The sequence below is a fragment of the Bos indicus x Bos taurus genome, chromosome 2 (assembly GCF_003369695.1).
Source record: "Bos indicus x Bos taurus breed Angus x Brahman F1 hybrid chromosome 2, Bos_hybrid_MaternalHap_v2.0, whole genome shotgun sequence".
Lineage (NCBI taxonomy): Eukaryota > Metazoa > Chordata > Mammalia > Artiodactyla > Bovidae > Bos > Bos indicus x Bos taurus.
Genome location: NC_040077.1, coordinates 113,421,563 through 113,998,278, shown reverse-complemented (window position 1 = coordinate 113,998,278; position 576,716 = coordinate 113,421,563). Strand labels below are relative to the sequence as shown.

The 576,716-nt window shown below is 38.8% G+C and overlaps 1 protein-coding gene and 1 non-coding gene across 2 annotated transcripts; both read right to left on the bottom strand.

Annotated features, from left to right (window-relative positions):
• Positions 1-302,414: 302,414 nt before the first annotated feature.
• On the bottom strand, positions 302,415-574,302 carry NYAP2 (neuronal tyrosine-phosphorylated phosphoinositide-3-kinase adaptor 2). Its single transcript, XM_027514895.1, is given in 10 exon segments — positions 302,415-309,385; positions 336,053-336,262; positions 375,563-376,654; positions 389,476-389,496; positions 400,296-400,303; positions 405,891-405,912; positions 411,567-411,582; positions 436,158-436,506; positions 564,452-564,689; positions 573,676-574,302. Coding segments are annotated over 9 exon segments (2,073 nt in total). The 5' UTR covers positions 564,673-564,689; positions 573,676-574,302; the 3' UTR covers positions 302,415-309,251.
• Positions 513,152-513,241, bottom strand: LOC113881595. The gene has a single exon (XR_003508091.1). It is a non-coding gene; the product is annotated as a small nucleolar RNA SNORD116 (small nucleolar RNA).
• Positions 574,303-576,716: the final 2,414 nt, after the last annotated feature.

The following is a 576,716-nucleotide window of genomic DNA, read 5'->3' as shown; positions in this document are numbered from 1 at the left end:
TATGCTGTCTAGGTTGGTCATAACTTTTCTTCCAAGGAATAAGCGTCTTTTAATTTCATGGCTGCAGTCACCACCTGCAGAGATTTTGGAGCCCAGGAAAACAAAGTCTATCACTGTTTCCATTGTTTCCCCATCCATTTTCCATGAAGTGATGGGACCAGATGCCATGATCTTAGTTTTTTGAACATTGAGTTTTAAGCCAGCTCTTTCACTCTCCTCTTTCACTTTCATCAAGGGCTCTTTAGTTCTTCTTCACTTTCTGCCATAAGGATGGTGTCATCTGCATATCTGAGGTTATTGATATTTCTCCCAGCAATCTTGATTCCAGCTTGTGCTTCATCCAGCCTGGCATTTCACATGATGTGTTCTGCATAAAAATTAAACAAGCAGGATGACAATATACAGCTTCGACATATTCCTTTCCTGATTTGGAACCAGTCTGTTGTTCCATGTCCAGTTCTAACTGTTGCTTCTTGACCTGCATACAGATATCTCAAGAAGCACATCAGGTGGTCTGGTATTCCCCTCTTTCACTTTTTTTGTGATCCACACGGTCAAAAGTTTTGGCATAGTCAATAAAGCAGAAGTAGGTGTTTTTTGGAACACTCTTGCTTTTTCGATGATCCAATGGATGTTGACAATTTGATCTCTGGTTCCTCTGCCTTTTCTAAATCCAGCTTGAACATCTGAAAGTTCCACGGTTCTGAACTCAGATGTTAAGCTAATACATATTAAACGTTATTTTGTCTTCTTGGGGTACTGGCCAGATTATCATTATGTAATACCTCTCTTTATCTCTAGTAAATTTCCTTGGCCTGAAGTCTGTTCTGTCTGAAATTAATACAGATACTCTTTCTTTTCATTAGTGCTACTGTGGTATAGCTTTCTCCATTCCTTTAGTTTTAGTCTATATGCAAATTAAGCCATCTCAGTCATGTAGGACTGTTTGTAACCCTATGGATCATAGCCCACCATAAGATTCTCCAGGCAAGAACCATTAGTCTTTAAGGAGACCATTATTATTTAAGAAGATTATTGGTTAAATATAATTCCAATAACATATACCTTTTTTGTTAATTATTCATTTGTGATCATTTCTTTTATCTATTTTTATTCCATCTTTTTTTTTGCCTTTTATGCAAACTGAAAATTTTATGTGATTCCGCTTTCTCTCCTTTCTTATATCAACTATGTTGTTGTTGTTGCTACTGTTCAGTCACTAAGTCATGCCTGACTCTTTACAATCTCATGGACTGCAGCAGTACTCTCAGGTCAGTTCAGTTCAGTCGCTCAGTCGTGTCTGACTCTTTGCAACCCCATGAATCGCAGCACACCAGGCCTCCCTGTCCATCACCAACTCCCGGAGTTCACTCAAACTCACGTCCATTGAGTCAATGATGTCATCCAGCCATCTCATATTCTGTCGTCCCCTTCTTCTCCTTCCCACAATCCCTCCCAGCATCAGAGTCTTTTCCAATGAGTCAACTCTTCACATGAGGTGGCCAAAGTACTGGAGTTTCAGCTTTAGCATCATTCCTTCCAAAGAAATCCCAGGGCTGATCTCCTTCAGAATGGACTGGTTGGATCTCCTTGCAGTCCAAGGGAATCTCAAGAGTCTTCTCCAACACCACAGTTCAAAAGCATCAATTCTTCGGCACTTAGCTTTCTTCACAGTCCAACTCTCACATCCATACATGACCACTGGAAAAACCATAGCCTTGACTAGACGAACCTTTGTTGGCAAAGTAATGTCTTTGCTTTTGAATATGCTATCTAGGTTGGTCATAACTTTCCTTCCAAGGAGTAAGCATCTTTTAATTTCACAGCTGCAGTCACCATCTGCAGTGATTTTGGAGCCCAAAAAAATAAAGTCTGACACTGTTTCCACTGTTTCCCCATCTATTTCCCACGAAGTGATGGGACCAGATGCCATGATCTTCGTTTTCTGAGTGTTGAGCTTTAAGCCCATTTTTTCACTCTCCATTTTCACTTTCATCAAGAGGCTTTTTAGTTCCTCTTCACTTTCTGCATTAAGGGTGGTGTCCTCTACATATCTGAGGTTATTGATATTTATCCCAGTAATCTTGATTCCAGCTCGTGCTTCTTCCAGCCCAGCGTTTCTCATGATGTACTCTGCATAGAAGTTAAATAAGCAGGGTGACAATATACAGCCTTGACATACTCCTTTTCCTATTTGGAACCAGTCTGTTGTTCCATGTCCAGTTCTAACTGTTGCTTCCTGACCTGCATACAGGTTTCTCAAGAGGGAGGTCAAGTGGTCTGGTATTCCCATCTCTTTCAGAATTTTCCACAGTTTATTGTGATCCACACAGTCAAAGGATTTGGCATAGTCAATAAAGCAGAAATAGATGTTTTTCTGGAACTCTCTTGCTTTTTCCATGATCCAGCAGATGTTGGCAATTTGATCTCTGGTTCCTCTGCCTTTTCTAAAACCAGCTTGAACATCAGGAAGTTCACGGTTCATGTATTACTGAAGCCTGGCTTGGAGAATTTTGAGCGTTACTTTACTAGAGTGTGAGATGAGTGCAATTGTGCGGTAGTTTGAGCATTCTTTGGCATTGCCTTTCTTTGGGATTGGAATGAAAACTGACCTTTTCCAGTCCTGTGGCCACTGCTGAGTTTTCCAAATTTGCTGGCAAATTGAGTGCAGCACTTTCACAGCATCATCTTTCAGGATTTGAAATAGCTCAACTGGAATGCCATTACCTCCTCTAGCATTGTTCATAGTGATGCTTTCTAAGGCTCACTTGACTTCACATTCCAGGATGTCTGACTCTAGGTGAGTGATCACACCATCATGATTATCTTGGTTGAAGATCTTTTTTGTACAGTTCTTCTGTGTACTCCTGCCACCTCTTCTTAATATCTACTGCTTCTGTTAGGTCCATACCATTTCTGTCCTTTATCGAGCCCATCTTTGCATGAAATGTTCCCTTGGTATCTCTAATTTTCTTGAAGAGATCTCTAGTCTTTCCCATTCTGTTGTTTTCCTCTATTTCTTTGCATTGATCGCTGTGAAAGGCTTTCTTATCTCTTCTTGCTATTCTTGGAACTCTGCATTCAGATGCTTATATCTTTCCTTTTCTCCTTTGCTTTTCACTTCTCTTCTTTTCACAGCTATTTGTAAGGCCTCCTCAGACAGCCATTTTGCTTTTTTGCATTTATTTTCCATGGGGATGGTCTTGATCCCTGTTTCCTGTACAATGTCACAAACCTCTGTCCATAGTTCATCTGGCACTCTATCTATCAGACCTAGTCCATTAAATCTATTTCTCACTTCCACTGTATAATCATAAGGGATTTGATTTAGGTCATACCTGAATGGTCTAGTGGTTTTCCCTACTTTCTGCAATTTAAGTCTGAGTTTGGCAATAAGGAGTTCATGATCTGAGCCACAGTCAGCTCCTGGTCTTGTTTTTGTTGACTGTATAGAGCTTCTCCATCTTTGGGTGCAAAGAATATTATCAATCTGATTTCAGTGTTGACCATTTGGTGATGTCCATGTGTAGAGTCTTCTCTTGTGTTGTTGGAAGAGGGTGTTTGCTATGACCAGTGCATTTTCTTGGCAAAACTCTATTAATCTTTGCCCTGCTTCATTCTGTATTCCAAGGCCAAATTTGCCTGTTACTCCAGGTTTTCTTGACTTCCTATTTTTGCATTCCAGTCCCCTATAATAAAAAGGACATCTTTTTTGGGTGTTAGTTCTAAAAGGTCTTATAGGTCTTCATAGAACTGTTCAACATCAGCTTCTTCAGCGTTACTGGTTGGGGCATAGACTTGGATTACAGTGATATTGAATGGTTTTCCTTGAAACGAACAGAGATCATTCTGTCGTTTTTGAGATTGCATCCAAGTATTGCATTTCGAACTCTTCTGTTGACCATGATGGCTACTCCATTTCTTCTGAGGGATTTCTGCCCACAGTAGTAGATATAATGGTCATCTGAGTTAAATTCACTCATTCTAGTCCATTTGAGTTTGCTGATACCTAGAATGTCGACATTCACTCTTGCCATCTCCTGTTTGACCACTTCCAATTTGCCTTGGTTCATGGACCTGACATTCCAGGTTCCTATGCAATATTGCTCTTTACAGCATTGGACCTTGCTTCTATCACCAGTCAAATCCACAACTGGGTATTGTTTTTTCTTTGGCTCTGTCCCTTCATTCTTTCTAGAGTTATTTCTCCACTGATCTCTAGTAGCATATTGGGTACCTACTGACCTGGGGAGTTCCTCTTTCAGTATCCTATCATTTTGCCTTTTCATGCTGTTCATGGGGTTCTCAAGGCAAGAATACTGAAGTGGTTTATCATTCCCTTCTCCAGTGGACCACATTCTGTCAGACCTCTCCACCATGACCTGCCCATCTTGGGTGGCCCCACAGGCATGGCTTAGTTTCATTGAGTTAGACAAGGCTGTGGTCCTAGTGTGATCAGATTGACTAGTTTTCTGTGAGTTTGGCTTCAGTGTGTCTACCCTCTGATGCCCTCTCACAACACCTACCATCTTACTTGGGTTTCTCTTACCTTGGACGTGGGGTATCTCCTCACAGCTGCTCCAGCAAACTGTAGCCACTGCTCCTTACCTTGGACTAGGGGTATCTCCTCACCGATGCCCCTTCTGACCTTGAAAGTGGAATAGCTCCTCTAGGCCCTCCTGCGCCCACAGAGCCACCGCTCCTTGGAGGTGGGGTTGCTCCTCCCAGCTGCTGCCCCTAACTTTGGACGTGGGGTAGCTCCTCTTGGCCGCCTCCTCTCTGACATGGGGTCCTTCTGGCTTCTGGATGCAATCTCAAAAATGACAGAATGATATCTGTTCGTTTCCAAGGCAAACCATTCAATATCACTATAATCCAAGTCTATGCCCCAACCAGTAACACTGAAGAAGCTCATGTTGAACAGTTCTATGAAGACCTACAAGACCTTTTAGAACTAACACCCAAAAAAGATGTCCTTTTCATTATAGGGGACTGGAATGCAAAAGTAGGAAGTCAAGAAACACCTGGAATAACAGGCAAATTTGGCCTTGGAATACAGAATGAAGCAGGGCAAAGACTAATAGAGTTTTGCCAAGAAAATGCACTGGTCATAGCAAACACCCTCTTCCAACAACACAAGAGAAGACTCTACACATGGACATCACCAGATGGTCAACACTAAAATCAGATTGATTATATTCTTTGCAGCAGTACTCTAGGCTCTTCTGTTCATCAGTCTCCCAGAGTTTGCTTAAATTCATGTCTGTTGACTCACTGATGCTATCTAACTGTCTCATCCTCTGCCTTCCACTTCTCTTTTTGCCTTCAGTCTTTCCCAGCATCAAGGTCTTTTCCAATGAGTCAGCTCTTCACAACAGGTGGCTGAAGAGATTATTACTATTATTATTTTATCTTTTGAAGTGATTTCCCTTGAGTTTGCAATACACATTTGTAACTAACCCAGGCCCACTTTTTAAAAACACTGCATCTTCATCATTGTTACTATTCACATCACTTTACATAAGTTTACATAACCAAAGATACTTTTGCCATTATTTTAAAACTATTATCTTTTATATTAACTAGTTTTTATTTTACCTTCACTTATACATTTTTGATGCTCTCTCTCTCTCTCTTTTTTTTTTTAACAAAACACTAGTATTTTAATCTGTCATTGGTCTTTCTGATGAGCTGCTTTTAACATTTCTTTCAAGGCAATATGGTCCCTGCTCTCATTTTGCATTTATATTTCTTGAACTCTAAATCTAAAACTAATGGACATCACGTTGTCAACAAAGGTCCGTCTAGTCAAGGCTATGGTTTTCCCAGTGGTCATGTATGGATGTGAGAGTTGGACTATAAGAAAGCTGAGTGCCTAAGAATTGATGCTTTAGAACTGTGGTGTTGGAGAAGACTCTTGAGAGTCCCTGGGACAGCAAGGAGATTCAACCAGGCCATCCTACAGGAGATCAGTCCTGAGTGTTCATTGGAAGGACTGATGTTGAAGCTGAAACTCCAATACTTTCGCCACCTGATGTGAAGAGCTACTCATTTGAAAAGACCCTGATGCTGGGAAAGATTGAGGGCAAGAAGAGAAGGAGATGAAAGAGGATGAGATGGTTAGATGGCATCACCAACACAATGGACATGGGTTTGGGTGGACTCCAGGTGTTGGTGATGGACAGGGAGGCCTGGTGTGCTGTGGTTCATGGGGTTGCAAAGAGTCGGACAAGCTTGAGCAACTGAACTGAACTGAACTGATGAGCTGCTTTTAACATTTCTTTCAAGACAATATGGTCCCTGCTCTCATTTTGTGTTTATATTTCTTGAACTCTTTGAATCTAAAAATAATATCTTTTAAAAATATATGATTATTAGGCTGTCAATTCTTCAAATATTGTGTTCTTCTTTCTCTATATTCTCTCCTTCTAAAACTGTAATTACATATATCTTGAAATCTTTTTTGTACTGACTCACAGGTTCCTGAAATCATGTTAATTTTATTTCTTTATCCTGGATTGTTTCTGCTAATATTTCAACAAGTTCATTGATTTTCTTCCATTATCTTTATTCTGTGTTTATATAAACCCAATGATTCTAAACATTTCTTATATTGTATTTTTTTTACTAAACATTTCTTATATTGTAGTAATTTCTTATATTGTAGTAAATTTCCCTTTTAATTTTAAAACTGATTTTATTTTTCTGATGCAACTTTCTATAATTTTATTTATTGTAAGGAGATTCTCTTTATGATTTTTACAGAGTTCTGTTAAAGGTGGTTTTTTTCTGATAAATCTGGCATCATCTTTGCAGTTGTTTTTTATTGTCTTTTCTCCTATAAGTGGTCACATTTTCCTGAATCTTCAAATATCTACTAATATTTGATTTTATCATGAGTATTGTGAAAGTTATATTAGTTATCCTTTGAATGTAGTTAAGGCCATGTGGTTTAGTTTATTTATTTTCTTTCTTTAACATATAATTAAATTGACTAGACTCAAACTATAAACTTTTTTTTTGACTTGCAACTCAAACTCAGACAAAGTTATTTTGTATTTTGAAAGATGTCTTCTACATGAGTATTTAGAGATCAGCCTGAGACTGTAAAAAATTTGCTAACAAATTTTGGATTTTATCTCTTTGATTCATTCTTTTCTAGAACCCCTTCCAAAACTTACCAGCAGCTATAGCTTACCAAATCTTTGTCCTGTGGTACTTCAAGCCAGAAATTCTGTAGATTTTTCAATGAGGATTTTAGACAACCCATGTACAGGTTTTACCTGCCATGAGTTAAAAGCTATAAAAATTGGTAATTCACATATCTTCATTCTTCTATTAATGAATGTCAACTTCCATCCAAAATTATTTGCTTTGGTTCACTCTCCAATACTTTCAGGTCATTATGGAGTTTTTTGCTTATGTTTATTTGTTTACATTTTTCAAAATAGTAAGTGTCAGGGTAGGATCCTCTAATAGCTGCTTGGTCACATCAGAAACAAAAACCTCCTGTCAAACGACTTTACCCAGTTTTCTTGAGGTAAATAAAAATAACAATGATTCTAATGATTCATTTACTTATATTGTATAAAATATTTTAGAAATCAATTTAGATAATTTTATGTTTGACTTTCTAAGTATAATATCTCTTAGAAAAAAGGTTAAATAAAAATGACAAGTGTTAATAGCTTAATTCTTTCTAGTATGTTATCTAATTTTGCCATTAACTAACAGTGTTTGTCTAATCATAATTGATATTTTAGTCTAGCTATGAATTATCAGTCATTATAAGTAAAAAGTATACATGGTTTTGCTACTTACTCATAATTAGTTTTTGAAGCTCTTGTAATTAAATCCAATTTTATTAGGTTTTTTATTTGTTTGTTTGTTTCTTTGCTTTGTTTTTTTCTGTTCTGTTTAATGGAGTATAATTCAGATGACCATTATATCTACTACTCCGGGCAGGATCCCTCAGAAGAAATGGAGTAGCCATCATAGTCAACAAAAGAGTCCAAAATTCAGCACTTGGATGCAATCTCAAAAGCGACAGAATGAACTCTGTTCATTTCCAAGGCAAACCATTCAATGTCACAGTAATCCAAGTCTATGCCCTGACCAGTAATGCTGAAGAAGCTGAAGTTGAACAGTTCTGTGAAGACCTACAAGACCTTCTAGAATTAATACCCAAAAAAGTTATCCTTTTATTATAGGGGACTGGAATGCAAAAGTATGAAGTCAAGAAACACCTGGAGTAACAGGCAAATTTGGCCTGGGAGTACAGAACGAAGTAGGGCAAAGGCTAATAGAGTTCTGCCAAAAGAATGCACTGGTCATAGCAAACATCCTCTTCCAACAACACAAGAGAAGACTCTACACATGGACATCACCAGATGGTCAACATGGAAATCAGATTGATTATATTCTTTGCAGCCAAGATGGAGAAGCTTTATAATGTCAGCAAAAACAAGACCAGGAACTGACTGTGGCTCAGATCATGAACTCCTTATTGCCAAATTCAGACTGAAATTGAAGAAAGTGGAGAAAACCACTAGACCATCCAGGTATGACCTAAATCAAATCCCTTATGATTATACAGTGGAAGTGAGAAATAGATTTAAGGGACTAGATCTGATAGAGTGCCTGATGAACTATGGATGGAGGTTCATGACATTGTACAGGAGACACAATCAAGATCATCCCCAAGAAAAAGAAATGCAAAAAGCAAAATGGCTGTCTGAGGAGTCCATACAAATAGCTGTGAAAAGAAGGAAAAGAAAAGCAAAGGAGAAAAGGAAAGATAAACCCATTTTAATGGAGAGTTCCAAAGAATAGCAAGAGGAGATAAGAAAGCCTTTCTCAGTGATCAATGCAAAGAAATAGAGGAAAACAATAGAATGGGAAAGACTAGAGATCTCTTCAAAGAAATTAGAAATACCAAGGGAACATTTCATGCAAAGATGGGCTCAATAAAGGACAGAAATGGTCGGGACCTAACAGAAGCAGAAGATATTAAGAAGAGGTGGCAAGAATACACAAGAGATCTGTACAAAAAAGATCTTCACCCCAGATAATCACAATGGTGTGATCACTCACCTAGAGCCAGACACCTTGGAATGTGAAGTCAAGTGGGCCTTAGGAAGCATCACTACAAATAAAGCTAGTGGAGGTGATGGAATTCCAGTTGAGCTCTTTCAAATCATGAAAGATGATGCTGTGAAAGTGCTGCACTCAATATGCCAGCAAATTTGGAAAACTCAGCAGTGGCCACAGGACTGGAAAAGGTCAGTGTTCATTCCAATCCCAAAGAAAGGCAATGCCAAAGAATGCTCAAACTACCACACAATTGCACTCATCTCACACGCTAGTAAAGTGATGCTTAAAATTCCCCAAGCCAGGCTTCAGCAATACGTGAAATGTGAACTTCCAGATGTTCAAGCTGCTTTTAGAAAAGGCAGAGGAACTAGAGATCAAATTGCCAACATCTGCTGGATCATCGAAAAAGCAAGAAAGTTCCAGAGAAATGTCTATTTCTGCTCTATTGACTATGCCAAAGCCTTTGAGTGTATGGATCACAATAAACTGTGAAAAATTCTGAAAGAGATGGGAGTACCACACCACCTGACCTGCCTCTTGAGAAACCTGTATGCAGGTCAGGAAGCAATGGTCAGAACAGGACTTGGAAAAAGAGACTGGTTCCAAATAGGAAAAGGAGCATGTGATGGTTGTATATTGTCACCCTGCTTATTTAACTTATATGCAGAGTACATCTTGAGAAACGCTGGGCTGGAGGAAGCATAAGCTGGAATCAAGATTGCTGGGAGAAATATCAATAACTTCAGATATGCAGATGACACCACCCTTATGGCAGAAAGTGAAGAACTAAAGAGCCTCTTGATGAAAGTGAAAGAAGAGAGTGAAAAAGGTGGCTTAAAGCTCAACATTCAGAAAACTAAGATCATGGCATCTGGTCCCATCACTTCATAGCAAATAGATGGGGAAACAGTGAAAACAGTGTCAGACTTTATTTTGGGGGGCTCCAAAATCATTGCAGATGGTTATTGCAGCCATAAAATTAAAAGACATTTGGAAGTAAAGTTATGACCAACTTAGACAGCATATTAAAAAGTAGAGACATTACTTTGTCAACAAAGGTCCATCTAGTCAAGGCTATGGTTTTTCCAGTAGTCATGTACGGATGTGAGAGTTGGACTATAAAGAAAGCCGAGTGCAGAAGAATTGATGATTTTGAATTGTGGTGTTTGGAGAAGACTTTTGGACTGCAAGGAGATCCAACAAGTCCATCCTAAAGGAGATCAGTCCTGGGTGTTCATTGGAAGGACTGATGCTGAAGCTGAAACTCCAATACTTTGGCCACCTGATGTGAAGAGCTGACTCAGTCGAAAAGTTCGTGATGCTGGGAAAGATTGAGGGCGGGAGAAGGGGACAACAGAGGATGAGATTGTTGGATGGCATCACCGACTCGATGGACATGAGTTTGAGTGGACTCCGGGAATTGGTGATGGACAGGGAAGCCAGCATGCTGCGGTCATGGGGTGCAAAAAGTCTGACACGACTGACTGAACTGAACTGAACTGAATACCATTACACAAATGAGAATGGATGACTGCACCATCAAACAAGGATAAAAATTGAAAACATTTAAGTAAACATTAATTACTGTTTACATAATAGGCATATGTTATTTATGATTTGAGAAATGAATAGGGTGTTTATCCTTCAGAAGGGCAGAAGTGCCTTGGAGACATATTAAGGGTCTTTATGGGGTGCCAGCAATATTTTGTTTTTTGATCTGGGTTTTGGCTGAGCCGTTGGGTTCAATTTATAAAAAATTTATGAGCTCTACACTTATGATTTATGTACTTTTCTGTAAGTGTGTTGTATATGCATGAGAAATTTACTTGAAAAAACTAAGGTAGAAACTGAAAAGGCCTGACTGTTCTCTCATCTAAATGACCTCTCACATGGATATTAATCCCAGATTTTATTTGATTTTGCTTTGCTTAAGAATATCATGTACACAGTTTACTTGCTTACAGAAGTTTCTCTTTCATTGTCACACTGCTATCAATGATTTTTCCATGTGTTTTTAATTACATTTAAATAATAATTCATTTATTTTTTTACAGAATGTCAAAATAGCTTCTAGTACAAAAAAAAGGTAAAAGACAGATGGCAAACAATAAAATTACAAACAAGAAACAGGTGAGGAAGAAAAGTGACTGCCCTAGAAAAATTTTGTCAAATACTTAAATTCTATTTTAAATTGTTAGTAATAGGGTTTCTACATATAAATCAATATTCCATTAAATGTTGACTCTGCTAAATCACTCTCATATTGTGCTACGCATTAAGAGTACCTCTATAATTTAATGACCCTTCATTACTTTTATGAATGGCTAGTTAAGCATTTTTACTTTTTAAACTCAGATTGAAATGTTCATTGGGGCAGCAATTTTGTGTATGTAACTTTTGGGGTTTTTTATTGTTGTTTATTCAGAATTTAGCACTGTGTTGTTCAACATAAACAAAAAATAGTGGACTCATTCTCAAATACAGTAATTTGTATTTATCTCATTCTGATAGATTTATGAGACGATTTTGGGAATCAAATGGGATATCCTTAGGTTGAAAAAAAAATGAGTGTTTGGAATCCATCTTCATGATTTCGCCTCTCTCTGAATACTGTTCTTGGCCTATGACCCTATCAACCCTATCTGTCCTTATAGATTTATAGCTGTTTCAGCTACATATGGACAATAATTGCATAGATGGACAGCAGTCGAAGAGTTAATGAATAAAGAATTCATAGTTTAGTAACTTCTAAGTGAGGAGAGTAGAAGGAATGATAATTGTATATTGACATCCTTAACGATCTGACATTCTGGGCACAGTCTGGTCACCAGTGGCCATTTGGGAAAACCATGCTTTGTCACTGGGTATCTTCCATCCCTACTGCTCTCCCTTTAATTTGTGTTCACGTGTCCTCATACACGGATAAGAGCTGACCTCCATGACAACAGTTTCTTCTCTCTGTAATCGATGGTGAAGATGTCCACTCAAAAACTTTCTATAAACACTTTTTTTCTTACCACCATGTCACTTATTTCACTATCAAGTATCTAATAAGTCCAATGGAAAAGCCTGCACTTGAGTGAACTTGTTTTTTTCCTCCATCAAACTTACAAACTTACAAATTCCCATCTCAGTCATATTTGAGCTTATCTTAATGCTTCTTGGGCTTCCTTTGTGGCTCAGCCGGTAAAGCATCTGCCTGTAATGCGGGAGACCTGGGTTCTATCTGCGGGTTGGGAACAGCTACCCATGCTAGTATTTTGGCCTGGAGAATTCCATGGACTATACAGTCCATGGAATCATAAACAGTTGACCCGACCTAGTGACTTTCACTTTCACTAATGCTTCTTAGGCTTCCCTGATGGCTCAGATGGTAAAGAATCTGCATGCAATGCAGGAGATGGGGGTTCAATCCCCAGATGGGGAAGATCCCCTGGAGGAGGACATGGCAACCCACTCCAGTATTCTTCCCTGGAGAATCCCATGGACAGAGGAGCCTGGCAGGCTACAGTCCATGGGGTCGCAAAAAGTCAGACATGACTGAACAACTAACAATAATGCTTTTTAAATATCCAGTATTCTGTTTTTGATGCTTTAGCCCATGTTTTTCTGTCTCCTTAAATGACCTCACACTTTCAAATCACCTCTTATACCTATCCCAATCTTATCTTAATCTTTCAAAGTCCCTACTCCTCCAAAGGCATTCATAGAATATGGTATTATTCCTGAGTATCTCTTGAGTATCATGATGGCAATGGTGACTCTCTTAGTTATCTATATTGCTGTATAACAGATTACATGAAATATAATGATTTAAAAAACAACAGACATTTATTATATCATAGTTGCTACAGATCACAATGCACAATCAATATATCAACCAAGGCTGTCTTTTAACTGAAGGCTTGATTGGAGAAGATCCGCTTCCAAGCCTACCTACATAATTTTTGAATATACTTTTTCATGGAGCCTCTGTTTGGTCAGAGGCTTTAACATTTCCTTACCACCAGACCTCGCCATAGAACATCTTAAGGCCTTGTAGGTCATTCCTTCAGAGCAAGCAAGTAGAAGAGCAAGAGAGATTAACAGCAAGAGAGAAAGCGCTAGCAAAATAGAACTCATGGTCTTGCTTATCCTATTATATTTCATCACTTTGTCTGTATTCTGTCTATTAGAAGCAGGCAGCTAGATACAGCCAATACTCAAGAGGAAGGGATTACACAAAGGCTTAATAAATACTAAGATGTGGAATCATTGAGATCCTTGTTACAAGCTGCCTACCAAAATGATGATAATAATGACAGTGCCAATTATAATCATAGTTAATATTGAGAAGTAATTATTTGGCAACATTGTGTCTTATGCTTTGTATATACTATTAATTTAATGTTTGAGACATTTTGTAAGAGATACAATCACATATCCCTTTTCATTGATGGAAAACTGTAAAAAGATTATATAACTTGTCAAATGTCCTACATATTAGAGCATATAAGATCCTGTTTCTAATGAGTGTGGCATATATAAATGAGCACAATGTGATTTACAAACTATCAATTCAGTAATTAATTCTATATTCTACCATCATATTATTTATTACTTCATGCAATCTGGTTACATTTTTCTGAAGGTAATGTAGTCTTTTGGAAAGAAGCAAATTATATATATATTTATTCTTCATTTCATGTAGGCACTGTCCTGTGCTAATCAAATCTTTTTGGTGGTGCCTAGTTTTGTCCAACTCTTTGTGACCCCTTGACTGCAGCCCACCAGGCTCCTCTGTCCATGGGAAATGCCAGCAAGAATATTAGAGTGGATTTCCATTTCCTCTTCTAGGGGGTCTTTCAGACCCAGGGATCAAGCCTGCATCTCCTGTGTCTCCTGAATTGGCAGGTGGATTCTTTACCACTGAGCCACCTGTTGAGCCCTTTATTGGGTTTCCAGTAACAAAAATTCAACTCAAAATTATTTAAGTAAAAAGGAAATTTTGTGACTCATGTAATATATTCTCCTCCATACCTCAGATCACTCTTCTTTCTTCATTGTTTGCTTCATTCTTAAACAAGATCTCCTGAGTTAACTGAGATGCTAATTTGTGGTCTAAATTTGTCTACACTGGGTTAGTCATTTGCAGCCTCGTTTGAGTCTATGATATAATCCTGCAACTGAAAGATCACTTGAATAGATACTAATGGTAAAGATTAGGTCACATTTTAAACTGAAATGAGCTAAACAAATGAATAATTCTTATATTGTTAAGTCTTAATAAGACTTGTCTTTATTATAATAGTATGATATTATTGTCATTTAGGTTAAAACGTCTTAACTGTATTCATACTACCGATCTTTTGGTATTAATGTTGAGCTTTCATATGAGTATTTGCAGTCTCTTGTATTAAGATGTGTTCATTTAATACAGTCAGGTTCCTCACTTGGTGCATCATTTGGAATGCAAGACAAGACAAATTTAAGGGCTGCACCTGTTATGAAATTTTTAGTCACCACTGACTCATAATTTGGTTTCAATTTCACAGCTACACTTCTATTTGTGAATATGTAAATACTAAAATTCAACTAGGCTTTTGATAAGGCTTATATAAAATGAACCATGTATGACTTTTAATTTACTATCTGGATTATTACATTTCCCTGATCTTAGTGTCCTGATCTGTAAAATAAAGGGGTGCGGATCCTCTCCATCTTAGATCCTCTGCATCTAAGATTCTCTGGATTTATTAAGCAATGAATTAAATTATTAGCTACAAGTGTAATTGACAAATTGGTGACAATAAAGTTCATTTTTCTTTTCTTTTTTTTGAATAGTTGCTGTTGTATATTGGGAAATTATCACCACAGTAGAGTATGTTAACAGTTCCATCATCTCCCACTATAACCATCTCTTTTGTGATGAGATTTCAGAATCAGTCTCTTAGCCACTTTCAAAATGTACAATGGAGTATTGTTAACTACCGTTATCATGTTGTACATTACACCTCTAGCACTTATTCATTTTATAACTTGCTATCTTTGAATGGATCTCCCCATTTCCCCCACTGCTAGTGCCTGAAAACCAGTATTCTCCTCTCTGTTTCCAGTGAATTCTGCTTTTTTAGATACACATATAAGTGATGTCATGCAATATTCACTTTTCTGTATCTAACTGCCTTATTTTACTTAGCATAATGTGCTCAACTTTCATCTACCACAAATGGCAAGATTTTCCTTTTTTCTTGTGACTGAATATTTCATTTAAATATATAGTCATTTTATGTTATGTATCATATATTCTTTATGCATTCACCTGTATATGAATGCTTAACTTGCACATTTAGGCTATTGTGAAAAACACTGCAATTAACATGCAGGTGTAGATATCTCTTTGAGATTCTGTTTCATTTTCTTCAAATACATACCCAGAAGTGAGATTTCTGCATCATATAGTAATTCAATTTTCAGTTTTCTGAGAACATTCCATTCTGTTTTCTGCAGTGTATTTACCAATTTTTAGTCCTGACAACAGTGCACATGAGTTCCCTTTTCTCCACATCTTTACCAATACTTATTATCTCTCTTTTTTTTCTTTTATTGGAGTATAGTTGATTCACAATGTTGTGAATATTCTGCTGTTGTGAATATTCAGTACAACAAACTGAATCATTTATATATATACATACATTCACTTGTTTAGATTATATCCGCATGTAGGTCGTTACCAACTATTGAACAGTTTTTGTGCTATACAGTAGGTTCTTATTAGTTATCATATATATGGTTTTTCCTGTGGTCATGTATGGATATGAGAGTTGGACTGTGAAGAAGGCTGAGCGCCGAAGAATTGATGCTTTTGAACTGTGGTGTTGGAGAAGACTCTTGAGAGTCCCTTGGACTGCAAGGAGATCCAACCAGTCCATTCTAAAGGAGATCAGCCCTGGGATTTCTTTGGAAGGAATGATGCTAAAGCTGAAACTCCAGTACTTTGGCCACCTCATGCAAAGGGTTGACTCATTGGAAAAGACTCTGATGCTGGGAGGGATTGGGGGCAGGAGGAGAAGGGGACGACATAGGATGAGATGGCTGGATGGCATCACTGACTCGATGGATGTGAGTCTCAATGAACTCCGGGAGTTGGTGATGGACAGGGAGGCCTGGCGTGCTGCAATTCATGGGGTCACAAAGAGTCGGACACAACTGAGCGACTGATCTGATCTGATATATATATAGTAGTGTGTATATCAGTCTCAGATTCCGAATTTATCCCTCTCCATCTCTTGTCTGTTTGATGCTAGCCATTCTGACAAGTGCAGGGATTTATATATATACATACATTTGCTTTTTTAGATTATATCCCCATATAGGTCATTACCAAGTATTGAATAGACTTTTTGTGCTATACAGTAGGTTCTTATTAGTTATTATATATATATACATATATATATATATATATATATATATATATATATATATATAGTTGTGTGTGTATGTCAATCTCAGTTTCCCAATTTATCCCTCTCCATCGCTTGTCTGTTTGATATTAGCCATTCTGACAAGTGCAAGGTGTTAACCCATCATGGTTTTGATTTGAATTTCCCTGATGCTTAGTGATGTTGAACACCATTTCATGCACTTGCTGGCCATTTATTTTCAGAATAATGTCTAAGTAGTTCCTATGCCCAATTTTAAATCAAATTTTTTGCTATTAATTGTTATGAGTTCTTTATAATTTGTGATATTAACCCCTATCAGATATATGGTTTGCAAATTTGTCCACATTCTTTAAATTGCCTGTTAATTTTGTCAATTGTTTATTTTTCTATGCAGAATATATTTAGTTTGATGTAGTCCCACTTGGGTTCCCTGTAGCTCAGTTGGTAAAGAATCTGCCTGCAATGCAGGAGATCCCAGTTTGGTTCCTGGATCAGGAAATTCACATGGAAAAGGGCTAGGAGAAGGGATAGGCTACCCATTCCAGTATTCTTGGGCTTGCCTGTTGGCTCAGATGGTAAAGAATTCACCTGAAGTATGGGAGACCTGGGTTCAATCCCTGGGTTGGGGAGATCACGTGGAGGAGGCCATGGCAACCCACTCCAATATTCTTGCCTGGAGAGTCCCCATGGACAGAGGTGCCTGGTGGGCTACAGTTCACAGGGCTGCAAAGAGTTGGACACAACTAAGAGACTAAGACAGCACAGCACATTTCCAATTACTGATTTTTTTACTTTTGTTGTTTGTGCCTTTAGTGTCATATACAAAAACACATTGCCAAAAGCAAGTTAAAGGAGGTTTTTTCCTAATGTTTTCTTTTCAGAGGTTTAAAATTTCAGGTCTTATGTTTAGTTTTTAATCCATTTTTTTAAATTCCATAAGTTGTGTCCAGTTTCATATTTCTGCAAATGATTATCCAGGTTGGCAACATAATTTATTGAAGAGACTATCTTTTCTGCATTGAGTACTCTTAACTCTCTTGCCAAATGTTAGTTAACCATATACATTAAGGTTTATTTGGGGGCTTCTAATTTATTTCATTGGGGTGTGCTGCAGTCCATGGGGTCATAAAGAGTCAGACATGACTGAGGGACTGAACTGAACTGAATGCTGGTAACATTGTTTTGCTTACTGTAGCTTTGTAATATAGTTTAAAGTGTACTGCCTCCAGCTTTGTTCTTTTTCAGAATTATTTTGTATATTCAGGATCTTTGTGATTCCATACCCATTTTAGGATTCTTTTTTCCTGTGAAAATTGCCAATGGAATTTTGATAGTTATTGCACTGAATCTATAAATGACCTTGAGTGGCACAGATATTTTAAAAATATTAATTCTTATGATCCGTGAAGAGGGGATAGTTTTTCATTTATTTGGGTCTTCTTCAATTTCTTTTATCAAAGTCTGTAGTTTCAAGGTGTAGATCTTTTAGCTCTTGAATTAAATTTATTTCTATGTATTTTATTGGTTTTAATGCTATTGTGAATGGGAATTTTAAAATTCCTTTTTCAGATATTTCATGATTAGTGTAGAGAAATGCAATTAATTTTTGTATGCAGATTTTATACTCTGCAACTTTACTGAATTCGTTCATTGGTTCTAACAGTTTTGGGGGGGAGGTGGAGTCCTTAGAATTTTCTACATTTAGTATACTATGTCATTCAGTTCAGTTCAGTTCAGTCACTCAGTCGTGTCCGACTCTTTGCGACCCCATGAATCGCAGCACACCAGGCCTCCCTGTCCATCACCAACTCCCAGAGTTCACTCAAACTCACGTCCATCGAGTCAGTGATGCCATCCAGCCATCTCATCCTCTGTCATCCCCTTCTCCTCCTGCCCCCAATCCCTCCCAGCATCAGAGTCTTTTCCAATGAGTCAACTCTTCGCAGGAGGTGGCCAAAGGACTGGAGTTTCAACTTTAGCATCATTCCTTCCAAAGAATACCCAGGGCTGATCTCCTTTAGAATGGACTGGTTGGATCTCCTTGCAGTCCAAGGGACTCTCAAGAGTCTTCTCCAACACCACAGTTCAAAAGCATCAGTTCTTTGGCGCTCAGCTTTCTTCACAGTCCAACTCTCACATCCATACATGACCACTGGAAAAACCACAGCCTTGACTAGATGGACCCTTGTTGGCAAAGTAATGTCTCTGCTTTTGAATATGCTATCTAGGTTGGTCATAACTTTACTTCCAAGGAGTAAGTGTCTTTTAATTTCATGGCTGCAGTCACCATCTGCAGTGATTTTGGAGCCCCAAAAAAAGAAAGTATGACTTTGTTTCCATTGTTTCTCCGTCTATTTCCCATGAAGTGATGGGACCAGATGCCATGATCTTCGTTTTCTGAATGTTGAGATTTATGCCAACTTTTTCACTCTCCTCTTTCACTTTCATCAAGAGGCTTTTTAGTTCCTCCTCACTTTCTGCCATAAGGGTGGTGTCATCTGTATATCTGAGGTGATATTTCTCTCGGCAATCTTGATTCCAGCTTGCGCTTCTTCCAGCCCAGTGTTTCTCATGATGTACTCTGCATATAAGTTAAATAAGCAGGGTGACAATATACAGCCTTGACGTACTCCTTTTCCTGTTTGGAACCAATATGTTGTTCCATGTCCAGTTCTAACTGTTGCTTCCTGACCTGCATAAAGGTTTCTCAAGAGGCAGGTCAGGTGATCACGTATTTCCATCTCTTTCAGAATTTTCCACAGTTTACTGTGATCCACACAGTCAAAGGCTTTGGCATAGTCAATAAAGGAGAAATAGATGTTTTTCTGGAACTCTCTTGCTTTTTTGATGATCCAGCAGATGTTGGCAATTTGATCTCTGGTTCCTCTGCCTTTTCTAAAACCAGCTTGAACATCTGGAAGTTCACGGTTCACATATTGCTGAAGCCTGGCTTGCAGAATTTTGAGCATTACTTTACTAGCGTGTGAGATGAGTGCAATTTTGCGGTAGTTTGAGCATTCTTTGGCATTGCCTTTCTTTGGGACTGGGATGACCAGAGTGTCACTCTTGTCTTATAACTAATCTTACTGGAAAACTTTTCAGACTTTCATGTTGAGTATGGTATTATCTGTGGGCTTACCATATTTGATCTGTATTATGTTGAAGTATGTTCCTTCTATATCCAATTTTTTGAGTGTTTTCATCATGAGTGGATGTTTTATTTTGTCAAATGCTCTTTCTGCATCTAAAAAGAAATGAGGAAATCACATAATTTTTATCTTTCTGTTAATGTATATATCATTTTTATTGATTTATATATGTTGAAACTTCCTTGTATCACAGGCATAAATCTCACTTGATCTTAGTGTATGATCCTTTTAACATACTGTTGAACTCAGCATACTAATAGGTGGTTGAGAAATTCTGCATCTATTTTCATCAAGGATATTGGCCTATAGTTTTCTTTTCCTGTAGTGTCCTCATATTGCTTTGTTATGAGGGTAATGCTAGACTTGTAAAATGAGTTTGGAGGTATTTCTTCTTAAACTGTTTTTAGAAGTGTTTAAGAACTATTGGCATTAATTCTTCTTTGAACATTTGATCCAATTCACCAGTGAAACTGATCTCGTCCTGGACTTTTCTTTGTTGAGATGCTTTTCATTATTGATTCAATCCCCTCCTTTATTATTGGCCTGCTTATATATTTCCTTTATTTCTTCATGATTCAGTCTTGATAGGCTGTGTTTTTTAGGAATTTATTCATTTCTTCTAAATTATTCAACACGCTAGTGTTCATAATAGTAACTTATGAGCCTTTGTATTTATTTCTGTGGTTTGCATTGTAATATCTTCTTTCTTATTTCTGATTTACTTGAATCTTTTCTCTTTTTTCCCTTCATTTAGTCAATTTTATTCACCTTTTACCTTTTTAAAAAACAGGTCTTAGTTTTTTTATCTTTCTATTTTATTTATTTATTTTTTGATTCTTATCTATTTCAGCTCTAATCTTTATTCCCTTCTTTCTTCTAACTTTGGTTTCCAATTGCTCTTCTGTTCACAATACTGGAGATGTAAAGTTAAGTTGTTTACTTGAGAACTTTTTTTTTCTTACTGTAGACATTTATCACAAGTTTCTGCTTTAGAACTGCTTTTGCTTTGTCCCATAAGTTTTAATATGCTGTATTTCCATTTTCCCTTTTTCATGATTTTGAAAATTTTTCTTTTTAGATTTTTTAAAAAATTCATTAATTACTTCACACATTTGTGAATTTTCAAGTGTGCCTCCTGTTACTGGTTTTTAGTTTTAAATTACTGTGGTCAGAAAAGATATATGGTATGATCTCAGCCTTCTTATATTTGCTAGGATTTGTTTTGTGACTTGTCATATGATCTATCCTGGAGAATTTTCCAAGTTCACTGAGGAATAATGTGTATTCTTCTGTTGTTGGATGGAATGTTCCATATGTGCCTGTTAGGTTCAGTTCCTCTAAAGTATAGTACAAGTTTAAAGTTTCTTAATTGATTTACTGCCTGGATAATCTATATATAGTTGAAAGTGGGGTATTGAAGTCCTCTACTATTACTGTATTGTTGTATTGTTTTCTATTTCTCCCTTCAGATATGTCAGTATTTCCTTAATACTTTTAAAATTTCTGATGTTGGATATGTTGTTGATGAATTTACCCTTTGATCGTCATATAATAATCTTAGTCTCCTGTTACAAATTTGAGTTAAAGTCTATTTTATCCATTGGGTCTATAGTTATCCCTGTTCTCTTTTGGTTTATACTTGTATGAAGTATCTTTTTTCATCCCTTCACCTTGCACTTATATGTGTCTTTAAAGTTGAAGTGAGTCTCTTATAAACAGCATATAGCTAGCTACGTATGGTTGTTGTTTTTGTTGCTATTCATTTTTTTTCCATTCAGCCATTCTGTCTTTTCATTAGAAAATTCAAGTCATCTAAATTTACAGTAAATATTGGTAGGTAAGGACTTATCAAGGTCATTTGTCTCTGGATATGTTACAGTCCCCTTGTCCTTTTTTCCTCTCTTGCTGTTTTTCTTCATGAAATGTTGACTTTTCATAAGCCATGCTTTGACTTCATAAGTCAAAGTATGCTTTGACTCTTTCCCTTTATTTTTGTGTATCTACTGCAGGTTTTTGTTTTATGATTACCATAAGGCTTGCACAAAGCTTCTTTATAACCATTTTGCTCTTTTTAATGATTTCTTTTTTTAAAATATTTCTCTCTTTTTTTTTTTTTTCACTATTTGTAAGGCTTCCTCAGACAACCAATTTGCCTTTTTGCATTTCTTTTTCTTGAGGATGGTTTTGATCACCTCTTATTATACAAGGTTATGAACCTCCATCCATAGTTCTTCAGCCACATCTACTCTCAGTTTTTGCTGCCCGTATAGAGCTTCTCTGTCTTTGGATGCAAAGAATGAAATCAGTCTGATTTCAGTATTGATCAGCTGGTGATTTCCATGTGTAGAATCAACTCTTGTGTTGTTGGAAGAGGGTGTTCGCTATGACCAGCGCATTCTGTTGGCAAAACTCTGTTAACTTTGCCCTGCTTCATTTTATACTCCAAGGCCAAACTTGCCTCTTACTCCAGGTATCTCTTGACTTCCTTCTTTTGCATTCCAGTCTCCTAGGATGAAAAGGACATCTTTTTTTTGGTGTTAGGTCTAGAAGATCTTGTAGGTCCTCATAAAACCATTCAACTTCAGCTTCTTCAGTATTAGTGGTTAGGACATAGACTTGGATTACTCTGATATTGAATGGTTTCCCTCAGAAATAAACAGAGAAACAGAGATCATTCTGTCATTTTTGAGACTGCACCCAAGTACAGCATTTTGGACTCTTGTTGACTATGAGGGCTATTCCATATCTTCTAATAGATTCTTGCCCACAGTAGTAGATATAATGGTCATCTGAATTAAATTCACCCATTCCAGTCAATTTTAGTTCACTGATTCATAAAATGTCAATGTTCACTCTTGTCATCTATTGTCTGACCACTTCCAATTTAACTTGGAAGTTTCTCTTTTTTACTGTATTGTTTTCATGATTTTTCTGAATTGTTTGTGTTTTCTTGTAGCTCATCAAGCTTCCTTAAAACAGCTATTTAGAATTCTTTATCAGGTATACCACTTATCTCCATGTCTTTTGAATGATTAGTGTCATCCCATAGTGGTATTTATGTTTTCTAGATTTTCAGTGTTGATTCAAATTTTGTATGGTGGGTATGGCGTCGCACAGAGTTGGACACGACTGAAGTGACTTAGCAACAGCAGCAGCAGCATCACATTTCAAATAGCAATCATCTCTTCCAGTCTTTACTAATTGACTTTGGGGGAGAAATACTTTCCATAAGCCTTACTAGGGATTCTGAAACTTTCTCAGTCCTTATACCATATGCTTGCCCCATGCATCTTGCTCCCTCCTGTGGTAGAATTCTTAAGCTTGTGTGGCTTCTCTTCATCCTGGCAATGTACCTGGATGGGTCCTGACAGCCTCTCTTTTGTGTTTCTAAGTGTGGACTAATGTTGAAATGTGTGCTCTTTCCTTGAGCTGCAGAAGCAGACTGACTTCCTATGCATGTTCACTATTTGTCTGCCAAAGGTTGCTCTCATCACCACTGGGAGCCACAGGAAGCCAGCTACAGGTTGGGGTGTGAGGGTGTGGATGAGTTATGCAGAGCACTGAAAGTGCCCACGGGACAGTAAACAGATCTACATGCCAGGCATCCCAAGTGACTCATGGATGGACTTCCTGATTGAATCTGCAATGCAATTAGTGGATCTTCTTCCCTTTAATATCCTCTGAGAATCCTATTTGCCACTCTCCCAGCTTCCTCCTGCTCCCCAGTCATGCAGCACATTACTTGGTACTCTGAAAGAGGTGAGAGATAAATAAGCCTCTTTGGAAACCTCCCACACAGCTGAGGAAGCTAGACACTCACTCATACTTTCTCACTTTCCCTCTCAAGAGAAACCATGAACCGAGAGGGCTTCTTGGCACCAAGCTGTGCTGTCCAGTGAGAGGCGCAACATGGGTAAAGAAAGATGTGCTTCTTGCCCTCTGCCGTGTGTCCAAACTCGTCTTTATTTCCTTCAACATTGTGCCAGACACTTGCCTCAAAAACTCTGAACCTCCACAACTGCTCTAACATCTGTCATGGTTGTTTTAGATAATGTTTCTCTGGGGCTTCCAGACTGTGGCCAAGAGAGGTCAGAGCTGATTTACAGTCCACTGCTGGGGCCATAGTCAAAACAATTATTCAGTGCATGGATGGGAATGAGTCTTTCTGGATCCATTGACATTTGATGCTGGATTTCGCAGCTCCCATAAAGGTGTCTTTGTCCATGGATAGATGCCAAATTGTTGTTGTTGAGAGGGAAATATAAGCAAGGGTATCTTTTATTTAGCTACATTTTGATATCATCTGATATTTTCAAGTCATTACTAATAACTCAGTCTATCACTAGATGCTCTTAATAGGTTAGTCATGCTAAAATGACTGGAATTCATATATACTAAAAACAGTACTTTTTATCCTTTTCCAGATTAGCAAACTATATAAAATTTGTAACAAATTATACTATCAAAAATTGAAATGCTCATTAATTATTTATAATTAATTATTATATTTATATATACAATTACATTATAATTGATAATTGTGATACAGACACTATATTTCTTTTGGAAAAAGATATCAAGGACTTCAGAATTATTTCAATTTTAAGAAAAAGAAAACCAGTCCCAACTGACATAAGAAAAAAAAGAGGAGGTATTACTAAGGTCATCATACTTCTCATCATGTCTGTGTTGGACTATTGATTAGGCTGACTTCTTCATGGGTCTCACTGCTTTAATTTGTGCTGTTTTTCCTGTAGTGTCACACACAGATCTTTTGTGAGTATATATCACTTGTTTGATGTAGGTTTCATGGCCATTCTTGAAGCATCACTTTGGCTAGGAATGATGATATGATAGAAGAGATAAACCTAGGTCATAAGTCAACATTTGTATCTGAATGATGAGACCATTCTTTCATTCTTTCTCCCTTTAGGAATTTACTTAACACTTATTTATTGTACAATAGCAATGTGTCAGGTACTGTCCTGGGTGCTGAAACATGGCATTGAACAAAATCTTTATTGTCAAGTAACTCACATGTCATGAGTAAGGAGAAAATAAACAAACAGAAATATAACATGCTGGTTGGTAAAAAGTGCTCTGAAGAAAATTAGAGTTGCTAATGGGAAAGAGAAGGTTTTATTTCTTTGTTTTAAAGAGACTAATATAGTACTCCCTGAAAAGAAGACAGTTAAGTGAGTAAATTATGTGAAGAAGTAAGCCATGTGTCAAGGGGAGGTAAGTGTTCCATTAAGATGATAAATACATGCAAAGATCCTGAGATGAGAGTGTACTTGGCAAGTTTGAGGACTATAAGAAAAGGCCAGTGTGACTTGGAGTAGAGTAAGTGGATTAAAGAGAATATGAGGTTAGAGAGGCACTGGGGCAAGGTTTTATAAGTCCTATAGATATTTTTAAGGGTTTCAAATTTAATTCTCAGTGAATTGAGAAACCTTGGGCAGGAGATGTTAAAGATTAAAGTTTAGACTGAAAATTGTATAAAAGTGGTATCCCAGAAGAGAATTTAAGTACTAGAAGAGAAGGAATAAATGTTGGGAAGGAAAAAACAAACCATAAAACTCACAACTTTTGATCCACTAATACATGTGAACTTTTTCTTAAACACATGTGATGTGGAAAAACTATGGTAATTGCTGTTTAATTTAAGAGCCATCAAAATTTGGCACATTCTCAAAGGATTAGTTAGAGAAGGCGATGGCACCCCACTCCAATACTCTTGCCTGGAAAATCTCATGAATGGAGGAGCCTGGTAGGCTGCAGTCCATGGGGTTGCGAAGAGTCAGACATGACTGAGCAACTTCACTTTCACTTTTCACTTTCATGCATTGGAGAAGACAATGGCAACCCACTCCAGTGTTCTTGCCTGGAGAATCCCAGGGACGGGGGATCCTGGTGGGCTGCCGTCTATGGGGTCGCACAGGGTCGGACACGACTGAAGCGACTTAGCAGCAGCAGCAGCAAAGGATTAGTTACATTAGTTATGCAGTCTATACCTACTTTTCCTATTTGTTGGAATTTAAGTGGTTTTCTGTAATTTTCATATATCTGTCATAGTTGTTTTGAGTTTACAAGGCCACACCCCAGAATTGTATAATTTTGAAAAAGTCTGAAGTTTGGACTTTTCTAAATATAATTGTTTCCTCTTAATAATGACTTCCCATCTCCTTTTGGAACTATTTCCTCCATTTCATATAGTTTCCATAGGGACCTCAATCAAGGCACTGTACCATAATCTTCCATCTCTTTTAGCTCTACCACTATTGGGGCATTTTATTTAGAGTGGGGGCCACACATAGAACTATAGCTTCTTCTCTTTATAAAAGATAGGAATAAACCCAAGGGAGATTTTCTCTCTTCAAATTTCTGTTAGAGATAAAAAACTTTATAGAATATTGTCTTGGAATCATTATAATGCAGAAGATTAGTCTATGTGACAGGGAAGCAGATAAGTAGGCCAGCCCAGAAAAGATGCAATGCTGAGGAACTATGAGTGAGGCAAAGAATGAGCAGACAGTATGATTATATCATCACTGCTCTGGATCTAACTAATCTTGAAGATAATCATCCTTTCAGCTCCTTGTTGAGGCAACACTTTTCCTTTTATATGGTTTTACAAGCCTGACTGGATTTCTTACTTTCAGTGAAGAAAGTCTTGACTAATATAAGCCACCAGAAAGCAAACTAAAGAATTTATTGTAGGTAGTTTCCAAAATTTAAAAGGAGTATATTAGTTATCAAGGGCTTCCCTGGTAGCTCAGTTGGTAAAGAATCTGCCTGCAAAGTAGGAGACTGGGTTCAGTCCTTGGGTTGGGAAGATGCCCTGGAAGAGGGTATGGCAATCCACTCCAGTATTCTTGCCTGGAGACTCCCCATGGACAGAGAAGCCTGGGGGGCTACAGTCCATGGGTTCGCAGTCAGACATGACTGAGCAACTTTAAATTATATTAGTTATCATTGAAAGAAGATGCCAAAGAGTAAAAAGTGTATTTCTCAACTAGTGCCCATGTTTCTAATTATTTGGAAATAGCCAAAATTATGGCCAGATACATGCTGGAAACATTAATAAGCAGGACCCAGCAGCATCTGAGGGGTTGAAACAAAACCCTTTGCGGTATGAAATGGGATTGAGAGATGAATTCCTTACAATGTAAACTATCAGGGCCTGATGACGGCTTGGAAGACGGATAGTCAATAGTGACAACTTGGAGGTGAAGGTGACAACTGAGCTATCAAGAATGGGATAAGACATTTACTACATCTTCTTTATCTATTCTTCTGTCAATGGACATTTAGGTTCTTCCACGTCTTGGCTATTGAAAATAGTGCTGCACAGAATCAAAAGAAGAGCGGCTGTATGTATATATATATACGTGTGTGTGTGTGTATGTGTGTGATTTAAGTTACTGCACACTTGAAACTAATACAACATTATAAATCAACTATACTCCAATAAAAAGTTTTTAAAAAGAATGGGATAAGATGAATCATGAGTATCTTATCAAGATTCTTTAAGACTTTAATAAGGAGAAGAAAAGTGGCCCATTCTCTTGTCAATGGTAGTTTTTTATGGTGATCAGAAACATTAGTAAATAATAATTAACTAAGGTGATTGGAATTAAAAGACGCTTACTCCTTGGAAGGAAAGTTATGACCAACCTAGATAGCATATTCAAAAGCAGAGACATTACTTTGCCAACAAAGGTCCATCTAGTCAAGGCTATGGTTTTTCCAGTGGTCATGTATGGATGTGAGAGTTGAACTGTGAAGAAGGCTGAGTGCCAAAGAATTGATGCTTTTGAACTGTGGTGTTGGAGAAGACTCTTGAGAGTCCCTTGGACTGCAAGGAGATCCAACCAGTCCATTCTGAAGGAGATCAGCCCTGGGATTTCTTTGGAAGGAATGATGCTAAAGCTGAAACTCCAGTACTTTGGCCACCTCATGTGAAGAGTTGACTCATTGGAAAAGACTCTGATGCTGGGAGGGATTGGGGGCAAGAGGAGAAGGGGATGACAGAGGATGAGATGGCTGGATGGCATCACTGACTCGATGGACATGAGTTTGAGTGAACTCCGGGAGTTGGTGATGGACAGGGAGGCCTGGCGTGCTGCGATTCATGGGGTCGCAAAGAGTTGGACACGACTGAACTGAACTGAAGGTGATTGGAGAGAAAATGAGAGATAAAGGGGTCTAAAGGAGGAAATAGGATTTAAAAGGGAGAATGTGTAATACAGGGGAAATACAAGATGATATGTATTTTAAAAGGTTTAATGAAACAGCTAAACAAAGAGAAATTGTGGGTTGAGGGAGAAGAGAGATAATGGGAATAAAAGTTTTGATAAAGTCAGTTTTACACATATTTTAAAAAGTGCTTTGACTCTGAATATTTGGGGAACTCAAAACTATTCTCTCTTCTTATCTTCCATCTTGGTCTAATTATGGCTTGTCCTACACTATCAGTTTAAAAAAAATTGTAGATAAACATTTTTTAAATGAATTTTCTCTTTGTTCCAAACCTTGTCTCATAAATTTTAAAAAATCCATGCATATTTCTAAAATTCATATTAAAAAGTTGTTTGGCAATCATGTTAATTAAAGCATTTACTTAATAAATTCATTTTTTACAATTATTTTTTCAACTCTGACTTTTACTAAAAACATTTTGATCATTTTATGTTAAAATTGCTTTTAAAAAATCTTCATTAGCTGTATACTCTTAGAATATTTAAAGAATACTTAAAGAAGTTCTGATTTTTTTATTATAGGGACTTAAATTTTGAAATCCTAGAATGCCAATTTTTGTAGGTACAGAACATATAACTGTCAATATTCAACTGTCTCAAACATACCTTGTAATGATTTCTAGCAGATAGATAAATGCTATTTATACAGGAAGGGATAGCAAATTATAAATTCTGCACACTTATTCTGTTTTGTCTGTGTATCCCAGTTGCCCATACAAAAGACGTCTCAGTATTTTTCCTTAATGACTAAATTTATTCCAATATTTCATTTTATACTTATGGAAATTGAGGCCCAGGAAATAGAATAATTAGTCCAATATAACACTCCTTAGGGAAAAAGTAATAATAAGATTTAAAATTTTTTGACTCCATCTAATTCTATTACAGTTCCTTCTCTCTACCTTGGTTCAGAAGGGAAAAAAATCTAAAAGTATCAAAATTCCTGTTTCTTTAACACCAAAATATGTATTTTAGTTATGGAAAATTCTGAGACCATTTTGATTTTTCAAATGTCCAAAGTTTTCAAATGTTAATTAAATAGATTATGCATTGAAGAAAACCAGGACTAAGTGTTTAGTAACCTCTTATGATCTATTGCAATTAGTTAATTTAGCAATGAGCACAGTCTCAAAGGGCTAGATAATTAAATTTTATAGAGAACCCTATTTATCATTACTTAACACTTGTCACAGTGTTAGTACTTTACTCAAAGTTCTTTAATTGTCTTTATTATTCTAATAAGGTTTTAAGACTGAAATGGATACTTTGCATTGTTTACTTTTTTCCCCACCAGTTTTTAGTAACTTGAAAAAAAAAAAAGTCTTCATTGTCCCTCCTAAGCATTTGAAATCACTACAATGGCCTCTATGCTGGAAAAAATATTCCCATCTACACTTACATAAGTGCTGTTTTTAGTCCCTAAGTTATGTTCCACTCTTCTGCGACCTCATAGACTGGAGCCCACCAGGCTCCTAGTCTATGGGATTTCCCAGGCAAGAATACTGGAGTGGGATTCCACTGGAATCCCTGGAAAAAGATCCCTTCTCCAAGGGATCTTCCTGACCTCAAGAAATGAACCCACGTCTCTGGCATTGGCAGGTGGGTTCTTTACCACTGAGACCCCAAGGAGGCCTAGATAAATGTTACTACTCCACAAAATAAAATTTAAAATGTGCATGTCATTTTCATGACTGTTTGCCAGTCATTTGAAGCTTCTATTAGTCTTGGTGACTGAGGCTGTTATTCTTAACACAGAGTTGGTGTGTTGAAGCATGAAACTTTATACAACAATGGAGCTGAAATTGGAAACAAGTGATGGTGGAAGCTTGCAGATTAGCTTGAATTAATGTGTTGCTTAAGCCGGATGCAGAAATACCAATTCCAAGAATTTCATAAGTGGGAGTAAAGGAAAATACATGTGAAAATAAATATAAACTGCTATAAATCAGAACCTGCAAAGCAAGAAGCATAACATCAAAGTAGAATCTGATTGGCTTGGCAAGTTTACCATCTCCTCTGTGTTAAATAACACTCTCAGCTTGTGACCCAATCCAACTCTGTGTCAGGCTTTAACTTGACCTTTCAAGAGACTGGCTTGTTATGATTTATTCTGCAGTCACACATGTGAGAGTATAGAAGGAGGACAGGAGTATAGAAGGACTTCCCAAGAGAATCTAGTTCATTTCTCAGTTTCCCGGGAAAATTGTATTCAAGCAAACCCAAGTACAGGAGACACCTGCCTTATTCAATTTTTTTTTTTTTTTAAGGAATTTGATTCTGTTTCCTCAAATCCTTACATTCTGGAGACTGAGTCTCATTTCCAATAAAATTCCCATGTCCTTCTATTCAAATGTGTTTATAGTCTTCTTTTCTTTTTCTTTTTTTGGTTGTTGGTTGAAACTAAGAACAGCTGATTACTGTGATATTTTTACAGTACTTTCTCAAAGACTTAAATAATAGTGGCTTTCAGGTCTTTTTATTCTGATCATACAGCAAATCAGATGACGATCAATACACAACAGATATATTAGTTTTGTGTTATGTCTGTAGAAAATTACTGCAAACATATGGTTTAAAACACAAATTTACTATCTCCGTTCTTTAAGTGAGAAATTTATCATGGGCCTCACTATGCTACAATCATTGTCATTGCAGCTGGGTTCCTTTTTTGAGCCTTCAATTGTGAATTCATTTCCTTGCCTTTCTCAGCTTCTGAAGATCATTCACATTCCTTGGGTTATGGCCCCCTTCCTCTCTCTTCAGAGTTGTTAGAAGTGGTTGAGTCTTTCTTACATTAGAACACTTTGACACTGACTCTCTTCTGCCACCCATTTCTACAGTTGAGGATCTTTGTGAATCCCTTTGGACCATCCAGAAAATCCAGGATAATCTTTCCTATTTTAAGGTCAATGGATTACCAACCTTAATTCCATGAGCAATCATAATTTCCCTTTGCCATATAACATAATATACTCACAATTTCTAAGGTCTAGGATGTGGGCAATTTGTGAGAGGTGTATTCTGATTTCCTAACACATGACTGAAAAATGTGTGTTCTTCTTTTCTATCCTGGGCCTTCCCTGGTGGCTCAGGTACTAAAGAACCCACCTGCAATGCAGAAGATTCAAGCTCAATCCCTGGGTCAAGAAGATCCTCTGGAGAAGGAAATGGCAACTTTTGCCTGGAGAGTCCCATGGACAGTCGAGTCTGGTGGGGTACAGTCCATGGGGTTGCAAGAGAGTCAGACACCACTTCGTGACTAAATGAACACCACCACTTCTCTATTCTACACGTAAACACACACACTCAGGCATTTGAGGAAAATAAGGTAAAACAAGGTAAAAATAGTCCGTGCTTTTATGTAGTCAATTTCAGAATGTTATTATTCCCGCCTAACAAGATTTGATGAAGGATAAAGATAAAAGGTCAAGAGTTAAAGATGATGAGAATACAGATAAAATGCTAATTAGAGTTTCTCAGTTATATCATTACCTCAGAACTTTCCAACAAATAAGTTTTTAACAAGACATTAAGAGAGTCAACCAAAAATATTTTCTTATTCAGACAAAATAACTCAAAGTAATAAGCAAGTTTAGTATTTAAAATTCCTCTCTTATGGCTTTTGTAATTTGCCAAAATTCCCTAAAGTTATCATAAGTGTAAATGCTCACAAATGAAGAAAAATTCTATAAAAAACTCTTCTTTGAGAAATGTGTCATTCTCAGGAAAGGAAAATTTATTTTTCAAAATTTTCTATTTTGAAAAGTACGAAAAAGTGACTTGAACATAAAAAATCAAATTCTGCAAAAATTCCCAAGGATTGCTGGCATGGAATGGGTTTCCTTTGGCTGTATTTGTTACTTCCTGCCCTCCAGAAATAAGACACACAAACATTGCCCTCAGGGTTTTTCTTCAAATCCCTCTGCCAACTATAAAACCCTGTAAATCAGAGACGCTGGCTGCTATAGAATATTGACATAGTAAAGTGTACTGCTCACAGAAGCTCTGTTTAAATGAGAAGGAGATTTTCACTAAGAGAAAGATAGCTGCCAACCTAATATTTGTAGAAATAGCCCTCGGGCACCATCTTTATAACCCTCCAAATTGTTGCAGCAAGGTAAGACTCCTATATTTGGCTAACTTTAGTCATGTTGTTCACTTTTATTATTTAATTTTGTCTCAGCTTCTGACAAGCTTTGGAAAATTAAGTTTAATATCATATCAAAACACAAATACTTTTACATTAGATTCTACATGGAAATATCATGAAACAAAAAGTGCTCTGTAAAGTGGCATTTGTTACTACATGCTAGGTGGTGCTGAAATCTTGTGACTCCAAATTACAGAGATGTATTTCTAGCTCATGTTAAGTCTGCTGTGCATCCAGATAACTCTCTCAGGCAACTGTTCTCCAAATAGCTATCTGCTGATCCATGACCCTTCAAATGGTTTTTCTAGCATTAGAACATTTTTTTTTTCCATGACTCTCATAGACAAGATAAAGAGTACTGGGGAATTGATATCAACAATTAAATACTTTAATCTGGAAGTGACCCATGGTCACAACTCCTCAACCAAAATCAGTTGCACAGTGATACCTAGCGCAAAGATGGGTGTGTGTGCTCAGTGTTGTCCAACTTTTTGTGATCCCATGGACCCTAGACTCCCCTGTCCATGGAAACTTCCAGGCAAGAATATTGGAGTGGGTTGCCATTTCCTACTCCAGGGGTTCTTCCTGACCCAGGATTGAACCCAAATCTCTTGTGTCTCCTGCATTGGCAGGTGGATTCCTTACCACTGTGCCACCTTGGAAAGCCCACTGCAAAGATAACAAAAACTAATGCTTTCAGAAATCTAAAAAGAGAGGAGAAACTCATATGTGTGAGTACTCAATCTCTCTACCACAGCTGTCAAAGGACAAATAAAAATAACTCATCTCTGTTTTAGTTTCTTTAAATGTCATCTTCCCCCCGCAACCCCATAGAATAGAATTGTTATACTGAAGACAAACTTCCAGTAATCCCAATGAAAAGAATCTTTTTCCTCAAATGTCGTAAACCACTCTTAGGTGCTTTGCAGAAGCGTAGCTCAATGTCATTTACAACCAATAAAACACACTTTTGATTTAGTGAGACAAAAATTGTCTATTCAATTCCCATTTAATCTGGCAAAACAACAACCGGCATTGACAAGGATATATATAAATTGATTCCTCCAAACTTACAACTCCAGTAGCTACTATGGGCAAAGGAGCATAACCTTTTGCTGAATACTATCTTTCACAAAAGCTATAAAGAATTTGAGCTTTCCAGAGAGAGTTCATGTTATAACCCAAATCTGTCTATTTGTATGATGAACATTATTTTCATATTAAAATATTTTGTTTGAAACATCTCATATTTAGGCTTAAACTTTCTCCTGTAAAATGGCTCACATAAACTGTATGTCCTGGGTGGAGGCCCTCAAACACCATAATCACTCTATGATACAAGTAATTTTTTCTAATATTAAGCTTAAACGCATCACACAAAAAGGTTAATTAAACTATTTCGCTTTTCTTCCAGGAACAGAGCAATCTGCTCTATAGCATTGTGCTAAGTTGCTTCAGTTGTGTCTGATTCTTTGTGACCCCAGGGACTGTAGCCCACGAGGCTCCTCTGTGCATGGGATTCTCCAGGCCAGAATACTAGAGTGGGGGGCCATGCCTTCCTGCAGGGGAATTTCCTGACCCAGGGATCAAACCTTTGTCTCTTGTGTCCCTGTGTTGGCAGGTGGATTCTTTACTATTGTACCACCTGGGAAGCCTGAGTTTAAAATACTCTAGAGACAATTTATTCTTTTTTCTTTTAATAGGTATTTCCTCACAGTTTTGTTTTTTTTTTAATTTTTTATTTTTTGGCAGTATAGCATGTGGGATATTAGTTCCCCAACCAGGGATCAAATCCATGCTACTCACAGGGAGAAATGAGTCTTAACCACTGGACAGTCAGGAAAGTCTCTCACAAAATTTTGTTTGTTTGTTCTTTAAGATAATTTCCTCCTGTGTTCTAGCTCTTGGGCCTATATTCAGTTTGCAGAATATTAGCTTAATCACTCAGTCTTTGTTTTAATCTACTATAGGGGAATTGGTGACATAAATCTGGGCAGCAGGGAGTGTTTTCTTAGAGAAAGGGATGGGAAAGCCTGATTGAGACTGTGAACTAGTATTATTTCATTTCACTCCCTCCAGTGGCTGTCTTCTCTTAGCTCATTCCATGGTCCAGTTTCACTGAGTGAACAGGTTATATTCATGCCCTCTAGCTGGTCTCCATTACTCTTTGCTGATTATTAGATCTTCTGAGGTACATTATATTACATTTTTCCTAAAACCAGAGAGAGACTGAGGCTTAGAAAAACACTATCAGAGTCCCCCTCTCTGCAGGCTATACTTTCCCATCTGAATGAAACAGGCATAGAAACGAAGTTAAGCTTAACTACTGGGGCACTCCACACAGAAGCCTTGTTCCCAGTACCAAGTAATGCTTTGTAAACATTTTCAATCATCCTCACCATAAAAAAATGAGGACTTATGGTAACAAAATACTTGTTTGTCCTCTTAAGTGTTTGTCTGTAATTTAGTTTAATGATGCTACACTTTCTTATAGTCTCTTTAGACCTCAAGGGCCATTTGTATTGATTTAGCCATTCTGTTTGTCTCGGTAACAAACAGCCACATAAAACACAGACTTGAAAAAGGAACTTTCCTGAAGTGGAAAATCACATTTATCAGTGTAATAAAACTTTGAATTCTGGGTTACTTCTGGGAAATAATTCTGACTCTTTAAATATAAATCTTGGACATGCGTTTAAGACAAACGCATTTTAGGATTGCCAATTTTATATTTTTAAGATCATTAAAACATCAATTCATAATAAATTTTGTTGAGTTATTTTGCTCTAGCAATCTAGGTTTGTTCCAAATGTTATATGATTTTGGTTAATATATAAGAGAATAAGTGAAAGCTGAGTCAAGACAAAACAGAGAAATAAGCTGACCAAAGGAGACAAGAAGTTAGGAAAAGACAGCGGCTTCAGATTACACTCCATGGTTTCTGGTGCCATTGTCTAGAAAAAATTATTATTTTAGTATTTTAAGATAAAACAAAGTGATGGTTTTAGTTTTGATGCTGATCATGATATCTACTATAATTATTATCATTTATTTTTCCTAATGCATACCATCCTTAGCTTAGTTAACTATGTAACTCAAATCCAGGAGAAATGAAGTCTGAAATCATAGAGAGCCTGCCATTTTAGGTTCTCAAACACATTATTGCAACTTATTACCCATGATAGGTTTTTCATTACATTTTTAAGGTGTTGAAACATTAAAACATTCATTTGAATCCAGGTATCTAGCTGGAAAATGAATCCAACTATTAATCATGGACAATTCCTAATTGCATTACAAAGAAAACATGCTATCAGAAAATAGTATTCTTTCAAAACGTATAGTACATTATGAATACATTATCAAGATGGTCCAAAATACATGGTCCAAAAAACAACAAATACGTGGTTGTTTGGAAAAAAACAACAACAGCAACAACAACAACTCATGCTTATTTTCAAATGGCCAGAGAACAATTTTTAGTCATTTTAAGTCATTAAGACTATTAACCATGAATTTAATTAAGAACATGGAATTCAACAATCATTCATGGCATGCTTGCTATGTACCAAGAACTATGCCAAAAAAATGAAATTAACAAAATATGGCACCCTCACTCCATCAGCCAACAGTCTAATGGGATAGACAGACACGGTGAGTACTTAATACACTTTTGTCTTTGTGGAAACTGACAGAGCTCACCTTTATTTTGCCAACTCGGTGTTCTCTATGGCTCACCAACACAGCCAGTTGATTTCCTTTGCCATTATCAACATCCCTTAAAATTGTGTGCTGCAGATTCTAGACAAAAATGAGTTTCCAAAAGGTTTTTCACATTACCAGCATACTTGGATTCACAGACAAGCAAGATTGCTCTACAGTACATATAGTTCATTTCAATGTGAACATTCTGTGAGTTGTTTCTTAAAAACAAAAAAAGAAAGAAAGAAAGAAAAAAAAAAAAACTACCAAGTCCTGTTATCAAAAGTAGCATGGTCCAAAAAAGAAAATTAAAATTTTAATAAGTAGATCTGCATCATGTTTTTCTCTAATAATGGTTTTCTGTGCAATAGTGAGAAGACTTCTTAATATTTTGCCTGTTTATAGCCAAAACTAGTGTTTTACATCCTTCTTTTAAGATTTTAAAGCTGAGGTACTTATAATTAGTCCATGACAATAATTTTTTTTTTTAATGTTAACAAGATTCTTTAAGGCAGGCACCAACAAATATATGGGGTTTCATCTAACCCAAAGTTAGGCTCTAAAACCAGAATGTGAAGCAATTATTGGGTGTGCTTAAATCACCCTTGAAAAATTATTCAAGATTGGTTTGTGTTTCAAATGGTTGTTGCTGCTGCTGCTGCTGCTAAGTCGTTTCAGTCATATCCAACTCTGTGCGATCCCATAGACCGGCAGCCCACCAGGCTCCCCCATCCCTGGGATTCTCCAGGCAAGAACACTGGAGTGGGTTGCCATTTCCTTCTCCAATGCATGAAAGTGAAAAGTGAAAGTGAAGTCGCTCAGTCGTGTCCGACTGTTAGCGACCCCATGGACTGCAGCCCACCAGGCCCCTCCATCCATGGGGTTTTCCAAGCAAAAGAGTACTGGAGTGGGGTCCCATTGCCTTCTCCGCATATAGTTGCTATAATTTTGTAATTCATTCATTTTTTTAAGCCAGAAGTGTAATACGTAGATATTTTTAAGAGGAGGTGACTTCTCATGTGATGCTAGCGATAAAGAATCTGCTTGCCAATGCAGGAGATGCAAGAGACATGGGTTTGATCGCTGGTATAGGAAGATTCTCTGGAGAAGGAAATGGCAACCCACTCCAGCATTCTTGCCTGAAAAATTCCATGGATAGAGGAACCTGGTGGGCTGCTGTTCAGCTACTGTTCAAGGGGTCCCAAAGAATTGGACAAGACTGAGCAACTGAGCATGAGATAGATGAGAAGAACTTGAAAAAAAAAAGTATCTGTAAGTATTAAAATTGCTTACTAAGAGCAGCACAAAAGGCAAAAACAACTCAGAAAACACTCCAGTCTCTGTATGTATCTCTTTGCATCCTACCTCCAGTCATAGAGGAGGAAGTGTATACATGTAAGTTCAAGATTATCCTTTCCACTTCCTTCAAGAAATTGTTTAATCAGTCTTTACTCTCCATGTCTGTATTGTATGTTACCTCTGTTTCTCTACGGAATTTTCCCCTGTAGTACATGAACATAAGACTCCTCTAGCAAAGCTTATGATCTTGGCTTTAGAAATGTTTCTTAATATAAGAAAAGAATCTGTAAAGAAAACTTTCATAAATAGCAGAGAAATGTGTCATCATTTGTAATTCGAAAGAGAAGTTGTCAATCGAGGAATTGAAGTCCAGTAATGATATTCTTCAGGAATGAAGCAGAAATCAAGGTATTCAAGAAGAAAAACTAACAATTCTTTTTTTTAACCAGCAAACCAGTCTTTAAAGAATGACTGAAGAAAGTTCTCTAAACAGTAAATAAATGATAATAGAGGATACTTGGAACTTCAAAAAGGAAAAAAACATAGAAATTTATAAAACAGGGCTGAGAGTCTATCCTTCTCATTCGCTTCTTAAATCATAGTTGATGGTTGAGAAAAAGTATAGCATCGTCTGATGGAATACTCAGTGTGAATATAGAGGAAATACTTGAGACAGTTATATTTTTTAACTGTTTAGAAAATTAAAGTATTGGAACAAAAGTAAGTTTTCTACACTTTAGTCAAAGTGGTATGATGTTGATGTCAGTAAAATATGATAAGTTATACAAGTATAGAGAAATCATGAATAAAACTATACAATATGACATACTCAAAAATCCTATGTATTAATTAGAGATTGCTAAAATATGTTTAAGAAGCACACTGGAAGACAATAAAAGAGAAACAAAGCAATTAGAAAGAGAGGAAACAAAACAAATGACAAGATATAGGCTTATTCCTTGCTTCATGAGAAATTGGCTAAATATAAATAATTTAAATACACTGATCAAAAGATAGACTTCAGATCAAAGAAAATAGCTAGAGATAAAGAGGGACTTGTGTGTGTGTGTGTGTGTGTGTGCACGAGCACGCGCTCAGTCACATGTGACTCTTTGTCAACACATGGACATAGACCGCCAGGCTGCTCTATCCATGGGATTATCCAGGCAAGAATACTGGAGGGGGTTGCCATTTCCTCCTCCATGGGGTATTTCCAACCCACACATCAAACCCACATTTCCTGTGTTGCCTGCATTGGCAGATGAAATTTTTACCACTGAGCCACTTGGGAAGCTCATAAAAGGGACATTAAGTGATAGTTAAAGGACCAATCCAGCAGAAATATATGAAGATCCTGAATGTGTCTACAACAAATAACAGGGAAGCTTATTAGGCAAGAGCATTATTACTATTGTAATAAAGAAAAAAAAAGCATTATAAAAATAATTAATACAATTTTATATTATGCTCCAATAGTCAACAATATTTACTGCATCTAGCACGGTATCCAAAAAAGTAGATTTGAGTCACCTGAATTAGAGTTATCTGAGTGCTTGTCAAAAATGCTAATATTTCATCCACATTTTGAAAAGGTTCCCAGATAATCCCTTTGCAGGCTAAAGTTCTAAGAGTGAAGAATCATGTATTTCACTCATTACTGAATATGACTTATTATCTGTGAAAGGATAGTTGGTATTAAAGAAAGAAAATTCGATGTATTTGTGGCTGAGGTCATGAGAGAAAGACCTGAGTGTAGATTCCAGCTGAAACAGGTTTTTTGGGTCATAGTGGACATATTTACGAACAGGGAAGGACAGAGAGAAGCTGGTGAGCAAAGAAGGTTGTACCAGGAGCCTTGGTACATGGGAGGGTCCTTCAAGGAGGGACCACCCATAAGCTGCAGAAGGAAAAGTCAGTGGACTCGGATGCACCATGCCTTTGCTATGGTTGTGCCTCCTTGTGATGAGCATGACAATGACATCGACCAGAACTGACTCAGTGAGACAGGAGGCAGCAAAGGGGCTTTCACTCTTAAGGTCTGAGGTTTTGTAAACCATGGTAAATGTTATCCTTGGCATGTTCATCACCAATGTAACAGAGGACCATAGAAGTGATGAGAAAAAAAGGAGCCATCATAGGCAAAGAAAACCTCTGATGATAGGCAAGGGAAATTATTTTTTAAAAGATGGGATTACTCCTTAAATCATATAGGGGGGTTGGTTTGTGGGATCACAAAATAATGTGATATATGTAGGTTAAGACCTGTAATATTTGGCTCAGTTGTTAATGTGAACTCCTGTTTATTGCCAGAGACAGACATTTGGTCATCAAATGACAGAAAAAAAAAACGAATTCTAATGTGATAGAAATGATTTGTGAAAACTTACAGCCTATCTTACAGAAGACTCTGTATTCTGTACTTTGTATTCTAGACTCTGTATTTGAATAACTGAACTTCACAAAATTCAGCAAATGTAGTGTATCATGTGTCTGGAAGGTCAGCATTTCTTAATGAAGAAACAAAAGAAACTATATTTTAGGGCACACAAAGGTACTGAGGGGTTTATCTGTTTTATAAAGAAGTATAAAGTTAAAAAATATTGAAATTAATGAAAAGTATTATGCTCTTTATGCTCTCTTCATAGTCTCTGAGCAAAGTCAGTGACTTCAAAAATGGTCTCACGTGTTAAGATCCAAATCCCCAAAAGTGCAATAAGAGACAAGTTGATGAAGCCTCTGCGGCCCTACTCTGCTTTTGAATATGCTATCTAGGTTGGTCATAACTTTCCTTCCAAGGAGTAAGCGTCTTTTAATTTCATGGCTGCAGTCACCATCTGCAGTGATTTTGGAGCTGTTTCCCCATCTATTTCCCATGAAGTGATGGGACCCAATGCCATGATCTTTGTTTTCTGAATGCTGAGCTTTAAGCCAACTTTTTCACTCTCCTCTTTAACTTTCATCAAGAAGCTTTTTAGTTCCTCTTCACTTTCTGCCAAAAGAGTGGTGTCATCTGCATATCTGAGTGAACTCCAGGAGTTGGTGATGGACAGGGAGGCCTGCCATGGTGCAATTCATAGGGTTGCAAAGAGTTGGACATGACTGAGCGACTGAAGTGAACTGAATTGAACTGTGGCCCTAATCAGTTGCAGCATTACTAGCAAAGCCCTTGATTTGCCGTGGCCTTTATCCAGTGGTATGAAGGGCACCCTCCAGAAAGACATCAGAAATGATAGAGTGAGTCTACGTAGCAACCTCAGGAAGCAAAGTGATGTGAAGTGATGAAATTAACACATTTCTATATATTCTTTCCCAAAAAGCCTTGACTATCAGCTGATCATCAGAATAAGAAACATCTTACTCTCTTTCATAGATTGAAAAAGTAGTTGGTGTAACATAGAACTAGCACGAAAGAGTGTTTAGAGAGAAAATTAGAGAAAATTCATTTTTTGTCAGTGCAGAACATTTAGTGATATGATCCCAACAAGTTTGGGTAAAATGATCTTGTGGCATAATTAGGCTGAGTTTATCAGTTAACAAGACATAATAGCAAATTGTGTGTATAGAAGTAATAAAGTTACTCTTCTAGGGAAATGGCATCCAGAACAGTGCTCTGCATGCCCAGAATAAATACTCAGGAACTGTGTATTTAATGAGTGGATGGCTTTGGAATGAAGACCTCAGAGTGAAAACTTCTCTCTGTGGAGTCGAACAGCACAATGACAAATGAGCTCTGAACGTTCTATCAGGTTACTTATACTTGTAAGATACATTAAGCCTTCAAAAAGTGTTGCCCAAAATATGGTAACCTAAAGAGTGAAAGCAATGGCACCCCAGTCCAGTACTCTTGCCTAGAAAATCCCATGGACGGAGGAGCCTGGTGGGCTGCAGTCCACGGGGTCGCTAGGAGTCGCACACGACTGAGCGACTTCACTTTCCCTTTTCACTTTCATGCATTGGAGAAGGAAATGGCAACCCACTCCAGTGTTCTTGCCTGGAGAATCCCAGGGACGGGGGAGCCTGGTGGGCTGCTGTCTATGGGGTTGCACAGTCGGACACAACTGAAGTGACTTAGCAGCAGCAGCAGCAAACAGTGAAAACAAAATTTAAAAGCAGAATTACTAAAGATACTGCAGGTTGGATATTGATTTTTTTTTTTTTTTAAACAAATCTAGAAATCTCAGGAGGTATAACACAAGACAGCATATTTCTCACTCATACCAATGACGGTTGGGTAGTTTTCCTGGGCAGCTCTTCTTGAATCAGTGATTCAGAGACGTTGACTCCTTTCAACATGTGACTCCAACATCTTAGAATCTTTCAGTTCCAGCTGTAATGTATGAGGACAGAGGGCATTGGAGATTGTGCAGAATGTATTATAGCCAGGTTCAGCTTGAAAGTAACAAACATTACCCCTTTTCACGTCTCAGGGGCCAGATGCATGAGAAATGGAAACACAGAGATGTATATACAAAAGGAAAATGAAACACTTTTGTAAACGTATAGTTTTCTTGTCTTGGCCTCTTAAGTTCTATGGGGAAGGGTTCCTGCTTTCAAATATTCCTTAATTAGGGGAAGGCATCTGAAATGGATGACCATTTTAATGAGCAAGGACAACAGGAGGATAGAACTACAGCAGATAAGATACAACTCTTCCACGGACTTAAGAAAGGGATGATTTCACTTTTAACATACAGGTAGGTAGTATTGTTGAAACTTTTGAAAGGAGGGAAGATGGAAAACAAAATCATGAAGATTCTAAACTAGTCCCAGGAAAAATGGAATGGCAAGTACTCAATTTCTTTAAAGATTTTGCCATTTCTCCTTGGCTCAGAATTTGTCTCACATGGATTTCTGAGCACTCTCACAAAAGTCTCTCTTGTGACATTTTCTTAGGGGGAATTACCCATTTTCCAAATTGTACAAAAGTCTGTCTTCAATTAGAGGTCATGTCAATACCCACATAGTTACACTTGAATTTTAATAATATCTTTCCAAAAGAAAACATTTTCACTAAGTTGTGTGATAGCTTACTCTTGTCTGCCTACACACAGATATGGGTTGTGCACTAGTCTAAATTTAGTATATAGAGGCATGCTGAGGGTTAATATTAAATATTTAAGCCTTTCCCTCATTTGTATTGAGTCATGAAAACAATTGTGTGTGCATTCACAATGTGATAAGCATGGACTAACTAACTCTCCTTGTGTCTTTTCTTTTCCATAAATTGGTTTTCTTTAGACTCAAAGCTGCATGATGGAAGGCATTGTATGTTCTTGTTCTCTGTGGCATTTTAAGTGTCTTGCATAGAGTCTGGCATCTAAGAGGCACTCAATAGCTGTTGAAACAAAATAAGTATTTCCTTTGAAACTGTGACCAACAAGTCTTTTGTATGAAATATGGTCCTTGGAGGCTAGGATAAAGATTAGAGAAAAATCAAACTTTAACAACGATTTTTAAAGATACTAACCCTATGCTACCTAACCTATTTTCTGTCCATGAGCTCACAAATTATAAACCATTTGCCTAAGTTTAGCTCATATATTGGGGAAAAAAATACAGTGATATCAAATCAATATGATTAAAGAAATAGGCTCAACTTTGGAACTGACCCTTGTGGATATTATTCATTTTACCAGTTTTCTAGACTCTGAACACATAATTATTCCAGTTTGTGTTTCATAGGTTAGTATTGACAAAAATTTTTCTATCTATAGATTTAATAACATGGAGCTTGATTAAAAAGTTATAAAAACACAAACAAAGGGGAAAACATCTTCCACCCAAAGAGACCCAACATCAGAGGAATGTAAAAACAAGTTGCCTTGAACATGTGAATCTTTTTCTTAAAAATGCAGATAGATAACTAGATAAGCCAGATAAACACACACAATAAAATGGGCTTATACTTATGTATTGAAAGCACGGAGTTTGCAAATGATTTGTTACACTTGGGATTTCTATTTCAGAGCTAAAATGCCAAATTCTGTACCAAAGTATCCATATTCCGCAAACATACACTTAATTCTGTGCTACACAATAGCTCTTACAGAAAACATCTCTCACATCAAATCAAAGAGAACTTACTCCTTAAAAAAGTAGATAAAATACTTGATAGCATTATAATCTACTTTCAGAAAGTATGATGGTTAACGGGGATCACAGCATAGTTTCCAGAAATTTCACACCATGAATAAAGCATTCTGCATGAAAGAAATTGTTCATAGAGAATCAGTCTGCTTAAATCTTATAATCAAAAGTAAGAAAACCCAAATAAAAAATACTGCTTAAGAATAAAGTATTAGAATATAAAGTATAATAATAAGTTATTAAATGCCACTTTTTCTAATAATCAAATTGCATCACTTCCATTTTTGTTTCACATTATCAGGAAACTAAAATAGGTGTGAAACAATGATCAAATCCCTTACAGACCACAAGGTCAGTTCCTGTGCCTGGAACATAAAATAGCTTACTTTGAATAAGAATAAATTTTCAGTCTTAATTTTATTTAAAAAAAGTTTAAAAATTTAATTAGACAAAGAATACTAGTATTTGTGGTTAGAAATGAAGAGAGATATGCTTTTAGATCTACTGAAGAAATAACTGTCTTTACTTTTGAATTCCCCCTAACAAGGACTTACTTGAATATATTCCATCTAAACTAGGAAAACTCTTCTTAGGGCTTTGTCATGAGTCTGTGATCACCATAGACACAGGGATTGCTTTTTAGTTTTGTTGTTAAATCTCTCAAAATGTTTTCAATAGAACACTCTTCATTTGTAGAGCCAGTTGCATTGTGTTTTAAAAGTAGTTTCCTTACCCATACATTTAATAGAAACTTTATTCCCATGACCTTGTAAGTTACTCTATTTATGATTAAGCATAATATTAGTACTAATGTCATGTTATATGGGAAAAACTCTTTAGTTCTTAACTAGCTATACAAGAATAACATTTAATATTTAAATGGGGCAAACAGTTTCCATTATAAAACATTCTGGGATGGGCACTTCTAATCTAGAGCCTCAGAGATTGATTTCTTTCTCTTGTATTCATGAGTTATAGCATCAAATGGCAATGCTGCTGCTGCTGCTAACTTGCTTCAGTCGTGTCCGACTCTGTGTGACCCCATAGACAGCAGCCCACCAGGCTCCCCCGTCCCTGGGATTCTCCAGGCAAAAACACTGGAGTGGATTGCCATTTCCTTCTCCAATGCATGAAAGTGAAAAGGGAAAGTGAAGCCACTCAGTCGTGTCTGACTCTAAGTGACCCTAAGGACTGCAGCCTACCAGGCTCCTCCATCTATGGGATTTTCCAGGCAATAGTACCGGAGTGGGTTCCCATTGCCTTCTCCAAAATGGCAATGGAGCCAGTCAATACTTGCCTGTAAGTTTTCTAAAACAATTTTAGGAATGAATCTTATGGAGTACACAAAAATATGTCCCCATCTGTACAATCATGTTTTTCGGATTTAATTTCCAAATTTGTTCTGCTTTTTGCAACATGAGTAGTACATATTCATTTAGATAAATAGTTAAACCACTGCAACTAACTTGTCAACAGTCTTTTTTCTGCAACTTTGCTTTAATGAGTATAGCTATTTGACTTCGGTCAGTCCAACTGTTTGAGCCATGTATGAATTTTAAACTAGATACAATTCTACAGTTCTGTATTTAACAAGTTCTCTGTATTTGATAACTCTTATGGCTGATACACTTAAAATTCAGAAGAACAATGCATTTGATCTTCAAAAGTATCCAAAATCATTTATTTAAATATATAATCTTTCTACATGATCTACCTTAGTAAGAAGAGAAGTTAACTGGATTTTTTTTCCTCTCAAAATTATACAGTATCCCTCTTTTAGGAATTAGATCAGAGATCAGGTCAGTCACTCAGTCGTGTCCGACTCTTTGCGACCCCATGAATCACAGCACGCCAGGCCTCCCTGTCCATCACCAACTCCCGGAGTTCACTCAAACTCACGTCCATCGAGTCAGTGATGCCATCCAGCCATCTCATCCTTGTCGTCCCCTTCTCCTCCTGCCCCCAATCCCTCCCAGCATCAGAGTCTTTTCCAATGAGTCAACTCTCCGCAGGAGATGGCCAAAGTACTGGAGTTTCAGCTTCAGCATCATTCCTTCCAAAGAAATCCCAGGGCTGATCTCCTTCAGAATGGACTGGTTGGATCTCCTTGCAGTCCAAGGGACTCTCAAGAGTCTTCTCCAACACCACAGTTCAAAAGCATCAGTTCTTTGGCGCTCAGCCTTCTTCACAGTCCAACTCTCACATCCATACATGACCACAGGAAAAACCATAGCCTTGACTAGACGGACCTTTGTTGGCAAAGTAATGTCTCTGCTTTTGAATATGCTATATAGGTTGGTCATAACTTTCCTTCCAAGGAGTAAGCGTCTTTTAATTTCATGGCTGCAGTCACCATCTGCAGTGATTTTGGAGCCCAGAAAAATAAAGTCTGACACTGTTTCCACTGTTTCCCCATCTATTTCCCATGAAGTGGTGGGACAGGATGCCATGATCTTCATTTTCTGAATGCTGAGCTTTAAGCCAACTTTTTCACTCTCCACTTTCACTTTCATCAAGAGGCTTTTGAGTTCCTCTTCACTTTCTGCCATAAGGGTGGTATCATCTGCATATCTGAGGTTATTGATATTTCTCCTGGCAATCTTGATTCCAGTTTGTGCTTCTTCCAGTCCAGCGTTTCTCATGATGTACTCTGCATGTAAGTTAAATAAACAGGGTGACAATATACAGCCTTGATGAACTCCTTTTCCTATTTGGGATATATATATATATTAAAAGAAGGGCTGTGCAAAATAGTATAGATAAACGCCACTCACGGCTTTGCTTGGATCAGAGGTGGGGTTGAAAGTGAAAGTGCAAGTCACACAGTCGTGTCCGACTTTTTGCGACCCCATGGACTATACTGTCTGTGGAATTCTCCAGGCCAGAATACTGGAGTGGGTAGCCATTCCCTCCTCCAAGGGATCGTCCTAACCCAGGGATCAAAACCAGGTCTACCACATTGCAGGCAGATTCTTTACCAGCTGAGCCACCAGGGAAACCAAAGAATCATTTATGTCCCTGCATAAACATATATTCATTTAGTGTGTTTGTGCATAGACTATGTCTATCCCCACCTCCAAAGAGAAGATCAAACACTCAGACAGAACAGATTGCATGTCGTACAAAAACCTCACCCACCTAAATCCATTTTTACTAGTGGTAGGTTACACTGACTTTGCCTTAATGTATAATGCATTATCTGATTCATTTTAGTGACTGATCTACCCAGAGAGTCTCCAGATCAGATTTATAGTAATATAGAGGAAATACTTAGAATGAATCAATTTAAATGCAATACTGAAGAAAAAGCAACCTTTGTGCAAAATTCAGATTTTATGAATGTGCTTTGTTTCATGGGAGCAGAAATACCAGCAATAAATAGAACATTAACATAAGGAGTCACACTGAACATTAAAAGCTTTAACAGGAAGAGTACTTGAAATAATTTAGTGCTGATAAACAGCACTGCGGGCAAGTTTTGGGCAATTTGTGATAAACCACAAATTTTAAAGGAGTCACAGAAATCCTTCTAAATGTGCATTATGCTGGAGTGGCAGTGAGTTCATGGGGGTTCTCAGAAGAGTATTTTCAGGACTGAACATTTTGCTACGGTTAACAAGAAAGTCATTTCAGTAAACAGTGGGAAGTCTACACACTTGAACAGTGTTCTAAGTGTGGATGGTGGTAAACCAAGACAGTGACAGCTCAGTCAAGCAAGGTTCTGATTCTTGATCATGGCAAACTATCACAAGTAGCAATTCTCTTTGCTACAAAAAGGTGGGAGATGAGTTTAAGTAATAAAAAAGAAAAAAATGTTAAATTATGGTTATTATTGATTATTTTTCTCAACATTCTTTTTCTCTTGGGTGTGTTTTTTTTACTGCTTACCTTGAACAAATGCAAGACATATTTTTATTCCATGTGTTAAAAATATTTCTTAAGATAAATAATTCCCTAGAAAAATGAAAAGTATTCATAAATACCTTTGGATGATGAATACTATTGAGCTTTTTGAATTTTTTTTTATATTGGAGTACAGTGGTTTGGTGGTGATTTAGTTAACAAGTTGTGTCTGACTCTTACAACCCCAAGGGCTGTAGCTCTCCAGGTTCCTCTGTCCATAGGATATTTCAGGAAACTATATTGGAGTATAGTTGATTAACAATATTGTGTTAGTTTCAGCTGTGCAGTATGTACACAGTGCTGTATTTTTTTAAGAACTGCTTTATTTGAAAACTGGGGGATATGTCTTAATCCAGTGGTTCTCAAATGTCAGTGTGTGTCAGGAACACTTGGTTTTTGCTGTCATTTAGTCTCTCAGTTGTGTCTGACTATTTTGTGGCTCCATGAATTGTACTTTGCCAGGCTCCTCTGTCCATGAGATTTTCCAGTCAATAATACTGGAGTAGGTTGGCATTTCCTTCTCCAGGGCACCTTCCAACTGAGGGATCGAACTTCAGTCTCCTGCCCGACAGGCAGAGTCTTCACTACTGAGCCACCAGGAAAGCCTCACTGCTGTATTTAAAATAAATAGATAACCAACAAGAACCTACTGTATAGCACAGGGAATTCTACTACTGAGTTTTTGTGTGAGGAATTTGCCATGAAAACCTGAATATAATGTCATGGTTATTAGGTAAGTGGCCAGGAATAGCCCTTTTCAAATTCGATGACATAGCAAAGGTTTCCAAGATACATAGCATTTTCATTCTATTAGGACAACACAGCAAATAACAATTCACGGTCCTAAGAAGAATTAGGTAATGTCTAACAATTTTAGATCTTTCTCTCTTCTTTCTTTTTTCTTTAATCTTTAAAAATATTTTTCTTATGGGAAAGATAAGATGAAATGAATTGCATTGAGACTTTGGCGCATTTGGACTTGTGCCAGTTTTTGTAGCAATGACTAGGTTAACATTTTCTCTAGCTATACATTTAACAATATAGACAAAATTCAATTTACTGAAATTCAAGGAAGGCTATGAAAATAGAGTCAGCCCGTTCATAATGATCCCCAAAGAGGAGAAGAAAGCAGATCAAGAAATGTGGATGGGCACTCTTTTCAGGGGATAGTACAAATTAACGAGGATGACCCATTGCCAGCGCAGCTCTGAGAAGGCGGTAGAATGTGTACAAACCTAGGAGGCTAGCAATAGGGTCCAAAAGAGAGAGCTCCAGCTACCAGAGAGATGATGGGATTAACCAAAACGTTTAATGGAGTTTTTATTCCATGTTTTGACGATTTGGCTTCCTATTCTTTGATCACTTCTTAAGATAAACTTATAATATCATTTACTATAAAGAGAATAGAAAGGAAACCCAGCAATCTTTTATGGGTGGGCAAATTTTGTTTTTATTTTTAACTATCATGCAAGTTTAAAAACTATTTTCAGATTCAGATGAAACTGTCAAGTTTCTGTCATATCTGTACCATTTCAGGAATTTTCAAGTTTTCCTTTTCAGTGTCCAGTGTTCACTACTCTTGTGCTTGTTATATTAATGTTCATTTTTAGCAGTATTTTGTGTAAAATCAGCAAAAAAAGTTTAAGCCTTCTTACAGTGTTTATAATGATTGAAGTCTCTTCATTAACTAGTCTATCAAAAATTCTAAGAAGTGACTACTAATTCTATTAAAAATATAACTTTTCCTTTTAATAAATTATTACATTTGGTATAATCTGTATGTGTTTGGGCTATAATTTGGTTCTCAATATGAGAATCATTTCTATTAATTTTCATTGCTCATCTTTATCACTTTTGTTTCATATTTCATTGATTTTTCAACAGAATGTTCTTTTAACTCTTTAATCAATATATTTAAATTTGACAAAGAAGGTATCCATCATGCATCCCCACACCAAATGCCTGTAATTTCACCATAAAATTCTCATAAATATTTCAAATTGGAAATAAAATTATATATTAATTATATATATTATATATATATATACACACACAAACACACACATATATATGTATATACAAGCTTAAGTTCACATTCCATTTCTATTAACAGTGATTGTGGATTTTAATTGAATATGCTACCTTAACTAAGAACATTCCTGAAAGTAGAAAATTTGACTCTCTCATTAAACTTGTTTAATGAGAAACAAATTCTCTGCATATAACTTTACCTTTCTGACTTCATGAAATGTTTTCCACACACTAGCTTCTAGCTCCATATATCTTAAATCTATTTTTTCCTTCTTCTCTTCTCCCCGGTTTCCAGTAGTGGGCCTCATGAGTCCCATTCATAAGTGGTACAGCCCTAGCTTTCCACCTCGTGTTGTGGCAAGTGTGTAGGCATGGCAAATAGCAGAAGAATCAAACAGGCTTTTCCCAACCAATGCACAGAAGTGACTGGGCACCACATAAAAATTCCCCAGTATAAGAAATTAAAAGTATTGGTAACTTCCCCTTATCTGGATTTCCAAAATACCGCAGCCAAACAAAATCAAGGTAATTTAAAGTGAAAAGTGTCTGTTGTCTTAATTGTGGGAAAAATGTATTACTTTTGAGAAAATTATATAAATATATGTCTATGTAAAGATGCAAAGAGAAGCAAAGGACTCTCTCCTAGAAGTCCTGGAGAAAGTCATGCAAGTGAGGGACCTTTAAATTATTTTTTATTCACTTCACTGTAACTGTGACTGTGGTACACAGAATTCTAAGATGGTCCCACTAAGTTTCCCAACCACCAGAGTGTTCACCTTCTCCCAGTTAATTCCTGCAGTAATTCAGATACTGACGGAGAAGGCAATGGTAAGCCGCTCCAGTACTCTTGCCTGGAGAATCCCATGGATGGGGGAGTCTGGTGGGCTACAGTCCATGGGGTCGCTACGAGTCGGACACGACTGAGTGACTTCACTTTCACTTTTCACTTTCCCACAATGGAGAAGGAAATGGCAACCCACTCCAGTGTTCTTGCCTGGAAAATCCCAGGGACGGCAGAGCCTGGTGGGCTGCTGTCTATGGGGTCGCACAGAGTCGGACACGACAAAAGCGACTTAGCAGCAGCAGCATATACATATATATATATATATATATGCTTATGAGAATTTTAGAAATTACAGACATTCGGCTTGGGTATGTATACTGTATCTCTTCTTTGTCAAATTTAAATGTACTGATTAAAGAGATAAAAAGAAAAAGTTGGCCAATATTTTGACCAACTTATGTAAAGAGCAGATTCAATGGAAAAGACCCTGATGTTGGGAATGACTGAGGGCAAAAGGAGAAGGAGGTGGCAGAGGATGAGATTTCTAGAAAGCCTCACCAGATCAATGTCCATGAGTTTGCGCAAACTCTGGGAGATGATGCAGGACAGGAAAGCCTAGCATGCTGCAGTCTATGGGGTCGCTAAAAGTCGGACATGACTTAGCGACCTCACAGCAACAAGAATGAAAGGACTTACATCAGTAGAGCTTGAGGCAGGGCAATTATCCAGGTGGGACTGACCTTATTTCATGGGCTCTTTAAAAAAGCGGAGGTTTCTCTGGTAAGCCACAGAAAAGAGACTCTGAGAGACACGCCCTGGGTCCCCCGGAAGAAAGCAAACATCAGTTGTAAACTACCTGTGAGATACACGAGGCCAGGAAATACAGGCAGCCTCTGCTTCGCAGGAGTTCTCTCTAGCTGTTAGCTAGGAAGGAAAATGGAATCTCCATGCCACGCTTTAGCAAAATAAATTCTACTAACAGCAGTGATTTCAGAATAGAACCCTGAACCCAGGTAAGACTGCAAACTCAACTGACACCTTCATTTCAACCCAGTGAGATCTGGAGAAGAGGACCCAGTCATGCTGTACTCGAATCTTAGACCTACAGAAACTGGGAGATGATAAATTTAAGCTGTCAGGTCTGTGGCAATGTGTCATGCAACAGTAGAAAGCTATTAAAATGCCTCTCTTCATAGGAGTTAGATATACGAGGTAGATCGTGAATTGGGGAAATCCCAATTCATGCAAGCAAAACCTGGATGTGAGAGAGAGTATGCATAGCAGGATGACACAGAGAAGGTCTTATTCATCATGAACACATTTGGTCTAGGTGACACTGACAGGTCTGAAGGTACACACAGGGCGACAAGAGCATGGCACTCACCTTCCCAGGGATGTGAGAACAGCTCAAGGGTAGCAAGTCGGGAGTGCTTATTTTCAAAAGGAGGGCCACTGTGAGCACTGAATCCAAGGAGAAGGTATCTTGGGCACGCTGAAGTGGGCGCAAATGATGACCAGGCCCAAATAAGTGTTTCCTTCTATATGGTTTCACATAGACCCTCCAGCTTTCCCCTACAAAATCTCTGCAAAAATATACATTATTTGAAGATGAATTTGCTGTAAATGGATGCTTTCATGGTGAGAATGAAGACTGAATTTGGTTTCAAGGCAGAAAGAGCCAGCTTCACCTGGGAAAGAACTGTTCTTGGATACGGATGCTCTACGATTCAGCTGACTTCAATCACAACTTCAGATGAAGAGTGTAAGAGAACCGTGAGTAAAATATTTATGATAATCACATATAACCATAGATGTCTAAAAAAGGACACGCTGTGAGATCAGAGGTGCCATTGGAGAAACAAGGTGGCATTTCCTTTGATGAATTCTCCAAGGTTTAGGGTCTGAAACTCTGCTTTCGTGGCTTTTATCTCAGGAGCTTGATTTATTCAGCAGCTGAAAAAGGGATGTATCTCTGGGAAGGAGCAGGGGATGGCATACAGAATAATTAAACTCTCTGGAAATATATTTACACAAGAATGCAAATTTAAAATAAGAAATAGAATGTCAAGAATACTGGGATGGTTCTGTTAACATGGCCAGCATTACTTTTTCTTTTACCCTATAAGCAAATCTACACAAGAATTTGAACTGAAAAGCAAGGTACCATGATAAGTTTGGAATTAGAGAAAAGAAGACCCAGGTAATATTTCCAGTGTTTAATAGCATTAGGATCTGACAGCTATTTATGATCATCTTCACATCAGCAGTACACCTTCCACTCTACTTGGAGTTATACATTATTGTTTCAAATAGTTCTCATGCTTAAATAGTTATACACTGGCATTGGAAATATACCTCCAATATGAATTTCTTTATCAATGTCATTATCATCTAGCATAATTTATCACATTATATCATTGTATATTTATATATTTTGCTTATTTAGACCATAGATTCTTTGAGAAACTTGATAGGTTAAGCAGCAAAATGGTAATAAAAATATAGAAGTTTCAAACAACACAGTTAATAAGCTTCATTTAAAGGAAATACACCAAATTTGCGCATAGGTTTTAAAGGACACAAATTATTTTTAAAAGTGCATGGAAACTTTAGCCAAAAAAAAGGATTTTAATATGCTCTCTCAGATACTTGACAAATCAAGCAGTAACCAAGCTAATAAGGATATAGAAATTTTGAATAACATCATAAATAAACTTGATTTAAAAGAAATATAAAGGTCAATTCATCTGTTAGGGAATCCTGATTATTTTCAAAGACATGCGGAGCCTGTACAAGATCTTACCATACCTAATCTAATCAGTGACCACTGATTTCTACAATTTCTACCCTTGCAGACTCATATTATAATACCTTTGCTTACAAAGTATGGCCATTTGGAGATCCCACTGTCAATGATAATCCACAATCAATAATGTGTTATTTGATCGACACAAATCATCTTTTATACTTAGCTTCCCATATTCTGTTTGTTTTGTAATAGTCTTTCCAATTGTTGTAACTTCTTTGCCTATTCCTTTCCCTTACCATGTATCTCCAGCTATAATTCCCATTGGTTTTTAATATTTTATTTCACAATGCATATAACATTCCTTTTTATTTCAACTACCTCTACCCTGCTTATGGAATTTCAACAGTTACTCACATCTCCCTCCAGACTTCGTCTAGTCAACCAATCTTGCATTAAGCTGCCAACTACATCTTGGTAGAACTTTTTTATCATGCCACTTGCTTGCTCAAAACAGGCAGTGGTTTTCTGGGCTTATGAGTCAGAGGTTGGACTCTAGCATTCAAAAACATTCAATAATCCCACAAATGGCCTCTTAATGCTCACACTTCATGATGTTCCTATAAGAATAAAAGTGAAAGTGAAAGTTTCTCAGTCATGTCCGACTCTTTGCGACAACATGGACTATACAGTACGTGGAATTCCCCAGGCCAGAATACTGTAGTGGGTAGCCTTTCCCTTCTCCAGGGGATCTTCCTAACCCAGGAATTGAACCGGGGTCTCCTGCATTGCAGGCAGATTTTTTACCAGCTGAGCCACAAGGGAAGCCCAAGAATACTGGAGTGGGTAGCCTATCCCTTCTCCAGTGGATCTTCCCAACCCAGGAATTGAACCAGGGTCTCCTGCATTGCAGGTGGATTCTTTACCAACTGAGCTATGAGGGAAGCCCATCTATAAGAATATTTTCTCTAAAATGGAGTAACCATAGAATTACCCCTGTTATTTGCAGAACATCTATTTTTCTCTTGGATTTTGTTCATGCTATTTTTTTTTCCCTACTCCTCTCTGCATCCATTTTTCCAGACTCAAATTTCTACTTGACTATCCTCTAAACAATTACCAAGGGATCATCCTACCTACTCAACTCTTACGGCACTTATCATTTATGTTTTGTCTATGATTTCATCTGAGCCTGGTATTTGATTTCTTACATTGTGTTAACTGCAATCATATTCCATAAGTTTTCTTATTGATTATCTATTCACGAAGACCCTGTAAATGATAGTGTTAGAGCTGAAAGTGGATCCTTCCTTCATTTAACAAATACTTACAGCAGCTACTCTATAAATCTATAATGATGAAGTTGATAGACATTGTTCATGCTTTTATTGATCTTACAGACTGGTGGCAGAGAAATATAAAGTTGTACTGAGCAGAATCATAACAGCTCGGGGTGAAATCTCAGAAAGACTAGTGTGATCAGAGACTGCAAAGGAGAGGGCTATTTTATTTTGAAAAGGAGATGAGGTGATAAGAAAAGAGCTCTGAGAATGTGGCATTTAAAGATGCTTTGAGTATGTGTAAATCTCCTAAAATCTAACTTTTTCAAAAACAAGAATAAGGAATATGTTATCAGAAAGACAGACGATACAACCAATTTAAGAACTCTGAATTTGTGTGATTTTGAACAGAATGCTATTAAAAAGAGAGTAATAGCTATTAGCTTCAAAATTATTTATCTTATCTACATAGGACAAAGTATAGGAAACAATATTTTTCTCTTCTGGGATCAGTAACCAGCTATTACAGGTAATTATTATCTAATAATTCTTACATTTTTTTTCCAGAAGAGATGAACAGTCATATTGGAAGTAGGTGTTCGGTAACAAGTTTATCAATGTTGATTACATCTTTGTTTTGGGTCAGGAACTAGTCAGAGGAACATGAAGAGGATTTCCACAGGTGACCAGCAGAGATGGACTATTGCAATTTCTTCTTTTCCTACTCCTCAACCTTCTGTGGAATACTCAGATGTCATGTAGTCATCTATGAAAAGGCTGTTCATTGTAGATCCATCAAGTCAGTTGGCAATTCTGAAGTCAGACAGCACTGACAGTCCAGTGCCCAGGTTACAATTAAAGTCAGGCCCCTGGGAATGTTTTCAATCTCAAATTTCCTCTGTCACAACATTTGGGATTCAGGTCAAGATGTTCATTAAAGTCTTATTCAGCCCTAATATATTCTCTTGTGGTCAACCAAGTACTCATAATCAACTATGGTCTAGAAGATAAAACAAAAAAGAAAAGCATTAAAAAATTAGACATAAAGAATGAGAAAAACAAGCTTCAGAAAAGTAACACTTATAACAAAATTCATTGCAATACAAATTATCAGAAATATTTGTTGAAATTGTTTTTGTATTTTTCTCCTCCACAGAGATTATTCAGAAGAGGGTCTTCTATAAGAATGGATGATTCTTTTCCCCTAATATTTCAAGTGATCTCTAATATTTCTTGATCTCTAAGATGATTCAAAATTGACGCTAGTATACAGGATGCTGTGACATTCTTTGCCAACACTTGCAAATGGCATAGGAGTTTGTAGTTCAATCACTCTTCTAGACCTAGGAAGTCTAAGTAATTTGGTTATATTTCCTTGCAAATAAATATTAAATTAACCTCCTTTCCTGAAATTTGGAGAAGGAAATGGCAACCCACTCCAGTATTCATGCCTGGAAAATCCCATGGACCGAGGAGCCTGGTGGGCTACAGTCCATGGGGTCGCAAAGAGTCAGACACGACTGAGCGACTTCTGTGTGTGTTCCTGAAATTGCAGTTCATCTCTAGGGCTTCTTTACTCTCATATGTGGGTCTTAAACTTGAATGACTTGAAGAGTTCTGGGCTGGAAGAGCTAGAATACCTTGGACAGAATTCTTCATCTCTGTGTTGTTTCTCTATGCATTCTCTCCAGCATGACTCCTTCAGCATGGTTGAATTTCTTATGTGTTGGCATTGTTGTTGCTTAGTCTCTAAGCTGTGTCCAACTCTTTTGCAACCCCATGGCCTATAGTCCACCAGACTCCTCTGTCCATGGGATTTCCCAGGCAAGAGTACTGGAATGGGTGGCCATTTCCTTCTGCAAGGGATCTTCCTGACCCAGGGATTGAACTTTCATCTTCTGCATTTGGAGGTGGATTTTTTTACCAGTGAACCACCAGGGAAGTATATCTGTTGGTATAAGACTCATAAAAGTGCAAGAAGAGAGATAAAAAGAGATTAACTGAGGGGGCCAGGCAAAAGCTGACATCTGAAGTCATACAGCATCTCTCCTACAAAGCCCATCTGTATTGTTCAAGGCGAGGAAAGCTAGACCCAGTCTTCTGATGGAGGAATATGAATGTCATATTTTAGAAAAAGCCTTCTTTTGAAAAGATAAACTGCCATACTCACAGCTCATTGGCCATACCTGGTCACATGGCCTCATTCATTCATAAAAAAGCTGAAAAGGAAAACTAGAAATAGATGTTGAGTCACAGTAATTCTGTCCATAGCAGCCACCTCATCCCATAGCCTTTTTTATGCTCTGTTCAAGTGCTAGCCACAGAATGTGTCTTATTTGTTAGCTTGGGAAATTGTGCATCAATAGTTTGCTTTTGGATTTGTGAGTAATAGTCACAAAGAAAAATAGCCAGCTAAAGAAAATCTGTGCTTGCTTTTGCCATAGAAATATTAGCTCAGAATGTTAACCATTACCCCAGTATGGTCTGTGTAAAACTTTTTCTGAGTTATTTCTTTTAAATTTAACATCAGAAGAAAAGTTATTTTCATTGAAGAACTAGCAGGCATCCTCTTTTCTAATAATGAGTGCTATTCCATTTATCATGTTCTCCTTTTCACCCTGGATGCTAGGAATTTCATAGTCAGTTCTGAAACTTAAACTTAGAGACTATGTTATCATTCACAAAGCTTAACTTGCTTTGTCTTTCTACTTTGCATGCTCCCAATTTTGTGTTTGTGTTTCTTAAGCTTCATTATTGCATGTATCTTGATTGCGGTGGTGACTATACCTCTCTACATGTGATAAAATAACACTGAATGATATACACATTTCATAGTAACACAGTTTTCCTGATATAATTCTTTAAGATGTAACAACTGAGGGCACTTGGATGAACAGTAAATGGGACACTCTGTACTACCATTGCATCTTTTTGTGTGTCTATTATTCTTCCATAGCCTGGCTCAAAATTGAGAAAGGAGTAATTCAAGGGTATATATTGTCACCCTGATTATTTAACTTATATACTCAGATGGTAAAGAATCCACCTGCAATGCGAGAGACCTGGGTTTGATCTCTGGGTTGGGAAGATCCCCTGGAGGAGGGCATGGCAACCCACTCCAGTATTTTTGCCTGGAGATACCCCATGGACAGAGGATTCTGGTGGGCTACAATCCGTGGGGTCCCAAAGAGTCAGACAAAACTGAGCAACTAAGCAGCAGCTGCAGCAGCAGCGAAGTACATCATGCAAAATGACGGGCTGGACGAATCACAAGCTGGAATCAAGATTGCCAGGAGAAATATTTGCAACCTCAGATATAGATACCACCCTAATGCAGATGATACCACCCTAATGGCAGAAAGCAAAGAGAAACTAAAGAGCCTCTTGATGAAGGTGAAAGAGGAGAGTGAAAAAACTGGCTTAAAGCTCAACATTCAAAAACTAAGATCATGACATCCATTCCCATCATTTCACGGCCAGCCAGTTAGATGGGGAAAAAATGGAAATAGTAGCAGACTTTACTTTCTTGGGCTCCAAAATCACTGTGAACAGTGACTGTTATTCTTTCAAAATATTAACATGTAAAAAGTCACCAACCTGTACATTTCACATGGGGATGTTTTGTATGCAAATTATACCTTAAATAATGTTGATTATAAAAAATTAAGCATCATATTTATTAACTATAATGAATAAGCATACAAAGTGACCCCAGGTTTGAGTTCCCTAAGAAAACAACAAATAGAAATAAATAACTTGCCATTTGGTTGGTGAAGCTATCTCAGGAAATGACCTCAGAATATTTACACTCAGCCCACTTGTGTAAATGAATATAGTGCTGACAGCATAGAGTTGTAAGCAGTCAGTCTGAATCAGATGGGGTTTATCATCAGGGTACAGAGTGATAAAACTGCAAATAAGCAGAAAGGAAAGCTCTCAGAGTGAAAACAAAGTGCTTTATCTGCCCAGGCAGCCACACCAAGGCCAGGAGCCAAGCAGAAATGTGGGTAGACACAGGTCATCGAGACCCACAGACCATGGAAGCATGCAGATACTTCTGAAATAAGAGAGGCACTATGGAATCTTGTCCCAACCTTCATCCTCCTATATCTTTGGTGTTCCCAAGGCATGAGGGCACAGCATGAGAAAGATCAAGTGAAGTCTGTCATCTATCTGGGCCTCATGTTTGGGGTGGGGGATGCTCATAACCAGGGTTTTCTCTACATTGGTATCATCAAGCCAGTCAAATGAAGAGATGGTATTAATATGTAATTTTTAAGTCATCCCTCTTCACTTCTTTAGATCATTAATTGTTAATAGGTTTTTAGAGGGATTACTTGGAACTCTTGAGGGCCAGAGCTGTACTGGCAGCTTTGATGGGACTGAATCACTGAGCAGCAGTGAAATGATGCTTCTAGAAATTTCTCAGTTAGCATAGATGAAAATCTATTGGCTTGACTTGATGTCTAAAGGTTAGGCTTCTGATAGAGGAACATTGGCAACCCACTCCAGTACTCTTGCCTTGAAAATCCCATGGACAGAGGAGCTTGGTGCAGGCTACTATCCATGGGGTCACAAAGAGTCGGGCATGACTGAGCGACTTCACTTTCACTTTTCAGAGGAACATTGTAGTGCTGGGTTCCTCAAAGTGTAACCCTCAGGCCCACAGATTCCCAATAAAAATTAGAGATCTCAAAGGTACCACAGCTGGAGCTCAGGAAGCAGGACCCAGGAATCTGCATTTTAATAGGCACCAGGGTATGGCTTATGCTGAGACTCGCAGGTAGAGTATAGCTGAAAAGCAGTGGTTTAATCAAAAACTCTTTTGTTCCCCAGTAGTGTTTTTATCATCCTTTGTAGAAAGTTGTAAATGCCGGGCAGAACAAACCAGACAGATTTGCCCTCCTTCTCCTGTATCCCACACTGCAGAGCCCTAAATCAGAAATAATCAGGAGATACCAAGATGAGAAGAGGAGGAATAGCAGGAAGCCTGGAGCTTCCACCCACGGGGTAATTGGCCCCTGCATAACATAGCATTACTAGATTCTGAAAAATCTTTGAAGTGCACACGGCTCTAAAGAAACTAATAATGTAATTCTAGAAGTCCACACTTGTTCCCTTAGATACATAACACTGCACAAACAATTTGGTTGCAATTTCAAGGCAGTGGTTTCACAGTTATTTGATTAAACTATGATGCCTTTTCCGAAGGAGATCGACTGATAGCACTTCAAGGTTCTGCAAGTGCCACAATTTAAAATTATAACTTAGCCTGCCTGTAATGATATTTTTAGCTGACTCCTCCTGCTTACAAATAATTTCCATATATTATTTCTATAACATTTTCCTTATGATCATAGAGGCTTCTTTTTCAAGGAAGTCAGCACACAGCCTTTGTGAGACCAAATAATAATAATAATAATGAGGAAAAGAAGCAAAGATAAAAACATTTAGCTCCTGAGAAAGACACTGCCTCTAAATTATTGACAAGAAGTACTTTCACAAACCATGGGCTTTCCTTAAATCTTACCATCCTTCTCAAACCCCAGGACCTTCAATTTAGTGATCTAACCCTGGGGGCAAAAGAGAAAAGGACAGAACTGTGAGATTCAAAGCAAGCAGGCAAGAAAGCTGGAAAACGCTGATGAATCACTGGGTATTCTGAAAGAGTGAGGTCATGCATTTTTCCCATGAATAGTTATCTCCCTTTTTACTATGGGCTACATCATTCATTTTATTTGGGATTATTTTGTTTGGGTGTCAGGGATATTTGTTCCTGTGATCACCCTCCCCCCATAGAAACCAACATTTCATCTATAAACACTAGACACTGTATCCTTTGAAACAGGTAGCCCCAGGGCTGTTCAGCTGTTGCCCTTGACCTTAAGAGAACTTTTATTTTTCTCTCTATTCTCAGCCCAGATTCTATTTCCAAGCCAATGTGACACCGTGGCCTTTTTTTATGAAGAGTTTGCCAGTTGTGCTAATCTCACCAAGTTGTACCAAAATATTTGGTATATGTTTAACATATATTATGTTGAACTGCAAAGAATTGCTTTTGCCAAATACACTCCCCTTGATAGAGCAGGCAGTTTGATCTAAGCCAGATTATGTATTAAAAGTGTGTGTGCTTTGACATTAAAAAAAATTGATAAACTAGAAGTGTCTATCTAGTTCTTTCAGCTGTAACTTTAGATTTAAAATAGAAGCAAAGCAAAACAAAGAAATTGATTCAATAAAAATTAGTAGTTATTCTGTATTATCAGAAAGACAGCTACTTTTCAAAAAAATATAGAATACTTAGAATTTTTTCCAGTTTAATTTGGAGACAATAGATAAATCAAATAAAATGAACATGATCATAATTATCTGTTTCTGAGGAGAAATACAGACCATAGATTCTGCTTATAATCACTAAATGTTAATATAATTAAGCCCAGATAACAATATGAAGTAGTATTGTTTTATTTTGGTTTGCTTTTGGAGGGGATGTACTTTTAATGTTATAAAAATTAAAGCATGTATTTATTTCTATGAATTAAAATGAACCAAATTGAAATACTTGTGATGAGGGTTTTACATGAATATAGTTCTTTTTTCTTCCTCCATGCTTTTATGAAATTAATTTTTAAGTGAGTACTGAATGTTATTAATATGTAACACTTAAAGCTGAGAAATACCTCCATTATTACTAAATAATTCTAAAGGTTAACAGTTTTATTTTAGTAATTTTGGAGAAGACACTATCATATTTGTGATATATAAATAATGTTCTATACAAATGAGTAATTAGAATATTAATTTGAATTTTGAAAGTGAAATAAAAATGAATAAACTTTTCTGTTATGTAAGTAATTTTTCCATGTTAAAGTAGAAAAATTAAAGATGTGATTTTAATCATTTCTAATTACCATATTGTTTTGCATGTCCTCCATAATCTTATGCATGTTCATGTAGCAGTCTTCTTGATTCTGCTCTATGCTACAGAAGGTTGACCGCTATGCATCCTGCCAGTGAGCTACCTTGCTTTCTGGGTTGGACTGTGCCAATAAGAAGCACCTGTAGATTGAATTAGAAGAGGAGAATGTGGCCAGAATGTCTATTACAATCTAACTCTCCTTGCCAGGTGACCATAGGTTGGCTGTGTCACTCTGCCAAAGGCCATAGTGTTTCTGAGGCTATCTTACCTGTACATCTAACATCTCCATGTTCTGGAAACCCATCTCTCTACTTCTGATGAAGGTTGGTCATGGAGCCCTAGAGTTGCTAGCCTCATGTATCCTGATTCTTCCCTTTCTCTAAATCCTGCCCATACTACTTGCTAATAAGAAAGTACCTTTATTAAAAACTCATCAATTATATCATTTAAAAGATCCACCTCTTTCTGTCAGAACTCTTACATGACATTCATATGGACTATTAGAATTAAATTCAAGTAGCCTTCTTACAGAGTTTTACAAACAAATCACAAACTTTGCATGAACTCCAATGTACTTTTTTCTATATTCTCAACAATGTGCATGCATTTATCATGACTTACCTCCATTTATAAGTGTTCTAATAAAAATAAATTTGCTATCATTAGCATCATCATAATAGTTTTTAAAGGCAGATTTGATTGTTTTGGTTAAAAATGTTAAATGAATATTAATCAAAATTTTAAAAGCTGTGATATCCAAAAGATATAATTTAATTAGACCTACTAGTCTTTTAGTGAGTTCAAATATCTGCTTCATGTGCAGACCAAAAAGGGCATAACCCAAGCACCTGGCAGAGGCCATCCCATGATAGATTGTCAATAAATTTTTGTGAGTTGAAATTATAAAAAATTAAATTTTTTTCATTTTCTAATTAACTTAAAAGGGACTCTAAAAGTTTAAAGTTCTAAAACTACTTTTAATAGACAAAATACTTAACTGACATGTTATGATTAGGGGATTAGATTTAAAAACCTATACTTTAATTTCTGGAACAGCAAAACAGAATCTTAAACCTGGAAGAGTTCTCTGAGAACTCTAGCTTGACAATCATCCTTCAGAATGTGAAAATTGAGACCAAAATAATCTAAGTGAATCATCCACAATAGACAAACAACTGATTATAAATTTAAATATTTCCCAATTTTATAGGTAAATGTAAGCCTCTGTATTTGGATAGATGATGTCTAGGGAGTTCCAGTGGCTCCACAGACGAAGCACTCAGAATTTGCTCTGAAGAGTAGCTACCATTTTGGGGAAAACGTACCTGTGAAGCTTCTAGAACATCCTCCTGTGAAAGAGAAGGGACAAGGGATCAGGGAATTGGCTTAACCTCCTCATTTCTCAGGAGTTGCACAGACTGGTCGATCCCTCGCTGGATTCCTAGACTTTAAAGGCTGATTGATTCCCACTAAACTGCCGTCAAGAAAACTGGGAGTTTCAAGATGAGGTGGAGCTAAGACAGAAGATTTTAGAAATAGTACCATTCGGGGCTATGAGACTGACTTAACTTTCGTGCTGCTCATTCTGTTTCTCCTCTTCTTGTTCCTCCCTTTCTCTTGTATCTCTCTAATATCTTTGTCTTTTTTTCCCAAACTTCTCTCAGTTCCTCTCTTTCCCTCTTCTCATGCTGTATTCTCAACAGTAAGGTATCATTACCATAGTATCCCTCCTCCCACAGATAATGTTGACTGGATCAATTCCTTTGACTGGAAAATTGACAAATAGAATTCAATTTATTTCAACCAGTTCCTTTTGGAGGTCAAGCAATGCTGTTAGGAGTAAGTTACATTGCTGACCTCAACTTAAATATCTTGACAGAGTCTTGTGTTGGAGAAAGTCATCGTAACCTTCAGCTGACCTGACTGCAGGAGGCATGCAGTCACCCATGCACTTAGAGGCTTCTTATCTCCTCCCTCTCCTTGGAATATATATCTTGTCATTTCCATACTAGCAGGGGTTTCGAGGACTTAGCTATGAGAGAGAAGGTATTGCTGAGACCACCTGAACTGAATACATGACTGAACCCAGTTAAGGTCTCTGTATAAACTTTAAGATTCTGGAGGCAGGTGCAAAGATCTAGTCATCTTGCAGCTGCCCAAGAAAAGCCTCATGAGTAAGTTCCCTTGCTTATTTTTTAAAATAATTCTATTTATTTATTGGTTGTGCTAAATCTTCATTGCTGCAGGCTTTTCTCTAGCTGTAGCGAGAGAGTGGAGGCTACTCTCTAATGGTAATGCATGGGCTTCTCGTTGCAGTGGTTTCTTCTCGAGAGGAACATGGAATCTAGGATGCGTGGGCTTCAGGAGCTGCGGTTTGTGGGCCCAGTGGTTGCGGTTCCCAGGCTATAGAGCACAGGCTCAGTGGTTGTGGTGCATGGGCTTGGTTGCTCTGTGGCATGTGGGATCTTTCTGGACTAGGGACTGAACCTGTGTTTCCCGTGTTGGCAGGCAGATTCTTCACCACTAAGCCACCATGGAAGCCCTCCCTTGCTTGTTAAAACCAGCATTTACTGATTTGGAGTGATCTGCTTCTTTCTTGGGTCTCTCCCTACCCACCCTATAAGGGAGCCAGTTTTGCATTTCACCGCAGCAACTACGACTGACTTTACAAATCAATATCTAGAGATAAGTAAGTACATAATGGTTCCTCAATTTCCCTAAGTAGAGACAGATTGAATCATGTCTACCTGAAGGAACTAAAATAGGCATCGTGAAATAAAAAAATATTTGAGTTGAACAATTTACTATAATAGATAAATATAAAAAGAGATCTTAGATTGCTTTGTACTAATGAGGAGAAAATCTGGAAAAGGAAGATAGAACTAGCCCAAGGACAGCTTGCATGTCAGACCCAAAAGTTCATCAGTAATTAGAAAGTTTGCAAAAATTCTTTGAAAAGTGCTTTTAAATACGAAAGTGACATATTGTAAATGTAAATTAAGTGATCAAATCACCTGGTAAAGAGTCTGCCTCCAATGCAGGAAACCTGCGTTTGATCCATGGGTGGGGAAGACCCCTGGTGAAGGGAATAGCAACCCATTCCAATATTCTGGGAAATCCCATGGACAGAGGAGTCCCTGGGGTCGCATAGTTGCACATGAATGAGCGATTACCACACACATTTTACTAACTTTATTGGTGTCCAATTTAAATCAAAGTCAAAATGATCAGCAAAAACCATTCTGAATTTTTCTTTAGATCTGCAGGGCTTAAAATAAAACACACCAAACAAAATAAAGATATAGAAACTGAAGCATAGTACAATGACAATCTACAAAGAAAGCATTTCTTTAGTAAATTGGCCACAAAAAAATCAGACTTTGCTCACCTTTCTTCCATTCATTTTTTTCCTATAGATGAATATTGATAATTTGCTCTTGCTAGCCTATTTTAAGGACAGGAGGAGATTCCCACCCACCTGACCACCCCCCTCTCTTTAGAGAAATAAATCTAGATTTTGTGCTAGAAGCCCGAGTTTGTTCAATTGTGCTTTGAAGTATTTTGAATATTACCTGAAATGTAATATTATTTCTAAATCACTGTGAGTCATCTATCTTTCACGTTCCCCTAATAAACTAAATATTATCATAACATTTGCATATATACTATATATGAATCTATATAACACATGGTTCTGGGAACACATTTTACCAATTGAAATATCTGCAAGAGTATTATTTCACATTTATTTATGTTAAAAATATCTTAATAAATAAACTGTTTTTTCCCAATTCCAAAATGTTTCTTAATGTTTCAAGAAATAAAACTGTTAGTTCAGCTTCTGACTTAACTTACAGAAGCAGGTTTCCTAGGTTAAACTCATCATGTTTTCTCTATAATTTATATTCTAAAAACATTAATATATTGGATTTCCATACCATGCCTATTGTTATATATGCTATGAATTATTTTTGAAGTGGACAAAAAGCTGTTAAGATGGGCCGATGATGATTGTCTTAAATATCAGTTTCCCAGCATCAAGAGTTACACCTGGAAACTGTTTATCATAGCCAAAAAGGCAAGGCCTACTTGGGATGTGGCTCATCAGAATGACTAATACAAAGTCATTTTTCTCATAAATCTGTCTATTCTCCCACCATCTGTTATTTGCATTTTTAGAGAAAGTTAAAAAAAAAAAAGTACTGATGGAGTGTTTTGACCCAACTGCAGTTCTTTTAGTTCCCAAGCTGACATTTCAGCCCAGCCTACAGTGGGGTATTGCATCAGAATAATCCTCTGCAATGGGAGTCCCAAGTGAGACATCTAGAGGCCAAAGGGGGAATTGCTAAAGAATTAAACTATCGTTAGTGTGTTACAGTATTTTGTTATGTAAAAGTATTTTATTTCAAATCCAGGTTGATTTTTTTAAAATGTTGAATTAAAAAAATCTTAACAGTCTGTGTACACATCCCTGAATATCAACTCCTAAATTCACCCCTTGCTTTAATTGCCAGAATGCCAGACCTGTGGGTTTAACTACTTTCTTGGCTTGACAATGATTTGCTAGGATGATTTGGATGGTTTCGAACTGTTAACAGCAAAGAAGATGCAGATTTCTGACTCTATGAAAATATGCACTTCTAGAATGCATTTTACACATTATTTTTAGATATGTGCATAGATATTTTTCTTGGACAACTGCCAAATAATGCCTACCTAAAGCTATTAATCTAGATAATGTTTCATTCCAACTGAGGCTCATATAACATTTCTAAGAAAATTGATAGCAACATTATCCATCCTATAATACATAAGACACTCTGCTAGGCACTGAGTATACAGTGGTGAAAAAAGGCAGAGATAGTCCCTATCCTCCTGGAGCTTATAGTCCTAGTGTGGAGAGAAGAAAGAGTAAAAAGCAACACAAAAGCATATTTACTTACAAATTATAGTAGGTTCTATAAAGGAAAGAAGAGCATGAACTCATGAAACCATAGGTATTCATTGACAGAGGTGATTTGGAGAGTCACCTAGTGATTAAACACAATATTTCACAGTTAAAAGAATATAAGATCTAGTGAGATAAAGATTTGTCCAAAGTCACAGAACTTATATGTGGCACATTTCAGATTAGAGATAGAACAAACTAAAAGGAGTTAGTTTTACCAAAAACTAAAATAATTTTGCATCAAATTAAAATGGCAACCAGCACCAATATTCTTGCCTGGAGAATCCCATGGACAGGGGAGCCTGGTGTGCTACAGCTCATGGGGTCACAAGAGTTGGACACAACTTAGCAACTAAACCACCACCAAAATGATTTTTCTAACTTAGCTGGGGAACAGAAGATTAGAAAGAGCAGTAGAAGAAAAGATTTTTCTTGGTTTATAAATGCCAAACGAGAAAGGCAATTGGTGATTCTTTTTAGGAAGTTGTATCAATCAGGCTAACATCTTATGATGATAACTAACAATCCTAAAGGTTTAGTCTATTACAGCAGAAAAGATCTAATCTTACACATCTAAGTCCTTCATGCATTGCTGTGGCTCTGCTCCAGTTAATCTTCACTTCTGAAAACCAAACTAACAGAGAAGTCTTGTAGCTGAAGCACCACTGGTTATGATGACAGAAGGAAACACGAATTTGTTGAATCCCATTTTGGCTCTTGAAGCTTCTGCTCAAAATCAGTGCATGTAGTTTTTGCTCACAAAGCAAATCCAGGGTTTCATCTGAGTATACTCCTGCTGGGAGGAGGAGTACATATAAGTATAAGATAAATACAACCCACAACATATATGGATTATATGTTTTCCATATGAAGACTTTAAGGGATGCAATTTTAGTGAATAACTCTGATAGCCCATGTAGATTAATTTTTGACCTAATAGTTCTTTACTATAGCAGTGTATACATGTCATGTTGCTCTATTTAAAATAGATAATCAACAAGGACATACTGTATAGCACAAGGAATGCTGCTCAATATTACGTTAACAACCTAAATGGGATAAGGATTTGTAAAAGACTAGGCATGTGTGTATATATACATATATATACACATAACTGACTCACTTTGCTATACAACCGAAACTAAAACTAACACAATATTGTTAATCAGCTAAACTTCAATATAAAAAAGTTTTTAAAAATAACATTTTACTATCTCAGCTTGTATCTACTTTTTTCTTCTTATCTTTTGTGAGGGACTCTTCACCTCTCCTCTTGGTTCATGGAACCTGAGTTCCTAACTTCATTTTTAAAAAATGAAATACCCTTTTACATCAGATCTAAGCCCACCATTGCTTCAAATTGTCCTGGCCACAATGATGGAGTCACAAGTGGGAACTTAATCTACGGCTGGTCTAATTAAGACAGTGCTCCATGCTTGTGTGGGAGGCACAAATGGGGTAACACAGAGGTTCCTCCTAGACTTGAACCTCAGAGGATGTGAAGCAGAAAATGATGGTCACCTTGTTCACAGTCAGAGCTTGAGAGTTAAGGCCAGCAAGGTGAAGGGGAGTGTGCTGATCTGAGACCTGCAGAAAAATCAAGTCTCTTGTGATATTATGTGAGCTCCTGAATGGAGCTGTTCATGGAGACAGCTCTCTCTTTTGACTTTGCAGTTATTGAGATAATTTTGTTGTTTTCGTTACACTTGATTTGTTTCAGGCTTTCAACACTCACAACTTGTGGGAGTTCCCTGGCAGTCCAGAAGTTAGAATTCTTCTCTTTCTCTGCCACAACCCCAGTTCAATTCCTGATTGGGGAACTAAGATCTGATTTGGCTGCACTGCACAGCCAAAAATGAATTTTAAAAAACATACACTTGCAATTCAAAATACGTAATAAATATTTTGAACAAATTACTCTGGATTTACAGTTTCTCCTCTGTTTAAAATAAGGAAGCAATCAGATTAGATGGTATCCAGATACAGCATTCTGTGATTCCATAATCTAGGACGCTGTATGTCATGACTGAGGCTCTAGTATAAGAGCGTTAATTTTTACATCTAAGTGGGACTGGACTTCCAGCACTTCTGCTACTGTCAGTGACCAGAAAGTCTCTTCTTCTGAGCACTGCAACTTTATTCTATGACATAGATACTCTACATCACTGCTTTCAGACTGACAAAATAAATCTACTGATATAATTTAGTTGTATTTTAATCATTTTTTCAAAAGGTCCCAGAGCCCAGGCCCTTCAAATGCCGTCTCTTCACCTAGTAGGGTTCTACGTGGTGGACAGACTGTCACCTGTCAATAGCACTTCTGCTGCAACTTGGATCCTTCTCTCTTTCCTCATTTTGTTGTTTCAGTCAGTTAAGGCTCAAACCTTTATGACATTTTGACCATTTTCATTTTTCCTTTAGGTACCTAAAGAGTGATCTACTTGACTCTGATTTTTCCATAAATTTCACCTTTCCTGTTAGGTCTAATTCTAGAAAACCTGAGAACATATGAGAAATAGAAGGTATTTCTTACCAATTTTAATTCTAAATTCAGAATCAAAATTAGTATGATGAGTCCCCCAGATTATTCCTAAAACTTTAGAGTAGCTTTACTCTTCATGAAAGATGCCTAAGTCCCCTGAATCCTTGAAGACATAGGATCAAGAGCAAGGAAACGAGGCTCCAGCAGCCTTCATCATTGTAAGTATCCAGCAGATTTCTGAGCTATTAGGAACTGACCAAATAAAATATTTTTTTTTTTGCTCATAGGATTCCTAAAATAAATTACTCTGTGATCTCTCTCTGAGTGTACTTTACCAAAACCTCACTTTCAACTTCATAACTAAACTTCATAATTTGCAATTGGAAGAGGAAAGTTTTCATAACTCTCTAGGGGGAAATTAGATTGGGAAATTCTGAGATTATGTGGGGGGAGTTGGATCATCCTGTTTTTTTTTTTTTTTTAATCTAAATCATAATGACTCATTTATGGGTTCAAAAACAATGTTTTGAATCTGTAATAAAAGACTTCCAATTGCAAACAGTGGGTTTTGCAACAATACATGAAGAAACACTAAAACCCAAACTGGGTAGTAATTCAATTCCACAACCAATATTTAACTTCTAATTCATACAAAGCATCTTGCTAAATATGATGGTGGCAAATAGGCGCAATCAAGTCTTCACACTCAGTGAGCTGGCACTGTCTCAGAAAATAAGCACAGATAAATATGGATAGTCTACAAGGTGTTATAGGTTCTTCATGGTAAGGGAAAGTCAAAAAGTATTTCCTGGAGGGAAAAACACAGAAGCAGATTTTATGATCTTTGAAGCCACAAATTCAAAATGACAATGATGATGTTAATGATAAATAGAACATAGAAACAGCCAAAACAAAGGAATGTTTGTTAATGTATTACTCACACATTCTATTAGTAAGCGTATGAAGATTATGTGATTTACTCCTCATATCCTCATAGTGACATTAAGACACAAGAGTCTCCTCGTTTTAGGGATAAACACAGCTGTAGCTTAGAGTGTTTAAATATTTACCTACAGAGTCAGACATGACTGAAGCGATTTAGCATGCATGCACAGACAGCTGATAGGGGAGGAGTCAGAAATCAAGCCCAGGTTTATCTCACACCAGAGATGGCAACCCACTCCAGTATTCTTGCCTGGAGAATCCCAGGGACAGAGGAACCTGTTGGGCTGCCGTCTATGGGGTCGCACAGAGTCAGACACGACTGACGTGACTTAGCAGAGCTTGAATGTTCACCTTGTGACCTATTTCCTTGTCTCAGACTAATACTTCTTTTCTCTGTGACTGACTGTTGTGGGTTTTAGGATCTTTATAAAGAGAATCTGGCACTGTCATTGGAGAAGGCAATGGCACCCCACTCCAGTACTCTTGCCTGGAAAATCCCATGGACAGAGGAGCCTGGTGGGCTACAGTCCATGGGGTTGCTAAGAGTCGGACATGACTGAACGACTTCACTTTCACTTTTCACTTTCATGCATTGGAGAAAGAAATGGCAACCCACTCCAGTGTTCTTGACTGGAGAATCCCGGGGATGGGGGAGCCTGGTGGGCTGCCGTCTATGGGTTGCACAGAGTCAGACACAACTGAAGCGACTTAGCAGCAGCAGCAGCAGCAGCAGCTGGACTGTCATCCCCAAAGTCAGAACCCAATTACATTAATACTGACAGTGATTGTAAACTGGAAATGACCCAACAAGGACCTAGGTAATTCCAGAAGGATCTGATCCAATCACAGAGGCAAAGAGTGATCCTAAGGTTCCCTGGCGCCCATTGCAAGTGAGAAATATCTTCCATACTTGACAGGATTTCTATGTTCCTTGACCTTCTTACTGCTACTAAGTATATCTTTCACTTTCTTGTGCATTGTACATGAGGGCTCAGTGGTGTCTGATTCTTTGTGACTCCATGGACTATAGCCTGCCAGGCTCCTGTCCATGGAATTTTCCAGGCAACAGTACTGGAGTGGGTTGCCATTTCCTACTCTTCCCAGCCCAGGGATCGACCCCGAGTCTCTTGTATCTACTCCACTGGAAGTCGGATTCTTTACCACCATGTGCCTGGGATGCCTATCTTTCAGTTAAAACCAGGTAAATTGAGAGTCAACTCATAATCATCCCACAGATGATGCTGAGTCAATTTGTTTCGGAGTTAAGAGGAAGAACTAGAAAAAGTCACCATATTCTCTAAAGTAATACAACTTGTATTAGAACATAAATTCCATAAAAAGAGTCATGTTTTGAAGTTTTAACTAGAATTTTGATGTACTAACCATAAAATCCTCAAAGAGTACAGTTTGCAAATTGTGACTATGATCATTTAGGTATTTCTTTTGTATAATTCAATTCATTGTACTGTAGCATTTTGATTGGAATTTTAAAAGAAAATTAGATTAATTAGCCAAAATTTTGGTCAAAATAAAATCTAGAAGCTCTGAAAAATCACAGTATTTGATTTTGTTCTTTGAAGATGCTGAAAGTAAGTAAGTCTCCTCACATTTTTGCTGTGATGGACACTTCTCCGTGGGTATTCACCTTATTTATTGATTGCTGAAACTTGTTCTTTTGATATTAGGTGCTATTTTTATGTGATTCTATTTCTTTATTGTTTAATTGTTTTCCTCAGTATTTGCCTCTGGGCCCTTTGAATTGTCACAGAACAGCTGGTACATGACAAGTTGCCAGAGTTAACAGCCGTGTGTCACACTCCATTTCCATCTATGACACCAGTGATGGGCGCAATGCCAGTTTTAAATGGACTCATTCCTTCAAACCCAGAAAATTGTGTTCATGCCTTTGAGCTGTCAGGAGGATAAAAACACATCCACAATAACCTATACCTAATTCAAAATCTCTGTAATGTTTGAGTCATATTACCTTTTAGCGATTGCCAAAAGAACATATAAATTAAAAATAAAAGTCTGAGAAGCGCATGAAGAATAAAGCACATTCTTAAGCAATGACATAAAAGATAAGACACATTTTAAAGGTAAAATGATGGACACCTCATCCTCATAAAAGGCACATAGCCATGGACATTTCAATTCTGAGTAATATAAAATCAAAAGGAATGGTCTAGATCAGAGCACATAAATTATAAAACAAGAAATTAGCTACATTTCCTACGGTTAAAATCCAAGGTTCTTTCCATGTTGATCAAATTTTCAAAATACAGCTAGTGCTGGATACCTGGAAATTATGTAAATACCATTAACATGAATTTATGTATTTACCCTTTAGAGGCTTCAAATTTAACAGTTCTGGCAACTTTGTGATACTTTTCACAAAGATTGTGATACTTTTCAAAGATTGAAAAGATTTTTGTCACTAGTAGCCTCCAGTGTGAAGTATAAAATTTAGCCTCTGAAATCCTTTCACCGTCTCCCCCTCACCTCCCTTGTCCTCCAATGCCTTCTCCAAATACACACCTCTCCTATTCTTTGTCACCAGGACTCCTGTAAGCACCATGACAGCATCCTCTCCTTTGCCCTCACTCGGTGAAGAAACTTAACTTTTTGCTCTACTTCAGTGCATCTAGTTCTGGAACAACTTCGAGAGCTATGTCAGTTAATGGAACTGCACTGCTTTTGGTCTTCTGCAAATACAAAACTCCTTACCTTAATCAGAAGGTTCAAAGGAGAATCTGAAAAGCTGGGAAGAGAGAAGTCATCTTGCTTTTCCTGTGTTCAGCATATTAAAAACAAAATAAGACAAAAACAAAGTACCCTTCACTCCCTCTCCAGAATGTTCCAACAGGTAACTTTTTTAGTATCTAAAATAACAATTTCCATCATCCCAGATCCCTTACCTGTTTAAGTTCATATTATTTCCAGAATTATATGTTTGTTTTCCAGTATAGAATATACAGTACAAGAGGGGGGTTGTGTCTGTTTTGTTCACTATATCCCCAGGACCCCAGCACATAGTCAGAGAGTCAATAAATATTTATGAAAGGAAAGAAAGAAGGAAGGGCAGGAAGAAGGAAAATGAAATAAAATAAAAGGGAATGGTTATATCTTTCTGGAACAAGAGAAAATTTCGTGATTACTCAGAAGACTAATGATCCTTGTTTTTCATGATATTTTACTATGCTTTTAAAAAATAAATTTGTTTTACATTTGTATATCTTTTTAAATATTCAACTAAAAGTAAATAAAAACTAAATTACTTCTATGGTTGAGATATAGCTACTTTTACAAAGCAATCAGGTTCTTTTTATATGTTTAATATATGATGTCAAGGAATATTTCAAAAAACAACTTAACTTGAAGCACCATAATTATTGGTATTTTTCTGCCAGATGTTTATGCAATCACTAAGACATCCTTTACTTATAGACTCCCTATTCACATGTGCTTCAGGTTGGCTATGCTGATTGCATCTAAGTTTATAGAAATATAGGTTGCCTCTGATCAGTGAAACACATGCATTTGGTAGGTAATCTTAAATTCATTTTTTAGCTTTCAGCAAAAACATTGTAAAGCTGAATTTTCACATGGTGAGAAGTTGAATTATCAAGATCTATGTATCAGAAAGTCTTTCAGTTAATATGAACGCTGTTATTATAGCTTTTTTTAACCAAGAGAAATTCAGATACTTTATGAAAGGACTCAATTAGTTTTCCAAATATCCAATGTCAGTAAATAATGAATAATTCATTCCTACTGAACTATGTCTTAAGGCATGTTTCATTAATGGACACTATTTACATTGCCTATATATGCTAAATAATATTTCATCAACTATAATCATATAACCACCTTTCCTGCCTCCTAAGAAATCTATATACAGGTCAAGAAGCAACAGTTAGAACTGGACATAGAACAACAGACTGGTTCCAAATTGGGAAAGGAGTATGTCAGGGCTGTATATTGTCATCCTACTTATTTCACTTATATGCAGAGTAATCATGAGAAACTCTGGGCTGAATGAAGCACAAGCTGGAATCAAGATTGCTGGGAGAAATATCAATAACCTCAGATATACAGATGACACCACCCTTATGGCAGAAAGCGAAGAAGAGTTAAAGAGCCTCTTGATGAAAGTGAAAGAAGAGAGTGAAAAAGGTGGCTTAAAACTCAATATTCAAACAACTAAGATTGTGGCATCCAGTCCCATCATTTCATGGCTAACAGATGGGGAACAATGGAAACAATGAGAAACTGTATTTTGGCGGGCTCCAAAATCACTGCAGATAGTGACTGCAGCCATGAAATTAAAAGATGCTTGCTCCTTGGAAGAAAAGCTATGACCGACCTAGACAGCATATTAAAAAGCAGAGACATTACTTTGCAACAAAGGTCCATCTAGTCAAGGCTATGGTTTTTCCAGTGGTCATGTATGGATGTGAGAGTGAGACCATAAAGAAAACTGCACACCAAAGAATTGATGCTTTTGAACTGTGGTGTTGGAGAAGACTCTTGAGAGTCTCTTGAACTGCAAGGAGATCTACCCAACCTATCCTAAAGGAAACCAGTCCTGAATATTCACTGGAAGGACTGATGCTAAAACTGAAACTCCAATACTTTGGCCACCTGATGCGAAGAACCAACTCATTGGAAAAGACTCTGACGCTGGGAAAAATTGAAGGCAGCATGACAAGGTGACGACAGAGGATGAGATGATTTGAAGGTATCACTGACTTGATGGACATGAGTTTGAGCAAGCTCCGGGAGTTGGTGATGACAGGGAAGCCTGGTGTGCTGCAGTCCATGGGGTTGCAAAGTCGGACATGACTGAGCAATTAACTGAGATTTAAGCCACTAAATTTGTTGTAATTTATCATACAGATAAAATAATACATATCAACAGTTATATTATTTGGAGTGGATAGCATATATAGGTTGAACCATATGAAATTTCTGATCTTTAAACACTTTTATTACAAAAAAATAATGGAAATTTCATAGAGTTCAATGCATCCACATGCTGATTAGTTAATTCTTTGTGGTTGTAAGATTGAGATTCTCAGCAACTAAAGGACACCTGCAGTTGCCTGCTGCTCTCTGTAGGTAGTTCATATGGTAGCTTGTTTCTGTAGAATTAGTGGGAGAATCTCTGACTTCTTCTATATCCAACCTCTAAATCTTCTTTCATTGGACTCACTGATAAGGTTAGGCCCACCCAGGGTAATCTCCCTTTTGAGTAACCAAAAGCCAATTGACTAGTTAATTGACATTAATCAAGTCAATCTTGGACTTCCCAGATGGCACTAGTGGTAAAGAACCTGCCTGCAATGCAGCAGATTAAGAGATGTGGGTTTGATCCCTAGGATTGAAAGATACCCTGGAGAAGGGCATGGCAACTCTCTCCAGTGTTCAGTCTCGAGAATCCCATGGACAGAGGAGCCTGGCGGACTATGATCCATAGGGTCACAAAGATCAAATTAACGGTAAAATTTGTTTACTTTTCTTATGTTCTATTGCTTAGAAGAAAGTTACACATCTCACCCACGCTCAAGGAGAGGGCATTAAACAAAGCTGTGTATCACTTTAAATTACTCTCCCTTATGAACCAGTAGATTTGTTAATAAATATGGGTAAGAACGTAATCTGTAATCCATTATCCAGAAAAGTGAAGTCTCTCAATCTCTGTCTCTCTCCGTCTCTGTTTTTCTCTGTCTTTATTGTCTAGCTTCTATTCGAAGCAGCAGATAATTTTAATTGTAAGTAATTGTCATTCTCTACTCATTCACTTCTCACTTTAATTCTGTGTCACTCTTATTGATGAGATATGTTACTTTTGCCAATATACCTTCTCTCAGTGGCAACCCACTCCAGTATCCTTGCCTGGGAAATCCCATGGACAGAGGTGCCTGGCCGGCTACACTTCCATGGGGTTGCAAAGATGAATTTTTTGGTCACCATAAGAGGGAAAGTGAAAGTCAATCGTTTCAGGCTTGAAAGTGAGTATGTCCATTTTGCAAAGAGAATAATCTCCATGATGTGACTCCCATTGTGGGGAAAATGGACACTGAGTGATTTCTTGAGCTAACATTCATGAACATCTTTCAAGTCTATAACTTCTCAGGCTTTCATTGTTCAACCATTTAGTAGTCTTTCATATAAGAACTACTGTTTATTCATTTATTTTGTGAATATTTGATGGATGTAATAAATCCATGGAACTGATAGTCTAGTTGGGGTTAGGGAGAGAAAATAATACAGATATGTAGTGTTTCAAATTGCAATAAGGATTGTGGGAAAAGACTTCCCATGATGAGGATTTATAAGAGAGATAATAGTTGGAAAGCGCCTTGGAATTTCAGTGTGTTCAAGAAAAATCTAGTAGAAGGCAACACTGGAGCAAAAATCAGAAGCAGGTAAGGGGTTATGTTAGTCTACAACATGAAGAGAGATTTTCAACTGGAGAAGAAAACAATACAAATTCCTGAAGCAAAAACAATATGAAAGAAGGAAACGATGCAAATACTTTTTTGAGGAGCTACAAAAAAGACCCAGAATATGTACAGCAGGAATCAAAGGGAAATTCATAGAATATGAAGTGGGTAATCAACATGATGTGTGTTGAGACTGCAGTTAATTCCTGATGAATTGTTTTGATGGAGACAACAGAAATGCAAAGTAATCCAGATAATGTTCTTATCAGTAGCACCACCACTGCTTGTTTAAATGTGTTCTATGTATTATTCCTAAGAATGCAATGATTTTTTTGTTGTTGTTTTTTCAGCTTGGTTCTAAAAACATATTTAGTTTGTAAGATGAGCCATTTCTTCTCTTTTTCCCTTTCTGTGTGTGTGCCCAGGTATGTTGAAGATTGCAGAAAGGGGACAAATATTTATTGAGAACTTGTACTGGCAAGCCACTGTGTATGTGTGTGTGTGTGTGCTCAGTCTTTCAGTTGTGTCTGACTCTTTGTGATTTCATGCACTGTAGCCCACCAGGCTCCTCTTTCCATGGGATTTTTCAGGCAAGAATACTGGAATGGATTGCCATTTCCTCCTCAGGGGATCTTCCCAACCCAGGAATCAAACCCATGTTTCCTCGGTCTCCTGCATTGTAGGCAGATTTTTTAACCTGCTGAGCCGTCAGGGAAGCACAATTTTCATGAATTGGAATAATTACTAATCACAATGTTAGAGATGAATCACCCTGGGGAGGGGGCTGGGTCAAAAAGGTACACAATGACATACTGATACACATTTTGCATAGCAGTTTCAAATTTAGATCTGTCTTTGAAATCCATGATGCTGCAATGTTTGAAGGAGGATTCAGTGAACAGGGAGAGCTAACTTTATACCTCTAACTATATATTTATATTAATATAAGTTATGACCAACCTAGATAGCTTATTGAAAAGCAGAGACATTACTTTGCCAACAAAGGTCCGTCTAGTCAAGGATATGATTTTTCCAGTGGTCATGAATGGATGTGAGAATTGGACTGTGAAGAAAGCTGACAGCTGAAGAATTGATGCTTTTGAAGTGCGGTCTTGGAGAAGACTCTTGAGAGTCCCTTGGACTGCAAGGAGATCCAACCAGTCCATTCTGAAGGAAATCAGCCCTGTGATTTCTTTGGAAGGAATGCTGCTAAATCTGAAACTCCAGTACTTTGGCCACCTCATGCGAAGAGCTGACTCATTGGAAAAGATTCTGATGCTGGGAGGGATTGAGGACAGGAGGAAAAGGGGATGACAGAGGATGAGATGGCTGGATGGCATCCCCGACTCAATGGACGTGAGTTTGAGTGAACTCCCGAAGATGGTGATGGACAGGGAGGCCTGGCGTGCTGCAATTCATGGGGTTGCAAAGAGTCGGACACAACTGAGCGACTGAACTGAACTGAACTGATGCTATATATAAGTATAAACACACATGCATTCATAAAATGTATATAAGGTGAGATATAAACCAAAGACAATGTCAAATTAAAATGAGATTTGGATACGTATACCCCAATATTCATTGCAGCACTGTTTACAATAGCTAGGACGTAGAAGCAACCTAGATGTGCATCAGCAGATGAATAGATAAGGAAATTGTGGAATATAACTCAGCTATAAAAAGGAACTCATTTGAGTCAGTTCTAATGAGGTGGACGAACCTAGAGCCTATTATACAGAATGAAGTAAGTGAGAAAGAGAAAGACAAATACCATATATTAACACATAAATATAGAATCTAGAAAGATGATACCAATGATCCTATGTGCAGAGCAGCAAAGGAGACATAGATGTAAAGAACAGTCTTTTGGACTCAGTGAGAGGAGAGGGCAGGGTGATTTGAGAGAATGGCTTTGAAACATACACATTACCATATGTAAAAATGATAACCAGTGTGAGTTTGATGTATGACGCAGGGAACCCAAAGCCTGTGCTCCATGGCAACCCAGAGGGATAGGGTGGGGAGGGAAGAGGGAGGAGGGTTCATGATGGTAGGGACATATGTTTACCTATGGCTGATTCATATTGATGTATAGCAAAAAACAAAACAATATTGTAAAGTAATTATCCTTCAATTACAATAAATAAATATATTTTTTAACAAGGAAAATGAGATTTGGTAGATGTGTTCCAGATGAAACCATAAAATGTAATAAAGTGAATAATAAAACATATTAATCAGAAAACTAAAAAAAAAAAAAAATAAAGAAGTTTGGGAATGAGGGAGATTTTTTAAATGGTGGTGGAGGGCATAGTAATTTCATTAACTCTGAAAGACAGTACAGCGTCAGGAATCAGTAGGGTAGTAGATGTGCCCAAGTCGTGTGCGGAAGGAGTGCTGTGGGAAGCAAAGGGGAAGAAACAGCTGTTTAAAATGGTACATAACAAGTCACTGAAACTGACTACAATTGACTCTAGAATGGCTTCATCACAGAGTGAAACCGTGGAACTCTGCCCAAGTTGTGTTCTTCAGAATATTCTGAACATTATGACTTTTCTAAGAAGATACCAGGTGCCACTGGCTTTTCTTCTAGCTGAGTGTGGCATCTAGATTTGATAATTAACGTGCTCTTATCTGTCACCACTTTGGGGCAGTGAGTACTACCAAGCCTTTGTAACTTGTTAGCCTTTTACTTTGGAGAAGGCAATGGCACTCCACTCCAGTACTCGTGCCTGGAAAATCCCATGGACGGAGGAGCCTGGAAGGCTGCAGTCCATGGGATCGCTAAGAGTTGGACACGACTGAGCAACTTCACTTTCACTTTTCACTTTCACGCATTGGAGAAGGAAATGGCAACCCACTCCAGTGTTCTTGCCTGGAGAATCCCAGGGATGGGGGAGCCTATTGGGCTGCCATCTCTGGGGTCGCACAGAGTCGGACACGACTGAGGTGACTCAGCAGCAGCAGCAGCAGCAGCAGCAGCAGTCTTTTAGTTGGGATTTTAAAACACCTGGGGGGAATTATCCTTCCAATCTTCATGTAGCACACTAAGAGGTAGAGAGTTTATCACCTGTCTATTCACTGAGATTCTAACAAGAAGCTTTTCAGAAGATCAAAATGGAAGGAACACAGGATTGTGATGGCAGGGAATGCTCAGGTATGCATCCACAGAGAGTACTTTCTGGGTTTGTTTAAAGAAAATGAAACTGTGTGCTTCCAGTGCTCCTGAGACTGTGGTGGGGATTGTGGCTTCAAAGAACAGTGATCACAGCTCCATGGTTACCACGATGCAGGAACCAGTGAGCCTGAGAAGAAAGCAACTACCTTTGTGTGAAGAAAAACAAACAATCCTGGCAACAAATATTGTTAACCTTGGGATTGGATTTTTTAATTATATGGTATAATCTGTTCCAGTGGAACCCTTTATAAATAGAACAGCATTTAATATGTTAATTTATATTTTAAATTAAATTTTTATAAATATGTATGTAAATCTATTATAAATTACTTTATATTTTTAAATTAAAATATATTAACATGCTAATACACTCTATAGGAGAGTAGAGGTATGACTCCGCATGAGGAACATTACAAATTAGTTGACTACCATAGATTTTTCCATAGACAATTTAGATTTAATTGTTGATAATTATTAATAACAAATAATTATTGATAACCTAATGTATATGATAAGCCATTTTTTATTATTGCATTTGCCTTGTTCATGGTTCTCAGTTTCCTACAATGTACATTTCCTCACCATGACCTCATTTCCTAACCCATTTTTTCTGAGCCTCTAAAACCCCCAGCTACTTCAATGATTAACTTAGTATAGTGTATTCATATTTGTTCATTTTACAGGTCAAGAATTTGCCTGTCAATGCAGGAGACACAGGCTTGATCCCTGGTTCGGGAAGATCCCTTGGAGGAAGAAATAGCAACCCACTTCAGTACTCTTGCCTATAAAATGCCATGGACAGAGCAGCCTGGCGGGTGACAGTCCATGAGGTGACAAAGAATGGAACAGTACTGAACAACTGAGCACGGGCATGAGTTACTCACTTTCTATTTCATGACATAGTCTCATTCTCTATCCTTGTCTCCATCTATACTTCATATCACAAACTCTAGGTTACCTGTCTGGGGAAGATCCCTAAGTCCCCACTTTCTGTAGGTTTTTGTCAGTTCAGTCTTCCAGTCGTGTCTAACTCTTTGCAACACCATGCACTGCAGCCCATTAGGCTTTCCTGTCCATCACCAACTCCTGGAGCTTTCTCAAACTCATGTCCACTGAGTCAGTGATGCCATTCAACCATCTCATCCTCTGCCATTTCCTTCTCCTCCTGCCTTCAATTTTTCCCAGCATCAGGAACTTTACCAGTAAGTCACATCAGGTAGCCAAAGTATTGGAGTTTCAGCTTCAGTATCAGTCCTTCCAATGAATATTCAGGACTGATTTCCTTTAAGATTGACTGGTTGGATCTCCTTGTAGCTCAACGGACTCTCAAGAGTCTTCTCCAACACCACAGTTCAAAAGCATCAACTCTTCAGCATTCAGATTTCTTTATAGTCCAATTCTCACATCCATACATGACTACTGGAAAAGCCATAGCTTTGACTAGATGGACCTTTGTTGGCAGAGTGATGTCTCTGCTTTTCAATATACTGTCTAGGTTGGATATAACTTTTCTTCCAAGGAGCAGGAGTCCTTTAATTTCATGGCTGCAGTCACCATCTGCAGTGATTTTAGAGCCCCCCAAAATAAAGTCTGCCACTGTTTCCCCATCTATTTGCCATGAGGTGATTGGACCAGATGCCATGATCTTTGTTTTCTGAATGTTGAGTCTTAAGCCAACTTTTTCACTCTCCTCTTTCACATTCTTCAAGAGGCTCTTTAGTTCTTCTTCACTTTCTGCCATAAAGGTGGTGTCATCTGCATATCTGCGGTTATTGATATTTCTCCTGACAATCTTGATTCCAGCTTGGGTTTCATCCAGCCCAGATATCACATGATGTACTCTTCATATAAGTTAAATAAGCAGGGTGACAATATACAACTGTGATGTACTCCTTTCTTGATTTGGAACCAGTCTGTTGTTCCATGTCCAGTTCTAACTGTTGCTTCTTGACCTTCATAGGGATTTCCCAGGAGGCAGGTAAGGCGGTCTGGTATTCCCATTTCTTGAATAATTTTCCACAGTTTGTTGTGATCCACACAGTCAAAGGCTTTGGTGTAGTCAATAAAGCAGTAGTAGATGTTTTTCTAGAACTCTCTTGCTTTGTTGATGATCCAACGGATGTTGGCAATTTGATCTCTGGTTCCTCTGCCTTTTCTAAATCCATCTTGAACATACAGAATTTCATGGTTCACATACTGATGAAGCCTGGCTTGGAGAATTTTGAGCATTAATTTGCTGGCATGTGCTGCTGCTGCTGCTGCTAAGTCATGTCCAACTCAGTGCGACCCCAGAGCAGGCAGCCCACCAGGCTACCCCGTCCCTGGGATTCTCCAGGCAAGAACACTGGAGTGGGTTTCCATTTCCTTCTCCAATGCATGAAAGTGAAAAGTAAAAGTGAAGTCTGTCAGTTGTGTCTGACTCTTCATGACCCCATGGACTGCAGCCTAACAGGTTCCTCCATCCATGGGGTTTTCCAGGCAAGAGTACTGGAGTGGGTTGCCATTGCCTTCTCCATGTTGGCATGTGAGATGGGTGCAATTGTGTGGTACTTTGAACATTCTTTGGCATTGCTTTTCTTTGGGATTGGAATGAAAACTGACCTTTCCAATCCTGTGGCCACTGCTGAGTTTTCCAGGTTTGCTGGCACATTGAGTGAAGCACTTTCACAGCATCATCTTTTAGGATTTGAAATAGCTCAACTGGAATTCCATCACCTCTGCTAGCTTTGTTCATGGTGATGCTTCCTAAGGCCCACTTGACTTTGCATTCCAAGATGTCTGGCTCTAGGTGAGTGATCACACCTAGATTTGTGTAATCCTCCTCTGTATTATTTATTTTCATTGCATATTTTAGATAGCTGCATACTTCTCTCAACACTGAAGTTCAAAGAGACAAATACTACATTTTCTCATCTTTCAATCATTGTATAATTACTACAATACATACACAAAAGCATGTGACATCATGGGTATTCTGAAATACATGCTTAAGTATGTATCAATAATATACTTACTTAAAAATTCTTTCAGACCTACTCTTTGATAGCCCACATCACTTGGCATGGACTCTACTGTGGAAATGTCTCAACTATTTTTTTTTTTCTGATTTTACTCTCTAATACAAGACCCCCTTCATTTTTATTTAGAATTTTGAAGTAACCTTCTAACTAGTTGGGCTCCCCTGATAGTTCAGTTGGTAAAGAATCCACCAGCAATGCAGGAGACCCCAGTTTGATTCTTGGGTTGGGAAGATCCCTTGGAAAAGGGAAAGGCTACCCACTCCAGTATTCTGGCCTGGAGAATTCCATGGGCTGTATAGTCCATGGGATCAGAAAGGGTCTTACATGACTGAGCACCTTTCACTTCTACTTTACTTTCTAACTAGTTGTCATGTCTTCAGAGCATCCTCTTTCCAAAATCAGATAATCATAGCTGTTATTTTCAAAAGATCTAGATATATCAATCTCAAAAATATACCAATCTCTAACACCACCACCAAAAAACTACTTTGATGTGCCCTCAGCAAATATTCAACCAAGAATGAAGAATGTTGGTGGATGGAGCAGGGTGAACTGACAAGTGAAAATCAGCTGTGCTGATAATCAGAAAGAGTAGAATAGGCATTGCTGACAACCAGACTAAAAATAAGAAAGGCAAAAAGGCAACATGGTTGTCTGAGGAGGCCTTACGCTGAGAAAAGAAAAGAAGCTAATCACAAGGCAGAAAACGAAAGATATACCCATATGAATGCAGAGTTCCAAAGAATAGCAAGGAAAGATAAGAAAGCCACCCTCAATGATCAATGAAAAGAAATAGAGGAAAACAATGGAATGGGAAAGGCTAGAGATCTCTTCAAGAAAAGTAGAGATACCAAGAAAATATTTCATGCAGAGATGGGCACAATAAAAGACAAATGGTATGGACCTAACAGAAACAGAAGATATTAAGAAGAGGTGGCAAGAATACACAGAAGAACTATATAAAGAAAGATATTCATGACCCAGATAACCATGATGGTGTGATCACTCACCTAGAGCCAGAAATCATGGAATGCAAAGCCAAGTGGGCCTTAGGAAGCATCATAATAAAGCTAGTGGAGGTGATAGAATTCCAGTGGAGCTTCAAATCCTATAAGATGTTGCTGTGAAAGTGCTGCACTCAATATGCCAGCAAATTTGGAAAACTCAACAGTGGCCACAGGACTAGAAAAGGTTAATTTTCATTCCAATCCAAAGAAAAGCAATGCCAAAGAATGCTCAAACTACCGCACAATTGCACTCGTCTCACACGCTAGCAAATTAATGCTCAAAATTCTCCAAGCCAGGCTTCAACAGTACATTAACCATGAATTTCCAGATGTTCAAGCTGGATTTAGAAAAGCCAGAGGAACCAGAGATCAAATTGCCAACATCCGTTAGATATCAAAAAAGTGAGAGAGTTCCGGAGAAACATCTACTTCTGCTGTATTGACTACGCCAAAGCCTTTGACTGTGTGGATCACAGCAAACTGTGGAAAATTCTTAAAGTGATGGGAGCAACAGACTACCTTGCCTGCCTCCTGAGAAATCCCTATGCAGGCCAAGAAGCAACAGTTAGAACCCGACATGGAACAACAGACTGGTTCCATATCAAGAAAGGAGTACATCACAGCTGTATATTGTCACCCTGCTTATCTAACTTATATGAAGAGTACGTCATGTGAAATCCGGGCTGGAGGAAGCCCAAGCTGGAATCAAGATTGCTGGGAGAAATATCAATAACCTCAGACACGCAGATGACACCACCTTTATGGCAGAAAGTGAAGAAGAACTAAAGAGCCTCTTGATGAAAGTGAAAGAGAGTGAAAAAGTTGGCTTAAGACTCATCATTCAGAAAACTAAGATCATGGCATCCGGTCCAATCACCTCATGGCAAATAGACGGGGAAACAGTGGCAGACTTTATTTTGGGGGGCTCTAAAATCACTACAGATGGTGACTGCAGCCATGAAATTAAAAGACTCTTGCTCCTTGGAAGAAAAGCTATGTCCAACCTAGATAGCATATTGAAAAGCAGAGACATTATTACTCTGCCAACAAAGGTCCATCTAGTCAAAGCTATGGTTTTTCCAGTGGTCATGTATGGATATGAGAATTGGACTGTAAAGAAATCTGAAAGCATAAAAGTTGATGCTTTTGAACTGTGGTGTTGGAGAAGACTCTTGAGAGTCCTTTGGACTACAAGGAGATCCAACCAGTCAATCCTGAAGGAAATCAGCCCTGAATATTCATTGGAAGGACTGATGCTGAAGCTGAAACCCCAATACTTTGGCCACCTGATGCAAAGAACTGACTGATTGGAAAGAAAACTCTGATGCTGGGAAAGACTGAAGGCAGAAGGAGAAAGGGATAACAGAGAATGAGATGGTTGGATGGCATCACTGACTCAATGGCCATGAGTTTGAGCAAGCTGGGGGAGTTGGTGATGGACAAAGATGCCTGGCATGCTGCAGTCCATGGTGTTGCAAAGAGTAGGACACAACTGAGCAACTGAACTGAACTGACAAACAGACTGAAATATTCCCATCAGAAGCAATGCTTAACCCAGGACATCAACAAGATCATGTCGGCAACACCTGATGGAACATACCCCTCATCAGAGCAACTGGAGAGATTACTCTTTCTTTCCCACTATGACTCTAGTCCAACTTTGATTTTTCTACTTCAGGCATATTAAATATTTATTAAGATGCTGCTGCTAAGGTGCTTCATTCATGTCTGACTCTTTGCAACCCCATGGACTTGTAGCCTGCCAGGGATTCCCCAGGCAAGAATACCAAAATCCCAGTCACAAATTAGCCTCTGCTTCTTGACAGTCTCTAATTCATAATTGACCCTACTTCCTCCTTAAACTCACCAAGGATAAATATAAATCTCTTAAAAAAAAATCCCTTCTTAATCTTCCTACATAGCTATTCCCAGTTTTCTTCTGGAATGTGTTCTCTGTTTCTTCAGCACAATTAATAAACCTAATTTTGGTGTGTTTTATAGGAGTGATCCTGTGGGACTTTGAACCTTGACAGGACACACTGAGAATGTTTCAATCACAAGTTACAATTGACCTCCCCCATTTGAGTGTATTACTATTTCCCACAGTGAAAACCATTGTCAATAGTGAGAAATAATGTTTTTGGGAGAATGCTACCCACGGGTTTTGTTTGGAGACAGAAAAGGTGATAAATTAATAGATTTGCAGGAATCTAAGCTAGGTATTTAAGACACTTTATCTAAAAGTCCACCTTTATATCCTCTAGTCATGCGCCTTCCCTGGTGGCTCATCATTAAAGAATCCGTCTGCAATGCAGGAGGCCCTGGTTCGATTCTTGGGTGGGGAAGATTCCCTGGAGAAGGAAATGACAGCCTACTTCAGTATACTTGCTTGAGAAATCCCATGGACAGAGGAGTCTGGCGGACTACAGTCCATGGGGTCACAAGAGTCAGACATGACCTAGTGACTAAATCACCACCACAATCCTCTGGGCATGTGTCTTAAGATTTCTTCACACCAAAAATACACCCTTCCTTCAGACACATAGTTCACTTTCTTGTCACTGAGATGCACAGTCTCTAGTTTATCAATTCTATTACTAATACCCTAGGTGTTAAGTCTGCTTATAGGCCAGCTCAACTCCAGTGTTTTTTCTTGGAAATTGTCTCCAATTCTAACATTCTAAGAGAAAGAATCACTTACTCTTCTAGGTTCCCATAACTCTAGAACTTGTATTAAACTTAATTTTGTATATATTCGTTTCCCTATCTGGATTATGAGCCCTTTAGGTTTTATAAGTCTATATCTTTTCACTCTCATATCCAGTACAGTTCTTTGAAAATGTTAACTGCTCAATATACATAATTAATTAGCTTCAGAGGCATTGACCCATGTAACAACACTCTCAAGTAACTTGTTAATAGTCCAGAATTTCAAGCTAGCACTTTAACATAGCAGTCACTTCTGGTTTAAAAACCAGAGGTGGTAGCTTCTCAGGTCATTGTTGATGGGCAAGTTCCCTAATGAGGCCAAATTATAGATCCAAATATTATCACAGAACACCAAGATACAAAGCAGATAAACTTGTCAGGAAGAACAGTTCAATAGATCGTATGGTATCCTAACGTACAGCCTTCTCCCACCCAGGGATTACTGTTAGAAAAATAGGTAGAGTGAGAAAAATAAGAGGATCTGCTTTCCTAAGAAAATACAATAATAATGATCTTGTTCTTTTGTCTCCCATCACTCTTGAAACTTGGATACTTAGGTTGAAATACACACCAAAAATATCATTTTTTTTGGTAAAAAATTATCAAATGTCATCCACATTCTGTGGTCCAAAACAATCCATACCTCCTAAGTCTAGCCTGTGCTGTGACAATTGAGCTGATTAGGTTGTACCTTTTTTGTTTCATTTTAATTTGAAAGATGTACTCTTATGATGAAAATGAGACTTCACATTGGATTTAGTTATCCCCCGTTTCCATAGCAACAAATATACACACACTGCACTAAAGGAATACTTTCTGCAAATGTAAGAGATGACTCTTAACCATTTGCTATTTATTTTTATTGATTTCACACTGAGAGTTTTTTTGACCTTGACCTTCATTGCATTAAGTATACTAAAACAACCAAATTGACAATAGTTATCATCTTAGAGATTTTTATCATATTGCTCCTGATCCATAAATATATCATTAAAGTTTAGAAATAAGGCCTAATCATGATGTACAATGTATTTTGTTGTAGTGAATTCATCTTAGATTATTGCCAACAAAATAGTCTTTTTCTAAAATATCAGATCAGGGTTGTTCTTATTCAGAATCATTTCACAAATACGTGATCTTACAGCATGGGTACTGAGATCAGAGAAGATAGTTTCAGTGTATTATTCTGATAAAGTTGATAAAAATATTTTAAAATAATTTAAAATAATATTTATAACATTCAGCCATAAAATTTAACTGTTTTATATTGTATTTCCATATTTTGCTACTTGAGAAATGTTATTACTAGGAAAGAGATTATAATCTAGGAAATTGATTACATTTTGGTCTCTTTACATTTAAAGATTTTTTTTTCTTATATATTTCTCTCTGTTCTTCCTAGAAATCCTTGGCTCAGACATTTGCTTACTTTTCCATTAGTAAAAACTACAAGTTGTTCAGTTCAGTTCAGTCGCTCAGTCGTGTCCAATTCTTTGCAACCCCATGAACTGCAGCACTCCAGGCCTCCCTATCCATCACCAATTCCCAGAGTCCACCCAAACCCATGTCCATCGAGTTGGTGATGCCATCCAGCCATCTCATCCTCTGTCATCCCCTTCTCCTGCCCTCAATCTTTCCCAGCATCAGGGTCTTTTCCAATAAGTCAGCCCTTCGCATGAGGTGGCCAAAGTATTGGAGCTTCAGCTTCAGCATCAGTCCTTCCAATGAACACCCAGGATTGATCTCCTTTAGGATGGATTGATTGGATTTCCTTGCAGTCCAAGGGACTCTCAAGAGTCTTCTCCAACATCACAGGTCAAAAGCATCAATTCTTCAGTGCTCAGCCTTCTTTATAGTCCAACTCTCACATCCATACATGAACACTGGAGAAACCATAGCCTTGACTACAAGTTAAGGGTGACAGTAAAGTTAGCATAAGTAAGTGAACACAGAGTTCTAAGTCACATGTTGATGGAACAAAGTATAAATATACAATGGTAAGATAAAAAATGAGATTTTTAATTATTGTATAAACATGTGTGATGTTAATAATACTCTGGGTGCCTGAAAGACCCAGCAACACTTCTTTTTAACCTTATGTATTTAAAGTTTTTGGAAAAACATACTGCTACTGCTGCTGCTAAGTCACTTCAGTCGTGTCCGACTCTGTGCGACCCCACAGACGGCAGCCCACCAGGCTCCCCCATCCCTGAGATTCTCCAGGCAAGAACACTGGAGTGGGTTGCCATTTCCTTCTCCAATGCAGGAAAGTGAAAAGGGAAAGTGAAGTCGCTTAGTCGTGTCCGACTCCTAGCGACCCCATGGACTGCAGCCCACCAGGCCCCTCCATCCATGGGATTTGCCAGGCAAGAGTACTGGAGTGGGTTGCCATTGCCTTCTCTGGGAAAAATATACTAGGTTTTGTAAATAAAATTTTTGAAAAAAATAGTTTTAGATTTATGTAAAACTTGTAAAGATCATACAGAGTTTCCACATACTTTGTACCCAGAGTTTCCTATTATTAGCATGTTGTAACAGTATTAGATATTGTCCAGTTAATGAACCAATGTTGGTACATTACTATTCACTAAAGTTCATACTGTTTTCAGATTTCACTAATGTTTACCTTATGGCCTTTTTCTGTTACAGAATCCCATTCAGAGTACATTATATTTAGTCATCAAAATCATATCTCCTATGCTTTCTTTCATTGTGAAAATTTCTAGGATTTTCCTTGTTTTTGATGATCTTGACAGTTTTTGAGGAATACTGATCAGATATTTTATAGAATGTTCCTTGGTTGGGATTTCTCTGCTGTTGTGTTTTGAGGAAAAGACCACTTGAAGATTTCTCCATTGTAAAATTAGTATTTTACCCCCTTTCAATACTGCAGTCTTTGAATGGAAGTCATCATGTTAAGCCCATATTCAAGGAGTGGCGAGGACAGAGTATCCACAAAAAGTATTTAGAACTCCTCTGCATGAGAATTTTTTCTAATTCATTTATTTTTCTCTATTAGTTAAATATTCAGGATAGGCTTTTGGTTATTTACTTTTACATTGGCTATAATCCAACACTAATTTATTTATTTCACTAAAATTGTTCTGTCATCAGCCATCGGGAATTCTTTCCATTGGTTCCTGTGTCCCTTTGACATATCTCCATTCAGCTTTTCTTTCTGTTTTTTTTTGTTAGCACTTCACACATTTTGGCACTGTAGCATGTTCCAGGGTAGATGTTAGAGATTCCTAGACTTAGCACTAGAATCATTTTCTGGAGAATATATTAGAAACAAAGACACCTACGTGTGCTCCATGCTAAGGAGACATAGCTGCTTATGCTGCTGCTACTACTAAGTTGCATCAGTTTTGTCCGACTCTGTGCGACCCCATAGATGGCACCCAACAGGCTCCTCCGTCCCTGGGATTCTCCAGGTTAAGAATACTGGAGTGGGTTGCCATTTCCTTCTCCTAGCTGCTTCTAGGGCTCCTTAATTGAAATAGCAAAGAAATGTATGTATGTATATTAATCTCTGGACTTACACATATCTATAAATATTTTAATATCTATTTATCTATATTTGTATTAGGCAACCCATGTACCTCAGTGGTTAAGAATCTGCCTGCCCAAGCAAGAGACACAAGAGATGTGGATTTGATTCCTGGGTCAGGAAGATCCTCTGGAGAAGGAAATGACAACCCACTCCAGTATTCTTGCTAGAAAATTCCATGGGCAGAGGAGCCTGGAAGGCTACAGTCCATGGAGTCACAAAGAGTAGGACACAGTTGAATGATGGAGCCCTCACACATACACACACACACACACACACACATACACATATTTGTATTAAGTTAAACATATTTATGAGATGTTCCCTTGGTATCTTTAATTTTCTTGAAGAGATCTCTAGTCTTTCCCATTCTGTTGATTTCCTCTATTTCTTTGCATTGATCACTGAGGAAGGCTTTCTTATCTCTGCTTGCTATTCTTTGGAACTCTGCATTCAGATGCTTATATCTTTCCTTTTCTCCTTTGCTTTTCACTTCTCTTCTTTTCACAGCTATTTGTAAGGCCTCCTCAGACATCCATTTTGCTTTTTTGCATTTCTTTTCCATGGGGATGGTCTTGATCCCTGTCTCCTGCACAGTGTCACCAACCTCCGTCTATAGTTCTCAGGCATTCTATCTATCAGATCTAGGCCCTTAAATCTATTTCTCACTTCCACTGTATAGTCATAAGGGATTGGATTTAGGTCATACCTGAATGGTCTAGTGGTTTTCCATACTTTCTTCAATTTAAGTCTGAATTTGGCAATAAGGAGTTCATGATCTGAGCCACAGTCAGCTCCTGGTCTTGTTTTTGTTGACTGTATAGAGCTTCTCTGTCTTTGGCTGCAAAGAATATAATCAATCTGATTTCGGTGTTGACCATTGATACCAAGGGAACATTTCATGTAAAGATGGGCTCGATAAAGGGCAGAAATGGTATGGACCTAACAGAAGCAATAGATATTAAGAAGAGGTGGCAAGAATACACAGAAGAACTGTACAAAAAAGATCTTCATGACCAAGATAATCACGAGGGTGTGATCACTCACCTAGAGCCAGACATCCTGGAATGTGAAGTCAAGTGGGCATTAGAAAGCATCACTACAAACAAAGCTAGTGGAGATGATGAAATTCCAGTGGAGCTATTTCAAATCCTGACAGATGATGCTGTGAAAGTGCTGCACTCAATATGTCAGCAAATTTGGAAAACTCAGCAGTGGCCACAGGACTGGAAAAGGTCAGTTTTCATTCCAATCCCAAAGAAAGGCAATGCCAAAGAATGCTCAAACTACCACACAATTGCACTCATCTCACATGCTAGTAAAGTAATGCTCAAAATTCTCCAAGCCAGGCTTCCGCAATACATGAACCGTGAACTTCCAGATGTTCAAGCTGGTTTTAGAAAAGGCAGAGGAACCAGAGTGCAAATTGCCAACATCTGCTGGATCATCGAAAAAGCAAGAGAGTTCCAGAAAAACATCTCTTTCTGCTTTATTGACTATGCAAAAGCCTTTGACTGTGTGGGTCACAATAAATTGTGGAAAATATTTCAAGAGATGGGAATACCTGATCACCTGACCTGCCTCTTGAGAAACCTGTATGCAGGTCAGGAAGCAACAGTTAGAACTGGACATCGAACAACAGACAGGTTCCAATAGGAAAAGGAGTACGTCAAGGCTATATATTGTCACCCTGCTTATTTAAATTATATACAGAGTACATCATGAGAAATGCTGGGCTGGAAGAAGCACAAGCTGGAATCAAGATTACCAGGAGTAATATCAATAACCTCAGATATGCAGATGACACCACCCTTATGGCAGAAAGTGAAAAGGAACTAAAAAGCCTCCTGATGAAAGTGAAAGTGGAGAGTGAAAAAGTTGGCTTAAAGCTCAACATTCAGAAAATGAAGATCATGGCATCTGGTCCCATCACTTCATGGAAAATAGATGGGGAAACAATGGAAACAGTGTCAGACTTTATTTTGGGGGGCTCCAAAATCACTGCAGATGGTGACTGCAGCCATGAAATTAAAAGACGCTTGCTCCTTGGAAGAAAAATTATGACTAAACTAGATAGCATATTGAAAAGCAGAGACATTACTTTGCCAACAAAGGTCCATCTAGTCAGTTCAGTTCGGTCGCTCAGTCATGTCCGACTCTTTGCGACCCCATGAATCACAGCACGCCAGGCCTCCCTGTCCATCACCATGTAGGGATGTGAGAGTTGGACTGTGAAGAAAGCTGAGTGCCGAAGAATTGATGCTTTTGAACTGTGGTGTTGGAGAAGAGTCTTGAGAGTCCCTTGGACTGCAAGGAGATCCAACCAGCCCATTCTAAAGGAGATCAGCCCTGGGATTTCTTTGGAGGGACTGATGCTGAAGCTGAAACTCCAGTACTTTGGCCACCTCATGCGAAGAGTTGACTCATTGGAAAAGACTTTGATGCTGGGAGGGATTGGGGGCAGGAGGAGAAGGGGACAACAGAGGATGAGATGGCTGGATGGCATCACTGACTTGATGGACGTGAGTCTGAGTGAACTCCGAGAGTTGGTGATGGACAGGGAGGCCTGGCGTGCTGCGATTCATGGGGTCGCAAAGAGTTGGACATGACTGAGTGACAGAACTCAACTGAACCAAAATATATTTATTCTGGGGGCTTCCCCAGTGGCTCAGTGGTAGAAAATCCACCTGCAATGCAGGGGACACAAGAGATGAGGGTTCGATCCCTGGATCAGGACGATCCCCTGAAGGAGGGCATGACAACCCACTCCAGCTCTCTTGTTGGGAAAATCCCATGGACAAAGGAGCCTAAAGGGTTATGGTCAATAAGCTTGCAAAGAGTTGGACACAACTGAAGTGACTGAGCACACAGCACATATTTATGCTGAATTTCCAACTCTAATCCATTACCAGACTATTCATTCTAACTCCCTCCTTGCTCATCTATAATTTCCTACTCCAGCATGAGAATATTGACTTTCGTCACCTAGTTAACTGCTCAGTTCCAGTACACATGTAGAGTTTTTCAAAATAGTTAACTGATTCCCTCATAAGAAACAATCTTATCAAATGCAGTTCAGTATATACAGTTTCTTTTGTCTTTTACATTCTTCCATTGTTTCCAATATTACTTAGTACCTCCCCTGCAAACATCTTCAAAGAAGTTATTTAATGCATTAGTAATTTGGAGTATAATTCCATACTTTTGTCTCTATCTGCCTTAATCTACAAAGTAATGTTTTATATATGCATATATTAAGATTCATTGTTTTTGCTATAAAGTCCTGTGATTTTTTGGCAAATGCTTTATGACCATAAATATGCTATCAAATAGAATAGTTTCAATGCCATAAAAAGCCCCACATGCTTTACTTATTTAACTTTTTATTGTCCCCAGGCCCCTGGGAACCATTGATATTTTTATTAATTTTATAGTTTATATTTTCTAGAATGTCATAAATGGAGTCATATATTAAACAAGCCTTTCAGATTGATTTCTTTACTTTAGCAATATACTTTTAAGATTCGTTCATGCTTTTTTGTGTCTTGCCGAATAATATTTCATTGTTTGGATATACCACAGTTTGCTTATCCATTCACTTATTAAAAGATATTTTAAATAAAATGGTGATAAACTTTTGCGTGTAGGATTTTGTGTGAACATAACTTTTTAAATCGGTTGGGTAAATACGTAGGATCACAGCTGCTGTATATGGTGAAATGGTGAAACCATGTGCAGGGCTCACTGTGCTGTTTTACATACTACCAGAAACGAGTGAGCGTTCCTGTTTCTCTACATCCTTGCAAGTAACTTTTATCGTCAAGTTTTGAATTCAAGCCATTCCAAAACTTGTATCTCATTGTTATAATTTCATTTCCCTAACGACAAATGATATTGAACATTTTTTCATAGATTTTTAAACTGTGTATTTTCTTTAGGGAAGTGTCTGTTCAGATTATTTTGCCCATTTCCTAAGTTGGATTGTGTGTTTTCCAATTGTTGAAATAGAGTTCCTTACATATTTTGGTTACAAGTCATTGCTCAGGTATATATTTTGCTAGTAGTCTTTCCTAGGTTGTGATTACTTATCATCTCATTCTCATATAGTGTTTTTCACAGATGCAAATGAAATTTAATAAGCTACAAATTATCGGTCATTTTTATTTCATCGATGGTAGTTTTGTGTTGTATCTAAAAACATGTCACGAAACACAAGGCCATCTAGATTTTATGTTTTCTTCTAAAAATTATAAGTCAGTCAGTCAATCTAAAAATTGTAGTTTTTCCATTTATGTCTTCCATAAATTTTCAGTTAATTTTTTCTATAACATGCAAGAGATGTACCTAAGGTTTTTTCCTTTTATTAGAAAGATATGACTTCCAATAGTTCTAGCAACCATTCGATGAAAATACTATCCTTTCTCTATTGAATTGCTTTTATATCTTTGTCAAAAATGATTTGAATATACTTGTAGAGTTTTAAACGTTTGTTGTTTCGCCAATACTACTTTCTAGATTATTATAGCTTTATAATAATCTTTAAAGTGAATAGTATAAATTCTCCAACTTTGTTCTCATTTTTTAATATTCTACATTATTCCAAGTTGTTTGCTGTTTACATATAATTTTCAGAATCATTTTGTTGATATCTATAAAATAGCTTGCAGGGACTTTGATCGAAATTGCAATCATTGTATAGATCAAGGTGGGAAGAATTAACATCTTAATAATATTGAGCCTTCCAATTCATGAACATGAATTTATGATTGCTCTTTTCAATGTTTTATAGTTTTCTGAAAATATATTTTGCCCAAATTTGGATATATTTATATCTAAGTATTTCATTTTGGGCAATATTGTAAAGGTGCTTTTTTTTTTTTTAATTTTAAGCTTTATTTGTTCAATGCCTGTATACAGGAAAACTTTTCCGTAGTCTCCTTTATCATGCAACTTTGCTATACTTGTTTATTAACTCATGGAGTATTTTTTGCAGATTCTTTGAATTTTTCTACATAGACAATTTTGTTTTTGATGAAGAAAAGCAGTTTCATTTCTTTCTTTTGAATCAGTATATATTTAGGTCCAGGGCTTCCAGTATGATACATGAATACATGTATAACTGATCATGACAGCAATAAATGTAATGATCTAACCCCAAAGGTGAGAACTTAAGTGTTATTGTCAGTGGCAACATTGAGGCAACATCGCAAACATATCATTAGCGCCCTTAAGGAAACACAGTAATGTGCTAAAGCTACTCAACACCATAGGATCAATGGTGTAAGTTTAAGACTTTGAAATTTCAAGGAAATTTAGAGTTAATTTCACCATCAGAAAAAGTTAAATTTATTATACAGATGACAGATATACAGCAAGTGATGGCCAATAACTCACTGATTGGACACACTTCTTCTGCCTATTTCTACCTCTGTCACTGGCAACTGGGTCACTAAGGCTGATGAAAGAGTCATTTTGAGCAACAGTTAGATGTTACACTAATTGGACATACTTTAACAACTAACTATATGATGCAGTATTATTGTTAATTAAGTACAAAGACTCCACAGAATTTGTCACCTTGAGATAATTTCACCTAATGCTCTGCTTGATAATCAGTTTCCTGTTGTTCTGTTGGCAAGAGTGAGGTGAATATCTTTTCCTTAGGCAAGAGAAATCCATGGTGTGTTGTCTCTGTAAATAACAAAAATGTTGGACAGCTGGGTGTAAAAGCTGCTGACATTGGCATTTTTGACATGAACCACACCAAAAGAACCAAATTCTTGGTCACACCAATTCTTCCGAAGTTAGCACCTCCAGTCAATTTCAGATCAGATCAGATCAGATCAGTCGCTCAGTCGTGTCCGACTCTTTGCGACCCCATGAATCACAGCACACCAGGCCTCCCTGTCCATCACCAACTCCCAGAGTTCACTCAGACTCACGTCCATCGAGTCAGTGATGCCATCCAGCCATTTCATCCTCTGTCATCCCCTTCTCCTCCTGCCCCCAATCCCTCCCAGCATCAGAGTCTTTTCCAATGAGTTGGCTCTTCGCATGAGATGTCCAAGGTACTGGAGTTTCAGCTTTAGCATCATTCCTTCCAAAGAAATCCCAGGGTTGATTTCCTTCAGAATGGACTGGTTGGATCTCCTTGCAGTCCAAGGCACTCTCAAGAGTCTTCTCCAACACCACACTTCAAAAGCATCAATTCTTCGGCGCTCAGCCTTCTTCACAGTCCAACTCTCACATCCATACATGACCACAGGAAAAACCATAGCCTTGACTAGATGAACCTTTGTAGGCAAAGTAATGTCTCTGCTTTTCAATAAGCTATCTAGGTTGGTCATAACTTTCCTTCCAAGGAGTAAGCGCCTTTTAATTTCATGGCTGCAGTCACCATCTGCAGTGATTTACCCAGTGTCAAATGATGAAATCGATAATCTTTCCTGTCTCTAAATCAATCTGAATGGTTTCATTGATCTTGCTGAGGGGATCAGGGGATCAGATGGTATGAACATCATGAGTCACCAGATGTGGGATCCTGTTTGAGCCAGTAGAGTTCTTCTTCATATTGTACAACTTATACTTGGCTTACTTAGGTCTGTGAAAATGAACAGCAAAGTAACCCTTGGTGATGTGTTGTTGCTGTGTGTCACATCCTATTCTTTTCAACACTATGGACTATAGCATATCAGACTTCCCTGTTCTTCACTATCTCCCAGAGCTCAAACTCATTGTCCATTGAACGGATGATGTCATCCAACCATCTCATCCTCTGTCACCCCCTTCTCTTCCTGCCATCAATCTTTCCCAGAATCAGGGACTTTTCCAATTAACTGGCTCTTCATGACAATGAAAAACAAAGTAACCCTTGGCAATGTAGAATAGACCAAAATTCTCTCCGGTCTTATCAATATTGATGATGTCCATAAATCCAGCAGGGTAAGTTATACCTGTTTAAACCTTGCCATAAATCTTAATAAATAGCTGCATGTAGATCTTCTTTAGTTCATCTCCAGCCAGGCCGTATTTAAGGGTGCTCGTTAGGAAACTGATGAGGAAGAGATATTCTCTGTTCGTGGGAATCAGTCAGTGGAGGAGGAGCAAACACACTGGTCAGCCTACCCAGCTTCTGGTCTTTTGAAGCTGATGCATGCCTCAGGTGAGTGGGACTACAAGCCTCAGTTGCTCTAGGCACAAAAAAACCCAACTTGTTTGTTTTTTGTTACAAGGATAGCTTTAGCTCTCTATTTGCTGGGTGGTCAAATTGACTTCAAAATCCTAACAGTTTAATCTCCACACATTTTAAGGTTAAAGATGTAATAAAAATACCTTGGTGGTGCATACTATATTTATATGTACTTTTAAAAATTGAACTCAATAGAAGCTCTAGCTAAATTATTCCAAAAATGGAGCTTATTGGAAAAATAGAATCCAAGAAATAGCTAAAAATTCATTAGGTCTCAGAGAGGAAAAGAACTTGGATCTCACTCAAGATCCAGGTAGCAGAAATTAATGGATAATCTCTTCAGGTCTCCACTTCCGAGAATAAATTTCATCCATTTTTTTTCTTCATTCCTGAGCTACTTAGATGAAGATTCAGACTGTCAGTGAAGAGAAGACCAACTCTTTGTATTCATGCATTCCTCAAGTTCAACCAACACTGAATCAAACATATTTGGAAAAAAAATTCTAGAAAAGCCAAAAAGCAAAACTTGAATTTTGTGTACACCAGTAGCTATTTATATAGAATTTACATTGTACTGGTCATTATAAATCGGTTTCCCAGGTGGCTCAGTGGTCAAGAATCTGCCTGCCTGGCAAGGGGCCCAGGTTTGATTCCTGGGTTGGGAAGATTCCTGGGAGAAGGAAATGGCAACCCACTCCAGTATTCTTGCCTGGAGAATTCCGTGGACAGAGGAGTCTGGCAGGCTACAGTCCATGTAGTCACAAAGAGTCGGACACAACTGAGCAACTATCCCTAACCCTAAGCATCTATGGGTTTCAGTATCTGACAATTCCCTGCACCAAACTATAATTAATTAGAATTTATGAATGGGAAAAATAGACTTTTTAATGATAGGAGTAAAATTATGGGGCCTCTCTGTTTTAGCAATCAGCTTTCTTTTAAATAATATAAATGCACACAAAATAGTGTTGCTATGGGACTTACATGAAATAAAGCATTTGTTGTTATTTTATTCACAAAGTTGTTTCCAACACTTTTGCAACCCTATGGACTGTAACTCCTCTGTCCATGGGATTCTCCAGGCAAGAATACTGAAGTGGGTTGCCATTTCCTTCTCCAGGGGATCTTCCTGACCCAAGAATTAAACTGATGTCTCCTGCATTGCAGGCAAATTCTTTATCACTGAACCACCAGGGAGCCAGACAAAAAGTTTAATAGAGTTCCCAACACATATTAAGACCTGCAAAAGTTTTAGATATTTTATTTAAAATATTAGTTAGATATTTTATCTAACTAAAATGTCCAGATAGAGACTGGTAATCTAACAATATTAGGGGAAACATATGAAAATTTAAAATAATTCATGTTGGACTTTTGCCCTTTAAACCATTAAACTCATACCATGAGTACTGAATTTTTTTTCCAAGGTGAAACAAAATAGACTAAATATATCTCAAATTCTGGAGAAGGAAATGGCGACCCACTCCAGTACTCTTGCCTGGAAAATTCCATGGATGGAAGAGCCTGGTAGGCTGCAGTCCATGCGGTCTCACAGAGTCAGACACGATTGAATGACTTCACTTTCTTTCTATAGTTCCTTTTGGAGAAAAAATGGCAGCCCACTCCAGTGTTCTTGCCTGGAGAATCCCTTGGACAGAGGGGCTTGGTGGGCTGCAGTCTATGGGGTTGCAAAAAGTTGGACACAACTAAGCAACTAACACACACACACACATCTCAAATTAGTAACTTAAATAGTTTCAGGAGCAGCTTGCTAACGAGATCTAAAACCCAGAATTTTTTGTCAAGAAGTCATAGCTTATTCTGCACTATTTGCCTACAATCTGTGGAAATATTTAACTACCTTTATCCTTTATCATCTGATTTTAGAACACTGGAGAGAAGGATGTCTGGTCAGAATGTTGCTTGGGTTGAATGATCCATTTTCATAACATGTGCAAAAAACTAGACTCTAAAGGGGCAAGCACTGTTCCAAGGTGAACAGTATGAATTTCTAGTCAAAGTTCCATGTCCGAGAAAACTGTTTAATTTTTTAAAAAATATACTAGAACTTAATGTAACTCTGCTTAAGGTGTAAAATTTGGAATAAAAACATGATCTCAATCTTGCATCACTTGTGTGGATTTATTAGTTTTATTCTCTCAGAAACCTCATAAGTGGGCCCAAAGCATAAATTTTAAGTATTTAATTAGACCAGTGTGTGGCCATAATCAAACTGGGAGCTACTAATATGAAAGCATATAAATTATCTAACCAAAATTATGATATTTTGAATTTTCTATGCTTCCAAGCTTCCTCATACTAGCAAAATTAGGGTGCCTATCACTTTTCATTCTACTTGAGTCTGCAAGTGTCTTGAAAACAAGATTGTGGTTTGTTTATTAATCTATTACCAGATAGCATCCAAAACTTGAAAAAAAAAGTTTATCTAACTTAATATATTTAGCTTTAATAAGATAAAGACAATAACTTTGTTCATAATAATTCTGTTGAATGGTAAGACTGAACATAAAGCTCCTTATGAAAAATGATATTTATTCTCATTTTTTTAGAAACAAGTCAATACTGCCTGGCTAAGGTAGACCTGGAAATGAAGGATCTTGCTTGTCAACACTATTTACTTCTCCATATTGTCTTTTTGCCTAAAATTAAAAGGACTATCAAAAAATACTGAACTGTCTCTATTTATTTATAGTAAGTTACTGATACTATAAATCTAGTGACGTTGATACAAGCAAGAGTTACCAAATCCTAACGTGTACTTTAATCTAGATAACAACAACAATAACAACAAAAAGCCTTTTTAAAATATCTTTTAGTAAACTCACAGTCTTTTATACAGGGCAGAATTATAGACTTAACGTACTTTATGAGGTTCACCTAGAACATGACTTTAAAGTCTCCAAGGATACTGTGTTCTCTGCAAGGTCACGGTGACATGGACAAAGCAGCCTGAATGACTAATGGAGAAATCTACTGTACCTCTGTACAGATCCCCCTATGCAGACAGCTGGATGTGACACTGGAACGGAAAACAAAAGCAGTTTCTGATTAGATACAATTAAAATATTTGTTTTGTGTCAGGTACAAACCATTGCCCCCTTATCCTCCACCTAGTTCTGCTTCTTTTAGGACTAGATGAGGTTTAGTTTTTGTGTTTATAAAGCTCATAATAAAAAAATTTAAGCCTTGTGTCCCAATTTTCTGGATAACTAAACAAACAAGAAAACAAACAGGAAATTATATAGTCAAAATTATTGGAGCTCTCTGCTAACTATTTGATTATGTTCATTCTAAAGAAAGTATGTTAAAAAGTTATTCATCATTCTCAATGCTAATTTGCACTGAAATGATGGGTGACTGTTACATTTATGCATTCATATTATACTGAATGAGTCAGTTCTCTCAGCTTGCAATTTAAGCAAATGGTAAAGACTTCCTCACTGGGCTTCCTTGGTGGCTTAGTGATAAAGAACCTGCCTGCCAATGCAGGAGACGCAGTTCAACCCCTGGCTCGAGAGGATTCCCTGAAGAAGGAGATGGCAACCCACTCCTGTATTCTGGCCTGGGAAAGCCCATGGACAGGCTCCAAATACTGGATCCTGGTGGGCTACAGTCCACAGTGTGGCAAAGAGTCAGACATGACTTAGCGACTAAACAACAACAAAGAACCTCCCTGATGGTGGGCATGGGTTTCTTGAGTATCTTCCAAGCCCCATCTTTAGTCTATCCTTTCTCACAGGATTTCAGATCTTTAAATCTTCCTGCAGTACGGTTTTCTGAAATCTGGATCCCAAAATTTCAGCTTGAAATTACTAAAATTGATTTTTACATTTCTGCCCTTATACATATAGGAATGTACACATGTGGTCAAATCATACATACATTTTCGATACAGTATTTTTTGTTTATCTTCTAGACTTTCTTCCTCCTCCCTCTCCATTCAGTTCAGTTCAGTTCAGTCACTCAGTCACATCTGACTCTTTGCATCCCCATGGACTGCAGCGCATCAGGCTTCTCTGTCCATCACTAACTCCCGGAGCCTGCTCAAAGTCACGTCCATCGAGTAGGTGATAACATCCAACCATCTCATCCTCTGTTGTCCCCTTCTCCTCCTGCCTCCAATCTTTCCCAGCATCAGAGTCTTTTCCAATGAATAGGCTCTTCACATCAGGTGGCCGAAGTATTGGAGTTTCAGCTTCAGCATCAGTCCTTCCGATGAATATTCAGGACTGATTTCCTTTAGGATGGACTGGTTGGATCTCCTTGTAGTCCAAGGGACTCTCAAGAGTCTTCTCCAGCACCACAGTTCAAAAGCATCAATTCTTCAGCCTTCTTTTTGGTCCAACCTTCATATCCGTACACAACTACTGGAAAAACCATAGCTTTGACCATATTATGCTCATTACCTACACCATAGTTTGGTCTCAGGTCAAACAACAGGGAGGGAACATAGCCCCACTCATCAACCAAAAATTGGATTAAAGATTTACTGAGCATGGCCTCGCCCACCCATCAGAACAAGACCCAGTTTCCCCTACAGTCAGTATCGCCCATAAAAAAGCTTCCATAAGCTTCTTATCCTCGTCTGTCAGAGGGTCTGTTACAATCTCTATATTCTAACTGGTTATCTAGCCTTGTAAATGGAAGTCATTTTGTTGTTACTATTATTGTAGGTTTCCCTGATGTGGTTGGAGATTATATTATTCTGGTTTCCTTTTATGCCTTTAAAAACTTGTGTGCCAGTCCAGGTTCGATGCATGATGCTGGATGCTTGGGGCTGGTGCACTGGGACGGCCCAGAGGGATGGTATGGGGAGGGAGGAGGGAGGAGGGTTCGGGATGGGGAACACATGTATACCTGTGGCGGATTCATTTTGATATTTGGCAAAACTAATACAATTATGTAAAGTTTAAAAATAAAATAAAATTGGAAGAATAAAAAAAAAAAAAAACTTGTGTAAAAAAAATCTACTTTAACATACCACTTTCTCCACCCTACACGTGCAGGTTTCCAAATTTATCTGAATGATATACTGCTCCTTTAGGGCTTCCCAGATGGTGCAGTGGTAAAGAATCTGCCTGCCAATGCAGGAGATACAGGAGACTCGGATTGAATATCTGGGCAGAGGAGCTTAGATGCTACAGTCCGTGGGGTTGCAAGGAGTCAGACCAGACTGAGTAACTGAGCATGCACAATTTGTTTGCTTGTCTGGCAAGATTTCTTTCTTTCTCATAGATACTTGTGTATCAGGCATTTTCATTTACCTGTATATAAATATATCTCTGATTTTAAAAAGGTAGTTGTATTTTTAATTTGAGTTTTAAAAATATTAGTATAAATATAGAACTTTTCACATAATTAGACACAAGAAAAATTAAACCCCAGTGAAAATATTTCTCTTTATGGCTTGCCTCTGAGTCAGAATTCCAAAAATCAATTCCACACAACTAAACACACTGACACTCCTTGGTCTGTAACACGTGCCAGGTATGAAGAATGCACTAGAAATGTGAATTAGAAAATATAAAGAGGTGACATTTCCATGTAAGCCTTGGCATTGGCAGAAAGGAAGCAATCAACAAGCCTAAAAATTCTGTTCTCATAAAAATAACTTTCTTATTGTTTTTATTTTGTTTTTACAAAAAAAAATTGTCATCTTAGAGAAGACAACAGTTAAAAACCTCAGCTCCCACTGACCATTTCCAAACATACATTTGTAAGAAAAATGGCAAGTATTTTTATCTTGATCTGCTTTGTGTTTTCAGATAATTATACAATATTGAACACACTATGGAAGTTATTGGAGGCTTAGTTTCATCATATTTAAAGTTAGATGTATAGGAACAAGGATTTAATGTGAAATTCATGGACTCAGCTGAGAAAGTTTGGAAAACTAGGATGCATAGTTTGTATTTTTCTACAGAGAGACAATTGATAGCTTTCAACTAGTATTCAAACATGCCATGGCTGAAAAATATTTCAGAAATACTATCGATGTATTTGAAACAGTAATATGATGAAATGATTCTATCATTGGCCTATTGGTATATTTGCACTGGTTTTAATAAAGAAAACATATTTACCGTGTGCTACTGTATTCAAAGAGATATTTATTGGGAGGGTGTCATGTTTTATGTACTCTACTGAACACTCTGCTTATGCTATTTTGTGCAGTCTTTATAGTGGAATAAAGTAGGAGCTAATACCAACCTCATCTAATGAATGACTCGTGGATCTAAAGGACTCATGTATCAGAGAATTCACATTACTTTCTCTGGTCATGTGGTTTATACACTATGGCATCAGAATCTGAGGCCGTCTTTCACCGAAGGAAGGTTCTTATGATCCTTGTGCCTAATGTGTTTGAGGAAGATGGGCTACAACAATAATGCCTATTTGAACTAGGAGCGCTGGACAAAATCATAAGTAATCGTGGATTTTAACAATTTGTTGAAAAGATAAAATATTAGACTCTAATATCATTGGGAGGCCAGGAAAGCCTAGTTAGGTTGACAAATATTCTATGCCATTGATTCTGTCTTAGTCTTCCCTCTGCTCAGTCTTTTAAAAATTTCTCTCAATGAGACAAAAATTATAATTATCCACAGTTCTTTATAAGGAAATCCTAGACATGATTCTGCAGGGTGCTATAAGTGGAAACAGGAGTTTCTTCATGGTATTAAAGCAACAAAATAAGACATCATCATCTTTGGGAGAATAGTGATGAAATAAGAATAATCACCTGATCCACAGCTTGGCTACTCAAAGAAGACTCTATAATGGATAGTATGGGATAGTAAGTGAGTGGAAATGTATGCGTTATTATCCGGAGAGTCACCTGGGTATTATAAATTGATGTAGTAAAACAGTTTTGGAAAGCAATTTGGCAACCTGTCTAAAAAGCTATAAAAACCTTTATACCTTTTGACCCAGTAATATCTCCCCAGAGAATTTACTCTGAGGAAATAATTCAAAAAAGGAACACAACTATATGCATACAATTATTAATTATAGCATTAACTCAGCCATTGGAAAAGATGGAAACAACCTACATATCTAACAATAGAAGGGTAGTAAATTACAGGACATTAAATTGTAAAAAATATCAGATAGCCACTACAATTGTAATTTTGAATGCTGAAGAAACATGAAAAATATATTCAATGGAGTTAATGAAAACAAACAGTACAAAATTGCAGGTATTTAATGATTAAGCTTTTCCAAAAAGATTTACATTTGGATAAAGATTTTAAGGAGGACAGAGGAGACTGGTGTGCTGCAGTACGTGGGGTTGCAGAGCCGGACACAACTTAGTGACTGAACAACAACAACAAAAAGATTTTAAAGGAACTAAAAGAAAGTACAAACAGTAGTATATTTTAAAAGTTGGCTTCAGATTGAAACCAGTTTTATGTTGACATATTTTAATGCTCTGATCAAACTATATGTAATAACTAAAAATCAGACAAGAATTTGTGCTACTAAGTCTCACGTATTCATCTTGTTTCCACTGTGCTTGTTAAAGATCGGAGATAGGAACAGTGGTTAACTGTGTTATTCTTTATACTGATGATTGTAAACATACCCTCAATAATTGAATTGTTTTCAGTCACTGCAGTTTATTAAGGTCACGTTACAACGTCCCTCGTGGTCCAGTGGTAAAGAAGCTGCTTTCTAACGCGGAGGAAACGGGTTCAATCCCTGGCCCTAGAAGATTCCCATGCCACATGGCAACTACACAAGTAAACAAACTGAGCCCGTGCTCTGGAGCCCATAAGCTGCAAGTGCTGAGCCCACATGCCGCACTACTGAAGCTCAAACTCCCCAGTAGCCCGTACTCTGCCACAGAAGAACCCACCACAATGAGAAGCCTGTGCATTGCAACGAGAGAGTAGCCCCACTCACTGCAACTAAAGAAAGCCCATGTGTAACAACGAAGACCCAGCACAGCCAAAAAGAATAATACGATTTTAAAAAGATCAGACTAGTAAATATGATTTTTTAACTGCATACACATTAAGTACTTTATTTCTTGTTTCCAGTTGGATTATAATATTACTTAAATTCCTAACTGGGTCCCTACTTCAGTATGCTCCATTTTTAAAACGCAATTTGTGTTTATTTTATTTATTTACTGAAGGTCTAATATACGCCAGGTACAAATAGGTAGGGGAGAAGAGAGCCCACTGTCACTTTCCATAACACACACATTCTCTTTACGCAAATCTTTTGATTCTCTCGGTTCTCTATGAATGTAGCTGATAGGCATTTCTCCTCAATGTGACAACTTCAACTTCTTTCAGTTCAGTTCAGTCGCTCAGTCATGTCCACCTCTTTGTGACCCCGTGGACTATAGCATGCCAGGTTTCCCTGTTCTTCACTATTTCCCTGAGTTTGTTCAAACTCATGACCATTGAGTCAATGATGCCAACCAACCATCTTATTGTCTGTCGCCCTCTTCTCCTGCCCCTAGTCTTTCCCAGCATCAGAGTCTTTTCCAATGAGTCAGCTCTTCGCATCAGGTGACCCAAGTGTTGGAGTTTCAGCTACAAGATCAGTCCCTTCAATGAATATTCAGGGTTGATTTCCTTTAAGATTGGCTAGTGTGATCTCCTTGCAGTCCAAGGGACTCTCGAGAGTCTTTTCCAGAACTACGGTTCAAAAGCATCAATTCTTCCCCACTCAGCCTTCTTTATGATCTAATACATACATACATGACAACCAACCGTAGCTTTGGCTATACAGACCTTTGTCAACGAAGTAATGTCTCTACTTTTTAATATGCTGTCTAGGTTGGTCATAACTTTTCTTCCAAGGAGCAAGCATCTTTTAATTTCACAGCTGCAGTCACTATCCGCAGTGATTTTGGAGCCCAAGAAAATAACGTCTTACCAAAACCATAAATAATTAAAGAAAGAAAGAAAGAAACACGTTTTACAAAGACTCACTTTGTGTATGAGCACGTGTTTTAATATACATTCTTTATTTTAATATTAACAATAATGCCTAATTTTCTGAGTGTTTAATATGTGCCAAGCTCTTTACAAGAGCTTTACTTATAACATCATGTTCAATTCCCACAATGCCAAGGTAAGCAATTATTCTCCATCACAGACAGAATTAAACTAAGGTAGCAAAGATGAAATAGTGAAATTTAATATGAATTTAATTAATTTATAAAGGTGGAACTGGACACTTTAGTTTTTCCCTGAGAAACATATACATATATTTTTTAAATATTGTCAGTAAACTCATGATTTCATTGAGGCCAGCATATAGATTTCAGAAAATAATTTGATATAAAATGTGAAATAATTGGATTTAAAGAAGTTACTCTAACTTAATAAAGTGTTACACCCTTCATAAGGATAAAGTAAAATGTATAAGATCTAAGTTATCTTTCCAGTTCTTAAATACGTTATGCTACTTGATAAAACATCACTTGCTTATTGTGGATCAGACAATTTTACAGCTTGATTTAAATCGCTCTTGGGACTAATATGAATCAGCTTATTTATGGAGAATCAATCCTAAGATTTATTTCTTCTCTGGAGTACTGATAAACAAACACTTTAAAAAAAATCTAGAAAATAGCATTTCTATACTTTAAAGAGATACTGGCGAAGTTGATTTATCTATTTTATTAGAGGTTATAAATAACTAAGTAGATCTAACTGGTATATATTTGACAGTTCCCATGTTTATTTGATAAAATGAACCTATTTCTCAACAGAATTTTTATAGCTAAATATATAATTGTGCCCTGTGGTGTAACATCATTATAGATATATACAAAGCCATCACTGGGGCTTTGCTGGTGACTCAGATGGTAAAGAATTCTCCTGCAATTCAGGAGACGGGTTTCGATCCCTGGGTCGAGAAGATCCTCTGGAAAAGGAAATGGCAACTAGCTCCAGTCTTCTTGACAGGAAAATCCCACAGAGGTGACTGGCAGGCTACAGTCCAGGGGGTCACAAAGAGTCAGTCACAACTGAGCACACAAAAATATATACACACAATGGTTAGAAGTGTTGTACTGGCTTTAACATATTTAAGATAAAATAAATAAGCATGACTTTATTTAATTCTTGATTCAAAGATGCTAAATGATTTAACTTTTTCCCAGGAGTGATACCTTGATTAATTCATCCTCTGGGAAGGAGGCTCAGCCTTATTTATATGAGTTCAACAGTTTTAACTAAAAACATCAATTGGAGGATGGAAAAAAAAAAAACTTCTCTTTAAATGAAATACCAAACATTTACAAACCAGAGGAGACAGCTTTTGTTGCTGTTTGTTTTTCCCTTTCCCTGAAGTCCCTGAAGTACCTAGCTGTACACCAGTAGTCAGCCCAAGCCAACAGGTTCTGGAGCCCAGACCAGGTACTCATATTTTAAGATTTATTTTATGTATCAAACACTTTGATGGGTCTACTATATAGTAGGCATAGTTCCAAGCTCTTGGTTAATATTTACTAATTTTATCCTTATGGCAACTCAGAAGAAGATGATACTCTTTATATACTCATTTTAAAGATAAAGAAACTTAGGTGCACAAACTTTAACCAACATTCCTAAAATCACAGAACAAGCAGGTGGTGGAAGCTGGACCTAAGTCCTGTGGATAGAATATTTGATCATCATCACCAGTATATGAGGCTATCTCTCCAGATCTTGGCCAAATGATTTGGTGGCTAGATCCTCCTGAGCACTTAACCTCTCTGAGGTTCAGTCTTTTCGGTTGAAAAACGAGAACAGTATCTACAATCAATGACTTCTGTGAGTCTGCACATACCAGTTTTGATGTTTTCATTCCTGTGTATCCCTCCCCAGCATAGATCTTCCCAGCAACCTACTAGAGTTGGTATTGGTTCTATCCAATAACACATTATATTATAAACTATATCCTATTTTGTACTCATCTTATTAGACTTGTAGTAGCATCAGGGTGTGCTAATGTGTCTAATCTACTCTACGTTGTGTTCCCAGTGCCCACAGAGGACCTGGAATGTAGGAGGAATTTAATCAATATAATTTTGTGAAAGAGTGAATGTACAATTTTCCTAATATCCATGGAATATTCATCAACAACATGTTAGCAAATGCATCTTCATCAATAGGCATGCAATAATAAAAGTAGCATTTCCTAGGAAATATTAAATAAAATCAAGATTGTGCAAAGGGGAATCAAAATGAAAGCACAAAAGCAGTTGACAAATCTTTAAATTATTGATGTACCAAATGGATGCCTTTTCCCTTTGAGATAAAAGTGTGAATTAAACCAAGAGCACTAAGGCCATGGTTAAAATGAGAAACACCAATCAATAAATCAAAAATAAACCAAAAAATGTAATTGGACTCACAACCCAAGGTGTTTAAATGACATTTTTCTGGCAGCCTGGTCCTGTCAAATGACCATTAGAACTAACTACCAGAGTCACAAGCCTTGGAGGCTGACCCTACTTTAGCTGAAGCTGAAGGAAATTTCTATATGTGGTTACCAATTATCTTAGACAGAAAGATCCAACTTAAATTGTATTCAGAAGATAGAGTGGCCCAGTACAGCCACTGCTCACAAATACAACGGCTTCAGCTGGCCATATCTGCAACCAGTGGGCTTCTTGCTTCTTGCCTATGACTCTGATTTCTAGAACTCAAACTCAAAACTATATTAAAATTAAAACTTACAGGCAAAATTGTCATAGACCTTAAATTTTATGCTGAGAGATTTTATATGAAGCAGATTGGTTTTCTTACACCTTAGTTTGGGAATTTCATTAGCAAGCTGGGCATATATAAAACAAATCACTGAGCTGTTTGACAGTATAATGACTCACCATTAAAAAAAAAGAAAAGAAAAATACTGAAATGTTTCTAAAATGAAGAGTCAAACTACAGAAGGAAGCTGATATGCTTTTACAAAATGGGCCTGAGGACAAAAACCAAAGATAAATGTGTATGTTTAAAATTACTTGTGGGCAAGGCTCCCATCTTAAATATTTGAAGTATTCAGGCCTCCAGGCACCTGTTCAAGTTTGTGCTGATTCTCTCCAGGCAGCTGCTTACTTGCCTCTGCTTCAAGCTGGACCTGAACATGGTCCAGGATGTAGCATTGATGAGCAAGTTCAGCTGGTGCTAAATGACAGGTGTTGGCTCCTGATTGCCTTCAGTGGCATGGTGGGGGATATTTCTTAACAGAGGGAAAGAGAGGAGACATCAAACACTTGCTCTTCCAATTCAATGTTTTAATGTTTGTCCAAATCAATGTTTAATGTTTAATGAAAGGCATAGACTAGCAAAAGAAATAAGTTAATACCAGGCTTACAGAAAACTTTTTCTTAATGAATGCACACTGGTAGCACAACAAAGAGGTGACATGGCTCGTAAGATCTAGGATACTTTACAAAGTCCATTATCCACAGGGCATGCTCTTATGATCACTAAAGCCTTGAATCCAGGTGGATGGGTTGACCCAATGGTCAAGACAACTGCAAGATCTCACTGTGTCAGCCTCTAGACCACGGTCTGTGGGCCACTAACTGAGAAGGCATGGAATGCACTTTCCATAAGTATATGAAGCTAACAGAGGTACTTCTACAACCAGATGGGCACAGAAATGCTCCCAAGTCCATCCTAGAATCCAGTGAGACTTTTCTGGGTGACAATAGAGCATATCAACGAATTATGCCCTGAATGGTAAATCCAGCCTACTGCTTATTTGATTTAATAAGCATTGAATCAAAATAAGCAGTAGGCTGGATTTTATGTTTGCATTTTATATTGAAAGGAATCTAGAAGGCTATTTAATGACCTGTAAAAAATTTATGAATTTCAAATTGCAGTAGCTGAAAATAAAGTTTTATTGGAACACAGCCACACAGCATTTGTTTACATATTATATATGGCTACTTTTGTGACAGAGTAGTTGTAACATAGACTATGTCATTCACTGAGAATAAATTGCTTGCTATTTGGCCTTTTACCAAAATGGTTGCCAATAAACATATAGTATATGGCATTTGACACGGGTATAGCGTCTTACTAGTTGTGATAATCGGTAACTCTGAGCCTCAGTTTGCTCAGCTGTAAGGGGATATTACGGAGAAGGCAATGGCAACCCACTCCAGTACTCTTGCCTATAAAATCCCATGGACAGAGGAGCCTGGTGGGCTGCAGTCCATGGGGTCGCTGAGGGTTGGACACGACTGAGTGACTTCACTTTCACTTTTCACTTTCCTGCATTGGAGAAGGAAATGGCAACCCACTCCAGTGTTCTTGCCTGGAGAATCCCAGGGACGGGGGAGCCTGGTGGGCTGCTGTCTATGGGGTCGCACAGAGTCAGACATGACTGAAGTGACTTAGCAGCTTAGCAGCAAGGGGATATTAATATTCATTTCAGGGTTCTTGGGCATATTACATGAGATAAGGTGTGATAAAGTACCTAACATAATGGCAGTAAATGGTTAATATTTTTATTCATAATGTAATAAGAAAGATAATAAATATCATATTTCCTGGTCTCTATGTTATGATTCTGAATAATGTGAGAGGCCACAAGTCTCCCTACAATTCCAGGCTGTTTGAGAGTATATTGGATATTTTCTCAGGCAGGGATCCGTTCCATAGCAAAATTCCATAGACTAATGACTTAAAAGGGCTTCCCAGGTGGCCCAGTGGTAAAGAATCCTCCTGCCAATGCAGAAGATGCAGGAGATGTAGGTTCAATCCCAGGGTCACGAATATCCCCTGGAGTAGGAAATGACAACCATCACCAGTATTCTTGCCAGGTCAATGTCATGAAAAGAGGAGCTTGGTGGGCTATAGTCCACAGGGTTGCAAACAGTGGGACACAACTGAGTGACTGAGCATGCAGATGGCTTCAAAACAGAAATGCATTTCTCACAGTTCTGCTGATCAGGAAGCCCAGTGGTTGGGACCCCACCTGGTCAGGTTCTAAGGCAACCTCTCTTCTTGGCTTGCAGGTTCTAAGGAAACCTCTCTTCTTGGCTTCTTTACTCATTGTATTCTCACGTGGTAAAGAAAGAAAGGCAGAGAATGAGAAGACTCTGGTGTTTCTTCTTCTTGTGAGGGAAATTATCCCATCATGGGGCTTCATCAACATTAGCTCCTCTAAACTTACTTACCTCTCAAAAATTCCACCTCCAAATACCATCACTTTGGGGATTAGGATTTCAACATATGAATTTGGGATGGGAGACAGTAAATCCAAAACAGATATTGAATCTCTGGCAGCTGTTCCGCTGTTTTTCCAGTGTGTAGTAGTGTTCAATTCAATATCAGCTTTAGGAAAGAATCCCTGTTAGTCTTAACCAGTGGGGCCCTTTTGTCAATAAGAGAGGGACTTTTTATTTATCTCAGTGACTATAAAGTGTCATTGCATTAACTGACGGCAAATGTGTGTGTGTGTGTGTGTGTGTGTGTACGCACGTGCTAAGTTGCTTCAGTTGTGTCTGACTCTTTAAGACCCTATGGACTGGAGCCCACCAGGCTCCTCTGTCCACGGGACTCTCTAGGCCAGAATACTAGAGTGCATTGCTGTTTCCTCCCCCAGCGGATTTTCCTGACCCAGCGATTGAACCCGCATCTCTTACACCTACCACATTGGCAGATGGGTTCTTTACCACTAGCACCACCTGGGAGCCCCATATATATATAAGATTAAACAAAAAATCACACCCCAAAACTCAGCATCACCGCTTATGAATGTCACCCCTTTCCTGCAGAGACTGGTGAACAGATGTAAAGCCTAAAACTTCTACAGAATTTTACAAACATCGTTCCGTGATCAGGCAATCCAGTTCAAGGTAAAAGAAGGGATAGGAGAGTCAAGCCACAAGAGCCAGAGAACAAAGAATGCCTTAAGCCAGCCACGCATCTCATGTTTCCTGCCTGTGAGCTTCTCAGTCCTTTAGAGCTTAAGTCACTTTGAGTTAGATTTCTTGAATTTTACCAACAATGTAAACTAATTACTGCAACTGGTACCTGCCTGTAGATTCAAGTTGAAAGCCGACCTACCTGTATCACTCAGATGTCCAGTAGAGAATCAGAGTGCAGTGACTCATCAATTCACTATAATTGTATATGTTGAGATCCATTTGTAACTTATAAAATATCTCATATACCTTGCTCAATAAACTTCACTTTGTACTTAGGGCCACTGTGTTCAAAGCACTGTGCTCAAGCTGGGGAAGATGCAAAGATGAATCAACACATTACTAGACTTCAAGGACTTAAGGACCTTGTGGAGAAGAGCAACATATAAACTACATGAGAAATTAAAATAGGAGGTGAAACAAAATGAGGCACATGTTCAACACAGCATTAGAGCCAGAGACCAGAGTTACTGCCCCCATTAGATACTCACAACAGCTCTGTGGGGGAGACTGAACAGATGTTTTTATCCTCATTGTTACAGATTAGAAGATTCTGAAAGGTCCAGTGTGACTGGGGTAATTAGTTCTACATTAATTGTGCTCAGTGATTTTGGCTCAAAGCCCAATGTTCTTTTCATTCTTCCATGAAATTTCTTAAAAATAATAACAGCATTGTAGATAAAAGGTATTGTGTATTAAACATTTCATAAAGGGCTGACATATAGCAACCTGACATACACTGTCAAGGAATAAAATGTGAAATGTATAAGATAATGGGAGCGCACTCTGAGCAACCTAAGGTCACCTGTTCCAGTTAAGGAGAAGCTACCACTCAGCTCATTATTGGTCGATATTATGAGAATTTTCTACTTTTTAAGAGATTCGTCATCTAAAGTGTATATGGAATTTAAAAAGCATTTTCACATTTTAATCAAGTCCTATCAAGTCTACCTCCAAAATACATATTGAACTTGTCTACTTCCTTCCATCTGTCTGCAATATCCTCCTAAATGATCTTCCAGATTCCAGTGCTATCCCTTTCTTATACACCCTCCAAACAATGGTCAGAGTGATGCATTTAATAATAAAGGCTATCATCTCTTTATATACCCTAAATACTCATCGATCAGGATTTAACATGGAAGCCCAGACATCCTGGGTATTATAGGAATAATTGGCCTCTTTTAAAGATTAGATCTTACACAAATATGGTAAGAAGTGGTTATGTGAAAGAGTTTGAAACTGAAACTAAAAAAACAAACAAACAAACAGAAAAGAGTCATTGACTCGTCACCCAATGCACTGATGTGGCTAGAAACCTAAATCTCACTGTGTGTGTGTGTGTGTTTAAATAGGTTTATATGCATGTATAGACAGAGAAGAAGAGGGTGACAGAGGATGAGACGGTTGGATAGCATCACCCACTCAATGGGCATGAGTTTGAGCAAACTCTGGGAGACAATGAAGGACAGGGAAGCCTGGTGTGTTGCTGTCCACTGGGTCACAAAGAGTCAGATATGACTTAGCAACTGAACAACAGACAGATATATAGGCATATATTTTTCAGTAATTATATTTATTTTTATATGGGGTCCTGTTATATAATTCATCATAGTTTGTATATATGCAAATTTATTAAAATTAATAAGTGTATAGGTTTAACTACACTTATGGGTATGTCAGTGTCTGTACAAGAAGGTTCAAATCTGATATTAGATAGAATTCTGACGTTGGCACATTGGATAAAGCAATATCTCCACACAGCTTATTTCTAGCTGGAGAACTACATTTTACACATGAAAACAAAGGACCAGATCACGCATGATTTTACCAAGATATATCATAGAGATGATTTTTATTCGAAGACCAATATTTCCAACTAGGAAGCTTATATCAGACAGTTAACAAATCAAAATTATCTTAAGACCCAAAGCACCATCCCTGAAGAAGGGCAAGGCAACCCACTCCAGTATTCTTGCCTGGAAAATCCCGTGGACAGAGGAGCCTGGTGGGCTACAGTTCATGGAATTGCAAAGAGTCAGACACAACCAAGCAACTGGGCACAAACCACCTTGCCAAGAACATTTCTACTATTTGGGATTTAAATTTCTCTTGTTCACAAAGTAAAGACTCACACTGTCTATCTACCTGCAGGTATTCAGTCTTCATGGGCAAAGTGATCTCATGGGTTTTTGTACATTTTACCTCCAGATATTATGAAGAGTAAGAAATTCCACCTAACTGTCTCACAGGATCCCTAGGACTCTGGAGCTTTTTTAAAGATTTGAAAGGACTATGAGGCAGTCTGTGGAACAAGTGGATGTGATGGAAAACCACATTACTCAGAGATGACCTTAAGTGAAAGTCACTCAGTTGTGTTCAACTCTTTGAGACCCCATGGTCTAAGCAAGTGGTCTATTGAATTCTCCAGGCCAGAATACTGGAGTGGGTAGCCTTTCCCTTCTCCAGGGGATCTTCCCAACCCAGGAATCAAACCCAGGTATCCCACATTGCAGGCGAATTCTTTACCAGCTGAACCACAGGGAAGCACAAGAATACTGGAGTGGGTATCCTATCCCTTCACCAGTGGATCTTCCCAACTCAGGAATCCAATGGGGATCTCCTGCATTGCAGGTGGATTCTTTATCAACTGAGCTATCAAGGAAGCCCAATCTTAGAGAATTCCGTTTCTTCTGCATTTACTCTCACAGTGCCCAATACAAAGCATGTGCATGACAAATCCACATGCTTTGCATTTGCATTTATTTGTTGAAACAATGATTCAATGGGATGAATGAAAATAAAACCACGTTGTAATATTATGGCTATGTGATTCTCTAGAATCTGGGACTTTACTTTGTGGTGGAGCCAAACAGTAATAGAATTTAACACTAAAGTGCTTTTTCTTTTTCACTCCATGCAGCGCTCCTCCAAAAAACAGAATTAGGCTGCTAGCACTTACCATGAACACCAAATATGTACAAGGCATGGAGACACACTAACCATTCTGTCTGCTCAGATGGCATGCATATTCAATACATGGGCTTAGTCAACCGTTTGTTACATATTGCAATTCTTCACATTCTAGACTCTTGATATAGATCTTGATGTTAAAACGTTTTAACCTACAGAAACACTGTCAAGCTCAACAAGTCTCACCATGATCAGTTTTCATAATGCTATGCTTTCATGCACACGTCGGTGGTCGGTGTTACCTCTATCTAGTATTTTGTCCATTAAACCAAACCTGAAATGCACAATGTAATAACAGGCAAACTTCAAGCAAAAATATTTTTTCTCAATACTTATCCATGGAGAAATTTAACAGAGATGATCAAAGGTTTTCTCCTTTCCATGGGTGAGGACTAAATCAAATCCTCATCTTGTCCTGATCCCTACAAGAAACAGAAAACATATCTAAGAGTTCTAATGTTTGTAGACATTAGATTATATGCATGTCAGATTTTCTAACTGATTATAACTCAATTCAAAACAACACAGAAATTTATCCACAACTAAAAGATGTGACAGCAGCCATGAAATTAAAAGATGCTTGCTCCTTGGAAGAAAAGTTATGACCAACATAGACAGCAGAGACATTACTTTGCCAACAAAGGTCCATCTAGTCAAAGCTATGGTTTTTCCAATAGTCATGTATGGATGTGAGAGTTGGGCTATAAAGAAAGCTGAGTGACGAAGAATTGATGCTTTTGACCTGTGATGTTGGAGAAGACTCTTGAGAGTCCCTTGGACTGCAAGGAAATCCAACCAGTCAACCCTAATGGAAAACATTCCTAAGTATTCATTGGAAGGACTGATGCTGAAGCTGAAACTCTAACACTTTGGCTACCTGATACAAAGAACTGACTCACTGGAAAAGACTCTGAAGCTGGGAAAGATTGAAGGCAGGAGGAGAAGGGAACAACATAGGATGAGATGGCTGGATGGCATCACCAACTCAATGGACATGAGTTTGAGTAAACCCCAGGAGTTGGTGACAGACAGGGAGGCCTGGTGTGCTGCAGTCCATGGGGTTGCAAAGAGTCAGGCACGACTGAGCGACTGAACTAAACTGAAATAATTGGTGCTTACATTTTGAATGCAAAGTAAAAAGACAAAAAGAATGACAATCCTACAGATAATGTGGATAGCAGAGCAAAACTTGTGTGTGCCTATCAAAGTGTGTAACTGCTTCAACTTTTTTTTCTTTTAGACATACTTGAAACCAAGTTGACATAAGAATCTGTTACATGGTTTGTGTGCTAAATCACTTCAGTTGTGTCTGACTCTTTGTGACCCAATAGACTGTAGCCCACCAGGCTCCTTTGTCCATGGGATTTTCCAGGCAAGAATACTGGAGTGGGTTGCCATGCTCTCCTCCAGTGAATCTTTCTGACCCCAGGATCAAACTCACATCTGTTATGTCTCCTATATTGGCAGTGGGTTCTTTACCACTAGCACCACCTGGGTTACTAAAGTATAAATATAGAAAATAAGATGTAACACAGGACATAGAAATCATTTTTTACCGATCCTATAAGACTGTCTATCCGACTTGTCCCATAAGCATTACTGGACAAACTTGGTTTTAAAATATCAGGAAAGCAGAATTCACATTTCCTATTTCTATATTGGTCATTCCTCCTAGATTATAGTTCTTTATATCTCATTATACCTCTAAGTGTATTTAGGTTTTTTGTTTTTGTTTTTTCTGAGATATTGGCAAGTATTACCATGTTTGTTTTCTGAGTCTTAATAATTTCTTCTAAATCACTGTGGTCTTCAATTTTATCCTTCAAGCAACGTTATGACTCTTCACTTATCTATATTGTTTCTGCAATTTTAAATTTGTTTAAATTTTTCGTCCTTTATTATTTCCTATCCTTCCTCTTCTTTCTCACTCTCTTTTTCCTTCTGTCTGTCTTTTTTTCCCCTCTATTCTCATCTTCATCTTTCCTTTCTCCTGCATAGGTCAATTTTGCATAGATTCTGCATAGATAAATGGCTAATTTATCTCTTTTAATCTCATCCCCTACCCCATCTTTTCCTACACATATTAGTCTCCAGGCTTAAACTTATCATTTTCAATTCAGAGACTTCACATTTGCTGTTTGTCTGGCCTGGAATGCTCTTTCCCCAGTCTTTCTCTTTCCCATCAAAGCTATCATATATAGCTGTGTACTGTGTACCACACAATTCCCGGGGTAACACTCATTAAGCTATTATGTGACTGATTTCCCCAGTTTTGCAACATGGTGGTCTGATTTCTACCTTAAGAAACTCAGCTTATATATCTTTAAATAGGCCTTTTCTCACAATCATATCTAAAGTCCCTCTACCTATCCCACTCAATCTGGTAACTCTTCATCTCATCCTGTCGATTTCTTTCATAACACTTATGGGGATCAGTAATTATTCCACATATTTATTTATTGCATATTAATCATATCTATTCTCTAGACTAAACTTTCTTGAGTTTTGTGATCTCCTGTGCCTTGGTCTAGGTTGTATTGTGTAATACCTGTTACATCTTTAACTATGCCTGACACATACAAGGCCCTTTATAAATCAGTGTTGAATAAAGAAAAAAAATAATTATCTAGTGAATACAGTTTCCTTGAATATATTCATTTTTATTTCTCATTACAATTAGATGGAATAAAAACCAGTCTCCAAATAATGATCTCACCATCCGTCTGTTGTGTATTACATCATTTCTTTGGTTTCATGAATCTATCCTTTATTTGAAGGTGTTTGATTAAAATTTAATTGTGCTTGTAAAATATAACTTATTTTAAATATTGCTTTAACATTTTTGTTGATGTGCAAATATGTTTGATGATGGCAAGGTGCAAGTAAAGCTTGCATGGAGGTTGGTCTAGGATGGTCAGTGAGGGAGGAAGCAGAAGAGAGTTTATTGATGGAGCAATAGAAAAGTCCCACAGAGATTTTCCATCTACTTTGTAATTCTAACCAAGCCTGCCTGGCTCTTCACTGCTGAATGGGTAATGAGACTGAAAGTGACACTCATAATGCCCTCAACTATATCACTTCTTCCCGGCTGATTTCAGGACAGTGATGATGGATAGTTCCCTGCACTTTGCAGCTTTCTGGTAAGAGATCTTCTGCTTTGCTTTCTGATATCTTGAAAGGCCATTCAGCCAAGCATAGAAACAACCCACCAGTGGAGGAAAGGACAGGAGAATTAATACCCTTGGGAACAATTTCCAACTATGGAGGGGTGGGGTTTTGTGACTAAATGTCCTAGTCCCACTCTCTTTTGTGGGACATATCTGAAGCAGTTTCTACATTAGTTAGTACTCAAGGTTACCCAGAAGCCATTGCTGCACTTGGTATTGGGTTTATTTTTCCTGGTCTCACTCTCCCCACTACCTCTCTAGTGAGTTGTAGAATTATCCTCCAGAATAAACCACAAGGATTCAAATATTTCTCTTAGCAACTACTTTTGCATGTGTGTCATTTCAAGCATCTCTGACTCTTTGCAACCCCGTGGACTGTAACCCACCAGCCTCCTTTGTCTATGGGATTTCCCAGGCAAGAATACTGGAGTGGGGTTGCCATTCCCTTCTCCAAAGGATCTTCCTGACCCAGGGATTGAACCCGTCTCCTTTGTTTCCCACAACTACTTTTGGGAGACCCCAAATAGGTAAAAGCCATTAAATTTTGTCCCCTCTTATTTAATCTGTACCCCATCCATACTCTTCACAAGAACCTTTGTCACAGTTATGTACTATTACTATGTAATAAATTCAGAAAATGCCTAAAGTAAAATAAAAATAGCTGGAGAAAAAGCTAGTCTTTTTAAAAACTTTGCACCCAAAGGTTCAGCATTCTTATCTAAGTAATATTGCTTCTTTTGACCTAGACCATCCCACTTTATGGGCTTCCCTAGTGGCTCAGCTGTTGAAGAATCCACCTGGATTGCTGGAGACCTGGGTTCAACCCCTGGATTGGGAAGATCTCCTGGAGAAGGGAACAGCTACCCACTTCAGTATTCTGGCCTGGAGAAATTTGTCCATGAGGTTACAAAGACGTGACTGAGCAATTTTCACTTTATCTCATTTTATACATCAAAAATCATAATGTTTATCTTTTTATGACTCTTGCAAATGAGATACTGAATAAGATTTAAGAAAAAAGAAACAACATAAGACACACAAGGACTTAAATTCATACCCAGGCTTCAGCATTTCTTACTTTTCAAAATGGGGAAATCATTCTTCACCTCTCCAGACTTACTAAATTGGTAATTGTAATATACATCTTACAGGTTAATTTTAGTGGTCAACTGTAAAGCATACCTCACTACACTAGCCTTTTATGCTTCAGTTAAAAGGAAAAAAAATTGTGTCTAACAACTTTATATGGCTAATATACTAACATGGGAAAAAAGTCTCCAAAATATAGATATAAAGAAAGAAAATTATATGTTTTTTGATATATGTACCATATGCATCATATCATATGTACCACATGTATATGTGCCAAATATATATGTATGTATATGTGTATACATGTACTTATATGGTGCATATACATATATGTTATGGTGCATATACATATATGTATATGGTAGATGTATACACATACTATGTTTAAAACAAACCCACACGACTTTAAAACTGTACATATGTATATGCATATACATACCTAAACATGCATTTTATATATGAAAATACGAGATAATATGTAAATACACTGCAAAAATTCTGAAAGATGCATATGAATTTGTGGGTGAAACACCAAAGTGGATTTCGCATTTTATGCTATATACTTCCCCAACTTCTGTCCTTTATGATAGTAAGAGTACCTACTCATGTATTTCTTGTGTAATAATAGATCACATATTAATATTTCCCATTCTTATTTTATATATGGAACTTCTCTTATGCAAAATTTTACAGAAACTATTTTAATGTGGAAACAAACAAAAGGCAGTATTTTTTGCTATGAAACAATAGTATGGTGCTTGGGCCATGGTAAACATTCCAAAAATGTTAATTGAGTATATTAAGGAGTAAGTAAATAAATGACTGACCAATTATTGTCACCAAAGCTCCAATCTCTAAAGTGGACCTATCGTCATTATTATTGTTCAGCAACATAAAATCCAATACAATCTGAAAGCTGAAATTAAACAGCTTGAATGAGGTTCCTAGAAACTCACTGTTACTTTCTATTTAAGTTCTTACAATACTTTTCTAGGGTTGTTGTTATGACTGGAAATGGTCGTGGAATGGTGTGTAGTCAATAGAAGTTGGAAAGATGAGTTGATTTTACAGAAGCATTTTTTAAAAATTTAAATATTAGTATTGTTTTCATCAAGATTGATGTTTACTAAACTTATTGTGATAATCATCTCATGATGTATGTGATATATGCAAGTCAAATCATTATGCTTTAGACTTTAAACTTATAGCACTGTATGACACTTATTATCTCAATAAAACTGGAAGAAAATAGATAGCTGCAAGAAACAACACTAATAAATCCATATCTAGAAAATGATCACACAACACACAATGTAATACAAAATATATTTGCATTGAGTTAAATAATAAATATGGGCTTCCCTGGTAGCTCAGATAGTAAAGAATCTGCCTACAATGCAGGAGACCCAGGTTTGATCCCCTGAAGAAGGAAATGACTACCCACTCCAGTTATTCTTGCCTGGAAAATTCCATGGACAGAGGAGCCTAGTGAACTACAGTCCATGGGCTCACAAAAAGAGTCAGACACAACTGAATGACTAACACAAAAAATCAATATAAAGTCAAAATGTATTATTTTAATCCACATGATCATAACACTATTCAGAATAATAGATTCAATTTATTTTCATTAAATTCTTTGAAATTGTTATTATCATGAAAAGTGATATTTGTGATTAAAAACTCTGCTTAGGCATGCAGCCGCTCATGCTTGGTTAGATAAAACTCAGTTTTATATATTTAAGTGTTCAAACTCCTGGCTCACTGTTAGACTAATGTTTCTGTTTATCTGTTACCATCACTCTTCCCTTCTCAACATATTCAATCCTTAATCTCTGCAAAACAGGAACGGCAAAATTTAATGTACATGACAGTGCCAGAAATGCTGTTCCGAATCTCATGAGGAAACACATCATCAGTTATCTCTCTGAAATCACTGATCATTTGAATAAAATTCTGGGAGTTAGAAGATGGTGAATGGCAGAGCCAAAGTTTGAATATAAGACATTTGGCTCCAGAGCCAGTAAGTATTAAGTAATACTTAAGTAAGTATTCTTCAAATTAGATAAAGCTTAAAATATTCAGTAAGAATCTACTGTAATCTAATCTTGTTCCAGAAGTAACCAGTCTTGGTATTTTTTTTGCAATGCTAAGTCATTTCAGTTGTGTCCGACTCTGTGCGACCCCATAGACAGCAGCCCACCAGGCTCCCCCATCCCTGGGATTCTCCAGGCAAGAATACTGGAATGGGTTGCCATTTCCTTCTCCAATGCATGAAAGTGAAAAGGGAAAATGAAGTCTCTCAGTCGTCCCCGACTCTTAGCAACACCAAGGACTGCAGCCTACCAGGCTCCTCCGTCTATGGGATTTTCCAGGCAAGAGTACTAGAATGGGGTGCCATTGCCTTCTCCCATCTTCTTCTTCTTCTACTTCCTCTTCCTCTTCCCCTTCCCCTCCTCCTCCTCCTCCTTCTTCTTCTCCTTCTTCTCCTGCATTGTAGGCAGATTCTTTACTATCTGAGCTACCAGGGAAGCCCATATTTATTATTTAACTCAATGCAAATATATTTTGTATTACATTGTGTGTTGTGTGATCATTTTCTAGATATGGATTTATTAGTGTTGTTTCTTGCAGCTATCTATTTTCTTCCAGTTTTATTGAGATAATAAGTGTCACACAGTGCTATAAGTTTAAGAAGAAGGAGAAGAAGGAGATTACACACACCTTGTAATCAATGGAGTTGTAATTTGACTTAGGCAACCTAACTATTTTCCAATCATAGTAACTGTGTCTATTTGGTTTGGCCTATCAGTCATGTCTGACTCTTTGAAACAGCATGGGCTATAGCCTGCCAGACTTCTCTGTCCATGGGACTTCCCAGGCAAGAATACTGGAGTGGGTTGCGATTTACTTCTCCAGGGGACCTTCCCAACCCAGGCATCCAACCCAGGTCTCCTACATTACGGGAGGATTCTTTATCATCTGAACCACCAGTGAAGCCCATAACTGTGTCTGTATCTATATGCAAATTATGGCACTAGAATTAACTAATATATATGCATTAATCTTAGCATTGGAGAAGGCAATGGCATCCCACTCCAGTACTGTTGCCTGGAAAATCCCATGGACGGAAGAGCCTGGTAGGCTGCAGTCCATGGGTTCGCTCAGAATTGGACACGACTGAGCGACTTCACTTTCACTTTTCACTTTCATGCATTGGAGAAGGAAATGGCAACCCACTCCAGTGTTCTTGCCTGGAGAATCCCAGGGACAGGGGAGCCTGGTAGGCTGCCGTCTCAGGGGTCACACAGAGTCAGAAATGACTGAAGCGACTTAGCAGCAATCTTAGCATATTTTTAACTACTTTCTAACTTCTCACTTGGCTATCACTAAATTGCATTGACCAAGTAAGCATTTAATTTGAAGGCCATAGCTATTTGTTGTAGGAAATGTAAGGTTGGATTTAGGCTTGTAAAAATGGAGTGGATCTGGATAAGTGGAAAATCAATAGAGATTTTTGGACAAAGGGTACTGAACACCTGGCTTTATATATGGAAGATTTATTTATGGTTGGCAGTTAAATAAAAGTGATGCTATTACCATTGCAATAGGAGAAGGCAATGGCAACCCACTCCAGTACTCTTGCCTGGAAAATCCCATGGATGGAGGAGCCTGGTAGGCTGTAGTCCATGGGGTCACTAAGAGTCAGACACGACTGAGCGAATTCACTTTTACTTTTCACTTTCATGCATTGGAGAAGGAAATGGCAACCCACTCCAATGTTCTTGCCTGGAGAATCCCAGGGATGGGGGAGCCTCATGGGCTACCATCTATGGGGTCGCACAGAGTTGGACACGACTGAAGTGACTTAGCAGCAGCAGCAGGTAAATGTTATTGGAGGCTTACTTTGTGCCAGACATTATATATATATATATACATACATATATATATATGTTATATCACTACTAAAGTTCATTTTACAAGTGAACTATCGAAGGCATAAAGGTATGATTTATCTAAGACACATAGCTGGCAAATTTCAGAAGAATGGCTGGAGTCTAGTCATGTCTAATTCCAAACTTGATCCTGCCAAGCTTTTGCAAAACTATGGGAGAAATATCAGTAACCTTAGATATGCAGATGACACCACCCTTATGGAAGAAAGTGAAGAGGAACTAAAAAGCCTCTTGATGAAGGTGAAAGAGGAGAATGAAAAAATTGGCTTAAAGCTCAACATTCAGAAAACTAAGATTATGGCATCCTGTCCCATCACTTCATGGCAAATAGATGGGGAAACAGTGAAAACAGTGGCTGACTTTATTTTTCTGGGCTCCAAAATCACTGCAGATGGTGATTGCAGCCATGAAATTAAAAGACACTTACTCCTTGGAAGAAAAGTTATGACCAACCTAGACAGCATATTAAAAAGCAGAGACATTACTTTGCCAACTAAGGTCTGTCTAGTCAAGGCTATGATTTTTCCAGTAGTCATGTATGGTTGTGAGAGTTGGACTATAAAGAAAGCTGAGCACTGAAGATTTGATGCTTTTGAACTGTGATGTTGGAGAAGACTCTTGAGAGTCCCTTGGATTGCAAGGAGATCCAACCAGTCCATTCTAAAGGAGATTAGTCCTGGGTGTTCATTGGAAGGACTAATGTTGAAGCTGAAACTCCAATACTTTGGCCACCTGATGCAAAGAGTTGACTCATTGGAAAAGACCCTGATATTTGGAAAGATTGAGGGCAGGAGGAGAAGGGGACGACAGAGGATGAGATGGTTGGATGGCATCACCAACTCAGTGGACATAAGGAGTTGGTAATGGACAGGGAGGCCTGGCGTGCTGCAGTTCATGGGGTCGCAAAGAGTCAGACAGGACTGAGCTACTGAACTGAACTGAAATGAACTGATGGACAATTAGAAATAAAAGAAGAGTTAAGAGCTTTTTTTCTGCTGATTTTGAAAAGATGGCAGTCAGTGAAAGAGGCACATCACAGTCTTCTCACTCAGCTTCAATACAAAGCTGTTTCCTGGGTATGTGCCCAGGAATCAGGAGAGATTACAATACAGGATGTGAACTAGATTGAGAAGCCTCTCACCAGACAAGACTGCTTAATACCTCAACACCTACTACCCCTGTAATGGTCCTAAGATCATATATTACAGCACTTTAATTGAGAACAGTCTGTTCCGGTTAAGAAGCTTGACTCTTTGTGGAAAGAATTTAACACAGTGTATTCATAGTGTGTCTGAAAACATGGGGATGGGCACATTTCTTTGAGAATTTGACCTTGCTGTTGGGATGAGTTTTTAGTGAAACGCACCCTCAAGCCCTAAACTCAGCTGATGTATTTTTAATCTGAATTTTTCTTAGATTTCGTGGTACATCCGTTGCAGCTCATAACATACTCCACCTTGTGTGCTAGACTTATTCACCTGATATACCTCTCCGCCAACACTTATGGGCAGAACCACAGTCTTTATCACCTGCATGATTATGCTTCCTACATGTGGAATTTTGCATGACATACCTCCCAGATAGAAGATCAGTTCCGAAATATCTGTTCAGTGAGTCAGTTTATTCACTTAGTCTCTAATGAAAGGCAAAACCTGCGACAATGACCAGTGCCTTTACTTCTTCTAATACCCTTCAGATTTGTATCTACTTTCCAAGTGTCCACAAAATGACATCAGCATATCATGAGGCGAAGTGTATCCTTGTGAATCTTCGGAGCAAAGGACCCAGAGTACGACACAGAAAGTCTTTTTATGGTTTCTGTATTTTTCATGTTAGTGGGATTCTCGGACTTTAACTTTCTTGAAACGTATGCTTAGATGTCTGAAAATCTTCCTAATTGGAAAAGTTGAAGAGTAAGTTTTGGAATTTTCCCTTGAAAACCTGTCATGTCCATGTTCAAGTTGACCTTTTCATGTGGTACACACATGACTAGGCTTCGCCAGAATGAAAAAAGTCAAACAGCATTCATGAATCTCACCATATTTAAATCATTTAACTTTCACTTGGATGGCTGTGTTGTCCTCAGTTAAGGAAAAATGTTTTCCCACAAATGCTTAGGACATTTAAATTAAACTACCTTCTTTGAAACTGAATAAATAAAATCAATGGCAGAACAACTGGAATAAATATTATATATCACATAAATTGTGTATATATATGTGTGAGCCTGCAGGCGCACTACAGTGTAAGAATGCTGCTGCTGCTAAGTCGCTTCAGTCATGTCCGACTCTGTGCGACCCCATAGACGGCAGCCCACCAGGCTCCCCCATCCCTGGGATTCTCTAGGCAAGAACACTGGAGTGGGTTGCCATTTCCTTCTTCAATGCATGCAAGTGAAAAGTGAAAGGGAAGTCACTCAGTCATGTCCGACTCTTTGTGACCCCATGGACTGCAGCCTACCAGGCTCCTCCATCCATGGGATTTTCCAGGCAACAGTACTGGAGTGGGGTGCCATTGCCTTCTCCATGGTGTAAGAATAGCAGGAGGTATAACATATATGAGCAAAGATTAAATACATTCAGGCTCATAGTTTCTTCATTAAACTGAGAGTGGCAGCGAAAGTGGTTCAGCGTATCTGATTGTTTATGACCGCATACAGTCCATGGAATTCTCTAGGCCAGAATACTGGAGTGGGTAGCCATTCCTTTCTCCAGGGGATCTTCCCAACCCAGGGATTGAACCCAGGTCTCCTGCATTGCAAGCAGATTCTTTACCATCTGAGCCACTAGGGAAGCCCAAGAATAATAGTAGCCAAAGAATAATAGTAGCCCAAGAATAGGCTACTGGAGTGGGTAGCCTATCCCTTCCCCAGTGGGATCCCGACCCAGGGACTGAACAAAGATCTCCCGCATTGCAGGTGGCTTCTTTACCAACTGCACTATCAGAAAAGCCCTTTGTCATTACAATTATTGATAATTTAAAAGAGAATTGAAAAAATATTTTTACTAAGAGGTCAATCAATCAGTCAGTTCAGTCACTCAGTCATGTCTGACTCTTTGCGACCCCATGAACCGCAGCATGTCAGGCCTCCCTGTCCATCACCAACTCCCGGAGTCCACCCAAACCCATGTCCCCCGAGTCAGTGATGCCATCCAACCATCTCATCCTCTGTCGTCCCCTTCTCCTCCTGCCTTCAATCTTTCCCAATATCAGGGTCTTTTCCAATGAGTCAGCTCTTCGCATCAGGTGGCCAAAGTATTGGAGTTTCAGCTTCAACATCAGTCCTTCCAATGAACACCCAGGATTGATCTCCTTTAGGATGGACTTGTTGGATCTCCTTGCAGTCCAAGGGACTCTCAAGAGTCTTCTCCAACACCACAGTTCAAAAGCATCAATTCTTCAGTGCTCAGCTTTCTTTATAGTACAACTCTCACATCCATACATGACCACTGGAGAAACCATAGCCTTGACTAGACAGACCTTTGTTGGCAAGGTAATGTCTCTGTTTTTTAATATGCTGTCTAGGTTGGTCATGACTTTCCTTCCAAGGAGTAAGCGTCTTTTAATTTCATGGCTGCAATCACCATCTGCAGTGATTTTGGAGCCCAGAAAAATAATGTCAGCCACTGTTTCCACTGTTTCCCCATCTATTTCCAATGAAGTGATGGGACAGGATGCTATGATCTTAGTTTTCTGAATGTTGAGCTTTAAGCCAACTTTTTCACTCTCCTCTTTCACTTTCATCAAGAGGCTCTTTAGTTCCTCTTCACTTTCTGCCATAAGGGTGGTATCATCTGCATATCTGAGGTTATTGATATTTCTCCTGACAATCTTGACTCCAAGCTTGTGCTTCCTCCAGCCCAGTGTTTCTCATGATGTATTCTGCATATAAGTTAAATAAGCAAGGTGACAATAAACAGCCTTGACGTACTCCTTTTCCTTTTTGAAACCAGTCTGTTGTTCCATGTCCAGTTCTAACTGTTGCTTCCTGACCTGCATACAGGTTTCTCAAGAGGCAGGTCAGGTGGTCTGGTATTCCCATCTCTTTCAGAATTTTCCACAGTTTATTGTGATCCACACAGTCAGAGGCTTTGGCATAGTCACTAAAACAGAAATAGATGTTTTTCTGGAACTCTCTTGCTTTTTCCATGATCCAGCGGATGTTGGCAATTTGATCTCTGGTTCCTCTGCCTTTTCTAAAACCAGCTTGAACATCTAGAAGTTCATGGTTAACATATTGCTGAAGCCTGGCTTGGAGAATTTTGAGCATTACTTTACTAGCATGTGAGATGAGTGCTATTGTGTTGTAGTTTGAGCATTCTTTGGCATTGCCTTTCTTTGGGATTGGAATGAAAACTGACCTTTTCCAGTCCTGTGGCCACTGCTGAGTTTTCCAAATTTGCTAGCATATTGAATGCAGCACTTTCACAACATCATCTTAGACATTAAAGAAATATATACTTTTATTATATTATTAAATTATAATTTTAAAATTAATTAATGAATTTGTTTAAGTAATAGAGCACAGAATTTTTAACAAATTAAAGGCTGCAAAAAGGTCAAAAGTGAAGAGAACCATTACCAACATCCTCCTCTCAATGCCTCCCCACCTAATTAATCCCTATCCTTGAAAGAAACCATTAGTAGCAATTTTGGACTTCAACTTGCAGTGATTTTTCTTCTTGCTTAAAATTGGTTTCTGTTAGTACACTATAGACCAATCTATTTTATACTATTTAAGACTTTTGTAATATTTCATGATATTGGTGTTACATTTCAATTTATTTTTTTGATAAATTCTCTACTGGAATGAGGGGCTTCCTGGTAGCCCAGCAGTAAAGAATCTGCCTGCAGTACATGAGATGTGGCTTCAATCCCTGGGTCAAAAAATCCCCTGGAGAAGGAAATGGCAACTCACTCCAGTATTCTTGTCTGGGAAATCCTAAGGTCAGAGGAGCCTGGTGGCTACAGTTCATGGAGTAGCAAAAGATTCAGACATGATTAAACAGCGAGAAGAGCAGCAGATACTGGAATGAAGTTCAGAGCTTCTGCATTATTATTTCATATCTCCTCTACAGTGCAACTCAAAGTATGGACTGATGTTTTGACCTTATGTAAATTATTATTACTGATCTACCGAAGTATGGAAGTTGAACATCAGTATTTAGAAACTTTAATAGCAAATTGATAACGTTGCAGTAACTAAGAATCAGTTAAGTTTAGTTATTCAGTCATGTCGAGCTCTTTGCAACCCCATGGACTGTAGCACACCAGGCTTCCCTGTCCATCACCACCTCCTGGAGCTTGCTCAAACTCATGTCCATTGAGTCAGTGATGCCATCCAACCATCTCATCCTCTGTCATCCCCTTCACATCAGGTGGCCAAAGTATTGGAGTTTCTGCTTCAGTATCAGTCCTTCCAATGAATATTCAGGACTTCCAATGAATATTCAGTCCTTTAGGATTGACTGGTTTGATTTCCTTGCAGTCCAAGGAACTCTCAAGAGTCTTCTCCGACACCGCAACACTCTCAACTCCAAAAACATCAATTCTTCAGCACTCAGCTTTCTTTATGGTCCAACTCTCACATCCATACATGACTACTAGAAAAACCATAGCTGTAACTAGACGGACCTTTGTCAACAAAGTAATGTCTCTGCTTTTTAATATGTTGTCTAGATTGTTCATAGGTTTTCTTTCAAGGAGCAAGCGTCTTTTAATTTCATGGCTGCAGTCACCATCTGCAGTAATTTTGGATCCCCCCAAAATAGTCTCTCACTGTTTCCATTGTTTCCCCATCTGTTTGCCATGAAGTGACGGGACCAGATGCCATGGTCTTCGTTTTTTGAATGCTGAGTCAGCTTTTTCACTTGTACCCATTGTATTTCACAAAATTATCAGCCTAAAACAGATGGCAGAGGCAGGGAAACTCTACTAGTGAGAATTTGAGAAATGTAGCACTTGGTTCAGTCCCCAGAATAATGACTAATATAATGTAAGCATTAAATAAATATAAATGGAATGAATAAGTGTGTGTATTCTTTGTCCAGTTTTACTGAGGTATTATTGACAAATAAAAATTCATTATGTTTAAGTTATGCAACATGATATTTTGACATATATACATTGTAAAATTATTACCGTAATCAAGTTAATTAACATATGTATCACTTCATTTCTTTGCTGTGTGTATGAGATTTACTCTCAAAGTAAATTTCAAGTACACACTACATTAATATTAACTAATTCACCATACTACCACACACCCTAATGTCATCAGCAACCCCATCCTTAAGGTATTGTTTTAAGACTCCTCATCAAATCCTCCTGGGGTGGAACACATAATTTCTCAAGGAAGGAAGCCACTGTGTTCTCCTTTCCCTGGCAAAACAATAAAGCTATCTTTTTCTACTTCACTCAAAACTCTGTCTCCAAGATTCAGTTCTGCACCAGTGCATAGAGAAGCTGAATTTTCAGCATCAGAGATAAAAGTGGCTTCTACTTTCCAGATCCAGAGAGTCTTGTCAAGAATCCTTAAAAAAAATTATGTTCAAGTTATCATTCTCACTTTTTTGCTGTTTTTTTCTGCTCTGTTTTTTATTTTCCCTCCTTTTGTTCTCTCTTTATTCCACTTTCCTTCATTTCTTGGAAGATTCATCTACACTTTTATCTCTCTTGCATCACAGGTGAGAAATGGAGCATTGCCTACTATATCAGGAAACATAGGATGTCACAGTCATCAGAGATTGCAGCCACCACTGGATCGTGAGCTGGTAAGTCATAAGGGAACTTAGGATATGAAAACACAGAATACATGCCCCAGATAGCTGAAAAGTGTGTTAGTTACTCAGTCGTGTCTGACTCTTTGCAACCCCATGGACTGTAGCCTGCCAGGCTCCCTCTATCCATGGAATTCTCCAGGCAAGGATATTGGAATGGGTTGCCATTTCCTCCTCCAGGGGATCTTCCTGATCCAGGGATCAAACCCAGGTTTCCTGCATTGCAGGCATTTCTTTACTGTTTGAACCACCAAAGGAGGTACATATCAAAAGAATGATTTCAATGAGCACAGACTGACATCTTTCCATGCAAAGAAAAGTACTAAATTATCTAACTTGTGATATCTGATTTTTTTTAATTAACAATAATCTATTGACATTAAGACTACCTGCCCTTTGTTGTAAAACTCTTGTGTAAACTGACTTTTATTCACGACTCCTTGGAGGAGTTCTTTCAGGGTTATTTGAGATGTTGCCTCCTGGACTTCAAGTCTTAAGAATTTCTGCCAAATAAACATAAATCTCAATCTTATGTTATGAATAATTTTTTTAGTCAACTTAGGGCAAATGGAAAGGTAGAGTGTTGTCCCAAGAGATGAAGAGAAATACAGGACCTGATGTCAGTGGACCTTGTAACACATCAAAGAAGCTCTAATTTGCCGCCTTTTTCCTCTCTCATCAGTTTAAGCAATTGAAGATAGAGATACAGGAATTCAGGAGAGCATAAGCTTTCTCACTAGATATGTGGAGTTTAATAACTCAAAAAATGCATGGATTTTGATGTATTTGGTGGGCTTGAGTGTGGTTTTGAACTGATATTAAGCTGAGGCTTTCTATTACCTCCCAAACAGTTCTACACATTCAAATATTTTGCAAACACTTTGCCAGCCCCAAGAAAGATGACAATTTGGTGCACAAACCCAGCTGCAAACAGACAGAAAGCATCATAGAATGTGCCTCTCTCAACCCATCTGCCCTTGAAAACCAGATCCTCAGCCTTCACTCCTCCTCACCATTAGGGAGCAGGGAACCCTGGCCTTTTCTTTTCTTTTTTTTTTTAAATTATTTATTTATTTTTTACTTTACAATATTGTATTAGTTTTGCCATACATCAACATGCATCCGCCATGGGTGTACACCCACTGGCCGTTTCAATCCAGCCCTGAAACAGAAAAAGGAATAGAGGTTGACCCGGTCTCACCTTGAAGGTGTTCATGAATAAGCTGCTCTATCCACTCTGAGTAAAGGGGAAATGTTCCTCTTCAGAATTTCTGAGAAAATCAAGGTGGTGACAGACTGCTTCTCTTTTATAGGCTTCACAGGTGGCTTTAGCTGTAAAGAGTCAATCTGCCGTTGCAGGAAATGCAAGAGACGTGGGTCTGATCCCTGGGTTAGGAAGATCCCCTGGAGGAGGAAATGGCAACCCACTCCAGTATTCTTGCCTGGAGAATCTTATGGACAGAGGAGCCTGGTTGGCTACAGTCCGTGGAGTTGCAAAGACTTAGACACAGCTGTGTGACTAAGCATGCATCAAGCTGAAACTTGAAGAGAACAGGAAAATAATTTACTCTTGCATGGGGAAGAAACAAGTTCAGTTCGGGATCTTAGAAAAAGTGGGAAAGATAGTTAGGGAAATGTGGAGGGAGGTGAGAAGGTGATTGAAGTTGCAATCTGAAAAAAGCCAACACAGCAAGGTTAGAATGAAAAAGATACATTAGTGAAAGCAGAGGGGGGAAGAAAAGGATAACATCACATTTAATATTACTTTTCCTATTAAGCTTTTATTAAGTTAAATGCTTCCGTATAAAAGATTGATATTGATAAAAATGGCATGTATAAGAATTGGTACTTAAGAAAATAAAATATATATTTTTAGATCAAACAGTACTTTTAGAATGTGTGAAGATAAGATTGCGGAGAGAGTTTAGAGAGCTAGTGGCTGCTGTTCAATAAAGCAAACAGGTATTAAACACTCATTTGTCCTACTGCCTCAGGAAACCTCACATCCACCACTGAAAACATCAAATTTAACTCTGAGCCTACAATTAATTCTTGTAAAATCATTATTTGAACTTCTTTAGCCTTCTGTTAGTGTTGCCTCAGAAAAATAATTACTAGGTGTCTGAATAAATACAGAAATATGAATGAGACATTAAACTATATGCTGGAAAATAATAGGAATAATATTTTATTTTTGCAAACAGACCATTATGTAGGCAAATCAATCTTTTTGCGTGAGTGGAATCCCCAATAATGCTACTCTCTCCAAAGATCCTCTGACAGTTAACATAGTATCTAAATATGGAACACATGTGCTTCTTAGGTGGCTATATTATTCTGAGTGTAGTTGTGGCCTCTATAGGGCTTCCCAGATGGCAGTAGTGGCAATGCCAATGCAGGAAACCCAAGAGACACAAATTCAATACCTGGGTTGGGAAAATCCCCTGGAAGAGGCCATGACAGCCCACTCCAGTATCCTTTCCTAGAGAATTCCAAGAACAAAGGAGTCTGGCAGGGTGCAGTCCATAGGGTTTCACAGAGTAGGACATGACTGAAGAGACTTAGCACACATGTGTCCTCTATACCTGAATCCTAAAATATCAGTGGTTTAAACACAATTTCCATGAAGATTTCCATGAAGCTTATTTCTGGGGCCCATATGATGGCTCTACAATACCAAGAGTCAACCTTCCTTCCACCTAGCTACTTTGAAATTCTTGGGTATTGATCACATCCTTATGGTCCAACATGACTCAGAAACATTCCTGTCAGTGTAGAGAAAGCAAGGGAAGAGGCATGACATCATTCTGCTCACATTTCATGTATTTTAACAGAGTTGAGTAACAAGGACACACGAAGGCTATAAGGAAACTTGTCAAGCTCACTCTTGTCAAAGTAGTAATTGGCACAATGAAAATCCAAGGGTTCTATTAGTATGAGAAATAAACACTGAAAGAATATGGAAGACAAGTATCAGGGTCCACAAAAAATTGCCCTAAGAGATGACGGATCAGCGTCTCCTGGGAAAAGTTGCTCAGCCAAAACCATTAATCCAGAACCTATATTTTAAAAAATAGTTTATACTTGGTCATAAAAGTTATAAAAAAAATTTTTATGGCAAGTCAGCAAAGAAAGATTTTTGAGAAAAATCTTTATAAGGCAAATGCTAGAGATAACATATCCACAGGTTCATGTGAATTGATAGGGAAGAGGCATTCATCAAATGCTCTCAAAAGATATGAAAATAGGGTTAAACCCATTATGGAGGAAATGTATTTTAAAGCAATAAAATATCACTTTATACTCATGATCCTAAAGATTTTTTTTTTTTAATTTCAACACCTATTCCATCAGAGATGCAACAGAAGGCCTATGCTTATTAATTGTTGAAGGAAAGATAAATTATTATTCCTTTGTAAACTAACCTGGTAACACTAGAAAGTTTTAAAATATCTCCCTTTTGATCCCACATCCAGGGATCTATTACACAGATACAGAAGAACCAGCTGGTAAGACCATAGGTACTAAGGTACTTATGAAGTTGGTTTGTAGTCACAAAAACTTGGGAAAAAAAGTGAATGTCTAGCAGTGATGAATAGATGAATAAATTTGCAAGCTTCTACACCACAAACTAAATAAGAATTATTACTAAAAAGAATAAAAATTATCTTCTTTTAATTAACTATTATAATTAATATAATAAAATTTTATGATAACTAAAATTACAAACATTTAAAAATGTATTAAAGCTATAACAATTGCTATCAAAAGATTTCCATGAAGAAAGTAAGATGCAAAAACCCTCTGCATCTGGGTTATATCCATGTTCTGTAAACACTTGTGGTTTGAATTGTGTCCCACAAAAAAGATATTGAAGCCCAACTCCCAGTACCCTTAAATGTGGAGTTATTTGGAAATAGGGACTTTAATGTAATCAAGTTAAGATGAGATCATATTTGATTAAAGTGGACCCTGAATCCAACATGACTGGTGTCCTTGTAAGAAAAGAGGCACAGACACGCAGAGATGGGAATGTTAAGTGAAGATGGAGCCTGAGAATGAAGTGATATGTCTATAGCCAGGAAATGCCAAGGATCTCTGGCAATCATCAGATGCTACAAGAGATGCAGAGAATAAATGCTCTCTCAGAACCTCCAGCAGGAAACAGTACTGCCAATACCTACCTAGATTGTGGACTTCTAGCCTCCATAAGTATGAGAGAGTACATTTCTAAAATATTAATCAATGTAATTTGTGGTACTTTGTTATGACCACCCCAGAACACTGATATAAAACCTAAACACCTAACCTGATATTTATCTATATAAGCACAAGAGAGAGCAAAAAGAAAATACAGTAAAAAAGAAAATTAGAGAATTTTAGAAAATAGATATGAGTTGTGTGTGCATGCACGCTAAGTCAGCTTCAGTCCTGTCCGACTCTGAGACACCGTAGATGGTAACCGGTCCAGCTCCTCAGTCCACGATATTCTTCAGGCAAGAATACTGGAGTGGGTGGCCATGCCCCCCTCCAGGGGATCTTCACAACCCAGGGATTGAACCCACGTCTCTTATGTCTCCTGCACAGGCAGACAAGTTCTTTACCACTAGCTCCAACTGGGAAGCCCACATACGGCATTCACAAATTGTTCAAGTTAAACAATTATTCAAAAACACACATAGAGCTCAAGGTACATAGAAAAGCAAACTGTTATGAATACAAATCTTAAATTATAATTAATACTATTATGATACTTATGCATCAGGTTGATTGTCATTCAACATTCAAGCATTGCTCTGTCCTCTTAGTAACTTGGAGTGGTGGTTAGTTTAAGTTGAAAGCCTATTGCTTCCTCCTCTGATTTTATTATCATAATATTTACAAATATCTCATTTCTTATCATTACTATTGTCCTATACTATATAGCATTCAGTTCAGTTCAGTTGCTCAGTCATGTCCGACTCTTTGAGACCCCATGAACCACAGCACACCAGGCCTCCCTGTCCATCACCAACTCCCGGATTCCACCCAAACCCATGGCCATTGAGTCCGTGATGCCATCCAACCATCTCATCCTCTGTCGTCCTCTTCTCCTCCTGCCCTCAATCTTTTCCAGCATCAGGGTCTTTTCAAATTAGTCAGTTCTTCGCATCAGGTGGCCAAAGTACTGGAGTTTCAGCTTCAAAATCAGTCCTTCCAATGAACACCCAGGGCTGATCTCCTTTAGGATGGACTGGTTGGATCTCCTTGCAGTCCAAGGGACTCTCAAGAGTCTTCTCCAACACCACAGTTCAAAAGCATCAGTTCTTCAGTGCTCAGCTTTCTTTATAGTCCAACTCTCACATATAGTATTATAATGATTATAAACTTTTGAGTATATTTGATGCTATTGAAAATAATGGAATACAGGTATATATGAAACTTGACTTCTTTGATTGCTTGACATAAATCTGTGTCAACTAACTACACATTAAATGACACAAGAAATTTTCTCTAAGGCTGGGATGTTTATATGCCACCAACTTGCAAGACAAAGATGTTAACCTGATCTTTCTTTTCTATATTAGAGTATATTCCACTAGGTTGGCTTATGAACCAATTAATACAAACCAATGGGAATCCAATTAATATATATATGAGTATTAAAACCAGAACCAATTAATACATATCAATAAGAATCCAAATTTTTAATTAAACACTGAAACCTGTATATAAGTGCTATTAAAACACAAAACAAATGAAAGAACTAGAAATTAGAAATAAAAGTGACTATGCTAAGTAACAAAGAAGAGCTTCCATTTAAGGATAAGGAAATATACGAGACAGCAAAAGAGACACAGGTGTATAGAACAGTCTTTTGGACTCTGTAGGAGAAGCCAAGGGTGGGACGATCTGAGAGAATAACATTGAAACATGTATATTATCATATGTGAAACAGATCGCCAGTCCAGGTTCGATGCATGAGACAGGGTGCTCAGGGCTGGTGCACTGGGATGACCCAGAGGGATGGGATGGGGAGGGAGGTGGAAGGGGGGTTCAGGATGGGGAATACATGTAAACCCATAGCTGATTCATGTCAATGTATGGCAAAAACCACTACAATATTGTAAGGTAATTAGCCTTCAATTAAAATAAATAAATTTAAAGGATATCTAAAATAAATTTAAGATTTAAAAGGATAATATTATTAACATTATTAAAGTAATACTATACACACACACACACACATATAGCATATTTCAAGAAATCAAAGTATCTTTCAGATGTCTAATTAATTTTCATGTCTTTAATATAGAGAGGTATGAGCATTCATTTCATTGTATGATATGGTTTTTAAATAACCAGTTCAGTATATACTCAAGGAACAAAAGATTTGCTACCTACAGTTAACAATCTTTTGGGTGATTAACCATTTTCAATGAAGACTCTTCAGTTCAAAATTGAATTGCAAAGAAATACTACAAAGTTACAATATACTATTATGTTATATATCAAGAACTTTCATTATCATAGAATTTTGTTAACATAGCTGAGCTATCAAGGCTACTATTTATGTTACTCTATCATCCAAACTGTATAAGAGGCTAGCCTATGAACCTCACTAGGATATTTCATGATGAACAGCTTTCACTGCAAAGTGAAGTAGATTCTTAGTCCAGCAGGAAAAATTTGTATCAGCTGTGAGTTGGACTCCTTAAACATTGAACACATTAGCAGAGAGGAGTGATATAACCTTTCAAATAAAAGAGTTAGATGATCTGACAGCTGAAGCAAGATGCAGAGTGATCAAGATGCCCCCACAGTAAAGTAAAAATATTTTAATGGAAGTACAATAATTGATCAAAGAGACACTCAGGCCTCCTGGGTCCAGAATGAAGCTATTCCAAGTCCCTAAATCTGCCATAAAGCTCTAATGGACACCCAGGGGGACACTTCTGACAATTTATCTTAGTTTAAGTGAATTCCAGGACCTTAAATTACCAGAGAGAACCTAGTCACTTGTGACATAAGCTTGCATTTCCTGTTTCTGATTTCTTTATGGATAAAATTCAAATTTCTCATCATTATTAGTTTCACAATAAGCAGCAAATAGCTAAAAGAAATGTCATAAAACAACTCCACCTACAATTAAATCCCATTTACTAAAGGGTCTCATTTTTACCATCTATACACATGTGTAAATCTTTGGTCCAAGTTCTTAAAATACTCTTGTTGCTTACTCAAACACTAGCTCAAGCCACTCTTAATGTTTTACAAGTTTCATCTCCTTTTAAAAAATTATATTACTTACATAATAGGGATGTTAACACACAATATTAACTAACAACGAATGTATGCTAACCTATTGGCATTAGAATAGAATCTAATGATTATAAACTATCCTTGTGAAATTTCTCAGGCAATAGGAAAACAACTCTGAAAAGAATACATTTATTGGCTTGCATAATAAAAAGTGGGCTTCCCTGGTGGCTTAGACAGTAAAGAATCTGCCTGCAATGCAAGACACCTGGGTTCAATATCTGGGTCAGGAAGATCTGGAGAAGGGAAAGGCTACCCACTCCAGTATTCTTCCCTGGAGAATTCCATGGAGAGAGGAGCCTGGCAGACCACAGTCCACGGGGTCGCAGAGAGTCTGACACGACTGAGTGACGAACACACACAATATAAAGAAGCTTCTTCCAAATGACCTGCTCTACTATGCAATGGTTTTGAATCTCACTGTGACCAATGGAGCTTCCATTGGTTTTATTCTGCCAGCTAACCAGAAGGGAGCATAATTTTGGAAAGGTAAAATGAGAAATCACAAAGGCAAAATGTTCAAGACATTTTAGATTTTAAAATATATTGTGCTAATACTGACTTGATTCCTTACGTCAAATTTGCCCATTTTGAGTATTCAACTTTAGAAATTATTAAGAATAATTTACTGAATACCTATATGAACTGAATACTTTGATAATCTCTTCATCCTCTTCAAATCCACAACTAAATATAAAAATCTGAAAACTAAAAAGAATCTAGCAGAAAGAAAGTCTCCTTAGAAACCATTCCCAGAATAGCCAAAAATAAAGAAAGTAAATTAAAAAAAAAATTAGAACACAAATGAATAGAGTTGGAGAAGATGTGCAAAAATGGGATCCCTTGTATGCTGTTGGTGGCATTGTGAACTGGTGCAGCCACCGTGGAAAACAGTATGGATGTTTCTCAAAAAGCTAAAACTAGAGATAACATATGACCCAGCAATTTCACTCCTGGTTATATACCTGCCACCCCCCCAAAAAAAACCCAAAAAACTGATTTGAAGACCAACATGCACCCGAATGTTTATAACAGCATTATTTACAAGTGCTGAGATATGAATGCAACCTAAGTACCCTTCAACTAATGAATAAAGAAGATGGGATGGAATACTACTCTGCTATAAAAAGAAATGACATTTAGCCATTTGTGGCAACGAGGGACTTGGAGAACATTATGCTGAATGAAATAAGTCAGAGAAAGATAAATACTGTATGCTATCACTTATAAGTGAAATCTAAAAAAATAAAACAAATTAATGAATATAACAAAAAGACACAGACACAGATACAGAGAGCAAACTAGTGGTGAAAAATGAGGAAAGGGAAGTGGTGAGGAGAAATATAGGGATAGGAGATCATAAGGTACAAACTAGCAGGTGTAAAAATTGTACCAAAATATATTGTACAACATGAGGAATATATATATATTGCATATATATATATAATACATATAGATAACTAATAAGGACCTACTGTATAGCACAGGGGACTCTACTCAATACTCTGTGATGAACTATATGAGAAAAGAATCTAAAAGAGACTGAATATTTGTATATATTTGTAATTGCTTCTGTTTGCTGTATAGCAGAAACTGACACATTATAGTCAACTATACACCAATAAAATTATTAATAAAAAATAAAAAAAAGAAACCATTCCTGATTTCTAAACGTGAATATTCATAAACTCTTTTAAATTCATTTTTATTGAATTATAAATGTCATATACTAAAATTTGCTCACTTTAAGTTCTCAATTTGATAAATTTTACCAAATACAAATAGTTTTACAATCACTCCCACAATTAAGATACAGAAGATTTACATAATCTTCTGTGTGTGTGTGTGTGTGTGTGTGAGTCGTTCAGTCGTGTCCAACTCTTTGCAACCCCATGGACTGTAGCCTACCAGACTTTTCTGTTCATGGGATTCTCCAGGCAAGGATACTGGAGTGGGTTGCCATTCCTTTCTAAACTGCAGTCAAATTCAACTGAAATCAATGTTATCTCCTCACTTCCAGTTTCTAGCAAACATGGCTGTTTTTTTCTGTCACTAAAATTTTGCCATTTATATAAGTTTATATAAATTAAATCATAGATTGTATAATATTTTGTGTCTGGCTTCTTTTACTTAACATCAAATTGGATCTTGCCACTTTACCCAATGTGAATATTCTCTGCCTTTTCATTGGAGTGTTCAGACTATTTACATTTATTATATTTACCAACATGATTTTTCTGCTTTTTGTTTGTTCAATTTATTCACTGCCATTTTTTCCTCTGTCTATGCTTTTTATATAAATAGATATTCATGATTTTATCTCTGCTTTAGCTTTATCAGTTGTACTTCTTTGTTTTATTATTCTGTAGTTTCTCAAGCTTTACAGCATACCTCTTTAATCGATTAATTCTTAGATAACAATGCCACTTAATGTATAACATCTTACAACAATATACTTCCATTTACTTATCTCCTTTGATATATTATAAAGTTCATAACATATTGTTATTATATCAGCTTTAAACAATTATCTTTTCACAGATGAAACTGAAAAAAATGAAAAGAAAAATATGTTAGATTTATTTACATATTTGCCATAACTACATCATATCCCCTTTGTAGATCTAAAATACATAAAGAATCTTTTTAATATTCCTATGGTATAGCTATGCTGATGATGAGTTCTCTAGACTTCATTCTGGTATCTGTTTCCTTTTTTCAAATTTTCCTTAGCTGTGAATTTTATTTTTTTGTTTCTTGCATAGCTTTTAATTACACTGTTGATTGCTGGATTTTCTTTCTTTTTTTTTTTTTTACTTTCTTTGAAGAATGTTGGATTTTGTTCTGGTTCATTAAATAACAGTGGATCAGTCTGATCCTTTTGAAGCAAGCTTTTGTTACAATCCCGGAGTAGTCTAACTTAGCTCAACTACTAGGGCAAGGTGTTTTTGAGTATTCTATCAAATGTTCTGTATGTTATGAGTAATCTCTACTTTTTCTCGAAGGAACACCAAATATTCCCAGGTCTGTGTGAGGTCTGGGACAGTTTGGGGGCTGCTTCTCTTGGCTGGTTCTTTCTCCTGATTTTGGAAGTGATCTTTTCACACATACGCAGATCATTTCTCAGGCAAAGAGCCAGAGCTTGCTATCTTTCTGTGGGCAGTTCTTTCCTCTTACATATCCAGCATCACACAAGCTAGCTACTTTTTTCCTTGTAAATTATGCTTTCTGACTTCTCAACACATTAGGATCACTAGGGCCTGTTTAGTTAGCCCTCCCAACACTGTGACACAGAAAATGTCTTCAGGTTGTTAGTTGAGATTATTAAAGGCTAATTCTTATTAATTTCCCTTCTCTTAGTTATCACAGTCTTACACTGTTTTTTTTTAATAATATCTGAAGACTGTTATTTTATGTATTTTGTTTAGTTGTACATTTGCTTATTGTGGAAGAACATGTCCCTCAGCAGGTCTTCTTTCATGAGCAGAAGTAGAAGAACATATAACCCTTTAAAATATAGATTCCTGAAATCCAAGATAGAAAGTGTAATAAATTAGCAATAAAGTTGCTCATTTTAACAGCAAATTAAAAATTTCCTATTTTTGATAAATTAAAACAAAAATAGGAAATTTGACATAGACACAGCAGAGCAGACTTAGAAATTGCATTTCTTCTACTGCAAATGCTTATTTCCATGTCATCATTTACAATAATAGCTCATCTACAAGAAACTCAGAACTATTAACAAATACCATTGTCTAGTACATGACCCAAAAGAAAAAAGTTTATCTCTGAATAGCAGATCATTTGTAGCAGAAGTCACAAAATTCAAGTGTGATAGTTCATATATTTGGCCCTTAATTGGAGCATTTTATCCTTCGCTCAGAGTCTTCTTTTTCCAGTAAATGTAACATATTTATTTTTCTGTTTTTTAATCTCCTGGCAAGGGAAAATGAGATTTTCAGAGAGATGTTAGTGAGAAAAGTCTTACATAGAGAAAGAAATAAAAAACCATAAAAGGCTGAGAAAAGCTCAAAAATCATGTAATCTTAATTATTTCTAATTCTAGAATTAAAAACGAGCTTAATTTTTATTTAGGAGCTATATTGTGTTAAGCATTCTTCAGTTCAGTCGCTCAGTCGTGTCTGACTCTTTGCAACCCCATGAATCGCAGCACGCCAGGCCTCCCTATCCATCACCAACTCTCAGAGTTCACTCAGACTCACGTCCATAGAGTCAGTCATGCCATCCAGCCATCTCATCCTCTGTTGTCCCCTTCTCCTCCTGCCCCCAATCCCTCCCAGCATCAGAGTCTTTTCCAGTGAGTCAACTCAGCATGAGGTGGCCAAAGTATTGGAGTTTCAGCTTTAGCATCATTCCTGCCAAAGAAATCCCGGAGCTGATCTCCTTCACAATGGACTGGTTGGATCTCCTTGCAGTCCAAGGGACTCTCAAGAGTCTTCTCCAACACCACAGTTCAAAAGCGTCAATTCTTCAGCACTCAGCTTTCTTCACAGTCCAACTCTCACATCCATACATGACCACTTAGGCACCTTTTAATTTATATTTAATTGGTAGTATAATATAAAATGCATTTAATTAAAAATCACTGTCACTTAGTTGTGATATATCACTTAACAGATGAGAAAATAAACTCAGGAAAATTAAGTAAGTGGACTTAATTTGTATAGCTAATAAATGGTAGAGCATGGTCAAGAACCTAGATCCCTCTGAGTCTGTACCTTATTTTTTTGAATCCTATATTAGTTGATATTTGCAATTTAGACATGTTAAATAATGTGCTCATAGTCATCTAATAGGCACCTGACATAATAAGAATTTGAAACTTTGCCTACCTGATTACAAACCTGTTGTAAGCACCCATTAAATTTTACTAACATCTGATCATCTATAAAGACATCTCATCATCAATCTACAATAGAAGACAATTAATAAAATTATTCACTATAGTTGTAGCTACATTTCTAATATAACCATAAAGGAAATTATTTCAATAAGTTCTTTTAATTTGATGTCAGCTAGAAGCAATTATAATCCTGATTTTACCCCAGATATCTTTGGAAGCATATTAAAAACTAATTACAAAAAATCAAATGCCATGAGAGGAATTAAAATGAACAGGAGAGTAAATTTGAATTTTAAAATATCAAAGAGGGTATTGCAGCCCTTCCAAATGTATTCTTATAGCCTAAGTAATTCTTACTTTATTTTTGGCTACTACTACTTTCCATTTAGGTATTATTTTGTAGGTTAAGAATACTACAAGTTTAAACAGAGTTATGTTATTTATAAGAAATCCAATATAACTATAAAGATTCAGATAGGTTAAAAAAAAGAACAGATCTATCATAATAAAACTAGTGAAAAGAAATCAGAAATAGCTATGTTACTTGATAAAGTTCTGAATGATGAAGATTATCAAGAATAAAGAGAAACATTGCATAATTATAAAAGGCCCATTTCTCCAATAAGACACATAATCTTAAATGTGTATATGCCTAACAAAAGAGTATCAAAATACATGAGGTTAAAAACTTACAGAATTTGTAATATGGAAACCAGAAACATTACAAGAAATAAAAACCAATGACCAATAACTCTTATGAAAGTATATGCAAAGTATATCCTTAAGAAATTATCAGGAAATATAGCTAAGAAAATTATATACCAAAAGTCAATGAGATTTATTGTAGATGAATAAGACTGGCTCAACATTCAAAAAATTTATCAATGTAATCTATCACATCAAACAAAAATAATGTGATTATACCATCAAGTGCAGAAAAAAATTTGACAAAAGCAAGTATCAATTCATGACCAAATACAACAATAAAAATCCTCTCAGAAAATGAGGAATATCGAAGAACTATCTCAAATGATAAAGAGCACCCACAAAAACCCTACAGCTGACAACATACTTAGTGGTTAGCAATTGGCCACTTTCTCCCTAAGATAGGGAAACAGGGCAAGGTTGTCCTTTCTCACCACAATGACTCAACATTGTACTGGGATTCCGGGAGAGTGCAATACCACAAAAGAGAGAAATAAAAGTGCAGTGTCAAATTTTATGTGTCAACTTGACTGGGCCACAAGATGCCCAGATATTTGATCAAACATTCTGTGAAGGGGGTTTTCAGATGAGGCTAACATTTAAATCAGTCCTGAATAATCATTGGAAGGACTAATGCTGAAGCTGAAACTCCAATACCTTGGCCACCTGATGCGAAGAACTAACTCACTAGAAAAGACCCTGATGCTGGGAAAGACTGAAGGCATGAGGAGAAGGGGACATCAGTTCAGTTCAGTTCAGTCGCTCAGTCGTGTCCGACCCTTTGCGACGCCATGAATTGCAGCATGCCAGACCTCCCTGTCTGTCACCAACTCCCAGAGTTCACTCAGACTCACGTCCATCGAGTCAGTGATGCCATCCAGCTATCTCATCCTCTGTCGTCCCCTTCTCCTCCTGCCCCCAATCCCTCCCAGCATCAGAGTCTTTTCCAATGAGTCAACTCTTCGCATGAGGTGGCCAAAATACTGGAGTATAAGCTTTAGCATCATTCCTTCCAAAGAACACCCAGGGCTGATCTCCTTTAGGATGGACTGGTTGGATCTCCTTGCAGTCCAAGGGACTCTCAAGAGTCTTCTCCAACACCACAGTTCAAAAGCATCAATTCTTCAGTGCTCAGCTTTCTTCACAGTCCAACTCTGACATCCATACATGACCACAGGAAAAACCATAGCCTTGACTAGACGGACCTTTGTTGGCAAAGTAATGTCTCTGCTTTTGAATATGCTATCTAGGTTGGCCATAACTTTCCTTCCAAGAAGTAAGCGTCTTTTCATTTCATGGCTGCAGTCGCCATCTGCAGTGATTTTGGAGCCCCAAAAAATAAAGTCTGACACTGTTTCCCCATCTATTTCCCATGAAGTGATGGGACCGGATGCCATGATCTTCATTTTCTGAATGTTGAGCTTTAAGCCAACTTTTGCACTCTCCAAAGCTTTCACTTTCATCAAGAGGCTTTTTAGTTCCTCTTCACTTTCTGCCATAAGGGTGGTGTCATCTGCATATCTGAGGTGATTGATATTTCTCCTGGCAATCTTGATTCCAGCTTGTGTTTCTTCCAGTCCAGCGTTTCTCATGATGTACTCTGCATAGGAGTTAAATAAGCAGGGTGACAATATACAGCCTTGACGAACTCCTTTTCCTATTTGGAACCAGTCTGTTGTTCCATGTCCAGTTCTAACTGTTGCTTTCTGACCTGCATACAGATTTCTCAAGAGGCAGGTCAGGTGGTCTGGTATTCCCATCTCTTTCCGAATTTTCCACAGTTTATTGTGATCCACACAGTCAGAGGCTTTGGCATAGTCAATAAAGCAGAAATAGATGTTTTTCTGGAACTCTTTTGCTTTTTCCATGATCCAGCGGATGTTGGCAATTTGATCTCTGGTTCCTCTGCCTTTTCTAAAACCAGCTTGAAATCTGGATGTTCAGGGTTCACATATTGCTGAAGCCTGGCTTGAAGAATTTGGAGCATTACTTTACTAGCATATGAGATGAGTGCAATTGTGCGGTAGTTTGAACATTCTTTGGCATAGCCTTTCTTTGGGATTAGACTGAAAATTGACTTTTTCCAGTCCTGTGGCCACTGGTGAGTTTTCCAAATTTGCTGGCATATTGAGTGCAGCACTTTCACAGCATCCTATTTCAGGATTTGAAATAGCTCAACTGGAATTCCATCACCTCCACTAGCTTTGTTCGTAGTGATGCTTTCTAAGGCCCATTTGACTTCACACTCCAGGATGTCTGGCTCTAGGTCGGTGATCACACCATCGTGATTATCTGGGTTGTGAAGATCTTTTTTGTACAGTTCTTCAGAGGATGAGGTAGTTGGATGGCATCACTGATTCGATGGACATGAGTTTGACTAAGTGGAAACTGGTGATAGACAGGGAAGCCTGGTGTGTTGCAGTCCATGGGGTCGCAAAGAGTCGAACATGACTGAGCGACTGAACTGAACATTTAAATTGGTAGACTAAGTTCATCAAATTACCCTTTCTAGTGTGTGTGTGTGTGTGTGTGTGTGTGTGTGTGTGTGTTTATGTGTGTGTGTGCTTAGTCACTCAGTTATGTCTGACTCTTTGCCACCTCATGGATTGTAGCCTGCCAGGCTCCTCTGTCCATGGGAATTCTCCAGGGAAGAATACTGGAGTGGATTGCAGTGCTCTCCTCCAGGGAATCTTCCCAACCCAGGGATTGAACCCAAGTCTCCCCTATTGCAGGTGGATTCTTTACTGTCTGAGCCACCAGGAAGGCGAACTATGTGAGTGAGCTTCATTCAAATAGTTGAAGGCCCAAATAGAAGACAAAAGTTGACCCTATCCTGAGTAGGAAAGAATTCTTCATGCCTGATAGTTTGGGACATAGGCGTTTTCCTGCCTTCAGATTTGAACTGAAATATTGGCTCTTTCTGAGTCTTGAGCTGGCTTCTAGATGGGAACTACACTGTTTGATGTTCTAATTCTCAGGTCTTCAGACTTAAATTGGAACTAGACCATTGGCTTTCTTGGGCTTCCAGCTTATCTACTCACCCTATAGATTCTGGGACTAGACAGCCTCTATGCTTGTATAAAATACTTCTTTGTAAGCTCTCTCTCCCTTCTTCCCTCATTTCTATTAAGTTACCTCAAGAGGTATGGTACTGGTGATAAAATAGAAATACAGATCAATGAAGCAGAATAGACAACCCAGAAACAGGCTCATAGTTATATAGTCAACTGATTTTGACAAAGACGCAAAGCCAATTTGATTGAGAAAAGTGAAGTTGCTCAGTCCTGTCCAACTCTTTGCAACCCCATGGACTATAGCCTACCAGGCTCCTCCATCCATGGACTTTTCCATCTGAGCCACCAGGGAAGCCCATTTGATTTGATTTGATTGAGAAAGAATAATTTTTTTCTACAAATTGAGCTGAAATTCTGGACATCCATATGCAAAACAAACAAGCAAAGCAAACAACAATAACAACAACAACAACAAAACCTAGACATAGACAAAACAGAAAATTAATTCAAAATGGATCATGAATCTAAATGTAAGATGCAAAAAATATAAAACTTCTGGGAGAATACATATGAGAAATATATGTGATTTTGATTTTGGTTATCAAAACAAGAAAAATCTTAGAAATAATCACAGCCAAGAAAGGCCTAAAGAATTACTATATGCAAAATGCTATCTTGGATGGAATCCTGGAAATAGAAAAAGATATTAGATAAAAACCAAAGAAATTTGGATAAACTATAGACTTGAGATAATAACAATTTAGGTTCATTAGTTGTGATGAATGTACCATAATATGTAAGATGTCAGAAGTGGAGTGTTAGTCACTCAGTCATGTCCAACTCTGTGAACCCATGGACTGTATCCTGCCAGGCTCCTCTGTCCATGGAATTCTCCAGGCAAGAATACTGAAGGGGGTTGCCATTCCCTTCTCCAGAGGATTTTCCTGACCCAGGGAGCGAACTGGGACTCCTGCATCGCAGGCAGATTCTTTACCACCTGAGGTACATGGAAGTCCCAAGATGTCAGGGAAAGGGGAAACTAATGTCAGGAATATAGTAACTCTCTGCACTATCTTCTCAACTTTTTGTAAATATAAAACTGCTCTAAATTTGAAAGTTTATTTTTGAAAAATCAAGAACAGAGCTTTAAATGAAATGATTATATCTACTTTGCTAGATACTGAAATAGTACTAACGTTTGTCCCCTTGTAAGAAAAACAAAGCTCCAATGATCTGCTGCTTAAGTAGATAAGTCTTCAAGTATGCCATCTCTTCAGTCTGATGTTAATGAGTGTTTTGTTGTTGTTGTTGTTGTTTAGTTGCTAAGTTGTGTCTGACTCTTTTGTAACACTGTGGACTGTAACCCATCAGGCTCTTCTGTCCGTGGGATTTCCCGGAAAATAATACTGGAGTTGCCAATTCCTTCTCCAGGGAATCTTCCTGACCCAGGGATCAAACCTGCATTTCCTGCTTTGGCAGGTGGATTCTTTAACACTAAGTCATCTGAGAAGAGATGGCATTTATGATTCTCTTTATAGTTCTTTCTGTTATGAATGTTTTAGGAGAAAGACATAAGTACATGTTATTTTTTACTTTAACTCTGTGTTAAAACATGTATATGTGTACTTAGTCACTCAGTCGTTTCCAACTCTTTACCACCCCATGGACTGTAGCTCACCAGGCTCCTCTCTCTGTCCATGGGGATTCTCCAGGCAAGATTACTGGAGTGGGTTGCCATGCTCTCCTCCAGTAGGTCTTCCCAACCCAGGGATCGAACCTAGGTCCCCTGCATTACAGGTAGATTCTTTACTGTGTGAGCCACCAAGGAAGCCTAAGTATACAGGAATTGGGTAGCCTATCCCTTCTCCAGGTGATCTTCCTGACCCAGAAATTGAACTGGGATCTCCTGCATTGCAGGCAGATTCTTTACCAGATGATCTACCAAGGAAGCCCACAACATCTACTAACCCCTATTTTAGTAAATCTACTGGTTTAAGGGCTTCCCTGCTAGCACAATGGTAAAAAATCCACCTGCCAATGCAGGAGATGTAAGAGCTGTGGGTTCAATCTCTGGATCAGGAATATCCCCTAGAGGAGAAAATGGCAACACACTCTAGTATTCTTGCTTGGAAATTTCCATGGACAGAGAAGCCTAGCAGTCTACAGTCCATGGGATTGTAAACAGTTGGACACAACTGAACGCACACACACACACATGACAGATTCAAGGACAAAAAGAGAAGGGGGGAATGAAGTGGGTTTGGAAGGTACTTTGATAAAGAGAAGGCAAGCATTTAGCGCTGTGTACTCAGTTGTTCAGTCACGTCTGACTCTTTGCGACCCCATGGACTGTAACCCACCGGGCTCCTCTGTTCATGGGATTTCCCAGGCAAGAATACTGGAGTGGATTGCCATTTCCTTCTCCAGGGGATCTTCCCAACCCGGGAATTGAAACTGGGTCTCCTGCATTGCAGGCAGTCTCCTTCATTGATGGTGGATTCTTTACTGACTGAGCTACTGGGGAAGCCCCAAACATTTAGTAGATCAGGTAAATACAAAATTCAGTATTCAAACTATAAAACTCTACATTCACAAACTCAGGATGGGTCTGTAATGCATATAAAGACTCTTCGTATTTTATTTAAAGCTTAGAGATTTTAAGATAAATGGTTACAAACTTATTTATAAAGCAAAACATTTAGGAGTAGTTCTTCATGTTATGAAAGGGCAGCAGGGTCCTTTTAATTAATGGACATTAGATACCTCACAAATAGTTGCACATGACTGAAGTGACTTAGCACACAGATACATATGAAAAGGATTTGGATTTTAAAGAGGTAATCATTTTTTTCTTAAACATCTAATTGCTAAAAAGCTCATATCTATAATTACAACAAGATGATATTAATATGAGACATTTTAGCCTATTAAAAAAGTGCTGGCCTACTATATGCTAACTAAGAAAGTATATGCCTCAAAATAGTTACTTAAAATGAATCATTGTGAACTGTTCACACTGGACACACTTTAAGTTTTATAACTAATGGCAAAAACAAAAAGTTATTTTATATTATTAGCAAGAAGACAAGAAGGTACTGGAATGGTTTTGGAAGCTAAAACAAAGTATTTTGAAAGATTGAAATAACCCTTTCCTTACTATTCTTAAATGCAAACAAAATCTTTTCTGGGACCTGTCAACAATGAAAAGAGATGTTCCAATCATTTTGATGGATCAACATTAAAATAGTTAAAGCAACTGAGATTCACTTCTCCTATAATGAAATGTAGTTTCCATTCTAAGAGTTGAGCAAAATTTGCCTCACAGATTAGAATTGACAAGTCACTGCCCTTTTTAGATCATATTGGTTGAATCATAAACATTAATTTGAAAAATCAAGCCAGGTCCTGCACTATTTCTTTTCCCAGCCAGCTGTCCTTTTTATTGTGGTTGGTCTTTTTTTGAACCGAAGGTATCCCTAACATCTCACTGGCTTTTATCTTAGAAATGTCTCCTTATTCATTATCCATACACTTTCAAGTTCACTTGAACAGAGTACTTATAATTCTTTGTTTGTTTGTTTGTTTGTTTTTAAAAGGATAGCTTTCAGCATAGCTGAAAATCCAATACTTTGGCCACCTGATGTGAACAACTGACTAATTTGAAAAGACCCTGATGTTGGGAAAGATTGAGGACTGGAGGAGAAGGGGATAACAGAGGATGAGGTGGTTGGATGGCATCACCAACTCAATGGTCATGAGTTTGGGTAGGCTCCAGGAGTTGGTGAGTAGGCTCCAGGAGTTGGTGATGGATAGGGAGGCCTGGTGTGCTGAGGTTCATGGGGTTGCAAAGAGTCGGACCCGATTAAGCAACTGAACTGAACTGAATATTAGCTAGTAGACTTTTGTCAAGAGAATGCACTGGTCATAGCAAACACCCTCTTCCAACAACACGAGAAGACTCTACACATGGACATCACCAGATGGCCAACACCGAAATCCGACTGATTATATTCTTTGAAGCCAAAGATGGAGAAGCTCTATACAGTCAGCAAAAACAAGACCAGGAGCTGACTGTGGCTCAGACCATGAACTCCTTATTGCCAAATTCATACTTAAATTGAAGAAAGTAGGGAAAACCACTAGATCATTCAGGTATGACCTAAATCAAATCCCTTATGATTATACAGTGGAAGTAAGAAATAGATTTAAGGGGCTAGATCTGATAGGCAGAGTGCCTGATGAACTATGGACAGAGGTTTGTGACATTGCAGAGGAGACAGGGATTAAGACCATCCCCATGGAAAAGAAATGCAGAAAAGCAAAATGGCTGTCTGAGGAGGCCTTACAAATAGCTGTGACAAGAAGAGAGCAAAAAGCAAAGGAGAGAAGGAAAGATATACCCATTTGAGTGCAGAGTTCCAAAGAATAGTAAGGAGAGATAAGAAAGCCTTTCTCAGTGATCAATACAAAGAAATAGAAGAAACCAATAGAATGGGAAAGACTAGAGATTTCTTCAAGATGATTAGAGATACAAGGGAACATTTCATGCAAAGATGGGCTCGATAAAGGACAGAAATGGTATGGACCTAACAGAAGCAGAAGATATTAAGAAGAGGTGGCAAGAATACATAGAAGAACTGTACAAAAAAGATCTTCATGACCCAGATAATCACAATGGTGTTATCACTCACCTAGAGCCAGACATCTTGGAATGTGAAGTCAAGTGGGCCTTAGGAAGCATCACTACGAACAAAGCTAGTGGAGGTGATGGAATTCCAGTTGAGCTATTTCAAATCCCAATAGATGATGCTGTGAAAGTGCTACACTCAATATGCCAGCAAATTTGGAAAACTCAGCAGTGGCCACAGGATTGGAAAAGGTCAGTTTTCAGTCCAATCCCAAAGAAAGGCAATGCCAAAGAATGCTCAAACTACTGCACAAGTGAACACATCTCACACGTTAGTAAAGTAATGCTCAAAATTCTCCAAGCCAGGCTTCAACAATACTTGAACACTGAACTTCCAGATGTTCAAGCTGGATTTATAAAAGGGAGAGGAACCAGAGATCTAATGGCCAACATTCGCTGGATCATTGAAAATGCAAGACAGTTCCAGAAAACATTTCTATTTCTGGTTTATTGACTATGCCAAAGCCTTTGACTGCATGGATCACAATAAACTGTGGAAAATTCTGAAAGCAATGGGAATACCAGAGCACCTGACCTGCCTCTTGAGAAACCTGTATGCAGGTCAGGAAGCAACCGTTAGAACTGGACATGGAACAACAGACTGGTTCCAAATTGGGAATGGAATACATCAAGGCTGTATATTGTCACCCTGCTTATTTAACTTATATGCAGAGTTCATCATGAAAAATGCTGGGCTGGATGAAGCACAAGATGGAATCAAGATTGCTGGGAGAAATATCAATAACCTCAGAAATGCAGATAACACGACTCTTATGGCAGAAAGTGAAGGAACGCTAAAGAGCCTCTTGAGGAGCATGAAAGAGGAGAGTGAAAAAGTTGGCTTAAAATTCAACATTCAGAAAAGGAAGATCATGGCATCTGGTCCCATCACTTCATGGCAAATAGATTGGGGGAAAGTGGAAACAGTGTCAGACTTTATTTGGGGGGGCTCCAAAATCACTGCAGATGGTGAATGCAGCCATGAAATTAAAAGACGCATACTCCTTGGAAGGAAAGTTATGACCAACCTAGACAACATATTGAAAAGCAAAGACATTACTTTATCAGCAAAGATCTGTCTAGTCAAGGCTATGGTTTTTCCAGTAGTCATGTATGGATGTGAGAGTTGGACTATAAAGAATGCTGAGTGCTGAAGAGTTGATGTTTTTCAACTGTGGTGTTTGAAAAGACTGTTGAGAGTCCCTTGGACAGCAAGGAAGTCAAACCAGTCTATCCTAAAGGAGATCAGTCCTAAGTGCTCAATGAAAGGACCAATATTGAAGCTGCAACTCCAATACTTTGGCCACCTGATGTGAAGAGCTGACTCATTTGAAAAGACCCTGATGTTGGGAAAGATTGAGGGCAGGAGGAGAAGGGGATGACAGAGGATGAGATGGCTGGATGGTGTCACCTACTCGATGGACATGGGTTTGGGTGAACTCCGGGAGTTGATGATGGACAGGGAGGCCTGGCATGCTGCAGTCCATGAGGTAGCAAAGTGCTGGACACGACTCAGCAACTGAATTGAACTGAACTGGACTATACCCTTTTAATGCTGTTGTAAGCTACTTTGCTTTGTTATGTCTTTGAAAACTCTTTCTTAAAAATGTATGTATCCCATCATACTATACTTTTATATATGCATGCATATACATGTATATGTGTGTTTTATGTATCCACATGTGTTCATACATATGTTCATGTTCATATATTTGTGTACTACCAACGTTTTCAGTTTCAATTGAAAGTTCTCAGGTCCATATATATTAAACATTTTTATTCATATAGTTATATTTTAATGTTTTTATTATACTTTTTTGGCCACTGAGTACTGCAAAACCACACATGCTCTGAGCTAATGAGTTCTCTGCTACTATCTACTCTTGATTGTGGTGACCATACAATTTTTATTCGTATTTTCTGTTAACATAAATATGTTAAAATAGTCAAATTTTGCATGATAAGTATATGTGATTTAATGTATGTCAACCAAACTGCTTTTTTAATTTATTTATTTTTGGCTGTGATGGGTCTTTGTTGACACAGATGTGCTTTCTCTAGTTGCAGCAAGTGGGGGAGGGTACTCTCTAGCCGCAGTGCATGAGTTTCTCATTGCAGCAGCTTCTCTTGTTGCAGAGGGGGTTCTAGGCCATGCAGGCTTCAGTAGTTGCAGCACATAGGCTTGGCAATTGTAGCACATGGGCCTGTTGCCTCATGGCATGTGGGATCATCTTGGGTCAGGGATCGAACCAGTGTCCCCTGCATTACAAGGCAGATTCTTAACCACTGGACCACCAGAGAAGCCTTTCAACCCAACTTTTTAAAGCTTAAACACAAGTGATTACATGTGAATTTTGGTGGGCGGGCAGCAGGAAAAGGGAAATTTCTGTGCTGAAGGAAATTCTTGTTATATTGATTTAAGTGGTAGTTACAAAACTCACTGGGCTTCCCTGGTAGCTCAGTGGTAAAGAACTTGCCTGTTAAAGCAGGAGAGGTAGGTTCAATCCCTGGATTGGGAAGATCCTCTGGAGAAGGAAATGGCAACCCACTCAGGTATTCTTGCTTGGAAAATCCCAAGGACAGAGGAACCTGGTGAGCTACAGTCCATGGGGTCACAAAGAATCAGAGATGACTCAGCAACTAAAACAAAAAACAACAAAACTCATTACACAATACACCTAAGATTGTAGTAAAGCATAAATAACAATTATACAAAAACGAATGCAGTGATCATTAGAAAATTTAGGATTGATAGAAAAGGGCATTATTATGGGTTCCAGAAGTATCATGGTAACTTGGGATCATTGAGGACAAATTGCAGGGAATTTAGTTAGAAAAAACTATGGACAAGACATGCTATGACCTCTGAGACTCTCAAGAGAACAAAAGAGCAATGATGAATGTAAAAAAAAAAAAAAAAAACTGAAATGCATTTATGTAGAGAATATGTAACATGTCCCGCATGGCCAGGAGTCCATCCTCTACTCCAGTCATTTAAAAACTGTTTTGTACCTTAGGGTTTAATTTGGTGGCCAATTGAACTGAACTGTAAGAATCCTGGTAATAAAGCATTTGATAATATCAGGTCAAAGCTCTAGATGTTTTTTTAAGATTTCAACATGAAGATTTATTAATGTTGAAGTCACAGAACTCACAAGTGAACATCTCCAACAGATACAAGACACAAACCACCAATCGACATCACAGTTTAATGTATACGTTATTCTCTGAGCATTCCAAGGAAAACCAAATAAGTCCATTGATTATGAAATCAATTTTGGTTTCTAGCAATCCAACCACTCTGCTTAATTAATGATGATGTTAAGTTAGTCACCTGTGTCAAGTACTGGGAAAGGAAATTTCTGCCTTTCGTTTTCTTATGGCTAAATACAAGAGATAAAAGTCCCTTAGGAAAAAACTCCAGCAATATGGAAACATATTTGTTGTCCACAGAATAGACTATATGAGGATCAAAAATGCTGATATGTATATCACCAATCAGTAAATGACTGTGACTAAGGTCTTATGTTTATGTACTGTGAATATCACAGACTATAGTTAAATTTGGGTATGGAGCGATTAGTATTCATGCAAGAATGTGGGCCCTGGGCTACCTTTTTTAATACTTTCATGAGAAGCTGAAATATCTGATTCAAACATTCAATCTCTAAATTTTCAGTTTCTGGTTCACATTAATAAAACCCCATAAACTCAAAAAAAAGTGTCTTCAGCTCAAGTTTTCCAGAATCTGTCATTCTGACTACATGTTAAATATTCGCAATAATTAAGTTCACTTTGTTCTTCTTTATTGTGTCCAACCTCCCCAAGGAAAATTATTTTGCTGTAATATAAATAAAACAGTTTCTTTGCATATAAATTATTTTCTCTCATTCTAGAAAGTTGAGATTATAAAGCTTGGCTACCCTAAATAAAGTAGGAATGCTAGATGGTAAGCGTAATACGTGTCACTTTCTTATTTTTCCTTTTAGGAAAGAAGAAAAGGAAGGGGACGCAGACGAAGGAAGAAAGAAGTGTCCCTATGACAGAAGTTGTTAATCTTCTGAAAGCTCTCAAAGGTATTCAGAAGCAAGAGGTCCTTTGATGCGATTGTATGTAACAAATTTCTCTAGAAGAATAAGCAGCAGGATGGTCCCAGAATTGCAGATCACTTAGCCTCAGGACACAGACTGGCTGTACCCAAGCTAGGGCTGAGCCACATCTCTCAGTAAGGGTGACCTTTGTGAGAGTCTGCTTACACCACCCGTGGGGAGGTAACTGCATTCACAAAAGTACTTTTTTCCTTCATTTTTTTGTTTTTTCAATATGCCCTTAACTTTAAAAAGCCTTCGGGTGAAAACACAATAAGTTCATTCATCAAAATATTTAGTCAAGCTGACAGCAATGTCACACAGTGTATTTCATTCCACCTTTTCATCTTGGCAGGGCAATTAATAAGGTGGGTTTTGTTTTCTAAGATTAATAAACTGGGGTTATAACAGCATAATGCTCAGAGGTGGTTCTTTTTTTTTTAATTTTAATTTATTTTTAAACTTTACAATATTGTATTAGTTTTGCCAAATATCGAAATGGATCCACCACAGGCATACATGTGTTCCCCATCCTGAACCCTCCCCCCTCCTCCCTCCCCATACCATCCCTCTGAGTTGTCCCAGTGCACCAGCCCCAAGCATCCAGTATTGTGCATCGAACCTGGACTGGCAACTCGTTTCATACATGATATTATACATGCTTCAATGCCATTCTCCCAAATCTTCCCACCCTCTCCCTCTCCAACAGAGTCCATAAGACTGTTCTATACATCAATGTCTCTTTTGCTGTCTCGTACACTGGGTTATTGTTACCATCTTTCTAAATTCCATATATATGCGTTAGTATACTATATTGGTGTTTTTCTTTCTGGCTTACTTCACTCTGTATAATAGGTGGTTCTTATTAGAAATTGTTTTGCTTCTGTTTCCCCCAAAGTATATATTGACTGCCTCAAATCTATTTCAAAAAATAAGTGGAGTAGATGTGATCCAATAAATAGTTAAACCAATAGCATCAATTTGTAAATGGCATAAATTCAGGGAGGATTTTTAGGAATACAAGTCAATCAACTGTTTTGAAAGAGCAAAAACAATTGATGTTTCTTTTCAAAGCTAAGAATTAAAACAGTCTGGTTAACTTCTTTCCTTCAAGAGCATCTGTGAATATGTGGAATTAAGCAACTAAAGGTAGAAGTAATAATAACACAGTGCAATATAGAGGCCAGGACCACTCTTTGGTATGTTAATTGGATTTGGATACTTATACCTTAGCTGATGGAAACCTGCCTTACCTGGAGATGATCAGCTCACTCTAGTGTCAGCTTTCCTCTATGACTTATCAGCTTCAGTCAAGACCTGACTCTGCTACAAGATAAAACTTCAATCAGAGACAGGATCTATTAATTCAAACTCATGCTTGGGATGTAGAAAAAATGACCGATGTGCCTTTGTGATTTTATAATGTTTTAATGCTTTTCACTTACACTATCTAAATAGTCACTTGAGTTGATATTATTGTTCATATCTGTCAATAAAGATCTGAGGCTTAGAGAGCTAAAGGGGTTTGTCCACAACAACAGAGATTACATTGGAGGGAGTCAGATCTGGAATCTGGGCTTGCCAACTTCAAATTTGATGCCCTTTCAACTTCCCAAATACATCTGTCCAAAAACTGAGATAATACAAACATCTCTGTTTCTGACTGTGGTTTCCCAAACTCTCCAATGCCCTGTCATTTTTATCACTGCAACATCTTTTCCCCACAATACACAGGAATCGACGTAATTGCTGTGTAAACTCACCAGCTACCGTGATGAGAAAAGGAAGAAGTATGTTCCTGACAAGAAGAAGTGCACATGGTCCAAAGTAAAAATAAATGAAAAAGTGCAACACCAAAGAGGAAAGGCAAGGGGAGGGGTTGTATAAACTAGGAGTTTGAAATTAGCAGACATAAACTCCTATAAATAAAGTAGATAAACAACAAGGTCCTACCATATAGCAAAGGGAGCTATATTCAATACCTTGTAATAAATTATAATGCAAAAGAATCTGAAAAAAAAAAAGAGAGCCTATATATAGGCTGAATCACTTTGCTGTATACCAGAAAATAACACAACATTGAAAATCAACTATACTTCAATAAAAAAGTTTTCCATCAAAAAAAAAAAAAAGAAAGGAATGACAAAATGAATGGGGCAGTAGATGATCAGAGCAGATAAGAATTCTTATATACTGACATTAAGATGAGGAGCAAAGACATCTCAGTACCTGCAACAATGGGGGAACAAAGAATCTGTGGTACTACCAGAGATGTTGTATACAAAAAGGTGAATAACAGGAAAAATGTGTCTTTCCTGAAACTCCTGTAGAATCCCTTCTCCATCATTCCCTAGCTGTGTGACCTCAGAAAAATTGTATAACTTCCCTAAGTCTCTCTTACCCTCTGTATAATAGAAGTGCTGCAGCTGCTGCTAAGTCGCGTCAGTCGTGTCCGACTCTGTGCAACCCCATAGACGGCAGCCCACCAGGCTCCTCCGTCCCTGGGATTCTCCAGGCAAGAATACTGGAGTGGGTTGCCATTTCCTTCTCCAATGGGTGAAAGTGAAAAGTGAAAAGTGAAAGTGAAAGTGAAGTCGCTCAGTCATGTCTGACTCTTTGCGACCCCATGGACTGCAGCCTACCAAGCTCCTCTGTCCATGGGAGTTTCCAGGCAAGAGTTCTGGAGTGGGATGCCATTGCCTTCTCCGAATAGAAGTGCTAACAACATCCAATTCACCTAAAACATGACTCCAACAAGAATGAACTATTAAATGATGTTCAATAAATGTGAGCTTCTATCACTGATGGATGTGTGTAATACTAGTTACCTCACACTATTTTAGATAAAAAAATACATCTGTGATTTCAATGGTCAGACCACATGTACTTTTCAGGGTCTGTCTGCCAAATTTTCATGAGAGGAATTTATCAAATAGTTAGGCATACAGGCAGGCAAGTAAAACATTTTAAAAATGTGATCCCCTTGAAACGACCAAATCAGTGCACATTATGTAAAGCATAATCTTCATTTTAATAATTTTTCTGTCAAGCTTGTTTTGCTCTCCATGGGTCCCCTTATAATTTGCTCCCAAATTTATACAGAAAACTGTAAAGTCAGAATTGTTAGAATCACATGCAAACAAAAATAACTAGAAGACATAAAATAGCCAACAGCTACATAAAAAGGTGCTCACATTACTAATCATCAAGGAAATGCAAATCAAATCCATGAGATTACCTCACACCTGTTAGAACGGCCATCATCAAAAAAAAAAAAAAAGTTAACAAGTGTTGGCAAGGATGTGGAAAAAACGTAATCTTTGAGCACCGCGGATGGGAATGAAAATGGGTACAACTATTGTGGGAAATGAAAAATTAAGAATAAAATTACCATGCATACATGCTAAGTCGCTTCAGTTGTGTCTAACTCTTTGAACCCTGTGACCATAGCCTGCCAGTCTCTTCTGTCCAGGGACTTCTTCAGACAAGAATACTAATGACTCAGCAACTCCACTCTGGATATATATGTCCATAGGAAATTAAAGTAGGATGGCAAAGTGGTGGCTGTATTTTCATGTTAATTGCAGCTTTATTCACAACAGGCAAAATATTTAAATCCAATTTTTTTTTTAACAGCCTAAGCATTTGTCAATGGATGAATGGATGAAAGAGATGCTAAAGGTAGGAATTAAGTTGAGGCTTGTCAATTTATGGGGAATTAGGCACATAAGAATATATATACACTCAGATATAGTATCTAACTTGAATGCGGGGAGACTATTTTAAAATTAAATCTTTATTCTCAGTTGTGTTTTGAACAGGTGGATTGACCAGTTATTGACTCCAGATAAAAGCATCATTGTGGGAGAATAGATACATGTATATGCATGGCTGAGTCCCATTGCTGTCCACCTGAAACTATCACATTATTAATCAGCTACCCCAATATAGTAATAAAAAAAAGATTAAAAAAAAAACCATCATCACCATGGCAAGCATTCAGTCATTCACACAACTTATTTGCCTTCACAGCTCATACCACCAAATTCTTCCAAGTCTATGATAGACAGTGATGATGCAAAATTGATGAAGACAAGAACTCAATCTAAGTCAACAATTACTTAGAGGGGCAGCAATGGAAAATGCTGTAGAATGTCAAATCCTGAGCACATTCACCTGAATTGATCTGTTACCACATTCTCACTTAACGCAGTAATTAATTCAAGGGCTATGACCTTAATTTATTTATTCACCAAGCCTAGAATGGAATTATTATAAGACTAACAAAGAAAGTTGACCTATCTGTATGCAAAATTAAGCATATAGTTTTGCAATTTAAGAACTTACCAACTCCAACAAATCAGATATACTCATTCCAGTGCTATGCATACATATTCAGATAAACCAAGTACTTATTCACAGTTTTAACATTTTTCTTGAGCTTGTGGTTAAGGTGAAGGGGGTTTATAATGCCAACCGCTTCACAAATAGAACAAGCCCAAGGAAGATCTCCCCTGGTTACTCTTGACATTATTTGGTGTAGTCAGTTGAGCTGTGGTCCCGTAAAAAGATATATCTGTATCCTAATTCCTGGAACCCCAGCGAATGTGATCTTATTTGGAAAAAGAAAAAGGGTCTCTACATCAAAGATCTTGAGATAAAGAGATCATTTTGTTTTATCTGGGTGGTCCTAAATCAAATTACAATATCCTTAAAAGAAAAAAAGGCAAAGGGAAATTTAAGTCAGACATAAAAGAAGACACAGACTGAAAGGGAGGAGGCAATGTGACCACAAACGAGAGATTTGAGCCATGTGGTCACAAGCCAAGGAATGCCAACAACCACCAGAAATTGGAAGAGGCAAGGAATGAACTCTCCCTTAGAGACCCCAGAGGGAAAGTGGCCTGCCAGCACGGTGACAGTGGCCTTCTAGGCTCCAGAACCATGAGAATAAAGTTCTCTTGTTTTAAACCTCCTACTTGTGGTCCCTTGTTTGAACAGCCACAATAAGCTCATACATTTGGCTTTATTCTCTTGTTTCACCCCATCATGATGATGCCAATGCATTTCTGTACTTACAGATTAATGACTCTCTTAGAGTCCATGAGTTCTTGGTCTGCTAGGGCTGCCATAACAAAATACCACAGACTGGATGGTTTAAACAGCAGTTATATATTTCTCATAGTTCTAGAGGCTGAGATGTCCAAGATCAAGGTGCTGTCCAGTTAGGCTCCCAGCAAAGCCCTCCTCCTGGCTTGGAGACAGCCACCTTCTCACTGTGTCCTTACATAGCAGAGGGGAAGTTCTGGTATCTCTTTCTCTTCTTATAAAGTCGCTAATGCCATGACAGGGGCTCCATCCTCATGTCCTCATTTCAATTTAATTACTTCCCAAAGGCCCCACCTCCTAATACCAGCACACTAGGGGTTAGGTCTTCAACATATAAAATTGGCGAAGAGCACAAACATTTAGTCCATAAAAAGTCTCAAAATTCCAACTACATATATGGGCTTCCTTGGTGGCTCAGATAGTAAAGAATCTGCCTGCAATGCAGTAAACCCGAGTTCAATCCCTGGTTCAGGAAGATCCCCTGGAGAAAGAAATGGCAATCCACTCCAGTATTTTTGCTGAAGAATCCTATGGACAAAGGAGCCTGGCAGGCTACAGTCCTTGGGGTCACAAAAGCTGGACACAACTGAGCAACTAACACTTTCAATTTTCATGTATGTATATATATACACACACACACACATATATATACATATATATATGTACTACTTTTACCAAGATCATTAATTCTCAGGGTGTTTCAAATCGGCATTGTATCTTTCTTTAGGAAATGTGTATTTACCACAAGAACCTTGTTAAGTGCTCAGGAGAAAACCACTGTGGAAACAAAGCTCTTGGTGTCTGCTTATTTGGAAGCTTCGCTAGTAACTTCTACTTGTTAACTACATCATGCAGAAAATTGTGACAATCATTGCAACTTTCACCTAAATAGGTCTTTGCCACAGTTTTTGTTTCTTTTAGTCAAGGGGTGTATACTGTGGAAACCTCTATCGAAATATTAGACATTTAGCCAATTACTGATAGGACAAACAGCATGACATAATAAATGAACTCATATTTAAACAAGTAGTGACTGTTCCATAATTTTTCAACACTCCTTTATGAAAAACAGCTATGCTTAATACTAAGAGTATGGTTGCCAGTGCCCAAAAAGCAGAATTCAGTTTGTACTCCACCACTCATCCATCCAGTGTCAATCTTTCATGTGTTACGTAAGTTGTTTTTGCCTTAGTTTCTCCTTCAAGGAAATGAGGAGTCATGGTAAGAGTATCTATAATAAGGGTTATTATGAGGATTATATATATTAATATATATTATTAATATATTTATATTATTATATTATATATGTTATTATATCATTATTAGATATTAATATATATGCTGCTGCTGCTGCTGCTAAGCCACTTCAGTTGTGTCTGACTCTGTGCAACCCCATAGACGGCAGCCCACCAGGCTCCCCCGTCCCTGGAATTTTCCAGGCAAGAATACTGGAGTGGGTTGCCATTGCCTTCTCCAATGCATGAAAGTGAAAAGTGAAAGTGAAGTCTCTCAGTTGTGTCCGACTCTTCACGACCCCATGAACTGTAGCCTACCAGGCTCCTCCACCCACGGGATTTTTCAGGCAAGAGTACTGGATTGGGTTGCCATTTCCTTCTCCAATCCTATATATGAGGATTATATATATATATATATATATATATATATATATGGAAAAATATTTGGCACTAAAAATAGTATATATTGGAATAGGTTGCTGCTATCTCTATGGACATTTTAGTTCACATTGTTTGTGATTTTAATTAAAAGACATTTCTACTGAATCAGTCCAAGAGATATAAAATTATCTGGTGCTGCATCTTCCAAGGATGGAAACACTTCATTTGACCGTGAGTACTGAGTTACTGGGCTTCCCAAATGGCACTAGAGGTAAAGAATGCACCTGCCAATACAGGAAACATAAGATAAACAGGTTCGATTCTTGGGTTGGGAAGATCCCATAGGGCATGGCAACCCACTCCAGTATTCCTGTCTGGAGAATTCCATAGACAGAGGAGCCTGGCAGGCTACAGTCCATAGCGTCACAAAGAGTCAGACACATCTGAAGTGACTTAGCAGGCACACACTAAGAGTCATCACTCAATCTCTGATCTCCTTGGTTTTTACATTTAAGTTGAGAAGCTGAAGATTCTTTAAGAAGGGTGTGAAGATAGCCTCTTCATTCTCCATCACTCTTTAAAGTACTGAGCCCTGTCCCCAACTGCTTTTTAAAGATAAATCTTGAAATCAATTTATTGATTAGATTAATTCATCTTGAAAGATATTTCTAGTTATAATTCAGAGAATTTGCTATAGGTTTCTGGGTTTTTAAAAAAGACTAACGAGAGTGATGAATGGTAATGATGCTTGCTTTTGACAGGCCGTTCCTTGCCTACGCACCAAAAATGTGTCTTGGGGCCAGTGGAAGTACTTTGAAGTGAGACAGAATAGCTTGGAAGCTGTGATTAAAGAGAATGTGTTTACAAAATAAACTCCAAGATTATAGGAAAACTTTCTCAGTGATTTTCTTAGGTCTTTGATTCAATGAACCAGATCCTGCTTTTCTCCCATGGGGTGAAGCTGACCTAGACCACAATAGAGAAAGTCTGGCAGATAAGCTTGCCAACTCCATGCCAGAGACAATTAGTGGGAAACAAACTGTAGCCTTGAAAAAGCAGGTGGAGGAATGATAAAAACAAAATCAGGCTCTGACCCTATCTCATGTTTCACTGACCATTCATAACTTTTGCAAACACCCAATTAAAGAAAGGACTTTTCATTTTTTATCCTCAAGCTGTAAATATAACACTATCAATCACAGAGATGTAGGGGGGGAGCAGGTGATAAAGCTGGAATTTCTAACCAAAATGAAGGTTTTTGAGTGTCATATAATTTTAAGAAGTCTCTTCTCTCACTTTTGCTATTTTTGTGTTTGTTTTTAACGTCTGACGGCTTTTCCTCCAAAGATGATACTCATCACTGAACCACACTCTCCGATCCTGCTCAAAAGCTGCTCTCAGAGGCAACTGAAAAGATTGTTTTATCCAGAATTGTGTTTCTAGCTGCTGTCTTACAGTATAAAACACTGATGCTATTGATGCTGTTACTTCAGTCATGTCTGACTCTTTGCAAGCCCATGGACCCTGCCAGGCTCCTCTGTTCATGGGATTCTCCAGGCAAGAATAAGCACTCAATATATAGTTGTTGAATGAACAAAATAAAAGCCATTAGGTTTTGGTCCTCTAATGTCACCTATCTTTGTTTGTTGTTTGTTTCCTTTCCATCTCCTAGACATAATGATGTTTGGATAAAGTTGTTAATAGGCATACTTTAAAATCAGCAAGCCTAAAATTCCTAAAGTATCTCACACTAGCTTCCTCTATCTTGAAATCTTATCAACCAACAAGATTTCTCTGACTACTCTATCCACTGCTGTTTTCATGCCCTCAACTTATTTTCTATCATATTATTTTCATATCTTGTCACACATATTACTATTGAATTTATATGTTTATCAACTGTTTCCATCTTTAGAATGTAAGTCTCAAGGTCTGTGCAGGCAGAGATCTGGCCTCCCTGCCTCCCTACTCTATCCCCAATACCTAACATATAGGAGCTTATTAGATAATTGTTTAAAGTCAGTTATTTAATTTTAAAATGTGTTTAAATTCAATATAATTTAGAATTCATTTTTTAAACTTAATGACAAGTTTTTGAAAAGAGATTTTAGTTATATCCATATGATTTCAATCACTATTATTTAAGAAATATGGGTTATATACCTTAGACTATAAATGAAACATTGACTTCATCTCAACTAACCTATGTGATTTTTACTTCCAGTTTGTTTTAATTAATAGGGATTTGTTAATGCATTATCCTGGAGAAGGGAATGGCTACCCACTCCTGTATCTTTGCCTGGAGAATCCTATGGACAGAGGAGCCTGGTGGGCTACAGTCATGGGGTCACAAAAAGTCAAGCACAACTGAGCAAATAACAGTTTCACATGGATTACATTCATAGTATCATAGGAATTAATTTTAGAACAGTAGTACCTAGAATAAACTGTCAGCCACATTTGTCTTAATACTTATTCTCATAAAATTCTTTTAAGTAGGAGTTACTAAAAGTTTTGGTGTGGTGATAATAAACTGAAGAAAGATAAATTGCCAGAGTTATACATTAGGAAAAAAAAAAAAAGGAGACAGGAATCAGGTATATGAACTTTTGGCTTTTTAGGGATTTGTCCATTTTGGTGTAAAAAAAATAGACTAGTAACTTTAAGCAACATATCTTTGTTTAACTGTAATAATTATATAGTCCACAGGCTTCCCAGGTAGACTCGATAAATGAAAACTTCTCTAAGTCATGAAGTTTTAGTATTTTGTAATTTTAATTTTTTCTGGTATACATTGAACATGTACAACTTTTCATGAATCTTGGGATTAGATAATTGTTGAATTTATAGGAAGAAGTGAGGTAAAGCTTTCCTAGTATGAACCGAGGTAGTAGTAGTCACAAAATTTTCTCTTCTTCCCATGTAGTTTCACTTTCCTTTTTTCACACCAAAGACTGTTCTTTTCTCAGATTACCACCTCTTTAGTTACACCCCTTTGTGTTATTCTCTTTTCCAATTAAACATGTTAGAGTCATGCTAAATATAATGTAAACTTTACTACACATTTTAGGTGGACATCATAAAAATCAGTACTACCCACAGAACTTCCTGCAATTAACAAAGATGCTTTGGCTGCTAATTACATGTGGTTACTGAACCTTGAAATGCAGCTCCTGCAACTAAGGAGATTACTTTTTAATTTTATTTAACTTTATTAATTTAAATTTAAATAGACACATGTGGTGGTTGGCTATCATATTGAAAAGCACAGATGTAGGTTATACATCTGAAATACCTTCCCTGCTGTCCTTCCCCAAACTTTCAAATGGCTGCCTTTCAGAGGACCGAGTACAGTGGCAGTTCTCAGTATTTCTGGAGTTTATCTGGCTTAAGAACTAGATGATATTCCCCCAAGTTACAAATCAAATGATATTTCCTACCTAAGTTTGTCCAGACTCTTCTCTTTATTTTTCACTCTAAAAGTTTGGCCGAGTTTAGAGCCCATAGGGTCAAAGTGAGGCTGATTTCTCAGGATTCTCAGCTGGGCGTGGAAATAATGATGCTGTGAGAGCCAGATAACTCATGAAATAGCCAGCTCTCATGAGATCCACAGCCAAATTTACCAGATGAGAATGAAGACAGAAAGAGAAATAGAATCAGACAGAATAATACTAATAAAAGTTCTGTTTAGTTAGCTCTGAAAAATTATTTTTTATATTGTTCTGAGGTTCAAACTAGGCACTAATATCACCATATAGCAAATAGGTATTTTTGGAGTTTGAAAGTGGGGAATTTGTGTGCAGAATAAATAAGATAAGAAATTAAAAGATATTCAAAGATCTGGAAAAACTTGTCTTTTTTTTTTCTCCTCTCCCAGCAGACCTCACTATTATTTTAGTTTCCTGTAAGTCATAAGATTTGGCATATAACACATTCTATTCCAAACTGAATTCCATGAATTTCAAAATGCCTATTTTCTTAACTTGGAGAAGGAAATGGCAACCCACCCAGTATTCTTGCCTAGAGAATCCCATGGACAGAAGAGCCTGGCAGGCCCCAGTCCATGATGTCGCAGAGAGTTGGACACAACTGAGCAACTAACACAAACTTTCTTATCATTACCTATTTATTGTACCCCTGAAACAGTAATGGAAATTAAATACATAGATTTCCTGTAAGAATAAAAGCTATACATTATAAAAAGCTTCAACTCACCAAAGGGGTATGAAAAATCAACCTGTTAGCACTTATTAATATTTATCATGTTTTAGTAGATACACAATTATATATCTATGCTATGCCTAACATGTTTGCTACACAACTAATAAACATATTTTGCAAGGAAGAAACATCTTTTGAAGCCACTTTTACCTTTTTCTAATGAATACTTTTTTAGTCAGGCATAATTTTGGAGTCTGGGGCTCCAAGTAATGGAAATGGAGCTGTCATGTAATGTAATGAATCCATAGGGGGAAATAGAGTGAAATTGGAACCACAAAAACCAACTTCCTTCTCTCTCTTATCCTCCAAAGGAAGGAGCTTATCTATAATATAATACTTGTAATGAAGTCTTGCAGGTCAGAGACAAATAGTGTGTGCTCTATATCTCAGTTTCACTTGAAAAGTTGTATTAGAAACACCACAAAACGAGCAAACTTTAAAAATGTCTAAAACAAAACCCAGGAAAAAGGAGGCATCTTCAAAGATAGAGCTCTATAGTAGATATATTCATGAAATGTTCCTTGAATGGGATTATAGAAAAGTCCCTCAAAAGTCAGTGACCACCTAATTCATCATTCAAATTGAGATATACTGGAGAGTGAAAGTTGATTCCAGCCATAATTAAGTTATACTTACCGGATAACCAAGACATGTTACTAAGCCCAAGACTGTACAGCTTGCTTCATGACAGGACAACACATTGAGAGACGAGTTGCTGGGGCAAGGAATAGCAACTTTATTCAGTGAAACAGTCACCTAAGGCAACGGTGAACTAGTGTCCCAAAGTAAAATCTTATTAGAGTTAGAATTCAGGCTTCTTTCACACTGAAAAGGGTGGGGGTGTGGCTGGCTATTGCCAACTTCACAGTACAGGAATCCTTTGTCCAGCACTATATTAACATCTAGCAGGGCTAGTAAGAAATAGTTTAATATTGGACCCCCCTCTCACCAGCATCTTAGTGTCTTACCACTTTCCACCTTTGTATAGTTCACAATGCCACAGTACCACAGCCCAGATGAAATAAAAATGGCCCAGATATCTTAGAAGTGATCTCATCTTGAGTCATACATCTATCTAGCTTCTGTAGTAAAAGGGAGACACCCTGATCTGAGGCATGATGGGGAGACCGTAAAGTAGGGCTGAAAATGACAAGAGGAAGCTAGAAGTAGATCCAAAGTACAGTCATTCCTTTTAAATTCCCGGCCTTACTTCAGCATAGGGCTAAGGGAAATGCCTATAGCTGTCTAGTTTGATCCTGAAGAGGGGATCGAGGTGGTTCAGAGCAAGCTCCAGCATGGCTCAGGCAAGTGCAGTATGAGAGGGTGCTAGATGATGATCAAGGTGAAACTCCATGTGGGACCAGGATGAAGACAACTGCATGGACTGAAGTATATGAGAAAAGGTGCTGGTTCTGGTTTCCCAAGGATGGAGATAGGGAGGAGCATAGGCAGATGGTGACTGCAGCCATGAAATTAAAAGATGCTTGCTCTTTGGAAGAAAAGCTATGACCAACCTAGACAGTGTATTCAAAAGCAGAGACATTACTTTGCTGACAAATGTCTGTCTAGTCAAAGCTATGGGTTTTCCAGTAGTCATGTATGGATGTGAGAGTTGGACCCATAAAGAAAGCTGAGTGCCAAAGAATTGATGCTTTTGAACTATGGTGTTAGAGAAGACTCTTGAGAGTCCCTTGGACTGCAAGATCAAACCAGTCAATCTTAAGGAAATCAGTTCTGAATATTCTTTGGAAGGACTGATGCTGAAGCTGAAACTCCAATGCTTTGGCCACCTAATGCGAAGAACTGACTCATTGGAAAAGACCCTGATGCTGGGGAAAAATTGAAGACAGGAGGAGAAGGGGATGACAGAGTATGAGATGGTTGGATGCTATCACCGACTCAATGAGTTTGAGCAAGCTCTGGGAGTTGGTGATGGACAAGGAAACCTGGCGTGCTGCAGTCCATGGTTTCGCAAAGAGTTGGACATGACTGAGTGACTGAACTAAACTGAACTGATGAGTCTAGGCTGGCATGCAGCTGGAGATACTGGGCTCTTCTGAAACTGTGGCAGTGGGTATCAGAATAAGGATGGGCCAGGATCCAGAAATCTGTACATGATACATGGCCTATCAATATTCTCAGCTAAGAGAGACCTCCAGGCTCCTCTGCCCATGGGATTTCCCAGGCAAGAATACTAGAGTGGATTGCCATTTCCTTCTCCAGGGGATCTTCCTGACCCAGGGATTGAACCTGCATCTCCTGCCTAGCAGGTGTATTCTTTATCACTGAGCCACCTGGGAAGCCCCAGATAAAAATATTAAGAGACAAAATAAAACAGAAATGGAGAAAGCCACAGATAGAAGGTAAGCACAAAGCCTCTCCCTATACGCAATCTAGGATGCTGACATAAAGCTGTTGATCTTTATGAAACGAGAAGTCCCAGAAAGTCTGGGATAAACCAAGTTAACCAGATTCTTCACCAAGTACTGGCATGGGCATTGTAATTTCCAGACATGACTCTTATTCAGTGAAATGCTCAAATATTTTTTCCTTTAGAGCCTATGTAGAAGTTCTTCCTTAGGCAAAATGGAACTACTGGAATGATAGCAAGCAGAGCGCTGACACAAGTGTCACAGCTTCCTCCACTCTGGCTCAATGCTGTCCATGTCATTACACCTCCTCTGTGATTTATTTGGTAAAATTGTTGGCAATGCATATGTAAACATGATGGTTTATTTGCCGTAATGTTGTTTAGTTGCTAAGTCACGTCCAACTGTTCACTACCTCATGGACTGTAACCCACCAGTCTCCTCTGTCCATGGGATGTCCCAGGCAAGAATACTGGAGTGGGTTGCCACTTCCTTCTCCAAGGTATCTTCCAGACCCAGAGATCGAACCCACATCTGCTGCACTGGCAGGTGGATTCTTTACTACTGAGCCACAAGGGAAGCCTCAAGGGCATGTTGCCTCCCCATCAAGGAAAAGAACGCAGGTCTCCTGCATCACAGGCAGGGATACTCACCACTATACTAATGAGGATGTCTTCCTATACTCAATTTATATTGCAGATAATTAAGCACTGGCTTAGAAAATAGCAAAATGTAAAACAATGTCAGAAGTTACATAAATAATTAACTAATTTCCTATTCATCTCAGTAGCTTTTCTTACAGTCCTTCCTTTATACCTCTGCCTCAAGGGAGCACAGTCTAAAACTGAATCTCCAACTGGAAAAAAAGAGAAAATGATGATTAATGCCACACAATGACATAAATTCTATCAATTTCTTCTGCTGTTTAGTTATATTCTCAGAGGGCTATTCTGTACAGGTTTCCAGCAGGGTCGTTCTGTTTACTTCTCAGTGTTCTTCTTTGTAAACTGTATGAATGGGTTTGTAACTCAATACAGAGGAGCTTCCCAGGTGGCTCAGTAGAATCCTCCTGCAAGGATTCTGGTTTGATCCTTGTGTCAGGTAGATTCCCCTGGACAAGGAAATGGCAACCCACTCTAGTATTCTTGCCTGGAGAATTCCATGGATAGAGGAGTCTGGCAGGCTACAGTCCGTGGGGTCGCAAAGAGTTGCACACAACTTGGTGACTAAGCAACAGCAATAGAGGTGTTGCAGAAGCTACACAGATCTGATCTTGAACCCAGATCTATCATTTATGACTTTGGGACTTTGTGCTGCTATATTTGGCACAGTTTTGTTTGCCCGGATGCAATCACTTCCCCTACCAATGAGCGGGACACTGTTGGCACAAATGGTGGTCTCCTGCAGGTTCTCAGATGAGAGCTCCCCGGAAATCGCCCTCAACCAAAAGAAGCTATTTCATCCTCTACATCCTCTATGATTGGAGTCTTTCACATCCAATGATGGGTCAAAGCACATGTATGAAGGCCTAGACACCATCTCAGTTAGCAACAACTCTGAAGGACCCACCCAGCTCAGAGCTCCCTATGGCATCAGCTGAGACCTATGGCAGAATTGTATTAGCATCACAAGTTAACACCTCTGTCAGCCCACACCTGCCCTCCTTACTCCTCCATGGTGCTATTGCTGTGAGAATTCTCCAATATCCTTTTTGCACCCGAACCACTACCTCAGAATCTGTTTATAAGAAAAGTGTCCACGATAGGTGGTTCATTGTCTAATTCAGGCCTCAAGTTCACTGTCTATCATATAAGATATTCTAGCAGCTAAATTGCATTGCGTGACTACTTTATGCCAGGCTCTATTCTAAGCACTTTACAAGGATTAACTATTTTAATTTCTAGAAACCTATGATACAGGCATTAATATCTCCCCATTTATACATATTAAGAAACTGAGGTCCAGAAATCTTCTAATTTGGAAAAAGATCACAAACCTAGTAAGTGGGTATCCTAGGTTCAGTCACTGTCTCTACACACTGTACTGAACTTCCCTGCTTTACAAGGCTACCTCACAGAACAATAATTCAAATTAAGTGAGAATGTATGTCTATCATAGTGCTGGAAAATAGTTAATCAATACATGTCTATCTTCTTCAATTTGTATGTATGTCTAGGTATCTCAGGGGTCATGAGGCTGGCAGGAGACCATAGCATGATGTGATGTGCATGAGAAACATTGTTGCTGACTACTAAGTGACAAGTACTAGTTTTCTAAGGGTGATACACGGCCTAGTGGTAGGAACCTGTGTTCTAGAGTCAGATTGCCTATACAAGGAGCCTGGCTCCTCTGCCTGCTACTTCAATCTACTGGACTTCAGTTTTCTCATCTATTAAAAAGGAAATGGTAAAAGTATCTATCTTACAAGATTTCTTAGAGGCTCAAATTAATTGGTGTAAAGTCAACTGTCAGACACATAGTCTGACAGTTACAAATTGAATTAGTGTTACTTATTATTATCATTGTTTAGTTGCTAAGTGGTATCCAACTCTTTTGCAACCCTGTGGACTGAAGCACACTAGTCTCCTCTGTCCATGGGACTTCCAAGGCACTGGGGTGGGATGCCATCTATACATAATATTATAATTATCATTAATTATTATTGTAGGGAGATTTTTTTTATTTAGGACTAAGTTTGTGTTCATACAGCTTGAAAATTTAAATGACTAGCTTAAAGAAGGTGAACTTCATATTTCCGGATAATCCAATGCTGGCATAGTCTGCATACATTTCAATATGGTGATAAGCCAACTTATTCTTTCCTTGTGGCCCATGATGCCTGCCAGAGCTCCAGCTATCACATCTGCATTCCAAGCTATAGTAGGGAAAAGGGAGCAAAGAAGCAGAATATTTCCTCCTTTGGAGAGTGCCCCACCAAAAATATTACCCTATATTTTGTGGAATAATTGGTTTACATGCTACATCTAGCATGCATGTGAAGCTGGAATAAGATGGCTTTCGTTTCAGATAGTGACATGTCAACTAAAATCAGGATTTTGTTGCCGAGGTGAAAACAAACAAACAAGGCTCCATGCTACAAGGCACAAAGCCATCTTCACCACAGAAGGTGATTCCTCAAGTCATCCACTTAAGAATAAGTGGTGATGCTTTTCTGGTTGCATTCACAGTAACACACAAACTATTATTTTAGGTGTTGCAAATATGCCATGTCAGTTCATTTAAAACCTGAGAATTTTCATTCTTATCCTAAACATTCTGACTCATTTTTGTAAGTACTTATGTTTCTAACAATTTTAATTTGCACAGTGAAGTTTGCAGTAAGAAATGTAAAATCATAAAGTAGAAAACAGCAGCCCACGCTAATACTTGCAGGTGTGTCAAAAATAAAACATAAAGCAAGGAAAATGAATATTGATTAAAGGATATCCAAAGCTTAAGACATTTGAGTTTGTTATATAAATGCATTGTGGTAAAGTTCATTGGAAACTGATCATGTGGAAAATAGACAAGTAGAACATTTGAATATCAAGACTAGGCCTTATGGTATCTAGTATTAAGAGATCAAGAGATAAGTCTTTGTTAGCAATATTCTCATTATGTACAAGGAAAAGGAAAAATGATTTTGAAATAATTTAGGAAGTTTATGATTAAAAAACTCCTACTTGACATAGTTTATTCTCTCTCTTCTAAATACATGTATTTCAAAGTGCAAAGATTTTAAGCAACAGAAAAACAATGTGCAGAGACATTCAAAGCAAACTCAGAATTTATAACAAGGAAGAAGTCACCACATAAAAAGAAACATGTTACAGTCTGGGGAGAAATTGAATATTTTTCTCCCAAGATTGCATTAGACAGAAACCACCCAGTTTTCCATAGTCTTTTAATTCAACTTCACCCTGAAGCCAGCCAGTCAAAATACAAAATTGCGGGAACATGATTCTCAGCTACACTACAAACCCGGAGAAATGTTGTTCTCAATGTATTAGCTCATTAAAGATAAGAATTAGCTAATAGAAAAACAGCCAGATGAGCTGGTCTACTGTTGAACAGGCTCTGTTGTGGACAGGAGTGGCATTTAGGAATTACAGATTCAGCAAAGTATCCAAAGGCATTTTGGTTCATCCGTTTGCTATCCAAAGAAAATAGTTTGAGGAAAGAAATCATCCTGAACCACAGTTGCAGACTTTTCAAATTGAAAAAATACAAATCTAGAAGGAAAAATATGAGCAATTGATTCTCTGAGGAGCTGTGGGCCTTGACTCTTCGGTAAAATGAAAATAACACATAACTGATGATCTGATGAAGAGGCCCAAGCAACGAGACCTAGTGTAGTACCCCTAACTGCTGTGTGTGTTTTATCATGAAGATTACATTGATAACAGAAGTTTCAGGTATATGGCATTATATTTCAACTTCATTAGACACTACAGCGTGTGCATCACCAAACGTCTGGGTTCCATCCACCACTATGTCATTGAGGCTGTTTACCCAATCACCCTCCCCTACCCGTTTCTCCTCTTGTAATCACTACTCTATTCTCTATATCTGTGTATTTGTTTTCTCTCAGTTCAATTTGTTTACTTTTTTAATATTCAGCATATGAGTGAAATATAGTATTCATCCTTCTTCACCTGACTTCGTTTCACTTAGCATAATACTTTCAAAGTCCATTCATGTTGTCACAAAAGGAAAAATTTCATCTTTTTATGGCTGAATAGTATTTCATTGTATTATATACCATATTATCTTTATCCATTCATCCGTTGATGGGCATTTAGGTTGCTTTCATATCAGCTATTGTAAATAATGCTGCGATGAACATAGGGCTGCACTGTTCAGTTCAGTTCAGTCGCTCAGTTGTGTCTGACTCTGTGCGACCCTATAAACCACAGCACGCCAGGCCTCCCTGTCCATCACCAACGCCCAGAGTTTACCCAAACTCATGTCCATCGAGTCGATGATGCCATCTAACCATCTCATCCTCTGTCCTCCCCTTTTCCTCCTGCCCTTAATCTTCCCCAGCATCAGGGTCTTTTCAAATGAGTCAGCTCTTCTCATGAGGTGGCCAAAGTATTGGAGTCTCAGCTTCAACATCAGTCCTTCCAATGAACACACAGGACTGATTTCCTTTCGGATGGACTGATTGGATCTCCTTGCAGTCCAAGAGACTCTCAAGAGTCTTCTCCAACACCACAGTTCAAAAGCATCAATTCTCCAGCACTCAGCTTTCTTTATAATCCAACTCTCACATCCATATATGACTACTGGAAAAACCATAGCCTTGACTAGACGGACATTTATCAGCAGGAAATGTCTCTGCTTTTTAATGTGTTATCTAGATTGGTCATAACTTTCCTTCCAAGGAATATGCATCTCTAATTTCATGGCTGAAATCACCATCTGCAGTGATCTTGGAGCCCCCAAAAATAAAGTCTGACACTGTTTCCACTGTTTCCCTATCTATTTGCCATGAAGTGATGGGACCGGATGCCATGATCTTAGTTTTCTGAATGTTGATCTTTAAGCCAACTTTTTCACTGTCCTCTTTCACTTTCATCAAAAGGCTCTTTAGTTCTTCTTCACTTTCTGCCATAAGGGTGGTGTCATCTGCATATCTGAGGTTATTGATATTTCTCCCAGAAATTCTAGCTTGTGCTTCCTCCAGGCCAGCCTTTGTCATGATGTACTCTGCATCTAAGTTAAATAAGCAGGATGACACTCTACAGCCTTGACGTACTCCTTTTCCTATTTGGAACTATGTCCATGTTCCAAATAGGACTCTGTGGCTCCATGTCCAGTTCTAACTGTTGCTTGTGCATACAGGTTTCTCAAGAGACAGGTCAAGTGGTCTGGTATTCCCATCTCTTTCAGAATTTTCCACAGTTTATTGTGATCCACACAGTCAAAGGCTTTGGCACAGTCAATAAAGCAGAAATAGATGTTTTTCTGGAATTCTCTTGCTTTTTCGATGATCCAGCAGAAGTGTACATCTTTTCAAAGTTGTTTGGGGTTCTTCAGATAAATATCTAGAACTGGAATAGCTGAATCATATGGTAATTCTGTTCTTAATTTTTTGAGGAATTTCCATACTGTTTTACATAATAACAGCATTGATTTACATTTATGCCAACTGTGCACAAGTATTCTCTTCTCCACATCCTCTAACAAATCACATCCAAATATTGATTTTTTATTCCTTGCCTTTTTGATGGTAGCCATTCTGACTGGCAAGAGGTGATATCTTGGGATTTTGATTTGCATTTCCTAGTTAAAATTTTGTGTGTAAGAAGAAAAGAGTAATATTTTAGTAACTCTTCTAACAAAAAAATGTTAATTTACTATATGTTATAAAAATTCAAAATCAGAAGATGCAAATATCCTTTTTCCTTCTCTCTTCTCTCCCTCTTTCCCTCCCTCCCTCTCTCTCTCTCCCTCTCACTGTTTCTCTAAAATAAAAGTAAATATTAAAGACCATAGTTTTGAGACTATATTTTGAAATATAAAAAGAAAGTCCTAAGTTAGATGTCAGGCATTTATTGATATTATCTAAACTCCCAGACATTAATTTCTTCAATTGATACATAAGAATAATAATACCTATTTCCAAAATGACGCTGAAAAGCAAAGTACACTAGCTTTGTGGCCAAAAAGCTCTACTGACCCCCTGTTTCTAGCTTCTCCAAGCCTCATTCTCTCACCTACTTCTGGAGGTGGAGATGAGAGATACAAAGCATGTAGAACAATCTCTGGCACAAAGAGGACTCCCCTCACTTCCTCCCTGGTCTATTGCTGTAACATTAATTTTTCTAAGCCAACGCCAAACTCATATGCTTCCCTAAAAGATAGTCTAGTTGAAATCCAGACTTATATCCTGAACACACTGCCAGGCTCCTCCGTCCATGGGAATTCTCCAGTCAAGAATATTGGTGTGGGTTGCCTTGCCCTCCTCTAAGGAGTTGATTAGGAGTGCTTAACCAATAAAACTGCAAGATCCAACCAGTCCATCATAAAGGAGATTAGTCCTGGGTGTTCACTGGAAGGACTGATGTTGAAGCTGAAACTCTAATACTTTGGCCACCTGATACGAAGAGCTGACTCATTTAAAAAGACCCTGATGCTGGGAAAGATTGAGAGCAGGAGGAGTAGGGGACGACAGAGGATGAGATGGTTGGATGGCATCACCAACTCGATGGACATGGGTTTGTGTGGACTCCGGGAGTTGGTGATTGACAGGGAGGCCTGGTGTGCAGCTGTTCACGGGGTCGCAAAGAGTCGGACATGACTGAGTGACTGAACTGAACCAATAAAACCTAGGGAAGAGGTTTTTATCGAGAAAGCAAGGAAACAAAGCAGGAAATTATTTCACTGATTATAGCTGAAGCAGTTGTCTTATTTAGGAGAGACTTATTGGCTGTTTGTTCAGTTCAGTCGCTCAGTCGTGTCTGACTCTTTGCGACCCCATGAAATGCAGCACGCCAGGCCTCCCTGTCCATCACCAACTCCCGGAGTTCACTCAGACTCACGTCCATCGAGTCAGTTCCTCTTCACTTCAAATTTCACTGTCTCAGATTCCAGTGAACTGACTCTAGCTTAGGTTTTAGTTTGCCTACATAGGCTACCAGAGTATTAGAGCCATCTCAGTCTAATGGCTTTCTTGTTTATTTAATTTAACAACAATTATCTTTAAAATATTCTGTATTTTCTTCTATCATTTAAATGTTGCTTCCCATACATCAGTCATTAATCCATCTTATTATGTCTCAGTGTGACATGGGAATCATACTTTATTTCCAATGAAAACAGAGTTGACAGATGTCACAAACTGAGTGTTTATGTACCACCACTCCCAATTCATATACTAAGTTTTATTCCAAAAGTGATGGTATTTGGAGGTGGAATATTTGGGAGGTGATTATGTCATAAGTTTTATGTTATTTATAAGCCATTCAGTCTATGTTTTTTTGTTTTTTTTTTTTTGAGGACAGCCTAAGATATTAGGCTAATTAAGATTTAATTTATTTTTTTAGTCGCAGTATAAATTTTTTTCTCTCAAAATTTTCCACATCATCTAAAGTTTCTAATTTATTGTATATGTCCATAGTGTTATGTATGTATACAATATGTCTATCATTCCTACTGTTGTTTCTATATCTTCTTTTTGCTGTAATGAATCTGTGTGGTAAGATGTTGGTTATTTTATTAGTCTCTGATATCAGTTTGGGTTCCTTGTTTCCCACTTCATTGCCTAAGTATATACTTTTATCCTTTCCTTTTTCCTACTTTGAGCTTAGCTGTGTACCTTTTCTAACTTCTTAAAGATAATCGTCAACCTATTTTTCAAGCATATGGATTTAATTGATATATTTCCCTGTAAGTACTGCTATTTGCTGTTTTACATTCTGAAAAGGTAGTTCAATGTCACTCACTTCTAACTCCATTTTAATTATGATTTTTCTGACTTTTATTTCCTATTGCTTATTTTTTTTAATTTTCAAATGTATTTGGGGGATTATTTTCTTACTGATGTCTAATGTTAGTACATTTTCTTATAGAAACTGTGGTCATCATTATTTAATACTTCCTTTGTAGGATAGAATACAATTAATTTCAGAAATGTGCTATGCTTCCTTGAAAATAATATGTTTTACTTAATTTTCCCTAATGTTCTAATGAGCTCAATGTGTGTATGTGTGCTCATTAAGCTAAGCTTATTAAGGTTTTTTTCAAATCTTTCTTGTCTTTATTAAATCCTTGTCTAATTGATCTATCAGTTCTGAAAAATATGTTTTTAAATCCTCTTTTGGTGTCGTGCAGTCATGTCTAACTTTGTGACCCCATGGACTGTAGTTCTCTAGGTTCCTCTGTCTATGGAATACTCCAGGCAAAAATACTACAATGGTTGTTATTTCCTACTCCAGTGGATCTTCTTGACCCAGGGATTGAACCTGGGTCTCATGCATTCCAAGAAGATGCTTAACCATCTGAGCCAAAGGGAAGCCCTTATTCTTATCCAATACAATGATGAATTTGCAAATTCTATCTTCCAGTTAGCAATCATTTTACATATTTTGGTCTGCGTTGCTAGAATAGAATTTAGGATTGCTATAACTTTCTGGCAAATTGTGCACTTAATTTTTATTTGACCTCTTTGTCTCTAATAGTAACATTGCTGTAACAACTTGCTTTTTGATTAGGATTTGCCTGGTGTTAACTTCCCTCTTCCTTACAGGCACCCTTAAGATTTTTGCTTTCAGACTTTGTTATTCAATCATTTTATAGACTTATCTAAAAAGGATGAGTACTGTAGGTCTGTGTGTTAGTTTTTGTTTTTTTTTCTTAATGGCTAATCATTCTTTCTCTTTGGTAGTTTTAAAGATATATATATATATATACATATATATATATTTGGATTAGTCCTTTCTATGATATCATTGAATGGCCTTACTATGTTCAAGTCTTGCTATCTTCTCCATTCTAAAGAAACAAATCTTTCATTGATTCCAAACATTCTTATCAATATAGATTTAAATTTGGTTTTCCTTTCATGCTCTCTTCCGCGGGATATTCTTTTAAGTGCTAGCTTTAAGTCTTTTGATTTTTTTGTGTTTTGAAGCTTTATCCTTTTATTGTCTTTATTCAGTTTTATTTTTCCGAGGAATATTTTTACAAGCTATTGTATTCTGACTTTTGTTTTTCTTTCACCCTTTTACAGATGTCACTTATTTGTATTTTGTTTTGTTTTGTTTACCACACCTCCCAGCATGTGGAATCCAACCAGGGATTGGACACACAGCCTCTGCATGGCAAGTGTAGTCTTAACCACTGGACTGCCAAGTCTTTTAATCTTCAAGTCTTTAAATCATCGTTTATTTCTCTGTTCTGCATCTGGGCACTTTCCCCACTCCCTCCTCAAAGTCACAGATAAGTACGTCAGCAAAGTCTCAACTTGTCAAAATTGTTCTTTGAAATTTTAATTTAATTATTAATATTTCTTTATTTATATCTTTAAGATGTATTTGGTTCTTTTAAAAATATTTTTTCTTTTTTATCATTTAATTTTAATGCTCTCTGCTATTTATTATCTTCAGTAATTATAAACATTGTGTTTTATAATATTTTATATGATTCCATTAACTTCACTCTTTATAGTCCTTCCACCTATTTTGTCTACTAGCTTTTCCTTATGGTGTATAGTTGCCTTATGACCTTTTTAGTGAGACTATTTTAGAAGCAATTGATTTACCTATGGGTGCTCCACTACCAGTGTTCTTGCCTGGAGAATCCCAGGGATGGGGGAGCCTGGTGGGCTGTTGTCTCTGGGGTCGCACAGAGTTGGACGTGACTGAAGCGACTTAGCAGCAGCAGCAGCAGCTCCACTACCATAGGCCTTTGCAAAATCCAGAGGCATATTTGACAATTCCTAAGGTAAGGAATTAAAACAAGCCCTCACTCTTAATTTTATGTCCATGACAACTCACAGTGCAGGCTTGGTTTTTCAGTAGAAGGAGTCATTCCAAGATCCCTATTTTAGGAAGAATCCTCAATTCTAGTTCCTCACCTTTCTCAGGTCCTCTTCTGCTTTCATAAGGGTTAAAAATTTAGGTCTGAGCAATAAGAGTTTCTAATATTTCAATCCTTTGATAAGTCACCTTAATATCTATTGACAAAACCCCTTTCATGACATTCTACCATCCTCCAAAATGTCATTGTGAGCAGTCAAACCTATAAATATTTATTTATGGAATAAAAAAAATGTTTACAAGATCACTGAAAAATTCCAAAGTGCAATTTTCTACCTTACCTTCGGAATTCCACGGGCTTCTGTTATGACATATTTTCTTTGATTCCCTAAAGGTTTACAATTTGTCCAAGAGTTTCTCATTCTAAGTCCCAAAAGAGAGTTTTGTTTTTTAACTGTCTGCACTATACTAAAAATTAATTCAAGGAACTGACCACTGTGCCCTCAAGAATTGAGTAATAAACCCTCTTGTATCCATTAAGGCTCTCTGAGTGTAGAGCTCCCCCAAAGCACCAAAGGGCAATTATTGTAAATCTGCCTAGACAGAGCTTTCACCATAGAGAAAATTTAGTTCTCAAAGCTTACTCAGGAATGAAAAATAGCCTTACTGAGACAAATAGCCTTTCTGAGAGTTCTGGTCCAATGTAAAGCACCCACGTTTTAGTATCTTTCATCCAATAAGAGCAGTGTTTGAAACAGACTCTCACTGAAAATATTTGTCTATGATCCCCATACAGAAATCCTTAAGATGGTAGGTACAGGAAAAATATGTATTGTCTTGATGGAAACATGAAAAATTGAGTGAACTAAAAATCATCTCCTTCAATGGTTAATGATCTAGATTTAAAAATGAAGACAGTAAGGTTCAAGAAATTTGGTGGTAAAATTGAGAATGTCATATCAGACTTGTTTTTATCTCAGTCTGCTTCAAATGAAGGGCAAATATTTCAGTGGTGAAGCCACAATGAATTCATCATGTTTAGAATTTAGCTCATTCCATCTCCAACTTTAGTCAGCAAAAGGATCAGCTGACAATCTACTTAAAGTTCAGCTCACAAAGAGCAGTGGGTCTGATTCAGTGAATTTTGTAAGTAGCCCAGGAATCAGTGTTTATTTAACATTTCTGGTGATTCTGATGCGTGTTGTCTTGGACCATGCTCTGAATAACTATGTCAGAGGTGCATATGAAAAGTGAAAGTCATTCAGTCATGTCTGACTCTTTGTGACTCCAGGAACTGTACAATCCATGGAATTCTCCAGGCCAGAATACTGGAGTGGGTAGCCTTTCCCTTCTGCAGGGGATCTTCCCAACCCAGGGATTGAACCCAGGTCTCCCACATTTCAGAAGTATTCTTTACCAGCTGAGCCACAAGCATATGTTGCTGCTGCTGCTGCTAAGTTGCTTCAGTCATGTCCGACTCTGTGCAATCCCATAGATGGCAGCCCACCAGGCTCCCCCGTCACTGGGATTCTCCAGGCAAGAACACTGGAGTGGGTTGCCATCTCCTTCTCCAATGCATGAAAGTGAAAAGTGAAAGTGAAGCCGCTCAGTCGTGTCTGACTCCTAGCGACCCCATGGACTGCAGCCTACCAGGCTCCTCCATCCATGAGATTTTCCAGGCAAGAGTAATGGAGTGGGGTGCCATTGCCTTCTCCTCAAGCATATGTTAAGTCAAACAAAACACTGTATTATATACATCCACAGTGAAAATTCACCCACACACTATTAGAGAAACCCCCATGTGGCTATCTTCATAGCAGGTGCTATGAGCAGGTGCACTTGCTTGCCATGAATCATTGCATACGTAATCCTCTTGCTGAACCAGATGACTTTTAAAACCATTTAAGCAGTTCATTCATGTATCAATGGAAACTTTATACAATCAGTGGTTCTAAACTCTTCTGTCTCCCATGTATACCTGAAGGAGTTAATATTGTCACATCACTTACCATGACTCCTTTCTGCATCAATCTTGAACAGGAGTTGTCAGAACTAAGATAATCTTGGAATGACAAGGAAGCGGGGTAAATGCCATTTGTAAGAAACTCACAGTTGATTTTGATGTCCATTAAATTTTTACTTGGCTTATTTTTCTGAACGAAGATTTACCATGTGCTCTTAGTATTTATAGGAAATATTTTTGTTTGTCTAATCTGTCCTAAATGCCTTATTTGTGAAGTTATTTCTTGATCCTCACTTCTGAAATTATTCCATCCATTCATGCTCTGCCACTCTTTGATTTAAACTATAAAATATAATCTATATTGAAAATTTTTGTTTCCATGTTGCTAATAGACTAAATGCATGCATCCCCAAAATTCATATGCTGAAACTTAATCCCAGATGTAATGATATTTGGATGTGGGCTCTTTAGGAGGTGATTAGGTCACATCATGAGGGCTTTGCTGTTATAAAAGAGGTTTAGGAGTATTCCCTTGACCTTTTTTTATATAAGGACATAACGAGAAGAAGCCATCTATGAACCAAGAAGAACTTTATCAGACATCAGATCTACTGGAACTTTGGCACTGGATTTTCTAGACTCAAGAATTACGAGAAATTGCTCAGTTGTTGCAGGGAAAATCCATTTCTGACTGCATGTTGGAACTGTTTCTTTGACTTGCTCTTCATTGGTTTTGTTATTATAAGCATACATAATGGCCTGTCTCGGAGAATCCTGCCCCTTGCCTATTAAACTAAAGTGCCTTTGTTCAGGACTCTGCCCACCTGTGGATGGCCGGAAGGAAGAAATTAACACATTCTCCTGCCTAAAGCTTGCCATTCTGGGAGATATTTGCAAGATTAATGACCTTGTTTCTTTGTTTCCTCACCTTCCCTGCCATCTCTGATTCATAAAACAACCTGGCATCCAGACCCACATAAGATGGCTATTTTGAGATATTTAGTCTGCCATCTTCTCAGTCAGCTGGCTCTCTGAATAAAGTCATATCCCTTACCTCAACACCTTGTCTGTTGAATGTATTGGCTTGTCCAAGCACAGTGAGCTTGGATTCAGTAACACTATTGTTTATAAGCTGTCTATGATATTCTGTGATAACAGTTCGAACTAAACATTCATACTTCCTCATGTGCTCTAACAGAAGCCTTGTATTATTCATCATTATATCATCATCTTTCGGCAAATTGCCAAGTCTAGAATAGGCTTTCAATAAAAACGTATGAAAGAAGAAGAGCAGGCGGGCTGGCACAAACACACACCCTGGTACATATGTTAAGAAATCTCTGAACATGTATCTTGGTCCATAAACATATCCAAGGGTAACTGGAAGCAAGATTCTTCTTAATACTGTCATCAAAATCTTTGTATTTGTTAAACCTAAATATATGCATGTCTTCTTCATGTTTTAAATTAAAACACTATATTTTGTAAAAGTAGGACAACTTTGAATTATAGTAATGAAAGACACTTTGGATAAACTATATATGTTTTTATGATCCAAAGCATCCTGTAAATAATGTTATTTGGTAAAGGATGCAGCATTAGAGCCTCTAAAGTTTTCAGTAAACCTATTGAAAAAATTCAAGATCTGAAAATATTTTTAAATGATATTTCAGAGTACCCAAAAGCCTTCTCAAACTCATACAGTTGTTGTCATTTTTCTCCCCACCAGGTAAGAACTCTGCAAATTTGTTTGTATTGATTAAAGTCTGCAAAGAAAACACATTTATTTAGATTGATTCATGAAACTGACTGCTATAATGAAAAACTGTACTACCTGTTTCAGTATTGGGCCCTGAAAATCAATTACAGGGCACCGAGACCATTATTTTCCTCTTATAAACAAAGGCTCTTTCATTTCCAGAACATTCCTTCTATGTAAAAGATGATGGACTAAGATATTATATCTAAAGGGAATATGCCAACATTTGCCTATTTAGGTTAGCTGAAAGCCGCAAAATTAATATTGGCTGGTTCTGAATTTTCTGGCTATGCTCAAATGAATACACCATTTTTGGAGAAAAACAAAACAAGCCCTGTGTTTACAATGGCACTAACTTGCATGCTGATTCTTAAAATAAGAGTCTTACTAAAGTCATTTCACAGAAAACCTCAATTCTATGAAATATCTTAGGCTAAACGATTTAGAACTAGAAAGGATTCCTCCCTCAGTGTATGCTGCTTGGATACAATTAAGGAATGTTATGGTCTTGTGGAATTTCCAGTTTTAGCCAGTCAGAATCTAACCAAACCTTCCATCACACAAGTTTCAGTGGTACTTACTAGATTCTTTCAAAATGGAGTTGTTCTTTTTCTGGAAAGATCACTTACAATTACATCCAAGAAACAATGCTTAGAGTTTATTTTTAGAAGGAAGAGGAAGTGTAGGTCAAGATTAAAGCATACAACCACCATGCAGGCTCCACCCCAAAAGACCTCTTATACCTAAGTTCTAGGCTCTTTTATTATACTTCTTCTGGGGGTGATTTGGAATCCTTAGTTTCTTCCTCTGCAAATAATGAAAGGAAACTTCTAGCAAAATTAGGCTGAAAACTTAAGCATTAACTCTTCAAAAATCTTTGGGAGAAGTCAACTGTGTATGTGGCTGATTTTTAAGTAGGCATAAAAGTTATGAAAAGTCAATCCCATGTTTCGAAAAAAGGTTACCAGTAAAGAGTAGGACCTGTACACACCAGAGTTAACTCTAATAGAGGTGACAATTGTTAATGAGTTATTGTTTTACCTGATGTAACTCTGCAAACATATCAAAATAAAAAGTTTACTACATAATAAAATAATCTGGCTGCACATAAATGTTATACAGATGATATCTATCTTCTTTGAATGAATTCAAAACCATTTCAACACATGTTTTTCCCTAATCCCAAAGCTCTGCTCCTGTGACTAGATGTCATTTAATTCTCATTCAAACTTTTCTCCCTTTTCTGTCCTTCCTCTACTACATCAGAGCTTTGTGTGCAAAGTAGCTTCTTCCAGGCTCCAAGCCTAATTTCATTCCATGCTTTTCAGATCTTTCTTTATAAACAAAATTGCTACATTTTAAAACGTGTTATTTACATGACTACCTATCCAACATTTCAGCTTCCCAGGTGGCGCCAGTGGTAAAGAATCCACCTACCAACTCATGAGACAGAGGTTTGATCCATGGGTTGGGAAGATTGCCGGGAGGAGGAAATGGAACCCCACTTCAACATTCTTTCCTGGAGAATTCCATGGACAGAGGAGTCTGGCAGGCTACAGTCAACGGGGTCACAAAAAATCAGATATGACTCAGCATTTGAGCAACTATCCAACATTTGACTGATTTGTATTTGAAAGAGACTTAAGACACTATTTATTCCAACTTTACCATAATAAAAGTAAGAATACTGAGGCTCAGGTAAGTAATGTTACAAATTGCTCAGGCAAAGTAAAACTATCAGAATCTAGATTGCCAATTCTTCACCAAATAAATGGGCTTTTTCTTGGGGAGGAGGGGTGGAGGCTGTGATTATTCTTAATTTAGGCTTCAAAAATAGCCACAAATGGCCATAAATTTAAAATCATTAACTCTTCTATTAACACAGATAGTATACACAGTCCTTGAAATCTACAATATTGAAAATAATCATAGAAAATAACTTGATAATCCTCTTCACTCCAAATATCCTTTCCTCCACTGCTTTTCTTCAGAGGCAAAACTGAACACAGGTACGTACATGTTCACAAACATAGAGGTGCGATATAAACATTTTTTTTCTTTTCTCAGTAACATATTTCAGAAATTGGAGTAGGAAATGGCAACCCACTCCAGTATTCTCACCTGCAGAATTCCATAGACAGAAGAGCCTGTTAGGCTACATGCGGTCACAAAAAGTTGGACACTACTGAGCAGCTGAGCCCCTCTATCTCAGAAACGATTCCCTATCAGCACACAAAGGCTGTGATGGACAGACCTGAGGGTGTTCGCTCCATGATCCCTGACTCTTGGTATCATGCCCATGTATAATACTCTCACTTCTGAGTATAGGCCAGAATTATGCCATGCTTCTATGGACTTCCCTGACTCAGTGATAAAGAATCTGCCTGAGATGTAGGTTCAATTCTCTGGAGTAGGAAATGGCAATCCATTCTAGTATTCTTTCCTGGAGAACCCATGGACAGAGGAACCTAGTGGGCTACAGTCCACGGGGTTGCAAAGGAGTCAGACATGACTTGGAGACTAAAGAACAACACATCATATTTCTAATCCGCAAAATGTGACAAAAGTGGTGGTGTTGGGGTGTCACTGTAGTGATTATTTTACCTTGCTGCTGCGGCTGCTAAGTCACTTCAGTCGTGTCTGTGCGACCCCATGGACTGCAGCCTACCAGGCTTCTCTATCCATGGGATTCTCCAGGCAAGAACGCTGGAGTGGGTTGCCATTTCCTTCTCCATATTTTGCCTTAATAAGACATAAAATTTGGCCTTGCTAGCAGATGCTTTCTAGAGAATCTTCTTACTGGCTTGATGAAATAAGCAACCATGTGGAAAGGAATGGGCTGGCAGTCTCTGGGAATTATGGCCTCTAGGTGCTGAGGGTGACCTTCAGCCAATAGTCAGCATACCCTGCGCCTTCAATTTTACAACCACCAGGAAATGAATTCTGCTAACAACCGGAAAAACTATGGATGCAGATTCTTCCCCACATGACCTTCTGGATGAGAATACAACCCAACCAAACATTCACTGTATCTTTATGAAACTTGAGCAGAAGCCCTAAATAAACAGTGCCTGAACTCCCAACCCATAGACACTGTGAGGTAATAAATGTGAATTGTTGTAAGCTACAAGTTTGTGGTAATTTATTATACAACATAGAAAGCTAATATAAATGTCTGCCTTATTTTTTTCTCCTACATACGTTGCCTTTATTCATATACTGTATGATGGTTTAGTCACTAAATTGTATCTGACTCTTTTGTGACTTCATGGATTGCAGCCCACCAGACTCCCCTGTCCATGGGATTTCCAAAGGCGAGAATAGTGGAGTGAGTTGTCTTTCCCTTCTCTAGAGGATGTTCCTGATCCAGGGATCGAAACCGCATCTCTTGGGTTGCAGACAGTCTCCTGCATTGCAGGCGGATTCCTTACCCACTGAGCCACATGGGAATCCTTAAATTTTTCTTATCAATTGATGTTTATAGTTTGTGCCTCTTTGCACATCAGTTCACTTCAGTTCAGTCGCTCAGTCGTGTCCGTCTCTTTGCGACCCCATGAATCGCAGCACACCAGGACTCCCTGTCCGTCACCAACTCCCGGAGTTCACTCAGACTCATGTCCATGGAGTCAGTGATGCCATCCAGCCATCTCATCCTCTATCGTCCCCTTCTCCTCCTGCCCCCAATCCCTCCCAGCATCAGAGTTTTTCCAAGGAGTCAACTCTTGGCATGAGGTGGCCAAAGTACTGGAGTTTCAGCTTTAGCATCATTCCTTCCAAAGAAATCCCAGGGCTCATCTCCTTCAGAATGGACTGGTTGGATCTCCTTGCAGTCCAAGGGACTCTCAAGAGTCTTCTCCAACACCACACTTCAAAAGCATCAATTCTTCGGCGCTCAGCCTTCTTCACAGTCCAACTCTCACATCCATACATGACCACAGGAAAAACCATAGCCTTGACTAGATGGACCTTTGTTGGCAAAGTAATGTTGCTGCTTTTGAATATGCTATCTAGATTGGTCATAACTTTCCTTCCAAGGAGTAAGCGTCTTTTAATTTCATGGCTGCAGTCACCATCTGCAGTGATTTTGGAGCCCAGAAAAATAAAGTCTGACACTGTTTCCACTGTTTCCCCATCTATTTCCCATGAAGTGATGGGACCAGATGCCATGATCTTCGTTTCCTGAATGTTGAGCTTTAAGCCAACTTTTTCACTCTCCACTTTCACTTTCATCAAGAGGCTTTTGAGTTCCTCTTCACTTTCTGCCATAAGGGTGGTGTCATCTGCATATCTGAGGTTATCGATATTTCTCCCGGAAATCTTGATTCCAGCTTGTGTTTCTTCCAGTCCAGCATTTCTCATGCATATAAGTTAAATAAGCAGGGTGACAATATACAGCCTTGACATACTCCTTTTCCTATTCGGAACCAGTCTGTTGTTCCATGTCCAGTTCTAACTGTTGCTTCCTGACCTGCATACAGATTTCTCAAGAGGCAGGTCAAGTAGTCTGGTATTCCCATCTCTTTCAGAATTTCCCGCAGTTTATTGTGATCCACACAATAAATATTGGCATAGTCAATAAAGCAGAAATAGATGTTTTTCTGGAACTCTCTTGCTTTTTCGATGATCCAGCAGATGTTGGCAATTTTATCTCTGGTTCCTCTGCCTTTTCTAAAACTAGCTTGAACATCTGGAAGTTCACAGTTCACATATTGCTGAAGACTGGCCTGGAGAATTTGGAGCATTACTTTACTAGCATGTGAGATGAGTGCAGTTGTGTGGTAGTTTGAGCATTCTTTGGCATTGCCTTTCTTTGGGATTGGAATGAAAACTGACTTTTTCCAGTCCTGTGGCCACTGCTGAGTTTTCCAAATTTGCTGGCATATTGAGTGCAGCACTTTCACAGCATCATCTTTCAGGATTTGAAATAGCTCAACTGGAATTCCATCACCTCCACTATGGTAAAGCATCTGTCTACAATGTGAGAGACCTGGGTTTGGTCCCTGGTTTGGGAAGATTCCCTGGAGAAGGAAATGGCAACCCACTCCAGTACTCTTGCCTTGCAAATCCCATGGACAGAGGAGCTTGGTGCAGGCTACTATCCTTGGGGTCACAAAGAGTCTTTGCACATAGAAATAGATATATTTGTAAAGTTAATTCTCACTAGTAAGATTCTACATTTAATATATGTTTAATAATTTCTTTGATATTACCAGTACATTGTACACAAAAATATATCATTTTATGTTTTCTCTAGCAATATCCAAGGTGGAGCCATTGGTAGAGAATCTGCCTACCAATGTAGGAGATGCAAGAGATGCAGGTTTGATCCCTGGATCAGAAAGATCCCCTGGCATAGGAAATGGCACTCTACACTGGTATACTTGGCTAGAAAACTGCAGAGTAGCCTGGTGGGCTACATTCCACAGGGCAACAAAGAGTCAGACACGACTGAGCACTAGCAATATATGAGTCATCCATTGTCCCCACATGTATTTAGCTGCTATTGTTTCTATTTTCCAAAATATTGATAAAATTTTACAAGTTTTCTTTTTTTAATATTAATATGTCAATGCATGTTAAAGTTGAAATTAAAAGACTAAATTTTTATCTGAGATATATATCAATAATTTCATTTTTTAAATCATCCACCTAGGGCAATGGTTACATCCAATCAAAAGTTCTAAAACCTAGAAAAACATGTTAACTTATATAACTGTTTTATGCTTATAAAATATGGCTAAAATCTATCAGGTCTCTTGAACTACAATAGGAGAAGAAAGTCATATTTGATTTTTTGAAGAAAACAATATAGCCTTGAAGAAAGGCATAATGTTTCACTAAACTATTGTCATTTTCTATAAAACTGGAGGTAGAAATACTAAGCAATGTCAATACATATAACTCAAGACCACAATTTCATGGAGCATTTTCTGGAAAGATACACAAAACCTCAATATATTTTCAGTGAACTTGTCTTTCAACCTTCCAAAACAAGAAAGGGCAAGAGCTTTGGATTAATGCCCAGAACAATTAAAATGATGAGTCATGAGTGTCAAGATAATATTTAAAGCGATATGCTAATGTGCACAAAGGATGTTTCTCATATTAGTTATGAACCATAGATCTTTGCACAGAGGTACCCAGGATGCCTAGAAGTTACGAAGACTTCTCTCTCGGGACAGTAAGGACTAGAAAAACTCTGCCCCCGGATAATGGGTGACATCAGGCACTTGACAGTAAGTTGAATTTCTTTAAACATTTGTGCTCCTTTTTCAATCCTGTTGTGAACTGGGCATGGGGAGGTACAGATCCTGTAGGTTTTGCCCCTTGGGCAAGGAAAGGTCATTATCTTGGAGTGAGTGAGTGATAATGCAGCAAGAAGGGCACACAGGATCTTGGGAGTATGAAGGCATGATTTTCACAGGATCTGTTAATATGCCCTAGACTACATCCTACCCTCCTCCACATTTTCTTTGCAATAGAGATTATATCTCCTTTAGTTTTGGTTATGAATATGGTTTTGCCCTAGAGACCAATTTTGCAATTGACCTTGTAGCATCATGTAGTTTTGTGACTCAATTTCAGACAAAAAAATTATGAAACTTTCTCCTCTCCATGGTATCTATTCTCTTCTTCTGAGTTGAAATACTGATCAGAGAAAAGCCTGAAAATCTCTAGTGAAGTTGAAGATCCCCATGATTCAGAAATTAAGCTCTCTTATTCTATTAGGTTGGTGCAAAAGTAATTATTTAAATTCTTTGAAAATTACATCATGTGAAATGCCAGACTGGATGAATCACAAGCTGGAATCAAGATTGCCTGCAGAAATATGAACAATCTCAGATATGCAGATGCTATTTGAATGGCAGAAAGGAAGGATTAACTAAAGAGCCTCTTATGAGGATGAAAGAGGAGACTGAAAAAAGCTGGTTTAAAACTCAATATTCAAAAAATGAAGATCTTGGCATCTTCATTTCATGGCATCACTTCATGGCAGATAGATGGGAAAAAAGTGGAAACAGTGGCAGATTTTATTTTCTTGGGCTCCAAAATCACTACAGGCAGTGACTACAGCCACTAAATTAAAAGACATTTGCTCCTCGGAAGAAAAGCTATAACAAACCTATATTAAAACTGCATATTAAAAAGCAGAGATGCCACTGTGCCAAGAAAGCTTTGTCTAGTCAAAGCTATGGATTTTCCAGTAATCATGTACAGATGTGAGAGTTGGACCATAAAAATATCTGAGCACTGAAGAATTGATGCTTTTGAACTGTGATGCTGGAGAAGACTCTAGAGGGTCCCTTGGACTGCAAGGAGATCAAACCTATCAATCCTAAAGAAAATCAACCCTGAATATTCATTAGAAGAACTAATGCTGAAGCTGAAGCTCCAGTACTTGGACTCTTGATGGAAAGAGCTGGCTTACTGGAAAAGACCCTAATGCTAGGAAAGACTGAGGGCAATGGAGAAGGGGGTGGTAGAGGATGAGATGGTTAGGTGGCATCACTGACTCAACGAACATGAGTTTGAGCAAACTCCAGGAGATAGTGAAGAACAGAGAAGTCTGACGTGCTATAGTCCATGGGGTCACAAAGAGTCGGACTCAACTTAATGACTGAACAAAGGAAAACAAAACAAAACAAAAAAAGTAACTACAATTTCAGACCCTGAATTTTAAATCTTTATAACTAGGCTCAAGCACATCTTTTTTTTTTTTTTTTTTTTTTTGCCAACAGGAAATAGGTTTATTTATTCCTGTAGCATAAAAATCTCTGCTTTGAGATTTGAGGAACTCTTGGAAAGCATCTTCTGTGTTCTGCTGGTTGGAGAAGGCTTTTCTCTGCAGAAAGTTGTTGAGATGATTTAAGAAGTGGCCATCAGTTGGTGAGAGGTCAGGTGAATATGGCAGATGAAGCAAAACTTTGTGGCCCAATTCGTTTAACTTTTGAAGTGTTGGTTGTCTGATGTGCAGTCAGGTGGTATCACGGAGAAGAATTGAGTACTTTCTGTTGAACAATGTTGGCTACAGGCATTGCAGTTTTGGGTGCATCACATCGATGTCTTGAGCATACTTCTCAGATGTAATGGTTTCACCAGGATTAAAGAAAGCTGTAGTGAATCAGACCAGCAGCAGACCACGAAACAGTGACCATGACCCTTTTTTGGTGCAAGTTTTGCTTTGAAAAGTGCTTTGGAGTTCTTTCTCAGTCCAGTCACTGAATTGTTTGCTGCTGGTTGTCATATAAAATCCACTTTCCATCATACATCACAATCAAATCGAGAAATGGTTCGTTTTTGTGTATAATAAGAGAAGACACTTCAAAACTATGGTTTTTTTATATTCGTGTTGAGCTTCTGATGCACCCACTTACTGAGCTGTTTTACTATTCCAATTTGCTTCAAATCCCAAAAGACACTAAAATGGTGGACACTGGATTCTTTGGCAATTTCCTGTGTAGCTGTAAGAAGATTGACTTAGATGGTGCTGTCAGTAAAGCTGATCCTTTCAGTTGGTCATTGTCAACTGCCAATAACCAGGCACTGCACTCCTCATCTTCAAGGTTCTAGTCTCCTTTGCAAAACTTCTTGAACTACCACTGCACAGTGTGTTCATTAGCAATTCCCAAGCCAAATGCGTTGTACATGTTGCCAGTTGTCTCTACTGCTTTATGACCCGTTTTCAACTCAAATAAGAAAATTGCTTAAATTTGCTTTTGGTCTAACACCATTTCCAAAGGCTCAGTTCAGTTCAGTTGCTCAATCGTGTCCAACTCTTTGTGATCCCATGGACTGCAGCACGCCAGGCCTCCCTGTCCATCACCAACTCCCGGGGTTTACCCAAACCCATGCCCATTGAGTCGGTGATGCCATCCAACCATCTCATCCTTTGTCGTCCCCTTCTCCTCCTGCCTTCGATCTTTCCCAGCATCAGGGTTTTTCCAATGAGCCAACTCTTCACATGAGGTGGCCAAAGTACTGAAGTTTCAGCTTCAGCATCAGTCTTCCCAATGAATATTCAGGACTGATTTCCTTTAGGATGGACTGGTTGGATCTCCTTGCAATTCAAGGGACTCTCAAGAGTCTTCTCCAACACCATAGTTCAAAATCATCAATTCTTCAGCCCTCAGCTTTCTTTATAGTCCAATTCTCATACCCATACATGACCACTGGAAAAACCATAGCTTTGACTAGATGGACCTTTGTTGACAAAGTAATGTCTCTGCTTTTTAATATGCTGTCTAGGTTGGGCATAGCTTTTCTTCCAAGGAGCAAGTGTCTTTTAATTTCATGGCTGCAGTCACCATCTGCAGTGATTATGGAGTCCCCCAAAAATAAAATCTCTCACTGTTTCCATTGTTTCCCCATCTATTTGCCATGAAGTGATGAAACTGAATGCCATGATCTTAGTTTTCTGAATATTGAGTTTTAAGCCAACTTTTCACTATCCTCTTTCACTTTTATCAAGAGGCTCTTTAGTTCTTCGCATTTTGCCATAAGGGTGGTGCCATCTGCATATCTGAAGTTATTGATAATTCTCCTGGCAATCTTGATTCCAGCTTGTGCTTCATCCAGTCCAACAGTTCTCATGATGTACTCTGCATATAAGTTAAATAAGCAAGGTGACAATATACATCCTTGACGTACTCCTTTCCTGATTTGGAACCAGTGTATTGTTCCATGTCTGGTTCTAACTGTTGCTTCTTGACCTGTATACAGATTTCTCAGGAGGCAGGTACTATGATCTGGTATTCCCATCTCTTTAAGAATTTTCTACAGTTTGTTATGATCCATGTAGTCAAAGGCTTTGGCATAGTCAATAAAGCAGATGTTTTTCTGGAACTCTCTTGCTTTCCTGATGATCCAGTGGATATTGGCAATTTTATCTCTGCTTTGTATGCCTTTTCTAAATTCACCTTGAACATCTGGAAGTTCACGGTTCATGTACTGCTTAAGCCTGGCTTGGAGAATTTTGAGCATTGAGCAGTTTGTTGTGATCTACACAGTCTAAGGCTTTGGCATAATCAATAAAGCAGAAGTAGCTGTTTTTTCTGGATTTCTCTTTCTTTTTCTATTATCCAAAGGATTCCATAGTCTAAAATACATATAAAATAAACAGCAAGTAATAATTCATTAACAAAAAGCATAAAACAAGAAATGCACATTAAAATGAAGTATAATGCCATTTATTTAAGAATGTATTCTAGTGTCAAATGGCAAAGTTCAACAATGCAAAACGAGTTACTTCTGCACCAACTTAATAGGAGATCTCTCAGCATGTATATAAAACATTTATATAAAAATGACAAAAATGCAAAAGCTCACTTACAATAGAAATATTTTGCATATCACCTAGTGCTCCTCAAAAAACTAAATTAATAATTGTGTTTTATAAGTGTTATGATTGAAGGGCGAGCAGCTGCAGGTTAAGGGAACAATGTATATGTACATATTAAAAGTATAAATAAGCACAAGAGAGCGATCAATGTGAATTTAGCTTAGTGATTATGTCATTCATTGTAGGGGTCAGGAATAACAGACTGTAATGACATGATAGATAAGGTACATATCTTTAAATTTTAATATTTAAAAATAAAATATAATAAAAGCATCACTGGAGGAGGAATCAACAACCCACTCCAGTATTCTTGCTTGCAGAAATCCATGGACAGAGGAGCCTGGAGAGCTACAGTCCATGGGATAACAAAGAGACAGACACGACTGAGTGACTACAATTTTCATTTTCATGTTCAAACTTGTGGGATATGCTTAAGCAGTGCTTAAAATAGAAAAATATGTGATGGTCTTAAACAAACATTTTTAAAAAGGCTAAAAGTAAATGTAATAAATTAACTCATGAAATAAATTAAAATCAACAGATAAAATAATGCTTTATTTATTTGTATTTATAGGATTATTATAGGAAGTTAGGAAAAATAAAACTGTGTTATTTTGCTATCAAAATTATCATTCATTGAACTTTATAACTAGTAGATAAATTATAAATATATTGAAGAGGATTGTTTAAAAAATCCTTCTGTGTTAGTTATGTCCAAGATGAACTGTATGAAGAGATTCTTCATGTCATTAACTAGCATATATATTACACATTTCTCTATGAAAAATAGCTCCAAGTTATATCTTTCTCGGGTCATAGAGTGTTGAAAAAATTTTTTTCCTATCAAAGCTTTAGAATCTCTCAGTATCTTTCCCCTATTGGCCTGGCTCTGAAGAATATATAATAGTAACTTACTGGAATGTTGTGCTCCTAAAGACCATTATGCTTATTTTTGTAGCATCAGAAACATTCCTGTTAATGTCAGGAACACTCCACCCTCCTGGAAACCTGACATTATGTCTCCTCCATAGAGATATCAAGTCATTCAATAAGCAGTACAAAGAAAGAATGAGAAAAACTCTTTTTATGCAAATGATATTATTGCCTAAATAGAAAGCTTACAATATTCTCCAGAAAAAAAAGTTAAAACTAATAAGAACAGAATTCCTGTCAGGAAGGCTAACATATAAAAATTGTAATTTCCTCATCCCAACAATACCATTTATCAAATATGAAAGTTGAAAGAAAAAACATATATCATGTATAATATTTAAAATATTATAATACCCTCAATATTATCAATACTGAGGAATAAATAAATAATTTATGATTTGGGAAATATCTAAAAGAAACTTTTATATGCAAATGATAGAATCCTATTTTAGTAGTAAAAATCGGTCCTTATTTGTGCTCAGTCATGTCCAAGTCTCTGCAACCCCATGGACTGTAAGTTCCTTTCCAGGTAAGAATATTGGAGTGGATTGCCATTTCCTTCTCCAGGGGATCTTTCCAACCCACAGATTGAACCCATGTCTCTTGAGTCTCCTTCATTGGCCAATGGATTCTTTACCAACTGAGCCACATGGGAAGCTCCATTTAGTAGTAAAATTGAATAAAAGCAAATATGTATGTATTTACATATACATAATCAAGGAACTATAAATAACAGGGAGAAAAAGACTAAAGGGAGACATGCTGCTGATGGCCTCTAAGGGTTCAAGAAGCAAATAAAGAAAGCCTACAGTTTGGTCAGTAATGCTTTAGGTATTTTATTCATACTAATATTACACAGAAATATTACAAAGTTTTTTAATGTTAGGGAATAGCTTCGCAGGTAATTGTTACATTATTCTCTAATCTTTTGTGTGCTTCTTAAATTTTTCAAGCTCCAAAATGATTTGTAAAGAAAATAAAAGAAAAACCTGTAATTATAATCACAAACTTCTGTATTTATATGAAGCATGCATGAGTTATCTCGTTTGCATAAATTGTATATGCACTGTGCAAATATAAAGATCCTGATAGTCTGCAATATAAAAGGAGTGATTTAGAATTTCCATTTCAAATCCTTCAACCAATTAACTGCCTCATTTACTTAATATAAATGCAATTTCAGATTTATGTGATTGAAAAGCTCTTGATAAACAGAATTTCTCTTCAAAAGAGTTTTGGTTTTTCTTCTGTAAATTTAATCTTAGTAATGATTTTTCATTTATCTTGAAAGCATGTAATTTTAATTTTTATTAAAGAGCTAAAGAAGAATAACATGCAGGTAGCAAATTATGCATTTAGTAGATTCCATATTTCTCCCCAACTTTTCAAGTTCTAGTGCAACTGCTCACTACAGATGTTAAATTCTTTGGAAAGCTCTTTGGAATTTACTACAAAGGTTGTTTGTGGATGAAAGTGAAAGTCACTCAGCCATGTCGGACTCTTTGCGACCCCATGGACTATACAATCCGTGGAATTCTCCAGGCCAGAATACTGGAGTGGGTAACTGTTCCCTTCTCCAGGGGATCTTCCCAATCCAGGGATCAAACCCAGGTCTCCTGCATTGCAGGTGGATTTTTACCAGCTGAGCCCACAGGCCCAAGAATGCTGGCATGGGTAGCCTATCCCTTCTCCAACTGATCTTTAAAGGAATAAAATGATGGTAGCCCCGATTACCAAATCATGTGACACGTTTACAAAATAACCCTAGAACAATACCACCCCCTCCTCCATGATGTAGACCCATTCAACACCAAGGAAACAAAATGAAGAACTGGCCAATTGATTTTACTCGGATGCTCAAGTCTTAAAGGTAAGCACATTCACTGATGGGTAGAGAGTTTTCCCACACGGCTAGAACAGGCCTTAGGAGTAACAAAGAACTTGCTTCAAAAGATAATCCCACCTTTCAGATTACCTCAATATATACAAAATGATAATGAAACTCTCCCAGATTTAAAAACTATTCTGGGAAAATGGTTTGGGTTCTCAAGATCATGGCTGAAATTCTGTAACGAGAGCTATGAGGCCTCTGTTTGTGCATTCATAAGTGTCTATATGTGTGTTATAGATGTATGATATTGCCAAAAATTAATTCATAAAGCAGTTCTAATTGACTTAAGAGAAATTAAATACTCATACAAATACTCAAAAATACAAAATAATCTGGCCAGAATGAACTTCAAGCTCATGTTACCTGGAAAATATTCAGGACAAAACTGATATCTGATATTGAAAGTGGTTTAAGCTTTTTGGTGTGATTAAATTAGGCAAAGAGTTACATACCATCAGGATTAGTTTAAATGGGTTTTGTTAGGAATGGGCTAGTACAAGACTGGATTTGATTTCTCCCTCCAAAGTATTCTTGAAATACTGTTTTTGACAAACAGATTGAGATGAGTTTCTTTGCCTATAAGTGATTTGTATTTGCTTTTGAGATCTTTAGGGGAAAAAAACCTTTAGGTTAGGGATTAAGTATTTTCTCAGTGACTTATGATCTTATGTGGCTAAAAACTAACTTTGGGATGTTAGTTAGAGGGGTCCTAAGGTATCTCAAAGAGAAATATTTAACCAGGGTTATTTGGTATGTTATGCTAATTGTGATCATTTGTAATTCTGGTTATTGTAACCAAGCTTTATCGTACACTATAGTCACATGTTTGACCATGCCTTTTCAGTCTTTTGTCATTTATAGGTATTTCTGGACACTGGTGCTGATACAAAAAAATGTTTCATCATCAAGAAGATACATAGGAAGGCTAAGCGACCAGTTGTAACAGTTATACATCAAGATGATGGCTATGTAGGGATTTCAGCCCTTGTGGACTAAAACAAGGAGCTTCCCTGTTCCTGGGCCCCTAGTCAGGTATCCAGAGATTTTTACTCCCTGATAGGTAGGGTCAACGCCTCTAACTCAGCCTTGAAGCAATTACAGAAGATGGACCTTCACCCTTCTGCTTCCTATAAGCATATCAGAGTAAAATCTCTGAAGGGGGGGGGCATGTAACAGGAGGGAAGGGGGAGAACACAACTTTTGAAAAGAATGACATAGCCCGAGGGCACAACATAAACCAATTAGAATCAAGAGGGACCAAGATGGCAGACAAGACTAGACCTGGATCCTGGATCAGCAAGTGAAATGACACATCCAGATGTGCCATGACAGTTCCAAGGCACTGGCAAAAGACCAAGGAGTGGGTGGTGGCCCAAATCCTGGAAATTTCCACCCCTTCCCAAAAATAGTTAGACTAATCCTCTCATTCATTAGCATATGAAATTACCCAGCCTATAAATACTAACCATGTGAAATAACCATACTAACCATAACTAACCATACTAACCTACAAATACTAACCATTGAAATGTGGTGACATTTCAAGGCCACACGCACCCTCTGCGATGGCCCACAGTCTGTGGAGTGTGCTTCTCTCTGAATCTGAATAAATCAACTTCTTACCTATCACTTTGTCTTTCACTGAATTCTTTCTGCAATGAGACATCAAGAACCTGAGCTTTATTAGGCCCTGAAAACAGATACCACGGGTTTTGGCCGGGTTTGAGTCCCAGCCATGTGGGTTCAAGTTTCAAGCTGGATTTTGGCTGGGATCGTGTCCCAGCACGTGGGTTCAAGTCCCACGCTGAGATAAACAATTTCACTAGCTTTTGCGGTTTTGACATAAGGTAAGAGGACACGACTGAGCAACTGAACTGAACTGAACTGAAGAGGACCAATTACTTGTTGACATTACTTGATGTAGAGTTAGCAAGCAGAAAGAAAATTGGGGGTCACTGGAATACACTGTTGGCTAATTCTGTGTCTTGGTGGGAGAACTTGTAGGCTTGGGTGGCTCATTGATGCTGTTTAATGTTTGGATTTCAGTCCAGGGCAAGATTGAGTCTTTTGTTTACCATTAAGGGATGATAGATCTTTGTTTCAATTCATTTCAGTTCAGTTGTGTCCTATTCTTTGCGACTCCATGGACTGCAGCATGCCAGGCTTCCCTGCCCAAAACAAACTTGCAGAGATTGCTCAAACTCAACTCCATTGAGTCAATGATGCCATCCAACCATCTCATCCTCTGTCATCCCCTTCTCCTGCCTTCAATCTGTCCCAGCATCAGGGTCTTTTCCAATGAGTCAGTTCTTCACATCAGGCAGCCAAAAGATTGGAGCTTCAGCTTCAGCATCAGTCCTTCCAATGAATATTCAGGACTGATTTCCTTTAGGATGGACTGGTTGGATCTCCCTGCAACTCAAGGGACTCTCAATAGTCTTCTCCAACACCACAGTTCAAAAGCATCAATTCTTCGGCCCTCAGCTTTCTTTATAGTCCGACTCTCACATCCATTCATGGTAACTGGAAAAATTATAGCTTTGATAAAACAGACCTTTGTTGGCAAAGTAAAGTCTCTGCTTTTTAATATGCTGTCTAGGTTTGTCATAGCTTTCCTTCCAAGGAGCAGTCACCATCTGCTGTGATTTTGGAGCCCAAGAAAATAAAGGCTGTCACTGTTTCCATTGTTTCCCCATCTATTTTCCATGAAGTGATGGGACCAGATGCCTTGATCTTAGTTTTTTGAATGTTGAGTTTTAAGCCAGATTTTTCACTCTCCTCTTTAAATTTTATCAAGGGGATCTTTAGTTCCTCTTTGTTTTCTGCCATAAGGGTGGTGTCATCTGCATATCTGAGCCTATAGAATGGTAAGCTGTTAATGCTCACTTTGGCTGAAAATCAGAGGCAAGCTGTATTCATTTCCTAGGAATACTGTAAGCAAAGTGCCCAAAATTGGATGACTTAAAGAAAAGGAAATTTGTGATCTGACTGTACTGTAGATTAAAAGTCCAGTATCAACATGTTGGCAGGATCATTTTCCCATCTCAGCCTCTACAGGAAGTTCCTTCCTTGCCTCTTCCAATTTCTAGAAGCCCTAGGTGTTCCTCGACTTGTGTCAGTGTAACTTCAAGCTCTGCTTTGGTCTTCACTTGTCTGTCTTCCCTCCATGTTGTGTCTCTGTGTCTTTTATGCTCTCTTGCAAGGACACTAGTCATATTGAATTGAGAGCTCATTCTACTCTAATATGACATTATCTTAACCAATTACATGCATAATGAACATATTTCCAAATAAGGCCAGATTTTATGGTTCCAAAAAAAGTGGGGAGACACTACTCAACCCAGTACACAAGCCTTAAGCAACTTAATTAGATATTAACTTGAAATAATAAGTTCCTCATAAACAAAGAAGAACTGACCTTCCCTTTCCAAGTTAATTTCACTTTTTAAAGATTATTTTTAATTCCTGAAGTAATTCTTTTTAAACTTTCCCCACCTTTCATAGGATGCAAATTTCATTCACTTTAGAATTACATCATTGTTATCTTTGCAAGGTTTGGCATGTCCTTAGAAATCAGGGATTCCTTCAATAATATGTCTGTGTGTGCACATATGTGAGGGAACAGAATTCAGATCTCCTGGGAAATCAGTTTCATTCTCCTTTGGTTGCCAAAAGAAAAATTTTGCAGCAAGATAAACGAAATGACCTGCAAAGGGATGAGAAATAAGTCTCATTAAGTTTCCTAACCATTCAAATCTGATATCACCCATTAACTTGCAAAGACTAAAAAGCAAAGTCTATTTATAACAATGGGCTGCCTGGGTGGCTTAGTGTTAAAGAATCTGCCTGCAATACAGGAGACTTGGTTTAATCCCTAGGTCAGAAAGATTCTGTGGAGCAGGAAATGACAACCCATTCCAGTATTCCTGCCTGGAAAATCCCATGGACAGAGAAGCCTGGTGGGCTACAGTCCATGGGATTGCAAAAGCCTTAGACACGACTTAGAGACTAAACAACATTCATAACAATTCTGTAAAGGGATTTTTTCTGAAGGGACAGATAAGAGAAATTAGAAATTTTAGGTAAACTTTTTGTTTCCTGAGGTCAAGAGATTACAAAATCCATAGATAGTGATGGATCCAGAGTTCAGTTCTCATTTTCAGGGTGAAGAGAGGTCATAAGGTATAAGAATATCAATAAGAATTACTTGTAATTCAGATTGTCCTTGATGTTGACTCATTATCACATAACCATATGCACTTCCTTCTTTTTTAAAGAATAAAGTTCAAGTTTCATTTAACTCAGAGAAAGTCCCTCAAATAGTATTTTATTTTCTGTAGGCCAAATTCAATTCTTTGTTCTCAAGTAGCGTATTTCTTTTTAAAATCTCGAGTTTTCAGGGCCCCCAGACATGCCATTATAACTCTCAGTTGCTCTAAATGTAATATCCCCCTACATTATTAAATCACAGCAATTTAAAAACTGCACCTGAAACTTACATAAAAAAAAAACAAACTGGTAAATAACATCTTTCATTGTGATGTTGAAGTGTCTAGGATATTTCTGATCCTACTGCTTTTAAGTGTTGCCTTTAAAGGATTGGAAAGGCATAGATGAACTGTCACAACCAAGCATTTATGTAGGAAATGCCTGTGACCTTATAAATTGTTCTTAATCATAATTTACAGATTTGGATACTGAAGCACTCTCATAATGCTTTCCAAGTCGTCAGAAATATGTACATGTTAGATAGTTTAATAAGTATGGGTCCAAAAACTGATCTCTCTTTACAGACGCACGCTTTCCATTTATGGATAAGAGAAGATGATTTGGAACGTGAATAATGTCTTTATTCATAAATCTTCCACCAACATATCCAAGCCTATTGATAACAGGGATATTTGGATGTGTGTGGTACTAATTTGTTAGGCAATTGAAAGTACATATAGTTTTTACATAACATCAAATATAAAATTATGGTTAAGCAGACATGACTCAAAGTTTCCATGTGCGTCAGATAGCATGGTCTATAGACTAATCTCTGGTAATTCTAACTTCCCCCACATATATCATGTTCAGTCAATGAGTACAACTATGATAACTGAGGCATGTGAAGGGATTTGATAATGCAAAGTAATATTCATAATTCAGATTTTCAGTGTTTCTCAACCCTTGTTGTACTCTACAATCAACTGGCAAGATTTTTAAAGTTTAGTGAATGGAGAAACTGGTGAGTGGACAAATGAATTGTGGTGTAGATAATCATACCATTGAATACTTCTCAGCATTTTCAATAGAGCATAAATAAATGAACTACTGTTACTTTCAACAGTATGATGAATCTCAAAAATATAATGTGATATGAAACAAACCTGGTGCTAAAGACTAACAATTCTGGTTACATTTGTATGACATTCTGAAAAAGGTACAACTGTTGGGATACGAATCACTTTAAAATGAATGACACAAATCAACAAAGCTTGGGAAATTTTAGATATCCAAGTCTAACCCCAAGAAAGGTGAGTCTAATGTGGCAACTGAAAACAAAACTCCATCCTGTTCATATTAGAAGCCCCAGTCCCTCTTGACTGTGACATTGCAAACCTACACAATAACAGATATCGACCCAAAGTATCAAAGCTACAGGCATCAACTTCTGCTCTATAAATAGAACTATAATATGATTTCCTTTATCAGTGGAGACCTGTATATTGATTTACTACTTGATTTGATTCAATGGACTTTCTTTGTGGCTCAGATGGTAAAGAATCTGCCTGCAATATAGGAGGCAGAATTGATCCCTGGGTTGGGAAGATCCCTGGAGAAGGGAATGGCTACCCACTCCAATATTCTTGCCTGGGAAATCCCATGAACAGAGGAGCCTGGTGGGCTATAGTCCATGGGGTCACAAGGAGTCAGACACGACTAACACTTTCACTTTCACTTTAGTTAATGCATTTATTACTCAACACAATGGTTTGTTTTTACTTTTTCTTTGTGAAGATCACACATAGGTATTTAACTTCTTTCCAGAGCATTGGTGAACATGGGTAGCCCTTCTCTCCTTACTAAACTGATTTACTTATGAGAACAAGTTGTTGCTTAGTCACTTAGTCACGTTTCACTCTTTTGCGACCCCGTGGCCTTTAGCCTGTCAAGCTCCTCTGTCCATGGGATTTCCCAGGCAAGAATAGCAGAGTGGGTTGCCATTTCCTTCTTCTGGGGATCTTCCAAACTCAGGGATTGAACCTGGGTCTCCTACACTAACAGGTGGACTTTTTACTGCTAAGTTACTAGAGAAGCCCATAATTTTGGTTGGATTCAGATTGAGACCTATATGAATTAAGATTTTGATGTGATTACTCGAATAGCTAAGGCAACCTCAGCTTGACAAGAAAGAGATATTAAGCATCTACTCTTTAAAATGCAAAGAAACAGAGGAAAACAATAGAATGAGAAAGACTAGAGTTGTCTTTAAGAAAATTAGAGACATCAAGGGAACATTTTATGCAAAGATGGGCTCAATAAAGGACAGAAATGGTATGGACCTAACAGAAGCAGAAGATATTAAGAGGAGGTGGCAAGAATACACAGAAGAACTGCACAAAAAAGATCTTCATGACCCAGATAACCACGATGGTGTGATCACTCACCTAGAGCCAGATATCCTGAAATGTGAAGTCAAGTGGGCCTTAGGAAGCATCACTATGAACAAAGCTAGTGGAGGTGATGGAATTCCAGTTGAGCTACTTCAAATCCTGAAAGATGATGCTGTGAAAGTGCTGCACTCAATATGCCATCAAATTTGGAAAACTCAGCAGTGGCCACAGGACTGGGAAAGGTCAGTTTTTATTCCAATCCCAAAAAAACACAATGCCAAAGAATGCTCAAACTACCACACAAGTGCACTCATCTCACACACTAGTAAAGTAATGCTTAAAATTCTCCAAGCCAGGCTTCAGCAATAAGTGAACCGTGAACTTCCAGATGTTCAAGCTGGTTTTAGAAAAGGCAGAGGAACCAGAGATCAATTACCAACATCCACTGGGTCATTAAAAAAGCAAGAGAGTTCCAGAGAAACATCTATTTCTGCTTTATTGACTATGCCAAAGCTTTTGATTGTATGGATCACAATAAACTGTGGAAAATTATGAAAGAGATGGGAATACCAGACCACCTGACCTGCCTCTTGAGAAATCTGTATGCAGGTCAGGAAGCAACAGTTAGAACTGGTCATGGAACAACAGACTGGTTCCAGATAGGAAAAGGAGTACATCAAGGCTGTGTATTGTCACCCTGCTTATTTAACTTATATGCAGAGTACATCATGAGAAACACTGGGCTGGAAGAAGCACAAACTGGAATTAAGATTGCCAGGAGAAATATCAATAACCTCAGATATGCAGATGAAACCATCCTTATGATAGAAAGTGAAGAAGAACTAAAGAGCCTCTTGATAAAAGTGAAAAGGAGAGTGAAAAAGTTGGCTTAAAGCTCAACATTCAGAAAACGAAGATCATGGCATCTGGTCCCATCGCTTCATGGGAAATAGATGGGGAAACAGTGGAAACAGTGTCAGACTTTATTTTGGGGGGCTCCAAAATCACTGCAGATGGTGACTGCAGCCATGAAATTAAAAGATGCTTACTCTTGGAAGGAAAGTTATGACCAACCTGGATAGCATCTTCAAAAGCAGAGACATTACTTTGCCAACAAAGGTCCGTCTACTCAAGGCTATGGTTTTTCCTGTGGTCATGTATGGATGTGAGAGTTGGACTGTGAAGAAGGCTGAGCGCCGAAGAATTGATGCTTTTGAACTGTGGTGTTGGAGAAGACTCTTGGGAGTGCCTTGGACTGCAAGGAGATCCAACCAGTCCATTCTGAAGGAGATCAGCCCTGAGATTTCTTTGGAAGGAATGATGCTAAAGCTGAAGCTCCAGTACTTTGGCCACCTCATGCGCAGAGTTGACTCATTGGAAAAGACTCTGATGCTGGGAGGGATTGGGGGCAAGAGGAGAAGGGGACGACAGAGGATGAGATGGCTGGATGGCATCACTGACTCGATGGACATGAGTCTTTGTGAACTCCGGGAGTTGGTGATGGACAGGGAGGCCTCGCGTGCTGTGATTCATGGGGTCACAAAAAGTCGGACACGACTGAACGGCTGATCTGATCTGATCTGAAGGATACAATACAGGGGATGTGGAAACTTGGCAGCAAGCATTGGCTCAACAATGAAATCTTCTACTAGTTCTATTCTGATGATTCCTAACTCTACGAGAGGCTCTATACTATTTGAATATCTTAAGCTTCCCATGCCTCTCATGGTTGGGAGACTGTAAACAATCCTATGCATAGCTGTAGGAGTCCTGGTAAACCTATCAGGCAAGCTAGAGAGCCATCTGAGGGGTTTGGATTTAAACACTCCTATTATGCCTAAGAGGCTAATTAGCCAGAGCTCTAAGTTGATTTCCTTCAGAGAAAATGTGGTCAGAGAAAGTCCCCCATTAATGTCAGAGGAGTTGGTGAAAGTCATGAAGCAGTAAAACAGACAGACTCTGGTTTTGGGGTAGATGCTCAGGCAGGCCCAGAGGGGCACCCCTCGAGTTCTGGCTTGCCTTGCCCACCAAAACACTCCCACATAGCCTTGTTATGGGTGGGAATCCCGTGCTGGCTCCCAGCATGGTCCCATCACTTCATGGGAAATACATGGGGAAACAGTGGAAACAGTGGCTGACTTTATTTTTCTGGGCTCCAAAATCACTGCAGATGGTGATTGCATCCATGAAATTAAAAGATACTTACTCCTTGGAAGGAAAGTTATAACCAACCTAGACAGCATATTTAAAAGCAGAGACATTACTTTGCCAACAAAGGTCCGTCTAGTCAAGGCTATGGGTTTTCCAGTGGTCATGTATGGATGTGAGAGTTGGACTATAAAGAAAGCTGTGTGCCGAAGAATTGATGCTTTTGAACTGTGGTGTTGGAGAAGACTCTTGAGAGTCCCTTGGACTGCAAGAAGATCCAACCAGTCCATCCTAAAAGAGATCAGTCCTGGGTGTTCATTGGAAGGACTGATGTTGAAGCTGAAACTCCAATACCTTGGCCACCTGATGCAAACAGCTGACTCATTTGAAAAGACCCTGATGCTGGGAAAGATTGAGGGGAGGAGGAGAAGGGGACGACAGAGGATGAGATGGTTGGATGGCATCACCGACTTGATGGGTTTGGGTGGACTCTGGGAGTTGGTGACAGACAAGAAGGCCTGGTGTGCTGCGGTTCATGGGGTCTCAAAGAGTCGGACACGACTGAGTGACTGAACTGAACTGAATTCTTTAAAAGGCATCTAGGGATTTTCACTCTAGTGTGAGAAACAGGACGTGCACACTGAGAACCAAAACACAGAGCAGGTATCTACCAGCATGAGAATCATGATCTCTACAGTCTAGGGAGGGAGGTAAAACATCCTTCCATCTAAGCATTAATTCTGTAATGCTCAGAATTAGTTTTCCACCGTGTTTCTCCCACATCACATTCACCCGCTAAATTAACACCAGAGTGAATTTCCTAATCTACAAATCTGGTTATGTGAGATCACTCCTGAAATCATTCCACGGTGCTTCTTCCCCCACAGGATAAACATCAGATTCCAACATGTTGTATAAAGTCTTCCACAATCTAGGCCCTGCATCTGATCTTGGTTTCATTCCAGCGCTGCCCACGTTTCCTTCCCCTCTTCTCCAAGTTGTTTATGTTTCAAGTTCAATTAATATTAAATTGGGGTGACAGAAATAAACCCATGCACTTATGGGTACCTTATTTTTGACAAAGGAGGCAAGAATATACAATGGGGCAAAGACAGCCTCTTCAATAAACGGTGCTGGAAAAACTGGACAGCTACATGTAAAAGAATGCAATTAGAACACTTCCTAACACAATACACAAAGATAAACTCAAAATGTATTAAAGACCTAAATGTAAGACCAGAACTATAAAACTCTTCAAGGAAAACATAGGCAGAACACTTGATGACATAAATCAAAGCAAGATCCTCTATGACCCAACCCCTACAGTAACATAAATAAAAACAAAAGTAAACAAGTGGAACCTGATTAAACTTAAAAGCTTTTCACAGCAAAGGAAACCATGAACAAGGTGAAAAGACAATGCTCAGAATGGGAGAAAATAATAGCAAATGAAACAACTGACAAAGGGTTAATTTCCAAAATAAACAAGCAGCTCATACAACTCAATGTCAGAAAAACAAGCGACCCAATCAAAAAGTGGGAAAAAGACCTAAGCAGACATTTCTCCAAAGAAGACATGCAGATGGCTAACAAACACATGAAAAGATGCTCAACATCTCTCATTATTAGAGAAATGCAAATCAAAACCACAATGAGATATTACCTCACACCAGTCAGAATGGCCATCTTCAAAAAAGTCTACAAACAATAAATGCTGGAGAGGGTGTGGAGAAAAGGGAATACTCTTGCACTGTTGGTGGGGATGTAAATTGATACAGCCACTATGGAAGACGGCATGGAGATTCCTTAAAAAACCAGGAATAAAACCACGATATGACCCAGCAATCCCATTCCTAGGCATATACCCTGAGGAAACCAAAATTGAAAAACACACATATATCCCATTGTTCATTTCAGCACCATTTACAATAGCTAGAAAATGGAAGCAACATAGATGCCCATCGACAGATGAATGGATAAAGAAGTTGTGGTACATATACGCAATGGAATATTACTCAGCCATAAAAAGGAATGCATTTAAGTCAGTTCTGATGAGGTAGATGAACCTAGAACCTATTATATAGAGTGAAGTGAGTCAGAAAGAGAAAGATAAATATTGTATTCTAAAGCTCATATACGGAATCTAGAAAAATGGTACTGAAGAATTTATTTACAAGGCAGCAATGGAGAAACAGACATAGATAATAGACTTACAGACTCAGGGGGAGGGGAGAAGAGGCTGAGATGTATAGAAAGAGTAACTTGAAAACTTACATTACCATATGTAACATAGATAGCCAACAGGAATTTCCTGTATGGCTCAGGAAACTCAAACGGGGCTCTGTAACAACCTAGAAGGGTGGGATGGGGAGGGAGATGGGAGGGAGGTTCAAAAGGGAGCGGATACATGTATACCTGTGGCTGATTCATGTTGAGGTTTGACAGAAAACAGCGAAATTCTATAAAGCAATTATCCTTCAATAAAAAAGTAAATTAATTAAAAAATAAAGAACAAGGAAAAAATATTAATTTGGGGCGAGTATCATATGCTATCACATATATGTGGGATCTAAAACAAATGATAAAAATGAACTTGTTTGCAGGACAGACTCATGGAGAGTGAACTTAAGGTTACAGAGTGAGGGTGGGGATGGGGCTGAAGGAGGAAAAGACTGGGCGTTTCAGATTGGTATGCACACACTGCTGTGTTTAAAATGGACAGCCAAAAAATTAAAATAATAAAGATAATCAAGAAGGACCTACTATAAAAAATAAACTAATCAAAAAAGAAAATTTTAAAAAATTGGGGAGCATAGAGAGGAAAACAAAGTGTTTTTGATCATACATCACTTTCTTCTATACTAAAACTGTGCTAATGTGGAACTGACCTCATGGGCAGGAGACATATGTATTAGCACAAGGTCTTGTACTGAGAAAGACTCCTATGCCTGGTTTAATGATCTCCTGTTGCCATCCTGAAATTCCTAATAATTTCATCTTTGACCTTGTGTTTTGGAAATGACGTCCCACGGGAGAGTGGAGCGTGTGCCGCCTGAGTAGAAGACATAACTGGGATGGCAGTGTTTTCACAGAGTTGGGGTCCAGGAGCCCTGGGCACAAGGGCAGACACACAGAGCATTTGACCTCTTGTCATTTGATCCCTTGTACTTGTGCCGCCTCAGGCAGTCCTGGACACCCTTCTTTCGCTTTGGGATGACATTTTCTCTGCCTGGAACGCACACTTGTAACCCCTTTCACACTTGTCAACTCACCTTCCTTTACCTAAATACTGGAGAAAATTTTATGCATATTCCAAGACGTCACTGAATGACTATTTTTGATAGGAAAGCTTTCTTAAATCCTGCAAGAATTCCATCATTTCCTTCCTTGAAACACCACTAGTCCTGGCCCTTGGCTTCCCTGGTGACGCAATCGTAAACAAAATTATCCTGCCAATGCAGGAGATGCAGGTTCTCTCCTGGGTCGGAAAGATCCTCTGGAGAATGAAATGGCAACCCACTCTGGTATTCTTGCCTGGTAAATCCCATGGACAGAGGACCCTGACAGGCTACAATCCATGGGGTTGCAAAGAGTCAGATATAACTTAGCAGCTAAACAACAAGTCCTAGCATTAACCTCTACTCCAGCATGTATCAAGAATATCACACAATTATTCACAGGTAATTTTACCCTTGCTAAATTGTAGATTCTAAAGGAAAGAATGGCTTTTACTATCTGTATTCTTGACACTTAGCACAGAGCTCAGATATCAATGACTCTCAGCGTTTAACCACTTGTACTTTTTTTTAGCAAATGGGCTTTGTGGTTATGGACAGAGAATCCATGGCTAAAAGATCCTCTTGTCATCTGGGAAGGTTATAGGCAGAAGGGAATCTCAGTATATCTGGGGTTTCTAAACTTTCCAACAGGCCACCAGTACCTCATCTTGTCTACAAAGATGAGACACAGCTGGTTCCGTAACAATGAGCCTTTTTATCTGTTTTATTCTCTTTGTTTTCCGCTTAGTCTATTTTATGTGAAATTAAACAATGTCTCACATACACTTGGGAGTAGGTGTTTTCCCAGATGATTGAGTTTAATATTGCAGTGTTTACTTTCTGGCTTTTTGTTGAGTATTTAAATCCAGGTGTTTACAATATGGGGTTCTTCTGTAATTTTTGTTTTTTCCCAAGTAGATTTTCTAAAGCAACTGGTGGCATGTATGTAAACAAAATCAAAATATTTGTTTAAATTTTCCTAGGACTTTGCATCTACCGGACTTACTGATAGAAGATGCTTATTTTAGAGTTGGCTGTGAATGATGCAATTGAGATCATATTGCCTGGGAAATATAAAACAACTGAAATTGGTTTATAAAAGCATGTTGATATTACAGTGTATTGATACAAAACAGGGAATAATTATTGATATTGGGCTAAACAAAACTGAAAAAGGCATGCATACATTCACTCTAAGTTGTTTCAGTTGTATCTGAATCTTTGCAACCCTACAGACTACAGACTACAGCCTTCCAGGCTCCTCTGTCCATGGGATTCTCCAGGCAATAATACTAGAGTGGGCTGCCATGCCCTCTTCTAGGGCATCTTTCTGACCCAGGAGTCCAACTGGCATCTATTTTATCTGCCGCATTGCCAGGTGTTTTCTTTACCACTAGCACCACCTGAGAAGCCCCCCAAAAGTTATATATGGGTATTAATAGAGATGATACATTTTATTGAGCATCTTGCTGCTAAGTCGCTTCATTCGTGTCTGATTCTGTGCGACCCCAGAGATGGCAGCCCACCAGGCTCCCCCGTCCCTGGGACTCTCCAGGCAAGAACACTGGAGTGGGTTGCCATTTCCTTCTCCAATGTATGAAAGTGAAAAGTGAAAAGTGAAAGTGAAGTCGCTCAGTCATGTCCGACTCTTGGCGACCCCATGGACTCCAGCCCACCAGGCTCCTCCGTCCATGGGCTTTTCCAGGCAAGAGGACTGGAGTGGGTTGCCATTTCCTTCTCCAATTTTTCATGAATTAGAATATACATTTCAAGCCAAGATAATATATAGAGTGTGTTGTGGGTTAAGGAAACCAGACACATTTGGGCACAAATTTGAAATTTGTTAATTACTTAGGCATAAACCAACTAGATTATTCTCTAATTGTCCTTAACACTGTCTCATCATGACTGGATTTTCTTAAAATATAGTAGTCAAATTGTCTTTTAAGAGAGTCTCTGGCTCAGTGTAAAGAACAGGTAGCACAGGAAAGACACAGGCAAAGGATATGTGTCAGCAGTCGGTGAGTATGAGGGAAACTTCTTGGACATTATCTAAACCAGCATATCTTTTAACTTAACTGTGTGCCACGGCAGGTACAGTGCTGGACATTGGCATATGGCGTAGAATGAAACAGACGTATTTCTTGTCTGTGAGTGTCTAGATTTGTATTAAGCAATCATATAATTCTATGTAAAAATGCACCTGCAAAAATACTATGAAGAAGAGTCATATGATGAAGTGGAAACATGTTTCAAGAGGAGCTGATGTAATTGGGAAATCTGGGTGAGGGAATCAGATGAAAAACATGTACAAAGAATAGGTTTAAGGGTCAGACTAGAGATATTCCTTGAATAAAGAGGAAGGGGCCTGTAGAAGACAAAGAATTTTTGTCTTTACACGAAAAGTCATGGGAAGCCCTTGCATTTTAGCAACAGAGTAAGCTGGTCAGACTTGATAAACTTTATCTGGCTATAGGATTGATTGGAGATCAGGGGGTTGGAGAAAAGAAAACAAGAGGAGTCTCTCCATCAATCCTCGTTTTTCTCAGTGGCTCTCATCTTAACCCAGAATCCAAATGGAATGGACTGTGAAAGGGCTAGTATTAGAATATCACACATTATCACTTATATGCGGAACCTTAAAAATATGATACAAATGACCTTATTTACAAAACAGACTCACAGACCTAGAGAATGAATTTATGTTCATCAGGGAAGGAAAGTGGCGGGGAGGGGTAGTTAGGGAGTTTGGGATGGACATGTACACTCTGCTGTATTTAAAAAGGATAACCAACAAGGACCTATTGAATAGCACAGAGAACTCTGCTCAGTATTCTGTAACAACATAAATAGGAAAAGAATTTGAAAAAAGAATGGATACATGGATAACTGAATCTCTTTGTTATATATCTTAAACTAACACAACATTGTTAGTCAACTATATTCCAATATAAAATAAGAAGTTTAAAATGAGCCACATATAGTATTACTTATTCAACATTCTCTTCTGATGACCTAGAATTGATACACAACTTTGTATCAATTTTGCTGGCAGTGAAAAATATTCATATCTATACTCTTAAAGCAACTCCAAGGATAGCAGAGCCAGGGCTCTGAAAAGTCATGCAGCTGTTCAGTGGAATGCCTCTATCCTATAGGGCAAGGCCTTTGTATAAGAAACAAAAACAACTCTGGGTGTTCTTAGCTAGCCTTGTGGAGTCTGGCAGCCATGCACAAGGATAGGCCAGCCAGGTTCAAAAAGCATCTGTGTGTGTCATGGAACATATAGCAATGTCAGCCAGCTGAGCACTTGGTCACCTTCATATTCTGACTAAGGTCATGCATTTTTGTGTGACTGTATATTTGTGCTTCTCACTAATCAAAGGCACTTGAGTGGGAGAAACACAGAAGTCATTTCCTAATTGAAAACAGTTTGAGAATACAAACACTGGAGTTGATCCACTCCCACCCTCCCTAATAAGCTGCTTGGAGCTTTCCCAACATACAGAAACAAGGTAAGATAAGATAACCTTCTGCTAGGTGAGATGTCAACCATCAGGCTTGGCAAGAAGGATGCAGCTCCTTCCTTGCTCTGGATTACACAGAAACCTTTCCGGAATAAATTACTAAAGATGGTGATAGTTTCAACAGAAAACTTGCAATAGTATGATTGAGCTTTGGGACATTTTAGTTTAATATGTATACAATAACTGCCAAATTTACCTTTTGAGTCACTCAGCCTGTATATTTCTTATATACCACATGAATAGCCAAAATCCATGGAGGTAAGGAGACTCTTTCTCACTGATTTTATAGGAAAGTTCAAGATCAAATCAGATCAGTCGCTCAGTCATGTCCGACTCTTTGCAACCCCATGAATCACAGGACACCAGGCCTCCCTGTCCATCACCAACTCCCGGAGTTCACCCAGACTCACGTCCATCGAGTCAGTGATGCCATCCAGCCATCTCATCCTCTGTCATCCCCTTCTCCTCCTGCCCCCAATCCCTCCCAGCATCAGAGTCTTTTCCAATGAGTCAACTCTTCGCATGAGGTGGCCAAAGTACTGGAGCTTCAGCTTTAGCATCATTCCTTCCAAAGAAATCCCAGGGCTGACCTCCTTCAGAATAGACTGGTTGGATCTCCTTGCAGTCCAAGGGACTCTCAAGAGTCTTCTCCAACACCACAGTTCAAAAGCATCAATTCTTCAGCACTCAGCCTTCTTCACAGTCCAACTCTCACATCCATACATGACCACAGGAAAAACCATAGCCTTGACTAGATGGACATTTGTTGGCAAAGTAATGTCTCTGCTTTTGAATATGCTATCTAGGTTGGTCATAACTTTCCTTCCAAGGAGTAAGCGTCTTTTAATTTCATGGCTGCAGTCACCATCTGCAGTGATTTTGGAGCCCAGAAAAATAAAGTCTGACACTGTTTCCACTGTTTCCCCATCTATTTCCCATGAAGTGGTGGGACCAGATGCCATGATCTTCGTTTCCTGAATGTTGAGCTTTAAGCCAACTTTTTCACTCTCCACTTTCACCTTCATCAAGAGGCTTTTTAGTTCCTCTTCACTTTCTGCCATAAGGGTGGTGTCATCTGCATATCTGAGGTTATTGATATTTCTCCCGGCAATCTTGATTCCAGCTTGTGTTTCTCCCAGTACAGCATTTCTCATGATGTACTCTGCATATAAGTTAAATAAACAGGGTGACAATATACAGCCTTGACAAACTCCTTTTCCTATTTGGAACCAGTCTGTTGTTCCATGTCCAGTTCTAACAGTTGTTTCCTGACCTGCATACAGATTTCTCAAGAGGCAGATCAGGTGGTCTGGTATTCCCATCTCTTTCAGAATTCTCCACAGTTTATTGTGATCCACACAGTCAAAGGCTTTGGCATAGTCAGTAAAGCAGAAATAGATGCTTTTCTGGAACTCTCTTGCTTTTTCCATGATCCAGTGGATGTTGGCAATTTGATCTCTGGTTCCTCTGCCTTTTCTAAAACCAGCTTGAACATCAGGAAGTTCACGGTTCACATATTGCTGAAGCCTGGCTTGGAGAATTTTGAGCATTACTTTACTAGCGTGTGAGATGAGTGCAATTGTGCGGTAGTTTGAGCATTCTTTGGCCTTGCCTTTCTTTGGGATTGGAATGAAAACTGACCTTTCCCAGTCCTGTGGCCACTGCTGAGTTTTCCAAATTTGATGGCATATTGAGTGCAGCACTTTCACAGCATCATCTTTCAGGATTTGGAAGAGCTCAACTGGAATTCCATCACTTCCACTAGCTTTGTTCGTAGTGATGCTTTCTAAGGCCCTCTTGACTTCACATTCTAGGATGTCTGGCTCTAGGTCAGTGATCACACCATCGTGATTATCTGGGTTGTGAAGATCTTTTTTGTACAGTTCTTCTGTGTATTCTTGCCATCTCTTCTTAATATCTTCTGCTTCTGTTAGGTCCATACAATTTCTGTCCTTTATCGAGCTCATCTTTGCATGAAATGTTCCTTTGGTATCTCTGATTTTCTTGAAGAGATCCCTAGTCTTTCCCATTCTGTTGTTTCCCTCTATTTCTTTGCATTGATCGCTGAAGAAGGCTTTCTTATCTCTTCTTGCTATTCTTTGGGACTCTGCATTCAGATGTTTATATCTTTCCTTTTCTCCTTTGTTTTTCGCTTCTCTTCTTTTCACAGCTATTTGTAAGGCCTCCCCAGTCAGCCATTCTGCTTTTTTGCATTTCTTTTCTATGGGAATGGTCTTGATCCCTGTCTCCTGTACAATGTCACGAACCTCAGTCCATAATTAATCAGACACTCTATCTATCAGATCTAGGCCCTTAAATCTATTTCTCACTTCCACTGTATAATCATAAGGGATTTGATTTAGGTCATACCTGAATGGTCTAGTGGTTTTCCCTACTTTCTTCAGTTTAAGTCTGAATTTGGCAATAAGGAGTTCATGGTCTGAGCCACAGTCAGCTCCTGGTCTTGTTTTTGCTGACTGTATAGAGCTTCTCCATCTTTGGCTGCAAAGAATATAATCAATCTGATTTCAGTGCTGACCATCTGGTGATGTCCATGTATAGAGTCTTCTCTTGTGTTGTTGGAAGTGGGTGTTTGCTATGACCAGTGCATTTTCTTGGCACAACTCTATTAGTCTTTGCCCTGCTTCATTCCATATTCCAAGGCCAAATTTGCCTGTTACTCCAGGTGTTTCTTGACTTCCTACTTTTGCATTCCAGTCCCCTATAATGAAAAGGATATCTTTTTGGGGTGTTAGTTCTAAAAGGTCTTGTAGGTCTTCATAGAACCGTTCAACTTCAGCTTCTTTACCATTACTGGTTGGGGCATAGACTTGGATTACTGTGATATTGAATGGTTTGCCTTGGAAATGAACAGAGATCATTCTGTCATTTTTGAGATTGCATCCAAGTACTGCATTTCGGACTCTTTTGTTGACCATGATGGCCACTCTATTTCTTCTGAGGGATTCCTGCCCACAGTAGTAGATATAATGGTCATCTGAGTTAAATTCACCCATTCCAGTCCATTTCAGTTCGCTGATTCCTAGAATGTCAACATTCACTCTTGCCATCTCTTGTTTGACCACTTCCAATTTGCCTTGATTCATGGACCTGACATTCAAGGTTCCTATGCAATATTGCTCTTTACAGCATCGGACCTTGTTCTATCACCAGTGACATCTTCAGCTGGGTATTTTTTTGCTTTGGCTCCATCCTTTCATTCTTTCTGGAGTTATTTCTCCACTGATCTCCAGTAGCATACTGGGCACCTATTGACCTGGGGAGTTTCTCTTTCAGCATCCTATCATTTTGCCTTTTCATACTGTTCATGGGGTTCTCAAGGCAAGAATACTGAAGTGGTTTGCCATTTGCTTCTCCAGTGGACCACATTCTGTCAAATCTCTCCACCATGACCCACCCGTCTTGGGTTGCCCCACGGGCATGGCTTAGTTTCATTGAGTTAGACAAGGCTGTGGTCCTAATGTGATTAGATTGACTAGTTTTCTGTGAGTATGGTTTCAGTGTGTTTGCCCTCTGATGCCCTCTTGCAACACCTACCGTCTTACTTGGGTTTCTCTTACCTTGGGTGTGGGGGCTGCTCCAGCAAAGCGCAGCCATTGCTCCTTACCTTGGATGAGGGGTATCTCCTCACTGCCCCCTTTCCTGACCTTCAATGTGGGATAGCTCCTCTAGGCCCTCCTGCGCCCGCGCAGCCACAGCTCCTTGGATGTGGGCTTGGTCCTCCGGGCCACCGCCCCTGGCCTCGGGCTTAGGGGCATGGGGTAGCTCCTCCTGCCCGCACCAAAGCCGGCTGTGACGGGTGCGCCAAAGCGCCGGCGGCTGCGATGGGCGCTGACTCCATTAATCTCCTTCTCATTCTCTATCACCCCAACTCCAAGGACGATACCCACTATTTGAAAAGGAAGTGAAGTCATGCCAACAGAAAGTAAATTTAAAGCATCCTCATATTTTATAGGCTATAAAATTTCTTGCTAGCCAATGACTAAAGCCTGAAGTCCTACCTTCTATTTTAATTGCTTATGTGATTGTATACCCATATTGTTTCTTTTAAAATTCATCATAAGACCTAGAAAAGACAAATGGAATGATAACTTCATTAATACATAATATAAAACTTAATTGCAAATGAATATCATGTAAAATCATCAAGAGGAAATGGAATGGCACGTTGTAACAATTCCTTGGAAATAAAATGTGAAAAATAAGAGTATCATCATTGCTATAGAAGAATCAACAATCATGTACACATTGTTGTACTCCCTCTGGGAGATCCCACATCCACAAACTCAACCAACCACACATCCACTTTCACATGCATCTTATATAAGGGATTTAACCATCTGTGGATATTTATATCCGTGGTGCCTCAAAACCAGTCCCCCATGGATTCAGAGAGATGGCCATGAGTGTGTGTGTGAGAGAGCGCACATGTGTGCAGATTTTATGTTCAATTTTTAATTATTGCTTCAATTCTCATGGCCTCTGTTTTTTAGGTAACCACTCTACTCCACATAAATCCCCAAACTGAAGCAATCCTTCAGTCCATTGTGTTCTCTCCCACATTGTGAAAACTGAGTGATGCAAGAGTAAACGGCACTTGACATACAGTTTGGTGTTGACATCATGGTTATCAGTCTCATCTGGAGCCTCAACACCATTTGTCAATCTTGTGTCCTGTTGCAAGGACTAGTCCCCCTATAGCTATTAAAAATTTACCACCAACCTCAAGTATCTCTCACTCTAAGCCCATCTACTCACCAAAATGAATGAATGGAGCATATCAAGTGGGAGCCATGCCATCTGCTCTTCCAGGACCCATCTCCTCCTTAATTTCCTCTTACTTTATTATACAGATTCTCCTCCTTCTTCTGCATTTTAAAGGTTGCTGGTACCCAGAGTTCTATTCTCCTCTCTCTTCTTTCTTCTCAGTTATCCCTGGAAGGCTTTCCTGGGGAGCCAACTCTGAGATGGAGTTGAGGGTGCAGGGGCTTTATAGGGTGTGTTATTGGTCTCAATGCTGGTAGAGGGGAAGGGAGCAGGAATGGGCACAGAGGACTTTGAAGAAGTCCCAAGAAGCTGAAGGGACAGGCTTTTATATCCTCGATCAGTCTGTTATCAGAGGCTGAGGCCAGCTATTCTGGGATAGAATACAATCTTACGAGAGTTGGATCTCTCCATTGGAAGAAATCTCTAAAGAGGCTACAGAAGAGATGCCAGCAGCCCTCCTAGAGGTTAGATCTTGAACTTTTTATTCATGAAGAAGGATCTGAACCATGTGTCACATCATTGTGTCTGCCTCATGTTGCACCCTGATACACAAACACACTTATACACACATATACACACTTAAACACATACACACACACAAGTTCTTGTGACTTTACTTTCTGTCTCTACCTCAAATCTGACCCACTCTACCATGCTTTTATTCTCTTAAACCCAGAAGATGGAAAATACAAGATTTAGGGATTTATTTTCCTCTTTTCTTAGGGGAGAGTCATCCACGATAATGAATCCTAAGTTCTGAGAGAAGCAAGGTCTCAATGAGTGATCTGAGAGCGTTCGAGTTCTCATGTTCCAGCTGTCTCTCAAGGCCAGCTCCCTTCCCATATTGACAGGAAACTTCCCATGTGTTTTCTTCTTTCCCTCACCCAATTCAAGTAGTGGACCTGATGCTGGGAAGGCAAGGAGCTCTGACTCATTCAAATGATAACCAAGGCTAAACTAAGCTAGATACTGGTGGGTCACTGTGCCCTTCAGGTTAGGCAGCACCTGCCCTGAAATTTATCTTGGTTTTTGTTATGTCGGTCTGACTTGTGCCAATATAATTAAGTCCTACAGCATTTTACCTACCCCCATGCTTGCTTTCTTCTTTTTATTTAACTTTAATATGCTAGGCTTAAACAGGGAAGCGCCTGCATTTCTGCTGCAGGTGACAGGATGATTCATTTCCCAGATGTGTTTATACCTCTTTTATCAGAAAGAAAAAAATGCAGAAAAATTCTTTAGAACTACTTTTAGACACTCACTTTCTTCTCCACTCCCAGCCTGTAACTGCTCACCAACACCCTTACTTAAAGAGCTATCCTTCATGAGCACAGCCAAGGGGGAGGCAAGAAGAACTCAACTGACTCATCTTGCACAGGATGAGAATGAAGGGGAACGGGGCAAGTGTCTACCTGTGTGTGTGAGCTGAATGTATGAACAGTGACTGGGGATTTTCAGGGTGGGGAGGATTGGAAGTGAACTGATTGTCTTAACAAGCCTTCTCCACCCAAAAGACCATCCATTCTCCTCCTTGAGATTAATTGACCCCTATGGGACCTAGGCAACTACTATTTTTAGAAGCAAGTAACTAATACCTCAATAATGTTGACTGTAAAAACAACAAAGCAAAATGATGTATGGCAGATACAACTTTAACTCATCAACTGATATTTAACTTGCATTCACTTTAAACCTGGCTTTCTCCCAACTATTGAGGAAAGCTTTTTTCCCTTAAAGATAGGATTGATTAGAAGTATCTCATTGCCATTACCTCTGTTATTTAATTCTGAATTCCAATTCATTATGTTTCTAGGAATCATAAAATGAATAACATTAGTTAGCAGACTTTAAACTACGTCTTTCACAAGTGTTATTCTTTCTTTCTTGTCAGAGGTATATGATATTTTGAGAAATAATCATTGTTTCCCAAGTTAGAAAATTTTAAACTAAAGCCACGTTATATGAAAACTAGGGCCCAAGATCACATTAATTAGGAAAGGAAAGGGTTAACATAACCTGAGTTTTCTGACTCCAGAGACTAAAATCCATCTAAGAGAATGTGGAGCATTGAGTTTCTCTAAAATAACAGAGAATAAGTCATACCAGCAATTCACTCATAAGGAAAGCAAAAACAATTCTGTTTCTAGGGAAAGAGCTAGAGATAATTCATTTAACAAATATTTATTAAGCCAGTTGTGTGTGTCTAGTTATTTTTTCATTGCCCTCCAGTCTTGAGCTGACATCTTTGACAGACTTTTTGTAAAGTCAAGTCCACAGACCATTTGCTCAGAAATACCCTTGAAGCCTGTAAAAAAAAAAAAAAAAAGTGCCTGTTGAGTCAGATCCCATGGGGGTAGTGGGTGGGGAGTATGCACTTCATACATATTCTAGGTAACACATATTCTGGATGTAAAAGATTGAAAAATCCTGGTTTACAAATCTTGACTCAGATTCTCAGATAACTTGAATCGATACTTTTCTTATTTTGAGAAAAAAAGCTGAATACTGACAGAGAAATGTGTATCACTTTCTCTCTCAGTTATTAGCTTTGAAATAACATTTTCCCTCAAGTAATCTTTCTCCTAAGCAATGAAAATGATAGGGACTGATAATTCAGAATCACAGAATCAGGTGGCTAAGTACAGGAATACTTGGCTGTGTTTGCTAGACAAATCTATGAGGGTGGCCCAACTGTGAGATATTTTTTTTCCTTTGGCAGCAATCCCATCAGTTTGTCTGACTAAAGTTTGTGCTTATGTTTTAATGACTCATCTTTTCCTGCACTATCCCATCAATTGCTTGGCAGAATTGCTGCTAGTTTGGAACATGGGGCAGGTATTAGATTCTGTGTATGTCTATTTCAAGATGCTATACTATGCTATGCTACGTCACTTCAGTCGTGTCCGACTCTGTATGATCCCATAGACGGCAGCCCACCAGGCTCCCCCGTCCCTGGAACACTGGAGTGGGTTGCCATTTCCTTCTCCAATGCATGAAAGTGAAAGTGAAGTCGCTCAGTCGTGTCCGACTCTTAGCGACCCCAAGGACTGCAACCTACCAGGCTCCTCCATCCATGGGATTTTCCAGGCAAGAGTACTGGAGTGGGGTGCCATTGCCTTCTCCGATTTCAAGATGAGCAGATACAAATGTCTAAACTCTTTGCTCTTTTACAGACCTCTCAAGATGACCTAATTTTCTCAACATCTTAAATTTAGAATCAGAACCCAAGACTTCATATTCTTTAATATCAATTTTAACCTTTAAAACCACCATAGAAATAAGTAGTTCAGGAACAAGTATTGACAGAGATTCAGAGTGACAAAATTCTGTTTACATCAAGAAGGGAAGACAAAGAACACTTTCATTGTTAAGCTTGTGACTCTCTGACCTGTGAATCCTGGGAACCAGGAATCCATTTCCACAGGGTATGAGACCTTCAACTTCCATGGAGGGAAAACAAAGTAAGAAGAACTTGGACAAAGAACTCAGTAAGTAGAACTTCCCTGGCAATCCAGTGGTTAAGACTCCACATTCAATTCAGGGGCACAGTGTTGATCCCTGGTCAGAGAACTAAAATCCTGCATACCACATTCTCCACCACCCAGAAAGAACTCACTAAGAATGTAAAAATGCCAGATTCTTCCAGTCAATCTGAGACAGAACTACCAGACCATTTAATAATTGTTTGGTAATATAAGTAATCCTAAGGGTCTTTTTTTGCAATATGAAATATGGCCTCTTTTCCAAGTCAGAGTCCTAGTTAAACATCAACTAGCCTTTTCACTGTTTGAGGTGGGAGGCAAGTCTAGAAGAAAGGGCTGGAAAAGGAAATACAAAAGGAGTTTCCCAACCCACAGGTTGCAGAATCTTTTAGGGCAAGGAAAAGAAACACTTTCTAAAGTTCTATGTTAAATGCCAGAAATTTACATTGTATCTTGCTATAGCTGAAAACAAGCATATGTAACCTAAGGCTTCTGAACCTTGCTCTTGACGTTGAAGTCAAGTAATTCTTAGTTGCAGAAGGCTGTCCTGTATAATGTGGGATGTTTAGTAGCATCTCTGATCTTCACTCATTAAATCCCAGTAACTCTCCCTCTTTGTGACAAGAAAAAAAGGTCTCCAGATATTTCCAATGTCCCCTTGTTTTTGCGGTTCAGTCGCTAAGTCATGTCCAAATCATTGCAACTCCATATCCTTTATCCTTGCAACACATATACTTTTCCTGTGTCTTATCCTGTGCTACCCTTTCTTTCATTGATTTTCAGTCACTCAGTCTTGTCCGACTCTTTGTGACCCATGGACTACAGCATGCCAGGCTTCCCTGTCCTTCACCATCTCCTGGAGTTTGCTCAAACTCATTTCCATTGAGTCATTGATGCCATCCAACCATCTCATCCTCTGTCGCCCACTTCTCCTGCCTTCACTCTTTTCCAGCATCAGCATCTTTTCCAATGAGTTGGCTCTTTGCATCAGAAAGTGAAGTCACTCAGTCATATCCGACTCTTTGAGACCCCATGGACGGTAGCCTTCCAGGCTTCTCCATCCATGGGATTTTCCAGGCAAGAATAGTGGAGTGGGTTGCCATTTCCTTCTCCAGAGAACCACTGGACAAACTGGATGAGGTCTTTTACATGGGTCATCCTCCATGTGGGAGGTGTTACCCAGTCTCTACCCAGGCCACATCCCCGCCACAAGGGGTAACTGCTGTAATTCATCACTGTCAGTTCAGTCTTCAATCCTCTGGGGATCCAGCCAGTGTCCTCTTCACACTGTATTCGAGATGAAAACTCTTTACTAAAAGGTCGATGCAGGGTAAGCTGTTGCTACATCTCAACACAAAACAGGAAGCAAATTAATATTGAATACTCAATATCAACTTTAAATTAAATGCAATTAAATACAGTGACCAACTCTATGACTGACAAGCTTTCTCCTGCCATGGTTTGAGCTTCCTCTTTTCTCCTGATAGTCCTGCTCTGGCTCACTCTTGTCTCCTGACCCAGTTGGTAAGTTGCTCCCAACTTTGCTTCTTACCACTATATAAAGAGTATGAATTAGTCAATACAGCTCCAGATTGCTTTCAGAGTTATGCTTGTGTCTTATGGTTATTTTACTTTTCTATTTAGTGAACTAAGGCTATCACACTGGGATTCTACATTTTAGAACTTTGAAGTTCCAAATGTTCCCTTATTGGTGCTTCACTGGGGTCTAAATTGTATATTTGGAAGCAAGTCACAACAAAGCTTTATCTCAGATAAACTCACAATTCAGTCAAAAAATATATGCATATGTATATACATATACATATCAGTGATCAGTGAAAGTCACTCAGTTGTGTCTGACTCTTTGCAACCCCATGGACCATAGCCTGCCAGGCTCTGCTGTCCATGGAATTCTCCAAACCAGAACACTGGAGTGGGTAGCTGTTCCCTTCTGAAGGGGATCTTCCCAACCCAGGGATCAAACCCAGGTCTCCGGCATTGCAGGCAGATTCTTTATCATCTGAGCCATCAGGGAAGCCCATATATACATATAGATACATATATGTGTGTGTATATATATATATACAAATTATATCACATGTGTTATATATGGGGCTCCTCAGGTGGCTCAGTGGTAAAGAATCTGCCTGCCAATGCAGGATCCACAGACAGCACAGTTTCAGTCCCTGAGTCAAGAAGACCCCCTAGGGGAGGAAATGGCAATCCACTCCAGTATTTTTGCCTGGATAATCCCATGGAAAGAGGAGCCTGGCAGACTACATTCCACGGGACCTCAAAGAGTCAGACATAACTGAGCTATTGAGCATTCACACATCCAAGGTATATATGAATATGTAAGTATATACATATAATTTTATAGAAATAATATTTTTGCATGCATACTTCATGACAGCTACACCTTTGCTCTTGTGACATGGAACGATCTGTTGTCTGAATGACTTCAATTCAGAAAAAGCTACACCAATAAATATCCCACAGGGTATATATTCCTCATGGAAATACTCCAGAATCCTTGATGTTCAAGAAAAGAACCCAAGTCTTAATGCAGTATCTAGCAGTGGAGTCAAGACTGAATCTTAAGAATGGCACTGAGTGGGGTGATTTTAGGCAACTTGTTAAATACTGAAGTCTTTGATGCTTCTCCTCCTATTTTTCTGCTGTGGGTCTCCCTTCTTTATCTTTATGTGAGAAGTCAAGCCTGCCTTCCCCTTTTTATCCCAGTGTCTCCATCCTCTCTACCTACAGGATCTTACAAGATTACAGGAAGATTAACTACTGGGTGTCTACCTTTTTTAATATTCTTATTTACTTATTTGACTGCACCAAGCCTTGGTTGTTGTGCCCAGGATTTTCAACCTTCGCTGTGGCATGTAAATTCTTTTAGTTGGGGCATGTGAGATCTTTTTATTTGCAGCATGTGAAATCTAGTGCCTCTACCGGGGATCAAACCTGGGCCCCCTGCATTGGGAGCACAGAGTCTTAACCACTGGACTCCCAGGAAAGTCCTTGGCCATTTACCTTTAAGCCAGAACTTCCTGTCCTCAAACTTGGGAATGGTACATCCAGAAGTCTTCAGTATCTCCCCATCTGCATGCCCTATAGCCTCCAAAATTAACTCTTTGAAGAACTTTCTAACCGTATATCTTCTACTGCTTCCGTCCTGTAATGCAAATCAGCGAAAGCTTGTCAAGATGAATTTTACATAGTTTATGTAACGTAATTTTACATAATAATGTAATTTTATATAGTTTATGTAATCAATAAGTAAACCAGCTGAACCCCCCTCATCCTCTGGATATTCCTACAGTTCACCCCTTTCCCATAGGAGGCTTTTTTGCTGTGGTGCAAACTGCTACAACTGTTTTTCCCAGACTCCAAGGTTGTCTTCCTTAATCCACCATCCACACACTGCCAAACAGTGAACAAAAAATAAAAATATATCTTTCCTTGCTTCAACCCTTCAATGACTTGTACACGACTTGATAGGCTTGTTTCTCCCATGGCCAGTCATATGCTCTGTGGGCAAGATAGATATAACACACTTCTCTGCCTGGCTTAACCATAGCAGTGCAGAGCTAATGGAAGAGGCCGTGTTATGTTGCCTCTAATAGTATAAAAGGGAAAGGAGAAATACTCTTTTAACAAAATGTTTCACACTTTTTCTAAGAATCAGTCACTCTTGGCCAGATAAAAGATGCTGGAAATGCAGGGAAATGAGTAAACTGGTATTTCTTTAACTCTTCTCCTTGAAGAGATTCACAGCTACAGGGTGTGGAACATCTCAGGTCAGAGCAAGGATGGAAATAGTGAGGAAAGAAGCCCATAGAAGAAAAGGACCCTTTTGAAGGAATTACTGGAGGGTAGAAAATTAGGGCCTGCTTCAAGATCCAAGCAGTGGATCTCAAGAAGATTCCTGAGATATTCTTGACTCCCTGCCACAGAACATTCAATCTAGTCCACGGCTGAAAATCCATACTCTGTTGTCAATGGTACTCGATGTGTGAAAGACACACAGAGTATCTTTTGAGGGGGAGGGAATGGTGAGATATGTCATTCTACACTGTCAAGAATAAAAAAGGGGGTGACACAGTTTTGAAAATATTTAAGAATCATGAGATGTATTTGAAAAGCTTTTCAGGGACTTCCCTTGGGGCCCAGTGCTTAAGACTGTACCTTCCAGTGCGGGGGCTGGGGGTTTGATGACCAGTTGGGGAATTAGATTCCACATGCCTTGCAGCCAAAAAATCAAACCATTAAACAGAAGCAATATTGTAACAAAGTCATTAAAGATTTTTAAAATGGTCATAGTCTTTAGTTCTGACTAAGCTGAAGTTGAACGGTTCTATGAAGACCTACAAGACCTTTTAGAACTAACACCCAAAAAAGATATCCTTTTCATTATAGGGGACTGGGATGCAAAAGTAGGAAGTCAAGAAACTCCTGGAATAACAGGCAAACTTGGCCTTGTAATATGGAATGAAGCAGGGCAAAGACTGATAGAGTTGTGCCAAGAAAATGCACTGGTCATAACAAACACCCTCTTCCAACAACACAGGAGAAGACTCTATACATGGACATCACCAGATGGTCAACACCGAAATCAGATTGATTATATTCTTTGCAGCCAAAGATGGAGAAGCTCTATACAGTCAGCAAAAACAAGACCAGGAGCTGACTGTGGCTCAGACCATGAACTCCTTATTGCCAAATTCAGACTTAAACTGAAGAAAGTAGGGAAAACCACTAGACCATTCAGGTATGACCTAAATCAAATCCCTTATGATTATACAGTGGAAGTGAGAAATAGATTTAAGGGTCTAGATCTGATAGATAGAGTGCCTGATGAGTTATGGACTGAGGTTCGTGACATTGTACAGGAGACAAGGATCAAGACCATTCCCATAGAAAAGAAATGCAAAAAAGCAGAATGGCTGACAGGGGAGGCCTTACAAATAGCTGTGAAAAGAAGAGAAGCAAAAAGCAAAGGAGAAAACGAAAGATATAAGCATCTGAATGCAGAGTTCCAAAGAATAGCAAGAAGAGATAAGAAAGCCTTCTTCAGTGATCAATGCAAAGAAATAGAGGAAAACAACAGAATGGGAAAGACTAGAGATCTCTTCAAGAAAATCAGAGATACCAAAGGAATATTTCATGCAAAGATGAGCTCGATAAAGGACAGAAATGGTATGGACCTAACAGAAGCAGAAGATATTAAGAAGAGATGGCAAGAATACACAGAAGAACTGTACAAAAAAGATCTTCACAACCCAGATAATCACGATGGTGTGATCACTGACCTAGAGCCAGACATCCTAGAATGTGAAGTCAAGAGGGCCTTAGAAAGCATCACTACGAACAAAGCTAGTGGAGGTGATGGAATTCCAGTTGAGCTATTCCAAATCCTGAAAGATGATGCTGTGAAAGTGCTGCACTCAATATGCCAGCAAATTTGGAAAACTCAGCAGTGGCCACAGGACTGGGAAAGGTTAGTTTTCATTCCAATCCCAAAGAAAGGCAAGGCCAAAGAATGCTCAAACTACCGCACAATTGCACTCATCTCACACGCTAGTAAAGTAATGCTCAAAATTCTCCAAGCCAGGCTTCAGTGATACGTGAACCATGAACTTCCAGATGTTCAAGCTGGTTTTAGAAAAGGCAGAGGAACCAGAGATCAAATTGCCAACATCCGCTGGATCACGGAAAAAGCAAGAGAGTTCCAGAAAAGCATCTATTTCTGCTTTACTGACTATGCCAAAGCCTTTGACTGTGTGGATCACAATAAACTGTGGAGAATTCTGAAAGAGATGGGAATACCAGACCACCTGATCTGCCTCTTGAGAAACCTGTATGCAGGTCAGGAAGCAACAGTTAGAACTGGACATGGAACAACAGACTGGTTCCAAATAGGAAAAGGAGTTCGTCAAGGCTGTATATTGTCACCCTGTTTATTTAACTTATATGCAGAGTACATCATGAGAAACGCTGGACTGGGAGAAACACAAGTTGGAATCAAGATTGCCGGGAGATATATCAATAACCTCAGATATGCAGATGACACCACCCTTATGGCAGAAAGTGAAGAGGAACTAAAAAGCCTCTTGATGAAGGTGAAAGTGGAGAGTGAAAAAGTTGGCTTAAAGCTCAACATTCAGAAAATGAAGATCATGGCATCCGGTCCCACCACTTCATGGGAAATAGATAGGGAAACAGTGGAAACAGTGTCAGACTTCATTTTTCTGGGCTTCAAAATCACTGCAGATGGTGACTGCAGCCATGAAATTAAAAGACGCTTACTCCTTGGAAGGAAAGTTATGACCAACCTAGATAGCGTATTCAAAAGCAGAGACATTACTTTGCCAACAAAGGTTCGTCTAGTCAATGCTATGGTTTTTCCTGTGGTCATGTATGGACATGAGAGTTGGACTGTGAAGAAGGCTGAGCACTGAAGAATTGATGCTTTTGAACTGTGGTGTTGGAGAAGACTCTTGAGAGTCCCTTGGACTGCAAGGAGATCCAACCAGTCCATTCTGAAGGAGATCAGCCCTGGGATTTCTTTGGAAGGAATGATGCTAAAGCTGAAGCTCCAGTACTTTGGCCACCTAATGCGAAGAGTTGACTCATTGGAAAAGACTCTGATGCTGGGAGGGATTGGGGGCAGGAGGAGAAGGGGATGACAGAGGATGACATGGCTGGATGGCATCACTGACTCGATGGACGTGAGTCTGAGTGAACTCCAGGAGTTGGTGATAGACAGAGAGGCCTGGCGTGCTGCGATTCATGGGGTCACAAAGAGGCAGACACAACTGAGCGACTGATCTGATCTGATCTTGCTGCTTAACACTTCTGTGACTGTCAATATATCATGAACTCCCTCATTCCAGGCCATTATCTGTGCTTTTGCTCATGCATCCACTTGTACGAAATGTCCTGTGTTTCACTGCTCTAATCTGTACTGCTAAACCCTACTCATCTCTTAAGACTCTGCTGACCTGAAGTTATGTCACATCTTGTCTCAGGTTCAATTCATAATTGTACATTATTAATACCTCAGTAAAGACACACATTGTAATATAATTGCAAGTGGATATATTTATCCCATCCACTAAGTTACGAGTAGGTCAAATTACTGAATACTATTAATTTTTCAGCCATCTCCTCCTGGCCTGTGTGCTCAGCTGTGACCCACTCTTTGTGACCCCATGGACTATAGCCCTCAGGGTCCTTTGTCCATTGAGTTTTCCAGGCAAGAATACTGGAGTGGGTTGCCATTTCCTCCTCCAGGGCATCTTTCCGACCCAGGGATAGAACTTGCATCAGCAGGCAGATCTTTTACCACTGAGCAACCTAGGAAGGCTCTAACTGGCGTGTTGTTTTTCTTAATATAAATAAATGATAGTTTCTTTTCTTTATCAACTAAGTTTGACTTTTGGTGTCATAGCAGGGAAAGCTTTTCTGGCACCCCTGAAGTGTCACCATGATACAGACCCATTGTTGGAAAGTAGAGTTCTGGAAACTTCAAGTGTTATTTGAAAGACATTGACTCTCTAGCTGAAGCCAGGTCATCCTGAGATGCTCACGATCCCCTGGAACATCTGAAAAAAGTACACCTGAAACTGGATTTTTGCCACAAATGCATCATGTGGTTTCTTGGGTATGATTTAAATCTTTGGTATACCAAGGGTGAGTCAAGTGTAAATAACATGAAATGTGGATGACTTCAAGGAAGCATTTGTTCCCAATGTCTTTGTTCTGACAAACTACAAACCTCAGCAGAACTAAGTTATTTATGTGAAAAACATAACTTCTAGTCCATAGTAACAGTGACTTTTTTTCTGTTTATTTGTAAAATAAATTTATTTGTAAACTTTCTAATAACTCAGCCCTGACACTACTTTTTCCCCTAATTTATATCATGAGCCCTTGAAGGCCAGTTATCAAATTCCACTTAAATACTTAAATATGGGATATATTGGATTATGTTTTTTATACACTGGTGAATACCAGCTGTTATATTAAAGTTGATCCAGTCCTATTCATCAGCTGCCTTATTATGGGTTGAAGGTTTTTGTGGAAGAGATCATGAATCCATAAACAGAGCAAGCAATCTATATAATCCATCCTCACATCATCTGAAAATTTATAACTTAATAAATAGAAATCTAGTTTAAAACATTGGAAGTGAGGTCAAAATGAGAATTTCCCAAGTTAAATTCAGTCATGACATTAGGGCTTCCCAGGTGGGGCTAGTAAAGAATCTGCCTGCCAATGCAGGAGATTCAAGATATGTGGGTTTGATCCCTGGGTCAGGAAGATCTCCTGGAGTAGTAAGTGACCACCCACTCCAGTATTCTTACATGGAAAATTCCATGGACAGAGGAACCTGGCAGGCCACCAACCATGGGGCCACAAAGAGTCAGACACAACTGAGCAACTCAGCACACACATTAGGGTAAAACGAAAAACAGTTGATCACCCACTGACCCTGCTTTGATTTTCAAATACCAACTTTGAGGATTTTTCTGAAAGGCCTTGACAAATTTACAACTTATATGTTTACAACATTATAATTTGCATGACTCACGTGTTCACGCAAGCTCACTCATACTGTGTAGTAGGTAGTTTCCCAGGAGCTGAGAATGCAACAGTGAACAAAACAGACAGGTACCCATGGAGTCTGAATTCTATTATGGAGTATCAGAGAAATAAATAAAGACTTCTGGCAAGTGCATTTAAGAAAACAAACACAGTGATACATAGAATATTACTCAGAGCAGAAAGAAAGGACCGCACATCAAACAAGATTCTGAAAGGGTCAAGAAGGTGACTTCTGAGCTCAGATCTGAAAACTGTACAAGCAACAGTTGCTAAAATGCATTTTAAGAAGAGGAAACAGCAAACACAAATGGACTAAATAAGAGTTAAACTTGGCAGAAATAAATTCTCTAAGAGTGAATCTTAGTGATCAGAAACAGATGAGCATTGGCCAGGGCACACAGGGATTTATGGATTTAAAAAGGAAACTGGATTTTATGAAAAGGCAAGAAGCTATTGGCAAGTTTTAAACCATAGAATGGCATACTCTTACTAAGTATATTTGAAAGACTGCTGTTCTGCTAATGTTAAGCTCCAAACAGAACGTCCATAGCAATAACATTTTACTTAATTACTTGTTTCTGGCTGGCTAATTTGCTAATCCATAGCACATCAAGGGCAATTAGCAGCTTTAATTGTGGCTTAGTTTTTAAAGGCTATTTTGTTTCTTATTTTTATTTTTAGTCATCATCATAATCATTAGTGCCATGTATAATTATTAGGGAATTCCTTCTATGCTGCCAAAAACCAAATTCTAAATAACTCTAGCTTTAATGTACTTTTGTTCCCCAAATATTGGCCTTAATATCCTTAATATTTTAATTCTATATATAACAGTTTCCCTTTTAGCCTATCAATGGATGTTAATTTTTTTATACAAATCCAAACCTGTTTTTGAGCTAATGTAAATTATTTGAAGTTTTACAAAATCCTTTAATAATGATTGACCACTGCAAATACAGAGATAATCTCTGAAATCTCCAAAGCTCATGCTGAGCAATAAATTTGATTCAATGAAAATAATTGACAGAGCAATAGGTTATATACTTACGTGAAGAAATATTAAGTATATTTTTTAGTCCAGGTTCGATGCACGATACTGGATGCTTGGGGCTAGTGCACTGGGATGACCCAGAGGGATGGTATGGGGAGGGAGGAGGGAGGAGGGTTCAGGATGGGGAACACATGTATACCTGTGATGGATTCATTTTGATATTTGGCAAAACTAATACAATTATGTAAAGTTTAAAAATAAAATAAAATTTTAAAAAAAAGGAAAGAAAAAAAAGTATATTTTTTAGAAGAAATATGTGTCAAGTTCTGAAGTAAAAGGTTTTGCTCTTTCTCTGCATTTGCTTGTTTTTTGTTTAAAAAATATTTCATACTTGTTATTAGAAGTAAGGAAAAACTAGAATATGATCCAGGTAAGGAAGGAAGAAACTAATACTAGTACATCAAAGATACTTATCTTAAAACTTCAGTCACCTAGATCACTATCTTCTATAATAGAAAAGAAAATATCAAGAGACTTAAAAGATTAAAGAGAAAAAGATCCCAGGTTATTTGTTATATCCCAGGCATATTAATCTGCATTCTCCAAAGAAACGGAACCAATAGGAATTGGCTCATGTGAGAATGGAGGCTGACAAGTCCAGGGACCTGCAGTTGGTAAGCTGAAAATTTTTAGTTCAAATCTAAGGATAGGAAAAGCAGATCTGTTAGATAAGGGTTCTTTCTTACTTGAGGGAAGGCTAGCCCTTTAATTTTATTCAGGTCTTTACCAGAAATGTTAAGCTCATCCCAAAACACACTTGTTGAAACACCCAGATTAATGTTTGATCAGATATCTGGGCATTTTGTGATCCAGTTCAGTTAACACATAAAATTATCCATCACAGGTGACTTTTAAAGCTTAGGCCAGGATTCAAGTGTCTATTCATCCTACCAATATTTATAGGCACCCTGATAAGCATCAGGTTTACCCTAGATTCTAGGGATCCAATGAGATGAAAAAAGAAAATGATCTTTGACTTCAGTGGCCCTTGGGAAATAGGAAAATGCAAATTCAGTGAGATAGTTGCCAAAGGGATGGGGTTGGAAAGAGAGGGTGGGGTCAACATGTACTAAACGGGTGTTCAAGAGATTTAACTTTAAAATTTAGGGATTAGGATGAATTGGGTGATTGGGATTGGCATATATATGCTACTGATACTATGTCTAAAATAGATAACTATTGAGAACTGGCTGTCAGCACAGGGAACTCTAATCACTGCTCTGTGGTGACTGAATGGGATGGAAACTCAAAAGGAGGGGATATATGCGTACATATTGCTGATTCACTTTGCCATTTAGTAGAAATTAACACAACATTGAAACACTATTATACTCCAATCAAATTTTTTTTTTTTTAAAGAAACAAGACCATGTTGGGAACAATATTCTTAGATAAAGAAAATAAAGTAGAATTTAGAGAATAGTAATGAGATTACCTGCCAAAAGGGCATAAGGATCCCAGAAAGAGGGAATGTCTTGTCTAAAGAAATATATAGGATCAGAAAGGACACGGTGGGGAGTGTAAATGGGCTGGGGAACCAAGAGGAGAACCTTGTTGCTGTTGTTATTCACTTGCTAAGTCACGTTCAACTCTTTGCAACCCCATGAACTGTAGCCCACCAGGCTCCTCTGTCCATGGGATTTCCCAGGCAAGCATACTGGTGTGGGTTGTCATTTCCTTCTCCAAGGCATCTTCCAGAGCCAGAGACCAAACCCATCTCTCCTGTATTGACATGCAGATTCTTTACTGCTGAGCCACCAGGGAAGCCCCAAGAGAAGACCTAGTGATTGGGAAAAGCCCAAGTGACCATGGGAGGTTATGTCATAAAAGACTGTGTGCAGTAAGAATTGTTCTTTGTTTGTTACTGCAAGCCAACAGAGTTTTCTCTAGATGAAAGGCAACTTCCCAGCGCACAAAGAATCTTATTCCATTTTCAGAAAACTTTACCTAATTTTTGCTTGAGTTTTGCCAAAACCTTTTTTTTTTTTTTTTTTTTTTTGCTGCCACCAATGATAGCTCAGTTGGTAAAGAATCTGCCTGCAATGCAGGAGACCCTGGTTTGATCTCTGGGTTGGGAAGATCCACTGGAGAAAGAATAGGCTACCAATTCCAGTACTCTTGGGCTTCCCTTGTGGCTCAGCTAGTAGAGAATCTGCCTGCAATGTGGGAGACCTAGGTTCGATCCCTGGGTTAGGAAATTACCCTGGAGAAGGGGAAGGCTACCCACTCCAGTATTCTGTCCTCGAGAATCTTAGTTGCAAAGAGTCCTACAGGATTGGCGACTTTCACTTTCAATGATTAACACTTGTTCTGTCTTTAAATGACTTGTTTTGTCTAACACTGAGCCTTCAAATTCACATCATCCCTCTTTTATACATCCATTAAAGAAGCACCATTTGTGTCAAGCACAGGTATATTACAGCAGACAGAACATGCGTGGCCCTTTCCTTGGGAAGCTGAAAGTCTCCTAGAGAGGAAAGAAAATAGAGGATCACAAACTAAATATATATAATTTTTAATGTCATTTCTGCAATGAGTGCAAAGTACAGCTATGACTTGGTTATCAAGGCTAAAGTCAAAATCAGCCCAGACAAAAGAACCCCAGAGTGACCTATGGAAATCTTAGCCTATTTTATCTTACCAAACCAGTGATACAATCATTAAGGTGGAAACCAACTCAGAGGTCTGCTTTAAAGTACACAGAAACCATGGTCTTGTCCAGGCATAGACCTATTATTTTAACTGTCATCTCCACCTGGAAACAAGAAATAAAATTTAAGTTCTTTCTTGACTTCATGATCTGACTCATTCATTAATTGCTCCTATTGGTTACCATTAATTGAACCACTCCCTTTGCTGCATTTTGTTTATTTGACTTAAAAATTATGTCTGAGCCTCTACTGTCAAAATCCAAGCAGTGGCATAAGAGAGAAGAATAAGGTTTGTTACAACATTCTGCCTCTAGGCAATTATCAAGATTTTTATAGCATCTTCTTAGAACTAAATGGGAAACATAAATTCTATAACTGAAATGAGATGAGCTCATTTGCTTACCTGAAGACCAAGCCATTTTTCTTTATGCCAACTCCACCCAGAGGCTCCCAACACCCCTACACTCAAACATAAAGTAGCAGATGTGCTCCTCCTATCTTCAGTGAATTACAACCAAGATAGTATTAATGTGGAAAGGGTGAAGATAAATAAAAGAAACCTAGAAGCTGGAAGCTGGTTCATATCCACCAACCTCTGGTCCAATTCTCCTAGTTGGCCCCAGCATTAAAAATATTTGCAAGCTGCAGTAATTATAGCCCAAACAATTTATTGAGGCATTTTCTTATTTGCTTTACACATACAGTCAGACCTTCCCACAGAATTTCTCTCCTAGTTGTCTTGCTACTGTTGTATCCTCAGTTCAGTTCAGTTTAGTTGCTCAGTCGTGTCCGACTCTTTGCGACCCCATGAATCGCAGAACACCAGGCCTCCCTGTCCATCACCAACTCCCGGAGTTCACACACACCCATGTCCATTGAGTCGGTGATGCCATCTACCCATCTCATCCTCTATCATCCTCTTTTTCTCCTGCCCCCAAACCCTCCCAGCATCAGAGTCTTTTCCAATGAATCAACTCTTCATATGAGGTGGCCAAAGTACTGGAATTTCAGCTTTAGCATCATTCCTTCCAAAGAACACCCAGGACTGATCTCCTTTAGAATGGACTAGTTGGATCTCCTTGCAGTCCAAGGGACTCTCAAGAGTCTTCTCCAACACCACAGTTCAAAAGCATCAATTCTTCGGCACTCAGCTTTCTTCACAGTCAAACTCTCACATCCATACATGACTACTGGAAAAACCATAGCCTTGACTGGACGGACCTTTCCTAGCCATTACCATTTACCATCTTGCATTAATCCCACAGATACTTCAAGCTGCCTGGTCCTCAGTCCTCTCTGCTTTAGAAAACCTCCACAGCATCCATGCTCCTGGGTGATGTGACTGAGACTCTTTACAACTCCTGGTGAGCTAGGATCTTCTGTATTATTACCATAGCAAGAACAAAGGTTGAAAAGGAGACTAATGTTTGGGGGTGAATGCTTTTAACAGAGAAAAAGATTTCACACTGTGAATTACAATAGATAAAACGTTGAATACCTGAGTTTTGGCTTTCATTTTGCATTTAAATATCACTTATTTTAAGAATACCTAGACATTTAAACTATTCTAGAAATTGAAGTTTTTAATTCTAAAATGAGAAAACAAATACAGCTAGCAGTTAAATTTAATTAACTGTGTTTAATAGGAGTTCTTGAGCTCAGAATGAACACATATTAATCCATTCATTTATTTAGCCATCCAAGTATTAACTCCTTCAAAAAATATATATTTAGAATCAACAGTATGACTCTATTCTAATCAGAGTCTCAAACATACTGGGAAAAAGTGGATTTTACTTTCTCATCAGATTGGGTGTATAAGCCATAGAAAAAGATTATATAAATTTTAGATGCTTAGGAATAGAATAAATACTATCTATTTCTGAAATCAAAGAGCAAATCTTATGGCTTTATAATCTTATTCATTCATTCATTCATTCAATAAATGTGTGTCAAAATCCTGCAATCTATATTGGATGAGGCCCAATTCCTACAGAAAGAACTAATTATTTGAATAGATTATTTTAGTAAGTGGACTTCCTTGGTGGCTCAGCTGGTAAAGAATGTGCCTGCAATGTGGGAGGCCTAGGTTCAATTCCTAGGTTGAGAAGATCCCCTAGAGAAGGGAATGGCTACCCACTCTAGTATTCTGGCTTGCAGAATTCCAGGACTAAACAGTCCATGGTGTCGCAAAGAGTGGATCACGATTCAGCAAATTTCACTTTCAATAAGTACAAAAGTTTAGCATGGTTGCTCACAAGATGTCAGTGGATGGACACAACAGATTGGTCAATTAGTCACTTTGCAAAGAAGTGGAAACACTGTCTTTAGGCAGTTGGGACTTGCTGAAGACTTTTATGGAGAAGAAGGGTCTAGTTGGGTTATAAAGATCTTCTGAAGCAAGTATGAAGAATGAGATAGAGGACTGGATTTTATCTTGTGTGGGGAGGGAGTTAAGGGAGGAAAAGCCAAGGAGACTTCTTCAATGGGCCTTATGAGGGATGACAGTCTCAGCCATGCACCTGCTGGGGCTATGAGATAACAAGGAAGTAACCCAACCGAAAGAGAGTGTATGTCTCCATCAACATGTAAATTAGAAGCCTAAATACAACTTAACAATGTAAATTTAGGTGTTACCATGATATAAGCAAACATAAGTTTGTTAAGGATCAGAGGTACTAGGTAGTAAAGCCCATTATTTCCATAGTATTTGCTATGTGTCTAAATGCTATGCACAGTCTAATTTTCTGAGATTAAATTTACAGGTTAAATCATTTCAATTATCTTAGGAAGAAGCTACAATTTCTTCCCCATTTTACAGATGAATAAGCAAAGAAAGGTTAAAGAAAATATTTCAAATCTCTGAGCTACTAATAATAACTGCTAGATTTAAAATCCAGGTATGCCAACACTCTTGGATTTAACCATAAGTGGCATTATTGTTAGTATCATTGAATCTTTATTGTAGTAATTCCTGACTACAGTATGAGACATCCAATGGCACAGAAGAATCATGCTGATGTTTGGGAATTCTCCTTCATTATTCCATAATCTCACCTCTGTAAATACCTTTTAATTTTGATTGTTTCTACTCTTACAGTGGTTCTCCTCATCATTTTAGATAGTATGCTTATTAATGCTGCTGCTGCTAAGTCACTTCAGTCGTGTGCGACTCTGTGCAACCCCAGAGACAGCAGCCCACCACGCTCCTCTGTCCCTGGGATTCTCCAGGCAAGAACACTGGAGTGGGTTGCCATTGCCTTCTCCAATGCATGAAAGTGAAAAGTGAAAGTCAAGTCGCTCAGTTGTGTCCGACTCCTAGCGACCCCATGGACTGCAGCCTACTAGGCTCCTCCGTCCATGGGATCTTCCAGGCAAGAGTACTGGAGTGGATTGCCATTGCCTTCTCCGATGCTTATTAATACTCCTTAATAAAAACAATACCCATTTTGGCCTCACTGTAATAGATGATCATTTAAATAAAATGTACTGAACTCTCATTCTCCATTGCTAGTGTCAGTGTTTGGTAGTGATATGGTTGCTCTTAGTTTTTATACAGACACTTTTTGACCTCACTAATATATGTAAGTCCCTATTTCTTATTCTATAGGATTTTTATGGTATACATTGACCTATCCACATTTCTTAAGATGAAGTTTTCACTACCCTTACCCTCCCTTACTTCCCTTGCTCTTTCATTTCCCACCTTGGCAGTTAAATTTTTCCTTTTTATGTAATTAACTTTACATCTTTTACACTCTATTCTGCACTCACAACCAAGTTGGTCATGGTTTGTCCGTAGACTGACTCTAGAGATTTAGGGCATATAAGTAGCTATATTATTATGATGGTGCAGGTAATGTTATTGCCTCAATTATTGCATAAGAATTACATTCTTATCTCAGAAATTTAATGTTGGGACCTCTTTTAAAGCTGGAAGAAATGATCCTCATATAGAGGTCAAGTTGATTTTATTTTACTATTCCAAATCATACCACATTTTAATTTGCTTCTATGTCAAATTCCATTGGACTGCAAGATCAAGTCAGTCAATCTTGGTTAATTCATGTTGATGTTTGGTAGAAATCAACACAATACTGTAAAGCAATTATCCTTCAATTAAAAATAAATTCAGAAAAAAAAATTGGTCAATCCTTAAGAAAATCACCCAGAATATTCATTGGAAGGACTGATGCTGATGCTAAAGCTCCAATACTTTGGCCACTGATGCAAAGAGCTTACTCATTGGAAAAGACTTTGATCCTGGGAAAGATTAAAGGCAGGAGGAGAAGGGGACAGCAGAGGGTAAGAGGTTTATATAGTGTCACCAACTGACTCAATGGACGTGAATCTGAGGTAACTCTGGGAGATAGTGAAGGACAGAGGAACCTGGCATGCTGTGGTCTGTGGGGTAACAAAGGCATGATTTAGTGATTGAACAACATGTCAAACTATGACTTTCTGAACAGTTTAGTTTTATCATTTCCAATTGCCTCTTTATGTGTTTTCTTTCCCTTTTCCTTCCTTCTTTTGTTCCTCTCTTTTCTCCCTCCCTCCCTCCCTTCTTTCCTCTTCCCTCCCTCCCTTCCTTCCTCTTCCCTCCCTCCCTTCCTTCCTCTTCCCTGCCCTCTCTCTTCAAACTACGTGCCTTGATACCATCCTATGATCTTTCAAACCTCTCATTCAGAGAAACAGCAGTTGCTTCATGATCTTCACTAGCAATTTGAGTTTCCCTCTCACTCTTTTGCCAATGGAACACTAAGATTCTGGTGGCTCCAGGATGATCAAAGCTTGAGAGGGAAGGAGGTACCCTGGTCCTCTATTAGCATCTGTCTATATTGTCATCAGCTGAGAAAGCATGACCCTACCTGGCCCTCTTCCTCATTTTTCATCAGCTCATCTCCCATCTTGGATTTTGACAACATTCAGCCTTTCCCCTGTTTCACTCTATGGTCAGGAAAACTTGGCAGAGCTGTAGAAATCTGTCTTGAAATAACTACACACCTCCATCTGAAGCTTCTATGCTTGATCAGGCATGAGGATTTCCATGAAGCTTGCTAGATTCTAAGGAATTTAGGTAGAAATGATATAAAACCCTTTTCTGTTTTTGAGCTCTCTAAACTCTATGGGAAATCTATCCTAATATCTGCCTCTCGATGCCACTCAGGAATTTGACTTCAGAGAAAAGTAGAAAGCAGGAGTCCTTTTATCAGAGATCAATATGAGTGACTTACTGTCCTGCCTTTTTTTTTTTTTTTTTCTGAACAATAACCCTTTTTCCCTAGCCCAAACCATTTTTATCTCCATTACAGTTAGAAAGACCCATTCTTAATGATTCTTCCTAGTCTTTCTTTCAGGCCAGCATTTCAATAAATACCTTCTTTTATTTCCCTTTGTGTTTTCCTTCTAATCCTATCTTGTGTGTAGAATATTCTTTAGACCAAACTTCTCTGAAAACTGATTCTTCAAATGGATTCCTGGTTATCCTTATGCCACACTGCAGGGATGTTTGAATTTCAGTTCAAACTCAAGCTGGATAATGCTTATATGGACTACTCTTTACCTTGGTATTTTACCACATACTAGACCTACACATTTCCTAAAGCAAAACTGGATGATCAAAAATATTTTCAAAATTGTATATGATGTGAACTGATATATCTTAAAGGCTCAGCTGCAGAAATAAAATTGTTTTGAATTTCATCTTCATCTCAAGATATTTGGAGACAAAAAAGTTAAAGGCACTCATGTCTATTAGACTAACTTCAGATCTCCCACAAATTCTGGGGCATTTATCTGAAGTCCCGTTGGGTTTAAGCCATGATTTTTACTTCAGATCTACAGTGATATGCTAAAGAAAAAAGCTCCTAAAAAATTCTAAGGAAGCAGCATTCTGCCACCAAGGAAGTTGGTTCCCATGAGTTGCCAACTTCTGTTCTCTAGTGTCCCTTAAAGGCCATTCAAATTAATGTTCAGTCCTCAGGGGGCCTGCGTTTATCAGATATTTTTCCCCATTTGTTTTCTACTCTCATTGAAAGAGCATTTAAATGGGTTAAATATGAGTTGTGATATTTAAATTGATTTCTAACAGTTCTCATTAAAGTTTAAAAAATCTTCTAGAAATAAGAAAGTACCTATTAGCAGATATTTCATAAATTTTTAAAGTGAAGACAGATGAATCTTTGAAGCACCTCAGCTCTATGCTTAAAAATATCAAGAACGTATTTTATTATGGTTATGTGCTGCCATACAATAACTTTTTCATAATACATCCTAAAGAAATCCTGAGGGATCTTAAAATGAAAGATCCTTACCATTTGGAAACATTACAATCTAAATACAGGAAGTTTACTGACTGCATAGGGGCTTCCCAGGTGGTGTAGTCACAAAAAGTCTGCCTGCTGATGCAAGAGACACAAAAGACACAGGTTTGATCCCTAGGTCTGAGAGATCCTCTGGACAAAGAAATGACAACGCACTCCAGTATTCCTTTCTGGGAAATTCTATAGACAGAGGATCCTGGTGGGCTGCAGTCCATGGGGTCACAAAGGGTCTGCTACAACTGAGCACTCACACACGCACTGGCTACATACTCTTGCAAACCCTCTAATGTTTTAGGTTTTGACCGATAATCTGATACCACTTTGTTTCAAGCTTCATGGGTTCATTGACTATTAACCAGGTTTAATAAATGTAATTTCACTTGAAAATATTGAGTACCATACCATAAAAGTATTACTTTGATGATTTTTAACTTAGTGAATCTATAAAAACGGAGAAGGCAATGGCACCCCACTCCAGTACTCTTGCCTGGAAAATCCCATGGACGGAGGAGCCTGGTAGGCTGCAGTCCATGGGGTCGCTAAGAGTCGGACACGACTGAGCGACTTCACTTTCACTTTTCATTTTCATGCATTGGAGAAGGAAATGGCAACCCACTCCAGTGTTCTTGCCTGGAGAATCCCAGGGATGGCAGAGCCTGGTGGGCTGCCGTCTCTGGGGTCGCACAGAGTCAGACACAACTGAAGCGACTTAGCAGCAGCAGCAGCATCTATAAAAACTTTTGACAGTTTTTATACAACCCATGTTCATTGAGCAAAACTGTTTTCTCGATACAATATGCCACATTCCATTTAGTTAATATTATATTTTGAGAGATTTTCCCATTTCAGCTATAACTCAGAATGAAAAAAATAACTAAGCAATGAGCAAAGTTTCTTAGTATGACATATGAAATAGAAGCTCCCAAATACTTATTCATTTGCTTAACTTAAAGATCACTTATTCTCTAAAAGTGACAATAAAATTTAAAAAGTAAGAAGTCAAATCTATTTTTATAAATATGCATTTGATAACTAGATAGCCTGTCGAGTAAATGATCCTGACTTAAATGAAAATTTAGAGATTCAACAGCTTTAGTGCTTAATGTCACCCACAGGAATTTCAAATAAAAGTTCTCAAAACTTTTCATGATTTATTTAAGAATCAGATTATCACCAAAGAACAATAGAAATGAAGCCCAGAGCTTACAGATTTGTCATAACATAAAACTAGTCCCTAAAAAAATACACTTGTAATACATTTTGGAGAAGATAAGACTAACTTACTACCATGTTCCACAATATAATTTTAGAAAGTTAACATCTAGGAAAATTAACAGTTCCAGAAGCAAGTTTGTTGTATTAAGAGGTTTCTATGAAGGTTAATTTTATGTATCAATTTGACTGGGCCATGGGATTCCCAGATATTTGATCAAACATTTCTCTGAGTGTGTCTGTGAAGGTGTTTCTGGATGAAATTAACATCTGAATATATAGACTGAGTAAAGCAGATTGCTCTCATCAAGAGGGTGGGTCTCATTCATTCTATGAAAGTCCTGAATCAAACAAAAAGTCTGATCCCCCACCGTGGTTAAGTGGGCCTCCAAGCGGTACAGTGGTAAAGAATCCACCTGCCAATGCAGGAGATGCAGAAGACGCTGGTTGGACCCCTGGGTTGGGGAGATCCTATGGAGGAGAGCCTTCCAACCCATTCCAGTATTCTTACCTGGAAAATTCCATGGACAGAGAAGCCTGGCAGTCTACAGTCCAAGGAGTCACAAAGAGTCGGACATGATTGAGTTTACACACAGACACACACACAAACACACACATACACTTTTAAGAGAATTCCTCATACCTGACAGCTTTCCAACTAAAGCATCAGCTTTTTCCTGTTTAATGCTCCCTCCTCTACAGGAAAGCATTGCTTTCAGTAATAATTATGGAATTAAACTAATAAAATAATATCCAGAGAAGCAGTGTAGACAGTAAAATATTTCTTTTATTGAAATTTGCATAATTAATTATGTTGCTAAAAGTAAAATAAAACAAAATAAAGTGATTTTTCCAGTATAAAAGCACAATTATTTATTCAGTAGTTTTTATGTCTAACTAGCAGTTTGAACACTGATCTTCAGGGGACAGTTCTATGTCAGTTATATAAATAATTGTTCATTAAATTTATTAGTTAATATTAGTGAAATATAAGCTAATTACAGTAGAAGCATATGCTAAACTTCTGCTAATATAAGAGAAGGAAATGGCAACCCACTCCAGTATTCTTGTCCGGAGAATCCCAGGGATAGAGGAGCCTGATGGGCTGCCATCTATGGGCTCTCACAGAGTCGGACATGCCTGAAGCGACTTAGCAGCAGCTGCAGCAATATAAGCAAAAAAGTACAATTTAGGCAATTACTGAATTATACTGCTCTTGTAACGTTGTATTTGTCTTTAGGAACAAAAAGATATAACTATTAAAGAAAAAGAGTAAAATTTTAATTATATATATATATATTTATTGAAATATAGTTGATTTACAACATTGTGTTAGTTTCAGGTGTACAGCAAAGTGATCCAGTTATACATGTATATGTATATATTCATATTTTTATTCTTTCTCATTGTAGGTTATTAGAAGGTTAATTTTATTTTTACATATGTTAAAGTCATAAATTTTATTTCTATGAATGCAATGTATTATTTATATTCATTAAAATACTTTATGTGCTACTTAAAATTTTCTCTTATTAAATTAAATACTGTACAAATTATGTGTACTTACAGTCCAGGCTGTTATACTGTTTTACCTTCCAAACACAGTATAAATTCCATTTGCCATATGACCTTGAATGACAAACTCAAATAACTCTATTTCTATTTCTGTATCTTTACAGTTACCATGCAAATTATTTATTTTGGATCAACTAACTGTTTAAATGCATGTCTAGGTAGCACCATAGGGCTGGAGGCACAAACTGTACTCAAAATAAACTCCAATAATAACGAACCACTGTAAACTTTTCTCCAGAGAGTCATCTATAGCTGTGTCTATGTGTGTTGGGAGCTGTATAATCGAGGTTCTCTGAATTAACTTCCATATAAAATACAGTGTTTTTTAAAAGTAACAATGGCTAATTTGATGTTTACATATATACTGCTAATATTCAAAAATAACTACAAGGGTGGTTTACAGCTTAGACTGATAAAATATATTTTTCAGGAAATAAGTAGTTTATCACTGACAGTGACCAGCCCCCATCACCTCAAACACATGGTGATAATAAAAAGCAGGTCAATTATTTGAGTAAATGATTGTATGTAAGTTGGCTACGGTAATACACACCACTTCCTTATCGCTGACTTTGGTCATCTCTGCCACTGCACCCTGGACATACCAGGAGTTGTAGTGAATGTAACTTACTTTCAAACACTTCAGCATAGGCAGTGGTATCTTTGTGTTTGTTTAAATCTTTATCCCCATAATGAATAGTAAATATTTTATTTTCCTTAATAAAGTGTGCACAGTCCACAAGAAGGGGATTATACAGACTCTAATCAGAGGCCACATTCCAGAGGTAGCCACAAGAGCACATCAATCACCTTTATTTCCACTCCCATCAGAAGGCTATTAATTTAGCAGAATAGGTTTCAAGAACGTGCTTCCATTGGTGAAAGGATTCATGTGTAAGATGCAATCATGACCAGCAACTGCACCCTTGTATACCCTCAGTCTCAAAATCCAGCAAGACCAGGAGACTAAGCTTTCAGAAGGCACTCGGCTTAAAGGCAACTTCAGAGTGTAGCCCTGTGTCTAATTGTTTTCATAGGATTGTGTCACCTGAGCTGACTGGGAGTAGCTGACACCTATCCTTGAATACCTTCTCATCTCACTCTCGCCAACCTTTCCTACAAGAGGCTCTTCAGAGCTGAGCCTTCAGGGAGCTTGTGAAACTGATTGCAAACCAATTATATGACCATATTTGGGTCCACTTGTTAATTGCAATTTGCAAGTGCGGCAAATTCTAAAGACTTGTTTAACAGGTCACCTAGCAGCAAGGTTGAAGCAACAGGCATAATAATTGAGGAAGGCCACCAAATTAGCTTAGAACAGTTAACGGTTCTGTATATGTGTGTAGAAAATGATGATTATTAAGTTAAATGGGTCACAAATTTTTTCCTAAATAACTCTTGTTTTAAGAAGTGGTGGGCCACCAGGAAGAGACTACAGTTTACTCTCAGATATACTTTGGTCTGATACAAGAAAATGATTAATGACTCTTTCATCTGGGAACAGCTAATAAAAGCTTGGCATCTTCAGCAATCTACATAAATATTTCTCGGGACATACAAAATGTAGATAGTAATTGTTAATTGTTCCAGTTTGCTTCTTGACATATTTTTCCCATCTGAAGAAGTGGGAGAAGGTTCAAGAATCTGTGGTACTTTTATTTTTAAATCAAGCAAATAATATATAGATTCATTCCTACAATTACATGTTGAAAAGTATATTGCCATATATAAAGTCAAAAGTACCGCTCCTTGTTCTTGATCAGCAAATGTACCATTTCTTTTTTTTTAATACATTATGATTTCAAATCTTTGTCTATTTACACCAATATATATGCACATATAGAAATATGGGTTTTCAAAATGGCAATGGAATTTAAATATAGTGGAGAAGTGAATGGCTTTTTAATTAACATATGAATGTACTTATCTGCCCCATTCTTTCTAGTTGTAAATATTTTATTCCATTGTATGGTAACTTGGTAGTTTCTAATAGTCTTTACAGGCATTGTATAGTTTGGGGTATCCTTGAGGTTGGGTGTGGCCTTGTGAATAAAATGTGAGTGAGAGAGAACTGGATCAATATTAAGAGGAAGCCAGGCGACAGTCTAATTCTCCAAACTGACATCTGAACCTTCTGACTGGGTCCTAGGTGAGGAGCGCTCAAGACAAAGCTCCCGTGTGTGAGTAAGAAATAACCTTGTGCTTTGAGCCACTGGGTTTCTGGAGTGATGTGTTACTCCTGCAGACTGCAGCATTTCTTGACTCATTGAAAGAGTATCTATGTATTAATGAAATCGATATCATTGCTTCCAGTTGTCCCTGTATATAAAACAGTGACAAGGGACACTCTTAACATTTGTATCTTACATTTTTATACCCAAGGCAGATTTTATGCAAAGTCAGTTTTGGTAGATTTTGCCAAAAGTGTCCTATAAAAATGTTGTCAGAATAGATACTAGTAGAAATAGTCATGAGAACACATTGACCCATGTTGTAGCCAATATTGGATATGATCTAACAATAATTTAATTTTCACAGAATCTGAGAGTTAAAAATATGTACCAGTTTTGTTTCTTTTTATGATTATTGATTTGGCTTTATGTGTATTAGCTATTTTTTATCTACCGTGAATACCTGTCAATAAGCTTTATCTATATTTCGACTTTTTTTCTTTTACATACAGATTTATAGGGACTTATATGCTACACATCCTTATAGTGAGTGTGTCGTATATGTTGCAAATACTTTTCTCCTAGTCTATCACTGCTTTTAATTTTATTTTTGGTGTCTCTTATACACAGAGCTTTCACTATATATAGTCAATTTTGTCTTCTTGGTAGATATGGAATTTGGGCTTAAGATGCTTTTCTCTACTCAGCAAAGCATTACAAAATGAATTATGTTTTAGTATAATTTAAATTATTTTATAAAATGCCATTTTAAGTTTTGGAAGTTGTTTCATTTTTAACTTTTAAATGGAACTAGAATTTATTTTAGTGAATTACATGGTGAATTTTAGTGAATGAACATATGTTTTTGTTCAAAAGAATGAACAATTACTCCCACGTGATTTGTTGGATAACCTATTTTTTCCCCACATGCCACACTCATTTTAGGTTTATTTCCAGTATGCACTGCACTCTATCCCTGACCTCTGTTCTGTCATTTTGTTTTCCTCTATTACATCCTTTCTTCCAATATGAACCTATTTCATTACTGTAGTTTCATAGTATAATTTTAAATCTGAAAGAGCAAATTCTCCTCTATTGTTCATTTTAAACATCATATTGCCTTATTCTCATATATTTTTCCTTTAACCTAGATGAATTTAGAGTCAGCTCTTCAAATGTGATACAAAATTTATTTGGGTATTGAATTTTATTTCATTTACTTGCTTATTTATTTGGCTGCACAGCATGCAAGATCATAGTTCCTGACCAGGAACTGAACCCATGCCCCTTGCAGTGCAAGTTCAGAGTATTAACCACTGGACCACCAGGGAAGTCTCAAGAGTACTGAATTCCAGATTGATTTGTGTGACAGAGCCTGTGATATGCTGTCGGGCAACCATTAGGAAAGACTTCAGCCTTTCTGCAGGGGCTGCAGGCAGCAGACAGCTCCACCTACTTACCCCAGAGGACCTGCTTCCACTGCTACTGCTGTGTGAACTGAGGGGTGTTCACGCACTGTCCATGGGATTCTCCAGGCAAGAATACCGGAGTGGGTTGCCATTTCCTCCTTCTCCAGGGGATATTTCTGACCCAGGGATTGAACCCCAGTCTCTTGCATCTGCTGCATGTGCAGGCTGATTCTTTACCACTAGTGCCACCTGGGAAGCTGGAGGGGTGTAAAAGTCAAGCCATTTTGGCCCAGGTGGGATTGTCCACAGCTTCAGAGCTCCCTCCAGATTGCCTTGCCAGGTTGCCCATAATTATTTAGTTTTGTTCTCCACCCAGTTCTGCTTCTATCCTCTTCCCATTTGTGGATCTCTAATACCCATCTTGCACCCTAAATTCTATTTCAGCATCTGCTTCTGGAAGACCTGAATCTGTGAAAATTTGGGAAGAAGTGACATATTTACATGATTGGCACTCTGTTTGCTAATGAGTGAATTTTCTTCTTGAGAATGGTCAGTCATTATCCTCATAAAAACAAGTTTCATGAAGTAAGTCAATGGTCGTGGTGTTTATTCATTCTAAGAATACACACCATTCTGAAGGAAAACCAACAAAGTGCCTGAAACAGAAAGTTCAAGCAGGTGTCAGGCTATTAACATCTCTGAATGAAGCAGCTGGAGTAAGGCAACAGGGAGGGAAAGACCTCCCTGTTGGGATAAGTGGGAGAGGATCAGCCTTGCATACAAGATGAGTGCTCAGCACCAGCCCACTCCTGCTCCGTAGACACATGGACCCAGTGTGCCCCCTTTTCCAGTTTTATTTTTTCCAAGAGAACCCTTAAATACATGTATTACATAAAATGTCCTGCTTCCTGATCTAGAAAATGCACAAGTATGTTTCCAACCAAAGATCTTTTTCAAGAAAAAATAAGGTTTGTGAAGTCAAAAAGAAAAAATTTACTATACCAAATATGAATTAAACTTTAACTTACCTTTAACCATATTCAAGTTTTCATAGTCGTGAGACATGAGATGACAATTATCTTTGGAGCCAAAAGTCTCCTTTCAGAATCAATGAACCTCAAATAGTAGTAGATGAGACTGCTTGCCTTGATGTGAAAGGCCTGTGAGACAGGTGTTAGTTCCAAAGTAAAAATCGTATGTCATTTCTCCATCCCTAGGGAGGGAGTAAGTGAGGCCAATGAGAGAGAGACCAAGAAGCTTTTGGAGATCCCACCAAAAGAAAGAAATATTACAATGGAGAATAAATTGTATGTGTTATATTTGTGCCATTAAGGAAATGACAACCACTCCAGTATTCTTGCCTAAGAAATCCCATGGACAGAGGAGCCTAGCAGGATATGGTACATAGAACACAACTTAGTGATTAAACCACCACCACCACCATGATATTTCAGAAAATCATGATACGTCTTAAAATTTATAAAGTGTCACAAAAGGAAATGTTTACTTCCTGTATTTAAAAATTATGTTATAAAATGTTTGCATTCATTTATTTTATAAAATTAGACAGTAATTATGAAGTTTTTGGTACCATCATGGAGCTTTGTTTTCTCCAGGATAGAAGCTCTACTAGAATTTATTATCTATGTATTCACTCATTTTTATCTTCTGTAACAAATTACAATGTATAATGAGAGAAGCCAACTTTGTTTTTCTGCAGAATGACAGAGAAAATACAGTCCCTTCATCATTTTAATGGCACCTTAGCGGGAGATTTCCAGCTTACCTAGGGTCTGTGGACCATCTCCGGCCCAAGGCTTAGAGATGCAGTCCCTTCATCATTTTCACTGTCTCCTATGGAAGCTTTAACTCCCAAACCAGTTACATTTGTTAGAGCAAGTTAGAATGGTTGCAATGAATTGAATATTTTTTATGCCAGCTAAAGGTCAATTCTTCTCTGTGTTCAATTTTTTTAGACATCAAATGTGTTGCATTTAATTTCAGTTAATATTAACAAAAAAATAATAAAACAGGAATGAAATCAGATTGCTTAATGAAACTCAAAAAAGTGTTTGCTTTTAACAAGAAGAGATTGAGTATTAAAATATATTCACAATTCATCAAGCTACTTATAACAAATAACTGGCACCAAAACTGACCAATTTTGGCTCAAAAAGCCCAACACCAGTTTCAAATGTTTTGCTGTCATCAATATTAACAAGATGCTATAAGTTTTATGAAATACATATTTATTTCATTGGCATTCTAGGTAATAGTTCAGAAAAGTGTTCATGAAAAATGAGCAACATGACCATAGTAAAGAAGAATAGAAAATCATTGTTCCAATAAGGAGATCCAATGATAAGGGAAGCCCACTCAGGAGATAGCAACACATAATAATTTGAATAGGCAAAATTTGGTGTAAAGAAGCATTAACTGTAACAAAGGAAAAGATATACAGCACTCAAGAGAATTCTAAAAATTACATTGGGGCTGAGAGATATAACCTAAGGAAGGAACAGATGTGGACGATGGGATTTCCTTCATCAATGCTGAGATTCAGAACTCATTAGAGTATGGTTGTGGCTTAATGGATAGCAGAGTAGTTTACTGAGTTGCCTTGGGCCTGAGATGGTCCACAGATTCTAGGTAAGCTGGAAATCTCCCTCTAAGGTGCCATTAAAACTCTATGAAGGTGAGCATCACTTATATTTGGAGCTGAGATGATGTGAATTGATCGTTTTCACAGTTGTATTTAACTTTCTATTATCTAGTCATTTCTGTGTGGACATATGTCCTTAAGATTTTAAGTAGTTTATAAACAAAAAGAACCTTATGTATAACATAGGGGATTCTATTCACTATCTTGTAATAACCTATAATAGAAAAGAATATGAAAACATTAAATATATGCATTCTTTTTAGATTCCTTTCCATTATAGGCTCTTTAAATATATATGTGTGTATATATATAAATATATATATAATATATAATGTACTCAGTCACTTTAGTAGTGTTCAACTCTTTGCGACCTTATGGACTGTAGCCTGCTATGCTCCTCTCTTTTGGGGATTCTCTAGGCAAAAATACTGGAGTGGATTGCCATACCCTCTTCCAGGGGATCTTCCTAACCCAGAGATCAAACTTGCATCTCCTACATTGGCTGGCAAATTCATTACCATTGAGCCCCAAATATTACAATAATCATATTCTAAAAGATATGAGCATATCTAAGATATGGGTGGTAAATTTAACATGTAGCCTGTGGATCTAAGTGTTTCCTAGAAATCTAAATCAGCATTTTCTAAAATGTTTCATAAAGTGTCTCTCATCTGTTATCCATAGACTGTTTGTTGCTTATTATTTATTCTACTTATTTTTTGGTTTGAAAAGGGAAGGGAAGGTCAGGGAGCTGAAGTATTTCATACTTAATAGCTGTTATTTTTTTCTGATTTCCAGATTATTATCATTGGCATAGCTGTTTTTCTGTAATGGAAATGATACTCCTTTTAATACCTGTAAATATCAGTGAAAATCAGTGCTACTCCAAATTTTGTAAGAACTGAAGCTTATACAAATTGTGGAGGGGTGTTTTTAAGAAAAAAAAAATTATTAATTCTGTGATTTCTATAACAATATCCCACTGAGCCTAAAATGATTGTTCATCCAACCTAATCTCTTAGCCAAATCTCAAAAGTTCCCAGAAACACTCCAATGTTCCCAAATCAAGGAGAAGTAGGATGGAAGGTAAACTAAAGTAGAAAAAGACATCACTCTGAACTGATTAATTATAATCCAAAAGGCCTGCTTTTGCAGACTTTACACAATTGTATGATCATATGAAACCATTGTTAGGCTTCTCCCAGCATCTTAGAATGGTTTTTATATAAGTATGTGTGGCCATAAAATTGACATCATTAGTTTCCCATTAAACCTATCTTTGGTGATCAACCTAACTATAATTTATTAAAATCTATTTGTGTTTACTTACCTCTTCTGTTGGATTTTCTTTTATTTGTTGCATATTTTCAAATGCTTGATGAGTCTTGGTTTTCTGCACATGCATTGGCTAATGAGAAGTGGGCCGACCAATTTAGGAAGGTGTCATGGATACCCTTTGTACTAGACCCATGTATTCCTAAATTCCACCTATGCCTTGATTCTTTGATATTGCAAGTGATATGTTTTACATCTTGCCTGGTGTACAAATTCCTCAGCACCTACATATCTGGCCCTTCCCCTCCCTGACCTCCTGTTCACTGTATTTGTGGCTGGTAGGGTTCCTCAACACATCAAAATCTTTTTATTTCAGAGGTTTGACAATCCCGCAAACACTATTCATTGTTTATATCTCACCTCACCTCTTTAGATTTAATTAATAATACATCTACAAAGCAGGAAGAAACAGCTATAAGGAGTCAACAGAAAATACTGAGTCAATAATCTTTGACCTTACCCTTTCCTTGCTTCTCTGTGCTCACTTTCATTTCTATGCCTTGATTCACTGTCTTGTTTCCCTTCCTAAACAGTTTTGATCAAGTTTCCCAAATGACTCTTTTGTAGACTCCTGATATAAATGTGAAAGAAAGCCACACATTCAGGAAAAAAAAAAAAAAATGAGGTAAATTTCCTTAAAAATTCCTTCCTAGCCATCTTTGGGATAAATTGTACTTTTTCCAAAACTAAGTAACACTACAAATGTTATTTTAAAAATTTACTGTATTCCTACTCTTGTGTTTTTCCCTTACAGACTCCTCATCCTCATGTCTAAGTTTATTGTTGCAGTTTACCATCCCTTTCATTTTCCATTTTTTTCAAGCCCAACCTTATTATTGACTGTTTCAATACTTGACAATAGAAACTTGTCTTTTTCTTACCCAGTGCATACAGTCTTTTGAATTTGAGATTGTTGATGGATGATGCTGGGGTCTGGGAAGCAAAAGGGCCTTATAGTTTGATACTGAAGCTGGAAGATTTCTGGAAACAAGTGAAATGGTTTGGAACCTGGACAAAGCGATTAGCATTGTAAACTAAGAGAAACCAAGAATTTTCTAGGGTATGACAAACATTTGGATGCTAGTCTTAGATAAAGTCTGGAGGATCCTCAAGCCAGCAGCCCATTTTGACATAATTATTATCAGAGATGTGTAATCATCTCCAAGTGGTCTCAGTAGTCTTTTTCTCTTCAGAAACTTTCCATTGTAAAAAGCAAAGTGTGTATTTAGCAAGGAAGCAATATGTGTATATGTGTGGTCTCTAATACAGAGGTGTCAAACCCCAAGGCAATGAGGAGGGTGAGGCAAAAAAAGCCTTCCCTGGCATACATAGTATAATCCTATGGCCTCATAGCAGCTGCCTTTCCGCCTTTCAAATACTTCTGAATGTTGCCACATCTGAATACCATCTCAACACCACACCTTATAATTCTTGAGGTCTGAACAAGGGGGCTAACTTTGTGATTTAGTCCCTGAGTCCTGTCTGACTCTTGCAACCCCCTAGATTATAGCCCATCAGGCTCCTCTGTCTGTGGAATTTTCCCAGCAAGAATCCTGGAGTGGGTTGCCATTTCCTTCTCCAGGGGATCTTCCTGACCAGGGATCAAGCCTGGGTCTCCTGCATTGCAAGTGTATTCTTTATGGCTGAGCCAGCCAGGAAGCCACCAATTTAGTAAGACTAGTAATCATATCCATTGTGTAAACTCTAAGAGGAGTGGAGTTGTCCTTTATTCAGTACCAAATTCCCATCATTGCTTCAGTTTGCACAGGAGCACTCAAGAATAATTCCTTCAGGTCTTCCTTGGCGCTCCAGTGGTTAAGACTCCAAGCTTTCTCTGTAGGGTGCCTGGGTTCCATCCCTGATAAGGGAATTAAGATCCCCCTCATGCCAAGCGGTGTGCCAAAAAAATTATTTATTCAGTGAAAGAAGGCAAATATTTTAATATGCTAGCATTACACTTTAAATGTACTAAAACTTCTTAACTATATAACTAAAATAATAACAAAGTTTTTTTTTTTTCTATCTTAGTGTCATGAGTAGCATATTTCATGGATCTTTGTGAGGAAACGTGGCTGAAAAATCTGGAGGTGTCAGTGCCCAGTTCTTTCAAAACCGGGTGTGACTCTGTTCTTCTTTTCCCCCATCCCCTCCATTTTAAATGACATGACCCAGTGTCTTCCCTAAAGAAAGAGTAAGAAAATTTGGATGGATGCATTTCCTAAAACAAAGTACATCCTTAAGCCAATAAACCTTTTGTTGAATGGAACTGAGAAGGCACTTTGAAACATATCAAGAAACTTAACATAGTGTGGCCATAGTTACCCTAAGGAAAATGTACAGGCAAAACCCATTTAAGAGCCAATTTACTATTTGACCTTAGTGAACTCATTTGACTCTCCTTGCAGCCAGTTAAAAGATTGATATGAAATTATCAATAATGGCAAAAAAAAAAAAAAAAAAACCACTATAGTCCTCTACACTGAGCCATAACTGTGAACTTTATTCCACTGTAGGGGAAAAGATGGCCTCTTTGATGTTAAAATAAATATATCGAAGTTAGATGAATTATTCCATTGTTGTTACACTTCCCAGGCGGCGCTAGTGGTAAAGGACCTGCCTGCCAATGTAGGAGACAGAAGAGACGTGGGTTCCATCCCTGGGTCAGGAAGGTCCCCTGGAGGAAGAAATGGCAACCCACTCCAGTTTTCTTGCCTGGAGAATCCCACAGACAGAGGAGCCTGGTGGGTTGTTGTCGATAGGGTCTCAAAGAGCCAGACACAACTGAAGTGAAGTAGCAGGCAACTAGTGTATAGCTTTTGTGTAATATTCAAAATGTGTTTGAATTTCTGCAAACAGTGAACAACAAACTGACACTAATTTAAATGAGAGGCTCTGTTGCCACGGCTTTGTTTTAGAATCAGATAAGCTTAGCCTGAATTTTCAGAATCTATAAATACTATCTGTATAAGTTGGGGCAAGTTCTACAAATTTCAACAAGTTTACCTAGAAAATAAATATAATCATAGAGCTGAGGTAGGAATTGAGCAAAACAAATTCATCAACAGTTCAGTTTCTACCATGAAGTATGTAATAATGTGTTGCTATTATAATTAATTATGAACTTTATTTTTTTTTCTGCCGCGTCAGTCGTGTCCGACTCTGTGCGACCCCATCGACGGCAGCCCACCAGGCTCCCCCATCCCTGGGATTCTCCAGGCAAGAACACTGGAGTGGGTTGCCATTTCCTTCTCCAATGCATGAAAGTGAAAAGTGAAAGTGAAGTCGATCAGTCGTGTCCGACTCTTTGCGACCCCATGGACTGCAGCCTACCAGGCTCCTCCATCCATGGGATTTTCCAGGCAAGAGTACTGGAGTGGGTTGCCAACCCTAACCCTAACCCTAACCCTAACTTAGGGTATCATTGTATTCATTTTGTGAACTAAAATCATTTCTGGATACTTTTAATATCATGCCCTAATCTTTTATTTTTCCTCTTATAGTTGTCATACAGTTCCACCATATATCTTGCTGTGTTTTATGCTTTAATATGAACTTCTTTAATTTATAAAATAGCAATGCGGGGTTTAAATAAATGTGTAGGTGGATTGTTCAGTCTCTAAGTCATGTCCAACTCTTTGCAACCCTATGGAGTGCAGCACACCAGTCTTCACTGTCCTTCACTATCTATTAGAGTTTGCTCAAACTCATGTCCATTGAGTTGGTGATGCCATCCAACCATCTAATCTTCTGTGACCCTCTTCTTCTTTTGCCTTCACTCTTTCCCAGAATTAGGGTCTTTTCCAATGAGGTGGCTCTTCATATCAGGTGACCATAGTATTAGAGTTTCAGCTTAAGAATAATTTTTTCCTATGAATATTCAATATTCAATGAATGATTTCCTTTAGGATTGACTGGTTTGATCTCCTTGCTGCTCAAAGGATTCTCAAAAGTCTTCTCCAGCACCACAATTCGAAAGTGTCCATTCTTCTACTCTGAGATCACTGAGAACAATGAGTCTGAGGGAGAGCAGGGAGAACAGAAGAGAATTCAGAATATGGGGCACTTGTCATGAGCTGAGATGAATGGAAGTTGGAAGTGTTGACAGTGGAAAGTATGGTTAGTTATTTCTTGTTCAACCAAGAGGTAGTGTGCATAGAGAGCCTTTGAGTAGCTAGAGAAGTGGAAATGAAGAGTGAGAATAAATTAGATTCCTCTTAAGAATGAACATGGAAATAATTTGTGAGAAATTTTGAAATTATAATAAATTACTCTGAAATTCGATGTATAAGAGACGATGTAAGTAGTTGATTAAGTAACCATTAGAAACTATTAAAGGAGGCTGCTGTATGACAAATGCACATTTTTTATAAGTTTGCTGAACTCCAGAACCTTGTTTTATATATTTCAGACACTCAGTGGCACTTTAGTTATCAACACTTCAGTAACATTAAACATACTGACTTGCTCCCTATTTTGTTGTTATTGTTGTTTAGTCACTAAGTCATGTCTGACCCCATGGACTGCAGCATACCAGGCTTCCCTGTCCTTCACTGTCTCCCTGAATTTGCTCAAACTCATGTTTATTGAGTCGGTGATGCTATCCAACCATCTCATTCTCTGTTGCTCCCTTCTCCTCTTGCCTTTAATCTTTTCCAGCATCAGGGTCTTTTCCAATGAGGCAGGTCTTGTCCAATGAGTCAGCTCTTCAAATCAAGTGGCCAAAGTATTGGAGCTTCAGCTTTAGCATCAGTCCTTTTAATGACTATTCATGATTGATTTCTTGCTCCCTGTTTAAGCCAGATTAATTCTAGAAGTATGGCTGAACAAATGAGTGTGTTAAACATCTTTTAAATAAATGAATATCTTTTCTATGAATACCAGTCTAGGATTGCTGGATTTTTTTTTTTCCTTTAGTGCCTCCAGAACACTTTAGATACACACTGAATCATTTAATTGGAATTAGGAGCATATGAAAGAAAAAATGTAGTTTCCTCTTATTTACTGGATTGCCATTTGAAGCAGAAGCCAGAGGGTGACTAAGGACAATTGGGGGTCACATAACTAGGGTGAAAGCCTCAGTCTTCAATGACTCACTGGCAAGAGTCGTTTACCATACAATCTCACAGGCAACTGGAAACATGGAAAAATGTGTGCATTTTTCTTTAAAAGATTTCTTACTAATCTTATTTCTTGATGAATAAATACCAGCAACAACAAAGTCAACTAATTTAAACTATTGCTTTTATTATAATTACACGGGAGCACAAATAAATAAGCACAAAATATTGCAAAATATTGCCAATGCACTAAAGAAAACAATTTGTTTTCAAACAACATCTGGTTACTTCAGTAGTATCAAAGTACATTTATAATTACATATTACCTAAAAAATCAAGTACAAAAATTAAAAGAAATGAAAACATCAGTGTTTATATTAATATGTATATAGAAATGGCTAACAACACATGAGTAGAGAAATCTGTTACCTAATGCTTATTTGCACAACTTTTCAGGCACATACCTGACATTTTTAATGAGTTATGAAAAATGCAATATGACATTCAGATTTTTAAATACGGTAAACATGTGATGTTGGAATTGATGTTAAATGGTTTCTTTTAAAAACCCTGTCTTTTAAAAGCGTAGTGTCATTATCCACTAAAAAACATATTATTTGATATCATTTTTCTCAATAGCTATTTGTTTCAATTTCTTGAAAAGAGCAAGAAAGTAAACATACAACTGCTAAATACGTAAACACGTTTTTAGTGCAAGATAACAAGACCTGTGACTTTACTGTGCTTTGTCTTTTATAATCACAGTGCACTTCACACAAATTGCTACACTATAAATGTTAACCGAAGGAGTTCCAAACTGAAGAAGTGCATACTAAACATTTTCATATATATTATATACAGTATGTATACTGTATGTGGGTGTATACATGTGAAAATGTAAATGCTTTTAGGGTGGGCAAACCCAGTCATATTTGGGAATAATTGAAAACTTCAAGAAGATCTTCACATAGGTTTGGTTGAGATAAATCCAGCAATATAACTGTAAAGATGTTTTCCCTTAAATTTAAAACTTTATAATATTTAAAGGGAAATATACTCAGACATTTTTACCCAGGTAACACACATCTTGCTACAATGTCATTGACCCAAATATCAAAGGGTTTTAAACAAATCCAAACCCCCAGCTATAATGTTCAAAGTCCAACATGGCAAAATGGATTATTCTGTTACTGGTTTATATAGACAGCAGTACATATCCTATGTGTACACATAGAGGTTTACACATAAACATATTTTATATTTAGACATCAACTTTAGTACGTTTAGCATTTTATTTTGACTATACACTTGATCCGGGAAAAACATATAAACACATACATAAACACATAAGAGATGTCAAACACATATGATATTGTATATCTTCTTCAAAACTCTGTTGGAAACTACTAATGATTGTATAATGAAACTCCTTGAAGGCAGGGACCACATTTTTCTGAATGCTTAATGTCAAATGCTTTAGAAATGCTTTAAAATAGCTGATACATAAGTTGCTCAATAATGAACTGTTAAATGAATAATGGATTAATAGTAAATTGTTCACATTCCAGAGTTAGCTATAATTTTTCCCTTACAAGGAAGGTTCAGTGAGTTAAGCTTAAGTACATAAGTAGCATTTTTTGTTTGTTTGTTTCACTTCCATTTAAGTTTGGGATGCAATGAATGGTGAATTGCTTTTCTATTCTACTTCTACTTCTTTGCAAGGGTGAATTCCCTCTCATCTCAGATAATCTGCTGTTAATATCATACAAATGTTTCCTTAATTTTATAGGTAGCCATAATTAGCTTACAATTACTCTTCAATTTTAGGTAAGTAAGTCAACTTAACATAGAAGTAATATTGAAATTGCATTGTATGTGCATTGTTCTGATGTCTCATTTAATTAAAACAATAAAACAATAGAGTTGTTTAGTTTTATTAATTTGATCACCAAACTCGCTCATAAGAGTCAAACCCCTTTGGATATAAGGATGCGGCCTAAGCCAAAATGTAATAAGAAAAATGTTTCTCTCCAGAAAAATTGAAAGAAACCCGTTTGGGACCTTGGGGTCTCTGAAGTCCCAGTGTCACTGCTTTGAAAAGCAAAGTTGTATCTGGCTATATCCATTCAATTACCGTGTATCTGAATATGTACAGTCTTTAAAACTACACTATTTAATTTCTTAATATTTTGCATTGTTTCATTTTAACATCTATTTTGGGGGAGTGGGCATTACCTTTTCCGCAAATCAATCAGTTTTCACTCCAAACTTGCTTCCATAGTACCAACACTAGGGGAGATCTTGGCAGTGTTTACCTAAGAACTAATCTACTGTTATACTTCAGAAAATGCTGGCTTCTGAGATTGGATAGAAAAGCAGGATTTGATATTTCCCTTCCATCAATTCTAAAGAAATGTGTGTCTTCTAAGAAGGTTTTCACATATAAAAGCATCTTGCTGACAGCCAATAAAGTTCTGTTTCTATAAAATTTGCTCTGAAACGATCATTTTTTATAGGGCTGAGCTTTCAACTGGTAACCATACAATGACATGATTTGTTCTTTGGCACTGCTAAAAAAAACCAAAATAGCATATGGAGTTTTATCACTCCATAGTGTTCTGGCTGTAGTTGGAATTTTTCATCATTTGACTAAATTCATAGGTATAAGGGCCCTAAATGGCTACCATCAGAGAGTAAGTTTATCTTTCTTTTTTATCCTAATGACCTCTTTTTTTCCACATAAAGAAATGCTGCCCAAAAAGGAAATTAATTATATAATAGTTATTGCCACATAGGCTAAACTCCAGTGAAGAGTTTTATAGGTACCGAATATCATTTCTTAAGTTAAATATCAGTGAAGCTGCTTTTCCAGATCTTTCAGTTACTTCCCACTGAAGGCAAGATTTGGAGACAGTAAATGGAAATGGTTGCCTAAGGTCAGATTTTCAAACAAGCTACCTTCTCAGAAAATAACTTGCTTGAAAAGGGAGTGTATGAAACCTGGCAACAGCGTTCGTTTGGCAGAACAAATGGAAATGGCTGAACCCAACACAAATCATTTTGTTAACTATTTCCTTCTTGACAAGTGGCCAGCATTAAAAAATATCTTCTGCCTAATTCAGAGAGATATGGTAATGATGGGCATTTGAAAAACACACCTGTGTGTTTTACCCAAATGAAAATTTCAGGGGAATTATCCAGTTGTAACTAGGTCAAGCTTGACATATTCATATGACATACATGTATGTACGTGTATTAAGATCATCATAAAGATGCTAATCATTGATGGCTTACATATATCTAATTCATGGCCTTGAGTGTATGTGGTCATAATAACTTAAATCAGGATAATAATTTGAGTCATAAACACATTTAACGTCAATTCTGAGTTTTACCTTAACACATTTTCACCAGTCTTAGATTTGTACCCCATTGATTTTGGGGTTTGAAACATAATCGATAACTGGTGAAATATGACAGCAGGATCTATTTAAGCTACTTAAGATCTCTCCATGATTTCATGTACTAACTTGTGATTCTACTTTTGTTTTTTTCCACCTCAACGATGCAAGCAAAATTTAAAACATCAGTAAGCATTCTATGTATACAGTTCCCCCACCGAGTACTCATTCTCGTGTAGTGTACACACGCACACATAACAGATACACATGCTCCCACTCACCTTATTTCCCTTATTCTTTCAGAATTCTAGTTGGGCATCAAAATATACATTAATTATAAAATATTAAAAAATTATTTTATAACATTTCAAAGGCTTGAAAGAAACTATTACTGATAAAGCATTACCAGGTCTTTAGCAATATAGATTACAAAATTCCCCTACTTCCTGTTATATTTGGTTATATTGAGCAGCACTGTACTATTGCTGTCAAAACCCTTACAAGGAAAACCACTATGACAACAACTTCAAACACATACCTTTTCTCTCAGAAATATAATACTAAATTGATTGTTAAAGAAGAATCACATACTGTCCATTTTTTGGAAGCATAAATAGTAATTTAAATATACAAAATATATATGATAGTTTCCTTTTTATTCCTCCATGGGGTTATTTATACTCAACAAGTTACTCTTAAAAGATATATATGATTTGTTTAACTTAAACTTTACCACCTCAAAAATTGAATCCACCCCATCTCCCATCCCCTGCATTTCCTGTTTCTTCCTTGAAATAAAATAAAATAAACAATTGGTCATAATTCTTTGGTCATGGTGTCATCATCGGTAAGAATGTGATGAACATGCACAAAAGATTAACCCCCCAAATAGGGTGATAACTCGTTGAAAAGTTAACATGAAATACTACTCCATTCAGGCATCTAGATTTTGAGAAAGCTTGGCATTTAGTGTACTGAAATATGCAAACTCATCTGATTGAATGTTAATTGATCATTTTCTAGGGGAAACAAACATACACGTGAAAAGTTACTCAAAAGTAGCGACTGCAGCAGCTCTAAAGCCACTGGTCTCACCTTGAAAGCAGTCGTGCTGTTTCACCTTCTATTCCTTGTCCCTTCCATTGTCACAGTGAACCCTGGTCTCCTCCAATCAGATCAATGATGCAAGGACATGTGTCCCTAAAGTCATTTCTGAAAGAAATGTTTTCTGCTGGGATGTCCAAATATACCCTAGTAACTTTCTCTGGAGTCTGACTCACCATTGCTTAGTATAAACAAGACGACATTTGAGGAGAAATTCTTATAAAGCCAATGCGTCAAAAATATCGGTGTTGATGCAATGTGGATGTCCAAGTTCAGCATCACATTGGCATTCATTTCCCATCAAACCCTTAAAAAGGTACAAAGCAACAAACAGGTGTTCTTAACGATGTGATATTCAACTTCTACATTACTAGCACCAGATCATATATTATGTGATTGAACATAATTCATACATGAGCTAGTGTACAGAAACCAAATGTAGGAAGAAAGAAAAACATTTTAAATGCAAAAATTAATAATCAAAGGCATCAAGGGACATATAAAATAGATAACAAACCAGTTAATACCGAAATTGTATCATATAGTAAAACTCTTGGTATTTCTATCATTTATATATGTATAATGTGTATTATTTCAGGTGTCACCCATAAACTAGTAAAATATTTACATCTCAATATCTTCTGGATTCAAAATAATCCATGATAAATAAGTGTGCCTTAAATGCAAGGAAATACACGTTTTATCTTGAACTCGCCATGAATAGGCACAGCTTCCCGTGGGCTTTCCAGGGAACCACTGGCATTCCATTCTGACTGAGAAGATATGTAACAGTTACTTATCACATGACCGAGTTGACCTCCCTCTTCGTGTTAAGTAACGTGGAGCTCACGCCATCCTGCACAGTCATATGGCAGTATCCCAGAATACCGTTTGCTGTTTAGAATAGGGTGGAGGGCTGTACTTCTTTGCACCTGCATTCTTCTTCCAGCTGGGTAGGATAGGCATGCTATCCTGTTTGCAAAGCCCCTTTTCCGTTTTCTGTCTAGCTTTTATTTCCTTGCACAAGCAACGCTTTTTCTCAATCATCTCAAGCATTGTATGGTCTCCATGAAACCACTGCATGCATGCCACCTAGCAAAAAAGAAAGAGTGAATACAGAAAAAAAAAAATGGAAAGAAAGCAGATTTGTTTTGCACTGTGCTAGTAGTTGTTTTGAAAAATGTCAGCCGTTTCTATATTTTTGAAATTCTTACAAAGCAAAATTTAGGCATAGAAGTGCCAAAAAATTTGTACTTATATTATTAAACATTGAGATATTATGAAACAATAATTTAGGAGTGAATATTTTACCAATATGTTCTAAAACTCCATGCTATGGAAATAAAATCTGTAAAATTTTTAAGCCATTTGCCAAATATTTGGCTATTATTTTTATGTTGACTCCATTGTCTTATGCGTCTCAATATTCTAAGTTCAATTATTAGCATTACTTTCAAGAGAGATCTTATATGAATGTGATATGTTTTCATGAACATTTTTATTAGTGAATTAAAGGGAGGAGGGAGGAGGGTTCGGGATGGGGAACACATGTATACCTGTGGCGGATTCATTTTGATATTTGGCAAAACTAATACAATTATGTAAAGTTTAAAAATAAAATAAAATTGGAGAAAAAAAAAATAAAAGTTAACATTTGTTTATAAATAGCATGGAATTTAGACTTTTAATCATTTTTCTACCAAAATGAATTTCAATGTACATCCAATGCTTGGAATATAAACACTTAAATAATTACTCTGCAAAGAAGTTTCACTATAATCTTGATGCTACAGAAAATGTTTAATTAGAATCATTGGTTTCTACAATCATACTGATCCAGATCCTGAATATTTTCAGAACTTCAAAGAACCAGATTCATCAGGTCAATTGGATATCAGGAGAAGATTTAGTGATGACTGTATATTGATACACATACATCTACTACAGGACAGGCAAACACTGCTCCCAAGTGTATGTGACTATGTCCTCCAGTAACTGTTCTTTAGCACAAAGCTAGCAGGTTGAATCTGTCACAGAATAGCAGTGTGATTGAGACAGAAATCCAGGATGGAGATGCTTACAGTTAATCATTTGAGCAAAGCTATTGTATGACTTGAGAGTTAAAACAGCTCACTTGGAGGCACTAAATTTAATGATACAATTTTAGGAAATAATTGACAAATATTTATAACACTTTTTCTGGGGCTTCCTGGTGGCTCAGTGGTAAAGAATATGCTTGCCAATGCAGGAGACATGGGTTTGATCCCTGGGTTGAGAAGATCCCCTGCAGAAGGAAATGGCAACCCACTCTAGTATTCTTGCCTGGGAAACATGAACAGAAGAGCCCATGGGTTGCAAAAGAGTCGGACATGATTTAGCCACTAAACAACATAATGCTCTATACCAAAACCCATTCTTAGTACTTTGCATAGTTTAATGCATTTATTCCTCACAATGACAGTGCTCTGGATTAAGTACTATTAATCACCCCATGCGCATGTTAGTTGCACAGTCATGTCCAACTATTGTGATCCCACAGACTGTAGCTCACCAGGTTCCTCTGTCTATGGAATTCTCCAGGCAAGAATCCTGGAATGTGTTGCCATTCCCTTCTCTAGGTGATCTTCCTGACCCAGAGACTGAACCCGGGTCTCCTGCGTTGCAGGCAGATTCTTGACCGTTTGAGCTATCAAGGAAGACCCTGTTATCCCATAATGAGTAAAATGAGACTTGGAGACATTTAGTAATGTGCCTAAGCTTACAGAACCAACAAATGACAGGGTCACATTTGAACCCACGAGTTTATCTCAGCACCTGTGCCCTTCAAACTACATGCTCCTGGTTCTGATGCATGTGAAACTGGAAAGGACTGAGATGAGTCAGTACAACACCCTCCAAGGATGGGTGAGGAAGCTAAGTTTCAAGAATTTATACATCTTGTCCAAACCAGGCAGGTTGGTTTTTAGTGAACAAGGCAAAATTGATTCTCACAATTCTTGAGTCTTTATGGAAAGGACAAGATCTTGAGCTAGAAATCAAAGATTCAAATTCTGAAACTTGATGAGTTTCCATTGGTCACTCCTTTTCTCAGTTGCTTTATCTGAATAACTGAATTGATAACATCTTCATTTCAGAAGTTTGTTTAAAAATTAGATTGGGTAATGAAGGTGAAGTAATTAAAAAAAAACCAAAACAGTGAAACATTGCCCTGGAATTATTATCCTAATACTGACAAATACCTAGCAACAGTTTTCCATACATGCTCTCTGCCATTCATATGGAAAGAGCTCTACATATATTATATTAATATTAAAGCCTCCCAGCCACACTGAAAGTTAGAGTTTAGTTACACGTCACAAGTGAGAAAGACAAGTCTCAGAAAGCTTAAGGAACTAGTTCAAGGAAGGTCATAGGTTACTGGCTGTGATACAAGTCTATTTCAAATTCAGATCTATTTGACTCCACAGTAAATCATCTTTCTACTACAGCAAGCTCCATCTCCTGAATATTATTTAGAGATTATAATAATAGTTGTTGTTGTATGTACTACCATTTCCAGATGCTATTCAAAAATGCAAATATATTTATAGCTTTATGAGTGAATAAAAACTGCTTGTCAAATAAGTAAAATCAATGGCTTGAATTGATTAGCCAATGGCTTAGATTCCAGAGGGTGATTCTCTTGGGTAAATATCTTGTATGTAATAAGCTTAACTTGACATAAAGTTTCTTGAAAGGATGGGCTGTATTTGACACCTTTTGGTGTCCTCTGGCCCCAAGCAGAGAGGGCCATGGCCATGGCTGTTCACTTTTTAAGTGAATTTCTGGGACAATGACCAACAGGTTTTTGTCCCAACATGAGACTGTCAGAGTAGCTCATAATTTTTCAAAAGATTTGTAATATTTTATAACATGATAATCTAAGCAATAAAAATACAATAACTCTATTTGGGTGGAAATACAAGCAAAATTTATTGAGTGACTATAAACTGTTATAAATGGAATTTATAATACAGAATTCTCAGAGGGCTAGCCCCAAATAGCATCCAACACAGTAGCCCCGACATGCAGAACAGAATCATTTAGCTCTCAATAAAAGTGTTAGAAATGGAGTGAAGCCACCAGCACTGTACAGTATTTGCTATTCTCAGAAAACTCTCAAGATAATTTCCTTTTTAGTAAATTCTCACTGGATTTCACAGATCCCAGTGAAATCACAAAACCTCCCATCTTCTTTAAGATAAGATATTTACAGCATCACTTCAATATTTGCATGGTATTTACTTGTCCATACAAACATTAAATCACTTATTAATTTCCTTTAGTATTTTTAGGGTGTGAATCAGTACATATAACTGAAAAATAATTTTTTTTCTGGATTCCTCTGACAACAGTGCCACCAATATATTTCGTTATATTTCATTTCATTTCATAGTTGTCATTACAGTTCATAAATGCATTATATTATTGAGAATAAGTGTTTTCAGTCAATTAGTATTTATGCTAAATAGGTATGTCAATTTATTAAGAATAACCCATTCTTTAAAAATATAAAGAATAAGAATTTGAAAATTGAGTTATAAATTGAGTTTCATACTCATTGCATTTTTATTTTAGAATACTTATATATCACTTGATTGATATATAATGGTTCAGAATAGTACTAGTAGACAATCACTCTTGTTTTCCAGACTGACTCTGCAATATTAAATTATTTTCTTTTGGGGGTCTGTTACACAGTCAATAAAAATTCCATGATAAAGCATTGCCCAGTGTATGAAAGAGGGAGAGGTATTCTAAGAGAATTCAGGTTCTTAGAAGATAGTAAAATTCATTTTTTAATTTTAAAGTTTAACAAATCTAACAAGTCTGGTACAGAATCTTCTAATGTTAAATTTGCTATCAAACTTTTTTTCTCATTTAAAATACCACCCCCAAATTGTTATTATGTTGCAATAATATGATTAAATGAAGAATGAGATTCAGTTTGGGGGAGATAAATCTGCTTCTTATATTTACTTTTAAAGAACACATGTTTTTGAAAATTTCTTCCTGAAGAGTACACATTGTTTTTAAACCCCCAAGTTAAACTCAGTGTTACTTCTATGCCTATTGACATGGCCAAATCCCTTCCCCCTAAAATGTGTCCAAAAATTATATTTCATCCTGATAGTATGTGTTAATTCATTACTTTAGGCATAAAAAATAGCATGTTTAGGCATTATATGAAGTGTGTTAAGACTACTACCCATAAAAGCTATTGCTGCTGCTGCCGCTAAGTCGCTTCAGTCATGTCTGACTCTGTGCGACCCCATAGACGGCAGCCCACCAGGCTCCCCTGTCCCTGGGATTCTCCAGGCAAGAACACTGGAGTGGGTTGCCATTTCCTTCTCCAATGCATGAAAGTGAAAAGTGAAAATGAAGTTGCTCAGTCGTGTCTGAGTCTTAGTAACCCGATGGACTGCAGCCTACCAGGCTCCTCCATCCATGGGATTTTCCAAGCAAGAGTACTGGAGTGGGGTGCCATTGCCTTCTCCATAAAAGGTATTGAGACTTTCCTATTTTTTTTTGTCATCTAATTCTTCATATTTAATTTAAATTTAGTTGTAAAATTCCATTCCACTTCATACTATAGTTGAAACACTTCTATGCCAATTTATAAATATTAATATTTAAAAGTAAGCCTAGTAAATAAACTCGAGTAGTTTAGTTCTTTAGGGGCTTCCCTGGTGGCTGAGATGGTACAGAATCTGCCTGCAATGCAGGAGACCTGGGTTAAACCCTGGGTCAGGAAGATCTCCTGGAGAAGGGAATGGCTACCCACTCCAATATTCTGGCCAGGAGAATTCCATGAACAGAGGAGCCTGGCAGCCTACAGTCTATGGGGTCACAAAGAGTCAGACACAACTGAGTGACTAACCCTTCCTTAGTTATTTAATCAAGTGGTCTGTTTCTTATCTTTAATCCAAATGCATTTATTGTATGAACCATGAAGGAAAGAAAAAAAAAAAATACACAAGCAAGTAAGCATGCTCTGGGAGACAATTATTCACTTTGTATGAACACACTTATATATCTTGGAGAAGATTTTCCTATTAGCAAGATTTAATGGAGACAGTATTTTTGCCTAATTTCATGGAGATCAAATCAAATGAAGCTCCTCCTCAAGAAGATGAATCATAAATATACACCCCTTAGGTGTAGGCTATACACATGACATTTCCAAAGGGTACACTGTGGAAAGGAGATGAAGTTTACATGAAGAAACCTGTCAACACTACCTACAACACACCAGGTCGTCCACGCTGATCAGTAATGTTGAGAGAGTGCATCCTTGATATCACGTGATGAAAAGTGCACTTAATCTCTGTGGTCTTCCTCCTCTAAACCATAACTCCAGTAGAATCATGAGAAAGACACCAGACAAACCCAAACTGAGAGACATTCTACAAAATACCAGTCCAGTAATCCTCAAAACTGTCAAGATCACATAAACTAAGGAAAGTCTGAGAAACAATCACAGTATGGTTTTAATAACAATGTATCAATATTGAGTCTTTAGTTGTGACAAAAACACCATAATACTGTACTGCTACTGCTAAGTCGCTTCAGTCGTGTCCGACTCGGTGCAACCCCATAGACGGCAGCCCACCAGGCTCCCCCGTCCCTGGGATTCTCCAGGCAAGGACACTGGAGTGGTTTGCCATTTCCTTCTCCAATGCATGAAAGTGAAAAGTGAAAGTGAAGTCGCTCAGTTGTGTCCGACTCTTAGCGACCCCATGGACTGCAGCCTACCAGGCTCCTCCATCCCTGGGATTTTTCAGGCAAGAGTACTGGAGTGGGGTGCCATTGCCTTCTAGGGAATAATAAAAGGGAAAACTGAGTGTGGGGTAGGCAGGAATCCTCTATGTGTTCTTTGCCACTTTTTGGTAAGTTCAAAACTATTCTAAAATTCAAAAAATATATATTTTAAGAAATGACATGATAGGATCACATTCTTTCCAAAGAATAAGTAACTGTATCTTTCATTCTTTAGAGGGAAGCAACGTGGTATAATAGAAGAGTTAAATGACTTGACTGGGATCTCGATTGTTGTGCGACCTTGAGAAGTCATGTGTCTTTCTGAAGTTGTATGTACTTCCTTTATACATTATATATGTATATATGTACATAATTCATATATACACAGTATGTACACTTGAATATCTTTATATATATATTATGCATATTTATGCACCACATTGCACAAGGTTACAGGAGGCAGTTAACTAACACATGCAAGAAATTGAAAAGCAGTGAAGTCCCATACATCATTCACGATCTTATCTACTGATTCTTCAACACATCGAGAGTAACGTAAATGAGGAATTTTAATTCAATTCAATAATTACTTTCTCCAAAAAAAACAATCAAGTACTTCCTGATATTGAGTACATTTTATCCCAAAAGCAAAGAAATAGTGTGACTATCCAATAAAAAAATCTCTATAATGTTTAACTAAACTATTCAATTTTTCAAAACATGTAAACCATAGGAGAAAATAATACTCCGAGTAAACACATGGAGCATTTCAATATTAAAAATGATACAAGAATTAAGCTGATGCAAGCATATCTATCTGTACTGATTTTGATTTTTATGCTTCATGAATAAACACATTAAAAAAAATCATTGAAGATTTTTGAGCAGGTGTGATGTTTGCTTTGAAATAAAGCTTGGCTGTAAGCCTGAAGATTTGAGAATTAAATTTAATTCCTTAAACAATAGACACAACACCAATACTAATTTCCAAAAACTCTGGTGCAGGGGGGTGAGGGGGATTTATCAGTTCCATGTTGCTCTCTTTGTCCCAATTTCTACCTGGGTAGGGCTACCTGGGTAGCTCATTTTCTAAGAAATCATTATTCCCAGCTCTGTAATGACCTATATGGTAAGAGAATCTAAAAAAGAGTAGATATATGCACGCGTATAACTGATTCACATTTCCGTACAACAGAAACTAACACAGCACTATAGTAGTACTATACTCCAAAAAAATTAATTTAAAAAAGGAAATAATCGTTTCCAGTATGAGGAGTATAAGCTTTAGTCTAGCTGAAAGGGAAGCTAGATTATCAAATTTCTCTGAATTTTCTCTTAACCCTAGAGAAAAATTTCTCCAGGAGAGCATGGATAACATTAGTGGGGCATCAAGGAAGAGCAGGCATGAGGTCAGCTGGTATGATTTGAGAAGGGGAAGCAACTTCTTCAGGAATTACAGAAGGGAGAAAGACACTTTCACCTCGGCTGTTTCTGTCCTTCGGAGTCACAGGTCAGCCAGAAGTGATAGTGCTCTCATTGAAAACATTTTCCTCTCCCATTTAGTGGGCAAAGAGATTGATTCTTTAACACATGTACATAGAATAAACATGCAAATAGCACGGATTTTTTTCATCTATTTCAGGATAACAGACAGAGATTGGCCAACTACAGCACATTTCCCAAGTAAAACCCATTGCCTTTTTAGTACAGGACATGTTGGCACCATAAAGAAGAATTGATGATTTCAAACTGTGGTGCTGAAGAAGACTCTTGAGAGTCCCATGGACAGCAAGGAGATCAAACCAGTCAATCCTAAAGGAAATCAACCCTGAATATTCACTGGAAGGACTGATGCTGAAGCTGAAGCTCCAATAGTTTGGCCACCTGATGTGAAGAGCCGACTCATTGGGAAAGACTCTAACGCTGGGAAAGATAGAGGGCAGGAGGAGAAGACGGTGACAGAGGATGAGATGGTTGGATGGTATCACTGACTCAATGGACATGAACTTGAGCAAACTCTGGGAAATAGGGAAGGACAGGGAAGCCTGATGTGCTGCAGTCCATGAGGTCACAAAGAGTCAGACATGACTTTGCAACTGAACAACGTGTTGGGACTCATATCACATGACCCGTAAAGGCAAAAGTGTTTATTGTCTGACTCTTTCAAGAAAGTTCTCTAGGTTACTAAGTAAATGTCCAATTAACCCTTACAATGCTTAAAATGCCTAATATTAACCCTAAGAAATGCCTGATAAGAGACCAAAAAAGATAAAATCAATGTTAGTACTATAAAAGGGCTAACACAAAATCAAGAGCATTGACTCATATACACTTACAATATTTTTCATATTAAATATGGCCCATTAGGTGAATCATAAAGGATGAGACAGATTTAAAATCAGCTTTGACAACTAGATTAAAGAAATTTTTGGGCCCACTGACTACACATTTTACAATTTCATCATTATAAGAAAGAAGAGAAATGTTGGAATAAAACAAAGTGGATAATCTAGTTTAAGTCCTCTCAATAAGAGATTTACTATAAGGTCAAGCTTTTCTTTTAATAACTCTGAAGTGGCTATTTGTTTGTCTGTGGTATGTCACACTGGTGATTCAAATTCAATATAAAAGTTGCCTAGATTCATTTCGATATTTGGCAAAACTAATACAATTTTGTAAAGTTTAAAAACAAAATAAAATTTTAAAAAATTAAGAAAAAAAGTTGCCTAGAGAACTTTTTAAATAATATTTTGGTGACTTGTATTTCTTTTATACTTTTTCAAACATATTTTAGAAAGAAGGTATCAGTCTTCCATAGCATAAGCAGCAACATAGACCCTAAATAAATCTTTTGAAATTGATATAACAAAAAAATTGAAAAGGTTATAATTATCTGCAGTTGTCAGCAAATTCAATAATTGTTGTATTACTTATTGAATAATAAGTTATCAAATCCATGTTCCTTGATCATTATACAGAATGGAAAAAAATGTATTTTTCTTTGATTTAATAAGGCTTATCCATGTATGTATGTATGTATGTATGCATCTACCTATCTCTGCCTATGTATTTGTGAAAAATAATTGAAAGCACATAGAGGTGACCCAACATCACAGTATTTTCTATGGTAAATATTAAATGATACCATCAAATAATCTGACTCACCTTACTCTGCATAACAACCTCTAGGTTCATTCACCTCACTAGAACTGACTCAAATGTGTTCCTTTTTATGGCTGAGTGATATTCCATGGCACGCATGCACTGAAACCTCCCAATCCATTTATCTGTCAAAGGACATCCAGGTTGCCTTCATGTGCTAACTATTATAAATAGTGCTACAATGAACACCAGGATACATGTGACTTTTTCTGTTATGGTTTTCTCAGAGTATATGCCCAGCAGTGGGACTGCTGGGGCATACGGTACTTCTATTCCTGTATTAATGCATTTATGTGAAATCTAGAAGGACGGTACTGATGGACTATTTGCAGGGCAGAAATAGAGAAGCAGACTTTGGACACAGCAGGGAAAGAAGAGAGCGGGTGGTGAATTGAGAGAGTAGCATTGAAACATATACATTACTGTAAGTAAAATAGATAGCTACTGGGAGGTTACTACTACAAGTATATAGCTAGCTATGACACAGGGAGCTCAACGCAGTGCTCTGTGAAAGCCTACAAGGGTAGGATGGGGTGGAGGAGTGGGAGAAGGTTCAAGAGGTAGGGGACATATGTAAATATGTAGCTGATTCATGTTGTACGGCAGAAGCCAACACAGTATTGTAAAGCAGTTGTCCTCCAATTAAAAAATTAATCCATGTGACTTTATAATTATGTGCTGCACACTGAATCGCTCCAGTTGTGTCCGACTCTTTGCGACCCTGTGAACTGTAGCCAGGCTCCTGTGTCAATGGGCTTCTCCAGGCAAGAGAACTGGAGTGGGTTTCCATGACCTCCTCCAAGGGATCTTCCTGACCCAGGGATCAAACTTGCATCTCCTGCGGCTCCTGCATTGCAGATTCTTTACCGCTGAGCCATTAGGGAAGCTCATAATTACTTTAAAATACTATTAATTCTACTTTGAAAATTACAAATTCAAGGTCAGGAAGATGATTCTACCCTAAATGAATTTGTTTCTCTTTTTTCATGAAGGCTGGAATGAAGTTACTTGAACAACAAAGTATGAAATATCAAAAATAAAAAGGTACAAAATATAAGTGTGCAAAACAAAAAGAGATAATATAGATGTGCAATATTTTTTAAAAAGCAGATAATGTAAGTTTACAAAACCAAAAAAGTTTTGTCAGTTCCATAGACCTGGATTTTATCTTGACTTTTAATCTCACTTGGTGATGTGCAAGTTACTTATCTGGTTCTCTTGCTTGAGATATTATGAGAATTAAAGATTATATTTGAAACATTCCTAGCTTTAAAATTCTATGACAGTATTTGAAATGATAGCACCCTTGGGATAACTTAAGGATTTTCCATAGTTTTATGCCTATGCTTTTACTCATCTTTAACTATGATATATTATTTTTTAAATTGTTCCTTTGTACTCTTCCCTCACTTATCAGCACTGTTGATTTAGAACCTATGGTATATAAAAGAGTTATTTTAAAAGTGTACACCTAAGGTATATGCAAAAATTTCAGGTTTTATTTAAAATGGTCTAAATTTAGCTTTGAGATATTTATTGATAAAATTAGAATAATCTTCACCCTTCTTTTTCTAGATCTGAAGATCTGCCTCAGTATACAATCTCTGATCAGCTCTAAGAAACATCACATGTTGGTATTTTAAACCATATATGCTATTTTACATATCTGTGCTGGGTTTTATGACCAATTATGTAAAACTCACTCATCATAAAGATTTTTAAATTGTAAGTTAATAAGCCTTACAATTGCAAGTCTATAAATAGTCTCAAGTTAATATAGATTGTTCATGTTCTCTGTCTGCAAAACGAGGGAAACATCTATCTCTTCAGTTTTATTATGATGTCCTCTAAATAAGACCCACAGGTCACTTTTAAGGACAGAGCTTGGTCTGAACTACTCTGTTAAACAATGGCAATCACAGCTGTCCCCACGCTCCGCCAATACACTGTGCATCCTTCTGTAATACACCAATACAATTTTTGTGTGCATGTTTGACTTCCTTCTTTCTTAGGGGACAGCATAAGTGGGTAAAATGAATATTATGGCCTGGTTTTACCACTTATTACTTGTGAGATCTGGGACAAGCATATAATCTTCCTGAGACCTTGGTTCTTTAGCTTTGAAATAAAAATAATAAGACTTTAGTTTTGTTGGGAGAAGCACATGTAATAAGTTAACATCTACCTCAAGATGGACACAAAAACATAAGCTCCTCTACAAGGTGGCTCAGTGGTAAAGAATGCAGGTTCGATTCCTTGGTCGGGAAGACCCCCTGGAATAGGAAATGGCAATGTCCTCCAGTATTCTTGGCAGGAGAATCCCATGGCCAGAGTCAGACACAACTGAGCAACTGAGCACACACACCCCTAGTAGACTGAGTACAGACACCACTAGCAAGCTCTCTGAAGGCAGGGAAAGGTTCTATAGTAAATCACCACACCCTTAGCCTTTAGTACAAGGAAGTATGTCATAAAAACTCATGCAAGGAACGAATGGATAAGCAAGTGGATGACTAGAAGACTAATGCTCCAGTCATGTCCATCTCTTTGTGACCCCATGGGCTATACAGTTCATGGAATTCTCCAGGCCAGAATACTGGAGTGGGTAGCCTTTCCCTTCTCCAGGGGATCTTCCCAACCCAGGGATCGCACCCAGATCTCTCGCATTGCAAGTGGATTCTTTACCAGCTGAGCCACAATTGAAGCCCAAGAATACTAGAATGGGTAGCCTGTCCCTTCTCCAGAGGATCTTCCCTACCCAGGAATCGAAGTGGAGTCTCCTGCATCGCAGGAGGACTTTTTACCTACTGAACTATCAGGGAAGCCCTATTTCAGGAAAGGAGTTTTGGAACTCTTTGATTTATTGAACGATTTGATTTCACTTGGCTCAACTGAATCCAATAAATATCCCAAATTTTACAAGGTTAAAAGAATATATTTCCTGGGATTTGTCAGCCACAGAAATCATCTAGTGTTAAATTCAGCCCTTGATGTCATGTGAGTCACAGTCTGGGTGTTCCATAGTTGAAATCGCTCTTGGGTGTTTGAATCCTTGCGGTCTCAAGGATTTGAATTCTGGGGTCTCAGAATCCTTGATACTTTGGCTCAGATTAATGATGAACTGATGCTCCCTAAATCTTAATATGCTTTCAGCTCCCCTTAGGAAATCATTAAAATCAAATTCTTAGGTATTATACCTAGAGATCCTGAATCAAAGTTTTAGATAAGGCAGGTTTCAGGCAACTGCATTCAAATGGCCCAAAATGCAGTTAATTCTGTTCCATAAATTTTTCTCAAATTTGCCATCATCTTTTACATTTTCAGGTCTTTTCCTGGACTCAGTTCAATTCCTGGACTAATAAGATTGTCTCTAATGTTCCATTTCTTGCTACTTCTCATCCACCATCAACACTTCTGCCCAAGTCCTCCCTGCAAACCCCCACAGTGTCATGTCAACTCAATGATTCCCCCTTTATCTACAGAAAATGGTAAATGCCCCACATCCATCACAATGAGCTTTAGTGTTGTTTTTGCCAGTTAATTAATTTGTTGTTGTCCTTTTTAGTTGCCCAGTCATGTCCTACTCTTTGCGACCCCATGGGTTGGGATTTTCCAGGTAAAAATCCTGGAGTGGGCTGCCATTTCCTTTGCCCAGGGATCTTCCCAAGCCCAGGAACAAACCCATGTGTCCTACCCATGTCCACTGCATTGCAGGCAGATTCTTTACTGCAGAGCCCCAGGGACATCCCATCTATTTGCTTCATACTCCAGTCATAAGCAACTGCTCAAAACTCACCCAACACCACAGGCACACTACTTGATCATATTTTTAGCTCAAGCTGTTTCCTCATTCTGGAACTCTCATTCTCCCTGCAGCCTCATCTTTTATGTGAAATTCCACTGATGCTTTTAAAGTTGAGCTAAATGTAGCAAGAATCCATTGAGAGATCTTCTGTGACTCACTGCCAGGCTGGCTTATTGCTGGAGTACGTCTACTCATTCATTCATCACTTACTGAATTCAGTAGCCCTCTTACACCATGCTATGAATACTGTGTTTATTACAAGTTTTGCACAAGATTCTGAACTTCTGAAAATCAGAGATCTTGTTTACACTATTTTTGTAACCCTAGTATCATGAGTTAGTACTCCTGAAAAAAAAATCCAAAAATGTTTTAAATAGTTAAAATTCACTGAAATAATATTTCAAAGTGACTAGTTTGAGAGGTACACTTTTTTCACTACATTTTTCTGATTATAAAAGTAATATATGCCAATTCTACAAAAGAGGGTAATAATAATATAACAAGAAAATTATCTGATACCACCATACCAAAAAGTAGCATATTTCTTCACATAAATTATATATACATATAATGATATTTGATATGATAAGCTTCCCTAGTAGCTCAGTTGCTAAAAAATCTGCCTGCAATGCAGGAGACCTGGGTTCAATCCCTGGGTCACGAAGATCCCCTGGAGAAGGAAATGGCAACCCACTCCAGTATTCTTGCCTAGAGAATTCCATGGACAGAGGAACCTGGAGGGCTACAGTCTATGCGGTTGCAAAGAATTGGACACGACTGTGTAACTAACTTTCACTTTTTTTTTAATAGGGATATTTATGTATGTATAAAATATCTTTTTTAAACTTGGGATTATATAGTATTACTATATCCTTGCACTTTCCCCATTATTAAATACTTTTTTCAAGACATGTTAATAAAAGCAAATTATTCACTATGAATATCTTTATTTAGTCACTTTATAATTGCTCACATTTGATTGACTTTCCTTTCTTAAATGCAATAAATAATGTTTCAATGCTTTATGATTTTTTTTGCCATGAAGCCACTCAAACAGTAATTCTCAAGTCAAAGGGTCAAAACATTTTAAGGCTCTGGATATAGACCTAGCCTATTTGTTTTCCAGGAAAGTTGAACTATTTTCCATTCCCATAGCAGGATGGTACTCATACTATATCTTTATTTGCATTGAGTTGTGCTACCAAAATAAAAAGCAAGGAAACAAAAGTATTTTTTCCTGCATTTTATGTGTCTAAAATAATGCTTTGCTTTTAATATTGAGTTGAATGGATATGGATATTTCTCAAATGCTTGATAACAGAAGAGTTGATCCATAGCCTTATTTTCTGTTTTTTTCTATAAGATAGTTTTGCTTACTAATTTTTATATTTTAATTTAGGTATTTATATACTATTTATATTAATAATATCCAATATTTAACACTTTTAGTCATTTATGTTATTACTAACAAGTGCTTCTAATTTTAAGTAGTAAAATCAGTTAATTTTTTCAAAATTTCTCCAGTTTTTATTCTTCAAATTTCCTGACTTTTTGATAACATATAAATATAACTCTTACTCTTTTCAGAGTTTATGGTTTTATTATATCCTTGAATTCACTTTTACTTCATTTGTTTATGTTCTTCTTTGTTACCAAAAGTACATTGCTTATGAAGAGAAAATATATTTAATAAGAAAAATGATACAAAAAGTAAAACAATAAAAGGGTAAATTTTGCATTTTAATTTTTCATGAGGTGAGAATCTACTTTTATTTATTTCATGTATCTAATCAATTGTTCTAGCATACATATATATATATGTGTGTGTGTGTGTGTGTGTGTGTGTATATGTATATATCCATCATGCTTTTCAACTGTGGTGTTGGAGAAAACTCTTGAGAGTCCCATGGACTGCAGGGAGATCCAACCAGTCCATTCTGAAGGAGATCAGACCTGGGATTTCTTTGGAAGGAATGATGCTAAAGCTGAAACTCCAGTACTTTGGCCACCTCATGTAAAGAGTTGACTCATTGGAAAAGACTCTGATGCTGGGAGGGATTGGGGGCAAGAGGAGAAGGGGACGACAGAGGATGAGATGGCTGGATGGCATCACTGACTCGATGGACATGAGTCTAAATGAACTCCGGGAGTTGGTGATGGACAGCGAGGCCTGGCGTGCTGCTATTCATGGGGTCACAAAGAGTCGGACACGACTGAGTGACTGATCTGATCTGATCTGATATCCATCATAGTGGTTAAACCATATTTCAATTTTTAAAATTCTGTACTATAATCTCATTTTATAAGGTAGTAGCTGATATAAAACTTTCAATCACTACAATCTGTATATCAGTTCTATCTTAAAGAAAATAATGTCTAAGGGAAAAAAAAATTAACTTCTCCTCTTCAAATGACCCTGGTATAATCATTATCTTCTTGAAACATAAATGCATATGAATGCACATATATATACACAATCCATCTTTTGCAAAAAATACTCTTTCATTTTCTGGCTTTAAATGATTCATATAATGGAAAAATATAGTTTCCAGGTTGCAATGTATTATACCAAAGTCTTCAGAAGTGTTTCACTTTGGAAAATATTTAGCAATTATGTTTAAAAAAATCATTGTTTGTCATCGTTTAGTCACTAAGTTGTGTCCTACTCTTTTGCGACCCCTTGGCCTGTAGACAACTAGGCTCCTCTGTCCATGAGACTTCCCAGGCAAGACTACTGGAGCAGGCTGCCGTTTCATTCTCCAAAAGAATCATTACATTTCATTAAAAGAAAATAAAAATCTCTTTTAAAGCTGTCTGGCATCTGACCATATGATCAAACACATGCACACATGAGTATATATGCACACAAACATTTTATGTTTAGTCATAAACATAAGTATGTATATATGCATAAAAGTATAGGTCATACATTTTTGTGTATAAGTATGTATGTGTGTATTTGTGCACATGTGTATATAACATACAAGTATGATTAAATTATTGACCTATGGGTTTCAAAAAGCAAAATAATAAAATATTGGTGAAAGAATATATGTATCTTTAATGTCACTAAAAGGCTTCCCTGGTGACTCAGTAGTAAAGAACTCGCCTGCAATGCATGAGACTCAGGTTTGATCCCTGGGTTAGGAAGATCCCCTGGAGGAGGAAATGGCAACCCACTCTGGTATTCTTGCCTGAGAAATCCCATGGACAGAGGAGCCTGGCAGGCTACAGTCCACAGGGTTGCAAAAGAGTTCAACATGACTTAGCGACTAAACAATAACAATGTTACTGAAGAAAAAAATAGTATGCTAAAGTTAATAAAATCTCATATCTTAAGATTCTTGATTGATTTCAAGGAATGATCTCAAAAAACCCTTGAATGATTTTACAAAAGTTCAAAAATAAATTAGCAAGTTATATTAACCTTCGATCAAGTGACTTTGGAATGGAGGATTGTCACAATCTAACTATTAATCATAAGAACATCAACAGTGTAATAATAGCAGCAAACATTATTTATTATACATAAACTATGTTCCAGACACCAGCCTGGCACTTCACATATATCAATTCCTATATAGCTTAATAACTGTATAAGCTTGTTATTTGTTAGATGATAAGTTGAGGCTTAAAAAGGTTGAATAATTTATATAGTATCATATTCCTAACAGAATGCAGAACTAGAATTGGAATTCAAAACCAAATATACCAAATGCTTAAGTCTGTGCCCTTATTCGTACAATGGATTGTCTCACAGCTAATTCTGATTAAAGTGGCCCACACTGGAAACACACACACACATACACACACTCACAAACAATCGTCAGGGTACTCTAACTTCACATAGCCAGTAACATGTGAAAGTGTGCTGTATTAAATAAAGGTGGTAAAATGTGCAACTGAAATATTAGAGGATTTAAAAACTATCAAAACTTTGGGGGAGGGGTGAAACTGATTTTATTGCTTGTTATACGTGTCATAATTATCATCATACCATCCTCTCATCTCTATTATTATCAAGATCATGGGCACAATAACCATAGCATGGCTTCTCAGTGAGCAAAGCCCTGTGTGAGCATTCAGCTTGCTTCATTTCACTTTAGCCTCACAATAGCCCTGTGATCATTATATTCTAGATGAGAAGATCAAGTTCGGAAGAGGTTAAAGCTCACTTAGCCATCTCTAGAGACAGATTCCATAATGGATGTGAAAGAAAATTTTTAATAGAGTAGAACATGTCATCTTCTTCCTGGGTGGGACCCTCTATCCACAGCTCAGGTTCCTTGCCTCGAATCCATAGGAATACATTCATTCATCCTCAGAATATTTGCACTTGGTTATATTGAATATCACAGAGATAAACTGCAAAGATAGTTCTCTGTCTTCACTTCCTCCCTCCTGGCTTCCTTCTTAAAGAAGTTATTACTCAAACATCTAATGGATGGAGCATTCTGACTGGAGATATGTCCAAGTGATGAATAGTAACAATTTCATTAACAATTAAGAACAATGGGTGAATTCCCTGGTGGTTCTATGGTTAGGACTCTGCCTTTTCATGGCCAAGAGTGCAGGTTCAATTCCTGGCCAGGGAACTAAGTTCCAAAAGCCAAGTAGCATGCTCCCCCGAAAGAGAAAGAAGTGCTCCTTTCTCATTATATAAAAATACCTCCGTCTCATCTCCCTTTCAAACTGCTTACTCACTGGTTGTATCTCTGTTTGTGTTTTGAGAATATATTACCTGCTCTGTGTACTTCATCAAGGGAAGCCCTCTGAAGGTATTTTCTTTTTTATTCACCAACCACAACTCAGGTTCATTTCAGTAAGTACTTTTACCCTAAGTTTCATGGCAACAAACTGTATAGTAGTCCTTCTACATGTTTATACACCTCTCCAAGTATATTCACAAGTATAGTTAGTGTCTCCTTATTGAGTTATGTAAAAGGGTTAGCTGATTCAATGAGTAGCATTAGGAGAAAAAGTCCAAGAAACACGGCATAAAGGGAAAAGACCAAAGGTGGTTTTTCAGAACACCATGAAAGAAGATGCTAATTGCATCAAACCATCATTTAATAAATTTTTCACTGTAGCCGAAATTTGAGAAGAATAAAATTTCAACATCTAGAAAAATGAAGGCTTAAATACTTAAAATGCATCACATTTTTGTATAACAAGATGACAGCTATGTGCAAAGCAAATTGTCAAAACTGGATGCTAACTTGTATCTCTTATGAACACATACAAAGTGCACAGTGATAACTGAATGTGATTTGGCACACACATGTTCTATGTGCCAGAACTATGGTCAAAGACTATGGTCAAATATACAATGAGAAACTGCCCATCATCTATTCAGGTGTGTGTGACGTTGTATGCTTGTCTTTATACATAGGTACAGAGCATATATACAGGTATAATAAGTGCATTCATTTGTGTAGGGTATAGAAAAATGCAACGACTTTGAGAAATATTCATAATACTGCATGAGAAAGAGTTAATTTATGATATAGTTCTCAAATGTCTGAAATTGTCTTAAAGTGTTGCTACATTAAAATCTGTATACAGTTATAAGGGACATGTAATATAAGCATAAATGATATATGATTTGATATATGGCATTCCTATATCAAAATGCAAGAAGAAGCTTTACAGAGGAAAGTTGATTTATGTCCAGATACCAAAAATATTATGTCTGTGTCTGCATGCAGGACCATGTATTATCTTAAAATACAGATACAGACACAGATATATAGACATATAACTTGATTTGACTTTTACTATTTTATGATTATGAATTCTTTACCCTTAGAAAGTAAAAAGACTATAGAAAAATTGTGATACATTTTTCTCAACAAAAAAAGGCACAGCATATTCTTCAGCAATTAAATCTAATAATGACTACAATTTTAGCTGCTAATTGATTAAATGAATTGTTTGTAATAAGAAAACCTCTGAGCAGGTTTCAGAATTAATTTATGTTTCTAAATGAGCAAGAACTTTCTAAGTAGAACGACTTAAAAAGACATTCCCTGAAGGAGCAAACAGTATTACAAGATAAAATTCAATTACAACAAGTGTATTGATGTTTTTCACAAAGTATATTCTCTTAATCACTTACATTAGCATTAAGTTAATTTCGAGTTTAATTCCATTAGAAAATATTGGTTTTTAATTGTTCATATGGACTTGACCACAGATAAATTAAGGAGTGTCACATCTCAATAGACATTTGTTTTATCTAGCAAAAGAAAGGGAAGTTCAGAGACAACCAGAATAAACTAATCCTCAAAGAACAATTTTAAACATCTTTGGCAGAGCTAACAATAATTTTCATATCTTGTAACTTTGACTAGACCTGAAAAAGTATGTAAAATATATTTTTCTTCTGTAGAACACATTGCCCAATAGGAACGTAAGAGAAACAAGTTACAGATCCTAATAATGCCATCCTGAAGTCAGCTTTGTTGTTTACTCACTCTGGTAAGTCACTTCACTTTTCTTGGCCTCAGGTTAGAAAGGACTGGGAGGTACAAAATTTGAATGCAAGGTTGCATCAGGTTCACAGATGTATGTTGTATAAAGTGTACAATATTTTAAAGTTTTGAAACTATGTGAATAAAAAAAATCACTATATAGAAAGAGAATGAGAGAGAGAAGAGAGGAGGAAAGGAGAGGGCCAGGGAAAATTCACCTGGAATCTGGCTTCTCTTGAAAAATCAGAGGAAGATGGTAACAATTGGCTAGGGCTGTTTTCTTTTCTCTCTTTAAATGGGCTTGTTTGTCCAGTTCAACTTGCATGCATGCTTAATCGCTCAGTCGTGTTCCACTCTTTGCAACCCCATGGACTGTAGTCCACTAGGGTCATCTGGCCATGGGATTTTCCAGGCAAGAATACTGGAGCGGGCTGCCATTTCCTTTTCCGGGGGATCTTCCCAACCCAGGGATTGAAACTGTGTCTCCTCTGTCTCCCGCATTGCAGGCAGATTCTCTACCCACTGAGTCATTAGAGAAGCCTCCAGTTTAACTTGGTCCCGTGTCACTCAAAGCTGAGACAAAGCACCAGTTGCCATTTTTCATTTCACTAGGAATAATACTTTTCATCTGATAGGAAAATATTTTCTGTTCTGTTGATTCTATCAAAGTGAGAAAGTACCCATTTCTGATGCCTCCTAGGCAGCTGTGGGCATTGGGGTCTATGACTCTGTAACTTCACCATCTAAATAAATTTCTTTTCATTCTATAATTTCAAGTCTGAGCCACATGGACCTAAAGTCTAAGGCCTTTCATCTTAATTCAAAATCATCATTTATGCCTCAAGTAATCAAAATAACCCTTGTAATTAGACTCCAATTACTCTGTGGTCAACATTACAAGGATTTATAATTGGACTCTAATCCAATTATAATTGGATTTCCTCAAAAGAAGTTGGCCATTTTCCTTTTAGCCAAATTCATCCAAATCTTCATGGAGTCAGTATGGAAAGGCAGGAAAAAATGAGCACCTTGTACAAGAAACCCCAAATCAGCTTAAGAACAAGCAGTTCCCTTGCAAAGCCAATAGTTCGATAGAGAGTTTCCTTCTTTGCTGCCTAATTCATGTCCTCCATCTCAATTTCTTTTATCCTGCTTCCCATGCTGCTTACTGACTGCCCAAGAAAACATCCTTCAGGGCAGCTAAAATCAAGGTGTCATGGAATCACCTAACTGAATTCTGGAGGAGGCATGGACTATAAGATGTGCTCTAGAGCAGTGGTGCCCAAAGGTTTTGGCACCAGAGACTGGTTTCCTGGAAGAGAATTTTTCCAGGGACTGGAGCAGGGTGAGGCAGGACTGGGGGTGGGGTGGGTTAGAGGCAGTTTCTGGCTGATTCAAGTACATTATATTTATTGTACACTTCATTTCTATTATTATTGCATCAGCTCCACCTCAGAACATCAGGCATTATATCATGGAGGTTGGGGACCCCTGCTCTACAAAGATAACAAACAAGGGCTTCCAGCGGAGGCTCAAGTTGAAAGTCATGAAATCTGATTTCCAGAATTAAAGTCTCTTATGTGCTGTTAACTCACTTCTCAGGAGGGCAATTTGATAATTTTTGCTCATTTGAAAACTAGAAGAAATTTCTTTTATTCAGTGGTAATTTATGTTATAACAATTGAGGAAATCAGCTCATTTAAAAGTGCCTTTTCTAAAGGAATATTCAAAAGGTTCTCTAATTGTGAAAAACATACACTCTTTCAATCTGAAAGTTATTACCTAGAAAATGGCTCTGCCATCCCAGATCTTCTCAGCTTCTGTCTTTCAAAGAATCATGAATGGGCTGCAGTATCATTCTCCACTGTACATAAGGAACAACTTATGCTCAGAGGTAGAATCAAAGTTAAAACATAAAGCAATAAAATCCTTGTGGGTGAGAAATGGAATATTTCCTGCTGTATTAGTAAACAAAGAATGTCACAATCATCAGTGGTTGCAGGCACCATGGATGGTGAGCAGGAGAACCCCGATGAGACTCAGGAAGGCAAGAATACCTGCCATCTAGCCGCCATCTGGTATCTTATGCCTGGCTTTAGTAACTTATATTTTGCAAAGGACGTATGCCCATGCCCGAAGCCTTGACTTTCAGAATGTTCTTTTGATTGCTTCTGTCTCTATTTCATTAGGGGTGAAGTTCAGAAGTCTTAGTGCAGTATAAAGATGTCACACAAAAATCTCATGTAAAATGAAAAGCAAGTATAGGCTATTGACTTAAGAAATTTCTTAAATTTGTCTTCTATTATCAAACCCTCACCTGAGGAGCTTTGAAAAATGGTGATAGAGCCCCACAACAGAGATTGGTTTAATGGACTGAGGACAGGACCTCAGCTTTTTGTAGCTTTTTAGAGTTCCTAATGTGGCTCAGTGGAGAAGGCAATGGCAACCCACTCCAGTACTCTTGCCTGGAAAATCCCATGGACAGAGGAGCCTGGTAGGCTGCAGTCCATAGGGTCGCTAAGAGTTGGGCACGACTGAGCAAATTCACTTTCACTTTTCACTTTCATGCTTTGGAGAAGGAAATGGCAACCCACTCCAGTGTTCTTGCCTGGAGAATCCCAGGGACGGGGGAGCCTGGTGGGCTGCCGTCTATGGGGTTGCACAGAGTTGGACACGACTGAAGTGACTTAGCAGCAGCAGCAGCAGCAGCAGCAATGCAGCTCAGACAGTAAAGCGTCTGGCTACAATGTGAGAGACCTGGTTAGATCCCTGGGTTGGGAAGATTCCCTGGAGAAGGAAATGGCAACCCACTGCAGTACTCTTGCCTTGAAAATCCCATGGACAGGGGAGCTTGGTGAAGGCTACTATCCATGGGGTCACAAAGGGTCAGGCACGACTGAGCGACTTCACTTTCACTTTAGCAGCTATCAGACTACAGCCACTTCCTAAGGTGAGCCCTGAGAAAACTCAGGATGTGAAAAATAAGCTATCAGTCCCAGATAACTGAGGTGCATATCAAAGGAAGGATTTTAGTGAGCCCAGATTCTTGTATCTTCCCATACAAAGCAAAGCACTAAAGTCCTTAACTTGAGATATCTGGTTTTTTCCTAAATTAATAACAATCCTTTGACTACCTGCCCTTTGTTGCAAAACTTCCATATAACCTGTCTCCCCCACATCATCTCCTCAGAGCAGTTCTCCCAGGATTACTTAAGATGCTGCTACCTGGGCTTGAAGTCCTAAAAATTCCCATCAAATCAAAGATAACTCTCAACTTTCAGGTTGTGAATATTTTTATTTTGTTCATACAGGAAATGGTTCTAGGATTGTCCCTGCATCTCTGCCATATCATGCTGCCCTCATTGACAAGTCTCTGTAGCATTTGTCATCATAATGTCCTTCAGTTGGGGGTTTCAGAGAAAGGAAAGCAAGTCAACAGGGATAATACTGGAGACAGTGACAAGGAAGACCAGAATGGGGAGGAAATTATCAATACTACGGTTCTAATACTTTTGTTCATAGACAATTGCTTTAATCATGTCTTCTATCTTCCCAGAATCTCAAAGTGCTTCCACTGTCAAGATAATTGTGTCTACATAACTCAGGGATGCATTGAAACATGTGGGCCTGATGGCCACATGTACTTTCGTGATCTCCTTGCCTACAACTCCCTTATTAGTAATAGAATCCCGGGTTCTCTCCAGCTTGTGGCAGTGTACACCATTTCTGATTCAAATTGGAATATTATATTTCTCTCAATCAAGACTGCTCTCAATTCAGATTTCTAGATGGCCAAGAAGATGACACACCTGCTACTTTTGAAAACATGAGGGCTTTCCTGGTTGCACGGTGGATAAGAATCCTCCTGCCAACACAGGGAACGTGGGTTCAAACCCTGGTCCACGAAGATTCCACATGCTAAGGAGCAACTAAGCCTGTGCACCACATCTACTGAGCCCACACAACGAGAGCCCTCGAGCCACAGCTTCCAAGCCTGAGTGCTGCAACTTCCGAAGCCCATGCACCCTAGAGCCTGTGCTCCACACAACAAGCCACCACAATGAGAAACCTTTGCACTGCAATGAAGAGTAGCCCCTACTCACAACAACTAGAGAAAACCACTGCAAAGCAAGGAAGACCCAGTGCAGCCAAAACCAAATAATTTTTTTTAAAAATTTTAAATAAAATATGAGGAATCACTTTTAGTATGCTGCTCTGAGCCCCATTTCTAAGAGCCTTTGGAAATAACTGATAAAACTATACAAGTCCATGCTTTCATAAAAGCTATGCAAAACATCCCATCCCTACCAGTTCTTACTCAAACTTAATCAACAAGCCACTCAGAAAAATAAGGGGCTGGGGGTAGGGGTGAAAATCAGAAAGACAAAGGACAAACAAGAAGATATTGGGATTTTGTAATAATTTACAGCTATCAGAAGAATTCAAATGGAATCGAAGTGGCCAAAAAAATACTACTGTTAGCTTACATCTCTTCTTCCCTCTTTAACTACTCTTCCCATGGCTCCTCATACCTGCCAACATAATATAATTCTAATTTAATTTGCTTAAGAAAAGGCCTTAGGAAGCATTACTACAAACAAGTGTAGTAGAGATGACAGAATTCCAGTTGAGCTATTTCAAATCCTAGAAGATGATGCTGTTAAATTGCCACATTCAATATGCCAGCAAATTTGGAAAACTCAGCAATGGCCACAAGACTGGAAAAAGTCAGTTTTCATTTAAATCCCAAAGAAAGGCAATGCCAAAGAATGCTCAAACTACCATACAATTGCACTCGTTTCACATGTTAGCAAGGTAATGTTCAAAATCCTTCAAGCTAGGCTTCAACAGGATATATCTGAGAAGATGTGCAAGCTGGATTCAGAAAAGGCAGAGGAATAGAGATCAAATTGCCAGCATGCATTGGATCATAGATAAAGCAAGTGAATTCCAGAAAAAAAATAGAATTCTGCTTCATTGATTATGCTAAAGTCTTTGACTGTGTCCTCTCTGTCTATGTTAGTTGCTCAGTTATGTCTGACTCTGTGCAACTCCATGGACTATAGCCCACAAGGCTCCTCTGTCCATGAAACTCTCCAGGCAAGAATACTGCAGTGGGTAGCCATTCCCTTCTCCAGGGGATCTTCCTGACCTAGGGATTGACTCTGTGGAGCACAACAAACTGCCGAAAATTCTTAAAGAGTTTGGGATATCAAATCACTTTACTTGCCCCTTGAGAAATCTGTACACAGGTCAAGAAGCAACAGTTAGAACTGGACATGGAACAATGGACTGGTTCAAAATTAGGGAAGGAGTACATCAAGGCTGAATATTGTTACCATGCTTATTTAACTTATAGGCAGAGTACATCATGTGAAATGCCAGGCTGGATGAATTACAAGCTGGAATCAAGATTGTTGGGAGAAATATCAATAACCATGATATGTAGATTATACCACTCTAATGGTATCTCATGGCAGAAAGAAAAGAGGAACTAAAGAGCCTCTTGATAAGGATGAAAGAAGAGAGTGAAAAAGCTGACTTAAAATTCAACATTCAAAAAATGAGTATCATGGCATCCAGGCCCATCACTTCATGGTGAATAGATGATGAGGGAACAATGGGAACAGTGACAGGCTTTATTTTCTTGGGCTCCAAAAACATTGTGGATGGTGACTGCAGCCATGAAATTAAAGATGCTTGCTCCTTGGAAGAAAACCTATGACAAAGATAGTATATTAAAAAGCAGAGACATCACTATGCTGACAAAGGTCTGTCTAGTCAAAGCTGAGGGTTTTCCAGTAGTCATGTACATCTAGATGTACACCATAGAGAAGGCTGAGTACAGAAGAAATGATGCTTTCAAACTGTGATGCTGGAGAAGACTCTTGAGAGTCTTTTGGACAGCAAGGAGATCAAACCAGTCAATCCTAAAGGAAATCAACCCTGAATATTCATTGGAAGGACTGATGCTGAAGCTGAAGCTCCAATATTTAGGCCACCTGATGGGAAGAGTAGACTTATTGGAAAAGATCTTGATGCTGGGAAAGATTGAGGGCAGAAAGAAAAGGGGGAAACAGAAGATGCGATGCTTGGATGGCATCACCAACTCAATGGACATGAGTTGAGCAAATTCTGGGAGTTACTGAAGCTCAGGGAAGCATGGCATGCTGCAGTCCACAGGGTCTCAAAGAATCGGACACAACTTAGCAACTGAACAACAACAACAAAAATAGTTGTAAATTTCTCTATATTGCAGTTGAGGAAACCAAGGTCCCAGAGCCAGGTGATGAAGGACAGAAGTTTTAAGTCAGGGCTGATTGATTCTACAATCCGTCATCTTTCTCGCTATCAAAGTATTCTCTCAAATTAGAAAAAAAAATAGTCAATAGAAAAATAGTTTTGAAAAGGAAATTAAACCAGAAGAAACTTCACTCTTCAAATGGAAATGGATTACCAATCTGTCTTCAACATTTAAATATTATTCTAAGTTACATCAGTCATGTCCAACTCTTTGCAACCCCATGGACTATACAGTCCATGGAATTTTCCAAGCCAGAATACTGGAGTGGGTGCCTTTTCCCTTCTCCAGGTGATCTTCCCAACCCAGGGATCAAACCTATGTCTCCCACATGGCAGGTGGATTCTTTACCAGCTGAGCCACAAGAGAAGCCATAGTTAATAAATAGAATTCCTTAATTCAATATGTTGAGGATGAATAAATTTTCTTTCACCCTTTTAGGTTCTTTTGGTTGGTGTAAGAATCAAATTGACATGAGGCAGATTAGTATGAGAAAGTCAAACAGTAAGTTCAGTAACATGTATAGATGGGAGACACCTAGGAAAACTGAGTAACTCACCAAAATGACACAAGCCCTCACCTGAAATACCATCTTCAGCTAAAGACAAAAGAGTATAAAGGGAGTAGTGTGTTGGGATTTCTAAAATGCACCCTGAGGAGGCAGTTCACGTGGAGATGAAAAAGCAGGTGTCTGTCAAGTGAATGCTTGCTGGGCCGGGGACAGACAAGGGGGCAACAGAAGAATGTAAACAAACAGAATTTGTTGGGCTCCTCCCTGTTTGCACACCGACTTCATATTACATTTATCTGTGGTGATAGCTCTCTTCCTGGAACAAGTCCTCAATCTGCAATCTTTTAGGCAGTTAAGAGGAAGGTCAAAGGTGATTCTTGAGTCTTTCGGGCCCTAAAAATAATCAAATTAATCCTGCCAAAAAGACACAATTAGGGGTGGCAACTTTTGCTCCCTTGCAAATGTAACTATTAAAACTTTCATAAACATTGTAGAAAATGTTTTAAAATACCAATGCCCTCTCTGTATCATATGTGGTAAATAATGCAAAATATCTCACTCATTAGTATGTTTTTCCCTAGGACCGAGATTTCAACTTATACAATGTTTTTTAATGGTTTCTCTTCTACCTTCTCCTCCACAGAAATAAATTACTTGCTTTTCTAAAACATTCCTCAACAATGAGAACATGCAGTTGTAATGGTGTCCATACTTGTTAAGCTACATTTTTCCCTGAACATACTTGCCAAGTTTCTCATACAATATATTTAATATATTTCTCTTAGCTGGGATAGAAATAGAATAATTTATTCATTGTCCTTAGAGGATTGTGTAATGATAACAAAACCAATGATGCTGTCCACTTCATCATATATTACAATTATCGTATACACTTTAGAACTATAATTATAGCTTATTTTAATTGCTACCATTTTTCACATAAGGCACCTGAGTCAGAGAAGTTAAATAATGTGTCCATGAAATTCAGCCAGGGGATAACTGAGCCAGGATTAAATCAAAGATTCCACACATCTGCACATTTACATCTAATCTCACCACGTTCACGAGCCATGCATTCCATAAATGAGACTTTTCTGATTGAGATTTGTCTGAACCCCCCACGCTTATGTCCTACATCTTTTCATGCAATTCAAAAATATACTGGAATCATGAAAGAAATAAATGGTCTTTATAGTTCCTCTTCATAAAATACTGCAAGCTGAAGAAAATATTGCCTCTTTCCCATGAAATTTTAGAAAAATTTCTGAAAGACTTTGACCTGGGAAGATGAAAGCCCTTAGTTTGTTTTAAATTTTCAGAAGAGCAGCTGAAAACTCTTTCATCCATTGTAAACAGTGACTAATGACATTAACGGAACCTAGGTAGATTGTGGAAAAAAAAATCTTGTCAGATGATTTGAGAAAGTAGTAATGATTAATCATTCAATTTACTATAGAAATTAGTAATCCCGTATTTCTCTCCCATTAACAGGTAAGACTGAAGTTTTGTCCCCCACTTTACTAACACGTGATCTACTCTAAAATCATTATTAAAAAAAAATAATAAAATCATTATGCTACTAGAAATATAACTTCCAGGTTATACCCCGTGTTCAAGTTCTCTGAACCTCAGTGACCTCTGTGCACTTGGCAAACAACTAATCTCCAGGACACATCCACTGGGACCAAATATAACCTCTGGTTTTCTATCAACAGATTGTTCCCACGAGAACCTGCAAAGAGATCAGATTCAGGATATGGGATGGAACATATGTTCCACTTCTCAACTGACTAATGGCAAATAGGCAGGGGCTTCCTGGTCTCAGATAGCAAACGGAGACACAGCAATAAAGCAATAACAGGTCAGGGGTCATCGTCATAGGATGAGCCTTCTAGACTGAGGGCAGCTGTCCACCCTGCAGTGTGCACTGGTTGACTTTGCACATCTCTGGTTCTTCCGAGAATCACTATAGCACCATTACTCAAGGCTGCCCTCGGCACACTCCCCTGGAACAGCCCCAGGGGCAAATGTGGTCTCAAAGATTTCTTGTCAATTATTCCAAAAGCACCAACCTTCCCCACTCCTCACCAAAACTTCTAAAGGAATAATAAATTCTTCTAAGAGGGATTCATAAACTCTCAGATTATTTACATGTTAGGTTCACAAAGTGTCGCATAAGTCAACACCAGAAAATAAAGCCCTTCTTAACACGGCATGTCAGAATACTTTTTAAACCTCTGAATCCACACACCATAACCTAGTATATAGTCAAAGCCCAGAACTCTATGCAAGTTACACCCTCTTCAAGAGACTAGCTCCCTCACCAAAGTCTTGCTGAGAGAAGCAGACGGTTTTCATTTACTTTTGCTCCTTCTCTCTGCCCAGCAGCTCTCAGAGCAAGAAAATCAGTTACTGAAACTCAACAGGACGCAACGCAGGAACATTAAGACCCTACGTGTTGTGGCTTCCCCCGACTTCCTCAGCCTTAACCTGGTTTTATCATTATGCCCAAGACGAAGGGGGAAAGGAGGGCTGTTGGTAGTGTGTACAGAGATGGCTGAAGCTCCCCCTGGCATTGTCACCCTCCTTGCCGAGAAAGAAAGGTCAGGAGCAAAGACTGCTGGTATCCCAAGTTGTTCTTGTTTGATTGACAATTAGTTCTAAAAGGAGACGGAGCTTTCTGATTATCCTGCATGTCTAATAATTGCTCATCCATTGGTACCAGAAATCTATTACCAACATCATTATATGCCCTCAGCATATGACAGGAATTTGATTCACAAGTGCCTATATCTCCTATCAGTGCCTGGAAAAAGTGAAGTTTTCTATTGATTCATAGTAACAACCCAAGAATCACGTTTATTTTTCTAAAAAAGAAAAAGAAAGAAAGGTTATAACCAAACCAAATGTATTTTAGGAAAATTGAGTTTAATCAAAATCTTTGTCATCCTAAAACATATTTTTTTCAATTATTATTTGATGCTTCCAAAGTGATTGCCGAAAACCTAAAGTTTACATAGGATTTTTAGTGAGAAGACGGACAGCAGTTTGGAAGAGATAAACTAGTCAATAGCACCCCCTGGTGGCAATAGACACTCATCTGCTTGGGAATCTGCCGTGTTTTTAAATGTCTTTAAAGGGGCGATTTCATGACCTCTCCCTGTAAAACATTCCAGGATTTTACTCTCAGGTCTTTTAAAATGCTTTGCACTACAGCATGCACCCATTTCCTCTAACCTGCCTCAAACCTGCTTCTGCGGTTGAGATCAGAAACAGATGGTCTCTACTCTTTATTCCTAGGTGACTATATGAAGAAGGAGCCACATCAAAATTTTATGAAACAGATTTCATCAGAGGAACTCATCGGGGTCCACCTATATGTCTGCCCAGAGGAAAACCTGCAGATACTAGGCTCACCATTCAAAGCAGAGGGTGTGGTTTAAAGGGCCAGGATGTTCAAAGCAAAGCTCTCCATCTGAGGACTGCTTCAAAGGTGCCTCATAGAAGGTGAGTCACTATGCCCCCGACCTCTGCACGTGATCACACCAACCCTCACTCTTCTCAGAGGCGATACTCAAAATGGATTTTAATCAAGAGATTTTTGAATAATACTGTCTATTAATGTTTTTACTCTTTGCAAGTCAACTATGGGACAAAACTGAAATTAAAGGGTTTTTTTTTTCTTTTTAAAGTCTAGCGTTTTATTTTTTCTATCACTGAACTGAAGGCTATTTTATATTTTCCTCATTTAACACTTTAAATATTAATAAACTTTGATTTTTTGTTATTCATTTTAGCACTTCCCAGTGGTTTTGAAAGCATAGACCAAGCTTATGTCTGCCCAGTGCATTTTGTTCTTATAGAATTGACATAAGACTTTGGTTTTTTTTTTCTGTTTTTTCCCCCACTGAATAATTACTATTGTACTATTATTGTTACTCCAGGTGATTAAGAAAGTAGCCTTCTCTTAGATCTCTAGAGAGGATTCGGTTTTATAATCCAACCAGGGTAAAGATAGCTTTTCTCCATATTTTTCTATGGGAGTGAGTTTTTAAACAATGAATTAAATGTGTGATAAGGAAAGTTGTAACGAGTTGAGAATCATTTGGGAGCCTTTAATTTTTCAAAAACTCAGTACAGTAAATGCCAAATTCACATTTCATGATTTTTGATCTTCTGTCTATAAAGGAAGGGACAAACTTGTGATAGGTGCATGCAGTATGCTTATTCTTCCAGGTACATATATATAGAGAAAAAGAACAACTAATTTCATATTTTTTCTTAAACTCTCACTATAAATTATGCATGGGCCATATACTCATTTTGTACTTTGTTAATAATCATATACTTGTTCTTAATCTTATTCAATAATGTCTGTACTTAGTGCACATTTAATCTATTTTAATTTAAAATAAGCAAACAAAAAATTTAAGTTGGGACAGATTAACTTTTTTTCCCTTTATTCTTTCAAGTGTTGCCCAGCATTCAATTTGATAACTGTCAAAAGATTTCTAGTCTAAATAAGTGAAGTGAAAGTGAAGTCGCTCAGTCGTGTCCAACTCTTAGCGACCCCATGGACTACAGCTCACCAGGCCCTCCGTCCATGGGATTTTCCAGGCAAGAGTACTGGAGTCTAAATAAATGCAGTTATATTAACTTCTATGGTCCTCTCTCGCCCTCTAGTGGTGAAAAGCAGTACAGACACTTGAACGGCGGCGTTTGCCCTGAAATACCCAGGGGATTGCAGGTAAGACCACGGCTGGAAGAGTGACTGCAGAGGATTCAAGCCCCATATCTGCCACTGACAACTATGAACTTGCGACTCCACGTGGCCTTTTGTTTTTCAGTTTTCTCATCAGAGTAATGATGATGATTTTCAAAATCGTTGTGACAGTCATAATGGAAAATGTTAAGTCAAAAGCATTTAGAAACTGATCAAATACAATTAGATTTGTTTTTTAATTTAAAGAAAATGCAAAGGACATAATATACTTAATCAATGGACTTGATCCTATGATGAACACTCGAAGCAGCTTCCATGGCCCCTCCCTCCTGGTATTGTACTTAGAGCATTGAGTGGAGAAACAGCCTTTAACAGGTGATCAAACATCCATCTCGCAATATGGAAATAAAACTAACATCAGGGGTCAGGTGACCCTCTGAGAAGGCTTCTGATGTCATCTTCTTGCTCAGAATGTTTAATTCAAATCTAATCACAAAGGAACAATCAAACACATCAAAACAGGGTTTTTCTGGGGAAAAAACAAAAACCTGTTCTTATGTCTGAAAATTTCAGTATCTTGAAAAATCAATGAGGCTAAGAAAAAAATCATAATTAAAGGGATTGTTTTGAAAAACTGTGAGAAACAAGTATAATATATGATCCTTGACTGAGTCCTTCCTGAATAGGGGAGGTGCATAATATTGGCGCACATGTAGATATTTGAAAAGGCGCTTTATTTGAAAACATGATATTGAACCTTTCAAATCTGTTGACTTTTTTTTGCATGTGATTGTTTAGAAGAATGTCCTTGATCTTAGGACATACAGGTTTAACTACTTAGAGATGAAGTGCCATAATTAAAACATATTCGTGTGTTGAAAAGTATACAAGTGTGCTAGCTTTCCAACTGAAGATTTATTGGGGTTAACAATTTCCTCTTTGCATTTCTAACTGTCCAGGGAAAGGCTTTCCTCTACAACCATGACCACCTTCATCTGAGGCTTCTGTGACATGATCTCAGGTAATTCAAGTTTGAGTTTTAAAGAAATAGCTCCTCTGCATTCTGCCCTGAGTGGATCACTTTCCCTATTTGTAAAATGGGAATTATAAGAATAATCATGTTTCTGGTACTGAATTCTCCAGGAACTTTACTACTTGTTATTCATCCTTTTATAATTCTTCCTTCAAATTTTCGTACCTCAACTTTTGTAACTACTATAATGCTAAATTGCTTGCATTTTTTGTCCACATTGTGTGGTTTCAGACACCTTATTCTTCTGCAAATCTTTTTTCCCTGTCTGTAATGGCTTTCTACCTTCTTCTATTAAAATATGGGGAAAGTGAAAGTCTTAGCCACTCAGTCATGTCCAACTCTGCGTGACCCCATGGACTGTAGTCTGCCATGGCTCCTTTGTCTGTGGAATTCTCTAGGCAAGAATACTGGAGTGGACTGCCATTCCCTTCTCCAGGGGATCTTTCTGACCCAAGGATGGAACCTGGGTCTCCTGCATTGCAGGCAGATCCTTAACCATCTGAGCCAACAGAGAAACTGTGGCCATTTCATCTTCTGTAAAATCATGCTTGACCACCTTCAATGCCATCTCTCAAAACTCAGTTAGTCCCTGGTCTTCTGTGCACTCTCTTCTTAATTATACCAGTTGCAAGTGTGTGTGTGTGTGTGTGTATCCTTTACTGGGCTGAAGTTCCCTTGAACACAAGGCATTTGTATCAACTATTGAACATAGGTCAGAACATCTGCTATTGATCAAGTGGGCAATGAGCATTTGTTGAGGGAAGGTATGAAAACAATTAGCATACCCCTGGAGAAGGAAATGACGACCCACTCCAGCACTCTGGCCTGGAGGATCCCATGGGCAGAGGAGCCTGGCAGGCTACAGTCCATGAGGCCACAAACAGTCATACACGACTTAGCGACTAAACACCACACCAAAGCGCTCACGCTAACTACTGCAAGGTGCCAGGGGCAGTCACACATGGATTAGGCATCAGCACTGGCAGCTGTACAGGTTACTTATTAGAATTCAGTTGGTGGGGCAGAGATGGCAGGGTACATAGGGAACATGGGCCTCAGGAGCTGGAGAATCTTGTGTGAAGTGTTAAAGGATATTTTCCTTGGTGGCTCAGATGGTAAAGAATCCACCTGCAATGTGGGACATCTGGGTTTGATCCCTGGGTTGGGGAGATCCCCAGGGGGAGGGCATAGCAACCCACTCCAGTAATCTTGCCTGGAGAATCCCCATAGACAGAGGAACCTGGTGGGCTAAAGTCCTGGGTCACAAAGAATCAGACATGACTGAGTTTCTAAGCACATAACACAGCATTATAGGATATTTAGAGCACAGAGGCCTTGGGAAGAGAAGGAAAAGGGAAAATGGCCAAACGTTAATTTTATCCACACTATCTTTTTTTCCCCAGACTCCAGGTGACTGTTAGCAGAGCTGTGAAATGTAAGGTTGTCAAATCTCTATTAGAAATATCTTTCAGTGAATTCTGTTTCATTGGGTTCAGCCCCTCTGTCCAAAAGCCCTGGTATCAGTGAGGAGAGAGAGCAAAGATGATGGACAAAGACGAGGAGAGGAAAAAAGACATGATGTATTCTTCTCCAGATGAGACTCGGCCTCATTGCTGCTCCTCGTTTCTTTCCATCTCCATGATCAATACTGAAATGGATCACTTCTGCTTGGACCCACTTTTAAAGCAGGTCAAGAAAGATGAAGTGCTGCCCTCTACTGGCAAATCCTCACACTCAGTTCATCAAGCGGTTGTGTTAAAACAGCCCGCTTCTTGCAACTCATTTTGCGAAGACAGTGCAACAAAAAGGCAGACAGTGCAACAAAAAGGCAGACTTTCTTTAAATTCAGTATACCTTAATAGCAAATAGCTCTTTGGTTTTCACATCTTTTAAAAAATGTTTTTAACTTTTTGCCTCTGTATTTATTAATAAATTTGGCTGCAGAATTAGTTGTAGAAATTCTTTGGGCATGTGAAGAGTGCAGAATCACCCAAAGGTCATGTTCTCATATGTTTAGGGCTGTGCTGCACTGTGCTGTGCTTAGTCGCTCAGTTGTGTCCGACTCTTTGTGACCCCATGGACTGTAGCCTGCCGGCTCCTCTGTCCATGGGATTCTCCAGGCAAGAATACTGGAGGGGGTTGCCATGCCCTCCTCCAGGGGATCTTCCCAACCCAGGGATCAAACCCAGGTCTCCCACATTGCAGGCAGATTCTTTACCAACTGAGCCGACCAGGGAAACCCATGAATATTAGAGTGAGTAGCCTATCTCTTCTCCAGGGGATCTTTCCAACCCAGGAATCAACCTGGGGTCTCCTGCATTGCAGGAGGATTCTTTATCACCTGAGCTACCAGGGAAGCCCTATGTTTCGGGCAACTAACCAGCAAAAGGAAGTAAAACAATAGGGAAAAAAGAGAGAAGCAAGAAATAAGAATTCAGCTTCAATAACCTTAAATAAAATTTTGTACAGAGAAATTCTAAATGAAGTTAAGTAAAGTACAGTAGAACATATAGAGACTGATATGTAGGGAAACAAAATTTGCCACCCCAAAATGTCTCTTTGGCATGCGAATTATTTCAAGCTAGGAAGAAAATCCAAGTTTTAAAACACTCAGGAAGAACTTTTGACATTTCCCCTAACTGCCTTAAAGAATGTAGACAGAGGACCTAATCCAGGAAGTAAGCTACTGCCGTAGATGTAGATGAACTACGTGTGTAGACATAGAAGAACCCAGGAAAGTCTGTTAAGATTCTCTCTGTGTCCCATCGTCTCTGCCTGACCCAGAAAACATTTATTTACCAAACGTTGCTTTTCCATATCCACATGAATTGCCTCCATCCCCTTGGAAGTCCCAAATCACAATCCCAACACCCTCTTCTGTCTTTAGCCGAAGCTGACATTTAAGATGAAGATTTCGGCCATTTAGGCCTGTTACTCAATTCCCCTTGGTGTCTCCCACAAGTTATTAAACTTCTGTTTGATTTTCTCCCGTTAATCTCCCTCATGTGCACTTGATTCTTAAATCAGCCAGAATAACGAAAAGGGTAGAGGAAAATTTCCTCCTCCCTGACAATGCTGTGATTTATGAAAAGAAACATATATTCAGTCTTCATCCCTGTCCCTGGCACAGAGCTACTAAAACCTTTAGACTTTCCTGTGATGAGAGCAATAAAGATGCTGTTTGTTAACTTAAGGCGGTTACCTCTGGGCAGTGCCGAAGATGGGGGCTGGCTGCCAGAAGAGCCAGTCCTATGATTACAGGCTTGGAATTTCCAGTTGTATTCCCCTGAATTTCCAGGGAGGGGAGAGTGGATGAAGATTGAATTATATCACCAATGGCCAATGATCTAATCAATCACGCCTAATTAAAAAGTACATCAGTCCTGGATATTCTTTGGAAGGATTGATGCTGAAGCTGAAACTCCAATGCTTCAGCCACCTGTGCGAAGAACTGACTCTTTTGAAAAGACCCCGATGCTGGGAAAGATTGAAGACGGGAGAAGAAAGGGAAGACAGAGGATGAGATGGCTGGATGGCATCAGCCAATGGACATGAGTTTGAGTAAACTCTGGGAGTTGGTGATGGATAGGGAGGCTTGGCATGCTGCAGTTCATGGGGTCACAAAGAGTCGGACGGAGTGACTGATCTGAACTGAACTGAAAGTAACAAAGCTTCCATTACAGCCAAAAAGAACAGAGTTTGGAGAACAGCCAGTTGGTAAATTCATGGAGATTCACAGAGGATGTAAAGCTTGGAGGGCAGAGAAGCTTCACGCCCTTTTCCCCTAACTTGCTGTGTGCGTCTCTCTCATCTGGCTGCTCCTGAGCTATAACCTTTCATAATAAACAGGTGAGCTAGTAAACGTTTCTCTGAGTTCTGTGAGCTGTTCTAGCAAATGAATTCAACTCGAGGAGTGTTGTGGGAACCTCTGATTTACAGCGGGTTGGTCCCTGGACTTTGACTGACGTCTGAAGTGGGAGCACTCTTGTAGGACTGAGGCCTGGACCCGTGGGGTCTGGGACTCTCTGGGTGGACAGCATCTGAACTGAGTTAAGTTGCAGGACACCCAGCTGCTGGTGGAGAACTGCTAGGTAGTGTGGGGAAAAACTCCCACACATCAAAATGTGAACTGATGAACACACGTTGTGGTTGGTGCCAGAAGTACAGTTGTGAGGTCAACTTTACATTATTTAAAAGATAAAATTCATATTGAACTATTCACAGGAGGAAGGTTTTTATAATTACTTCCTGGTACAGCTTTGAAAGGTCTTAGTCTGCGCCAATCCCAGTTTATGTTCTGTCCTAAATACACACTTTCATCATTAGAGTTTATCTTTCTAAATTAATCTCCATGATATGCTCTTCCATCTTCTATTAATAAAAACTCATTTAAAGAAAAAAAATCAATGTTTAGGAATAAGTTTAACTGAGGTTTCTCTTTCAGTGTAAATTGCAGTCGTGGTGATACTTCTCCCAGGAGCACTTGCATTTCGGTTCTCTAACATCTGTGTCTCATCCTCCACCAGAAGGTAAAACTAGTTCATTAACTAGCTGAGGTGAGCGGTGAGCGCACGGGATGACTGTGTATAGAGTCACCTGTCAGGAGCCCAAACGCTTCTGGAAATTGTTGTAACAGTATTACAGTGAGAAGACATCTGTTTCCACCCTTACCATTAATTTATTCATTCAATACAGACTAAGACAGCAGACACAGAGAACATACTTGTGGTTGCTAAGGGGCAGGGGGGAGGGGCATGGGAAGGGATGAACTAGGAGACTGGGGTTAGCAGTTGCAAAGTATTACGCATAGAATGGATAAACGAGTTCTACTGTACAGCACAGGGAACTCTACTCAATATCCTGCGATAAATGTAATGGAAAAGAATATGGAAAAGAACATATACTGGATATGTATATATGCCTGAATCACTTTGCTGTACACCAGAAATTAGCGCAGTATTATAAATCAACTGTACTTCAATAAGATAAATTTTAAAAAACATATAGACTGACGGGGCTTCCCTGATAGTTCAGTTGGTAAAAAAAAAATCCACCTGCAATGCAGGAGACTTGGGTTGGGAAGATCCCCCGGAGAAGGGAATGGCTACTCAGTTCAGTGTTCTGACCTGGAGAATTCCAGGGACTGTATAGTCCATGCAGTCGCAAAGAGTTGGACACGACTGAGCGACTTTCACTTTCACTATCATAGACTGACAACTAGAGATGTCCAAGTGAAAATATGCATTCCAGCCCTCAAAGAGCCTACATCTTCATGAAAACCATTGCGGTCTGCATCTTTATAACCAAAGAACTACGCCTTGGAAAAAATTTTTAAAAAGAGGGGTTCTCTGGTCAAATATACTTGAGAAGCATGACTTGTGAAATCCTCCTCTTTGCACTTTCCAATGCACATCTATAAATGTAGATACACCAAATGGACATGAGTTTGAGCAAACTCCGGGAGACAGTGAAGGACAGAGGAGTCTGGTCTGCTGCAGTCCATGGGGTTGCCAAGAGTCGGACACAATTTAAAGACTTAACAACAACAAAAACATGTTGAATAGCTATATGACTAAAAATAGGCATTTACATTTAGACATTCTAGCTTAAAATGTGCTTTCATATGAATCAGCTCATGTCACATGGATATAGAAGTCAAAATACCTAGAAATTCCATGAAACCCAGGAAAGCCACCGTTGGATGTAAATACTTCCCATGGAAGGCTTCTTCAAGGGTTCCTGCTCCACTGTTGAGATTTGTATCAGACAAGTGACAACACAGAGTGGGTTTCTTCCTGGGCTGTATCCTAAATGATGTGGCTTTGGCTCTGCTGGTTTCTCCCAAAATGCCTCTGCCCTTGTCTAACTCAAAGTTGACTTAACTTTCAAAATTGACTGGTTTGGGTAAGATGACTTTTGATACCTTTGGGTCCTTCAAATAACTTCCTCATTTTCTGGAAGGAAAGTCATTCTATGCAGCATTCCACACACCACCCATGTCAAAATAGATGACAACCAGGGATTATTAACAGCCTGGCCTGCTGCAGTCCATGGGGTCACAAAGAGTCGGACACGACTGAGCCACTGAACTGAACTGAACTGATTGCAGCATTTACTTTAGAAAACAGAGGCTTTGGAGTGATTGCATGGCTTTTTCTCCCCCCATCCCCACTTTAAAGTGTCTGCTCATTAGATGGCTGTGGAAGCCCAGAGAAATCTTGTTGAACGTATTATCTATCTTTTTGTGTGTTGTTGGTTAAATCTACAAGAATATTCTAGGTGCTGGTGTTTGGGTGTGCATATTTGTGAGAGGGGTGCATTTTCTTTTCAGAATGTGGAGAGAGGTAGATGTGTTCAAGTGTTGATATTCTCAAGTGTGCATGCCTGTGCACACTGGCACACACACCAGTGTGGTGAGCTCTCACAACACCAGCCTGTGGTCCTCAAGAGAAGGATGCCACAAGGGACATCAGGTTCCTTCCAGAAGTTACAGTCCCAACCCCATCTCACTCTTGCAGACCCACTGCCTTGGCGATGCCTTGTTCAGCTGAAGTCTTAATTGAATTCATCCCTCTACTAAGTAGCTTTAATCTAGAAAAGTTATAAGGCAGTATCAAGAAAATCAAAGAATGATTAAACAAATGGGTGAAAGAAAATGAAGGAAGGTGAGTTTTATAAAGAGATTAAGTTCAGAGAGACAGCTATTTACAGTAGAAAATAAAGCAGGAGATAAATAGCTAGACTCTCCTGGACTTACAGTCACTTTCGAGCTCTAAACCTTTAACAGGTAACAGATTTTCCAGCCTCAATTTTCTTGAGTGAAATAAGGGTATATTACTTACTTCTTAAGTATGTTGTGAGAATGAAATTTTAGGATACAACATTCTGAACACCATGCCAAGCACATAATCAGCCTTCAACAAAAACAATTTTAGTAATCTGCTTTATTGGGGTAAAGAACAAAGATTTGTCCAGCAGGTGAGCTGGGTGGAGAAACTGAAGCTGGTAAAGAATCTGCCTGCAATGAAAGAGACCCAGGTTCAATCTGTGGGTCAGGAAGATCCCCTGGAGAAGGAAATGGCAACCCACTGCAGTATTCTTGCTTGGAAAATCCCATGGACAGAGAAGCCTGATGGGCTACAGTCCATGGGGTTGTAAAAAGTCGGGCACAACTGAGTGACTAACACCAGAACTTCCAGAGTAAGGCACTCACAATGTGGATGTATAATATCTGTTATTCTGAGTCAGGTGTAGTCTAACTCTGAATATTCATACCATGTAAACCAATGATCCCCAAACTTTTTGGCACCAGGGACCAGTTTCGTGGAAGACATTTTTTCTACAGACCAAGGGTTGGAGCGATGGTTTTGAGATGATTCGAGCATGTGACATATTGTGCACTTTATTTCTATTATTATGACATCAGCTCCACTGCAGATCAGTTCAGTTCAGTTCAGTCGCTCAGTCGTGTCTGACTCTTTGCGACCCCATGGACCACAGCCACCAGGCCTCCCTGTCCATCGCCAACTCCCAGAGCCCACCCAAACCCATGTCCATTGAGTCGGTGATGCCATCCAACCATCTCATCCTCTGTCGTTCCCTTCTCCTCTTGCCCTCAATCTTTCCCCACATCAGGGTCTTTTCAAATGAGTCAGCTCTTCACACGAGGTGGCCAAAGTATTGGAGTTTCAGCTTCAAAATCAGTCCTAGCAGTGAACACCCAGGACTGATCTCCTTTAGGATGGACTGGCTGGATCTCCTTGAGCGCCACGGCAGATCATTAGGCATTAAAACCTAGAGGCTGGGGAGCCCTGACATAAACATTTCTTGCTAATCCACATATAACTTAAGTGAGAAGTAAACTTGTCTACTGGTCCAGGGAGATTGCTCTTTTCAGGAAAGAACCTTAAGTCAGGTGCGCTAAACACGTTGTGTGTTAGTCACTCAGTCTTGCCTAGCTCTTTGAGACTCCATGGACTGCAGCCCACCAGGCTTCTTGGTCCATGGGATTTTCCAGGCAAGGATATTGGAGTGGTTTCTCATTTCTTTCTCCAGGGTTAAACATATTGGTGTCAAACAAAATCAAGAAGGAATTCTTCCAGTCAGTCAGGCTTTCTCTGCTCCATGACTTTTCAGTCTGCAAAATAGGGGTAATGATCCCCCTTCTTCAAGGCTCAGCCTGGATTTAGGGAATCACAATGCACAGAAAATGTCATAAATCCCAATGAAAATAGCCTCATTTTTCATAAATAATTTGGAACCAGTCTGTTGTTCCATGTCCTGTTCTAACTGTTGCTTCCTGACCTGTACACAGGTTTCTCAAGAGGCAGGTCAGGTGGTCTGGTATTCCAATCTCTTTCAGAATTTTCCATAGTTTATTGTTATCCACACAGTCAAAGGCTTTGGCATAGTCAATAAAGCAGAAATATTTGGATTTCCAAATAAGAAAAGGAGTACATCAAGGCTGTATATTGTTACCCTGCTTATTTAACTTATATGCAGAGTGCATTGTGAGAAATGCTGGGCTGGATGAAGCACAAGCTGGAATCAAGATTGCTGGGAGAAATATCAATAACCTCAGATATGCAGAGGACACCAGCCTTATGGCAGAAAGTGAAGAAGAACTAAAGAGCCTCTTGAAGAAAGTGAAAGAGGAGAGTGAAAAAGTTGGCTTAAAGCTCAACATTCAGAAAACTAAGATCATGGCATCTGGTCCCATCACTTCATGGCAAATAGATGGGGAAACAGTGAAAACAGTGGCTGACTTTATTTTGGGGGGCTCCAAAATCACTGCACATGGTGGCTGCAGCCATGAAATTAAAAGATGCTTGCTCCCTGGAAGGAAAGTAATGACCAACCTAGACAGCATATTAAAAAGCAGAGGCATTACTTTGCCAACAAAGGTCCGTCGAGTAAAGGCTATGGTTTTTCCAGTGGTCATGTATGGATGTGAGAGTTGGACTATAAAGAAAGCTGAGTGCCGAAGAATTGATGCTTTTGAACTGTGGTGTTGGAGAAAACTCTTGAGAGTCCCTTGGACTGCAAGGAGATCCAACCAGTCCATTCTAAAGGAGATCAGTCCTGGTTTTTCATTGGAGGGTCTGATGTTGAAGCTGAAATTCCAATACTTTGACCACCTGGTGTGAAGAGCTGAGTCATTTGAAAAGACCCTGATTCTTGGAAAGGTTGAGGGCAGGAGGAGAAGGGAACGACGGAGGATGAGATGGTTGGATGGCATCACCGATTCAATGGACATGGGTTTGGGTGGACTCCGGGAGTTGGAGATGGACAGGAAGGCCTGGCATGATGCGGTTCATGGGGTCGCAAAGAGTCGGACACGACTGAGCGACTGAACTGAACTGATTCGTAAATAATATATAACCCTCGGTGATTACTATCTGTGGTTCCTCACCGATCCACACAAAAGTAGAAAAAGGTGCATTTAAAAGTTAACTTAAAATTACAAAGCTAAAGTAATGAAAAGGTCCAAAACAAGGTCCAAAAGTTTTCCCTGGATTTCTATAAGCATTATGTTCAGTATCCCAAACTGCGAAACATCTCTGACAGGACGCAATTTTGCTGAAGTCAATTCTTCCTATGTAAATACAGATTGCAAAGTACACTTTAGACACTAGGTGGCGCCAAGCGTCCACTCAATGTTACTTTATTTTCCCCAAACTAGGTGGGCCGCCGCCCATCTAGAACCTCAAGTGCATGTTTAACAGTTTGAGTTTTTTCTGGAGAAGGTTTCTAAGATGTGACGTCTGCTGATAAAACTGACAGCAGAGTACAAGCATAGCATTTAGTTCTCAAGTGGAGTTCTCATTCTGTAAAACTTTAATACTCTTTCAGCAGTTCTCTGTGTACAACTCAAACCAGACCTACAGTTAGGAATTCTTGATTTGTCCTCTAGACTTGGAGCTAAAGCTTCACATTCAGCTCTACCGACATTTTGAATAAATTTAGCAGTTAAATATTTTCAACTGCCTCCCAAAGCCTCTATTTTCTAAAATAGAAAAAAGTGACATAGAAACTTTAAAGATCGGCTTGAAAACGCATGGCATAAACTAATGTGACTGTAAATGGATTTAAAATCTTCAGCTTCACTTCCCCAAATACATTCATAGTATTGTTAGCTTAGTTAACTACATCACCCTTGGCATTTGAAGAGGAACAAATGGGAATTCCAAAAATGACAATAAGTAAAATAAAATAAATAAATAAATCCCATTGCCTCTGATTTTGCCTAAGAAATACTAAACAGTGGTAATTGATCTCTATATATTGGGACTAGATTTGGCATACATTCACTTGGCAAGGCTGAACGTTGTTAAAATTCAGGCTGCCTTGTTTCCATAACGTTTATAATGCAATAGCCTTAATGCTTTCTTCATTGACAAGGAAAAAAATAAAAATGAAAAACAAAAGCAAGCAGCATCGATATAGTGGGCATATGAAAGTTAAATTGATATAATAGGATGAAATATCATAATGGGCGAGCTTGTGGGCAAATACACGTGCAGCTCGGAAAACAAAGCATCGCAAACTGAGGCCCCGGGAAGCTTTAAGGAAAGCCGAAGTTGGCAACAAATGTATCCTGTCTTTGCAGATAACAACTTCCCGGCAGCTCTAGCGTTTTCATTACGTTCGTTCACATCTGAAGCCAAGCTGCAGAGAAGCTCAGTGTCAGAGGACTGCTGGTATTTCTGAATTGATACCATTAGTCGACTTCTACTTGCTTTGCTTCCAAATCACATGTGGCATCTACAAGGTAAGAAGAGATGCCAACTACAACCATCTAATAAGATGCATCCTTATTAGAAGTTTACCGTCATATTAGATTAGATCCCCTGGAGAAGGAAATGGCAGCCCACTCCAGTGTTCTTGCCTGGAGAATCCCACGGACAGAGGAGCCTGGCAGGCTACAGTCAATGGGGTCGCAAGAGTTAGGCACGACTTAGCATCTAAACCATAAGACATCTTGTTTGATGTTTACCATCTAATAACATGCATCCTTATTAGATGGTAAACAACTGAATATCTAATCCCCTATTTGGAGGAGAAGGAATGAGAAAGATAATCGTATCAAGTGTACCTAGATGGGGTGGAGAAACCAATCTGTCTCAGATGCTGTAATAAAGAGATACACCCTCTAAAGAACTTAAAGTCAGTAACAAAACTCGCTAAAAATCCGTCTGCTTTTTTATTATTACCGCCTGCTAGCTGTTCTATATAAGGTCAGCAATACAGGGTGGACAGAACCATCTCTCTGTGCCCATTGTTTTCTGAATTCCACTGACTACAATGACTCTTCTCCTTAGGACTTGTCAGCAAGCAGGAAATTTGCATTTTGGAAGAAGGAGAAAGCTATAAAGGAAAGAATTCTTATTTTTCTAACATGTAATTTCTGTCTAGGACTTTACATACATATGTTATCTTATTAATCCTCAACAACAACCATGTGCTGTGTGCTAAGCTGCTTCAGTGGTGTCCAAGTCTTTGTGACCCCATGGACTATAGTCCCCCAGACTCCTCTGTTCATAGATTCTCCAGGCAAGAATACTGGAGTGGGTTGCTCTGCCCTCCTCCAGGGGATCTTCTCCACCCAGAAATCCAACCCGCATCTCTTCCATCTCCTGCATTGGCGGGTGGGTTCGTTACCACTAGCGCCATGGGCAGATAATACTGCTCTCATTTTACAGATGAGAAAACAGACTCTGCAAAGTTGAACAATGTATTCAAGGACACACAGTGACTGAGGGCTGGAGCCAGGATTCCAGGGGAGGTTTTTACATCCTCTACCACTCACATTTTAACCAACTGTGAACCAGTTGGAATCACAGACGGACACTTAATAGGTACAAAATTTGGACAAGGTATGTAACCTCACTTTAGTATCCTTATTTGAAATTAATGAGATGATCACAGGGTGGGGCTGTAGGAAGCACACCTTCAACAATATAAGAAGGCTGTCGTCACTGGCCTGGCATACAAGAAGCTCATCGGGAATGACAATGAATGGTACATAATTTTTATCATGCACCTTCATCTAAGACTTCATCTTAGACTTCCCTGGTGGCTCAAGCAGTAAAGCGTCTGTCCACCATGAGGGAGACCTGGGTTTGATCCCTGGGTCGGGAAGATTCCACTGAAGAAGGAAATGGCAATCCACTCCAGTACTATTGCCTGGAAAATCCCATGGACAGAGGAGCCTGGTAGGCTATACAGTTCATGGGGTTGCAAAGAGTCGGACATGACTGAGCGACTTCACTTTCCTTTCCTTTCATCTAAGAACCCTAGAGATCCTTGTATCCTTCCCATGGGTTAAAGAATGCTGGATTATATACCTAAGCAGCTGTACACCTTTTCCTGTGGCCCTGGTGGTTTATGGCAACAACTTTGATGCTGAGCAGGGCATACACAGATAAGGGTAGGCAAAGTCAGGTAGCAGGCACTCTCAGAGTTCATTTTTCCTTATCCTCACTCTAACTTGTCAATTTGTTCAAGATTTCTCAGAGAACATTCTCTTGTTTTGTTATACTCCGCCTCCTGAGCCAAGGGAGTAAATGCAAGATTACTGAGTGGGGGGATTGGAATCGGGGTAAAAGGATGGGTTTCTTTAGTTTCATACTACTCAATATTGGGGCTATTGAGAGACTGATCTTGAGATAATTGGCCTTTAAAAAGTGATCCTAAATATTCTGCCATGTGAAACATACACAAGCACACAGTTCCTTCATAATACGTCGAAGTTTCTCAATTCAGATTGTGGTCCACTGCAGAAAGCAATCTTAGTTTCTGCCCTCTGAATTCTTTGTATGAAAATGGAAGCTAAATCATGCCAACATTTCATGACACAGATTACTGGATTTGCCTGTTATTGAAAGGTAGTGACAAAATCTTCGTCTTTAAATATGACACTAATTTAGGGAGGTCCACAAGGCACTACCATTTTTATAAATCAACCAGGCAAGACTGCAGAGGGCACACGGTAGCTTTTGTTTACTTTTTGGCACGTGCATTATTTTAATACAATGATGCTATAATACACAGCAATAGATCAATACAACCACTGACACTCCTACTGGTCACATGAATTTATTCCACTTTTGACAAGCCTAGATCCAATCTCTTTGGTGAATAATATTATTATCACAAACAACGATAAATCCTTTGTAACATAATCTTTGTGAAGATGGCATTTTATTTTACAGTTTGAACTTTGTACAGACAAACCCTTCTCCAATAAGATGAGAACATTGCACAGTAAACTTAGCGGGGGTTTTCCAAGCACCTCCCATCAGGCTTTAACATATTTGGAAATAACCATCAGGTTAACTTGTATGCAGAATGAAACAAACAGCAGGAGTTATTTAAAACTCAATTGCATAGCCTGAAGGAGGTTCTGTGGTGGGGGAGCTATATGCAAAGAATGCAGTGAGTTCCACTTCCCCTAATTGTATGTTCTCTTTCTGTTTTGCTTTTTTTTTTTTTTTTTTTTTACCATCTCTATACTATGATGTTATCCCTGAGCATACAATCAAACCAGCTGTGTACAGGTACAAATGCAATGTAAACATTCTCTTAGCTCAGGTCTAATAGGACCTGGAAAATTACAGGGTCTCAAAAACAGAAGAAAAGTTCGTTCAACACCTGAGCAAGGGATGGTAGAAAAAGGGCCCCTTCATCAGGTTAAGTTGGGGTGCCACGTGCTCTCCACCCACATATTCTGCCCTTTCTCTACTAATACTGCTTTCTCCCATCTCACACAAAACCTTAACTACTCGACGGGGGCACTTAACAGTGTATATGAAACTGATCAGGCAAAATCTCACGGCATACATGTTCCAGAACCCAGGGCAGGAATTTTGGTCTTGGCAAAACAAGTCACATCTATACTAATGATATACATGAATTCTAAAGAGGACTGAAAATGTTCTACTCTTAGAACTTGTGAAGCAAGGAATGTCACCCATCCTCGGGTACTGCCATGCAATGATGAAGTCACTAGCCACTGTCATCGCTGACCTGCAACACACCCTGAATTGCTTTCAGGGTGAAGATCAGAATGAGACACTCCGTGTCCTGGGAAAACAGGCAAATCAGCCCCATAGAAATAAATGCTTAAAGAGAAACTTTTTATGAACCTCGATTCTTGCATCTTCACTTTCTTAGCAAAGAACTAAAATCATGAACTGAGATATCCGTTCTTCGGGACTAGCAGTAACGTTCTTCTGAGATGTTTCCTAGATGGCATTTCCCCCCTCTGCTAGAATCACATGTGTACTGGCCCCTCCATTTTCTTCTGTGGAGCAGTTCCTCAGATTGATCTGAGCAGCTATAACTCACAGGATATAGTTCTCAGTAAGTCCTCGAATAAAACTAAAACTCAGAGCTCTCACATTGTGGGATACTTTAACTTCAGCTAATCGAGAGCTTTATTTTCATTTTTCCACCTGATACAATGCACACAAGGTGACATTAACTAAGGACATACCCTCTGAGCTTACATTATTGAGAAACATGGGTGGGCACCGAGTAGATGAAACTAGAATTCCTTGCTCTGCCCTTGCTTGTGTATTTACATTACTATGCTCAGTCTTCTTTTGTCTTTAGTCTTTCTCATGCTCTCCAGGCTCCTACAGGTTCTGTGTGCAAATATGCTGATTGTCTGAGAGTCAAATGAAAGCCTAGAACTCACACACAGTCTGAGAAAGAGCATGGGTCTTCTCAAAGCTTTAAGGCAAAGCATCACTGAGGTTGTGGGACCAGCAGAAACATCCCACGACTTTGAAGGTATTCAAGGCCAAGCGAAAGATTACATTGGATTGCGCGAGAAACACATTTTTTCAAGGATATATAGAAAGAGACATTTATCAAGAGAGGTATTTAGTAGGTCAACGAAAGCCACTGAGTGTCACACACTAAGTTGGGCAAAGTCCTTGTTACAGAATCTACTTAAATCTTAAATCCTAGTCTTTCATAGGTACGGATTCCTGATCTCTATCTTTGGGTGATTAAGTCTTTTTTAATGTATCTAGAAAACAATTGTGACATGAGTGACATCTAGAAACACACCTGGACATGCGTCTTGTAGATGCTAACACATTCATCTTCCATTATCTCAGAAACCTAGCCAGATGCCGGCATACAGACACAGCCATGGAGCCCATGGGAATTGAAAAGGAATTCTGCTCAGCAGGCAACCTGGGTAGGCTCTCATTAGGCCTCAGCAGAGTCATCAAGCTCAAGGAGGATGTTAGGAGCTTGGGGGGAGTCCAGAGGACTGCATCAAAAGAAATAACCGTTTGAGAAATGATCCTGAAGGGGCAAGTTGAAAGGGACTGGGCTTGTTTGCCTGGATAACAGCTTGTAAGCGCACAGCAGGATCTGGTCTGGGCAATGGCTCGGCTGGAGGGTGAGAAGGCAGCTCTCATCCCACATGGGTCCAGAGAACAAGAGATAATGGCTTTGGGGGGTGAGTTTTAAATTCCCATGGAAATTCAGGACCTCCAGATTTCAAACTGTAGGTCCAAAGGAAATGACAGATGGCCTTTGTCACCCTTCCCCAACATCAAGGAAAATCAGATATGATCTAGTTTACAACAATAAACCTTAGAGAGAACGTGAGTTTTCTGTTCAACACTTAGGTCACTGTTAGCTCTGTGACTCCCTGGTTTTACGTGGGGAGTTGTTAATTAAAAAGTGCATATGTTTGTGAATGGGTATGTGTGTGGGGGGTGTGTGTGTGTGTGTGTGTGAGATTGTGTGAGTATGTGAGAGTTTGTGTGGATGTGTGTGCTTAAGTGTGTCTGTTTGTGTGTGTGCGTGTGTGAGAGAGAGACGGAAAATGTGGTTCTCAACTCCTTCGTTCCCAGAAAAATACGTACAAACATTTCTTAGGAACAATTTTCGAAAGACAGTGGGTGCTTCTGTCTGAAGACACTCTAGCTGCTCCCTTCTTGAAAGACGGTCTGATTTTCTCATGGCCGTGCTCCTTATTTTCTATTCCTTCACCGGCTGCTGGAGGTGACCCATTTCCAATGAAATGGGGCTCACTGATGACACAGGTCAGAGATGGAGGGATAATGTGAACATAATCTGCTGTCTCTAGTAGTGCTCACACTTCTTCCCTCTGAGCACAGGCTTTCTACTTCACCACAGAAGAAAACGAGAAAGTGATAATATCCAACTTCAAAACATGACTTCTATACAGTTTTGCTCTTATCAATAAGAAAAGAAATAGCTTTGTCATTGCAGTTGCAGAAATTCCATCTAATTTCCAAAGATCTGCATTATGACAAATGCCAAAATATGTGGCTGCCTTGCTATGAAATTCCAAGGAAATGTCACTTTTTGCTAATTGTCCCATGACTGCTCTATTTATTCAGGAGTGAATTAAGAAAGAAAAGATCTATTTTTCTTCTCTCTGCATTTCAGAGAAGAGTATCTGTTGTATAAAAATTGTAAATGCTTTGGAACTCATGTTTCTTTCCTGAGTTTCCCATTTCCTCTTTTAAACGTTTTTTAAAGTTCCAGTATATTTCTACAAATCTTGTGCCTGTTTTACTACCTGAAGCCAAAAGAGACTGCAAAACCAAGCAAACACTACCTCCACTTTTTATATCAATGGCCTTGGAGGGCAATCACCATGGGCCTCATGCTCCTCTGTGGGTCAGTCAATCACTATTAACTCTAGATTCTTTGGCGTGGTCCATCATATCTGGTCTAGGCTCCTAGGGCTAAGGGTCCATCCGTTTTGGTCACCTCTGCCCATCTCTGCTGGAGTAACTTTAGGCCCTTCTGTTTCCTCCTGCAATCCTTCTCAGAAAGCTCTAACCATGATCCGAAGTGGTAAGCAAGAAATCAGTACTGAGGAAACTGAAAAGAGGTAAGGCATTAACAATCCGAAGCACACACACACATGCAGTTCCTGCTCTATGAGAAGAAAAGTCCCATCTCTTCTTAAAGCCAGGTTCATCAGTAGATAAGCACCACTGGAATTATTTCAGGGCTCACTGATTATTTTTGTTTGCTTGAAAGTACAAGATGAAAGTATAAGATGACATGGTCTTCCAAAGATTTCCTAGTAAGAAGTTTATCCATCTTCTATTAAGCTTTCTGTGTTTTAATAGCTATCAGGAATTCTGGTGTTGGAAAAACACTTTTAAAAAAGTGACCAGGGTAATTATTTGTGTGACAGTGTTAGGTGTTCCATCTCCTAATTTGTGTACGAATATCCAGTGTGCTTAAATGTCTTTCACCTTGGGTGAAACTGGCAAAGGGTGGACTTGGGTGACTAAGCAAAGGACAGGGTCATCTTTGTTGTAACTTAAGGTGACATCTCAGGCAAGAGCATGGGAATGAGGTGAGAAGAGGGACTTCAAAAAGTACTCAACTTCAGTTCAGTTCCAATTTGTAGCAATGCAGAGCAGGGTTCTTCTAAGCCATGTTCACCTCATTAGCTCAGAATATGGAAGAGGTGAATGCTACATCTAGTCACAACACACGGGAGAGAGTCACAGAGGTCAGCCTTCTAATTTGCAGTCCTGACAACCTATCTACAACATGGCTGGGTGCCAGAATTTCTCCTGGTTGGAAAGAAAAAGTGCACCAAACAAGTACCAAGAGGGCCTTTCTCTTGTTGCTGTATGTTGAAGAATGAAGAACACCCCATCAGATAAATGAAGAGCTGATAATGCAAAGACACAAAGATTGCACCTTGTTTCTGTTCTGGAAGTTACCCCCAAGAACCCTTTCATTGAGCATTGAAGGGGCTCAGGATGAAACAGCTACAAAGATAATAAGCCGAAAAAGCAAAGGGAACAAAGACCACAAAACCTCTCTATGTTACCAAAGTCTTGTAATACTAAGGTATAAGCACTTGGAAAGTTGATTGTATTAATGCAATCCTCTGCCAGTTAACTAAAGCTCTCTCCTTTCTGTATCCAATATTTTAAGCTTTAGAAAATCAACAAGTGTAATATTTTGCAATAGTTTTAATCAACTAAGATGGCAGTTTATCTTAGTGAGGTTAGTTGTGTTATTTATTTATTTATTCATTGTCTTCTTGTTTCTACTTCTTTTATACTGAAAAAGCATTTGAGGTGGATTCATTAGTTGTAAAGGCATTTAAACTTTTAAATAAGACACAAAAAATTCTAAGTGGCACTTGAGACACCCCCTTGAGAGAAACCTCTCATCTCTTGGGTTTGTAGATATCACATATATTCATAAATCAAATCCTGTGACTACTTAAGTGAGGCCAAAATACTAAAAAAGCACCCTGTATTCCATTAGAAAAAAATGCAATTAGTTTGCTTGGTTATGTTTTTAAAATAGCTTGACATTTTACATAATTGATGAATATGTAATTTTCTAATCAGTAATGGACAGTTCCCATGGAGGTATCATTATTAGTCTTTTAATTTACAATTTCAGAGAGTTTTATGAAAGTGAAGATTAAAGCTAAGAAGCGGAGAAAAACTACTGCAGGATAGCATTATCCTATTTAACACCCATAATATTTAACAGTAACCACAATTAAGCTTCACAAATTAAGTCATTGTATTGAATTCCTATTGGATGAGTTATAGGTAGAGAATTTATGTGTAGTGATTTTTTTCCCCATACTAAATTTCCCATACAGAGTTATGTAACCAAGTGAACATCAGAGCAACATATTGTACTATAAAGGGTTAAATGATACTGTAGCTTATGTCTTTATTTCTCGCCTCTTTTCTCCAATGATAATAGAGATCTCAGTTACCATGCATAAACACTTAAATTCCCTTACTGAGAACATTTCTGATACTGTTGGTGTAAGAGAGAAAGTAATTTATTTAAAGATTGCCTTGTTTTTCTACAGTTTTTGGTAATATCTAGATTATGTGGTTGGTCAGTTTGTCCTTATGAGCTAAGAAAAAAAGACTAGCTGCCATGTTCAATCCAAATGACTTGTTATAGGAATATTTATAAGGACATCAATATTCATTGTATCTTACAATCATGCTCCAAGCGAAATAAAAATAAAAGTTAAACGGCCACAAATATTACAGTATCATAGGTTAAGAACTAAACAATATGTACAAATTCATTGACAACATCTGTGCGAGTGTTGTGGACAAAACATTTAAAAAGAAATCTACATAAAACAAAGTTGATAAATTTATCAAATGTTGATAAATTTTCAGAGACGGTATAAAAGTACACAAAACATGGAAGAGAGAAAGAATTTTAAAAAAACAACCACTAAGCCAGTACATATAGTACAAGTTTACATTTATATTACAGAACGATGGGAACCAGAGACAAAAACGATTTGATAACAAACAGCAAAGAAAGTTGCACCAATCACAGGGAAGAAGGAATCTCCTTTTTAGATGAAAACACAGACGGCCACAGCTTATCCCAACCCCTACCCATCCACACATAGAAAAATAAAAGCAGATGCAAAAGTCGTTACAGCAACACATGACAGACAGAGGTGGAAAGCGTTTGGCATGTCGCATCACAGGAAGTCAATCACGATTGGCTAACGATGATGGTACCTGGCTCTGGTGCAGGTCACTGGCTTGCCTGAGAGGAGTAACAGATGGAGGGGGCACACCTGATGTGGACGCCGACCGCCCTAGTTTGCAGCTTACTTTCGGTTCTGTGAACAAGGAGGAAAGACAAAGCATTAGCTGAGCAAAGTCTGCAGTGATGAACCGGCTCTCAGACTTTCTTTTTGGTTTTGCAGCAGGTTCTTTCAATGCACTGAATTCTTCTGATGTATGCTAATCATTGGCAAGTGATGAAACAATTTCATAACAACAGATTAAAACGAAATTTGTTCATGAGGATCAGCTCCTGGGAATAAAGAACAAATCACTTAAGGTCAAGGCTTTGTTCCCTGTCCACTTTATCCTATTTACAATGAGTTTCTACAGAGTGATTAGGCTGGGAAGATCCCCTGGAGAAGGGAACAGAACCCACTCCAGTTTTCTTGCATGGAGAATTCCATGGACAGAGAACCCTGGGGGGCTACAGTCCATGGGGCTGCAAAGAATTGAACACGACTAAGCGACCGACACAACATCCCATTGGTTAAAAAGCCAATTTTTGGTGCTTCATTTTCAGCTTTGGTCCATGGTTCTCCCATGTCCTAAAATGTCTTTCTACCTTCTCCAAATTTTTCTTCTATCGTGCCCTCTTTTCATTTTATCTTTTCTTCTTTCTCTTATTCTTTCCTTCTTTTTCTATTTTCTAGCTTTCTGATTTTCAAGTTGTCTTGTGCTGGCTATTTTCACGATATACTGTTTTCAACGTATCATTTCCCTAATTTAAATTCATTTGCTTTTAAGTTTATAGATACTTCTGAGACCTTTGCAATCTTTCATAATAATATTATTTTTCAAAATTAAAAAGCCTTCTCCTAACTCTTCCTTTATTTAAGGAACCTAGATTGGCCACCCAGGTCATTGTCAGGATACTGTGGAGATTAGAATTTGGGGGATGGAAAGAGTTCCCTTCATCCAAGAAGTGCAGAATGTATGGTCTACTGAGGACACTAATTTTCAGACATATTTGAGGGTATTGTGCAGGTGATTCTAGTACCTACATACACACTCTAAAAATATGAGTGTTCAAATCTAAGTGTACCACACGTTGACATAATCTAACTTATAAATGAACATAACTTCCCAGGAGGCATAAGTCCTTGCATGTCTTAAAGAATCATCTTTTATCTTATAAAATAAAGGTAAAGGTAAGCATCTATTGGAATCCTGGTTGACATGTTTTTATAATGAGCCAATATTTCCATATATCCCTTTATGGCATTAACACATTTAGGTACATGAAGAAAATTAGACATTTTTTTTTCCTTGAAAAGGATAGCAAATAATATTTTTTACTATGAGGTTCCTTTAAAGTGTATGTGGAAGAGATTATCCGATGAGTGACACAATCCCATGCCTTTCATATTACCCGGCGTACCTACGGATTAACTTCCCCTGCTAGGTTTCCCGTCAGACTCCGACTTAATCAGCATCTTTCAAGCATAGACGCTGATATCTCTAATACACAGACTGAGACTTACCAAAATCCAAGCAAACTCCCAATTTCATCATGACCCAGAAAGGCCTTGCCTGACCCTCATTGGACAGTGGTCCGCATCATGTCTTGGTTCATCCACCACCCCTTTAGGGACTGCAGTTTAGCCATAAACCAGTCATACAGGGTGGCTTTAAAGTCCATTCCCAACATGGCTCACATGGGTTATGACATCACCTGCAGTGGCAGTGACAGGCTGAGATGACTACTTACAGATTCATTATGTACACATGCATATGCAGACAATAAACACATTTCTGTGTTCACACACACACACACACACACACACACACATACATACTCCATTGTTGCTTAATGGTATCATGTCATAGGGACAATTTTGTTTATTGTGAGTTTTTGGTTTATTTTTAGCATACTCATTTCACTCTTGTTTTCCATTTCACCTGGTCCTTCACTTAAATGCATTTGCAATCTTTTATGTTGTTTGTGAGACCAGGTTGGTGAAACAAACCATTATGATCTTGGACCCAAAGGTTTTTTTTTTTTTTTTGGCCAAAAGGATGTTCTGAAAAAGTCTTGAAAATCCTAGAAAAGATACTGTTTTTATAACTGAGTCTGTTAGAGATTCTTGCCTGGAAAATCCCATGGATGGAGGAGCCTGGTAGGCTACAGTCCATGAGGTTTCGAAGAGTCGAACACAACTGAGCGACTTCACTTTCACTTTTCACTTTCACGCATTGGAGAAGGAAATGGCAACCCACTCCAGTGTTCTTGCCTGGAGAATCCCAGGGACGGCGGAGCCTGGTGGGCTGCTGTCTATGGGGTCACACAGAGTCGGACACGACTGAAGAGCCTTAGCAGCAGCAGTAGAGCTGATATCGAAGTTAAATTGTCCAGTTCACTCACCTTTGGAAATACACTGTGTTTAAGTCTTAAACAGTGGGGCTTAGGATCTATAGTACTGAAAACAATGTTTTCATCCTGAACTTTGTTAATATAAAAAATTGCCAAGGCTTTAGAGGACCACAAACAATGGAGATATGCCTCAAAACAGATCTAAAGTGTGGCTTTCCTCCCCTTAAAAAAAAACTCATTTCATTAAGACAGTCATTATAAGCTAGAAATTACTTATTCTTTGTACACCTAAGGAAAAACCTGTCTTTGTGTAATAAGCTACCAAAAACCTAGAGGTAAAAGTTGATGTTATTTGTGCAATTTTAGTGAAGGTTAAATATAAAAAAAAAAAAAAAAACAAAACAACAAGAAAGAATAAGGAGGGGGAGATACACAGGGACAGAAAGAATGAAAGAGGACAATGGAAAAAAGGAAGAAGGAAGGAAAGTGAGGGTGAGAAAGTGGGAGGGATGGAGGAAGGAAGGAGAAAGGAGACAGTAACTTTAACTCCTTAAAATAAACTATCATCAAGATATTATTCTGCGATGTTTCCAGGCCAGTAATTCATCATCATCTTATGATTTTATTAAGGAAGTGCCAACTGGACTTTATTACTTAAGAAGAAAGAACTACTATCTTTCTTTTTATTCTTACTGGATACAATCTTTCATTGCATTTTTAAAGGATGGTAATCTCGCCATCATTTTCCATCTTCCCTTTAGGGTGAATTTAATTTCTGTTCAGGATTATGTTCCTTGGTGTTGTTACAGGAGAATCCCCAAGGCATCCACAGCTTCAAGTATGAGCACTGAGGTTTTCTTTGCTTTCAGAAAGAAAAGACAAATGACTGTTCTCAATCTGGATCTACACAGCAATAAGAGATTAGTGCATTTTCACTAAAGAAAACACTTTCATCTAGCGTCAAAGAAATAAGATCAGTCAAATTCTGGGGAGACATATTTTTTCTCCATCTTGTTTTATTTTTTCAGTACACAACATGGTTTTCCCTGGTCAATCACATTGCTGAAAGTTTCTAATCAATGACTTTGTGCTACATGGAGGTCACAGAAAGGCCTTTTATTTAATACTCCAAGATATACTGATTGCAAACTCTACTTTCATTTCTGGGGAAGGCATTTTGTTTTTTAAATAACACATTTGCTATTTGAGATAAACTGATGCTTGAGTAATAAAGGCACAGTTTTGCCAGGACTATACTAAAACCTTCACAGATTTCAAATGTTTTGTTTTCAAGCTTCCATCACACATCATAGCAAATGTATCTGATGCCCTCATATCCTACATTAAATGTAAATTTTATTATATAAAACTGGAATACATTTTTATAATTTTACTTTGAAATTACTGGACTGTGAATAATCCAATTAATTCATGATTGGCTATGATTTCTAGACAGTAATCATGCACGCTCAGGAATCCTTATAGAATTAGACAATCTAATCTGGAATTTATTTTCAGGTGTAATGAAACTGTTTTAATGTTAAACTTAACAATTAATTAAATTGACCTACATTTTGTGTTGATTAGTTACATTTTGTATTGATTTAGTTAGATATTCATTCATGTTAATGTGGAAGTTTCATTTGGAATTTTGGTGCTACTATTTTTTTTAAGTATCAAGTATTTGCAGCCATGAAGTCAAAAGAGACTTGCTTTTTGAAACGAAAGCTATGGCAAACTTAACATATTAAAAAGCAGAGACATCACTTTGATGACAAAGGTCTGTATAGTCAAAGCTATGGTTTTTCCAGTACTCATGTATGGATGTGAGAGTTGGACCATAAAGAAGGCTGAGCACTGAAGAATTGATGCTTTTGAACTATGGTGCTGGAGAAGACTCTTGAGAGTCCCTTGGACAGGAAGGAGATCAAACCAGCCAATCCTAAGGGAAATCAACCATGAATATTCATTGGAAGTGTTGATGCTGAAGCTGAAACTCCAATACTTTGGCCACCTGATGCAAAGAGCCAACTCATTGGAAAAGACTCTGATTCTGGGAAAGACTGAAGGCAAAAGAAGTGGGTGGCAGAGGATGAGATGTTAGATAGTATTACCGATTCAATGGATGTGAATTTGAGTAAACTCTGGGAGATAGTGAAGGACAGAGGAGCCTGGCATGCTGCAGTCCATGGAGTCACAAAGGGTCAGACATGACTTAGTGACTGAACAACAGCATTTGTATAGATCCATGAGAACCCATCAGCCCACAGACCCAGGCACTGTCACTATGATGCTGAAAGATTAAACAAATCTGATCAATTATGTGATCACTTTGTGACAGTGGAGAAAGAAAATCAAATGCAAAACTCCATCCTGGGAGTAGACATACTTCTTTCTCTTCATCTCCATTAGGGGCATTCCTCTAAGCAAGCATTCATATGGTACTGAATGAATCCTAGCATCCTTTAGTTATGGACCAAATTCTAGTGTTATCTGAAGGGTCAGGTAGTAAAACTATTGATGCTGGAGTAATTGGTGATTCTCCTTGGGAATACTGGAATTCTGGTAAAGATCTAAAACCCAGATAAAAGTGAGGTGGCAACCTGATGGATAAAATATATAATCCAATGTCAAAGGTAGAAAATTAAAGAATCCATTGCATACAAGAGAAAGAGAATCCCATGCACTTGCGGTTAGGAGTACCGGTTGTATTCCTTCTGAGTATCTGAGGGCTGGGCTTTCCCTTGCTTCCACTTTCTTATGCTGCTGCTGTTGCTAAGTCACTTCAGTGGTGTCCAACTCTGTGTGACCCCATAGACGTCAGCGCACCAGGCTTCCCCGTCCCTGGGATTCTCCAGGCAAGAACACTGGAGTGGGTTGCCATTTCCTTCTCCAGTGCATGGAAGTGAAAAGTGAAAGTGAAATCTCTTGGTCGTGTCCGACTCTTAGTGACCCCATGGACTGCAGCCTACCAGGCTCCTCCGCCCATGGGATTTTCCAGGCAAGAGTACTAGAGTGGGTTGCCATTGCCTTCTCCGACTTTCTTATGCAGAGACAATTTAAATCACACTGCTCATACGCAGGGATGCCCCCAGTGCTGTAATGCACGGTTAGTTTCTTACACGGCAACATGGCATACTGTAGCATTAACAGCTTTTTAAATTTGAGAGCCTCTTTTATTAAAACACATGATTTCTGAAATGCCCTTAAGATCTTCATCACCTTAGCTGAATATGAAGGTGTGCTTTAAAAAAAAAGATACTTGATTCCACATAAAAGAGAATTAAAGTATATGTTTATAAAGGAACATATTTTATCTATTTAACAAGTAATATATGCTAATTAAGTATCTTAAAAATTATTACATAAAAATTCATCTGCCAAGAAATAGAGGGAAAGGCATTTGATATACAGGATCAACTATTACCATGGGAATAAAAATTTAACTTCATGTTATGATGTCAAAAATAGAATAAACAAACAAAAAACAGAAAACTCTTTCATCCTCTGATATTAGGAATGAATGCATGACATAAATAACTTCATGTATTTATATAATATGTGATATATGACTTCTAAATAACAAAAATAAAGAAATTCCAGGCTTAAATTTTGGTGTATCACTCACCTTATTAATGTAAATGACAATCAACATTGGACATCATACTAGTGATTCTTCTTTATACAACTGATTTTGTGGTTTAAAGAACAGCAAATATCCTGTGACAAAGGGTGACCAGATACTGAAGTTGTGCGTGGTCTTGTAGCATGTTTTACTATAAATACAATGCTCTTTATACATATAAATGCAGTGTTCTTATATTTGTATATATAAATGCAATGTTATTTTCATATATAAATATGATGTTCTTACGATTCCACCTTAAATACACTGTCTGTTATAGACATAAACTAAATAATATGTGTCTTAGGACATGGGGTGACTTGGGAAATTGGGATTGGCATATACACATTGCTGTGTGTAAACTAGTAAGCTAGTGAGAACCTGCTATAAAACACAGGGAACTCAGCGTGGTGCCCTGTGATGACCTAGAGGGGCGGGATAGGGGGCTGATGGTAGGGAGGAACAAGAGGGAGGGGATATATGTGGACAAATAGCTAATTCACTTCATTGTACACTAGAAGCTAACTCAACATTACCTCTACCCCAATTAAAAAAAAAAAAGATGACTGTAAGACTCTACATTGACATCCCCATGGCAGGGACTTCAACCTGATCTCCAGCAATGGCTATGCTTATTCAGTCCACAGCAGAACTTCTGAAGGCCTCTAACACCCTTTGAGGAGGTGCACGGCATAAGGTAAACACTGCTTTCATAAAAATACTAAGACATTATTTGGTCTTCTCTACTGTGTTGACAAACACACTCAAAGTACAAAAACAAGGTTGGATAAGTCTGCTGACACAGTAGAACAGTAAACAATAGCGCCAAATTGTACTAGTAATTATGCATTTTTTCCACTGCCACACACACTTTCGTATTCGGCAGACATCTTCTCAAAAAAATGAATGAAGTTAGCTTATTGCTTTAAGGAAGACAACTAGCAGTATGTGTTGACAATGATGTATTTGAGCTTTCAGGCAAAAAGTAAACTTTTCAAACACTTTTATTTCTCACTCTGAGCTTGACAGAACCCTTAAACTTAAAGACTTCTTAGGAGATCAGTGGCTATATTAATGAATGTGTTGTTTTTGATTTTTTATAACAAAATGTGTCAACCTAGGGAAGATTTGCATGATACATTTTCTAAAAACCCTATGTTATAAATCACTCACCAATAAACATACACTTAAATCTAAATAGACCAAGGTATTTTAATGTAACAAAGCATAATGAGTTTATTGATATGTAGCTAACCTTAACCAAACTGTTGTTTGTTGAATTTGGGGAAAGCATTAAAGAAGAATAGCCACAATTATATGAAAATGCTATTAAAATATCCCTCCTCTTTCACATATATTTAAGTCTAGATTTCCTTGATACCTTTTAACCAAAGCAACATATCACAACAGACCGAATCCAATATAGATGAAATCATATGTTCTACTGAAACAGACATCAAAGAGATTTGTGAAAATGTAAAAAATGTCAATCTTCTAAGCATCTGTTACAATTTTGGAAAACAGTGTCATCTTTCATGAGAAAAAAATTTTATGTTAATGTGTAATGGGTTTGGAGAAGGCAATGGCACCCCACTCCAGTACTCTTGCCTGAAAATCCCATGGATGGAGGAGCCTGGTGGGCTACAGTCCATGGGGTCGCTGAGAGTCGGACACGACTGAGCGACTTCACTTTCACTTTTCACTTCCATGCACTGGAGAAAGAAATGGCAACCCACTCCAGTGTTCTTTCCTGGAGAATCCCAGAGACAGGGGAGCCTGGTGGGCTGCTGTCTATGGGGTTGCACAAAGTTGGACACGACTGAAGCGACTTAGCAGTAATGGGTTTACTATTTGAATGAACAGATAATTTTTAATTCTCAGTTTTAATTTCTAGCATGAGAAATAGTAGACCTAACCCAGATAAAGGAAAGCTCTTTGGGGTTCTCAATAACTTTGAAGAACATAAAGGGTTCTGAGAATGAAGACTTTAAGCACTGTTGTTTCCTATGGACTCTGAACCCCCAAAGAGTTCTCTTAAAAGGGTCATTTTTTTATCCAATTAATCATCCATTTGAGTATTTGAAAAACAAAAATTTGAAACAGTGGAAAACATCATGTTGAAGTACAAGAAATATGGGAAAACCTTTGAAAACTCCAGAGGATTTGGGAACCACTAGTTGTAAAATGCTGCCCTAGAAAAATCTCAACAGCAATGTCTAAGAAATGCTATTACCGTCCTGTGAGACCTGAGGGAAGCCATCCAAATTCTCAGGGTGCTTTTTCATCACTTATAATAAGAAGCACTTGCCAAGGTTCACTGATTCTTGGATGTTCATAAATTAAATCTGTTGGAATCATTGAAATGACCTCAAAAATACTCTTGATTGATGGTGAGTTAGTTTACTAAAGTTACTTCTTTTACTCCTCCTTTTGGTTTGCTTTTCATGCTTTATTACTTATTTATTTAGGTAGTTATTGTCAAACAAAGTTTAATAACACCTATACATGGAGAGATCCAGAAGAAATGAGAAACTTCTGTGCTTAATTTCTGTATCAGTGTTGGTAGGATTATGCATAACTCAAGTGTGCTATGTGCAAACATTTGTGAAATTCTTGGTGAAAGCTTTGGCAGTAAATGGTTAAACATTAAAAAAAATAAGTATTTAAAAGTAAAATTGAGGAGGTATGAAGGTCATCTGTCATTTTCACCTATCTAGAATCCACTTATTCTTTCTTCTGGAATAGTATGAATTCCCTTTGGAGAACACAACCATCAGTAATCTCAAGTTTCATGGTTCCCTATTATGGGCTGACCCCAACTTCAGCTCCAGAAGTGGCCACGTGATTCTGCCCTGTCCAATCAATCATTCTATCCCCTTGCTTCACTGACTGGCTCAGGATTTAATATGTGACCCAAGGCAGCCAATGAGAGTTGCCTTCATACTTCTGCTGGAGCTCTTGGAAAGATGTATTACCAGTGATGCTAAGTTCTCACCACTGACTAGCTGAATGACTAAAGACAATTTGCTTGACATCGCTAAGCTTCCATTTGTTCACAGGTAAAATGGGAGAGATAAAAGTAGCTGCTTCAGAACATTATTTTAGGAATTAAGTAGTATAATAAGTGTGGATTTCACCATAGTGGCCAACATGTCATAAAGTCTCAATAAATGTTAGCTGTTTTTATTTTATTGTTTAAAGCACATATGATCTTTCAATTCCTCTGCTTGTAATATAAAGAAGTCTAAACTGCTTCCTCTCAATGGTACACATGGCTCAGCTTACATAGCCAGCCTCACCTGCAACCTTGCACCTGTCACATTGCATTAAATTCTCCTAAAGGCCCATGTGTTCCCTTACTCTTGAATTTTAATCATGCTGCTCACTCTGCTGGCACACTTGTTCCTGCCCCCTCCTTCCATCTCCTTCTCTACTAAACTGAATGCTTTGTGAGGACGGGAGCCATGCCCATCTCATTCTCCACCTGAGCAACAGGAAAACTAATCCCTGATAAGGACTCATGCAGTATTTATTAAATGAAGCATTAAACCACATTTTAAAGAATGAAGTCAGTGTAAAAAATGACTTCTTTGTGTATCTCTCCAAGTTCTGAGAAAACGTGTTCTTCCATTGCTTCATCTTTCCCAAGACTCTAACAAAAGAGGCAAAAAATTGTATTGGCCAGATTATCAGATCAGATCAGATCAGATCAGTTGCTCAGTCATGTCCAACTCTTTGCGACCCCATGAATCGAAGCACACCAGGCCTCCCTGTCCATCACCACCTCCCGGAGTTCACTGAGACTCATGTCCATCGAGTCAGTGATGCCATCCAGCCATCTCATCCTCTGTTGTCCCCTTCTCCTCATGCCCCCAATCCCTCCCAGCATCAGAGTCTTTTCCAATGAGTCAACTCTTCGCATGAGGTGGCCAAAGTACTGGAGTTTCAGCTTTAGCATCATTCCTTCCAAAGAACACCCAGGGCTGATCTCCTTTAGAATGGACTGGTTGGATCTCCTTGCAGTCCAAGGGACTCTCAAGAGTCTTCTCCAACACCACAATTTAAAAGCATCAATTCTTCAGCACTCAGCCTTCTTCACAGTCCAACTCTCACATCCATACATGACCACAGGAAAAACCATAGCCTTGACTAGACGGACCTTTGTTGGCAAAGTAATGTCTCTGCTTTTGAATATGCTATCTAGGTGGGTCATAACTTTCCTTCCAAGGAGTAAGCATCTTTTAATTTCATGGCTGCAGTCACCATCTGCACTGATTTTGGAGCCCAGAAAAATAAAGTCTGACACTGTTTCCACTGTTTCCCCATCTATTTCCCATGAAGTGGTGGGACTGGATGCCATGATCTTCGTTTTCTGAATGTTGAGCTTCAAGCCAACTTTTCACTCTCTACTTCCACTTTCATCAAGAGGCTTTTTTAGTTCCTCTTCACTTTCTGCCATAAGGGTAGTGTCATCTGCATATCTGAGGTGATTGATATTTCTCCCAGCAATCTTGATTCCAGCTTGTGTTTCTTCCAGTCCAGCATTTCTCATGATGTACTCTGCATGTAAGTTAAATAAACACAGCCTTTTCCTATTTGGAACCAGTCTGTTGTTCCATGTCCAGTTCTAACTGTTGCTTCCTGACCTGCATACAGGTTTCTCAAGAGTCAGGTCAGGTGGTCTGGTATTCCCATCTCTTTCAGAATTCTCCACAGCTTATTGTGATCCACACAGTCAAAGACTTTGGCATAGTCAATAAAGCAGAAATAGATGGTTTTCTGGAACTCTCTTGCTTTTTCCATGATCCAGCAGATGTTGGCAATTTGATCTCTGGTTCCTCTGCCTTTTCTAAAACCAGCTTGAACATCAGGAAGTTCATGGTTCACATATTGCTGAAGCCTGGCTTGGAGAATTTTGAGCATTACTTTACTAGCATGTGAGATGAGTGCAATTGTGCAGTAGTTTGAGCATTCTTTGGCATTGCTTTCTTGGGGATTGTAATGAAGACTGACCTTTTCCAGTCCTGTGGCCACGACTGAGTTTTCCAAATTTGCTGCCATATTGAGTGCAGCACTTTCACAGCGTTATCTTTCAGGATTTGGAATAGCTCAACTGGAATTCTATCACTTCCACTAGCTTTGTTCGTAGTGATGCTTCCTAAGGCCCACTTGACTTCACATTCCAGGATGTCTGGCTCTAGGTGAGTGATCACACCATCGTGATTATCTTGGTCGTGAAGATCTTTTTTGTACAGTTCTGTGTATTCTTGCCATATCTTCTTAATGTCTTCTGCTTCTGTTAGGTCCATTCCAGATTATAGTTGAATTTAACTTGAAAAAAAAAAAAAAAAACCTCATGATGGGGAAAACTGCAATGTCTGACTTGGACAGGAGATGGCAGTGCAAATGCAGTTTGCTACGTATTCTGGTGTGACTACAAGCTCCCAGAACTAGTTTCTGAACACTCCCAGCATAAGTCAGACAGAACCTTCTTTTCTGTCATGTCTCTTATGGCTTTTCACAGATGCAGAAAGAACATGCTTTGTGAAAACTAGTTTAATGGTGTGCTGTGCCCACAGCGCTTTTTCAAAGAAAGCCAACTGTCAACCAGGAGCGATGTCAGAGCCACTTCTCTCCCGAAGGGGGCACAGGGTGGGGCAGGTTCCCTGCAGTGAAAGACCGGAGGAGCTGGCGCTGCAGTCAGAACTCAAGCATAGTGTCATCATGATGCTTAAACAGGGTTAACCTGCTGAGAGGCGAGTAAGGTGAAGGTACCTTCTGCATTCTCTGAATTATGCCAGATAAATGATTTTTGCCCCCAAGAGAATCAAACAGAGAGTAGGTAGAAATTCAGAATTTCTCTAACGAGAGTGAACTACTATCAAACTGGATTTTTTCTAGCAGCTCCCAGGGTATCTGTATGATATGCAATGTCATGGTCTATGCATGGCGTTTATTAGAAATCAGGTTTAAGGAACTTTATGTGTATATATGTGTGTGTAGTCACATGGTTATGTACAGAATATGATAATAAGCTGCTGCTGCTAAGTTGCTTCAGTCGTGTCCGACTCTGTGTGACCCCATAGACGGCAGCCCACCAGGCTCCCCCGTCCCTGGGATTCTCCAGGCAAAAACACTGGAGTGGGTTGCCATTTCCTTCTCCAATGCATGGAAGTGAAAAGTGAAAGTGAAGTCGCTCAGTCGTGTCTGACTCTCAGCGACCCCATGGACTGTAGCCCACCAGGCTCCTCCGTCCATGGGATTTTCCAGGCAAAAGTACTGGAGTGGGGTGCCATTGCCTTCTCCTGACTGCAAATCAGACCACATAAAACTCAAGTTTAAAATCTATAAGTAGCTATAGATACACACACACACACACACACACACACACACATACACCAGTTAATATCATCAAATTGCTTGACTCCAGAACTGTTCCCATAGCTTTAACAAGTCATCTTGCTAGGAAATAAATGAGAAAAAGAATTAAGTACTTTAGGGAAATCCTTACAAACCACTGAAAAACAAAGTCCAGGGTCCTTTCTGAATCTGGGACAGTAATGCCCTCTTGTAAAAACTCAAGCACCATCATAGGCTAGCATAGGCTCCTTGAAGGCAGAGGTCACTTGTCACCACCTTATAGGGTGCTGTTCAAAAACAGGTATTCTCACAAGCCTGCTGGATGAGTAAATGGCTGAACCAAAGAAAGACAAGGACAGATCATGTTGCTATTTTATTAGCAAAAAAACCATACATGTGACACAGTTGCTCAGGTGCTTGAGAGTTAATGTTTAGATATAGCAAAACAAACAGTTATGAACAACTCTGAGTTAGTCACAAGAACAGAGAAATTTCACGGACTAGAGAGAAGAGAAAACACTTCTTTGAATAGATAAGGCAGGTTTTTTGGGGGCAGCATATTTATCTTTATAATTCGGTTCCCCTTGGTTTAGGATGAAAATACATTAGCTGACTTTGTAAACCTGATCCCTGAGTTTATAATCCCAGGAGTTTAAAATCCATAAATGGCTTCCTGGCACTTTTAGGTTAAGACTTGAATCACTGACGTGGTCACCTCAGCCTCACACTGTCAGGCAGCCGCCTTTTGCCACTCTCTCACACATGCCCCCAAGTTCCAGAGTTGTTATACCTCCTGGGTCCTCTCCCTGGATTAGTTTTTCTCCTAAATCACATGAGATCTTAGCTCCTAAGGGACCAGGAGGCCCTGTGACTTCAGAGGGAGTGTGGTGTCATTTTCCTTGGTGAATTTTGTCACAGATTGTAATTACATTTTTAACTTTTGTGATTAATAGCAGTCTCCCTCACCGGCTCACGCTCAGTGCCTGGGACCTTTATATTGGAAAAATAGAAGAATAAATGAATGCATAGATAAACAAATGAATTTATGAACATGGAGGTGAAAATGTGGAAACAACCTAATTCAGTCATGGGAAGGGAGCTGTACTATTGTTCAGAAACTTGAAATCCCATTCTTGATTTGAACCCATTACTGATCGATGGGTCTGGGCTGTTTAATTGATTTCTCCTGAGCTACAGTTTGGTCACCTAAATAACTTGTATCATAACACTAATCTGCAGATGTATGGGTGTTTGTGAAGATCAGATGAAATAGCACTTATTTTAGAAGTTAACACATGGTGTATAAATAAAAACACTATTTTAAATGTGTGTTAATCATTCAGTTGCGATCAATGCAAAGAAATAGAGGAAAACAACAGAATGGGAAAGACTAGAGTTCTCTGCAAGAAAATTAGAGATACCAAGGGAACATTTCATGCAAAGATGGGCTCGAAAAGGACAGAAATGGTATGGACCTAACAGAAGCAGAGGATATTAAGAAGAGGTGGCAAGAATACACAGAAAAACTGTACAAAAAAGATCTTCATGACCCAGATAATCATGATGGTGTGATCACTCACCTAGAGCCAGACATCCTGGAATGTGAAGTCAAGTGGGCCTTAGAAAGCATCACTACGAACAAAGCTAGTGGAGGTGATGGAATTCCAGTTGAGCTATTCCAAATCCTGAAAGATAACACTGTGAAAGTGCTGCACTCAATATGGCAGCAAATTTGGAAAACTCAGTCGTGGCCACAGGACTGGAAAAGGTCAGTCTTCATTACAATCCCCAAGAAAGCAATGCCAAAGAATGCTCAAACTACTGCACAATTGCACTCATCTCACATGCTAGTAAAGTAATGCTTAAAATTCTCCAAGCCAGGCTTCAGCAATATGTGAACCATGAACTTCCTGATGTTCAAGCTGGTTTTAGAAAAGGCAGAGGAACCAGAGATCAAATTGCCAACATCTGCTGGATCATGGAAAAAGCAAGAGAGTTCCAGAAAACCATCTATTTCTGCTTTATTGACTATGCCAAAGCCTCTGACTGTGTGGATCACAATAAACTGTGGAAGATTCTGAAAGAGATGGGAATACCAGACTACCTGAGCTGACTCTTGAAAAACCTGAATGCAGGTCAGGAAAGCAACAGTTAGAACTGGACATGGAACAACAGACTGGTTCCAAATAGGAAAAGGAATATGTCAAGGCTGTATATTGTCACCCTGCTTATTTAACTTATATGCAGAGTACATCATGCAAAACGCTGGATTGGAGGAAGTACAAGCTGGAATCAAGATTGCCATGAAAAATATCAATCACCTCAGATATGCAGATGACACCATCCTTATGGCAGAAAGTGAAGAAGAACTAAAGAACCTCTTGAAGAAAGTGAAAGAGGAGAGTTCAAAAGTTGGCTTAAAGTTCAACATTCAGAAAACTAAGATCATGGCATCTGGTCCCATCACTTCATGGGAAATAGATGGGGAAACAGTGAAAACAGTGGCTGACTTTATTTTTCTGGGCTCCAAAACCACTGCAGATGGTGATTGCAAGCCATGAAATTAAAAGACACTTACTCCTTGGAAGGAAAGTTATGACCAGCCTAGACAGCATATTAAAAAGCAGAGACATTACTTTGCCAACAAAGGTCCGTCTAGTCAAGGCTATGGTTTCTCCACTGGTCACGTATGGATGTGAGAGTTGGACTGTGAAGAAAGCTGAGTGCGGAAGAATTGATGCTTTTGAACTGTGGTGTTGGAGAAGACTCTTGAGAGTCCCTTGGACTGCAAGGAGATCCAACCAGTCCATCCTAAAGGTAATCAGTCCTGGGTGTTCAGTGGAAGGACTGATGTTGAAGCTGAAACTCCAGTACTTTGACCACCTGATGCAAAGAGCTGACTCATTTGCAAAGACCCTGATGTTGGGAAAGATTGAGGGCAGGAGGAGAAGGGGATGATAGAGGATGAGATGGTTGGATGGCATCACCGACTCGATGGACATGGGTATGGGTAGATTCCGGGAGTTGGTGATGGACAGGAAGGCCTGGCATGCTGCAGTTCATGGGGTCGCAAAGAGTCGGACATGACTGAGCAACTGAACTGAACTGAACTGAACTGTGTCTGACTCTTTGTGACCCCATGGACTGTAGCCTGCCAGCCTCCTCTGTCCATGGGATTCTCCAGCAAGAATACTGGAGTGGGTTGCCATTTCCTACTCCAGGATATCTTCCTGACCCAGGGAACAAACCCAAGTCTCCTGCATTACAGGCAGATTTGTAACCGTCTGAGCCACCAGAGAAACCCATTGTTTTAAATGGGTCACAGATAATCAACAAAGGTGATAAATTGAAATTTCATAACTTGGCTAAATGGAATCTTCAATAATCTTAGAGAAAATTTGTAATTACATCTGATTCTGTTTTTCTTTTTTTTTAAGTTTTCCATTTAGCTGTTAACATAAAGAACCTTAAAATCGTTTGGTTTCTTCAAGTCACAAAAGTCTTAATGAAATAATCATTTAAATCCCTAGTTGCTTACATTAATTACAATTTTGAACTTTGTTTCAAGTAGATGCTTCTCTCCTGGTCCATTCTGGTCAGCTCCGGCACACACTGTCATTGTGCCTGACAATGTTCTAACCCCAGTGCCTCCAACTTGATCCTCCCTATGTCTGCCTTCACAAGGGTTGAAGTAGGAGGAAAGAGGGGAGGTGAAGGGATAAGAAAGCCTTCTTGCCTGGTGCTAGCATGAGCTGGTGTGCCTCACGCTGTGGTGTAGCAGGGAAGGAAAGAGAGGAGAATACTCTTCGTGGGGTGCTTTCAAGTGCACCCTGAAAGGCCCACATGGCTGGCCATCTCTCACCTGAGATCTGTTTGCCCAGTGGGCATCCTGTGGATGGGCCTTGAGCCATGTCCTGCAGAGGCCTTGCCACTCTGGCTAGTCACATGACCTAAACAACCTCCATGAGTTTCTCTCCATGGCTTAATCTGGTCCACAGAAAACACAGTTTGCACACATCTTTAACCCATAAGCAGTAGCTGAAGAGTTACTAGCTAGGAAGCTGTCTGCTCTGTGGTCATAGGCTATTCAGCTAACCTCTTGTACTTTTTTTTCCCTTAATGGCGTCCCTTCAATGACTGGAAAAAAATAACAAATTTTCCAGGTGGTCCCGTAAACGTCTCTATCACTTGATTTTTCACTGGGAGAGACAATTTTCTCATCCCTCGTCTATAAGGAATGGAGATTCATCTCTCTGTCTCTCCCTCTATGTCTCTGCCTCTGTCTCTCACACATACATACACACACACACAAACACACACTCTAAGTCTCTAACAGCTGATTTCTAGCCTCCCAGCCTCCAGCCCTTTTCCTAGGCTAGAGAAAGGGGTTCAGTTAAGGACACTCACTTCCATAACCTCCTTTGCAAATTCTGCTTCTGTGGTTTAGCTTTTAGCCTTGGAATATGAGCGCAATCACCTTCTAACATTCTGTAATTAGCCCATTGCACATTCGAACCCCAAAAAGACACATTTGGGTTGTTTACAATGGTTAAGACCAACTTCTCCTGTCCTGGTTGTTTCTCAAAGCTGTATCACCAGTATCAAGAGAAAGACAAATAAAACCATTTCTCTGGTGAACACAAATTCTAGCAGCCAGAAGTCACAGTTTTCCGCAGAGAAGTGAAAGTGGGACGACTGGGAATATGACTTATACTCTCCAAAGACTCCACGTGAGAATTCTGGTATGTGTTTACTACTAGAATTCAGTAAGGGAGCGTTAAACTCTGGAGTGTGAAATTAGCCAGCAGAACCTAGCAACCGGATTTGGCCAGTGTTCCCCGAGGAAATAACCCAGCATCCAATTAGAACTGGGAAGGAGAGCAGATGTGGGGAACTGAGCTCTGCTGCCTGAGCTGACAGTACAGAATGGCAGCCTTGAGGGTCATAGATGCTGAAGCCTACAGCCGCCTGTGGCTCATACAGAGCCAAACAGGAAGTGAGTCAATTTCCTGCAGTGAAGCCCAAATCACCATGAGGTCTGAATGCTACCCGACTGGTTTGTGGTTCCTGTTGCATAATAACAATGAAAATAATAGAAATGACAGTTTCTATCTATGCACAGGCCCCAAACGTGATGCAACCTTGACAGTTAAAAATCATGCTTTGAAAGGGCCAGAGACAGCAAGGAGAGGGTGAGATGAATGGAGAGAGTAGCATGTAAGCATATGCACTACCATATGTAAAATAGATAGCCAGTGGGAATCTGCTGTATGACTCAGGGAACTCAAACTGGGGCTCTGTGACAACCTAGAGGGGTGGGAAAAGGTGGGAGGTGGGAGAGAAATTCAAGAAGTAGGGGACATAGGTATACCCATGGTTAATTCATGGTGATGCATAACAGAAATCAAACCAATACTGTAAAGCAATCATCAATCAATTAAAAATAAATAAATATAATTATGAAAAAATGATGCTTTGAAAAGTGGAATGCTAACGCAAAAGGTGGGTGGGTTTTCACTTTTTTTTCTGTGACTTTTGGGTTTTTAAGAAGCATACTGCAATCAAATAATAGTAATTAAATATTTCCATTTGATGGAAAACCAGCAAAAGTGAAACAGACCATGGCGGCTGCAGTCAGTTCATGATTTCACACTGCAACCAAACCCAGCGATTTCAAATGACGCTCACTGAGTCTTGTTCCTGAGTCTATGGGTCAGCTGGGTGGTTATTCTGGTCTGGGCTGGGCTCACTCATGCGTCCGTGGTCAGGTCTGGGTCAGGCAAGCATTTCTGCTGTTTCATGCTGTGCTTTCTCACATGCCTGGGAGTTGGCTGGCTGAAGGCTGAAGACTCTTGGCTTTCTTCCATATGTATCCCATTTCCCAGTGGGCTAGTTCAGGCTTGTTTTTATGGTGGAGGTAGGATTGGAAGCATTCATGGCCTCTTGAGGCTGAGGCTCATGACTGACACAAAGTCACCTCCATCTCATTCTATTGGTCAATGCAAGAAACAAGGATACCCCAGATTTAAGGGGTAAGAAATAGACCTTACTAGTTGATAAGGAGTTATTAAAGCACATTGCAAAGAGTGTGCATTCAGGAAGATGAGAACGATTGAGACTGTTATTGCAACTATAAGGCATCAAGCCATAAGAAAATATGGAGAAGAGTATAAAGTTTGGGAATTACACAGCCATATTAAACAGTTTACTACTAATCAGCTTTTAACAATAAATCTTTTTCATCTACCCATCAGTGAGTGAGCTGCACAGAGCACTTTATCCCCTCTTATGTGCCTAGGTCTTACTCATCATGCTAGTACCAAATTTAATATCACTTCCTCAAGGAAGCCTGTCTGAATTACATTCCCTTTTAGATGAATAAATCATGTGACTGTGCCCAGAAAAGACCCTAGAAAAGACTCTGATTCTAGGAAAGATTGAAGGCAGGAGGAGAAGGGGAGGACAGAGGATAAGATGGTTGGATGACATCACCGATTCAGTGGACATGAATTTGAGCAAGCTCTGGTAGTCGGTGATGGACAGGAAGCCTGGCATGCTGCAGTCCGTGGGGTCGCAGAGTCGGACACGAATGAGTGCCTGAACTGAACTGAACTGTGCCCAGAATTTCCCCCTTATATCATTTATAAGAATCTGTTAAACTTTACTCTCCATCTTTCCTGTTAGAACATGAGCTCTGGAAAGGGGAGATCAGGTCTACCCCACTTACCCTGCACCCCCAGAACCTAGTCCCTGAATATCACAGAGTAGATGCTGAATACGTGTTTGTTAAATATACACAAAGGGAATGAATGACTGAATTAACAGATGAATGAATGTCAAGTTGAGTAGTTATTAAAGAAATGTGTACCTTTGTGTATATCAGTGTTTTCTTGTGATTCCCATGTCCTTACTAATCTGTGTATTTAAATTTCATCCATTGCTATGAAGCAGAAAAGAAACACTATGAGAGTTTAAGATGACTTTTTGATAACTGTATAATACAGCAAGTAAATTTTAAAGCCTGTACCTGATACTTTCTCCAGATTTCATAAATTCAGACTCAAGAGAATCCAAAAATGGCCTTTACATTGACTTACAGTCTTTGTCAGAAATGCACAAATAAATGAAAGACAGGATGTTGTGGTCGTGTTCCTATTAGTAGTGGTCCTATAGCCAATTATATTCTGTGTGACTCAAGAAAACCTTATATTTGCAATGAGTTGAGCTTTCCAAAGGAAATACTCAGGTTTTGTCCTAGAAAAAAAAGAATTGGAGATCTTTCTAATAAAACTGATGGGAACACAATAAACCGTGGTCTCTAGCTATTACAAGTCAGATTTGTACCAGACCTGCTTATACATTTCTGAGTTTAATCCTCATAACAACCTACATGATGAGATTCCCTTTATCTTTTCTATAAAGATAAACTGGGGCATAGCAGTGTTACATGTTATTAACACCAAAATATTAATTTATTAACACCACTGTAAAGCATGGCTTACATAAACAAAGCGGGAAAACCACATAGATTTATTATGGTTTGCCAGGAATTATTGTCATAAATACTATTCCACTATCCTCAGTTCTGCAGCCCAATGCATGCTTCTCACGTGTTTTTCATTCTCTGAACTTGTGCACATAAGACTTTCTGGATAGAAATATTTTTCAGTTATGGTTGCCTGGAGGTTTATCAGCAAAGTTACCAATTATCCCAGGTTATCAAGTAAAGTATGTTTCAGAACTTCAAGAGGAAAGCATCTTTCTTATAAATCAACTAATCATCAATTTTCAAAGACTACACTCTTGGGTTCAATTGTATATAGTTCCCTTTCTTGAATCCTAGTTTTCAGTTGCTTATATTAAATGGTTCCCATTCTGCCAAATCTTCCCAGATATCCTATATACTATTAGGCCTTTGGCTAAAACACTCACATCTTTGTGATCTTTCCAGTCTTCAAAAACATGATTAGAATATGAAGTAGAGTAGAAAAGTACACTTGATCCTTGGAAGGAAAGCTATGACAAGGCGCATTAAGAGGGCAGAGACAGCACTTTGCCGACAAAGGTCCATATAATCAAAGCTATAATTTTTCCATTAGTAACATATGCATGTGAGAATTGGACCATAAATAAGACTAAGCACCAAATAATTGATGCTTTTGAATTGTGATGCTGGAGAAGACTCTTGAAAGTCCCTTGGACTGTAAGGAGATCAAACCATTCAGTCCTAAAGGAAATCAACCCTGAATATTCATTGGAAGGACTTATGCTGAAGCTGAAATTCCAACTCATTGGCCACCTAATGAGAAGAGCTGACTCATTGGATGAGATGCTAATGCTGGGAAAGATTGAAGGCAGGAGGAGAAGGGGACAACAGAGGATGAGATGGTTAGATGGCATCACCGACTCAACAGATATGAGTTTGAGCAAGCTCTGAGAGATGGTGATGGACAGGGAAGTCTGATGTGCTACTTATCTTCTTCATCCCATGTAGAAAGTCCTCATTCTAGATTTCTACTCAATTAATAATAATAATAAATGATTTTTTCAAAAGACCTGATACAATCCTATTTAAAGACTCAATGTGTCTCATTAATCTCTCCATCCTTTTTCTAGCTTGCCCTCATTTTTTGATCTCTGAATCATTTTAAAAGTAGAGACAATAAGAAAAATAATATGTTCAATTATAATCTAATTAATTTACATTCAATAGTTTTGTGTCAAAAGAAGCATAGTAATGTTTTAGAGTGGCAGGGACCATGTTTATGTTTTATATACCCTATAATGTGCGTATGTGCTTGTCCCCCAGAAAACATAACAGAGATGGATACAAGCTTAGAAACTACTTGTTGATGGATTTAATTTTTGAAATCTAAATTGCTGTGAATATAATATATACTGGTATAATTTCTACTTTTGCTCATTGTTTTCATGAGCACTGGCGTCCCAGTTCTCCACTACCCGCAAGACTCTCCCCTCTGCAGAATTTCTGATTTACTAAACAACAGTGACTTGAAAAAAATGCCACAGCAAACAGTAGCACCAGTAATTAGAACTGAGATCTCCTGATACACTCATCTGCTTTACTTCAGCATTTCCTTCATCCCTCAGAAGAGCTGTTAAGAACAACCATTTCAAGTGGCTAAACTACGTTTGTTAAAGCAAATAGTCTGTGACTGGTAGCAGTTTGTGTCTTTGTGTGCATACGTGTGTGTGTGTGTGTGTGTGTATCTATGTGTGTGTGTCAGTGAGAGAGAGAGAGAAAGAACCAGAGGCAGAAAGTCGGCTCACACAGAGAGGAGGGATTTAAAGTTGCAACTGGTGGAATTTGCATTCCTTTTGAGTGTCAGGTGTGGAGCTGTGTGATTCCTCGTTTAGGGAGGAGGGTTATCACCTGCAGTTCTAGTGTAGTGCAGGAGTATTCCTCATCCAGTGCTCCCACGTCAAGGATACGATAATGAAGAGAAAGTGTGAGGAGAAGAGGGATAAAGCGTAAATACTGAGTCACTCTCTTCTGTTCCAAAATAGCAAGTCCAACATGTTCTGTTCACATAGCTATTTACCTAGTCTGGATGAAGGCCATCTCACTGACGGAGGTGATTCTTTAAGGAGTGTCCCATTTGTTTAAAACCCCAAAAGTGAGTGAACTTTATAATTCAAATAGTAAACCTCTCCTTGCTAGTGGAAATATACCCTTTTCTAATATAGAATTGGCACATTTTAGGTCCTTTCTTTTTAGAAAAATTAGAACTACCAACATAACAAATATTTTCCTATTCTTCTTAGTATTCTGGCCTGGAGAATTCCATGGACTATATAGTCTATGGGGTAGCAAAGAGTCGGACATGACTGAGCAACTTTCACTTTCCCTCTCAAAATTGGAATATGAGTAGGCTTGACAGATAGGATTTCAACGATCTATGGGGCTGGCCAAAACGTTTGTTCTGTAACAGTTTATGGAAACCCAAATGAACTTTTAGGCTAACCCAGTATTTGGGAGGCAGGGACTTCTAAAAGTTCAATACTTGTAATGTTCTTTTAAGGATTATATCATGCTAATATGTTTCAGTATCACTGAATAAGCCCTAATTGGCAGGGACACTGTATATGCAACTCTATATTTGCCCCTGCATTTCACATTTCTTGTAAAATGGATACAAAAATGTCTTTATCAAAATTGTAACAAAAATCTTTTCTTCCACCTTATTTACTTCCTTCATAATCTAATATGGAGAGTGCGCAAAACGAAAGCTATCTGTGCTATTTCTTCTGGTCAGTAGTCAACTTATCACTCGACAAACAGAGCTTAAGGACCTAGAAGAGGAGATTTTTAGGTGCCATCAACTGAAAGAGATGTTTCAGGAGTTTTCAGTTGAAGGAAGTGAAAGCACATTATAAATTCAGTTTACACTCTGAATCTCCTAGAAGAATTATGTCAGAGTGTCAAAGACATATTACAGTTTACCCATTTTTAAGCAACATGCTGTGTTCAGTAAAACTTCATTTGTGTCTTATTTGATGGTTTTGTTTCCATTTGTTTCACAGGTGCTTCCTCTCTGCCCACACTTAGTAATGTCTGGACTCCCCAGGGTACAGTTTCCGGCTCCTTCTCATCTCAGTTTCTTGCCCTCCTAGATTAGAATCATCCAGGTGTATAGTACCAGCCATGTCAAAAAGCCCTAGTCTCATTCTCTAACATCACTAAATCTCTTTAGCTCTAGACGTACAATTCCAACTGTATGCTGACTTCTCAGTTAGACAACCCAGAGCATTTCCAAATTAACATCATTAAAATGTAAAAACTGGCTTTCCCATCTTAACCTTGCTCCATATCTCATGTTGTATAACAGAGAAAAGCAAATGTTACTCCTTATTGGATCTACTCCTTTAGCTCTATACTCTGTTCTGTTGTCTGTGCTCAGTCATGCTAACTCTGTGCCTTTTGTAAACTAATTTTGCCTATGAGACAAACATATTCGGTGCTAAGTCACCTCAGTCATGTCCGATTCTTTGTGACTCTGTGGGCTGTAGCCCCCCAGGTTCCTCTGTCCATGGAATTCTCCAGGCAAGAATACTGGAGTGGGTTGCCATTCCTTTCTCCAGGAAATCTTCCTGATCCAGGGATCCAACCCAGGTCTCTTATGTCTCTTGCTTTACCAGGTTCTTTCTTTACCACTAGTGCCACCCAGGAAGCCAAGTTTGCCTATAGCCTGAAATATATATACAAGATAGCACATTCTCAAGTATCTGATAATAGCTTCCCATTCATGCAAAGGTAAAAAGTTACAGAACAGAAAATAACACTTATCTTATTGGAGGTGTGCAGGAACACATTACCAGACCTGTCTGGACAGCTGCAAGTACAAAGGATTCTGGCACCAGGAAGCTGGCAGCATCCAGCCACACTCCCTCCCTTTTCAGAATAAAAAAGCCAGAATTCTAACTTGGGGAAGATGGTTCTTTGGGACACTAGTCCACCATCTTCTGAATCTGATGATTTTACAAGTAAAGTCACTATTCCTTGCCCCAACAACTCATCTCTCAATTTATTGACTTGTCATGCAGTGAGCAGTACAAGCTTGGATTCAATAACAATGCTGACTATGCTTGAAGCCTTGGTGTTATCATTGGGCTTTTCATGATGAAAACTAAATTTATGTTTTATCTCTCTTAAAAATATACAAATGACTACAAAAGTCCACCACATAATGTGCTAAACCTAACCACAATGGGACAGATAACTGTCCATTGCTTATGCAATAGACTGTTGATTTCATCTTCAGGTATAAAGCAGAGGTCTCTTTATGTAAGGGAAAGAAAGGCCCTCTATAAGCTCGTGGAAGTCCCTTCCTCTTCACTCAGTGACTCATCTAGAGAATGCTTCCTAGATTTGCCCAAGTAGATCAAAAAGAGTCTGTTGGAACATGATACTCAGAACCATGCCCTCAGCTTGTGATCACAAAGGTACCATCCAGGGTAGCAAAAGAGAAGAGTTATAGGACAGGAAGTTTCTCAGCCCTTAGTGACATCACTAAACAGTTACGATAATCTTGAAACCACCTACCTCCTGCTCTAGGCTATGGAGTCTTAACAGAAGCCAGGGTTACTTTCAGTTCAGTTCAGTCACTCAGTCGTGTCCGACTCTTTGCGACCCCATGAATCACAGCACACCAGGCCTCCCTGTCCATCACCAACTCCCTGAGTTCACTCAAACTCATGTCCATTGAATCAATGATGTCATCCAGCCATCTCATCCTCTGTTGTCCCCTTCTCCTCCTGCCCCCAATCCCTCCCAGCATCAGAGTCTTTTCCAATGAGCCAACTCTTCACATCAGGTGGCCAAAGTACTGGAGTTTCAGCTTTAGCATCATTCCTTCCAAAGAACTTCCTTTTTAACCACTGTTAATTGGTACTCTGTGACTGAAAGAATTTCTGCTTAATGCACAAGGCCCTTCACGATTCTTGCTATCTGGTCCCAACCTACTTTGCAGTTTTTTCTGTAAACCTTCTGTAAATCGTCACACCAAATGTGCTAGAGTCCATCCTACAGTATTTCAGATTTTCATTTAGAAGGCAGACATTTCTTCTGTGTCCTCCTGGTAAGCAGGTTTCTGATAGTTCAAGCTCTAGTTACCTCTGTAAGCAATGATGATTTCATCTATACACCAAAAGCCTCTCATTGTTTTCCCTGAAATCATACCCTCCCAAGAAAAACTAGCTTATTTCTCCCTACTAGGTTTGCATATTATTTGTATACAATATATTCTATTGCAATGGTCCACTCATCTGTCCTGCACTTGCCTTTGAGGCCCCATATATGAAGATGTCTTACTCATTACTGTACTCACAGATCCTCAAACAGTGCTGTTACATAATAAACATTCAGCTAATGCTTCTGGATTTTATAAAATATCTGTGGTCACAACAGGAGCAAATACTATACTTTTTTTTTTTGGATAGTGGCACAAACTTAATCACTAAAAATATATTAATATTAAAAACATTATTGATACTAATATATTAATAACCAAATAACTAAAAACAATACAATTAATAATATACTAATAACAAAATAACCAAAAATATACTAATAAATAAACTAAAATGAATCACAATTCCCAATAGAATAGTGATGTCAACCTTCTTTGGGAGTGGCTTTTATCCTACAAAATTCCATTTGTTTCCTATGTTTTTCTTCTTCATGACAAAATGAACAGATATCTTCTCATATACCTATAGATATTTATATTTTATGATCAAAAATCTATTTTTAGATTTCTACTAAATTCACATGTTCCTTCTCTGAAATTTGAACTCACACTATCAAGCTGATGACCCATATGATTTGTGATATGGCAATAGCACTGAAGCTTTTAGTTACATTTAAGTCTGAGGAAGCTATTGTTCTGCCTCGCCTGGCTAATGTCCTGGAAGCATCCTTTTCCCAATACATATATCATCCATCCTGTTCCAATTTTATCTTGTGCATGACAGTCAGAGACCCCAGGCTAAATTCACGCTAATTGCTTTCCAAGATGACTATCAGAGTTGAAAAGAACATTAAAGGATTGGTCTTTCAGAGTCCTAACACTCTTAAAGAATAGAAAGCTGAAAACTACAGGCGTCTGCCTGATTGTTGTTTATTTCAGTTAACAGTTCTCTGTGAATCCACCATGTCGATCAATCAATTCAAAGCACATATATTCTGTGTTTTTAAAAATGTTGTTTAATAATATTTATCTATCAATATTGCTGCAATCCACAAGGTTGCAGAGAGTCAGATAGGACTTAGCGACTAAACAACAACAATTAACATTGCAAAACTGCATTTCAGATTTTAATTTCAAGTTGTGAATTTAAGATGTATTAAATTATAATTTTGTAACTCTTTCAGCTTATATGGAAACATAGTACCTTGCCCAATGACCAGTTACTGTCTTCATCTTATGACATCAGATGCCTTATAATATGTACACTCTCTATTGCCTTCCAATCATCTTTGCTACATTTTTTTCTCCATGTTACTTCCTATTTATTTTTCCCAGTAGTCTAAAATCTTTTTTAAAGCAAAGGAGGCATAAACTCTAAATTACTTCAACTTTATAAAATGAAAACTGCTTTAGATGAGCCCCTAGTGTTTTTTTTTGTTTTGTTAAGAAATTTAGTACAGATGGTTAGAATTGTCAGGGTTGCTGCATTGTACAGCTCTGAAAAGCACCATTCACTTCTCCATCATCCATGTGAAGAATGTTCCCTGGAGTGTACCACATACTGTTCCCTCCTTTTGTGCGAAGGGCTACTTACACTGTCTCTATGAGTAGAGACAGAGATACCTGCGGTTATGATTTTCTAAGGGATAATTGCATAAAAACAGTTTCTAGAGCCATGAGGACTTACCATTTGGGGGATTACTCTCTTTCTTACCTGAGCTGTGGTTTCCTGCTAGTAATGTGGGGCTCACGGAGCATCTTCCCAGTCTGCTGGTGACCACAGGTGGCCCAGGGGTCCCATCCCATTCCTGAGCTTTGATAGGCTCTCTGGAGGACGATGCCCCATGATGGCCTCTCTCTTTGCTGTCCAACTTTGGTATTGGCTCCGTGCTGTGGCTCCGAACCTTCAGCTCCTCTGTGGATTCTGTGTATTAACCAGAATTATATTCTCTTAAACAAAAGTCACATCCTCCCCAGATTCCTTTAAAAATTAAAGAATATTTAATGTTTTTCTAATTTCTAGCAAATATTTAATATTTTATAAAATATTTTAATGTATTTTTGGAAACTTAGGTGTGTTGGAGATGATAACATTTAAATAAATCCGGGACACATCACACAGGCCCGTTTTTCCGAGCTTTGCAGGTTATCATCAGTGAGAAACAGTTATACCTTTGGAATGGAGAACCTCAATGAACCTTGAGTATTCTTCAGTAACTCTTCCCGGGTGCAAATCTTCAAGGAAATTTCATAAAAAGCACTTTTACAGTCCTTCTCTTTACATTCTCATTGTGCTACCCACCTGTGACATAGATTTAGCCCAGCCACTCTACTACAAAGTGCTTTTGCTAAAATCACCTAGTGCCTTTTAGTTGGCAAATTTAGAAGACACTTTAAGCCACTCTCTTTACATCATTACCATAAGAGAGTAACCAGATTAATCTGCATATTACTCTCTTATTGATATTTTCAATTCTCTTGGCGTCACTGATGGCCATTTCTCTGTGGTGTGTTGTCTAACACCTTTTCTGTGTCATTCACACCTTCTCTTCTTCCAAGTGTCCCTTCCATTTGGGTTGTGTTGACTAAAAAATACAGTCACAACTTGAAAGAATATATTCTTTCTATGCTTTCATCCTCCAGGATTCTACTAGCAATTGTTGGAGGCTGGTGGTTTCTGAATAGTTTATGGGAAGGCTGGACCATTCTCCTGAGCTGTGGACTTTTTCATCCAACTGCCTACTGGATGCTCCATCTGGATGTCCCTTAGATAAAACAAATTTAACATTTCACACACTGTGCTGACACCATTTCTAACTAAACTAATGATTCCTTCTGTTCTGCCAACCATCCAAGTTAGAAACTTATCTATCTCTTTTTTAACTGCTACTCTCCAATCCATCAGTCTGCAAATTCTACAGATTTTATCTGTGAATATCTTGTTTTACCTTCTGTTGCTCTTTCTATCATGTCTATCTCAGCAGTTCTGGTTCAAGCTCTAATCATCACCAAACTTACCTCCTTGACTCTGTCTTTGACTTCCCAAAAAATAAGCTCCATATACTGCCAAAGTGATGGTGTAAAATGCAAATTTGATCAAGTGTTTTTTCAGGGACTAGATGTGATAGCCATTCTGTAAGTCATGTACATTAGTATTTAAAAGCACATATAGTTTGGAATTAACAGATAGATACTATATAGTACTATAATATTATACATATTATATCTGTGATATATAAAATAGATACCGACAAGGACGTACCAGATAGCACAGGGGATTATATCAATATTTTGTAAAAATCTATAAAGGAAGAGAATCTGAAAAGAATATATATGTGAATAGATAGATAGATATTACATATGTATGGCTTCCCTGATGCTCCACTGGTAAAAAAACCTGTCAATACAGGAGATGTGGGTTTGATCCCTGGGTTGGGAAGATTCCCATGGAGAAGGACATGAAAACCCACTGCAGTATTCTTGCCTGGGAAACCCCATGGGCAGAGGAGCTTGGTGAGCTACAGTCCACCATGGGGTCGCAAAAGAGTCAGACATGACTTAACGACTAAACAACAAATATAAAAATGCATCTATATATAATATATATACATTTCTATACATAGAAATGTATATAAACATTTTTATACATATATATTTCTATACGTGTATATATACATTTCTATACATATACATTTCTATATATAGAAATGTATATACATATATAAATGTATATATGGATGTAAATTATATATACATATATAAATTTCTATGTATAGAATGTATATACATATATAAAACTGAATGACTTTGCTGTACATCTAAAACTAACACAACATTGTAAATAAACTACTCTTCAATTTTTTAAAAAATAGCTTATGGGAAATTCTTTTAAAAATATAATCACTTCCTAATTTTTAAAAGAGCATATGTAGTAAATAAATATGGTTTAGGAGTGATACCAGCTTGCTACATTCAGAATAATGTTATTTCAGGGAACTGATGTGATAGTCATTCTGTAGTGCATATAGATAAGTATTTAAAGACAAAAAACAAAAACAAAAAATGCAAATCTATTCATAATGTATCCCTGGCTAAAATCCTTCCAGAAGCTTCCTGTTACAGAAGTATGTCTAAGGTCCCTATGACCCGCATGATTCTCCATCTCACTCTTTGCCTCTTTAACTTTTTCACTTCCTACTTGAACACTGTATTCAAGAAACATCAATAAATTAGCTGTAGCTTCTTCCTCTCTACTCCCTCTCCAACAAAAACAATGCTGGTTTCCATAGCTACTATCTCCTACCTCACCTGCACTGAAAAACCCTTATGTCCTTTCCTTTCATCAGAGAACTCTTTCCTCAGTCATCTTTACTCAGTTTAAGTATCCTTTGAAGCCACCCTACCTCATATATAGCCCATGGTGGGATAACATCTCTGTACTGACATTGTCTTGTATCATTTTTTTCTGTGTACTTGTTCTTCTTAAAAGGCCCCGAGTTCTTTAAAGGCAGGATCTGAGTGTTGATTTTTGCTTTTTTTTTCCATTGGTGCCTCTAGCTCTTAGCATATTGCTCAGTGGGTATGTAACTAACTCATTTATGGAATAGTTTTCCTAAATCCTCCGGCATCTTTCCAATGTGTGTAGGAAATACAACATTCCTAATGGAAGATGGGGATCTGGTGAGTGATACAAATGTATTCAAGTGGCACAGAGCTAACGGTATTTGCAAAAGTCTAATTACCTGACAATCACAAGCTGTAAAGTTTGCCAGGTTGAAAGTTTAATTCAAAGAAAGAATCTTTGAGAAAGAGTATAATGAACAGTGACAGAAGAGGTTCAGAGAATCTGTATTTTGTTGTCTCTGCATGGAAGTTCAAACGCTCATCATCTTCCAGCAGTGTGATAAGACAAATGTCATACTTCGGTTCCCTGTGATTTGAATCTGTGGGGCAGAGATAGAATAGTTTGTAATACAGTAAGCAGCTGGGAGAGGGATCTGAGAGGCCTAGCTGGAATCCTTAGCCACTGTGGCCACATGGCTGGTGACCCATGACACTGAGCCCTTGGCTTTTCCTTTTGGATCTCTGCTTTGCTTAACTACAAAACGGACGTAAGACCAGCCCTGCCTAATTTTCCCAATTTAATTTGAAGGATCTAATCATATCCTACATTTTTAACATTTTAAAAATGAAACAGGGCCACACATATTAAACAGAGTATTCATTAAAAAAAAAAAAACTACGGCAATTTGTCCTTCATGAATTTATTTATTCTTTCTATGTTTGTTTTGGATAATCACTGAGAGACTGAAGATACAGATGTAAACTTGCCAGACCACATATAAAAATAGAATTCTAGCTGATCATCTACAGTGATCAGTCTAGAAAGCTAACCTGCAATGCATAAGTCAGACTTGTAGAGACTTTGGACTGCTATCTCTAGCAAACTGCAACCTGTGTAAGAATTGGCCCAAAACAGACAGGATTTGATTAAAAACTGTCAGCGTCTGCAGTTTTTATCCCCGCTTTTAACATAGGACCAAACAGAGAAAGTCAAATATGTTCCCCTAACAATAACATAAGATACCCTGCTTCTGGGCTTCCCAGAGATGGCTCAGAGGTAGATATCCACCTGCTAATGCAGAAGACATGGGTTTGATCCCTGGGTCGGGAAGATCCCCTACAGAAGGAAATGGCAACCCATTCCAGTATTCTTCCCTGGGAAATCCCATGGAGAGAGGAGCCTGGTGGGCTACAGTCCATGGGGTCACAAAAAGTAGGACAGGACTTGGCAACGAAACAACCCTGTTTCTAGTTTAGGTTGCCTGCAACTCGCCTATGCCAACTGCCTCCACTGGGGGCATACCCGAAGCAGTCCGTTTTCCCACTATAAAGCTTTGCACTTTCTCCCTGCCTTGAGTCTCTGCCCATCCTGGTGGCTGACTGCCTTGCTACAGCAAAGTCTGAATAAATAGCCCCGTGTGTTCTCATTTGTTTGGTCTTCACTAATTTCCACATTACTGAGGTCCCTTCCAGAGTCAAGATGCTATGAAGTTGTATAAACACTTGTCAAAAATATAATTCTATGAGACAGAACATAAACCAGGAGGGCAGTTCCATAAAACAACCTCAGAAAGATCCCTGGACCCATTTATAAGCTTAAGTCCCAGTTATACTGAAATCAAATATAAGAAAAAAATATTTTCAAACTAATACATCCCAGCAATTAATTACAGCAAGACAATTTAACTAACAATTGCTTTTCTGTGCCCTGAGTCAAATGGAATAAAATGAGTATAAGAAAAGAACATCCTAGACTATTTCCAAGCTGTTTATTCACAGTTTCAAAGAAAATGTGACTGGCTTCCAAATGTCACAGCCTCAGAACCTAATGACCCATCTGTTTCACCTCGCTTTCTCTTCCAGATTTCAAACTTAACGTTGGGATGTTTGCCTTATTATCACTTTCTAGGTTTTATTCCCCTGCCATCATTAAGCAGTTAAAATTTTTTCTTCTCTCTCTCTCTCTCTCTCTCTCTCTCTCTCGTGCGCATGCGGGCGCGCACGCGCACACACACACACACACACACACACACACACACACACACAGTCTTCTACCACTGGAATTGAAACTAACCAACTTAAAAAAAAATGCTCTAATTTATCACTGGGTTCAGTACTGTTCCTACAGGTTCGGATACTATTTTAAATATGAAAGGCTGAGGATGTATGTCAAGCTTCTCCCTCTATACCAGTCTCAGTTTCTTTGTTCTCATTCAAATTACTCACTTACAGGCACCAGGGAAGTGTCACTTTGGTCTCAAACCTCAACTAAATAAAAGCCCAGTACAGCTTTGGGAACAAAAAGGGTTCTTTTTTTTCCTTTTCTCCTTTCTTTGTTTTCAAGTCCCAGAAGTTAGACTTTAGTGAACTTTGGCAGGTATATTTAGGGAAACCTGAACAAAAAACTTGCAGAAATCATACTACTCAGCCTTGTGCCCCTGTACCTTCATATATAAGTAGAAGGCATATCTGAAAAATCAGTAGGAAAATCATAAATGTACTATTGAGCATTTTACTGGAGAGTAAACCAGGTGGTGATTGCAGCCATAAAATTAAAAGACGCTTACTCCTTCGAAGGAAAGTTATGACCAACCTAGATAACATATTAAAAAGCAGAGACATTACTTTGCCAACAAAGGTCTGTCTAGTCAAGGCTATGGTTTTTCCAGTGGTCTTGTATGGATGTGAGAGTTGGACTGTGAAGAAAGCTGAGCGCCAAAGAGTTGATGCTTTTGAACTGTGGTGTTGGAGAAGACTCTTGAGAGTCCCTTGGACTGCAAGGAGATCCAACCAGTCCATTCTGAAGGAGATCAGCCCTGGGATTTCTTTGGAAGGAATGATGCTAAAGCTGAAACTCCAGTACTTTGGCCACCTCATGCAAAGAGTTGACTCATTGGAAAAGACCCTGATGCTGGGAGGGATTGGGGGCAGGAGGAGAAGGGGACGACAAAGGATGAGATGGCTGGATGACATCACTGACTCGATGGACATGAGTTTGAGTGAACTCCAGGAGTTGGTGATGGAGAGGGAGGCCTGGCATGCTACGATTCATGGGGTCACAAAGAGTCGGACACGACTGGGCAACTGAACTGAACTGAAACCAGGTTTGCCATAGATGTTCAAGAGCAGCTTCCTACAAAATGCATTTCCTAAATAAAATAAAAACAATCTTTAAAATAGCTGTTGACCAGAGACAAATGGAAAGCAGACAATTAGACTAAGAAATACTGAAACCCAAAGAAATCTATTCAGAGGAATAAGGATGTTTTATCCATATCCATATCTCTCAGTGTTTTCTTAACACCTATTGAAAACAAAATTGATTTTAGTAACAAACTTTCCTAAACAAAATGAATCTTAAGTACCAAGGTACATTTTTATGTGAAAACTAAGTTCTTTCAGTTTAGCTGAAAGAACAGTTAAGCTCCAGCATGTAGCAAGAAGTCAACCACAGAGAAATTGCTCATCCTCTATCATGGGGTGTTGACTATTGATCTAAACATCTGATTCTCACACTGAAATCTCATCTTGCTATATAAAAGCACATATTAATGCATTGCATTGATCTTTCAGACTGCGTGTTTTACATATTATTGTCTTAAACGTTTTACAGTGTTTTGAAGACTGATAAATAAGGTTAAAAGATCAGGAGTCATCATTTCATGACCAACATATTCTCTATAGGATGTCAGTCCATCACTCTTCATGCTGCTAACTCTGAAGTCCTTTTTCAAAGTTTTTCCATTTCTCTGCTGCTTACGTTGTCTAATGGCAACCCACTCCAGTACTTTTGACTGGAAAATTCCATGGATGGAGGAGCCTGATAGGCTACAGTTCATAGGGTCACAAAGAGTTGGACATGACTGAGTGACTTCACTTTCACTTTTACTTTATGTTGTCTCTGAGCATATCTTTGTCTCTCCAGCTTCTAATTCATTTCTCTCTCTTTTCTGCCCTGGGCCACTTGCAGCCACATGGCTCCCTGGATGGGTGTCAAGGCCTTCCCCCAGATCTGCTGCTCACCGGACACTGAGTTTTCCCTGAATCCTTGTTCACTCTTTCTCATCAACATTCAATCTCTCAACAGTGACATAGCACTAAAGATTCTTACAGATTTCCACCACCTAAAAACCCCTTTCAAGCTCTAGAGACAAAGAAAACAATTTGTTCTGATGGACCGTTACCTATAGCTGTCTGGGGAACCACAATGGTTTAAAATGGACAGTTTTGTCATCTCTCCAAAGTTGTTTTTTTAGGTTGGAAAGGTCATGTAATTACTAATTTACACATATGATTTTCCCACCAGACCATAAATTTCTTAAGACTAAAGACTACATCTTGCATGTTGGTACTTAATATCGAATAGACATCAATGAAAATCAAGGGGATGAATGAATGCATCCCTGTTTCTTCACTCAGGACAGTGAGCTTATTAGAGTGTAAGTCCCAGATGTAACCCTATCTTAGACCATGACTCAGCCTCTCCACCAACCTTTCCAAACTCAGCCAGCACACGGACCATGGCAGGAACCAATAACCCTCACTGACAAACAAAAGTTAATTCCTATAGCCAAAATTATTGTTTTTTGTTAATGCATACATGTTTTTTTATTGACTTGCTAATGGTAGACCAGAAAATAAGTAATCTGTCTGAGTAAATAAATATTTATTTGTAAATATGACCAGTAAACACTGTTTTCTTGGGGAGACATAAGATTATTTTGATTTTTTGCAATATTTAAAAAGATTAATTTACCTTATCACTTAACTGCTTCCATGAAACATCTACATGATTCAGATGACTTAGACAAGAGACTTTTAAATTTGCGGTTTGTGACTGTTATTGTATTCAAAATTTCACACTTTCACACAGAGATCTCTCAGATTCAAAATACCCTGGAAATATAGAGACCAAAGCTCATGTTTCTGATGAGAATTCAAGTTTGCTATGGGCATAAAGGACGCTTTAGAATTATCCCCTTATATTAGTATAATCCTCAAAATTGAAGTCTTTCCATTCTATTCCCACTGCTGAACCATGGAAAGGTTGATAAAGGCAACTTAATTAGGCAGAAAAGACAACACATTTGGACCCTAAAGGAAGCACTACACTCAAATGCATTATCAGATGTGTGTTAGATTCAGGCATCAAATTGGAGAGCTGAAAGAGATCTCAGAAATCCTAAACACAACAACTCATAAAAAGGAGGGTGTAGTGTATGGAATTGCTCATGGCCATCTTACCTAGTGGGGAGGTATCCCAGGATGGTAGTGTTCCCATCTCATGGGAAAGCTTGACTCAACAGAAAACATAGTTAAGTACTAGAAAGCTCCTGTACGGAGCTCAGGTCGGTCTCTCTCCAAGCACCATCATTGGTTGGTTGTTGGTCATCCTGTTTCTGCAACAACTCAGAGAGCTAGTCTAGTTCTGTTCTTAAGTAAACATCCTTTAGCATCTAGAGCAGGGCGTCTGTCTCCCCTTAGTCACATCATACTCAGAATGCAAATTCAGAACTCTCGCTCTCCCATTCTCTCTGTCCTGGACAGTAATTGCATGTCATTGCGTCTTTTAAAACTGTGGTGTCTGGAACTGATCAGAGCCAGACAGCTTAACATGGTTTACCTAAGAGTCCAGGTGGTCTCTGGGATTCTTCCCTTGCCTTTCTATGATTCCACCTCCCAAGTCTCCAAGGAAAACAGGGCAAAGCCTCCTCTGTCTGCACAATGAAAGGGCACTGAGGAGCAGAGGTGAGTTTTAAATTTTTTATGATTGCTTCTCTCTCGTGTGAACTCTGTCATTTGGGGTCAGTTATGTCAATTCTAACATTTAAGGGATGCCTTCTCTTCAAATATATATAGAGAGAAAGAATGATAATAGCTCAAGCAGCTAGAGATTCCATGGTTTTAAATAAAATCAGAAACAAAACTTACATTTGTGTTAAGAAGAGTGGTAAAGTAAAAGCTTAGTTTTAATAAAATAGATGAGGCAGGTAGGCTTCCCAGGTGGCGCCAGTAGTAAACAATCTGCCTGCCAACGCAGGAGTGCAAGAGACAAGGGTTTAATCCTTGGTTGGGAAGATCCCCTGGAGGAGGAAATGGCAACTCACTCTAGGGTTCTTGCCTAGGAGATTCCATGGACAGAGGAGCCTGGCAGGCTACAGTCCCTGGAGTCACAGAGTCAGGCAGGACTGAGCACATACACACACACACACCATTTAGTAAAGTAATAAAACAGATGACACGTACTGAACTAAGAGAGACTATGCAAAGAATCCTAATTATTTTACACATTTAAAGACAGCTCAGAGCTTTTACATAGCTTACTCAAGGTCACACAAATGCCAATTAGTAAAGACCTGATAAAGCGACAGGTTTCCTGACCACCGCCCAGCAGGTAACTATCACCCTAAGACACAGAAACTCACATACTGACTTATATTCAAAAGTTATTTTTTTATGGTTGCAAAGAATGATACTTATTCATAAATAAATAGAATTTTAAAGGCTGTGTTTGGTCTTAAAAAACTTTCAAATAAATGGCCACATGATTTAATTACTCTCTTTTCATTAAGAGATTTTCTCTACCTAAAAAACCTTCACTAAAGTTATCAGGCATAATGCAAATGTTGACAGATTTTCGTAACGCTTTCTTTAAAAAATTCTAGCATTGCAGGCCAATGAGAGACAATTTTCTCAAGGTATGTAACCTAAGATTTGCTTATTTATTTATGGCTCTGCTGGGTCTTCAAGGCTGCTCAGGCTTTTCTCTAGTTGTGATAAGTGGGGGGTACTCTTTAGGAGTGGTGCATGGACTTCTCATTGTGGTGGCTTCTCTTGTTGCAGCTCCTGGGCTCTAGGACACAGACTCAGTAGTTGTGGAACAGGGTTTGGTTGCTCCGTGGCATGTGGGATCTTCTCAGACCAGGGACTGAACCCGTGACTCCTGCATTGGCAGGCAGAGTCCTTACTACTGAGCCACCAGAGAAGCCCCTCAAATAAGGTAATCTATGTTTAGGGCTTCCCTGGTGGCTCAGAGGGTAAAGTGTCTGCCTACAATGTGGGAGACCCGGGTTCGATCCCTGGGCCGGGAAGATCCCCTGGAGAAGGCAATGGCAACCCACTCCAGTACTCTTGCCTGGAAAATCCTATGGACTGAGAAGCCTGGTAGGCTACAGTCCAAGGGGTCGCAAAGAGTTGGACACGACTGAGCGACTTCACTTCCACTTTCATGCTTTTGTCTATTCTTGTAGTGCAAAAGCCAAATGGACCTGTGGGCACAGACTAGCTAGATGCTGACCAAACTGTTCTTTCTGAGCACCTAGAAAACATCACACTTCCCAGAATTCCTTGCAGTCAAGGAGAGCCATACAACTGAGATTTGGTCACTAGAATGTGGGTGGAAGTGACGTATGCCAGCTCCAGGGCTAGTCCTAAAACTCCCCACAGAATCCGCATTCTCTTGTATCCCTCTCCTGCTGATTAGGATTTTTTTTTTTTTTTTTTTTTGAGGTCCTGAGCTCTGGAAGAACCACCAGAAGGAAAATTCCCAATAACTAGGGGGAAAATAGCCCATTTCCCATTGAACCCATTGATTCATTATCATGTGTCTGTGACATATGTTGTGGTCCGTGCTGTGAAAAAGATATAAGTCCTACTCTACTAAGCCACTGAGGTTGTGGAGTTGCTTGCTATAGCAGGTGGATTACTCTAATACAGATTTCAATGGACTATTTCTCATTTTGTCTCCTGTAAACTATATTCTAAGTATAAAGTTCTTGGGGATTCCTCCAGGGCACAGTAGTTAGGACTCAGTGCTTTCAATGCTGAGGCCCCAGATGAGTCTCTGGTTGTGGAAATAAGATCACCCCACAAGCCACATGATGTGGTCAAAAATAAATAAACAAAAGGTCTTTGAGTTTCTAATGAGGGCAATATTTTTATTGGCATACTGATAGAAAAAAGAAGGGCAAAATGGTGAGTTAAATTGCCAAATGTGGTATAGGAATTCAGCAAGCAATGCTTCTCTCTGAGCTCTAGTTATAATAAAACCACTTTAGAAAACTGATAATTACATCTTTACTGAGTACACAGTAAATGCTTTAAATACTATGGATTTGAACTCAGGTTTCTCTGAACAAACAGCCCACCAGTGTAGCTTTGTTTAGTTTTCTTTTGCTTGGATTCCTATAAGGAGGATTATTTACCTTATTTAAAAAGAATCAATAATTTTATTTTCAGAAATTTGGAGATTGTATAAGTAGAAAATCCACTGAAGATATTTGGGAGAAATCAGTTGTCAATCTAAATAGTATAGATTACAAACAACTCGGGGCTTCCCAGGTGGCACCAGTAGTAAAGAATCCACCTGCGTAGGAGACACAAGAGATTTAGATTCGATCCCTGGGTTGGAAAGATCCCCTGGAGGAGAGCATGGCAACCCATCCCAGTATTCTTGCCTGGAAAATATCATGAACAGAGGAATCTGGCAGGCTACAGTCCATATAGGGTGGCAAGGAGTCAGACAGGAAGCATGCACAAACAACTCAGCTTCTGATATCAACATTCAAGTAATAAAGAAATTAACAGTAGTTTTCAGATGGAACGTAGATTGTATTAGTAAACCATAGCTATTAAGAGATATTTATCAGTTACACTGAAACAAGTCAGAATGTCTAATTAAGTGCGATTTTCTAAGACTGGTCTGACCATTTCACTCTGAAATATTTTTTGGATTGCTTTGAAAAAAGTGGCAAGTAAAGTACATATTTTTCCTTATTTTGTTCAATCAGTGATTAAATGTACATGTCTTGCTCGGTCTGTATGGACATTTTCATGCCAGGCACTGTGACAGTGAGAGAAAAGGACAGCAAACTACAACACCACGACTTCTACCCATATGGGGCTCCTACTCTAAGAGAGAGAGAGAGAGAAAGAAATTACGTGAACTAATACAGGTGGTATTTGAGGTCTGGTATGAACAAGGAGAGATGGTGGGGTCTAACGAAAGGGCCTGACACTACATTTTATTAGTAAAGTGATCAAGAAATCTTGATTCAATAGTGATTCAACAAGTGGTAAAGGACGGATAAGGATGGGCTAGATGAATTTTGTAGCCCAGGGTAAACTTACTGTCCAGTATGCATGCAAGTTGAAAGAGGGAAGGAAGGTCTGCATAGCTAGAGCAGAGAGGAGAAGATGTGAGAGCTATTGGGTTGGCCAAAAGGTTTGCTTAGGTTTTTCCATAGATAGTATGGGAAACTTGAACAAAGTCTTTGACCAACCCAATACTAAGTGAGGTGGAGAGAGAAACTTGGTTCAGATATGTAAGATCTCCTGGGGGAAAGAGCTTCATTGCAAATTCTGAGAGCAAAGGAAAACAATTGAACATTTTTTTTAATAGGGATAGACTGTATATATATATATATATATATGTGTGTGTGTGTGTGTGTGTGTGTGTGTGTATATATATATATATATATATAAAGACATAAATATTATGCTAGTTGCAGCTTAGAAGAGGGACTGATGCCTAGTCTTCTAATTAATTCTTTGTCCTTGATTTAAAAAAATCTGAAGAGGGGAATTTCATGGAAATTAGGGTTTTGAGTGGCTCTTGCCAGATTTTTTCCTACTGGAGTGATATAATGTTACTCCAGCCTAGATTTCATTTCCGTCTACAACATATTCTAAAAATTTGCTTCTAGTTCAGCTCCTCCTCTCTCTGCATCCCAACACCAACCAAGTTGCTGAAACCTCAAACTCTGAGAAAAAATGTGTTCACACAGGTGAAACACAAATTCTGCATGCCATAAACACCTACAACTCTTAATAGACTATAGGTATTAATAACAAAATGTTTCAACAGTTAGATAAGTTGGGAAAATGCTGGGTTAAACAATGTTAAATAGCTTTGCTCTCTTAAGATTTCTTCAAGTCTTTTAACAAAATTTTGTACACTGTCCCTGTCTAGGAGGCTGGTATAATCTGCAGAGTTTCTTGAATTTATTTTTTAGAGCATTTGTTTGCTTGCTTGCTTGTTTTCTCCTATTCCAGAAAAAAATCTCATGGCTTCTTTAGCCTCACAGAAGGCACTCTAGAAAATTCATGGGTGGTCCCCAGACAGTCTGCTGTTGGTAAAGATGAAGCAGAAATTCAGATTCAATCTCATCCTATAACACATTTTTAGAGAAAAACTTAAACTCTGGTATGTAATTGAAATTTCCAGTTATTTACTTTTTTCCATCTCTTTTCTACTCCCACACGTATGAACCCGGACTGTGCCCTCCCCTGCTGTTGTTTTTCAGTTGCTAAGTCTTGTCTGACTCTTTGCAACCCCATGGACTGTAGCATGCCAGCCCTCCCTGTCCCTCATCAACTCCTAGAGTTTGTTCAGACCATGTCCATTGAGTTGGTGATGCCATCCAACCATCTCATCCTCTGTCATCCCCTTTTCCTCCTACCTTCAATCTTTCCCAGCATCAGGGTCTTCTCCAATGCCCTCTCCTGACCTCAATTCATTTGTTGAAGCTTAACACTGAATGTGACTATCTTTGGAGATTCGGTCTTTAAATAGGTAATTAAGGTAATGAGGTCATAAGGGTGAGATCCCAATCCAATATGACTGGGATCTTCTTCGTAAGAAGAGGAAGAGATACCAAGGATGCATGCTGCTGCTGCTAAGTTGCTTCAGTCGTGTCCGACTCTGTGTGACCCCATAGAAGGCAGCCCACCAGGCTCCCCCATCCCTGGGATTCTCCAGGCAAGAACACTGGAGTGGGTTTCCATTTCCTTCTCCAATGCATGAAAGTGAAAAGTGAAAGGGAAGTCACTCAGTTGTGTCTGACTCTTAGCATACCTATAGGGAAAAAGCCACGAGAGGACACAGTCAGAAGGCGGCCATCTGCAAGCCTAGGAGAGAGGCTTCAGGAGAAACCAAACCTCTTGATACTTTTAGCTTGGACTTCTAGCCTCTAGAACTCTGAGAAATAAGCTTCTGAAGACTAACATATAGACTATACATGAAATCTTGATCTAGTTCCATCACTCTCTGGATTTTTCTTAGGGTAGGGAGAGATTTGAAAAAATGAGTGGAAGAAAACAGATGTTTGTTGAGTAACTGCTCTGTGATTACATAATTCTCATTTTACTGATGAAGAAACCAGTACACACTGGTAAATAATAAAGCTGAGATGTGATTCCCAATCTGTCTGACTCTGAATAGTGTCTTGACTCCCAGTGTGGCACATTCTCTTTCTGAAATCTTTATTTTTAAAATGTGAGTATCATGCTGTTCACTTACTCTGGGCCAGAGAAGAGAAATGATGTGCATAGGCCAGCCCTCAGAAATGACTGTTTTAGGCTTTTCTCTTCAGCCAATGCTGTGGCCTGCTTTGTTCAATGAGAATTATTCATGAAGGCAATCAGTATCTTTCTTATCTGCCACAGAGGAAGTGTGGGCTGTGAATATGATCAGTAGAAGCCCATATTTATCACTCAACCATAAAGCCCTGGTCAGTATAATAATAGGCTTCCCAGGGAGCTCAGTGGTTAAAAAAAAAAAAAAAAAATCTGTCTGCCAATGCAGAAGACGTGAGTTTGATCCCAAGGTTGGAAAGATCCCTTGGAGGAGGAAATGGCAACCCACTCCAGTATTCTTGCTTGGGATATCCCATGGACAGAAGAGCCTGGTGGACGATAGTACATAGGGTTGCAAAGAGTTGTACATGACTGAGCAACTGAGCATGCATGCACTATGCAATATAAATTCACTTTTAAGGACATTTCTAAATGTCAAATACCATCATGTTATTAACATTTTAATATCATTGCGTTCTATGTCTTTTATTTGGAGCAGATTTAAGTAAAGACAATGTCACCCTTAGCCCTGGGCAACCAGGGCCCCTGTCCTGGGCACTACTCCTTGGAGGATCTCATTCTGATTCTCCTCCTGTTGCACTCTCACCACAGGGCAAGGAGTCCAGGAGGCCAAAAGCCTGTGTCCATCCAGAACCTCCATTTTCTCCTGCTAGAACTTTCCTCAAACACCTTGAACCCCTGAACTTTTTGTGTTAATAGCCCCAAGCTGGCTTCCAGGCTTTTACCTTGGGGCTATCCTCCCCAAAACTGATCCTGTCTAACAACAAACTTTCAGTCTGACAAAATAGCACAAGCAAATACTTTCAACAAAGGGTAGACAGGAACAACGTTTTGGGTTCTACAATAAGTTTAATCTGTCTAGAGAGGCCTTATATTAGGAAAGAATGGGGCCTGAATTTACATAGAAAAGAAGAAGTAAGGGTTTTGAGTGACAGCCTTCAGAGTTTGCATTTATTTTTGAGGAGAAGAGTAATGGTGATGCCATCAGTATTAAAGGGAGATTCTCCAGGAGAAGTGTGCAAGAACCAGGAAAAAATGTGTAAGGAGTTCTCGAAGGTCAGTGGCTTATAATCAGCACCATCTTATCTCTGGGTACGGGAAATCCCCAGCACTCCAGAGATCACTATCTTAGCATTCTGATGTCACCAACTTATTAAACATCATTTTCACTGAATTGTACAGACATAGATACAAAGATGCAGAAACATAAACTATTTTGTTGCCTATTTTTTATAGACAATTTTTAGAGTTTGCATCCAATGCAGATGAATTTGAGACTATCTACCTGATGAAGATCATTTTTTAATTCAAAATATATCATCTGTTCAATGACAAGATAATCATTTTAAAAAAAATCAACCTCATTGTCTGCTCTTAATCTGATGTCAAGATATAAAGAGAGAAATACCAGACAAGGTTACTTTGAGATTTCATTAAATAACTACTCTGAACCCAGAGTCAATTCTCTGCATATTAAAAATGAAACATAATTACAGAAAGTGTCCTTATTGTTCAACAATCCTTTTTACTTCAGAATAGTGCATAAAATGCAAATGTCTCTCTATAATTTACTACATTAAATATTTATGCCCACAGCTCTCTATAGCACCCATAATGTCAATGGAGGTCTTTCCGTTCTTCTTTCCCTTTTAAAATCGGACAGGACTGCAGCTCAGCTGAGTTCCCTCTACATCCAGTTCTTCACATATTGGATAGAGAAGCTACCAATAAAACCTCTTAGAGGACAAAGGGAATACTAAAATATTTGACAATTCTAAAATACAGAGTTCTAGGGTTATAAAATCTTTAAACCTGGATCAGTCACAGACTTTGGCTTAGGATGTTTTAAGCTATCTATATCCTTTGACAAATTCCAAAATCATATGCAGTTATAGAAGACTTGACACGAGTGTCAGCTTAAGTAGGACACAAGGCAGCAAATTACCATAAAGCTAACAATCTAAAAAAGAATCTTTTTGAAGAAAGGAGGCCACAGGGACACGAACATATGTTAGCTTTACATTTTTCTCCTCCTACTGTCCTAGTCACAGTCATGCTGAATAGAGGCTGGCATAGCACAGAGATTTGTGGATTTAACTGTTTGGGAAACTTGACCTAGGCAATGGTTCTGCCATCATCAAGGTGACACTAGGGATGCTATTTTACTTTCCCTGCTCCTATGAACTCATGTCTCAAATAAAGGATTTAGACCACAGCATTTCTAAGATGCCTTCTGAATCTGAAATTCGATGGAAAAAAAGAGTCCAAAATCATGCACTTGGTTCCTCAGTTTAAAGTGAAATAGGGTTCAAGTGCACTGAAATACATTACAAAAATGCTATTTGATGATAATGACCCACTATTGAAGAATAATATTCTTAAAATATGATCTGGGCTTGTTTTAAAGAGATTTTTCAAATTAATTAATGATACCTTAGTATACAACAAAAGAGGGGAACTCTTACATACAAAATATCCTTAGGTGCTACTGACAGCATGAAGAATCATACAGCCAAAATGTGGAAGAAATGATGCCAAGTCCAATCAGAAGTAACAATGGGGAGAGTAGGATAAAGAAACCATGGCTATAATTTGAATTGCCCTTTATGAGATATTCAAGAGCATATGGCTTAATGAGCAGAACCGCTGCTCTTTAAGGCCACTGGGAGAAAGTAGACCAGTTAACTACTGGATGCAAGGAATCCACATCAACTTTTTCTGGTACAAGAAAGAAAAATGTGGAATTCTATTCATGCATCTACCATTTTTGTTTCTATTTTTTAAGTGGTTAGGTCAGAATAACCCTTTGAATAATAGAAAAAATGAATGTCTAGAAAGATCCAAGCCATACTCTGTTACCAGACATAGGAAGATTGGGAGGACTTTTGTAATATAGAACATTTTTATGTGTCCTCAAGACTGAGTTAATGTGCACAGGAAATTACTATTAGACATTTGGGAAGTTCCTGTTACATGGGTTATTATCACATTTTTAGAGAAATGGCCTGAATGTTGTTGGAAGATATAAACTCTGTACTAATAATGCAGTGCCTGGATTCATACCAGCAATTTGGAAACCAAGTACAGAGGGTTCATAGCTCTTAATGTCATGATCTGGGAAGTCTCAGCCACAGCATTTTACAGTATAAACTGAGTCATCTTTGGGATTATGAGACCCTGGGTACCAGTTCAAACTAAGTCTCTAATTAACTGTGAGGCCTTGAACAGATCACTTTCCCCTCTGAGCCTATTTGCTTATCTTTAAATGAGGCATCTGAAGTCAGGTTTAGGAGTCTATTGATAAATACAGAATACACTCTATGCTGCAGGTTTCAATCCTGACTGCCTGTTGGACACTCTTGGAGAGACTTCAGAAAGTATCCATGCCTGGGCCACAATTAAATCATCACTGAGTGTGGGGCTAAGAATGTAAGCATTTTTAAAAGCTCCCCAAGAGTTTTGAAAGTAAAGCTGGGGTTCAAAATCACTATTCTATACTTAACTGAATGTTTGTTTGTTTTTAAAGCAACATTTAATGTACTTTCCATTATTCTTTTTGTGAGCTGCCCAGGTGACTCAGTGGTAAGGAATTGGCCTGCTGATACAGGAGACACAGGTTTGTCCCTGGGTAGGAAAGATCCCCCGGAGAAGGAAATGGCAACCAACTCCAGTGTTCTTCCCTGGATCATCCCATGGACAAAGGAACCTGGCAGGCTACAGTCCATGGGGTTGCAAAGAGTCAGACATCTAAATGGCAACAGGAGCATTCTTTTGTAGACTAGTTTGGTCCTTTATTTTCCCAGTTTCACCTATTTTGACTGAAAGCATTTTCATTATCCTTCTTTACCCAAGATAAATGAAAAAGAGCTGGAAAAAAGACACATCTGTTTTATATTTATTAGAATTCTTTGGAAAAAATTTGTAGGTGGAGAAAAATACTTGATAACATCAAGTTTTTAGATGATTCCTATTGTTTTTTTTAAAATATCTTTCTTCTGTCCTTTCTTTCCTTTTCTTTCTCTCTTTCTCCCTTTCAGTTATGATTATTTCCTATCTTCATAAATAAGGAAAGATTGAATTGCCAAAGCTAACAACACATACAAGCAACCAGCGAGTGGGTGAGAATTTGTTGATGAATTTTTCTTTCTTTACTTGACTTTTTCAGCTAGGCTGCCTTATAAATGACACAGAAACCAGCAATTTAAGGAATACCAACTGTTTTATATCACCCACCGAACAATATTAAAAGATGAAAAAGTCATCAATAGAAGATATCCAAAACCATCATAACTTACTTCTCAGTGTTGTCTGTCTTCTATGATTTTTTTAAAGATCATAGTTCCCTTTTTTATTTTTGAAGGAGATACAAGCTTTTTCACTAGTAGGTGGGAGATGTGTGGGTAGCTGGATATATGCACAGGTGCAAATGACTTTAATTAAGACTCATATCATTTTAACAGGCAGATGGAAAAATGCTTCAGTCTTCTTTTAAAGTAACAGAGGCATTCAGGCACTAAAAATATTAATGCATGGGAAGAGAAAAATATCATTTCTATTCTTCCTAAAAGGTATAATTCTGAAAATACATTCATAAATATTTCTGAAGCAAACATTAGATGGTATGAAGAATAATCTCTTCATCAAAAAATGTAATAATTAATTTCTATCAAAATAAATGCAAAAGAGTATTGTTGAAACCACAGCTACTAATAGCCATATTTGGGGGATTAAAGGAGTTAGCTCTTAAGGTTTCATAAGAAGAGCATGGTAGGAATAGCAATATTTTTAAGGATAATATAAGATGGATACAGAAATGAGTGTATATTGTACATTCTTGATTTTAAATCACAGAGTCTTTAGATAACACATAGAGAGAAATTGTGTTTGGGAAACATTGTTGAATAATCTTGCATCGTATTCTTGGGGGAAATATACATATAAATTTGAAAAGAGAAAAAAAAACTTGTTTGGGGATATTATAAGTTATCTAGGTTTGATTTTCCCCCATAACATGTTATTTTTAATGTAGTTAGTCAAGAAGATGAAGTAATGCTAGAAGTAAACTAGTAGAAATATATGTAAATGTTGCTTTCTTAATATTCAGAGGACACAGAAAAAAGCTGAAATTCTTGTCAGATTATTTTTCTACATAACATTAAATCCTTGCTCAAGTAATTAATGCTTTTGAACTGTGGTGTTGGAGAAGACTCTTGAGAGTCCCTTGGACTGCAAGGAGATCAAACCAGTCAATCCTAAAGGAAATCAGTCCTGAATATTAATTGGATGGTGAAGCTGAAGCTGAAGCTCCAATACTTTGGCCACCTGATGCGAAGAACTGACTCATTGGAAAAGACCCTGATGCTGGGAAAGATTGAGGGCAGGAGGAGAAGGGGACGACAGAGGATAAGATGGTTGGATGGCATCACTGACTCAATGGACATGAGTTTGAGCAAGCTCTGGAAGTTGGTGATGGACAGGGAGGCTTGGTGTGCTGCAGTCCATGGGGTCGCAAAGAGTTGGACATGACTGAGTGACTGAACTGAACTGAATTGAGCCTCTTTGTACTTTAGTTTGTCTGTTATATGTAATTAAATAAGATTCTTTCCAAGACCCAGCAAATTTTTTATTGAGCACCTACTGTGTGATTCATGGTCTAACAACAAGAGTAGAAAATCAATGATTTTATTCTCCAATTGTTCTTTTTGAAGCCAAGAAAAGTAAAATATAAAAATTCTTCTCTGGAATTTTCCTGAGGCAACCTCATTGCATCTCTCAGTTTCTCTTTCCCTCTCTTCCTTTCTCCCTCCCTCCCTCCCTCCATTGCTTCCTTCTTTCCTTCCTTCCTTCCCTAACTCCCTTTCTATTTTGTTCCAGTTTCAGCCAATCTAACCGTTGGTGCAAAAATAATTGTGGTTTTGCATTGTTGTACCTTGCAGTTTGATACTGGAAGACGTGCTTAAATAAATGTGGTTATTTTATATCATTTTAAGCACATTTCTTGCTTTTTTTTTTTTTTTTGCTAATGACATATTACTTGTTGTTTATTTTATATTTATTTTAGACTGTAGAAATGATATTAGACAAAAAGCAAATTCAAGTGGTTTTCTTTTTCAGGTTCAAAATGGGTCTTAAAGCAGCAGACAGTTTGCAACATCAACAACACATTTGGCCCAGGAACTACTAATGAACACACAGTGCAGTGGTGGTTCAAGAAGTTCTGCCTAGGAGACAAGAGTCTTGAAGATGAGGAGCATATTGGCCAGCCATTGGAAGCTGACAATGACTAATTGAGAATTGGTCAATTGGTCAATTGGTAATTGATTGATTGCTCAATCTATCAGCAATGATTGACGCTGATCCTCTTACAGCTACATGAAAAGTTGCTAAAGAGCTCAATGTTGACTGTTCTGTGGTCATTTGGCATTTGAAGCAAGTTGGAAAGGTGAAAAAGATCGATAAATGGGTGCCTCATGAGCTGACTGCAAATCAAAAAAAGTGTTGTTTTGAAGCATCATCTTCTCTTATTCTATGCAACGACAAACCATTTCTCAGCTGGATTGTGACTTGCAACGGAAAGTGGACTGTATATGACAAATGGCTCAGTGGCTGGACCAAGAAGATGCTCCAAAGCCCTTCCCAAAGCCAAATTAACAAAAAAAAAAATGACTATGACCACTGTTTGGTGATCTTCTGCTGGTCTGATGCACTACAGCTTTCTGAATCCCAGTGAAACATTAACACCTGAGAAGTATGCTCAGCAAATCAATGAGAGTCACTGAAAACTGCAATGCTGGCAGCTGGCACTGGTCAACAGGATGGGCCCAATTCTTCTCCAGGACGACACCTGACCGCACATAGCACAACCAACACTTCAGAAGTTGAACGAATTGGGCCACAAAGTTTTGCTTCATCTGCCATATTCACCTGACCTCTCACCAGCTGACTTAGCACTTCTTTGAGCATCACGACTTTTTGCAGGCAAAACTGCGTCCACAGCAGGAAGCAGAAAATGCTTTCTAAGACTTTGCTGAATCCCAAAGCATGGATTTTTATGCTGTAGTAAATAAACTTATTTCTCATTGGCAAAAATGTGTTGATTGCAATGGTTCCTACTTTGATCAGTAAAGATGTGTTTGAGCCTAGTTATAATGGTTTATAATTCACAATCTGAAACTGCAGTTACTTTTGTACTAAGCTATAGTAGCCAGTCCCTCATAGGACCAGCCCTTGTGGCTCTATGATTGCAAGACACCTTCAGCAAAAAATCACCATGAAACCTTGAAGAAAAAAAAATTTTGTTGCTCACAGGTCCCCAAAAATGCATGGCAGCGTGTCGGGGCTAAGTTGCTATGGTTGTGTCTGACTCTATCCTATGGACTATAGCCCACCAGGCTCCTCTGTCCATGGAATTCTCCAGGTAAGAATACTGGAGTGGGTTGTCGTGCCCTCCTCCAGGGGATCTTCTGACCTAAAATCGAATCCTCATCTTTTATGTCTCCTTCTTTGGCAGGTGGGTTCTTTACCCACTGAGCCACCTGGAAAGCCCTATGGTACTACATGCACAAGAAAGAAAAATCACCAGTTTAGGGTTGAGAGTGGAGCCTAGGGTTTTATGGGCTCACTCTTTATTGGTGAATTTAAAACATAGCAGCTGCAATAATTTGAAGCCCAGGGAGAGAGAAAACAAGTGGGTCTAAACAAGTCAATTATGAAATCAACCAAGATCTCTAAAACAAAGGAACTTGGAGGCAGTGGGAGTGTCTGGCTCTTCAGTCCTGTGGCCAGCAATACGTTTATTCAAGATAGACATCTTTGATTTGGGTACCTCTGCCATCAATGCTTAAGTCAGTCACCTGTCCCCTTTTCTCAACTCTGGTCAACATATTCACACACTTTCACATAAACATACATACGAGTCATGTATGAACTCCTTAATCACAAAGTACCTCAGGAATAGAGGTACCTTTCTCATTTTTTGTGAATTAAATTTAAAAATCCTTAAACCTGGATGTCATTCCTTATTTCTGATGTTACCAATACTCTTCATTACTGTGATACTAGTTATCTAAGTTATTTAGTAGCAGAATTTTTGAGCCAAAACCAATCTGAATGATTAATAAGGCCTCAGGGAATTCAAATATCCATTGTTCTGGGTTAGACTCATAGGTAAAAAAAAAACCAAAAAAAAAAAAAGGGAAAAGGGAAAAAAATTAGGAGGAGGATGAGAGAGCAATATTTGCAAAATTAGATTCTTTAGATGAGGCCATGATTATGCCTCAAATAAAACCCACTTATCTCCTGAGGGTCACCAGAGCCAGTCCATTGGAGTGCATCCAGAGTGCCCAGGGCTTTATGACCTTCAGAACCTAAAGAACTGTTGTGACATAAGCCAGGAGGGTCAGCATGCACAATGCAGGGGCAAGGGAGAAAGAGAGAGCCTTTTTCTAAAATGTTCAGTTCTGAATGCTTAGTTCTACTATTTATGTCTTTGTAACAATATGTGTTTATTTATTTGACTGTGCAGGGTCTTGGTTGCAGCATGTGGGATCTAGTTCTCCAACCAGCGATTGAACCCAGCCTCCCTGCATTGAAAGTGGGAAGTTTTAACCACTGAACCACCAGGGAAGTCCCCAAAATGTGTTTTTGATTGCCGAAGCTCCGCTCAAAAAGAACCCTCTCCCTTAATAAAGGGGTCCCTCATCTTCACTTGAATTATTAGGTTTTATTGTTCAACATTTGGGGAAGGGCACAGCAACCCACTCCAGTATTCTTGCCTGGAGAATCCCATGGGTTGAGGAGCTTGGTGGGCTACAGTTCATAAGGTCACAAAGAGTCGGACATGACTGAAGCGATGAGCACGCAGGCATTGTTTGACACTTCAAAATAGACATGCCAGCACCTGGAATAGTGCCTGCACAGAGTAGCTATTTCATAAGCATTAACTGAATGAATGAAAGACTGAGTGAATGTGTATACATGGTTAAAACACTATGTATTAATAGCACTGAAAAGAATGAAATACTTAGGAATAAATTTAACCAAGGAAGTAAAAGATATTGTACACTGAACACTACTACCATTAATTTTACTAGCTCACTGCACTTTAGCTTAGTTTTCTAGCTTAGAACTCTGGAATCTATGTGAAGCCAGCCAACCCTCCACTTCCATCAGTGACCTCTTCTATGGTTTCATGTTGACACTTGGCAGGAACTTATCTGATCTTTCATAGAAGTCCCTCTCCAGATGGAGACCCACTGTGCTCTTCCATACCCCAAGGGACTATTGATCCTCTGCCTAGCTGGTTTTGATTCCTGTTCCTATTTCATGCCCTACAATTCAGATCTTTAACATACTAGTCTTCAAAAAGGTTTGTCATATACCCTGGATTCTTACTTTCAAAATTGAAACATAGGTGTCTGAAGACCTTATTCTGGTGGATTCGATTTTGCTTTTCTGTGGATTATATTTGAGTGCAAGTGGGGGCCTTTTAGACCTTTCTTTCCCTTCCTCAGTCCCAGATCTAGGGGTTTCTGCTAATTTGAAGCCACTATAGACATATCTGACACAGGAGCTCAAAATCTCCCAGGGGCACAAAATGCAGGTCTGGCTCCACTTCTCTGACTCAATAGCTTCCACGGTCCTCTCTATTCTTAGAAGGACTTTTAAAATGAATAAAAAAGGAGAGAATGCTGAAGCCCAAGGAAACATACGTTTTACACCAGCCCGGACAATGAGCTGGCCTCCTTAAATGTCAGTTACTCATGAGTCTAAGTCATCCATTGATTTCACATGGAAGTAGGTCAGGACTGCTTTTAACTAGCGGAGCCTCATGCTGCAGGTTTCATTTAGCTATGTGGAGGGAATATTCAAAGTTGATGTGAAAAGCAAACCTCTGCTTAATTAGCATCTGGATAAAGACTTTACTAGGGAAGCCACGCCAAGTTAATATAAAACGAGAAAATCAACAATGAAGTCTTTCGACAGCTATTTTTGTGTCTGTAGCCTTTCATTTATGAGAAGTATAGGGATGGTCACCTCATGCTCTGCCTACTGATGCTAGTTAATCTGTTTTTTGGGGTTGGCATTATTCCTCTATCTGTGGTTGCACACATGTTTTTATACAAAATTTGTGTTTCTTATTGCCTTTTTTCTGATTTTTTTTCCAAATGCTGACCTTCAAATCATTTGCATGTTGACCAATCACTTTGGAAGGAAAAGAGATTCTTTTTGAATCTGCTTAGAAACAACACTTCACATATCACCCTGCGAACAGTCCTCCATCCATATACTAAATATTTTTTTTTTGTATTAAACACTTTGAGTCTTTGGCTTCTACTCATTCACTGGTTAATATTAATACTTATACTTTTTTGGAAGCAAGATTTTTATTTTAAATTCATAACCAGGAAAAGAAAAATATTCATTACATTTGAAAAACACATCCACAACCCAGTTATACTGAATTTTTTTCCTCTGTGAAGAAACCATCTTTCACAATCATGTTGCCATGTTTCTCTGCCCTTTTTTCAATGAGGAAGAGCTCTTTGTTCTCAGCACTGTTCTTTCTTGGGTCAGGGTAACTGTGCTCTCTCAGGTGTGATGTCTCTCCACCCTCCAGCCTTAGATATCATCTGGCAACCCTGAAACAACTTGCCTCCAGAGGGAACGTTCTGCCGACTGCTATGTGCTCCTTTACATCAGATGTGGGATCCACTTAAGATGTCAGATCCTTTACCCAAACCGAACTGAAGAGAGTTGTGGGAACAGAGTGGACTGCCTAAAAGTTTAATTCGTTTTGACCTTGCTGCATTTTTTTTTGTATAAAATATTTATTTTCCCCAGATACTTAAAAATCAAACAATCACCCCTTAGACCTCTGCAGCTATTTATATTTTACGAAGTCTTTTCTAGAACACATTTTTTCTTTCATTTTACACAATGATCCTCTGAGATGAATATGAAAAAGCTGATACTGGGAGAATTTGGCTTGCTCTGAAAGAACAACTGACCCCATGATATCTGATTCCTGTCTCTTTTCCATTTGTATATATTAAGTGATCCCCCTCCCATCTACCTTGAATTATACCAAGATGGCTTTTTAAGCTGGTCAAACAAAAGGGTTTTTAAGAACAAACGAAAGTATAGAAATGAAGATTCATTCTAAAACTCCTTATCATCTTCTAGAAATTAGATAATAAACGCACTTCACTTCCCTGGTGGTTCAGACGGTAAAGAATCTACCTGCAGTGCAGGAAACCCAGGTTTCATCCCTTGGTCAGGAAGATCCCCTGCAGAAGGGAGTGGCAACCCACTAGAGTATTCTTGCTTGGAGAATCCAATGGACAGAGGAGCCTGGCAGGCTATGGCACATGGGGTTGCAAAGACTCAGACACAACTGATGCAACTTAGCACACAGCACACACATAGTCTTTCCACTCAAAAACGAATCATTCAATTGTAGAGACTGGACACACATTCATTCAATTTAGCCAGTCATTTGATCATTCAAGGAACACATATTGACAAAAATGTCCTCTGTGCCAGAAAATGTGCTAATTGTTCAGGTGCTGGGAAAAAAAAAAAGACTGACCACTATGTCCTGACCATTTAGTTAAAAAGGCAAAAAGGAAGCTGAATGGATAGAGTTCAAAATTAATTGTTAATACGGACATCATATTGCATGAGAACCAAGAATGCCCTCAGATGGAGGAATTAAGAATATCAAATGTTCTGTGATGTTTTCTCGTCCAAAAGAGGAAAGGTCCAGAGGCCAGTGAGGAAGCCCTTAGTGACTCTGGAGTGAGCAGAAGAGGAAGCCAGCTTGTAGGAAATGAAAGATGGCATGGGAGATAGGAAATGAAGGCAGCAAGTAAACATTCACTTGAATGTCTTGGCCATGAAAAGAAAATGAGTATCATGGCTGGGTGTAGAATCTAGCTGCTTTTTCTGAAACATAGATGGACAATTTTATTATCATTTATATTCACTGATCACAAACAAAGCATGGTCTAGAAGTCAAAGTGAGTTTTGCAGGCTTCGAGTGAGATTAGCAATCAATCAAAGAAGGATGACTCTCAGGCAATCTGTTTTAATTTCTTAGATTTAAAAGTTCTTTTGCACAAAAGCTTGGTCAAATTTCTTTGACAAAAGCCTTTCATCATTTTGACAGAGTTCTCTTGTCCTTAATCATAAGTAGTTAATAACTTATCAATCAAAAAATGAAAGAGGTAACTTTGAGATTCAAAATCTGATAATGTAAAGAGAATAATGCTTTGTTTCAGCTCTGATCCTTCTGTTGAGGGGTCCTAACATCTAAAACTTTTCCCAGTTTCCAAGTTCCTAGAAATATTGATTTCTTATTTGTGTCACGGGAACAGAGACCACTTTAGAATTACCCACCCATAGCAACATGGGTCGGAGAAGGCAATGGCACCCCACTCCAGTACTCTTGCCTGGACAATCCCATGGACAGAGGAGCCTGGTGGGCTGCAGTCCGTGGGGTCGCTAAGAATCGGACACGACTGAGCAACTTCACTTTCACTTTTCACTTTCCTGCATTGGAGAAGGCAATGGCAACACACTCCAGTGTTCTTGCCTGGAGAATCCCAGGGACTGGGCAGCCTGGTGGGCTGCTGTCTATGGGGTCACACAGAGTCGGACATGACTGAAGTGACTTAGCAGCAGCAGCAGCGACATGGGTGGATCTAGGATTGGACAATACACGGATACCCACAATCTTTACTTTATGATTCTATAGTTTTACTATCCTTTTTCTTTCTCAATTTAATTATATCAGTTCCATCTGTAACAAGGGCACAGATGCAAAACATTTTAAAAAATGATATATTTTTGAATGTAACTGAAATTTGACCAGAAGAAAATCTGGGGAAAGTATTCTTTCTGCCTTCAATTGTTACAAGACTATTCCAGACTTCTGTATTTGAATTTTTTCCTTTCAGTTCATATGTTCGGGGTGTATCTGGCTAGACAGGATATTCTGCTTCCAAATCCATGTTACTAATCCTCCCTCCTCCCCTCTTAGATTCTTTATGGCATTTTTACTCCTTTCATTTGGGAATAGCAATAGCCCAGATTCTTCAGTTGATTGGTTATTCTACCAGGAGTGGAACATTTAATTAACCCAGCTCCCATCAACTAACAACAATAATGAGTTTGCTTCAGCTGAGAAACACCATGCACCACTACAGACACTTCATTAAATTCAGAATTGCCATCCATTTATTGAATTCTGAAAATTGATCTTTCTGAAAATTAAAAAAAAAAAAGCTTTTCAAATATTTTATAATTTAAACAAATTCTTACCTGGAAACACACTCATTTAAGACCAGTGGTCCCATAATAATAACTCCCTTGGTTTACGCAATGCTTTTTCACCAAGGAGGTAAAATGACTTAGCTGAATGTGTTCTTATTCTCTTTACTATTTGAGTTCAATAATGCATAATGTTAAGCAGATTCGAATTCCTCCTTTAAGATGTTAGTCTCTGTTATTTCTTCATGAAAAATGCATCTCTCTATCTCCAAATGTTGAGACATGATCAATTTTTCTCAGCTATCCATTTGTACAGGAACTGGTGATGATCTGACATCTACAAAATGACCCACATTTAAATGCTTTATGGCTATAATCTTTATATCTTTCCCCTAATAAATCTGCCTAGAATGAAATGGGCATTCTTTTAAATAGGATATTTAAGTGCAGAAGCAATGAATTTAGCATTTAGCATAGTTCCTTTTTGGCTGAATGACTATATTGATTTCAGTGTAGAATTTTCTAAGTCATAGGATCTGATTTTTTTCTCTTTTTTTTACTTAATGGTCAAACATTTCTCTTATGGCTTTTGTTTCTTCAATAGCTCTCTCAAGTCACTATGCCTATTATTTCAACAAGTTCAATAAATACTTATCCTGTATCAACTTTGGGAAAGATTGCATTGAGCCAAGTGCTACATGAAACAAAATGATGAAAAGGTATGGCCCTTGATCTCCCTAGCCATATGTCTTAACGAGGAATAAAACAGGAAAAAAAAGCAACTTTACAATAGGTCAGAATAAGACACATACCATTACAGATGTATAGAATGCTCCAAGAATTGAAAGAGAGATTATTTCTAGACAATAGCATAAGAAAAAGTCAATGAAGATGCAACCCATGATCCAAGCATTGCTGCTGTGGCTGCTAAGTCACTTCAGTAGTGTCTGACTCTGTGCCATTAGACTTTGTTTTATGGAGTTACTGGAGGAATCCTTTCCGCAAGATAAAATAGCATCAGAAAGAAAGCTTCAGAGGCAGGAAGTGGTCATTTGTTTGGGGATCTACAGCTCATTCAATAATCCACAGATGTATCAAACAGCAGAGCCCAAAGAGATTCACAGTTTGAGCACTTAATAGTCTCATCTGAAAAGTGAGAAAACTAAGGCATTAAGAGATGAACTGATTGATTCAAAGTTGTCAAAGCGTCTTAAATGGTTCAGCCAAGAAGAAAACCATCTCTTATGATGTCCAGGCCCTGCCAAGCCTTCTAGATCACATGAAAATGTAGAACACATGTGAGGAACTATGTGACTGATAAGAAACCCTTTATTGTTGATGTTGTTTAGTTGCTAAGTCATGTCTGACTCTTTGTGACCCCATGGGCTGCAGCATGGGCTACAGCTCCTCTGTCCATTATCTCCTAGAGTTTGCCTGAATTCACGTCCATTGAGTTGGTGATGCTATCGAACCATTTGTTGCCTACTTCTCCTTTTGCCCTCAATCTCCCCCAATATCAGGGTCTTTTCCAAGCTCTTCACATTAGGTGGCCAAACTATTGGTGCTTCAGCAACAGTCCCTCCAATGAATATACACTCTACTTTTACCTACCATTTAATTTCTCGTAGATGTCAAACTGTTGAAAACACATGATATCAAATACAAATCAGAAACTGAATTTTCTGTTTGAGATAATTCAACAGAAGAAAAGGAAATCAGTCCTAGTATACTGAATACGAACTAAGGAAATCCTGGCTTAAAAAAAATAGACTAGATTAGCTTTATGTCTGAATTGAAAATGTTTCTGCATTTTTTAAGCCTAAAGCAGGGAGGGTTCTTCTTAATGGAGAGAATTGCTGATTAAATTGCTGACAAGAAATTGCACTTAAAGATTCAGCAGCCAGAGAACATAAACATGGGGAATAAACATGTCTGCCTGCATCAATCAAAGACAGCTGCAGTCTACTCCCAGAAAGGTGAGCAATTATTTATGAAATTATGTCTTCTTCAGTGATTCTATGTTGCAATCCTAAGAGAAACTGAATGAGGAAAACAGGTAGTGTCATGGTCCCATTAGCCAAGGAGTCACATGCATTTTCAAAATCAAGGGATTTTACTTATATATTATTTAACCTCATCATCTTGAAAAAAATTGTTTAACTTTAAAAAAAATAATAATTAAATAGGCCAGTGTGTTCTTGAAGAACTGCATGTGTGTGTGTGTGTGTGTGTGTGTGTGTGTGTTTAAAGATTGGTGTCTGATTCTGCCAAGTACACATTAACGTAAATCTGAAGAGAAAAGAAGTCAAGCCAAGAAGCATTTTACAAGGGCCTCTTTAGGAGATTTTGTTTGTTTGTTTCACTAGATCATTTTCTAGGTGAGTGATGCTAAGGCTCTCATTGCCTTTGGGCATTGGCTGATTTTTTTTTTTAATCCATGGAGTGTTTTTTTTCCTCTTGGGGCAGCCTTGAGCTACCAAGATACTGCTTAGTTATGGAGAAGATGCAAGGAAGTGTGGGCAAAAGCCCTATATTTCTGGAAAATGAATCATCTAGTTGGTAGCTCAGTACTATAAACCTCTCAGCCCAAAGAAACAAGCCCAAGCATCCCTAAGTTATGCTTAAAGGCATTGAGATGAGTGCTCATGGTCTCTCTGCCAGGCCATTTAGGTGACTGTGAGGCCCACTGGGCAGACCACAGTCCTTCAGTGACAGCTCAGAGGCCTGGGGTCCAGAAAATCCCTTCAGAGTAACTGCTGCTGCTGCTAAGTCGCTTCAGTCATGTCCGACTCTGTGTGACCCCAGAGACAGCAGCCCACCAGGCTCCCCCATCCCTGGGATTCTCCAGGCAAGAACACTGGAGTGGGTTTCCATTTCCTTCTTCAATGCATGAAAAGTGAAAAGTGAAAGTGAAGTCGCTCAGTCGTGTCTGACTCTTAGCGACTCCATGGACTGCAGCCCACCAGGCTCTTCCATCCATGGGATTTTCCAGGCAAGAGTACTATAGTGGGGTGCCATTACCTTCTCCGTCAGAGTGACTAGGATGATCCAAAGTGAATTTTGGAGGGTCCTGAAAAGGTTTTCCTCTCCCTTCCTAAGCTGATGACAAATATGAAGTGGTCCATGTCATTTAGGTATAGATCCAGCTTTATCTTATCCAGCAGATAACTCTGGGAGCAACAGCAGTATGAGACATTAGAGTTTTTGATGGTAACTGGTGTATTTTAAGGAAATTGGATGGGAAAGTAATTGGGGAGACTGACAAGTATAGATAAAGTATCATTAAGACCAAAAACTCTGAAGCCAAATAATCTGGATTCAAGCCTTAGATTTACTCCCTACATGACTCTGGGTAAGCTATGCCTCAGTTTCTCCTGTCTTTAAAATGGCAGTGTTAATATCACCTACCTCCTAGTACTGCAGTGAAGGTGGAATACAAGTAAAAGGCTTAGGACTCTGTATGGCACAGAGGCGATGGCATAAAAGCAAGTCCATCCTACTCTTGTTTCGGAAGCATTCTGAAGGACAAGATTAGGGCTGCATTCTTTCCCTGAGTCCTCAACACTACTTCTCGGATGAATTCCATCGTACTTAGTTCATGTTGAAATCATTTCTGAGGCAAACCTGTTTGAGGCAGAAACATTTCCCAAGAAGCTCATCACCTCATTTCCCCATTAATATTGTTAGCTCTAACTACTGAGATGCTTGGCCCAGTTATGACCGTTAGACCTCCTCCTTGCTTTCCTCATCCCCTCCAGTGCCCCAGAAGGAAGACCCCCATTCTCCTGTTCTGCTCTCCTACATTGGCTGGATTGTGGCCTGGGGAGCCTCCCTAGATAGCACACCCTTGTTGTGTATCATGGCTCCATCTGTGGGTACCATTCTGCTCTGTCTAGCTCTCCCCCTTGAATGGTCTAGACCCATCTAAACAGACCTCTGGGGTGAAGACTGCTGTTGGCCTGAGTCTCAAATTCTCCTGACTGTATAACCAACAGAAACAACTCCTTCCTGAAGCAGTTCTTAACAGTGGTTCTCAAATTTAAGAGTCAAGAAATTCGGAGGAAGGAAATGACACATACAGATGAACTTATTTGCAAAGCAGAAATAGAGATACAGATGTAGAGAACAAACTTATGGATACCAGGAAGGGGAAGAAAGGGATGGGGTAAATTGAGAGATTGGGATTGATATATATACACTATGATAAAATAGATATCTAATGAAAACATGCCGTATAGCACAGGGAACTCTACTCAATGCTCTATGGTGACTTAAATGCAAAGGAAATCTTAAAAAGAGGGAATGTATGTATACATACAGCTTATTCACTTTGCTGTACACAGAAATTAACACAACATTGTAAAGCAACTATACTGCAATAAAAATTTTTAAAAAAAGAAGAAGAAATGACACATACCTGGCATGCAAGAAGGTTTTAAGAACAAGAATGGATGTTTTTCACACATCGTGCACTGCCTGATACGCTGTTAAACTCTCAAGGTCTCCAGAAGAAACTGGAAGTAGTGAAATTGTTTTCCCTGCTGGTTCAATCAAATGACCCTGACTGTCTTTTTTGGCAAGCTGTCAACTAATCAGTAACTCACTTAAGGAAAGAAAAACAATATTCACTCATTTCATGTTATCTCAGTTTTACTCCTCCCTCCCTCCTTTCCTTTTCCCCTCCTGTGTTTATTAGAAAGCAAACTCAAAGTATTGATGTATTACAGGTTTCTCTTGGACACAAGTAAATAGTGTTGATAATATTTAGCCATATACCCCTGAGTTATTGTTGGATATTAGCCATAAATATTCCCAGAGAAGGGAATCACAACCCATTCCAGTATTCTCATCTGGAGAGAGAGACAAGGGCTGTCTTGGGCTGTCCATGGGCTCCTCCTCCCATGGACAGAGGAGCCTGGAGGGCTAGAGTCTATGAGGTTGCAAATAGTTAGACATGACTGAAGCGACTTACCACACATGTACAGCCATAAACATTACTGAGGATTACCAAAAAGTCAAGATCACAGGCCCAAGCTCCAGAATTTTTCATTGAACAGGTCCATTTATGATAAAGCCCAGGAATCTGTATTTTTAGTAACAGGCAGGTGAAAATAATGCACGAGGTCCTTTGCCCACTGTACTTTGAACGAGCTAAGGATATTCCTGGGAGCACGTCTCCACAGTCCTGGCCTGAGGACATCATCATAACCCAGAGGAGGGCTCAATTTTCCTTCTGAGCTACTGGAAGGAGTCTTGCTAAGGTAGAAACCAGTTTGAGGCCACAGTGTGGGACTCTGAGCAGGAGGGCAATCAATAAACAGCAGGAAAAGAACCTGACAATGATTGTAAAGTTTAGATTAAGAAGTTTAGCAGAACCTATAGGCTCTGATCTTGCCATACCTTCTGGAATTCTCCTTGATATATCCTCAGATATCTCTTCAGCTGTTCTGCATGCATGCTCAGTCGCTTCAGCTGGGTCCAACTCTTTGCAACCCCATGGACTGTAGCCCACCAGGCTCCTCTGTCCATGGGATTCTCCAGGCAAGAATACAGACTGGGTTGCTATGCCCTCCTCCAGGGGCTTCTTCCTGATCCAGGGATTGAACCCACTTCCCTTATGTTTCCTCTATTGGCCAGTGGGTTCTTTACCACTCCTAAATGCCTTTGGAGGATTTGTATGTTCCAGAGGTTCCAGGTTTTACCCTTCAACACTGGCCAGGTAGCTTCTAGTCACCATGCAAATGGAAGTTCTACTCATAGTCAGCATGCTGGGCAGTGGGCAGTAACAGGCTGAAGGCTCATTCCCCACAGTAAATGCAAGATTCAGGCTCCTGGGTTCTCTTCCCCACCCTTCCCCTCAGCTTCTCTGTCCAACCCACTTTTTGTCAGTCTCTACTTTCACAGGAATTAACAGGAGGGAAAAATAAAGTCCTTAGCTAGTGTGCTTGCCAGATTTTACTAGGAAACAATATTTCCAATGGGCTAAACAAAAGTGTAAGTTAACATTAGTTTCATGTTTCCCAGGACAGCTGAGTTCTCAGAAAGTGGACATCCCTGACCATCTCAGACATGAATCTGAGAACTTCATCCAAGACTAAGCAAATGGATTCATGTGGCCTTTGAAAGTGAAGGTCACAAAGTCCCTACACTGCAGGTCAAGCACTTAAGTTCGATGAGAGGCTCCACAGACAAGTTTGGATATCTGGTTTCTTGGTCCAAAACTGATTAATGATATGATAATACAATGAGGAAAAGCACAAAAGGAAAAGAGGGAAGAAGGGGAGGGGAGGAGAGGCCAGATCCATCAATAAAACCACCTGCAAGCCAGAGCAGGCAGGAAAACCACAAGAGACAGAAGAATTTAAGTGAATTTAAATAGTAGAGCTATAGAGGACTAGTGAGCTCTACAACCTCAAATAGTCCCGCTGGAGGAGACCTCAGTATCACAGTTAATCTATCAGTACTGTCACTGCTACTACAAATGACGGGACAATGATGGCCACCCCTGCGTGAGGCCTCCCTTGCTCAGGCCATCTTGCTGGACACGTGTCAAGTGTTAGCACACAGTACACACACAGTGCTGATCACAACAGTGACCCTGAATCATAAACACCCTGACATTCATATACCCTTCCTTTTTCTTTAAAATGGGGTACTATTCACATACAACCTTCCAAAATCATTGTTTTTCTAATTTAAAATTATGTTTTAATTAAATAAGTAAGAGTCAATTGGATCAGCTGCTTTGCCTGCAATGCCTAATATTTTAGGAATCACTTGACCTCAATCTACTTAAACAATGAAAAAGGCATGTGTATGGGAGGTGGAGGGCATGGGGTTATTTTGCTTGTTTGATGGTGTGGGGTTGTTGTTGTTTAAGAAAGTGAGTGGAAAGGCAAAAGTTATATCTGATTTCCAACTGTGTGTCATCAGACCCAAAGGACATATGTATATCTATAATTGTAAATATGTAACATAACATCCAAAAGTCTTAAAAGGAAGTCTTATTAAAGGGGTGGGAAAATAAATAAATAAATATATATATATATATATGAATTGATTGATATTGGATTGATTACCTGGTTCGACTCCTGGCTCGGGAAGATCCACTGGAGAAGGGTAGGCTACCCACTCCAATATTCTTGGGCTTCCCTTATGGCTCAGCTGGTAAAGAATCCACTTGCAATGCTGGAGACCTGGGTGCGATCCTTGGGTTGGGAAGATCGCCTGGAGAAGGGAAAGGCTACCCACTCCAGTATTCTGGCCTGAATTCCATGGACTGTACAGTCCATAGGGTCACAAAGGGTTGGACATGACTGAGTGACTTTCGCTTTCATAGGCTTCCCCGGTGGTGGTAGTGGTAAAGAACCCGCTTGCGAATGCAGGAGACACGAGAGACGTGGGTTCAATGCCTGTGTCAGGAAGATTCCCTGGAGGAGGGCATGGCAACCCAGTCCAGTATTCTTGCCTAGAGAATCCTATGGACAGAGGAGCCTGGTGGGCTAAGGTCTGTAAGGTCACAAAGAGTTGAACACGACTGAAGCAACTTAGCACTCATGCAACAGTACCGGAAGAATGAGCTTGCATCTTTCTTTTTCTTTGATCTTTCGTTGACCCTACTGTGTTTCAGTGTTTCTTCTCTGGTTTTCTGTGTACCTTGTATGTGCTTCATTGCTTGGCACTTATATTTGTTTATGTGACCACTTGACTTGCTGTGTGCATTTTTTGTGTATGCTTCTTGGTGCCTCAGTATTTTTAATTTATTGCTTCTCTTTGCTGTTTCATGCTTCTATTTTTTTCTTTAAAGTTTCTCTTTCCACTTTTCCACTTTTAACTTTTCTATTGCATTTTGTCCCTCAAGTATACCATAAATTTAATTATATCCTTCATTATGCCTCATACATTTTCATAGGAACATACATTCATGCACTTATATTAAATATAGGCTGAACTTTATTTTTAAAGGATTTATTTGAGGGGATAAAAGAGTTTTCTTTTTTTCTTACTTGATTCTGGCTAATAGTTTCTATGATTCAGGGCTTTTGATTTATTAAAACAAAATAGCCTATTCATGACCTAAGTGTTCTAGATTCCAAAGGATATATAGAAAAAGAATGTGTAAAAGGAAGATAAAAATGATAAGTAGAAAATTCACCACAAAGCATATTTGTATTGGGTTGACCAAAAGTTTATTCAAATTTTTTGGCCAATGCAATACTTCACCTACTTCTCATATAGACAAAGAAATGTGGAATAATAAAATACAAGTTAATCACTTCTAACATGTTTGCTATCTTTTTTATCAGTATACAGGTGACATATAGTGGCTCAGATGGTAAAGAATCCATCTGCAATGTGGGAGACCTGAGTTAAATCCCTGGGTTGGGAAGATCTCCTGGAGAAGGGCATGAAAATCCACTCCAATATTCTTGCCTGGAGAATGCCCATAGACAGAGGAGCCTGGCAGTCTGCAGTCCCTGGGGTCACAAAGAGTTGGACACAACAGAGCGACTAAGCATATAGCACTACACAAATTTTAAAAATACTAATAAGAACCAGTTTACATAAACTTATCATTACTATGCTCATGCATAGTTAAATAACAAAATAATGCCAGATCAACTAGGAAAAGCATACTTCTGAGTTTAAAAAAAATGCTTCCTAAAAAAACGTGCTTCAATTAATGTGAAGGCTGTATTTAGAAAACTGTGAAGCAAAATGAAATTGATTCATAGTCTAACACTACTGTATTATTTTAACTCTTTCCTATTTCCCAATCCCCATCAATTATTATAAGCCTCTAAGATATGAAATTATTAAATTAGGTGTATCTTTTAGAGATTATTAAAAATAAGAGTTGAAGGGATACATTTTATCTGACATAGCTTTTTAAAGCCAAAAGATTATATTTGCTTTGAATTGAATATCAGAATATTAGCAAAATGAACATTTCTAGTGAAGGCAATGGCACCCCACTCCAGTACTCTTGCCTGGAAAATCCCATGGATGGAGGAGCCTGGTGGGCTGCAGTCCATGGGGTCGCAAAGAGTCGGACACGACTAAGCGACTTCACTTTCACTTTTCACTTTCATGCACTGGAGAAGGCAATGGCAACCCACTCCAGTGTTCTTGCCTGGAGAATCCCAGGGACGGGGGAGCCTGGTGGGCTGCCGTCTCTGGGGTCGCACAGAGTCAGACACGACTAAAGCAACTTAGCAGCAGCAGCAGCAGCAGTGAAACTTAGTGGGGTATGGAGCACAGAGATACAAGTCTTACTTTTATTTCTGAAATGCAAAAAAAAAAAAAAAAGAATGTGACTCAGGGGTCATGAATGGTATACCACTTCATATCATTTATCCTGTCCCCGTGTTATGGGCAAGTGTTTACAAATCCTATCTGTCAAGAGGGAAGCGGATAGTTGTATCACTGAGGGCAGCAGTAACTGTAGGTAAACTCTCAGCTATCAACACTTTTGGATCTCTATTTTGAATTACAGGATGATTCTGAGAGCCCCTGTGATTGTGTTCAAATCAGACAGTGTTTTTCTATTTTCTTCCTGAGTCAAAAAAAGAAAAAAATGGCATTGGATTACTCATTAGAAATTCTGTGTGCATTTTTCCTCCCTTCCATATGATAAAGTAAAACATTGGAATTGATATAACTCAGGGCATGACCTTTCTCTGAAGAGCTGATGCACAGTTAATAACATATGGAAAGGAATTTAATCCTCAGATCTCTAAAGAGCTATAAAGAGCCTAGATCACTTTTCCATGTACAAGCTTGGTTTTAGACGCACACAAAGCTCGTTTTGGAGTTGAATAGGAAAGTCTGTGACATATAGCACATAGTCTGATTCTAACAGATGGATTTTTCTTGAAATAACTTCATTAGTTAATCACTTTTTTTACATATACTTTTTCTAGCTAATTGGTATAACTGCCAGCTGGAGCTGTTAAGAAACGTCCAAAGAAATTGGTAGGTAGGGGGAACACCGGCTAATTTCACCAATTCTAGGATTAAACTTCTACTAATTTCATACTAACCAGTATGTACTTTGAGAGTAAAATCTTCTCCATAATTTTTTCCACCTTTTTCCAAAAAGCTTACTAGATCTATGTTTAAACCAACTCAATTATCCGGAGTTGAAGACATGACAAAAAGACAAGACGCCAGAAGATGAGCCTCACAGGTCAGCAGGTGTCCAGAATGTTACTGGGAAGAGCAGAGAAATAGCTCCAGAAAGAATGAAGAGGCTGGGCCAAAGCGGAAACAACGCTCAATTGTGAATGTGTCTGGTAGTAAGAAGTTAATGTTTCCATAAGTCTTTCTGATTAAAGAGGAAAAAGATAAGTTGCTTATAACCACTAATGAATATTAATTATCTATGGAATTTCATCACCATCTTCATCAGACATGCTAAAGAGTTCTTTTCCTTTAAAGAATTTCTAAGTGTAACTGCATGAATGCCTGTGTGCTCAGTCACTCAGTCCTGACCCCAGGAACTGTAGCCTGCCAGACTCCTCTATCCAAGGAATCTTCCAGGTGAGAACAGTGGAGCGGGTTGCCATTTCCTACTCCAGGGGATCTTCCCGATCCAGAGATCGAAACTATGTCTCTTGCGTCTTGTCTCCTGCGTTGGCTGGTGGATTCTTTAGGAATCCTATGGCATCATTTGAGATGTAAATGATTACGTTTCAGCTTAGGTGCCATAAGACATTTTTAAATAAAGGAAAACAGTGTAATTTGATGAAATGAACATTGAGAAAACTGGGATCTGTTTTGACTTTACAAAATCTTTACGTAGTGATTTGGATCTCACAAAAGGGTTAGTCATTCAGATAGAGACAATCCCTAGTCTTTGAAATTCAGTGGTAAATATCATGTTCCCCACCCATTTATCATTAACAATCTTTCTGTAATTTATGTGTTGATAGATCTAGGAAAAGTACCATAGGAATAAGATGCTAATTACCAAGGGCTTTAAAAGGGAAACAGCAAGCCTAGTCTAGTTTAGCAGGAAGGTAAGGATGTAGCAACATGGAGTATGCGGAGAGAATAATTTGTTGTTTTTTAAAAAAGTAATAATTCTATTCAAATTGCTCTCTTTCCAGTAAAGGCTTTCTAATACAGATTTGCTCAAGCAGTTTTTAATATAAGGTAATTTTAACACTTACCAATTCCATGTTTGAATGTATAATTTCCTGCCAAATCAAGACGTACCTAAAAATTTTTATACTAATATGTTTTCTTTGTTAGACTTCCAGGGGTCACTTAAATTGAGATTACCCTTCATTTTAAATTTAAAACCGATTCCTCTTTTTAATATGTTACATTGTGCAGACCGTCACTTTCAGTTCTTTCAGAACACACTAGTTCCTTTTTTGTTTTGGCAGCTTAAAAAAAAATGACACAAATTTACTACTTCGAAATTCTAGAAGACAGAAGTTTGAAACGTGTTTCACATGACTTAATTTAAGCCTGTAGGCTGGGCTCCCATTCTTTCTGAAGGTCTAGGAGAGAATGGGTTCCCTGGACTCTTCGATGTTCTAGAAGTTTCCTGACTTCTTGGCTCACAACCCCCTCCCCCATCCTCAAAACCCGCATGTTCATCTCTCTGACTCAGACGGCCTGCCTTTGTCTTTCACTTATAAGGACCTGTAAGAAGGCAATATTTCCTTTGGTATGCTGAAAATAAAATCACGCATCTGGAGCTTTCAACTAAAAGGACCAAAGCTCACTTTGTTGCTGTGTCACTAAGTCCTGTCCTCTGCGACCCCCTGGACTGTAGCCCATCAGGCTTTCCCAGGCATGAATACTAGAGTGGGTTGCCATTTCCTTCTCCAGGGGATCTTCCCGACCGAGGGATCGAACCCGAGTCTCCTGCATTTGCAGTCGGATTCTTTACCACTGAACCACTTGGGAAGCCCCGCCAAGCCCACATACCACGTGCCTTATCTGTACATCAAGGGCTTCCTTGCACTCAAGTCACAAAGGACAGCGTCTGTGCACTTACTCTCTGCAGGTTCTTTAGAGCGGCGGCCGCTGGACGACTTCCTCAGCAGGCTGCGCCCCGAGGTAAAGAGGCTGGTTAACTCTTCCAAAGGACTCGTGGGGGTTCTGGACCGGGAGCCGCTCGGAGCCGAGCCGTAGGTATTGACCGCGGCGTTGACCATCTTGCTCCCGTCTGACACCGGTCTGGGGGTGGAGTGAGGCACTGATGGCGAGCTCCTGGAGAGGCTGCCCGAATGCACGGCGTCGTAGGGCGGGGGCCTTTTGAGGCTGAGCGGGGTCAGGGACCTGCCCATGCTGACAGGCGATGGGGAAGCGGAGTGACTTTTGGGGTAGCCGTGCGGCGACTGCGTTCGGTACAGAGTGGAGGGCGGGGGAGGGGACGAGGAGAGCACGGAGGCTGTGGGAACCGGCCCCAGGGCTCCAGCCTGGTCTTTCTCCAGTTTTGCGTGGCTGGAGGCATGCGATGGCAAGGAGGATGGAGAGGCCCCGGCCTGCTGTTTCATATAAGACACGTTTTCCAACACAGGAAGCTTGGTGACCTCCAGCGGGGTGAGCGGAGACTCATCTGAGTTGGGGGAGCACTGCACCGGGGCTGGGGGGAACACCAGCAGCGGGGGTCTATGAGACAGCAGGTTGGGAAAGGGCGGGGGGATGTCACAGAGCAAACCCTTTGGAGTACATGGCACTGAGGACTTGGCCAAGTCCAGGTCAGGCACCGTGGGAGTAGCACACTGCGAAGAACAGCTGTGATGGTCGAGGTCACATTTTGAGTCTTGGCCTAGATCGTCAAAAATGGGGTATTTCATTTCTTCGTAGACGGCCTCACTCTGGTCCTCATCGTCCTTCCGGAAGTCTCTGAGAATGTTCCCCACCATCTCAATGTACACAGGCTCCTCTTCCTCGGGGTCCCCTGCGGGGCTGCTGACTTGGCAGAGGGAGGAGTCCCGCGGGAGTGAGGTCCTCCTGGGTCCGTGCTTTTTGATATATGTTTCATCAAAAGATGTGCTGAGCTGAGTGTTCGGGTTCCGTTTTGGTTTGGGAGGAGGAATCTTCTTTGAATATTCATCACTGTGGGGTCTTGGCTTGGTTGACACTAAAAGAAGAAGAAGAAAAAAGTAAAACAGATGAGTACGATAGTAAAACTTTCAGATATGACTTGCAGGTGGCTTTCCTACTCTAATGAGAAGGAAATGGCAACCCACTCCAGTATTCTTGCCTGGAGAATCCCATGGATGGAGGAGCCTGGCGGGCTACAGTCCATGTGGTCACAAAGAGTCAGACACCACTGAGCCACTAACACTTTACTACTCTAAACTTATGAGGGAAGGGATAACCTGAATCATTTCTAGATGGAGGCATAGACTAAAACTCCAACAGAAATCAAACATTTCAATATTTAGAAAAACATGATGTGAAAACCGTAGTAATATTTATCTTCAAATTAATATTAATAATCCAACACTGATAAATGCATTTAGGCCAGAACTCTTCACCACTGTCTTAGAATTTCTAAATAGAAACTTTTAGATGACACAAATTGGATAAAAACAATCACATATTTGATAAAAATCAACCTCCACCAATTAAGCAACAAAGAAACTTAAGGGAAAAAAAAAAAAAAACAAACAGTTTCTGTTAGAACAAATGGTTATAATAACACCATGGGGACTGTGCCCTTTTAATGATATGGCTATTACACATGATCACATCTTGTTTTCATTTGGGATAAAAATGTTCCAGCCTGCTAGATTTAATCTCTGTCTTGGTTCAGACAAATAACTTTTATACAGATGGGGCTGATACATCAGGGGAAATTGATGTGAACATCTTATGAGGCTAGACAAGTTAATCTCCAAATCTCCAGGTAGTGTTGATTATGGTATATTCTGTTTTTGTTCAGAAGGTCTCTCATGATATCCCAAATGCTGTCTTGGAATGAATTTATTGCCCTGACACATCAGAAGCCCCTAGAGAGTTTTACAAGAGAATAATCCAGAGAATGATGTGTAAGCTTCAAGAATAACTTCTGGAAACTCACAATAGATGTGCATACAAGTATATTCCACAGCCTGCTGGAAGTCCTCCTTGGAATAGAGCATAAACTTCTGACTCCATCCAGGAGGGCCAAACAGGCAACGTGTCTGTGACTGCAAACAATTGTTTAGCATGCAGGGAAGGTCCTGGAGTCTTGTTATTATCTCATTATTGCATTGTGCTGATACATAATTATAATGATTATCATTTTTATCCAGTGTGGCAGAATGTAGTTCGTTGTGGTAAGTGATAGCATACAATGTAAGTTGACAGTGTAGTTTATGGGTATAAACCTATGAGAAAAGAGCAGACTTCTCTACAATTTGCAGCTTGAAGGGAGAGGAGGTCTCAAGGCACAAAGCAGGAAATACCCCAAATTTCCTTAGTTTTGGTTTTCAATTAGTATAACCTGTGATACAGAAAGTCTTCTAAAACTTACTACAGGAGAACCAAGTGCTTAAAGTTTATTTAGGTGGCTTCCCTAAACATCAGTCATACCTTCTGAGAAAGAGAACCCATCACATACTCTAGCACTGGCTATATTGCTCACTTCTTTTCTAGGTCATTCCTGCTTTCAAATCTTCTGCTCCATTGTTCCCATGATGATTTTTTTCACTCACTACAATCAAACAGCTTGTTGAAGGGAAGTTTCTTAATATTACATAGACTTTTCCTTTAACTTGCAGTAGGAAAAAACTAGATGCCGTTTCCAGGGGGGGGTGATACAGCAGTAGAGCCTTTTCATGTCAAATAAGAAAAATCTAGGGACATAATGGGATGACAACGACCCAGAAGATTCTTTAGGCAGGACCCAAAGTCACTAATAGTTCCTTTCTGTATCTCCTACTGGTAATACATTTTTATTGGTTTTGAAATCTACCATGCATGCTCACTTTATATGGTTTAAATAAATCATCAAATTATATACAAAAATCTGGGCCCGAATAAAGTAAAACCATAAATTAATGAATAAGATTGACTTTGAATTGGAAGGGACTTTGAAAGAGCCAAGACTTAAAAGTCCACCCAGACTATTCTTCTGTAGCTTGTTTCTTGCCATCTTCCACCTCAGCTTGTCATCCTAGACTGCATAACTCACCCTCTAGGAATACTTGCCACTGAGTATTGAGTTATAGGGATTGAATGGCATGGGAAGTGGCAAGTCATTCTGTAAATTGAGGGTTAATCTAAAGTTAGGAATGAATGTGTGTCCATGAGATGGATAACTTCATAATTTAAGAATTATCATACTTAGAATAAGACTTTCGTTATTCTGTTTCCTAAATTATAACTCACTGCTGGTTTTTTTTTCTTCTTTGACCTTCCTCTAAATTATAATACCAACATAGACTTCGGTAGTTGTGTGGAGAGAATTAACAGGACAAGCAGAACACAAGCATCTACTGAGCCCAAACCTAGGTAGAAACACTGCATTGAGGGAAGACTGCAGCCCAGGATTCCCAGGAACATAGAGGTCAGGGTAGAGCTGAAAGTGACATGATATTCAGGGAAGTAGAAGCATCAGCCTCTTCCCTGGAACCAGCATCCCTCTTCCCACATAGATTAGAATGTGGCCTTTGGAACAGGCAAGACCAACGCTTGGGTTGCACTCAAAATATAAGCAAATGACACTAGTTTTGTTTGCCAAAATAAACAGAAAAAAAATGAAATAAAATAAAGACCCACCATGTCTATGAAATAATGGAAGAAAGAAAAAGATTCTATTCTATAAAACAACATAGTTAGAATTAAGATAACTGTTCATTTTGAGGGCTTCCCAGGTGGCTCAGTGATAAATGATCCACATACCAGTGCAGGAAATGTGGGTTTGATTCCTGGGTCAAAAGATGCCCTGGAGAAGGCAATGGCAACTCACTCCAGTATTCTTGCCTGGGAAATCCCATGGACAGAGGAGCCTGGAGGACTGCACTTCATGGGGTCACAAGAGAGTCAGACATGACTTAGCGACTAAAAAAGTTCATTACGAAGGAATTTAGATAATTTATTTGTACTGTGAGGACAACTTTAATACCAAACCAAGTACAGATATTATCTGACAAGGGGAATTACATATGTGACTCTTGTGATGAATCTAAGGTAATCAAAATTGACAGTTGCTATGGACTGAACTGTGTCCCTGGCAAATTATTTTCTTGAAGTCCTAACGTCCAATGTGATGTTACTGGAGGGAGATCCTTTGAGTGATAATTAGGTCATGAAGTCATGAGGGCTGGGTACTACTGATGGAAGAGATTAGTGACCTTATAAGAAGCATCACCAGAAAGCATTTTCATTGTCTCATTCTCTTCACCATGTGAGGACATAGTGAAAAGATTGCCATCTGCTAGGCAGGAAAAGTATTCTCAGCAGAAACTATGTTAATACCTTGATCTTGGACTTCTGCCCTCAAGAACTATGAGAAAATAAATATCTGCTGTTTAAGCCACCTAGTCTGTGGAATTTTGTTATGTCAGCTTGAGATGACTTAGAACACAGAATACTGATTAAAACTAGATCTGATAGACAGAGTGCCTGATGAACTATGGATGGAGGTTCGTGACATTGTACAGAAGACAGGAAACAAGACCATCCCAAGAAAAAGAAATGCAAAAAAGCAAAATGGCTGTCTGGGGAGGCCTTACAAATAGCTGTGAAGAGAAGGGAAGCGAAAATCAAAGGAGAAAAGGAAAGATACACATTTGAATGCAGAGTTCCAAAGAATAGCAAGGAGAGATAAGAAAGCCTTCCTCAGTGATCAATGCAAAGAAATAGAGGGAAAAAATAGAATGGAAAAGACTAGAGACCTCTTCAAGAAAATTAGAGATACCAAGGGAACATTTCATGCAAAGATGGGCTTGATAAAGGACAGAAATGGTAGCGACCTAACAGAAGCAGAAGATATTAAGAGAGGTGGCAAGAATACACAAAAGAACTGTACAAAAAAGATCTTCATGACCCAGATAGTCACAATGGTATGATCATTCTCCTAGAGCCAGACATCCTGGAATGTGAAGTCAAGTGGGCCTTAGGAAGCATCACTATGAACAAAGCTAGTGGAAGTAATGGAATTCAGGTTGAGCTATTTCAAATCCTAAAAGATAATGCTGTGAAAATGTTGCACTCAATGCACAAGCAAATTTGGAAAACTCTGCAGTGGCCACAGGACTGGAAAAGGTCAGTTTTCATTCCAATCCCAAAGAAAGACAATGCCAAAGAATGCTCAAACTACCACACAGTTGCACTCATCTCACACACTAGTAAAGTGATGCTTAAAATTCTCCAAGCCAGGCTTCAGCAATACGTGAACCATGAACTTCCTGATGTTCAAGCTGGTTTTAGAAAAGGCAGAGGAACCAGGATCAAATTGCCAACATCTGCTGGATCATCGAAAAAGCAAGAGAGTTCCAGAAAACCATCTATTTCTGCTTTATTGACTATGCCAAAGCCTCTGACTGTGTGGATCACAATAAACTGTGGAAAATTCTGAAAGAGATGGGAATACCAGACCACCTGACCTGTCTCTGGAGAAAGCTGTATGCAGGTCAGGAAGCAACAGTTAGAACTGGACATGGAACAACAGACTGGTTCCAAATAGGAAAAGGAGTACATCAAGGCTGTATACTGTCACCCTTCTTATTTAACTTGTATGCAGAGTACATCATGAGACACGCTGGGCTGGAAGAAGCACAAACTAGAATCAAGATTGCCGGGAGAAATATCAATAACCTCAGATATGCAGATGACACCACCCTTATGGCAAAAAGTGAAGAAGAACTAAAAAGCCTCTTGATGAAAGTGAAAAAGGAGAGTGAAAAAGTTGGCTTACAGCTCAACATTCAGAAAACTAAAGTCATGGCATCTGGTCCCATCACTTCATGGGAAATAGATGGGGAAACAGTGGAAACGGTGTCAGACTTAATTTTTCTAGGCTCCAAAATCACTGCAGATGGTGATTGAAGCCATGAAATTAAAAGACTCTTACTCCTTGGAAGGAAGGTTATGACCAACCTAGACAGCATATTCAAAAGCAGAGACATTACTTTGTCAACAAAGGTCCATCTAGTCAAGGCTATGGTTTTTCCAGTGGTCATGTATGGATGTGAGAGTTGGACTATAAAGAAAGCTGAGTGCTGAAGAATTGATGCTTTTGAACTGTGGTGTTGGAGAAGACTCTTGAGAGTCCCTTGGACTGCAAGGAGATCCAACCAGTCTGTCCTAAAGGAGATCAGTCCTGGGTATTCATTGGAAGGACTGATGTTGAAGCTGAAACTCCAATACTTTGGCCACCTGATGCGAAGAGCCGACTCATTTGAAAAGACCCTGATGCTAGGAAAGATTGAGGGCAGGAGGAGAAGGAGACGACAGAGGATGAGATGGTTGGATGGCATCACAGATTCAATGGACATGGATTTGGGTGGACTCCCCGTGTTGGTGATGGACAGGGAGGCCTGACGTGCTGCAGTTCATGGGGTCGCAAAGAGTCGTAGACGACTGAGCAACTGAATTGATTGATTGAATGAAACACCCTATAATGTTAACACTCAAGCACCCACTCTTTCATCTTCTGGCGTTGTAATACTTTAACAAGCTTTGTTACTTTAAGAATTAATATAGCTCTTTCCCAGTCTTTTGGGCTTCCCTCATAGCTCAGTTGGTATTATTTACCAATCTGCCTGCAATCCAGGAGACCCAGGCTCAATACCTGGGTCAGGAAGATCCCCTGGAGAAGGATATGGCTACCCACTCCAGTATTCTTGCCTGGAGAATTCTTTTGGATGTAATTTGTACCTTCCCTTCCCTGATACTCCTCAACCACTGAAGCCACATTAGAGAGCATATTAATGCTGAATACAGAGATGTTGATCTAAGGTACCCACCCAGGAGCATCCTTCCCTGCCCACTGCTTGTTATTCTGGTTCTTCTCTATCTGATAATCTAACCTCTGATTTATGCCAAGGCACATGTCATGCTATTTAATGAAACCCACTTTCTAGATATTCTTTGATTTCTGTTGTTGCTTCCTGTGGCATATAGACTCTCTGCTCCTCCACTGGGTTGGGTGTGTCCTCCTTCCCATCACCGAAAGCAATTCTCCAGCCATCCTTGTCTAGAGAATCCTTCATTGTTTGGACAAGCTTCTTCCCTCCCCCTTTCCATGTATAGTGAAAAGAGCCTAAGGCAAGCAGATTCATATAATTCAAACCCACTTTATTTCCTGCTCCTCTTCCTTTGTTTGATTCAAATCAAGATGAGAGTATTGAGGATTATTTAGTGAGTAAAGCAATAAGTAAATTACAGCCAATCAGGATGAACAAACAGATTCATTGCTTCAATATCAGGAGAATTTTATTCCAGGCAATGTCTGGTTCCCATTACACATCCCCCTTGCAACCTCATGGTTCTCTCTGAAAAGTCAGAAGAGGGAATGATTTCATCTCTAATGAACTGATTTTTCTCTGCATTTGCAACTTATCATCTGGTTTCACCTTATTCCAAGTACTGAGTAAATAATTCATTGAGCAATGAAATTTTGTTTCAGCTGTCATATATGCTTTGTTTGTTTGCTTACCAAAAGAAGGAAAAGACTGAAATTTTTAGCAACATTGTCCCATGATTCATTCTAGTCTAACATCACTCTAGAGAACTAAAAATTAACTAAAAATTCATGTTTTAAAAATTATTTCTTTAGAAGATGTTTAAAAATAGTTTTGTTCTATATACATAGATGATGAAATTCTACTAATAAATGATAATAAAATTTGCATTGCAGATTTCAACATTTAACCTAATTCCACCATAATAAAAAGGTGACTTTTACTGCACTTGAATGAACTGTAAATTATTTCTAATAAGACCAAAGATAGAAGCAGTGATCCCTGTTCAGCTCCAGAACACAACTTTATGCTTAAAATAGTATAATGACAGTAGCATTGAATAAGCAGAAAGTGACATTTTTGAAGTGAAATATCTGTGCACAAAGATTATGTATGGCTTTCAGTCATGCCCAAATGATCTGTCTTTCACAGTTAATTTTGGAAATTCACCATGTCCCTTGTCAAACTATCCTGAAATATTTTTTCCTTATTAAAGAAGAGTAATGAATAACCACACTTTAGTGTCTATGCATGTTCTTGATGCAAGAAGTGAGAAAAGAGACAACACAGGTGAGTATCTCCTCTGATGAAAAGTCCCTTTGATCACAGATTCCCAGAATTTGAAAGAGTCTTAGAGATTATCCAACCCAAACTTCATATACTACTGATGAAGAAATATAAATTCCTTATCAACTACTTAAAAAAATATCAAAGTGAATTCAATCTTTTATACCTTTTAAAACGAAGGAAAGGAAAAAGAGAAAAAACTCTAAAATTCCTTGTTTTGTATATGGCAAAAAGTATCACTTAGAAAGGTTGTCCTCATGCATGCTATAATGGCACTATTGGGTGGTTTCGTTAAAGAGGTATACTTAAATAGCTCTGGTTACAGAATTATATTTAAATAGGTCATTCAAACTGGGAAACGAGTGTCCAGTGAACAGAAGTTATGGCCAAATGACAAGATACTGAACTGGCTGATTCTAGAAGGTGAGAGACACATTTCCCACTTTCTGTAGAATTCTGCTCACAATAACTCTCTTTTCACAACTCAGAATTTCAGGAGTTTTAAGAATATTTTTATGTTCACAGTCACAACCCCCATAATAGAATCCACAAAATTGTTCTTTTTGTATTTTGTTTCATTTTTTTTAAATGAAGGTGTTTATAAAGGGATGGGAGTTACAAATACTCTTGGTTTGTTTACAGTAGGACCACAAAAGTGTGAAAATATACAAAAAGGATCAGATTTAGAATTGTAGTGTTTGTGCTATTTGTACCATCCTAGATCTGCCAACAATGAAAACACAAGACTCAGATCAAAGTTTGGATTGAAACAGTGTAAGACATGGAATTGGCTCACCACTATGGTCTTAAAGTTGAGTGGGACTGAGAGTCTTGGCTTAAATTAGATACAGGGCATTTCTTGTGAACAAGGAAAGATGACTCGGAGGGAAGATTTAAGAGCTCTTAATTTTTCAGAGAGAAAAATTACAGAACCCAAACTGGGGAGCAGAACTGGGCTCTAATCAATAAATTCTTCTGGAGACATCACTTTGCTGAAAAAGGTCCATCTAGTCAAAGCTATGGTTTTTCCAGTAGTCATGTATGGATGTGAGAGTTGGACCATAAAGAAGGCTGAGTGGCAAAGAATTGATGCTTTCAAATTGTGGAGTTGGAGAAGACTCTTGAGAATCCCCTGGACTGCAAGGATATCAAACCAGTCAATTCTAAAGGAAATCAACCCTGAATATTCATTGGAAGGACTGATACTGAAGCTGAAGCTCGAATACTTTCGCCACCTGATGTGAAGAGCCCACTCGTTGGAAATGATCCTGATGCTCGGAGAGATTGAAGGCAAAAGGAGAAGAAGGACAGCAAAGGATGAGAGCATCACTGATTCTATGGACATGAATTTGAGCAAACTCTGAGAGATAGTGGAGGAGAGAGGAGCCTGGCATGCTGCAGTCCACGGAGTCAAAGAGTAAGATATAACTTAGTGACTGAATAACACCAAGAATAGGAAGAACTGTACATATGTACACAACTGGATTCCCAAATTGCTATAACTTCTATGTTATAGCACTAGTCACTTAATTGCAGTGACTTCTATGTGCCTCCAATCCCTACTGTTCTGAACAAGACTGTACACTGTGGTTTTCCTGCTCCTGAACTGCCAGCCTGTGTCAAGTTTTGTAGGGCAGATAAACTGGACTTTTAATTCGAAGACCTCTGCATATGACAAATTGCACCCAAGGAACCATAAGGCCATGACCTAGATGATGAAATCCTGGATTGCAAGCTTATGGTATAATTCAGTGAAACTTTTGGTCAATATTTGATTATTAAAAACAATGGGACTAGAAGGCAAGTTGTGATAGATAGGCTTCTAAGAAAGCCACACTCAATTCCTCCCCTCCTTGTATGCTTTCCACTTCTCAGTAAGTAATCTACGTCCTTCTCAAATCGAGGCAGGCCTTAACTTACCTTGACCAATATAATGTGGCAGAAGTGATAATGTGTCTTGAATATAAGAGAACTGACAGCTTTCACTGCCTGTATCTCAAAAGCCACTGTAAATTGCCATGTAAAATCTCTTAGACCAACATGCTGTGAAGAAACTCAACGCAAATATGTGAAGAGACCACCTGGAGGAGAAAGACCACCCAGGAGTGTGAGTGAAGCCTTGTTGGGATCCTTCAACTCATCCTGACTGCCAGTTGACTATGGCTAAATGAGAGACCCCAAACAATGAAACACAGAATAGAAGAACTACCCATAGGAGCCAGCTCAACTCATAGAATAAGTAATAAATCGTTAGTGTTTTCAGCCACAGCATTTTGGGTTGGTTTATTGCACACCATAGATAACTGAAAAAAAAAATCCTAAAATTAATTCCCTGTTTGTGTAGCTATCTCACAGTAAATACTATTGTTATTTTCGTAGAAGTAGGGTACAGTGTGCACCCTGAGGAAACAGAAAGGATCCTTGGAGAATAGGGAAATTAAAGAAGTAAGATTGCTTGCTGAGTCTTACAAAGTCACCATGGGATGATTCAGAGAAGAGATATAAAAAGAGATTATATACTTTCTGGTCAAAAAGACTGGACTGAAATCAGAGTGTAGGTATCAACATATGTAAAGGCAAAACAACTAGCGGGGCTCTTTTGAGCCACAGGGATTATCAAACCAGGAAAAGTCGCAGAGCAAAAGATGGTGGCCTCTGCACCAATGGCTGGGGAACCTGGTACTCTGTTATCTCCCTGTTGTGGGGATGGGCCCAGCACACTAGTAAGAGTCTATAGCTACTACAATATGATTCTTGTGAGTCATTCCTCATCAAGAAACTTTTTATGAAGAGTAATATCCAAAAGAGGAGAGTGAAAAAGTTGGCTTAAAGCTCAACATTCAGAAAACTAAGATCATGGCATCCGATCCCACCACTTCATGGCAAATAGATGGGGAAACAGTGGAAACAGTGGCTGACTTTATTTGTCTGGGCTCAAAAATCACTGCAGATGGTGATTGCAGCCATGAAATTAAAAGATGCTTACTCCTTGGAAGGAAAGTTATGACCAACCTAGACAGCATATTAAAAAGCAGAGACATTGTTTTGTCAACAAAGGTCCATCTAGTCAAGGCTATGGTTTTTCCAGTAGTCATGTATGGATGTGGGAGTTGGACTATAAAGAAGGCTGAGTGCCGAAGAATTGATGCTTTTGAACTGTGGTGTTGGAGAAGACGCTTGAGAGTTCCTTGGACTGCAAGGACATCCAACCAGTCCATCCTAAAGGAGATCAGTCCTGGGTGTTCATTGGAAGGACTGATGTTGAAGCTGAAACTCCAATACTTTGGCCACCTGATGCAAAGACCTGACTCATTTGAAAAGACCCTGATGCTAGGAAAGATTGAGGGCAGGAGGAGAAGGGGAGGACAGAGGATGAGATGGTTGGATGGCATCACCGACTCGATGGACATGAGTTTGGATGGACTCCGTGAGTTAGTGATGGATAGGGAGGCCTGGTGTGCTGTGGTTCATGGGGTTGCAAAGAGTCGGACACAACTGAGTGACTGAACTGAACTGAATATCCAAAATATTATGCCAGTATTTCATGTTAGAAACCAGCAAGGTGGGGACTTCCCTGCTGGTGGCAGTGGATAGGAATGCACCTGCCAATGCAGGAGACATGGGTTCCAGCCCTGGTCCGGGAAGATTCCACATGCCTTGAAGCAACCAAGACTTTGTGCCACAACTCCTGAAGTCTGATGCCTAAATTAGCCCATTCTCCACAGCAAAGAGGCCACCGACATGCGAAGCTCACACACCGCAGCAGAAGGTAGTCCCCACTCACCACAGCTAGAGCAAGCCTGAGCACAGCAACCAAAACCTAGTACAACCGAAATAAATGAATGAAAAAAAAAAAAGAAAGAAACCAGCAAGGTGGAATACTGGTTTCCTACACTGCTATGGTCTGAATGTTTGTGTCCCTTTACTCCCCACCCAACAAATTCACAAAACAGAATCTTAACATTTCATGTTATGGTGTTAGAAGATGGGCCTTGGGAGTAATTAGTTTATGAGTGTGGCACCCTCGTGAAGGGGATTAAAGATCATAGTAAAGTGACCCCACAGAGCTCACTGGCCTCTTTTGCTATGTGAGTGTGCTTAATAGGTCAGCAGTATGCAGCCTGGAACCTGATCATGCACTTACAGTCTCTAGAACCGTGAAAACTAGTTTCTGTTGTTCATAGGTTTACGATATTTTGTTATAGTAGCCTACAGAGAGACATGTACCAACACTTTTGAGCTTGGCTACTATTAAAAAGCAGAGACTTTACTTTGTCATTAAAGGTCCATCTAGTCAAGGCTCTGTGTTTTCCAGTAGTCATGTATGAGTGTGAAAGTTGGACTATAAAGAAAACTGAGCAGCAAAGAATTGATGGTTTTGAACTGTGGTGTTGGATAAGACTCAGAGTCCCTTGTACAGCAAGGAGATCCAACCAGTCCATCCTAAAGGAGATCAGTCCTGGGTATTCATTGGAAGGACTGATGTTGAAGCTGAAACTCCAATACTTTGGCCACCTGATGAGAAGAGCCGACTCATTTGAAAAGACCCTGATGCTAGGAAAGATTGAGGGCAGGAGGAGAAGGGGAGGACAAAGGATGAGATGGTTGGATGGCATCACCAACTCAATGGACATGAGTTTGGGTAAACACGGAAGTTGGTGATGGACAGGGAGGCCTGGCATGCTGCAGTTCATGGGGTAGCAAAGAGTCAAACACGACTGAGCAACTGAACTGAACTGAACTGAACTTTGACATCTTGGTTATTAGACCTTTAATGATGGATTTTCTGAGTTTATGGATTAAAGGGCAGTACTTTACCAGGGTTAGCTTCCTAGGTGGCACTAGTGGTAAAGAACCCATCCGCCAATGCAGGAGATGTAAGAGACTCGGGTTCGATCCCTGGGTTAGGAAGATCCCCTGGAGGAGGGCATGGCAACCCACTCCAGTATTCTTGCTTGGAGAATCCCATGGACAGAGGAGCCTGGTGGACTATAGTCCTTAGAGTCATAAAAAGTTGGACATGACTGAAGAGACTCAGCACACATGTACACACTTTAATAGGGAAATTCATCACAGTAACATCATTGCATTGGAATTTGTTCAGAGAGCCAGCCAGCATTCCTAAGGAGACATAACCTTCTATTTATAATAAAAGTGAAAGTGAAAGTCATTCGGTCATGTCCGACGCTGCCATCTATGGACTGTAGCCCACCATGCTCCTCTGTCCATGGAATTCTCCAGGCAAGAATACTGGAGTGGGTTGCTGTTTCCTCTGTTTATAATATTTATCACAAATATCCAGTTTGATATTTCCATTACCTATTGTAATAGTCCTAAATAAAATCTGTTTTTACCATTTACTGTCCAGTTCTGTTTTCTATTTGATATCCTTGAACTATACACAGCTGGCTTCTTCCTGTGTGTGCATGCTAAATGGCTTCAGACATGTTCAACTCTTTGCAATCCTATGGACTGTGGCCCTCCAGGCTCCTCTGTCCATGGGATTCTCTAGGCAAGAATACTGGAGTGGGTTTGCCATGCCCTCCTCCAGGAGATTTTCCTGACCTAGGAATTGAACCCACATTTCATGCCTCCTGCATTGACAGGCAAATTCTTTATCATTAGCACCATCCGGGAAGCCCAGCTTCTTCCTAGCACTCAGCAAAAAAGTCACTTCTTCAGAGAAGTCTTCTATAACCATCCAATCAGTACTTATCACACTGGATATTTCTCTTGTTTGCTTCTCAGTTATTTTATTCCGTAAGCATAATGATTTAAAATTTTCAGTTCTCTTTCTCATATATTCCTTTGGGTATTTATCATTCTTTCCTCCACTTTTAATCTTTTTTTTTTTTAATAAAAGTTGACCTCCTTAGAGATTTTAAGCATACTTAACCTTAAAGACTAGTTTTATTAAAAAAAAAAAAAGAACCTGAACATAACTCTGTGCCTATATTACTACAGGTTCCCCAAACCAAAATCTTTCTTGGTTTTATCTGTGCTACATATTACTTCCACCCAGTGTTCAACCAAATGATACTTAGGAAGTCCAAGTCATAGAAAGTAACACATATATTTAAAACTTAATTTGGCTGAGTTATTAAACCACTTGTTATAGCTCTTTATCCTTTTGCCTAAATATTTTAGCAATCTTTACAAGTTCACGGTAGCTATCAGTTGCAGCATTACTACCTGTGGAGTAAGGAAGTAAGCAAATAAGTTAATGTCCTGAGTCTTGAGCAAAAAAAAGAAAAATGTGACAACAAAAAATGAGCCATGGAAAATGCATGATGCTGAAGATCCAACAGAAGCTCAGTTAATTTAGATTCAACCCAGGAGGATACTGTGTTAAAGAAAAGTAAGATGGGAGAAAAATCCGATTAACAGAACATTTTCCCCTGTCCCTTGGGCAGCCAACTTTGTAGAAGCCGATTCCCTGCAGTTCCATAGATACAGTCTACTAGGATTATCCTTTGTAAATCTGTCCTGGTTGAGATATAAAGATAGAAATGTTTGTGATCTTTTAAAGTATCTGAGATCACAGAGGAAGCAGCATGAAATTACAGAACCATAAAACATTTCATTCAATTTCACTGAAGTTGTTGTGTTGATGTGTGCTAACATCTGTAATGAAAGTATAGGAATAATATAAAGAAGGATAAGGAGAAAGGGGAGGAAGAGGAGGAAGAGGCTACCATGTATCAGATGTATTTTTTTGGTAATAGGCAATGTGCTTTTGGGAGACAAGTTTATTTAATCCCCACAGCATCACTAGGAGGTAATGCTATTATAAAACCCATTTTATGGGCACTGAAATTACATTATAGAGAAAATAAATTACTTGACCAAGTGGTAGAAACTTGCTTTGAACCTAGTGATCTGACTCTAGGTGCCATACTGTCAAATAATAATTTGCCTTTATATATGATGATGCATTTTTTTTACAAATATATAGTTAAGGAGTTTTAAACAATTTTTAAAAAACATTAATAATACTCTTTCATGAGACAGATTAGCCTAAACTACAAATCCAATTTAGTACTTGTGTAACCTTGGGAAAGTCAACTGTAAATTCTTTAAGCCTCATTGAACTCAACTGTTAAGTGACTATAATGATGTTTGTTTGCAGGATGTTGTGAGAGTTTAAAAAGACACTATACTGAAGTGTTTAGCGTACTGCCCGGGCCACAGGAAGGGCTTAAAAAGTAAAGCCGATATCATTATCCATTATTTTCAGTATTCATAAAAAATGTCTCTATGTTGGAAGATATGTAATGAGACTGTATGCTTTCATGCATACTTCACATTTATTTAGCACTGAGCTATAAAAATTAACGGCACCAATGCCAGCAAGCCTACCAGTTCTGGGAAATTGTAAAATGAATGATTGCCTAAATAAATATAGATTTTATGTTCATTGAACTATGAGATCAATATTTCAGTTTCCTTCAGTATTTATATCTTATGTATAGCCACATAATAGAAGTGAATTTATTTGAGAAGATGTAATCTTTCCTTTAGAGATATATAGTCTTTGGAATTTTTTGGATATTATCATTTCAGTGTTGGCACTCTTAGTTTCTTTCAAGCTTAACAGCTTAATTTTTTTTTAAAAATATGATTTTTCTTGAGTGGGTTTTAATTTAAAAATGCAATTAAAAATCAAAACAAAAGAAAATGTGGATGGAAGTCACAGCATACATGAAGCAATGCAGAAAATTCAACAGATTAATACTTTTTAGTCAAACTCTCCTTTTTCCAAACCACAGAGATACTCTCTAGGTTCTGCAAAATGACATTGGGAATAGCTTTTTGTGCTTCAAATTTAAGAAGAGTGTGGACTAGATTCTAAAAAAGAAAAAGAATATTTCCAAAAGATGAAGTGGCTCATCTCAAGAACATCTTATTGCTTTATGCTCTATGCATTTAATGAGCATGTAGATTGCTTAATATTTATGTAATTAAGTTTGGGATATTATAGGTACTTCTTTATTCCTGTACAGGCTTCCCTGGTGGCTCGGCTGGTAGAGAATCCTCCTGCAATGCGGGAGACCTGGGTTTGATCCCTGGGTTGGGACGATCCTCTGGAGAAGGGAAAGGCTACCCACTCCAGTATTCTGGCCTGGAGAATTCCATGGACTGTATAGTCCATGGGATCACAAAGAGTCGGACACGACTGAGTGACTTTCACTTATCCCTGTGTAGTCTACTCTCCATTTTTGCAGATGAGGATTGGAAAAGTGAAATGATTTCTTTTTGTTTGTGCACAACATTTATTTGATCCTGATGATTCTATAATTCTTCTTTAGCAAGCCCTTTGAATAAGGTCCATATTTATCTTTCTAGAAATTCAAATGAGGAAAATGGTTCCACTGGGGACTCAGTGGCATGACCCAGGCCACATGCTCATTGACCAGGAGGAACAGATACTGGTCTATTTTGGTTCTGAATTCTTAAGGATCACTGAAAACACAGCACAAAGTGAAGCAGCATTGGTCAATGGGCGAATGTAAGCCTTGACTTTTGGACCTGAGGCCTCAGATCAGTTTTGCCTCTTATTTCTCCTTTAATTTGGCAGTTCTGTTTAACCCACAGTAACTTCAGAGCTGGGGCTCCATAGGCAGGCCAATAGTGGGCCATGGGAAGTAACATTGCAGAGGAGACCACAGTCTTTCTCACCTTGAATGAATTCATGGGCTACATGTGAATCTAGCCTTTTATTGTTCAAACAGTATGACGACTGTGGATTCAGTTTTAGATTTTGATTCGCTTTTTTTCTTTACAATAAAGTCATCAAGTTGATATGAATTCTGAACCTACAATGTGAGAAAAAAAAAAAGAGAGACATGATGGTTTGCCCAGTCTGTATTTCTTAGATTACAGTCCTCAGATTTTTCCATGAGAGTCTTTCCTATATTCAAGTCACAACTTAGACATCTAACTTAAACATCAGCTTGTAATTTTAATCTACAAATTAAACTTCAACTCATAGTTGTTTTGCACAATAATAATGGGAATCTAAAGAAATGCTCTTAGTCTAAAAGTGTACTTTCAAACTCAAAATTGAATTTCTATGTGTGTGCATACACATGTATATATATATATATATATATATATATATATATAAGTGTATGTAGCATATTATCATAAATACATTTACGAGTCTATCTATTCCGTATACACCCAGAAATGCCCTGCTTTGTGATAATGAAAATGCCTGATCAGATCCTTTACATATACAGTTGTAACTATAATAATCAATTAGCTCTGACTATGCCATGAGCCCGTTCCCCAACCCCTGCTCAAAATCTGGCAATGACTCCTCATAATCTTTGTAATAAATAAGATCTTCCACCATGTGGCTCAAATCTCTTGCTCCAACCACATCTTGCAGTGCCCATCCCTTTGAGAGCTTGCTTCAGCCAGAGGCTTCTCTTTCAGTGATTCAGATCAGGAAAATGAGTCTCCATCAAGGACTTCCTAGAATCAGAAGGCCCTTCCCAGCACCCTGCCCCACCTCACCACCCCTTACTTCAAATCTTAGTTTTATTTTCACTCAGGGACCTCTTTCCAGGAAATTCAATCTAAAAATAACCTCCCCTGGAACTCTTCTCTTTTTTGTGTCCTCATTTCTAGGTACATGCCTATTTGTATTACCTAATTGATTGCTTCATATCTTCCTTCTCCCCTAGGTAGGAAAATTATGTTTGCCTTCTTCACCTCGGAAGCCCCAGATCCAAGCACAAAGCACAGTGCAAGTTTTAGAACAAAATTAAATTTTTTGCAAAGTTACAAAGAGATGGATGTAAAATTTCATAGTGCTCATAGAGATGCAGACGTAGAGAATGTCCTTGTGAATGCAGCGTGCGGAGGAGAGGGTGGGATAAACTGAGAGAGTAGAATTGACATATACACACTAGCATGTGTGAAACTGGAAGCTGCTGTGTAACACAGGACCTCAGCTTGGTGCTCTGTAACGACCCAGAGGGGTGAGACGGGGGATGGGTGGGAGGCCCAAGAAGGATGGGATACGTTTATACTTATGGCTGATTCACAACATTACACAGCAGAAACCAATACAACATTGCAAAGCAATTATCCTCCAATTAAAAATAAATAAAAAAAAATAATCTAGGCTTTACCCTCACCCTCTCCCAACTCCTAAGAAAAAGATGCTACTCTCCCCACCCCAGGCTATTATGTCCATTTCACTTTACTTTTTCTTGTATGTCCTTGTAACTTTATACATAGAAATCTTTAATTAAAGAACAAAAAACTATTTTATATTTATTTCACTTCAAAAATATTTTGCAATGAAGTAGATAAATGGGTAGACCTTGTTTCATCATGAGATATCCGTGATCCATGTAGAAAGAACTAATCATAGTATGCCGCCCGTGTGTGCTCAGTCGTGTCTGACTCTGCGATTCCATAGACTGTAGCCCACCAGGCTCCTCTGTCTATGGGATTCTCCAGCCAAGAATACTGGAGTGGGTTGCCATTTCCTATTCAAGGGGATCTTCTCGACCCAGAGATCGAACCCACATATCTTGCGTCTCCTGCATTGGCAGGTGGATTATTTACCACTGAGCCACCTGGGAAGCCAATCATAGTATGAGAACCAGCAAAAACTGTTACAATTAAAACAGGAGAAGCGATGTGGTGCACGTTTATCCAAACTAAGATTGTGGTTTAGGTAGAGATAAGACCATTATACAGGAGCTCGGTGCTGGGGACGTGCAAGTGGGGAGATCAAATGAGGAGAAGTCGATCTTAACAGGAACAAGGTTTGGGGTCATGTCCTGGGTCACTCAGCAGGTACAAGCTATATAGAACACACACACAGGGTAGTTGAGAACAGTGCCGCCTCTTCCATTTCCTGGACTCTGAACGTTCTCAAGTAAATTTGCTCCTATGATGCTTTTCAAATAGCACAAAGACCCAAAGAGGGAAGACAAACTGTTCCCAGCCAATAGGAATGTCGGTGTTACCTTGGAGATGAGGATCCTTTGCAATCAAACCCATGTCCCAAAAACCTCTGACAATCACCCTAAAGCACACAGCACTTAGACCAGAGCATAAGACCTTTCCAGTGGTGTATGTTGGCAAGCTACTTGAAACAATAACTGAAATTCCCGAGTCACAGAGATAATTGAGATATTGGACACATATGGCAAATGCCCTTAGAATGAGCAGGAAGCCACATGCCCTGGATTTCTCAGATTGTTCTCTGTATTTCTGTGAACAGATTCAAAGAATCATTTTCCTCCTTTATGTATCATTTGTCACCCACCCACACAAAGCCATAGCAGAAACTGTTCTTTCCCCCAGTGAATGTACCATTTAAAGGGGAAACAAAAACACATATAATTTCTAAGTATTTACCAGCAAGTGAGACTCACAACTGACAAAAGAAGTAGCAAAAGCACCCGTAATCCAAACTGCTGTGCCCACTCTTTCCTGCCCCACCCCGTCTTCCAGGTCTTGCAGATTTCTAGTGAGCTTTTCCTAACATTCTAATCTTTTCACTATGGTCCAGTTAGGCCCAGAACATTTCAAAAGCAGGAAGCCAGACATTAATTATTCCTTTTGCAGTATTATGTTCACTGCCATGAATGTGGTAAAAGCCTGTTCCAGACAGAGAGCTGAATAAAAAGAAACAGATGAAAAAATGGGGTCCCCACTCCTTTGGGGGTGGGTGAGCAGATGACTTAATATTTAATTTCTAAATATGTTTCCAAGGTGGCTCAGTGGTAAAGAATCTGCCTTCCAATGCAGGAAATGCAAGAGACACTGGTTCAATAGATCCTTGTGTCCAGAAGATCCCCTGGAGTAGGAAATAGCAACTCACTGCAGTATTCTTGCCTGGAGAATTCCATGGACAGAGGAGCCTGGCGTACTACAGTCCATGGGGTCACAGAGTCAGACATGACTGAGCACACGGCACAGTAACTTAATGCGTGCAACAGTAAAATGATATGTGAAGGCTACTAAATGAAAAATATTGTTTTATTAAAAATAAACTGATCTCTATATTGCAGCTGTAAGGGTGAATTATTCCCTGGTGGTTATTCCCAGTGGCTCAGCAGTGAAGAATCCACCTTCCAGTGCAGGAGATGCAGGTTTGATACCTGGGTCAGGAAGATCCCCTGGAGAAGGAAATGGCAACCCACTTCAGTATTCTTGTCTGGAAAATTCCGTGGGCAGAGGACCCTGGTGGTTTGCAGTCCATGGGGTTACAGCACAGTCGGACACAACTTAGGGGATAAACAACAACCACAAGGTGAGCTCTTACTGAGCTCTAATGCCAACTCCCTCACCCACAATAGCCCTATCATAATAAACCACAATTGCCTCTATGACTGCAAGAAAAAGATGTAAATGTTCATAGTTCTCATTCATTCTAAACACTTGTTACTAATTTCAATTCAAAGATATTTGGCAATGAAGTAGATAAGCGGGTGACCTTGTCTCATCATCAGACATCTTATCTGTGACCCATGTAGAGGAACTAATAGTATGAAGAGCAGCAAAAAAGTCACGATTAGAACAGGACAAGAGATGTGGTCCAAGTTTATCCAAACTAAGAGGTAGTTTAGGAGGAGGTAAGACAAAGGTCCATATAGTTAAGGCTATGATCTTCCCAGTAGTCATGCATGGTTGTGAGAGCTGGACTGTAAAGAAGACAGAATGTCAAAGAAGTGATGCCTTTGAACTGTGGTGCTGGAGAATACTCCTGAAAGTCCCTTGGACAGCAAGAAGATCAAACCAGTCAATCTTAAGGGAGATCAACCCTGAATATTCACTGGAAGGACTGATGCTGAAGCTCCAGTATTTTGGTCATCTGATGCGCACAGACGACTCATTGATGCTGGGAAAGACTGAGGGCAGAAGAAGAGGGCGTCAGAGGATGAGACAGCTGGACGGCATCGCTGATGCAATCAACAAGAACTTGGGCAAACTCTGTGAGATGGTGAGGGACAGGGAGGCCTGGTGTGCGCAGTCCAGGGGGTCGCAAAGAGCTGGACACGAATGGGTGACTGAACAACAACAACAATAAAGACAACTACAAAGCAGCTCAGGGCCAGGGGTGTGCAAGCAGGGAGATCACTCACCCTGGAATGTTCCCTCAGTGAGAGCCCTGCCTGCCTTCATCTTACATACCCGGTGTCTAGCCAGGGCTCTGGGGTGAAGCAGAAGTTTTAAGCTATTTGTTGAACAAGTGGCTGTAATGATTCAAAATTGGAGATGCTGTGTAGTTCTCACTGTATCTCATAATGCCATACATTACCCAAAATATTTGTCTACCTCCCCAACTTCTTTTCCTACCTGTGTCCTTCTTGCTCACCCTGCTCCTGCCACACTGACCTCCTTCCTCTTCCTAATTGCCAAGCATCTTCTGATCTTAGGACTTTTGTACTTGTTCTTCCTTCTATCTGTGATGGTCTTCCTCCAGATATCTGCAAGGCTTGTTCCATCATTTAATTTTAATTCTGCTCAAAAGGTTTTATCTGTCCTTCTTTTTAATTAGTTGATTATATAATTTCACTGGAATAATATTCTTTGTTGGAACATAGTTGATTTACAAAGTTATGTTTGTTTTGTTCTGTACAGCAAAGTGAATCAATTACATATATATATATATATATATATGTATATATGTATGTATATGTGCTATGCTCAGTCACTCATATGACTGAGCGACTCTTTGCAACCCCATGGACTGTAGTCCACCAGGCTCCTCTGCCCATGGAATTTTCCAGGCAAGAACATTGGAGAGGGTTCCCATTATATATGTGTGTGCACAACACTCTTTTTCAGATTCTAATCCCATTTAGATCATTACAGAGTATGAAATTGAGTTCCCTGTGCCATAGAGTATGTTCTTATTAGTTATCTATTTTATATATCTGAAATAGTCATCCCCTTGCCTCTTCACCCCCCTCACCACTGCTCACTTTATATCTTCATAGTACTTATCATTAACTTCCATTATATTATATATTTATATCTACTTGGAATAAGTAGAATTGTCTACCTCCTCTAAAACATATACCTACAAATGTTTGTAGGCATGGCTGTATCCTCTAGGCCTGTAGAAGTGCTTGTCATCTGTCAGTTGCACAAGAAATATATACTGAATTGATAAAGTCATGAGAAGCAACAAAAAACAGTTTGGGGAAGATACTTCCTTTGTAATCTGCATCTTTGCCATGTAAAACTTCAGCAGAAAATCTGTTCACAGAAGCTAAGCTGAAAGGAGTAGCTAGTTCTAAAATACTAAAAGAAGAAGAAGAAGAAAGGATGTATATGTATGACTGAGTCCCTTCACTGTTCACCTGAAATGAACACAACATTGTTAACTGACTATATCCCAATGCAAAATAAAACGTTTTTTAAAAGAAAGTATTTTCTCTGACATACATCACAGCAGGATCCTCTATGACCCACCTCCCAGAATATTGGAAATAAAAGCAAAAATAAACAAATGGGACCTAATTAACCTTAAAAGCTTCTGCATATAAAAGGAAACTATTAGCAAGGTGAAAAGACAGCCTTCAGAATGGGAGAAAATAATATCAAATGAAGCAACTGACAAACAACTAATCTCAAAAATATACAAGCAACTCCTACAGCTCAACTCCAGAAAAATAAACGACCCAATCAAAAAATGGGCCAAAGAACTAAATAGACATTTCTCCAAAGAAGACATACAGATGGCTAACAAACACATGAAAAGATGCTCAATATCACTCATTATCAGGGAAATGCAAATCAAAACCACTATGAGGTACCATTTCACACCAGTCAGAATGGCTGCGATCCAAAAGTCTACAAATAATAAATGCTGGAGAGGGTGTGGAGAAAAGGGAACCCTCTTACACTGTTGGTGGGAATGCAAACTAGTACAGCCACTATGGAGAACAGTGTGGAGATTCCTTAAAAAACTGGAAATAGAACTGCCTTATGATCCAGCAATCCCACTGCTGGGCATACACACTGAGGAAACCAGAAGGGAAAGAGACACGTATACCCCAATGTTCATCGCAGCACTGTTTATAATAGCCAGGACATGGAAGCAACCTAGATGTCCATCAGCAGATGAATGGATAAGAAAGCTGTGGTACATATACACAATGGAGTATTACTCAGCCATTAAAAAGAATACATTTGAATCAGTTCTAATGAGGTGGATGAAACTGGAGCCTATTATACAGAGTGAAGTAAGCCAGAAGGAAAAACATAAATACAGTATACTAACACATATATATGGAATTTAGAAAGATGGTAACAATAACCCGGTGTACGAGACAGCAAAAGAGACACTGATGTATAGAACAGTCTTATGGACTCTGTGGGAGAGGGAGAGGGTGGGAAGATTTGGGAGAATGACATTGAAACATGTAAAATATCATGTAAGAAACGAGTTGCCAGTCCAGGTTCGATGCACGATACTGGATGCTTGGGGCTAGTGCACTGGGATGACCCAGAGGGATGGTATGGGGAGGGAGGAGGGAGGAGGGTTCAGGATGGGGAACACATGTATACCTGTGGCGGATTCATTTTGATATTTGGCAAAACTAATACAATTATGTAAAGTTTAAAAATAAAATAAAATTTAAAAAAATTAAAAAAAATAAAAAAAGAAAGAGGAGATATATGTTAACATACAGCTGATTCACTTTGCTGTACAGCAGTTATTAACTAACAACATTGTAAAGCAACTATATGCCAATAAAAATTAATTTAAAAAAGAAAAAAATAAATAAAAGAAAGTATTTTAGAAGGAATCAAGCAAAAAGCAACATGGATAATCATCATTTTTCCTGGCCCTTTCTCACAAAATCCCCTATAGTTTTGGACAGTTGAGTTACACATGGAAAATTCTATACACGTCACAAATCTCCTGCCAGTGCCTGCTTGCAAGAGAATTTCTGCTCCAATTGAACAATTATACCCTCTAAAAATATGCCCAATCATCTGGCTGTGAATGTAATATTTTATTGGGAGGAAATATACCACTTAATTACCCAGATCCCAGACAAATTTTGCTATGATTATGGCCTTTTGAAAGGAACCATGCAGTTTTGTGAGTAATTTAGCATCCTGTATCAAATGCCTTGGGAAGTGCATTTGCTGGAAGATTGTTCTTGTAGGTATGGATTCCAAGGAAATATCCAGTCACATATGAAAAGATACATACAAGAATATGCATATATCATGGTGTTATTTCTGTCAAAATAAGTTAGAAACAACATCAGTTCAGTTCAGTTCAGTTGCTCAGTCGTGTCCAACTCTTTGCGACCCCATGAATCGCAGCATGCCAGGCCTCCCTGTCCATCACCAACTCCCGGAGTTCACTGAGACTCACGTCCATCGAGTCAGTGATGCCATCCAGCCATCTCATCCTCTGTCGTCCCCTTCTCCTCTTGCCCCCAATCTCTCCCAGCATCAGAGTCTTTTCCAATGAGTCAACTCTTCGCATGAGGTGGCCAAAGTACTGGAGTTTCAGCTTCAGCATCATTCCTTCCAAAGAACACCCAGGGCTGATCTCCTTTAGAATGGACTGGTTGGATCTCCTTGCAGTCTAAGGGACTCTCGAGAGTCTTCTCCAACACCACAGTTCAAAAGCATCAATTCTTCGGCGCTCAGCCTTCTTCACAGTCCAACTCTCACATCCATACATGACCACAGGAAAAACCATAGCCTTGACTAGACGAACCTTTGTTGGCAAAGTAATGTCTCTGCTTTTCAATATGCTATCTAGGTTGGTCATAACTTTCCTTCCAAGGAGTAAGAGTCTTTTAATTTCATGGCTGCGGTCACCCTCTGCAGTGATTTTGGAGCCCAGAAAAATAAAATCTGACACTGTTTCCACTGTTTCCCCATCTATTTCCCATGAAGTGATGGGACCGGATGCCATCATCTTCATTTTCTGAATGTTGAGCTTTAAGCCAACTTTTTCACTCTCCTCTTTCACTTTCATCAAGAGGCTTTTTAGCTCCTCTTCACTTTCTGCCATAAGGGTGGTGTCATCTGCATATCTGAGATTATTGATATTTCTCCCAGCAATCTTGATTCCAGCTTGTGTTTCTTCCAGTCCAGCGTGTCTCATGATGTACTCTGTATATAAGTTAAATAAACAGGGTGACAATATACAGCCTTGATGTACTCCTTTTCCTATTTGGAACCAGTCTGTTGTTCCATGTCCAGTTCTAACTGTTGCTTCCTGACCTGCATACAAATTTCTCAAGAGGCAGATCAGGTGGTCTGGTATTCCCATCTCTTTCAGAATTTTCCACAGTTTATTTATCTACGTCAAATCAAGTTTCACTTTTAAAATAATTGTAATATTATAAAAATGGTGAGGATGTTTTTTTAAGTGTACAGTTTCAATTTATATCAAGCTTTACAACAGGGCAACATCTTCCTCAAGGAGACAAACATTAGTTTGGGGGGCAGGAGGAAAATATCTTACTCTTTTCACATATAAAGAATGAATAGACATATCACACATCGTCAGATATACAGTGTTATCAGTGGTATTAAAATATCATGGGAGGGCAGACAGTGAGGAAGAATATACCTAGAAGACTCCTTGTGATCATGTGTGCTAAGTCACTTCAGTTGTGTCTGACTCTGTGTGACCCCATGAACTGTAGCCACCAGGCTCCTCTGTCCATGGGATTCTCCAGGCAAGAATAATGCAGTGGGTTCCCATGTCCTCCTCCGAGGGTTCTTCCCGATCCAGGGACTGAACTGCATCTCATGTATCCTGCATTGGCAGCAAGGAACTGCATCTCACGTATCCTGCATTGCTGCACTAGCAGCAAGACTCCTTATAGAGATAGTAATGAGAAAAAGCTTGAGGAATTTCACTTCATTCCAACCCCCAATTTTTAATCGTATGTTTATGTATCTTTTCAGAAATATTTAAATTTCTTCCATTATTTTGCACACAGTTATTCCTCATCACTTCCAGTATGCATGAGTTTAAATCCAGTCTCAGTCACTGAGGAGAGGGCCCTCCATCAATTCATGAGGAGTTTCCGAAAAGAAGTAAAGGAATGAGGTTACTAGATCACTAATGGCAAAAAGCTTCGACTTAGGAGAGAGTTAACTCCAATCCAGCCGGCCACTTTAGGCGTCTCAAAAGCAATCCTTAGAAATGTTTCTGCTTTTTCTAATTGAGGTCAGACAATGGGAAGCTTTCACTAATCCCTAGACATAGTGCCTTTTTTTTTTTTTTGGCATTTGTACAATGCCTTCATTTAAGACCTTCCTTAAAAGCATCGTCTCAGTGATAAATGAGCGATGGGGTTGGCAAGCCTTTTCTCTACCGACACTCATATTTCAGAAAGTCAGGATTATGATTAGAGAAGCACAATATCAAAGACAAGGCCCAGATCAGTCCCCAGAGCAAGAGCTGCTGAAATTAGAATTATCACCAGAGTTTCCTCCCAGGAACAATTTGGAATCCATCAAAAGGAAAGAAGGGGATAATGCTAAAACACAAACAATTGGGGAGGGGATGGGAAGACTGCTTTGACCTCCCAATGTAATAGAAAGAATTTCTCCAGGCTGTCATAGAACAGTCACACGGTGTGATTCAAATTCCAGCTACAGAAGCCAAACAGGAGGGAGTTTTCCCGTAACATGTCACAAAGAGTTCTTGGTCAGAAGTTGAATGGTGTCGCAGTGCTAAGAAAACACTTTCATTAACCTTATGCATTCCCAGGAATCAGTAAAGAATGGCTCTCTCTGGGAAGGCTGTCCGCATTTAGGGATGTCACTCATTAATTTCAAGAAAGCTGGGTAGAGAGAATTGTGGCAGACTCCAAGATGCCCAAATCCTAAAAAATCTGGAAATTAGAATTCATGATCCTAGACAACAAAGGGAACTCTGCAGATATGGTTAAGGTAAAGGACTCTGGGATGAAGAGATTAGCCAGTGAGTGCACTGAATCTCATGAACCTTTAAAACAGAGGATCTGTTACCTGGCTGGCTGTGGTCAGTGGAAGTGATGTGATGATGGAAGCTGGTCAGAGAGATGTGTCATGAGGATTCGACCAGGTATTGCTTGCTTTGGAGATGGAGGAAGAGGGTCATAAATCAAAAACTTTATGTGTCCTCTAGAAGCTGGAAAGGGCTTCCCTGGTGGCTCAGACTGTAAAGAATTTGCATGCAATGTGGGAGACCCGGGTTCAATCCCTGGGTTGGGAAGATCCCCTGGAAGAGGAAATGACAACCCACTCCAGTATTCTTGCTTGGAGAATTCCATGCCGAGGAACCTGGCAGGCTACAGTCCACGGGGTTGCAAAGAATTGGACATGACTAACTGACTAACACACAGAAGCTGGAAAAGTCAAGGAAAGAGAGAATTCCTTAGAGCCTCCAGAAAGGAATGCGACCCTGCTAACATCTTGATTTTAGCCCAGAGAGGCTCATGTCAGACAGAATTATCAGACAATGAATTTATGTTGTTTCAATCACTAGGTCTGTGGTATGTTGTTATAGTAGCAGTAGGAAACTAACATGAAGCAAACAGTGGAAATCTCAAATCCCCATTTTATTATCTACATCACCACTTAGTTCTTAATCAGAATCCAAAATACCTTCAATGTTGATGGGGACAAGTTTGTCCTCCCTCCACAGTCAGATCACTTCCTTGGGAAATTGGGATTAAACCAGTCAACACCAAAAACAATACAAACTGAGGACAAGAAAACCAGGGTAAGAAAATATGAACGAGGACCTTTGTTAATTTTTCTCTTGATCTTTTAAAGTAGAGTCATAATACAGTAGGCAATATTATTCTACCATATTTGTTCAACTGTGGCTTTGTTAAAAAAAAATAAGACCCTTAAAACAAGGTAAATTAACCTAATTCTAAAATAATTGAGCAAATTATAGACCCTGGCAAACAGCCTAGCCTTATTCTACTTTGTCCTTTTTGTATTCACCCAACAAGTTAAATATGAGAAATGGATGCCAGTGTGGGGATAAAGGAGATACTTTACAAATACTTTTGGTATGCTGACTCTGCTTAAAATTATATATTTGACTATAGCTACATGGGCTATTTTGTTTTCAGTTTAAATATTGAGAAGGTCATTCCTGACCATCTATATAATGTTGCTCATTCCCCCTATAAAGTCATATTTTCCCATTTCCATAGATGCAGAGATTCATTTTCATAGATTTAAAACTATATTTGTGTCTTGGTTCTACGTTCCCCACTAAAATATAAACTCCACAAAATTGAAGTTTTTCATTATCTTATTCATATTATATCCACATTTTGTAAACGAATGCTTGATATATATTCAGTTCAGTTCAGTTCAGTCGCTCAGTCGTGTCCGACTCTTTGTGACCCCATGAATTGTAGCACGCCAGGCCTCCCTGTCTATCACCAACTCTCGGAGCATTAAATACTGTTAAAAGGATGGATGGATACATGGAGCAGAGAGGAAAGAAGTCAGTCAGTACCCAGAAGGTAAAGAAATTTTCAAAGAAATGATGAGATCTCTTAAGTCTTCAATGGATGGCTATTAAAAGAGATGGAGAGAAGCAAGAATTCCAGGTGACAGATGTCATGCAAATAATAATACTAGCCAAAACCAGAAGAGAATGTCTTTGGTGTGTGATGAGCACAGGAACTAGCCTGAAAAGACTGGAACATAAAGACAGTGTTGGACGGAAGAAAAGATGGGATAACTGTATATATAAGGATCATGAGAAAACGGGAAGTTATTTCTGGGAACTGTTAATTCAAAAGAGCCTCTACTAACCTGTGATCTCTGCGTATTAAGAATCGCACACTTCAGTGCACCCTCTATTCTCAGGTGAAACCATTTGAGATGCCATACTAACCTCAACTTCTATGTTTGAAGCTGCTCAACATAAGCCTGTGGAGGAAGTAATCTGTCATCAGATACTTACTTCCCTATCATACTCTACATGCCACAGGTGCAACAATCTTCCTTATTTGTTGAGCTTAGCTATGTGAGTTGCACTGATCAATGAAATTAGCAGACCTAGTCTATTCTATGGAGATTCCCAGTTGGCACAGTGGTAAATAATCTGTCTGCCAATGCAGGAGATGTGGGTTCAATCCCTGGGTCGGGAAGATCCTCTGGAGTAGGAAACAGAAACATGCTCCAGTATTCCTGCCTGGGAAATTGCACAGACAGAGGAGCCTGGAGGGCTATAGTCCATGGGATCACAAACAGTCAGACAAGACTGAGTGACTGAGCATGCACACAATCTGTTCTATAGCTTAGAAGAGGGTTTGGATATGGGTGGTTTGAGTTGGACTCTTTCAATCATGCTTATGAGAAAATCTGCCCCCAATACCAATGCTAAGAGCTTAGCTTATGTCCCGGTATCAAAGATATCTGGTGCATACTTGAACCTGACCTGTAGCCTGAAGTTGGACAGAGCCAGGGACAATGTTGTCAACCATTATATTCTTCAAGTTACCATGCAATATTATGATAGTAAAGCTGTTAATGGGAAGTAAAGCTGCAGAAGAGCTTGGTCAGGAATTGCAACAGAGATAATAAACAGTTCGTCAAAATTCATTCTCACCTTCCATAGTGTAGGGGCTTCCCAGGTAGCACTGCTGCTGCTGCTAAGTCGCTTCAGTTGTGTCCCACTCTGTGCGACCCCATAGATGGCAGCCCACCAGGCTCCCCTGTCCCTGGGATTCTCCAGGCAAGAACACTGGAGTGGGTTGCCATTTCCTTCTCCAATGCAAGAAAGTGAAAAGTGAAACGGAAGTCGCTCAGTCATGTCTGACTCTTCGCAACCCATGGACTGCAGCCCACCAGGCTCCTCCGTCCATGGGATTTTCCAGGCAAGAGTACTGGAGTGGGGTACCATAGCACTAGTAGTAAAGAATTTGCCTGCCAATGCAGGATACTCAAGAGCCACAGGTTCAATCCCTGGATTGGGAAGATTCATTGGAGAAGGAAATGGCAACTCACTCCAGTAATCTTGTCTGGAAAATTCCATGGACAGAGGAACATGGAGGGCAGCAGTCTGTGGAGTCACAAAGTGTTGGACACAACTGAACATGCACATGCACACACACACATGTGCACACACACACACACACCATAGTGTAGAGCCTAGGAAGGAGCTGTCCAGAGGCTGCATATCCTATTGCACCCAGGTGGAGTCATGTGACAATTCTGATTAAAGAAATGGAATCAACAGAAGTGAGGTATGGCTCCTCAAATCCAAGATGACTACAAATCCATCTATTTCCCCTCAACCCAGCTGGACATTGATGACTGAGGTGTCCCACAAACAGGAGAGTCACACATTGAAAAAGTTTGTGTGTCTGAATTACCATATATGAGGAAACCACACTAGACCATAAGCACCCACATTTGGACTATGACATAATCAAGAACAAAATTTCCATTTTGTTCAGCTACTAAAATTTAGCTTATAGCCACTGACATTGGCCTCTGTAATATGTTTGGCGTACACTAAAATTATATGCACTGCATACTTATGAAAGCATATACACAGAATTATTTCAGAATGAAAAAAAGTTTTTTGTTTGCTTAGGAGAATGTTCCTCAAAAGAGAATATCCATTTTATAAAAGCCAGATTTCCAGTATTATCACATTTTAAATTCATTTATTTACATATGAAGAAATTTAACAAATCTTTAGATGTTCTAGCTGGTAAGAATCCATCAATGAGAAGATTCGTGCTCTCAGGGAGTTTTTATGCTAATAGCACTCAGAAAATATATAGCCACAAATAAATTAAATGGTATATTAGAAGGTAATAGCTGCTAATAGAAACAGAGAGCAGGGTAAGGACTGTTGGACTGTGGTACAAGAATTTGTGTGATTGTGAGTGTGGAGGGGTATATCATTTAGGCTCAGTCACTCAGTCGTGTCCAACTTTTTGTGACATTTTGGACTGTAACCTATCAGGCTCCTCTGTCTGTGGGATTTCTCAGGCAAGAATACTGGAGTGGGTTGCCATTTCCTCCTCCAGCAGCTCTTCCCAGCCCAGGGATCGAAACCAAGTCTCCTGATTCTCCTAGATTATAGGCAGACTCTCTACCACTGAGTCACCATGGAAGCCAGGAGGAGAAAATGCTTAACTAATATTTAGATGATCCCTACCTAGAGTGAGCAGAAATGGAGGGGAGAGAGGAACATCTCCAAACAAGGTTTCCATCTGTATCCCTCACCAGCTGTCAGGACGACTCTAGAAACTCTTGAGGCTTCTGTTGTCCTCGTATCAGCTCTAAATGATTTTGACTATTTTTAGCAAGCAAAGGCAGAAACAGGGATTAATCAGGATTAGGCTGGTTTGTATGGAAGCGGTCCTCTGTGGATAGGATGAAGGCATTCTTCCATGTCCTCAGGAAAGCCTACTATGGCATCCAGTGATGTATGGGCCAGAACTATTAGTTACACTATCTACCATCGTTAACGAATGGATAGACCTTAGGTCTGGAGGGTTTGGCGACCCCTAAAATCTTATTATTAACATAAGACTATGACTAAAAGATTTTAACAGCAAAGAATTTTTTATTGTAAGGGCGACAGTAAATAGATCAGATCCAGGAAAAGGAAAAGAGAATGGTTCACTGATTAACCCAGATTTGATCTGACCTTGTTCTGTCTATAATTTGAAAATAGGAAGGAACAGGAAATCAAGTAAAAACCCAGCTGAAGTGCATGAAATGTATTTTTAAAACATAAGAAACAAAATTCTTGTTTTTTTCCTCCCACCCTAGCCTATATTTACTTTGTTTGCTCACACCTCTTTCCGAATAGCTGGTCAAAACATAAATCCTTCTGGAAGAAAGCTCAAGCATGATTATTTTGGTGTACAAAAACCATCCCAAAAGCACTAACATATTTTGTATAGAAAATACATAAAGACAAAAAATTGAAAAGGAAAACTGGAAAATGCTCCCGGTTTCTATAAGCTGCTATAATATTGCATTTAGAAAACTGTAATTATTTCACAAGTGGTATTCAAAATTCCCATGATCTGTGCATTAGTTGTTACCAGGATCAATGTTTTCAGATGACAGTTTTACAGCTGTTTTTGGATTGGGGAATATTTTTATACTACGAATAGTTCCTATTAAGGCCATAGGAGCACACCAGGAAGAAAAACGTGGGCTACTTTAAAATATGTATTCCACTGCTTATTGTTTTATTACCACTGAAACATGAAAATTCTAGTACCAGAAAAAAAAAAAAAGTAATAGCAGTGAGGGCTAAGAGACAAGGATCAGATTCAGTCAGTTCAGTTCAGTTGCTCAGTCCTGTCTGACTCTTTGCGACCCTATGGACTGCAGCACATCAGGCTTCCCTGTCCATCACCAACTCCTGGAGTTTACCCAAACTCATGTCCATTGAGTTGGCAATGCCATCCAACTATCTCATCCTCTGTCATCCCATCTCCTCCTGCCTTCAATCATTCCCAGCATCAGGGTGTTTTCCAGAGAGTCAGTTCTTCGCATCAGGTGGCCAAAGTATTAGAGCTTCAGCTTCACATCAACCTTTCCAAGGAATATTCAGGACTGATTTCCTTTAGGATGGTCTGGTTGGATCTCCTTGCTGTCCAAGGGCCTCTCAAGAGTCTTCTCCAACACTACAGTTCAAAAGCATCAATTCTTCAGCACTCTGCATTCTTTATAATCCAACACTCACACGCATTCATGACTACTGGAAAAACCATAGCTTTGACTAGATGGATCTTTTGTTGGGAAAGTAATGTCTCTGCTTTTTAATATGTTGTCTAGGTTGGTCATAACTTTTCTTCCAAGGAGCAAGTGTCTTTTAATTTCATGGCTGCAGTCACCATCTGCAGTGATTTTGGAGCCCCACAAATTAAAGTTTGTCACTGTTTCTATTGTTTCCCCATCTATTTGCCATTTGAAGTGATGGACCAGATGCCATGATCTTAGTTTTCTGAATGTTGAGTTTTAAGCGAACTTTTTCATTCTCAGATTATCATAGGCTAGTTAATTAAATGCCTATTTTTTGTCTTTTTTAGAAAATACTTTCAAAATTATTGATAAAACCTGATCAATTTTCACCCCATTTTAAAGCCAAAAACTTTATGATATCAGACCCTTTAATGGAATGGTTATGTCCACAACAATGAAAAATGAGTGGTTCCTGATGAATTCACCTCCTGGCATGAATGGCTTTGTAAAGCCTCTCCCATATTAAGTCTCATTTTAACCATGAGACTTGCTTGGCCAATGCATAATACAAGCAGATAAATACTGAAATATCAGTATGAATACTTGAATATCAAATGTGTCCTCATAGAAATAATTGTCCTTGGAAGACAGCTGCCATGCTATAATGATAGACTACTGATGTATAAGAATCCACATGAAAAAAAACCCGAAGGCTGGAAGACCATCTTCTTGCCAAGCTCTCAGCTGAATACAGTACTATGAGTGATCTCAGTGACACTATGTGGAGCAGAACTACTCAGCTGAGTCTGGTCAAACCCCAGAATGAGCAACAACAAATCACTGTCAAGCCACAACGCTGTGGGGTGGTTTGCTACGTAGCCAAAGATTACTGGAACACCACCAGAGAGAAATTTCTTTAGTCTCAGGATCAAATTAAGACACAAACCAGAATTTATACCTATCTTCATTTTCTTTGAGTACAGAGGTAAAAGCCCTAAGTGTATCCATGATCTGTTTCAGTTGTAGGGGGGGCTTTCCTCCATTGGTTACCTCCTTTCTCATGACTATTAGTCTTTCCCTCTTTTCTGGATCCTGACTGACCATTCCTAACACATTCTTACTCCTCCTGTAGTTCACTAAAGTATGTACACATGTATCTTACCCTTATCTCTCATTTCCTTCCAGCTTAAATCCCTTTTCTCGATTCCTTTTCATAGCCTGCCTTCCCCCCAAAATTACATTTGCCCTCTCTCCACTTCCTCCTAGTCCATTTTCCCTGCAACCCCCTTTTAATTTCAATTTCTACCTCCTCCAGTCCCCAAATTAGTTTTGTCCTGATCACCAACAACCACTAAACGGCCAGATCTAACAGGCACACTTCTGCCCTCCACTTAGCTAAGCTCTCTATGGCTTGTTGCCACTCATCACTATATCTTTATAGCTTAATTCTCCTTGGCTCTTAATTTACCCTCCTGTTTCCCTCCTAACTTACTGGATATTTTTCTGTTCTCTTTCTTGACCTCTTTCATACCTACTTGAGTCTTGAGTTACACAAGGGATGTTTCTAGACCCTCTGACCCACATCTTTGTCTCCCAAGGTGACTCTATCTGATCCAGTGGCTAAATGCTGTCTTTATTCTAATGATCACCAAATCTATAGTGCTACCTCAATTCCCCAGAGAACTATATCCAATTATTCACTTTTCTCTCCAATTGACATCTTACAAGCATATCAACCTGAAACTCAGTTCTTTCCTGATCTTTCCCATTGTGGTAATGACTCCATGCTATATTCATTTGCTCAATCTAGAGTCACAAGAGTTGTATTTGATTCTCTTATTCTTCCAACACATATTTAATTGAGTGCTTACTAGCACCAAACATGTGTTAGATTAACGTGATTCTTATTCTACAGGAGTTCACTGCTTAGAGTTGAAAACAGATGTGAAGGGATAATTATAATGCCACCAGGAAACTGTGATAGAAGATACCAGATAAAATATGTATATAAGCAGAAAAAAATAGGATTTCAATACTATTCTAGGAATGGAGAAAGCTATTTCAAATAGCCAAGTTCTGAAAAATTTTGCTCTCATTACAAGAACCATTCAGTATCTTGCTTGGCTTATTACTTGAAAGTAACTAAACAATTTAGCTCACAATTAATTATCCCTTAGGATGGAAAGTTCTTAGTTTTGAAGTAAATGTTTTCAGAAGCATTTTCTAGCATAGCAACTTTTGTCAAGCTGTGGATTTTCATTGTTGCATAGAATTTGATTATTCCTGTCCTCATCAGATGTTTTATTTTTCCTTTAGCGTTCTTAGAGAATATGGCAATAAAACCCACATCATTTCTTTCTCTCTGCATTTTTGTTTTGCTCCAAGCTAGCATAATTTCAGAGTTGCAGGAAATTTGACATCCCCAGTAAACCTCCTACTCTCCAGAGACACATGAGCATTATATAATTAAGTAGTGAGGTATATCGCTTAATACATAGACATTAAGTACTTACCTTTGGTGCCAGTTTGAGTATTAATAAAGGTATGTGAATATTTCGTGTATAATAGTTCACTCGGGAAGTGCTAAAAGATTAAGGATCACAGACAATTTCATCTGTCTAGTGTGATAGTCCCTGGAAGAGCAAGAATTAATGGAAACTAATGCTGGTTCATAGGAAAAAGTATTCAAACTATTAATAAACTGTGTCTTTTATTGTACCTGGAGAGGTGGGAAATTCCATGGATAATACTGTTGCAAGGAATTACTTCTCAGTTCAATACTCCAGGGGAGTAATTACTGGTCACAGACCTAAGCTGGCACATAATGGTGGAAAATAGTTTGTTAGAATGATCTCAACTCTTCTTACATAGTATATGTCTAATTAGTAGGTTTAGTATTCATCTCTACAACTTTCTTTCCAAATAAATAAAAGTCAACTTCAATATGTATTTATTAAATACAGCAGGCTTTGGGGAATTTAGTAGGGATACAAAGAAGAGTAAGATCTTTAAGAAAACACAACTTAGCAGAAGATGCGGGTTCAATCCCTGAGTCTGGGAGGAAATGGCAACCCATTCCAGTATTCTTAGCTGGAAAATCCGGTGGACAGAGGAGCCTGGGGGGCTACTGTCCATAAGGTTCCAAAGAGTCAGACACAACTTAGAGACTAAACAACAACAACAAAACATTTCTGGAAAAAAACACAGTCCTGCAAGGAACTGGGTAAGTCTTCACTCCAAGAGGTTTGGGGCAGGAGAGTGGTGGACATGAGGATTTTCCCAGGGTCAGGGGAAAGTAGACTGGCATTTCAATGCAGGTAAGGCTAAGAGCAATGGCCAAGGAAAGGGAGGGATGTGTTTGGAGAGCTGGAGGGAAACCCAAGCTTCATGTGTGGGCACAACCTAGGCCAAGCAGCAGAAAAGCAAGGCTGGAGAGGGTTTGGGGGCTGCTCTAGAGGGCGGCCCTTAAAACATCTTATATATGTTTTTGTTTCGAAAGCACAAACAATAAATACAACTTTTTGCATTTATTTCTTTGATGAACTAGCCGTGTCTGCTATGTTTATAATTTAAGCATCTATAGATCTTTTACTAAAACTCATTCTTGACTTAAAACATTTCAGATTGCCAGAAAAAAAAATGCAATCAACAGCACACATTTAATGAGTTTTCATGGATACGGAGCACTAGCATCCTTTTCTCAAGGAAAAAGTTTTCACAGCTAGGACAAGTATACCCTAAGTATATCTAGGTATCTATATCTACGTCCAGATCTATACCTGTATCTACATTTATATCTATAGCACTAGTAAGGAAGGAATGGAGACAGGATTTTGAGTAACTGCCCCAAAAGAAAAGGTAATACTTTCCTATTTTTCACCAATTCCACTTCTACTTTGGTCTAAGCCAGGGGTCTCCCACCTCCAGGATCTAATGCCTGATGACCTAAGGTGGAACTGATGTAACAATAATAGAAATAAAGTGCCCAAGAAATGTAATGTGCTTGAATCATCCTGAAACCATCTCCCCTCACATCACTCCCAGTCCATGGAAGAACTGTCCTCCACAAACCAGTCCCTGGGGCCAAAATTTGAGAACCCCTGGTAAGCAACCTTGGTTTAAGCACTCATCTGTATGACTGCAAAAGCATCCTGGCTGTCTTCCTGATTCTATATCTGACCCCTATAAATTTATCCTCACCACAGTGACCACAAAGATTTTTTACAAACACACCCTGCCACTCTTCTGCTCCACCCCCTGCAATGGCTCCCTTGTACACCAAGCCCTAGGAAGACCTACAAGGAAGATTCTACAGGGTCTCACCTTCTTTTCCTCTCTGACCTCACTTAATGGTCTTGTCATTTTAACCCACAATGCTCCCCTTACACTGACCTTTTTCTTATGCAATTCCAATTTTGGACCTTCCAGGTAACTGTTTTCTCCACTGGAAATGCACTCCCTCAAGACACCCACCAAAGTGGGAGTCCTTATCTCCTTTCTGTCCACATGAGTTATCAACTAGGTGACTCTCACTTCCAAATGCATCCTCTTTTCCTGCTTGTGACAAGGAATTTAGGCCCTTTAAATTTTTTCTCCTGGGCCAGCTGGCACAATGTTAAGCTTTGTCTACAGAGGATGCTGGAGGAACATTATAGCAGAAAAGGGTTTTATTTCCTGGTTCCCGGGCTCACTAGCCAACCTTATGCTGCACAAAGTGGCTTTCCCACATCTAATTCCCACCCCACAGAGCAGATAGCTTCACTAGCATCTGGCTCCCAAAACATCAGTTGCTTGCAGCAAGCCAAATCCCAGGTAGAGGAGTACCACTGATGAGAAACTCCTATGAGTGCCAGCACCTTAAAAGGTGGTTTTTCAGGAAGTTCCAGAATATGAATTTTCAGTAAGAGTACCATTGCGCCGCGGTGATGTCTCTGCCATTCAATAATCCACAGCTATGCCTTCCAACAAGGCATGGGTCTCACCCAGGTTGGAGGGGGCACTCTAGCTCAGCCTTGGGACCAGTGACTGTTCCTTGCATCTTCAATCCTATAGTCATTGCAGTTTTGCAGTTTTCTTTACTTCTTTCTGACTGTTCCCATTACTCTAATCCTCAGTTATAATTAGTGATTCTTTACAGTGAGCCTCCCTTTTCAAATAACTGCATGATTTTTCTCTCCTGATCAGATCTAGACTGATCCAGTGTTGTTGTTGTTCAATCACTAAGTCGTGTCTGACTCTTTGTGACTCCATGGACTGTAGCATGCCAGGCTTCCCTGTCCTCCACTATCTCCCAGAGTTTCCTCAGATTCATGCTATTGAGTTGGTGATGCTATCTAAACATCTCATCCTCTGATGAGACTGAGTGCATATCTTAACTCAAAAATCAGGATGAAATCTTTTCTGCCCTCTCTTCTTAAAGGTGCCCCAGCCTCTTGGAACTCTTTGCCTTGGTCTAGATTTTTCTTTCTCCCATAGCAGTTATAACATAACATTTATAACATAGCATTTATAGCATTCTAACATGCTAGTCAGGCTTCCCTGGTGGCTCAGATGGTAAAGCATCTGCCTGCAATGCAGGAGACTTGTGTTCAATTCCTGGGTCGGGAAGATCCCATGGAGAAGGAAGTGGTAATCCACTCTAGTATTCTTGCCTGGAGAACCCCATGGACAGAGGGGCCTGGCAGGCTACAATACATGGGGTCGCAAAGAATCAGACATGACTGAGCAACTAACACACACACATAACATACTAGCCAATGTGTGGGTTTAGTATGTCTATTATATATCAATTTCTTACTCCCGCTAGAATATAAATATTTCAAAGGTCATGCACCTTTTGCAAAAATTTGTTCATGGATGTATCTGAAACTCCTAGAACAGTGACTGGAATATAGTAGGTACTCAATAAATATTTGTTAAAAGAACAATCTCATAGATCACAAGAAGTTGCCTCTCTGGACATATTGGCCCATAATGGAGGAATTTAACTTGCTTTCAGTGGCTACAGTCAGCATTTCCATATAGTTTGGGGACTGAGAAAGACAGTAATCCTTCCATTACATACATCCCAGATTACAAGTATAGAAGCTCTTCATCATTCTCTGTTCCACTTGTAAGACATAGCTCTTTCTCTATTACCATGTGAGAATGTTGTTTCAACACTCATTTTGCCACTACAACCAAATCAACAACTTTTTACTCAACTATTTTTAATGTGACAATTTTATATTTAATCCAGTACCCACTGTCAAGCTGGTGCAGATGCATGTATGCTCAGTTGCTTCAGTCGTGTCCGACTCTTTGCGACCCTATGGACTATAGACCGCCAGGCTCCTCTATCCATGGGATTGTCAAGGCAAGAATACTGGAATGGGTTTGCATGCCATCCTTAAGGGGATCTTCCCAAACCAGGGATTGAATGAATGGCTCGTGTCCCCTGCATCGGCAGGTGGGTTCTTTACCACTAGCACCATGTAGGAACCCCTAAGCTGGTGTGCACGTGTTGCTTAAACAAAGATTTTCACAGCCACAGAAATCTAAATGTTGGATGGGAATAGGAGAAAGCATCTCAGCTAAGGGACAGATCGACAAGGCTCTGGCTTCTTTGATCTAAGGGAGCATAGATAGAACATGCATTCCTTTTCTTCCTCAAGCTTATATATCACGTGAACCTTGTGCTCAGTTGTGTCTGACCCTTTGTGACCCCACAGACTGTAGCCCACCAGGCTCCTCTGTTCATGGGATTTTTCAGGCAAGAATACAGAGCAGGTTGCCATTTCCTCCTCCAGGGGAACTTCCCAACCCAGGGATCAAACCCACATCCCCTGTGTCTCTTGCATTGCAGGCATATCCTTTACTGTTGAGCCATTGGGAGCCCCATATCATTGCAGGCAGATTCTTTACCAGCTGACTTACCAGGGAAGACCCATCGTGTAAACAATCATGGCCATATTATCCACAGTTTGGAGAAAGAAAATAAAATTAAAATGTATAAAAACAGGCCAGTTCTAATTTTCATGTTTCTTATTTATATTTCACATATGGGTCCAAGGTCTATTTAATATTTTGTGGAAGTGAGTATCTCAAATTGAATTTCATCTCTGTGAACACTTACCTTTCTCTTAAAGATAACCCAGCCCTTCACATCTCCTAGAGATGGAAGATTAAACAAGATAAAATAAACATCTGAATTCCCCAAATAAAATTATATATGGACAGTAGAGTTTTGGTTATTTAGAGCTACAAGTATGTAAATCAGTTTGCTTTGCCATATTTTCTGGAGGAAGAAGAGCTTTCTCATTCAGTTGCAATACACTTTGTCATTTTAAGTATTTTTACACAGAATATTTCTAAAATATCTTGCATCCTTATTTTCAGCATTCATGACACTTCCTCTAAGAACCCTCCTCTGACTCTTTAAGTTGGGGTAGGTGCCCTTGATTTATGCTCACATAGTGTGCCCTATACTCTGCTCCCCCGCCTCCACCCAGGAACTGATCCCACTTTACCATGACTGCCTGTTTGATTATCAGTGGGCTTCCTTGGGTTGTCAAGTCTTTTAGGGGAGATAACACGTCTTTCCTGTTTCTCTGTTACCTAACATTGTAGCTGGCACATGATAGATACTTAATAAATAACTCTCGACAAATGACATCCTCAGGCTATCACATTAACCCTGAACGGAAAAGGAGGTTAGTTATAATCAAGACCTTTTGAAGCTCTTTAACTTGATACTAAATATATACAATCTTTAAATGCTTCTCTTCCTTTAATATCAGTAAAACAATCCTTACTTTTCCTTTTCCCATGCTCATTCATTGCTTATAACAAATTTATACCAGTTTAAAAAAAAAAAAGAAAAAACTGTGCGGTTTATATTCTGTAAAAATTCACAAGCCTTAGTGCAAGAATAAGTCTTTCTCCCCTAAACTCTTTTTTTAAAATTCTTGTTAGTTTTCAGCTGTTCTCATTAGATGGAGCTGTCAGAAAGCAGGGATTTCCAAAGGGCAATGTGTTCCCATGTTCTGCTCCATATAATCAACTTAATTTAATACATATTAATAGAAAAAAATAAAAAGAGCTTGTCTTAAATCACTGCCCTTCCACTTAACAAGAAAAAGTGTAGAAAGCAATACATATTCTAGAAACTCTCAGGAAAGACACAGAGCCATTAAATCAAGGCACTCATTCTGCAATAAGTATATGCTTTGTCGAGGTCAATTAAAGGCAAGATTTATGCACACATGCAGTCATTCTGGCTTAAAAAATGGCTTTACACATGCTTCTTCATAGTAGAATGAAGAACTGTTCAGAAGCTGCATGCCTATAGAATGGAAAAATACAATTAATCTAGAAGAACATATCTGGCCTCCTAAGATGATGACATAAGCAACCAAGGGAAACCCCATTATATATAAGGATAGGAAAGACTAAAACAACTTTCAAAAGTCATTTAAGAGAAAGCAACCTCAGTTATCGCTTGCATATTAATTGAGAAACTTTTTAAAAAACCTTATCTGAAGGGCACAAGCAGAATATGTTTTATTTATAACATGAAGATAAACCAATAAGTACATGGTACCAATAATACATTACAGCCTGTCAACAGTATTTTTCACCACCCCCTATAATTAATTTTCATACCCATCAAGATTCAGAAATGTAAAACAATGGAGGAAGCACATTGTAAGGTTTTACAAACCTAGCCTAAGAGCAAGCAGAACCATTTCATCTTTTAAATCATTCAGAGTGGTTACCGTATCGTAAACAAAGCTGGGACTGAAGGGTAGATGGATGGCCAAGATACTTGCTCCCTGAGTATCATGAATCACCCTGCTTTTTCCTCTAAGCTCTCCAAATGCTTTAACTTCTTTTTACTCTAAAGATGCTTGAAAGTGCAATAACTCTTCATAGCAATTAGCCTGTTGGAAGACTCATTAATGAAAGAGTGTGTTATTAAAAATATGCTCCTTCAACTTTTCCTATTAAGTCCTACTCTGTGGTAGGCATTGAAGATGCAAAGAGGAAAAGAACAGGTCCACATGTCTAAGGCATGTTTAGACTCAGGACACAAAAATTAGGCAAATATTTAGCATATGATATAAAATAGGGACTTCCCAGGTGGTGTTAGTGGTAAGAGAACCTCACTGCCAATGCAGGAGACATGGGTTCGATCCCTGGGTTGGGAAGATTCCCTAGAGGAAGGCATGGCAACCCACTCCAGTATCCTTGCTTGGAGAATCTCATGGACAGGGGAACCTGGTGGGTTACAGTCCATAGTATTGCAAAAAGTGGGACATGACTAAAGTGATTTAGCACAGCACATAACAATAGATGGGCTTCCTGGATGGATCAGTGGTAAAGAATTTGCCTCCAATGTAGGAGATGCAGGAGACACAGATTTGACTCCTGGGTCAGAAAGATTCCCTGGAGAAGGAAATAGTAACCCATTCCAGTACTCTGGCCTGGGAGATTCCATGGACAGAGGAGCCTGGTAGGGTACAGTCCATGGGGTCACAAAGAGTCAGACATGACTGAACTGACTGAGCACATAACAATAGATATACTGGAGTTATATGCAAACTATACAGAAGAATGTGCCTACATACATTATCACAGAGAAGGTAGCAGTTACACTGGGGTCTTGATATATGAGTGGAAATTTGCCATAGAAGTTAATGAGGATAAGATGCTACAGAAAGAAGGGATTTCACTCTCAAGAGTAGAGAGGCAGGAACAAGCTTGCTGCCTTTGTTCATAGAAAATTATATGGTTTGAGAATGCTGTGAGAAGCATGACTGTTAGGAGATGTGGTTCTGGGGACTGGCAAGGGTCAGATGGTGAGGGTTATGCTAACGTGTTGTCATTTTATCAGGTAAATGAAGAACAGGACATGATTCAGTGAAATCAGGAGCTGAGTAATGATGTGATCTGGTATGTATGTGAGAAAAATCCTCTCTGGATGTAGTAAAAATGATGGACTTGAAAAGGTGATGGTGCAGGAAAGGAGACCAGTGAGGTTCCTGAGCAGTTGTCCAAGTGAGAAATGATGATGGTCTGAGATAGGAGAGAAAGAGTGCAGATGATGGAGAGGGTCAGGCAGCAGAAGTATGAGGAGCAGAATTGGCTACACTTGTTAACTGATTAGATGTCAGGGCTAAGCTAAGGAGAGAAATCTGATAAGGCTCTCACTTTTCTAAACTGAGTATCAGGTTAGGAAACATGGAGGAAACTGCTGGGTCAATGTGGATATGAAGAGTTTGAAAACTCTGTGACATCTACAGACATGTGGGTCCAGAGATACAGTCAGACACTCAGAGAGTGTGTAAAATTCATCACTTGCTTATTCAACAAATATAGAGTAGCATATAAGAGAAGAAAATATTAATAAGATCCAATGATTTTATTAATCTAGAAACATCATCTAGATGCATCTAGACGTTTCTAGAAAAAGCCTATAGAAACACATCACTGAAAAATCAAGCAGAACAAGAGATACCCTCAAAGAAGACTTAGAAGCCAGAGGAAGAAAACCAGTAGGGAGCCATGCATGAATAACAAAGGAATAGCTGATTTAGAAAATATGGGAATAATCAACAGTCTAAAATGCTGAAGAGAAATACCAAAGGACAGGCATAAAAGGAAGACACTGAGCTGGGGACCAAGATGGGATTCAGTGACAGTGAAGGTGGAGTCAGCAGTAAACTGTGGATCTGGGGCAAATGAACATTGAGGCCATGGAGCATGGGCATGCAGAAGGCCTTTTAGAAACCAGCTAAACAAGGAAGGAGAGATGCAAGGCTGTGGTTTGAAGAGGCCACTAAGCCAAGGTTAGAAGTAGGTAAGACTAGTAGTCAAGGTCAGATTCTCCTGAAAGGAGCTAATCTCATTTCCATCATACCTTGAGGGAAGTTCATCAGTTAGAAAGACTCCTTCCAATGACTATTAAATCTATGAGGATCTATGAGGTGGTCTGTACAAGTATAAAGGAGATTATGCCACTTTTTAAAAAATAAAAATTGCGTTTTAATTGTATCAAATGCTTTATGTAGCCAAATGGAAGAAAATGTTTTTATCAGAAATACCCTGAGACTTGCACTGACCGAGGTTGGAAAGATTGAGAAGGGGCTGGGTTACTTGCAGGAAACATGTTTATGTAAGTGCAAGGAGGTTCTGAATTGCCTTCTAAGGATGATGTTCTCAGTTAGCTTCAGAATTTAGGGGCCAGACTGAAGCACAGAGAAGCAGAGGAGATGTGAGAGTTTTGTAGAGAAGAGAGCCAAAGGAAATAGGAACCATTTAAGGAAGGCAGGCCATCAACTCTTGTCCTTCATTTTCCTTTTAAAATCTTAGTAATTTAAGAATTTACCACATTACTCCCTAATCTTTCAGTATAAATGCATAGAAGAAATAAAACCTTATTCAAGTTTGAGGCCTGACAAAAACAGAGATTTATTTACCAATTATCTAGATGCCTTATGGTATTTACATTAGTCTATTAAATTTCAGCAGAAAGTTGCACTGAGGGTTACATTTAGCATCTTCTTCACTGAGGACACATGCTTTCTGAAGTCTGTTTTCCTATAACTGGAAATTGATAAAAATTTTGAGAAGTTGTATAATTTAGAAACATGCAGTCTCATCTTTACTTGTCATTAAAATACTACTCAACATGTAGAGAGAGGACAGGAAATCACTTTGTATAAATTACAACCACTAATTCCTACAATACTGGGGTTCTGGGGAAATCGACAAGCCAAAGCTCGGGGAGCATCTTTGCCATATCAAAGATGCTGTGGATTATCTAGCCCACATCCATCTGATGTTTTAGGAGACAATGACAGTGTTGGGTCAAGCTAGCTCTTTGGGTCAACAAAAGAGCTCCCCAGCCAGCAAAATTAGCAGGGAGGATCAAATAGACTGATAATTATGCACAATACAACTTTTCTTATTGTACCATTTTGGTGTCAATACTTGGATCTTTATATTCTAGAATTCCTTTGGACTTGGAGCTGCTGAACAAAGGAGCATATTTTATCAGCTCCTTTTTATCATATTTATTCAGACTTCCAGGAAGGCTGAGGCCAAAATAAATTAGATTTTCTCACTTTCAACTCTAAAATAATAATTCAGATCTTTTGCAACAGGGATAACTTCTTTTATATGGAAAAAGGAAAAGACAGAGAGAAATGGGGTGATGCTGTGCCTTTTTTATTTACCAGTTGTTTAGATGCCTTGAGGTATTTGAATTATTCCAACTTACCTGCCTCCTTAGAAAACTGTATGCAGGTCAAGAAGAAACAGTTAAAACCGGATGTGGAACAACAGACTGGTTCCAAATTGGGAAAGGAGTATGTCAAGGCTGTGTATTGTCACCCTGCTTATTTAACTTATATGCAGAGTACATTGTGTGAAATGCCAGGATCGATGAAGCACAAGCTGGAATCAAGATTGCCGGGAGAAATATCAATCACCTCAGATATGCAGATGACACCACCTTTATAGCAGAAAGTGAAGAGGAACTAAAGAGCCTCTTGATGAAAGTAAAAGAGGAAAGTGGAAAAGCTGGCTTAAAACTCAACATTCAAAAAACTAAGATCTTGGGATCCAGTCCCATCACTCCATGGCAATTAGATAAAGAGACAACAGAAACAGTGACAGACTTCATTTCTTTGGGCTTCAAAATCACTGCAGATGGTGACTACAGCCATGAAATTAAAAGACACTTGCTCCTTGGAAGAAAAGTTATGACCAACCTGGATAACATATTAAAAAGCAGAGACATTACTTTGCCAACAAAGGTCCATCTAGTCAAAGCTATGGTTTTTCCAGTAGTCATGTATGCATGTGAGAGTTGGACTATAAAGAAAGCTGAGTGCCAAAGAATTGATGCTTTTCAACTGTAGAGTTGGAGAAGATTCTTGAGAATCCCTTGGACTGCAAAGAGATCAAACCTGTCAATCCTAAAGGAAATCAGTCCTGAATATTTATTGGAAGGACTGATGCTGAAGCTCCAATACTTTGTTCACCTGATGTGAAGAACTGACATTGGAAAAGACCCTGATGCTGGGAAAGATTGAAGGCAGGAGGATAAGGGGATGATAGAGGATGAGATGGTTGGATGGCATCACTGACTTGATGGACAAGAGTTTGAACTAGCTCCAGGAGTTGGTGATAGACAGGGAAGCCTGGCGTGCTGCAGTCCGTGGGGTCACAAAGAGTCGGACATGACTGAGTGACTGAACTGAACTGAATCAGTAGACTCTGCTTTTATCAGAGGGGAGATTATCCTGGTTAGTTCTTTAAAGGAAGATGCAGGCCTTTCCTGAAGCAAGAGAAACAAAGGGAGAGAGACAATTTCTCCTTGTTTCCTTGAAGTTAGATATAATTTTCTACAACCAAAAGGAAATGGATTCTGCCAACATCCACATGAACCAAAAAGGACTTTTAGCCTCAGATAAGACCCCAGCCCCAGCTGGCACCTGGATTGAAGCCTTGGGAGATGCTGTGGAAATTCCTGACTCTCAGAAACTGTGAAATAATCAAGGTGTACAGTTTAAGCCACAAATTTATGTCAACTAGTACAGCAGGGGCTCTGGGTGCAGCAGACCTGGGTATGGCAGAAGCCCTCTTGGAGGAGGTCACCATTAACCCCACCATAGAGCCACCAGAACTTACACAGGACTGGGGAAACAGACTCTTGGAGAGCACAAACAAAACCTTGTGCACACCAGGACCCAGGAGAAAGGAGCAGTGACCCCACAAGAGACTGGCCCAGACTTGACTGTTAGTGTCCAGGAGTCTCAGGGAGAGGCATGGGTCAGTGGTGGCCTGCTGAAGGGTGGTCTGCATTCTCTCAATGCAGACACACAGGAGGTCAGACTCTGGAAAACCTGACAAAGACAGACTGCACTGTCTACTTTAAGCCAGGGCAGGGCTAATCTGATCTTTGTAATAGGTCATTATTTATGGTGATATCTTGTCTCTGAAGTGAAGTGTTGTAATCAGCTTGACTCTGGACCAGGAGAATAGGGCCTCAGAACTGTTATCCTCAGCTGCTCTAAACTTGTTATCCTGATTGATTCAGTAAACACTTATTAAGCAACATTCCATAGACTTGACCCTAAAAAATCTGAAATAAATAACACAGTACAGTATTGAGGATTTACTAAGCATGGCCCCGCCCATCGGAACAAGACCCAGTTTCCCCCTGAGTCAGTCTCTCCCATCAGGAAGCTTCCATAATCCTCTTATCCTTTTCCATCAGAGGGCAGACAGAATGAAAACCACAATTACAGAAAACTAACCAGTCTTATCACATGGACCACAGCTTGTCTAACTCAATGAAACTATGAGGAATGCCGTGTAGGGCCACCCAAGACAGATGGGTGATGGTGGAGAATTATGACAAAACACGATCCGTGGGAGAAGGGAATGCCAAACCACTTCAGTATTCTTGCCTTAAGAACCTCATGAACAGTATAAAAATGCAAAAAGATACAACACTGAAAAATGAAGTCTCCAGGTTGGTCGGTGCCCAATATGCTACTGGAGATCAGTGGAGAAATAACTCCAGAAAGAATGAAGGGATGCAGCCAAAGCAAAACAACACCCAGTTGTGGATGTGACTGGTGATGGAAGCAAGGTCTGATGCTGTAAGAGCAATATTGCATAGTAACCTGGAATGTTAGGTCCATGAATCAAGGCAAACTGGAAGTGGTCAAATAGGAACTGGCAAGAGGGAACATCAACATTTTAGGAATCAGTGAACTAAAATGGACTAGAATGGGTGAATTTAACTCAGATGACCATTATGTCTACTACTATGGGCAAGAATCCCTCAGAAGAAATGGTGTAGCCATCATAGTCAACAAAAGAGTCCGAAATGCAGTACTTGGATGCAATCTCAAAAACGACAGAATGATCTCTGTTTGTTTCCAAGCCAAACCATTCAATATCACAGTAATCCAAGCCTAGGCCCTGACCAGTAATGCTGAAGAAGCTGAGGTTGAATAGTTCTATGAAGACGTACAAGACCTTCTGGAACTAATACCCAGAAAAGATGTGCCTTTCATCATAGGGGACTGGAATGAAAATTAGGAAGTCAAGAGATACCTGGAGTAACAGGCAAATTTGGCCTTGAAGTACAGAATGAAGCAGGGCAAAGGCTAACAGAGTTTTGCCAAGAGAACACACTGGTCATAGCAAACACCTTCTTCCAACAACACAAGAGAAGACTCTACACATGGACATCACCAGATGGTCAATACCAAAATCAGATTGATTATATTCTTTGCAGCCAAAGATGGAGAAGCTCTATACAGTCAGCAAAAATAAGACCAGGAACTGACTGTGGCTCAGATCATGAACTCCTTATTGCCAAATTCAGATTTTAATTGAAGAAAGTAAGGAAAACCACTAGACCAGTCAGGTATGACCTAAATCAAATCTCTTTTGATTATACGGTAGAAGTGACAAATAGATTGAAGGGCTTAGATCTGATGGACAGAGTGCCTAAAGAACTATGGACAGAGGTTTGTGACATTGTATAGGAGGCAGTGATCAAGAACATTACCAAGAAAAAGAAATGCAAAAAGGCAAAATGGTTGTCTGAGGAGGGCTTACAAATAGCTGTGAAAAGAAGAGAAGCAAAAGACAAAGGAGAAAAGGAAATAAACCCATTTGAATGCAGAGTTCCAAAGAATAGCAAGGAGAGAGAAGAAAGCCTTCCTCAGTGATCAGTGCAAAGAAATAGAGGAAAACAATAGAATGGGAAAGACTAGAGATCTCTTCAAGAAAATTAAAGATACCAAGAGAACATTTTATGCAAAGATGGGCGCAATAAAGGACAGAAATGGTATGGACCTAACAGAAGCAGAGGATATTAAGAAGAGGTGGCAAGAATACACAGAAGAACTATACAAAAAAGATTTTCATGACCCAGATGACCATGATGGTGTGATCAGTCACCTAGTGCCAGACATCCTGGAATGTGAAGTCAAGTGGGCCTTAGAAAGCAACACAAGAACAAAGCTAGTGGAGGTGAGAGAATTCCAGTTAGCTATTTCAAATCCTAAAAGATGATGCTGTGAAAGCACTGCACTCAGTATGCCAGAAAACTTGGAAAACTCAGCAGTGGCCACAGGACTGGAAAAGGTCAGTTTTCATTCCAATCCCAAAGAAAGGCAATGTCAAAGAATGCTCAAACTACCACGCAATTACACTCATCTCACTCACTAGCAAAGTAATGCTCAAAATTCTCCAAGCCAGGCTTCAACAGTACATGAACTGTGAACTTCCAGATGTTCAAGCTGGATTTAGAAAAGGCAGAGGAACCAGAGATCAAATTGCCAATATCCGTTGGATCATTGAGAAACCAAGAGAGTTCCAGAAAAACATCTACTTCTGCTTTATTGACTATACGGAAGCCTTTGACTGTGTGGATCACAGCATTCTTCAAGAGATGGGAATACCAGACCGCCTGACCTGCCTCCTGAGAAATATGTATGCAGGTTAAGAAGCAACAGTTAGAACTGGAAATGGAACAGACTGGTTCCAAATCAGGAAAGGAGTATGTTAAGGCTGTATATTTTCACCCTGCTTATTTCACTTATATGCAGAGTACATCATGTGACATGCCAGGAAGGATGAAGCACAAGCTGGAATCAAGATTGCTGGAAGAAATATCAATAACCTCAGATATGCAGAAGACACTACCCTTATGGCAGAAAGTGAAGAAGAACTAAATAGCCTCTTGATGAAAGTGAAAAAGGAGAGTGAAAAAGTTGGCTTAAAGCTCAACATTCAGAAAACTAAGATCATGGCATCTGGTCCAATCATTTCATGGGAAATAGATGGGGAAACAGTGGAAACAGTGTCAGATTTTATTTTGGGGGGCTCCAAAATCACTGCAGATGGTGATTGCAGCCATGAAATTAAAAGACACTTACTCCTTGGAAGGAAAGTCATGACCAACCTAGACAGCATATTAAAAAGCAGAGGCATTACTTTGCCAATTAAGGTGCGTCTAGTCAAGGCTATGGTTTTTCCAGTGGTCATGTATGGATGTGAAAGTTGGACTGTGAAGAAAGCTGAGCACCGAAGAATTGATGCTTTTGAACTGTGGTGTTGGAGAAGACTCTTGAGAGTCCCTTGGACTGCAAGGAGATCCAACCAGTCCATTCTAAAGGAGATCAGTCCTGGGTGTTCATTGGAAGGACTGATGCAGAAGCTGAAACTCCAATACCTTGGCTACCTGCTGTGTAGAACTGACTCATTTGAAAAAACCCTGATGCTGGGAAAAATTGAAGGCAGGAGGAGAAGGGGACAACAGATGATGAGATGGTTGGATGGCAACACTGACTCAATGGACATGAGTTTGAGTAAGCTCTGGGAGTTGGTGATGGACAGGAAATCCTGGTGTGCTACAGTCCACGGGATTGCAAAGAGTCAGACATGACTGAATCACTGAACTGAACTGAGTACAGCACCAGGCTTTCCTGGTGACTTAGACAGTAAGGAATCTCCCTGCAATGCAGGAAAACCAGGTTCAAGCTCTGCATTGGGAAATTCCCTGGAGAAGGGAATGATTACTGACTCCAGTATTCTTGCCTGGAGAATTCCATAGAAAGAGGAGCCTGTCAGGCTACAGTCCACGGGGTTGCAAAAGTCAGACATGACTCAGTGACTAAGCTCAGTATAGCAATAGAATATTCCACAATCAATGCCATGATCAGAACAGATACTCAGGAAGTTTGAGCTTATTGGTCTCTTGTGGAAGATGCTATCAGTAGTAACAAAATAGATAAAAATCGTCTTATGAATTTCAGACACTGAGACCAATCAGACCAAATTCAGAGTGTTACTGAAAGGGTGTTGGGTGAGACCAGAAAGAGGTAGGGTAGTTCTCTGGACTAGAATCAACAGCCAGGACCAAGAGAAAGATGATTTGACTTACAAATAGTTTCATTCATGGGCCTCGGGGTACGTTTAGAAAAAGATCACACGCTGGAGTCATACAACTCTGTCTCTGTCTGAGCAGTCTGGTTTGACAGATGGCTTTTACACCAGGAAGCCTAGCAACTTCTGATTCTGTCAACCTGGAAAGTGAAACCTAGAAATGTGGGGCTTCAGTGACAATTCCCCATGTCTCATCCCATCAAAGCAACAAGAACACACTAGAACACTACCCAGTGCCAAAACGATGAAGATTTCAAGAGCTTGTTTTCCGCTTTCCTTGTGTTTCATTAGTGTGGTGCTAAATGGAGCTTTGAAGGCTTCTAGAAAGCCTGCTGTGAACTACAAGTGCCACTTGTTACATGAAAAAAAGGCACTAAGCCTGCAAGTTGCAGTCATTTAAATGAGTCATTGAAAACACCACTGAAAAGCCATCACTGAGTCCTTTGAAAGAACAAAAACTGCTGGCAAGAAAGGACAGATCCTCTCAGGAAAAGATCCACACAAATTCAGAAAGAGTTAAGCAGATATTCAAGAGATCTAACATGTCAGCATTTTCTGGGCTTCTATCGTCTCATTTACTTTCAAAGTCTGACCTGGGGAATCTGGAAAACCACCAGCACTGTCTTAGTGGTAAAGAATCTGTCTGCAATGCAGGAGATGCAAAAGTCATAGGTTTGATCTCTGGGTCAGAAAGATCTCCTGGAGGAGGGCATGATAACCTACTCCAGTATTCTTGCCTGGGAAATTCCATGGACAGAGGAGTGTAGTGGGCTACAGTCCATAGGATCATAAAGAGTCAGACATGACTGAAGAGACTGAGCACGCACACACTGAAAAGGACAGCAAGGTTGCTGAGGATCTGCTCTTCTCCAGGCTGTAAGCTATGTGCTTTGACAATGAATTTTACCCCACTTTTTCTGCCCAATAATTTAGTAAAATGGATTCTTTTTCTATCGCTACAATAACAGATTATCACAAATACAGCAGCTTGAAAATCAGTACCCCTCTATTAACTCTTGGTTCTATACATCAGAAGTCTGGATGTGGCCGGGCTTCCTTCATAGCTCAGTTGTAAATAATCCACCTGCAATGCAGGAGACCCTGGGTTGATTCCTGGGTCAGGAGGATCCACTGGAGAAGGGATAGGCTACCCACTCCAGTATTCTTAGGCTTCCCTTGTGGCTCAGCTGGTAAAGAATCTGTCTGCAATGCAGAAGACCTGGGTTTGATCCCTGGGTTGGGAACATCCACTGGAGAAGGGAAAGGCTATCCACTCCAGTATTCTGGCCTGGAGAATTCCATGGACTGTATAGTCCATGGGGTCTCAAAGAGTAGGACATGACTGAGTGATTTTCACTTTCACTGGGCATGGCTGGAACCTGGCCATGGAACCCTTCTGGAACCCAGAAGGTTGGGATCTCTGTTCAGGTCCCACTAGCTGAAATCGAGGTGGCAGCCAGGCTACATTTTTGGAGATTCTAGAAGAAACTCTACTTCTAAGCTGAGTATTGTTGTTGGTGGAATTCAGATCCTGTAGTTATAGAACTGAAGTCCCTGTTTCCTTGCTGGCTTTTAGCCAGAGACTACGCTCAGTTATTAGAGACCACCCGCATTCCTTGACTTTAAAGACCCTGATGCTAGGAAAGATTGAGGGCAGGAAGAGAAGAGGATGACAGAGGATGAGGTGATTAGATGGCATCATCAACTCAATGGACATGAGTTTGAGCAAACTCTGGGAGATAGTAAAGGACTGGGAAGCCTCGCATGCTGCAGACCATGGGCTTGCAAAGACTCAGAAACGACTAGGTGACTGAACAACAACAAACAACAACACACTCCTTGCCACACGGCCCCCTAATCTTAAGGCCACCAATGGTATGAAAGTTCCAGGGAATATCCAAGGTGAGTATACGAGGGAGTGGAGAATCCTGGATAAAAATCTTGGACAAGATTCTATCCACCGCCTAAGACCAATATTGCTATTCCCATTGTACAGATGAGAAAACTGTGTCTGTGAGAGAGAGTGTATTACTTGTGGGCAGCACTGATATGAAACCAATGTCTGTTTCCCTATGAAGCCCATATTTTTCTAATATTTCATGCTGAGTCATAAAATGCACAGTCTAATTTTTATAAATATCTTGTAAGGATTAGAAATCTGGGCTAGTCACTGAGAAAAGCAAAACCAAGTTTATGGCTGGCTCTGACTGGGGCTTAATCAAGTTCCCAAACTGGAATTCTGACCTGGAAAATTTGTAAATTCCCCAACATAAATATTACATTCAACTTGTTTCTCCTCTCCCCTCAAATGCCTATAGGTTGCCTACAAAGCTGTACATTGGTACAAAATCAAATACAGGCATCTTTAAATTGTTAGCACTGAACAATGAAAGAACAGCAAATATTCTTTGTAGGACAAAAACACATTATTAAAATGTGCTAAACTGTTTCTTCCAGAGTTAAACAACTAATTACACAGATGATGCTCACGTGGCTGTCATGCCAGATTTTCTGTTTTCTAGAAAATATTCCTGTAAATCAGTGCTGAGAAACATGTATGCAAGTCAAGAAGCAACAGTTAGAACCCGACACAAGAGTTTGAGCAAGCTTTGGGAGATGGTGAAGGACAGGGGGGTTACAAAGAGTTGGACATGACTGAGTAACTGAACGACAACAACAACAGATCAGGGCTTGCCTCATGGTGTAAATAGAGGGAAATAGGCTGAGCTAGAGAATTGGAAACAAAATTGGTTGTAAATAACATGAAGGAAGAGCTCCCCATGTGGCAATAGTGGTAAAGAACCTGCCTGCCAATGCACGAGACATAACAGACACAGGTTCAATCCCTGGGTCAGGAAGATCCTCTGGAAGAGGGCATGGCATCCCATTCCAGTGTTCTTGCCTGGAGAATCCCATGGACAGAGGAGTCTAGTGGGCTTACATTCCATGGGGTTGCAGAGTCGAACACAACTGAAGTGACTGAGCACATACAAAGAACATGAAGGAAAGGACCATTTCTATTTTGTTCACTGCTGGATTTCCCTACAACCAAGTAGACACTCAAAGAATTGGCAGAATAAAGAAAGAAAGGAAAAGCAACATTGCTGAAGATTGTCATTTATTTTGGTAATCTTGAAAGAGGGATTTGCATTTCTTTTTTTTTAAGGCAGTGACCCTATAATGAATTTAGTCTTCCTTTGGTTCTGGCTCAACCTCACAGTTCAAGTTTTTGAGGACACATTGTGATTCCAAATGTTTCTGCATGTATTCCAAATTCTGATTCATAGACATGACTCTAACAAATATATCTAGAAGGTAATATCAGAAACCAGGAGAACCATCCTAATTCATTGTCTTCTGAAGATAATCATGAAGCAATATAATAAACTAAGTGTTGACAATTACTTGAAAGAAGAATTTAAAACAAAAGAAAGTTAAGAACATTTAGTTTTGAAGGTGTGTGAGAAATGGTGAAGAGGGTTAAGAAGAACAGACTTCCAGTAAGTCCTGGGGATGGAATGTACAGCATAGTGACTACAGTTAATAATACTGTATTGCATACTTAAAAGCTGCTAAGAGAATAAATTCTAAAAGTTCTTGTCACCAAAAAGTAGGTAATATGTATGGTGATGGATGCTAACTAGATTTATCGTGGTGATCATTATGCAACATATCCAAATATTCAATCAATATGTTGTACAGCCAAAACTAACATAATGCGTGCATGCTCAGTTGCTTCAGTTGTATCTGATTCTTTGCGACCTTATGGACTGTAGGCCACCAGGCTCCTCTGTCCATGGAATTTTCCAGTAAGAATACTGGAATAGGTGGCCATGCCCTCCTCCAAAGGATCTTCCTGACCCAGGGATCGAACCCATGTCTCTTAACATCGCCTGCATTGGCAGTCTGATTCTTTTCCACTAGGTCCATCTGGGAAGCACCAACTAACATAATGGTATACCTTAATTATACTTCAAAAAAAGAATACTTAAGTTTTTTAATGGAGTCTAAAGTATAGAAATACTTGATTTAATAAAAATATGTTTTCTTCATTACACTAAACATATTAATGTCATGCTATTATGAAGAGTTTATACAACCAGAAAATATTTCTCTGTTTATTTGGGTCATTGTGTAAAAATTTTAAGCCTAACATATAAGATATGTGTGTATGGCTTTTCCTTTCCTGTCTTACATATTTATTAATTTATTTGATTTTACTGGAGTGTAGTTGATTTACAATGTTGTGTTAATTTCAGGTGTACAGTAAAGTGATTCAGTGATGCACATACATATATTCACTCTTTTTTGGATTCTTTTCTCATGTAAGTTATCAGAGAATATTGAGTAGAGTTCCCTGTGCTATATAGAGGTCCTTGTTGGTTATTCACCATACATATAGTAGTGTGTATATGTTCATCCCAAACTCATGTTATCCCTCCCCCACATACATTTCCCCATCATTAACCATAGTTTGTTTCTGATGTCTTTAAGTCTGTTTCTGTTTGTAAACTATATGTCAATAAAAATGAAAAGATGGACAAATTCTTAGAAAGGTACAACCTTCCAAGATTGAAACAGGAAGAAATAGAAAATATGAACAGACCAATAACAGGTACTGAAATTGAAACAGTGATTTAAAAACTTCCAGCTAACAAAAGTCCAGGTCCAGATGGCTTTACAGGTGAATTCTCTCAAACATTTAGAGAAGACTTAACACCTATCTTTCTAAAATTTTCCCCAAAAAAACTGCAGAAGAAGGAACACTTCCAAGGTCATTCTGCGAGGACACTATCACCTTGATGTCAAAACCAGAAGAAGATATCACAAAAAAGAAAATTACAGACCAAGATGAGGGCTTCCCTAGTGGCTCAGATGGTAAAGAGTTTGTGTGCAATGCAGGAGATGGGGGTTCAAGCCCTGGATCAGGAAGATCCCCGGGAGAAGAGAATGGCAACCCACTCCAGTATTCTTGCCTGGAGAACTCCATGGACAGAGGAGCCTGGCAGGCTATAATCCATGGGGTCAAAAAGAGTTGGACATGACTGAGTGACTAACATTTTGATCACTGATGAACGTAGATGCAAAATTCTCTAGAAAATACTAGCAAACTGAATCCAACAAAACATTAAAAGTATCATACAATGCAATCAAGTGGGACTTATCCAAGGAATACAAGGATTCTTCAATATCTGCAAATCAGTGAGAGACAGCACAGTAACAAACTGAAAAATAAAAACCATATGATCATCTCAACAGATGTGAAAGAAGTTTTTGATAAAATTCAACACCCATTGATAATAAAATCTCTTCAGAAAGTGGGCAAAGAGGGAACCAACCTCTGTATTTCTCCTATTTATTTTTAATATATGTGCTATGGGAAGATCTTCTGCAGAAGGGAATGGCAACCTACTCCAGTACTCTTGCCTGAAGAATCCCAAGGACAGAGAAGCCTGGCAGGCTACAGTTCACAAGGTTGGAAAGAGTCAGATACCCCTGAAGAAACTTAGCATGCGTGCACATGAAACCAAAATTTCATGTTATACTGGCCCATTAAGAAGTCAATTCAGTTCAGTTCAGTTAATAAGTGTAAGTACACATTTAAAATCATATGAACTTACGTTTGCATAGCATTTTCTTTTTACCATGCACAGTTGTGGGCATTAGCCAACTGTATGGTCATAAGGCTGTGAGAGGGGCAGGGTATGATTAGTTTTCAGTGCCTCATCATCATTTTAAAGGTGAAGAAACAGTCTCATTAGATCACTGTCTCAAAGTCAATGTTTGCTTATAGATTCTAAGCACAGTCTCTTTTGCCTGCACCACAGAGCATCTCTGCGAATGACTCTATTAAGAAATGAAATACGTGTTGACCTGAGCAATGGGAATGGAGAATGTGAGTTTGCACAATTACTGCTCTTTCCTGCATCCTACAGATGTAGTTGTCAGGTCTCTCATCCTTTCTAGTTAGCTCCTTTTGCTTCGTCTAATCTTTCCTCAAACTCAGCAGGTATTACACTGAAGCAATAGAAAGAGCAATTAAAATATCTATTGCATATTTATGGTCAATTTATCTTCTCTACTGTATACATTTTGAAATGTATCATTATGAAAGATCTTAAAATAGAATTGCAAATATATATTTTCAGTATGACACAATTATAATTTTTAAAAGCTAAATTATACTTTTCCTGGTATGTGATTTTTTTGTTTGTGTTCATCATTAAACTATTTCTTTCCTACTCTGAAAGCTGTTTTGCTACAAGGCCATTTCCTTTTTACTTTCATCCTCAGGGAAGTCATAATCCCTGACTTAAATAGAAGCTGGTTACCATGGAAATCATTCTAATGCCCCAGAATCAATATTTTGACTTTGCTGACATTTAATGTAAAAAGAAAAGACAAACTAAGATTTATAAAAGTCACTCTTCATCTTTGTTATAATTCTGAAAGCTAGAAAAATTGTAAAGAAAACATATGCTCCATAATGAAGTCCAGTTAACTCACAATTATAAAGAGTTGAGGATTCATAAAAGAACAATCTACATAGTTACATAATTTTCACTTTGAGTACACACATATGAATACATGCATTTGGACTCAAGATTTTTCTCTCATCTTTGAACTGAGCTCTGTCTCTCCTGTTATTGAAGTCATACCTTGGTAAAAGAGATTTGAATATATCCAGTTCTGCAGTTGCCTTTTGATTAAGTGCTCCAAAGAGAAGCTGAAATTTGCATTGAAAAATCACTCTTCTATAAAAGTTGACCATTTCTGCACTGAATCTTAATAGTCCTTCTGGTCCATTGACCATCCTCAAAGAGGCACTACAGCTGAAGGCTCTTTAACCACCCTAGAAGTCCTTTCGAGGAGAGATGTTGAACTTGAACTTAGTGTTTAATAAGCCTTACGGACCATAAGGTAGTTTTCCAAGTCTGAGATAAGCTTTTGCTACTGCTTTAATTTACTCACTGTCTTCTCTTCTGCCTCAGAAGTAATAAAGATAACAGACTTCCTGTCTTCTCTTTGATAATGAGCTATTTAGAGCCTTAAATCTTGATATGGTGAAGGGATATGAGAGACTTATGAGTTTCTCTATCTCAGGATTTAGCTACCTGAAGCATCTCAAATGAATGGCAATCAGTTCTGTCTTTAAGACAATTGAATCACCACTCAAATATTTCTTCTGTGGGGCAATCATAATTTTCCACATGACCACTCTGAAGACCCCAAGCTCCCCTCCCCAGGGAGGGGACTATTTTGAGATGTGTATGTTACACTGCTTCCATGGGTATTTCCAGCACTGTTACCTCACCTGATAACACACCCTTTTACTGGCTGCTCACCTAGTCTGATTCCTTTTCACTTCCCCTTCCAATGGTTTTTTTATCCCCCTTTATTCTTGAATCATTTTAGATTACATTCAGGCCCCCATCATTCAGAGACCATTGTTCTAAATCATAATCTGCTTTTGAAAACAATGCAATGTAATTGATTATGTAGTTTTCTGCCAGTAAGGTGACTTCTGGAAATAACTTCATAGATTATAAAGAGAAACAAAAGGCACCATGTATCCATATCAGGGAAAACTTAGGAGCAATATTTAAAATTTACAAAACGCAGATCTCTAGAGCCTTTTAGTTTATTAACAAGTAAATTAAACACTATCTCTAAAACATCAGTGTGTTACAAGTTGAAGGACATACTGATGACCTTGAATCATGAGAAAAAAAGACTCAGAATTCAAATCTGTTTCAAGGTAGAGGAACAAAAGAGTTACACAAACAAATAGACACCCCCTCACACACACACACACCCCTTCATTGCAGTGTGATTGATTACAGCAGAACAGTCTGGAACCAATCTGGTGTGTTGAGTATTAGCCACTCAGTCGTGTCTGACTCTGAGGCCCCATGGGCTGTAGCCTGACAGGCTCCTATGTCCATGGAATTCTTCAGGCAAGAATACTGGAGTGGGTTGCCATTCCCTTCTCCAGGGGATCTTCCTGACCCAGGGATTGAACCCGGGTCTCCTGCATTGCAGGCAGATTCTTTACCATCTGAGCCACCAGGGAAGCCCAACTAAGACTTCATCAAAGAGATAACAATTGCACAAATTACCATGATGTACATGCCCTTCCTTAAAACTGGCGTTTCCCAACAAACTGAATGCCATGGAAAATAACCACAAGAAAACAAGTGAAAATATAAAGCACAAAACTATGCATCAGGATTTCAACTTTCTAAATATGCACAAATGCATATTATTCACACATATAATCTCACACACATACCCACAATTGTGATGTATTTCTGACTGTATATGAAGTAGAAGAAACTGAGCCTAAGTGGAGATTTTCCCTGAAGAAAGTATGGATTAGCTCAATCTCCAGGCATTTATTTGTATTCTTCAATATTCTCTGAAGCTTTTGCTTTTTGGCTAAATATGCCGTTGGACACTGATACAGGTGAAAAGAGAGATGAAAATGTTAGAAGAGATGGAATATGCTTCGTGGGTAACCATACCGTAGGCTAGGTTTACATTTCTATAGGAGGATTAGACCACAAGATGAGGGAGCTTTTGTGAAGGACGGGGGAGCCTAAGTGACAAAGAAACCTACTCAGTTAAGGAAAGGACCAGCTGGTGTCCACTCTTTGTTGCATGCTACTGGAAAACTTGGAATACCAGGTGCTCACGTGAGCCACTGGGGAAGAATGTCAGGGACAGGCAGGTTAAGAGAAAGACCACGGGACCTGGAGGAAACATGCTCTCAAGGCAGTCCTGTCAGCACTGGATGCCCTGAAGCATCTTCCACAACTCACACAACGATCTGAATGCACCTGTATCAAAACTCACTTGGGACTACTCGCCCTGCAAGGGACTCTCGGGGAAATTTCAGGAAAGCTGAAACTGATTTATTCAAGCAAGACTAAAGTACCAGTGAGATCTGGGGTTAATCTGACCTAATTTATAATTATAGACCAATAAAGAGACTAAGATATATTTGATTTATGTACTTCATGGCTGAGAAAAAAATGTAGATATGGTAAAAACAGAAAACAGGGATTGAAGTAGAGGCTACAAATGTACACACATACATGCATAAATTCAAATCTACTGGAAGTGCACCAAAATGATTAAGAAATGATTATTTCTAAAGATGATTACGATTTTTCTTTTTTATATTTTCTGGCATTACAAAGCCCCCCATTATGATTTCATGATGTGTCCAATTGTGCTAAGTTGCTCAGTCATGTCCCACACTTTTACAACCCTATGGACTGCAGTCTGCCAGGCTCCTCTGTCCAGGGGATGGATTCTCCAGGCAAGAATACTGGAGTGAGTTGCCATTCCCTCCTCCAGGGGATCTTCCCTACCCAGGGATCCAACCTGCCTCTCACCTCCCCTGCAATGGCAGGTGAGTTCTTTACCACTAGCACCACCTGGGAATCTCATAGTACTTCTATAATTATACAAGTAATAGGAATAAAAGCAAGAAAATATAGATTTTAGATATACTTCTAGGCAAAATAATTTCCTAATGATTCAAAGCCCCTTAAAGGGGGCTAGAAAACACATCCTTTTCAGGTGATATAAATTAAATATATTGTGGGAGGTGTCATTTGGCAACACTGCAATGAACAGCCATTGCCCCTGGATTCTTCTTTTCTAAGACTTAAGGTGGAGGAGACAAGATCATGTGACCCAGGCAAATGCTGGTGGATATACGGGCCTGGACACTTGGTGTGAAGCCTCTTTCTAGGTGAAATGGGCCTGGCTGGTTTTACCTTCAGTCCGTTCAGGGCCTTTCCCGCTCTTACTGGCCGCCGTACTGTTGACCGTCTCAGATGACGTGCTCAGCTTGGTACTGGGGTCCCGCTTGGGCTTGGGGGGTGGTTGTCTCCGGGAGCCACAGCTGCTGTCGTCGTCTGTGCCCCCGACCGAATGCAGCGACTGCGACCTGACGGAGAAGCCACTGGAGCAAGGGTGGGGCAGCCGGTCCTGGGGCGCAGGCATTGTCATGAATCCCATGCGGAAGTGTTTGCCCACGTAAGTTCCTTCGTGGCCTCGCCCCACTTCTCCACCTATGCTGTAAGAGAAAGAGGAAACCAGTGCCAGGTGAGCCAGGATGGGCAAGGTCATGGGCACAGGTGTATCTATAACTGATGACAGTTCACATTTTAGCTTGAGACTGGTGAAGAAACATTTCCAACAATGTGAATATATTCTATACTTTGGCATTCAATATGATGTTAAAGCATGATTTAACCGTTATCAGAAATTCTGCTATACTGGTATTCAGATACTCAAAAATTGGAATCCAAAAAAAAAAAGCCCCAAAGTACCACATAGAACATTTCATCTTCAATTGTCTTTCTTTACTTTCAGGTAAATCTTGTTAGACACTTCAGTTCAGTTCAGTCGTTCAGTCCTGTCTGACTCTTTGCGACCCCATGAATTGCAGCATGCCAGGCCTCCCTGTCCATCACCAACTCCTGGAGTTTACTCAGACTCATGTCCATCAAATCAATGATGTCATCCAGCCATCTCATCCTCTGTCGTCCCCTTTTCCTCCTGCCCCCAATCCCTCCCAGCATCAGAGTCTTTTCCAATGAGTCAACACTTCTCATGAGGTGGCCAGAGTATTGGAGTTTCAGTTTTAGCATCAGTCTTTCCAAAGAACACCTAGACAGCATATTAAAAAACAGAGACATTACTTTGCCAACAAAGGTCCATCTAGTCAAGGCTATGGTTTTTCCAGTAGTCATGTATGGATGTGAGACTTGGACTATAAAGAAAGCTGAGCACAGAAGAACTGATGTTTTTGAACTGTGGTGTTGGAGAAGTCTCTTGAGAGTCCCTTGGACTGCAAGGAGATCCAACCATTCCATCCTAAAGGAGATCAGTCCTGGGTGTTCATTGGAAGGACTGATGTTGAAGCTAAAACTCCAGTACTTTGGCCACCTGATGCGAAGAGCTAACTCATGGGAAAAGACCCTGATGCTAGGAAAGACTGAGGGCAGGAGAAGGGGACAACAGAGGATGAGATGGTTGGATGGCATCACCGACTCAACGGACATGAGTTTGGGTAAAGTCAGGAGTTGGTGATGGACAGAGAGGCTTGGCATACTACAGTCCATGGGGTCGCAAAGAGTCGGATACGACTGAGCAACTGAACTGAGATCTTGCCAGTGGCTTAAAAAGGAAACAAGAATCTGTGACAATGACTCGCAGACTACTTTTTCAGAAAAATTTTCTTGGGGTATAGTCGATTTAAAATGTTATGCTGGTTTTAGATGTGCAGCAAAGTTAATCAGTTATGCATAAACATATATCCATTCTTTTTTAAGATTCATTTCCCATAAGGCCATTATAGAGTATTGAGTTGAGTTCCCTGTGCTGTACAATAGGTCCTTATTAGTTATCTATTTTATATATACTTGGAGAAGGAAATGCCAACCCACTCCAATATTCTTGCTTGGAGAATTCCATGGACAGTAGAGCCTGGCAGGCTGCAGTCCATGGGGTTGCAAAGAGTTGGGCACAACTGAGCGATTTTCACTCACTTCACTTATATATACTAGTACATATATGTTGTTGACTGACACATGACTGAGGTTGAGAGGGCAGCAACTGAACTTCTTTTCTACTTCACAAGCTCATCCCTACTTTTACCTAGTTAGCATAAAGGGAAAAACAAAACAAACAGCAACCACAAAGGGGGTTCTGTTAGGGATACAAGGGGGGAGAGAGACAGGAATGGGTGAAGAAGCGAAGGAAGGAAGGAGGAAAAGAAGGAAGAAAGAAAGAAAGGGTGGGGAAATACTTGCTTAAATCAGTAAAATAATGGTCAATCTCTCTTCAGTTTCCAGAATCCTTTGGTTACACTAGTAACTTATTTCTACTAATAAATTAGTAGAGCAGCCAGGAGCAGCTGGGAGGAGCTACCCCAGCTGCTCAGGGGCGGCAGCCAAGAGGAGCTATCCCAAGTCCAAGGTAAGGAGCAGCAGCTGCGTTTTGCTGGAGCAGCCATGAAGAGATACCCCACATCCAAGGTAAGAGAAATCCAAGTAAGACAGTAAGCACTGAGAGAGGGCATCAGAGGGCAGACAGACTAAAACCACAATCACAGACAACTAGCCAATCTGATCACATGGACCACAGCTTGTCTAACTCAATGAAAATAAGCCAGGCCATGTGGGGCCACCCAAGATGGCCTGGTCATGGTGGAGAGGTCTGATAGAATGTGGTCCACTGGAGAAGGGAATGGCAAACCACTTCAGTATTCTTGGCTTGAGAACCCCATAAACAGTATGAAAAGGCAAAAAGATAGGACACTGAAAGATGAACTCCCCAGGTCGGTAGATGCCCAAAAGTCTACTGGAGATCAGTGGAGAAATAACTCCAGAAAGAATGAAGGGATGGAGCCAAAGCAAAAACAACACCCAGTTGTGGGTGTCACTGGTGATAGAAGCAAGATCTGATGCTGTAAAGAGCAATATTGCATAGGAACCTGGAATGTTAGGTCCATGAATGAAGGCAAATTGGAAGTGGTCAAACAGGAGATGCCAAGAGTGAACGTCGACATTCTAGGAATCAGTGAATTAAGATGGATTGAAATGGGTGAATTTAACTCAGATGACCATTATATCTACTACTATGAGCAAGAATCCATTAGAAGAAATGGAGTAGCCATCACAGTCAACAAAAGAGTCTGAATGCAGTACTTGTGTGCAATCTCAAAAATGAAAGAATGATCTCTGTTCGTTTCCAAGGCAAACCATTGAATATCACTGTAATTCAAGTCTACGCCCCGACCAGTAATGCTAAAGAAGCTGAAGTTGAATGGTTCTATGAAGACGTACAAGACCTTTTAGAACTAACACCAAAAAAACGTGTCTTTTTCATTATAAGGGACTAGAATACAAAAAAGGAGGAAGTCAAGAGATACCTGGAGTAACAGGCAAATGTCGCCTTGGTATACAGAATGAAGCAGGGCAAAGGCTAACAGAGTTTTGCCAAGAGAACACACTGGTCATAGCAAACACCCTCTTCCAACAACACAAGAGAAGACTCTACACGTGGACATCACCAGATGGTCAACACTGAAATCACTGATCATATTCTTTGCAGCCAAAGATGAAGACTGTCTATACAGTCAGCAAAAAGAAGACTGGGAGCTAACTGTGGCTCCGATCATGAACTCCTTATTGCCAAATTCAGACTTAAATTGAAGAAAGTGGGGAAAACCACTAGACCATTCATGTATGAACTAAATAAAATCCCTTATGATTATACAGTGGAAGTGAGAAATAGATTTAAGGGACTAGATCTGGTTTGTGACATTATACAGGAGACAGGGATCAAGACCATCTCCATGGAAAAGAAGTGCAAAAAAACTAAATGGCTGTCTGGGGAGGCCTTACAAATAGCTGTGAAAGAAGGGAAGCAAAAAGCAAAGGAGAAAAGGAAATAAACCCATTTGAATGCAGAGTTCCAAAGAATAGCAAGGAGAGATAAGAAAGCCTTTCTCAGTGATCAATGAGAAATAGAGGAAAACAATAGAATAGGAAAGACTAGAGATCTCTTCAAGAAAATTAGAGATACCAAGGGAAATTTTCATGCAAAGATGGGCTCGATAAAGGACAGAAATGGTATGGACCTAACAGAAGCAGTAGATATTAAGAAGAGGTGGCAGGAGTACACAGAGGACTGTACAAAAAAGATCTTCACGACCCAGATAATCATGATGATGTGATCACTCACCTAGAGCCAGACATCCTGGAATGTGAAGTCAAGTGGGCCTTAGGAAGTATCACTATGAACAAAGCTAGTGGAGGTGATGGAATTCCAGTTGAGCTATTTAAAATCCTAAAAGATGATGCTGTGAAAGTGCTTCACTCAATCTGCCAGCAAATTTGGAAAACTCAGCAGTGGCCACCAGACTGGAAAAGGTCAGTTTTCATTCCAAACCCAATGAAAGGCAATGCCAAAGAATGCTCAAACTACTGCACAATTGCACTCATCTCACACGCTAGTAAAGTAATGCTCAGAATTCTCCAAGCTAGGCTTCAGCAATACATGAACCATGAACTTCCAGATGTTCAAGCTGGTTTTAGAAAAGGCAGAGGAACCAGAGATCAAATTGCCAACATTCGCTGGATCATGGAAAAAGCAAGAGAATTCCAGAAAAACATCTATTTCTGCTTTATTGACTATGCCAAAGCCTTCGACTGTGTGGATCACTATAAACTGTGGAAAATTCCGAAAGAGATGGGAATACCAGACCACCTGACCTGACTCTTGAGAAACCTGTATGAAGGTCAGGAAGCAACAGTTCGAACTGGACATGGAACAACAGACTGGTTCCAAATAAGAAAAGGAATTCGTCAAGGCTGTATATTGTTACCCTGCTTATTTAAATTATATGCAGAGTACATCATGAGAAATGCTGGGCTGGATGAAGCACAAGCTGGAATCAAGATTGCCAGGAGAAATATCAATAACCTCAGATATGCAGATAACACCACTCTTATGGCAGAAAGTGAAGAAGAACTAAAGAGCTTCTTGATGAAAGTGAAAGAGGAGAGTGAAAACATTGGCTTAAAACTCAACATTCAGACAATGACGATCATGGCATCTGGTCCCATCACTTCATGGGAAATAGATGGGGAAACAGTGGAAACAGTGGCTGACTTTATTTTGGGGGGCTCCAAAATCACTGCAGATGGTGATTGAAGCCATGAAATTAAAAGACGCTTACTCCTTGGAGGGAAGGTTATGACCAACCTAGGCAGCATATTAAAAAGCAGAGACATTATTTTGTCAACGAAGGTCCGTCTAGTCAAGGCTATGGTTTTTCCAGTCACGTATGGATGTGAGAGTTGGACTGTGAAGAAAGCTGAGTGCTGAAGAATTGATGCTTTTGAAATGTGGTGCTGGAGAAGACTCTTGAGAGTCCCTTGGACTGCAAGGAGATCCAACCAGTCCATCCTAAAGGAGATCATTCCTGAGTGTTCATTGGAAGGACTGATATGGTATCTGAAACTCCAATACTTCGGCCACCTGATGCAAAGAGCTGACTCATTTGAGAAGACCTTGATGCTGGGAAAGATTGAGGGCAGGTGCAGAAGGGGACAACAGAGGTTGAGATGGTTGGATGGCATCACCGACTCAATGGAAATGGGTTTAGGTGGGCTCTGGGAGTTTGTGATGGACAGGGAGGCCTGGTGTGCTGCGGTTCATGGGGTCGCAAAGAGTCAGACACGACTGAGTGACTGAACTGAAATTAGCTGAACTAATGAATTAGCCACACTGAATAAAATAAAGCGATGAAGTTGAAATCTCATCCAATTCTGGAACAGTTTCTAAATACTTCATAAATATCCAAAGTATGAGAGGTATCCAAATGTAAGTTTCTTAAGTTTCACATAGGAATGTTTGAAAAAAAAATTTTAATTCATAAGAAATCTCTCTCAGTCTGAAGCTCAACTTATCATAGAGAAAATGACCCTTAGGCATTTTTCTATGCTATTAAGTAATGTTAACTCTTTTATGAACAGAAAGGACATGAATGTCAATGTGAATTTTTAAAAGATGCTTTTCTAGAGTTTTTCCCATTTATGGTCATTCATCAATAGAGGGAATAAAATGAAGCACTGTTAGAAATATTTAATTTTCTTAGACATGTATGAAGTATAAAAAGTATCTTTGAGCATATGAATTTTGGAAGCCTCTTGAATCTACCTTTCCAAACATGTTTATTTATGCCTTTTAAAAATTTATTTCTTTAAATTTCATTTATTTTTTCATTTATCCTGGCTATGCCATGTGGTATGCAGAATCTTATTTCTCTCACCAGGAATCAAGCTCCTGTCCCTCGCAGTGGAAGTTACAGTCTTAACCATTGGACCACCAGGGAAGTCCTAATTTTAATTTTAGTTGTCTCTTCATTGTATCTTTCGCGACTCTAAGGTTTGTCATACATTTTAATTCCAGTAGTAACAATAATGGTAAATGAGCCTTTTTTCCATCTTCAGTGAAGCAGTTATGACAGTTATATGACCCTTGAGAATAGAGCCAGAAAGGATCCAACTAGTACATGTGACTCTGATTCTGGCATTTAATTCTGATCAGTTTGCTATTTAATCAAAAATGTTTTTTATATTTATTTCACATTTTTCTGAGTATTTTGAGTTGATAAACTCTAGACATACTGTCTTTGCAAAACAAAATAAAGGAACTTTAGTGTACTGTCTGGAGCAGTTGATATCTAGAAACATGAATGAAATCGAGCAAATGATTAGGTGGCAGTTTTCACATCATAGTGGTCAGTCTCCTAAATCCATTCAGTGTCCTCATGCATTTCATATTCTAGGCTTTCTTCTAGAATGTCAGTCAAAAAATAAGTGAGAATAAATTCAAATGGAACAGTTTGTGCAAAATCAGTAAGAATTTAAGGCAGAAGTGGTAGAGGGTGGACCAGGGTGTGATGGAATGGGAAGGTTTATCATTGATTTGTGATGATTGTGACCTTAATCTTTCTCATGGAAGACGAAACATTTGATCTCATCTAACTTTGCCTCAATCATTCTATGCATCCTTTCCTTACCTCCACTGCCATATCACTGAACAAAAGGTACTTTGAGGATTTATTTAGACAGTCATTCCCAGGAACATATCCACGTGAGGGGATTTATGCATGTGTGAATGCACACAGGCATTTATGAGAGTGTTACTAGGAGTAATTGTATCAGCAATTTCTCTGTTACTTTTGACCTAAATAGCTCAAAACCTAAATATGTACCTTTCCCAGACAGATAATTAGCTCTGCTGCTTCATTTCAAAATGTTCAAAACCTTTTTCAGCATAGTACAGTTTTCTCTCTCTATTCTTTTGTTCGTATATGTCATGTATACACGCAGAGACACACACGCATACACACAAATACACATACACACTAACAACTTTTCCGAAGAGAAATTCAGTGTATGCTTTAAACAATGGTAGGTCTCAGGTGAAACTTCATTTGACCAGGCTGTAAATGCAGGATGAAGATATGGGGCTAAGATAAGTCTGATAGAAAGGCCATTATCCAAGGCTAAATTTGAGCAGTAAAAGTTATGGTACATTTAGGTTCAAGAGACCAGCAAAGATAATTCAGATCAGATCAGATCAGATCAGTCGCTCAGTCGTGTCCGACTCTTTGCAACCCCATGAATCGCAGCATACCAGGCCTCCCTGTCCATCACCAACTCCCGGAGTTCACTGAGACTCACATCCATCGAGTCAGTGATGTCATCCAGCCATCTCATCCTCTGTCGTCCCCTTCTCCTCTTGCCCCCAATCCCTCCCAGCATCAGAGTGTTTTCCAATGAGTCACCTCTTCGCATGAGGTGGCCAAAGTATTGGAGTTTCAGCTTTAGCATCATTCCTTCCAAAGAAATCCCAGGGCTGATCTCCTTCAGAGTGGACTGGTTGGATCTCCTTGCAGTCCAAGGCTATGGAATATAACATACAACTAACTCCTGAATGTATGAGAGGACTATGTGTAGTTTTTAAGATATGCAAATATTTAGACCCATACTGACAACTACTGAATCATATTTGTTGAATCAGTATCTCTGTAGCCAATGAACCAAATTCTGTAGCCAATAATTTCTTAAAAACTATATCCAGATATCTCTGATGTAGTCAATCCAGAGACCCCCAGCAATATTAAGAACAATACTTAAAGATATTTATGACAGATGTATGTTAGTTAGAAACAGGGAGAGAGACACATGTATCAGAAATCAGGCAAGGATGACTTGCCAGAGACCAGGGAAAATATCACAGATAAGACAAGCTGCCATGCATTAGTAAGATCTCGTTAGGTTATCCTGAAGTAACAAATAATCCCCAGTTCTTAGTCATTTTTAACTAAGTTGTTTTTAACAACACAGGTTTATTTTTTGCTTGTATTCATTGGGTTGGCTGTGCATGAGCTGTGGCTCTACTCCACATGTCTTCTTCATTCTAGGAACTAACCCCCACTAGGATATGTTCTCATGGCAGAAAGGGAAAAACACTCACTGAACCACACAGTTGGGCTCCAAAATCACTGCAGATGGTGCCTGAAGCCATGAAATTAAGACACTTGCTCCTTGGAAGAAAAGTTATGACCAATCTAGGCAGCATATTGCAAAACAGAGACATTACTTTGTCAACAAAGGTCTATCTAGTCAAAGCTATGGTTTTTCCAGTAGTCATGTATGGATGTGAGAGTTGGACTCTAAAGAACACTGAGTGCCAAAAAAATTGATGTTTTTTGAACTGTGGTGCTGGAGAAGACTCTTGAGAGTCTCTTGGACTACAGGAGATCAAACCAGTCCATCCTAAAGGAAATCAGTCCTGAATATTCATTGGAAGGACTGTTGCTAAAGCTGAAACTCCAATACTTTGGCCACCTGATGTGAAGAACTGACTCATTTGAAAAGACCCTGATGCTAGCAAAGAGTAAAGGCGGGAGGAGAAGGGGACGACAGAGGATGAGATGGCTGGATAGCATCACCAACTCAATGGACATGAGTTTGAGTAAACTCCGGGAGTTGGTGATTGACAAGGAGGCCCGGCATGCTGCAGTCCATGGGGTCGCAAAGAGTCAGACACAACTGAGTGGCTGAACTGGAACTGAACCACACGATGTCTCTCAAAGCTTCTGCTCAGATCGGGTATAGATATCATGAACTCACATTCATTGGCTAAAACCACAAGCTTGATGTTGATGGGTGAGGACTGAATCTGCCCAACAGGAAAACACCGCAAATTACATGACCATACGTGGGGATGTATAATCCTCTCCGAGGTAGAGGGCCAAGCGCTGGTACAGCACCTGTGGTATATGACTCTGAGATCTGTCTTTAAGAGGAGAGACTTGATGTTAGGAATTAAGGTAGCTGACAACCAGCAACCCATTGAGGGGTTTTCTGTTTCTTATCCCCATAATTCTGGTCTCTACTGAGTTAGAAGTCCTGGTCTTCAAAGAAGGCACACTCTTTCTAGACGACACAGCAAGGATCTCATGGAACATCAAAGCTGCCTCCTAAGTAATTTGAGCTCTCTTTGTATACTGGCCAGCAGGCAAAAAACCAGGGTATCCATTACGGAAGAGATCATGTACCCTAATCAATAGGAGAAGGTGCACGTACTCTTACAAGATGGGGCAGAGAGAAAAATGTGTGGGACATCCCTGGATATTCCCGTGCCCAGTATGGTTTTGAAAGGGCACATGCAGCAACCTAGCAAGAGAAGGTTTTGTTTACCAGACATCCCAACCTCTCATTAAATTTGTTTCACTACTAAGTGAGTGACAGAGACCAGCAGAGGTATTAGCTGTGTGAGAGTAAGGTGAATTTAGAATAAGTGTGGGAGGAGGGAGATAATGAGAATTAATTGCAGCCCCTATATGAACTGAATGGGGTTCCCAGGGGCACTAATAGTAAAGAACCTGCTGGAGGAGGAGACATAGGAGATGCAGGTTCAATCCCTGGGTTGGGAAGATCCCCTGGAAGGCATGGCAACCTATTCCAGTATTCTTGCCTAGAAATTCCCATCAACAGAGGAGCCTGGCAGGCTACAGTCCATAGGGTTGTAAAGAGCTGGACATGACTGAAGTGACTTGGCATGCATTTGAACTGGAAGGAAGGAACCTATAGCTGATCATACCAACAATTCCCTTGTAAGTTTCCCTTAAGGAAGAGTCCAATGGGAGCCATGAAAGAGCTCGTCCCCAGATCTGCAGAAGAGCATCTGCTGAGCATAAGAGCTCAGTTGTGGCAGCCATAAAATTTCTCCATGGACAGTGGTTAGCTGCCAGCCACCAGCCACAGAGTCTTCAAATCAGCTTCAGCATTTAGGTCAAGGCCACTTTGCCCATGGAAAGCTCCTGGCTAATGCTTGAGCATGATGAGGTATGGGACTTGGCTATTTCTGCCTAGTGTGGGAGTCCTTGTGTCTGAGTTCTCCCATAGGGCTGGCTGAGCCTGCCCCATAGGTGCACCATGATCTAAGGCTCTTCCTATCCAATTATCTTTCCTTGCCCCTCTCCTTTCACAGGTGTGATGCTGCACTGTGACCCGAGGCCTTCCTTCCTTTTCCTGTTCCCTTCTTATCCCAGGCATCCTCCTCAATAAATCTCTTATTCTAAATTCCATCTATCTTTGTGTCTGCAAGCTGGAGGGCATGAACTGACATACTTGGGAACAATCATATAATCTCTGACATTTGGAAACCAAAGAAGGAGGAAAGAGAAAGCCTAAAAACAGAAGTGAGACCCCAGAAATAAGAAATGCACATGAAAATAGGGTAGACTCTTGCCTCAGACTGAGCATTTAAATGCTGGTTAGGGAAGTAAGAACCAACTCCAATACAGGAATACTTGGCTTGAAGTGAAAGTTATGTGGGCTGAAGAAGGCAGAGTCTTTTTGCAGTGAGACTCTAGCGCTCAAGATAGACTAGGCCTGACACATCTAATGTTATAAAAATACAAATAAGTTTCATAACACTGAATTTAAACAAGTACACTTTTCTCACACAATGAAGGTGATGTTGCCAGATCTAATTGTTGGTTAGTTTTTCTATTATAAAATAATTAAATAAATAAAGCACTACTTAAATCAATGGAGGTTATTTTCCTGGAAGTGTGTATAAAATATGTGTAAACTTCTCCAAACAAGTTATTGGCTTATGAACAGGCTGGACATGTGCTCTGGAATCACTGAGTTGTGGTTTCTGTCCTCAGCTCCATCATTTAGCACCTCTCCTTAGGCTACTGATCCCAAAGACTATTTCCTTAAGAGATAAATAGTAGTACTGGCCCCATGGAATTATTATCAGGTTAACTTAAAATGCTATACTGAAGCATTTACCACAGAGTCTGACATATAATAAGCTTCCCTGGGAGCTCAGCTGGTAAAACATCTGCCTGCAATGCAGGAGACTCCAGTTCGATTTCTGGGCCAGGAAGTTCCCCTGGAGAAGGGACAGGCTATCCACTCCAATATTCTTGGGCTTCCCTCATGGTTCAGAGAGTAAAGAATCCTCCTGCAATGTGGGAGACACGGGTTCAATCCTTGTGTTGGAAGATCCCCTGGAGGAGGGCATGGCAACCCATTCCAATACTCTTGCCTGGAGAATCCCCATGGACAGACAGCCTGACAGGATATCTCTATGGGGTTGTAAAGAGTCAGACACAGATGAGCGACTAAGCACAGCACTGACATATAATATGCAGTCAATAATTTTAACTTTGCAATTCCTTGTTTTAAGTCCAGTCCTCCAGAATTTTGTTTATGGGATCATCATTTGCAGTGTTAGCCTACATCTCTAAAAAGTGTATGGTACCACATATCCTCAACAAAACTTCACACAAAGTCAAAACAGAATCTTACATTTAACTCAAAATAATCTAGCCTTTTTCTTCAATACTTTGCTTTGATTTTTTAAAGTACCTGTTGATCAAGACTGACAAAGAAAGGTACAAAACAGGAACTTTAAAACTGCTTTGACAACACTGTTCAACAGAGATTGTTACTTGTCTTGCTGTTTTCTTGAAAATCCATCAGCATTAATGTTTTCTATCTCCTTCTGAGAAATGCCTCTTTTCAGAGATGAAAACACAACCTCTGAGAAGGGTGAGCTGCTAAGGTGAGATGTCAACTCTAAGAGTGACAGAGATATTGCTTCTCTGGGTAGTTTTGAAGCAAACATGCCAATAGCTCATAATAGAGTCTTCCTGGGAACCACTGGAAAAAAATAGAACCCTAGTTCATATGTTTATCCTCTTTCAAGCATATCTAGAAAGTTGGGATGCAAACTCAGGGGTTACCTGAGAGTTTGCTTGCTTGGATTTTTTTTGGGAGGGAGTAACAGTTCTGTGAAAAGTGTTGTAGTAAAGAGTTAGTTGCTCAGCCGTGTCTGACTCTTTGTGATCCTACGGACTATAGTCCGCCAGACTCCTCTGTTCATGGAATTCTCCTGGCAGGAATCCTGGCGTGGATATCATTCCCTTCTCCAGGGGATCTTCCTGACCCAGGGTGCTGGTGGCTCAGGTGGTAAGAAATATGCCAGCAATGCAGGAGACACGGGTTTGATCCCTGGGTTGGGAAGTTGGGAAGATCCCTTAGAAAAGGGAATGCCTACCCACTCCAGTATTCTTGCCTAGAGAATTCTATGGACAGAGGAGCCTTTTGGCGGGGGTCGGGGGGTGGGGTGGCTGGAGAGCTACAGTCCATAGAGTCACAAAGAGTCAAACAGTCCTGTGAAGCTAAGCTCAAAAATCCATCTCTGACCCTGATGCACAATCCAGTGTATTTATACCTTTGCAAAATTCTGAACCACCTGGAATTTTTTCTGTTGATTTTTTAAGATGATTTGATCATATTAGGGAGAAGGGAAATTAAATCATAAAATAAATGGCAAAAGTCTGAAAGGGAAATGAAGACTGTATCTTTAAAGGAGATAATAAAACTTGCCTGTGGGCAAGTTGACCACTGTTATCTGCTAACTATTCAAATCTCTCATGTTAGGCATTTTACAATGAATGAATAGAAGGAAATTAATGTTTTATTCAATAAAATAATTAATTAAAAAGTTTGTATTTCATGCTATCTTCCTCTTACTTTCTCCACAGCTACATGGGGCCAAAAGCTATTGACCCTCTGCTGCCCCATGAGTCCCCACTATCTCACTCACCAGGGGGCTCCTGCTCTAGAACTTGTCATTCAACCCCTCAGCAATGGCCTCTTGTAGGCACCATTTCCCACTAAAACAACCTGAGCTTATGAAAAATTAGATATAGAAAGAACCAAGAGATTGGTATGTTATACTTGTCTCTCTTTTGACAGCAATACGCCCCAACCCATAGTTAGACTTTTAAGAGAAAGCATGATTCATTACATTTTCTACAATTTTTGATGGATGGAAATTGTCATACAATTCATCTTCACAGTCCCATTAATCCTTGATGAGTACAAGTGGCTCTTCACATTCACTCCTCTCAAGCTTCATGCAGGCAAGAGTCTTGTCTTCTTGCTCACTGCTATAAACACCATCATATTACAAGTGCTCAAACATTCATGTTTTATGAAGGAAAACATGAAGAAAGGAAGTAAGTCCACTCTGGGGAAAGAGAGGGATGGCTTAGAGGATTTCCTGAACATCTGTCATCTGTGCCTCCCTGGGATTCATTCTCTCTACTCCTGGCAATGGTAACTCCTATGTGGAGATCAGTCTTCTTCCTCTCAGTCTAACATGTTACTCAGCCAATCAACCACTAGATCCCTGTGGCCACTGTGACTATTGTGGAGACTGGAAAATTCCTCAAGTTGGTTGAACTACAGTAAACCCAGGTACTGTGTAGCAGCTCAAACATGCCTCAACCCTCTTGCCAGTACAAAGGGAGACTAGTGGAATCAGGTCTGTGTCATTGTAGACCTGGATCTAAATATGTCTGCAGCTAGATCAGGTGGCTCAGTGGTAAAGAATCTCCCTGCCAATGCAGGAGACACAGGTTTGACCCTTGGGCTGGGAAGATCTCTTGGAGGAAGAAATGGCAACCCATTCCAGTTTTCTTGTCTGGAAAATCCCATGGACAGAGGAACTGGTGGGCTTCAGTTCATGGGGTCACAAAGAGTCAGACATGACTGAGCACACACACAGAGGTCAGGTGTAAGACCAATTTTGGACAAAATGGTGTTAGAATGAGTCTCAGTGTCCTTCTAGTATCTTCTCTGTTACATTCACCCTGATGATGACCCTTTCTCCTGTAGAATTGCTAGTTTGAGGTCTATAGTTCATGGGGTCGCAAAGAATCAGATACCTGACCACATAGATCAATCCTAGGACTCATCAGTTTTGTCAAATACTAAATTCCCTTTTGTTAAAGCCCAGTATAGTTGGGTTTTCTGGCACTTACATTGTCATGCAGTTCTAAATGAACCATCACAATGTAGCAATTACTAAATAAATGTTAGTGGGGGCTAACATCTCAGAAATGTAGTTGCTCTCAGGAAAGGACCAGGAATGATACAAGGCAGGAAATTAATGTGTCATTTTTATTTATTGCTTGAAAATACGCTTTCTATTTAACAATATAAGTGGAAGTAGTTAACTACTGAATATGTTTGCCCTAAATGTATGTTTTTACTCATGCAGTACACTTTGCTGTGGAAACTGGGCTCCAGTAGCATCAAACCGTGTTCATATTTTCTTCCAAATTGTTCACTCACCATTACCATTAATGTCTTCCCTGAGCCCAAGTTGCTTATTCAGAGCCATAATATGTGGATTTCTTGCCTTAGGCTCAAACAGTCATTTTCACCACTTCATATCCTCAGTGATATCTGTTTCCTACTTTCGTGCTACACTAATATCTTAACTGTCTCACATTTTTTTCCAGACATCAATTTCCTGTGGCTGTTTATTGATGCTTCTCGGGTCTTAAGATCAAGTGTTAAAAATGGGATCATTATATATCTTTTTATTACCTGCTGTGGTGACTTATAAAGGCAAAACAAAACGATAGGAAACAAAGAAACCTGTCCCAAAAAGAAGGGATAAAGTTTCTAATAACTTCAGATGTTATATTTAAAACTGATATACTTAAGCAACAATTGTATTATTTCTCCATACTAAAAGATATTTTAACTCTGCCTAAAATTTGGTATCTCAGAAAGAATATTAAATGTGTAATCAACCATTGACTAGCTATCTAATTTTAGAAGGGCAACGCATACTTTCTGAACCTCCATTACCTTTATTTTTAGGGAGGTATGAAATACTTTCCAGAGTTATTATAAGTTAAAAAAGATCAAATATGTCAAAGACACCTAGCAAGGTGCCCTGTATAAGTTGAGTACATGTCCACTATTTGGCACCATAAAAGAAAAAATACTTCAAGAGTAAATATACATGTTGCTTATTTCTCTAAGGGGGCTTTGGCAATAATCATCAGGCAATATACTTCAAAGACCAAATCGGGGGGAAGGGGAAGATCCTGCTTGAAAATGGAAAAGTAATAAAAATAAATAATCTATATTTTCTGTCATAATTATAAGTTAGGTATCATACAGAGTTCAGCAGATCTTTTGAATGGATTTTATGGTTATTTCTGTAAAAAAATATGATAACTCAAGATTTTTCTGAAAGTTAGGGCTTAAGGTAGTCATGGCAAGTGAGTTATGCTTGCAAAACAAATATGTCATTATTTATCATAAGTGTTTATTGCCAAGAGTTTGAAGGTGATATTGTGGCCCATTGATTGGTCATAAAGTGAAGAACTTAGAATGGGGAGTAGAGAGATTTTTTAAAACTTTATCAACGTTCTTATTATTCACTTCTGAGGTTCTAAAAAGACAGAACTGAAATCTACTGCTTATTAAAGGTATAACAAATTCTGTGGAGCATCTTTAAGAGACTTATTTTTACTTGAAACATGACAAGTGCTTTTAAGATTAACATATGCTATTATCTATGGTACTTTGAAATCTAAAATTAAAACAGTCCTTATTCCTATACACAAATGAGACTTCTCTACTCTTTAAAGTGTCATGGCTTGAATAAGAGTGTATGGAAAATTCAAATCAAATCATGATATTCAGATTCAACTTAGAATATAGTTTATAGAAGTTCACAATGTGGGAGATCTTTTCCAAAAATTCAACTGAAGAAGGGGAGGTTCTGGAAAATATATGTTTTATTTGTATCCTCAAAACTAACATAAGCTTTGAATATGGTTTGAGAACATGCCAAGTTTTTACAAATGAGTTTAGCTAACCATATGTAGCTCATTTCTCAATCTAGAAGTAGAGGATAGAAATATAGAATGTTAACATATAATGGCCTTGAGCTTCCTGGGCATAAGGCTAACATAATGCCAGTTTAAAGTATAATGATAAGTTTAGCTTCCTAAAGGTATCATTTTTATGGAGGAAGAAAAAATTCTATGTGTTGAGCCACTTAATTCATTGACACACTATTTATTCATGAAGTATCCGAGTGCCTACTGACCAGAGCAGAGAGGTCCCTGTTCTCAGGGCATCACAGGCTATTGAAGCAGCATGATTTCAGCCCCATGTGATCAGATGTTCTTTCAGGGGAAGTACGAGGCAGGTGCAATGGAAGCACAAGTCCTGGGGCCCCAACCATGGCTGAAGGTCTGGGAAGTCCCTTGGGAAGAAGTGACTCTCCAGGTCATGCAGAGCATTAGTAAGACACAGACAAGGGATAGCAGTGGAAAGAAGAGAATGTGTGTACTAACAGCTGAAATCAAGAGAAAGTGAAAAATTACAGAGGTATTTGGGCAGAACTTCCCTGGACCTGTTAGTCCCATTTCAATGGCTGGAACTGTGCTTGGCTTAAATAGGAAACCCAGTAAGTATTTATTAGCAAAATGAATGGAGCAATGTGTGTACGATTAGGCATAGTTCAAGAATAACTCCCAGATTTCTTAAGCACACTTAATAATATTCTGCTCTATGTGCTTCCCAGGTATTACTAGTGGTAAAGAACCTGCCACCAATGCAGGAGACGTAAGAGATGTGGGTTCGATTCCTGGGTTGGGAAGATCCCCTGGAGGAGGGCGTGGCAACCCACTCCAGTATTCTTGCCTGGAGAATCCCATGGACAGAGGAGCCTGGCAGGTGGGCTACAGTCCATGGGGTCTCAGAGACACAACTGAAGCGACTTAGCACACACATTTTGCTCTACTTCTTCGTTTGCTTCAGTTGCCACTTTCTTAGTTTATGATGAAGGAGAAAGGAAAAATCTGTGAATATTCACAGGCTATTAATTCTTATCCTTGTTATAAGAGTAATCTGAAGGCAGGGATCAGTTTAATTCCCTCCTCTCCATTTCCCCTGGCCTGCTTGGTTTTAGGTGCTCATCAATTCTGGGCTAAATTAATGCAATTGCCTCTTAGCGGATCTTTCTCCACGGTGCCGCCAGATTTATCCTTGTAAATGTAGATTTGCTCATGTCACTCCCTAAATTAAAACCCTGTGATAGCTTTTCCATTTCTTCAGACTAAATATCCAAACTTTTATGTGACACTCAAGGTTTTTTCAGATTTCGATCCTATACCAAATCTCATCTGCCATGTTTTCTCCCCTTGACCTTAAAATCACCCAAATACAAGGTGTTCCCGCCTTAACTTTGTTCCAGATGGTTGATCCAGGGATAGAATTCAAGAGTGACTATGTGAGGAAGGGCGGCAATGACTTGAGGACACAGGCAGGTTAAATTGTGACCTCAGCCAGCAGTCACACTGCTCTGTCTGCTTGAGCTTCTTCCTTTGGCTAAATCATGTTTAAAGACATAATTCAGGAACTTCCTGTGGCAGATTCATGTTGATATATAGCAAAACCAATACAATATTGTAAAGTTAAAAAATAAAAAAAAATTTTTTTAATAAAAAAAATAAAATTCAAAAAAAAAAAAAAACTTCCCTGGCCGTCCAGTGGTTAGGACTCAGTGCTTCCACTGCAGGGAGCGCAGTTTTAATCCCTGGTCAGGGAACTAAGATCCCATACGCCACGCAGCCAAAAAGGGGAAAAAAAAAAACAATCTAGATGTGTTTTTTTGAGGAAGGTTTATATTATATTTGCGCTCGGTTACTCAGTCATATCCAGCTCTTTGTGACTCCATGGACTGTAGGCTGCCAGGCTCCTTTGTACTAAGAGCCAGTCTTTTCAAGTTTGATTGCCACACCTCTCTATGGCTGACAGAGGGCTCTGTCCTTCTCCATATCAGAGCACCTCTCGTCTGTGGGCTACGTGAGGGACAGACCATGAATTATTTGCAGCAAGTGGAAGTTAAGTGGAGATAATGGAAAGGAGGGAAAGATATGATCCATGAAAAATTGCTTGATATTTTCAGAGCCTTTCTTTTTAAAAACTCTTTTGACTTGAGCATTTTAGAACTATCATTAGAAAGAAAAGTTTTCCAGGACATTGTGGAACTCAAGTATCCAATAATTATTTTCACTGTTCAAATAAAACGGAGGCTTCTAATAGTCACCTGTCATACTGTGTATAGACTGTCTGGATGCCTGAAATGACACAGTGGAAGTTTAGAGAACTAATTTTTATTTAACAAATCCCTGGATTAGATAGAATTCTTATACTTTGTAAGACATTTTGACTAACAGCCACAGCACTCTGAATGCCCCTGGCCTTTATGCTGTGAAGACTGAATTGTATGCAGAATCAGTTAAGTTTGCCCTCAAAACTGCTATGTCAATTGTACTTGTCCCTGTAACTATATTATCAAATAGTATATAAACCAAAGAAATGTGAGTTTGAACAATTAGTGAGAGTTTCTCCAAAAACTTTATTGAGAAACTATGTCAATGGTTTTTATAAGGAGTTTTACTGAAAAAAAAAAAAAATGGTGTTATTGGATGTGGTGAGATTAGGGTAAATTTGTTAAATCTAAAAGGAGTCTGAACTGTGTTTGTTTGTTTGTTTTTCCAAAGGTCTTTAAATTTGGACTCAGCTTTAAAGAAACCGAAACTAAATTAAAAAGTGAAAACTAATAGACACATTTTGTGCATAAAGATTATATGGAAATCCAATTAGGGAAAGCACACATAAATCAAAGACTGTATTTCACAATTTGGTAAACTGTGTATTTACTTTACATTTTAAAGAGTTTTATATGGGTTCATGTGTTCCTTTTTAAAAAATATTGCTCCAATTTTTCAATATTTTGTTTAATCAGATCTTCTATATTTATATTCTATTAAAAAATCATCAAGCAAAGAGCCTGGTACACAGTAGTTTTGATAAGCCTCAAAAAAGGCTGATTTCCTTCCTCCCTACAAAAAAACAAAACAAAAAACCCACAAAATTATCCACTAAAGACTCAAAGATAATTGATTCAAAGAAAGTTTTGGAGATAGCCATTGACCTACAGGAAGTCAAATTTTTATTCAGGTAGAATTGTGTGCAGTTGATTACATAGTCAATAAAATAATGTAAAAGGTTAATTTACTCATAGAAAATTATTTGAACAATTACATTCTTGAAAGCACTTTGGATATGGCTCTGGAGGTAGAACATATTTTCCTAGTGGTGATGAAATACAAAGCAATGCCGTGAATTCAGGAAAGTGAAAAGTTTCTTGGTCACGTCCAGCTTTTTGTGACCCCATGGACTATACAGTGCATGGAATTCTGCAAGCCAGAATACTGGAGTGGGTAGCCATTCCCTTCTCCAGGAGACTTTCCCAACCCAGGGATCGAACCCAGGTCTCCCACATTGCAGGTGGATTCTTTACCAGCTGAGCTACCAGGGAAGGCCAAGAACTGGACAATTCCAGAAAGCAGCAAATGTTAAACTCTTCAGTACCATTTCAAGATATTTTCTTTTCTGAGAAGGTACAAATCAGCATTTGGGTACCTAATGACTTTCCCAGCCCAAACTATTATTCATGACATCACATTAGATTCTGACATCACCACCGAAAGTTTCTGCTATTGTTTTTTGTTCAGATCTAGCAAAACATGTATCACATTTTGGCGAGTCTGTATTATCCATAATATTGGCAAAAAGGAATTTGTATAGCCCAAAGTTATTTTTCACATGATTTTACACCCCCAAAATAATTTTTCCTTGAATCTGTAAAGTTCCCAAGTACAAAACCACCTACCTATTCACCTACCTTCTACAAGTGATGTGATACAATTTGCCAAGAAAAATCAGGGAACCAGAATAAAAAAGCTGTAGTGTCAGGTCTGTCTTAAACATAAGGCATTCACCCTTTCAATTACTTGAACTATACTCTTCTGTCAGTAATGGCATCTTAAAATTTAATGGAATGATGCTGTAAATGTTTTGGGCAAAAGGAAACTTCAAAAGCATTATAGAAAGTACCTACAAATGCAGAGTATTTGAACACAGTGAAATATTACTTGCAAACTATTTTCTCAGGTCTCAGAAATATTCTGCAGTTTAAATAGAGCTATGAGGCTGAAAGGGAATAATACACTTCAGAAAGTTTAAGTTCTAGAATAACTGTGGAAAATGAGCTACCAATGAATAAAAAGATATCGCTCTTTCATCTTCCGTATCAAACCAATAATCATCATGTCTTTCTAAATAGTATTTTCAAATTATCCAAATACAACTAAGTTTATCTCCACTAAATGTTTAAATAATATTATACTGACAAATGGTTCATGGCATAATGACTGTTTAGGAGACCTCATGTGCGTTATGTTAGGTGTGTTAGTCGCTCAGTTGTGTCCGACTCTTTGCGACCCCTCGGACTGTAGCCCACCAGGCTTCTCTGTCCATGGAATTCTCCAGGCAAGAATACTGGAGTGGATTGCCATTCCCTTCTCCACTTCCCTAAAGGTTAAGATAATATTATATTGACAAATGGTACACGGCATAATGACTGTTTAGGACACCTCGGTTTTGGTAAATTCAAGCCCAGGCCCTCAGTAGAGCTCACCTCAAAGTCTCTTTCGCTGAGAAGATTGTTACCCTCTAATGAGGAGACCCTTGCTTCTTCATCTGTGATTCTCTCCACATCATTAGCTATATACTCTTCCTCTGGTTTTCTGACTCAGTCTCTCTCATAGGATTTTCTGACATACATTCATCCTTCTGCATTCTCCATTGGCTTAATCTCATTGACAATCCAGAAGATTCCAGGCTCCCCTTTCTTTAGAAAGACTTTCCTTCAAACCTGTGTGAGTTTCTGCCCATCTCTCTCATTCTTTCTCTTTTTCCCTTTCACTCTTCCTCTCTCCCTGTCTTCTTCTTTCCCCTTTTACTCTACCTTCCTGCCTTTCTTCCTTCTCTCACATTCATGTATTAGGTCATTCATTTATATTTAATTTGCGAATATTTACTGAACATCTCTTTTGCATCCAAAACATCGTTAGCTGCTGAAGATGCGCCTTGAAACAGGACATAAAATTCTCAAAAGTCTGGCCTCCTTTGTGACCGATCCACAGATCACACCCTCTCTGTGTCCATTGTTATCTGACTTCTGCCACCGAAGTCTACTGAAATGGTTTCCTTAAAAAACACTCTTTCCTTGCAAAGCCTATAATCTAGGAGATTTTCTTTTTTCTTTGTCTAGATTCTTGTTGGTCTCTTTAGAGCTGGTTTCACTCTTTTAGACCACAGCTGCCTTCTAGAATGTCCTATTTTTCTTGGCTTCCCTGAAAATGTCCTCTGTTATTTTTTCATCTTTCTGGCTGCTCCTGCTTGTTATCTTTACTGATTTCTCTCCTTGCCCTCAGGCTTCAGTATAAACTAAGCTTCTATTTCCGTTATTGTCCTTTCTCTATACATGTCCTTGACAGCTATCAATTTTCAAGAGTTCAACATTCTATTCTATTCACTTGATTTCTAAATCCAATATTCTATTGTTTCTTAAATTCTGAGACATATACTTGCACTCCCCACAAATGCTGGGTATTTTCAATTGGATATCCCTTTGATACACAAGGCCAGTATATTCCAAAACTAATTCAGCATCACCTCTCACTTCCTTCTATTGAAACTTGGTGTTCAATAGCATCCTTATGCTACCAGTCACAGAACAGAAATTCCCAAGCAATTTCATACCTACAATCTTCCTATGTACATTCTGGTCAGTAAATCCTTCCTTTTCTCTTTGGCTCTCACATGGGTCTCCTATTTTCAAACCATCAATGAGACTTTAATTAACTTTTGTCTTGGCTACTAAGTTGATTCTCTATCTGAATCCCACCTCAATATTCACTAACCTCAACAATGATCCTAAAAACAAAAGAAAGAAATAAAATTACCTCTTTCTTCTATAGAGCCTTCAGTACTACCCAAGATAGAGTCTAGTTTATCTGTAAGGCAATTCAGACTTTGTACATATGGCCCAACCTCGTTTCCACCCACTCCATAATTATGTCTCCCTGGGATCACTTCCTCTTCAAACTGTATCTCCATTTGAAAAAAAAAATAAATTTCATGTTCCTCAGAGCCTAACTTGAGTGCCACATTCTCCCTGAGCCTTTTATCAATACTCTCTCTCCTCTGTCTTGAATTTCTTGTGTGTTTTTTGTCACTTTCTGCCATACAGCTATCATACACAAACATGAGATTCTAGAATTTTTTGAGAATGGGGATCAAATTTTGTACATTTCTTTATCTCCCATAGTATCAGGTATGCTTCTTTGCACATAGAAAGTAACATGTAAATGTTTAGGAATTTTAAGTAAATTCAGACAATAATGAAAATGAATATAGAGTAAATTATTTTAGCTCAGTATTTCCAAGTGTATATTAAATTAAAGGATTAAAACTGTCTAGAAATTTCTTCAATAAATAAGTCTGTAAGACTATTTTTTTAAATAGAAGTTTGGTTTGGAAGGAAGTGAAGAGGTAAAGTGAAGTTTAGAGAATTTTACTTCTTCCAGAAATTCCCAGCCTCTAAAGAAGACTGAGCTCAAGGTCTACAACTAAATAAATACTCAAGCCATTGTTTTTCTAGGAAGTACTGATAAAGTGAAAAAAAATCTATAATTGTTGCGTTTACAGAAAAAGACACTATAAATCTCACATGGACAGACAGATACGCATACAAACACACACACACACACACACTCACACACACACACACACACACACACACACATACACTGTATGCATGCTTTTTCCACCCTAGTTGGGAGATTTCTGTTTCTACCTCTGCTTGTACATCACCATATGACCATAAGGCTACTGGAGAAATCATGTCCAAATAGATTCGTTCACCTACCACTAGGGTAGTATTATAATACCTTACCCAGCAATCATTCATGACATTTGTGGCATTAAAATGTGAGCATAAAACAAAGTCAGGTTATATTCATGAAGTGTTTTTCCTGTTTAAAAACAGAAACCATTTTTTTTCTATTGAACACACTATCTTGGCAAACTGGTAAGTCTGAGACAACTGTATTCCTTGGCATTTTTAAAGTTCATTTTTAAAAAATGCCTGCCATTTTAAAATCCAACCTTCTATCTCTCATCCATATAATGAGTGACTCGTAAATGGAATCACTAGAGATACTGCTTAAGAACGAAACACTCATTCATAGATACATTAGTTACTCTAAACGGAGTGGCCAGTGTGCTGTCTTTATACACATCAGGTTTACATTTGCTTAATGCACCCAAATGTAATAATATAAAAGACTGAAATATAGATGCTGTAGACAGCCTATGCAGAGGTCAGAAGCTTGGCTCTGCTTTTCTAGAATGACTTTCCGGGAACAATTTCCCAGATTGGTTTCCTTCAGACAAAATGATTGAACCGAATGCTCCCTGTCAATGCATGCACTTGGATTATTCACTTTAAAGTGCAACTCTTAAGGGCTTCAGGGTCCAGTGTTAAAAATTTGCTTTTGATCAAACCTCATCCTCTCCTACACATCTTTATTCATAACAAATTAGAAGCTATTATCACAACAGTTTAGCAACATTTTTAATGCCCACAGTGCATCTTAAAATAAAAAGAAACAATTTCCCCATTATAATGGATGCGGTATCTTAGCTGGCCTCATTATAATATTTATCATCTGTTATTTGTTGCCTGTGTTACACAATAGTGAAAAATACACAGCCCCCAGGGTTTACGGTTTAATGGAAAGCACATTTGAATTTAAGATCTACCCTATTGAAATAAACCCTTCTTATGCACATCTAAGGGGAGCAAGGACATGTGACTTCATGGCTGTCTTATTGAAAAGGAAGTTTTTTTGTTTTCTGAGGAATGATTCAACTTAAGGAGGACAATTAACGTAATGATTCTTTGGCAGAGGCTGATTTTTACCGCATTTATAACTGTCATTTGTGAACATTTGTTTTAAGTTTTCTTAAGCATTTGCAAACTCTGGATTCCAGATTGGAATCACCAAAAGAGATTTTCATTTCAAGTCAGTTTAAAAAATGGAAAAATTGGTAAATTTTAGGCTAACTTAGAAATATGTAACACACAGTGTTAAATATATGCACATTCCCTGGCCACTCAGTTTTTTGAAATCTTTTCCTCAAATATTTCCTTTTTTTCTTCTTATCTCAGCCCTCTCTCTCATAGAACCTATCCTTTCAATAACCAGTAACTTCACTCCCCCCATAACCTTAATTTTAAGCATCTGTATCATTGACTACCAACACCTGTTTTTTTTTTTTTTTTTTTTTTTGCTCACTACCTCTGTTTGCTTGATCTCAAATCTCCTTTGACACTTTCTTGAAACCTCTTGTCTACTGGTCTTGCAATCATCTCCATGTTCCTCCCCAGTTGCTGTAAAACTTGTGTTTCTGCGAGCAGCTTAAGTTTTATGAACAATTGTTATTATCACTGCTTGGCAACTAGCCTCAACACCCGAGTCCTTGTGCTGTAATATTAATATGAAGAACATATGACGAACATGGGTGTATCAAGTGTGGAAGTCATGATCAGCCAGTTCTGGGTAATAGCAGCAAGGCTGTCATCATCACATGCAGATGACCTCAAGCAAAGAACCAGATTTCCTCTGCAGCCTTCTCCTCTCATGGTTCTCCCAGAGCATTACTAGGTCAGTCTACTGAAGATCCATTAAACGGAACACTCCCTTGCTCAAATGCCCCTAACAGTATTTGATCTTAAAACATTTTCTAATGTGACAGCACCATACACATTCAAACTTATTTTCTGATACTATACTTCTCAATATCCTTTCTTTGCTGATAATCCCCTTCAAAAACACAGATACCTGATTAATTAACAATTTGCTATTTAAACTCATAATTATTGAAGACCTATCTGTGCCAGCTAGTGTACTAGGTCCCCGTCTTTCAACAGAGACCAAGATTGTTTATCTTTCCCAAACTTAAGAGACCAGTAGAACCAGGTGATCAAGACTAATGCCAGGTGATAAAGAACCTGCCTGCCAATTCAGGAGACAAAAGAAATGCAGGTTTGACCCCTGGGTCAGGAAGATGCCCTGGAGGAGGGCATGGCAATCCACTCCAGTATTCTTGCCTGGAGAATCCCATGGACAAAGGAGCCTGGCAGGCTACAGTCCATGAGGTCACAGAGTCGTACATGACTAAAGCAACTCAGCAAGCAAGGAAGAAGATAGAGTGGAAGTGAAAGATGTGATGAAAGAAAGTGGAGGGGACCTGCTTTAGACAGGGGGATGAGGGGATAATTCATTCTTCACAGAAGATATCCTTTCCACTTATGCAAATTCTACATGTCCTTTAAAATATACCATCTACTCATCCTTCAATTCACTCTCACTAATAGCTATTTCTCTAAGCTTCTCTACTTTCTTAGCCCTCAGAAGTGCAAATATAACAGATTTTTTCCCAGTTAATTTTGTAATTTTGAGTTTTTGTTCCTAAATAAATTAGAAGTTCCTAAAGTGAGAAAGAGAGAATAAGTGTTGTCTCTTATGCTTATTTTTAGCTCGCATAGGTCCTAGCACAGTCCTGAAATTTTAGAAGACTATATTGACAGAAAAATTGATCTACCAATATTTCTTTATAAATTATCAAAATAAGTACAAGTGTAGAATTTTTACAATGAAGAAGTTACATGAGCAGTATTAGTTTAATTCTGTGTGATAAGCAAATAAATACTTTCAATTTTTTCCCCAGCCAAATTTAAAGAGTTTGGATAAAGATGCATTGTTTTGGGTTGGTATTATTAGCTTTAATGATAGTGGTATAAGAAATATAGATATAAACAAGCTGCATATATTTAACATTTTTGTGAATCCAGGCTAACAAGATCTGCTCTCCCCACCCTGCATAAGGACGTAAGTAAAGAAGTGATTACCTTGTGTATACAAGCTCAAAGAGCAGAAAGCAATCTGTTCTGTGCTAAATCACTTCAACCATGTCCGACTCTTTGCACCGTACTGACTGTAGCCCACCAGGCCCTTCTGTCCAAGGGATTATCCAGACAAGAATACTGAAGTAGGTTGCCATGCCCTCCTCCGGGGGCTATATCTCCTCACCTTTTTTCCCACTGTTCCTCAATTCTCAAGGCATCATTAACATAAATAGAAAATAACATTTCCCTACACAATATGACCAAGTTCAGATAATACAAAAAAAAAAAAAACAAAGTCATACCTTGACAGATACATGTGGAAGGTCTATTTTCAAACCATTTCTTTCAAACCTCTTTTACCCTTTCTGAGATACAGTTTCTTGGAAGGAATGAAATTTTATATCTTGATTTCTAGTATCTTCCCTTCAAAAACCACAAGCAGATTCTGGAGCAGAAATGAATGGCTAATTGAGACAATAAGGTGAATCCAGCCAAACTGGTCACTGCAAAGTAAAGTCCTAGTGACTGAACCTACAAAACAGAGAGGATTTGATGTGACTGTATGCATCACTGCAAATGACTCATTTCTGCCTTTTGAAATCATCCTCAAAATCAAGCAAACTAATACTTCCCTTTTTCACCCAGAGATCTAGAGAGACTATTCACAGAAAATCAGGTGACAGAAACTTTGGTTCACATCCAGTTTTGTGGGGAGACACACTCATTGAGTAATTTGTCTGGCTCAGTGAATTTTAGTGAGGTATGTGTCACATTCCCTCATGTTCAGGGAACTGCCAGTGTTCCCACCAACTTGGATTTATAAAATATTTACCTTCTTGGGAGTACTGAATGCTGTCATACTTTTCATGTGATGTGTCCTCACAAGCACATTTCCATTTTACCAATTAAATAACTGAGTAATAAAGAGTGAAACTAACAAGAAGAGACTTGGATTGGAAGTGAGACTAAAGAGGTAACTGGAAACATGGGCATAATTCATAGCTACTGAATTCTACTTTGAGTGGCTTGGGATGTCATTGGGGAGATTCCCAGTTATACGTGGAGCTGATTATCCTGGCTAGGCAGAACATCTCCTGCACTTATCCTCCCACCTCCAAGATGACTTCACATTGCTGGTTTGAAATTAGTCACAATAGAAATATTTATACAGGTGGCAACTAGCAAATGTCCCCATCAAGGCTATTTTCTTGTTGTTGTTGTCCAGGTAAAGGTGATTGTTGAAGTTTTTGGTGATTTAAACAAAAGAGTGAGATGGTGTAAAGTTCCATGTTAATAATGGGAGTTGAAGAATAAGAATGTGTGTGTGTGTGTGTGTGTGTGTACGTGCTCAGTCATGTATGACTCCTTGCAACCCCATGGACTGTAGCCTGCCAGGCTCCTCTGTCCAGGACATTTTGCAGGCAAGAATTCTGGAGCGGGTTGCCATTTCTAAGGGATCTTTCCGACCCAGGGATCAAACCAGCATCTCTCGTGTCTCTTGCATTGGCAGGTGGATTCTTTACCACTGTGCCACCTGAGAAGCCCCAGAGCAAGAATAAAATGAGATAGATCAAATGGTCAGGCCATTGTGCTAATCTTGGAGAGATCCCAAGTGACTTGAGCTAGGGTGGTGACCGTGGACACAGAAAGAAAAGTTTTCTTGCAATTCTGCTGTTAAGAAAACAACTCTACTAGTCATGTTGGGAAAATATAAAAATACTTTTGTGTTAAATCTCCCATTATTTTTATGTTGGTCTTTCTGTACACCATGTTTAGGTAAACATGGCTATGAGCAGATGTTACTCTTCAGCTTTCAGTTCACCGCTCTGAACCAATCCATCTTCTTACTGAGACAGAGTATAATGACATCACTTTTTACTAATATATACTTTGGAAATGCATTTTAAACACTCTTTTTAAAAAACATAAAAGTTGTTATAAAAAAATGCTATTTTCCCCCTGAGCCTCAATGCCAAAAAAAAAATCTCTCAGAAAAGGCAGCCTCCCTACATGATCCTTTCCTAAATCATGATAGAAGAAAGAGCTTTGAATTAAAGATCAAGAACTCTTGACTTCTGGTCTTGGCTCTGTCAGGCACTGAATCTTTATGATTCTCAGTTTTGTCAACTAAAAAATGTGGATAATGACACCTCTGCTCTCAGTGTTGTCAGGCAATTCTAGCACATACAAAGTAGCATATATAAATTGGATAAACAAAATCCTACTGTATAACACAGGGAACTCTATTCAATATCCTGTGATAAACTATAATGGAAAAAATATAAAAAAGAATGTGTATATGTATAACTGTCACTCTATTGTACACCAGAAATTAAAACAACATTGTAAATAAACTATCAAATCAGATCAGATCAGATCAGTCGCTCAGTCATGTCCGACTCTTTGCGACCACATGAATCGCAGCACTCCAGGCCTCCCTATATTTTTTAAAATGTTCTTATTTTAGCAGACCCTACTTTATACTCTGCACCATACTGACAGAATACGTTGTGGAAATAGCATCCAAATTACGAGTATTTTACATTTATACAAGATACATTTATTCTTCAAGTGATATGCTTGTCACAGTGTCCTTGTGAATATTCCATATAGTATGATTATACCTGCTTTATGAATAAAGAAACACACCCCAATTGGTAAATGGACTGGTAGAGTCAATTCTGAAACATAGCCCTTCTATAACACTGTGTCCTGTGTGGAGTCACATGGCTTACATCTGAATTGAAGATTAATGATCCCAGGTACTTCATTAATGAAGATGTGTGTTAAATGAGTGCATGGATTAAATTACCTGTAACAATAATGGTAGTGATATTGAAATCATAAACATCTGTGTATAAGGTATTATCCTATACATGACTTACACATGACTTGTTGATCCTATATATGACTTATCTCCAAACAGCCCTATGAATTAGGGACTATTAATTGTCAATGTTTTACAGATGGAATATGACCTTTAAGGAGCTTAATAATTTGTATGAGGTCTTAGAGCTTGCAACTAAGTTGCTTTTGAACTAGGCCTGCCTGTCCCCAGAATTTGTGCATAGGCTTATGACTCATGGATCATGGGGATTTTCAAAAGAAAAATTCTAAGTATAGAATCATAGATAAAAATATAATGTGTGGTTAAAATATTGTGGCCTCTGATGGCCCTGATACAGATGCTTGTAATAATCAACAGGCAAAGGGGTTGCCAGTATGACCTGTGGACTTTGCTCTTCCTGTCACACACCAGTCCCATGGGCCATGGGGCAGTCAATATGTGAGGGGGACACATTTTTGCCCTTGATCTGCTCCACTTGGTTCCTGGACTCAACCCACATCCTTTTGATCCTTACCACCACCTCTTCCATTATGTCTGTTCATCATTTCCTGTTCCACAACCAGACAGGATATAGGTTTCTAATCTTTTACTACCTGAAATATGCAGACAATACATAATAAAAATACAAGGTTAAGTAATGAGCTTTCACAGGCTAGGGCATCTTTTATTGCATTGAAGGAAGTGTCACAGAATCAGTGAATTTTACAGTGAAGATGAGCCTTCCTTAGATCATACCCAATCTGGAAATGTCTCCTGCAAAATTCAGCAGTGCTACAAGCATCTCTCATGGCTTGAAACATCACTAACTACAAAGAAAAGACCCCTGCTCAACCCACTGGGAAGAAGTCATCAATAGCAGATGGCCTTGCAGCACACGCAGTAAGGAGGAGGAAATTTTACTAAGTTCTTTCTAAAGACAAACTATAGTAAAAATTATAGAATTACAGTTGGTGAGGATTCTAGAGTTAAGTATGAATTTCAAGGAGCTGCTAAGAGATTGTAAATGTACAAATATAAATTCTCTGATATAAAATAAATATATAAAATGAATTCTCTGATATAAAATAAAATCAGAGGCACATAAATTCTCTGATATAATACCTATAATGAAAGAAGAAGACATTTCAGACAGGTGGGGTGATAGTGTTCAACAGGAGATGTGATGTGTATATAATAAGAATGGTAGGACCACAGTACCTGAGGAAGTAGAGATGGGTTGAATCAGCAATGGGACCTTCCCTTTAACCACAGTCCAGCCAAAGGATTCACTATCACTACCTCCTTAGAAAGCAAGTTGATCGAAATTTATTCCTTGCATCATCTTTCATGGAGTGTATAGACAGAGGATCCTGGCAGTCTACAGTCCATGGGGTCACAAAGAGTTGGACACAATTTAGTGACTGAACAACAACAAATTTGTTTACTGCTTACATAATCATGCTACTGTTAATGCTGCTAAGTCACTTCAGTCGTGTCCGACTCTGTGCGACCCCATAGACGGCAGCCCACCAGGCTCCCTCGTCCCTGGGATTCTCCAGGCAAGGACACTGGAGTGGGTTGCCATTTCCTTCTCCAATGCATGAAAGTGAAAAGTGCAAGTGAAGTTGTTCAGTCGTGTCCGACTCTTAGCGACCCCACGGACTACAGGCCATCAGGCTCCTCCATCCATGGGATTTTCCAGGCAAGAGTACTGGAGTGGGGTGCCATTGCCTTCTCCGCTACTGTTAATAAACCATGATTATTCTGTAATGTGGTAATTTTATTTAATTTTTTTCCCACGTTTGAAATCCTGAGTTAAGAACTCTTCAGGCACCATTAGGAAGGGATATTGGATGGGCCAGATGGTATTCAGAAGACCCTAAGCTTTGTTCATCTTGACTCTCAATCTGAATCCAGCATCAAGTATATTACTTGGAACGCCTTCAAGAAGCTCTGGTTAAATACAAACCAAACAAGCAATCTCGTAAGGGCAGTCAAGAGTGTAAAGCTCAGGTGGGTGAATATGAATCTCAATCCCTCTTAACAGAAACTAGTCATTCGGCTCACCACACAAGTACCCAGACGTGTTTGAGATTCCTTGGCTAACAGCAAACTGTTGGACAAATTTAGGAAGTCCACGTTTAAGAGAAAACAAAAATCTATCAAAATTTTAATTTACATAATTAGTTCTCTCTGTCTTCTCAGGATCCATACTGTCTAACACTCCTCTCCGACTCAGCATTGCATAAACTCCTCTTTGGGGCCCTGGATTGGTAATCTCGGTTTGCGGCTACTTAATCCTCTCAAGCTTTATGCCTTTCCCAGCCTCCTTGACATTTCTGTTACCCAGAAGACTTCACTGTAGGAACAGAAGATGCTACTCACAATGTTTAACTTATAAAGCAAGTCAGGGAAAGGTATTTGCATCTACAAGGAAAATCCACAATCTTCCTCAAAACTAATCTTCCCCTTCATTTAGCAACAAGCATTCAAAATCACTGTTCTAAAGCTTTGCTCATGGAGATGCCTTGAAAATTTCTCTTCAAAGGATAATGTTTATGGGTCCCACGTGTTGTTGCTAAGGGAGTTGAACAAGAGTTTTATGTTGTAAGTAATCAAAGGGATACCTTTGGGACAACACTGCATGTTGGATGGTATAGAGCAGAACAACATGTGAATGTGTACTGTAACCATCTTAGAAACTTTTACAGTTTTCGGTGTTTCCCAATCTGGTTTTCTGAGAATCTCATAGAGCTATGAGCATCCTTTGAAGAATGGACTTGTAGTTCTTGATTTTCAACCTGCATGGGATCCACTTGGGGAGATTTAGGGTTGGGATCAGTCCCCGGAAGGAACTATTATGTTATCTGGGTCAAGGTCCCTGGCTCTGCTATTTAAGAAGCTCCCCAGAGTCTCTTAGTGGACAAGTTAGGTTTGAGGAGCCTTGCACTATGTGAGTTTAACCTCTGTACTTTAGAAGTGAGGAAAGCCTGCTTACTTACACCTAGACTCTGGCTGCATGAGCCCATATTGATTTTATGACCATCGTAAATGTTGGGAATCTCAGAATATGGTGAACATAGGTACTTGTTTCAGCTTTAAAAAAGATAATAAAATAAAATAAAAATTTTATTAGACTTTTAATAAGGAAGGAAAACAGGAATCTATTGGTTTTTGTTATGATTAATTACCAGCTATGGGCAAATGGGACAACACATGTTTGAAAGAAAAAGGGGAACTTCTAGTCTACGAGGAAGCAGCTAGAAAAACATGAGTGTGATGCAGACTTTGGAGTGGGCATGCAGCTGAGTGAAACTTTATTTCAGTTGGGAGGTGATATCCTCAGTCATTGAATAATTTTGTAGGTGAAGTTGGAACCCCTTTCCTCCCTGGGTTCTTATGCTGGAAAGCCTCCATTTCCTTACCTGGAAATATGCTCGTTTCCCTCTTGCCAAGTGGTTTTGAGCTAGATGGTTCTTTAAGGGAAGTGCTTGTTTTGACGCTACTGACACACTCACACTTAGCAACCATCACAGTGGAATTCATTTCATGACAATTGTTCTCCTGGGCTCTGCAGACCCTCACAGAAAAAGGCTAAAATCCACCCTGAAAGAATGTTCCTTATGAGAAGAATGAAGATGCAATCTGCCTACTCAGAAAGTTTGGGAAATAAAAGTCATATCAAAGAGATGAAATAAAAATTCCATTAAGTTTCCACGATTGGCTTACAAAAAGAGCAGTCTGATTTTCTTTCTTAAACTAAATACACAGAATCTGCTTGTTATATTTCTAAAGGCCAAGGATTATCATTCTTTTCCTGGCACTCATGACTTCGTTAGGCATATGCTGCCAAGCATGTTTGTTCTCCTTCAAGCTCTGTTGGGAGAACAATGAGGTTTTTTTTTTTTTTTTCTCTCTGTTATTCCTTTTTCCAAGCAACAGCAAGATTAAGAAATGGAAATAACATAGCATTTTGATTTAAGTCCTATGATTGTCAATCGATACGGATCAGAAGAAACTTCTTAAGTGAACAAAAAGAGCTTTGTGAATGCTGTGGACAAATTTTCCTCTCCAGCCCGCAATGGGACCTTTCCTCTTCTCTTCTCCCATCACCCTGAGAATGTCAGCCAACCTTCTGCCAGAACTGCCAAAGATGTGTTACTGTACACAGAGAAAGAGGATTAGTTTAAAATGCTGTCTATGCAATTTTTTCTGTGGGTGTAGATGTAAGTGTGTGGGGGGATGGGGGAGGCCTTTGTGAGACTGATGGAAAAGGGACTGTTGAATGATCTGAAAATACTAAATAAATAAATAAACAGTACCACCAGAAATACTGCATGTTGTCTTATAGAATGGGGTAAACTGGTCTATGAAAACTAACTTTAAAAAATTGTATTCTGTCCAGTTGAAAGTTACCTATGAGAAAGCAGGAAAGGAGCTTGAGGCTGAGTGAGAGGTCGAGGGGAAGTTGAGGATTCTTCCAGGTTTGAAGGTTACACCCAAGTATGTGCCTTGTCCGCTCCCATCATTCCCAGAGCAAAAGCAGAGAATGTGCCGAGATGCTCCTTCCCAGAGAGAAAGGGACGTCAGCCCCAGAAAGCGTCCAAGAGGACAGAAGCCAGAAAAGAGAGAAGCCAGAGGCTGGCCTTGGGTACCAGATACAGTTGATGCTTTTGTTTCTGTGTGATTTCTGAAGTGCTGGTCATATATATCCCGCACCCAGTGGCATTGTCTCCCACTGCTGCTGCTGCTAAGTCGCTTAAGTCGTATTCGACTCTGTAAGACTCCATAGATGGCAGCCCACCAGGCTCCCCCATCCCTGGGATTCTCCAGGAAAGGATAGTGGAGTGGGTTACCATTTCCTCATCCAATGCATGAAAGTGAAAAGTGCAAGTGAAGTCACTCAGTCGTGTCCGACTCTTTGCAATCCCATGGACTGCAGCCCACCAGGCTCCTCCGTCCATGGGATTTTCCAGGCAAGAATACTGTAGTGGGTTGCCATTACCTTCTCCAGTCTCCCACACTGCTGGCTAAAGTTTCTGCTGTGTGGACTTAACTGGTTCCAGCTGGCTACAGTTCCCTTATCTGGAAAGTATTTTCCTTTTAGAACATTTTTAAATGTAGGGGTTCTGAGGAAGAACTGGAACTTAAATGTACATGGAGGAGGAGCTGTCAGACCATTTCCTGAAAGGGGAAAGGCCAGAGAGATTGGACTGTGCAGGTGAAGAGGGGAATGGGGTAGAGGACGAGAACATATTCTCTCAGAGCCTGAAGGACGGCGTCATCTCCAGCCAACACACCTACCTCCACCAGCCAACACACCTACCTCCCACGTGGGCTCTGATGGGGGTTCTTCTTCTGTATTTTAAAATAGCCACACGTGCTTTTGTCTGGGGGCAATGAATTTACATGAACAGTGGCAGGAAATAAACCCAAAGGTTACTTCAAAAGGTTATTGATGAGAAGCAAATGTCTCCATGGAGGAAATGTGTGGCATTTGAAAGTGGAGATCAGGTCTACCTAATACCATAAGCCCAGCTCAGCAGCAGGCAAGGCTCAGTGCCTATGTCTGCTTGCTCCTTGGGCTCATCCATCGAGCTGTTTGCACAGGCCTTGAGAGAATTCTCTGTAGCATCAAAACCTGGAACATTTACTTCCTACAGAAGTGCTAATAGCTGCAGTTCTCAAGCTCCTCTTCTTCCTTAGCTCCCACCCTTGGCTATTCTTTCAAAGTGGGCTGTCAACAGGAGTATCAGATCAGTGAACACCATCTTGGCTTCACCATCTCCCTCCTACTTCTCATTTATTTTCCATTCACAGCCACAAAGCTTCTCAAAAGTCTGGTTCTTCTCTTTTTACATTGGTCCTGAAATAATGGCCAGGAGAGGGAAGTCTCAGAGGCGATGGCTATTTCAATCAGGGTACCATGCACTTAGCTCAGAGTTGGCACTGTGAGGTGGGGAAAGTAAGAGGGGGGTACCATCCAACACTAGTTCTCAAGCAAAGTGGAGGCAAGTGTGCTCCCCAGGGGCCTAGTAACAACGTCCATTGACACTTTTGTCTGCCATGACTCTAGCAGGGCTAGCTCCTGGCACCTAGTGAGTAGAAGCCAGAGATGCTGTTAAAGATTTTCATTACCTAGGACAGCTGCACAGCAAAGCGTTATCTAGTCCAAAATGGCAACTGTCTACTTTATATACAGTACCAACAATGTGGCTTCCCTGGCGGCTCAGTGGTAAAGAACCGGCCTGCCAATGCAAAAGATGTGGGTCCAATCCCTAGGTCTGGAAGATCCCCTAGAGAAGGAAATGGCAAGCCGCTCCAGTATTCTTGCCTGGAAAATCCCACGTACAGAGGAGTCTGTCAGGCTACAATCCATGGGTCGCAAAGGAGTTTTACATGACTGAGCAACTAAACAACAATAACAACAAATCAGTAACATATCTATGTCAATAGACAACTAATATGAACCTACTGTATAGCACAAGGAACTCTACTCAGTTCTCTGTGGTGACCTAAATGGGAAGGAAATCCAAGAAAGAGGGGATATATCTATACTTAGAGCTGATTCATTTTCTTATACAGTACAATCTAACACAACATTGTAAAGCAATTATACTCCAATAAAAATTAATTAAAGAAGAAGTAGCAACTGTGCCACTGTTGAGATAATGTAACCTCAGTGTTCTGAAAATTTTCAAGGTGATGATGTAGTACCCTCCTCTCATGCCCATCATTTAGTTATTTCAGAAATTTGGAAAATATTCATCTTCTCCTTCCTAGTATGGCCCTAAGTGTGGGGCTATGGAATTTAATGAGAGGGAGTTAAGTCTATATGTACTCCTTGGACTTTTACTGGCCAAGTGAATACCTGTGTACCATCTACTTCTCCCTACTGCTCTGCTGCTTTCAAACAGTCCTCTGGAAAATATCATAAATAGAGTACATTATCTTACAGACATCTCACCCTGCTTCCATCTCCAATAATCTTTCTTAAAAAAACTTTTGGGTTAAAGCAAGTACCAACCTAACTCAGGAGAGATGTTACTAAGGTTTCAGTCAGTGACCCACTAAGGCGAGTACATCAACATGAGTCTGAATAGGCCAGGCTAGTGATCCTAAACTTCATTCAGAGGACCTCAAAATCACCTGGAGGGCTTCTTGAGCCCCCAGTGAATGGGCCCTACCCTTAGAGCTTCTGGTTTGGCAGATCTGGTGTGAGGCCCAAGAACTGTCATTTGCATTAATAGCCAGCACCCAAGTGGAGCTAAGGCTCAGCTCACTGGGGACCACACATTGAGATCCACTGGACTAGGTGTGCCAAGTTTGATTCCCAAGCTCATGATCAAACATTAAGATTCACAAATAACATTTTAAAGCAGTAATTAACCTTAGCAATAACTCTGAGGAAACTCAGCATTAAGCTACTCAACAGTAAGCAAGAGGCTTAATGTCAGGTACAAAGAGTAAAGGAGGTCACATCATAGCACCTGATTCTAGAAGGAGGGTGCCTTAACCTATAAGTTAATTGAACTAAGTAGTCTTAAGGAAGTCATTTAATTTCTGATCCTCAACCTCCTCTCTTCAATAGAGAGAAAATACTTGCCTTATCCACTTCACAGTGCCATGGAGACTACAAAATGAGATTTTTTAAAATGATAAATAATGACACTAGATGCAAATAGATGTAAGAATGCTTACTATTCTGCACTAGCCTGAACAGTGGCTGAGCTCTAGTAAAGGGCTGTGTTCCCAATCCAGCACTGCTGCTCATTTGGGATTTATAAGCTGGAAAACTTCTGTGATGGAGGATCATACTTTCTCAAGATCCTTAGCAATGTTGACCCTCAAATTTTCCCTGCAAACCACAATCCCAAAATACATCTTGGCAGATGTGAGTCCTTTGATTTTAAAAACTGCATTTATTTTAAAATTTAACATTAAATTCCCTACATGTATTTATCATGCATTTGATACCTTAAGCAAACAGGTTTGCTCCCTGATAGAATTTAAAAAGGCTTAAAGTACACTTTTCAAGAGTTATTTTCCTGAGCCTGAAATAGGGAAATGGCTATAACATTTTCATTCATTTACCAATTGTTATCAAATTAGTTCCACATAAAACTTGGAGGGACTCAAGCATTAATAAAATTATTTCCATTCTTCATGTAAAACTCAAAACTTTAACAAGTATTTTGAGCACTAAGTTAAATATTTACTTAGAATCAATATTCTTCCTAGGCATAGTTTTACTCATAATATATTTTAATAGTGTATACATGTTGTATATGTGTGTGTATACTTCATAACATTTCTATGAGTACCTTTTGTCAAAATTACAAATAATTATTAAAAGTAGAATTCTAACCAGTGTTTTATCCAGCATTTCCCAGTTTTAGAAAATAGAAAAAAATATAAGTAAACATGAAACTAACACTTTTCCTTTTTAAAGTCTCTACTCCCACCAGGGCAGGAAAGTTGCATAATGGTGGATTAACTTAATGTATAAACAATTAAAAATAAATGAAAGAATTTCACAGTACTCATACCTACATATTACCAACATGGAAGAGTCACACAGGTGGACCATAGCAACATATTCTTTAATGTAAACATAAGCCAATCTCTTCTCAATAAAAGAGATGAAATATTTACCAGCTGTCTGAAGAAGTCCTGAACAGTCCATGGAATCCCTGAAATAATGAGTCCACAGGCTTCCACCTTCCTCTAAACACCATTTCATCCATTTCTCTCACCCTGTTGTTTTTCCCATTTGCAGCAAGACTGCACATTTGTTTACCTAAGCCATTTGCTTGGGTAGGGCCAGCTGGGGAAAAGAAACTACCTTAGGGATTCCAGCTAAGAGAGCTGGAGGAGGGAACTTGAATTTTAAAGAACTGATGACCCTAGAAGGGAAAGGGGAGGGCGGCCAGGGTTGGCAGTAGACCAAATAGGCATGGTGTAGATGAAGCAGCAAGTACATAAAATTACGTTCTGGGAGGCCTGGTTTTCTGTTGCCTCTGAATAAAGAGGAAGTGAAGAAGGGGTGTGTATATGAATTTCCCCAACTGCTCAGCAATCTCTAGCTTTCCACTGAAATGACTTATTTATCCATCGTTAGGAGCTACATTCTCCTTTAATATTCTTTTAAGCTGTTGCTGACCTAGTGAAGAAGAAAAAATATTCGATGGCCTCTTAGTTGGTATGTTACATAATGACAGCAAGGAAGGCCGAGGAGGGGAGAAACAGTAGAAGAGCCAGCATGCTTTGGGGATGGACAAGGGTCTCCTACCCCAGCATGTAGCATTCTGTTTTCAGTCTTTTTCCTTTCTCACATCAGTCACCATATACACATAAGCAAAGTTTAAGAGCATCCCAACAAAATTGCCCCCAACTTTTATTTGAAAAAAAAAACAGATAGAAAGATGTTTTGTAATGAAACCATCTTGAATGAAACTTTTTCTGTCAAATTGTAGATAGAGATGGTTAAAGGGTTTCATGACAAGAATTCTATTTTAAAAAGTAGAAAATGGAAAAGAAATTATCATCATGTATCCCATATAAGGATAAGATGTTTGTATACTACTGTTTTATTTTTGTTCTTATTACACTTTTTCAAATTCTATGTATCATTGCATGCATAGTCAGTCCTTTAGTCTTGTCTCACTCTTTGTGACCCCATGGAATGTAAGCCACCAGATTCCCCTGTCCATGGGGTTGTCCCAGCAAGATTACTGGAGTGAGATATCATTTCCTTCTCCAGGGGATCTTCTCGACCCAGGGATCAAAGCCATGGCTCCTGCATGTCGTACATTATAGGCAAATTCTTTACCTCTGAGCCACCAGGGAAACTCCCTATGTATTGTTGCTTTTTATGGGCTTCCCTTGTGGCTCAGCTGGTAAAGAATCTGCCCGCAATGCGGGAGACCAGGGTTCAATCCCTGGGTTGGAAAGATCCCCTGGAGAAGGGAAAGGCTGCCCACTCCAGTATTCTGGCCTGAAGAATTCCATGGACTGTATGGTCCATGGGGTCACAAAGAGTCGGACGCCACTGCGTGACTTCACTATCAGTTATCATACAGTTGCCATTGAATGTTTGTGTGTATGTGTGTATTTGTTGTTACTGTTTTGATGTCTTTCTCTTTCAATTTGGATCACAAACTGCAGGGGCTTTGAGTCTGCCTCATTTTGATCTCCAGCACTTAGCACAATGTTTGGCCAAACCAGGAATCAAAAACATGTATTGAGTACACGATAAACAAATGCCTAAGAGTGAAATGCCTAAGGGTTCTGAACCAGAACATCACAAACCTTATTTCACATATTTGGTTTCCAGTATAGAAAATATTCTGTGACCAAGTTTTGAGACATATTACTTTACGTCAGGGCTTCCCAGGTGCTGCAGTGGTAAAGTATCCACCTGTCAATGCAGAAGAACGAAAGACATGAGTTCGATCACTGGGTCAGGAGATCCTCAGGAGGAGGAAATGGCAACCAACTCCAATATTCTTGCCTGGGAAATCCCATGGACAGAGGAGCCTGGGGGACTACAGTTCATGGGGTATCAAAGAGTTAGACACAATTGAGCACACACACACACACACACACACACACACACACACATAATTTACAACATTGTTTAAGGAGAGACCTGGTTCACAAGTAAATACTATCCATTTAAATCAGTCAGCTGAGGTTGAAAATTTAATAAATTAGTAACAAGTCCCAACAGGGCTTCCCTGATGTCTCAGTGGTAAAGAATCCACCTGCCAATGCAAGTTTCACCCCTGGGTGGGAAGGATCTCTTGGAGAAGGAAGTGACAACCCACTCCAGTGCCTGGAGAATTCCATGGACAGAGGAACCTGGCAGGCTACACAGTACTTGGGGTCACAAAAGAGTCAGACCTAATATTGACTAAACAAACAATAACACAGGTCCCAAAACTCTGTTCTCCCCATCTTTATTCTTAACTCATTCAGTTCTTCATTCAGTTCAGTTCAGTTCAGTCACACAGTCATGTCCGACTCTTTGCAACCCCATGGACTGTAGCACAGCAGGCTTCCCTGTCCATCACCAGCTTCTGGAGCTTGCCCAAACTCATGTCCATAGAGTCAGTGATGCCATCCAAGCATCTCATCCTCTGTCATACCCTTCTCCTCCTGATGAGTGCAATTATGCAGTAGTTAGAACATTCTTTGGCATTGCCTTCCTTTGGGATTGGGATGAAAACTGACCTTTTCCAGTCCTGTGGCCACTGCTGAGTTTTCCAAGTTTTCTGGCATATTGAGTGCAGCACTTTCACAGCATCATCTTTCAGGATTTGAAATAGCTCAGCTGGAATTCCATCACCTCCCCCAGCTTTGTTCATAGAGATACTTCCTAAGGCCCACTTGACTTCCCATTCCAAGATGTCTGGCTCTAGGTGAGTGATCACATCGTTGTGGTTATCTGGGTCATGAAGATCTTTTTCATATAGTCCTTCTGTGTATTCTTGCCACCTCTTCTCAATATCTTCTGCTTCTGTTAGGTCCACATCATTTGTGTCCTTGATTGAGCCCATCCTTGCATGAACTGTTCCTTTGCTATCTCTAATTTTCTTGAAAAGATCTCTAGTCTTTCCCATTCCAGTGTTTTCCTCTATGTCTTTGCATTGCTCACTTAGGAGGGCTTTCTTATCTCCCCTTGCTATTCTTTGGAACTCTGCATTCAGACGGATATATCTTTCCTTTTCTCCTTTGCCTTTAGTTTCTCTTCTTTTCTCAGCTATTTTTAAGAACTCTTCAGACAACGATTTTGCCTTTTTGCATTTCTTTTCCTTGGGGATGGTTTTGATCACCACCTCTTGTACAATGTCATGAACCTCCGTCCATAACACTTCAGGCTCTCTGTCTATCAGATCTAATCCCTTGAATCTTTTTGTCACTTATACTGTATAATCACAAGGGATTTGATTTAGGTCATACCTGAATGGTCTAGTGGTTTTCCCTACCTTCTTCAATTTAAGTGTGATTTTTTTTTTTTTTTCCAATAAATAGTTTTTGATCTGAGCCACGGTCAGCTCCTGGTCTTGTTTTTGCTGACTGTATAGACCTTCTCCATCTTTGGCTGCAAAGAATATAATCAATCCAGTTTCAGTATTGACCATCTGGTGATATGTGCAGGGGCAAAGGAAAAACCCCAAAGGGTAGGAGAGGTGAAATCACATTTAGAATAAAACTCCCTACCTGCCAGAGACACTCAGAGGGGCAAAACAAATCCTTGTTTACTCCAGGACCCAGGGACCCCACAGAGAATAAGCCAGACCTGCCTCTGAGTGTGTGAGTGTCTCCTGTGGAGGCATGGGTCAGCAGTGGCCTGCCTCAGGGACAGGGGTTCTGACTGCAGCAGACCTGAGAGGCAAGGCATGTGGCATAAGTCATCTTGGAGGAGGTGACTATTAGCCCCATCATTAAGCCACTGAGCAGATGACCCACAAACTGGAGAACAATTATACCAAAGAAGTTCTTGCACCGTTACCAAAGTTCTAGGACCCACAACAGATTTCCCAACCTGGGGATCTGGCAAAGGGACTGAGAGCCCCCAGGGAATTTGACTTTGGAGGCCAGTGGGATTTGATTACAGAACTTCTACAGGACTGGCTGGGGAAGCAGACTCTTGGAGGGCACAAACAAAACCTTGTACACACCAGGACTCAGGAGAAAGAATCAGTGACCCCCACAAGAGACTGACCCAGACTTGCCTGTGAGTGTCCAGGAATCTCTGGCAGAGATATGGGTTGACAATGGCCTGCCACGGGGTCAGTGGCACTGAATACAAGAGTCCTGGCATAAATCCTTTTGAGGGAGGTTACCATTACCACCATTACCCCTAACATAGATTTGCCTTAGGCCATAAAACAGGGAGGGAACACAGCCCTACCCCTCAATAGAAAATTGGATTAAAGATTTACTGAGTGTGACCCTGCCCAAACAAAACAAAACCCAGATTCCCCCACAGCCAGTCCCTCCCATCAGGAAGCTTCCACAAGCCTCTTATCCTTATCTAGCAGAGGGCAAACAGAATGAAAGCCACAATCACAGAAAACTAACCAATGGATGTATCACAGTGAAACTATGAGCCATGCTGTGTAGGGCCACCCAAGACAGACGGGTCATGGTGGAGAGTTCTGACAAAACATGGTCCACTGGAGAAGGGAATGCCAAACCATTTCAGTATTCTTGCCTTGAAGAAACACAAGCTGGAATCAAGATTGCCGGGAGAAATATCAATAACCTCAGATATGCAGATGACACCACCCTTATGGCAGAAAGTGAAGAGAAACTAAAAAGCCTCTTGATGAAGGTGAAAGTGGAGACTGAAAAAGTTGGCTTAAAGCTCAACATTCAGAAAACGAAGATCATGGCATCCGGTCCCATCACTTCATGGGAAATAGATGGGGAAACAGTGGAAACAGTGTCAGATTTTATTTTTCTGGGCTCCAAAATCACTACAGATGATGACTGCAGCCATGAAACTAAAAGACGCTTACTTCTTGGAAGGAAAGTTATGACCAACCTAGATAGCATATTCAAAAGCAGAGACATTACTTTGCCAACAAAGGTCCGTCTAGTCAAGGCTATGGTTTTTCCTGTGGTCATGTATGGATGTGAGAGTTGGACTGTGAAGAAGGCTGAGCGCCGAAGAATTGATGCTTTTGAACTGTGGTGTTGGAGAAGACTCTTGAGAGTCCCTTGGACTGCAAGGAGATCCAACCAGTCCATTCTGAAGGAGATCAGCCCTGGGATTTCTTTGGAAGGAATGATGCTGAAGCTGAAACTCCAGTACTTTGGCCACCTCATGCAAAGAGTTGACTCATTGGAAAAGACTCTGATGCTGGGAGGGATTGGGGGCAAGAGGAGAAGGGGATGACAGAGGATGAGATGGCTGGATGGCATCACTGACTTGATGGACATGAGTCTGGGTGAACTCCGGGAGTTGGTGATGGACAGGGAGGCCTGGTGTGCTGCGATTCGTGGGGTCACAAAGAGTCGGACACGACTGAGCAACTGATCTGATCTGATTCTTGCCTTGAGAATCCCATTAACAGTATGCAAAGGCAAAAATATACGACAATGAAAGATGAACTCCCCAGGTCCATAGAAGCCCAAGATGCTACTGGAAATGAGTGGGAAAATAGCTCTAGAAAGAATTAAAAGGCTGAGCCAAAGTGAAAACAATGCCCAGTTGTGGATGTGACTGGTGATGAAAGTAAAGTCTGATGCTGTAAAGAACAATACTGAATAAGAACCTGGAATCTTAGGTTCATGAGTCAAGGTAAATTGGAAGCAGTCAAACAGGAGATGGCAAGAGGGAACATCAATATTTTAGGAATCAATGAAGGAAAATGGACTGGAATGGGCAAATTTAATTCAGATGATCATTATATCTACTACTATGGGCAGGAATCCCTTAGAAGAAATGGAGTAGCCATCATAGTCAACAAAAGAGTCCGAAATGCAGCACTTGGGTGCAATCTCAAAAACAACAGAATGATCTCTGTTCATTTCCAAGGCAAACCACTCAATATTACAATAATCCAAGTCTATGCCCCAACCATTAATGCTGGAGAAGTTGAATTTGAATGATTCTTTGATGACCTACAAAACCTTCTAGAACTAACACCAAAAAAAAAGATGTTCTTTTCATTATAGGGACTGGAATGCAAAAGTAGGAAGTCAAGAGATACCTGGAGTAACAGACAAGTTTGGCCTTGGAATACAAAATGAAGCAGAGCAAAGGCTAACAGAGTTTTGCCAAAAGATGATGAATTATAAATAAGGTAATTCTTTTAATTGACAAATATTTCATAGCAAACACCCTCTTCCAACAACACAATTCTTTATTGTGACATCATCATCATCATTATTATTATTACATTATTATTATTGTGACCTAATAATTGTGTATTAGGACATCACAAAGTTTTTCATTCAAAAATTAGCATTGACTTTTAGGAAAAAAATATAAATGGAATAAAATGTATTCACTATATTAAGACAACATTTACATTCTAAAGCATTAGCTAGAATATAGTGGGCATTCAATGAATCCACAGTAACTAATTGGAGAAAATAAATAATCATCATAATTCTCCCATTTAGTGCAGAAAGTTCGACTATTGATAGAAACTTAGATAAAGCAAAGTTACAAGAAGTATATAGATAACCTGATTATTTCCCAAGAGATGATGAAATATAAATCAGGTAATACTTTTAATTGACAAATATTTCTGTAGAAAAGTCATTCTTGTTATAAAGAAAAAAACTTGAGATCAATAGCCATCATCCAATTTTCCCCTGATTTCTCCCTTTGATTTCATGGTGCATAAATTAAGAATGATTCTGAAATTTCAAAGGGATGTCAACTTAAGAGAAGAAATAGGAAGAAAAAATAAATCTCCATTTTAGATCTCTTGTTGAAGTGTAAGATAGCCCGTACATCAAACAAAGTGATAATAAATAAGCAGAAGGGTTGTTTACTTTAAATTTAAAATAATTAATGCAGACCCTTATTACCTGGACTGTATTATTGAGCAAAAATATAGCGACTTTTTTTTTTTTGCAACTCTTTTTTTCAAACAAATTTTTAACTTAAAAAATTAAATTGTATAAGAAAGTCAGATTGTGTTCTCACTACTCTTATATCAAACAAGTTTTAAGTCCTCTTCTCAAGCACAGCCATGGGTATGCAATTCTCCTGCTTAAATATCTTCCATGGATCTCTTTTGCCATTCTTTTTAGTTTTGCATTCAATATCCATCTAGATATTCTCTGGGCCATCTTTGCCATGCAAAACTTTACAATATATCCTATGAGTCAATTACACAAACTAGTTGTGCTATAAAACCTGTATTCTTGGGTCTCAATATTCCTTCATACTATTTCCTTTCCCCTCCAAGTCCATCCCAAATAAAGTTCACCCATCGTACTGAAAACATCCATTTCTTCAAGGGCTAGCTCAAATGCTTTTGCATCTAAGAAATGATACTTAAACTCGCCTAGTTGACCGCCACCTTCCTCCCTTTCATGCTTGCATCAGGCCTCCAATTCCTAGCAGTATATTTTGTTTTGTATTAGAATTTCCATATAAATCTCTATCTTCCATGTTGTATATTTAAGCATTTGGGGGGGGGGGGGGAGATATCATATTTTCTTAATTTCTAGAATTTCTCTGCATAGACAACACCAATAACAACTGCCCTGATATGATATCCATTGTCTGATGAACTAAAAAGTTTTCTTAAAAAGAACATAGATTTTAGAAAATAATTTTCTAAAATTTAGGTTATCTCAGACTACCAGAATGGCTGTTAGGAATTTACATGAGAGTGATTCAAATGTCCTTAGAAAGTCATGCATATTTTGATTGCTTTAACTTCAACGAAGGTTGCATGGTTGGTGAAGTCTGACACTGTCAGTAGACAGGAGAAGAACTAGAATTTCTTAATATATATTCACCTTTGGGATTGGTTAGAAATTGAAGAGAGGAACATAAAGATGGAATAATGCTTTGCATTAAGAAAGATTCTTTGTAGAAAACAGGACTGGGGAAAGGAAGTCACTTAGGGAATCATTCAACGAAATTCGATTTTGTACTCTGAAAAATTGAGATGCTTCTCAAATTCTAACAGCCTAGCTAAATGTAACCCCTAGATCTTCTAAAGTTTGCCCTTAAAGAAATGCTGATCATACTATAAGATATATAAGGAGATTGCATAAGCAAGTAACCTTTGTTCATTTCTGGTGATTAAAAAAGGAAAAGAAAATAATTGTACTTTGAAAATCTAAGTGTTTTCATAATGCATTGTAACAGATCCAAAAAAGCTATTAAAGTTATTTTGGCTGGACCACCAAAACCTGTGGAAAGTTGAAGCTTTGGCATGCCACACTACTTTATTAAGGGACTTTTGCTATGCATATGTTAACAGTGTCTTTTAACTATCCTCATGTGTCAATTTCAGTTGAGCTATTTCAAATCCTGAAAGATAATGCTGTGAAAGTGCTGCACTCAATATGCCAGCAAATTTGGAAAACTCAGCAGTGGCCACAGGACTGGAAAAGGTCAATTTTCATTCCAATCCCAAAGAAAGGCAATGCCAAGGAATGCTCAAACTACCACACAACTGCACTCATCTCACACACTAGTAAAGTAATGCTCAAAATTCTCCAAGCCAGGCTTCAGCAATACATGAACCATGAACTTCCAGATGTTCAAGCTGGTTTTAGAAAAGGCAGAGGAACCAGAGATCAAATTGCCAACATTCGCTGGATCACTGAAAAAGCAAGAGTTCCAGAAAAACATCTATTTCTGTTTTATTGACTATGACAAAGCCTTTGACTGTGTGGATCACAATAAACTGTGGAAAATTTTGAAAGAGATGGGAATACCAGACCACCTGACCTACCTCTTGAGAAATCTGTATGCAGGTCAGGAAACAACAGTTAGAACTGGACATGGAACAACAAACGGGTTCCAAATAGGAAAAGGAGTACATCAAGGCTGTATATTGTCACCGTGTTTATTTAACTTATATGCAGAGAACATCATGAGAAACGCTGGGCTGGAAGAAGCACAAGCTGGAATCAAGATTGCTGGGAGAAATATCAATAACCTCAGATATGCAGATGACACCACCCTTATGGCAGAAAATGAAGAGGAACTAAAAAGCCTCTTGATGAAGGGGAAAGAGGAGAGTGAAAAAGTTGGCTTACAGCTCAACATTCAGAAAATGAAGATCATGGCATTTGGTCCCATCACTTCATGGGAAATAGATGGGGAAACAGTGGAAACAGTGTCAGACTTTATATTTTTGGGTTCTAAAATCACTGCAGATGGTGATTGCAGCCATGAAATTAAAAGACGCTTACTTCTTGGAAGAAAAGTTATGACCAACATAGACAGCATATTCAAAAACAGAGACATTACATTGCCTACAAAGGTCCGTCTAGTCAAGGCTATGGTTTTTCCAGTGGTCATGTATGGATGTTAGAGTTGGACTGTGAAGAAAGCTGAGCGCCAAAGAATTGATGCTTTTAAACTGTGGTGTTGGAGAAGACTCTTGAGAGTCCCTTGGACTGCAAGGAGATCCAACCAGTACTTTCTAAAGGAGATCATCCCTGGATGTTTTTTGGAAGGACTGATGCTAAAGCTGAAACTCCAGTACTTTGGCCACCTTATGCGAAGAGTTGACTCATTGGAAAAGTCTCTGATGCTGGAAGGGATTGGGGGCAGGAGGAGAAGGGGACACAGAGGATGAGATGGCTGGATGGCATCACAGACTCGATGGACGTGAGTTTGAATGAACTCTGAGAGATGGTGATGGACAGGGAGGCCTGGCGTGCTGCAATTCATGAGGTCGCAAATAGTTGGACACCACTGAGCGACTGAACTGACTGAACTGATGGATCATTTGAAAGTGCAAGTTGCTGAGTCGTGTCCAACTCTTTGCGACCCCATGGACTATACAGTCCATGGAATTCTCCAGGCCAGAATACTGGAGTGGGTAACCTTTCCCTTCTTCAGGTGATCTTCCCGACCCAGAAATCGAACCAGGGTCTCCTGCACTGCAGGTGGATTCTTTGCCAACTGAGCTATCAGAGAAGCCCAATAGATCAAAAAATTGTCTGGATTTTTTTTTTTTTAATTAAGTACTCTTTCTGAGATTCACTTAATAAGTGAATCATATCAAGAGACTCTAATGCACTGAGGTATAGTATTAATTTAGGACAACTTGCATTTTAAATTAAGAGTAACTGACCTGATTTTGCAAGAATTAGAAATTCCTGTGCAAATAATACTGAATTCTAAGGGAAGGATTTGATAACAGTGAACTTATTTGCCTGAATTCCTCTTCCGACTGTGGGAAGTCCTACTGCTTTTTAACATATCTCTCATTAATGTTCTCATCTTTTTGTATGTTTTCTCCTTTGGTTCCCACTCATCCATTGTTCTCTGAATCATCTGTGGCTCCATCAATAGTCAACCTATTATCATAATATTAAAACAAATTGGCACTGAATGCTGAATCCCTAGTTTCTTTACAACAACTGGTATCCCTGATGGCATCTTGAATTCAAGTCAAACTTCTTTACTCTTTTTTTCACTATTCAAATATGTTTCTTGTAAACTGTCTGTGAAGTCATCTTCCATTCCTTCCACTACTTCCAGACCAATTTATGTACTATAAAAAAGGTGAAATAGCTATTTTGAAATTCTTTGTAATACTGTTTGGAAAACCCTTTATACATAAGTGTTTCAGTTCAGTTCAGTTGAGTTCAGTTCAATCGCTCAGTCATTTCTGACTCTTTGCAACCCCATGAACCACAACACACCAGGCCTCCCCATCCGTCACCAACTCCCAGAGTTCTCCCAAACCCATGTCCATTGAGTCGGTGATGCCATCCAACCATCTCATCCTCTGTCCTCCCCTTCTCCTCCTGCCCTCAATCTTTCCCAACATCAGGGTCTGTTCAAATGAGTCAGCTCTTCCCATCAGGTGGCCAAAGTATTAGAATTTCATCTTCAACATCAGTCCTTCCAATGAACAACCAGGACTGATCTCCTTTAGCATGGACTGATTGGGTCTCCTTGCAGTCAAAGGGACTTTCAAGAGTCTTCTCCAAAACCACAGTTCAAAAGCATCAATTCTTCAGCACTCAGCTTTCTTTATAGTCCAACTCTCATATCCATACATGACCACTGGAAAATCCAGAGCCTTGACTACTGCTTCAGTCGTGTCCGACTCTGTGTGATCCCAGAGATGGCAGCCCACCAGGCTCCCCCATCCCTGGGATTCTCCAGGCAAGAACACTGGAGCAGGTTGCCATTTCCTTCTCCAATGCATGAAAGTGAAAAGTGAAAGTGAAGTCGCTCAGTCATGTCTGACTTTTAGCGACCCCATGGACTGCAGCCTACCAGGCTCCTCTGTCCATGGGATTTTCCAGGCAAGAGTACTGGAGTGGGTTGCCATTGCCTTCTCCAGACTAGACAGACCTTTGTTGACAAAGTAATGTCTCTGCTTTTTAATATGCTGTCTAGGTTGGTCATAATTTTCCTTCCAAGGAGTAAGTGTCTTTTAATTTCATGGCTGCAATCACCATCTGCAGTGATTTTAGAGCCCAGAAAAATAAAGTCAGCCACTATTTCCACTGTTTCCCCATCTATTTGCCATTAAGTGATGGGACTGGATGCCATGATCTTAGTTTTCTGAATGTTGAGCTTTAAGCCAGCTTTTTCACTCTCCTCTTTTGGTTTCATCAACAGGCTCTTTAGTTCTTCACTTTCTGCCATAAGGGTGGTGTCATCTGCATATCTGAGGTTATTGATATTTCTCCCGGCAATCTTGATTCCACCTTGTGCTTCCTCCAGCCCAGTGTTTCTCATGATGTACTCTGCATAGAAGTTATATAAGCAGGGTGACAATATATACAGCCTTGATGTACTCCTTTTCCTATTTGGAACCAGTCTGTTGTTCCATGTCCAGTTCTAACTGTTACTTCTAGACCTGCATACAGATTTCTCAAGAGGCAAGTCAGGTGGTCTGGTATTCCCATCTCTTTCAGAATTGTACACAGTTTATTGTCATCCACAGTCAAAGGCTTTGGCATAGTCAATAAAACAGAAATAGATGTTTTTCTGGAACTCCTTCTTTTTTAATGATCCAGTGGATGTTGGCAATTTGATCTCTGGTTCCTCTGCCTTTTCTAAAACCAGCTTGAACATCTGGAAGTTCACGGCCATTTCCTTCTCCAGGGGATCTTCCCAACCCAGGGATCGAATCCAGGTCTCTCGCTTTATGCTCTGAGCCACCAGAGAAGCCCACATAAGGGTTTAAAATATGCTTTTCTCCTCTACCGTTCAGTAAAGCCCATGGTTGCCTTTTCCTGAAATACTCTACTGTCTCCTTTCTGAATCTTTCAAAATCACAGCTTTTCATGAAAGCTTATTATTATCTACTTTAATACCCAGATTATTCCTGAAAAAGACTTAAAGTTATATTGCCTAGAAAAAAACAACATAAACAATGAAATGATAACAAATATATATCCCCCCTCCAGGTTAAAACTGTAACTCATTGTTTGGTTTCCTTTCAGAAAATTTGTTTTGTTGTAAAGGCAAACGAGTAATACAAGATACCTGATTTCTCACAAACTCATGAGGTTTATTGCCGGGGTCCAGCCCCGGCTGATCCAGGGAGTTCGAAGCGGGGACAGCGTCGGCGAGGATCAGGATACAATAGCTTCAATTAGATATTAATTAAAGATGTAAAGAGTAATAGAATGAGGATAGCTCAGTAGGAAAATTCAGTGGAGAAAAGAGGCTGAGTAGCTTGGTTTATGCGGGAGACCAATAAAACTTCAAGACAAGAAGTTTGCACCACTTATGTAGGCCGCAGGCATCCTTCCGTTCTCCCAAAGGAGAGGAGACACTGAGGCCTCCCCAGTCGGATCTTAGAAGCCCAGGCATAATTAGTAAGCATGGCGGGTTCCGTGCTCCAGATGGAGACTCAGCCAGAGTGAGAGAGAGAGCGACATGGGGAGACCAGTATTTCGAGAAACTGATCCCAATTCTTTATTTTCCATGGTCTACTTTTATACACTGAGATGTTATGCAAAAGTCACATGGGGTCAGCAGTCCTGACTTTTATCAAAGTCAGGTGCTTCATACAAATGTATACAGAGGTCTTAGGGGTGTTACATCATCTTCTGGCCAGGGGGCCTGTTGACAATTTATGACCCTCTCCTTGTGACAGTGGTCAGTCAACCAGGACACTTATTTCTCCAGGGGTGATTATTCTTAAAACAGACACCACCCAAATAAAGTTACATTCCTATAGGGTGAGGGTGTAGTGGGTTTAAGGAAAGAATTTACTTAGCCTAAGGTCTAACGTGATTAATATCAAAGGTTAATACTTATTTCTTCTATATATTCATTAATGTGTGTAAGGGCAGGGGATATGGAGACTTAGCAACAAACACTGGCTCAACAAATGAAAAACCCTTCACCAATACAATTTCTAATCAGCCCATTATACTTATGCTAATAGTTTTCTAACTTTTCTAAGGAACCTATTTTTAGAAGGTTTAAAGCATCTCGTGCCTCTCACGGTTGGGAGGCTGTGAGCAATCACATGTGGCCAGACAAGCCTGTCAGGCAGGCTAGAGAACCTTCAGATGAGTTTGTAGGTAAAAACACTCTTGTCACGCCCAGGAGTTTTTATTAACTGGAGCTCTAGGTTAACTCCTTCTCCGAAAGAGGTGGTGGGGGACAGCCCCCCGTAAAGTCAGAGGTGTAGGTGGGAGCACAAAGTAGTAAAGCAGGCATGCTCTGGTTATGGGGGTAGATGCTCGAGGAGTTCCAGGGGGACTCCTGAGGCTCGATCCTGCCTTTGCTTATGTCAAGCCTCCTTCCTCATGACCTTTGCCACGGGCAGAGTGCCTCACGCCAGCCCCCAACAGTTTATAATCATGAATTTTCTAAGGATCATGTTTCTAAACTCTGCCATGAGGTACACCTTAGAATTACTTCAACCTTGAGAAACCATGGATTAACAAGCAAAGTTAATGCCTTCTGCCTTACTCTCAGCTTAAAAAGAAAAGAGAAAAATTAGACTGGCTTCCCTTCCCAGGGCTACCATTTAATCAGCTACCCTATCATGTTCCCAGTCGCAGTGGTTTGGTATCTGATACACTTCATCCTCCATTCCCAGGACTCGGATTCTTCCTGTATTTTTTTCACCCTGTAGCATAGACATTGACCACTTACCCCTAATTTATGACAAACAACCTCTCTGTACCAAGTTTACTTTGTATTCAATTTGGATGGCACAAGATTAAACTTCTTAGAGCATAATAAATATATTTTCATCAATCACTTATGTTCTTATAAATGCCTACAGCATTAATTTCAAGTGATCTTGGCTGAAATTCAAGGTTTTCTTATCTCTCCTAGGTCCTAAAATCTCACAAAGCTTGAACTGATTTGGTTTTTTCTTAAACATTTTCCTTAATACTAGGATTGATAAGCTTTGACTTCAGGCCTTAAATTTGATTTTCTAATTCATGCTTGCATTTTTTTTAATCTTACTTGTCCTCAGTGGCAATTCCTCCTCTTCCACTAGGCCATCCCTAACTCTTCCAATTCTTAGTTTTATCCCTGTTTTTTCTACAGAGTGACAATTAATTACACACTGCTCTATTTGGGGCAGATAGAGTAGACCCTTTCATATCACATGTGCACATGTGTTCTATATCTATCAGTCTCTCTGTATATTTACATATAGAGTGAGACCAAAGTATGGTCTGTGGACCTGAAGCATCACTAACATCTGGGAACTTGTTAGAATATAGAATCTCAGACCTACTAGATCAGAAACAGCATTTTAAAAAAATCCCTGAGTTTTATGCACATTAAAGTTTGAGAAGTGCTGCTTTAGAGTTATACTTTTAAAAGCACACATCCATAGACACAGACACACACGTATATATACCTCTCATGTTGATTATAATATATAAGACGATACATAACGCATTGTGTAATTTCTTACAGTTCCTTTCCTCCAAAGGCACAAGCAATGATGGCTAAAGCTGGCTTATACAAGCTAGCAAAATCCAATTATTAAAATTATAGTAAGTTTCTGAAATAGTTGCTAAGTGCAGCCATTCTTAACATTAAATGATACAAATCTAAGAGGACATCATACTGGGGACAAAAATGGCATGCTAAAAACTCATAATTCCCTAGTTATTTTACTCATTCTACTATTAATATATGCTGAAGTGACTTAGAACTATTACGCCTGTTTGGTGTAATACTTTATAATGATGTGTATGCCTCTTTGCAACTGAGTGACCTTTGGTTAGTTGCTTTATATCAGTCACGAAAATAATATCTATGCCATGGAAAGGCACAAATGTTACAAATCAGAGCTTGGTTTATTGTTCTGATTGTCTGTATTTGGAAAAGTGATGGAGAAAATGATAATAATGAAGATTAGACTTCAAGGTATGTCTTATCCATAAACAGATGAATGAATAAAGAAGATGTGGTGTGTGTGTATATATATATATGCTGTGTACATATATATACATTTTATATGCACATCATATATATATGTGTATATTTTTTATACACTCACAGACAGACACACAGACATAAACATGAAATATTACACAGCCATATAAGAATAAAATTTTACCGTTTGAAATAACATGAATGGATTTAGAGGGCATTATGCCAAGTGAAAGAAGTCAGACAGAAATAATACTGTATGACATCGCTTAAATGTGGATCTAAAAAACACAACGAACTAGTACATACAACAAAAATAGAGGCAGACTCACAGATACAGAGAGCAAACTAAAGATCACCAGTGTGTGTGTGTGTGTGTGTGGCGGGGGGCAATACAGTGGAAGGGGAGTGAAAGGCACCAAGTTTTGAGTATAATATAGGCTGCGACTGCTGCTGCTGCTGCTAAGTCGCTTCAGTCGTGTCCGACTCCGTGCGACCCCGTAGACAGCAGCCCACCAGGCTGCCCCGTCCCTGGGATTCTCCAGGCAAGAACACTGGAGTGGGTTGCCATTTCCTTCTCCAATGCAGGAAAGTGAAAAGTGAAAGTGAAGTCGTCCAGTCATGTCCAACTCTTCCCGACCCCATGGACTGCAGCCTACCAGGCTCCTCCGTCCATGGGATTTTCCAGGCGAGAGTACTGGAGTGGGGTGCCATTGCCTTCTCCGTAATATAGGCTACAAAGATATATTGTACAGCACAGGGAATATAGCCAATATTTGGTAATAACTAAATGGAGTGCAAGATTTAAATTTTGTACAAATTTAAGAAACCAAACAAAAAAGATTTAGTTTAAAAAATCACCTTTTAGATACATCACAAAGCATGCACTAACATGTGTTTTCTTTTTCTGAAGAACCCTATTGAACATTGACCAGCACATGACTGGGCGAAGACACTAAAACTAGAATGTTCCTACAATGAACAAAAACCTGGAGTGTTTTGGATGTAAAAAAACATTTTCAGACATCTATAGAAAATAAAGTAATCCACCTTATAGATTTTCATCAATTCATGCATAATATATTCAAAATTCTAAACATGTACTTCTTTAGAGACTGGAATAAGTGTGTTTTTCAGTTTCTCATTGGGAAATCAGTTCATTGTTGTTTAAATATATCCAAAAAACTGAACTAGGAGATTTGAATTATAAATGAAATATTGATTTACTCTCTAGTACTCTCTACTCAAAGACAAAATAGCTGAATGAAATCTGAAAAGATCCATTATTAAGATATACAACTTAACCTATTCAAACGGCAACTGTCACATCTGAATGTCTAACTGATTTCTTAGTCTAGATTTCTGGGTGTAACATAAACACAGGAAAATGCCCAAACATCAATCTAGCTTTTCAAATTCAGGTAGAACTGTTTTTTCCTTATCGCATTTGGAATCTATACCCATAATGTATAAATCAAATAAAAATTCAGTTCAGTCTCTCAGTCATGTTCGACTCTTTGTGACCCCATGGACTGAAGTATGCCAGGCTTCCATGTCCATCACCAACTTCTGGAGCTTGCTCAAACTTATGTCCATTGAGTCAGTGATGCCATCCAACCATCTCATCCTCTGTCGTCCCCTTCTCCTCCTGCCTTCAATCTTTCCCAGCATCCGGGTCTTTTCCAATGAGTCAGTTCTTCATATCAGGCGGCCAAATTATTGGAGTTTCGGCTTCAGCATCAGTCCTTCCAATGAATATTCAGGATTGATTTCCTTTAGGATTGACTGGTTTGATTTCCTTGCTGTCCAAGGGACTCAAGAGTCTTCTGCAACACCACAGTTCAAAAGCATCAATTCTTCAGTGCTCAGCCTTCTTTATGGTCCAACTCTCATATTAGTTTTATTTATTTCTGTCAGTTTTATTTGTTTTCAATCTCAGCATTATCCTTAACAGAATAATGAGAAATTTATGTATTACGGGATCATGAAATTCCAAGGTGGCCCTAGTAGAAAAGAACCCACCTGCCAATGCAGGAGTTATAAGAGACACAGGTTCAATCCCCAGATTGGGAAGATCCCCTGGAGGAGGGTATGGCAACCTACTCTAGTATTCTTGCCTGGAGAATCCCATGGACAGAGGAGCCAGGTGGGCTACCGTCCATAGTGTCGCAAAGAGTCAGACAGGACTGAAGCAACTTAGCAAATATTATGGGAGCAAAGAGAAGATGATGCTGTTTGAGAAAAGTGAGTGAAGCTAGTCAGTTCACTATACTACAAATGGCTTAGTTTGGTTTAGTCTTGTAATAGTCTAAACCTTGGCTCTTACAAAAACTTGAAAAACTGTCCACAGGGAAACTTATATTTCCTCAGAGTGACATATACCAAAAGACATATAGTGAATACACTGATTCAGTTCATTGATCATTTTTCTTATGCTTTTGTTATGTTTTATATATACTTTCAAAAGTTTTTACCATAAGCATGTATAAATTCAAATGAAAGTCAAGAGCAACCAGGTAAGAGTCTGAACCTGAGGGTCTGAGTAGACCTGTATGAATTTCAGAGCTAGAACATTGAATTTGGCTGATTTTGACCACTTTTCTTCTTCTCAAGAGGCAGTATGTTCTCAAAAGTCAGTTTTTCAAGATTCAAATCCTGGCTCAGCTTCTTCCTAGATGTATGACTTTAGGCAAAATATTTCACCTCTTTAATCCTTAGTTAATCCATTCATAAAACAAGATATTAGTAGCTCCCTTAAAGGACTGTAGGGAGATTAAATGAGATAACACACATTTGGCAGGAAATATAATAAACACTCATTAAGTGGTATTTCTTGTCATTATTTTTGACCTCTGCGTTAAGTTCTGTATGTTAAAATATTAGCAACTTAAGTGGTGTCCCTGTCGCTATGCTGCATTTTAATTCATTCCATGAAAGCATTTTCACTGTTACACAGAAAAGAGTTGAGGCTGGCTTTAAAGACTAACAGAGACAATTCAGTCCTGGTTTTCCCATTCACCATCCGTGATTGTGAGCCACTTGCCCTCTCAGTTTCTTTTCTCCTGTGTCAGATAAGGCAACATTTCACAGAGGCTGCATGGAGATTAATGCATGTATAGCGCCTTCACCCACAACCTGGAACCTTGTGAAAACTGGCTGTATGTGTTCACCAAAATCAACCACAGACATGCAGTGTCTCCATAGGGTGGCTTTCCAGGTTATTTCTACTCATATTTAATTAATGTTATTACTATACATCTAGTTTAGAGATCCACTCCAAATTTGAGTAAACTGAAGTTAATAAAAAAACATATCTAAGTACTACTCTGCCTCAACATTTTCTTGTACATGAGGATGAAAAAAATCTTTGAGAAAAAAAAAAGCATTACTTTCAAAAAGTTTCAGATATATTTTTCTTAATCTATCACCACAGCAATATCCAAGGATCAAGGCCACAGAGGCTTTTCTAGAGCAGCTTCCTTATTAAAATTCTAGGTTTCCCAGACGGCGCTAGTGCCTGCAATACTGGAAACATAAGAGATGTGGGCTTCCCTGAGAGCTCAGTTGGTAAGAATCATGTGCAATGCAGGAGACCCCGGGTTGATTCCTTATTCGGGAAGATCCACTGGAGAAGGGCTAGGCTACCCACTCCAGTATTCTTGGTCTTCCCTTGTGGCTCAGCTGGTAAAGAATCTGCCTGCAATTTGGGAGACCTGGGTTTGATCCCTGGGTTGGAAAGATCCCCTGGAGAAGGGAAAGGCTATCCACTCCAGTATTCTGGCCTGAAGAATTCCCTGGACTGTGTAGTCCATGGAGTTGCAAAGAGTTGGACACAACTGAGTGACTTAAACTCACAAGAGACATGGGTTTGATCCCAGGGTGGGGAAGATCCCATGGACTTCTCCCACTCCATGGGCCCCCACTCCAGTATTCTTGCCTGGAAAATTCCATAGACAGAGGTGCGTGGGGGCTACAGTCCATGGGTTTGCAAAAGTCGGACATGACTGAGCACTCACTGCTCACAAGTTAAGATTCATCCAAACTTCTCTGCTTCCCACATATTCATTTACACACATGGTTATGCACACTTCAGGACTTGAATAGCTGTTCAGCCTTGGTTTTTAAACTGATTCCTGCATCTTTGGGAACAAACATGTGTATAGCACACTCAACAATACAGATATGGTTTCTGGCAGACATTCATAGCAGAATGGTCAGAGGAGCCTGTTTAATTTTCATGGACAATGGAGATTTGTTTAAATTCCTCTACACTGGATTGAAAGTTAATCTTCCATATTGCTTTAACATATACTGTGGTCAAATTTTCAAAGATGTGAATGCAAAATAATAAGATTCAGCAACTTTTTTTGCATTGTCATATAAAAATTATGTTTCTTGTAAGATTCATGTAAGACTCTACACATATGTGTGTATATACATATATATAGATATATGTAACATTTTACTTATATTTGTATAGGCCTTACAGGCCAAGGCTACCACATGTACTAAGCTTTTGTTTTTCACTACAGTCCTAGTAAAGAGTTGGCTATTATATTAGAAGTTGCATTATTTTAGAATGCATGTGAAATAGAGCATACAATGCCCTGTATTCTATGGGAAAGGAGAATTTCTAAACAAGCTCCCTTCCCACCAAAGATGTTTTTATTCTGATTGTTTTTTACCCAAGAGAAATGCTGACTGCACTTTTTCTCAATCATGACACAAATTTTAGCAAGACTCCACAGAAACTCAAAAGAGCCTATACTATGCATGCCAGACTTCACTTCTGTCCTGAAATTTGCAGTTTCAGTTGATGCTAATGAATAAGTCCAAGTAAACTTAATGGGCTTTAATTTTATTTCTAACAACTAGGAGAATGGACGTTTATGTGTTTGCATATAATATAAAAATAAAGAGATGTTTAGACAATAAGGAAGGGCAGGATTTTTCTGTGGTAATATTTCAAGAGAAGAGTTTTACCAGACATATTACTTCAGGCACAAAAATACTAGGTCACAAGCAACATTAGGAAAACACACCAACTTTTAAAACTGTGTGGCCTCCAAAAGGGAAGCACACGTGCAATTATTTACCATTTACGCAGTGCCTAATAGATAAGAAAGCAAAAATATATTTTATTGTGAAATCTTCGGAATAACCTTGTTCAGTTGTTAAATTGTGTCTGACTCTTTGCCACCCCCTAGACTGCAGCACACCAGGCCTCCCCGTCTTTCACCATGTCCCAGAGCTTGCTCAAATTCATGTCCATTGAATCAGTGGTGCCATCCAACCATCTCATCCTCTGTCGTCCCCTTCTCCTCCTGCCCTCAATCTTTCCCAGCATCGGGGTCTTTTTCAAATGAGTTGGCTCTTTGTACCAGGTAGCCAGAGTATTGGAGCTTCAGCTTTAGCATCAGACCTTCCAATGAATATTCAGGGTTGATTTACTTTAGGATTGACCGATTTGATCTCCTTGCTGTCCAAGAGACTTTCAAGAGTCTTCTCCAACACCATAGTTCAAAAGTGTCAATTTTTCAGTGTTCAGCCTTCTTTATGGTCCAACTCTCACATCTGTACTAGGAAAACCAGAGCTTTGACTATATGGACATTTGTCAGCAAAGTGATGTCTCTGCTTTTTAATATGCTGTGTAGTTTTGTGATAGCTCTTCTTCTAAGGAGCAAGCAGCTTTTAATTTAGTGGCTGCAGTCACCTTCCGTAGTAATCCTTTTTATTTTTTTTTTTTTGAATTCTGAATAACCTATTAGCTATTAATTAGCACTTTTCCCCCTTTATATTGTCAGTCTGAAATCAGAGTTTTGAAGTACCTACCTACCTGACAGAGGAATTCTAAATATCAAGGCTAGAATTTAAATATATACTCAAAACTTAAATTTATAGGTTACATGAAATCACTCATTACCAAAGTCGGCTAGAGCCTCCTCTTTTTTCCATTATGTCTTCTTCATGTCTTCAGTGGCTTACTCTTTCTTTCTCATTAGGATGGTGGATGTTGTTCAGGTATTTGTTAAAATGACTAGTATAATTGATTTGCAATATTGTCTTGGTTTCAGGTGTACGGCAAAGTGAATCAGTTATACATATCCATATATCCACTCTTTTTTAGAGTCCTTTCCCACATAGGCCATTACAGAGTACTGAGTAGAGTTCCCTGTGCTATAGGGTAGGTTCTTAATAGTTACCTATTTTATATACAGTAGTGTGCTTATGTCAATCCCAATCTCCCAATTCCTCAATGATTTTCTATTGTCTAGGTCTAAATTTTTCCATTTGTCATTCAATCACTTTCTTAATCTAAATGCCAATAGTCTCTAGAATATATTGCCCACTTGAATTGAACCTATAGTTCCAGCGATCTTATTTATTTCCCCTCTTGCTGTTTCTGTTCTGTTTGTTGAACCTTCCTTTCTCACTGTCCTGTCTTTGTTTCTTGTATAAATTTCCTGGTGGTGCCATAACAAAACAGCTCAAATTAGATGGCTTTAAATAACAGAAATTCTCTTGCAGTTCTGGAGGCCAGAAGTCAGAAATCAAGGCATGTTGGCAGGGCCAGAGTCTCTCTGAAGTCTCTCAGGTAGAACCTATCCCATGGCTATCTCTTAGCTCCTGGTATTACCAGCAATTCTCCTTGGCTTTTGCTGGCTTGTAGACCCATCGATTCAAACTCTGCCTCTGCCTTCACATGGCTGTTTTATCTCTGTATCTGAGTCTGGATTTCATCTCTTCTTACAAGGACATCATTTCTATTGGATTGAGATCTCAATTCAAGACAACCTCACCTTAGCTTGCCTGTGTGTGCAAAGATCCTGTTTCTAAATAAGATCACATTCACAGGTATCAGGAGGTTGGGACTTCAATCCATCTTTTGGAGGGACACAATTCAACTCAGAAAATGCCATCTCTCACTGCAAAAAATATGCCCCAACTCCATCAAGGAGATGGTTCTCATTTCTTCAGCTCATACTTTTCCAAATTTTCATTGATTGAATGACTCACTGGGGGCATTAACTATGACAGGTTTGGTCATCCCTGTACTCGAGGAGGCTGGAGGAGTGGCTGCTACATATTAATAGTAAGAACTCAATCAGTATTTGTTGAACAAAAGACTATATTCAACAAGCAAATGAATTTATACTATATAATTCAGTTATTTTTGGACCCAGTGGCTTAGGGTTATTTGCTTTATTTAAATTAATTGCTCCTCTAAAAGAATGTGAAGGGCACTGTTTTATCCCTGTTTTCAATTTCAGAGTCACGGAGTCCAGCATAGGATTCCCACATGGATGATAATCTGATAAATGCTTTGCTAATTGATTGGTCTAGAAAAATCTGATTGAAAGGCACAGAGACATCAATCGCCCGTTTAGAGACATTTAGAAAAAGTGGAGGCTATTTCAGGCAGGAAAAGACCTATTGAGATTAAAGCATTGGTGATTAATGTTTTGCTTAAACCAAATGCAAAGTCTTTCACTATTATAGAAAATTCCAGATATCTAGCTGATTCAAATTGTTTAGATACCATCTGGACATATCTTTCAGACTTCAAGTTTTGATTTTTTTGATGATATGTTTTTCTCTCCATTTGTATGTTTTATTAGGGAAAAAAGACACATATCTGTTTATATACCCAATTTACTGCTAAATAGCATTTTAACTAGAAAATCATAAGAACAACTCCCGCAGCCTCGACTATTAACTTTTCATAACCCCTCATCAGCTTCACAATGGGGAACAGAAGAAGCCTCACACCTGGGGTCGTAAACATGACAAAGAATACTTGAAATAAGAGAATTAAACAATTTCCATCTTTCTATTAATGCTTTTACTTAAGTAGTCTCTTTATCCCAAAAGTAAGCCCAAACGCTCATTTTCTTAACCCTGCTGATTAAATATCTGCAAAATTTAACAGACATCCATGCCACCCACAGAAAAGAAAGGAAATAAAAGAAACTGCACAAATTCCCATAAATCACAGATGGAGAAAGGGAAAACAGGATTTGTCAAATGGGCATAAATCTTCTGCACATGTTTGAGGTGAAAATGTTTTGGGGAAATGGTACTTTTGGGAAATTTGTGTATGTGTTCTTTTTTTGCTTTGTCAGTTGAGTATTGTGTGATAGCACACACGTAGGGCAGACTCTTTCCTGTATCACAAAGCCCTCAAGCCATTAAAGGGTCTGGTTCAAGCCACCTTATTTGCAATGCAAATTAACAAACAACATGGGGCCTTCAATTGCAGGTGAGCCCTAATAAGCCTGCTGATTGCTTCTCTAGAGTGCAGTTATTTTGTGCTTAACAACTGAGCAACTTCACTTTCACTTTTCACTTTCATGCTTTGGAGGAGGAAATGGCAACCCACTCCAGAATTCTTGCCTAGAGAATCCCAGGGACGGGGGAGCCTGGTGGGCTGCCGTCTATGGGGTCGCACAGAGTCGGACACGACTGAAGCGACTTAGCAGCAGCAGCAGCAGCAGCCGTAGCAGCAAGGAATGCCTGAATGGTTGAGAAACTGAACATTTCACAAGAACCCTCACAATGGACAGAAGTGATTGCATGTGGAAGAGTAGGTACGGTTATTGTGGTTGAGAAAAAGAGTTCAGATTTTTGTCCATTGAAATGCATTCATGGGATGTCAGACATGTTTTTTTCTACAAAGCTCTCAAGCTCACAGAGAGTAGGTTTAGAATGTATGCCGGTCTAGGAAACATCCAACAGTATAAATTCCTTCACAAGTCTCTTTCAGAGGTATAACTCTGGCAGAAACATAGAGGCTTAGAGTTTGATAAAAGTTACAAATTGGCCTACCTGTACCAGGGCCAGGTTCTTACATAGGTAGAAAATCCACTTTTAGGAAACCTTCCCATGGTTCTTCCCTGGTAGCTCAGACGGTAAAGCGTCTGCCTACAATGCGGGAGACCCGGGTTCGATCCCTGGGTCAGGAAGATCCCCTGGAGAAGGAAATGGCAACCTACTCCAGTACTCTTGCCTGGAAAATCCCATGGACTGAGGAGCCTGGTAAGCTACAGTCCATTGGATCGCAAAGAGTCAGACACGATTGAGTGACTTCACTTCACTTCACTTCACTTCCCATGGTTCAGGCAAACAGACTTGGCTTTCACTGGTGAAGAAAGTCCATTCCCCATTGCTCATTCCTTTGCTCTTGATTTCATGGGGAACCTAAGGAAATTCACTATTCCCCTTGGAACAGCTCTTTTCTGTACTTAAAATGGTATTTAATTGCCTTCGACATATTGGATTTCTAAATTTATACCCTATCTAAAGGCGAGATGGAAATACAACTTTTGCCAGTAATCGGATTAAAAGTCTTTAAATAGCTCATCCCATGCTGACTTTGCTGCACAAATGCTTTCCCAAAGTGATCTAGAGCACTGCAGAGAACAAGCAGCAAAAAGGGAAAGAAGCAAGTGTTACAGATGCTAGTCAGACTGCTTGGTTTCTGAACCTGCTCAACCAATGATCATCTCTTTCCCTGTGCAAAATAAGGGGACATCTGTGCTTCATAGTCCATGAGCTTACCTTTCCCCCAAACCACCTATAGGATGGAAAGCGTTAGAAGACTACAAGTTAATCACTTTCTCATAATTTATACACTTATAAGAATTTTTAAAAGTTCATATTGATAAAATTGTGACATCTCCTTTAGTAAAGAAGGTGTGTCTACAAAAAAATCACATGGTCCTGATGCAGCAGTAGGATAGAGTTGAGTTTGGTGAGACCCTTGCAGGGTGTATGAGCCTCCAGTTGACTGCAGACAGTACCCTTCCCTGTTGGATTAGAATTTTAGAATTAGGATGCCTCTGTTTGGGAAACCACCGACCTAAACCACCCACCCTGGTCAGGCATGAGAGCAACCACTTGCATGAGTTATCTTACAACAGGAGGTCCTGGTAAAGAATGCAGAAATGACAGAGCTTCACCTACCAGAATGATATGAAAAGTGAAAGCGAAAGTCACTCAGTCATGTCTGACTCTTTGTGACCCCATAGATCGTAACCCGCCAGGGTCTTCTGTCCATGGAATTCTCCAGGCCAGAATACTGGAGTGGGTAGCAGTTCCCTTCTCCAGAGGATATTCCCAACTCAGAGATCAAGCCCAGGTTTCCTGCCTTGCAGGCAGATTCTTTACCATCTGAACCACACAGAAAATGTCAAAAGGAGAGAGGAAATGCCAGTCCATATGTCCTACCAACCTCCCAGAGTCCTCCTCGCTGGAATCCACCTTGGCTGAGCAATGCACACACTATCAGGAAGGGCCCTGAATCAGAATGATTGGCCAAAAACAACCCTGAAACTAACCCTGTCACCATAAAACATGAGACTGGGGGCACATGGCAGAGCAGTCCTTCTGGTTTCCATTACCCTGCTGTTCTCTGCCTGGGCGCCCCTTCGCAATACAGTCTCTTTGTCGGCATGTGTTTCTCCTCAGAGAATTCGTTTCTGTGTGTCAGACAAGAGCCCACTCCCAGGCCCTGGGAGGGATCCCTCTTCCTGCAACACTTCCATTACTCATGCTACTTTCCTGGTCCCTCAAGGTTTTTTGATTTTGTGTTGTTTCTGATGCAACAAATCTGTTCCTATGTATGAGCACCTTCTCCAACAGGCCCTGTCACTCTGCTTTTTCCCAAGGCTTTGTGATACCAGGTCATGAAGTTCCAGCTGCAACATGGTTCTGAAGGTTTCTTGGCTGACCCCACAAGGAATTCTGGAGTGCAAATGGCTGTCAGATTGGTCCTAAGTTTGGCCTAGTCCCCTGCCTTTCACAGTTGCTGAATGTGGACTGTGTCCTACTGACTGTACTCCCCTCAGCTGGGAAGACAGGCTTTCCTTGACAAGTCTGTCAAATCACATCCAAGAGGCCAGTTTGCACCTGCCTCATGCCTCAGCCCCTCCCACCTGATTTAATATTTAAGGAGACACTGATGGGCCCTTGCTGTGCACTAGCTGTATTAGGACAACTGCTAGGTAGACTCAAGCCTTGTTAGCCCAGAAGAGTCACCAGGATGGTCTATCTAGCTGTCTTTCCACATAAGCAGAGTCCTCCAGCATTGCTGGAGTACACAGGCTTAGAATCCAGACCCAGATAGACTGCTCTGCTTACCCTGCTTCTGCCTGCCACTCTATCGCCTGAGTGCTTTCTGAGTCTCCTGGAAAGGACCTGGAGAGGGATGTGGGGTCTGGGTGTAAAGGAAAGGGCACAATGATGTGCAGGAAAATGATTCCAAATGATTTGGCTAAAAGCAATTTGTCCAAATGGCACAATTAAACATTGGTTTGATTTTTCTGGTAACATTAGAGTACACTAGGAGCAGGTTTCCCTGCCCTGAATTGTTGACTAATCACAAATAAAGCTAAGCAATGCATTTTTTAAAGTAGGCAAAATTCTGAACAATGGACAAAATTATTATTCACAAATGACATGCTAATCAAAACTACAAATATATTATTTAAAGTATGATTGATTGACTGGTGACCTATTCATTTTGACAAAATTATTTCTGCAGACTTGTTTGCCACTCAAGAATCTGCTGCAAAATCGTTCCAAATGCCAGAGATGGAACTGGGCCTGTGCTTAACCCACACTCCATCCCACACCCCAGCACCAACAGCAGGACCAGCCAAAGGATTTTGCCCTATGATGGCAGCTAAACTCAAGCCTAAGGTTTTTAGGTTCAAGTTTAATCCTGTTCTCATCAACGTTTATTTGGAATTTATGGTGCTGAAATGTATTCTATGCATGAAGTAAGTCCCCTATGTATGAACGAGTTCTGTTCTGAGAGTGTGCTCAGAAGTCCAACTTTATAAGTCCAACGGTTAGCCTAGTTACCCAACTAACACAATCAGCTATATAGTACTGTAGGTTTATAATACTTTTCACACAAATAATACATAAAAAAACAAACACAAAAGATAAAGAAAGCATTTTTAATCTTACAATTATTGTTCAGTCTCTAAGTTGTGTCTGACCTTTTGCAACTCCATGGACTGCAGCATGCCAGGCTTCCTGTCCTTCACTATCTCTTGGAGTTTGCTCAAATTCTGTCCATTGAGTCCATGATGCCATCTAATCATCTCATCCTCTTACAGTACAGTACCGTGAAAAATCTACTAGTACTAGCTACATCACTGCTGCTTTTATGCTTGTTTCTGGACATCCGGGACTTGACATAAAGATACTGTACCGCTGTGCTATATACAGTGCTGTACAATAAAGTACACAAAAGCACAAACACTTGTAAAGGATGCTCTCATGTGATGATGTACACCAGACACTTCAAGTAACTTACATGAAAGGACGTGCAAACGCACATTCACATCTTTGAAAGTTCTCAACTTGAAGGTTTGAATGTAGGGGATTTATTGTATGTTGTTCAGAGAGGGCTGAGAGGCAACTGACAGACATATATGGGGCATCCTTCACTGGATCACTGCTACTGCTGCTGCATGCCCGACTCTGTGCGACCCCATAGACGGCAGCCCACCAGGCTCCCCCGTCCCTGGGATTCTCCAGGCAAGGACAGTGGAGTGGGTTGCCATTTCCTTCTCCAATGCATGAAAGTGAAAAGTGAAAGTCAAGTTGCTCAGTCGTCCGACTCTTAGCGACCTCATGGACTGCAGCCTACCACGCTTCTATGTCCATGGGATTTTCCAGGCAAGAGTACTGAAGTGGGGTGCCATTGCCTTCTCCAGTCTTCATCTATTCATTTCTAACCTGGAACGCTTCATTATGTAAGTTTACACATCAGGACCCAGTAGGTGGTAAGTTTGAACCTCTTGCTATGGATCATTTTAAAATAGGAACCAATTGATTACTACCACTTAAAAATACATCAATCACTAAAGATGGCTCAAATTAAATCACCTCAATCAACATTTTAAAATGCTCTTGATGTATACAATCACAGGCCACTAGAGCATAAAGTGGACTTTTTTAAGGCACCAACTGAAGCTCTTTGAAGGAACTCTAAATAATATTCTGATCTGACTAGAGCTCAGAATTTCTAAAAAATACTTCAATTGCTTTTAATTCTGATTCAGGTCATCTGCATTTACAAAGACAGAGATTTCTGTGTTGGATGGCATCACTGACTCAATGGACATGAGTTTGAGCAAGCTCTGGGAGTTGGCGATGGACAGGGAAACCTGACGTGCTGCAGTCCATGGGGTCGCAAAGAGTCGGACACGACTGAGCGACTGAACTGAACTTAAAGGGAATTAAATTTCTTTGGAGCTGGCCAGGAAAAAGATGACCTAATAAGATCAAGAAGATGAATAGCAGATGTGTTTCTCCTCTGACCCCTATATAACATCATCCAAGTTATAAAGCCATTCATTGGGATGGAAGAATTGGAAACTGGAGTCTTCTAGTCTGAGTGGGTCCAGTGGTCAGGAAAGCAGGTAAAACGTAGCAAGATACAAAGGAGAGGTGAAGTCAGATCCTGGTAGAAAGATGACGGGAGTAACAGAGAGGCCAGGGAAAGAGTTCATGGCAAGGGAGTGAAAAATGAAGAGACAAGAGAGAAATGTACCTTTCATTTCATTCTTTAAATCCAATTTCTAATCATTGTCATGGCTTAAACCTTCAGACTTTTTTCAAGTTTGATAATTCAGTGCCTTGTGCATTTATTTGAAATCTCTACAGAAACATATGTAGAATAGCAAATCTAATGAACTGAAACAGTATATTAATAAGTAACCTGTGCAAAGATACAGCATATATATGCATTTACATGTTCAAGTTATTTGATTAGATAGCATTTTTTACATGATTTACATGCAAACTTTAGAGGGAGAATCACTTCCTAATTAGGATCAAGCGATCTGGAAATTTACATTTCTAACTAATTAGTGTTGATGTTGAGAGACCCACATTAATTATACTGCAATCTGTGGCAGAAGAAGATACATGTTTTAACTCAAATAAATAATACAAAAAAGGTACATAAATTATTATTTTTCTTCAGTTAACTGTAAACACTAAGCTTAATTTTATTTTTAAGGCTATAGTCCTTGTTATCACTGTCAACGAACTTTCTTCCATCTTCAATCCATTAAGATAAGTGGAATTTTTAGAAACATCCTAGTATTTCCTTACTGCCCTAGGATGGTCCCTAAATTAAACATGGTAGAAGCTATGAAGCCAAAAGCAGGACTGAGACATACAGGTTCCAGTGATGAAAGGTGAAGGTGGAAGTTGCAAGGACTTCCATCTCTTAAAGCACAGAAAAACTAACTTATCTGTCAAATTCCACTCCCCAAAGTCTATTCCAGGAACAGATTTTTCTCTACTGGTCTCCATTCTTATCATATCTGGCAATTAATCATTTCCTCCATAAAATAGTTCTCATGTTCAGTGAAGTGTTCAAATGCCACTTTATAAGGATGGTTGACAATGAGAATAGATGGATGGAGAATTGTATACAATAGCCAAAGTGGCAATTTCAGAGCTACCCACTGAACGGGAAAAAATGTGATATGCTCTCAAGTCCCTGGAAAGGTTAGACACAGACTTCTTAGGGACAGAACCTAGGATAACCTAGTGAGACCCTTACATAGAAAAAAACAGATAAGGCACATCCGACATTTATTTAGGGTGAGTCATCTTTCAGCTTTAAGAAATGTTTGCATTGGTAAAACAATTTTGAAATAGTATATAAGCAATTTTCCCCATGCCTATATGCAAATGATCACTAATGTTCTCTTTTAAAAGAAGCATTATTCACTTAATGGATAAGTTCCTTTCTCTTTCAGTCATCTCAGTTATCCTGCCACAATGAATCCATTCCACAGGAGCAAAGTACCCATCCTGTGTTTTCTAAATGCAAATTTTAAATTCAAAAGTGAAGGTCCAGGATATGAGGATACCTTCTCTTCTGGCCATCTTACTCTTGAGAGAAACTAAGATTCTGTGAGATTCTGGTGAGGCGGGATGGGTTTCACATTAGTCATTGGGTGATACAAAGATGGACAGGACATCCTGATGCTAACTTGTGTGCGTGCGTGCAAAGTCACTTCAGTCGTATTCAACTCTTTGCAACCCCGTGAACTGTAGCCCACCAGCATCCTCTGTCCATAGAATTCTTCAGGCAAGAATACTGGAGTGGGTAGCCATTCCCTTCTCCAGGGGATCTTCCCTACCCAAGGATAGAACTAGGGTCTCCTGCATTGCAGGCAGATTCTTTACCATTTGAGACACCAGGGGGCCAAATTCTGGTAAGAAAGATGACATATATGAATAACAATTGCACAAAGTATGGACTGCCCTGGTGGTCCAGTGATTAAGACAGAACACACATGGGTTTGGATCACTGATTGTGAAACTAAAATCCTCACATGCCCCATGATATGGCCAAAACAATAGCACAATGTAGAATAGCTCAATAAAAAATAAACAGTAAAATATATGCAATATACGTATTTCTTGGCCATCTGTAAATCTTCTTGAGAAATGCCTATTAGATCTTCTGCCCATGTTTTCATTGGGTTGTTTAATTTTTTTTTTGGTATTGAGCTGAGTGAGCTGCTTGTATATTTGGGAGATTAATACTTTGTCGATTTCTTCATTTGCAAATATTTTCTCCCATTCTAAGGGCTGTTTTTTTTTGTTTTGTTTTGTTTATGGCTTTCTTTGCTGTGCAAAAGCTTTTTAAGTTTAATTACGTCCTATTTGCTTATTACTCAGCCATCAAGAGGAATAAAAATAATGCCATTTGCAGAAGCATGGATAGACCTAGCGAGTGTCATACAGAGTGAAGTAAACCAGAAAGAGAACAAAGTGTCACACGCTATGCTATGCTAAGTCACTTCAGTCGTGTCCGACTCTGTGTGACCCCATAGATGGCAGGCTCCCCCGTCCCTGGGATTCTCCAAGCAAGAACACTGGAGTGGGTTGCCATTTCCTTCTCCAATGCATGAAAGTGAAAAGTGAAAGTTAAGTCGCTCAGTCATGTCCGACTCTTAGCGACCCCATGGACTGCAGCCTACCAGGCTCCTCTGTCCATAGGATTTTCCAGGCAAGAGTACTGGAGTGAGGTGCCATTGCCTTCTCCGAAGTATCATATAATATTGTTTATATGTGGGATCTAGAAAAATGGTACAGATGAACTTATTTGCAAAGAAGAAATAGAGACTTGGATGTAGAGAACAAACTTATGGATACCATCAGAGGAAGGGAGTGGATGAAATAGGATTGATGAAATAGGATGAAATACTATATAGCACAAGGAACTCTAACTCAGTGCTGTATGGAGACCTAAATGGAAGGAAAATCTAAAACAGGGGATATATGTATACATATAACTGATATACTCTGCTCTACAGCAGAAACTAACACAACACTGTAAAGCAACTATACTCCAATAACTTTTTTCTAAGAGCACATAATTTAAAGCCATTTCTATCAACAACTTAAATTGTTGAGCTATATGAGATGAATCTTTCTTTTTTAGGGGGTATAATACAATAGAGCAGGAGTGACTGTAAATATCTCTTCCCCTCACTTACTCTCCTCACTTCCTGAAAATTTGAGTGAATTTCATCTTTATGTTTCTTAAAGGATTAAAGAGAAACTGGAAAAACACTAGATATGAGCTTCTAAAACTGGAAGTAGAAATGACCAATAAAAGATCCAATAATGAATTCAAGAAAAATGTGTTACTTATTTCTAAAAAGGGGACTGTTCTTCATTATCTTCACATGTGTCTGCAGATAAAGAAGAAATGTATTTAAGTTTATCAATAAAGAGCTAGTTTAGAATCAGCTTGTAAATTCTTGACTAATTGCTAAGAACAAAGTAAATATTTATATTTCCAATAAACCATACAGTCATAAATTTAAATTTGTAGTTGCTAATAGTGGGACACATTCAGTAGAAACATTTAACTGAGCACCCACTTGTAAGAGTTTTAGTGTAAATATGTGAAAAATTGTAAAACAAAGCAGAATCTTCTGCTCCAGTGGAACACAGAATCTAGCAGGATTTTCTTTAGTATGAACCAGAGCTCAGAATTGTCTCCTGCACAAAGCAGTATTACTCTGGCATTCAGATAAATCTAAGTCTTTGTTATATTCTGTTAAAATTAAAAAAAAATTTTTTTAACTTTAAATGATTTTCTTTTCTAACTGAAAAGATTAAAGCTATACTCACATTAATTTGGTCAAAAACTTACAATCAAATCTTACCTATAGAGTGATTTGCATTTTGAAATGTTAAACAAAGCTAAAGAGAATGCCTTAATCTAGAAGAATTTCCTTAAGAGATCCATTAAGTAAATCTCCTGTGTACTCTGCATATTGGTTTTTTTTTTCTAAATATTAGTGGAGATTATTTCTATTATAACACTTAATCAGGTAACTGAAGTAAAAGGAGAGAGAACTAAACTCCAACAAATCAGTCACCAAAGAACTCTAAAAATGATACCACATTATTTCTGCCTAATCAAACACTTTTGTTCTAGAAAACCTCATATATTAGCACTGTTGTCACTGTTGACTCATTTGGGCATTAAGAATGTTATCCTCTCATGATGTTGAACACAGAAAAGCAAACGTTTCATTAGCCACTATCATTTTCCTACCTGCCTGCCACAAGACCTTTGGTCTTGATTAACATAATAATGAATTACATTTATCTCTGTGTATTCACAAATACACTCTGGGGACCAATAAAATGGCATATGGCATAATTGAGTCATCTGTTCAATCATAATTATTATTAGCTAAACACATTCAGCCTGGTGGAAGTTCACGAGAGCCCATCTTGTTCTTCAGATTCAAGGGTTAAGATGTTGTTCTGGTCCTTGTTTTAGGTTTAATTACATTTAGTTTTTCCTATTTTCCTTGTAGCATTTACATCAGGTGATTCTATAATATAGCATTAGAGTTTGTGTTCCTTTGTTTGAGTCACAAAGGTAACCACAATAGGAGTTAAAGTGAGATTAGTTCAAAGTGATTGTTTTTCTTTTATCAATAAAAGACTGTTACAGAAGGCCTGATGGACTCTTCCGTACTTTACCAGCAAACATTAGCAAGCCATCCAGCAATAAACCTGAGAGCCTCTTTAAAAGAATGTTAACAATTGTCATTAAATCTATATAATAAAACACTGTCCCTCAGTAACTTCAGAGCTGAATAGAGATCCACATGAGGCAAAAGGCAGCTTAGGAAGCTTAAAGGATGTGCACTGCATTCACTCTGGAACAGTATTGGGCCAGTGCCTGCTTGCTGGGTAGTTTTGATAGATACTGAATCAATGAAGGAGGAAGGAGAGGATGGAAGGAAAGGCAAAGGCAGAAATCAAAGCCATCTCATTCTCAGTCTCAGAGGAGAAGGTGTCAGAATGCAAGTCAGACATGCACTAGATCTTGTGCTATGAAACGAAGCCAGTATGAGGAACTACTACTGGGGACAAAAGGGTTCATCAGGAAACGAGGTCTCATGAAGAAAGTCAGACGCAGAGTGACTCAAATTCATTGAGACAGTATATTAAAAAGTAAAGATATTACTTTACCAACAAAGGCCCATCTCGTCAAGGCTAGTAGTCATGTATGGATGTGAGAGTTGGACTATAAAGAAAGCTGAGCACTGAAGAATTGATGCTTTTAAACTGTGGTGTTGGAGAAGACTCTTGAGAGTCCCTTGGACTGTAAGGAGATCCAACCAGTCCATCCTGAAGGAGATCAGTCCTGAATATTCATTGGAAGGACTGATGTTGAAGCTGAAACTCCAATACCTGATGCAAAGAGCTGATTTATTTGAAAAGACCCTGATGCTGGGAAAGATTGAAGGTGGGAGGAGAAGGGGACGACAGAGGATGAGATGGTTGGATGGCATCACCAACTCAGTGGACATGAGTTTGGGTAAACTCTGGGAGTTGGTGATGGACAGGGAAGCCTGGAGTGCTGCAGTCCATGGGGTCACAAAGAGTCAGACACGACTGAGTGACTAAACTGACTGACTGATCAGGTTGGCCTACTTTTTTTTTTTTTTTTTTTGAGAGGCAAATTAAACCCATTGGCAAATGTTTGACAAAAGGCTTTCATCTGAGAACGCCTCCAAAAAAGTTATGAAAATGATGTTTTTTAATGTTTGGATTCTTGGAGACTAACCTGCTTGGTGCATGTGCACAAGGTCAGTTATGTCAGACTCTTTTGCCATCCCATGAACTGTAGCCCCCTGGCTTCTCTGTCCAAGGGATTTTCTAAGCAAGAATACTGGAATGGGTTCCTATTTCCTCCTCCAGAGTATCTTCCCTACCCAGGGATAGAACCCTCATCTTCTGCATTGACAGGCAGATTCTTTGCCACTGAGCCACCTGGGAAACCCCAACCTGTCTGGCAAATATGTTAAATCTCATATAGACCAGTGCTTCTGAAAATCCCAGGACTGCTCATACAATTCTTGATTAAGAGAATGGATCGTCATAAGACTTTTTAAAAATTATTTTCTAAAGATAAGTCTATGTATTACCTAATCAAACTGAAATTTTAAGAATTTGTTGATAATCTTTAATAAGCTTAGTGAAAGCTGAGCCTCTAACCAAAGTGAAGACAAGAAAAGTTGCCTCCAGTCTTCTTAGGGACCCTGACTGTGTCTGAAAATTAAACTGACAAAGATGAACTAACAAGAGTATGGCATACAAATTCATTTAATGTAAGTTTTACATGATTTGAGTGACCTTACTGAGAGCTGGACGGTAAAAAAGGCTGAGTGCCGAAGAACTGATGCTTTTGAACTGTGGTGTTGGAGAAGACTCTTGAGAGTCCCTTGGACCACAAGGAGATCAAACTAGTCCATCCTAAAGGAGATCAATCCTGAGTGTTCAGTGGAAAGACTGATGTTGAAGCTGAAACTCCAATACTTGGCCACGTGATGTGAAGAGCTGACTCATTTGAAAAGACCCTGATGCTGGGAAGGATTGAGGGCAGGAGGAGAAGGGGACGACAGAAGATGAGATGGTTGGATGGCATCACCAACTCAATGGACATGAGTTTGAGCAAACTCCAGGAGATGGTGAAGGACAGGGAAGCCTGACGTGCTGCAGTCCATGGGGTCGCAAAGAGGTGGACACGACTGAGCAACTGAACAATAGCATAAGGAAATAACCTAAAGAAATGAGAAAATCTAGTTGTTTTTATAATAGGATGCAAAAAGAGAGGCACTGTGAATAAATGACCAAACTATGTGTGGAGGCTAAGAGAAGATGAGAATTATGTTAACAAGGTCTGTTGGTACAGAATTCTTTCAACTTTTTGTCCTTAAAGATAAAGTCACTGTACCTCCCAGTCCAGGAAAGCATCTTTCACATGGGACTTGTATCTCCTGCTGCTAAGAAGGAAAAGGAAGGTCAGAGTACTCTTCTGTTTCTCAAGTGCCTTTAATTCAAAATAACCAGTGTGCCAAAATGGTGTATTTTGGAATGACAATCTCTGAACTCCTTCAAAAGAAGTAAGTTGCTTAAGTGTTTACACCTAACCTTAAGAGTTGAGAAGTGTGAAATGACCATCCTAGAGAAGAGGAGAGGTATGTGAGGAGACTCTACAGCCTGCCAATGTTTCCTTCATTTCCCCTTCAAATCTATGGTCCTATTTCTTCTTCATCACATAGTCACTTGAACATATAAATGCAATAAAATGCTTTGGGAAGATGCATCATGTTTATTTTCACTTGACATATCCTAGTCACACTTGTGGGTAAAATGAAGGACATTTATACCTTAGTTTCAGACAAAGTCATGGCCATTTTCTATCCACTTTGTTGCTGATAAAATAGAGGAAAACAACAGAATGGGAAAGACTAGGGATCTCTTCAAGAAAATCAGAGATACCAAAGGAACATTTCATGCAAAGATGAGCTCAATAAAGGACAGAAATGCTATGGACCTAACAGAAACAGAAGATATTAAGAAAAGATGGCAAGAATACACAGAAGAACTGTACAAAAAAGATCTTCACGACCAAGATAATCATGATGGTGTGATCACTGACCTAGAGCCAGACATCCTGGAATGTGAAGTCAAGTGGGCCTTAGAAAGCATCACTACGAACAAAGCTAGTGGAGGTGATGGAATTCCAGTTGAGCTATTCCAAATCCTGAAAGATGATGCTGTGAAAGTGCTGCACTCAATATGCCAGCAAATTTGGAAAACTCAGCAGTGGCCACAGGACTGCAAAAGGTCAGTTTTCATTCCAATCCCAAAGAAAGGCAATGCCAAAGAATGCTCAAACTACCGCACAATTGCACTCATCTCACACGCTAGTAAAGTAATGCTCAAAATTCTCCAAGCCAGGCTTCAGCAATATGTGAACCATGAACTTCCTGATGTTCAAGCTGGTTTTAGAAAAGGCAGAGGAACCAGAGATCAAATTGCCAACATCCGCTGGATCATCAAAAAAGTGAGAGTTCCAGAAAAACATCTATTTCTGCTTTATTGACTATGCCAAAGCCTTTGACTGTATGGACCACAATAAACTGTGGAAAATTCTTCAAGAGATGGGAATACCAAACCACCTGATCTGCCTCTTGAGAAATTTGTATGCAGGTCAGGAAGCAACAGTTAGAACTGGACATGGAACAACAGACTGGTTCCAAATAGGAAAAGGAATTCATCAAGGCTGTATACTGTCACCCTGCTTATTTAACTTATATGCAGAGTACATCATGAGAAACACTGGACTGGAGGAAACACAAGCTGGAATCAAGATTGCCGGGAGAAATATCAATAACCTCAGATATGCAGATGACACTACCCTTATGGTAGAAAGTGAAGAGGAACTCAAAAGCCTCTTGATGAAAGTGAAAGTGGAGAGTAAAAAAGTTGGCTTAAAGCTCAACATTCAGAAAACCAAGATCATGGCATCCGGTCCCACCACTTCATGGGAAATAGATGGGGAAACAGTGGAAACAGTGTCAGACTTTATTTTTCTGGGCTCCAAAATCACTACAGATGGTGACTGCAGTCATGAAATTAAAAGACGCTTACTCCTTGGAAGGAAAGTTATGACCAACCTAGATAGCATATTGAAAAGCAGAGACATTCCTTTGCCAACAAAGGTTCGTCTAGTCAAGGCTATGGTTTTTCCTGTGGTCATGTATGGATGTGAGAGTTGGACTGTGAAGAAGGCTGAGCACCAAAGAATTGATGCTTTTGAACTGTGGTGTTGGAGAAGACTCTTGAGAGTCCCTTGGACTGCAAGGAGATCCAACCAGTCCATTCTGAAGGAGATCAGCCCTGGGATTTCTTTGGAAGGACTGATGCTAAAGCTGAAACTCCAGTACTTTGGCCACCTCATGCGAAGAGTTGACTCATTGGAAAAGACTCTGATGCTGGGAGGGATTGGGGACAATAGGAGAAGGGGACGCCAGAGGATGAGATGGCAGGATGGCATCACTGACTCAATGGACGTGAGTCTCAGTGAACTCCGGGAGTTGGTGATGGACAGGGAGGCCTGGCGTGCTGCGATTTATGGGGTCGCAAAGAGTCGGACACGACTGAGCAACTGATCTGATCTGATCTGATCTGAATTGTGAGGATAACTTCACTGGACTATATTTTGAAGGGTGTATGCCACTCATTGTTTCTTGAGCTTTGGGGCATTGAGTGGTACCTTGCACAGAGAATGTATTTTTGAGACTATGAATGTTAAGAGACGCATGTTTTAGATGTGTGCTGCATGGCTAAGGATTAGAATAATTTTTGGGCCAAAGATGAGCATATTAGTTTGCTATTGTTACTGGAATAAATGACAGCGAATGTAGTGGCTAACACAACGTGCATTCATTTTCTTGGACTTCTGGAGTTGAAAAATTTGAAATAGGTCTTGATGGGTAATACCAAGGCACCTGCAGGTCTTTTTAGAGACTCTAGGGCGGAATCTGTTTTCCTTTTTTTCCTTCCCCTAAAGACTGCTCGTAGTCCTTGGCTCATGGCCCTTCCTTCATCTTCAAAGTCAGCAATGAGTTGAAGCTTCTCCTAAGTCCTATCACTCTGACACTTCTGCCTCTTTCTTCTCCATTTAAGGACTCCTGTAATTACATTCTGTTCACCCGGATAATGCAGAACAATCTCCTTATTTTACAGTCAGTCAATTCCACTTGGATATATAATATACTATGTGCATGAGCCTTAAGGATTAGGACACGGACGTTTCTGCAGAGTCATTGTTCTGCTGGCTATGCTATAAAGTTCAAGCCATTATCACCATCAAAATCGAACAACTGAGACACTAGAATAAGTATGTAATTTTGTAAAAAAATAATTATTAGTGGAACTTCCCAGGTGGCTCAGTGGTAAAGAATCTGTCAGCCAGTGCAGGAGACACGGGTTTGATCCCTGGGTTGGGAAGATCCCCTGGAGGAGGAAATGGCAACCCACTCCGTATTCTCGCCAGGATAATCCCATAGACAGAGGAGTTTGGTAGGCTACATACAGTCCATAGTGTCACAAAGAGTCAGACATAACTGAGCATGCACGCATGACAAATTTTTACTGAAATTTACTGTGAAAAATCTATTAGTCAAGTTTCAAAAGTCTTATACTGTAACACAAAACCACTAATTTATTTGTTTAAAAAGGTAATAGACTAGTACTTGGTCTGGAACATGCCTATGTGATCATCATAAACTTGAAATTTTCAAACAAAAGTGATCTCATTGGCTGTAATATGAAAAGAATGCTCTTAAAATTATGATATTTCATCCTGTTTTTCTGTTATGTATATATATTTATTTTTATAAGCATTCATTGTCCCAGACAGGATTTAATATTCTTCAAAATAGGCATCACTTGGAAACTTGATAGAAGTAACAGAAACTTAGGGTCCACCAAGTGAACCAGAATCTGAATTTTTATAAGATTCCAGCTGATTTGTCAGCAGATTAAAGCATGAGAAACACTGATACAGCAGAGTCCCTTACTTATTGTAAACATTTATATTAGCTATCAATATGTTTTCCTGTTTAACTATTTTATTTTATTTATTTATTTATTTATTTTATTTTACTTCAAAATTTTTTCTATGGCTCACTCATTTTGTTCAGATTTCCAAGGAATGCATTTGTGGGAGTCATCATCGATCTGTTTAACTATTTTAAATGCCTTCAAAAAAAGACTTTCATTAATGTTTTGTGCATAAAATTAACATCTTTCATAATCATAGTTTTATTTGCACAATAATAAATAAACACTGCACATCATTGACAAAATTTTTAGCTCATAAAGAAAGAAAAAGACTTATGATCTGAGTTACATTCAGAATGCTTACCTATATTTGAAAGTGAATATTCAGAGGTAAGTACACAGAAGAGCTGAATGGCATGCCTTGTTCAATTTCTGAACTGAGTGTGCTGATTGGATTTGAGAGTATAATAAAATATCTCATAATGGTTGATTACACAGAAATTAGAAATTCTAGGGATTACATTCGGAGAAGGAAATGGCACCCCACTCCAGTACTCTTTCCTGGAAAATCCCATGACAGAGGAGCCTGGTAGGCTGCAGTTCATGGAGTCGCTAAGAGTCAGATACAACTGAGCGACTTCACTTTCACTTTTCACTTTCATGCACCAGAGAAGGAAATGGCAACCCACTCCAGTGTTCTTACCTGGAGAGTCCCAGGGACAGGGGACCTGGGTGAGCTGCCGTCTATGGGGTCGCACAGAGTCGGATACGACTGAAGCGACTTAGCAGCAGCAGCAGCAGGCATTACATTGAAACAGGGATCTTGCTGCTCTGCGTTCCATAGGCCCAGGATAAAGCCAAAACCAGAGATTTTAGAGTAACATTAAGGCTGAAGCAGAATTTTCTGTGTGTGTATTCGTGTGTGTGTTAGTACATTTTATTACCTTTTAACATGGACTTGGAAAGGAAACAAATCAAAATAAACAATAACAAAAGACTAATCAACCTAACAACCCCAGGCATTCTTGAGTTGCTTATTAGCTTAGAGCAAAACAAATTCAATGGGAAACTTGAAAGTTGTCTTCACATATTTGGGAGGCTATCAAATGAAAGAAGAATGCGGAATGTACAACGAAGTCCTAAGGGACAGAACAAAAATCAATGTGAAGAAGGTACACGAAGAAGGATTTTATTCTTTACAAGGAATAGTTTTCCAACCATTCCAGAGAGCTGTTTAAAGATGAAATGGGCTGGATTGGGAGCTAATGAATTATCTTCTGCCTTAAGTGTATAACTTTAAGCAGAATGGCCATTTGAAATGAGCACTGCAGAGGGGACTCGGGTTTCTCTTGGGAGATTAATAACTAACAATAGATATCATTTACTGAGTCCTTCCTAAGAGGCTGGTGAGGTGCTGTTGCAACTTACAACTCTGACTCCTTTAATCCCCATTCTATAAGATGGGTACTACTGTTTTCATCATTTTAAACCAAGACTAAGAGAAGTGAAGTAATGAGTCGTTGGGACAGAATTTGAATCCAAGTCCCTCAGATTATTGAGCTACAAGACACTTCAAATGAATTAAGATAGATTCGGAACCTCATCATCCCCTCAATGGGAACACTGCTTCCTGGTAATTAATGCTTTCAAACTGGAAAAGACCCTGGAGAAGACCCTTGAGAGTCCCTTGGGCTGCAAGAGATCAAACAAGTCTTAATTTTCATCGGAAGGATTGTTGCTGAAGCTGGAGCTCCAATACTTTGGCCACCTGATGCCAAGAGCTGATTCATTGGAAAAGACCCTGATGTTGAGAAAGACTAAAGGCAAAAGGAGAAGGGGTTGGAAGAGGATGAAATGGTTAGATAGCATCACCGACTCAATGGATATGAATTTGAACAAATTCCAGGAGATAATGGAAGACAGAGGAGCTGGAGGGCTACAGTCCCTAGGGTCAGAAAGAGTTGGGCATGACTGAAGCGACTGAGCAGCAGAAGCAGCAGACCATTTAATATTTCTTACTACAAGTTACGTATGGATACATATATGGATAGAGGAGAAAGTGAGGTTAGTGTACTTATTGCACAGTTACTGTGATGATTATACAAGTTAATGGATTAATAAAACAATGCAGGAACATATGGTTTGGAAGAAATTCGAAAAATGTTTGTTGAATGAAACTGTAAAAGAACCAACATTCTATTCATATTAACACATCATGTAACAGTTTTGAAGCTAAGAAAAACATTACTTGGTCCGTTATTTTTTTCTTATTTTTATTAAATGCTACAGAAATGTGTACTTGAGTAAAATGAGAAGTGTGAGCCATGTGAGGTTTCATGATCATTTGAACTAGAATTAGCCAGAGGTTTCTATCAGCATTAAAGTGGTCCACCTGGTACTTCAAATTAAAGTCTTCGTAATGGTTTCCATAATGTGTACATCATCTGCTTGGTCTGGTAAATGCATTCATCCTGTATCCAATTTTATTTTGAAAGGAAGAGCAACAATTTCCATTCTCTAAATTACTCTTACACACAGTGACAGAGCTTAGGCACATCTAAATCTTCACAGTATAAGAAAAAAAACTCTTTGATTTCACTTAACTGCAATGAAATTATGCTCTGCATAAAAACAGATATATTTTGGGTTCATATATATATATACACACACACACAAACACACATACATATATACATATTATATAAACAAGGCAAATATTAATATTGAAAGATCAAGGGCATCTGAAATCAGATAAAGCTCTTGTCATTCACTGTGGACAAGAACAGATCATGGAGAGTTTCAAACTGATCCCAGAAATTCCTTATCTTTCTGGTGCCTGGCAGCTGTAGTTGGATCTTCTGTCCTCAGTGTCTCCTCCTATTGTTCACCTATTCTCTCCAATGCCAAAAATCAAATACTTTCACAACCTGATTCCAACTTTCCTGTTTAATTTAATTAATTCATTTTTACTATTCCCTTTAAAGCTTGCAAAAGTAACTCATTGCATTTATTACCTAGTATTTAGTCATCCTAAAAGATGATGCTGTGAAAGTGCTGCACTCAATATGCCAGCAAATTTGGAAAACTCAGCACTGGCCACAGGACTGGAAAAGGTCAGTTTTCATTCCAATCCCAAAGAAAGGCAATGCCAAAGAATATTCAAATTACTGCACAATTGCACTCATCTCACACGCTAGCAAAGTGATACTCAAAAAATTCTCCAAGCCAGGCTTAAAAAGTACATGAACTGTGAACTTCCAGATATTCAAGCTGGATTTTAAAAAGGCAGAGGAACCAGGGATCAAATTGCCAGCATCCATTGGATCATAGAAAAAGCAAGAGAGTTCCAGAAAAGCATCTACTTCTGCTTTATTAATTACACGAAAGCCTTTGACTGTGTAGATCACAACAAGCTGTGGAAAATGCTGAAAGAGATGGGAATACCAGATCACCTGATCTGCCTCTTGAGAAATCTGTATGCAAGTCAAGAAGCAGCAGTTAGAACTGGACATGGAACAACAGACTGGTTCCAAATAGGGAAAGGAGTACATTGGTCCCCTGGTTATTTAACTTATATGCAGAGTACATCATGAGAAATGCCAGGCTGGATGAAGCACAAGATAATCAAGATTGCCAGGAGAAATATCAATAACCTCAGATATGCAGATGACATCACCCATATGGCAGAAAGTGAGGAAGAACTAAAGAGCCTCTTGATGAAAATGAAAGAGGAGAGTGAAAAAGTTGGCTTAAAGCTTAACATTCAAAAAACAAAGATCATGGCATCTGATCCTATTACTGCATAGCAAATAGAGGGGTAAACAAAGGAAAGAGTGAGAGACTTTATTTTCTTGGGTTCCAAAATCACGGCAGATGGTGAGTGCAGCCATGAAATTAAAAGACCCTTGCTCCTTAGAAGAAAAACTATGACCAACATAGACAGTATATTAAAAAGGAGAAACTTACTTTGCCAACAAAGGTCCATTTATAAAGTCAAAGCTATGGTTTTTCCAGTAGTCATATATGGATGTGAGTTACACCATAAAGAAAGAAGAGCACCAAGGAATTGATGCTTTTGAACTGTGGTGTTGGAGAAGAGTCTTGAGAGTCCCTCGGGCTGCAAGGAGATCAAATCAGTCCATCCTAAAGGAAATCAGTCCTGAATATTCATTGGAGGGACTGATGCTGAAGCTGAAACTCCAATACTTTGGCCACCTGATGGGAAGAACTGGCTCACTGGAAAAGACTCTGATGCTGGTAAAGATTGAAGGTGGGAGTAGAAGGGATGACAGAGGATGAGATGGTTGAATGGCATCACCAACTCAGTGGACATGAGTTTGAGCAAGCTCTGGGAGTTGATGATAGACAGGGAGGCCTGGCGTGCTGCAGTCCGTGGGGTCACAAAGAGACAGACACGACTGAGCGGCTGAACTGAACTGAACTGATTTAGTCATTTATGTGTTCACAGCACTATTTTGCTTTTTGAAAACTTTCTCAACCCCCTCCTCTAAGGGTTATTTTTTCACATTATTCCAAGGATATTCCGTGCAAAGCATTCAGGCTTGTTCAGAACATGGTATTTTTCCGGCCATATTTAAGGATGACCAATCAAAGCCATGACCTGGAAAAGGACACTTTCTTTCCATTGGTCCTCATCTGGGAGCTTTTAGACACCTCTTTGTTCTTGAGACATGGAAAAAATCTTGAGAGACTGGATCCTAACAGCTAAAGTTAACACTCATGGACCATTTATGATGTCATGGGCATTGTTCTAAGCACTCAGGCTCATGCTAAGTTGCTTCAGTGGTGTCTGACTTTCCGTCACCCCACGGACTGCAGCGTGCCAAGCTCCTCTGTCCATGGAATTCTCCCATCAAGAATACTACAGTGGGTTGCCACGCCCTCCTGCAAGGGATCGTCCTGAATCAGGAATTGCTAGACATGGGGGAATACTTTGTGTTGGTTGCAACAATCCTATTCCTGTTTTACAGCTGAGGAAACAGGTGCACAATTTTTAAAGGGTGCCAAGAGACACACTTGGCATTAAATTAAAAGATGCTTGCTCCTCCTTAGAAGAAAAGTTTTGACCAACCTAGACAGCACATTAAAAAGCAGAGACATTACTTTATCAGCAAAGATCTGTCTAGTCAAAGCTATGGTTTTTCCAGTAGTCTTGTATGGATGTGAGAGTTGGACTATAAAGTTGAGTGCCGAAGAATTGATGCTTTTGAACTGTGGTGTTGGAGAAGACTCTTAAGAGTCCCTTGGACTGCAAGGAGATTCAACAAGCCCATCCTAAAGGAAATCAGTGCTGAATATTCATTGTAAGTACTGATGCTGAAGCTGAAACTCCAGTACTTTGGCCACCTGATGTGAAGAACTGACTCATTGGAAAAGACCTTGATGCTGGGAAAGATTGAAGGCAGGAGGAGAAGGGGATGATGGAGGATGATATGGCTGGATGGTATCACAGACTCAATGGACATGAATTTGAGTAAACTCCAGGAGTTGGTGATGGACAGGGAGGCCTGGTGTGCTGCAGTCCATGGGGTTGCAAAGAGTTGGACACGACTGAGTGACTGGACTGAACTGAACTGAACTGAAGAGACATACAGTCATCAAGAGACAAAACTAGGGGTTAGAACCTTAGAAACGCGATTCCAGGAGGACAGCCTTAATCACTGTCGTCTGCTTCTTCAGGCACCATCCTTTGAGCTGAAGGCAGTTCTATTTTGTGAATTTCATTTTAACTGAGCAAAAAAAGAATCCCACTAGGACATTTTGAGTTGGGTTTGCCATCACTGCTAAAATCCAGACCAGTTTCCTCAGAAACAAAAGCACATCTCATGTGTTTCACGGTTCATATTTACTAATGTTAGAAGTATTCCACTAAATCTATTTTTCTAGCTGAGTCATTCCTACTGAAGTCACATTTCCAGCACATACCTCTCCTCATACCCTCCAGTCTGTGCCCACACCAAGCATTTTCCTTAATGGTGTTGCATTCTTTATTTCTAATGTCTGTGTCACCTTCTTTTCCATCTCTCCCCAAAAATGTCCTTAAGGTAAGGAACAAGACTACGTGTTATCTTTCTCTGATTCCACACAGTGTGTCCTACAAAACTGGTACCTAACAAATACTTATTAGGCATCAGATTGTAAGAACTGGTTATGGTACACGGAAAAATGTGAGGTCTGGATTAGGTGCTATGAATTGAGAGATATCTCCTTTCCTTGGGTACAAAGTAGAAAATAGTGTTTAAAAATGAAAATACATTTGTAAAGAAACTAGTCTAGATTGTAGTTTGCTTTTGCTTTACTTACATACATTAAATGATCTCCTTATTACATGACTTATCACTGCATATTTTTTGCTGTATCAAGAATCAGCTCTCATGTCTTCAAATATATGGTAAAGTTTTCTTCCCAGTGGACCACATCTCATCTCTATAGTATTATAAGAACTCTCCTTATTTGCATAGCATATTAGAGTTTATACTATATAGAATACATGCTGTTTTCATTTGACCCTTTCTTGTGAGGTCAGTACTACTACTTCTCTTATTCAGTCAAGGTAATTAGACTCAAAGATAAATAACCGCTAGTGCATGGACACCTACTATCACAATATAAAACTTTCCACTCTTCTGTTTTGCCATTTTATGACCTGCAGAGTATATGTCACATAGCACATGTTCAACAAATATGTATCTGTTTGGCTCTTCTCTTTCCTCATTATTAAATGTATATATTCAGCATGTTATGTTGAATACTAAGAGATGCAATGAAATGCTGTAACAGACACTGTCCCCAAGGAATTCACCATGCAATTTGTGTAGAAGTGCTCGATCATAAACACACACGCGTCCTTTTTACTCACCAGAATAGATGGAGATCTGAATGTATACCAACCACAAGGGCAATGAGCAGAAACAAAGCTCACAGTTTGCAAACCAATTTGAAAATTAACAACCTAAACTTAGAACTTGCTCACTGAATCTGCTGGATAATTTTGATTCTGAAGCATGACAAAGATGATGGCTTGTCATCACTCAGTGCTTCTAAACAGTGATGATAATTTGATAGCTTGGAAGGTGTAGCTTAATGTGTGAGCCTTCTTGGAGGAAATGAGACCCATCATGACTGGGAATATTTAGACCTGGATGCACCTATGCCCATTCACCAGAGATGTGAACACATATATTATTTGAGTTCTAAAAATCAATAGAGTAGAAGAATTCATTTCCTATAATTTTAGTTTAAGAGCTTTTTTTTTTTTGGTTTTTTAAATTTTATTTATTCATTTGGCTGCACTGGGTTTTATTTGTTGCATGCAAGCTCTCAGTTGCAGTGTGGATCTAGTTCCCTGGCCAGGGATCAAACCTGAGCCCCCTGCAGTGTGAGCATGGAGTCTTTGCTACTTGACTACCAGGGAAATCCCTAAGAGATTTTTTTTAAGGACAAATTTATTCATATACCTTTTAAAAGTCAATAAGGAAGGAATGAGCACATAAATTATTTCATTAAAAGAAAGATATCTGCTCAAATAATCTAGGGCTTCCCTGGTAACTAAGATGGTAAAGAATCTGCCTGCAATGCAAGAGACCCATGTTTGATCCCTGGGTCAGGAATATCCCCTGGAGAAGGAAATGGCAACCCACTCTGTTATTCTTGCCTGGAAAATTCCATGGACATTGGAGCCTGGTGGGCTATAGTCCATGGGGTCACAAAGAGTCGGACTTGACTGAATGACTAACACTTTAAGCAATCTAGCATCTTTCCCTGCTCCCCATCCCCTGAATATTTGTATTTAAACCATTCTTTGTTGCCTACAGTTCCTCCTATCTCTTTCCAGCGTGACCCTCCACTACCACAATGGCATCGCTTTTCCAGATCTTTAACAATTATTGATGACTGTCACTGGATTACAGTTTGTGTCCTCAAAAGCAGGAGGTGGTGTGTTAACTGGCTGAAGAGATGCCAATTCCTCCGCGTGGCCTGCTTTCTTCGTCTCCCTTGTTTCTTTTTTTCCTACCAAAATTCTTTCTTACTCTATATTTCTTCTATAGAGCTGAGTCCGTCACTAACCAGCCGTGGCCGTGAGCTTGTATTTTGCCAGCAAAGCTGAAAAGGCCAACCTCAGGTGGCAACAGAGTGGGACAGCTTCCCAGGTTCATTTGCTTTTTCATCACAAGTTCAGTCTTCCTAAATTCCACTTCAAATGGAATCCTCACCTGAGTTCCTTTTAAACTAAACCTCAGACCAAAGAACATCAAGAACATTTTCAGAAATTACATTTGTTTGAACAGCTGTTTGGAACTGCTCTCACTGTATGCACCATCTTCGTTTATAATCTCTTGGCTAGGGAACGACAAGTTCAAATTGTTCATATTGAATTAAGCATAAATGATGCAGTGGATGGTAGAAAACATTGATTTTACTGTTCCCTGGCCATTGCCAAGTTTCTTCCCGATTAGGGCTCTGAGCAGCATAGATTTATTCTATTTGATCTTTTGACCCGTTTTATCTAATCATTTTGCCTCATTTTTTTCATCCATTCTATATAATTTAAAGAATTGACACTAGATTTAAGATTCTAGTCCTCATGTTTGGAATGTACTCAACATTACTTATGTATGTTCTCTTATCAGAGTTCTTCTTCAGTACTAGCATTTCACAGCAGGTTTGGGGTTTGCAACTCAAAGTACTTCATTTTTAGACAATTTTTATTGTCTCAATATTGAACTATCTAGGTAATGAAGTTCACATTTATTTGATATTAGTATCAAATGTTATAATATTTTAAGACTAGCAAGTTTATATATAAATAATTTATAAATGGACTTTATAGTAAAAAGTGTTTTTAAACAAACCTGAGGGAGGCTGGGCTAGCCTCCAAAGAACAATGGGGTCAATCCAGGGGTGAAAGGGCACATCTACAGCAGGAGGTGTCCTGATGACCTTGCATGTCTCCATTGGGGCTACGTGGTCAAGGCTGGACCACAGTCTTCCCAGAGTCTTGGCCCAGCATCTGTCGATTTCTGCTACAGTCAGTGGAGGAAAGCAGTCTGATGAGAAGCTGCCATGGGGCAGTTTCTCATCAATCTTGCTACGGCCTCACTGATCCTAGGCTATAGCTGTCAGATTCTGTATAGGTCTGAAAAACTCATTGTAGGTTGGTGGTGTTTTCTCAGTGGAAAAGATCCAGCTTGCACTTTCTCTCATATGGCTTCTTTGGTTCAAAGCTTTCTCTGGGACTAGGACCATGGGGAGCAAACACCATTCTGATCTTGCTTTCATGGTCTGTACATGTAATGAACTGTCTGAATCCGTTTGGGTTCATTGTCTCCTTATCAGCCAAAGGTAACGGCTGCAGGAGTAATCCTTGTGGCTCTGTTAAAAACCCTGCTGCTGTGTACTGACTACCTCATAACTTAACAGGGAAATTTTAATTGCCTTGAAGTATATAAAGAATCCCCCTGCCAATGCAGGAGGCATGGGTTCAATCCCTGGGTGGGGAAGATCCCCTGGAGAAGGAAAGGGCAACCCTCTTCAGTATTCTTGCCTGGCACATCCTGTGGACAGAGAAGCCTGGAGGGCTACAGTCCATGGGGTTACAATCAATCAGACATGATTTGGTGACTGAGCATGTATGCACTTTTTAATAAATCAATATTATGTAATTGGATCTTACAATGAAACACTACTAAAAATGGTTAATATTTGTGAACACCATGGTATTGGGTCTTCTCATTCTGGCTCTTCTTCAGCTAGTACTTTCTTCCTCTGTGGTTCTAGGTAACTTCATATTTTCTCACTTTCAAGTGAACCAGTAATTGTTTTCTCACATTTGATATAATTCTACCTGGTACTACTCACATATATATAATTCTACCTGGTAAAATTAGTTATTCACACTGGAGAGAATAATTTGATTCTGTGTCCCAGATTCAGTAGAGGATAATTGATTCAGTGAATGAATGAGTTAATAAATAAATAAGCAAATGGAAAATTGTGGGAGCCAATATTCTTTAATGCTTTCTTAGTCTTATATACTAAGTCATTTGCAATTACAATAATAATTCTGTAAATTTGGTACTAATTTTATAGATTAGAAAATTTAGACAAAAAAAAAGTTAGAGCTTAAGGTAAGACTGGATATTTTAACTAATAAGTAATTAAATAAATAAAATATTTTATTTAAAAATTTTGGAAAAAATTAACTTGCATATATATGTCTATACATCTCTTTAACTAAAATGTTTATTCTTAATGTCTTCTTTTCTATATTTTATAAGATATTCTAATTCATTTTTGTTTCAGCCTAGTATTAAATTGGGATACTCAGATTTTAAGTTATACACACACATATATATACATGTATGTCTACATATGTGTGTGTGTGTTGTATATATGTATGTGTATATATATTTTGTTGTTCAGTTGCTCAGTCATGTCTGACTCTTTGCCACCTCACCAACTGCAGCACACGATGCTCCCCTGTCCTTCACCATCTCCTGGAGTTTGCTCAAATGCATGTCCATTGAGTCAGTGATGCTGTTTAACCACCTCGTCCTCTATAGTCTCATTTTAAGAGGTACCACAGGTCACATAAACCACAGGTTAGCCATTCACATCAGAATTCAGTTAATTCAAACCCCAATATGCACATGACTCTGGATTAAAATATATAAATGTATCACATCCAGTGTCAAAAAGTGGAGTAAGAGAAAAGCACAGTCTCTTCCAGATGGTACCCCTGAAACTTAGTTATTCCTTAATTCTAAGATCTTTTTGCTGTTTTGATATAAATTCAAACTCAAGTGAAGCACCAGAAATATCAATGAATGAGATATTTTTCATGAGATATTTTCAAAAAAATGAACATTTTTATGTTCATTTGGTACAAGTTTTGTTGTTCTCTAAAATATTGAACAAAATTTTGATATACATTAGCAATCTGGTGTAGGTAGTATTTTGGAAAAATTGTGTATAGTAAAGACATCAACATTTTCTAGTAAGAGTGGTTGAAATATCTGCAGATGTTATGAGTAACTCAAACATGTTTTTTAATGTTTTGCTGCAGAACATTTCAGTGATATACCTGTATATTTTTTTTAGCAAAACACATTTTTTTTCATAAATTAGCATAGCTAATATCTAGGTCAATAACATAAAACATGGAATGACTTTATTTTTCAATGTATATCGTTTGTGCCATTATAGGGATAGAGGAGGAAAATGCTGCAGGCTTTTAAAATTACTTTTTGAAGCTTGATAGAAGAAACTGATGAATAACATAAATAAGTGGTATCAGTTTTTAACATATATTACCAAACTAGGTTGGCAAAGTATCTGTGTTGCTAAGATTTTGTGTTGTTTCACCTTGACATTTTAACTTGGCAACAAAATTGATAGGAAGGTGATATTGTTTCAATAACACTTGGCCCATGATGACTGAAATAAACTCAGAAATCCACTTTCCCTTCCTCACAGCCACAAAATTCTTGCTGTTGTTTTTGTTCATTCTCTTAGGTCATGTCTAATTCTTGTAACCCCATGGACCGTAGCTCTCCAGGTTCCTCTGTCCATGGGATTTCCTAGGCAAGAATATTGAAGTGGGTTGCCATTTTCTATTCCAGGGGATCTTCCTGACCCAGGAATTGAACATGGGTCTCTTGCATTGGCAGGCAGATTCTTTACCACTGAACCACCAGGGAAGCATGTAAAAATTCTAGAGATCCACATTTCTCAAAAAGTTAACTCCAAGTAAATGTAATTGAACACATATTATTCTCATTTTGACTCCTACATTTTATATTAGTCAGTCACCTTTATGTGTGTATGTATAAAAATAATAAATCAAATAATTGAGACATGTATATAGGCTTTTTTGAAAATCTTTGCAGCAAGACATTACATTTTAGAAGCACTTCAGTCTGCATCACATTTTAATATTCATATATGTTCACATCATTTAAAAATACCACAGATGGCATGGGACACAGACAGCATGTGCACTAAGAGAGAAAAACACTGAACTCAGGGTGGGCGTAGCTGCCAGCGCACATAATTTAACTCATATTGATTCTGGCTAGGTTGGCATAAGAGCACATTTGTGGAGTTTCTATGGGAAGTGTCGGTAATGCCATAACTGAGAGAAGAAAAAAATTTCCCTGAGAATCAATGGAATGAAAGATAATTCTGAGTAGTTGACTTCCTTTTGAGTACAGAGTTTGAGTCTTTTAAAATAATTCCAAGGTCATCTGAAAAAAGTATAACGTGAGATGATTACCACTAATTTTAACTCATCCAATATGAACTGCCCATTGAGATCGCTTGAATCCAACTAGCATTTGCCATCTTGCTTTGGCACAAGACGGTGCAAAGAAAAGTATTAAACTTCTTGGGAGCCAGCAGATCACACAAAACCAAGAATGTGATTTCTGCAAGTGTTTAATTCTCTTACATATCTTTCTATGAAAGTGAGAGTGATAGTGTTTGTTTCTCAGTTCAGTTCAGTTCAGTTACTCAGTCATGTCCGACTCTTTGTGACGTCATGGACTGCAGCACACCAGGCTTCCCTGTCCATCACCAACTCCCAGAGCCTACTCAGATTGAGTCGGTTATGCAATCCAACCATCTCATCCTCTGATGTCCCCTTCTCCTCCTGCCCTCAATCTTTCCCAGCATCAGGGTCTTTTCCAGTGAGTCAGTTCTTGGCATCAGGTGGCCAAAGTATTGGAGTTTCAGTTTCAGCATCAGTCCTTCCAATGAATATTCAAGACTGACTTCCTTTAGGATGGACTGGTTGGACTCCTTGCAGTCCAAGGGATTCTCAAGAGTCTTCTCAAGAGTCTTCTCCAACACCACAGTTCAAAAGCATCAATTCTTCGGCATTCAGCTTTCTTTATAGTCCAAATCTCACATCCATACATGACTACTGGAAAAATCATAGCTTTGACTGGATGGACCTTTGTTGGGAAAGTAATGTCTCTGCTTTTTAATATGCTGTCTAGGTTGGTCATAGCTTTTCTTCCAAGGAGCAAGCGTCTTCTAATTTCATGGCTGCAATCACCATCTGCAGTGATTTTGGAGCCCCAAAAAACAAAATCTCTCACTGTTTCCATTGTTTCCCCATCTATTTGCCATGAAATGATGGGACTGGATGCCATGATCTTAGTTTTCTGAATGCTGAGTTTTAAGCCAGCTTTTTCACTCTCCTCACATTCATCAAGAGTCTCTTTAATTCTTCTTCGCTTTCTGCCATAAGGGTAATGTCATCTGCATGTCTGAGGTTATTGATATTTCTCGCAGCAATCTTGATTCCAGCTTGGGCTTCATCCGGCCCAGCATTTCTTATGATGCCCTCTACATATAAGTTAAATAAGCAGGGTGACAATATACAGCCTTGATGTACTCCTTCCTGATTTGGAACCAGTCTGTTGTTCCATGTCCAGTTCTAACTGCTGCTTCTTGATCTGCATTCAGATTTCTCAGGAGGCAGGTAAGGCAGTCTGGTATTCCCATGTCTTGAAGAATTTTCCACAGTTTGTTGTGATCTACACAGTCAAAGGCTTTCACGTAGTCAATAAAGCAGAAGTAGATTTTTTCCAGAACTCTTTTGCTTTTCCTATGATCCAATGGATGCTGGCAATTTGATCCCTGGTTCCTCTGCCTTTTCTAAATCCAGCTTGCACATGGTTCACATACTGGCAAAGCCTGGCTTGGAGGATTTTGAGTATTACTTTGCTAGTGTGTGAGATGAATACAATTGCACAGCAGTTCAAACATTCTTTGGCATTGCTTTTCTTTGGGATTGGAATGAAAACTGACCTTTTCAAGTCCTGTGGCCACTGCTGAGTTTTCCAAATTTGCTGGCATATTGAGTGCAGCACTTTCATAGCATCATCTTTTAGGACTTGAAATAGCTCAACTGGAATTCCATAGCTTTGTTTGTAGTGATGCTTCCTAGGCCCACTTGACTTCGCATTCCAGGATGTCTCTCAATCATGTCTAATTCTTTGTGACCCCATGAACTGTAGCCCTCCAGGCTCCTCTGTCCATGGAGTTCTCCTTGCTAGAATACTGGAGTGGATAACTGTTCCCTTCTCTAGGGGATCTTCCTGACCCTGGCATCAAACCTGCATCTTTTGCATTGCAGGAAGATTCTTTACAGTCTGAGCCACCAGGTAATTCCCATATCTATATGGCTAATGATTATTCCTTTTAAGTCTGAGGAAGCATTTCATAAAAGTACTTCACCAGTCCAAAGGGGAAAAGGTCTAAAGTGTGTGGAAAAATGAATATGCAGCTGCTCCTTAAAAGAAACTTCAAAACTCTATGTATAATATTTGTATGTAGTTCTAAGCAGACATAGATGGCACAATGATAAACAGGAGGTTATTATTTTAAAGATAGTTTCTTGAAGGTCTAGTTCTATTTTTAATGAGATTATACATTTATCTTTTTTCTTGATACGGTACCAAATGTGAATCAGACCATCATTTTGCCCCAGACCCAGGAATTAGTTCTACTCATGCCACAAGTATTGATGTGTAAAGGAACTTCTGCTTGTAGAGCATCACAGAGGTCCCTTGCTTGGCACATTATGTCTGCTCCCAGAGCTATGTGCCTGGAGTCTTTTTTTTTTTTTCTTTTTCTATAGGAGGGGGTGGATATAGTTGCTTTACAAGTTGTGTTATATTCTGATACACAATGAAGTGAATCAGACATATGTATACCTATACCCCTCCCTCTTAGACCTCCCTCCAACCTCCCCCATCCCACCCCTCTAGGTCACCGTAGAGCACCGAGCTGAGTCCCTGCATTATACAGCAGCTTCCCCCTAGCTATCTGTTTTACACATGGCAGTGCACGCATGTCAGTCTCAGTTTTCCAATTCATCCTATCCCTTTCCCTACTCCCTTGTCCACACATTCATTTTCTAAACGTCTATTGCTGCCCTGCAGATAAGTTCGTCTGTACCTTTTTCTAGATTCCACATATGTACATTAATATACATTATTTGTTTTTATCTTTCTGTACTTTACTCCGTATGACAGACTCTAGGTCTATCTACATCTCTACAAATGACCCAGCTTTGTTTCCTTTTATGGCTGAGTAATATTCCTTTGCATATATGTACCACACTTTAAAATTCTGTGTGAGCATGCATTAGGAAAGAGAAGGAATGATATTTAAGTACCTTTGGTGGATGCTTTCATTTGTAAAATCTCATTAAGCCTTACTACAGCTCTATCAAATTAGTAATTACCTTGATATCATAGGTGAAGAAACTAAATATCAAAAAATTAATAATTTGCCAAGAAGCAGTGGCAGGGATACAATTTAAGGTCAGGCTTTTCCCATCAAAATACATTTCCAAAGAGCAGTTTCCTTTGTAGGCATGCTGGTTGGTCAACAAAGGCTCTGACAAGTACGTATGAGGAATTTTAGAAATACAGGATAAAAATTAATGTGTCCCCCCCGCCACACACACACACACAACTTCTCAGACCTTCTAATATGAGCAAGTGCATCACGTATACTAAAGACAGGGCAATATCAGTGTAATCCCCTGACAGTAAAAATCAGGGAGTGTTTATAAGCAAAGAGCATTTCCAAAGGACTAGTACTCCACAGAACACACTTTGGAAAATCCCATCTCTTATTACTGTCACATCAGTCAGGTGAATCTCCTTGAGAGACTAAACTTATGCACAGAGGTTATTCTGTTATAGAGAGGAAATTGCAGGCAGCAGCTTAGGCATACACAGCTCTTGTACTAGTACAAACTCTGTTGTCCCTCTCTCTACCTGTTACTCAGCCGCTTAGCCTAGATTCTCCAGCCTGGAAGCTCATCTGCCATATTGTGGAAGCTTGTTCCCTTACTTCTTGGGTTCTGAGTTCCTGCACTCTTGTACAATCATTCATTCTTTGCCTGAGCAAGTCTGTATTTATTCTTTGATTTATGGAAGTTCTGTACTTGGGTGAAACTAGCCTTTCTCATTGAAATCTCAATCCTAATCTCACCTAATTTATAAGCCTTCTTATTCCATCTTGCCCTCGGATTCCTGTTGACTTATGGGCCCCTGACTATTTTTTTCTAAATGTTTACTTTGATATCTGTCAATATTTGTATCTTTTGGATTCTAACATACCTCTTTATCTTTAACTAGCTACCTTCATTTGACCTAGTGTATCTAGGATTCCCTTTTCCAATCTCTGGAACCAAGATGACCTCTGACATACTCCTTGTTTGAGTCTAACTCCTTGTTTGTATCTAACTATGGCAACCCACTCCCGTACTCTTGCCTGGAAAATCCCATGGACGGAGGAGCCCGGTAGGCTACTGTCCATGGGGTCGCAAAGAGTAGGCCACAACTGAGCGACTTCACTTAACGTCACTTCACTATTCCCCTCTCTTAATTCATTTTCTACCCTTTGTTTAGTCTTAGCTTCATTTTCTAGTCCTAGTTTTCTGCCTTCTGTCTCTAATCCATCAGGTCATGAAGTTCTTATGCAAACATTATGCATGTCCTTTTTTATATCTTTTGCTGAATGGATTATCTTCACTAGAATTTAATATTTTATCAGTAAATAGCTTAGTAACTTTAAGAAAATTAATATGTGTTGTAAAACTGTAACTTTTAAAAATTATCATGTTTGAAAAAAATCAGTTATTCATCAACTGTGAATCATTCCAAGTGATCATTGGAAAGTAGCATTGAAGTTCCTGGAATTTAAGATCTGATTTTAAGAATTATTCAGCTTCTACAAGGATTGCCTCTTAACTGCAAGCCCAGGATTTGTGCATGATGCCAAGCACCCATGGGGCACACTGTCACCTTTTCCGAAATGACATTGACTTAAGTCCACTTAAATTAATTATTGTTCCTCTTTTAACTGCCTCACTTGGCAGGAACAACCCATTTATGTGCCAGTTTGAACAGAGACAGGAAGTGGGTTGTGAGCAAAGGAGACTTTAGGGAGAGGCATCTCACAGCACATCACATCATAAGCATCAGTGACTTATATTTTTAATCTAAAAATCACTGCATGAACCCAAGACAAGACTTGGAACTCATACAGATTAATTCTGTAGGCATGTCAAAGCTGAAAATTCCTAATGAACACATGGCAATCCAGAAGGATATCATCCCAGAAAAACCTGGCAGTAGCCCAGATATAGCCTCATTGCGGGGCATGGTAATGCTTGGTGAATTCCCCACAGTCATGTGCAAGAATCCTTTCCATGTGATATTTCTCAATAAGCAAATGTATATTTTCAGTTAAAGTTTGGCCTGCAAATGGCACTCAAGTCCTGGTCATGTCATTCCCTACACATAGCTGTGAACCTGTCCCTGGTGAGAGGTTTTGCTCCTCTTCCAGGCTCAGAACGTTATCTGTTTGTATGCAAGGAATGGATGTGTCCCTCAGTGATGGCCTCAGGTTAACTAAATTTCCATACTCTTACATAATGCAATGGGAAATGGGCTCTCCTATTTTTCTTTACACAAGGCATCTCCCATCAGAAGTAAGATTTACCCAAGCTGAGCAGGATTCTTAGAAGTCTGGGCAAACTTACCTTCACCCATCTAGAAGATGTAAATCTTTTGGTAAACTTGAAATGAAAGTGAAAGTTGCTCAATCGTGTCTGACTCTGTGATCCCTTGGACTATACAGTTCATGGAATTCTCTAGGCCAGCATACTGAAGTGGGTAGCCTTTCCCTTCTCCAGGGGATCTTCCCAAACCAGGGATTGAACCCAGGTCTCCTGCATTGCAGGTGGATTCTTTACCAGCTGAGCTATAAGGGAAACCCAAAATGTTGAAGTGAAGTGAATCTTACTCTAGGTAACTTCTACTCATCACATCAGTCTTAATTCATTTATTACTTTTCCCAGGAAGACTTACTTGACACTCTAATTCTGGCCTGGTTGCACAATCAAATGTCCTTCCAAAGCATGTGCATACCCTATCATAATTCTTTTTCTTTTTTTTCAATAAGAAAGTTTCCTTTTATTTTATTTTTGTTTGTTTCTGGGCCATGCCCTGCAGCATGCAGTATCTTAGTTCCCCAACCAGGTATTGAACCTGTGCTCCCTGCATTGGAAACAGAGTCTTAACCACTGGACTGCCAGCGAAGTCCTCTATCAAAATTCTTAATGCCAAAAAATGGTCAGTGTTCAACAAATGATTTGAGTGTATGAGTAAATGAATGAACAAATCATTTAGATTGCCTTATTTCACCCTTGGATGTATGATGATAATATTTTAGAAATACCTACCAGCTTTAATTCTTTCATTTAGAACAAAGAAAGATATTATGTGAAATGTGAGTTATTATCTACTGAAACATTTTGATATTTTTATCTTTAGGGATGAAATCAATTGAAAGACCTGTATAAAACCATCAGTCATTTGTCAATGCTTTTATAATTCTTGCCAAATAAGGTCTTGGAATTCCCAGTTTAGAGTTCAGGTATGAGCCTGCCACTTAACTGCCATAGTAAAGGCAGTGCTCTATGAAAAGGGGAGCCTGGGTCTATCTTTGATAAAGCAAATGCACTTGCCAGAATTTTTTATTCTATGGTAGGTTCTTAACATCAATGTAATAGCACTGAATATATACTCAAATTTATTCATGGCGTTATTTAATGTGGAGGTTTTCAGATGAAATTTATCCATATGCAATAAAACTCATTTGTCCCCAGTAAAACTGAAAATTCAAAATCCACCCATAGTTTGAACACACCTTCTAGTCACTCAGTCCTGCACTTGGCATTGTAAAGGATCCAAGAGGAGACACAAAGTAAGCTATGATGGGAAACTTGCTGTTTAAGAACATACTCAGGATCTAAATAAAAAGGTGGGCATGAAATCACAAGAAAGCAATCATGTTTTTACCTGGTTACTTCAGTATATGTATGGTCTACATAAGTTCAGAGAGAGGAAGAAAGAGACATAGTTAACCATCTGTGGTCATCTGGACTGAAATTCTCACCCATAAATTACCTAAAAAAAGAGAGCTGACATGAAGCAATGCTTAAAAACAGACAGGTCTAGGTTTGATACGCTTTCTGACACTTACTAGTTCTTTGGCATTGGGTTCCTTACTTAACCTCCTTAGCCTCATCTGGAAGGTGGACTAAAGCTGATGATGTATATGAAGCACATAGCCCAGTGTCTGTGTCTAGAAAAAAACCTCATTTTGACTTGCAGACATGTTGCTTTAAGTTTATTCAAAATGGTGGTGAAATGCTGTTCTTTTCTGAGAGAAGTTCAAAGAATTATCCTGTAGTATTACTTTTATTCTGTTTAGTGAGTTGAAGTGGGAAGAAAATGAAAAATTATGATCTGCAAGGAATGTGTTCTGAGAATAGAGAACTAAACATCCTCAAATATTAGAGCTAGCTATGTTGGGTTTTATTTGTGACAAGGGACAACCTAGCTGTCTTTTAGCTCGTTCTAACACAAATTTACCCCAAATATGGAAATACTGATACTTCATACCAGATTTTATCTTTAGATAATTAGAACATGGGAAGGCAGGAAATTCCTTTGTCATATACTGATTCCTCCATAAATATAAAGCATTTACTGCTACCACCAAGCCTTTCCAAGTGGCTTTGGAGGAGCACATGTGAAGTGACAATGTTCCAGCCCATGTTCCAACCCAGCACAGAACCTAAGTCCCAGATGCTTCATTTTAGATGCTAGACACAAGATAACACAATTGTTCTTATAGTTTTAAGGTGCAGTATAGTTTGCTAAATTCTATTTTTCATTTCACAGCTCACTTCATCTTTTCCTTCACATAGCCTATTCCATTCTGATGATTTATTTTGGTAAATCATGTGGCTACTCAAGCCATCTCTTTCCCCTGTGGGCATCTGCTCCCTAAACCCCACGGCTGCTGCTAAGTCACTTCAGTCATGTCCGACTCTGTGACACCCCATGGACTGCCACCTACCAGGCTCCTCTGTCCATTGGGATTCTCCAGGCAAGAATACTGGAGTGGATTGCCATGCCCTCCTCCAAGGAATCTTCTCAACCCAGAAATCCAATCCAGGTCTCCCACACTGCAGGCGGATTCTTCGCCAGATGAACTACCAGGGAATCCCCACAGTACTTCATACTATGACCTTATTTGAAAATACGATCACTGAAGATGTTAAGATGAGTTCCTGTTGCAGAAGGGTGGCCACCTAAACCAGTATGACTGGGTCCTTATAAAAAGGTGAAATCTGGACATAGACACGTGAAGGGAAAGCACCATGTGAAGAGGAAGGCAGTGATGGAAGTAGTGCTTCTATAAGTCACGGAATGCCAACTGCCAGCAAGCCACTGGGAGCCAGGAGAGCAACACGAAACAGACTCTTCTTCAGAGCCCTCAGGAAGAACCACCACCAACATCTTGATATTGAACAGTGAGATAACTTTCTAGTTTTTAAACTATCTAGCTTTACTTTACTTTGTTACAGCAGCCCTAGTAAACGGATTTATGTTGAATGTTGGACTAAGGATTGTTTGGCCTTCGTTTAGCAGGCAAAAGAAAGCACAAAAATGCCCAGGGAAGAGACTTCCTCTGATCAATTCATTTGGCTGCTGAATGTCAATTTCATGCTTCCCAGGTGGCACAGTGGTAAAGAATCTGCCTGCCGATGCAGAAGTAGGTTCGATCCCTGGGTTAGGCAGATCCCCTGGAGTAGGAAATGGCAACCCACTCTAGTGTTCTTGCCTGGAAAATTCCATGAACAGAGGACTCTGGTGGGCTACAGTCCATGGGGTTGCAAAGAGTCGGACACAACTGGGTGAGTGACTGCACAGGCACATGTTAATTTGACTAAATGTGGGGTATAAGAACTAGAGACAGTGAGCCCAGTAAGAAGTCCACAGCACAACTGAAAGTCCCAGTGCCTGGCACCTAGGAAGTGATCAATAATTTTACATTTACTAGTACTCAATACCCAGCACATTATATGCATCACCTCATTGAACTCTTAGAACCATCCCATGAAGGAGGTAATATCAAATATCTCCCTTTTACATATGAGTAAAGTCGTGCTCCAAAGGTGTGAGTGGTGGAGCCAAATATTAAATCCAGATCTGTCTGTTTATAGGGTCCAAGTTCTTTACCACAATGATATGTGATCCTGAAATAAATTTACATGTAATAGCTGAATGAATGCAGGTTATATGCTTGTGTTGGTATGCATGAGCATAAATACGATTGCGAAATAAAGCCAAAAAGGGCAACTGCTATAATACAAATTCATCCCTTTGGGTTACTAAAGTGGATAATTTACAGAGAAATTAATTAGTAAAAGGAATATCAATGTGTTGAAAATTCATAAGCATTTTAATAATTAGGAATGATAAACAATTTATTCTGCTAAAAGAAAACTGAATCAATAAGCAGATTGTAGCTATGGGCATAAGGAGATTTGAGTATTTAGCAGTCAAATTAAATTAAAAAATTAAACTCATTTAGTTTCCACTCTGACTGCTATCTTTGAAGATTTTAACTAAAGTGTAACATATCATTTGACCATCAGGGTCCTTCATTTTAATTCATCTTCATTTATATCCCAGGTTTCAGCACTCTAAACATTTAGGGTCTTCCCTAGTGGCTCAGTCAGTAAAGAGTCTGCCCACAATGTGGGAGACCCAGGTTCAATCCCTGGGTCCGGAAGATCCTCTGGAGAAGAAAATGGCAACCCACTCCAATATTCTTGCCTGGAGAATTCCATAGACAGAAGAGCCTAGAGAGCTACGGTCCATGGGGTGACAAAGAGTCAGACATGACTGAGTGACTAACATTTTCACTTTTCATTTATATTTATAAGGCAAGGACAACTGAGTTTAAGAGACTTTAATTCTTTATCTCTTTACATAGATCACTTTCTTTTTCTTACCTAATCCTTTGCTGCTGTGTATACTGAATAATATAAAATGATACTTAAATTATCTCTGCTTAGTTTACTTTCAATGTTCATTTAATTACAGAAGATCTTTGAGGGTAAATAACAATTATCACTGGAGCGGGTTGCCATTTGGGGAAGGAAATGGCAACCCACTCCAGTGTTCTTGCCTGGAGAATCCCAGGGACGGGGGAGCCTGGTGGGCTGCCGTCCATGGGGTCGCACAGAGTCGGACACGACTGAAGCGACTTAGCAGCAGCAGTAGCAGCAACAACTATCAGGGCTGCAAATTCAGAGGAAAAATGTCTCTTAAAAAAGCAAAACATATATATATATATATATATATCTAGTAAAGAATCACAAACTGTGGGTCAGGATGCAGGAAGAGCAGTATTGTGAAATACAATAACCTTCTCATATCCCAGGACACTTTTTGGACTTGTCCCAGAGAGCACTTTCAGCTGGTTGTTCAATAGCTCGTGAGAACAATAGTGTTTCACCCAACAAAGGGTGGATTCAGCATTGATGTCTGGCACAGATGGGCAAGTCTGATCATATCTGAAGGGTCTCAAGTTCTCAAGGGGCTTTTTAATCATACAGACATTCGTTTTCCATCTGTATAGATGTATATATGTGTGTGTTGATATATTTATAGGAGCACAGTAAACATGTTAGTCTATAATATATAGCCTTGTACTGTCTACATCAATGGCACCATCAGTACATTTATCTATTATGAAATAACTGGGTGCATAGTCTTCAGAAGAAAGAGTTCACAACAAAAATGCATTATCAGTTAATGCCAGCTGGCTTCCTACAGCACCTCAAATTCATGCTGTACACTCCAGTGTCTACTATTAATAGACGGACCTAATGGACAATCCACCTGTATCAAGTGAGTGCATAAACATTTTCAAAATAAAAGAATTGCTTTTCCTATTATGGAAGCCTAAAGCATTATATTTTTAAAGTATTTCGTTTTAACACATGATCACACTTCCTAACTCAAAGAACAGCCCTTTCTTGCCCTAAAACACTAAAAGTTCTCCTAGAATTTTAAGAAAGCAATAGGTTTATTTCCCCTAATTTATGTGTGGAAAGACTGGTCCTACCGTGGCTGTTGACTGATAGAAATTCCTAAGCAGCTTTTAAGCTCCCCTTAGGAGGCTGCTGTAGCAGAGGGCAGAGTGGCAGCTGTCCCTGAGGCCACTCGTGCAATGCTGATCTTCCCCATCCCACCCTTTGCAGCGTCCTCATTTGGGTACTCAATTGTCTTTATGTAGCATCCTATACAACACAGAAGAAAGCCTTAGCCACGTTCTCCTCCCTAACTCCTCTGAAAGGAACACAAAGAGCACCTGTCTTCAGCAGTCACACAGACCCTGTCTTATTACTGAATGGGAGAAACGCACAGGCAGCCAAATGACAGTCATCATTTTATTAAAATATATTGGCTCATGGTTTGATCGTTATAGAGATACATGTTTTTCCCACTCATTCTATTCACAGTCAGTTCTACATTCCATAAATACTGATCTTTGCAAAATACAGCTTAATGAAACAGCTGACATTTTAAGATTCATACTGCTTGACTGTAACGTTTTTTGAAAGCCATTTACTCAGTTTCATTTGGGAAAAAAAAAAACAACAACAACATTTGAAGACCCTTTAGGACATTCCTACTCAACTTTCCAGGGACAAACTAAAATGTGTATACACACCAATACCATATTGATTATAATATCCAACATAAAATTTTAAAATATTCTAACATTTGTTCTTTGAAAATATTTGGCTATACATTTCTTGTTTAATTTTGAACTGACTATAATTTTTCAGTAATTGTTCCTATTCTAAGGTTTTGGCAAAGGGGGAAAATACAATATCAATATTATTTTCAAAAGAAATGGCTTTTGTTAACACTGAATTAAACAACTACACATTTGCAGTATTTTTCTTGGAAATATTATTTATTATTATCTTGCTTTTAATTCTATTTTTTGTGAACATCAGACTACACTCACTGATGGAAACTTTAGTCAACCTTTCCTACAACTCTGCTCTTCAATCTTTCTGCTGCTTTAACAGTACATGCAACAGGGCCCCACATTTTTATAAGTGGGCCTCTTAATGCATGAATCCATTTGCAAATGAGTTCCCGGAACATGCTAATGATATTTTGTTCTGGATCATTTCCAAAACGGTTGCAAGCAAACAAGCTCATTTGAGCCAGAGACAAAGAGAAAGAGACCAGAGAGGTGGGGGGAGAAGAGACAGAGAGAAAGAGGGAGAGAGACAGAAAGGTGAGGAAAAGGAAAGAGAGAGAGAGTTAGTTTAGGGGCAGGCAATTACTCAATGGCTATTAATTAAAAACATTTGCACAGAAACGTGATTACTTGTGAAATAACATTGGAATCTGATGGACGGGCATTGGAAGTTGAAAATGGACTCACCTGAAGTTCAAAAGCTTTACCACAAATCACAAGATTAATTACCCTATATAAGATCTTGGGAGTTGCCTGTTCATAAAACCTGCTGCCCTTATATTCTCGAAACTAAACTAGAGAGGAAGAGTCCCAGCAAGGCATTAAAGTGTAGAATTTTGTTAATAAAACCAATCTGTAAACTGAAACTCTGAAAGAATGCCAAGAGTATATTGCTTGTGGATGTGGTTTGATTCCTCTGTACCATATGGAAAGCATGTAACTGTGATGTCTTTAATCCAAATGGGTTAAAATACTAGTCTGTGATTTGAAATAACTTTTGCAAAAGATGGAGCCACCACATTTTTCATCACTCTTTTCAATAGATAGAATTTATATTCATTATATGGTCTGAAATTTTTATTTTGTTTTGTTTGCTTTGTTTTCCCATTTGTGCCTGGACTTATTTTGGTTTTGGTTTTAATAAAATTAATAAATACTTTTTACTTAATAAGCAATTTTGATTCTGTTAAAATAATGGCCAAACAAATAATAACCCCACATAAAACTGAAGAAGAGAATCTGAATCATTTGTGCAAATTAAACCATTTATGCTATAGACATTTCTGATATTTGTCAGTCTTTGGAAAGCTTACATGTTATGCATATTCTAAGACACTGATACGGAAATTAATAGTCCTGGTAGTTCAGCAATAATGAATCCTCCTGCAATGAAGGAGACACGGGAGATGCAAGTTCAATCCTTGGGTCCGGAAGATTCCCTGAAGGAGGAAATGGCAACCCACTTCAGTATTCTTGCCTGGAGAATCCCATGGACAGAGGGGCCTGGTGGGCTACAGTCCATAAGGCCACAAAGAGTAACACATGTCTGAGCATGCATGCATGCACCACATTGCAAAACATTTTTTTCCCAAAGTCATTGATTTGTCACTGGAAAGGATTATTTTGAGACAATCTGAGATGGTAAATGAAACTTTAACTATTGCATTCCATATCTACAATAAGATATGTAACTGAGAGAGGGATAGAGGTAGACAGGGAGGGAGGGAAAGAAAGAGAGAAGAGAGAGAAGATGAGTGAGCAGATCTAAAGAAAGCAGAGAATTGCAGGAGTCAGAATAACCCGGAGTTTATCAGTTTACGCTGACACATTTCCTTGGCAAAGGCTGCTGACTGTAGGCAAAGTCACGTGGCTGAGAGTCTGGTGTGTGTCTGCCCGTGAAGCTCTTTGCCTCCAGACCAGCATGTGCACCATGTGATATCAGGTTGCCATGGTAAGTATATAGTGTGCAACTGAAGGTTTTGTTTTTTTTTTCCACTGATACGCAGCTTTAGCATAGATGCACCAGAATTCAAATTAATACTATAAGGAATGCACTGGAAGGGGAAGCTTTAAGGGGCTTTGGTTAAACACTCAGCATAAGTGTTAGATTCTATAAGCAAAGGTGCTGCATCATTTATTATTTTTTCTCAAGTATAAAGAGTTTATCTTAAAGTGGCCAATGGATTATCAACATACAATTTTTAAAAATATACTAACCAGTTTCATTGTTTCCTCTTTTGCTATACTGAGGCTTATGTTATAGAGGACTTCTTAGCTACCTGAATAGTTTTTATTTCACAAGAAAATGATTCTTGTTGTTTCCGATTTTCAAAATATCACATGCATTGTAAAAAATTCCAGATGTGCTGAACAAATCTAAAGACATCATCCTGAATTTGATGTAAAAGCTGCTCTGAAAACTAGATCATGGGTTTGAAACCTCAGGCTCTGTCTGAGAGCTCAGAAGTTCCTCTCTGCTCTCTGCAGTGTCACTCTGTAAAAGGCAAGCTTAGCATTTGGTTCATGAACTTGGAATCCTGAAATTGCCCAGATGACCTGCCAGATTGGCTCACATAGAAGCAACTGATGGCTGAGTCATTGCCCATCCCTAAATCCCACTGCCAAAATAATGCATTATTTCTCACTCATTTCTTCTCTTCTTTTTCAGAATTGTTTTTAGAAGCCAAATATACCTGAGCTCTAGACCAGTCCTACCCTCACTATGTGATCTTCGCAAATTTCTTGAATTCTTCAAGACTCAGCTTCTCTATCTGTGAAATGGAGCAAATGATAGAATCTACCTCAGATTATCATTTGGATTAAATAGACAGCATGTAAAATTGTACAGGATCTTGCAAGATATAAGCATTAAATTAATGTCAGTTGCTATTGTGATCTCTTTATGATAATTTACATCTATCTTCCTTACATTGTGCACATTCTTAAAAACCAGCTATCCTAGAATTTCAAAACTTTCCCCAAAGAGCTCCTGAAGCTTTATTTTGCATCGGGATCAATAATCCATCTAGGTAACTTGACAGCAAGTGTCTTTCTAAAGCCCAGTTTCTTGATGCTTCTGAATCACAGGTTTGGGGAGGACAGAATACCAGAAAAATTCCTTTCAGAAGAATTGGGCTGGATGGTGCCATTGAGGCCAACCAAAACCAATGGATACACTAATAGGGTTTGGAAAACTATGACTCACAGGTCAAATTTGGCCCTCTACCTGTTTTTCTAAATAAAGTTTTATTGGAATATTGTCATAGTCGTTGGTTTAAGTTTTTTTGAAGTTACTTTCACACTTTAGGAACAAAGTTGAGTAGCATAAAGACTTTATGGTCCTCAAAGTCTAAAATAAGGAAGATCTGAAAATGTTTGCTGACCCATGGACTAAAGCAGCAGTCCCCAACATTTTTGGCATCAGGGACTGGTTTTGTGGAAGACAGTTTTTTCCATGGATGGGGACGGGGGATGGTTTGGGGATGATTCCCATAAGGAGCGCACAACCTAGATCTCTCACGTGCACAGTTCACAGTAGGGTTCATGCTTCTTTGAGAATCTAATGCTGCCACTGATCCGACAGGAGGTGGAGCTCAGGAGGTGATGTAAGTGATGGGAGTGGTTGTAAATGCAGATGAAGTTTTGCTTGCTCACCTACCACTCGCCTCCCAGTTCCTAACAGAACACAGACCTGGTCTGTAGCCCAGGAGTTGGAGACCCATGAACCAAAGGATAACTGGGATACCTGAGCAGGGAAAAACAGATAAAGTGGAGGTTTTTAAAAGGCAGAGCAGCAAAATGATATTTGGAATGCCAATCTGTCATTTTTTTTTCCAAACTCTACCTTATACCTATATTAAGCAGGAACTCAAACTAGCAGTGGAGGGGAAGAGTCAACTATATGACTAGGATAAAAATGAAAATTTTGCATTATAAGTAATTATAAACATCTCTTCTTCATTTCCCAAGGAGGAAGACTGCTGTGTTGCACATCTAGTCTAGGGACCTGCTCTCTTGTGCAAAGTTCGGGTACTATACAAAGAATGAAGGCCAAAAATGAGCCTCTCTTCCTCCCCATAAAACCCCAGTATTCACTTATCTTGATCTACACAATAAAGAGCTTATCCAGACAGCAGGGGAGTGGAGAGAAGAGAGCCTGGGTTGTCTGGTAATAGAAAGGAGAGCCATTATGTCAGGTTTTCTGAATGCAATGGCCCTTAGGCTATTCTTTGGGAGATTCCAGCAAAGATCTATACCACTTTACAGATATTCCAAGTGGCTAAATTCTCATTTGTTTGAATGGGACTCTGTGCCAGGATCTGGCCATTATTTGGCTGTTTTTAATTTGATATACAGAAATCATTCCAGAAGGTGCATTAAATGTTAGAATCATAGAGAGTACAATAAAAGAAAATAAGAGAGAATAAACAATAGGGTCTGTGAAAATCAGAGAAGTTGTCAGAGATACTGCTTGAGCTGTCTCGAAGGAATCATAGGAACCTAAGACACAGGATCATGAATGGCTCGAAGTACAAGAGGCTGACCTTGTGGGGGACACATCCTTTATGGGTGGAGAGTAGTGGTCCCGCTAGCAGTATTTATACTCCATTTAACACTCACTACTGTCTGGCAAAGAGGACATTATGACTGATTTTCATCAAGGAGGAAACAGACAATTTGAGGATAAATAAATTTGACTAAAATTACACAATATAGAATACCGTTATTTGACTTTTCACTTAATATTGTATAAATAATGACCCATTTTGGTGACATTTGCCCAGGTTTTAAATACTGAATGGGGATTATATTGGTAACACTGAAAATTTAGCCACCTTAATATTCATCCATCTATTTGGAGTTTTGTGGGGAAAATTGTAGGATGAGAAGCATTTTATTTGTTCAGAGACCTTAGTAGGTTTTTTAACTTTCCATTGCTCTTGTCTAAAGATTCCATATTTTATTGCCCAACTGTCTTCTGTTTTCTATTATCCACCAAAATTTAAACTAAGAGAAATAATTTAGATCAGTTATAGCAGGAAACTAGTTTGGCTTCTCTTTCTAAATTCAGCAATTATATGCTGCATGACTTCTGGAAACCCACTTTTCTGCTGGTTGACATTACATAGTGATCTACATCTGACATAAAAAATGCAAAACTGGTCTCTTACCAGCCCATTGCCATTGCCTTTAATTCATAATCTCTTTGTCTTTTATATGTTCCCTTAAAAGAATACTGATTTATAACCTATTTGTTATTAGGAATGGGTGTGACAAATCCTTCACAGTAAAGTGAAATTGACTAATGCTGATGGGCTCAATAAAGGACAGAAATGGTAGGGACCTAACAGAAGCAGAAGATATTAAGAAAAGATGGCAAGAATACACAGAAGAACTGTACAAAAAAGATCTTCACAACCCAGATAATCACGATGGTGTGATCACTCGCCTAGAGCCAGACATCCTGGAATGTGAAGTCAAGTGGGCCTTAGGAAGCATCACTATGAACAAAGCTAGTGGTGGTGATGGAATTCCAGTTGAGCTATTTCAAATCCTGAAAGATGATGCTGTGAAATGCGGCACTCAATATGCCAGCAAATTTGGAAAACTCAGCAGTGGCCACAGGACTGGAAAAGGTCAGTTTTCATTCCAGTCCCAAAGAAAGGCAATGTCAAAGAATGCTCAAACTACTGCACAATTGCACTCATCTCACATGCTAGTAAAGTAATGCTCAAAATTCTCCAAGCCAGGATACAGCAATACGTGAACCATGAACTTCCAGATGTTCAAGTTGGTTTTAGAAAAGGCAGAGGAACAAGAGATCAAATTGCCAACATCTGCTGGATCATCGAAAAAGCAAGAGAGTTCCAGAAAAACATCTATTTCTGCTTTATTGACTATGCCAAAGCCTTTGACTATGTGGATCACAATAAACTGTGGATTCATTTTGATATTTGGCAAAACTAATACAATTATGTAAAGTTTAAAAATAAAATAAAATTAAAAAAAAAAAAAAGAAAAGAAAATTCTGAAAGAGATGGGAATACCAGACCACCTGACCTGCCTCTTGAGAAACCTGTATGCAGGGCAGGAAACAACAGTTAGAACTGGACATGGAACAACAGACTGGTTCCAAATAGGAAAAGGAGTATGTCAAGGCTGTATATTGTCACCCTTCTTATTTAACTTATATGCAGAGTGCATCATGAGAAACGCTGGGCTGGAGGAAGTATAAGCCTAGAATCAAGATTGCTGGGGGAAATATCAATAACCTCAGATATGCAGATGACACTGCCCTTATGGCAGAAAGTGAAGAGGAACTAAAAAGCCTCTTGATGAAAGTGAAAGAGGAGAGTGAAAAAGTTGGTTTAAAGCTTAACATTTAGAAAACGAAGATCATGGCATCTGGTCCTATCACTTTATGGCAAATAGATGGGGAAACAGTGGAAACAGTGTCAGACTTTATTTTTGGGGGGCTCCAAAATCATTGCAGATGGTGACTGCAGCCATGAAATTAAAAGACGCTTACTCCTTGGAAGAAAAGTTATGACCAACCTAGACAGCATATCAAAAAGCAGAGCCTACTTTGTCAACAAAGATCCGTCTAGTCAAGGCTATGGTTTTTCCAGTGTTCATGTATGGATGTGAGATTTGGACTATAAAGAAAGCTGAGCGCAGAAGAATTGATGCTTTTGAACTGTGGTGTTGGAGAAGACTGTTGAGAGTCCCTTGAACTGCAAGGAGATCCAACCAGTACATCCTAAAGGAGATCAGTCCTGGGTGTTCATTGGACGGACTAATGTTGAAGCTGAAACTTCAATACTTTGGTCACCTGATGGGAAGAGCTGACTCATTGGAAAAGACCCTGATGCTGGAAAAGATTGAGGGCAGGAGGAGAAGGGGATGACAGGGGATGAGATGGTTGGATGGCATCACTGACTCGATGGATATTTGTTTGGGTGGACTCTGGGAGTTGGTGATGGACAGGAGGCCTGGCGTGCTGCGGTTCATGGGGCCGCAAAGAGTCAGACACTACTGAGAGAATGAACTGACTGAACGGATATAATTTTACTAATATGTTGTCTCTTCATTCACAATATAAAGACTGAATCAATGCAAGCCAAAAGAATAATCTTATACTTTTGAGATGTATATGTGTGTCTGTGTATTAATTGCTCAATTCATCATCTGACTCACTGTGACCCCATGGACTGTAGCCAACCAGGTTCCTCTCTCCATGGGATTCTCTAAGCAAAAACACTGGAGTGAGTAGCCATTTCCTCTCCAGAGGATCTTCTCAGTCCAGGGATCAAACCTGGGTCTCCTGCATTGCAGGCAGATTTGTTACCATCTGAGCCATCAGAAAAGCCTTGGTTATATTTGCTGTTGTTGTTCAGTCACTCAGTCTTGTCTGACTCTTTGCAACCCCATGGACTGCAGTACACCAGGCTTCCTTGTCCTTCAACATCTTCCAGAGCTTGCTCAAACTTAGACCCATTGAGTCAGTGATGCCATCCAACCATTTTGTCCTCTGTCATCCCCTTCTCCTCCTGCCTTCAATCTTTCCAGGCATAAAGGTCTTTTCTAATGAGTTGACTCTTCACATCAGGTGGCCAAAGTATTGGAGCTTCAGCTTCTGTCCTTCCAATGAATATTTAGGATTGATTTCCTTTAGAATTGACTAGTTTGATCTCCTTGCAGTTGAAGGGACTCTCAAGTCATGTATTGATCTCCTTGCAGTCCAAGGGACTCTCAAGTGCTATGTTGTGTAGCACTGGTTATATTGAAAAAGAGATTTTCACAGATGCTGAGAGTTACATTCAAGTTCAGTTCAGTTCAGTCACTCAATCGTGTGCAACTCTTTGCGACCCCATGAATCACAGCACGCCAGGCCTCCCTGTCCATCACCAACTCCCAGAGTTCACTCAGACTCACGTTGCATTAGCCTCCCCTCAAATCACACCATATCACTAACTTCCTATTAACTTATGAACGCTGCTGCTGCTGCTGCTAAGTCATGAATAAGATCTCCTAATACAAATTAATATTCAATAAATCATTCAAATATATTTATTAAGCATATACTTTTCCAGATGTTGAAGATACAGTAAAGTGAAGCCAAGGCCCTGTCTTCATGCTGGGAACATTTCATTTATAAGAGCTAATGTTCATTTAGTGTTACAAGTCCTGTTTTAAGCCCTCTGCATGCCTGATGTCATTGGTTTCTTATAACAACATGAGTTGTAGATGCTATTATCATCACCACTTTTTTCATAGAAAAATCTGCAGCCCAGAGAGTTTGAGTACTTCGCACATGATCACACATCCAGAAGGAGTTAGGAACAAAAGTACAGCCTGAAAAGAAATCTGATGCTGTAAACCACCTGCTGTACTATACTATGGGTTCAGATGAAAATACTGAAGAAGTAAAAAAAAGAAAAGAAAAAAGAGATAGCTATAACATGAAACTAATTTTATTTTGACATAATTTTATCTCAAAACTAAAATTTTATTGATTTCAATTATTTTATTTTGATTTCAATTATTAAGAATTTATGTCTGAAAAGCTACCTCATTTTTCTTCATTTGGATTTTCCCACTATAATGAATTTAAACTTGAATTTAAACATTAGTGTTCTCTCACACACTCCACACACACTAATAGTTTCCTTGTCTCTTAATCCACCATCAAACTGAAAATTAGACATTTATATAACATGTATATTGAATTAGTCCAATTTCACTATTAAAAAGTATTTTTCTAGTTTGCTACAGTAGCTGTTAAAATCTATTAGAATGAAACTCTTACTGCTTGTATAAAATCTAAAAATAAAATAAATCTAAAGCCCCAAACATTTATCTCTGCTTGTAAACCACTGGAACTTTCTAATCTGCCATAGGACAAAAGATGTGAATCCTTAAATGTATTAGATCAACCTCTTTTCAAAGGCCCATTTTCCAACAGAAACTTGACAATAGAAAGCCATCTTTAATTTTCCCTTTTCCATTGTTTCTCATTCCAAGTGTGTGTCAAGAATTTAATTGCCGCAGGAAATTAACCAGTTATAAAGTACTGTACCTGTGCCCTTGCCTGCTAAAGCAGAGTGCACTGAATAATTTGCTTAATGGCCTCTAACATGAGACCTCAATTTAATAACCAAAGTGCCTTGACTTGTTGGATAAATTCCTGGTGAGAAATGCTTTGTGTATAATCCATCAAAACATCAATGACTCAAACACACACGCCCACACAGAAAATGAAAATAAAAATAGAAATTCTGATATGCCAAGTTAACTAGTTTGAAAAAAGCCATATAGGTGACCTTTTGCATGAATACACGAACTTCCTTGTCTTATAGCTGTGTCAGAGCTGCGTCTGATTGACTCCACAGTGGGAAAGGACATGATCACTCCAAAGACACACACTTGCCAGGCACCTGACATGTTTCTGTCTCCTTTTTATTAAAGCTCTATCCCTTAAAAAAATCAATGTCTAATGTCGAGGTTGCTAAAAATTTGGTTTCAAGAAAAACAACTTTACCGTAGTGATTAAGTGCCAGTTTAGGCATACAACTTTGAGTCTGATGGAAATAACTTCAAATTATTTTTGGCTTATTTTGCAAAACTACAAGGACTCTTTTAATGACCATTCGTGACAAGTATTTTGCAAACTTACTTATAAACTCAGAGACTAGAGAAGAAAGAAACATAGTCTGGCATTTTAGTGACCGGGCTAAGATTACCCTGATCTCTTGGGGAGTTTCATTTTTCTCCTTATTTTTTATCTAATTTATTTCCATTTGATGCTTCGATTTTAGGAGGACATATAAGCCACGGACAATAAAGGATTCTCCATACAGTTTATATGTGGGGGTTGTATTATTTATGTGGCTATTTGCTTTGCTTAGAGATGATGCTGCTAAGTCACTTCAGTCGTGTCCGACTCTGTTCAACCCCATAGACGGCAGCCCACCAGGCTTCCCCGTCCCTGGGATTCTCCAGGCAAGAACACTGGAGTGGGTTGCCATTTCCTTCTCCAATGCATGAAAGTGAAAAGTGAAAGTCAAGTCACTCAGTCGTGTCCGACCTTTAGCATGGACTGCAGCCTACCAGGCTCCTCCGTCCATGGGATTTTCCAGGCAAGAGTATTGGAGTGGGGTGCCATTGCCTTCTCCGCTTAGAGATGATAATTAGGGCTAAATAATAGAAACTGAGGCTGGAGATCATATATAGAAAGTATGCAAGTGGGGCTTTTCATGAATTTGACATCCTTGTACCTGAGAAAAAAATAACTTGATGAAACTTTAATTCACTGTCCCACTATGAATATACTTTATTTTGAATATAAAGTAACATTTTCTTCATTCATTTTTAAAAATCTATCTGATTGAATTTAGAAGGAGTAAGGGAAATGCTTTTTTTCTTCCAAAGTTGAGACACAAATATAAAAAAAAATAATGAAAATTTGATTTTCAGGTCTGATCTTAAATATATGAAATTGCATTTCATCAAGTATCTTGGGAATTACATGGTCCACGTGAGGCATAAAATGTCTCCAAATCAATAAAAATATTATCTTTTAACTACATGGATCATGAATGAAGAAAATAAATTATCTTTTTTAGAAAATTTTCTAAGGTGAAGATTTTGTTGTTGTTCAGTTGCTCTGTCATGTCTGACTGTTTGTGACCCCATGGACTGCAGCACACCAGGCTTCCCTGACCTTCATGATCCATGTAGTTAAAAGATAAGATTTTTATTAACTAAACTGACTACTCCAGGAGTTGAGTGTTTCCATTACATGCTAATTCTTGACTCCCAGGATATGCTGCATCATTATCAGGATCTAATAGAACAAGGTGACTCAGTAAAGAATTCACCCTCAGTGCAGGAGATCTGGATTCAGTCCCTGGGTTGGGAACATCCCCTGGAGAAGGGAATGGCTACCTACTCCAGTATTCTTACCTGGAGAATCCCAAGGACAGAGGAGCCTGGCTACAGTCCATGGGTTTGCAAAGAATCAGACATGACTAAGCAACTAAGATTTCACTTTATCAGGACCTAACAAGAGCTGCTCGTTGGCACGTGGAGATGATTTTTATTGCATCAGATTGATTATTCTGAGCTGGTTCATTAAGATGAGTTTTATCTATGTGACTGAGGTAACATAACACACACCCATTATTAAAGCACATCTTTAGAAGAGATCAAGCCACAAGAGGGTGGCTTCATCCATTCTTTCACATGTTCATTGAGGCCATTTCATTTTGTTCGCAGGTTATCATTTCTACAATAGTTCATACATGCCATCAAGCCTGGGCTGAGCTCCTCATTCAACCCGGGGGTGACAGAGGTGATCCTGTTTTCATGTTAACTAAATCACAGTCTGTCTCAAACCAAGATTGCCAACTGTGTTAAATTAAAGATAGAGGTTCTTTGCTGAAGGCAAGTTACACAGGGGATTGTGTTGACACCTTTAAGCTGACTTCCTTTTAGAATTCTAAGTCACATTGAAATGGAAAGGCTTGGACAGATAGAGTCACGGCATTAATGACAAATCCACAAGCAGCATTCTTCTTAAACCCAATACCAGCCTAATCTTTCATTCTTCCACTTTAATGCAATCATGGGACAGCACAGGCTTAGTGTTCCCACCTCATTTCAAAATGCTCTCTTACATGCACAATGTCTCCTTAGAGATTTTTTAATCTTGTAAGGAGTGATAGAAGACTTTCCCTTCCACTATAGGTGGGAAAGAGGATGCTTTTGTTTGCAGGTTGTATGTAAAACCGATGGACTTCTTCAGAAAAATTACATGTTATCAATTCAAACCAGAGTCTCACAAAGACATATTATACCATGTCTTTAAAAAGTATCTGTTTGATAGACACACTACCATTTGTAAAACAGATAATCAGCAAAGTCCTACTGTATAGCACAGGGAACTCTATTCAATATTCTATAATAACCTATATGGGGAAAGAAGGTGAAAAAGGATAGATATATGTATCTATATAACTGAATCACTTTGCTACTTGAAATTAATACAACACTGTAAATGAACTATATCCCCATATAAAATTTAAAAAGATGTTTTAAAAGTATCTGTTTATAATAATGAACGCTCTGACAGCTAGCTATGGGGAAGTAGGTTAGTTATGGTATTCATCAGTAAATAGAATTGTTCATGGGTAGAAACCAGACTAGATGCTGTAATTAAAGTATTCATTGAAAAACATCCATGGAAGTCTCTAGGTACTGTGTTTCCTCTTCCCTTTTATCTTCCTTGTCTTATGCCTGTTTTTCCATGATGGATCTCTTTACACTACAGTAATGCTCTCATCTGGCTTTGCAAGCTCTGTATTGACTGCACACTTTTCTGGCTGTATTTTTAGCTGACACTTTTGGCAATGTGTTTGGTTGGATTCCTCCCTGTCAGTTTATTTTTGGTAGATTGGTTCAGTGTCCTATTCTCTTATTTCGCTGTCCAGTTATCTGTCGTTTTGGCTGCTGCTGGTGGTGTTCATACAGACACACATCGTTCTTCTCTTTCACCTGTTTAGCCCAGTCTAACCTGTGAAAAAATTCATCATGAGTCAGGGGAAATTCAGCATGGCATGTATTATCGGGTATTGTGATTTGAGTGGCAGGCGACCAACACTTAGGGAACAATTTATCTACCTGAATTGGGCTAGACATCACTAATGCACATGGCAGATTGATTGTACGGTTCTAGGGGACGTATTCTTTATTAATGAGATTCAGTATGATTTGCTAAAAAGCCTTTTACTAGGCAGTCATTTTCTATCCCCCTCCCCCATCGCTCTTTATTCCATTTAATCTGTTGAACCATGTACCATGTTTTGAAAATGTATTTCTCTCCTCTATTTTTATTTGAAATACCCAGGCTTTTTAAAAATAATTGTGCACAAACTGAACAAAGCACACAAACACCCACACACACACATACACACATTACACACCAGATTGGAATTGAAGTGTATTATAAAACACCGGAACTAAGGAAAGCAATTAAAATCCTAAAAAGACATTAAGGAAAAATAAAAATAAAACTCTATCAAAAAGACATAATCGAAGTGAAATTTGGTATTTGAAAGAACTGATTTCTAGAAATGAATGTGTCTGTGCTAACAAGAGTTGCAAAGTACATGGCATTTCTTTCTAAAAAGATGTTATTTGTACTGATCTGCTGAGAGTTGGAATTTTCTGAGGTTTTTTGCCTTCAAAAAGAACTCTGTAAAAACCGTGAGAAAAGTCATAAACTATCCACCTCTTAACCTTTTGCTTCATTATCCAGAGGCCAGAAGGCAGAAGGGAATAATGTTTATCAATTATAGTGAGTTTTTTCTAAAATGCTTTAAAGATAACAGAAAAGTAAATTATTTCAGATTCTAGTCTCACTGTGATCAAACATTCCCTACCATATAATTTCATACATGGTAGGGGAGGAGGGTAAAAAAGGAAGTCATCCCCGTTCTCTTGAGAAAAGAGTCTGTTCATCCTCTCATCGCTACAAGCATGTCTCCCCATTGTCTTTTCAAAAAAATTCTCCATTACTGTTTTCTTTTTTTGTGTGTAAATCACAAAATGCCATCTCTCCCTAAACAAAATAAAATGCCAGCTGCTGAAAGAACAATGTTTCCTTAAAAATGATCTATAAAATAACTTGCTCAACAAATGATATCTAGTCCTGTTTTGTCATTTATCTCCAAAACAAATACTGTTTCAATTGTGTATTGTAACTGGCTTCAGAGTATTTTTAAAGTTTGTTTAAATTATATGTGTGTGTGTGCTTTGCTCAGTCATGTCTGATTCTTTGCAACCTCATGGACTGTAGCCCATCAGGCTCCTGTGTCCATGGGATTCTTTACTGGAGTGGGTTGCCATGCCCTCCTCCAGGGGGTCTTCCCAACCCAGGGGTCGAACCCAGGTCTTTTGCATAGCTGGTGGATTCTTTACCGTCTGAGCCACCAGGGTGCAACAATCTAAAAACAAGCATCCTAGGAGGTTAAGAATCCCTCTAGGAAAATTCTCAAAGGCTCAAGTGTCTGCATGCAATTCTGGTTCTCTTTAAAAAAGAGCTGGGTAGGTCAGAGTTACAATTACTGCATCAAGGGGTTTAAAAGGAAGAAGAGTTCTTTCCTGGTGTGAAGGGCAGGTAGAGGCTTTCATGTGATTAGTCTCCCAAGTAAGTCTCAAAATAATAGGAAGCTGAAATCTTTTAGCAGTATTTACACTGCCATGTTGAAAACATGTTGCTCTCCAGAAGAGAAATCAAATAATAAAGTATTTTTTAAAAAATATTTTAGCTTGTATCTCTTGTAGACGTTAAGTTGTTATTTTATCTTCATGAGTCATTATTCCTTTCTCTGTTTAGTTTTAGCCCAAGTGTTATAAGCAGTTTCTTCACAGAAAGTATGCATTTCCATGAAAAAAGTAAAAATTTAGCAGCTCATATGCCAAGAGGGAAAACTTTCAGGGTAGTTCCCTGTAAAGATCTGGAAATTCATTAATGATTTACATTTCAACTATCACATACTATGCTAGCTTATTTACTATTCCTATAGGAAACAGATCATCAGTGAATGGACTGAGTTTGATACAATCTTATATGACAAACATTTCAAAACTTACTACACACAAGAGGCAATTTCTCTGCTCTTGAAAACCAGTTTAATAATTAAGACTAAAACTACTAATTAGTGTATCCTTTTGAATCAATTTAGGTACTAAAATCTTTCAGCCCTCATATAATTTTAACTATTTTAGGAGAAGAAGCAAAAATATGTGTACATAGAGAAGATGAAACAAAAGGAAGAAATTCACATTTGAGGCTGGGTGTACGTGTCATTTGCAATCACTTAAAGCAAACAGTCCAATTCCTTTCCTTGTGTTGCCTTCTACCTAAATGGATACAAATTTTTTTTTAGTTGGTGCAGTATGTCATTATTAATGTAGCTATATTATATGATGAAGATGAAGGTCATAATGTTGACTGTGAAAGCAATAATAGTGATGATAATAATGCTAACAATAATGGCAGCTACCAATTCTAAACAGTTATGATACATCGATTACTCCACTGGTTGTTCCATGTGAGTTGTACCTTTATTTCTCTTAATACAAGAAAGGGCATATTATTATTTCTAATTAACAAGTGAGTTAATGTCACTTTAAGGATTAAGGACCCCTTTATGGGTCTCACCTTAGTTAGAAAGTAGAAGAAACCAATTCTACCTTCTGTCCGGGCACCAGGATTTTCCCACTACTTAGTTATCCTCTCCTGTAGCCCAACACACACAACGTTACTTCCTGTCCGCCAACACACACACAACTTTACTCTGAATTTACATCTTACAACAGGATGATAACCCTGGTTTATTGAAGTACCTCAGGACAGGGAAAAGGTCCCATGTAACTGATGGAAAAGGTCCATCAGTTAACTACTTATCTATGTCTCCATCATCGCAAAAAGGCCGTAAATAAACATAGCCGAAGCTACCCATTGTTAGAGCATTTTTACTTTTTAACAATGTCAAGTATTCTGCCTGTCTACACCTGCCTTTCATCTTGCTTCTAAGATTACAGGATGAGGGTGGTTCTTTCTGTCTTAACTGGAAAGCGTCCGAGAGTGTGGCTCACGTAGCTCTTAGAATCGAGATCACTTACTCCACTAAATCTGCACAAAGGCAGAAACCTTCAGGCAATTATTTATTTGTTCTGGTTAATCTACACACTTGCCCTTTGCTGAATAAACACTAAAAAAAAAAAATCTTTCTTCAAATCTTTCTTAAATATGTGTGTGTACAACTTTGAGTTTTATAAAAGTATTTCAAATTTCTATGCAATTTTTCAATCCCGTACCCACAAAATATCAAAAAGGAAATATGAAATTCTCATACATACCAACAAACGATTAAAAGCCTGAGAAATCTCAGTATGCCCCAAACCTTTCTCACCAAAACCCCTTTTCTGCTGTCTTCACTATGCCAGCTAATGGGAATGTCATTCTTTATCTTGCTTTTACACCCCACAGCCAATCGACGTCGCCAAACTTCAGCAACTCTACCCTCAAAATTCACCTCCAATCCCACCACTTCTTCCCCCTGTCCAGTGCTGCTGCTCTGGTCCACGCCACCATCTGTCCTCCTCAGGATGGTTTTTACAGCCTCCCAACTGATGCTCCTGCCCCACAGAGCAGCCAGAATGATCCTCCTCTCTATTTGGGAGACAGATTATGGCATTCTTTCTTCCCAAACCCTGCAGCAAATCCTCCTCTCATCTCCACTGAGTGACAGTGACCTTCGTGGTCAGTGACATCCATAGCGTGACATCCATAGTGAGCCTTTTCCTGACCATCTATGTACCACTGCCCTCTTCATCCACATCCTTGGCTTCCATGTCCTTATTTCATTTTTTCCACATCACTCATCAAATTTGAACTTACTCTCCACTTGTTTACTGTCTGCCTCCCTCACCCAACACACCAGATTGTAAATCCTACGAGGACAAGCTTTTTTTTTTTTTTTTAAACTCTTTGTTCACTGCTTTATCCCAAGCACCTAGAACTATACCTGAGTTGTGATAGACATTCAGTAAATGCTTAATGAAAAACTTTATATAGAAACAAAATACTGCACAGCACATATAAATGCCACCCTGATAGAAAATTATCAAGTCTTCTTGGTAAAGCTCTTCTTCACTGCTGAGCCACTTCATTTTTTATTCAAACATCAGGATATGCTGAGTGGTATACTTAGTCCCAAATCAGAGACTAAAATGCAATTTACTAATTAAAATAATGGATTTTAAATGCTGGTGTTTTTTATCTTTAAAACAGCTTCCTTGTGCCTCTTAATGAAAGTGCTTTTCTTAAAAAATATTGTTTCCTCTGCTTCCTGGCAGGCTAGTTATATTCATATTGTAGCATGGCTATGAATATTCTGTCCTGTACTTCCAAATATGACTGTTATTCAGAATAACTTTTCTCCAGAGGCATGTGTTTCAAGCAGAGATTCATTTTGGGAGAGGAGCTTGATTTTCCTTCTATCAGTGCATGATTAAAATTAATTTCAAGGTGACCCATACATTTATAATGAAGATGTTTTCTTTCAGGCTATGTCAAAGTTGGACAGAAGCCTTGGAGCTGTTTTATTAGCATGCTCAGCCTATGCTCTAGCTGTTTCATTTGTTACATTAGACATGTTCTCTAAGCTATATTGCATTTTTAGTAGTTATGAAAGTCCCCTGACTCATACCCTAGCTCCATAATAATTTCTTTTCCTTGTCTGGATTTTTGAACCTTTTCCAAAGGCTATGTTTACTTAAAGATTGAGAATATCCTCTGATAGCCTGAAGAGTATAAAGAAACAGCCTTAAACTAAAAACTATTGCCCCATTAATCTATAACCATCTCTAAATATTTAACACTGCTTTTGAAAAAAAAAAGATTACCTTATACTTTCCAATGGGTTTCTTTTCAATGATTCAGGTAGCCGTAGGTATGGATATTTGAAAGGTCCATTCTTTGCCGTGGTATCCTCCGCATAAGAGCTTAATTCTCAGGCTGACTGACAGTCGCACATGGGATTGTGTTCTAAAAAGCCCCTCCTCTTGCCAACATCTGTCTATTTATTTCAGATATAGAACAGACACTGAGCTTCCTAAAACGTGAAGTCAACGCTAGGTCCCAGATGTAATTAAAGTTGCAACAACCAGAGGGATAAATACTCTCCAAAAGGTACATAAGAATAAAGTCTTACCTTAACCTGAGCCATTAAAGGTCCCTCTTAATGGGACCTCTAAGTGCCCCCACAGGTGACAGAGTGAAAAACCTACAGTCACCTCTATTACAAATATGGATGCAATATGAATTGTAAAAGATGAATACTGATGTTAGTATAAATCCTCTTAGGACTGTGACGACCCTTACTGAAAACAGGAGGCCAGCAGTCAGACACCGTTCTGACTTATAAAGTGAACCGGTACAACAACCAAAATGGACAAATTTAGTCCTTAGGCTAAATGGGGAAAGTTAATATTAATGAGCATAAGTGGTGTCCTTAGATACATGCTCATTAATATTAACTTTCCCTTCCAGCACTGGAAATATAGAACATTTTTAATAAATCAATTTATTTAGGATCACCCTTGTAGATTTGGCTTCTGGCTCAATAAAGAGCAGTGAGGGATGGACAAGGCAAATTACTGAATTCTCTCTTCTAATCGTAGGGTCCTATGAATTTAAAATATCCACATGAATTTGTATTATGATAAGAATTACTCCAATGTCTAGATATCTTGTTTAAACTTTGAATAAAGAAATCTGGATGCACAATTTTAACAACAATTAAAAAAAAATAAAGCAGCTTGTGGTCCTCTGAAATGATTAATAGAAAAGTGATTGGAATTAATCACAAACACAAGAGGAAGCTGAAATTAGAAAGGGTTATTAAGATACTGTCCACTGTTTAATCTCACCCCCTTATCAACACATTAACCTTGTTTTCTCTGCCTAAGCCCTGAGTCCTACAGCAAAATTAGGTCAGAAATTCACATCAGATCAGATCAGCTGATTCATTCCAGCACGACCCTGACACGCTGCAGATTTGGGTTTTGTTCTAGATAGACGAATATGGCTGAAGGCTTTGGGGCTTTGTTTCCTATGCTCTAAGCACTGGAGCTAGAGCTGGCTGTACAGGCATTTCTAAGGCTAGCAGTAGAGTATTCCTAAAAGTTGAGGTGGTCGTGTTTTTGCATTCTGGTTCATTTAACTGTCCCCACTTCACCTGACAAAGTGAACATCCATTTTCATGCATAAACGGGGCATTTCATTTTTCCACATACCTGCAATTAAGTCAGATCTAATAAGATTACCTATCCGTGACTGACTATTCACATTGCACTGAAGGGATATTTCTTTCACTCAAATGCTCTTCAGTAAATGCTCCCTATTTCCATAAAGTCTTCTGCCTCAAATCACGAGTATGATTCCAGAAGCCATAACAATCTAAAGAGGATTTATGTAACTGCTAACATTTCTCTAATAAGAGCTCTCAATGTAATTATGTCTTTGGGTAATCATTTCAAATAGCAACCAATTCTAAATTTTGGTATCACAGTCATTTGCTTTCTAAGTAGACATGCTTTAATAAATAGGAAGCAAATATTTTCTTTAATTTTATTTTTAGTTATTTTTTCTCAATTGTCTAAAGGATGAACCTTCCTGGCCCTTTGTTTTTTTTGACTAACAGAGATACTGAAATCTTCAAATATAAATGGCTTCCAAGTATATATCTTAATATACAATTGCATGTATCTTTTTAAAGGAGCTGTAACTAATCTAATTCTGTTTCTGTCTGTCACTTTTAAAGAGGAAATATAACCTCATATAGATCCCTTGAGGGCATCCATAGGGAATAGAGACATTCCTAATCAGCCTAAGTAGTCCTTGGTGTCAGAACCACTTTGCTAAAATCGAGAGCTGTCTTCCAGACTTGCAATGTTAGGGGGAATTTCACTAATGTAGCATTTGTTTTATTAGAACAAAATATTCGACCCCTTTCTTTAATAGAAAACGTACTTAGAAAGATATGTACTGGGAACACATTTTCCAGTAGCTTTTTTAAAATAAAGGATATGTCTTATATTGTTTTCAAAATACTAATCATTTTACTAATAGTAAAATGAGACAATGCAAGAATGAATTTCAGAATCCATATAGAAAAAATTCACATGAAGAGAGGAGCCTCAAGCCTAAGCATGCATCACTGGGTTTACCAAATGATCTTTTTATTGCTCTTCTTGATGTTACTGGTAAAGAGTGAATCTTCAAAGGAGATCTTATATTAATAGGTACACATAAGTACTGCCTTACATGTTGTCTGTAACCAGCCTGTTCTCATTTGTCAGTTGCCTCCCCTTACTAACTAGTGCCTATGTGTGTCAATGGTTCAATATATCTATTATCCTTGTGTCTTAAACACCTCTCTTCATGTGTTACATGTGTAACAAACTAGGGTTTTCTAACCTATCTCAGGTGATCTCACTAGTTTGAAATGATAGGTTGTGCATGTTTGTTTTCTGATAGTTTTTTTTTAATAAAAAATAAATCTCATTTAACAATGCCTGCAGAAAACCATCAGAATTTTAACATAGCAGAAATAATGAGCTACTGAAATATTTTTTCATTATTCATTAGGTTTTCACCTTTTGAGTCTTTCTCTCTCTTTCCCACCAAATGTTGTTTGGAGCTATTAAGTACTGAGTATCACTTTTTATTTATTTAAAATTTTCTATCCAATAAGACTTTTCAGTGAAATCCCATTTGGGAAATGGAAGTGAAAATATAAGGAAGTTAGTAGCAAAAAATGGGCTCAACTTAGTTTAAAAATAAGTAATTGGGCTCAGAAAGCCCAAGTGACTTGGAACACTGAGAATGTGATGAGGAGATTTTTTCCTAAGAGCTCAGTGTTTTAAGCTTCCCAGCTTCAACACAAAAGGCATTTCAGCACATATGTGATCTAGAAGGTCAATCACATGAAATCCTATTTCCATTTTTTAAGCAATCCCTGGCAGTCTGCACATTTCTGAAATTGCAACTGGCATATTTCACAGAGAATTATCATCAATGCCTTTTCAAGGTCAAACATGCCTCATCTTTAGATTTTCAGCATTTACATTAAATCATAGTATATATTAAAGCGAGCATTCAGCAGATATGACAAAGAATTTTAATTGATTAGACTGTTCATTAATATCACGTTGAATCTTATATACAATGACATAAATTGCATGTTAAAAGTATTAAATATGTGTGAAATTTAGATATGGACATTCTGCCTTGGTCACCATCTCTGCAACCTCAAAATGCCTGTGTGACCAGAATCTTGCTAAGGAGCTTTCAAAAATTTTAAAAATGAACTTCCTGGGTCATAAGGCAGTTCTATTTCCAGTTTTTAAAGGAATCTCCACACTGTTCTCCATAGTGGCTGTACTAGTTTGCATTCCCACCAACAGTGTAAGAGGGTTCCCTTTTCTCCACACCCTCTCCAGCATTTATTGCTTGTAGACTCAGTCATTAAAAAGAATACATTTGAATCAGTTCTAATGAGGTGGATGAAACTGGAGCCTATTATACAGAGTGAAGTCAGTCAGAAAGAAAAACACCAATATAGTATACTAACGCATATATATGGAATTTAGAAAGATGGTAACAATAACCCTGTATACGAGACAGCAAAAGAGACACTGACATATAGAACAGTCTTTTGGACTCTGTGGGAGAGGGAGAGGGTGGGATGATTTGGGAAAATGGCATTGAAACATGTATAATATCATATATGAAACGAGTCGCCAGTCCAGGTTCGATGCACGATACTGGATGCACGATACGATTGGGGCTGGTGCACTGGGACGACCCAGAGGGATGGTACAGGGAGGGAGGAGGGAGGAGGGTTCAGGATGGGGAACACGTGTAAACCTGTGGCGGATTCATGTTGATATATGGCAAAACCAATACAATATTGTAAAGTTTAAAAATAAAATAAAATAAAATAAAAAATAGAACACACACACACACGAAAATGAACTTCCTATTAACAAAGTTAAAGCAACTCTAAAAATGTACTATGAGAATATTCTATATAATATTTAAATTTTATTATATCCTTTAATTGTCAGAATCCCAGAACACTGGTCCCCATACAAACAATATAAATTGAATTTGAACATTTCAGTAGATACTGAGATGGAATAATTTGAGAACCCCATCCCAAAGACAAGGAGGCCTTGAACCTCCTCCTCCTGCCCAGTCATGACTTTTCTGGCTCCTTTCTTGATTCTCTAGTTCCTCCCTTTGCATTATCCAGAAACTTCTATGTATGTCCTCACACTGCACATGTGTGTGTGTTAGTCCCTCAGTCGTGTCCAACTCTTTGCAACCCCCTGCACTGTAGCCCACCAGGCTCCTCTGTCTATGGAATTCTCCAGGCAAGAATACTGGAGTGGGTTTTCCTTCCCCAGGGGATCTTCCCGACCCAGGGATTGAAGCCAGATCTCCTGCACACTCTCATGAGCCCTGCTTTTATAAAACAAAGCCATCTGAGCAATATGGATGGACCTAGAGACTATCATACTAAGAAAATCAGGCAGAAAAAGACAGATATTATATGACATTGCTTATATATGGAATATAAAAAGTGATACCAATGAACTTCATTTACAAAACAGAAATAAACTCACATACGTAGAAAACAAACATACTTATCAAAGGGGAAAGGAGGAGATTTCAGATTAGGAATTTGGGATTAAAATGCATACACTATTATATATAAAATAGATAAACAACAAGGACCTCCTGTATATCACAGTATATCACTATACACTCAATATCTTGTGATAACCTAAAATAGAAAAGAATCTGAATATTATATATATATGTAATATATAAATATTATATATATATTATATTATATTATACCCCTAATATAGGTATATAAGGGGGCACTAGTGATAAAGAACTTTCCTGCCAATGCAGGAGACATAAGAGAGATGCAGTTTCAATCCCTGGGTCAGGAAGATCCTCGCACACCCTTGCACGCCTTCTCACGCTCTCACAACCCACTCCAGTATTCTTGCCTGGAGAATCCCACTGACAGAGGAGCCTAGCAGGCTGCAGTCCACGGGGTCTCAAAGGGTCAGACACGACTGAACCAGCTTAGTATGCATGCATATATATCTTAATCAGTTTGCTGAGGACCTGAAACATTGTAAATCAACTGTACTCCAACAGAAAACAAAACAAATGAAAAAAGAACGTCATCTGAAAGGTTTCCAAATTTAAGAGATTCTACTAGTGTTTTGCTCCTTCCAAAAATATTTACATTTTAAGTTTGAACTCCAGAAAATATTTGATGAAAGAGTGTAGGACAGAGTAGATAAGAGTTACTAATAGCAAGGGACATACTACATCTTCCTATTCCTAGCACGTGTGACGGCTACGGTACAATAATAAAACGATGCGTGAGGAGCCAGGTTTGGGGCTGCTTCACGCAGGAGTAGTCATCCGTTCATTCATCGTTCCGTGACCCATACATTGCGGCTGAGCAGTCTGTGCTCCAATCTGAAACACTTGAGATCCCATCCCTTCCCACCTACTCAAGGACATAATCACAGTAATTTTTCCTTCCCTCTCCCAAGTCATTAACATTTCCCTTTCTATTGTAATCATTTATATCAGCATTTCAAAGAAACTAGCTTTCTCTCTTCTTAAAGGAAAAAAAAAAAACAGGAAAACAGAACACCATAAACTTCTCTTCCTCCTTCAACTACTCTCCATATGTGTGAATTTTATTTAACCTCAAAAATCCCTACAATAATTTTCTATTATTTTCTTCCTTAAGTGTGGGCGACCTGGCTTCGATCCCTGGGTCAGCCACTCCAGTATTCTTGCTTGGAGAATCCCATGGACAGAGGAACCTGGAGGACTACAGTTCATGGGGTTACAAAATTGGACATGGCTGAGCGATTAACACGCACACATTTTCTTCCTTGTTTCAATTCCTCTTTTTCTATCCTCTCATGAACATAACACCACTGGGTTTTGTCCCCAGACTGCCAGCAAAACTTTTCTTGTCAACACCAATGTGGTAAAAAGCATTGTTCAATCCTCAGGCTTCAATATATTTGACGCACCAGTAAAATCTCTGTTCTTTAATCCCTTTTGTAGTTTCACTCTGATGCAACACCCACTTTGGTGGTTCTCTTATCTCACTACCTCTTCTTACTGGATTCTTCTACTGTTCCTGTTATGTAAGCAAATATATGCTCCAAGGAACTGTCCTGGTTGCTTTTATTCTTTCTATCTAATTTTAGGTCCTAGGGCTTCTTAACTAGACTCTTGACTGCAATATCTATGACTCTCATATTAACATCCCCAACTTTGATCTCTACCATGAATCCTGGATCCAATTGCCCACCCAGAATTCTCCCTTTGAATATGTAAAAGGACTCCCAACATTGGCGATGAAAGCTGAACTCCCATTCCTCCACCATTCAACCTAAACTTGTCTTCAAATCTTCAGCATTTCATTAAGTGTAAGCATCATTCTTCTAGTTGTCTCAGATAAAACCAACACATAGCAACAGAACCCAGAACACCAGCAAAACACACTTGAGAATCATCTTCAGTTCCTTTCTTTTATTCTATTTCTACATCTCATCAGTTAGAAAGTTCTAATGGAGCCCATAATCTTAGTATTTTATACCACCTCTGCTAGTATCACCCTACTCCAAACTACCACCATCTCTCACATGAATCACTGCAAAACTTTCTCTCTGAATTCCCTGCATCCAGGTATACCCCATCCATCTATTCAACCCATGGAAACCATAGTAATCACTGTGGGATGATCAGTTAGAGCACATCATACCTATGCGCAAAAATCTGTAGTCTTTCTTCCATCAGAGTAAAACGTAAGTGTTTATAAGGCTTTGTATTACCTGATGGTCCACTACCAGTCTGAACTTGTCCCCCAACCTCAGTATTTGCTCGGTCACAACAGGACACCTTACCCTTGGAACACACCAAACTGTTTTCTCTGCCCAGAATCCTCTTCCCATAGATAGCCATATGTGGTTCATTGCTCCAGCAACAGGCTCCCAATGTCTCATACTCCTGCTCAGATGTTGCAGGATCTCAGAGTTCTTCCCTGGAGTCTATTCTTATCTTCCTCATCTTGGCTTGTTTTACAGTGTGAAAAACTGTTACCACCTGTCGTATACATTTATTTAAACATATCTTTCATGTTGCCTCTCCTTTACCCTCCTTTCAGAATGTAGTCTTTTATAACCAGGAACTTTGTTCTGTTTATTGACATTTCACAAAAGCTTAGGGCTTCCCAGGTGGCGCCTGTAGTAAAGAATCTGCCTGTCAATTCAGGAGACGTAAGAGATGCAGGTTCGATCACTGGGTTGGGAAGACCCCCTGGAGAAAGTCACGGCAACCCACTCCAGTATTTTTGCCTGGAGAATCCCATAGACAGAGGAGTCTGGTGGGCTTCAGTCGATGGAGTCACAAAGAGTCAGAAATGACTGAAGTGACTTAGCACGCACACATAAAAGCCTAGAACATTTCCTGGCATTCAGTAAGATTCCAATAAATATTTTACCAATCAATGAATATATTTGGCAGCAAGTTATTGGGATGGCCCAAAAACTGCATTGGGGTTTTTTCCATAAGACATTATGGAAAAACCCATACGAACTTTTCGACCCAGTAATTATTGAGCAATAATTTGGCTTAAGATTCTGTTCTAAGAACTGCACAGTCACTTACCTAAATTCCTGTCCCTGTTCCCTGAACTATAGACTTCTTGGAATTATGCCTCTTTGAACACTTTACCACCTAAGAATGAGTCATTTTCGCTGTCTTAGATCTTTAGATAGAAACTTTCTGAAGGTTGTTGATGAAACACAGAATCTAATAGTACAGTGATAAGCACACTGTGGGTGCTCTGTGTAGTCTAACAGAACAATTAAGCAAATAATTCTGTCCCTATGCTTAGAGAAAATAATGAATTTATGAGTTTTAATGGCAAAATTGGAAAACTTTAGATTTTATATATGAAGTTATTTTAAAAATCATGAGTTTTCTTTTTTGAGTTTCAGAAATGTTAAACTCACAGAAATAATTTAAAATGTTCATATACATATAGAAGTTCGTATATGTACTTTGCATATACAGAGGTATATGCAAATCAGAGGTACTTTGCAGAAAAAAATTTATTGTAAGAAAGGAGCCTGTGATGTCAACTAAACTGAGTCACCTCAGTAGTGTCTGACTCTGTGCAAACCCATAGACGGCAGCCCACTAGGCTCCCCCGTCCCTGGGATTCTCCAGGCAAGAACACTGGAGTGGGTTGCCATTTCCTTCTCCAGTGCAGGAAAGTGAAAAGTGAAAGTGAAGTCGCTCAGTCATGTCCGACTCTAGCGACCCCATGGATTGCAGCCCACCAGGCTCCTCCATCCATGGGATTTTCTAGGCAAAAGTACTGGAGTGGGGTGCCATTGCCTTCTCCAGTGCAGGAAAGTGAAAAGTGAAAGTGAAGTCGCTCAGTCGTGTCCGACTCTTAGCAACTCCATGGACTGCAGCCTACCAGGCTCCTCCGTCCATGGGATTTTCCAGGCAAGAGTACTGGAGTGGGGTGCCATTGCCTTCTCTGAACTAAAACTGGGTAGAAATAAATAACATCTTACAAAAATCATATGCAATTATTAACATGTTTATGAAGCAATTTTATAAATATTTGTATATTTAGTAATAGAATGGATTTCCATTTTAATAGTCCAGAGAAAAAGATTGCACTCTTTCACAATGATCCTCTATAAAAGTTCTTTCTATATGTTTGATTCCAAATCTCTCTCCCTGTTTCTCTGCCTCTTCTTCCTCATCAATCATTAAATGACTGGAGTAGTGCATCCTTACTTTGCTTCTTTATAAGAATGAATGTGTGTGTGTGTGTGTGGGTGTGTGTGTGTGACTCAGTCATGTCCAACTCTTTGTGACACGATGGACTGTAGCCTGCCAGGCTCCTCTGTCCCTGGAATTCTCCAGGCAAGAGTAATGAAATGGGTAGACATTTCCTTCGCCATGGGATTTTCCTGACCCAGGGATTGAACCCAGTTTCTTGCACTGAAGGCAGATTCTTTACCACCTGAGCCACCAGGGAAGCTCATAAGAATGAATAGTCCACCTTAAAAGAATATTTTCTTTTCCTTCATATTATAGTGTTCACAGAGAGTAAGCAAAAGGATTAATTTCAGATTAGATGAAAAATCCAACAACTATCAAGACAGCTTACTATTACCATTCAGTTATCCAGGCAATTGATGGATTAATTTCCTGAATTCTGTCTCTTTGCCCTTAATAAATGTACTTCATTGAATAAATAGGACTCCATCAAACACACATTTTTACTTGTACCCTTACAATATATACACTCAGAAAATGCTGAACATTTTTTTGGAAAAATCAAAAGTTGTGTATCCTTCTTTTGATCTCAATACACTGGAAAATGTAGCCTCAGTTTGGAGGCTGCAATTGAGGCTCATTTGCATGTAGCAGGTAGATTTTGAAGCACAAAAGTCATTTCATTTGAACAAACCTGGGGCACTTGGTACCAGGTAAGAGATGTCATAGCCACAGAACTCTGCATAGAGACCGCACACTGAAGCTTCCACTTCAGAAACTCACAAAAGTCTAATCATTGACAAGTCTTTTCATAGAAAGATGAACTCTGTTATAAGATAAGGATGATACAAAGACCTTTAAAGATGAGGATTTTTCATTAAACATTAAATAAGTGTGTGTTCCCTTAAGCTTTTATCAAGAGATCGTTCAGTATGAACTTTTACTTGAAACTGAATTTTTTCCTCATCCTATCTGTGCCTCCATAATCATAACACAGAAGTAAACAACTTTTGTTAACTAAGGCAAGGGTCCTGTCCTTAAGGTGGGTTGTTTTCTGTTACAGTTGAGGAGACATTTTCACTTTGTCTTTTCAAGTCTAACTTTGGCAAACCCCTTCTTGAGCAGGTGACAACATCACAGTCTTCGCAGGACTCACAGACTCCCTGGAGTGAACAATACTCAGGACACTTTTGTTTATACTTACCGTTTTATTGCTTCTTCCTGTCTTCGGCGTTTTTCATTCTTCTCTTTCAAGTAGGCCAGGTTTGTCTCGTTTCTCAAGCGATCGTTCTCTCGAGCAATGTCTGATGCATTCTGAATAACCAAGCCATCGTAGGCCTTCATCCCCATATCCTCAATGTACTGGAGAAACGTGTCCAAAGGGTCTTCCTCGGGATTGGAGCTCATCATCTTGGAGGATTTCATGTGAAAAGGAACACTTCCTGTGGGATGAGAGCACATTTCACTTTCATCAGAGATGCGGGTAAAAGCAAGGTGTTGCTTATTCTCCTAACGTCTCATCAGCCCCAAACTCCAGTGTCTATGGTAGAATCGACTTGGAGAAAATGTCTCATTAGAAATCACAGTTGCATGTTGAAAGTAAATATTAAATGAATTTTGCCTGGGTAGCAAACACTTCCTCAAAGTGGCAAAATGAACAAATCAATGGCCAAAGCTCTTGCACTGAAGGGTGATGTGAAGGTGTAAACATTTGGGGAGAAAAATAACATAGTTTATGGGCTTATCTGGTAGCACAAGTGGTAAAGAATCCTCCTGCCAATGCAGGAGATGCAGGTTCGATCCATGGGTTAGGAAGATCCCCTAGAGAAGGAAATGGCAACCCACTCTGGTATTCTTGCCTGGGAAATCCCATGGACAGAATAGTCTGGTGAACTACAGTCCATGGGGTAGCAGAGGGTCAGACACGACTGAGCATGCATACACCACACTGTGTAAACAGCCATGATTTTGTTTCTCAAAAATGTGTTCATATGCCAATAAGCTACATTAGAGCCAAGCTCTATTTCTTTTTTGAACACCATAACAACTTTTCTGTTCAGTTTCAAATAAAATAATGTAACAATTTGAAATGAACTTTCTCATTGTATGCTTTCCTTGCAATTTAAAGTTAAGACTTATGAATCTGAACAATTCATGCAAAATAGAGCAGTTATCAAGGAAATGCACTTTTCTAATATAAATTGGCTTAGAAATAATCTCTTTGTGGTCCTCCATTATTCTCCAAAATGGCTTCATACTGTAACTCAAAAACCATAGATCACCAGAACCATGTTAATACTTACCACTCTGGTCATTCAAGCAATGGCAATTTTGATTATCCTTACTACTTGAAGGATTAAAAACCTGAGCCACAGAAAGGAACTCTGAAAGCCAAAATCAAATCAAAACAAAAACATAGGACTTTACAAACTCACCTATAAAATGATGGAAATAATAATGCTTAGCTCCTACTGATATGAAGATTATGGGAGGTGATGACTATAGAGAATTTCACACAGAGTTCAACAATAATAAGTGTATACATAATAAAGCTTGTTGATATTATTGACAGGAACAATCATGTAAAAAATATATATATAGATGAATGGGTAGATAGATAGCCAGCAGGCTATAGAAATCAGCATGGCTTGAAGTAAAAGTATCCAAAGAATCATAGAAATAAATGAAGCCAGAGGATAGAGAAATTGTGTTTGTATCAATCAAAATAGAACTGAATTTTAATTAATTACATGTAGAATAAATGTTTTACACTTATAGCTTAATAATGCTTACTGTCCTCAGTTGCATATTCATCGTGGTAAAGCAAATCTTTGCTAATAGCAAAGAAAATGTTGGCAAATTTAAAAATTATAAATCACCTTTACATCTTTTACTTTCTTCAACAGTCTCAGAAAGATTTTTTTTTAAATATCCGCTGAGCTTTTTAAGGTAGAAGTCCTAGACCTTCATTTTTACCATTTCAAATTATTTCCATTGTGATTTTTTTACAAGAATAATCATGTTTCATAACCTGGATCGTAGCTATGGAAACTTCACTTCTTATCAGAATTTATTAGCATTTCAGCTGCCAGTCAATCCATACGTTACTTGAAGCCCACTCTAAATTTAAGGATTTATTCTTCAACATGTAAGAAATTGTTGAAACCAGAGGATCAATGAATTGTTCTTCCACTCATGGTTTTCTGTTATCTTGTTTTCTTATTTTTAATTTGCTTTTAAGCCGTAATGGGTTGGTAAATGAAATGGACTTTTAATTGCAACCACCTAATGTGACAAATTGTATTTCATTATCATCCTATCAGAAGTGGTGAACATACATAGGAATAAAAAAATTCTGCTATGAATGATTGTAATTTGTGGGGGAGGGGATGCAACATGATACTCAAAGAGCTAAAGCATTAGTATTATTGGGAAATCACTTCTACCAAGGATTTCAGCAAGAGGTATGCTTCGATAAAAAAAGATCTGCACAGCTTCATGGCAATTATTTTTACCATAGCTAAGCAAGCCAAGTCAGTATTACGAGGATTCTAGAGAGAATGCCTCAGGGTGGAAGATGATCACTCCTACTCTGCCCTGGAGCAAAACTGTCTATTTCCCATCGTGTAAGGCATTATCCAAAGATTTTTATTTCTTCCCTTAAGTTTTCCTCTCCATCCAGATGACACTTGCGATTCTTTATGGAGTTATATATTCCAAACATTAACCAGATTAATTGTGCACCTCTGAAAATTAATTATCTCCCTAAGTGGCCTTTCAACTTGGTTAGAGTTCAAATTTGTTTATTTTGAGAAAATATTAAATAATAACATAGTAAAATATGTGTACTGTGGAGAGTCCTATTATAAGGTGTTTTTTAATTGAGATGAAAATTTGGGGGATGAAAATCAACTGAGAAATCTAGTAACACTTCAGAGCAATGAAAACTGGATGTTGGTGAACATGCTTGAGTCATCCAGTTCTAGAGGATATTTGTTTCTACAATCATTCATTTATTCAAGTATTTCTTGAGCACATGTTATACACTGTGCCGCGTGCTAAGTTGCTTCAGTCGCGTCCAACTCTGTGAAACGCTATGGACGGTAGCTCACCAGGCTCCTCTGTCCATGGGATTCTCCAGATAAGAATACTAGAGTGGGTTGCCATGCCCTCCTCCAGGGGATCTTCCTGACCCAAACCCACATCTCTTGCATCTCCTGCATCGGCAGGCAAGTTCTTTACCACTAGCGCCACCTAGGAAGCTCCATATCATGCATTGCTGCTGCTGCTAAGTCACTTCAGTCGTGTCCAACTCTGTGTGACCCCATAGACAGCAGCCCACCAGGCTCCCCTGTCCCTGGGATTCTCCAGGCAAGAACACTGGAGTGGGTTGCCATTTACTTCTTCAATGCATGAGGGTGAAAAGAGAAAGTGAAGTCGCTCAGTCGTGTCTGGCTCTTCGCGACCCCACAGACTGCAGCCTACCAGGATCCTCTGTCCATGGGATTTTCCAGGCAAGAGTACTAGAATGGGGTGCCATCGCCTTTCCAATATAATGCATTAGGCAGTGATAAAGGCAAAATTGTATCCCTTTAGACATTCATTCAGCAGTGAAAGAACACAATAAGTAAGTAATTGCAATGCAGTGTGACAAGGGCACTAATTCACTTGGCAGTGTTGGCATTCACTAGTTTGTCGTGGTGATGGTCAGCATTTTTGATGATGAACACTTTTCAATGGTTATATGTAGTCTTCAAAAGTAAAAGTAAAAAAAATAGACGGGCTGTATCACTATTTAAGTATCATACTTTTTTTGCCTTTTTAGTGCTAAGTGTTCTATCATGTCTGACTCTTTGAGGCCCCATGGACTATAGCCCACCAGGCTCCTCTGCCCATGGAATTTTCCAGGCAAAAATACTGGAATGAGTTGCCATTTCCTTCTCCAGGGGATCTTCCCAACCCAGGGATCGAGCCCATGTCTCTTGTGTCTCCTGCATTGGCAGGTGAATTATTTGCCAGTAGGGCCACCTGGGAAGCCCTTTTGCCTTTTTGTCTACGTGTAAAATGTAGTTTGTAATGTAGAGAGAAATGGTGTCAGTCTTGAAGGACATATAGTGGAGTTGTTGACCACAACAGCCTAAAAGTCCTAAACTAAAGCACTCCTAGATCTATGACTTTGTGCAAGTTAATTAACCTCTTTAAGTTTCAGTCTCCACATTTAAAAAATCATTATTTACCTCCTTACACTATTGTGAGGATTCAGTTAAAAATGCATGCCCAATATGGGACCAAATTTATTAGTCATTAACATTAGATGATTCTCACAATTTTCAACTGTGGTGAAGATAAGGTTTTATAATAATTCTTCTATAAATATAGTTTTACTTGAAACATAATAGAATAGAATGCTTAATGTTCAACTTCCTTAATCAAAAGTATGCAAATAGAGGCCATGAAAAGGGTTAATAGATTTGCTCACTAACCAAAAGCATTTAAAAGTACTTATCCATTCTGCTCCTTCCCTGATGGCTCAGCAGGTAAAGAATCCACCTGCAATGCAGGATGTACAGGAAACACAGGTAAAATCCCTGGGTTGGGAAGATCCCCTGGAGAAGGAAATGACAACCCAGTCCACTATCTTGCCAGGAAAATCCCATGGACTGAGGAGCCTGGCAGACTAGAGTCCACAGGTTCACAGAGAGTCCAACACAGCTGAGCACCCACGCACACCCATTTTTCACATCTAGAAAATAAAGGCTTTGGGGAATATGAACCAAGACATGTATCCCATCTTGCAAACACTTAGACGCCACCCATACAAGCCCAGCGGTATTTCTCAGAAAACTGGACTATGAATGAACAGATTCATGGCCTCACCTAAGAAAAGTGAATCATATTAAGTGTCTACCTCTTTACAACTGCTACCATTCCCATGTAGGGAGAACCCACAGACAAGTGTGATCTTAAATCAGCCTTTCAGAAATGTGTATTCATGGCTAAGACAGATATTTAATCAGATATATTTGTTATCACTAAAAATTTGACTGTGTTTTGATTGTTGGATTTAAATCAAGTTCAGTTCTAGCCCTTGAAGGGCAATCCTATATGCAAACATTTTATGAAGGCTTGTTTTGAGCACCTAATTCCTAAAGTTGGCATCATAAAAGAAAATAGTTAAGAAGCAAACAGGCAACTTCCTTCAGAAGCATCTTTAGCCGTATTGCAACTAATTAATTAATGAGTCTACATCAGTCAGTAGATCAAAACCATTGCCTAGCATATTTTAACAGAGCCTGTGAAATTGAACGGAAAGTTTGCATTTCCCCAGGCATCTCTTTTATTTGAAATATGTGTCTTCAGCCATTTTTGCTCAAAACCAATTAGAAATTTTAGCACCCTACCCCCCTCCGCAGTGGTTGAAAGCTGGCATCCATGGTGTCCACCCACAAAGCAGATATGTTTTCTTTGGAATGCAGAACATTGATTCGAATAGCTCAAGATTTTTTTTGTATATGTTCTTTTTCTCGGAAGTTGTGGTCAATATTCAAAATTTGTGTCAGGGACTCTTCTGGGAAAGCATCTAAAATAATGGAGATCAGAATTCCCATACAAACCACAGACAACTTCAAGCATTCACTTTATGCCTTTCTTGTACTGCTGTATTCTTCATTTATAAGGCACTCTTTTTATTCAATTTTTGGATCACTGTATTTAGAATCAGCCCATTCTAATAACGAGCTACAGAAGTTGGATTAAATAAAACTGAATGGTTAATTGCTCAGCTTTCTTTTATTTTATTCTTTAACTTTTGTCATTTCCTATTGACCACACCCTTTGTAAAAATTACTTTGTATAGTATTGTGATACTTATCAGAATTTGAAATTTCACTTTACTCAGCTAAGAGGCACCAGGTGGGATTCAGGTCATATTTATGCCATTAAACATTTTATCTTTTCATCAAATTAATCATTTCTTTATTTTCTTTTAACATCATCACTTGACCTTACTAATGTTGAGCCTAGAACTGAAAGTAACATTACATTTCTTTACAAATATCTCCACTGAAATGAAACTATCCATTACATACATAAACAGAGCAGAAAATATACATACGGCTATTCAAACACAGTACATGGAAACATTTTAAAATGTTCCTTTCTCTTTCTGTAGCCACTGCTTGCATCCAAGGAATCCAACAAGATGAGACACTTTATGAATTTAAGTGTTCAAGCCAAAAAAAAAATGGAAGCCTATTTTTGAGAAGCAAGTACATGCAAAAACTTTAGCTAAGATCATATTAATACATTCACATGAGCTATTCCCTTTGTAAATTAAGAAACAAATCTTATATGGCTGAAATTTTGAAGCCATATAAGAGGATATTTAATGTGGCTGTAAAAAATGGTGTCAAGGTTGGGTTCCCCCATAGTCTAGAGGGCTTTTGATTAACTATAGGCTTTTTTTTTTTTTTTAAGATACACCAAAAGAGTCAGATAAATATCAGGTATGCCATCTTCTCATACACGTAAAATAATTTTTCTTTTCTTAAAAGTCAGAACAGATTCCTCCTGTAGTGTAATTTCATGCATTTTGACATCAACCACTCTGACTCCGTAAGAAATGGCTCCAGTGGACATGTACACTGACTTCTCCGGCAGAATCGTCCTATGAGCCGTTTATTACCATTTACCCAAAGCAGAGGTCTAGCGTACCAGCATCCTCTCAGTGAATTAGTCCTCTGGCCCTTAGGAGGACTGCTTCTTTTTTCCTTTCTTGTGGTGTTTACTCAGAATTTCTGAAACGGAGCTGTGCTCCATTTAAAACCTTGATTTTCCAAGACATAAAGTTGTGAAAACTCTACCTATCCAGATATTTTCCACATACACTGAGGGGTAGTAGAATCAAAAACATGTGTGTGGGAGGGAACTGCTCCCCAGTCTTAAAGTTCTGTAAGAAATGTCTTAAATTTTAGGTCACATTTAACTCCATATGATGTTACAGCCAGAATAAGATAAAGTTTATTTTGTGCTATTATGTTATTTGAGAAAAACAAAATACGTAGAAGGGGATAAGTTTCATGGTGGAAACCTGAGACACTTTGCTTTGATTTCATGTTAATAGTTTTCACTTTATATGCATATGGGAAACTTTTCTAGTCCCCACCCCTTATTTGTTTCTTAGGTTTTCAAACCACACCTGTCTCAACACTGTAAGGAAGCTATTTGATTTTGGCTTATTACAATTTGATTTTCCCTCCCACACCAATCATTGCATCTTCTCTGAGACAGAGAATCTTATTTTGTCCAGTAGTATCTATTCATCCAAATAAAAAAGTTTCTCATGGCAATTTTGACTATATTTTTTGTTCATCAGGAGAAAAAGATCTTTTACATTTTTTGCATGTACTCACATCAATTTGAAAAAATAGGTATTTAAATAATCAGGCTTCACATACATATGTAAAATACATATGCAAATTAATATCAAATTTGCTGACTTCACGGAGGACCAAATCAACAGACTAGATTGCCTGGTTCCACTCCACAACCCATGCAAACCATGTCAAAATTATTTTTCTGATCAAATCTTATAATGTGTAAAAATAAGTCCTATAATTTCACTTTGATTATGCTTGAAATCCTGCTCTCCACCCCACGAATGGTCACGCTTAATTTTTCATTCCACTGTCATCAAAATGCAGCTGTTCTGCCCAAAATGGGAAATGTTAGAGTTAAAACCAAGAGAGCTTGTTGAAGTGACTACAAAGACAGTGATTGCTTTTTTTTTTTTTCCTCAGAAAGCAGATTACTTTGTAGTGAGTTTTTCTCTACTATCTCTCTTCCCAAAATGGTTAACACGGGCATTGATCACGTTAGCGTAGAAGCATTGTAAATCAGATATCCACTCCCACCCCAACTTTCAGGCTGTCATGGAACTATTTGCCTATGTTCTAAAAAGACTGCACATTTCACTAATATTAGGGACTCACTCAAAATGTCAGTGGCTGAGGTACTTTTTGGAGCCTTTGGCCAGATGTTTCCAGACACTTACAAGGCAGTATTTGCAAACTAGATATAGTCAGTATAATAAATTGCTGACTGGAGCAACAATAGAAATCATCTAATTGGGTTGGAAGGCTATGACTTACTTTAAAAAAAAAAAAAAAACAATAGCCAACCTTCCTGTCTCCAGGATTTTTACACTTCTCTTTCTAAACTTTACTAATGCTCCGAGTCCTTGGGCTTCTCTGCAGTTCCTTGTGAAGTTGTAGTATTTTTTCCCCCTCAGGTCTGCATTCACTGATTTTCTAAATCGGTAATGTCTTTCACAGAGTCCCCTCCTTTGCTGAGTTGGCAAACATGTTGCACTTTCCACAGAAAAATGAAATAATTTTGTCATTTGTGGCTCACATGTTCTCATGTTAATTTGTTTACCACTTGACTATCTACAAAATAAGTTGAAGCATTGTCTGAAGCGTGAATTATTAAGAGAGAAGTTAATTTCCACTTGTGTTCTACAGTCATTAATCCACACTACTCAGTAAGAAATTGTTGCGTGTTAAAATGACCAGAACTACATCGTGGAAGCTCTTCTCTTGAGTTCTCTTATTTTTGAACTATATTTAGAATAACATTCCAGTTCTTGGTACTGAAACAACTTTAAGATTTCCTAACGACAATGAACAATATTATTTCATGTACTAGTTCTTCCAGATAGGGAATATCTGCATTTCTTGTATTTAAAATTTGCCAGTAGTTGGAAGAATTAGAATGGAGACACCCCAACAAAATAAGTATGTGTCCCAAGTAAAACGGGTCCACCTAAAGTTCTCAAATATTTATTGTGATGAGGCTAGTGAAATCTTCCTGGTATTGATTGGTCCTAAAATATATATTTCTCAAAGAAATTTATGTCTTATCAGTTAGGAAAAAGCAGTTTCAGCTTTGCTCTATTCTGATAGTTTGGATTTTTATGTTTTGGTTCTGTGCCTTTTCTTTCTTTTTTCTTTCTTGAGAACACAAAACTGGGCTGAAACAAATGTGCTAAGACATGGTTGTAAAATATTTATGGTATGAAATAGCAGATAAATAGCTAGCATGCACCACATGAATGCCAATTAATACCCTGGAAAATATTTTCAATGCTTTTAATAATTCAACATGGCTTATTTTACCAATGAAGATCTGGTTTAACCATTTCTGCGGTAATATAACTAAGTGGCTAAGAGGGTACAGAATAGCCTGAGGCTCATTAAAGCCTTGGATGCCTTTGCTGTGGCTTTCTTTCTGCTCCAGCTAATAAGACATGCAAACTTCAGCATTAAGTATCCCCAGCTAAAATCATTCCATCTTATAACCAGATTGCTTGATTATTTAGTGCTGGATTCAATTAGCATGCTTAGAGAATCTGAAAAATGAGATACATACCAAAATTTTAAGTCCCCAGGGACAGCTAAGTGCAATATTCAGAAGGTGACTTGTGTCTGTCAGAGCCCTCTCTCGCGGCTGATCTCAGGGCAGTTCTGTAGGAGTCATCCAGCACCATAGGAAATAGACTTGTAGTTCAGCTCAGTTTTTCTTCAATTAAAGTGCATTGGATCTGGATGGGAAAAGTGTCCACTCCCAGATTCTTCATCACTAGAGATCAGAGCATTCTTGATGTTCTTTCTATCAGATAAAATGGCCTTTAAAGTTTGCTAGGAAGATTCAGTGGCAGAAGACAGGTGCTTGCTTCCTTAAATCGACATTCAGAGAAAAGAGGGCATAGCTAATGGGTGGGGATGAACACACAGCCTCTCGCCTTCCAGGTCCAGCAGGAAGAAATTGAATAATTTTACCCACTTTGCTACACAGATGATTATAAGACTCGAAGCAATCACCCAGGCTGGCTAAGGTGCCTCATTTGATTATATTCTGTGAAGGCAAAAATAAATGAAAACAAAAAATCAGAAACATCCTTTCTACATGTCTCCTTTCAGCCAAAAAGATGCTCTTTCTCATTGCCACTTACATACAGAAGGTTTGGAGCAGCCTAGCTTGTGGCATCGTCCCTCCCCCGTGACAACCAGCCCTCTCTCTCTCATTCTCTCTCTCCCCTCCCTCCCTGCCCCTGACTCCCTCCCTTCCTGCTTCTCTCTCTCTCCTCTCCAGCTGCCTTAGTCTGTTGATGCTGCTGCTGATTAATCAGGGATTCTGAAACAAAGAACCTACCTTCTGAAATAAGCAGTAATCTTTCTTCTCTGTTTCTGCAATCCGTCTGCATTGAACGGCAAAGCTGCCAGCGTTCTAGCACCTTGGATAGTTCCTGCTCACTAGGCCCATTGGAAAAGGGAGGCGAAGCAACTGAAGAAATGACAAGAAACCCAAAAGCAGCATCGTTCTACTTCAGATTTCGGCTCCCTGGGGTCTCTCATCCTCATTAAAGGCCTCACATCTAGGCAACAGAGCCTCTCTCTTTCATCTATCTGAGCTGAAGTCTGATTAGTAAATAATAAAATGAGAAGAGGATAAAGAAACCCCTTCATTTATAGCCACTACAACACTAATTCAGTCTTTATGGAGAAGAGAAATATGAATCCATCAAAAATAACTGTTCTTACTCCCAAGGATGTTTAAGTCATAAGCTTCGCACCCCTGGCATAGCTAATGAAAATGAGCAACAACTTAAACGGAACATTCAGATCTCAGTTTGATACCCTTATTTGATATCAATTTTGCCTCCACCCTTTCTCTGCACAGCAGAGCCAGGCACACAATTACTGCTGACGTTCTTCAGGCTGCTGCTTGGGGAAAGAGGGGAGGAGCCTTTTAACCTCATCAAAACAGCTTCATGCCACCTGCTCCCATGGCATGAGAAAAAAACTAGCCCAGTTAGAAAGAACATGCATGGCACATGCCTATGTGGAATAAAGATCTCACTTGGAGTGCACGTTGTTTATTTACTTTTTAACAAAAATAAGATGTGAATTAACCACGGCATGTGTGTCATTAACTCCTATAGAATCACTGTGGAAATTATGTAAAGTAATCCTGTTTCCTACATATGCTGACAACTCCCCTAACACATGTCTTAATATCTTACTGAATATATTCATATATATCGTGTTATATAATACAATCTATATAAACAGACACAGATACACACACAAACACCCATATATCTACATATATATGTATATATATCAAGTCCTAAATTTTTATCTAATGTGCTTTTCCTCAGAGTAAAAACTGTAACAAAGTAAAATGTAAATGATTTAACATATAAGTTCCTTCTATGGTAAAAGTAACAGTAGGCAAAAAGTTTCTGCTTCATTCCAGCTAAAATATAAATTTTAAAAGAGAAAATTAGTTTATTATTCAATAGTGACTTCTAGAATTTTTCTCTTCACATTCTTTTCTAATAATTCTTTGTAAATTACCTTCACTCAAAAGCTGATTTTTCTCAACGGTTAACCTAAACATAAATTCATAACTAATTTCTTAGAAAAATGTGTTCTGAATGTAATTTTTCATATATCAACAGGCCACGAAAAGTAATAAACGTAAGTTCACCTTCTCGATTTTTAAATGCTATCTGGGACTGTGGTATTATTTTACAATTTTAAACTTGTGAGTATCTGCAGGAAAATGAAATCAGCACACTACATTACTATAAGACTTTCAGTTTTCACATGTCCTAAAGTGCATTCCAAAAGCGAATCACAGCAGTCATTTATTTTCCGATCTTCATGCATCTGCTTTTTGTTCAGAACAGCACATATGTTTAATGAACTTTGGAAGATTAGACAGATGAAAAGCAGGAAGGGAAATATAATTGGGAAAGAGAAGAGGTCATCTCTCTCCTTATCTCTCTCTCTCCCCCTCCTAGCCCCATCTCATTAAAATTCTAAAAACTTAGCACATTGTCTCAAGTACTGCTTATGAGCTAAATAACAACCACCGCACTATGATCAAGAGGCTTAGTTGTGAATCATTAATAATAGTCAACTGTCCCTAAAGAAGTTGTCTTTCAGCACATGACTGAAAGTAGAATAGATTCTTTATAAAGAAATTATATGACAGACATCTTAGAAAGTGGAAATATTTTATCGTGACTGATAATTTTAATCAGATTTGGGAGGTTATATTTTTCAACTATAAAGAGCTTGAATAGGCACTTGTGTAAAGTCCATTTCTACATATGAGAAAGTTACCCCCTGGATAACTACACTGACCTGCTTTAGGCCTCAGCTGCATTGGCTTGCTGGGACAAGGAGCGAAGATCACTGGGCTGGTTGTGCATCTTTGGCCACAGAGTGGTTCTCAGTCACCTTGCTTTCATGCACCAAGATAATTTCAAATAAAGGAGACACTGACATATGGTAGCAAACTATAAAAAGAAGCGACATTTTTACTACAAAAATTTCAAGAGCTAAAGGGATTTTTTATCCCCCCAGAATAAGGAGAACATATTTATGATAATGTGTGGT